Raw genomic sequence first — 576,716 nt, 5'->3', positions numbered from 1 at the left:
ATACAGCTTCAACACGATACCACATTCATCAAGAGCAGTGACTGGCGTATTGTGACGAGCCAGTTGCTCGGCCACCACTACCAGATGTTTTCAGTTGGTGAGAGATCTGGAGAATGTGCTGGCCAGGGCAGCAGTCGAATATTTCCTCTATCCAGAAAGGCCCGTACAGGACCTGCGACATGCGGTCGTGCATTATCCAGCTAAAATGTAGGGTTTCGCAGGGACGAATGAAGGGTAGAGCCACGGGTCGTAGCACATCTGAAATGTAACGTCCACTGTTCAGAGTGCCGTCAATGCGAAGAAGAGGTGACCGAGACGTGTAACCAATGGCACCCCATACCATCACGCCGGGTGATACGCCAGTATGGCGAAGACGCATACACGCTTCCAATGTGCGTTCACCGCGATGTCACCCAACACGGATGCGACCATCATGATGCTGTAAACAGAACCTGGATTCATTCGAAAAACTGACGTTTTGCCATTCGTCCACCCAGGTTCGTCGTTGAGTACACCATCGCAGGCGCTGCTGTCTGTGATGCAGCGTCAAGGGTAATCGCAGCGATGGTCTCGGAGCTGATGGTCCATGCTGCTGCAAACGTCGTCGAACTATTCGTGCACATTGTTGTTGTCTTGCAAACGTCCCCAACTGTTGACTCAGGGATCGAGACGTGGCTGCACGACCCGTTACAGCCATGCGGCTAAGATGCCTGTCATCTCGACTGCTAGTAATACGAGGCCGTTGGAATCCAGCATGGTGTTCCGTATTACCATCCTCAACCCACCGATTCCATATTCTGCTAACAGTCATTGGATCGCGACCAACGCGAGCAACAATGTCGCGATACGATAAACCGCAATCGTGGTAGGCTACAATCCGACCTTTATTAAAGTCGGAAGCGTGATGGTACGCATTTCTCCTCCTTACACGAGGCATCACAACAACGTTTCACGAGGCAACGCCGGTCAACTGCTGTTTGTGTATGGGAAATCGGTTGGAAACTTTCCTCATGTCAACACGTTGTAGGTGTCGCCACCGGTGCCAACCTTGTTCAACGCTCTGAAAAGCTAACCATTTGCATATCACAGCATCTTATTCCTGTCGGTTAAATTTCCCGTCTGTAGTACATCACCTTCGTGGTGTAGCAGTTTTAATGGCGAGTAGTGTAGTTTCCCCAATAACGGCTTCTTCCAGTCTCTCCACGTTTGCAAATTATTCAGGGCAACGGTGGAAAACATATGTGACTGTGTCTACTGGATACGAATTCCTTGCGTCGAATCCTTACCCCACATCACTTCACCACAAGTTCTGGTAGTGCCAAGCATTGTGTTACCCGCTCTTTGAATGCGATGAAAGCAATCACTGTTGTCCTGCCACAACTGGGCACAGCAGAGTAACTCCAGCTCGTTGACTGCTGAGATGCCGCTGCCTGGGCTGTCCTCCCCCAATCGCGGCTAGTGGTCCCAGTAGCGCGGCGCGGTCATCTGCTGCGGCCGGCCGCCCTTGAATACTTGAAACCGCCGCGCCGTCCTTCCATTTCCAGTAAACGCACCGCGGAAATAATTCAGCTTCTCTACTGCAGTGTGGGGTTCTGGCGACGTCGCGAGAGCGCCTAGCACTGCGATGTAATGGCAACAGCTGCAACAGGACCACACCTTACTTAAAATCGTCTCCCACCCTTCTTTTCGTCAAGACTTAAAATAACGTCCATTTGTCGAAGTCATGTAGTATTCTGTACGGTCTTCCTGACATGGCAACGTGTAGCAGTGGTAGAGCTGGAAATACCATCTTATCAACGCCTCAGAAAGACACGTACTGAGCCGTAATACAAATCTGTTCTTTCAGGCCCAAATTCTCAACTTATCCACACACAACTAACGTAGTGCCCCTTGCTCATTATTCTCGTCACTCGCGACATTTCGCCGATTCCCATAAGAGTTCGAGCCTGGTTTGTATCTGCACTGAAATGATCGGGTATGTGCATATGCCGATGACATATCAATAGTAGAAAGAAATGCCAATCCCAAAGAAAGCAAGTGTTGACAGATGTGAAAATTACCCAACTATCAGTTTAATAAGTCACGGCTGCAAAATACTAACGCGAGTTCTTTGCAGACGAAGGGAAAAACTGGCAGAAGCCGACCTCGGGGAAGATCAGTTTGGATTCCGTAGAAATATTGGAAGACGTGAGGCAATACTGACTCTACGTCTAATCTTAGAAAATAGATTAAGGAAAGGTAAACCTACGTTTCTAGCATTTGTAGATTTAGAGAAAGCTTTTGACAATGTTGACTGGAATACTCTCTTTCAAATTCTGAAGGTGGCAGGGGTCAAATACACGGAGCGAAAGGCTATTTACAATTTGTATAGAAACCAGATGGCTGTTATAAGAGTCGAGGGACATGAAAGAGAAGCAGTGGTTGGGAAGGGAGTGAGACAGGTGTGTAGCCTATCCCCGATGTTATTCAATCTGTATACTGAGCAAGCAGTAAAGGTAAAAAAAGAAAAATTCGGACTAGGTATTAAAATCCATGGAGAAGAAATAAAAATTTTGAGGTTCGCCGATGACATTGTAATTCTGTCAGAGACAGCAAAGGATTTGGAAGAGCAGTTGAACGGAATGGACAGTGTCTTGAGAGGAGGATATAGAGTAATATCATTAAAAGCAAAACGAGGATAATGGAATGTAGTCGAATTAAGTCGGATGATGCTGAGGGAATTAGATTAGGAAATGAGACACATAAAGTAGTAAAGGAGTTTTGCTATTTGGGGAGCAAAATAACTGATGATGGTTGAAGTAGAGAGGATATAAAATGTAGACTGGCAATGACAACAAAGAAAGCGTTTCTGAAGAAGAGAAATTTGTTAACATCGAGTATAGATTTAAGTGTCAGGAAGTTGTTTCTGAAAGGGAGGACTTATTTGACTCCCCATACACCTGCATTCGCACATCTTAGTGAAAAAAAATCGGCATAGCGTATTTCGTGAGCCTATGCAAGAGCTTCCGTGATCCGGGCTTCCAGCAAAGACCAAGTTAATACACCTAAAAAAATTGCTCGTTGAATGCTATTGTTTTTTATCGAGATTTGTCTAACTTGTCACAGTGTAAGCTCCTAGTTCATTGTCAATAAAACATCGCGCACTAGAACTGAAAACATACACTTACGTTATTGCCACTGTAAGCACTGACACCGAAATAAGTTATGTGAAAACATACCTCGAATCAGTCCAAGTTGGTTTGTTATTTACTATTGGTGACTGGTTTCAGTTGAACCACATGCAGACAAAAATATTCATGGTGACGTCCAAAGATAGACACCAAGAGTGAATATAAAACGACTTTGACTGTTTCATGATCAGATATTCATGAAGACACATTGTAGTTCCACAGACGCTTTGACTAAAATCATTGGATTAACCCAAAGTTTATTACAGATGAGGGTTTGAAAACAAGAAAAACGCAGAGAGAGAAGGAAAGTGAGAAATATTTGCACAAGTGAATGGTCTCTGATAATAATTTAAACGTTTAGTGGGTGTGAACACTGTCATTGTACAGGCTGCAATCACCACACATTCTGTGCCTTGCTGACAGTTCCAAGAGGACTGGTGGCAGTGAAGATACATCTAAAGGGTGATTCAGTTGCCCCTGACTATGGATTTTATGAAAGTTGCAACGCCTTCAAACACCAGGAGCAAATTTTCGTGTCCTCTCACTTGCTACGCTCAAACTAATAGTCCTACTGAAAATAATGAATAGGGCCTTTTTGTAAAAAATTTATTGTAGCTAAATTTTATACTAGCATACGTTTTCGTCGCTAGATGTCAAAGTTTTAGAATTGTTTAGGAAAAAGGTACAAAAGCCTTGGCGATGGTTTGAAGAGGACTGCAGAAGGTTGGAAGGGGGGGAGGGGGGGAATATAGAAAGGGTGATCCAACTCTCCCTGCCTATATAGGTTTCATGTAACCCACAACGGCTTCTAGTGCTCCACAAAAACTTCCGTATTCTCTCACTTCCTACATGCAAACTACTGGTCCTATAGAAAAAATGGACAGGATCTTTTGTACGAAATTTAATGTAGTTACATTTTGTACTGGGATACGTTTGGGCAAGAAATCGCAGTTTTCGAATTGCTTAAGAAAAAGCCACAAAAGTGAATAACTAGCAAACCGTGGCCTCCAACAAAACGTGTTTCAGTACGTTAATTTCCTACAAAAATTTGCTGTTCTTTCTTTCTGTGGGACTAAACGTTTTCAAGCGCTGAGTGAGAGAATATGAAAATCTCTTATGTGGTTTTTCAAGACTTTGCAGGTTGCGTAAAACCATTAGGCAGCAGCAGCTGAATTACCTTATATAATCTTTTTCTTGCAGAGAAACATTATTTTTTTAAACATAGGAAAGTAATGGTTCAACTCACTTTTCATTCAATTGTGTAACATTCAGATTAGTTCCTGGATGGAAATACATCTGCGTATAATGAAGAATGACGAATGTTCGCCCCCACATAAGTTCCGTACCACACAGCTGTTGAAAGGTGGCCCTTGTCGGCATGTGTGGCATGTCGTTACGAAGCTACTCCGATAATGACGCGAGTGCGGCTAGTGAGTTATGAAACAGATAAAATGGTGACACTAGGGCGTGTCCGTACGTGTCCAAGGACCGTGGGATGGCAGCACCATCGTTAAGGGGAGGAAGCGCTCCTCCTGGAAAAAAAAACCCTCACCAAACAACAGAGAAATGTTAAGAATCATGAATCAATTAATCATTGCATTCTCTGCAATGGATGCCTCCCATCGCAGACGCTTCGTATTCCTTCATAAAACAGATTAAACGCGTTAGGACAGTAGACACTTGAGGCTAGTGTACCGACCCACTTGTTTCAGTCCAAAGACAGTGGAAAATATCAGAGAGATGGTACTTAACACGTGAAATTGACGTGTCACGTGTCCCACAAGTTACTTTATACGTTCGTAAATTCACATAGAAGTGGAACAAATATAAGACTACTTGAAAAGTATATCCCAAAAACCTGCTATGTGGCATTTAAAAATAAAATAGTTTTAGAAGTCATCCGTGTAATATTGCAAATGCACTAGTCATGACTAGGTGTCACAGTGGCTAGTTTAGTTCATACATTCATCACAGGATGGAAGCTTTGCTATGTTGCTCACCTGTTTATCCAGGAGTCTTGTAATTACCAACAGCTGATTTGAATAAAAAAAGGATGACGATCTTCTTTTTATTCACCTTGTGTCGCTTGGAGTCTATGACATCAATGTATAAAGCTCTTAGTATCTGGCCATAGATATCTGCCTTGAGATAGGGACTTCAGGAAGCGAAAACGGCTGTACAAGGCATTTTCATCTAAAGATCTGCGTGATACTGTAAGACCTGCTGCATATGCTAACGAATTCGAAGTCGTCGACTTAGCTGAAAAAAAATCGATATTCAGTTTGCTGCCGATTCCTGAGTAACAACAAAAAAATTGCGGATTTCAAAGGCAACCATGTTAGGCTTCACAGCAAGGAATTTGGGAGTCATAGATGTGAAATGTGCCTTCAGCGAATTGGAAACTTGGAAAAATGTTATTATTCTAAAAAAGGGAGTGGAGGTTTCTGAGATCTGAAATGCAATATTCAACGGAACTGGAAGCAAAAAGAACTTAGGAAAGAAAAAAAGAAGACTTTCTATCACTGATACCATATTTGGATGAAATATACAAACAATTTTATGAGAATCTGTGTGATGCTAATGTGAACTGATTTGTACTTTGGGTTTCTGTCAGACAGTGTACTGGTACTTAGACTGAAACTACCTTTGGCACTTAGCTGATTTTTATAGTAAAAGGATATAGACACTTAGCTCTGTTTAGAATTGCTGACTTTAACAATTCATTCTACTTATGTGACAGGCATTATCCTTAATGAAATATAAGTTTGCGTACAATTATCCTTCTGTTTAGTACACACTATATATTATATTAAAATTAAAAATTAAGTCTTGTGGTACATGTCTGAAGTAGCTTCTAAACAACATTTTGGCACTTAACAGGCTTTTGGGTTACACTCTTCATTTCTGCAAAGAGTATTAGGCGAACCAGAAGATCAGTAGGATTGTTTCGGACGTTTATTTCCAGTCTGCGGATTGCTCCTTACAAAAGCAGCGTATGGATTTGTATCGTTGCAAGGGTAGTTGAAAAATTGTTCTGTTGTGAAGGAAGCCTTTACGGAGGACAAATTCGTTTGGTAGGGCGGAAGCCGCCGTGCAGGCTCACTTTATGTAGCTTTCTTCTATGGATTCTCAGTACCTGTATACTCAATATTTTCTCAGCGTAAAGTAAAATTGCGGCAATTAAACAACTTCCCTCGCCGTCATTTCAGCCCCATCTGACGGTTGTCGTAATTTCTGAGAACTTGTTTTGTCCATTGTGTCTCCATAAAATCAGGTTTCAATTTTTTTTAAAGATATCTTTCCGTCGTGAGAGCATTCTGTTGCAAACTTCTCATTTGAATTTTTACAGCTTAACAATGGTCTTTAAGAACAAAGTTTCCTACGGATCAGCGATTTCTTATTGAGTCCCTCCAATTTCTTCGCTCTGCCTTGAAATTAAGATCAGTGCTTTTCCCAGCTTGGTAAAATGTTTCCTTGGCACCCCGCTTAATCTGATTGGTTCCTTTTGACGTAGCCCTCGAATTACCGCTGCCTTATTCATTGGACCGTAAATTTTGGTTTCCAAATGTATAGAAATAGCGTTAAGGAGATTAAGTAGCTGCTATAAAATCACTTTCGGGGTGAAAGGCATAATATCGACTGGCCGACTGGAAGTATTCTTTCAGTTCTATAATTTTGTGCTTTTCACTCTGTAGTAAATATGTAGAGGTAAGGGGAATTTGACGTCGATGGCTTCTACGCGTCTGTTGTCACGATCGTGTATCCAACACGTGTATTACTTATTGTTAACAGTTCTCACGTTTTACATTACAACAGTGCTCCTCATTAGCAGAGTGGTCAGCGCGGCAGACTGCCATGCGAGGGCCAGGCTTCGATTTTCTTACGGGTCGGAGGTTTTCTCTGGTCGGGGACTGGGTGTTGTGTCGTCTTCATCATCTTCTCATCCTCATCGACAGCAAGTGGACGAAGTGGCATAAAATAAAAAGACTTGCACCAGACGACCGCTCCCCGGCTACTCAATATACAGATACTCAATCTGCATATTGAGCAAGCAGTGAAGGAAACAAAAGAAAAATTCGGAGTAGGTATTAAAATCCATGGAGAAGAAATAAAAACTTTGAGGTTCGCCGATGACATTGTAATCCTGTCAGAGACAGCAAAGGACTTGGAAGTTGAACGAAATGGCAGTGTCTTGAAAGGAGGATATAAAATGAACATCAACAAAAGCAAAACGACGATAATGGAATGTAGTCGAATTAAGTCGAGTGATGCTGAGGGAATTAGAATATGAAATGAGACACTTAAAGTAGTAAAGGAGTTTTGCTATTTGGGGAGCAAAATAACTGATGATGGTCGAAGTAGAGAGGATATAAAATGTAGACTGGCAATGACAACAAGGAAAGCGTTTCTGAAGAAGAGAAATTTGTTAACATCGAGTATAGATTTAAGTGTCAGGAAGTTGTTTCTGAAAGTATTTGTATGGAGTGTAGCCAAGTATGGAAGTGAAACATGGACGATAAATGGTTTGGAAAAGAATAGAATAGAAACTTTCGAAATGTGGTGCTACAGAAGAATTCTGAAGATTAGATGGGTAGATCACATAACTAATGAGGAGGTATTGAATAGGACTGGGGAGAAGGGAAGTTTGTAGCACAACTTGACTAGAAGAAGGGATCGGTTGGTAGGACATGTTCTGAGGCATCAAGGGATCACCAATTTAGCATTAGGGGGCAGCGTGGAGGGTGAAAATCGTAAAGGGAGACCAAGAGATGAATACACTAAGCAGATTGAGAAGGATGTAGGTTGCAGTAGGTACTGGGAGATGAAGAAGCTTGCACATGGAGAGCTGCATCAAACCAGTCTCAGGACTAGGGACCACAACAACAACATTGCTACTGTTAAACAGTAAGACACTAGATTGGTATTCGATAGGTTCGAACCTCCGTCCAATCATTCAGAGTTAGTTCTTCCGTGCATTACGTAAAACAATTAAAGCGGAATGTTTCACACGGCCTGCCGAAACCCAGTCTGTAATGACTTTGTTGTTAATCAGGCGCTAAATCCTAAACTTAATTTTTGTAAGTGATCAATCTTGTTATGAACAGAGACCACTTTTTGGTGTATTACAAAGATTATAACTACCTTTTTCTTCTATTTAACCGAACGACAACTGCAGGTTTCATTCATACAATCATCAGTTTCAACTGTAACTTGTAGCGTCCTCAGATCCAGTGTTACAGAATATGAAGAGTTTATTGACCATTCACCTCTTTATTACGAGGGTTCTTGCGCTGCAACGCTCATTCTGAAAGTTCCAGTTTAATTCGTGTTTTTTTGCCGCCAAAACCTACGATTTTATCCTCGTTAAATGGAAAATGACAAATTGGTTATTTCATAAATAGCCTCCCCATGTGAGATTGTTAGATCCTCCATCGGGCGCCCTCCTCATGTGTCGGATAGGGGAAAGCCTCCCACATATGGGTAGTGCCAAGGAAATCAAATACTCTGGCGGACCAGATACTAACGTGAACCCAAGAAATCCAGATACGTATATGTAAAAATCACCGGTACTCTGGTCAGAGTCTGTTAGCTCAGTGAGCTCGGCTGAAAACAATATCTTTCAAAGGCCTCTGCAACCTCTGGTCCTAGCCGGTCCTGGAACGAACACGGCCAAACCACTGAAATATAAGTGAAATGAACTGTGGACGCAATCACAACTTTACCCCAGATGGGACACAACCCAACCATCAGGATATGTCCACTGGACTTTCGGATTCTAGGGAGTCCAGGCAAGCACAGCAGAGAATGTCGGAGATCTCTGGTAAACTTCCCTACAGACAGAAAACATTCATTCAAACACTGAACGTCAACACACTCATCAAAACAGGAAAACCACACAACCTCACTTAAGAAATCGACAAAAACGAATCCACATCCTTGCTCTTCAAGAAACACAACTGACCGTCGACGAAACCATGGACTATGGAAATTACCACATCTTGAAGAGCAAAACACAACAGAAAGTCGTGAAAGGTGCACCAATCTTCGGCATGGCTTTTCTTGTGCATAGATCAGCTCTGTCAAGGAAATCTCACCCGTTAACAATCGACTTATGACAATACACATCCAGAGCCCCAACAAAAAGTATACCCTCATGAATGCACCAACATCGACAGTAAGAAGAACCCCGAAACCGTCGAAAAATTCCGGAACCAACTCAAAAAGATCATGAGCAAAATTCATTAATATGGCTTGAAAATTCTAATGAGGAAACTTCAATGTTCAACTTGGCAGGGAAAATATATATTGAAAAATCGTTGGCACGAATTCTACACACCAAACCACTAACAAGAATGGCACGAGGCTGGTTGATATCTGCCAACAATTTGACCTCAAGACTATGTCTCTCCGCTTCAGAAAAACTGCACATAAACAGGAAACGTGGCAATCATCAATCCAACAACTAGGTGACTTCCAGATCGATCACGTAGCCATCTCCTGCATCCATGATATCCAAGTCCGACGGGGTGCAAACATCGATTCGGACCACTGCCTTACACGAATCAAAGTAAAGTTTTCCCGAAGAGAGTTCAGCAAAAAACAAGCCCACATCCAGAAGTATGATGTTTCGAAAATTCAGGAAACAAAAATCGCAGAATAATGGGAGAAAGAACTGGCGAATAATTGGACTGACCTCCGAAACGAGATAATTAGGAAAGCTAAAAAAGCTGATCCCACTAAAAAAGAAGGTAAAAAAACCCTGCTGGAATTCTGACTGTGAAAAAGCCATCATTAACGGCCGACTCGCCTTCCAAAAATGCTCCAGCCACAAATCACCAGAAACCCAACAGCACTTCCTCAACATCGCAAATAGACAAACAGAACCATCAGGTAAACTAAACGCTACTACATCACTGAACAACTCAAATCAATAAAAGATAAATTCAGGAACTTCAACAGCAGAAATTTGTACATGAGTTTCGGGAGCAAAATTAAAGGTTACTCACCGCAAAATCAGACTTTCAGGAAACGAGACGGAAAACTTGGACTCATCAAGCAATAAAACTGCGAAGAACTGGCACGGTAGTTTGCCGACCTCCTAAACTACCCCAAATCACCCGAACGTTTCCAATACCTAGTCCCGGAGCACACAAAAATCGATGCAGAACCACCAACACAAGAAGAATTCCATCACCACATCATGAAACTCAAGAACGGAAAGGCATCAGGAGAAGAAGGGATCGTCACAGGATTACTGAAAAATCTGGGACCACGGTCTCTTCAGGAAATCACACAGTTCATCCAAGAAATCAGCAAACTGAAAAACTCTCAGACGACTGGGAATGTGCACTCATCCACCAACTCCACAAGAAAGAAAACAAATTCGATGAAAATAACTACAGAGGAACCTCCCTCCACCCCGTCCCTTACAAATATTCTCCGCCTACCTCCTACAACGCGCACGAGAACAGCTCGAACCCCTAATTGGTGAATACCAGACAGATCATGCGCTGAACAAATTTTCAGCCTGAAATCCACATTAAAACTTCGAGCCACATGAAATCTCCAATCGATCGACAATCCCTCTGTAATACACTCGAAGAAAGCAATGTTATTCCTTCAACACGACGATTCATCCAACAAGCCCTAACCGACACAACTTACAAAGTAAAGTTCGGCGAAGAATTCTCCCAAACTTTCCTCATCAAAACCGGCGTCCGACAGGGTGACGGACACTCCCCACTAGTCTTCAACATCGTTCTTGATGGGGTCATCAAAGCATGGGATAGGAACTAAAAAAAAACAGCTGAAGACCAATCACGGTAGGAAAAAAACGGGATAACGTCAATGTCACATGACGATCTCGCGATTCTCTCGGAGGATGAACAAAAAGCAATTCCTCAGGTCTAAGTATTCAAACAATATGCCGAAAAAGTCGGTCTCCAAAGCTCTTTCATAAAAATTGAAGTTATGGCCACAAAACACGTCAAAACAGAAAATTTGATCACAGTATTGGGACCATAAACAATCACTTTAAATGCTTAGGTGAAATCATCGAACCCACAGGAACAGAAAAATATTTGCCAAAGAAAGCACGTGAAGCCAAAATGCGAAAAGCATACGGGAACGTTGCGAACATCTGCAACAAAAGGTACACGAATATCGAAAGAAAAATCTGACACTATGCGACTGTATTCAAATCTGAAACACTTTATGCAAGCGAGACACTAAACCTCAGTTACAAAGGAGATCTCGACAACATCAAAAAAGTTGAAAGGAAAAACATTCGCAAAATCCTGGGTCCAAACGTCACAGACGAAGGATATCTGCTACACTCAAACACAACAGAAAAAAACTCCAAAATTGAAACCGATTTCCGCAAACGACGACTGAAGTTCTATGGACACATCATGAGACTGGATGACAACAGATCACAAAGAAAATTATAATGTACTCACAGAAACTAAAAACGATAACAGTCTGGATAAAACAAGTTCAGACTGATCTCAAAAATGTCAACGTCACATCCACAGACATCGCAGATCGAAAATCTTCAGACAGAAGATCCACTGTTGGGAAGTTGCACCAGAAAGAAAACCCAAAATATGTACAGGAAAATGGAAAGAAGAACGTCAAGCCAAACATAGCGAGAGGATGAAACAATTCTGGAACGACAGGAAAAAAAGCAAACACAGATCGCAGTTCGCTTTGTGTGATCCTTTACGGGTCTAAACAATTTAAATAAATAAATAAATAGCGGCATTCTTCAGGAGGGCCATTATGTCATATTTCATAAATTTACTGTTGCCTTTCCGTAAGATTCTATACAGTGCACCCCAAACAAAAATGACAAAGTTGTACAAACGATACAGATCTAATATAGGACGGATTCACACTGTTCGGGAAAAAAATTGCAGCACCTTCAGCAACAGCGTCATTTTAGTGACAAGTGATGTGAGCATTGCAGAAGTATACGAGAGCAAATACAGTCCAAATGAAGCACTCACGTCACTGTTAACAGTGCCAAACGGTCGCATTAATTCACATAGTACTCCTCTGTAAAGACAATCAATTATTGTACACAAGAGATTGGTAACATACGTTGTCATTCTGAAAACGCACATCACGCTGAATAGCTTGGGTCAATACGCGACGTTATTCTGAAACCGCACATCGCGTTGAGGAACTATAGTACTCCTCTGCAAAGACAATAAATTATTGCACACAAGAGATTGTTAACATTCGTTGTCATTCTGAAAACGAACATCGCCCTGAATAGCTTGGGTAAACACGCGATGTTATTTTGAAACCGCACATCGCGTCGAGGAACTACGATTCAAAAAATGGCTCTGAGCACTATGGGACTTAACATCTAAGGTCATCAGTCCCCTAGAACTTAGAACTACTTAAACCTAACTAACCTAAGGACAGCACACAACACCCAGCCATCACGAGGCAGAGAAAATCCCTGACCCCGCCGGGAATCGAACCCGGGAACCCGGGCGTGGGAAGCGAGAACGCTACCGCACGACCACGAGATGCGGGCGAACTACGATTATCACCCGTGCAATGCAGCGGGCAGTGGTTGCTTTACACTGCAGAATCGTTAAATGTGACTGCGACTTGTAACTAACAGCCCCCCCCCCCCCCACACACACACACCCTGAAGCTTCGGATGGGACCTGTGTGTCGTGGGCGAATACACTCTGGAATGGGGCCCTCACCAGGTCTACAGACACAACCTTCTCTCATCGCTGAAAACAATAGGGTGCCGTTCCATTCACTAGTCGATCTTTGACAACACTACAGTAGTCATGCTTGGCGGTGTGGTGGTGTCAGTGGTAGCCTGGCCAGAGGCACGTGTCATGTTAGTCCTGTTGCAAGCAGACAGTTCCCAGTGGTCCTTGGTGAAACATTAGTTACAACATCTACCCAGATTTCTTCCCTGAATGATATTCAGTTGGCTACTGCGGTTCTCACAGTGCGTCGATCTTAATGTGTCTCTGTACTACGCGGACGTCCAGAATCTGGTCCACGGGAGTGGGAATGTTACACAGACAACTGTTGGAAGCAGCTATTCACACCCGATACGTTGTGCCCAACATGTGCAGGAACACGTCGATACATCCATCCAGCTTCCCGCAGGCCCACAATGCTACCCCGTTAAAATGGCCGAACGAGAGTACGCACTTGTCGGTGGGGTACGCTTGTACCGTAGTACGAATGTTTCAAACACTTTTACCTCTTACATTCGCACATTTACTGCCTGCAGAGTGGAACCAAATGTCGCACAGGCGCATTCTGAGCGCCATGTGATCGACGATGACCGTGGCGTATGAATCACTAACACTACAACCCCTAAGTATGTACATAACATACCCTAATATCAATAAACACAGTCCTTGTTGCATTTTTTTCAGGCTGAAATAAATACAACATTCTATGTTAGAAGAGTATCGTCTATATAATACGAAGGTGGTGAGAATAGAGTGTGGTTTAGCTACAGAAACATAAATTTGACAGCACTTGACTGTGTGACCATTGCAGACCAGCTCGTAATTATTTTTTTCTAATTCGCTTGACATTGCTGCAGAACGATTCAGTGAACTGAAGTCACAGTTAGGTATGGTACGACCGCAGATCTCTTTCGAGAAAACAGAATTTATTACAAACTTCATGTCACCAACCAAAGGACTAGAAGTGGAGGAGGAGGAAAATCAACTGGACGGAGAAGCATAAGAACTAGGAGAGTGGATAAAATAAAACTCTTCTGAGAAAAAAGCCTTTGCACACAGACCAGTAAAATGGAAACAGCTTATTAACTAACCAAAAGCGTGTACAAGAAAAAAATCAATCTCACTTAATGCCAACAAACGACCTCACTCCACAGTAATACGAGAGGAGGGCCTGTATACTGCCTAATGCCTTGGTGTTAGCAGGAATGTATTGATAGAGAAACTAGAAACAAGAGAAAGACAGGTCTAGAGGAAAACCTCACGCCCAGTCAGAGAAAGTGGTGAATTCTGGACACGATGCAACCATGAACTCTATGCAAATGTAGAAAAGATTGTTGACACCATATTTTAGGACTGTTCCTCCCGTTTCAGAAATATAGTGTCAGTAAAATGGTTAAGTCAAAATGTGTAACTAAAGCTACAACTCCTTTTATAATCTGGAATTTGGGTAAATTCTGAAGCTATCAACAAATTAAGAAAAGTCTACGATCGGCTCTCTACAACTTGCTGAGGAACCAGACAGTAGTTATCAGAGCCGAAAAGAGTCTCGCCGTGTTGCAGCCTATCCCCCGCGTTGTACATCGAGCAACAAGTAAGAGAAACCAAGGAAAAACGTCTGAAGAGAATTAGAGTTCAGGGAGAAGGACTACGAACTTCAAATATATCGACGACTTTATAATTTTGCCAGAGACCGCAAAGGAGTCCTCGCGAGATTTATTAATGTTAGTGGATAGTATCTTGAAAAGAGGTTGTGAGATAAACATCGGCAAAAGTAAAACATGGGTAAGGGATTGTATTCGAATTAAATCAGGCGATGTTTTGGAAGTTAGGAAACGAAACACTAAAAACTGTAGATGATTTTTGCTGTTAGGCAACATATTAACACGACTGCAGATGTAAAGAGGATACGAAATGCACATTGGCAATTGCAGGAAACCCGTTTCTGAAAAGAATAATTTATTAACACCCGACATAAATGTATGTATTAATAATCCATTTCTGAAGGTATTTATTTGGAGTGTAGTCTATACGGAACTGAAACGTCGAGAATAATTCTTCTTCCTGAAGCGTTTTGGCTTTTGCAGGTCGTTCACAGAGCCTCTTCCAAACTTGTCTTTTCTCCCACAGTCTATCATCACCAGCTCCTCCCACTGCAGTCCTCTACGGTTCGTAAGTCCTTCACCTGGTCTCTCCATCTTGGTCATGGCCTTCCAATTGGTCTTTGTCCAGGAACTGGCCATTCTAGGGCTCTTCTTGGAAGTCTTTCTCGTCCCATTTTGTTAATGGGGCCTGTTGCTTCTCGTCTTACCCAGGATCCCTCGAAGAAAGTACATCTCTGATGCTTGTATTCTGCTCAGATCTTTCATCGCTCAAGTCCGGTATTCCGATACATAGGTCAAACTTGGCAGATAATGTGACATGCGCATCATGATATTTGCTTCGGCACGTATTTTCTAATTATCAGATACACAATAATAAAATTTAGAACAACTTTCTGTTCTCTACGAAACTTCATCCTTGACTTTTCCTCTTTTGGTTAATTTAGTTGTACTTCCTAGATACTTGAAAGCATATACTTCTCTAATAATTTTTGCACTGCAAGTTGCATCCTCCAATTTTTTTTCGTTTTCCCCCGTTGATATTCATTGCTTCACTTTTTGTTAAGCTTTGTTTCATGCCTGCTTCTTCAATTACTCTCTGCCTGGTACTTAGCTGTTCTTCCAATTTTCTTCGAAATAATCACATCATCTGCATATGCTATGATCTTCATATCATCTGCTGTTGACCCACGGCGAACTTTCCTTATGACGTTGTCCATGACTATGTTAAAAATACCCTTGTGAGGGCACACTAACTTGCTGAAGCCCTGTGTCCATTAAAAACCATTCTGTTTTTTGCCGTCTATTATAACGCAACTCAAGCATTTTTGTATATGTTTCTGATTCACAATTCGATTAGTTTTGACAATTTCAGTCTATCCAGCCCTTGCCATATCTCTTCCATTCTAACAGTGCCATCAGAGTGTAACAACCCCAGACAAGTCGTAAATAAAAGCTTTTCATATGTCTTCTTACACAGTAGAAGAACGCTGAAATTTCGGTGGATCGAAAGAGTAACCAAGGAGGTGATACTGCATCAAAATCGTGAGAAATTAAGCCTGTTGCACAACACAACTGAAACAAGGGACAGCTGAATAGGACACATATTAACGCATCAAGAATTAGTTAATAATGGAGGCGTGTATGTGGAGGGGGGAGGGAGAGTCAGGGGAGCCAGAGAGCGGGAATTGTGGAGAGAGACCAAGGCGTTGGGATATTGTTTAACAAACGATACAAAGCAATAGAAGAAACATAGTGTTGGAATATCCAGTGCAGCGTAAAAGAAGATTTACTGCAGTTGACAACTGCTAGATGATATACAGGCAGTTGCAGCAACTGTAGACCTATGTTATGGTATGAATTACTTTTATTGCAGAGAGACACATTTTTCTGCAGCCGTCTGTAGCACCGGATAAGTCTTTTCTATCCGCGGAGTTGGCACTACCTCGTTATAAGTTTACGACGTGCTGTCAGGACGGGGATGATTGGGGTCAGCAGACGAGGAGACACTGTGACACGATTTCGCAGTATATCTGGCGGACAGAGAAGGAAAATTGAATTATGTGGCACCTCATCCAGCCACTACCTTTTTCCAACCACATGTTCGCATGTCGCAGCTGCATGTTCGCACATCGCTAGAACTTAGAGAATGCAGTGTGGCCCCTCTTTGATAAAACCGCCTCCATATCGCTTCTCTCTCAATGGATCCACTGTGTTGTCGTGAGACCAAAAATGGATCTTGAAAAATGGAGTGGAAGAAGTATTTTTACATTAATATTTTACTCGGTTTACAAAGTCAGGAAAAGAGATGTCTAGAAATACAAAGTGAATGAACAGAGCAATTACAAGAGAATCACACAATAACGTTATGTTTCTAGTTGGGAGAGCCAGAATTATTTTATTTAATTGTTTTATTCATTACACAGTTACGCACATCCTAACCAATGGCAAAATATAAAGACTACGAGTCTTATACAACTCCAGGCCAGCATCTCACAACTTACAAGGTCACTGATGGTAGATTCTTCAAAGTTTTGCATTACAAATAAGGCTTTTCACACTCAACATTTCATGAAATAGGCTGAGATCACATCATGGAAAAGGAAAGTTAAAAATCCTGAAATCCCACATCTCGAAATTAGTTGTGTTCCTTGTGAGACCACAATAATTGCGGTATTATTGTTAAGAGACTTTGAGTAACTTAGTATTTTTTCTGGACATGAGGGAGACTCCTTCAGATATCATCATTTTTTTTTTTGAATGTGCTAGAAACGAGCTTACCACTACATTCGGTCGACACTTGCAAACTGTGAATCACTGGCCAGTTCCAACACTCCAGAAATACTGACACAAAAACTGGGCCGGCTGGTGTGGCCGAGCGGTTCTAGGCGCTTCAGTCTGAAACCGCGCGACTGCTACGGCCGCAGGTTCGAATCCTGCCTCGGGCATGGATGTGTGTGATGTCCTTAGGTTACTTAGGTTTAAGTAGTTCTAAGTTCTAGGGGACTGATGACCTCAGATGTTAAGTCCCATAGTGCTCAGAGCCATTTGAACCATTTTGAACAGAAACTTGGTCCCGGCGGAGGTTCGAGTCCTCCCTCGGGCATGGGTGTGTGTGTTTGTCCTTAGGACAATTTAGGTTAAGTAGTGTGTAAGCTTAGGGACTGATGACCTTAGCAGTTAAGTCCCATAAGATTTCACACACATTTGAACTTTTTTTTTTTTTTTTTTGAACAGAAACTGGTGGTAAATAATACTCGGGAAGAAGAAATTTGATAACAGTGCAAACGCTAGAAACAACAAGACTAAACATAATGCGGTGAAAAGCGAAAAACGATGCTGAAACAGTGAAGTCAGTCATGTCGGCGCTAAATCTTATAACAGTCATGATAGCCGAACATCATACGAAGAGAAGATGAACTATGGAAGAAGGAAATTAGAATTATATTAATACCTTCAGCTGCTGACAGGCGTTGATATATATCAACGGGGACAGGCGATAATGTGTGCCCCGACCGGGACTCGAACCCGGGATCTCCTGCTTTCATGGCAGATGCTCTGTCCATCCTTTTCTTCATTTTGTTCGGTATTGTTCGTTGCGTTTGGTCTGGGCGGACGTCACAAGACATCCGTTCAAGTTGATGGTTGATTCCTTTACTCAGTTTTTTATTACAGAGGGCTGATCTACGGTGCCGGCTATCCGTCTGAGCCACCGAGGGCTCAGTGGATAGTGCGACTGCAGGGACTATCTCGCGCACGCCTCCCGCGAGACCCACATTCTCACTTTGTATGTACATACACTACATTCTTAGTGTCCCATCCCAGCGCACTCATTACTCGTGGAAGACATTCTTACCAAGTCCCGTAAGAGTTCGGGGAATATGTGTGCATCCGCAGAGAAGAAGAAGGTCATGGCCGGTATTGCCAGAACTACACTCCTGGAAATGGAAAAAAGAACACATTGACACCGGTGTGTCAGACCCACCATACTTGCTCCGGACACTGCGAGAGGGCTGTACAAGCAATGATCACACGCACGGCACAGCGGACACACCAGGAACCGCGGTGTTGGCCGTCGAATGGCGCTAGCTGCGCAGCATTTGTGCACCGCCGCCGTCAGTGTCAGCCAGTTTGCCGTGGCATACGGAGCACCATCGCAGTCTTTAACACTGGTAGCATGCCGCGACAGCGTGGACGTGAACCGTATGTGCAGTTGACGGACTTTGAGCGAGGGCGTATAGTGGGCATGCGGGAGGCCGGGTGGACGTACCGCCGAATTGCTCAACACGTGGGGCGTGAGGTCTCCACAGTACATCGATGTTGTCGCCAGTGGTCGGCGGAAGGTGCACGTGCCCGTCGACCTGGGACCGGACCGCAGCGACGCACGGATGCACGCCAAGACCGTAGGATCCTACGCAGTGCCGTAGGGGACCGCACCGCCACTTCCCAGCAAATTAGGGACACTTTTGCTCCTGGGATATCGGCGAGGACCATTCGCAACCGTCTCCATGAAGCTGGGCTACGGTCCCGCACACCGTTAGGCCGTCTTCCGCTCACGCCCCAACATTGTGCAGCCCGCCTCCAGTGGTGTCGCGACAGGCGTGAATGAAGGGACGAATGGAGACGTGTCGTCTTCAGCGATGAGAGTCGCTTCTGCCTTGGTGCCAATGATGGTCGTATGCGTGTTTGGCGCCGTGCAGGTGAGCGCCACAATCAGGACTGCATACGACCGAGGCACACAGGGCCAACACCCGGCATCATGGTGGGGGAGCGATCTCCTACACTGGCCGTACACCACTGGTGATCGTCGAGGGGACACTGAATAGTGCACGGTATATCCAAACCGTCATCGAACCCATCGTTCTATCATTCCTAGACCGGCAAGGGAACTTGCTGTTCCAACAGGACAATGCACGTCCGCATGTATCCCGTGCCACCTAACGTGCTCTAGAAGGTGTAAGTCAACTACCCTGGCCAGCAAGATCTCCGGATCTGTCCCCCATTGAGCATGTTTGGGACTGGATGAAGCGTCGTCTCACGCGGTCTGCACGTCCAGCACGAACGCTGGTCCAACTGAGGTGCCAGGTGGAAATGGCATGGCAAGCCGTTCCTCAGGACTACATCCAGCATCTCTACGATCGTCTCCATGGGAGAGCAGCAGCCTGCATTGTTGCGAAAGGTGGATATACACTGTACTAGTGCCGACATTGTGCACGCTCTGTTGCCTGTGTCTATGTGCCTGTGGTTCTGTCAGTGTGATCATGTGATGTATCTGACCCCAGGAATGTGTCAATAAAGTTTCCCCTTCCTGGGACAATGAATTCACGGTGTTCTTATTTCAATTTCCAGGAGTGTATATACTTATATGGATATGGTGTCTGTTCTTTCGGATATGTCCGAAAGAACAGAGATCATATCCATATACCTATGGAAGAAGGGTAGACGTGGACCATCACGTGTCCGTGTTTCTATCCATCGATTGGCAACAATGGAGCTTGGTGACGAGAAAGTGACCTATATATAACAAAACTGATGTAAGTATTCCAAAGATGGCGTGTAGACGGTACTAGAAAGTGCGTGAGGATATCGTGGTCAGAGTCTCGTTGTGGCCAACCACTTTTCAGTATTTTAGCTAAATCATTTCAGACAAACACAGTCATGTTTACTTCCAGGAATCAAAACATTTCCCGATCCCGACCTACATTAAATATGGGCATATGCTTCGCCTGTGTTCATAGCGCAGACGATTAATAGTCAAAGTTAACTAGCGATAAAAGGTCAACTTGCGGACTAGAATTGTGTGATTTCAGCTTGTAGAACCTTTTTTTGTATCTTCCTGTAAGGTTTGAGCTGTTTATGTCAATAAAGATAGAGAAACAGATTCTCTCTCGGGGTTGTTTTCCAGCAGCGATTTACAGCAGTATGGACTGGTTTATTGATGAAGCGTTGGACGATATGCAGTCACTTTATTGGTTCATTGAACGCAGTGGAATATCGGTACAACGACGCAGTACTGTGTAGCGACGACTACAAAACCGGAGCATGTTCGCATCTGAACCCTTTCATCGCTGAACCTATCCCTACTACTATGTATCACTGTTAATGTGCAACCAACCAATGCTGCCAGACAAACAAACCACAGACAGGCAGAGCGATACTCAATGCAAGTTTGAGGCCGAAGGATAAAACGGGAATTATTGTTGTCAACAACAAATACCGTGAGTGAATTGAAACACTACGCAAAACAATTAAAGGGTGATGTTTTCGAAACCCCGTGACTCCCAGCGTCGAAATCACGCGTTTTTCTTATGGGTGGCGCACTACCGTTCAGAATCAACACGAAAACGCCTCATAGGGCAGCATAAAGAGCGTCAATGAAACCACCGCTACCCTTCGGGCATTGATTCGAGGTGCTGGAAACCCACTGAATGTGATCGCAAGCCTTCGGAGTTTAGTGCGATTTGCTCTGGTGTACCGGGGTACTGCCTTTATCAGCTATGTTCCTTACTGAAAGATATCTGTTAGAGTAAGTTTAAGTAAATATTCCATATTTTTGTTTTTACATCACTATTATCAGGCATTACAGTACAACTTTTCACTCATTTCCCCATCCTTGTGCATTTTTGCGTGAACTCACTTTTTTTTCATTTTATGCGTCTGATCATTTCTTCCATTCGATCTTCTTCGCATAACTCGGTATACCATTCCTCTGTTTCACGAATGAATTCCTGTGGCGGCTTCCCCACAGGGCTCCAAAACACTTGCATTCCACAGGTGGAGCTGTACTTTAGATTTCTTCTTCTTTTCGTCAGTTAGCTTTTCTTTGCTTGGGCTGTTAATCACTACACAGGCTCATTCGCTAGACACTGAAGATTTGCTTGTAGCTTGCAACATTTCCTTCATATTCGGCGCTATTTCTTCTATGGATACTTTCAGCCCACCTTTTGGAGTTCCATGGCTTTTTCTGTATTGAATTACGGGGCAATCCAACTCGTTCTGCGCTATGGGAGGTTTCTTACGTCCGATATGCTTAAACTGAACATCATCTCTTCAAATTAAAGAATATGCTCTTCCAGTTCTTTTCCAACTGTGTTGGAAAACATACTACCGCTGCTAAAAATCGCCAATTTAATGTTTGTTTAATATTTAGCATGCCTCTTAATTGTTAGCTTAATCACTTTTCTGCTATGTGCAGTTTCATTTAATCCACGATCACCATTTTTACAGGGTGCTTCAGTTGCCCTTCTGATAGGTTTTATCCAACGCCCTCAATTTTGTACTGGGATACATTTTCGCTGCAGGCCACTGTTTTTGAGTTATTCAAGAAAAACGAGTTTGATGGTCGTTTCTGTGCGTTTTTCATGAATAACTCGAAAACTACAGCTTCTACTGAAGACATATCGTATTACAAAATTTACCGAAATTAAATTTAGGCCTCTTCATTTTTTCGGTAGAAGCCATAGTTTGTGCGTAGTTAGTGAAGGAAAATGAAAATTTTGCGAGTGGTACTTGAAGGCATTGTGGGTTGCATAAAACCCAGCAGTAGGGGCAGCTGAATCACCCTGTTTCAGCTAAATGAAATTCTTACATGCTCTTCCTTCCATAACGCCTTTATGTTAGCATATTAAAATACAAAATGATTATTTAGTGAATAAATTAGGATAATGATCGCATTTGAAAACTCACGACATCATTTCCAAACATTTTTTTGTGTTAATAATAGTAAACGTATGTTTGAAAGGTCATTATGCGGGCAAATTTCTGGAACTGAGCCGGTACAATATCGGAAATTTATAGCGGTACTTTGTACGCAACGTCGCCATTTTCGCTTCGTCAAGTGTATACAGATGAATCGCAATGAATACAGATTAATGGCTCCCTGAGCCCTAATGTTATATAATTTATATTCACCAGTGTATATTCACCCATAAATGAAAGATTACGTTGCCACTTACCTCTCCACCATGTACGCAAAAAGTTGCATGAAAACTATAACAAAGTCAGTGCTGTCTTCAGTCGATCAGTTTCTCAATGCATACACGTTATATAATTGACAGTATGGCTCCAAGAAGCACGTATTTCACGCTGATCACTAAGTGTAGGGAAATTCAAGAGTTACAAATTTCATAGCAGAGGAAAAATTTGAATCCGGTACAATATGGGGAACTCTCTCCTATGTGATGCGATCGCTGCTGTCGTCCGCTTTCAACGAACAGCCTCCCTCTGGCCTTGTAGTAAACACTGCGAGCCGTGCAGACCGTTGGAGGTGCAAGGGAATGTGCTCCCACCGCGCCGCTCTATTGGAGAATCGTCGCTAACACGGCCGCAATATTAGCCTGTCGCTGGCGCACAGTGGAACAGTTAGCCGTGCCGCGCCCTGTTGTGCTTACAACCACGCCGCCGGCTGAGGCGCACCTCAGAGGTGGGCTGGCTCCCGCCTACAACTTGGCGCGGATTCCACAGCAGGCGAGACGCTGCGGTCGCTTCCCTCTCCTGTGCCAGGCGTCGCCGGTGTAGCACTTGCTGGCACGCCCGCCGTGCTGTCGGAATGCAGTTAGCAAGCCGCAGCAGCACTCGTGACATCGCATTAATTAATACCAGCAGCGCGTCACATCAGATGCCGCGCGCCGGTCCGGTACAGTCGCCTCCCGTGTTCTCCCCCAGCCCTGACCTGCAACTGCCCGCCGCAAATTCACTGGTGTGCAGAACCTGTGGACTAAAACAACTTTCGCATGACGTTTCACGCGGAAGTCACGTAGCTCGATGAAATTTGGACCACACACGGCATACGTATACAAAGTAACTGAAAGGAATACCGAATGATATGAACAGAAATGACACTTTTATTCGAAGACAATAATTACACTCAAGCAACCACCATCGATGATGGCCCCCTGGACATTATAAACGTCAGGACATCGTTCTTAATAGGGTGTGTGATCTCCACGGACGGCAATACATGCTCTGCAACGTCCTCTCATGCTGGCCACAAGGTTTTTGTGCTAGGACGATACATTCCTTGGTCTGCTGGATGGTCGTTGGTGCATGCAGACGAGGTGTAATACGAGCCCCCAGTGCATCCGACATGTGCGCGATGGGATTTGCGTTTGAGTGACTGCCAGACTAGTCCAGTCGCTGAATATCCTCCCGATCCAATATTTCCTCCACCTGCGCTGTTCCACGTGATAGCTCACTGTCTTCCATAAAATTGAAGTCAGGGTGGAATGCACCCCTTATGAGACACACATGGGGAACAATACAGTGTCACAGTTGGCCAGTGAGTGTACCGTGTTTAGAGACTTGGTCAGTGCACCATTGCAACATTATGTCTACTCACACCATAACATCTAGAGCATCAAAACGATAATATTCGGAAATTTTCCTGGGTGCATTACTTGTTCTCACCTTCCGGCATGGGAAGACGTATGGAACCACGTCCGCCAAACACCTGCTTTAACTGACGAATATTGTTATCTGCTGCGGAGCTCTCTCTCAACTGTACCACCGACCATTTCTGAGAAAGAAGGAAACAACAGAGTTCAACTGTTTATTACAGACAAATTATAAGAGATAGAAAAATATTGTGCTTGTCGCTGGATAGAGGAATGTTCTAAGTTTTGACACAGCTACGTTGTCGTTTGTTTGTAGCAAAATCGCGACTACACTACGAGGGAAATCATTTTGTTTGTTGAAATTTGCGTCAAGTCAATCCATTGTTCAAGAGCAACATGCATTCTGCAGTCGATTCAGAAAGAAGCCGTCTCTGCAAAAGCAGATTTACGAATGGTGAACAAAATTCATGGAAGATGGTTGCATATGTAGAAGGAAGAGCACTGGTGGGCCACGCACGTCTGATGAAAATGTCGAGCGTATCCGAGATGCGTTCACACGGAGCCCTCGGAAGTTCACCAGACGGGCAGGCCAGGAATTTAACTTTCTCAAACAACGGTGTGGCGTGTTCAAAAACGACGTGCGCGTATGAAGCTTTCTAAGTTACAGTTACTGCACTAATTGTGTCAAATGGTTCAAATGGCTCTGAGCACTATGGGACTTAACTTCTGAGGTCATCAGTCCCCTAGAACTTAGAACTAGTTAAACCTAACTAACTTAAGGTCATCACACACATATCCATGCCCGAGGCAGGATTCGAACCTGCGACCGTAGCGGTCGCGCGGTTCCAGACTATAGCGCCTAGAACCGCTCGGCCACTCCGTCCGGCTCCAATTGTGTCCCTGAGATCATCGCACAAGGTACAAATTACGCATCAGTTGTTGTAAATGTGTCATTTATATACTACAACTTGTTCGGGAATACATAATCATTAATTATTTCAACAGAGCAGCACGAAAAACAAAGGGATGGTTGATGAAGAATTTTTATCAAAACAAATAAATTAGAGCAAAACTTAATCTCCTTCAGTGGACACAAAGAAGTAGACCCAATGGCCACATAAGCAAACAAATTTAAAACTTCAATTTCTAAGCAGAAAGAACAGGCACTGTTATATGAAGCAGTCTGAATTCAATGATCAGGAGCAGGTGCCACTTTAGTGAAAAAATTTTGAAGACTGAACATCTAAGACGACCAATAGGCACTGAAACACGAGGCAGTTTGAATTCAATGATTAGACCCAGCGGCCACTTTACCAAAAAAGACTTTAAAAAAAAGGTTCAGTTTTAATTTATACAATTAAAAACAAGGATGTGACCTTCCTCAAGGTTCCTCCTGGGTTGCTGACAGTTGCCTGACAAGCCTTGTTGACGTGCCACCCATTAGGATATTGCCACATCCGGTAAGACTACCAGGTACGAGCAGAGGTGTAGCCGTTGCTCTCTGCCAGCAGCGATCACGGCGGGACGCCTTTTGGTGTTCACAACTTCAACTCGAAGCCAAAAAACCTCCTGTCTCCGGATGCCTCCTCGTTGCTCCACAATGGGCGGTCGTCGCACGTTCCTCTCGCACCGAGGTGGCGCTCGGCGCCACCGCCGCAAGATTCAAAGTTGCGCAACTGGCAGCCGCGAAACTCTACCGGTCCATAGCGGCGCAATTAGATTGGTACATAAAGTAGTCCCGAAACATGTTGTGTGAAATAAATCGCAAATTTTCTATAACAGGTGCGTAATGATCTCAGTACTGACGGAGATTAGTCGGAATTGTGTCTATGGAAAGCAAACTTCCCTCGGTGTCTTCACAGCTGTCGAGTTTGGGTGAGCTGGGGGACATCCAAAGAACCGCTCTACCCACGGGGTTTCCTAAATCCATTCTAACACAATTGGGAAGCGGTGAAGTGGTACATTGTGTAGGCGAACAATTGGATGCATATAATCACATTGTAGCTTCCTGTAACATTCGCCGCTAAGAGATGGTGTTAGACATCTCATACTTTACGCGGATCAAGTTTTCTATACAGGAGAACGCTTCTGACAGTATGTAATGCCACATCCTCGAGGAGTAGATATATCCAAGTTGTATTACGTAATCACGTAGAGTTACGTAAAAGACGACCAGGAGAAAAAATGTAATGGTGTTTCGCAGTTAAATGAGTATATTAAGCCGATTTTTGCAATTAGATACTCAGTCGCATTGATATGCCACAAAGTACCTGAAAACTAGCGGTAATGATGTTCCACAGTTTTGCAAGTCAATACATTTTTGTTCGTCGAGTTACAAATTATAGCGAACATCCATGATTTTCGTCAACACCAAGTCTTTGTGTATATGATGTATCGGCTCTTTCGGACATATCCGATCGAAAGAACAGACCACATATACATAATTAGGGCTAAGACGGCCAATGATCTCTTCAGTGCAGACGCACAAAAATGGCTCTTGAGCACTATGGGACTTAACTTCTGATGTCATCAGTCCCCTAGAACATAGAACTACTTAAACCTAACTAACCTAAGGACATCACACACATCCATGCCCGAGGCAGGATTCGAACCTGCGACCGTAGCGGTCGCGCGGTTCGAGACTGTAGCGCCTGGAACTACTCTGCCACACCGGCCGGCGCAGACGCACACCAAGTGCGAAATCTTACGGGAATCGGCGAGATGCCATAAGTAATGAGGATAATTAGCAGGGCCACTACATCAGTAGTGTGTGGTACAAGTTGGGTCAACTGGGAGGCGTGCTAGGTAGTTAGTGCATTTGTGATAACCACCGTGACCGGATGGCTTAGTGGTTCAAATGGCTCTGAGCACTATGGGACTCAACTGCTGAGGTCATTAGTTCCCTAGAACTTAGAACTAGTTAAACCTAACTAACCTAAGGACATCACAAACATCCATGCCCGAGGCAGGATTCGAACCTGCGACCGTAGCGGTCTTGCGGTTCCAGACTGCAGCGCCTTTAACCGCGATGGCTTAGTGGTCTGGACATCTGCCTAGTAATCAGGAGACCCGGTTTTGAATGCTGGTCCGGCACAAATTTTCAACGTGCCCCATTGTTACAAATAAATGCCCACTGGCAGCTAATGTCTTTCATTCCCTTGTGTCACGTCTCAAATCTTTGTGCGCACAAAACTACAGGCCTATATGTCTGACGTCAGTCTGCCGTAGAATTTTACAAAATGTTTTATGCTCGCATATTACGATATTCCTTGAGACTGAACATGTAATTTGTATGTATCAACATGGGTGGTTCCCAAAGCAACGATTGTGTGAAATGCAGCTCGCTCTCAACGGATAGCAGTAGGTACAGGCGCCCAGGTAGATTCAATGGAATGCTTGTGGATAATCGGCAGCTGTCAGAGAATGAGAGTAGTTGAATCGCATATAAACAAAGACAGCGTAAACACTATTGTTAATGGACATTCGTAGTCGTTGGGAGTCTACAAGAAGTGTTTGCTATGACAGAAGTGTGTTGTAGGTAATGATGATTACTATGTAGGCCAGTAAAAGTATTTTGTTAGTAACTCTTGTTTCTAATGTAATTCTTCAGGCTTTCCCGGCAAGGCGTTGTCATGCTGAATAATCGAGTTTCTGCTGGCAAAAACCCGGTTATTTAACACAGCTCTTGCTTCCTTTATTTTCTGAGACCGTTCACCGAAATTTTCAGACGCACCTTGCAATATAGCTGACAGGATGAGTCAGGCTTGCGTGTTGTGTGCGTACTTCAGTTTCATCTATCCAGAGGCATTCAATTTTCCCTGCTAAAGAGCGTCTTTGTCTGTTACGCTTCCAACTGTGTTTGTGACAAAGGTGGATTTGAAGGTAGAAAGTCGCCAGGACCTGGACACCTAACTTCCGCGAGTGGCCCTTTTATCACTTACTGCAAAGACCTAGTTAGGTTAGTCATAATTAGCAGCTTCAGTCTAGTCCATTTATGATAGCGGTAAACTAAGACATGAACAGTAAGTTGGACTGCAGAATATATGAGATGATTTCAAAAAGTATTATTATGGCTGGCTAGTAACTTTTGTTGACAGCAGCACTATACTTCAAAGTAATACAGATGTATGACACTATTTCTCAACATAGTCACGAAGTATCTGTAAACAGCGGTCGGAACGGTGTATCAATCTTTCAGTTCCTCAACGACAGAAATCCGCTCCTTGATCACAGAGACATTATGGAACCCTTGAGTGAAAATCCTCATCGTCGGAGATCCTCCCCCACCCCCTTCCAGATATTCTTCCACTCCCTCCCTCTAGACATTCTTCGCCGATAACGAAGTAATTGGCCTTCCTCCCCGATTAGCACCACCGACGCCACTGCTGTCTTGGTCAGACTGTTGGCACCATTTCGATACGGCTGGATGCGAACTTGGATTTGGTACGTACACCGCCAAAATTTCTCTGATTTTCTTGCAGTTCAGGTGTTTTGCCCACAAGAAGCGTACTGGGCCGCATACTTCGACTTTGGAATACGTTTCCATCGCCTCGCCAGTTCACTCCCACGCCGTGGTGCACCTTTTGTCGGTATGCAGCAGAACTTTGTTGCTGGAAGCCATGAAACATTTACTCTCTTCTGAAGTGAACCATTATTGTTGCGCAGGGGTCTTAGCGTTGGACGACATTCATAAATCTCTTCCCTAAACCCTATGTATCTGTTTCTGGGCTTGTAATTGTATAATCACTTTGCCTTCATGCAGCGTCTTTCAAATGTATTCGGGAGTGATAGTTAACTCCCATAGACAATAGTATTGTCGCCGTATCAACTAGAATTTGTGAAACAACATCCTTCACAGTATGATCTTAGTAGTTTATATCACTGCTGCCAAAGTGGTATTCCTTCCACAATGTTTTGTCGTGTACTCAAACGCATTTAGCTCGTCCAACCATAATACTTTAGCATCACCTTCTCACCGCCGTAATCGTATTGTATTGTGTATTAAACCGGGGACCTAGAATCGACGGAGAGGTTTCTTCACGCCATAGCCCTCAACAGGCCACGCCAGTCCACAGTCCACCCACTCCACCGCTGCCTCACACCCCGAACCTGTGCGCTTCCCCCCCCCCCCCCCCCCCGCGGGAACGTTACATACCAGACAAGTGAACCCCTAATGTTTGCTTGTTTGCTTGGTAGAGTAATTACGGTGTACGCGTACGTGGAGAAAGTGTTGGCGCACCAATCGCGGACATAGTGTAACTGAAGCGTAATAAGGGGAACCAACCGTCATTCACCGAGGCAAATGTAAAACCGAGTTAAAAATCATCCATAGGTTAGCCGGCACATCGGACGTCGGAACTAACCCGCCGTGCGGCTTCGTGCCGGGGACCGGTACGCCTTGTCGCTCGGTAAGCGTTAGACCGCGTTGCTAGCGGGGCGGGCTCCGTAATCGTACATTATCATCAGACTAGATTTCAGTAACCCCATTGTGTCCGTTCTGATCACCAATCATAGTATGTACCGCTCTTTTACAAATTCCACCCGCCCTACGCCTATACACACTCTATATCCAGTACGAATGTAACTTGAATCGAGTCCGTCTCCCAGGCAATGAAAACCGCCCCTTATATATCCGTCCTTACTATAATAATTCCCCTCGTCTCTCACACTCCACATCATGGCTCCCATTCGATTTCCCCTACCCACACACCAAACTCTTCATCAACATCTATATCCCCTCTATCTTTATCTCCATAGTTCTTCGCTGCACAGGATTAGCCGAGCGGTCTTAGGCGCTGCAGTCATGGACTCTGCGGCTGGTCCTGGCGGAGGTTCGAGTCCTCCCTCGGGCATGGGTGTGTGTGTGTTTGTCCTTAGGATAATTTAAGTTAAGTTGTGTGTAAGCTTAGGGAGTGATGACCTTAGCAGCTAGGTCCCACAAGATTTGACACACATTTGAACACTTTCCATAGTTCCTACCGAATTAACCCATGCATTTTCTTCCCATAATCCTTTACGCTACACGACACGTTTTACCCTGCCAAATGCTTTTCTCCCCATTGTACGTCCTTCAGCTTTTAAGCGAAAGTTCAGTTTTGTTTTTTAGAAGAAGGTCGCCGTTTGTGCAATGTATTTTTAACTACGTATATTTCTGCTTTTCATCTTCTAGTTCTTGGATTTTTAATTTAAAAACAAAAACTTGATCGTCTTAACATTTTTTAATGCAAATGCCAGGGAATTCGTCCTTTTTTGTATAATTATTAGCACCATCTACTATCTTTTCAATTTTGATTTGCCTCTGTTTGTATGTTTAAAAAAGCTTTTGGCTGTAGACCGGAATATTTTTTCAGTGACTGCGCTCCCGTCCCCCACTGCCCCATGTGGGGTGAAGGGTGAAATAACAATAAAGAAAAAAATAGTGAGTCTCTCAGGCTCGTCCCGGAGGGGGATGAACGTTTTATCGCTACATTCTTAGCTTATATCAATTATCTAATTTGAGAGTCATATTATGTCAGTTGATACAATATAGTCTAATAATTTTTTGTCTGTCACCTGCCCAGAGCCAAGTGTTCCGTCAAAGTTGAAAATTGATGATAAAGTAGATACATTTTACGTGACATGGATGTACAGTTTTATACGTATCGATAACTTAATGTTCTTTATGTCACCTTCCAACCCACCTCCCCCCTAATGCATGTGATTCTCTAAGGCGTGCGTGAACATTTGCGCAAAAGCACACACACAAGTACGCACGCGCGTGCTCAGTACCAGTGAAATCGTGCCACCATGCCCAAAATTTCAACGTACGGAATTTAATATCGTGGGCTATGTGACAGTGGTAGTTATCACGCAACTGCCCGTTTGCTATCCTATGTTTATCTGATGTATGGTGATAAATGGAGTTTCTCCTGCTTGCACACGGTCGGACCGCCTTCGTGTTTTGGTGACTATCGCGGACACACGGAAGCTCGATAGCGGCTATTCCTGGCGCCGCGACGTTCATTTAATTACACGGGCGGGCGGCGTCAGCGTGGCTGAGCGTGTCGCGATATCAGACACACGCGCCACGTGTCCGCGCCGCGACATGCCGGGCCACGCCTATCAGCGGCTCTAGGCGGACGTACAGGCTACACAGGTTGGAAGAAAATACACACTACTGGCCATTAAAATTGCTACACCACGAAGATGACGTGCTACAGACGCGAAATTTAACCAACAGGAAGAAGATGCTGTGATATGCAAATGATTAGCTTTTCAGAGCATTCACACAAGGTGGGCGCTGGTGGTGACACCTACGGCGTGCTGACATGAGGAATGTTTCCAACCGATTTCTCATACACAAACAGCAGTTGACCGGCGTTGCCTGGTGAAACGTTGTTGTGATGCCTCGTGTAAGGAGGAGAAATGCGTACCATCACGTTTCCGACTTTGATAGAGGTCAGATTGCAGCCCATCGCGCTTGCGGTTTATCGTATCGCGACATTGCTGCTAGCGTTGGTCGAGATCCAATGACTGTTAGCAGAATATAGAATCGGTGGGTTCAGGAGGGTAATACGGAACGCCGTGCTGGATCCCAACGGCCTCGTATCAGTAGAAGTTTAGATGACAGGCATCTTATCCGCATGGCTGTAACGGATCGTGCAGCCACGTCTCGATACCTGAGCCAACAGATTGGGACGTTTGCAAGACAACAACCATCTGCACCAATAGTTCAACGACGTTTGCAGCAGTATGGACTGTCAGCTCGGAGACCATGGCTGCGGTTACCCTTGAGTCTGCATCACAGACAGGAGCGCCTGCGATGGTGTACTCAACGACGAACCTGGGTGCACGAATGGCAAAACGTCATTTTTTCGGATGAATCCAGGTTCTGTTTACATCATGATTGTCGCATCCGTATTTGGCGACATCGCGGTGAACGCATATTAGAAGCGTGTATTCGTCATCGCCATACTGGTGTATCACCTGGCGTGATGGTATGGGGTGCCATTGGTTACACGTCTCGGTCACCTCTTGTTCACCTTGACTGCACTTTGAACAGTTCACGCAACATTTCAGATGTGTTACGACCCGTGGCTCTACCCTTCATTCGATGCCTGCGAAACCCTACATTTCAGCAGGATAATGCACGACCGCCTATTGTAGGTCCTGTACGGGCATTTCTGGATACAGAAAATGTTCGACTGCTGCCCTGGCCAGCACGTTCTCCAGATCTCTCACCAACTGAAAGCGTCTGGTCAATGGTGGCCGAGCAACTGGCTCGTCACAATACGCCAATCACTACTCTTGAGAACTGTGGTATCGTGTTGAAGCTGGATGGGCAGGTGTACCTGTACACGCTATCCAAGCTGTGTTTGACTCAGTACCCAGGCGTATGAAGGCCGTTATTACGGCCAGAGGTGGTTCTGGGTACTGATTTCTCAGGATCTATGCACCAAAACTGCGTGAAAATGTAATCACACGTCAGTTCTAGTATAATATATTTGTGTAATGAATACCCGTTTATCATCTGCATTACTTCTTGGTGTAGCAATTTTAATTGCCAGTGGTGTAACTATCACAGGTCTATTAAAACGCAAAATGAGCACAAGCTCCATTGTAGTAAAAATTATACATGACTGTGCTTAAACTGACACACAATATTTTTTTGCGCAACGCAATCTGACTTTCAAAAATCCCTACAAAAGAATGGCCCTGACTAACATTAACCTATACCTTTCACAAATCACTTACCTCACAAAAATCTTCGTTACTCGAACTACTGCAACACAGCGAGCGCCACTACTACCAGCTAAATAAAAGATTCAAACTACTGGAGGCACTAACTACTGTTAGGCATAGTTAGCAAATGAAAGACTTTGATAGAGAGCAAACAATGTATTTACCTTAATAGTGTTCAAAAGTCATAATATATGTAGCAATTCATGACATCCATTCCTACAAATGTACTGTTTCTGACGGACACACGTCCAGATCATCCGCTCTCAAAAATCCACCATCTCACTTCCCCACATCCACCACTGCTGGCGGCTCACCTCCAACTGTGCAACGCTACGCGCTGTTAACATCCAGCTGCCCAATAGTACAATGGCAGACAACAATGCAAACGAGCCACAGACTGCACACAGCACAGCCAGTGATTTTCATACAGAGCACTACGTGGCGTTACCAATAAGAAAACCTAAACAGCCTTCTTACATAGCCCCCATGCTCCCCACAAAAAATTTTACAAATTGTTGTGGGCACTTTCCAATACATATTTGTAAAAATTTTTTCAAAATTACGATAACGAAGAAATCAAATGTACTCACTTATTGATACAATGTTGATCAAAAGCTAAAATTTTCTCACAGTCCATAAAGACAGTCCTGATCGTTCATTACAGTAAAATAGCAGTGTTTTTCTCAAAGTCTGAGCAGTAAAAGAAAATGCACACGGAAGTAGTGGATTTCCATGCAGTCTTGAAGAAGTAGTGTTGTCCTTCCAACGGAAAGACAGTGCTGACTCTCGACATGCAGACAGGTAATGGGCCACAACAGAGGAAACCCACCACAGAGTCAGTCGAAGTTTTGAAGAATATTTGTAGGTAGGTCATCACAGAGTAGACCCACTGTAGTCCTGGTAGAGATTACGGTATTGGAGGGCCACCAGAGGTGCAGACCCAGTGCAGTCCTTGTAGAAATATTGGTATTGGTGGGCCATCAAAGATGCAGACCCACTGGTGTCCTTGTAGAGATAATGGTATTGGTGGGCCATCAAAGGTGCAGACCCGCTGCAGTCCTTGTAGAGACAGCCAGCAGCCATCTGTTGCGACTGTGCAGGTGCACAATCACCATCGAAGAGTCTTGCGGATAATATAGCAAGTCCATAAACCACCACTTGTGCACTCGCAAAGTTTTTGGAATTGTCCTTAGAACCAGCAATGCTGTTATCCAGTCCCTTGCTGAATTATTGACACGCGTGCAAACACTAACAGTCCCAACTTCTCACATATTGTGCATTACTATGACCAACAGAAACATGTGCACTGAAATGAACGCTTACAAGTTACTTAATTTGCTGAACTGGTGTCCATTACAATTTTATAACATGAGAATACAATTACAAAGATACAGAAAACATCATTAAAACATAATAATACAGCTAACATTTGTAGTAATACAGGCTTTACAAAAGAATAGAACTAAACATATACATCAGTGTTACAGGAATTATGACATAAGTATATATATAATGAGAATAGTTTTCGAAACATTAATTTCACATATGAGCATTGAAACAGAACAGAATAAATAATGTCTAAACATCTCTACAAAGTAAATAACATATTATTTAAAAAATTCTACAACATAACTCTTATTAGCTAAACACATAAAGACAGGAAAAACACAAATTCACATAGCATAATAACACAGAAGTACAGGACAGGGTTGGTTTTCAGTGTGACATTTGGTACTGCAGTCCAACCCAAAACTTCATTCCGTAGATCTTTCCTCTTATTTCAACATTTGTTTCCGCCAAAAAAATCGTATCCAAGCATGCTTTATGTATTCTGTTCACATCCTCTTTGAAAAATAGTTTTTCTCCACTGTACACTACTTTTTTTGGCCAAACCATTTTCTTATAGCTTCTCAATGCATTTCTCCCAATTCATCGCAACTCGTTCTCTTATATAGCCTACCGCATCTTAAGCTAACTTAAATCTACTGAGCTCAGATGCTGAACTGAGGTACAACGCAATGCAGCAGCACAAAACAATTAACACAAACAGCAATGACAAAAAAATGGAAATTGGCAAAGCAAGCAGCAGTATATATAAATTAGCAAAGCAATTGCAATATTACAACTAATATAAGGCAATGTGCAGCAACAAGAAAAATAAATCAGTAGTAAAACTGGTTTAACAGAGTAATACGAAGTGAAATTCATAGCACTATGCCTGGCAAACAGCAGCAGTAAATGCTATAACTTGTACCTAAACATGACAAAGCTCAAGCAGAAAAAATATTACACTAAAGACAACAATGCAGATAAGGGAAATGTATATTCACATCTTAATGTCTATGTAATTTAAGTGCTGCACCACAACTTATTCTACAAAAGAAATTACCAAGTACTTGAAAAGAAAATTCTGTATGCAATTCCTGTGAAGGGAAATGTCTTTTTGTGCTCCTTCATTTTCTTAAGTACATCATAAAGTTATTATTTACTGGATCTGTAGGCATAAATTATTTATATTAGTACATCTATTAAATTTTATTTTAACCAATGCTGCAGTGCAGCTAGAAACTAGATATTAAACAAAATAGGTAAAGCAAGGCGTGAAACATCATTCACAAGCCATATGGCATTTCATAATGCAGTAAACAATCTTTCAACTAGCAAGACAGTAGACGTGAAATGTTTCTCATCATTTCATTTCAGTAAATATCATAAATTAAGAATTCTACAGTGTAATCATGTTTTCAAGTTTGAGCGTGTCTTATTTGCGATGCTTTCTACAAAGAACTGTCAATATCGAAGTTAATGGCCTCTTTTTTCTCCACCTAATGGCTTTTTCTCCAGGCGATGCACAGCTGGGCGTCAGCGACGCATTACGTCGTGGTCACTTAGCTTTCTTACCGAAATTTACAACAGAAGTTTCTGCTACAGTGACAGTTTGATACAAATAAAATTTCACAAGTCGAGAAATTACAGTAGAAATGTGTAGAAACAAAATCCTATAAATATAACAGTGTCCAAAAAATTTTCGCCGGCGTTGTGATACATTCACGCATTTACACACATTTCATAACTCAAAGTACGATTCTTGGTTTCCAACATTCTTTTTCTCAAATCAGAGTCCCTAACCACTACTCACTATTCCTTACCTTATTACCTATATACATATTCTTCGACACTTCAATATTTTATCATAATAAATACATAGCATAATCAAATTCCTCATATAGCATCAGCTTATTGATCATAAACATACCTCAATAGCATAATACACATTGTCATCATAATAATAACACCATAAAACCTCAGCCAAATCTCAAAAACGTCGTAGCTTTCTGCATTAATTTCAAACCCTAAAAAGAAATTCGCTGCTCATTTCAACAGTGCCATCTACCTCAAACGTACTTTAAAATCATGATCCCATACCAAACACATCATTCAAAGCTCTCATAGTATCACAATGGTTCCGAAAAAATATGAACAGTTCACAAAGCACAGACAAATTACAATTTCATAAGTGTGAAGTTATCCAACTGTGTAATTGTGTAAACATGTGTCACTGATGTAGTAAAAATATGTTTGTTTCTCTGTCAAATAATCAGATAGCTGTGTAATCTATGTGTTAGAGAAATATGGTACCGATTTGTAAAGTTGTATAAACAAATACCATATTAGCTAGGGCTCCTTGTGTTTGCCAGACACATAGTACACAATGTAGGCGTTTACCCCCTGAGGATTAATGTAATTATACCCTCAGGTGTTACAGATTACAGCAATGGAATGAAATGTATCACGGAAAACTTTCTTTGTAATTCAGAAATCTTTAAAAATAAATGTTTTAAGTACAAAATTAATCACTCAAATACGTGTACTGTAGCGCTAAACTGTGTGTCTTGTTGTAAGATAATCTCTGTCATTACTTAAGGGTAAAAAATGTGCCAAGTGTCGTAATTATCGTCGTCCGTAAGCAAAGTTCTGTAGAAGTCAATGTACTTACCTCTTAATAAACAAAAGAGATATGCTGTGCGTATAGATATCGTAGTTATTACGTACTTTACCGTGATCAAGAAAGTACTATACTGTAACATATTGTTGTGCTACGAAAAAGGCTGTCTCATTGTAGCTATACCACAAAAGTTATTACTAAATCATGTTTTACGTTCCAGAAGAATTCAGAAAAGCTGTGCAGATATAAAACAGATACACCGCAAAAGCAACAATGTAAATTGTGTCACACATTAGTAGCGTCGTGATATAATCGTGTAGCTATCAAAGAAACCAAATGCTAAGTCGTCTTTAATCTCACCGAATGTACTTCGAATAAAAAGTATCTTTTAAAGTAAACAAAGATGTTGCATTAAAATCTCATTAGCAGTATATGTTCTAAGTATGTAAGCCTGATATTCGTTACGTAATCGTGCAACTAACAAGCAAGAATGTACAAATAACAATACCGTGTTGTCTGTTCACTATAACAATGCATTCGTAATTTCTGTTTAAATAAGTTCTCTTGGTTCTTGACTGGATATTTAACTTCAAACATTGTTGCATGGTAACAGTTTTTAAGTCTGACAAAGCATACTAGAAATGTGAAGTGAAAAATTTTATGGCAGATACAAAGTTTAAAAGCAGATTATCTTTCAATAAACGGTTTTACGTGTGAAATGTGGTGTAATCCTATACTCTTCCTAGTACGCAGAGTTTCAACTTCAACGCAATTATCATGTGGTATACGTCGGATTCTGTAAGGTCCATTGTAAACTAGAATGAATTTGTGACTTAAGTGTATCTTGTTATGTGACAATGAATGAGCTTTAATGAGAACTTTCTGACCAATATATAATTTCTTTGCATTTGCTTTACCATGTAGTTTTCTCCTTTTGTCTGCTGCAGATTTTATATTTTTAATAGCCAAATCAATTATGCCTTTGTGTCGAAGTTTACGTGTATTCGGGAAAGGTACAAGCTCTCTGATTCTGTTCGGTGGTTCTTCATTCTTCAGTACAAGAGTATGTAGTAAAGCAGTGGAGTCATGAGGCATTTCATTCAGCACATTTTGAAATAAGTGTAAATATCTGTCCCAATGCTTATGCTTTCTGTGACAACAAAGTCTGCAAAGCTTATTGATTTCTTTCATAATCCGTTCAGACGGGTTACAATGTGGTGAGTACAATGAAATAAAAATAGGTTTGATTTTATGGTTCCGAAGCATTCGTGACCAAACAGCAGATCTGAATTGCGGTCCGTTACATGAAATGATTTTACTAACGTGTCCAGCTTCACGTAAGAAATTTTTAACAAAAGCGTTGGATACAGACTGTCCAGTGGCTTTACGTAACGGAGTGAAAGAAACAAATTTTGAAGTACGTTCAACAGCTACTAGAACGTACGAAAATCCATTAGATGTTCTGACAAGGGGTCCCAAGAGATCAACAGCAGCAAATTCTTTTAATTTAGAAGGAATGATAGGAAACAACGGAGCACGATGTGAGATAGTAGATGGTTTCGCCTTTTGACAAAGTTTACAAATAGACAAGACTCTTCGAATTCTCTTTTCCATATTGTTAAAATAACAAGTCGTTCGAAGAATATGATAACATTTTCGTGGACCAAAATGTGCGTAGCTGAAATGAATGTACCAAATGAGCTTATTAACAAAATCATCTGGAATGCAAAGTACCCATAGCTTGTCATCAACAGTGCAGCGTTTGAAGAGTATGTTGTTTCTAACCAGATAATAATGCCGAATATGAGTGTGCGGCTTTTCATGCCATTTACTTTTGATGTCTTTCCAAATCGGAATTTTATCTTGTTCATGAGCAATGTCGTTTAAAGATGTGGTGATGAAGCTTTCAAAGGCGACTTTCTGAATGTAAAGAATATTGAAATTTTTCTCGAGGTTGCCTTTTGTGTTACTTTTCTCAAGCCCAGCCGGTGCGCGTGACAGTGCGTCCGCAACAATGTTCTCCTTGCCGGGAATGTAGACTATTGTGAAGTGGAATTCTTGCAGAAACAATGCCCAACGTTTTAACCTGTCATGATTTAATTTTGAAGACATAAGAAATTGTAATGCACGATGATCACTGTATACTTTTACGTGCTTACCAGAAAGAAAGAAACGGAAATTGTTAAATGCCCAAATGATAGCTAAAGCTTCTAATTCAGTAACGGAATAATTTTTTTCAGATTTTGTTAGCACTCGGCCTCCAAAAGCAATGGTTTTCTGAACAGTAGTGTCATTTTCTGTGGCTTCTTGAAATAAATGGGAACCAAGGCGGACTTTAGAAGAATCCGTGCTAAGGCAGAAATCTTGTGACAGATATGGACGAGCTAGTATTGGCGCGTTAAGTAGCGATTCTTTCAAAGAATTGAATTCCAACTGTGCTTGTTCGTCCCAGTTCCAAATAGTATTTTTTCCAGCGAGAGAACAAAGTTTTGGTGTAACTAGAATTTGCATATTCAGAAAACGACGGTAAAAATTTACGACACCTAGAAAACTGCGGACTTGTTTTTTGTGGATGGAACTGGATTGGCTCTGATTGTTTCTAACTTTTCAGGATCCGGCTGAATGCCTTCAGAAGAAATAATATGTCCCAATTACTTCACCTTTGTCATACCGAATTCAGACTTTTCCAAGTTAACTGTAATTCCAGATTTTGCAAGAATATGTAACACGCTGCTGAGGATGCGATTGTGTTGTTCCCATGAGGCTTCTGCTATCAGAATATCGTCCACATATAAGGTGATGTGAAGTTTTAAGAACTCAGGTAATATGGAATTTAGCCCGCGAATGAATGCTGCCGAAGAAATGTTCAAACCAAAAGGAAGGTTCCGAAACTGATAACAAACGCCGAAACAAAGGACAGCTGTGTATTTTCTACATTCTAGATGAAGTTCGATCTGATAAAAGCTGGAACTGAGATCAACAGAAGACAACACTTTTACTCCATTAAAATTTTGAAGAAGTTCTTGCAACGTTTGCGGCCTGTCTGTTTCAGGAATGATGATAGTATTGATTTGTCTCGAATCTAAGACAAGCTTGTTCGATCCATTTTTCTTCTCAACAACATGTAATGGATTGTTGTATGAGCTTACTGCAGGCTCAATAATACCCTCGTCAAGCATAGATTGTATATCTGTTCTAACACGGTTCCTATAATGTGCTGGAGTTACGTATGGTCTAACACAAAATTTAGTATGCTCACGAACACGAAATTGGTATTGAAATCCCTTGATTGTTCCTGTTTTGTGAGTAAAAACTATGGAATGTGCTTGTAAAATCTCAAAAAGGTCTTGCCTATCAGTGTCATTACAATTCTCAATTGTTTGAATTTTATTCTGAATTAACTCATTAGTATCAAATGCGCTGTCGATATCATCCCTGTCAGTACTTGCAGAGTGATTGTTAGTGTCAAGTTCCGTCGAAAATTCCGAACTGTTGTCTAACAGGAGGTAAAGCCGATTAATTTCCTCGTCATGGTTTGAGAGCCAATCTTCAAATTTCAAAGCTATTGACTTACCTTCTTTCTCTAAACTTATTTCAGCATTGTGAAATTTTAAGATTGCTTTGTATTCATTCAAAAAGTCTGCTCCCAATATAATTTCCGCCGACAATAATGGAACAATAAGAAAGTTTATAGAGAAGCTGTGGTTTTGACAAAAGAATACTAAGTTGGTTTGTTGGCGTACATCTACACTTTTTCCAAAGATTGCACCTTGTAATTTATTCTTACGTAACGGAAGTGTGGGGCAATCGTTCGATTTGTTGCATTTGCTAATGGCTGTTTCACTAATTACTGTAATGGGACTGCCAGAGTGAAGTACTGCCGTAAATTTTACGTCATTTATTGCAATGTGAATCACAGGATATGCAATGTTGTTATGTTTTACATCGTGTTCCTGGAGTAAGATGTCCCTAATGTCTTTCATTTCTACGTAATTACTAGCTACGGCAGATGCGTCTTCAGTTTCAGAAGTACGTTTTGTGGCTGCCAGCGGTATGAGTCATTGCCTATTGTGCCTTTGTTGACGTGCGTCGTTATTGGGATTTGGACACCTAACTTCTACAAATTCACCTTGTCGAGAGGGCCCTGCCCTGTTTGAATCCCGCCAGTTCTGACGCAATTCAGGTCTGTCGTTACGATCATATCGTCTGTCGTCATGTCGGTTGATTCCATAGTTTCTTTCTTGTCGGTCACGTGGTGGAGAATTTCTCCCTGAATCGTAACTGCACACTGGACCGTTGCGTCTAAAGTTATTCTGTCTCCCTCGATAATAATTATTTTGGTTCCCATATTGTCTGTTTCTCTGATTGTCTCTGTGATAGTCACTACCGCAGAGAGGTGATCTTTCCCTGTAATTATTACTACTCTGCCAACGGTTGTCATATGGGTGATGTCTGTTTTGGTCACGATTTGTGTTGTGAGAATAGCCTTGTCGTGTCCAGTTATTATTTCTTTCATCGCGGAATTGCGATGGATGTGACCTGTAATTGTTGTGTTCCTGTTTTCGCGTTCCGCGATTGTCAGTGTCAATTTCTAATTCTTGTAAGAGTCCCTGAAAAGCTTCAATGTTGTCTTTGCAACGTCCTGCCAAAATAATATGCCGTAAATGTTCAGGTAATTTGATTAAGCAAATGCGGATGAGTTCTGAGGGGCTGTATGGGTTTGACAGGTACTGATTCTTGTGCTACATGTCTTCAAAATATTTCACAAGACTGGAGAAATCAGATTGTTCGAAATGTTTCATCATTATGATGCTATGTTTTACTCGGTCTTGTGTAGCTTGAGACCAATATGCTGAGAGGAAGGCATGATGGAATTCTCCTTCACCGTGGCAATCGTGAATGACCGATCGCATTCTTACAGCTGGTTCATTCTCTAAATAGCCACACATAAATTCTAATCTGTGCTGTAATGACCAGTTGGGAGGAAAACTATGAGCGAATTGATGAAGCCACGCTTGTGGATGAATGTCGTTGCCAGAATTCTTAAATGTTTTGAATTTATGTGTAGTAATGAACAGCTTATAGTCAAAATCATCATGTCGGCGAGTTGCATATCGGTCATTGTTACGTCGTTTCGGCGGTTCCATTTCAAAATTCGGTGTACCTTGCCAATTTCTTTCATAATTTCCGAAGTGCCCTGAGTTATTATTTTGTGGCTGTTCTGTATTTCTATGTCCCTCTTCCCGTATTGGAGCGCGAGTGGCCTCTGAAATACATAATTCTTGTATTATCTGTATCAGCTGATCTTGTACTTCCCAGATTTTTCTATGGTGTTGCGTATTAATTTGATTTTGATTTTGTTTGAATTTCCTAATTTGTTCGCACACTTCGGTGTCACTGAAGACTACCGCTTTGTGTCATTCAGATTATCATCTACCTTCATAGATAAATTATTTAGCTGATCCGAAAGATCAACTACTTTCTCTGATAATGAACTAATTTCCTCCATGTGTCTTTCTCAACCAATTTTCAGAGTATCTACTGTATCCTTTAAGTTTTCCTGAGTTTTTGCAAGTTGCGTAACTGAATCGGTGGATGCAACTGAGTCAATTTTAGTTTCCAAGGTCTCACGATTTTCATGAACAATCGTTTTAGTTCTTTTATGGCTGCTATGTGATTCTGTAATGCATTTTCATGCCGCGAAAAAATAGGTTGAAAATGCTCACAAATTTGTGTTTTTACGTCATTACAGACTTTTTGACATTTCGATTCAATGTTATGTAACTCAGTAGTTAAATCTTCACGTGTTTGTTCAAGCGTGGTGTCTAACTTCCGAAGATTTTGTTCCATTGTGTGTAACTTTTGAAGCTTTTGCTGTGTTTGTCTCTGATTTTGTTCCATTTTTTGCATTAATTGCAATAATAATGTACTCGTATTAGTGTCTGAAATCTGTTTCTCTATGCTTCTTGGCAGTGCATTTTCACCGGAAACATTCACATTTTGACAAGCAGAAAGTGTGTCTTGACTCATTTGAGAAAACGGTGAAGACCCAAAACCTGAGTCAACAGTATTTGCAATATGGTGTTCTGTCATTTCGGATTCCTGAGATGAGATGTTGCCGACCGATCGATCGATAATGCTTCCCTGTTCACTACTTGTTTCATTGTCTACGCCATTATTTGCCACCCACTGCATTTCCCTATGCACAGTTACCAAATTACTACTTCGAATGTCTGTTAATTCATTACACAGTGGTGCTGATAAGCTACGCTCGTCGTCGCTATTATTTCTTAGTTTACTTTGGAGCCTAGTGTTACGTTTTTCACACGCCGTTATTGTCACAATATTTCACACGATAACACAGAAAAGCACAATTTGAAGAGCGAAAATAAGAGAACACATTAACATAGCACTGAAAATAATATCTAGTTAATTGCAACAGCAGCTGCGAAATACTTGGTGCAAATGTACATGCATGCAACAACTGTTTTACTGTACAACAATGAAAGACTGCAACTACAAAGGAGATTCTCTCTACAATTACGCGCTAGCAATAAACAAAAGCTACACTAATTACACAAACTACAAGAAAAAATCAGAAGATTCCAGTGAGGTATCCTCGGCTAAGGGTCGACATATGAAACGTCCCCTTAGAAAAATTATACATGACTGTGCTTAAACTGACACACAATATTTTTTGCGCAACGCAATCTGACTTTCAAAAATCCCTAAAAAAGAATGGCCCTGACTAACATTAACCTATACCTTTCACAAATCACTTACCTCACAAAAATCTTCGTTACTCGAACTACTGCAATACAGCGAGCGCCACTACTGCCAGCTAAATAAAAGATTCAAACTACTGAAGCCACTAACTACTGATAAGCATAGTTAGCAACTGAAAGATTTGGATTGAGAACAAACAATGTATTTACCTTAATAATGTTCAAAAGTCATAATATAGATAGCAGTCCATGACATCCATTCTTACAAATGTACTGTTTCTGATGGACACACGTCCAGGTCATCTGCTCTCAAAATCCCACCATCTCACTTCCCCACATCCACAACTGCTGGCGGCTCACCTCCAACTGCGCAACGCTACGCGCTGTTAACATCCAGCTGCCCAACACTACAATGGCAGACAGCAATGCAAACTAGCCACAGACTGCACACAGTACAGCCAGTGATTTTCATACAGAGCACTACGTGGCGTTACCAATAAGAAAACCTAAACAGCCTAGTTACATAATTAATGTGTTTGTGGTATTTTACAGAATTTCAAATTATTAAAAAAGTTGATTATACAATTCTAAAGAACGTTAATTAAATTTGAACTTTTATATGTGACTCTTTGCATGTGTATATGTATTCAATGGTATTCCTTTTAAGTCTAACATGATAAATTAACTTTTGGAGTTTGTTACACCATTAAGGGTGAAATTAGGCAAAAAATTGAAAAATATGTATTGCTTTATTTTAACCCCACTTGTATCGTTAAACATATGTAGGCGAGCTAATCGGCTGTGTGGAATTGGTACTAGGGGAGCTGAATTTCCTTGCTGGCCCTTGGTGTAATCGGTGGGCAAGGAGATCACACAGTCGCCCTACGCGAACCAGGGGCAAGTACGTTAGCAAAGTACCAGATGTGGGTAAAATCCCACTATGGGGAATTCAGACGACACGTCGATCGCTTAAGAGGGCCGGCTATGCTCTTAGAAGTGGAGGGCCGAAAGAAAAGTGAAAGATGGTTTCCCACAGCTCTTTGATAGCCTATAATAATAGACAGTAAAGTATTAAAGAAAATCAGAATACATTGGAGATGCCAGAAAAATGAGGCACATCCAATGACACAACAATATTTCAATACCTTTAGGACTACAGAAGTTCATATTGCACAGTGAGTAGACATTTTCACAGTCAACCTCTGAATTAAGAACTTTTAACAACTTAACACAATTCTAACATACAATATCTCAGATGATAGCATTGTACTGTAGCAATCATCCCTGAAATCTATGCAGCTGTATCTATTATATTTCTTGATTTATTATATCTTTTATATTTTTTTTTAGTACGCAAATATTCGTTAGAACATCGTTCTTCTTGAAAATGCAAATGCAAATGAACACAGCACCAGCATCTTATATTTTGTCATACTTGCGTTTTTATTTACTGAAAAGTTTGCTGTTTTGCTAGTAACATTATTCTAATGTTGATTGTAATTTAAGAGTGGTCAGTTGAAGTGTTGGCAGAACCCACAATTGAGAAGAGAATCAAAAGACACTTGTGACAAGCACGCATAAATAACTCTTTAAACCATATTTAACAACAATCTGTGGTCATTTAGCGTGAGTGCATTTGTGCAAGAATACTGACTTACTTATTTACGGACAAAGCTTTATTTATATTTATTGGGAATGTTCTGAGTGTGACTGAATATTTATTACACATCTTTATTTAACTATTTTTGTAATATATTAGTTTAGTATGGAAAAGTGGTCATGTTAAGTGGGACCATGTCGTTAGAGCTTACTAAAAATGTATTTTTGGTGGAGACGGCTGTCAGCCCTTGGAGAAGCAGACAGTAGTGGCACAATATGATAGTCAAGTTGTGACTCGAAGTTTTCGAGTGAAGAGCCCAGGGGAGCGATTGAGGACACTTTATGTCGAGTTTTGAAAGAAATCAGACGTACCTAAGCAAAGTGGGTGATTGGATCGCGGAAGTGTTTGATTCTGAGCGCTGAATGGCTGCTAACATACTTTAATTTCTCAAGGGAATTTATATTTCGGGGGTTCTGAATGTGCTTCAGAGCAGGACTCTAACGTTTGCCGCTTAATTTACGGAACTGAGAATAGACAGATTATTCTTCGTATCATGTCTGTTAATTTGTGAAACCTTATGCTGAATTCTGAACTATTTTGAGCTAGTGAATATTTCGAATACTGTCATTACGAAAGGAGCTTAGTTGTCGTGTTTCTTTTACGTCTGTTTAGTTTGGGGATTTTGCTATCAGTCTCATAACGCTCTCAACGTAGCTTTACTGCACTTGATAAGAATATTATCTGTCTGCATTTAAAGTTAATGCCCTAGGACCACTTCCCATTTATTCGAGATGTCCTTTGTTGAGTAAACATTATTCAACATAATTCTATGTCGTCTACATCAATTACAGATGTCAGACTAGAACCATTTTTATTAAATTATTCGCTTGACTTTTATTTTATCTTACTGTGTATTTTATTAACTCTTAATTTTAAGCAGTGTACAGATTATTTGATTGCAGGATCACAGCTATTGGTTGTTATTTGCAGCGAATTAGCTGCTGGACTATTCTTTTTTAAACAGAGCTGTGCGTGGCCAAGTATGTGAAGTATGAGTGACTACAGGTAAAGACGCAACTGGTTTGTTCGTATGGGATACTGTTTGGAAAAGCAACTACACAAGCAGTAACCTTTAAGTGCCATCGCAGTCTACATACTCACCAAGTTTCATCAAGATCGATTGCTCTCACCTTGGAATGTTCCCTTGTGAGTGAACAATTTGCATCAGAAGATGTTCACTTCCAAAGTTACTTGAGTCCATGCCGTCTATACATAGAATGAAGTATTTATCTGAATCAATGATACTGGGCAACCAGGTTTTTCTGTGCGTCATGTGTTCTGTATACAAACAAGGCAGGCTCCTTCACACAGTAGACAGGTGGTCAAAAAGTTATTCATAATTAGTGCACATTCCCCACGTTTAGATAGTGCTGTTGACGTAACTAAAAAAGAAAATTTCATTGTAAGAGATGATCTCATTCATATATTTCAGATGTGGGGTAAATAATGAGGATCCTAGATGAATGGGAAGGTTAATCAGTGGCTAATTGTAGTTGTTCAACTGAAATTTGTCTTCACAGGTACCATGTCGTTTACAATACTGCGACATTATTGGTATGGTACCTAGACATGAATATGGTAGGAACTGCTTCGTGGTTCAGGCTGTAATCTCCCCTCTCCTTCCTAATTCCAGTTATTGTCCACATTAAGCAAACTCTTTTATGAAAAATTTGAGAGCAGCGAATATTACAGTAAACTTTCTAGTTTACCTAGCTTTTCGTGTAGAGTTGGCTTCAGTTCTTCTTGTCTAGGGGTCTGATTCTTGAAGCTGAAATTCTCACATTTTAGGTCCTGATGCGTGAGTTGATCTAAATAAATTTCACGATTCTTGTTGCAGAATTTTTGTTCTAACGTCAATATATTTTGTCACATTTTAGTATATCATAGAGTCTTTTGAATTTTCAGATTAATAAAGCCGAAATTACATTATCGCAAAAAACACAAAAACACGTCTGATCACATCAGAGGTACGCGTACTAATACTTCACTCTGCGGTAATAACCGTATTCCAAAGGGTTACAATTTTTCTTAAAAAATGGAATTTATATTAATTTTGATTATTATTTCATAAATTTATCCAGAAATGAACATAGTAAGCAGTACTAGATGCGTAATTTGTAGTAGAAATCTTAAGTGTGCCAAATAACTCGTGAACTCAAATGTGTCTATAACCATTTTTAATGCAATGCAGGGACACGCTGTACCAACAACCACTCCTTGAAATCCGTACTAATACTGTAAATGCGAAAGTAACTGTCTGTTACTCTTCCAGGACTGAACCTTTTTTTTTCTTTTTTTTTGTGAAATTTGGTATGGAAATAGCTCGGACGCTGAGGAAAAGCGTAGACTACTTTAGATAGTGTGAAGTGGAAGTTATTTATTGATTTGAAGAGCATACACTATGTGATCAAAAGTATCCGGACACCCCCAAAACATATGTTTTCAAATAGGTAAGTTGTACTGCCACCTACTGCCAGGTACTCCATATCAGCGACCTAAGTAGTCATCTCGAGAGAGCAGAGTGGGGCTCTCCGCGGAACTCACGGACTTCGAACGTGGTCAAGTGATTGGGTGTCACTTGTGTCATACGTCTGTATGTTAGATTTCCACACTCCTAAACATTCCTAGGCCCACTGTTTCCGATGTGATAGTGAAGAGAAAACGTGAAGGGACACGTACAATACAAAAGCGTACAGGCAGACCTCCACTCCCAGAGACCGCCGACTACTGAAAAGGGTCGAAATGTGTAATACGTAGACATCTATCCAGACCATCACATAGGAATTACAAACTGCATCAGGATGCACCGCAAGTACTATGACGGTTAGGCGGGAGGTGAGAAAACTTGGATATCATGGTCGAGCGGCTGCTCTTAAGCCACACATCACGTCGGTAAATGCCAAACGATGCCTCGCTTGATGTAAGGGGCGTAAACATTGGACGATTGAACAGTAGAAAAACGTTGTGTGAAGTGACGAATCACGGTACACAGTGTGGCGATCCGTTGGCAGAGTGTGGGTATGGCGAACGACGTTGAACGTCATCTGCCAGCGTGTCTAGTGCCTCGGAGGCAGTGGTCGTGTTTTTCATGGAGGAGGCTTGTATCCCTTGTTCGGGGATAACGATTGAATCTTTCAACACGATCGAGCACCTGTTCATAATGCACGGCCTGTGGCGGAGTGGTTACAAGACAATAACATCCCTGTAATGGACTGGCCTGCACAGAGTTCTGACCTGAATCCTGTAGAACACCTTTGGGATGTTTTGGAACGCCGATTTCGTGCCATGCCTCACCGACCGACATCGATACCTCTCCTCAGTGCAGCACTCCGTGAAGACTGGGCTGCCATTCCCCTAGAAACCTTCTAGAACCTGTTTGAACTTATGCCTGTGAGAGTAGAAGCTGTCGTCAAGGCTAAGGGTGGGCCAACACCATATTGATTTCCAGCATTACCAATGGAAGTCACCACGAACTTGTAAGTCATTTTCAGTCACGTGTCCGGATTCTTTTGATCACATAGTGTAACACAAAACATGGAGACATAATTGCTCTTTGAAAAGGCTGTTTATTCTTCGAGTTTTGTACTTTATCGTATTTGTGAAAATGTTGTACATAATATGGTTTCAATGTAATTAACTGAATGTTAACATAAACCTCAAGGTGTTTCGTCGACACTACCTTACTAATATACAATAAGTCACAAACTTGTCGCATTTTAGCCGTTGAGGGTGCGAGTGTCTTATAGCTTCTGAGACGCTTGGAGACTCACAACGATAGCGTCATTTAAATGCCGTGCGATGAACAAAGAAACGTCTTGTTTTTAAATGTAGGGAGGCTTTTAATGAGAATGCACTTGATTGCGATATTCGATCGCAGCAACGGGTACCAGGCAGACATGTGAGGGCAGCTATCGTTATTGCACATACAAATTTTACGAAATTTGCGCTGCACCGAATTACAAATTATTTATTTCCATTCTTCGTCGCCGGCAGCTGTGGCCGAGCGATTCTAGACACTTCAGTCCGGAACCGCGCTGCTGCTACGGTCGCAGGTTCAAATCCTACCTCGGGCATGGATGTGTGTGATGTCCTTAGGTTAGTTAGGTTTAAGTAGTTCTAAGTCTAGGGGACTGATGACCTCAGATGTTAAGTCCCAAAGTGCTTGAAGCCATTTTAACCATTTGAACTTTCTTCGTAAGTTTAATATTACTTAATTATTTTAGAAACTCCACATTTTTTTAGTGCTGTCACCATCACTCACCATAACAGTACAGTTATGCGTCAACAGCTCGTGGTCTTGTGACCCAGTCGACTGTCACTGCCAGTATTCATGCCTGACACAGAATCTTCACCAAGTTTATGTGTAGTCATATTTCATTATAGCACGTTACATCGAGGAAGACTCCCTCCGCTACTCCTCACATTTTTTTATATACCGATAAGTATTTTAGCAGCCACCAGTACCCAACTTTACAGGAGTTACCCATCGACAGACTGGAACAGAGTTTGTCGAAATGTTCATCAAAAATTGCTTCTGTCAGTTGTCAGATCCACTTAGATTTAATCTTTGTCAAGATTCCAACTAGAGTGAACTTTCCCAACTCAATCCAACAATCCAACATCAAATCCTCTCTGCAGAAAGAGACAGTTATAGGCTACCATCGCACGTAGATACGTTTGTTCAGATCAAAATGCCATTTGATCGTGGACAAGGAAGCAATTGGCTTTAATTACCAGAAAGAGCCCTAACATTGTCGACTTGAACGCCATTTTTCAACCGGACTGGTGCATGTTCCCTGGAACAAAACATTAATTGTATGCTTGGGACGTGACTCATTTCACTCACTACGGTATTACCACGTCTACCGCAGACATATTAAACTACCAGTCTTAGCTGCAACAGCAGCATTGGATCATAAGATAAGATAGAAAATATGTTGAACAGTTCCGAAAGTTTCTAATCATCTCTCTTGGTTTGCATTGACGAAGTATTAAGTAAGAATTCAGTGAAACTGACGATGCTCTTGGGCGCTAGTGGTCTGTACTGGAGCATAATGAATATCAGATCTCAAAGAAGGGACTTTTTTCTTTTCGTTTTTCCATTTTCATCATGAAGATATTTAATTTCTAGAATTGAGACCAAATAATGAAAAAATGAGAGGTGAAAACAGGAAAAAAGTACGTTGAGGGTGAGATTAAAGAAAGGTTGTTAGCATTGATGACTCCCAATCACAGGATCTCGAGTTCCATTCAGGGCCGGGTCGAATTTTCTCCGCTCAAGACTGGGTATGTACATTCCCCACATCATCATTTCATCATTGTCGACGCCCAAGTCTCTGAAGCGGCGTCAAATATAAAGATCTGCATCAAGCTGCCGAACGTCCCGAACGGGGTCTTCCGGCTAATAATGCATTATGCACATTTCATTACATTTTACTGATAGTCGAGCGCACCCGCGGGTAAAAGACTACAATGTTTATACAATCCTCAAAGTGTTTAATCCATACTTCCATACTAAAATGATTAAACTAGCTGAGAAGTCGGCATTGCCCAGGTACGTATTTAATCCAGTCTTCTGTATTCATTCCCCTGCTTCCCCCTCTATCTGTCCGCCTTCTCCTTCAGACCATCTCTGTACATCTTCTAAGCCCCTCTCTCTGTCCACCTCCTCCACGCTCCATCTCGTTCTGCCCTCTCTCTGTCCATCTATTCTTTCTCCTTCTCTCTGTCCGTGTCTTCCTCAGCTCTCAGTTCATCTCCTCCTTCCCGCTCTGTCTATATCCTTCTCTCCCTGTTTCTGATCATCCGCTCCCCCATCTGTCTGTCCATTTCGTATTTCCCCTCTTTCAGCGTGGCTCCTGCTCCCTCTCTCCCTGTGCATCACCTTCTCTTTAATTTCTCTATCCATCTCCTCATCTACCCTCTCTCGATCCATGTCCTTCTCTTTCCTTTCTTTGTCCATTTGCTCCTCCTCTTCACTCTGGTCATCTCCTCCTCCCCCTCTCTCTACCTATCACTTCCTCCCCTCTCTGTCCATCTCTTCCTCTTTCCTTTCTCAGTCTATCTCCTCCTGTCCCCTGTCTGTGTCCATTTTCCCCTCCCCTCTCTCTGTCCATCGCCACCTCCTGCTTCCCTCTCTGTCTGTCCACTCCTCGTCCCTCATTACCTCTCCACGTTATCACATTCACCCGAATACAAAGCTGATGGTTCTCAACCACATAAGTATTGTTCTACAGGTCGTAACTAAAAGTGCATCAAATTTGGTTTAAATCGTTCCAGGGGACTAGGATTAGCTTTATACCCACAGCTTTACGAGCATACGCACATGTCAGACATATTTAACATATTTCATATGTGTTTGGACACACGTTTCACTCGTATCTCTAGCGATTTTAGATCTGCAGTTTCACTTTCATGCTTCACAATGTTTGTGACGTCATACCTTCTGAACTATGTGCCGTGCAATTATAAATTTTTGCAAGTATATCCAGTAGTACAATTGGACGCCGTCTGCGTAATGTTTCGAGAATACAGTAGGTAGTAAAGCAGTAAAGAAGTAATAAATTAAAACGTCATGCATGATGCTACAGTTTTCTTATGACGTCATAGCTCCTCAATTATGTGTCATAAAATGATACAGTTTTTCTGATACATTCAATGGTGTATTCAGTGGTGGTATACCATACGCAGAAAACATGCCTCGAATACAGTGAGTAGTAAAGAATTAATAAATTAAAACGACATGCATCATGCGGCAGCTTTATTGCGTTAACAGCGAAAATGTAGCAAGTGATAAACTTTTTTTCTCTCATCAATTTGTCGTGGTAGTCTGAGAGAAAAAGTTATGTAAAGCTTTGTTATTATGTGTAAAGTTGTTGCAAATTACTAAGTAATTTCATTCTCAAACACTGGGTGACTAAAGTATGGGCAGTCACGCGTCGTGAGCTACACCGCTTTTTCAGCCCCACTCCAACCCCTTTAATAGGCAAGTGCTTCTGCACAGCGTTTCTTTCAAGACAGTGTTTGGTTGAAATCAATCCAGTGGCTCAGTAGGAGATGTGAGGTATGTACATCCAGTTTTGCGGATGCGAAACACAGGCTACCGTAAAAAATTAAAATAAAATAAAAGTGGCCACTAAGAGGTTTCGGTAAGGAAAGCAACATCCTTTTTATCATCAGTGAACCCAAGCCATTTTGAAATATTAATAAATCTGTAGCGTTGTATAATGTGTTTATGCCCACGTCTCTTTGTATGCACCGTTTGCCTGTGCTGTGCTTATCCGAATAGAGAGACACTTGAGAGCAGCTGACATCACTGGACGTACAATAGCGTAGTCACTCACCGTCACTCATTATGACAAAATATCTGATATGCGAGCTCAGCCGCCGGCAACAGCTAGTAGGCCTATAAACAATAATTTGGCTGTCACGGTGTTGTGACAGAGAAACACAGCTCCGGATGAAGAGATAACGTTACCTAACAGTCCCGGTTCACATGCAATCACATATCAAGTATCCTCCACAAGACAAGAAAATAAACCACACATCTGCACAAAACACATTTCGCATGGAGGTAGATGAATGAATGGAACAGAGATAAAGCACGGCACTCACTGTAATTATGACGCTGTATTATTAACGTCGGAAACGTCCACAACGCTGAAAAATCTCGAAATGGAAAGCTGATGAACTAAACTTAACACACTAGCACAGTAATCATGCAGTTGGGCACTCTTCTATGATGAAGAGTTTAATAATGCCCTAACTATCGCAGTCCAATACATTTGTTTTTATTCAAAAAACGCATTAAACAGCACAATCTGCAAAGTGCAATGCAACATAAAATATTTTAAAAGTAATCATCTTTTAATAATTCAGGGCGTGCTAGTACATTTTTACAGCGCAGTAAATTACACTTGAAAAGGAAGGAAGATGAGGATTCGAAGTCGATTGGCTTCGAGATCATAAGGTATTGGAGGATAAACACTGAGAGAGGCAAATGAGAATAGAAATCCTCCTAGCCCTCCTCAAAGAAACCACCGCAGTATTTACTTTAAACGAATTAGGGAAACCGCGGAAATCTTAATCTGTATGGCCCAACAGATATTTGAACCACTGTCCTCCAGACCTCCACTCCAGCGTCTCACCAGTGCAGCACCTGCGTCGGCGTAAAGAATCATTACGTGTTGTGATTATTGCTAAAGTACTCAGCACAGAAAAATACAAATATTGACAGAGGTAGCAAACGAAGCACGCAACTAAAGGAATTCACAATGTTTAATACATATATTCGGTGTTAAACTCTGCTATCCCTTTGAGTGGTTCAGCGTCATAGTTTCACTGTGGCTCATACTGATGGTGCACATGACTTTGTAGTTTTATCAGGGCAGAAGAGATGGTGTAGCTGTTGTCGAAGACTGTAGACCAGGTGTTACAAATACCTTACTGTACGTATTGAGGCAACCACCCTTTTATTTAGACACCAAAATAAAGATAACTGATGTTCAGTTGAGCACAGTACCACACACAAATACCTATAACCGACATTATTTGCGTCGTCAACCTCACTACCAAAGGTTCAGATGGTGAAACAAGAGCGAGTTTCTAAACACGAATCATTAGACCCGTCTAACCCTCTCGAAGACCCACCATTCAATCATAGGATTGACAAACTGCAGGGATATCAGTACCGGAAGAGTAAAAACAGTAAATAAAATTAGATGATCACCTTTCAAGTCTGTAAATACGAAGATCACGTCGGTCATTGTAAATACAGCGACAACACAAAAATCTGTAAAAATTTAAAGAAGAAAAGACTAGCTACGAAAAAGACGCACCAATATAAATTACAAGTGAAGATTCTCTTTTTATCGACTATCATTACCGTCTGCATACTCTCACACACACTGAAACGCAAGACTTAGCTTAACGTCGCTGATACCCTTAGAAACTCCGAGTACCCTTTGGAAGGTAGTTACCGTATCGGAAAACTACGTGTCCTTCTGTCTCCTCCCGAGCAGAATTCCTTCCTCTCACGCGTAAGTAAACTGCAGTGAGTTGTCTTTGGCATTTCTATTTCGCTATGATCACTCTGACTCTCCTCTCCCTGCTGCTTCCACGTTCTACCGCCTCTCACCACTGTCCACAATCGCCATCCACGTCTGTGACTTCCCACGCTGGACTAAAACCTACTGACCACGTTACTGCCATGATCCTGTATCCCGACATACGTTGCAACTACTTTTGCTTTTGATTCGTTGTCTCGCCAGAATCCATAAAACCAAACTCCCACTGGACAGTCACCTTCCGTGTCGCCTCCCTCCGCCATGCTAGGTCTTCGGAGATGAATTTCCGAAATACCGGCCGTTCGAAATCACAGATATCATTTTAAAAATTAGAAAGCTACACTTTGCTGCTAAAAACCAGCATCTGTGGATGTGGGTTGTAGTAGATAAATAGAAGAGAGCTCCACAGAGCAGACCAACGTGGAGAGCTGCACCAAACGAGTCTTTTGACTAAAAATCACAATAACAATAGGAAATATCTATTGTACTGTAAGTTACAGAAAAGAAAATCGCATAAAGCTTTCGCTTTTGTGTGAGAAAATGTCGAAAGGACTCGTTTTATATTATATGAAAATGAATGTCGAGCAACCAGCCTCAACGGAGATAGTAAATGTGTTGCAGACCCTGCCCACCGAGCCTGATGTGCGTAAGACTCGGTATGCTTTCTTCCGTTACGGCGGTTTTATTTTCCCACCTCCCAGCTGCGCTTGCCATTGAATCGGCGACTGCAGCCTGAAAGTAAGACGGGCGGGTGTGCGTCCAAATCCCCGGCTGTGTGATCCTCCAGGCGCTCCGTCCCTCCCTCGCTGCAGCCCTCGGTAATCCTGAGGCGTGTCTCGGACCGGGCGCAGACAGCTTAAGGTCCCTGCCGGTCCTGCAACTTAGCCGGACATCTCTGTCAACATCGCCGGGCGCGTGTGTGCGTGGACGTATGCTTGTGTGTATTTGTCTGTGAGATGAAGGGGCTGGCGACGAGAGTGGGAAGGGGGCAGGCGGGGGTTGAAACGCCGTACCGTCCCCGTGGGGCTCAGAGGTGGTAGCAAGCGCGCCGGTCTCCTATATTTACATACTAGATGTGAATCCAAACAGCAGGTATCCATGCCGCCCTGACGGCGGCTACATCTGCATAAAACATTTCGGCGGGCGAGCGCCGGGTCAGCGCGCGGAAGGCATAAACTTGAGCCGGCCGTGTCTGCCCACTGCCACAGCCTCCTAAGCAGCCTAAGCACTTTCCTACCTCTCTCATATTTTTAGCGTCTCCATCTTCATCTTCTGCCACTGGAGTACGAATTTTCGCTGATTCTGTTCCTCCCGCTATAAATAGTACCGTCAATGTTCGTCACGACTGGCCGTCATAAACCATGCTCACCGAGCGAGTTGGCGCAGTGGTTAGACACTGGACTCGCATTCGGGAGGACGACGGTTCAATCCCGCGTCCGGCCATCCTGATTTAGGTTTTCCGTAATTTCCCTAAATCGCTCCAGGCAAATGCCGGGATGGTTCCTTTCAAAGGGCACGGCCGACTTCCTTCCCCGTCCTTACCCTAATCCGATGAGACCGATGACCTCGCTGTCTGGTCTCCTTCCCCAAAACAACCAACCAACCAAACCATGCTCCAGACTTTCGTATTCTTTCGCTCGCTACGCTTTTTACTAGACAGACGGAAAAAAATCGCAGTACCAAGAAGGAGTATTGCGACATAAACAAAAGTTAGTAGGGTTGCATGTTTCTATATCTGAGAGATGATGTCTGTAAATTTCACGTCAGTTACATAAGGCTGGCTCTAGTAGCGCCACTGTGAGGACGTGTCTCAGGTTTGCTTTAAGTACACTCTGTAACGGTCGTGAGCTTTAGTTACCTTTGAGATTGGACGTGATGGGCTGATGTTAGTCAAGATTTCCTGTAAACTGACAAAAACGCTGTTATCAGTACCTCATTGAATTTGAACGAAGTCACGTAATGAAGCTACGACGAAACACAGACACTGCATTGGGATTCAATACAACAGCTACTATGCCGAATTCTGTAGAGGTGTGCGTTTTGAACCTTTCCTCGGAGTCCACTAGTAGTTTCCAATACACCACTGCCGGTTTACTGTAACCCTTGGACCATTAAATTGACGATGAAACTCAGAAATTGCATCGGAACCCTTGGACCATTAAATTGACGATGAAACTCAGAAATTGCATCGGGATTGAATACAACAGGCACCATGCCGACTTCTGTCCAGGGAAGTAACGCTGCAAACGGTCTGTGCTTGGAGCCTTTCCTGGGAGTGCAGTAGTAGTTTCCGATGCACCACTGCAGCTTTACTGTAACCCTTGGACCTTCACATCGACGATGAAACTTAGAAATTGCATCGGGATTGAATACAACAGGCACCATACCGACGACTGTCCAGGCGAGTAACGCTTCAAACGGTCTGTGCTTGGAACCTTTCCTGGGAGTAAAGTAGTAGTTTCCGATGCACCACTGCTGATGTACTATAAACTTTAGACCATCACATTGACGATGAAATACAGAAATTGCATCGGGGTTGAATACAACAGGCATCATGCCGATTTCTGTCCAGAGGAGTGACGCTGCAGACAGACTTGGGAGAACTATAGCTGTTGTACATGGTTGCTGGCAGCGATAGTCACAAGGCTGTAGGGCCTCAAGAAGACCGGGCTCGAGAGGCCACGTGGCACTACCTAGAGGGAAAACCTTCGTTTTTGGATTTGGCGCATCGTGCTGCATCTGTAACAGCGATTTGAGCAGCAGTTGGTACCATAGCGACACAACGAAATGTTACAGATCGGTCGCCTCAAGGACAGCTGCGAACCAGGCGCCCTGTAGCGTGCATTCCACTGACCCCAAACCACCGCCATTTGCGACTTGAATGGTGTCAAGCGGAAGCTCATTGAAGGGCACGGTAGAGGGCTGTTGTGTTTTCTGAAGAAAGGTGGTTCTGCCTCGGTGCCAGTGATCATCGTGTATTGGTTAGAGGCCGGCCAGTTCAGGGCATGCAACCACTCTCTCTACGTGCTTAACACATTGGACCCACACTCGGAGATATAGCCTGGCATGCGATTTCGTATGACAGCAGGAGCGCTCTTGGAGTTATCCCACAAGCCCTGACTGCAAAGTGCTTCAATCTGGTGATTCGACCTGTTGTGCTCCCATTAATGAACAGGATTCAAAATGGTTCAAATGGCTCTGAGGACTATGGGACTTAACATCTGAGGTCATCAGTCCCCTAGAACTGAGAACTACTATAACCTAACTAACCTAAGAACATCACAAACATCCATGCCCGAGGCAGGATTCGAACCTGCGACCGTAGTGGTCGCGGTTCCAGGCTGAAGGGCCTAGAACCGCTCGGTCACAGCGGCCGGCTAACAGGATTCCAGGGGGTGTTTTGCAACATGTTAACCCTCGCCCACATACCGCTGTTGTAAGCCAACACTCTCAACAGACAGTCGACTTTGTCCTTGACCTTCACGATCACCAGATCTGCCTCCAGTCGAACACCTATGGGTCATCATTGGTCTATAACTCCAGCGTCAACCATAAACAGCGCTAATCATCCCCGACCGACCAAGTGTAACAGTGCGACGGTCGGCGGCCTCTGCTCGCTATCTCTTGTCGTCTAACTTGGCTATGATCTCCTACCCATTCTACCGCTAGACACCTGTTAATTTGCAGGAATAAAATACTCTCGATGGTGCTGACCGGCAGGTGTATATGTTAACCAGGGTATGCTCCGGGAGGCTGAAGTCAAATGAGGAATCGAAGGTGTGTGTGAATTTCCTTAAAATTCGCAACTAAATACAGTTCACTGGTGGTATCTTCCAAAACCTTACGTACCGTCTCAATTTTTGCTCGAGCCCCAATAGCGATAATGAACACGCTACAAATTTTAACTGAAGTTCTCGAATTCTGAGGAACATAGATTGATATTCAGCAAATCGATCAGTTAGCGAAAACACGGCCTAATCCCAACGATCTAAAGTTTACTCGACACTACCGTGAATTGCTAAGTGTCGGATGCCACAGAATGTTCAAAGTTTCGACCGGTTTAAACACAGTGAAAGTAAAGTGGCACTGTTTCAGAATCAATCACCTAAACGTGGTGAAAATAATTAGAGTCGAACTTGACCATATCAGAAACTAAGTCCTGTTGGGATCCCAAAACACAGTTCGGAATGCTCAAAGAAAGACACAGTCCCACAGTAGCACTTCAGCGGCTAAGTATGGCGACACTCGAATGGAAAGAGAGTCCCACAGCTACGATTTTGCAGCAAAGTCCCGTTTTCTTACGAAAACAATCGCCAAAAGACACAACGCGTGAAATAGCCAAGTCCCTACTGTATTCCACACCGAAAATAACATAAGTACGGATTCTTTGCGAAAAGTCATATCTTCCATTTGCATGCGCACCCGAAATTCGACTAAGTTAAACCCCCGGCAAAAACTATCACAAAATATCGCATTGAGCAGCACAGGTCCGGCGTCGGCAAATGAGCACATTACTCTGACCTGGAGCTTTGTGTCACCTCCACTTAAATACCCCCGATCCGAAATTCCCAAGGCTATGTCACGTAACTGCTTTCCATTGACCACCACTTCTTTGCATAACTTTTTACATAGAAGAGGTTGTATCATTATGTGCACGCTCAAATTCTCGTAAAAAACACACATGACACAAATTTGTAGCTGCAGTAGTTTGCCCAGAATTAATGTTTTTATATTTTGCAGTTATCTTTACAGAATGCGAAATTAGTTTTCCTCCATTTGTGAGACTAATTAACATTTCAGTTCTTTATAGGGCACCACTTCCCATATGGATTTGAAGCTCCCTTTCTAATGCGCTGATCTGAATTTATGTATACACAAAGGTTAACGATACAGGGTACTTTTCCGGCTAAATACTATGTAAGAATCAGTACCTATTTCTTTCAGGCACTGTTTATAATGTATGTATTTTACAGATTTTTTGTTGATATCAGGTAATGCGGTACACTCTCTTAACAAATTAGAAGTATTTTGACCTATTTGAACCTGCTTAAGGTTATTAAAAATTACAAAGAATCTGATGCAATTTTTTTCCCAGAATGCTTTCTCAAAATGAGGTACCACGTAATACAATGTTATACATTTGAAGGAGACCAGATTTTTACTAGATATGCATGACATGATGGCTGAGGTACTAGACCTATTTAATTCCACCTATTATATATATTACAAGGATAAAAAATATCATATATTAATTTTTGTAATATTTTTCCTAATATAAATGTTATCTTTTCTATAATTTAGTTGATTCTGCAATAAAGCTTAGGTCTACTAGACAAGTATGACCTATTGCAAGTTCCAGAAAAAATTAGAACATTGCTTTATGAACTTTAGGAAATATTTGTACCTGAATTCCGAAAAGTACAACTTGCAGGAAATTGTGAATGAAGATATGAGTCCCATTAAACTGTGCCTCAGAACATTCCTGAAGCATAGTCTTCATCCTGCAGCATTTCTTCATCTTCAAGCTTCCTCTTGGCATTCCTTTTAACACTTATTGCTTCTTTGGTGGCTTGAAGAACGAATCTTTCAGCTTCATGTACCTGTTGTCTGTCACACGCAAGCAGTTGATCTTCCATATTGGAGCCATATTTTATGCCTAAATTTTGCAGGACTTCCAACCTTCCTATCACTCCATCACTGTAACATACCAACTCTTAATGTATTTAGTCGTACAAAAACGTTCTTGGGTAATCTTTCCCATATGCAATGATTGAAACTTTCATTTGTATTCTGAGTGCCCCAATGAAGACATTTACTAACAAAAACAGGGTCACTCAGGTCTCTAAAAGTTGATTTTATTTCATTCATAACAGGCTCAGGAAGAGAATGCTTATGATGGTATATTTGACCAGTTACTTTTGCTTTTTGGTAACCACACCAACAATCTGCTCCCATAGGGCAAAGTCCGTGAACAAGGTGGTCATCTGTGGACAACCTATGAAAGTAGGTGGCCCATACAACTTTTCTCATTGCTGTAACATCATTCAGAGGGCAGTTCGTCTAATGGCCAGTCCATAATGACTCTGAAGAAGGTCTATTTCAGTTTCTGTCAATCTGCCTCGGTCAGACAGTGATTTTCCATCAGATAGCAACTTACCATTCATTTCTCTTCGTAGCTTCCTCATTCTAGCACCCATGTCCACATCACTCTAGTTTTGTTACCAAGGTACCATCATAAACATTGAACTCATTAATTTTATTGAAAGCTTTAGAGCCCCCCCCCCCCCTCGCCTAGGTACTTCGAATATCTAACGTTATAAATGGCACCGACCTCTGAAATATTTTAGAGCTCCATCATGCTCCATACCTTCACTGTAACCATCATAATTCTTAAAACACTGAAGTTCAATACGTCCTTCAGTGTTACCATGGCAGGTGTGGCAGTACTTAGATAAGCACTCAACATCAAAAACTTTTCCATTCTCCAGAAAAGTAGTACTTACAACACCATTCAAGGAACGATGTCCTCGACGTTGCCATGTCCCATCAAGTGCAACAGCAGTGTCCCTGGTTCCACTAATATTTACAGTTTCTTCTACTGCACGTTTCATAGTTGCTTTAGACACCTGAGAGTATTTTATGTACTTTCTGAACTTACTGGGAGGAGGAGGAAAGTTCATCAAACCACAAAACGATTGTGCAGCCTTTTTTCCTTTTCCTATTGCATGCATTGCATACACTAACTTCAAATTCACATCATATGATTTATGCACAATGTTTGAAGTCATTTTCGGGGTCGATTTTTGCAGGATCTACACAGAACAACTAATTTTGTCGCTAAACCCTTCCTGCTACTTTGTTGCACAGCTATTTCCAGACAGCGTACAGCATCACATTGTTTACATTTCACCACTCCCTTTATCAAAGGAGATAAAATACCAACATCAACAACAACAAATCCACTACAAACAGCATCATTGTTAACACAAAAATTTGAATCACCAGGAGGCGTGCCATGTAGGAGTTTCTTCCCTGAAGAACTGATACATAGGTTTCTTTCAACAGTGTGGCTTGCTTTGTTTGTGAACTGGTTACCACGGAATTTCCTTTTATTGAACTTATTGATGCTTGGCATAGTTCGTATTTATTGCACACTAAAGGATATGTACTTCCACAAATATATGTAGCACTTGGGCAACAAACATTCAGTAACACGTGAACAAACTGCTTCATTGTGACAAAATTAAATACTAGATAAGATAATCATTTACAGACACTAGAAACCTGCACTGTTACCAACATATACAATGTATCTTGTGTATAATCACTAGAAACAGAAAGTTCACAGTTCTGTTCGAAATAATACTGGTTTCTGTAACAAAAATAAAGGGGGTGTGGTGGCATACATGACGTGCAACATTAAAATTTGCTATATTTAGGTCGTTTTTCATTTGAAACCCTATAATGTATATATCAATGTAATAAGGAAAGACTATAGAATACAATAAAGTCATAAAAATTTCCATTTTTCCACCATTTATAAATACCCTGTATCCTTAAACAAATATGGGCAAACTATGCAAAAATTATTAAGAAAAAAAAACAACATATCAAAAGAATTAAAAATATCACAAACTAATCATTTTGAAATGTGTATAACGACACTCGCAATCAAACACCGCTTTGCGTTTTTTGTATTTGTCTTATATTACTTGTTTTAATTACTCATTAGTAACAAATTAATAAAATTGGAGTTTTACCAGTGAAACATTAATGCTACAAATTATACAAGTATATCTGTCGTTGCGTTTTCACGAGACGTTTCAAATGAGCAGTTCCTAATCTCTGAACCTGCATTGGTTCATAAGTTATGAATTATTCAGTAAATTGCACATATTGTAGATTTGTTAATTTAATATCATTTGATAGAAAATTCGTACAAATCGTATTAACATCTTGGCTGATTCGTCTCAAAAATGGTTCAAATAGCATCTGAGGTTATCCGTCCCCTAGTCTTAGAACAACTTGAACCTAACTAACCTAAGGACATAACACACATCCATGCCCGAGGCAGGATTCGAACCTGCGACCGTAGCGGTGGCGCGGTTCCAGACTGTAGCGCCTAGAACCGCTCGGCCACAGCGGCCGGGAATTCGGCTCAAACTCCTTTTCCGTTTGCTATATCGTACTTTGTGGTACTAATTTCCGTTTGCGTATATTCAACGCAAAATTGGATGAAGCATTGTCTTAAAGCCCCGTGCGCTGGAACGGGATAAACCCTCGTGACGCCACGTAACCGCCAGCCGTTTCAAACTGACATGTCCACGTGAAGCGATCTGCCGCTGACCAATCGCTCGCCGCCGTCTTCCTTCGCGCTCTAAACTGCTGCGTCGTTATGCCAGCCTCACCGCTCACCGTGCGCGCACCCTTTAATCGTGACCCGCGATCATACTTCTCTCTCCAGACGATAACAAATGACTGTCGTTGTACAACAGGCATCGAACTTTGATTCACAGCCCGATATCCGGCACGTGTACAACACAACTTAGGCATGTTTGCATGCTTGCATTCAACATTCGGGCGGTCAGGCCAGTTATTAACATACCAGCATTTTACGTTTGCAATGGCGTATCTCGTGCTAACGTTGTGTGTCACCTTGCAATGTTAATCACTTAAATATGTTACCTAAAAAAATTTATTCCTGAAATTTCATTACTCTGTATTGATTACTTTTGGGTGCTGCGTTTTTTTTTTTTTTTTTTTTTGTCAGCATATTAGACCCCCCCCCCCCCACACACACACACATAAAATGAAGAAAACCTTTTTTTGAAGACAAATGTTGATGGTGTTGAGACAGCAACCAGCCACAAATTTACTTTCAGTTCCTTTATTCAAAAGGAACTGAACATTTGTCTTCAAATAATAGTCTCGGTCTCCAACCATGTCATCATATGACAAAATTGCAGAAAACCTTTTTGTAGGAAATTTTATGTAGTTAAATTTTGTACTGAAATACATTTTCGGTGGAGGTCACAGTTATCTAGCTATTTAAGAAAAACGTGCAAAAGAGATCTTTAAACACACCTCCACCCCCACACTCATCCCTCATCAGCCAGCACTTCCAGTATGTTTTCAGTGGCACTGTCGTAGACGGGACGTTAAAACTCTTACCATCCATCATTTCCTCTTTAAGTCTGTGTTAAGAAAACGTATCATTAAATACTCTCATATAGATGACCTTAGCATCACAAGAAGTTTATCTTCGCGTGTCAGTCAGCTACTTCCAGCTCGTGGGACACATTTTAGGAGGGAACTGGAGAATATAGAAAAGACTATATTGAAAGCCAAAACTGAAGGCAAAAGACCACGAGGAAGAGCAACAGGCAGGTAGATGGATCAATATCATGTGAAGAGGTAGGCCGGTAATCTTCTCCAAATCGGCTACGGTTTCCAGCTACTTAAAATGTAAACTGAGTACAAATATTCGACTGATAAACCTCCCGCAGTTGTCAGAAGGTGTGCAACCGTCGCTAAGACCCGCACAAGTCATTTTAAATTGTGTTCGTTCTACGGATAGGATTTTTTCTTGCAACGAATGCTGGGTATCGTCTCGCAGGGTAGCATAACTGCGTAGGCGAATCCCGTACTGGCTGTTACGGGTACTGGTCCGATGCTGGTGGCGTGATTGGATCATGCACCTCTCGCCACATAAGACCTCAGTTCCGTCTGATGAGGTAATCTGGGGATAATTTCTTCATTTTTTTATTGTGTGGCTGTAGGTCACTTTCTTATGAGCTGGAGATTAGAAATTTGGAGCAGAAATTTTCTGATTTTGTGCAAGTTTATGGGCGATGGAATCGTTGCTTATGAAATCTCGCTGCAACAAACATAGACTGCAATTACCACATAATACTCCGGCTCGTTGTCCGCACAATGTGGCATCTAGCGTACCAGTTTCAACTGTGAACAAAGTAATCGAGTTTGTAGCCTGCTTGAAAAGAAGTCTCAGAAAATTAAAGAAGTCCCAGAAAATTGTTACGCCATTTGACCTGCTTTGTCAGTAACATCTGGTCACACTGATGGGCATTAACTCGGACTGAATCTTATAAAGCAACGGAAAGGCATCGAATAAGCAGCATTTGTTTTTATGGCTCATGGCTGCGTTTATCGGCGCACGTGGACTCTCAGAACAGGTGGTGCCCACGTAATACGAATTGTTGGACCTGTAGGGAAGCAGCCCACTCACGCCGTAATAAATTCACATCAGTCTTTCCATGGTGTGCCAGCCAGTCCGCTGTAACTAGCTCTGACGTCATAAATGTTGCACAATACTTTAAAAATCAAGTAAATAACCTAAAATGTTTCTAGCATGTCAGGAGTAATACTAAATTAATATGTGTTGAATATCAGTTCAATAACTTTAAACATTTTCGAAATTTTGATATTTTTCTGTAAAAATCATTGGCGCAACAGAAAAGAGCTAGAGACTTAAAAATTTATATTTAGATTCCTTTTTCATAATTATTTAATAGAAACAGTACTTTGGATCTCACAAATTAAATTTTTTGTTGAAATTCATGATTTTCTGGTTTTTGTCTTAAAAATTAAGGAAGCAAGATAGATTAAGTAGGCGAATAAATAAGGCTAGGATGTTTAAATTTAAGTAAAATGGAGATCCGCTATAATCATAAAGATGTGAGCAGTTTCATTTGAATAACTATAAAACTATAGCGATAGCATATTTCCAAAGGGCAGGTTCAGAGCTCGTCTACTGCGTGTAGTGTAATTAAATTAATTCTCTCGCCCAAAATAATTGACTTAGCCACGTCAAACTTTTATTATGATTACTTACCTGTGTGCTGAATGCACATTTAAATTGAGAGCTTCATCGGCCATCAGCAAAAGAAGCTATGATTTATTCAATATCTTAATGTGGTGCATTACTAGCCCAGCGGCTAGTCGGGAGAGCCGATTTGATCAGGCGTTCCCTTAGCTGTCCGCACCGCGGCTTTATATATAAGAACGCTGCGCGAGGAAGCAAGGCCCCAGTTCTCTCCAGACGCTGAATAGGACACCATCTGTGTCGGGAGTCGCGTCGCGTCGGTATCATTGCTATAAACAGCCTCGGATGCCGTATTAAGTTACTCGAGATATCCGTAACCATGAAATCATTTTCGAGTGAAGTGTTAATTCTGGGATTACTTTAATTATCGATCTTCAGTTTGCGTATGTCGTATTTTCACGTGCCGCCGCGGGACAAACATTCTACCATTATTTAGCGTGGCGTTTGATGAACCTAATCATCAAATTATGGCGAGCATTCATTTAAATATTTAATTTGGACAGTTATAGTTGCATCAGCGCATTAGACTCTGAACTGCTCTGTTAGTCAGATTGTGTGGATTCTTTTCTTTTTTTTTTTTTTTTTCTTCATCTGTGACTTTCAGAATATACTCAACTATTTTAGAAAATCGTTTTTGATTATGAATCCCAGACAATCTCCTAATTCCTCAGAGCTATAAGCTGCAGCTATAAGTGTGTTTCTCAGATGAAGTGGGCACTAGGAATTCTGACTACAGGCTTCACGTTTTGCTAATCACTTTCTGGTTGCCAATATTGTAGTTAGAGAGCCAGTGTTGAGAATGGCAAAACAACAGCATAAATAATAGGAACACTTATATAACAATTAATTCCACCCGCCGTCCCACATATGGTTAATCGGCCGTGAAGTGTTTCAACATTCAAACATTTATACAACAGTAAATTTTCTAACCGCCGCCCCACAGACCGATCATTTTCCACCAAAGTATGGGTTCTGATAGGTATTTGAACAATACGAGGGGAGTTCAATAAGTAATACAACACATTTTTATTTCGGTCAGTTTCGGTTGAAAATATTCGGAAATTGTGGCATATCGTGCTATATTCCTAGTCAGGTAGCGGCAGTATAGGTAACTTTCAAAATGGCTTCTGTAACGGAGGTGCTTTCTTAACAGAGAGCTGTTATTGAGTTTCTTCTCGCAGAAACCCAGAGCATCGCAGATATTCATAGGCGCTTCAGAATATCTACGAAGACCTGACAATGGACAAAAAAATCACGATGAGTCGTTAAACGAGGCGTCTGTCATCATCGCAATAACGTCGCACAAACCTGCCCGATTTCCGTGTGCCGGCAGGATGCACACATTTTCTAAATGACTGAAATCTTTTTCGAATTGATCTAAATGACAAACTCATTTTTTTTTTTGAGGGAGTGAAGAAGCGGTATAACACAGGAATTAAAACAAAATGTCCATTTATTCTGTTGTTGACTGCTGAGAACAGCCAAAATGTAGAGGTACAGGAATAGTTTTCAAGAGATCACTCGAAAAGAAATTTTTTTACAGTTTTTCAAAGTCATAAAACATCAGTATGCATGTCGCTGAGTGCACTGTGATGTAAGTCTGTATCTTAAATACGTTATTGGGCACATAGAACGCTTTTATAAAGTTCCTTGTTTTCTTCTATCTAAAATTCAAGCGGAGCACGGATGTCCTCTTTCTTTATTTCAATCAAGGGTACTACAAAAGGAAACGACAAAATTCTCTGTACCTCACGTGATAAACAGTGATTCGTCGTTTCAGAATGAATTGCTTCTACCCCGAAAGGAGGTCAGTATCGCTGTTCCTGAATAAACGTTTTTATATCTTGTTTTTAATCCACAACCACAAAGCACAGGTGTCGACAAAGTTTCCTCGGTCCCAAAAAGTTGCGGAACCTGTTCTGCCATGTCTAAAACGCTGCAGTGACAAGATTATGCAGCTACAATAAAGATTTTTTTTTTTTTACTGGAATGTTGTCAAACGCGGTAATACAAACAGACGCTAACCTCTGATTTTAGTTGTGTGGGACTTCTTTCGAGTGTGTTAACTCGAGTCCCCACTTCATGTTTTATTTCTCCTTCCCATTTTGTGACGCACTGAAATAGTAGACTTCAGTTTCACAAAATACACAAATCTGAGCGAAACAGTAATATGAAGCAGCAGCAACCAGCCATAGGGCCAGACACAATTGACAAAATCGCTGCAGTGTATATATATATATATATATATATATATATATATACACACAAAGGCTTGGGGAGCAGTGTGCTGACCACATGCCCATCCGTAGCCGCATCCGGTGACGGCTAAGGGGTGAGAATGACACGGCGGCCGGTCGGTCTCGTTGGACCTTCCTATTCGGACAGTGTTTGTTTTTTAATAGGGTTCTGACGTTGGATAAGGGTACTGAACAATAACTCAAAATTCTGTTACAACTAAATCGATATTTGCAACATAGCGATTACTTACATGTTACAAATACAAAGAATTTGTAGCTTTTTAAAAATTTGAGTAACTGCACATCGTTGAGGAAAATACACGTCTGTCGGACATATTGCTGCGGCATTGTGGGTGAAACTTCGAGATTATTGTGTTTGTTTTAAATATTTGTTGTTTTACTATCTACAAGTGTAGTTGGAGGACACCATCTGTTGGCACTACAAAAAATTAGAAGAGATACGAGTTTTCATTCGAACTGTATAGCTCTGCATGTGCGACAGCTAGAAGACTATTACGAAAGAAAAAGGCTCTTTTTGCCAATGTAAGGGTTTAAATCAGTTAGCTTTTCCACTTTACATTTGATTTCGTTTAATTGTACACGGCCAACTGCACGGTAGCAGACATTCTGCCTTGGTTGCGTTCAAAGCAGGCGGTGTACTTGAGTACATAAAAATGTGCTACTCTCCCAGGTATAGCGTAGCGTCTTAGTGACTTGGTGCGACGACATCGGCATGCGGCATGTACTTTCTTCTGGAGCGCCTGATGAGGGGACGTTATGCAACCCATCACACCAAAGATCCTCCTGCACGTTATGACGCCTGCGGATGGTTTCCTTGGCACGATATCAATGAGGCCACTCGAACTCGCCTCGCCGACTTCCGAGTGATTTTCGTCTCCAGCCGCTGGATACACGCACACAGACATATCTACGCAGGCAGCTCATGGGCGCTGAACTCGTATCCGTCTTTTTTTGTGAGCAATCGTTTATCGATCACATGCTACGAAGAAGACGATTTCAGTCTTGCCAACAGAAACAAGCAAACAGGATGTGACACGTGCTCTGTCTGTGTGTATCTTTCTTATTTTTAGTTTCTCTTGCTAGTACAACGATAGTCTAAAATCAGTGACTGAGTTAAAAGAGTGTTGTGTCGTGTAGATTAAGGGTACACTTTTCTCTGTCTGCCTGTAAAATATGTGATTTTTACAATTTTTTTTATTTGTGACATGAATCTTTCATACACAATTTATTCATTCTTGGCGAAAAGTTTCTGATTTTTGGAAGAAATTCATTAATCATCCGAGGAGTTAAAGTTCCATTGTCCAAAATTATGTGTGTCCATGAATGAAGTCCTCCAAACTGCAAATTTTATCGGAAATTTTTAAAAAATATTTACTGTATAGTACATTGCACACGGATTGCACAGTTTTTTGAAATTTCAAAAAACGGTAATATGAACGGCATTAAAAATAAAATATAGTTTTCTCGTGTGGTTTTGGTCACTTCTTTTGCAATAACTAATAAATAAATAAAAATAAAAATTTTACGGTTACTCCTTTCGGAAATACCTGAGGAGTAATTCAGCCCAGTTCCATAAAAATATCTTAATTAGTGTGCCAGTAGTCCGTTCCGTCAGCTTGAAACTCACTGCACCTTTTAAATTCTAGTGATTCCATTTTATTTCTGTTTTTCACACTTAAATTCTTGTCATTTCTCAAGAAGAAATAGATATGTACGCCGAAAATCCTAGTCCGATTTAAGAGAGGCCTGAGAGCCCTAATATACTCGGGTCACTAACATCAAACAGCTTCACCTAATATGAAATGTATACATATTCACTACCTTTCACAAAGATATTATAAAGAGCAAGGCACTAGGAAGCAGTGATCAATATCTTGAACTGCTATTCCTGGCGTATACTTTACGGCCGACAGAAATGAAGCTACAGTACTCGCATCCGTTATTTTAAACACGAGAGCTTACGGCCTTGGAATAAAGAAGGCCCGGAGAAGAGCTCTGTATGAACTGCAACTGTTGTCAGACCCTCGGCTTGTACTACGATATCTATTCATCAACAAAAGCGGCACTGTAGCTACGCCTTTGTGAGTTGAAGCGAAAGGGCAACATTCCGTGTTTTACCTAGTATGAAACCGCTATATCTCTTAACTAAGTCGTTTGCGAAATGAATTTCCACTGCTTCCTTCACCAACATGTCCCGGAATTATGAAACAGACACTAGAATTTAGACGTTGTCAAAGAGCATAGAGTGTCCAGTGTCACTTTGAGTGCTTCTCCACAGTCAAGCTATTGCGTTGTAAGAGCTGGGTGTACCTCCGATGTGTCACGCATGAACATCCACGACTAGACTGAAACTGCGGTCAGGGGCTCTTTGAGGGAATTCTACGTGCAGTAGGTCTCTCAGCGCTATTCCACCGCTATACAGATTCTCGTTTATTACTGTCAGATGTAGTTTAGTACTGATTTAATGAGTAAATATATCATACAAGAACTCTTACCTGTATCGAAATGTGGAGAGGCGGACTGTAGTTTTCCCGCCGTATTTATGCTACATCTTCTTAGTAACACGGCTGATGCACGACACTTGTCGCGCAGCCGCCGGCACCTGTTGCGAACCCCCGACCTCTGAAAGTCAGATAAGCCTGCGCAGCGTCTTCAGAGCGGCCACCTGTGTCTAGAAGCTTCCACCAGACGGTCGTCCATTTGGCTTTCAAATGCGAGGAACTGCCGCCTGCGGCAGTCTGCAGGGAGAGCCTCTGTTTTGTTTCTAAACAAGCCGAGCGTGTCTCAGTTAAATCGGCATTCCGATAAGTGCCATGGAGCAGTCGTACTGGTTAATCAACTATGTCTCCCTTTCCTCAGAAACCGCGAAATGTCGAGAGAAGAAGGAGATTATTTTGACTACTCGTAAAATGCTTCTCATATACATCGTGTCTCTCCTAAAGGTAGTCAGGCGCATTTTCTGTGGTGTTTCAAGAGCTATTTGAGATTTCTTTTTTGTAACGTGTAGCGGAGTCAGTCCAAACGAATACTGTACTACCTGGCAGATTAAAACTGCGTACCGGACCGAGACTCGAACTCGGGACTTTTGCCTTTCGAGGGCAAGTGCTCTACCATCTGAGCTACCCAAGCACGACACACGCCCCATCCTCACAGCTTTACTTCTGCCAGTACCTCGTCTCCTACCTTTCAAAGCTGTGAGGATGGGGCGTGAGTAGTGCTTAGGTAGCGCAGATGGTAGAGAACTTGCCCGCGAAAGGCAAAGGTCCCGAGTTCGAGTCTCGGTCCGGCACACAGTTTTAATCTGCCAGGAAGTTTCATATAAGCGCACACTCCGCTGCAGAGTGAAAATCTCGTTCTGAAATACTATACTACTTATCAGGCCTTTCATGTGACTCCCAGCATTGATTGAAAGCTTCGGTTTATTGCCAATTACCAACAAAATGATTTTACAACGGAATTTCACGTATCCATTCTATACAGCGGACTCAAATTATTCTAGTGCAATATTCCTTTTGTCTATTTGTATTAACGGGGACAGTAAAACACGAAGCAGCCACTCCAGCAGCCACAACACCGCCCTGGCCTGCACTGACAGCTGCAGCCATGCAAAATTCGCAACCACCTATACATAGCTTTGTACATGGTAGTGGCCTAACGTCTGAAATCTAGTTAGTTAAACACATAATATCGCAGAATATTTGACAAGTGTCGTGTGCTTTTCACAAGGTATGAAACATTCTGCAACGATCCAGTGGAAAAGTCAGTAAACGCGAAAATTTTTCAGCCATTACAAGGTCTATTGCGTTGTAAGAATACTAATGAAACTCAACTACACTGCCAGAAAAAAAACTTAAAACAGCGTTTTAGAGGTTACGATTTGTTGTTGCAACAGTGTACACGGAGTACATGAAATGATTACATTTGTAGATCAAGAGTACAAGCGGTTCTGAGGTACCAGGTGTCGACCCACGTTGTTGCGCCATGGACGGCAATGCAGGCACTGACTCTGGCATCCATTCGATCGTATAGATGGCGAGTACTATCCTATGGTAACGTTGTGCCACGCCTGCTGGACCTGTTGACGTCCGGCCGGGGTGGCCGAGCGGTTCTAGTCGCTACAGTCTGGAACCGTGCGACCGCTACGGTGGCAGGTTCGAATCCTGCCTCGGGCATGAATGTGTGTGATGTCCTTAGTTAGGTTTAAGTAGTTCTAAGTTCTAGGGGACTGATGACCTTAGAAGTTAAGTCCCATAGTGCTCAGAGGCATTTTAACCATTTTGAACCTGTTCACGTATTTCGGTAAGATTTTTTGGTCGACGAGCAGCAAGAGTCACTTCTCGGTACGTCATACCCGACACATGCTCGATTGGAGACAAGTCTGCAGATCTTACTGGTCAGGAAAGTTGCTGTACGTCTTGCAGAGCAAGTCGAGTTTCACGGGCAGTGTGTGCGCGATCATTATCCTGTTGGAACAACACATAACCTGCCTATTGTAAGAACGGTAACAGAAGTGGTCTAACAGCATTCTGCACATACGGAGAGGTGCTTAGCGTCCCCTCCAGAGATACCAAACGTGAATAAGAGTTGCACCCCGGACCATAAGGCTTGAGGTGAGGCCGATGTGTCTTGGACGAATGAGCTGAGCGAGACAGCACACACAATATCTATGTCGTACGTACAAACAAGCATCACTGACGTGCAGGCAGAATGTGCTTTCAACGCTGAAGACCATGGTGCAACACTCCATCTTGCAAGTGATCCTCTGAGGGCACCAGTCGAGCCGTGCACGTTTATGCTGTAGTGCGAGGGGAAGACTGGTCAGAGACGTACGTGTCCGTAGTCTCTCTGCTAATAACCTGTTCTCAACTGTTCGCGTCTCCGTAGCATGGTTGACTACTTGCCTCACACGTTTAACCACAATGAGCTTCCGGCTGTCAGCAATCCATATTAAAGCGTAGACACAGATGGCGGTCTCACAGCTAAGCCGTTACGCTATCTGTTGGCGGAAGACGTAGAAACCATAATCAGCATATTGTAAGTAAGCTGTTTAGGTTTTTATATTGGTAACGCCACGTAGCGTTCTGTATGAAAATCACTGGCTGTGCTGTGTGCAATCTGTGGCTGGTTTGCATTGCTGGAATCTGCTATTGTAGTGTTGGGCAGTTGGCTGTTGACAGCGCATAGCGTTTCACAGTTGGAGGTGAGCTGCCAGCAGTGGTGGATGTGGGGAGAGAGATGGCGGAGTTTTGAGAGCGGATGATCTGGACGTGTGTCCATCAGAGACAGTAAATTTGTACGACTGGATGTCATGAACTGATATGTATAATATGACTATTGAACACTATTAAGGTAAATACATTGTTTGTTCTCTATCCAAAAAAATGGCTCGTAGCGGTCGCGCGGTTCCAGACTGTAGCGCCTAGAACCGCTCGGCCACCCCGGGCAGCTGTCTATCAAAATCTTTCATGCAACATATGAAACGTCCCCTTAAAAAATTATAAATGTCTGTGTTTAAACTGACACACAATATTTTTTAGCGCAACGCAATCTGACTTCCAAAAATCCCTACAAAAGAATGGCCCTGACTAACAATAACCTATACCTTTCATGAATCACTCATGAATCACTTACCTCACAAAAATCCTCGTTACTCAAACTACTGCAATACAGCATGCGCCAATACTGCCAGCTAAATAAAAGATTCTAAATACTGAAGGCACTAACTACTGATAGGCATTGTTAGCAAATGAACGATTTTGATAGAGAACAAACAACGTATTTACCTTAATAGTGTTCAAAAGTCATAATATATATATATTAATATATATATATATATATATATATATATATATATCCGTTCATGACATCCAGTCGTACAAATTAACTGTGTCTGATGGACACACGTCCAGATCATCCGCTCTCAAAACTCCGCCATCTCTCTCCCCACATCCACCACTGCTGGCGGCTCACCTCCAACTGCGCAACGCTATGCGCTGTTAACAGCCAACTGCCCAACACTACAATAGCAAATTCCAACAATGCAAACCAGCCACACACTGCACACAGCACAGCCAGTGATTTTCATACAGAGCGCTACGTGGCGTTACCAATACAAAAACCTAAGCAGCCTACTTACAATATCTACTATTACGCAGGTGGCATATGCCGTCATCGGATCAAGATCGACGTCGTCTTTATAGGTATACTAACATTTTTTTCCGTCAGTGCGTTTATTTTCTGAGACGACACTATTTGTAAGTAGGATGCTTATCGCTGGACGTGAGCAGTAGGCCAAAATATTTTCATCGAATAAGAACAGTAAGAAGTCGTGAAATTATGCACGGTAGGTGTGGTATGTGATGGCTTATCCAGACGTCGCTGTAGGGCAGAGGCTGGTGTCGACACGTGCCAGCCTTGCTGCTACTGTGCGGAGGTGCCGAAAGTTGTTGTGGCAGCGCCTCCTGTTTTCTTTGCTTCCATCCCACCTGCGTGGCGCGGAATCGATAATTACATTTCCTCGATATCTCCCAACTTGAGAAACTAATTACCGGGCGGGTGAAAAAGATGTCCGTGTCAACAAAACTGGCGAGCGAGATTCTGGCGCACCGCCGAACGTATTAATTAAGACGCCTTCATTACAGGCGATAGCATCTCTGCGGCGACTTCCTCCGTCGCATCTTTGTCAACGCGCTGTGGGCGGGCTCTCCTGGCTGATTCGCCCCCGCCTCGAGCGGCTACACTATCAGAAGTTGACTCGGAAAAAGGACGCCCAACTCGTTAATCAGTAACAATAGGCAAAGTCATTCGTGGTGATTACTTTCGGAAACCGATTTCATCTCTCGTCTTCTTACTTTTGCTAGGATTTATCGCGACAGGCAGTCGATGTTATTAGAGGCAGGAAAGATTAGAGAGGGGACCGAGAGAGAACATTCGCTTGACCTGTTATTCGTCACAGGAAACTCGAATCAATATTGCTGAAGCAGGAGTCAGACAGCAATCACCTCTTCCGCCTCCATCTACCTTTGAGTTGCCGAGTTTAGACTGCCACAAAGTGTTCCGGTTTCATTAACACATTTTTGCTAACATCTGCCATGCAGAGACGGAGCAGCAGCAGGTAATCAGATTCTAGTAATGTAGAGGGCCGCCATTAGTCTATGACGAAGTGGTAGCATGAAACTAAATGCTTTAAATTCGGAACCAGATATTAAATTAAATTAAATCACTGTGCAACTGAGACTTTATAATGCTTTACTGAGTCACCTATGGCATTCCCTCAGACATACCGGCTGGGGAACTGTAATCGTGGACTCGCCGAATATCAGCAAAATGTCAGCGTCCTCGTTACGTGTGTATGCCCTGTTTTGTTCCATGTCATTATCTGTGAGAGAACGAACCTTATTTTCGCTCTTTGACACCAGCAACATCCTATCTTGTCCGCAGGTCGTTCCGATGCGTGCCGAATTGTGCAAAAATGAATATGGACCCTCGTTGGAAAGTGTCACTTAAATGATCATGCTGCCATTAGAACATCTATCTGGACAACAAGTGTGTACGAGATGTTGCATCCATCTCCAAAATAATCAATATTTCTAGCTGCCTGACTGAAATTAATGGAAATTCTTTTGTGCACAATAGTTTTAAATACGAGTACTATTTTTTTTCAGGCTTCGACTGCTCGTAGGATTAAAACCGCAATGAAAATCTGATGAAACTTCGCGAAAATGTGTTTGTGCAGTATCTCTAGTATCCTCATCGATCGCGTCACGTCGCACTTGTTCGTTCTGAGCGCATAATGAGTACGTAAAGATGCCTGCTAAGTGTGAAGGGCCTGTTGAGGGGTTTCGTCTGATACCAGGCAGCTCACATAACTGTGGTGTACGTACTGTAAGACCTTCAGTACACATACCATCAGATTATTTGACATGTCGCTCTAACGAAGTAGGCGAGTGTCAACAATGTGTCTCGTGGTCTTATCGTGGCGTGTTTATCTTCCGCCGTTAGGTCAGACGATAGAAATGCCACTTGCACGCTTAGAGTAGCAGATTGACGTTGACCAACTTTAAACAGAACTTGATTAATTTTCACACACAGTTATTAAAATAATAACAAGCATAAAAATTACTTAACTTGGTTCTTGATGCTATTTACAATTGACAATCTGAAGTTCCTTTGGTATTGGTACGTTAATCTTATTCTCACATATATCTCTGATACTTGACAAAAGTGTCTATACATTTATCTTCATCGCTATGTGCATGAATATGATAATCTTATTAGACATAGACTGAAACTTGACTATAGACTGGTACAGACAAATGTAGAACTCGAACAGACTGGTACAGGCTAATGCAGACTGACTAATCAGAGGTCTGTACACTCATTATAATACCTCGCGCGTTCATGTATCACTGCGTGAGTGTGATCCGCGAGGAGAAAAAGTTCTACGTTAGCAGCAATCTCATTGGCTGCGTTACATATTAATACGCGGATCGGCGGAAGCAGGATTTGGTCCGTCTCTATGGCAGCGCCATCTCATAGTGCGGAGATGGACGAGCGCTGCGCCTGCGCTGTTGTGCTTAGCGGGGAGCGCTCTAGTGGGAAAGTTGTGTACGTGCTGCCTACGCTTTATACAACCCAGACTTGTCCCCCTCTGATTTTCATCTCTCTGCTCACGCGAACTGCTGGCTATGAGGACAGTACTTTGACACATACAACTAGCTGCAGACAGATGCGGGAAATTAGCGGAAAGCCCAGGCGATTGCCTTCTATGATGACGATATCTGAAAGTTGGTACCACGCTACGACAAACTGCAAAGTTGGAGTGGCAACACTGTAGAGAAGCCTATAGAACCTTGACTAACCAGCTAAACTGCCCGACCTTAATACCATAGGAAACATATTTGACTATGTGAAATAGCAGGTGAAATGTGGCAGTTAGAGCCCTCCCACCCCTTCCCACCCCCCAGTGAAGTTGCTCTACAGGATCTAATCATCAGTGAGCCGCTTCATCTGAATGTGACATGGCGTATCAAACTTGCTGATTCTCTTCCTCGTCGAATCGAGGCCATTACCAAGTCTAGCGGCGATGTTATACTGTGTTAGTGTAATGTCTCCTGTAGGTAATTAGTTTTTTGCCTGCTGTACTTACTCATTATTTGAGTTCAGTATTTTCCCCTCATATTTCACTGATACCAATTCGTGTGACTCGCCGTGCTTTTGTTCACGGCCAGGTCTCCATAGACATTGTGCGAGAGCCCATGAATAATGCGTTGTTCTGGTTTTCCGCCAAAAGAAATTCAGTGATACCTTTCTCCTTGAAACTCCTCAGCGTTACAGACGCCATTTTGAAGAGCTCGCATAGTGTCGTGACGTATTGTACATTATGAAACTATAGGGACTGAAGCAAGAATATTGCACCATGTCCCATGACAAATTCTGCTTTTTTTCATCCGAAAATGGCTGCGAAAAAGAAGTCTTGCATTACGTATTAAACGCGCTTCGTACATAATACGTCAAATGAAATAGCAACTCAGACAGTTTTATTTTAGTACCTGTTTCAAGTTCGAAAGTTCATAGATTATGGTTTACGAACCAAAGAAATGTTGCTCCATGATTATGAAGATTTTATGGACCATGTCGTCCTCAATGACGAATCGACGCTTTACCTAAGTAAAAATATGAGCACTCGTAATGTGCTCATCTGGGGGTTAACAAATGCCCACGAGATGGCAGTGTTGCAACAAGACTTTCCGTAACTGAATGTTTTCTGTGCCATATCCCGGCGGAAAATTTATGGATTTTCTTTTTGCTGAATTATCTGTAACTGGTGTTCCTTATTTTGGTACAAAGGAAATGCGGCTCTTTCCTCAAATGGAAGAAGCTGAACCACAGAACATCATTTGGCAGCAAGATGGTGTACCGTCTGACTCGAATAACTCAGTATGCTACTAGTACAGCGACGCTGTACCTGACCGCTGGATTGACCGCAAGGGGCTGAATGGCATACAGGGTGATTCAAAAAGAATACCACAACTTTAAAAATGTGTATTTAATGAAAGAAACATAATATAACCTTCTGTTATACATCATTACAAAGAGTATTTACAAAGGTTTTTTTTCACTCAAAAACAAGTTCAGAGATGTTCAATATGGCCCCCTCCAGACACACGAGCAATATCAACCCGATACTCCAACTCGTTCCACACTCTCTGTAGCAATCAGGGGTAACAGTTTGGATAGCTGCTGTTATTTCTCGTTTCAAATCATCAATGGTGGCTGGGAGAGGTGGCCGAAACACCATATCCTTAACATACCCACATAAGAAAAAATCGCAGGGGGTAAGATCAGGGCTTCTTGGAGGCCATTGATGTCACGGGCTGCCTGGCGGCCGATCCATCGCCTTGGGTAGTTGACGTTCAGGTAGTTACGGACAGATAAGTGCCAATGTGGTGGCGCTCCATCCTTTTTCGTAGGACTCTCCATACAGTTGATTGTGGAATTTGCAGCTCTCTGCTAGCTCTGCGAGTCGATTTTCCTGGGCTGCGAACAAATGCTTGCTGGATGCGTGCTACATTTTCATCACTCGTTCTCAGCCGTCCAGAACTTTTCCCTTTGCACAAACACTCATTCTCTGTAAACTGTTTATACCAACGTTTAATACACCACCTATCAGGAGGTTTAACACCATACTTCGTTCGAAATGCACGCTGAACAACTGTCGTCGATTCACTTCTGCCGTACTCAATAACACAAAAAGCTTTCTGTTGAGCGGTCGCCATCTTAGCATCAACTGACGCTGACGCCTAGTCAATAGCGCCTCAAGCGAACAAATGTACAACTAAATGAAACTTTATAGCTCTCTTAATTCGCTGACAGATAGTGCTTAGCTCTGCCTTTTGTCGTTGCAGAGTTTTAAATTCCTAAAGTTGTGGTATTCTTTTTGAATCACCCTGTAATTTGTTGCTCATGGCCTCCAAGTTCACCGCATTTGGCGCCAAGCAGTTTTTACGTTTCGGGGTTCATACGGGATATGTACACAGGGTGGTCCATTGATCGTGAGCGGGCCAAATATATCACGAAATAAGCATCAAACGAAAAAACTACAAAGAACGAAACTCGTCTAGCTTGAAGGGGGAAACCAGATGGCGCTATGGTTGTCCCGCTAGATGGCGCTGCCATAGACCAAACGGATAACAACTGCTTTTTTTGAATAGGAACCCCCATTTTTTATTACACATTTATGTAGTACGTAAGGAAATATGAATATTTTAGTTGTACCACTTTTTTCTCTTTGTGATATATGGCGTTGTAATAGTCACAAACATATGGCTCACACTTTTAGATAAACAGTTAGTAACTGGTAGGATTTTTAAATTAAAATACAGAACGTAGGTACGTTTGAAAATTTTATTTCGGTTATTCCAATGTGATACATGTACCTTTGTGAACTTATCATTTCTGAGAACGCATGCTGTTACAGCGTGATTACCTGTAAATACCGCATTAATGCAATAAATGCTCAAAATGATGTCCGTAAACCTCAATGCATTTGGCAATACGTGTAACGACATTTCTCTCAACAGCAAGTAGTTCGCCTTCCGTATGTTCGCACATGCATTGACAATGCGCTGACGCATGTTGTCAGGCGTTGTCGGTGGATCACGATAGCAAATTTCCTTTAAATTTCCCAACAGAAAGAAATCCGGGGACGTCAGATCCGGTGAACGTGCGGGCCGTGGTATGGTGCTTCGACGACCAATCCACCTGTCATGAAATATGCTATTCAATACCGCTTCAACTGCTCGCGAGCTATGTGCCGGACATCCATCATGCTGGAAGTGCATCGCCATTCTGTCCTGCAGTGAGACATCTTGTATTAACATCGGTAGAACGTTACGTTGGAAACCAGCATACATTGCACCATTTAGATTGCCATCAATAAAATGGGGACCAATTATCCTTGCTCCCATAATGCCGCACCATACATTAATCCGCCAAGGTCGCTGATGTTCCACTTGTCGCAGCCATCGTGGATTTTCCGTTGCCCAATAGTGCATATTATGCCGGTTTACGTCACCGCTGTTGGTCAATGACGCTTCGTCGCTAAATAGAACGCGTGCAAAAAATCTATCATCGTCCCGTATTTTCTCTTGTGCCCGAAGCAGAACTAAACACGACGTTCAGAGTCATCGCCATGCAATTCCTGGTGCATGGGAATATGGTACGGGTGCAATTTATTTTGATGTAGCATTCTCAACACCGACGTTTTTGAGATTCCCGATTCTCGCGCAATTTCTCTGCTACTGATGTGCGGATTAGCCGCGACAGCAGCTAAAACACCTATTTGGGCATCATCTTTTGTTGCAGGTCGTGGTTGACGTTTCACATGTGGCTGAACATTTCCTGTTTCCTTAAATAACGTAACTATCCGGCGAACGGTCCGGACACTTGGATGATGTCGTCCAGGATACCGAGCAGCTTACATAGCACACGCCCGTTGGCGTATTATTTATAATGATAACTTGAATGTAGTCAGTGGTACAAAGTCTTCAATCCGCGGCACATTTACCGGCGCTGTTATAGTCCGAGATCGGGTTACCTAGCCAAGCCATTGCAATTATTGAAAATGGCAGGTATACCGCTATCGATCGATATCCCCTCCACATCAGTATCCCCGTCGCAGCTCACACAGTGGCCTCTCCAAATACAGGAGATCTTTTGCTGGAACATGCATTTTAAATGTCTCATTTCCTAATCTAACTCCCTCAGCATTTCCTGATTCCTGATTTAATTCGACTACACTCCACTATCCTTGTTTTTTCTTTGTTGATATTCATCTTATATCTTCCTTTCAAGACGTTGTGCATTCGTTCAGCAACTCCTCCAAGTCTTTCGCTGTCCCTGACAGAATTACAATGCCATCTAAGTCTTAAAACATCGATATTCATTTTGAAACATCGGGTATTTCATCTCCATCAGTTCATTCATTTCTCATCAGTAGATTTAGTCCAGATTTTCTCATAAGAGTAGTGTTTTAGGTATGCCCTGCAGTTAGCTCTCTAGTAAACGTCGATGCTCCTGAAAAGCCTCGTTGTCGCTGCGCAGTGCTCCTGTGACAGGTGTGTACAGCTCGGTCGCAGCGTCAGAGCGGGAAGATGCTCAGAAGAACTCGGGACGGGATGCACATAAATTCCGGCCGGAGAACCCGCAGGGGGCGGCGCTAGGTTACGAGTGGGGCCCCGGGGCTCGATCGCACGTCCCCGGGATTTACTTCCGGCGCGCCACGACAAGTGTCTCCACTCCCAGCGACGTCCCAGAGGGTTGCGGCCACGGATTCCTGCTCACCTGCAACCTCCATCCACTAGCACGACCACCGCGGAGGGAAAGCCATCTCCTCCGGCCCACAATCAAAGGGGGGCAAAGCTCGGGGATTAAGTGTTTGCCATTCCAGAAACCGCCGCCGCTCTCTCCCTGCTATTCCTGGCTGCCTCCCTAGAATTACAGGCTGAAGCCTCGGGATGGCTCCCGGCGGAGATAGCGAAGGTCTAAAGGCGATCACCGTAAACCCCGGCCGCCGGGACTACGCAGCATGCAGAATGTGCCACAAAGGGTGAAATGTTTTATATTCCTCGGCTTCGACCGTCAGCTCTCCTGTGGCTTTTAGCGAAGAGGACTCAGAGGCAGAATACTGCGAAGAGGCAATGACGCAAGTAAAGCACTATCTCGATCTGCGAGTTGTTCTGTCACGGTCCGGAAAACTGTGTGAAACGGGTCGCTGATGATACACCAGGGATCACAGAAAAATTAACAGAAACTGTAATCGAATGCCTAATGAGACAGATTCCAATAATATGCACATAAAGAAAAACATAACTAATATAATTGTGGGCTGAGGAGGTGGAGATAGGAACTGGCTAAATTTTGAATTTAAAGGAGACACTTTGAAACAGATGGATGAATTTTGATATTTGGGATGGATAATATATACCGAAGAAAGATGCAAGAAATACATATATTAAGCACTGTATAAGATAAAGGGCTCCCTATGAAAGAAATGCGACGGGTAGTCATAAAGATTTGATGATCACTGCGAGTATATAAAGATTCATAATTTATAAAGATTCGCAATTTATCTATTCTTGTCATTGGTACATATACAGGGTGAATATTATTTAAGCCGACAAACTCTGGGAGGTTGTAGGGGACATCAAAACAAATGTTTTTCCCCCATGTCATTTTTTCCTATAAGGTGTATTTAAACCGGTAGAAGAAGATTTCTCTGGCGACAAATTAATTAAACCAACAAACACTTTTCAATTTTTTTATGACCAAGAGACAACACATTAACACAACCCATTTTCAATTACAGTTGTTGTTGTTGTTGTTGTTGTGATCTTCAGTCCTGGGACTGGTTTGATGCAGCTCTCCATGCTACTCTATCCTGTGCAAGCTTCTTCATCTCCCAGTACCTACTGCAACCTACATCCTTCTGAATCTGCTTAGTGTATTCATCTCTTGGTCTCCCTCTACGATTTTTACCCTCCACGCTGCCCTCCAATACTAAATTGGTGATCCCTTGATGCCTCAGAACATGTCCTGCCAACCGATCCCTTCTTCTGGTCAAGTTGTGCCACAAACTTCTCTCCTCCCCAATCCTATTCAATACCTCCTCATTAGTTATGTGATCTACCCATCTAATCTTCAGCATTCTTCTGTAGCACCACATTTCGAAAGCTTCTATTCTCTTCTTGTCCAAACTATTTATCGTCCATGTTTCACTTCCATACATGGTTACACTCCATACGAATACTTTCAGAAATGACTTCCTGACACTTAAATCAATACTGGATGTTAACAAATTTCTCTTCTTCAGAAACGCTTTCCTTGCCACTGCCAGCCTACATTTTATATCCTCTCTACTTCGACCATCATCAGTTATTTTGCTCCCCAAATAGCAAAACTCCTTTACTACTTTAAGTGCCTCATTTCCTAATCTAATTCCCTCAGCATCACCCGACTTAATTAGACTACATTCCATTATCCTCGTTTTGCTTTTGTTGATGTTCATCTTATATCCTCCTTTCAAGACACTGTCCATTCCATTCAACTGCTCTTCCAAGTCCTTTGCTGTCTCTGACAGAATTACAATGTCATCGGCGAACCTCAAAGTTTTTATTTCTTCCCCATGAATTTTAATGCCTACCCCGAATTTTTCTTTTGTTTCCTTTACTGCTTGCTCAATATACAGATTGAACAATTACAGTAGAGTTTCAAAAATGCCTCCATTGACCCTTCAACAACGGTTACACCGTCGGATCATGTTCTGTTTGACATGGGCAAAAACCCCAGGAGTATCCTGAATTGATCATGCTGCTGCTACTATCCGTGCAACCAGATCCTCTTCTGATGCAACAGGAGTTGCGTGAACAAGGTTGCGCTTCTCTCTCCACACAAAAAAGTCCAGAGGGTACATATCTGGGAATCGAGCAGGCCATGGTACAGTACCACTTCTGCCAATCCACGTTTCTGGGAACCGTCGTTCCAAGAATCGACGTACACGACGACTGAAATGTGCCGGCGCCCCGTCATGTTGGAACCACATGAGTTGTCTTGTAGGAAGCGGGACGTCTTCCAGCTATTCTGACAGTGCTTTGGCAAGAAAATTGTAATAGCGCCTGTCATTTAATGGCCTAGGTAGCAGATACGGCCCAATTAAACAGTCCCCAACAACACCGACCCACACGTTAACGAAGAACCACACTTGATGAGCGCTAGTAACTGTGGCATGTGGGTTATCCTCACTCCAAACATGCGAATTGTGCATGTTGAAGACTCCATCACGCCAGAACATTGCTTCATCGGTAAACAACACAGAGGATGGAAATGTAGGATGCATTTCACACTGCTCCAGGTATCACTGCCAAAACTGTGCTCTGGGTGGATAATCAACTGGTTCCAGGTTGTGGACACGCTGGAAGTGAAATGGAAGTGGAAATTGCTATCGAAGGACTGTTCTTACATTCGTCTGATTCGTTCCATTGTTACGTGCAATTGCACGAGTGCTGATTGAAGGATCCCGCTCCACATGCTACAAGACAGCTTCCTCAAATTGCAGCGTTCTTATTGTGCGAAGGCGTCCCTGTCCAGGTAATCTGCTAAATGACCCGGTCTCACGCAGACGTTGGTACACATCAGCAAAGGTCGTATGATGCGGGATACGGCGATTAGGATATTGTTGTTGACAAACCCGCTGTGCAGGTCGTCCGTCGTGGTGCGCTACGTAGTACGCACCAATCATATCAGTGTACTCACTCCAGGTGTATTGCTCCATTAGTAAACAGAGGCAATGCACTACTACACTGGTGGACAGCAGTAGCTACAACTGAAGAGCGTAATATGCCCTCTAACAACTGAAGATCTTAATATGGCCTCTAACAACTGAAGAGTGTAATACAGCCTCCACCGGTTTAAATAATTCTCATCGGAAAAAATGACATTAGGGAAAAATATTTGTTTTGATGTCCCCTACAACCTCCCAGAGTTTGTCGGTTTAAATACTTTTCACCCTGTACATATACTGCGGTGACAGAAGTCATGGGGTACCTCGTAACATAGTGTCGGTCCTCCTTTTGTCCGGCATAGTGCAGCAATTCGACGTAGCGTTGACTCAACAAGTCGTTGGAAACCCCTGCAGAAATATTGAGCCCTGCTACCTCTATAGCCGAACATAATTGCGAGAGTACTGCCGGTGCAGTATGTTGTGCACGAATTGACCTCTCGATTACGTCCCATAAATATTCGATGGGATTCGTGTAGGCAATCTGAGTGACTACATTATTCGCTCGAACTGTCCAGAATGCACTTCAAACCAATCGTGAACAATTGTGACCCTGTGACATTAAGTCCATGATTGCCTGCAAATGGTCTCTTAGTAGGCGAACATAACCATTTTCAGTCAATGGTCGGTTCATTTGGACCAGAGGACCCAGTAAATTACATGTAAACAGATACCACACGATTATGGGGTCACCACCGGCTTGCACAGTGCCTTGGGTCCACAGGTTCGAGGGGCCTGCGTCACACTGGAACGCTACCATTAGCTCTTACCAACTGAAATCGGGGCTCATCTGACCAGGCCTCGGATTTTCCAATCGTCTAGAGTCCAACCGATATGGTAACAATCCGAGGAGAGGCGCTGCAGACGATGTAATGCTGTTAGCAAAGGCACCCGCATTGGTCATCTGCTGCCACAGCCCATTCTCGCCAAATTTTGCAGCACTGTCGTAACGGATACGTTTGTCGTACGTCCCGCACCGTTTTCTGAGGTTGTTTCATGCAGTGTTGCTTGTGTGTTATCATTGACAACTCTACGCTAACACCGCCTCTGTCGGTCGTTAGCTGAAGTCGGTCAGCCACTGTGTTGTCCGTGGTGAGAGGCAATACCTGAAATTTGGTATTCTCGAAACATTCCGGGATATTGAACTCCCTAGCTATATCCGAAATGGAATGTCCAACTACCTTTCCTCGTTCAGAGCCTGTTAATTTCCGTGGTGCCGCCATAATTATGCTGGATACTTGTTCACATGAAACATCTGAGTACAAAAGACAGCTCAACGAATGCGCTGCCGTTTTACACCTTGTGTACGCGACAGTACCACCATTTCTATATGAGCGTACCGCTACTCCATGACTTTTTGTCACCTTAGTGTATACTTAGTACTGATAAATATTAACATCTCCGCACTACAGTACTGAAGCACACCTCTAGAAACAGGAAAACAAAATGTTGATAAAAACAAATCAATATGTTGTTGAAGTAGAGGTGGACTCCTCCATTTTGTATTGGCTCCTCTAACAACGTGCTACGGAACTGTGACTGTGAGATTTCAGTGTGTATCGCGATTGCATGCCTGCAGGTACCTGCAAAAAAGGAATAAAAAATTACGTAACGTTTCCTTGGTCATAATTAAAATTTTATGACCACCCAACATATCTGCTAACATCCAAAAATATAATCCGGAAGGCCAGAGAAGGATTCGTGAAACCTCTGTTTGCAGCAGAGTCTTGCATAAATACGAAACAAGCACTTTGAGAAAGAAAGGAAACGATAATACGCATTGGAAATGGCACGAGCGAAATGGTGTACCATACAACACCTGCCCCCCCCCCCCTCCCACACAAAAAACGTCTTTAATTACGTATTACATCAGTGACCTAACACCAGTTTTTCTGTCGATATTGCGTTAAAATTAAAATTCAGTACATACAGATAAAGATTAAACAATAAGTTATTGCTACTACAAAAAAGTAAGAATTGTGTTGTACTGTATGCGAGCACAACAGATTTTTTAATAATAGCATTTAACAAAATTTTAACACTAATGTGTCGAGATTTGTGCCACCGTTGTTTGATCGGCTGAAGACACGATAACATATTTTGTACGGTTCTTAATTGTTCACTTTTATAGATATACTAAGGAGGTTACGGAACTTTATCGAATGATACGGCTGTATCGCTCGATGCAGAAACTTAAGAACAAGAACAAAAATAATAACAACAGTGTAAAGAAGAAAATTGCTTCAGTTCAACTGACATGGGTGCGGTAGAAGATCTGTGATGCCTATCGTGTGGTATGTGGCCGGCTTTTATCAAAGCAGCAATAGATACTTCAAAAACCAGAAATCAAATCGTTGTACAGTAATATCTGTTCTGCCATCTTATCAACTAGCACGCTTTTCTGGGCTCAAAACCAGTCGGAAACGTGTTCTGCATTCCCCATTACAACAGCTTTTACTGTGAACAGTTATCAGGAAAAACCGATGCTACTGGGCGCATTTAAAACCCATCACACCAAGAGAAAGTAATTCGTGCTTTTCACAGTGGGTGCCATGCCATAAGCTGATTGATGAAAATTTGTAAAGTAAATATGCGGCCACTTTCAGGACTGATACGGAATTTAATCATCATCATCATCATTTAAGACTGACTATGCCTTTCAGCGTTCAGTCTGGAGCATAGCCCCCTTATAAAAATCCTCCATGATCCCCTATTCAGTGCTAACATTGGTGCCTCTTCTGATGTTAATCGTATTACTTCAAAATCATTCTTAACCGAATCCAGGTACCTTCTCCTTGGTTTGCCCCGACTCCTCCTACCCTCTACTGCTGAACCCATGAGTCTCATGGGTAACCTTGCTTCTCCCATGCGTGTAACATGACCCCACCATCTAAGCCTGTTCGTCCTGACTGCTACATCTATAGCCAGCCCCATCTTACTTGCAGTCTCTGCCAGCTCTACCTTCTTCCCAGAGTAGCCCCCATTGATATTAATAGCTCCCCATCTCATTACCATTTGTTTGCCAAGTCGTATCTTAGGAGTCCCTGGTTTGTCGGTTAGAGGTGGGACTCCGTCACCTCCAAAGGTCCGAGGCATTTTGCTCTGATTGTTGCCAGCATCATATTTAAGGTACCGGGGAAACAGGTTGCTAGCCCTACTTGCCCCGAGTCCCATTGAGTTTTACCCCTAACGGTTGAGGGCTAACCGGTGGATTTGGTAGTCTTTGCCGTATGAGCACAAAGGTGACCACGACTCCGAATATGTCCGAGATGCCCAGGCTTATTCCAAAGTAACTGGTATCCCGACTGTCGGGACCACTTACTTGGCCACTCATACGTTGCCCGTGGTTCATGAACTAGGACATGACTACAGGAAACCCTTCCACAAAGATGAAAAAGACAAGGAATTAAGTAGCTTATTTCAAATAAATTCCAAATTAATATAGCATTTCTTTGTAATATATGAGGTTTTTTTTATTAAAAGCTTTTCGTTCCGAGTAATTTATCCTGGCTAAAATAGATGGTCATTGTTGCGTTACTTATGGCAATCTTTCACCCACAAATCATTAAAAAATCGCTTTTAGGACAAGATAGTTATTACATAGGGCGTTCAAAAAGATACCGACGGTCGACGAGGTGCTGCAGCGGTTGCTTCGCGGAACAATTTTAGGACTGAATTCATTGTCTAGAAGTGGCATCCAACGTTGGTGGGGAGCTTCCACGCAACATGCATGGATTCAGACGTGCAGAAAGACCATGCCTTCGGCAGTAGACGCAAGTTTGTGTGCTCTACATTGTTGCTTTGACTCCACTTACGGTTACGATAGGTCGGCTTATAAATTGGCGATAGCTGCCGAATGGGTGGCCTACCTGCAGGCGTTACTATTGCAGCATGGAAATTATTCGGTGTCGTTTGGATGAAGTTCCTGGACTTGGCTTCCCACGCTCAGTTTGTGTCAGAAGACAGCCTCTACAAACCCTCGAAGTTCGTCGGGATCGTTTCGCTGCACTCAGTATAAATGCGGCCGAGCCTGGGGCCAACAAAACAGAGTGCAACAGAATAGTACGGGAGAGTGTGAAGAAGCGAAATGTTAATAATACCAGGTCAACGATTTCTAAGAACTTTATAGCAATACAGTCCTCCCGTGCGACTGTTAACAATAAATTAACAATCCTAGGCATTTAGATTTTGTGCGTTGGGAATACGTACGCTAGGAAGGGCGACTGCAGCGAGAGACTGGTGTTACCTATAGATGAAAGACATAGAAGATTCTCGTTATCGACCATGCAGAAAGGCAAAACACGGTCGCTAGTGGTCTTCTGCGAGCAACAAGGGTACCTACACTTCACCAGCAAAGACTGCGCTCAAACTATTCTCTTGGCAAATCAGAAAACACTGATAATTAGAATAACACACCAGAAATTACAGTAGAATTTTATAAGAGAGGAACATTAGCTTAAGATGGACACAACACTGATTGACGTAAGAAAGCGGGAATTATATAAACAGATACTGAAAATTAATATTAAAAGTAGGCAGCATGGGAGAGATGACGCCCTGTGGTTGACTGACTCGTCGTATGAAGTATCAGTCTAGCAGAAGGTGCCAAATGACTACGATTGTCATTCACTTCCCACACAGAAGGGCTAAGCTCACTTACGTCGAAGAGTTTAGAGACTGCGCAGAAGATGAATAGGAGCAGTGGTACGTCGCCTCGGTAACTGGTAGCGGCGTGGGAACATTACTGCTATAATTGTGAGATGTTTATACATGGACTTACTGTGAGATGTGACTTGTTACCAGTTACGTAATAGAGGTGCTGACGTTTGCAATTCTGTGCTGAAGTTCTGCTAAAAAAAACTTAGCGAGTTTCTTTAACTACCTTAAAATGTATTTACTTTCATTTTTATTGGAGTTGTCACACTCATAGCGAAACAGTCAAAATATACGAATATTAATGTAATCGTCATATTTTCAGCCAACTTCATCTCGTTGCGTGCCGGCCACTACGTAGGACGGCAACTCAGTTATATGTTTATCTACTGCTGCATCAGACTTTTTTAGTTTTTGGCGGCGACTTTGTTGAATAAATGTTTCTCGGATATCCTGTCACGTAAAAGTTTGTTTGCAAAGCTTGGAACGAGTTCCTCTGTTCTGTCGCCATCCACCTGAGTTACATATTTTGCTGATAGGCCACCTAGTACCTCCGTCTACAGGTGGTTGAATTTTGTCATCAAGACATCAAGAAGTCACGGAAATTCCATATTGTACCGGAGATAATGTCCGTGTCTGTGATGGAGTAGTATTAGTCGCGATGCTGATACCGTTAGATGGTGTGTGTAATATCTCACATCTCAACCGGCTGCTGCTTAAAACGGTCTTCTTACTTTCGTGGCCGTGATGTAGCGATTCGTTCATTATTGTTTTTGGTTAATACTTACTTTGATATCGACTAGGTGCTCAAGTTTCGTGGCCTGATTTAGCGTTTGCTATACATTGTTCTACGTTAATACTTCTTTTGATGTCGACTAGGTGCAAAAGTGGACAAATACAGAGGGGTTTGCCAAAAATTTTGAAACACCATGAATAAGACACATTTATTTATAATAAGGCGTAGAAAATCCATTGGAATTCGTAATAGGTTCTAGTCATCTAGGAATGGATAATTACAGGTCCTTGAACGCGGAATGGCACTTGGAGCTAGACGCGTGGACATTCCATTTCGAAAACCTTTAGGAAGTTCAATATTCCGAGATCCACAGCAACAAGAGTGTGTCGAGAATACCGGATTTCAGGCGTTAACTCTCACGACGGACAACGGAGTGGTCGACCGTCTTTACATAATGACCGAGAGCAGCAGCGTTTGTGTAGATTTGTCAGTGCTAACAGACAAGCAACACGTCGTGAATTAACTGCAGAATTCAATATTGGACGTGTAACGACCGTACCCGTTAGGACAGTGCGGCGAATACCCGTTAAGACAGTGCAACGAAATTTGGCATTAGTGGACTATGGCAGCAGACGAGCAATGGGAGTGCATTTTCTAAGAAAACATCGCCTGCAGCGCTTATCCTAGGCTCGTGACCATATCGGTTGGACCCTAGACAACTGAACAACCGTGGCGTGGTCAGAAGAGTTCCGATTTAAATTGATAAGAACCGATGGTAGGGTTAGAGTGTAGCACAGATCCCACGAAGCCATGGACCCAAGTTGTGAACGAGGTACTGTGCTAGATGGTGGTGGCTCCACAATGGTGTGGCCTATATTTACATGGACTGTACTGGGTCCTCTGGCCTGTCGGCTACTGGGAAATCATTTGCAGTTGTCCATGGACTTCACGTTTTCAAACAACGATGGAATTTTTATTTATAACAATGTGCCATGTCATCGGGCCATAATTGTTCGCGATTGGTTTGAAGAACATTCAGGACGATTCAAGCGAATGGTTTGGACACTCAGATCCCCCGACACGAATCCCATTGAGCATTTATGGGACATAATCGACAGAGCTGTTCGTGCACAAACGCCTGCACTGGCAACAATTGCAGCGGGCTTCCAACTCTTTGTTGAACCCATGACACGTCGAGTTGCTGCACTACTCCGGGCAGAAGGAGGTCCGACACGATGTTAGAAGGTATTCCATGACCTTTGTCACCTCAGTGTATAGTTAGCCACGTGTACACTCTCAACATTGGTTCGTAGCTGGGTTCATCCACATCGGCATCTATACTCAGCAATCCAAATTGCAGTGTGTGGTAGAGGGTACTTTGTTTACGAGTGTCACATTGCCCTTTTCCTGTTACAGTGGCGTATGGTTCACGGGAGGAACGATAGCTGGTAAGCCTACGTGTGGGCCCGAATTTTCCTGATTTTATCTTCACGCTATTCTCGCGAGATTTACTTAGGACGAACCACTACACTGGTTGACTTTCCTAGGAACGTACGCTCTCGGAACTTCAATAGCAGGCTACACAGTGCTGCAGAACGCCTCTCCTAAAACGCCTGCCACTAGAGTTGACTGAGTATCTCCGTGACGCTGCCGTGCTTCCTAAATAAACAACAACAAAACGCGGTACTCTGCTTCGGATCCTCTCTATTTCCTGGATCAATCTCATCTGGTACGGATCCCAGACTGACGAGCAGTATTTAAGTATCGGTCCAACGATTGTTTAGTAAGCTCTTTCCTTTGGTGATGGACTGTATTTTCTGAGGCTAGTTCCAAAGAATATCAGTACGGCATAGAGGCTTTTTGTCTGATGTTCTCAGGATGGGCTGAAACCCAAAACGTGTCATACATAAAATATTTGTAGCAACAAGGTGTCAGCAGTGTTTAAGAAGTGGTCACAATTCGACCAACTAAATACGAATGTATCACCCGGCGAATCAGTTGTCCAGGCAACACCTCAAGATGGCGACAGGAGGAGTCGTTGAAATGTTGACTTTATAAACAAGTCTGACGCGGCATGGCTTCAGAGAAATAATGATACATGCTTACGGCGTATTACACCACTGGCCATTAAAATTGCTACACCACGAAGATGACGTGCTACAGACGCGAAATTTAACCGACCAGAAGAATATGCTGTGATATGCAAATGATTAGCTTTTCAGAGCATTCACACAAGGTTGGCGCCGGTGGCGACACCTACAACGTGCTGACATGAGGAAAGTTTCCAACCGATTTCTCATACACAAACAGTAGTTGACCGGCGTTGCCTGGTGAAACGTTGTTGTGATGCGTCGTGTAAGGAGGAGAAATGCGTACCATCACGTTTCCGACTTTGATAACGGTCAGATTGTAGCCTATCGCGATTGCGATTTATCGTACCGCGACATTGCTGCTCGCGTGGGTCGAGATCCAATGACTGTTAGCAGAATATATAATTGGTGGGTTCAGGAGGGTAATACAGCGCGCCGTGCTGGATCCCAACGGCCTCGTATCACTAGCAGTCGAGATGACAGACATCTTATCCGCATGGCTGTAACGGATCGTGCAGCCACGTCTCGATCCCTTAGTCAACAGATGGGAACGTTTGCAAGACAACAACCATCTGCACCAACAGTTCAACGACGTTTGCAGCAGTATGGACTGTCAGCTCGGAGACCATGGTTGCAGTTACCCTTGACGCTGCATCACAGACAGGAGCGCCTGCGATAGTGTGCTCAACGGCGAGTCTGGGTTCACCAACGGCAAAACGTCAATTTCTCGGAGAATCCAGGTTCTGTTTACAGCATCACGTTGGTCGCATCCGTGTTTGGCGACATCGCGGTGAACGCACATTGGAAGCGTGTATTCGTCATCGCCATACTGGCGTATCACCCGGCGTCATGGTATGGGGTGCCATTGGTTACACGTCTCGGTCACCTCTTCTTCGCATTGACGGCACTCTGAACAGTGGACGTTACATTTCAGATGCGCTACGACCCGTGGCTCTACCCTTCATTCGTCCCTGCGAAACCCTACATCACCTCTTGTTCGCATTGACGTCACATGGAACAGTGGACGTTACATTTCAGATGTTTTACGACCCGTGGCTCTACCTTTCATTCGATCCCTGCGAAACCCTACATTTCAGCAGGATAATGCACAACCGCATCTTGCAGGTGCTGTATGGGCCTTTCCGGATACAGAAAATGTTCGACTGCTGCCCTGGCCAGCACATTCTCTAGATCTCTTACCAACTGAAAACGTCTGGTCAATGGTGGCCGAGCAAGTGGCTCGTCACAATAAGCCAGTCACTACTCTTGATGAACTGTGGTATCGTGTTGAAGCTTCATGGGCAGCTGTATCTGTACACGCCATCCAAGCTCTGTTTGACTCAGTGCCCAGGCGTATCAATGCCGTTGTTCTGGGTACTGATTTCTCAGGATCTATGCACCGAAATTGCGTGAAAATGTAATCACATGTCAGCTCTAGTATAATACACTGCTGGCCACCGTAAAAGCAACACCAAGAAAGACAAGAGGTAGCACAACAAAATTTATTTTGTAGATAACATGTTGACCAAGTATCAAATGAGTACGTTTACAGACGTCTGTGACATGTGGTTCCTGCCAGAATCAGTAGCCAGAATAGCCGCCGTTGTTGGAGATCACCGCTGCCACACGTCTCGGCATTGAGTCAAAGAGACGTTGGATGTGTTCCTGGGGTACAGCAGCCCAAGCAGCTTCCACACGTTGCCAAAGATCATCTGGTGTGGCAGCTGGGGATGTAATCTGGGTCACTCGTTGAGCAACCATGGACCACATGTTTTCTATCGGCGAAAGATCCGGAGAGCGAGCCGGCCAGGGAAGCACTTCAATCTGGTTATTGACGAAGAACCTTTGGACAATGCGTGCCACGTGTGGTCGCGCATTATCCTGTTGAAATATGGCTGTGGCCGAGCCCTGAAGGTAAGGAAGGACAACTGGCTCCAGCACCTCGGATATGTAGCGCCGGCTATTTAAAGTACCGGCATTGCGTACTAGAGGCGTGCGAGAGTAATATCCAATTCCGCCCCATACCATAATACCCAGTGCAAGACCAGTGTGGCGGTGCATAATGCAGCTGTCCAGCATCCTGTCTCCACGGTGTCTCCACACTCGAATCCGACAATCGTGGTACTGCAGACAGAAGCGTGCCTCGTCAGTAAAGACAACGTCATTCCAGTCTGCCGTCCACATCCGTCTGTCATCACACCATTGGCGACGGAGACGTCTGTGGTTCTGCGTCAATGGTATACGAAGCAATGGACGTCTTGTGGACAGACCACTCTGCTGTAAACGGTGTCGAATGGTACGCGCAGACACTGGATAATGCGTTACAGACGCAATGTGCTGTGCTATGGTTCGGGATGTCACTGAGCGATCCGTCATTGCCATGCACACAATTTGCCTATCAGCACGTGCAGTGGTGCACCGAGGTGAATGCGATCGACCACGTTGGTTCGTCGTACCCTCCTGCATCCAACGGTCACATATCCGCATTACAGTTGTTTGGTTTCGTCCAACACGACTAGCGATTTCTCTGTATGATAATTCACAATCTCGGTAAGCCACTATCCTTCCTCTGTCGAATTCGGATACTTGATCAAACGATGTTCGCTGTTGTCTACGAGGCATAACTGATCGTCTTGTGAAACAACCACAAGGTAAACACACGTGCCGAACGTACACTCGTCGAAATCGCCAAGCCTTAAATGGCGCTATGAGGTGGCGCCACAGGCGTGCGTGATGTGCGTCTGCGCTGAAACTCTAATCAGATGCATATCTCATCGCTGCAAACCCATGGTGTAAATTTCACTTAATTCGGATGCTTCCTTCGGGGTGTTGCATTTACGGTGGCCAGCAGTGTATATTTGTCCAGTGAATACCCGTTTATCATCTGCATTTCTTGTTGGTGTAGCAATTTTAATGGCCAATAGTGTATGAAGGGCAGTGGCTCGGCAGGCTGCCACGGCTACACGTGTCACGAGCGTCCCCGAAGCGAGTCGGGGTGACGGCGAGTCCGGGAGTTGTTTACATCTGGGTGTGGGAGCCGTGCGCTATCGGGAGAAGCCATCGCTTGTCGCCGAGTCGGTTCACCTGTCGTGGCGGGCCGTCGCGGCGCGGGCGAGACGGCGGCAGCAGCGCCAGCACTTTGTAATTCAGATGAGCCGCCGCCGCCACACCGCCGAGGTGGCTGGCCTATTGAAATCAGAGCTGCTAATGCTCCGTCGGGACGGGTCGATACTTTCCAAGTCTGATGGCGGGAAGCGCGGGACCTCGGCTACCTGCTACCTGCTGCTTATGGAACACCAACTCGTCTCCTCTTAAACGGCTGTCTGTGGACCGCCCTCGGAGAAAACTTGTCAGATAGCTGTAAATCTGGAACAATGGCTGCATTCATTACTTAATCAGTGTCCCAGAATATACGTTAGATGCTTTCTAATTATGTATTTAGCGCGTTGCCAAATGCCAGGATCAAAGGTTTTATGTTTTTCTATACTGTTGAGGATCAAAACCGGAGGATCACTGAGTGTGCATCGGAGAAAAAGGAAAAGCTGTTGTGAGAGGAAGTGGGAGTAGCGGTGGACTTGCAACCTTCAATTTGTTGCTAATACATGGGCGATGTTCTTGAGGACAATATTATGGAAATGGGAGATGATGTAGATGAAGATGAAATGGGAGATATGATACTGCGTGAAGAGTTTGACAGAGCACTGAAAGACCTAAGTCGAAACAAGGCCCCGGGAGTAGACAACATTCCATTAGAACTACTGATAGCCTTGGGAGAGCCCGCCCTGACAAAACTCTGCCATCTAGTGAACAAGATGTATGAGACAGACGAAATGCCCTCAGACTTCAAAAAGAATATAATAATTCCAATCCCAAAGAAAGCAGGGGTTGACATATGTGAAAATTACCGAACTATCAGTTTAATAAGACACGACTGCAAAATACGAACACGAATTCCTTACAGACGAATGGAAAAACTGGTAGAAGCCGACCTCGGGGAAAATCAGTTTGAATTCCGCAGACATATTGGAACACGTGAGGCAATACTGACCATACGACTTATCTCAGAAAATAGATTAAGGAAAGGCAAACCTACGTTTGTAGCATTTGTAGACTTAGAGAAAGCCTTTGACAATGTTGACTGTAATACTCTCTTTCAAATTCTGAAGGTGGCAGGGGTAAAATACAGGGAGCGAAAGGCTATTTACAATTTGTAAAGAAACCAGATGGTAGTTATAAGAATCAAGGGGCATGAAAGGGAAGCAGTGGTTGGGAAGGGAGTGAGACAGGGTTGTAGCCTATCGCCGATGTTATTCGATCAGTATATTGAGCAAGCAGTAAAGGAAGCAAAAGAAAAATTTGGAGTAGGAATTAAAATCCATGGAGAAGAAATTAAAACTTTGAGGTTCGCCGATGACAGTAATTCTGTCAGAGACAGCAAAGGACCTGGAAGAGCAGCTGAACGGAATGGGCAGTGTCTTGAAAGGAAGATATAAGATGAACATCAACAAAAGCAAAACGAGGAGAATGGAATGTAGTCGAATTAAGTCGTGTGATGCTCAGGTATTTAGATTAGGAAATGAGACACTTAAATTAGTAAAGGAGTTTTGCTATTTAGGGAGCAAAATAACAGATGATGGTCGAAGTAGAAAAGATATAAAATGTAGACTGGCAATGGCAAGGAAAGCCTTTCTGAAGAAGTGAAATTTGTTAACAACGAGTATAGATTTAAGTGTCAGGAAGTCGTTTCTGAAAGTATTTGTATGGAGTGTAGCCATGTATGGAAGTGAAACGTGGACGATAAATAGTTTGGACAAGAAGAGAATAGAAGCTTTCGAAATGTGGTGCTACAGAAGAATGCTGAAGATTAGGTGGGTAGATCACGTAACTAATGAGGAGGTATTGAATAGAATTGGGGAGGAGTTTGTGGCACAACTTGACAATAAGAAGGGATCGGTTGGTAGGACATGTTTTGAGGCATCGAGGGATCACCAATTTTGTACTGGAGGGCAGCGTGGAGGGTAAAAATCGTAGAGGGAGAAGAAGTGATGAATGCACTAAACAGATTCAGAAGGATGTAAGTTGCAGTAGGTACTGGGAGATGAAGAAGCTTGCACATGATATAGTAGAATGAAGAGATGCATCAAACCAGTCTCTGGACTGAAGACCACAACAACAACAACAACAATTTGTTGCTGAGATATTGATCGATAGCGGGGAGAAGTTGCAAGGTACATGTGATTGTAGGAGAACTTGATGCTGGGGTACTGGTCTACTGCAGAAGGGAAGTTAATATTTAGGGTGAAGGTGCACTGATAAACTTAATTTGATGGTAGGGTATTGGTCTACAGAGGAAATTCGTTGAAAAGGGGGAGGTTGAAGCGGGAATGACAAACTTTTTTACTGAAATACCGGTTTTTAGCAGAAATAAGTAGTGAGAGAAATGCACGTGGAATAGAGATGGCAAGTCTATTTTTATTGTGTTACACTGACAATTCCTATATCTTTGTGAGATGATCCTCGGCTGAATAAAGATAAATAAATACGATTAGGCTAATGACAGCATCCAGTCTTCCATCCATGATGATTCGCGAGTGAAACAGAAAGAAACTTAATCTCTTTATATTAAAGGCAATGTCCAGACTGACTGTCTCATGCACTGAATCACCATCGCCCAGCACAAACCACTAAGCACAGAAACTTTAAATTTGCAGAGGTTGTTGACCTTAACCTGTAGGCATTGTTTAAGAAGGAATTTTTCTAAATTCCACCCCTGTGGGGACGAAATAGAGGATGAAATATTTTCTGAAATACGTCGCTATTCACGCGATGTTGAAGCTAGAACTACAAAAAATCTTATTTGGTTATTCGTCCTGAAAAAAGAAATGTTTCAGCATTTTTGGAAATTGAACTAATAGTTGGGTGAAGTAGTGGGTGAAAGTTCTCTTTTAAATAAATCAATATTAAAGAAATATGACCGCATTTTAAAGCTACAGCTATGGAAATTGGCATTGGACGTCTCAGTTACAAATTTTTAAAAAATCGTATTTCAGTGTGTTTGGAACTTCAGCCGCTAAGGGGGTGAAAAGACGGGATGAAATCGTTTATGAAACTGTTTCACTGTGAAAGCATTTTTAAAGCTAAAGCTACGAATGTTTGAACTCGGCTTCGCAGTTGGAAATAACGAATTAGGTTTTGGTATTTGAGTTCTCGGTTGGAAATAAAAGAAATACTTAAATCAGCATTTTTGGAAATTGTGAGGTGGTGAAATAATACATGACTGATTCACTGATTCATCATCGCCGAGCACAAACAGCTAAGGACAGAAACTTCAAATTAGGAGAGGCTGTTGATCTTATACAGTAGGCATCGATGAAAAAGGGATTTTTAGGAATTCCACCCATAAGGGGTTAAAATAGCGATGGAAGGGTTTTTGAAAATATCTCGCTATTAGCAGTTTTAAAGCTAGAACTACGAAAATTAGAATTTGGTTTGTTGATCAGAAATACAAAAAAAATGGGTTTCGGCATTCTTGGAAATCCAACCTTAAATGAGATAAAATAGTCCGTGAAATTTTATTTTGAAAATAAATCATTTTTAAATGATTCCGAAAACATTTTTAAATCTACATCTACAAATATTGGTATTTAACTTCTCGGTTGGACATAAAAGAAAGTAAATGTTCCAGTGATTTTGGAAACTCATCTGCTAAGTGGGTTAAATAGGGAACGAGAATTCTTATAAAAATATTTCATTATTAAAGTATTTTTAATACTAAATCTAAGAAAATTTGTATTTGCTGTCTAGGTAAGAAATAAAAAATTGCGTGAGCCCTTGTTTTTAGAAATTCAACCCTTAAGGAGGTAAAATAAGGGATGAAACTTTTTATGGAAATATTTAAGTACAACAGCATTTTTGAAACTAAATCCTTGAAAATGCGTATGTATTTGGCTTCTCGGCTAGAAATTAAAAATACATGTTTTATTTCTCTTTTTAATTCAGCCCCTACGGTGATGAAATAGGGTATGAAAATTTTTATGAAAATATTTTGTTATACATAAACCTATTTATATTTGACTATTTATATTTGACTTCTAAAGAAATGTGTGTTCGGAGATGTAAGGTTTAATGGAAATATCACCACAAGAACTCAACGGGCAGGATTAACGAAGATCTCCGATTCTAGCTGCCGGAATAGCTTTTTGGTCAGAAGTACATTCGGAATAACCATGTTTCTATGGCCTTAATTAGGGTGAAAAGTATAGGAGATGCTGCAGTTTGTGAACAACACAAAAATTCGAATAAAGAAAAACAAAAATAATGTGAGCAGAACTAATATATTGTGCAAAGGAAAGCTACAATTTCCGCGAATTTTATGGTAACTGCTAAATATTCTTGTCTGCATTCTACTGAAACCACATGCGTCTCTTGACAAATGTTGAGTAGCATATCTCACAAGAAAATCAGCAATCCTTCTTATATATATATATGGCAGTTACCCTGAGCTGCTAGGCGGGCAGGAAGGATGTACACTACAATCAAACCTCCATCAATAATACCATCACGAGATGTCAGGTGATAATGTCGTGAAAGAACTCAACACAGGTTTTCTACCATGCAGGAAAACTATGCAAGGAACTCCAATAATAACACGACAGTTGATAACGAGAATCAATTTTATTTTCTTTGCAACCAAGAACCGGACCGTTTCCGGACTTACGTTCTTACTGAAGAAATCTTCTTTGGTTATTAGACGAGCGACAGCGACGTTATGACGCTAGGTTTCATCGAGTTTCCTGCATGTCATTTTCCCCACAAAATGTCAAGTAAATCGTATTCGTTATTTTCGTGTGATGATGTCGGATAGAGTGACACTTTACATTAAATTAAATTGCAGTAGGAGGGGAGAGAAAGAAAAGTAAAGGAAAGAGACTATTGATATCAGCTGCATCATGATTTTGTGCGGTATCATCGACGACGAACAATATCGTATACTTTGCCTTAAGACGACACCGACATTTCCGCAAGAATCCGGACAGATTTCACTAGCGGACTTAATGAGTCTCAGATTAGATTTGTAAAAACCTTGAAAGAGTGTACAAAATTAGGTAAAAAACATGAAGGCATTAGAAAAGAGTTAAGCGATATAATAGATGAATGTAGTGGTAAGTCAAAGGACCATATAGAAGATATGTCAGAATGAGGATTACGACTACGTGCCATGAAATACATACAACATGCAAAAAGAGATCTTGTTAACATGCAGGAGGAGTTAGCATGAATAAGGCTGACTCGAGAAGATGGAAGAGGTGTCTGGTCTGATCTCTGAAAGTGAAGATAATGATGATCGTGACCATGCGAGAATGTCTGGTTTCGCGTATGTTCCGAAATGAAACTTTATTTCCCAAGTGTCGTCTACACTCTCTGGACGTGCGTCAAAGCAAGCGTGGAACTCGTCAGTGATGATACATCGGTTACTACTAAAACAGTAACATTTAGATAACTGGCTGTACAATGGAGAGAGATATCTGTGAATTAGCAAATTCTGCAGAAATTTCAAGCTTGCAGAATCGGAATACTTCAATGTCTCGACTAAGGTGATGTTTATAGGAAAACAAAAGGTGCTTCTTTTCCGATCTCAGTCAGTTTTCGCGTTAGTATGGTCTCCTCCGCCTTGCAAAAGGCCTTCACAAACACGAGACGACGAAGTTTTACTTATTTTCACTCCAGCTAGCATCAGCAGGCTTAATTTGATCGCTCGTCGTTGGGAAACGTGCTTTTTAAAATCACATCTTTTGCTATTTTGTGTTTCTCTCGAGTCTGCAGAAAATACATTTCAAAATTTCATTTTAGTATTAAACTTCCCAGTGCAAGCTTAGCTGCATCTCGTTGTGCAGAGGAAAGGGGGGAGCTGTAAAGGCGAAATCTTGTTAAACAATAACTCTGTTTCACGCAGGGTGCGTTGGTAATTGCGTACTACACGGAATGTGCGGAACAGAAAAGGGAGCGGGGTAAATTGAATGTGGTTTAACCTAAATGAATAATTAAGAGATCCACTTAATAATTCCCGAACAAAAGCCCCTCATAGTTATAAAAATAATTAAAGAGCTAGAGACGGGGAGGGACGCAGAAGAGACGCGGGAATGCATTTAGTTGAAGGCTCCCGGAGAGGGAGTCGTGGAAACAGAAACAAAAGCAGTATATCTATGCGTGTCCCCTGCTGCCATTAAATTAGTTGCCGCAATAATTAATTTTTGTCACCACCGCCAGAAAGCAAAATCGACTGGGCTCCTCAGACGGCGGGAACCAGGACTTAAAAGTTATAATTGAAATGTAAATGGCGGTACAGGCGTCGAAAGTGTTCTGCATGTCGCTAGTGGTACAAATGCTGTTGTGAGTTGGGATGAACAGGAAATTGTGATACTAGTAGTCGACTTTTAACAGAGACATAGAGAACGTGAACGCATTTTAATGCAGTAGGAGGATCTCAAACAGGCAACGTTAAAGTAGGAAGATTTCGATTGACGCAGTCAAACGAAACAGACGATAATGTGGTAGATTTCTGCAATCAAAATTATATTGTTGTTAAAAACACATCATTTGAAGTTCCCCCTTAGGAGAAGCTGCACATGGGACGTGCAGACAAAAGAGGATTTGTTAGGTTATTTGTTAATGAAAGCAAAGGTACAGGGATCGGATAAAATTGCGCCTCAGTTATCCAGATCGCGACATAAAGGTGACAATAGATTAGTGCTAGCAGTATGCATATTAGATCTGAAAGAACCAAGAGATATTTCAAACAGAACTGGAGAGTAGAAGGATTGAAATAAGAAGCAATAAAGATGGCTTTTGAAGGAAGAACCAACAAAATAGTAATGAAAGTGATGAGCCAAAGCAGTGGAATAACATCAAGATGTGGATAAATAAAGCAACAAATGAGCTTTTAGGAAAAAGGAAACTGGAGCGAAGAAAACCTTGAGTGACATAAGAAATGTTAAACCTAATTCAGGAATTAAATAAGCTCAGGGAGGAAAATAATGTAGGTAACTACAAAAGAATTAAAAATCGCATCACAACCAAATGCAGAGAAGGAAAAGAGAAATAGACCAAAAGCGTTGCCGAAACGAGCGAAGAAGATAAGAAAAAGGAAAAACAAGAAAACGTTGTTATGAAAATCAGAGCCGCTCTGTACCAACCCAGAACAAAATATGTGGTAGTTAAAAATAAAGGGGACTATTACTGATAAATGGGATATGTACCAGCTGGAAAGAAAACATGGAAGAACCGTACTTTGATAAGGGCTCCAAGAATGGAAGTAATCTATTTGCATCCATCATTGAGTTTCAAAGTGAAACGGAAGGTTCTCCAGTCATGAGACATGAATTTGAACATGCCCTTCAGAGTCTCCGGGAATGAAAAGCTATCGATGTTGATTACATCCCCGCAGAATTGCTTAAAAATTTAGGCAACAACGTATAAGGCTAATTATTCAGATTAATAAATGAGTGCTACGAAAGGGGAATCATGCTAGAAGATTTCACACAATACAGAAGCGTGATCACACCGAAAATAAAAAAAGGCAGTTGACTTCACCACTAATGGAACAGTATCCGTGTCAGCACATGTTTCCAAAATACTCATTAATATAGTTAAGAGCAGAATGAAAGAAAAAGTACATAAGTATACTGGAGAAGACTAATTTGGATTTAGAGAACGCAGAAGAAAAAGAGAACCAATTTCGTCCTTTCACATGCTGTTAGAGAGAAGATTGGATATGAGCAGAACAACATACCTTACCTTCATTGGCTTAGGAAAGCTTTTGACAGTGTGAACTGAGAGACAGTCTTTAGAACCATGAAAAAAGGGCATGACTGGAAGTATAGAAGAGTGATTAATCAACTATATGAGAATCGAAGCACACAAATAAATATCCATAAGGTGGAGGAGGAGGCCAGGATGAGAAAAGGAGTTAGACAAGGATGTCTCATATCCGTGTATTTATTTAACATGTTGACTGAGGAAGCTGTTCAGATTATGAAAGAGAATACAAAGGGAACGATGGCATTGTGATAGTTACAGACTCCGGAAAAAATGGATAGAACGCTGCAAATCCTATCAGAACCTCTTAAACTGTGGAAATTAAAACTGATTTAACGGAAGACAAAAGTATTGGTACTACGGAAAAAGACGGGAAGAATTAAGATCAATACAATAACTAATGACATCAGAATTGTTCAGTGCGAACAATGTTGTTGTTTCGAATTCTTAATGGAAGTGAGGAGGGGGACTGCAATGGTAAAACCGGACTTTACAACTACGAAAAACATTTTAACCAGTCAATTTATGGATATAAATGTCAGAAGATCCTTAGCAAAATCGTATGGTGATTACACTGTTCTGTATGTAAGTGAAAGCTGAACTCTGAGTAAATTGGAAACGAAGCAACTTGAAGCTACTGAAATGTGGATACTGCGGAAAATGATAAGAGCGAGCTGGACAGACAGAAAATACTACCTGGAAGTCTCAAAGGAAGTAAATGAAGTAAGGAGATTATTTAGAAAATGAAACATGGGAAAAATAATATTTATTGGTCATGTCGTCAGGCACAACATCTCCATCATTGTTATTCTTGAAAGGACAGTGCTGGAGTAAAAAGGAAGAAGACTGCTTAGGCTGAAGAATTTGGAAGAAATCGAGAACAGACTAGACACTGACAACTACATGGAACTGAAACGAACTGCCAGTGAGAGGATAGAGTGGTTCCATTGACGCTGCCTTGACCTTCACAACATGTATGTGTGGACGAAGGCTGTTCGTATATTAAGGTCCGATCGGTGGCGAAATGGAAACTACAGTGGAAATCCGATGAAAGTCTGCACGTATGTCTTGAGCAATGTCTCTGTATGACTATCGATCGCGCCACATCACACTTTTCAGTTTTAATAGCGCAGTCAGCACGTGAAGATGCCTAAAAAATAGTGTCTCGTGCCTGATTTCATGCAGCCGACATGAAGTAACTGTCATGCATTTTCTTCTTATGACTATTCTCGGCCGCACACTGCAGGGGCAATGAATACGTTCACCCAACGTTTTCGATCAGAGGTGTTTGATCAGCCACCGTTCAGTCCAGAATTGGCCCCCTCTGATTTTCATCTCTGCTCACATGAACCGCTATCGATGAGGACAAGATTTCGGCACAGACGAGCTGCAGGCTAGCGTAGAGGATTGATGGAAAGCACAGATGGCTGTCTTATGCGACAAGGGTATTGAAAAGTTGGTACAACGCTACGACAAATATCTAAGTCCGAGCGGCGACTATCTAGAGAAGCAGCTGGAAGCTATAGCTAACTTTTTAAAAGAGTAAACCTCCGTGGACTATGTATTATTATAATCTTTCGTACTATCTAGATTTCGGCCTTTGTCCCATTATCAAGTACAGTGCTAAAAGTTGTTAGACCATTATTAAGTCATGTAAGTAGAGGCAGTCCAGAGGAGTTACATCTTAAAGACATGTGTTAGCCTTGTTTGCCTGCTTTCGCTGCCTTGACATACATGGCTTCGTAATGGTGCGACAACTTTTACCAATGTACTTGATAATGGCATAAAAGCCAAAATCCGGATAGTAAAAAAGATAAATGGAAAAATCCACAGTCAAATGGTGGTTTACTCTTTTAAAAAGTATGGCATAACTGTGGCTCGATGCCATCGAGAACTTTTTGTAGCTGACTATTGCAGATAATTTGTTTTTGACTTTCACTGTGGATGCCATTTCGCGACCGATCAGACCTTAATAAACGAATAGCTGTCGTATATATGTAGTTGACTTTCGACGATGTGTACAACCGTGGGGACTGTTACGTCATGTCAATGGAAGATAAACAACAAAGACAGCTTTGATTACCAGAATTAACTACATTTGGAGAAAAATAGTCTGAATTACAACTTTTATGTTCAATCACTTTCGAATAAAAGAAACCTTTATTGCATAGAAACTGGATCGAGTACCGTAAAAATAGATCCACTGCCATGGTGGGGACCACGCCACAAAGTACGAATTAAAAAAGTATTTATCGTAAGTAAATCGAAGCTAGTATCCGAAAATAGATTTAAGCGTTTAGCCCAAGTGAAGATAGGATACACAGTTTCGAATATGTGCTCTTATCAGTACGAATCGCAGTTGTCGTCACAAGAAAAACTTCAAGGGTTTATCACAAAAACAAAGAGAAAACTTTAATGGAGCGTCGTAAAACAAGTTCTGCAACTTTAGTGCATACGTCTATACACAGTACGAACCAAAACCAAAACATGCATCGTAAATAAATCGAATCTACCATCGGATAATGCCGCAATACACGGTTACGAATTAACAAGTATGTATCAATTATAAATCGAAACGGTTATCACACAAGAACTATTTATCGCAAACTCGAATCGAAAACAGGGAAAGAAAGCTCTACAGCTGCACTGAGAACAGCGATAAACACAACGAATTTAAAAATAAAATATTTATTGTAAAGGGATAAAAATTTATTAAAATTCTTGACCAAGGTTTCGGTACATATAAATATACCTTCATCAGAGTAAAAAATCTAAAATTACATCATGCAATGGAGATTAATAAAACAATTGTGCCAAAGGCGTTTTATTGTTTTATTAATCTCCATTGCATGATGTAATTTTAGATTTTTTACTTCTGATGAAGGTATATTTATATGTACCGAAACCTTGGTCAAGAATTTTAATAAATTTTTATCCTGCAACTGTTTTTGGCTGTCATCCTTTATCGTGAAGAATTTCAACAGTTGCTGTTGCAGCCATGTTTAAAATCTTGATATTGTAAAGGGAAAACTGACTGATAAATTCCCCCAGAACAGAAGATACGGTATTTCGTTTCTCATATACAGCAAAGATTAAAAATATAATTTCTCTCGAAACCAACGAAAATATGACAGCGAAGAGGTACAATTCGAAATGCACATCAAGAAATAATGTCACATGGGCCATAACCATTACGTTACTGGTCGAAGCCGGTGGTTAGAGTCGCAAATTTCTGTTGACACGTGAGTTGTTCCCGCCACAATCACAGACCTGTGCAGGACTTAAATAGGAAGGTTTCAGTTTAATCTCTCATCAACATCTGGGTGGCGAAAGACAGCTCGAGCTGGAAAAATTGGAAATTTGTGGTAAGGTCTAATGGGACCAACCTACTTAGGTCATCGGTCCCTAAGCCTGCACGCTACTTAATCGAAATTAAGCTAACTTACACTATGGACAGCACACACACTCATGGCCGAGGGAGGACTAGAACCTCCGACGGGGAGAGCCGCACTGAGCGTGATAAGGCGCCCTAGACAGCGCGACTATACCGCGCGGCCAGCCCGAGCTCTGACTTGGCAAGCGTAGGGAAAGTTTTATGGAAAATTCCATCTGTACTTGAACATATTAAAAACTGAAACACACTGTAGTCCACACTTTGATACTGTGTGTTTCAGTTTTTAATAGGGAAAGACATCGGACCGGAGTTGTTTTAAGTAAGATCCACAGTGCTCTCCTTGCACACTTTCGTGGGAACATCAACTACCTTCATCAGAAACAACTGATGGCGTGATTGCCGTCGCGGGGGCTTCGACCAACAAATAAATACTCGGTCTGTGATTGAACTAAGAACTTCATCGTAATTTTGTCCTTCTAGCCGTCGTGTCGAAGTGTGCGATTCTTAATGGCGCTAATGCTGGAATGTGCTTCGTCTGTAACTTATTCCTCGCGACCCTGCAGCGACCACTCTTGGTTGTTTCCGGGCTCGGATACAACAAAAAAATTAAATTCAGGAAAATAATTAAATCGATTATTGAATTAAATTATGTCAGTGAAATCCGTTTCGATATGAATTTTCAGTGTAATAAATAGGTCTTGACAAATGAAACTTTTGCCACACCGTGTTCGAACCTCGCAGTCGACACTTACAACTAGTCTATCTGAGCGTGCATTGAAGACAGATATTAAATTAGAACTGTTTTAATTCATTAGATTTCAGAATCAGTATTACTGTATGGCATTGCACTTACACCAGTTCATGTTACTGCATTAAGACAGAAGCTCTTTCACATGCATTCCTCTGGTAAAGCTAACCCTTTACACTGTTGAGTCACGTTATCGTAACCACCTATCAGAAGCCTGAATAACCGACTTTTATAGCGCAGACGGTTGCGAGACGTGCTGGAAGACTGTCAGCGAGGTTCTGGAAGGTACCGACAGGTACGTGGAACCATAGGCCAACGTACTCCAGCACTGAGACCAGCTACACTAGGTTTCTCGGCTGAGGTGGTCACACAGATTCCCTAGTGGGCTTAAATTCGGTGAATGTTGTCGCCAGAATCCTGGTGTATGTATACTGCGAGCTGTGTGACACATTACATTGCCCTGCTGGTAGATACCACCGTGCCGAGGAAAAACAAACTCCATGTAGGGATGGACATTGTCCTCAAGGATAGATGCATATTTGTGTTGATTCCTTGTGTGTTCCAGAATGTGGAGAACAGCTAGGGAATGCGACGAAATATTTTCCAGACCATAACACTCCTTCCTGATTACAGGATATTTACTTACAAGAGTTTCACGTCGTAAACGCCAACGGCCATCTGTTCGATGGAACATGATACGTCATTGATCTAAAAAGAGCACCTGTCGTCACTCGTTGGAGGTTCAGTTGCGGTTCTGTCGTAAAAATTCAAGCCTTCGTCGCCGATGAATAGCTGGCAGTATAAGCGCTTGAACCAGGCGCCTCTTGCGGAGGCCAATATGCAGCAACGTTCGCTGAACTGTCGTTGAGGAGACACTGGTTCATCCAAGACACGTTTTATACACACTCTTCTGCTAGTGCTGCCATCTGACGTCTGTAAGTGGTTATTGCGCATCGACGTCGAATATAAGCGGTGGTCACAGTAATATTACTGGACCGTGTAAGTGGCTATGAATGATTGGGTCAGTTCTGCAGGCGCGCTTGTCGATTCTAATTATTGGTTACGTCTCGCGATAAACTGGAGATCGAGGGTTGAGTCTCAACGTGGCAGCTGTAATTGCACGGCTTTACGTAAGTATTGAATTTCAAATTTTTCGTTCGTGTGGTAACAAAAGAGGTCATGTCTGTGCTAACTACGCGGCCCATCCCGCCGGAGGTCGGAGTCCTCCCTCGGGAATGGGCGTCTGTGTTGTTCTTAGCATAGGTTAGTTCAAGTTAGTTTAAGAACTGTGTAAGACTAGGGACCGATGACCTCAGCAGTTTGGTCCCATAGGAATTCACACACATTTGAACATTTGTGCTAACTACAGTCACACAGGGAATCTTTTATCTGAAGAGAGACGTGCGAAGATGTCGATTTAACAATCTCGTTATTATTGTGAATCTATGTTATTTTGTATTACGGCCGGACTATCGTGCAACAAAGTGTGCAAAGAGATTCTTTCATTATTTTACTCTCTTCAGTAACCTCCTAAATAGCTGTTAAAATTACTAATACCTAAATAACTTCCCTGATATACGTTACATTTACGGGTCGATTTTAGGGCGGAAGACACAGACAAATTGTGTTTAAACATGCCGTCATTACTTGTAAACCACTAATCAGACAAAGATAAACAAAAAATGCAGTATTAAATAGAGAACATTGAGTCATAGTTTTCAAAAATTAATAATTTTTTCAAATAACTTCCGGGAATACAGCCAGGTAACACTTTCAGCGACCGCCGATATTTCGGCGGAAGAACACCCAGCTATTTTGTACTTGTACTTACAGGCCAATAGTTGTCACCATCCGGCTCAGAGTGAAGGGGTACTTCGTACCTTGGCACACAGGGCACATGTCGTTTTTGACGCTGAGACTAGGCCAGCTGAGCTGTCCCATCTTGAAGTTACATTTCGTCAAAATGGTTATAGTGATAGACAGATTGAACGTGTGTTGCGCTATCGACCAACTGTACATCGGGTGATTGATGATAATTCTGAGTCAACACCTAAGTCTACTGCCTTTTTGCCTTACGTAGGAAACACGTCCAACAAGATCGGTCTTATTTTACGGAAGTACGATGTGAAATGTGTTTTCCGACCTCCATGTAAAATTAGAGCACTTTTGAGTTCCGTTAAGGATGATCTTGGACTGCGTAAGGCTGGTGTATATCGTATTCCTTGTAGCTGCAGCATGGCATATATTGGTCAAACTATCAGGACCGTGGAGGACCGATGTACTGAGAATAAACGGCACACACGATTTCAGCAGCCAAGTAGATCTGCTATTGCCGAACATTGCTTGGATACTGGTCACCCCACGTTATACAGGGTGTTACAAAAAGGTACGGGCAAACTTTCAGGAAACATTCCTCACACACAAATAAAGAAAAGATGTTATGTGGACATGTGTCCGGAAACGCTTAATTTCCATGTTAGAGCTCATTTTAGTTTCGTCCACCTACGCTCAATGGAGCACGTTATCATGATTTCATACGAGATACTCTACCTGTGCTGCTAGAACATGTGCCTTTACAAGTACGACACAACATGTGGTTTATGCGCGATGGAGCTCCTGCACATTTCAGTCGAAGTGTTCGTACGCTTCTCAACAACAGATTCGGTGACCGATGGATTGGTAGAGGCAGACCAATTCCATGGCCTCCACGCTCTCCTGACCTCAACGCAACCACGGTACCAAATGTAGAGACTCTTCGTGCTCGTATTGTGGACGGCTGTGATACAATACGCCATTCTCCAGGGCTGCATCAGCGCATCAGCGATTCCATGCGACGGAGGGTGGATGCATGTATCCTCGCTAACGGAGGAGACTTTGAACATTTCCTGTAACAAAGTGTTTGAAGTCACGCTGGTACGTTCTGTTGCTATGTGTTTCCATTCCATGATTAATGTGATTTGAAGAGAAGTAATAAAATGAGCTCTAACATGGAAAGTAAGCGTTTCCGGACACATGTCCCAATAACATATTTTCTGTTTTTGTGTGTGAGGAATGTTTCTTGAAAGTTTAGCCGTACCTTTTTGTAACATCCTGTATAACAACACCGAGATATTGGCATGCACGTCCAGCTATTGGGACAGTGTTATTAAGGAAGCAGTTGAGATTAAATCAGCGAGCAACCTCGTTAACAGGGATGGAGGTCTCTGCTTAAATTCTATTTGGAATCCGGCTCTCTCCCTTGTCAAGAAACAGAGGGACAGATTCAATGCTACCTCACCTGCGAATTCATAGTCTCACTATCGATAGCTCTGACTATTTGCATTTACGCCGCCTGTCCTTTGCAGTTTGCCTTGAAAATGGCGGGGTGTTCTTCCGCCGAAATATCGGCGGCCGCTGAAAGTGTTACCTGGCTGAATTCCCGGAAGTTATTTGAAATTTGTATGCGCCAGGAGAAACTCAGGTCTCACACTAATAATTGTAACTGTTGAATAAACAGTAATCACAATAATGAGGCTGATCCTTTCAGAAAGCATTAACTTATTGTCGGCAGAAAATACGAACAGGTCTTGAACGGCGGGTAAGATATAGCTCATCATAAATTATTTTCAACTGAGTTATTATTAGCCACATGAATGAAAATTCAGACCGCAGTTACGATATTATGTCGACAGTCGTCGAAGACGCATCCGGATGCATTTCCTTAGGCGACACATGATTCTGTCGGTTGTACCGTTGGCGTCTCGGCTTGGAGTGCGATAGATGTTAACCTTTGTGAGGGACCAGAGGGAGCGGTTGGCTGGCGAGTGGCTGTGTGCGTCTGCGTCTGCGCTCGCGTTCCCCTGGAGCGGCGCAAAGGGAGCGCCGCCGCCATTAGGGCGAGCTGTGTGCTGCCGCAGCCGGTAATCCCACAGGCCGGCGTCCTGGCCCACGAACGGGGCGCGCGTTTCGAACCGCGAGCCACCGGCGCGGCGCGTCCATTAGCGGCGCGGCCAACAGCTCGTCCATTAGCTGCAGAGGCCGTACCGCATCGATACGCCGCGCAGGTGAGGAGGGAGGCCCGCCGATTCAGACTCTTCTGTATTGTTAAGGCCCACTCCAGCACAATGTACAGCAGGTGGACGAGGATAACCTCGACCGCCACTACCTGCTGCTTTCCAGTGGCACACCACAGATCAGTAACTACATTCAGCGCAGACAAGTACTCATTTCTGTGGGAGAGGGGTCACATTTCATTATTGTCTGTGTAACCCCAGTCCGCAAAAATACTGAGTGGCAAAGGTCATATAATACATCCCAATATTGTGTTAGACCTCATTTTGCCGGACATATTGCAGCAAATCGACGTGGCAAGGACTCAACAAGTCGCTGAAAGTCCCTTGTAGAAATAGTGAGTCATGTTGCCCCTATAACCGTCCATAATTGTGGAAGAGTTCCGAAGCAGGATTTTGTGCACGAACTGACCTTTCCATTATGTCCAATAACTATTCGATAGGATTCAAGTCGGGCACTCTGGGAGACCAAATGATTCGCTCGAGTTGTCCAGAATGTTCTTCATATCAGTCGCGAATAACTGAAGCCGCGCGGGACTGGCCGAGCGGTCTCAGGCGCTGCAGTCATGGTCTGTGCGGCTGGTCCTGGCGGAGATTCGAGTCCTCCCTCGGGCATGGGTGTGTATGTTTGTCCTTAGGATAATTTAGGTTAAGTAGTGTGTAAGCTTAGGGACTGATGACCTTAGCAGTTAAGTCCCATAAGATTTCACACACATTCCCTTCGCGAATAACTGAGTCTCGATGATAATTCCTTCGTTGTTTGGGAACAATAAGTGCATGAATGGCTGCAAATGGTCTGCAAGAAGCTGAACATTGACATTTTCAGTCAATGGCAGATTCAGTTGGATCAGACGACACCGTCCATTCCATGTAAACACAATTATGGAGGCACCACCAGTTTACACAGTTTCTTGTTGACAACTTGGGTCCATGGATTCGTGGGGTCTGCTCCACACTCGAACTCTGGCATCAGCTCTTACCAACTGAAATCGGGACTCATCTGATCAGGCCACGGTTTTCCAGTCGTCTGAGGTTCAACCGATATGGTCACGAGCCCAGGAGAGGCGCAGCAAGGAACGTCCTGCTGTTAGCAAAGGCATTTGCATCGTTCGTGTGCTGCCATAGCCCATTGAGGCCAAATTTCGCCGCACTGTCCTAACGAATACGTTCCTCTTACGTCCCACATTGATTTCTCCAGTTATTTCACGCAGTGTTCCTTGTCCGTTATCACTGACAACTGTACGCAAACGATGCTGCCCTCGGTCGTTAAGTGAAGGCCATGGGCCTCTGCGTTGGCCGGGCGTGAGTTAATTCATGAAATCTGATATTCTCGGCACACTTTTGACACTGTGAATCACGGAATATTGAATTCCCTAACATTCCATTTCCGGGATGGAATATCCACACATCTAACTCCAACTAACATTCCGCGTTCTAAGTCTGTTAATTCCCTTCGTGCGCCCATAATCACGTCAAAAACCTTTTCACATGAACTACCTGAATAGAAATGACAGCTCCGCCAATGCGCTGTCCCTTTATACCTTGTGTACGCAAACTACCATCACCTGTATAGTTGCATATCGCTATCCCACGACTTTTGTTACCCCAGGACTTATACAGACATACCCTTATCAGCACGTGCAGAAAACAATGGGAATGATTTGTAACAACACGGACAGAGTAAAATACATGGAGAGAACCATACAAGATACTGACAGAGAAATCTGTGCACGCCAAGACAGGATGACGGCAAGATAACGAAGGATGGAGGAATACAGATGAGTTTCTGCTGTATAAACTGCTCCCTGACGACGTCGTCGACACAGGCACACAATGACATACAACACTAAGAGAAAAGCTACACATACCGTACAACATTGTAACTGCCACTTGTCGTTTTGAGCAATAGAGATTGCGCAAGGAATCTCAGAGCTCAAAAAGAAGAAAGCACCTGGACCAGGTGATGTCCAGTCGGAAACAATAAAAAACTAGCACCGCAGTTCACCCCGCTCCTAACAACGTTACTGAAAAATTCCTTACGGGTAAGCAGGGTAGTTACAGCGCTGAAAACATCCTGAACAGTCATTATTAAGAAAACAGCAGGCAAGAATCCTTCAGATCCTAAGACTTACTGACCAATATGCCTAATAAACATCCTAGCAAAGATTCACGAGAAATTACTGTGCAAGTGCTTGCAAACACACAGAGCTCTCTAGTAGCTTGCAATGTTTAAAGGTTAAGACATCTGTACATACTGCAATCACTGTACATCAGTTTCATAGACTACCGTAAATACGGAGTAATCGAATGGCAGATGGAGATGCCGAAACTAATTAAAATAAATACCAAAGGCTGTCCTCAAGGATCTAACTGCGGCACCATCATCTGGGACATGACGATCGATTCCCTCCTGCAACTTCTAGATAAGGATGGTAGGTCAGACGGAATTGTCACCTACTCAGATGACCTATCAGTTGTAGTCACTGCAAATAACAGAGCACAGCCAGAAGTGAAAGCCTGTGGAATACTACGAACAATTACACAATGGTGTCACAATAACAAACTCAGGATAGTCGAAAACTAAACAACATACACATTACTCTAAAGGCATCCTGGGAATTGGCGACACAAACATCAAAAGAGCACATGTTACGAGCTGTCTTGGGGTACACATAGGTGAGAAACTGAATTTCCCTGAAGACATATAAGGCTAACAATGGACAAAGCAGAAAAAATACTACATAAACTGGTGAGACAAAATTCAAAATAGTACAGACTACCTCTACCAGTCATACAGACACACCACTTGTGCGCTCTTCGAATCAGTTCACAGTTTCGTAGGTAGCTCGTGGACGCACAGGCTGAACCTGGTCACCAACAAAACATCATTCAGACGAGGGCAGGGAAGTGTCTCACTTAGGCTATCTGGAGCCCCAATACCACCTCAGTGAATGCGTGTGCGTAAGCCTTGAAACATGCCCTATAGATATCGCGATCAAATACAGAGCCGCAAGGTACTCATTAAAGATGAGGAGACCAGATAAGGTACACACAATAACTGGTGCACCCATGCGGACAACACATCACTTTATAGGTTGGCATTTGGATACATGGCAACGTGAGTGGCATATGAGTGATAAGGAAAGTAGAATGCACGACTTCCTCTCTGACATAACGGAGCTGTTGAGAATGAAAAATATCGAATCCAGACGCGGAATGATACATTTCTTAGCCTGACGAGGACCTTATCCTACGCGTTTAAAAAGTTTGAGTGTGAGACAGGCATCTACATGCACATGTATGTTCATGCACCTGTTCCTCAGAACATACTGTGTTTTCTGCAGACAGTACATCAACAATACACGTACACTACACTTAGACCACACAACAATAGACATAGATATATACACAGGAATAAGAGACGAAGAACAATGGGCCCACCTAAACGACTGATAAACAGTATTTCAAAAACAACACGTGAAGAGTATCTGTGGACACAACATAACAGACATGCCCATATGGAACGTAACAAGCAATCACGAGAGGGTGGACAGTGACACTTACACTGACAGCGAAAACTGTGGCACTGAAGAGGAACAGGAGGAGGAAGACAAGATGTAACAGTAAACAAGCATAAGGTGCTGGCGAACTAGCCAAGGCAGTACCAAACGCAGTACACGGATGAGCACCTAAAGCTACTACATAGAATTAGCAATACTATTTCTCTTCTACTAAATAAACTCTCTTGTTGTGATGGCGGTCAACAGCTCCAAGAAACCATTCCGAGGTATTCACCGGCAGTCACAATCAATAATGGCATTAACAAATCTTTCTTCTATTCTTTCATATTTTATGTTCTTCTTGGAAAACAACGAAATTTTATTTGTATTTCTAACTTAAATTATTGCTATTTTAAAGAGAGTTATTCTTTGTAAAATATTGCAGATAAGAACAGAAAAAGAAAACTATAAAAAAGATGAAAAACGAAAACTAAGATGTACGACGTATTTTAAAACATCAGGAAACAGGTCTATAATTTGCCAATAAATAAATAAATGCCTCAGTGTATTACTTGCCTCACAGCCACATTTAGCGTGCCACAGATATATACAAATTTAATAATAGCAATGACAAAAAATTTAATCTAATAACAATAAATTTTTAACTACCATAAAATACACAGTCCGGTTACATTAATGTGACCACCACCTACCTTAGACGTCAACCAGCAAGCAGTGCAGTCCTCTGGCGTCCCAGAGCGCATCAACAATGGCTCTCATGCCAAGGCTGGAAGCATTTTCGAAGCTGCTAAGTCTGTAAACTGTTCACGTGCGGGAGTGGTTAAGGTATTTCGTGCATGGAAAAATGGCTCTATCCAAAACTGCCGCTGCTGCATCTGTGGTGCTCCAAGGGTCATAGATGACGAAGGTGAACAAGTGCTGCGGAGATGTGTACGAGTGAATAGACTTGTAACTATTGAGCAGCTGACCGCCCAAATCAACCAATAGGCTAAGAATAGTGTCTCCTCAATGAACGTTCAGCGAAAGTTGCACACTTGGTGAGCGGTCTTCATCGGCGAATAAAATTGGAATTTGTACTGCAGTACCGCCACTGGATGTCCACAGGTTGACGACAGCTGCCTTCACAGATGAATCACGTTTTGTGCTCCACGGGGCAGATGGCCATTGGTGTGACAAGCGTGAAATGTCCGAAAGCAAACACTCTGAAAATTTGTCGGAGAAGGGAGCTTTAGGGTCTGAGAAATGTACCCGTGGCACTATCAGGATTACCTCGTCATTCTCGAAGGCATAGGGATCAATACAAGTGTGAGAACGACCGGGAAGTATGGTGCGGGTGAGAGGAGTGAGTCACGCTGATGCGCGGAGAGAAACACCGGCACGTTTGTCATTAACTTTATTGCGTTGAGGAATACAGCCGGCCTTTCGCTGACGCTGGAATCTGCTGCGTCGGCGTCCGGTCGACCAGCCTTGCATAGTGCTCCTAATCACGCCACGTCTAAATGGCCGCCGCCTATGTTGACTGCAACAGTAGCCCAGGACATCGTGAAGAACGCCGAAGGGAAACAGCGGACCGCCGTCATTGTAGTGAGCCTTAGTAACTCCAGCGTCCGCTCAGGGCAGATCGGTCAGCAACGGCAAATAGCTCTGTACCCAGAAGGCCATAAGTCCGCGCCCCGGCCCCGCCACTGCTGACGGCAGCTTGCAGTCCGCCAGATGACGTCACACAGAGAGCAGAGGCCAGTAGCCCTCTCGCTCCCTGTACTGGTGCAGCACCAAGGTGCGGTCCGGCCGAGGTTGGTGGTAGTTTCAGCGGACTGGCTGGCGCTGATATCCATCACCAGATATCGTCGTGGTTGGCCTGTAATTTAAACAATCATTGTCTCCGGTTCGAGACGTGGACAGGAAGGTGACACGACTGCCTGGTTTGAGCCACCGCTCTCGCTTATTTATACGTCTTTCCCCTGCGCCTCTGGAGCAGTTTCTCTGGAGGGGACAATGAAGTGCTCTTTAATAATTACAACGTCAGCTTTCCCTAGCGCGCTTCTGTCCCTACACATAGGTCACTATGCGCTGTTGTAGCTGCAACATGGGGGTTCTTCACAGCATGTCAGTGCTCTGTGCTGCCCTGATTACTTCGCACTTGTGTACAGTGCCTGCCAGGCCGTGCGTTCTCGCCTCCCTGCAGTGTCGTAACCCTGCCTCCCGGATTTTTTTGCTAAATGTCAAAGTTGCCCGCACTTGCCATCCGATGTGGCGATCAGTCCCTTAACCACTACCTTCCAGCCGTAGCTGCGCGCAGTTTACAAGAATTCGCCAAATCAATGCCTGTATTTATTCGTGGAACAGCGTACCTCCTCCCTTCCGAGAAGATTCATCCCGAAACTTCAACATCGTGCTCCCACTCAACTACTTTAACTTCCATAATTTACATATTGAGGACAATCGCCTGGGATTTCCATTCACACTTTGCTACTACCATGTATCCCTTATCACACCCTTATATTCGCGCGGCACCCTCCCGCCGGAGGTTCGAGTCCTCCCTAGGGCATGGGTGTGAATGTTGTCCTTAGCGTTAAGTTAGTTTAAGTAGTCTAGGACCAATGACCTCAGAAGTTTGGTCCCTTAGGAAATTACATGCATTTCAACATTTTTTATCACAATTTTCTATTCTCTTGCAGATCCCCACCTTTTTAGAAAGCGTTCGTTTCGTTGCTTCTCGCAGTGCGGCTTATCAACTTGCCGAGTTTGGTCTGCTTGAGCTTTGGAAACTCCAGCGTTTTGCTGTAACATAGAACTCATAAAGATTTTAACCGCCGAAATGTGCAATATGTGACCACCAAATATAACAAATATTACCAGCGACAGATGTTTTCATAAATTTTTGTGCCGTTGCCTTGAAACTGGTAAGTTATGATACTGAAACTACCGACTACGAAAATGAATATGGCGTTTCCCAAGCACGCTAATGAGAGTAGATAGCAGTTCCTACGGTCTTCGATACGGCGCGTGACGTCAAAATGACGGCACTTGCGTAAGAAGTCTTGCGAAATTTCTGTTTCTGAGTTGGGGGCTGTAAAGGGAATCATACCACCATTCCACTGAAATTGTTCAGGTGAACCACTGGAAACCAAAACAGCTATATCTGGATTAGAGTTTGAACATAATTTCTTCTGAATACGACTCCAGTGTCATAACCATCACGCCATTTCATTCGACGTGAAGAATTTAAGCAGTAGTATCTAAGATAATCTGACGAGAAAAATTTAAACTGTACTAACTGAAATCGAGACAGTTTTACAGGCAATGACGAAACATGGATAGTATTATATGTTCAAGTAGCTTCAGAAAAACTTAGAGAATTACGTTCTAGCCAAGAGAAATGTAATGTGAGAACAATCAGTTTGGGTGACACGTCTTGCGTGACCAACCATTGCTGGAAATGCGACGCTGTCTTTCGTGAACCGTGCGTTGACAGTCGCGCTATCCGAGTAATCGTCAAGGACTGACTCGTGGCTTCAGAGTTCTTAGGCTTTTCCCCAAGTTGTAACTAGTGCACCGCTCACGGAAGTCGGCCGTGTGGGTGCCAGTTCGATATATAGTTTTAACCTGTCACGTATATTGGACGCCGCGTATGTTCTTTACAGAGTGTCTTCGTCTACATGACTACTCTGATATTCACAATATGTTGCCTGGCAGAGAGTTCAATGAACCATTTTCAAGCTGTTTCTCTACCGTTCCACTATCGAACGGCGCGCGGGAAAAACGAGCACTTAATTGTTGCTGTGCGAGCCCTGATTTCTCTAATTTTATCGTGATGTTCATTTCTCCCTATGCAGGTGGGTGCTAACAGAATGTTTTCACAATCGGAAGAGAAAGCTAGTGATTGAAATTTCATGAGAAGATCCCGTCGCAACAAAAAACGCCTTGTTGTGATGATTGCCACTCCAATTCGCGTATCATGTCTGTGGCACTATCTCCCGTATTTCGCGATAGTACTAAACGAGCGGCCCTTCTTTGAACTTTTTCGATGTCATCCGTCAGTCCCACCTGATACGGATCCCACACCGCACAGCAATACTCCAAAAAAGGTCGGACAAGCGTATTTTAAGCAGTCTGTTTAGTAGACGTGTTGCACCTTGTAAGTGTTCTGCCAATGAATCACAGTCTTTGGTTTGCTGTACCCACAACATTATCTGTGTCATCGTTCCAATTTAGGTTATTTGTAATTGTAATCCCTAATTATTTAGCTTCTAAACAGCCCTCAGATTTATGTAACATATCAGGTAATTGAAATTTAGCGAATTTCTTTTAGTGTGAGAACCAGTCTCAGTTCTCAGTTTGGGTTATTAATGTTGTGTCGCTCTTTTCGAGGTTAAACATCTCACCTTCAGGTACATTTCGCCTAGAGTATTTAAAAAGAGCACTTTCCAAACTGGCCTTCTTCATTTTCATCCAGTCTTACAGGATATAAAGGTCATTGCACACAAATAAATTTCCTAGATCAGTACGACGCAATTCTCAAAGAAACTGGAAATTAGCGCCTTCCAATATTTGAAGATTTTGGAGCTCTGTGAAGTTGTGAAGCAAAAAACCTTTCTGATATTTACACCTAGCCGCGCTATGATCTCAGTTTTTGGGGACGGGGGAGCGGGAGGTATTTACTGTGTGTTCCACTGTCACTTGCCGTTTTCCTGTTCCAGTCCCAAATGATCGCTGGTAATCATCCTTGTGACCTCGAATCTCTCTAATTGCACCTTCATACTCTTTTCGGAAGATATACGTAGAAGGATGAAATGTGCTGATTTACTGGTCTAGGAACTTATGCCCTTGAAACTTTGACAGTAAAGAACACACTGATGCAGAATGCTTCTCTTTCAGGATCCTGACTGAGTACATCAGTGACACTTTCGCGACCACCAAATGAACCAGTTACGAAACCTGCTGCTCTTCTTTGGCTCTTCTCTGTTTCCTCTATCAGTCGTATCTGGCAAGAATCCCAGACTGACGAGCAACATCGATGTATTGTAACAGAGACGCCGGTAGCAGAGTCCACAGCACATTAGTCACTAAATCATAAAGTGGCTGGTTCTATTCCTGCTGTAGCAACATTTTTTCCTCTGGTTGAATTCAATATTCATTTTCAAATTTAAATTTTAGTTAATAAATATTAAAGCATATTTTAATAAAAATAATATCTCTTTCTTTTTAATTATTAATAGCATTAAAATAAATTAAAATTTGATACAGAGATGCCAGATGCTTTACTGTTAAATACTATTCAGTATCTATAACCAGAAAAGTATTTTATTTTCTGTTTGATGTTTCGCACTTTTGTACCAAATTTTAATTTGTTTTGAACACTGGCATATTTATGCGATTCGTAGTTAAAACGAAAAATATTATATTAAAAAACGAGTTTGAATATTTGTTAATTAATATTTATATCTGATAAAAAATATAAAAATCAAATACCAATAAAAAAACTGGCTCGTATTGAGAATCAAATCAGCGACCTCACGATTTTCTTTCAGAACATACTGAATTTATTCAGCAGCAGGTATTACAAATCTTTCGCAGCGACTTCTTTTTCAATTTACTGGCTTTTAGAGCATGTTCGTTCAGACATCCCAGTAGTAACTTCTATTACGACGAAACGAAAGTAAAGACAACATAGCAGCCAGTCCTTGAAGGGAGAAAATCTCCGACCCAGCTGGGAATCGAACCCAGGCCCCTTCGTTTAGCAGTACTTCGTGCTGATCCAGCAGCTGCCGAGCCTCACATACAGTGATTTTAAATGTTGTTGTTGTGGTCTTCCGTCCAGATATTGGTTTGACGCAGCTCTCCATGCTACTCTATCCTGTGCAAGCTTCTTCATCTCCCAGTACGTACTGCAACCTACATCCTTCTGATTCTGTTTAGTGTATTCATCTCTTGGTCTCCCTCTACGATTTTTACCCTCCACGCTGTCCTCCAATACTAAATTGGTGATCCCTTGATGCCTCAGAATATGTCCTACCAACCGATACCTTCTTCTAGTCAAGTTGTGCCACAAATTTCTCTTCTCCTGAATTCTGTTCAATACCTCCTCATTAGTTATGTGATCTACCCATCTAATATTCAGCATTCTTCTGTAGCACGACATTTCGAAAGCTTCTGTTCTCTTCTTGTCTAAACTATTTATCGTCCACGTTTCACTTCCATACATGGCTACACTCCATACAAATACTTTCAGAAACGACTTCCATGCTCGATGTTAACAAATTTCTCTTCTTCAGAAACGCTTTCCTTGCGATTGCCAGTCTACATTTTATATCCTCTCTATTTCGGCCATCGTGAGTTATTTTGCTCCCCAAAAGCAAAACTCATTTACTACTTTAAGCGTCTCATTTCCTAATCTAATTCCCGCAGCATCACCCGATTTTGAATACATTTAAATAAGACGTATATATTGTAAAAACTTCTACGTTTTGTATTTCTTGTTGATGATTTCTTATTCTCCGTTCACTATGTGTTTCAGGTCATTTAAAGACATTTCTCCCTCGTTGAAGACTTAGTTTACAAAACAATATATGAATCATGCAAGCGTTCTTGTCTTGGATGCCGGAAACGCTTTGACCTTTATATCCATTATTTCCTTGCTGTTTATTTCCTTGTCAGTTGTTGATAGCAAATGCGCTAATTTAAACTTTATCCATTTCCACAAACCTGTAATTTTAGCGCAACCTACTGATCGGTGTATGGCAGCATCAACCATTGCACAGTAGTAGCAGTACGGGTGACCTTTCATTTTTACTCCATGACGTCGCGCAACTGTCGGGATTAAATCATTTATAAACACGTAGGCTGTTGAAAGCAGTCGTCGTTGAGAACCTCTGTAGGCCTTACCTCGGAGTGCCTACTTTAGCGGAAGGAGGCTACTACGGAGAAGACGACGTAAACAGTGAAGCGAGTAGGAAGCAGGCGCGCGGCCTGGGCGGCTCGTGCCCTCCCTTCCCGTCCCCCACCCCCTCACGGTAAGAGTGCGGCTTGTGGCAGCCAGGTGTGGCCGTGGTGCGCCTCTCGCTCCATTGATCTCCGGCGCTGCTGACGTCATCCACCTGGCTGGAGCGCGCCCGGACCCGGAGCGACCGCGCCAGCAGCCTGCCGCGCGCCCGGGTCACTCGGCACTCGCTCTTGGGCACCGGCCACCGCCCCGCCGTCAACACGTCGCGTGCGCACTCGCGCGGCCTCTGCCGCCGTCACAGCTACGCCCCAACCAGTTTCACCGACGAGATATAACGTCAGCGGTTGTGGAGCCATTAACTTTGGAGCCTACTGCCAGAAGAGAGTTTCTGTCTTTCGACTAAAGGCTGCACCTGAACGCCTTGTGTTGACAGGAAGTACAGGGTGGTTATAATTAAACTTCCGGTACTCGAGACGGACCCCGTGAAAAACGAGTGTCCTTAGAACAATTAAACTTTCCGGTGACCTCGGTAAGGATGCGGCGTGCCGGGGCTAGCAGTGTATATGGCACTAAATTCTTCTCGAATCTTCATATGGAAATGATGCTCTAAGCCCCCCCTTTTCTAACTCCGACTTTTGCTGTTGCACATGGGTTAAGAAGAAACGCGAACTGACTGTAACCGACCCTGCAAGTGGAGTAGAAAGTATTTGGGACCTGAAATAATTTAATTGGATAGAAATTAATTAGATAAAGGAAAGTTTCATTAACGTAGTGAGAAATGAAATGGTTGCTCTACCGATTAACAGAACGAAAGTTCTGTCCATAATTACAATTTGATTTATTATGACTAAACTTAAAATAATAAACAAAACACATGAAACGTTTACAATACATCAAATTGCATACTCAGATAAATGCTGTGAAGGTGAAGTTGTCCATAAACTAGATTGTGACATTTATGACCAATTGGTATGTGGAGCCAATTCCTTGCAACTCAAATTTTAAGAGACACACCCAGCCAACCCAACATTAATTGCTGCTACAGTAGTGATAACTCAGACAATGAACACCCAAGACAGAACAAAGTTGGAAAAGACGAACAGGCGAGTTCTGGTGAGCTCTGATTATCACCTAGCACAATTCCCTGATTTGCTGGTGCTGGGGATGTACATTACCAAGCTGTCTTCTTAACTGCAAGGACACGATCTGGTATACCGGAGGCGATGGCTGGTTGCTTCGACGTCCCGTCGTGGTGATGATAATGTCGTGAGTATAGCCCAAAACAAATTCTCCTGGTCTGGTTGTTCCGGACTAAAGACTTCCTAGCAATACAAATACGCCTCTGAGGGAGACGAAGAAGGCTCGCTACACAATCACTGACGGTACAGTGTGTGATTTTAACAAGAGAAGTCGCACAGTAACTCCGGTACAGTCAGCTTTAGCCAAAACGCTCAAGACGGACAACACAGGCCGCTTGTACGCAGAACGCTCAATTGCCAACTGTACTCGGAAAGTTAAGTTGAAGTCGAAACTTCAGCAACTTCGTCAAACAGTTACAACTAAATGAAAGTATATTAGACAGCGAACGGAAGGCAGGCTGTCCAGAGCAGCGAGAGCTCAGTCTTGTAACCTACCCCAACCAAAAGCCGAGAGCCGACTCTCTCAAGAGTACCCATACAAGCCGAACACAGAACATTCCCGCCCCCACGACAGTGGCCGTGGTTAAACATTCCAATCAGCAACTCGAAAATTGGCGGAGAATTCCCCTCTATTGCCGACGCAGTACTATTCCACCAATGGAGATACTTGGCGCCAATTTCTGCACCAATTTCTGCACCAATTTCTGCGCCAATTTTGCTACGTCACGGAGCTGTTCCCTGAGTAAGCCAATCACAGTTACGATTTTGCAGAAAACGCGGGAATTTGCTCACCAAAACTGCCTGGGAACACAAGTCATTCCCACGCCTCGCTGGTAGCCCGCCAGAAAGTGTTTTCACTAAATTTCTGCGAAGTAACAGAATCTCTAGCCCAGCCGCTCCGTCAGACCCCTGTGGGCGTCTCGCCGCCGCTCTTATGACAATGTCGGCGTCTGGAAAGCATCCACTCGACTCCCTCACACCTGTCGGCTTAACCCTTTCAAGATCAGCGGAACCCACCTGTCACCAGACCACCCGAGTGACGAGAGACGCTGCGTAGGAAGTCCGTGTACGAAGGAGTAGCGACTTTTCACTGCATGCAATTAGAGAGGAAAATCGAATTACTCAGAGTAAGATAGAAATATGAGAGGGGGCTCATGTCATCTCTCAAGGACATGCGGAAGAGGGCTAACTAATAAACTATTGAAAGAAATACATTTTAATTTCCACATGAAAGAGCATTTCTTAACTGTGTATCATATTTACGTTCCATGCTACACCCGTTGCTCACTTTGACGAGCGCCTGCATCCACAGCAGACTGGTACAGCACTAGAGATATCATTCTAAAATTGTTGGCAACACTTTTCGAACTGTGGACCATAGAATGTTAGGCTGTTGTGACAAAGCTCTTGCACTGCCTGAAAATCACATAGTGCGTCCAGCATTCTCAGCCAACAATTTATGGCCTCTCCCAGGATGAATTCTCAAATTGCCTGTTAATTCGAACTTCTGGATCTGTTATTCAGTCCTGGTGCGCAGAGAGGGCCTCTCCGCATTCTTTGAACGTTCGACACTAGCGAATAGTAGCAGCACAATTGCTATTGTTTTGATAAAACAGCGTCACGAGTAAACCCGTGCTCCTGGCGCAGGTTCGAGTCCTTCCTCGGGCATGGGTGTGTTTGTCCTTAGGATAATTTGGGTTGAGTAGTGTGTAAGCTTAGGGACTGATGAGCTTAGCAGTTAAGTCCCATAAGATTTCACACACATTTGAACAAACCCCTGCTCGCCTTGTGCAGACCCATGTTTAATGTCTGTTTAATGTCTGCAATTGTAATGCATACTGATGCCTGTATTTCAACCCTGCGTTCCCGTACGAGTACTGATGCCTAACGTTAAGTCATGACATTAATACTAATTAATTATATCATCGTATGGCATTCATGACTGGGAGTCCCCACCTGGGGAATGTCGGCCGCAATGTTGCAAGTCTTCTCAGTTACGTCACATTATGAAATGATAATGAGGACAACAAAGTACGGAGAAAATCTCCGACGAGGCATTCATATCACTGATTTGCCTCGGTGGTCAAGGAAACCGGGCGCGCTGCATGGCATTCAAATGGTTCTGAGCACTATGGGACTTAACTTCTGAGGTCATCAGTCCCCTAGAACTTAGAACTACTTAAACCTAACTAACCTACGGACATCACACACATCCATGCCCGAGGCAGGATTCGAACCTGCGACCGTAGTGGTCGCGCGGATCCAGACTGTAGCGCCTAGAACCGCTCGGCCACTCCGGTAGGCCATGGCAGCCCGGTGCGGTGACCACGGAGCTGATGAGGTGGACAGTAACACTACCAGCAATGCAAATTACACAGCGCACAGTCTGAACATCATTCCCGCAATGTTGGTTATCCATAGTAAATAGTTTTCCGTCAACACTGGCGGGATGATGGTGGACCATGAAGGATTCGGTCTCCGAACCCTACAGGTGTTTGAGCTCCCATTCTAAGTACCTCAACAATTGGTGAATGGCGCTTTACAACCATATGGCAATGTCTGGGTTACAACGCAGAGAAGTGGCAAATATTTATGACCTACCTCTTGTTAAATGGCGTCCGACAGAGCGAAATGGAACTGGCGAAACACGTTCCATAGCACCTGATGATTGTCAGTGTGTAAACCGTCGTCGTGTATGATGACCAGCCACGAACGTGCGCAGAATGTGCCCAGGAAGGACATGTCCAGTCCGAATGTTTATGCAGACGTTTGATACAGACTACTGGGTGACGTGACCACAGCATTGACCTTCACGTCCCTACCCGTCAACTGTACGATGGTAGCATCATCCACGACGAAGAGCCTTTGAAGTTGAGCAGTTCATATGAGAGGATCTCCGTTTGAACCCCTTGGACGCGATCGGAATACATTTTTGCATCACAGGAAGTGTTGTGTACATCAATACATTAACGGATGCGCTATACCCTTAGGTTGTCCACGTCACACCACGATATTCCTGAAGCTGCGTCAACGTCACCCACAGCAGCACACTGCGCTGATGAGACCAGCATGGCGTCATCTGCAGTGCTCGCACCAGAAATACCAATCTCAGCACCAGCATGATCTGTTCGAACCATGGGCGTCGAACTCGAGTTTGTGCTAACTTCTGCCTTTCCCCAGATGGGTACGGCATTGGACCATGGACTCCCACATTCTGATTCAGAACAACATATCAGGAAACAGCGGTCGCCCCGCAAGCACAAGAAACGCCAAGAAAACACACTCCGACAACACCCTCCTTCAGGTGGCCTCACTAGATGACGACCAGACGTCTGACGGTGGTCTTCCATATTGCGTACCATCATATTGTGCGACGCCTGGCGCTCCTCGTGTGACAGATCCTTTCTCAATCCAGAACATGTACTCAATTCTTCCATTACATGAGGACAACGGATCCCCCACAGATTTTGTTGCAGCACTTGCTTCACCCACTCTGAGAATACTTGACCGTCGCATGCCTTTGATATCAGCATTCTGGGCCGATGATGTTGGAGAGGGAGTGGATCAGACCGCCAGCATGTCCAAATGGGTGCACCCATAGAGGCGCCGGAACTGGCGCCCTGCCAGTAATCATGACAAACGTGGCACATCCAACAGGTCTACACCTGCCAGTTGCTTCCAATACTCATTCTGCATCAGCTGCAAGGGACTGGACACAGCAATATCGTGTCCCCATAATGAATCTTGCCACAATTCGAGCCTCTCACGAACTGGCCGTGTTACTAGACACCATCTACTCTGCAGCTGTTGATGCTGCACTCCCACAGGAGATGTTCGTCACTGAATTCCAAGTGCCCCCTGGGCACACGGCCCATGTTTCTCATGCCTCCGACATTGGTCGTATACCTCCGCACCACACAGGGTATCATTAATATCCATGCACAGTATGGCTCTAGCCGCCGTGATCACCGACATACATTTTTCACTGAGGAGATAACACCGCTCCTCACAGGTCCACAAGACGATTGATGCTTGATGGGGACTTCAGTTCGACACAAGGTCCAGCCGACCGATTACCGCGGCTTTCACCTTGTGTGGTACTCTCAATGTTTACCAATCACCTGCATCTCGTTGACGCCTGGACTAAGCTCCACGAGACTCACCCAGGTTACACATTTTACACCGCTCACTTATCAAGCCGCATAGACTGCATCTATCTGATCCACCCTCATGCTGATGGCACTCGCCATGCGGAAGTCTGGCCCATGGCCTCTTCAGACCATCAAGCATACATCTGTGACGCACTCTCGCCCGACGGCATGTGTGGCATAGTGGCATTCAATATCGCCCACTGACCTCGCCAGACGGTTGCCGTATGGTCGAGGATGCGTGTGCACAATGCTGGCGTTGTGATGCCTATGACTGCACCTTATCTTGATCGCTCTCTTGTCAAAGCCAGCCCTCTGTATAACATTTATTAGTTATGGGAAGGAAGTTAGGGCACGGTGAAGAAATCCCTTACACTTTTACTACTCCATTCTTCGTGACTGTGCGGCGGTGCCTATTTTCGCGAGTCCGCAGCTCGTGGTCGTGCGGTAGCGTTCTCGCTTCCCACGCCCGGGTTCCCAGGTTCGATTCCCGGAGGTGTCAGGGATTTTCTCTGCCTCGTGATGACTGGGTGTTGTGTGATGTCCTTAGGTTAGTTAGGTTTAAGTAGTTCTAAGTTCTAGGGGACTGATGACCATAGATGTGAAGTCCCATAGTGCTCAGAGCCATTTGAACCATTTGAACCTTTTTCGCGAGCCTGGCAAACAGTGGTACACCGAACGAAGCGGCAGATGTTCTTGACCATGCGCCATCACTTGGAAGGAACTGTAGTCCAGTCTTGGACCTCTACTCATCTAACTCAAGAATATCCATCGACCACCTCTTTCAGGAAAGACAATGGCGACGCAGGGCTCTGATACACGTCCTGACTGACACCGAAGACCCCCGTTATGAGACCCAACAAACGATTGGTCGTGCTCTCCGCAAGCATTTCGTCGGATTGTATGCCACTGTACTACATTCCGCGAAACTGATCACACAGGTCGCACAACTTACTACGAGCGCTCTGCAGGTGGAGGTAGCACATGGAGTCCAGGAAGACGTCACCACAGATGAAGTACTCGATGTTATCAAGATGGTATCTGATAACAAATCCCCTGAACCCGATGGTATGCCCATCGAATTTTACAGAAGTTTTAACTTTTTGTTGGCTTCCACATAGACGACCATCACGCAAGAGCTGATGTCCCTGATGATAGTGATCCCTAACACCTTCCTCGATGGCATAATAATCCCCATGCTGGCCATCAACGGTTCATGATTATCGACCAATCACGTTGCTCAACAGTGATATAAAAATATTTGCATGGCTGCTGGAATCGCGACTCTCCTCCTGCGACCAAACGTCCCTAGGAGGCGACAACAATATCCGTACAGCCCTTTGCCATTATCTAGACATGATAGCATTTTCTCGTCACCAACGTCTTCCCAATGCCTTGGCATCGCTAGACTTAGCCAGGCCTTCGACTGTGTTGACCACTCCTATTTGTGGACACTTCTTCAACATATGGGTTTCTCTGGAAGTACTGTCATGACAGTTTTGCGCCCTTCGAGCGGCGCGTCCTCCAAAATCATGTACAACGGTCGCCTTACGCCGCGCCTGATCATAGCACGGTCTCTCCAGCAAGGCTGCCCCCTTTCAACGAGTTTATATGCTTTTGCTTTGTAACTCCAGGGGTTGCGCCACCATTTGGAAGATGTGACGTTGCACAGCACCGTTTCTGTGGCATGGCCTATGTATATGACGTAGTCCTTTATCTGCGCAGTGAGGATGAAGTTCAAGCAGCTCTGACATGGGCGGTGACTTATTGCAACGCTTTGGGCGGCTCACCCAACGTGTCCAAATCCAAGATCTTGCTCATTGGTGAGGGCCTAATGAAGAGGAGCGTCGCCTCCCTTAGCGTCGCCGTCATAGTTCGATGTCTTGGCATTGACTTCAAAGCCGATCTCTGTCACTCAGGGGCTATAACGGTTGGCGTTTGATGCAGACCATCAAAGCAAACCTTGCAGATCACCAGCTATGAGCCCTCGACATTATCCAACACGGGCAGTATGTAAACATCTATCATGCCTCATATATACCACATGTTGCTCAGGGGTCCCAACTCTCCTGACTCGACTTCTGTTGATGGCACTGGGCTCTTTCGTCAGCGCAGGGATGTTATTCAAAGAGCAATACGACTTCCGTGCACTCCTATCAGACTGTGATAGGGTGGGATTAATACACTCGCTGACCAGAATCGTGGCACTGTACGTCAGCTCACAACTCAAACTCTGGCATCTTTGCCCGCAGAGCCTCACTGGATTCCCATTCCAAAACTTTCCGTAGATCTCTTTGTCTGCCCCAGTTTTGGTATCGCCCATTTCACCCCCTTTTATCATATCCGACCATTTTTCTTGGACTTATGTCTACAGGTCTTTACCATTTACACGTTTGTATCACACGAAAACAGTTTAAAAAGTGTCACAAAAATGTCACCCGCCCAACTCTATCGAACTTAAGTATCCCCAGTATGAGTGGCGGCACATGTGGAAAGCGGTCCACGCCTGCTTTCTCGAATCCGACGTCCAGTCACCTGGTATATCACAGTGAATGGCAAACAAGTAACCGACATCGGCTGCATCGCATCCATCTAGCAGACTCCCCCTCTGCTCCCACTGTGAAGTGGACGACACAGACGACCACCTGTTCCACTGTGGCCCAGCGTCCGATATTTAGACTCTTTCGCGGCGTACTTTGGCATGTCTTATTTGCCAAACACTCTTTCAGATCGACATCCACACACTTTCATTCCCGGAGGAGACTTTTTACCCCACCACCAAAACTAACTCTGTGAAAAGTGTCTGTGGCCACACGATTTCGTATCTTTTTAACAGCAGCGCTTAGATATTGGAATTATCTCAACGATAGACACTGCATCCTAACACGCCGGAATACTTCTCCAATTTCTTAGGGAGCACCTTTAACGTTCCGCTTCGCAGCTGGAACGTCCAAGCCATGAGAGGCTGAACATAACCAAAGTGAAAACAGGATCCACGCCCACTCAACGAGAAGGCACGATTGAACGTGTTGGCCGACGCAGGCTCCGCTATTTAAGCCGCTCATAAAAACTTATTATGTTCAATTTTCACGGCTTCACTGCGGTTTTCTTCCCTCTGTCCTTTCTCGCGCCCTCGCAGCTCTAGGTTAGTCGTACTGGGAGTAGGATTAGAGAGATTCCAACACCTGAAGTTTGATTTTTTTTTTTTTTGCTACTTACGGCAAAAGTGGAGGTGGCAATAGTCCTTCCTTTTTTTAAGCTCCTTTTCTACTCCCCGCGGGAAGATAAAAAAAGTAGTTGAACTTGAAATCCAATGAGGTTCGAATCCTGTCCGCAGCGAGTATTTTAAATGATTTACTTGGACACCACAGCTCGTTCCGTTGAGCGCATCAACGTATCTGCCACTGAATACAGATTCTACACAGTGTAACGATACAGGAAACTGTTGCTGTAAATGTCGGCAGTTGAAGGTATACTCCCAAAATCTGCTATTATAATCGCACTCGTAAGTAGTGAGACCTATTTACACAATTTATATTTTGCTTTCACTGATAATGTGGTTTTATTTCAAAGCAACATCTTTCGGGCACCAGCAATGAAAGGAAAATTGGTCTGCTTAGTTAATTTTCAAATAGGAAATTACTTGAGTTTATTCAGCAAACAGTGATAAAAATGAAATGGAAAAGAAAACTAGCTTGAAGAAGGCAGTGTAGATGAGTGCAAGAAACAAAAAAAGTAATCAGGATATCCCAGATTCGAATCCCTTCCTGGCACACATTTTCACTCGTCGCCGCTAATTCCGCACAAATTCCCGATACAGTTAATATCATTAGTTCTTTACCTTTCTTTTCGCGTCCCTCCGCCTCCAGTTATATAATATGTACCACAGCGGTAGATTTCGTGTGCTGTCTGTTCTTTGGGGGCGTACGCTGTGAGACTTCCGTCACACAGTAAAATTCGACGACAGTCAGGTGACCACTGTTAAGAAAAGCTACCACTTCCATTTACACAGACATCACAAACGTGACAGTGGTTTCAATAAGGAAAAGGCACACCAAAAACAACACAGAAAAAGCTAAAAAATTTGGCAGGAAGCGAGCAGGAAATCAAACTAGCAACGACCAAGAAAAAGACTGGAGCAATTGGTTCTGTCATCATAACCTCTTGAGCAGCTGAAGTGCAAAAATAAATGGTTCAAATGGCTATGAGCACTATGGGACTTAACATCTAAGGTCATCAATCCCCTAGAACTTAGAACTACTTAAACCTAACTAACCTAAGGACATCACACACGTCCATGCCCGAGGCAGAATTCGAACCTGCGACCGTAGCGGGTTCGCTGTTCCAGACTGAAGCGCCTAGAACCGCTCGGCCACACCGGTCGGCAGCTGAAGTGCAGACTGCTGCTGTGTATGTGAGAGACAGGAATATATTTAGGCTATACAGGCCCATAGGCTGAACTTGTGGCACGTGCCTCACCCGAGGAAATTTGGCGGTAACTAATCTTTAGACAATGTATTTTAGATCAATTTTAGAATTAAAGGCATAAAACGAAAAAATTTAAGTTTGTTATTTAATTTTAAAAAACGGTACTACAAAATTTATGAATTAATAATTTGATGACATTAAAAAACAAAAGAACTGGAATAATTAAGGATAACTATACTAATTTAAGGAAAGAAAAAAAAACGATTAAATTGATGTCCAAGCAAAAATCAATGTTTCAGATTTGAAAACAGCATACTGCACTTATAATCAAAAATGTTTTCATAGAAACACAAAATAAAAAACAAATGTACGGAAAAATAAATTTTTAATTTATGATATTCAGATACAGCACTTTCCAGCAACATCTCTTAAACGAATAAAGTTAGCTGAAAGTGTTTTTCCCCATCTTCAAGAGCTTAGGAATATACGTCTGGTGACACGAAACAAATATTTCATGAGTTGTGGTTTAAATGAAATAAAACGCGTAAGGAAACCACTCCTCTTGAAATCGAACTGACTTCACACTGTCAGAATATCGTTAGCTATTTTTTTTAAAGTTTTAGTGATTTTGCGAATTAAGTACCACATCTTTGATCGGGCACCATGGGGAACGTGAGGCGAGGGAGCGTCTAAGTCAACGTCTTTTACGATTATTAGAGGGTCACGACCACGGTATTAAAACAAAGACGACATTTATTTTAAATTTTTGTGGTGCGGGCCCCTTTGTGGTGCCGTAGTCTACTCAGTAGCCTACAATGATGAGCTGAAACGTTATAGCTACCTGTTTAATAGCACCCTGCCCCACCTGTGGAACACGATACAGTATCAGTTCTGCGTGAAATGAATTCGACAAGTCCTCCATAGGTTTCCGGAAGTATCTGTAATCGAATATCTACGCACAGATCACTCGATTTCCGTTAATTACCCGCCTATGGCTTGTGAGCACGCAGCTGACATCCAATAGCGTCCCAACTGTATTCCATCGGGTTCAGATCAGCCCTTGTTCGTGGTCAAGGCAACAACATAATTTCACTGTCAAACTCCTCAAACCACTGTACCACGATTCTGGCCTTGTGACTCTGACAGCATTCCTGCTGGAAGGTGTCATCACCGTCGGGGAAGACATAAGGCATGATGGAATGAATATGGTCCCCCGTAATGTTCACGTAGTTCATCGCTGTCATGGTATCTTCGACTTCTACCACAGGCCGCATGGGAACCCGGAGGAATATGTCCTGCAGCATAATACTGTCTCCGTTTGCCTGTGCCCGTGACACGGTCCTTGTTTCGTGCAGCCGTTTGACTTGATAGCGATGTATTTGGACACAGCCATCGACCTGGTTGAAATGTGAGTCATACCACCAGGTGACATATTTTCACTGATTCACAGTTCAAATTTGATGACCCTTTCTCCATTCCAATCGTAAATGACGATGATGCTAGGTCAATATGGGAAAACATAAGGGTCATCTGCTGTGGAGCATCATTTTGACAATGTATGCTGTGCGGTGTGTTCTGAAACTTCAGCATTGTACTTTGTCGTTAAAACTGCCACAGATCTCAGCCTACACTACATTACAGAGCGGACAAGTCTCGAAACTCCACCTCGTCTGCTGAGGGGTGGACGTCTAATACCCTGTCGCCAACTCGTTGTTTCACCATTCTTCAACAGCTTTCTTCGTCTACTGAAGACAGTATCAGGTGAACAGTTTGCGAGTTGCTTGTTCCAACAGCCGGGGCGTAACAACGTGCCCTTTGTCAAAGTAACTTGTGCCAGTGGATTTCTCCCTTTGAGGCTCTCGGAGCCGCTGGAATGATTACTGATTCGTCCCTGCTGTGCTGTGTGCTTTCTTCACTGCGTCACGTTCGGCAACGCCAACGTTCGGCGTTTAATCTCACCGTGAGCAGTGTTCATAATGTTGTGGCCCGTTAGTGTAGATCAGCGGTTCCCAGCGTTTCTGAGACAATTACCCCTGTGTGCAATTAGACGTTAGCTAGTATCCCCGCCTTTCTCCTCCCTCCTAGCCATCTGTTGCCCCCTGTCGCACATTATCACTAGCTATAGCACCGAACTAAACTGTAGAATGGAAGACTTTTTACAGAGCATACCTCCCGTGCATAACTTCTCTCCGCTGCGGCACTTGTTGGACCTGCTCACTGCAACACCATTTAATATCAACAAGTTAAAATTTGTGCGCTATACTTACTTTTCGTAAATCACTTGACTGCTGCAATCGTTACTTCTGAACGAGTAAAAATTGGAAGAATTCATATTGTCAAGAGTAATAATAATAATAATAATAATAATAATAATAATAATAATAATACACCCCGTGGAGGCCCGGGAAAAGAATCGGTCTCCGGTATGTTCTGCCAGTCGTAAAAGGCGACGAAAAGAACAAACCACTAATAGGGCAAACCCCCCTTTTAGTGTGATTAGTTGGTTCAGGACAGAACTAAAGAAGCCTCGGACAAGCGCCGTCATGGTCGGGGGCGACGCTTGAACCCTATGCCCGCCCACAATGGTAACGACACTGCTAGCCAACTGGAAAATGATTTAAATCCAAATAGAGGTGTTTTGCAGGATATGCTTCCTGCAACCACCCTAGAAGGAAAACAAAGACAGAGGATGAGATGGTCAGATGAAGTTAATCGACACCTCATGTTCTGTTATTACCAAGCAACGAACCTAGGAACCAACACAACTGGATACAGATCACAAGTATACACAACATTTAATACCAGATACCCAGAATTAAAATTTTTAACAGAACAACGATTAGCTGATCAGATCCGTGTAATAATAAAAAATAACAGTCAGAATTAGAAAACATCAAACAACAAGTACAACAAATACTGGAACAAAATAATGTGCAATCAGAAGAAGAAGAAAATACAGTAATGGACTCAAACATCCCAGAGCAAACAAACAAAGAACAACATGCACCAATTAAACAATCAGAGGAAAACGAAATCTTAAGACAGCCACCAGAACAAGCACAAATAGAACACGAAGTGACACAGATGTTAGATATAGAAGAAAAATTTCAGCTAACATATATAGAATACAAAGACACAAATACAGACATTAGACCATTCTTGCGTAGACCACCAAATAACCCACAAGTCGAAACAACAATAAAAACTATCAACACAATCATACACAACAAAATAAATGAAAACACAACTATGGAAGAGTTACAACTACTGGTTTATATAGGAGCACTCACTACACTAAATATACACACTAGGCAGAGATCAGAACCAACCAACACACAGAAGAAACCCACAAAACCAGCATGGCAACACAGGCTACAGATCAGAATAGAAAAACTGAGAAAAGACATCGGACAGCTAACACAATTTATAAGAAATGAAATCTCGGAAAAAAAACGAAAAAAGTTAGGTAAAATCTCACAACAAGAAGCGACAGAGCAATTAGACGAAAAGAAGCAGAAATTGCAAGCATTAGCCAAACGACTCAGAAGATACAAAAAAAGTGAAAATAGAAGGAAACAAAACCAAACATTCAACACAAACCAAAAGAAATTTTACCAGACAATAGATAACACACACATTAAAATAAACAATCCACCAAACATAACAGACATGGAACACTTCTGGAGCAACATATGGTCAAACCCGGTACAACATAACAGGCATGCACGGTGGATACAAGCAGAAACAGACACATACAAGATGATACTACAAATGCCTGAAGTGATAATTTTGCAACATGAAGTCACCCAAGCAATTAATTCTACTCACAATTGGAAAGCCCCTGGAAATGATAAAATAGCAAATTTCTGGTTAAAGAAGTTCACCTCAACACATTCACATCTAACTAAATTATTTAACAGTTACATTGCAGACCCATACACATTCCCTGATACACTTACACACGGAATAACATATCTGAAACCTAAAGATCAAGTAGACACAGCGAACCCAGCTAAATATCGCCCCATAACATGCCTACCAACAATATACAAAATATTAACTTCAGTCATTAAACAGAAATTAATGACACATACAACACAGAACAAAATTATAAATGAAGAACAAAAAGGCTGTTGCAAAGGAGCACGAGGATGTAAAGAGCAACTGATAATAGATGCAGAGGTGACATATCAAGCTAAAACTAAACAAAGCTCGCTACACTACGCATACATTGATTACCAAAAAGCTTTTGATAGTGTACCCCACTCATGGTTACTACAAATATTGGAAATATACAAAGTAGATCCTAAATTGATACAGTTCCTAAACATAGTAATGAAAAATTGGAAAACCACACTTAATATCCAAACAAATTCAAATAATATCACATCACAGCCAATACAGATTAAGCGTGGAATATACCAAGGAGACTCATTAAGTCCTTTCTGGTTCTGCCTTGCTCTGAACCCACTATCCAACATGCTAAATAATACAAATTATGGATACAATATTACTGGAACATACCCACACAAAATCACACATTTGCTATACATGGATGATCTAAAACTACTGGCAGCAACAAATCAACAACTCAACCAATTACTAAAGATAACAGAAGGATTCAGCAATGATATAAGTATGGCTTTTGGAACAGACAAATGTAAGAAAAATAGCATAGTCAAGGGAAAACATACTAAACAAGAAGATTACATATTGGATAACCACAGCGACTGCATAGAAGCGATGGAAAAAACGGATGCCTATAAATATCTAGGATACAGGCAAAAAATAGGAATAGATAATACAAATATCAAAGAAGAACTAAAAGAAAAATATAGACAAAGACTAACAAAAATACTGAAAACAGAATTGACAGCAAGAAACAAGACAAAAGCTATAAATACCTATGCCATACCAATATTGACCTACTCATTTGGAGTAGTGAATGGAGTAACACAGACCTAGAAGCACTCAATACACTTACACGATCACAATGCCACAAATATAGAATACATCACATACATTCAGCAACAGAAAGGTTCACATTAAGCAGAAAGGAAGGAGGAAGGGGATTTATCGACATAAAAAACCTACATTATGGACAGGTAGACAATTTAAGAAAATTCTTTCTAGAACGAGCAGAAACTAGCAAAATACACAAGGCAATCACTCATATAAATACATCGGCTACACCACTGCAATTTCATAACCACTTCTACAACCCTTTAGATCACATAACATCAACAGACATGAAGAAAGTAAATTGGAAAAAGAAAACACTACATGGCTAGCACCCGTATCATCTAACACAGCCACACATCGATCAAGACGCATCCAACACATGGCTAAGAAAAGGCAATATATACAGTGAGACAGAAGGATTCATGATTGCAATACAGGATCAAACAATAAACACCAGGTATTACAGCAAGAATATTATTAAAGATCCCAATACCACAACGGATAAATGCAGACTTTGTAAACAACAAATAGAAACAGTAGATCACATCACAAGCGGATGTACAATACTAGCAAATACAGAATACCCCAGAAGACATGACAATGTCGCAAAAATAATACATCAACAGCTTGCCTTACAACATAAACTTTTAAAACAACACGTTCCTACATACAAGTATACACCACAAAATGTACTCGAGAATGATGAATACAAATTATACTGGAACAGAACCATTATAACAGATAAAACAACGCCACATAACAAACCTGACATCATACTCACCAATAAAAAAGAAGAAATTAACACAACTAATCGAAATATCTATACCCAATACAACAAATATACAAAAGAAAACAGGAGAAAAAATTGAAAAATACATCCAACTGGCTGAGGAAGTCAAAGACATGTGGCATCAGGATAAAGTTGACATCATACCAATTATACTATCAACTACAGGAGTCATACCACACAATATCCACCAGTACATCAATGCAATACAGCTACATCCAAACATATATATACAGCTACAGAAATCCGTAATTATTGATACATGTTCAATTACCCGAAAGTTCCTAAATGCAATATAACACATACCGTACAGTTAAAAGGAAGTGACACTTGATCAAGATCCGTGTCACTCCATTTTTAACCGGACTTAACGTCTGAGAAAGTGAAGGAAGTAATAATACTGTGTACAGCGCTGTAGTAGCCCTTATGTAGTTACTGCTGTGTCTTGCTGTCAATTGCTTCATTCATCTGTTTCGAAGCGAAAAATGAAGCAATTTCTGGACTACTGCCAGTACTATCTACAACTTGGAAGAGAGATTTTCTTGAGATATTTAGCATTCGTTACGCATATGTCTCACTTTTATCATCGGCGATGCACAGGACAAAGCTCAACATATGTCTGTAGTGGTTGAACTATGTGAGGAACCTGTAACCTCCACCACATTAATGCTAGTAATTGAGGAAAATTAATGATTGATAATGTATATAATTATTATTAGAAAACTTACAAAACTGTGATGATAATAAAAATGATCTTTTGAAAATAATTTAGTTCCATGACTGAAACAGAATCGAATCGTTTAGTTTTTACCTCTCAGGGAATTTCTTTTTACCCCTCAGTGGGTAATCACCCCCAGGTTTTAAACCACTGGTGTGGATAGACTGCACGTAAATGTGGCCCTGATGTGAGACCACTCCTGTCCTCACAGCTAAGAGCATAGCTCATAGTCCATGCGGCTGACATCTCGTCAGACCTTATACTGGCCATTGCAGGGGCGGACGGGTGCAGGACGAGAAAAACGGAGAAAATCAAGGCATCTGATCGAGACACATCGTCTACGTCCACCACATCAATCACTCAATCTCTAAAGTCCTGCACTCACTGTGCATGTCTGTAGCCAGAGTAGCCGTTGATACGGGTAAAATCGCCACCGCCAGAGTCAACTACCATGCACAACAGCTTGTTGATGACAGCAGTCATCCACGACTATTGCTGGATGTAGAAATGGATTGCCGAGCGCAGTACTGAAACTCACTAGTCAATTCTCTGCTGGCCAAAACAGCCGTTGAGCAGCTGTATTATTCAGCGGCACTTCGTCGCTATGGGGATCAGAAGCCACCTCGTCGCATGTCTTCTTTTTTCCTGTTACACAAAGAACAGTTCGTGTTATTACAGTTGTCGATACCATCCTTCGAAGCCGAAGTTGTTAACGCACGCTTGACTAGGAAGTAGCCGTTTCGAAACCTGGCACTGGAAGAAAGACTCACCACTAGTATGTCGCAGTGCCTCGTGAAGTGTGGGCACGTGCCACTGTTGATGGTGATCTGTCCATAGGATATGTCCGTTAAGCCTGGTGGTGCCCTTGGTGCCGTTCAAGTGCAGTAGGCTGTGTGGTGGTCCGGTGTTTCACTCTGTCCCTTCTCTGGTCATCATACAACACAAACGTTACATACGCAGTAGCACACTCATAACAGTCAGCTACACTCAAGCGATACACTTAGTAACTCCCATACAAAGCCTGTAAACCCATTAAAAGCCATTTTCAACGACGAATTACGAGGGTCGTTCAATAGACAATGCCCCACATTTTTTTAATCCCCGGATTAAAACCCAGCCGAGAATCTGTGGACCCACCTCGTCTGAACTGTTCTCGCAAAAGATCCTGAACCTAGTGCAGCTGACCACGGCACTGGGACCTCATTGGCTCTCTTCCCGCTGGTCCGCGTTGCAGAAGGTGGTTAATCAGGTTTTTGACAGGTGGTCGCATTTAACATGACTGGACTGTATATTTTGTGAGAAGTAGTGGCCCTATGGCCCTCCTTTGAGCTAAGCCCGGAGTTAACCTTTACGTCTGAAGATTTCATAGCGTTTAGAATGACGTACTTTGTTCTGTTTACTCATCAGTCCAACCACGCGGCTGGTGTGCTGTTCAATACGCTCGCGTATTGTTCATTAAGTAGTAGTGCAGAAATGTATCGAACGCCTGATGAAAATCAAGTAACACGGCACGTATCTGGGCGCCGGTATCTACTGCTTTCCCACTGTCGTAAATGTATAGAGCAAGCTGAGTTTCGCACGATCGTTGCTTTTGAACCCTGTGTTGATTTTTGCAGAGGAGACTTGCGCACTTCAGAGATGTCATAAATCGCCAGCATAAAACATGTGCCAACAGACCGATATCGGACTTACAGGCCTCTAGTTTTGTACGTCTCCTAGACGACCCTTCTTGGAAACGGGATGACCTGTGCTTTTTTTTTCATTCATCGAGAATACTTCGCTCCTCCAAAGACCTACGATGCTCTCCTGCTAGGAGAGCTGTCCCTGGGGAACTCACAAAGAAATTTCACTTGTGAGAGCAGGCATCGTCCAAACCACGAGATTTGTGTATTGACATCCAGTAATGGCGCTGATGACCAAGCTGTTGAGCACCGTAAACCTATCAGCATTATCGTCATTACCGATGACAACAACAGCATCATCAGTTTCCTCGCAACGACGTACAAACCCAAAAGGGCCATGTAGACTACCACATCCAAAAACGTGTCGACAGTAAAAGAAGGGGAAAGATTTCTTATAACAGCGCAGAACTGATTCATTGCTTACCAGGGAGCAGTCAACGAGTTTGGATGTTGCAGCTCTGTGCTGAAAAGCAGCAACAGTCCCTGAGGGGAAGACTTGATACGATACGACCTGCCTAGAACCACCCGCACGCAGCCAGTGTTTCCGCCCGAGCATCAGCAGCAGTAGCACGGTGCTTCGTTTAATATATTTGTCGGCGCTTGACCCATGACCGGCCTCATTTAGCGCCCCAGGAGACTTAAAGCAGCGCGCCCGGTCAGCACAACATCAGCTACGCCGCTGCGAACGGCTCGTCTCTTCAGCCGCCGTGTATACCAAAACACCTTCGTGCATGGCCCCCAATTTTTTCCGCTCCTCTCTCTTTCGCTCTTCCCTCCCCTCAACGCCTCGTCAGGAGATTTACGCGGCCGATATCTCCTACTGCATCACCCGTGTGGTCCTAGAGAGACCAATACGCGTAAATATTTAAATTCCAAACAACTCCTCGGCGCTTTAGCTCTGCCCGAGGCGCATTAGCTTGTCCATCTTTCCCCGCCCCTGGCGCTCCGAACGCATTTTTCACCGGCGCCCCGCAACCGTGTTGTGACGTCCGAGGAATTCGCAGCGGCTGATGCGCGGCGTACGTGGCCTGTCTGTTGTCTGGAGGCGGGGTGAGGCGCGCCGCTCCTGCGGCGTGGCCCATTTGTAAACAGTGCGGTCGACTCCGGCAACAAAAGGACCGGAGGGCGGTGGGAAAGAGTATGCGTGAGAGTAAATAACCGGCCGTTTGCTGTCTTTTTACGTAAATTCTATGTGGAACTAGCTGTGTACGAGAGTGTGTGATAGTTTGAAATGGTCATTCTTGGGCGACGATCAGTTTGACTTCAGATTAAACACTGCCGGAAAAAATGCAGAACTCTCAAAGCCTGTTTTCAGCCGGCCGCCGTGGCCGAGCGGTTCTAGGCGCTTCAGTCCGCTAAGGTCGCAGGTTCAAATCCTGCCTCGAGCTTCCCGCGCCCGGGTTCCCGGGTTCGATTCCCGGCGGGGTCAGGGATTTTCTCTGCCTCGTGCTGACTGGGTGTTGTGTGCTGTCCTTAGGTTGGTTGGGTTTAAGTAGTTCTAAGTTCTAGGGGACTGATGACCATAGATGTTAAGTCCCACAGTGCTCAGAGCCATTTGAACCAAGCCAACCTGCCTCGAGCATGGATGTGTGCGATGTCCTTAGGTTAGTTACGTTTAAGTAGATCTAAGTCTAGGGGACTGATGACCTCAGATGTTAAGTGCCACAGTGCTTAGGCCATTTTTAGACTGTTTTCATAGCACCAGGGTAAAATATGCGTATACTGAGGGGTTGCAGTGTTAGAGACTCATTTGTTAGGGTCATCGGCGATCAGGTGGCATTCAAGAGACCGGTCTGTAGACTCTCTGTTTTTAATCCGGAAGCCGGCCGGTGTGGCCGAGCGGTTCTAGGCGCTCCAGTCTGGAGCCGCGCGAACACTATGGTTCAAAAAATGGCTCTGAGCACTATGGGACTTAACATCTGTGGTCATCATTCCCCTAGAACTTTGAAATACTTAAACCTAACTAACCTAAGGACATCTCACACATCCATGCCCGAGGCAGGATTCGAACCTGCGACCGTAGCGGTCACGCTGTTCCAGACTGAAGTGCCTAGAACCACACGTCCACACCGGCCGGAGCGACCGCTATGGTCGCAGGTTTGAATCCTGCCTTGGGCATGGATGTGTCTGATGTCCTTAGGTTAGTTAGGTTTAAGTAGTTGTAAGTTCTAGGGGACTGATGACCTCAGATGTTAAGTCCCATAGTGCTCAGAGCCATTTGAACAATTTTTTTAATCCGGAGGCAGTAAGTGTGCTGAGTTTAGAGGTGAACAGTGAGAGAAACACTCATTCTAGGGCACAACCATGCGACAGTCACCAGTACGTATTCCTGTTGTACAACTTCTATCACTTGAACGTGGTCGCAAAGTGGGCCTACAGGAAGGTGGATGAATATCGATGGATTGCTGCACTTGTTGGGCACAGTGTATCGGTGTTGTGTCGCTGCTTTCAACGGTGGCCTGTTGAACAATCCCACACCCGTAGACCGGGTTCTGGGCGTCCGCGTAGTACAAAAGCTCGTCAAGACCGACGCATTGCCCGAGCAGCAGTGGCCGACCGAACATCATCCACGAACGAAATCTGGGCCCACATTGCACCTGCTGTTTTACCAACGACCATTGCGAACTACCTGCTTGCAGCAGGATGAAGATGGCGAGTGCCTCTGGTCAAGCTACCACCGTCGCCATAATACGACCAGCAAGGCTACTTTGGTGTTGTGAAACAGTTGACTGCTGAGTGTAATGTCGCCCTGTTATCCTCATTGATGAGACTAGGTACTGTAAGAATGCGAGTGATGGACGTGCAGGTGTATGGTGTACATCTGGTGAGCTTCCTGTTCCAGAGTGCATTCGTCCACGACACACAGATCTCATTCCAGACTTTATGGTGTTGGGGCCATCGGTTAGAACTCCCAGTCACATTTGGTGTTTCTCAAGAGTAATGTAACAGGTTCCCGCTACATTAACCAGGCTGTTATCCCCGTAGTACTGCTATTTTTTGACTGGAATGTGGTGTGTTTTTTTAGCAGGATAATCCACGTCCATATATGGCTGCTGCGACGGGAAGTGCTCTTCCCGGTGAACAACCAGTGCCCTGTGCAGCAAGATCATCAGATGTCTCGTCAGCCGAACACATGTGGGACATCGTCAAGTAGGAACGGACACATTCTCTGGGGCCTAAAAGTACCGTTACTGAATTGCAACAAAAAAACAGAAGATACAAGTTCTATCGCAGGGTGACATTCGGCGCGTTTATGATCGCTTGCATGCCAGAATATCCGCCTGCGTTATCGGCAGAGGTGGGAACACGATCTATTGATGTGACTGTTCTGACACCCTGTGCTGTGACGTGTGTTTCACTTGGTCTGAATCAGTCATCACATATATTCCTACAATGATGAACTACGGGTCACCTTATTTGTCAGTATAATGAACTTGTTGAAACTGTTGCATTTTTTCTGGCGGTGTTTAACGGAGATAGCAATTATGTAGTCAAGCCCTAGTTTGTGCACCATTTGTACAAGGTGTTTCTGGAGCAATAGTAAGTAATTTATGATGTGCTAGTACAGAGTAATTTGAATAAATTCCTTTTAAATGTGTAAAGCTTTTATTGACTACAGAAATACAGCTGTCATAAAGTAGATCTAACAAATATTCACTGAACGTATTAAACTAAAGGCAGATGTTTAAGTTAAATGTCGATTTTGATGCATTCTGATTTCAACCTGAGTGCCCTTTCGAATTTTCTTGATAACAGAGATAAGTTCGCATTTCACATCTCATTCTCGAAGTTATGGGTTTGTTTATCGACTGTCATTTTTTGTTTTCAAGTTCAAGTTGTGAAGATGTGCTTGAGTCTGTATAACTGAATTTTTCAGCTATGATTGTGAATGTGATTTGTTGGTCAATTCTCACGAATCGTTTAAGCATACCGCACGTATTTAAACGTGCTGAGTGTGCTGATATGGTATACAGTGTATAGATTTTATGCTGGAAACGCTGGTGCTTGTAGAGAATACGGTAGGTGGCTTCAGAACTCCAGAGTACCACACTGAACAGTGTTTACTTGTGTTCTCGTTAATCTGCACGAGGCTGGTGCTGTCCAGCAGACGTATTTCATCTGAACGAGCAAATGGACAGAGTGTGGATGAAATAGGAGACATTGTTCAGTTGGTAGAACGTAGGCCTCCAACAAGCGCACACACAAAATCTAGACGCACGGGTGATTCACATGCAAGAATATGTAGCACAGCACGTATACATTGCTCCGATTTTTCTAATTTACATCAGGTAGAACACCTTCGAGAAGGAGGTGGAAGTTGACGATTCGAATTTTGTCACTGGGTGATCTCAAATTGCCGAGTAATGCAGTTAAGTCTATTTACTAGTGATGCGAGTTTCACTCGTGATGGCACTTGTAAATAACACTCGTAACAACACATCGGTGATCCGACAAAAACTCTCACGCATTTCTGAAGACATATTTTGAAGAACTCTTCTATGTGAACGTGCAGACACTGCAAGAGAGGCGTTCTGCATCACGGTGTGGTTTATTGTTAAAGCTGCGAGAACGTACATCCCCAGAAGAGTGAACAAACGTATTGCTTCCTCCTACGTATATCCTACGAAAAGACCATAAAGATAAAATTGGAGAGATTTGAGCCACAGAGAGGCTTAGCTGCGATCGTTTTTCCTGCGAACTACTCGCGACTGGAACAGGAAAGGGGGAAAACGACGGTAGTTCACAAAGTAGTCTCAGCCGCACACCAAAAGACGGCTTGCCGAGTACAGATGTAGACGTATGATACTCAAATGAGTGAACCTATTGTGTTAATTATAACGACATATTAGTATTTTTCTTGTTTTCCTGTGTTAGTCAGCACGGGAAATACTGGAACTCATCTTCCACAGAGCCCCGTGTATAACAATGTGCCCTGAACAGGGTTCTCCGAAACACTTGTGCCTGCACCAGCTCTGTAGTCTGTCGCCAGATCTGGAACGGGTCGTCGCCTACCCTTTCTTACAGCACGGGCGAACCTCCGACTTCCATTTTCTGCACTTAGAGTGGACGTTCACCAGTCTGTCAGCTAATCGCGGTTTCTCTCTCCCTCATCCGGTTCCCATCAATGCTCAGGTTAATAGTACGCTAACAGCCGACCAGCTACGCCGTTTCCGCGCTGCGAACTCTCCGGCGCCTGTCAGTGGATTTCCCCATTTTCGGCCCACAGCGTCGCTATTTACTTCCCTTAGCGTGCCATGTGTCTACGAAGCCACCAGGCGGCATTCGGTGTCACGGTGTGCAGTGGTCATAATGTTTCGGTTTATAACTGGATTTTTAAGCCTTGGTACAGTGATTTTTCATCAACATTACGTTTAACCGTCAATACTAGGTGCAAAAGGTTTACATTCCAGAATGAATGAGGCGCTGGCGGAAATAAAGCTGTGAAGACGCTTTGTAAGTCGGGCTTGGATAGCTCAGTCGGTAAAGCACTTGCCCGGGCGAAGATCCGAGTTCAAAAGTTTTAACCTCCCAGGAAGTTTAAAGGTCAGCATTGTTTGACTATGAAATTTGCCGTAGGTCATTAGAGGGTATGACGACGGTACTCTCGACTCCAGAGAGTACAGCACCACAATCGATAACCAGAGCTCGAAACACTCGCAGCGCAGCCGCTGTATGTGTTGACATTACGAACTACACAGAGGTCCGCCAGAGGCTGCATCTACCAACCGATCGTCAGCACGTGTGTGGAGAGCGATTGGTCAATGCCTAGTTAAATAACGGAGCACTGACAGCTCTCTCCAGTCCACCGAGTCATGTACAGTCTGTAGTGACTGTAGAGTCCACAAGCTGCAGAGTCTGTCCGTCATCTCCGATACTTAGGTTCTATAAGCGTCGTAGGCCAGCTCTGGACTCTACGTACGCATTACTCAGAGGCACGGTGACAGGATTTTAATATTTTAGAGTACTTGTAAAAACTTCAAAGGTCTTAAGTTTAGTATTTTTTCATATTTAATAATATCATTTTATTACTAATTGTTGGGAATCTATCTGATTGAAGATAACCTGTGTCGTCAGACTGTATTCCCAACGCAGAGGACCAGGAATGTGAAATATTCGTACTGGCTTAGACTATATCATCCAAAATACCTCTTCTTGTGAGTAAATCACGTGAGAGAATAAAAACAGTTGAAAAATTACTTAACATAATTTGATTAATGACACCTGACGTCGAAAATCACGACTGGCTACTGTTTCAAGAATATGTGAAACCCTAATGTGCAGGTACGCTTCCAAACTATACACAGTGAGGTAAGTAATACTTGGAAACATCAACTGAAGTAGGTTGTAGTCACTAATTTTTTACAGGAGTCTGTGCATACAGTTTAGTACATATCATAGAAATGCAAAAGCTATAAAAAATGTACATTCAGGCAATGAAACGCAAGAGGTAGATTGTTTTAAGTTTTTGGGATTACACAGAGATTGGGATTACACACAAATCAAATGAATAAATTAGTTTATTTTTAATACTTCTGATCATTAATGAATACAGAAATAATCATCACGATATCCAATGTCATGTATGTAAAATAATGACGTTTAGTACTGAAATCCTTAGATACAATAACTTCACACAAACTCATTAAGATAAGATTACGATAAAATATATTACTTATAATAAAATTAGATTATGACTAATATTAGCGCAGTAATAATACTATCGTTTATAAAATCTAGTCGATTTATTGTAGTACACATCCCTCAGTTCTTTCCATCTCCCAAGGACCTCTCTCCAGGGTCCAAGGAATAACATTAATGTACTGAAACTGAAAAGATTTGTCTTAAAGTAACTACCGCACATCATTTAAAGAATAAAAGTAATAAAAATTTAAGGTAAATGAAGGAATAAAAATCCTCAAGCAATAGTTCCACAGGAATGGGGTTTGGTGTCCTTTATTCGGGTTACGAACTGTTGATTACAATAAAAACATAGTATAGGGTTTTAACGTTACGTCAGTGGCGACGTGACTAAAGGCGCACACTGACCATAGATTGTGGGTGGATAGGGAAGAAAACCAACTCTGTCTTTTTTAAAGCAAGCTTCCCAACTTCTGGTTAGCGTATTTTGAGAGTCACCTAAATCTGGATAGCTGGAGATTTGAACCCAAATATTTGCCAATTCTAACACAGTGTTTAAACCACTGTAGAATTCTCAGTTGCTGTGGAAGCCTTTTTTACTGCATTGTACCTTTTCCTTACGTATATAATTTTTCCCCTTCTTAATTTCAAGTGCAACATTATTTCTGTGTGTTCCAGGTGAGTGCCACTTACTGCCGTCCCTGTCATAAGAGTGAGTAAACCGTCATAAGAGTGAGTAAATATCTCTGTGTTTATTACTTTGGACATAATAACAAAGTATCAACTTTGTATTATACTGTCAAACTTAGTGATCATTCTTTCTGTTCTTCTGAAAACATCCCCCCTTAGAATTCGTGAAGTGTTACTAAGAACACAGCTAAGGGCCATTATGGTACAGACAGGGACAAAATCTGAGAGTGACTAATGCTCTTTACGCCTAGGAATCAGTTACGAGAAGAAGAAAAGGAATGAAGCGGCCCTCACACTTCCAAAATTCTCCTGGATGTGTAGAATGTGGTGACTGACAACGATGTTACCTCTCCCGGGTAGATGACTGCTTGATCCCAGCTCAGCGCCAGCCCCTAACTTGCAGAGATAGACACGGTTGAATGCAAGTGGGTTGCACCTTTCACCATTGCAGCCAGCCGTAATGTGCTCTTCCCTATATACTCGTAACTTAGTTTCTCTACACTGGCAGGAGACCAGTAGCAGGAAACAGACTTCCTAAATGTTGAAACTGCTGGTAATTGCCAGTTAGACCTTTCGCTTGGTTGCAGGCATAGAGCTTTTGTTTCATAACTGACCATGGCTGGAAGAAATGTGCAGCACAAGAGAAGGGAACACAGGGATGAAGGATTCTGTAAATTAGCATAACAAGTAGCCAGACGTACGGAGATAACACGACTATACCCCTCAATGAACAATGGGATTAAAACAGAATGGGGAACAATGAAAAAGCATTTAACAAAAGAATAATCACAAATTTAAAGTAGGATCTTAGTCTACAGTAAGCAAATTAGTTGGACCAACTGTCAATGCTTCTAAGTATAACCTACCTCTGGCATGAAGAACTTTTGAACACATTTAAACTGCGAACTCACAAAATCCAAAGTATTTATAAGTGTTTAGCAAAAATCAAGGATATGCCTAGTGAGGATGAGAATTTTTATGGAGACTTAACTCCCGTCAGCAGTCCATAGCCTAGCTTGGTCACAAGGACTGGAGTGTAGATAGCAGCGCGACAGCATCTCGCATTGCGTAGCTTCGGCGGCGGTGAACGATTAATGAAATTGCAGCGCGATTGACAAAACGAATATTCTAATGGTCATGGCTTAGTCCACAGGAAACCATGACCTCATCTGTCAGCCAACACCTATTATTCATGTGCATCTCTCTGTACAAACAACCAGATTGAGACGAATGCCGTAGGCTATCTACTTCTGTACCTACGGTCTACCTTCTTTGTCCTAGTCAGGACAACTGGTCTCCACCAAGCTGTAACTCAGACGAAATGCAGGTACAGAGTGAGGTCGAGGCTCAGTGCATTCGAAGTTCTGTTAGCCCCGTTTCCAAAAACAGGAAACTGACCAAGTCTGTGGGCTGTCCACCCAATTAGCGCCATTGTCTCCACTTACACACAAGACCAGGATAGACCGCAGTTACACTATAGGGTTGGCACCCACCGTAAATTGGGAGGGAAGAGTCAACTAACAAGGGAACCTCCCCATCGCATTCCCCTCAGATTTAGTTATAAGTTGGCACAGTGGACAGGCCTTGGAAAACTGAACACAGATCAATCGAGAAAACAGGAAGAAGTTGTGTGGAACTATGAAAAAAATTAGTAAAATATACAAACTGAGTAGTCCATTCGAAGATAGGCAACATCAAGGACAATGGGAGTCAAGGATCGCCGTGGCCCCGTGGTTAGCGAGAGCAGCTACGGAACGAGAGGTCCTAGGTTCAAGTCTTCCCTCGAGTGAAAAGTTGAATTTTTTATTTTCAGTTTATGTGACAAACTTTTATGTTTTCATCACTTTTTTGGGAGTGATTATCACATCCAAAAGAAAACCTAAATCGGGCAAGGTAGAAGAATCTTTTTACCCATTCGCTAAGTGTACAAGTTAGGTGGGCCGACAACATATTCCTGTCTTGTGACGCACATGCCGTCACCAGTGTCGTATAGAATATATCAGACGTGTTTTCCCGTGGAGGAATCGGTTGACCTATGACCTTGCGATCAAATGTTTTCGGTTCCCATTGGAGAGGCACGTCCTTTCGTCTACTAATCGCACGGTTTTGCGGTGCGGTCGCAAAACACAGACACTAAACTTATTACAGTGAACAGAGACCTCAATGAACGGACGGACGGATCATAACTTTGCGAAAATAAAGAAAGTAACATTTTCAATCGAGGGAGGACTTGAACCAAGGACCTCTCGTTCCGCAGCTACTCACGGTAACCACGGGACCACGACGCTCCTGAGCGCACGTTCTCCTATGTTGCCTATGTATAAATGAACTACTCAGTTTGTGTATTTTATTGATTTTTTTTCATAGTTACACACAACTTCTTCCTGTTTTCTCGATTGATCTGTGTTCAGTTTTTCAAGGTCTATCCACTGTGCCAACTTATAACTAAATCTGAGGGGGGGTGCGATGGGGAGATTCCCTTGTAAGTAGCCACGTTGAAACGAGCAATGGTTGCTCATCATTAGCTGTCATTTTGTCGATTTAATTGATAAATTAACGATTGTGCCATCGTATTGTATTTTTGGGTACCGCGGTTCTTGTTCCTAGGAGTGTTAATGAGTAGTTATCATGCCCAGTCCAACAAGATTGAACATTAAAATTCGTCCATAATGTGTCACTGAATTTAAGCTAATTAAAACATCAAAATTTACATTCGATGATTACATTCCTTTCAGTAGTCTTAATCAAATGATAATATTGTCGGAAGAGTTATTTATAATATTTTTAAAAAGAAAGCTCTGGCTATCTGACGTGCTACAGGCATTTCCTTATGTGTCGTTTACATGCTCAGATCCTTCACCCCTCTAAAAGAAATATATGTTCAGCAATTACGTTATCAAACAGTCCTTTGCCACACAAACAGAAATTTGCCATGGACTCGAATAATGTCTGAAGTACTGCTAGAGGGCACTGACACCATGAATCCTGCAGGGCTGTCCATAAATCCGTAAGAGCGCGAGGGGTGGAGATCGCTTCTGAACAGCATGTTGCAAGGCATCCCATATATTCTCAATAATGCTCGTGTCTGGAGAGTTTGGTGACCACTCTGTTGCAATTCTGGACGTGTGAGGTGTCGCATTGTCCTGCTGGAATTGATCAAGTCCGTCTGAATGCACAATGGACATGAACAGATGCAGGTGATCAGAAAGCTACCGTACGTGTCACCTGCCAGAGTCGCGTCTAGATGTATCAGGCATACCATATCACTCCAACTGCACACGCTCCACACCATTACAGAGCCTCCACCATCTTGGACAGACCCCTGCTGACATTCAGGGTCCGTGGATTCATGAGGTTGTCTCCATACCCTTGCACGTTCATCCTCTCGATACAATCTGAAACGAGTCTCGTCCTACAAAGCCACATGTTTCCAGTCATCAACTGTCCATTGTCGGTTTTGAAGGGCCCAGGCGAGGCGTAAAGGTTTGTGTCGTGATGTGATAAAGGGTACACAAGTGTGCCTTCGGCTCCGAAAGCCCATATCGAGGATGTTTCGTTAAATCGTTTCCACGCAGACACTTGCTAATTCCCCAGCATTGAAATCTGCAGCAATTTGTGTAAGGGTTGCACATCTGTCAAATGGCTTGGTTCAAATGGCTCTGAGCACTATGGGACTTAACAGCTATGGTCATCAGTCCCCTAGAACTTAGAACTACTTAAATCTAACTAACCTAAGGACAGCACACAACACCCAGTCATCACGACATCTGTCACGTTGAACGGTTCTCTTCAGTCGTCGTTGGTCCCATTCCTGCAGTATCTTTTCCCGGCCGCAGCGATGTCGGAGATCTGAAGTTTTCCAGATTCCTAATATTCATGGTACACTCGTGAAATAGTCGTATGCGAAAATAGCCACTTCATCGCTACCTTGGGCTGTGTCCCATCGCTCGTGCACCGACAATAGCACAACTTTCAAACTCATCCAAATCTTGTAACCTGCCGTTGTAGAAGGAGTAATCGATCTACACTTGTTGTCTTCTATAGGCGTTGATGACCACAGCGCCGTAGTTTGCCCGTTTACACACCTCTTTATTAGGATACGCTTGCCTACAACTGTTTCTTTGGCGCTTGAGTGTACATCTCTTTGTGCTCAGGCCTATCATCCCACGTACTGCAAAATAAAAACACCATACCTTCTCCACCAGCTATTAAACAAGCAGCGGGGATCTGATGTGTGACTGAAACTGGCACATGATTGAAGAATTAACTCACTATTCCCATTTCTGTGTTATCTCTATGCGTACGTGAGTAGCAGGGAGTGTAGGGGGCGTAGTTGTATCTTGCCACGTCAGAACAAGACAATAAAGTTCTGTCCCAGGACGGAAGTGGCACCTATGTCTTGATTCCGTTGCTTTTTATGGGAGGCTTTTATGGAATTACACTGAAGAGGGCTGAGAATTTTATCTCATCTAAAATAATGTAGTCCATAGTTCATGGGGTTTCCAGCTGAATGGTATAATAAACATAATCCCTGATACAAAATAGCAAACTGTTCCACATTTTTGCGTATTCATCTGTCTGCCTCTTCTAATGTATCAGTTTAAAAAAGAATGGTTCACATGAAATACTTTTACTGGTTCAAACTGTTCCACATTTTTGCGTATTCATCTGTATGCCTCTTCTAATGTATCAGTTTAAAAAAGAATGGTTCACATGAAATACTTTTACTGGTTCTTCCGAAAGCTAACTTTTCGGAAGTGAGATACATTGCAGTGACTACAGCAGTACAATAAAAGAATATGGTCATCAGACTACGAAGGACCATTAATTTTTAAACATCCTACTGAGTCAAAATGGATCTGTTACGTACTGGTATAATTTTTTCCTTTGTAGCTAGGTGCATACTGGTCAATGGGGAGCATAAAAGATCGGTGTTGCGGACCGTAATAATATGATGCATAATGCAACAGAGCAATGTGCCTTACAGAAAGAGAAACAGTAATTGGACTGCTTGACAATAAATTTAGATTGCGTGGCTAGATTTAAGAAAAATGCAAATGTGCTTGCACTGTCGCGCAATCGACATGTCATCAAACCAATCGCTTCCCAAAGTTAATAAGAACTGAAACACAGAAAGAGGCTTTACGTATAATTCGTAAAGAAAAGTAGTGCCTTTTCTGGTAAATAAAAGCGTAGTTCTATTTAATAATTTCTTCGTTTAATAGTAAAAGCAGGGAAATTGTGGCACTTTTATAGTTTTAAATAATGTCAGTATTTCGAATAAGTATAATGGTTGGGATAAGGATTGTTGCTGGAATGAAGAGAAATAATTTTTAAAAATGGACGAAATAATAATCGTCAATCTATGATACATTCTTGTATATACGTTTCCATGCGTCCAAAACCGTGTTTTGCATTCGGAATGTTTGTCCCGCCTTGAACTACGCGAAGTGATCATGGACTGTCAGTAGGAACACGCAACCTATAACCTTAACTCGACCAACATTTTCAATTACACTAAGCAAGTTAGACAGTAGGAGCAACAGGTAAATCACAATTCAAGCCGACAATGATAAATATGTTTACCTTTTCGGAAACTATATTCAATTAGGAAAGTCAACGTGTACGAGGGTCTCAGATAACGGAGTACCACAATGATTATGATTATTATCTATGACAATGGTGCATACAAATTATCCACTCAATGAAGTACTTTCAGATACATGAAATAATATTTGTAAAAATATAATATGAAAGACGACTCTCTTATTAGCAATTAACAAGTTACCTTCGTAAAATGTAGGTAAGAAGTTGGATATCCATGACTCCTTTTTGCCTACGATAGTTAAAAGTCTGTTTCATGTTAAACTTTTCACAATTAGTAAGTTTTAGCACAAATACGGTATCCAATTTAGAAGCCTGTTAAAAAACATTTCTAACGATATCTCATTCATATCTGTAAGATTAGCATGTCCTGAAAAAAGGGATGTAAACTTGAAAAATAATAAAATTATGCACCATGTGACCAAAAGTATCCGGACACCTGGCTGCAAATGACTTACAAGTTCGTGGCGCCCTCCATCGGTAACACTGGAATTAATATGGTGTTGGCCCACCCTTAGCCTTGATGACAGCTTCCACTCTCGCAGGCATACGTTCAATCAGGTGCTGGAAGGTTTCTTGGGGAATGGCAGCCCATTCTTCATAGTGTGCTGCACTGAGGAGAGGTATCAATGTCGGTCGGTGATGCCTGGCACGAAGTCGGTTTTCCAAAACATCCCAAAGGTGTTCTATAGGATTCAGGTCAGGACTCTGTGCAGATCAGTCCATCACAGGGATGTTATTGTCGTGTGCAAACTCCGCCACAGGCCGTGCATTATGAACAGGTGCTCGATCGTGTTGAAAGATGCAATCGATATCCCCGAATTGCTCTTCAACAGAAGGAAGTAAGAAGGTTTGTAAAACATCGGTGTAGGCCTGTGCTGTGATAGTGCCTCGCAAAACAAGGGATGCTAGCCCCCTCCATGAAAAGCACAGCCACACCATAACACCACAGCCTCCGAATTGTACTACTGGCACTAGACTTGCTGGTAGATGATGTTCACTGGCATTTGCCCTACCTACACCCTGCCATCGGATCGACACGTTGTGTACCGTGATTCGTTGCTCCACACAACGTTTTTCCACTGATCAATCGTCCAATGTTTATGCTCGTTACACCTTTCAAGGCGTTGTTTGGCATTTACCGGCGTGATGTGTTCCTTATGAGCAGCCGCTCGACCATGAAATCCAAGTTTTTTTACCTCCCGCCTAACTGTCATAGTACTAGCAGTGGATCCTGATGCAGTTTGGAATTCCGGTGTGATGGTCTGGTCTGGATACATGTCCGCCTATTACCAATTACGACCCTCTTCAACTGTAGGCGGTCTCTGTCAGCCAAGAGACGATGTCGGCCTATACTCTTTTGTGCTGTACGTATCCCTTCACGTTTCCACTTCACTATCACATAGGAGACAGTGCATCTAGGGATGTTTAGGAGTGTGACAATCTCGCGTACAGACGTACGACACAAGTTACATCCAATCACCTGACCAAATTTGAAGTCCTTGAGTTCCGCGGAGCGCCCCATTCTGCACTCTCACAATGCCTATTGACTACTGAGGTCGTTGATATGGAGTACCTGACAGCAGGTGGCAGCACAGTGCACCTAATATGAAAAACGTATGTTTTTGAAGGTGTCCCGATACTTTTGATCACATACTGTATGGTAACAGAGAACAAGAAAATAGTATGCTTACATTCTGCAAGACGTGAGACAATAAAGTGACAAGGAGGATTCTATACTCCTTACCTCGTTTTAAAACAGCTGATAAACTAATTTCAAACTCTGATACATTTAGTACAACAATATGACTCAGGCAGAGTCTTAAAATGACCAGATCGCTGACCTTACTATATACATGAATTTGTCACACTGTCAAGTTCACACGATAAATCACTATCATTCTCATTAGCCAAAAGTCAGCCTTTCATCACATGTTTTGAAATATCACAGGATAAATTAAACACTTCTAAACTCAATATATAATCTGTTTTGCTCATATACAGGGTGAGTCACCTAACGTTACCGCTGGATATATTTCGTAAACCACATCAAATACTGACGAATCGATTCCACAGACCGAACGTGAGGAGAGGGGCTAGTGTAATTGGTTAATACAAACCATAAAAAAATGCACGGATGTATGTTTTTTAACACAAACCTTCGTTTTTTTAAATGGAACCCTGTTAGTTTTGTTAGCACATCTGAACACATAAACAAATACGTAATCAGTGCCGTTTGTTGCATTGTAAAATGTTAATTACATCCGGAGATATTGTAACCTAAAGTTGACGCTTGAGTACCACTCCTCCACTGTTCGATCGTGTGTATCGGAGAGCACCGAATTACATAGGGATCCAAAGGGAACGGTGATGGACCGTAGGTACAGAAGAGACTGGAACAGCACATTACGTCCACATGCTAACACCTTTTTATTGGTCTTTTTCATTGACGCACATGTACATTACCATGAGGGGTGAGGTACACGTACACACGTGGTTTCCGTTTTCAATTACGGAGTGGAATAGAGTGTGTCCCGACATGTCAGGCCAATAGATGTTCAATGTGGTGGCCATCATTTGCTGCACACAATTGCAATCTCTGGCGTAATGAATGTCGTACACGCCGCAGTACATCTGGTGTAATGTCGCCGCAGGCTGCCACAATACGTTATTTCATATCCTCCGGGGTTATAGGCACATCACGGTACACATTCTCATTTAACGTACCCCACAGAAAGAAGTCCAGAGGTGTAAGATCAGGAGAACGCGCTGGCCAATTTATGCGTCCTCCACGTCCTATGAAACGCCCGTCGAACGTGTACCTCACCCCTCATGGTAATGTACATGTGCGTCAGTGAAAAAGACCAATAAAAAGGTGTTAGCATGTGGACGTAATGTGCTGTTACAGTCTCTTCTGTACCTAAGGTCAATCACCGTTCCCTTTGGATCCCTACGTAATTCGGTGCTCTCCGATACACACGATCGAACAGCGGAGGAGTGGTACTCAAGCGTCAACTTTAGGTTACAATATCTCCGGATGTAATTATCATGTTACAATGCAACAAACGGCACTGATTAGGTATTTGTTTATATGTACAGATGTGCTAGCAAAACTAACGGGGTTCCATTTGAAAAAACCTAGGTTTGTGTTAAAAAACATACTTTTCCGTGCATTTTTTATGGTTTGTATTAACCAATTACATTAGCCCCTCTCCCCACGTTCGGTCTGTAGAATCGATTCGTCAGTATTTGATGTGGTTTACGAAATATATCCAGCGGTAATGTTAGGTGACTCACCCTGTATAACCATGTTTAACGGAACAGACTAAATACTGACGACTTGGTGCAAACTACTTTGCTGCATTCGTTACAGTGCCGATCAAGTGTTCGTCTGAAATTAACTGTAAAATGATGTTATAATTAAGTCATCGTAGTACACAGTACCAAGAGTGTATCCCCTGTTATTTAATTAACTCAGTCATTATTAATCAATGAAAATAAGCGGGTTGTCGGGCAGATTAGCGGATCGTCCTGTCAACCTTTCATTACGGTAGCCAATTAAGAATGCCAGTGGTTTCTATAAGTGCAGTTTCCCACTAGCTCTACATCAAGGTAGCAGCAACTGTCCCGCCTTGTGGGCCATACCGCTTCTATTACAGCGTCGCTCAACTCGGGTTTAATCATTAGAAATAAAGTAATGTCTCCATGAGCCACAAATGCTACAGGGGGCTAACGTCAAGCGAAGTATTCTGTCCATTTTCCTTCCGGCCGTCGTACTGGATCAAACAATCTGTCAAACTGTACTATCTATACCAAACATCCGACCCCGTACGTTGCTGTTTGACATGTATGTCAAGCATAGCTTATATTTGACGTGTTTACGAAAAAATTTAATCGACAGAAAGTTTGACAAGATGACGGACGTTGTTTGTGTCGATGATTCGCCGCTTATGTTTAGTGAAAAATTGTTTTATCGCATTTTATCTCACTGTATCGTGAGTTTCTACTACCATGGAAACTACGATCAACGGAAAAAACAAAACAGCACTTACAATTACCAGAACGGTAATTACGCAAGAAGTTGCTATTAACAAAATCGATATTTTGCGCATAACGTACAAGCGGAAGTGCAATGAAATAAAAGAAACCGAAGTTCTCTAGTTCTCCCATGGACGATGTGAGCTATATGTTCCTACGCTGTTGTATTTTAATGAAGTGTCACTAGAGGAACAAACAGAAGAGAATAAATTTTCGCATATTTAAATCTTCCTTTTCAACGTTAGGGCGAAGTAACTCTGTACGAGTTATTATACACTTCAATGTCCAGATGCAGAAATGTGATCTAATCAACAGGTTCTGAGTGTAACATTTCCGTTGACAGGATTTCGTGTAAATACCGGGTGATCAAAAAGTCAGTATAAATTTTAAAACTGAATAAATCAAGGAATAATGTAGATAGTGAGGCACAAGTTGACACACATGCTTGGAATGACATGGGGTTTTATTAGAACCAAAAAAATACAAACGTTCAAAAAATGTCCTACAGATGGCGCTTCATCTGATCAGAATAGCAATAATTAGCATAACAAAGTAAGACAAAGCAAAGATGATGTTCTTTACAGGAAATGCTCAATATGTCCACCATCATTCCTCAGCAATAGCTGTAGTCGAGGAATAATATTGTGAACAGCACTGTGAAGCAAGTCCGGAGTTATGGTGAGGCATTGGCGTGGGATGTTGCCTTTCAGCATTCCTAGAGAAAATGGCTCTGAGTACTATGCGACTTAACTTCTGAGGTCATCAGTCGCCTAGAACTTAGAACTAATTAAACCTAACTAACCTAAGGACATCACACACATCAATGCCCGAGGCAAGATTCGAACCTGCGACCGTAGCGGTCGCTCGGTTCCAGACTGTAGCGCCTAGAACCGCACGGCCACTCTGACCGGCCATCCCTAGAGATGCCGGTCGATCACGATAGACTTGCGACTTCAGGTAACCCCAAAGCCAATAATCGCACGGACTGAGATCTGGGGACCTGGGAGGCCAAGCATGACGAAAGTGGCGGCTGAGCACTCGATCATCACCAAACGACGCGCGCAAGAGATCTTTCACGCGTCTAGCAATAATTTCTTGTTTGTTTTTTTTTTGTTCTAATAAAACCCCATGTCATTTCAAGCATGTGTGTCAATTTTTACCTCTCTATCTACATTATTCCGTGGTTTATTAAGTTTTCAAATTTATACTGACGTTTTGAACATCCGGTATTTCTCACTCATTTTAAACCATTCCCTGCAACAGTGTCTTGCTTGCATCTTCTTCTTTAAACACAGTGCCAGAGTCAGTGTTAGAAAAACTGTATCTGCATTTGTAGGCATTCCCAATGGTGCTAAAATACAGCGTCTGTTTGAAAAGTAAAGTTAAAGTGACAGTCTTTCCTGGTACGTGTGTGGGCTTGTTTGCTTTTTTGACAGATCTGCAGCTAGACAAGGGCCCATTTCACAAACTACTTTGCTTAAAAATCGCATTTCGGACACAAGTTGCTGCTGACGCTACCCTACAGAGAGACGCGCAGTGGCGGAGTCCCCAGAGAGCGCTGCGCCCTTCGAGAGCCCAGCGGTGCTTCCTGCAGACGGCACGGCGCGCTAACGCGGCGTGTGACGGACGCCGCGGCGGTGCCGCATCGCTCACGGCGCGCCGTTTGGCGCCGCTGTATATTTCATGGCGGCAGTAGCCGTACAGCCGAGTGCGTCGCTTTTTCCGCATCCATTCTGATGCATAATTCACGCGCGCCAGGCAAGGCGTGAGCCGATGGAACGCGCCTGTTCGCCGCCGTTGTCAGAGGGCTCCCGCCACGCGTCTTCACTCCTCACTATTACCGCCGCGTTACACTTGGCGTCACGTTCTCCCACTGCCGTAGTCCGGGGTTTCATCGTGACAGTTACTTGTCACCTCTCGTCTTGTTCCATCCCAGCGCCACCAATCGGCACAGCACGACACGGAACGGTCCATGAGACGGCGCGTATTCGTCACGTTACGTTAAATCGTATGGCATCTTTTCCCTATCCGGAAGACATGTACATCTATTAGTGACAAAACGAGTTGCAGACCGGAACTAACTCGTTCATGTGACTGACTTCGAGGAACTGGCATAAAGGTGTAGAAAAACGCTAAGAAATGAAAAAAAAGAAAAAAAAGATAGAAATAAAAAGAAATTCGACGTCCCACGTAGGAATTATCCAAATTGGACGGAAATTGGTAGATGTGAAGTATATACATAGACTAATAAATGATTATAATTTTAAAAAAATTGTATTCAAGAGTAAGAGCTTCGCAAAACTGAGCAAGTCAGTAACACGTTGGCCTACCTTTGGCTCTCATGCAAGTAGCTATTCCGCTTGCACTGAATGATAGGGTTGTTGGATGTTCGCCGGCCTTTGTGGCCGAGCGGTTCTAGGCGCTTCAGTCTGTAACCGCGTGACCGCTACGGTCTCAGGTTCGAATCCTGCCTCGGGCATGGATATGTTGAAACACGTATGTAACATAGCAGCGATGGCGAGGCATTGTAGCATCTGTGACCAGAGAGTTTGCGCTTGACCGCGAGAGTGTTGCGAGCGGTTCTCAGTACTCTGTCAGCAGTCGTTGCGAGTCTGTAGCTCTGTGTAGTCGTGCAGTGCAGTACGCTAGTAGTCGTCATGCAGAGCGGTCGGTCAGTAGTAGCAGCCCAGTGCGGTTGTGTGATGTAGGCGGTCGGCAACACTGGTCAAGATGCTGAATGAGGTACACTGTTAATTAATATAATCATTAGACAATGTAAAACTTATTTATTGTAATCAATCTCTAACAAGTCCCCCAATAATAATTTTGATTTCAAAAGCATTTTTCAAAAATTTAATTTTTATTGAACTAAAGATTTCGTTGCACTTCCCATTTCATTCCACTTCCTTTGAAGAAAAATTTCAGTAAATTCACAGAAAAAAGGAATATTATTATTTGCAATGCAGTTCCTCCAAGCCGTGCGCAGAAATAAGAGCAGAAATTTGACATCCAGTTATTCTGAGGTAAGACTTTAATTCTGATTGTTTTACACAGGGCCAAAGACCGATGTTTCGGTTTAATTGAATTTTCTTATCACTGAATGGACTTTAATTTTTCGTGAGGAATTTATATTTGAGTCAGATTGCGAATTTCACATTTTTGTTGCCATTGTCAGTACATTTCATTGTGGGCAGGTTACGCATAGAGCAATGACCATTAGTATTCTTAAATAATATTGTCATTCATGTAAATTTTTGTGGGGAGGTTACACTTGGCGACACCCAGTCCAGGATCGTATTTCGTTGAGAGTCTTTTGAGCGACAGTCAGATATCTGCTCTTATTTGCTTAGATATAATTAGGATTTGGCGCAACGCTTTTACTAATCTTGTGACTTTCCTTCTACAGGTCAACGGCAATTTGTTGCTTTGTTGTATTTGTGTGTTGCTTTTGCATTGTGTTTATTTGTTTTGTGAAAAATTTTGACTATTGTAAAAATGCCGCGAAAGACTGTGAATAGTGTATCGCGAGGTATTACGAACGAAATTACCGGCTCAAATGACTTTACCGATAGTAATTGTGATACGCAGCGTAATGATGACAATCCTGCGTTCACTAACAATCAGTGCATTCCAACCACTAATGATGACTTTTACCCTCATAATGAACAAACGAACTCAATTGTCTCGTCTGTTAATTTAACGACAATTGATGGCGCGGAGCGGTCTATAGTAATGAGCGCTGCCGAGCCTAACACACCCGATTTAGAAAATCCAAGTAATGTACAGACAAATTTGTCTAATGAAAATGAACAGGATACACAAAGTACGACGGATTTATTTAATTCCGAAATAGTGAGTGACAGTGTAGGTCCGACTGATAATCCTTTTTGTAAGTTACGGAATGACCAAATGGTCACACAGAACGTGACAATTGCATGTACTCCATCACAGAGCACTGAGAATGCAACTGCTACTTTTGATGTGAATCAATTTATGGCAATAATGCTACAGTTTAAGAACGACCTTACTGCAAATTCCAAACAACAGAGTGAAGATTTCAAACAACAATTTAGTGAACAGAAAGAAAATTTCAAACAACTTAATGAACAAGTCAAACAACAGAGTGTAGATAACAAACAATTTAAAGAGAATTTCAAACAACTTAGTGAACAGCTCAGACAACAAAATGAAAAATTAGACGACAATTCCAGACAGCTTAGTGAACAAATTAGAGACGTTGCCGCGCAGTGCCATGACACTAAGGAACAGTTGCGCGTGGAAATTGAGGCTTGTTCTCAAAAAAATAGCGAAGAAATTAAGTCTGTTGCGCAAGAATTAAGGGAAATGCAAACAGCCGCAACAGAAACACTCAGAGACGAAATTAGCGGAGTCGCTAAACAATGCTCTGAAAAAGCTACACAATTACGGGACGAGTTTAAAGCAATGACGGTAGAACTTTCGCGCTCAGTGGACGCAAAGATGGACGCGAAATTCGAACAGCAGAACACTCAGATAAACGAGCGCTTTAATCAGCACATACAAAACAGTGATACGCGTTTCCGTAGATTTATTCAGGATCAAAACAAAGTAAAACGACAAGTCATGGAAACAATCACTGCACAAAGACAAGAGGACAAACGTAAAATATTCGCGAAAGCGAAGACGTATGTAGACAATAATATTACTACAGTGTCCGACAAAATTAATACCATAGAACAATTGAACGCGGAATTACGAGATGAAATTTCTGATCTTAAATCAAAAACAGATACACACACAGTAAATATTCAAACAGTGACAGACAGATTCGAACAATTAGATCTAACACAGGATTGCGATGTCATCAAAGCTGATGTTAAAAAACTGAGCGAAACTACGCGTAAGTTGCAAAAACAGATTAATGCGTCCGATTCTAAAACCGATGATCAGGCAAAAATACTGACAGAAAAATATGATGAATTGGCCAGTCGTATTGATGCTATCGAAAGTGCTAATGACAATAAATCAGACGATACTGCACCGGTTTCATTTAACCAAACACCTGAATTTCAAAATTTACAGCAGACAATTAATGAGATCGATTCATCTAACAATACGTTACGTAGGAAGTTGTCAAATTTACAACAAGAAGTAACAGAGATCAAAAACATTTCAGTTAATAACATACCGCAACAGACGCCACTTTATGAACATGTGTCAGACTCACGCAGCGCGTATAATTTGGGTAATCTGCAGAGAGTACGGGACTTAGATTCCGAACAACCACAGTTCAATAGATACTCTTACGATCCTGAACCTGTTGCATCACACAGAGATGATAATTTCGATTACAAACATTTTCTGTCAGTGAGAAAGTTTAAAGTTTTTAAAAACGATAGAACGCAGATTCACCCACTGGATTGGATTCAACAGTTTAGCTTTGCTCTTCCACCGACTTGGCCTGTAACACATAAACTTGAATTTATTTGCAGTTTTTTGGAAGGCGAACCGGCAACTCGTATGAGACCGATTGCGAGGCAATGCTATTCAGTAGAAGAGTTTCAGAATGCTTTTCTATCTGCGTATTGGTCGAAGACGACACAGCGCGGAATTAAAGACCAACTAATTAGTTTGCCGAATTACAAGAACTCAAATTTTCCCAGTGTGACGCAATTTTTTGAGCACATGGTACAACAAAACCAGTACCTAAGCGAACCGTACAGTGAATTCGCACTTATACAATTATGCATTTCCAAATTACCACGGTCATTACGAGTGTCACTTCTAACGGGTGAGCAAAAAGAAAACATTTCAGCATTCAGAGATCTTTTACAGCTCTTGGAAGTACAGCAATCTGATTATTCTTTTGTAAACAAAAACTTTTTGAGTAACAACCAAGGTCAACAACCGTACTGCAATTATGATCAGGGACGTAATTCCAATCGGAAAGATAACAGACGTTTTAGGAACGACAACTACCAAAACTTTAATAACAGACAGAATTCAGATTATCAATATCGTCAAAATTTTCAGCAACAGGAAACACATTTTGGTAACAATAGACGTTTTCCACCACAACAGTATGAAAGTCAGCCGGTTGGAATACATAACCAACAATGTAATGCACAAGGTCAACTAGGCTTTAATGTTTCGCCGCGTGCACGTGTAGTACCAGATCCAACAAATAGTAACGCGCGGCAACAAGGAAACAATTACGTACAGAGAAGACAGTATTTCAATGCCTATCGTAATGCACCGTATAGGAATGACTATCACGACAGACGTAAAAACGATGAGCAGAATTATGAGCGTACATATAATAACAGTCGGTCTCACCAGCAACAAAATAATCAACAAGGACCTATTCTCATGAATGAACCCGACAGTAGGTACCATCCAGAACGTAATACGTCTGGAAGAAGTAATAGGACAGTTCAAATAGTCGAAATGCCACAACATCCTCCTAATAATAATAACGCGTCAGATAGAATCTGACTAGATACTGCACAGATCGCATCTTCCAATAATACAAGCACTACTTTAGACACGCAAAATGTTGTTCACGAAAATGTAATTACTTTTGACGACATCAGAGACACTCTTTTACAGGAAAGACCAGTTATTCAGAAAACCATTTCACATCCTGTTATCGAAATTAAAATTGGTTCATCGAAATTCTCAGCAGTAATTGATTCCGGCTCACCTATATCAGTAATAAATGAGGAGACTTTTAATGAGTGCAACAAAGAGAAGACTTATCCGACGTTACCTTTAGGCAAAACAAAAGTGAAAGGAGCAGTATCGAGTAAAGGTGTAGACGTTAAATTACAGACGCATTTATCATTTTTTATTGGAGGTCATACTTTCCACTCTAATTTTTGGATTGTTCCTTTATTGACAACAGACGTTATTTTAGGCACGAATTTTCTGGTACAACACGACGCAGTTATCGATTTTCAGAATTCTTATTTAATGTTAAAGGATGAAAATGTACAACTTGCTTTAGAATTTCAGCACTCATTATCTGCGGAAGAACAAACAATCAACCGCACAGAGGTCATTTCCGCAACACGTGACATAGACTGTAATCCCACATTGTTAACGGATACGTACGTACACAACTATAATACTCCAGACGAAATGGACTACGAAGTAATACAAATGATTTCCGATAAAGTTAGACAAAGCAGTGCAACTACAGACGACGAACGAACGCAATTACACAAAATTCTTTTACAGCAAGCTCCAGTTTTTGACAACATTCCTGGTACTATGTCCGGCTTTATGTATGAATTTCAAGTCAAACCGCACGACACATTTAAAGCAAAGCATTATCCTATTCCATACATTCACAGAGAACAGGTTAAAAAAGAATTGCAGGATATGCTTGATCAAGGAATTATTGAACCAGCAGTTAGTCCGTACATAAACCCGCTACATATTGTTAAGAAAAAAGATGGCTCACTTCGCCTTGTACTTGATTCACGTCACATCAGTGACATTATTATTAACGAAACAGATCGACCATAGACACTAGAGGAACTTTTACAGAAATTTCACGGTACAGCTATTTATTCTACACTAGATTTGAAATCGGGATTTTGGCAAATTCAACTTCATCCGAACTGCAGAAAATATACAGCTTTTCTCTGTTTCGGCGACTGTTATCAATTTTGCAAACTACCGTTCGGCTTAACTATTTCTTCTGCAGCTTTTATTCGCGGTTTGAACACTATACTTCCGACAGAACTTAAAGACAGAATTACGACGTATGTAGACGACATTCTTATCGCGGAAGCTAACTGGTCCGAACACAATCTGATTCTTGAACAACTGTTACAAACTTTTCATGCACAAGGACTTACAGTTAATCTTAGTAAATCGCACTTTGGCAAAACTTCCATAAAATTTCTTGGACACGTAATTTCAGCAGAAGGTATTGCACCTGATCCGGAAAAACTTCAAGCTCTACGTGACATTACCGTTCCTACGACGAAGAAGCAATTACGCAGTTTTTTGGGCTTAATTAACTTTTTTCGTAAATTTATTCACCATTCTGCTTTAGACACGCCTAGACTATGCCAATTAACAGGTAAAAACAGTATTTGGTCTTGGGATAAGCAAGCACACTCTGAATTCATGAACCTGAAACATGCTTTGTTGAATGCACCACTATTATCGCACCCAGATCTTACTAGAAATTTTTCCATTGCCACCGACAGTTCTAACACCGCTTTAGGCGTACATATTTTCCAGGAAATTGAAGAAGATGGTTCAACAGTTATTAAAAACATCGCATTTGCAAGCCGCATTCTGTCACCTGCTGAACGAAATTATTCCGTTACAGAACTTGAAACATTATGTGTTGTATGGGCTTTTACGAGATTTAGGCACTTTCTTTATGGCAGACATACCACCGTTTACACAGACCACAGAGCGATACAATTTTTACTTTCGGCTAAACTCACTCACGACAGGTTAAGCAGATGGAAACTATATTTACAAGAATTTAATTTTACGATTGTCCACATTCCCGGCACACAAAATGTTATAGCAGACGCACTATCGCGTTCTCTCGGCAACAATCAGCAAGACGTAGCAACCAACTTCTGCAAAACAAATTTCAGTGTCATGTACATTCAGCAAGTTGCATTTGAAAACTTTATTTCATCGTCATTACAGGACATAGCACAAGAACAAAATAAAGACAATGTGTGGAAAGAAATTAAACACCTTTGGCAAGATAAGAAAAATGTTACGATTAGAAACCATTACACTGTACGCAATGACGTTCTGTTTCGCCGCTCTCATCCTGACAGCAACAATTGGTTATTATGCATTCCTGACGAACTGATTAACAAATTAATTTGGTACACTCATTTAAGTTACGCACATTACGGAGCACGAAAATGTTTTCTTATACTGAGACAGAACTGTTATTTTACTAACATGGAAAAACGTATACGACGAGTTTTACCGTCTTGTAAAATTTGCCAGAAAGCTAAATCAGACACCACTTCACATATTCCTCCTTTATATCCCATTATACCTGTTAAATTAAGACATATGGCCGCAGTAGATATTTTTGGTCCGATTCCGAGAACTAACAGAGGTTTTTGCTACATCTTTGTCGCTGTTGAGCTCACTTCAAAATTTGTTACTTTCACTCCATTACGCAAAGCTACTGCTAAAACTGTTTCAAATGCATTTGTAAAACATTTTCTATCTCATGTAGGGCATGTAATGAAAGTAATTTCTGACAATGGATCTCAATTTCGTAGTAGCGTATGGACACGCATGTTACGAGCCAGAAACATTTCTCCGATCTATATATCCAAGTACCACGCTTCTTCGAACCCTTGTGAAAGATTAATGAAAGAAATTGGTAAACTGTGCCGAATATACTGCCACAAAAGACATATTGATTGGGACACACACATATTCTCATTCCAAGATGTAATTAATTCCATTCCAAATGAATCCACTATGCTATCTCCGTCTGTTATACTGAAAAATGCTGAACCACCTAACAAAATTAAAGAATTAATAACATTTCCTACATCTCGTCGATTACGACACCACGAAATAATTGACATTGCGCTGAACAACATCAAACGTGCCGCAGAGCGCAGGAGAAGACAGCAAAAACAGGTTTGTACACGCCGCGACTTTCACGTTGGACAGAAGATATTGATACGTACACACTATTTATCCAGTAAATTAAAAGGTAAGTGCAGTAAATTTGAACTTCTATACGCAGGTCCATATCGGATTCGCAGCATCCCTCACCCCAATGTTGTACACGTCGAAACTTTGAGAACCAAAAAATCGAAAGGCAATCACCATATCTCAAACATTAAACCGTTTATTGAGTGAAACCACTGTATGATTCAACACACTATGATGCCATTTACTAATGCAATTATTTCACGTGACTAATTACTGATGATTATCGTATTTTTTCTTGGCAAGTGCCCGGCAAGGTAAGGTTAGCAGGTCGCTTTTCTTGTCGTTACACATCAGACCGTGCACATTTTCCACTTTTTTGTGTATATGATTGTACTCCAGTTTTGTTTGTATGCACTGTGAAATAATTAAAATATAACACACACCAGTCGACTTTGACATTTTTTTTTGCCCTATGACATCTCAACATCGTGACTGTTTTACATTTTTTTTTGCTACTACATTGTATTATTCTGTGTACATTTTTGCATCTGAACACTGTCAATGTCTTTGACACGTTACGTTTTCTGTCATGTTATGCTGTATGCTTAATTGTGTCACCATAAACCAGTCATTATTTAGTGGGTATATGATTTAAATGCAAGACATTAATCTCTGTTCATCAATTTCAGAAAGAAATGATGTATGTAAGAAATAAATCCAACAGAAATGGGAATTTCACCTACGGAATAAACGAAAGAAGATGCAATAACTTTATGAGGAAGAGTAAATGGATCAGGATTAACAAACATTAACAAGAATATACTATACTCATCACAGAATAGCAGTCTTAACTAATTTTTTCTTTCAGAATACAAGGTGATTGATGCAGGCTGTCAGAGAGAACTACACATCTTAGTTTTAGTGATGAAATATGCTAGAGATAAGGAATAGTTATGTAATGAGTAATGAAGTGATTTTTTGCAGATGATAATGAATACTGATGAATAATGATGAAGGAAATGATGTTATGAATAATGAAGTTTTTCTTTACAGATGATGATAATAGTGAAGTTATGATGATATGGATAATGAAGTTTTCTTTACAGATGAGGATAATGTTGAAGTTTTATATTTATGCTATGTAGTTATTTAAGTATTTGTTGCAGTTTGCTTTGACAGCAGGTGTTATATTGCATAGTAGGATGACGGAAAGTTTTGGAAAGGACAGCTATGGAACACATTTTTATACACATTTCACTACCTGTTAATTCGAAGTTCACTACTTTTCAGCATAGTGTGCGTTTCTTCTTTCAGGTCAATAATCCATTTTGTAATTTTTCCAGGAGAAGTTTTTCATGATACTTACTAAACCTGTTGCTTATTATACCTGTTCTAGTACTTGCATTTTTTTTGTATTTTTACCCATTTGTGTTTATCATTTATAAATGTGATCACATATACTGCCTTGTTACATAACCTTGCTACAGCTGACTCATGACGAATGACGTTACCTATCCTCGTTTGCAGCAATAGGTCAAAAGCAAATAGTGTTATGTCTCAGCAATTAATTATCGATCCCAACGCAATGCATTGCTAACAAAAAAAAAAAAGGTATTACGAGTCCCAAATAGTGACACCAGTTTGAGACAATTCTGAATAATACTGATTAGCTCTGAATAGTACGTCACTTGAGTAACGACTTCTTAATGAGACAAAAAATATATATATATATATATATAAAATAATACTTTGTCACTAGCTAATAACTGCCACTGTTTATTGTAATGAGACTACCTATAATGCCCATGATTATTAATGCTTTGATTGTAACTAGCTGATTTTTAATAATGACTTTGTAATGATCGGAATATTACTGAATGAGGAACACTGTTTATTGTAATGAGACTACTTATAATGCCTGTGATTATTAATGCTACGACTGTAATTAACTGATTTTTAATAATGACTTCGCAATAATCTGAATAATACTAAATGATGATTCTATTCAATACTTGCTGGCCACTGAGTGCCAATAATTAATGTCAGTCCACGAATTGTTATTAATTATGCCATTGATTAGCTCTTGTTTCCAATGTTGATACTTTGTAACCAGAAAGGAATGTGACTGTTTAATAATGCTTTGTAATTAGGAGAAGGTTAATGATTCTTAATTATACTCTGTAATTGAAAAGAATGCGATTATTTCATAATACTTTGTAACCAGGAAAAGAAGGCTACTGATTCTATGTAAAACAATTAATGAACATTTTTCTGTAATACTGCATACTTGGTACAGAAATGTTCAATAACTGGGCTATGAATGCCGCAAACTACTAATGAAGACTGTAATTGTCAATGGTATGTGACATAATGTCCTTCACCTCATGAGCTAACTACCCTGAATTACTGCAATGTCCATTTGTCCTGTTTATCCCACTGATCATGGAGCACTATATTTGGTTTTGCACTAATTCTACGTTGGTGTGCCTTGTAAGAGCGTGGTGTTGACACGACATGCTGTCCACCACCGTGAGCGATTAAGACATTATTATGGTCCCACTGTTTGGTGTACGTAATGTACTGCCAAAATGAAAACATGGAACATTACTACGACAGTTCAGTGTCTTGGCTACACTGATAAATTCTGATGGGAAAAGAACTTCAAGTTGTGTCACTTGGTGTTGTACTTCTGTGGAAAGATATGGACTTTCAGAACAGCTGTGTGCAATCTAAAGTGCTACAACCATGATGCAATCCTTCCCTTTCCTATCCTGATTCTTGTCACATAAAGAAAAAATTTTTTTGCTAACATCATTTATGTTCATAGGTTATACATTTTTCGATTCGCTGAACTCCAATGCGAGTATACTTATGTCACTTGTCATCATGATATTTTTTCTTACCAGTCTGTTTATTTGTTCTGAATATGCTAAAGAATTTTTTCAGTGCCTGTGCACTTTGTTATCTGTCAAATAATTTGTATATGCATTTTTTCTGATTTGCTACTATGTTTTGTACTCACATTTTGTCTTTGTCTGATATATCTTGTACTTAGTGCATGTGTACAACATTTACTTTATGTACTACATCTAATTATTCTGTAAATTGTAGAAGTTTATTAGTTAATTAAAAATTTTGCCGCGATTGGCAAGTCCAAATGACTCACCATCGCTGCCAAATTTTTGCCCCCCCAGTGGAGGGTTATGAAACACGTATGTAACATAGCAGCGATGGCGAGGCATTGTAGCATCTGTGACCAGAGAGTTTGCGCTTGACCGCGCGAGTGTTGCGAGCGGTTCTCAGTACTCTGTCAGCAGTCGTTGCGAGTCTGTAGCTCTGTGTAGTCGTGCAGTGCAGTACGCTAGTAGTCGTCATGCAGAGCGGTCGGTCAGTAGTAGCAGCCCAGTGCGGTTGTGTGATGTAGGCGGTCGGCAACACTGGTCAAGATGCTGAATGAGGTACACTGTTAATTAATATAATCATTAGACAACGTAAAACTTATTTATTGTAATCAATCTCTAACAAGTCCCCCAATAATAATTTTGATTTCAAAAGCATTTTTCAAAAATTTAATTTTTATTGAACTAAAGATTTCGTTGCACTTCCCATTTCATTCCACTTCCTTTGAAGAAAAATTTCAGTAAATTCACAGAAAAAAGGAATATTATTATTTGCAATGCAGTTCCTCCAAGCCGTGCGCAGAAATAAGAGCAGAAATTTGACATCCAGTTATTCTGAGGTAAGACTTTAATTCTGATTGTTTTACACAGGGCCAAAGACCGATGTTTCGGTTTAATTGAATTTTCTTATCACTGAATGGACTTTAATTTTTCGTGAGGAATTTATATTTGAGTCAGATTGCGAATTTCACATTTTTGTTGCCATTGTCAGTACATTTCATTGTGGGCAGGTTACGCATAGAGCAATGACCATTAGTATTCTTAAATAATATTGTCATTCATGTAAATTTTTGTGGGGAGGTTACAATGTGTGATGTCCTTAGGTTAGTTAGATTTAAGTAGTTCTAAGTTCTAGGGGACTGATGACCTCAGAAGTTACATCCCATAGTGCTCAGAGCCATTTGAACCATTTGTTGGATGTCCTCCTGTGTGGTATCGTGCCAAATTTTGTCCAATTGGCACGTTAGATCATCAAAATCCGGAACAGGTTGGGGGGCCCCGCCCATACTGCTCCATCCGGCGGCGTTGCTGGTCAAGGTAAGCTTTGGCAAGCGCAAAGACAAGTATTAGAAACTCTCGCCGTGTGTGGGCGGGCATTGTTGAAATGTAAGCCCAGGATGACTTGCTATGAATGCCAACAAAACAGGGCGTAGAATGTCGTCGACGTGCCACTGTGCTGTAAGGGTGCCGCGAATGATGACCAAAGGCGTCTTGCTATGAAAAGGAATGGTACCCCAGACGTCGGACCGTTTGGCTGGCGACAGTCGGGTTGGTATCTCAACGCTCTCCGGGACGTCTCCACAGACAACATTGCTGGTCGTCGGAGCTCGCTTCTAAGCGGCACTCATCACTGAAGTCAATTCTACTCCAGTCATTGAAGACAATTCTACGCCGGCCGCTGTGGCCGAGCGGTTCTAGACCCTTCAGTCTGGAACCGTGCGGCTGCTACGGCCGCAGGTTCGAATACTGCCTCTGGCATGGATGTGTGTGATGTCCTTAGGTTAGTTAGGTTTACGTAGTTCTAAGTCTAGGCGACTGATGACCTGAGATGTTAAGTCCCATAGTGCTTAGAGCCATTTCTTATACAATTCTTCTCCAGCCAGTGTGATTGCAGGAGAGGCCTCGGACTATGCCGTGAAGTACCAATGTTGGAAAATTTTACAGTTTTTGTCTTACAGACTGAACTTCAATCTTAGTAAGGAAAATGCTGAAAAAAAACCATTGAAGGAAAAAGAGAGAGACGGCCAGATGCTTTGTGAATGATTTTTCTAAGAGTAAGAAATAAAATAGACCGGAGCAACATTTTATGTGCCTTTGAATGGTTCTCGGAGTTATATATAGCAGATGATGTTCCTATTGAGAATTTAAAGTTCAATGTTTAACTTAGAACCTTAGAATTTTAAAGAGTGTTAGAGGATATTCAGAGACGTATCAAATGTTCCTCTAATCTATTTTATTTCTTACTTTTAGACAAATCATTTCACAAAACCCTTGACAATTTCTTTTTCAATAGCTTTTAACTTTTAAGTTTTGTTCACAAAGCATGGAATACAATATATCTAAATATGGATCGTTATTCTAGTGTTTTGATAATTACTCTGCTTTCAAGCAGTTAAATACTTTTTTCTTGCAAAACTAAACCCCTCACTGATCAGTTAGATATAGATACTTTTTTCTTGCAAAATTAGACCTCTCACTAGTCAGTTATATATTGCATTTGTTCATTTTCCATTCTTCGTACGTGGTCACTAATCAAGTCCTTCTTAATTGTCATTGTCACTTTGAATCTGTATTAATTCAAACAAAATCGATCGTGTAATTTTTGGGGTGCCTTGTTTTCGCTCCACTGAAACATTTCACCAACAAATGTTATTTCTATAGGATGTGGTTTTAAAAGATGCCTGAAAAAATGAGTTATCACACGAAAACGAAAGCACATAGTATCAAATGGCATACTACTTTGGAGTTTTACGGAAAAGAAAAAATAAGCTTCAGTATTAAAGAGCCCCGTTTTTTATTCAGACGAAACGTGAATTCACACATATTACACTGGGAATAAACGTTATTACAGTCATACTGTGCGGCAATTATTGCCACACAAAAGTGCCAATCAGTTATCTGTTATGCAATGTTAGACATCAGTATATAGACGTGTAGCGACTGACAGCTTTCTACTTGTGAGAATACTGTAGTGTATGCCGTGAGTATCTCACCTCCCTGTTTCTTGCAAGTAAACACGACAGTGCTGCCACACTAACCAGGTCTTTAATTCGCTTTGTCAGGTGGTATATCTGCACTGCGCAAGCCACCGTACGGTGTCCCCCCCTTTTTTTCCCCCTGCCCCCCCCCCCCACACCCATCCCTATTTGCAGGTCGATCGCGAAGAATATCCTTCATAAGTTGTGCATCTCTGCTTTGAAGTTTTCCTCTCCTTTAAGTTAATGCAGCTTGGTCAGCGTACAACCCCACAGCATTCACCAATTGGTCGAATGATGGTACTGAAAGCAACCTCTTTCGTTCGTGCATTACACTTTGTTAGGACTCTTCCCCCAAATTTGAGTCCTGTATCTACCTGGGTTTAGTTTGGTGCACTTAGAATCACTTAAGACAGATAAACAAATTCTTGTCTCTCTCTCTCTCTCTCTCTCCTCTCTCTCTGTTCCTGTGTATGTGTGTGTGTGTGTGTGTGTGTGTGTGTGTGTGTGTGTGTGTGTGTGTTCTTGTAGTCAAGTACTGTCACAGTCCGTGCTTCTGGGAATATGTAGAGAATGTTTGTAGAAATGTAACGTAACGTAACATTTCCTGATGCTGGTGGCGGAAGTTTTATGTGCTGATTTTCTAGGATCTGGGCTGTTGTTTACGGCTAAAAATTAAGTGTAATCTGTGTCGTGAATAACATGAAAAACAAATGGTTCCCACATTCCTGCATACTTCAGTTACCAGAAACACTACTGTGTGCTGCATAGTAGTTTGTTGTTGCGTATGCAGTGGGTGACGAGTTGCCCAGTTACACAAAGAGACCACAGTGAAACGCAACACGTGTCATGAGTGTGAAGATTCGCCGGCTGTTGGCGGACTATTTCAAGGAGACTCCACCGTAAACTTCCGCCTCCTTGCCTCTAGACTATATTTATCTCTCGCTAGTACGTGCCGATCTGCACTTTTACAACGACATCGAAGAATGAGATAATGCGACGTCCTCTCGTAGATAATCAAATGAGCTGAAATAAATGCTAATGGTAAGTAGTGTAGTTCAAAGTGTGTTAGAACACTGCGTAAATGCGGGAGACAAATATTTTCGATATGCAAGTAGTGCGTCTCTCTCTCTGCTCTCCCTAGCTTGCCGGCGTGGTGGTCAAGTACGAAGGGCGGCAAACACTGTTACAGGTCTTTGTTATTAAGTTCCCTCTGGTGTAAAAACGTACACGGTCGACCGCCAAATAACGGAATGTCGCACATCAGGACACTTGATGTACACGAATTAACATTCAGCAGTGGTTCATAATCATAGCGACGGTGTAAGATACTTGTGCATATATTTAAAGAATTTTTTTTGGGATTGAAGCCCCGTTACTACGCATATGTCTTGGTTGGACCCTTGATGAATACATTCCACAAAGTAAAAATACTAAAACTTCTTTTTCATCAATCTGCCTCACTTTATATTGTGATAGATTAAATTACTCTCGGTCTACTATATAAATGAATAATTAAGCCCTGAAAATGTACAACTTACAAATGAAAATTTTAAAGTGGATAACTCGATTCTTCCTCGTAGGAGTCATCCGTGCACATGTGCGTGCGATCTGTATAAAGTGAAAAACCTATGTGAATATGTTGAAAAGCAAACAAAACACGATGTGCCACTGACTGCAAGATTCAAGCATACTGATTCAGCATTTTATGAGAGGTGACTTGATTTTGATTCAAAGAAATGTACTGCTCGTTGAGTTACCTTGGGAGGCTGAAAATTACAAATGATCGAGCAATTAGTATGCAACTACCAGCGCCAGATATTTGGAGAGGGAAGTATAGCTAAATGGGGTCACTTGGATACTACGCGTGTTGCTGGTTTCCGAGGGCCTGGGATAAGTGACCTGGTAGGAAGGCGACAATAAATCTCAGAGAAAATCATTCACGCCGGGACGAGATCTGTTTTAACTTCCCTCTTTTAGTCGGAAACGTTTTACAACAATACTGACATGGAAAGTGAACTCGCTAAGTAACAGTACAATTAATCCACAAAGTGACTGCTAAAGTCTACTATGAATCGAGACAGTAAGAGGTAACAGCGTATGTAATTGAAGAAATGTCAGTGCAAGGGGCAGTGTTTGGCTGCGCACCCACTTACGTTGCCACCATCACAACCACGGAGTTCACATTTGGCGTCACTGACCGGACGTCGAATCGAGAGTGCCTGCTTCGCTTGCTGCCAGAACCATCAAAGGATGGGTGTGGACGGCTACACGTCAGCAGCATGGCCCACCAACCTCTGCATCGCTCGCGCTCCGTGAAAGTTCACTTTGCCGACTGGGACTGTTCCAGTGTTTCTTTATGATGAACTCGCTTGTTACAGGACTATAGCCTCGGACTGGTTTCCCACTGTTTCTGTCTACGCTAATGCCTAGACTCTAGTTTTCTCTGCCTACAATTATGTTTACTATCTACTGGGTTATTTGTAATAAATCGCCGCGTGGGGTAGCCGCGTGGTTTGAGGCGTCTTGTCACGGTCTTCGAGGCTCCCCCCGTCGTAAGTTCGAGTCCTCCCTCGGGCATGGGCGTGTGTGTCGTCCTTAGCGTAAGTTAGTTTAAGTTAGATTAAGTAGTGTGTAAGCTTAGGGACTGATGACCTCAGCAGTTTGGTCCCGTAAGACCCTACCACAAATTTCCAAAATTTCTAATAAAACTCTAGATGATACACAAGCACGTGGGCTATTCGGAAAGTAAGGAATGATAGATCGCGAATTGGAAACCACAGTGAAAATCAAAATTGTTTTATTTGCAACAGTTAGCTATAACTTCCAGCTACTAATCTCTATAGCCGCCGATCCGACTTAGACGTTTGTCATAGCGTTGTACCAACTTTTCAATACCCTCGTTATAGAAGGCAGCCGCCAGTGCTTTCCACCAATTCTGTACGCTGGCCTACAGCTGGATGTCTGTGCCAAAATGTAGTCTTCATAGCCAGCAGTTCATATGAGCAGAAATGAAACTCAGAGGGATACGATTACGGGCTGTATTGTGGGTAATCAAATATTTCCAATTGAAAAAGATGCAGGAGCATCTTCATTGCCCCTGCAGAATGCGGCTGAGAATTGTCTTGAAGAAGAAAACGCACGACAGTTATGTAATGTTGGCTGCATAGCTTCAGGCGAAATTTCTCACCAGGCCCTCATACTTGGCGGGAGACACCACTTTTCTAGGTATCTTTATGTGCTCCCTGTGTGCTCAGAACTAAAAAGAACGACGTAACGCGATCGACAGGCATACTAGTGACACTGCCCAACACACCTGTGCAAAACTTCATCGGATTTCCATCGTGGTTTCCATTTCGCAACCGATCGTTCCTTACTTTCCGAATAACACTCGTAAATAATGGTAACCATTATTCATACCTTTGGGCTTCAGTTCCACAAAGGAAGACACAGTCCAGTAACATTCCTCGTAATACTCGAGGACAACGCTCGGCAGATACGTATCCGGGAGAACAATGAACTGGCGTACTTGCAGATTGGAGCAGCTAAGTAAGCATGGTACAAGAACGACTGACGGAAGAACAACTGGTTATCCTCGCCCACAGAGTGTACTAAACGCAAATCTATTCGCAAAACAACGAGTTACAGTTCACGCGAACGGTCAATAGAACATTCAGTTTATCTTGCGTAAAAGAAGTACCGGAAGGAAATAGCTTACTGTAATTTCATACAGACCTTTGTGCTATCTTACCAATTAAAACAGTATGCGGCTGCATCTAGAGCTCCGTCCGAACAATTCAGTAATGTCACCACGAATCCCTAAACCAAAAATCGACCTTTTCAGACTTTCGCTGGCTCTTAAGAACTCTACGAGACATTATTTTCATCATTCTGTGAGTCAGCCCAGAGATACTTGCACAAACTTTACCATCGATTGACCTCTGCACACATCTTTGGAAATTTTGTCACTTGTAATACCTTGCGTTAAGTAATGAAGCGAGCGGAACAGCAGCCAAGTTTTGATGTAAATAGCAGACTTCTAAATCTTCATAGGCTGATGTGCAAAACTTGAGGATAAAGTAACTTTCACACGATGTCTCAGTGCCAAGTAAGACAGCTAGGTGAAACTTGGACAATACACAGAAAGAACTGCTACAGTACAGTACAGAAGGCAAGTTCAGGAAATACGCAATGATACGAACAGAAACGACACTTTTATTCAAAGGAAATAATTACATTCAAGTCGCTGCGATTTATGATCATCCCTTGGACATCAAAAAAGGTGGGACATGGTCCTTGGTGAAATGTATCATCACCAAGGACGGCAGAGCATGCTCTGCAACGCACTCCCATGCTGGCCACAAGGTTGATAAAGAGTTCTTGTGGTAGGGCGGTGCGCTTTCCCACCAGCGTGGCTGACAAGTCTCGGATGGTCGTTGGTGCATGTGGACGTGCCGCAATACGTAGATTAAATTAGATTAGATTAATACTTGTTCTATCGATCATGAATACGACACTTCGTGATGATGTGGAACGTGTCAGGTTAATAAAAGATGTCTGTACAAGATATTACATTACACAAAATATTGCATGACACTAATGTTTAAGTTAGTTTTTTTTCCCTCCATTAATTTATATCTAAAAATTCAGCCAATGAGTAGGAGTTGTCATCTAGAAATTCTTTTCATTTATTTTTAAATGTTGGTTGACTATCTGTCAGGCTTTTGATGCTGTTTGGTAGGTGACCAAAGACTTTTGTGGCAGCATAATTTACCCCTTTCTGTGCCAAAGTCAGATTTAACCCTGCATAGTGAAGGTCATCCTTTCTCCTGGTGTTATAGCTATGCGCACTGCTATTACTTTTGATCTGGGTGCGACGGAATGTCATACCAACCGGCCCGAGTTCGATTCCCGGCTGGGTCGGAGATTTTCTCCGCTCAGGGACTGGGTGTTGTGTTGTCCTTTTATAAGTGAATATATATATATATATATATATATATATATATATATATATATACTGTGAGGTTACTGTGAGGATCCCTAGATCCTTAAATAGATGTCTGCAGGATGACCGGTGCTTCCCACTCGTGCTCCATAGGGTTTAAGTTGGTGGAGCGGGCGGGGCAATCCATTCGCCGAATATCCTGTCGCTCCGAGAGGTCCTCCGACTGTGCAGCTCGATGCGGTCGCTCATTGCTAACCATAAAAACAAAGTCAGGATGAAATGCACCCCTCTTAAGACATAAATTGGGAAGGAGTGCATTGCCACAATAACGACGACCGGTGAGAATACCGTGTTCAAAAATTTTGAGGTCAGCATACCCGTGTTCGCCCCTGGTAGCTGAGTGGTCAGTGCAACGGAATGTCATACCTACCGGCCCGAGTTCGATTCCCCGCTGGGTCGGAGATTTTCTCCGCTCAGGGACAGGGTGTTGTGTTGTCCTTATCATCATCATTTCATCCCCATCGACACGCAAGTCGCCAAAGTGGCGTCAACTCGAAGCCACAAGACAGCATACCCGTGCTACATAATGCCTCACCATACCATAACATCTGGGCCACCCAAACTATCATGTGCGACAGTTCAGAACGTACTCTCATATGGCGAGAGGCGGAAACACATAGTGCACTCAGGAACACTGTCCAACATCATCGTTTTGATGGGCCAGGTCTTTCGGTCTGGGGAGACTTGATACTGCTTGGGAGTACTGACCTCCAAATTTTTGAACACTGTATACTCAACGCTATTATGACACTGTACTCGTTCCTCAAGTACATCTTTTCAAGGGTGGATTCGGAGCTGACATCATTTTTATGGACGGTGATGCAAGACGTTATCCAAATGCACAGATAGAGGAGCTCTTGGAGCGAGAACAGTTTCAACGGATGGACTGACCTGCCTTCCCCCCCTCTTTTAAATGGCATCGAGCATGTGTGGTATGCGTTTTGGAGACATATTTTAGCACGTGCATGTTCATTAACAACTTCCTGGATTTGTTTACCTCGCTGGTGGAGGAATGGAGCGCGCTGCCACAAGAATTCTTAACCGACCTTGCGGCCAGCATGGCAGCACATTGCTGAGCGTGCATCGCCATCTGTGCTGACCACACACCTCACCAAGAATCATGGCCGGCCGGAGTGGCCGAGTGGTTCTAGGCGCTTCAGTCTGGAACTGCGCGACCGCTACGATCGCAGGTTCGAATCCTGCCTCGAGCATGGATGTATGTGACGTCCTTAGGTTAGTTAGGTTTAAGTAGTTCTAAGTTCTAGGGGACTGATGACCTCAGATGTTGAGTCCCATAGTGCTCATAGCCATTTGAACCATATGAAGATCTTGGATTTACTGACAGAGGGATGCTTTTAACAGGAACGTAAGACGTGCTCGAATAGCGCAGATGTTATGATCATTTGCCTGCAAAGGCATAGTTCCATGTTCTATTCCGGTCTGGAACATAAATTTAATTCATCAAGTGAGGCACGGCCAAATGTTCAAGGTACATTCCACGCGCGTAGAAGTAGAAAATTTGTTATATGGACAGGGGTCCGCAACTTTTCATGTTGGTACTTTTGTTGTACAGCTCTTCATAGCACTTTAATCTTCAGAAAATCTAGGGAATTTAATGAACCGGTATACTACTCGAAAGTAACTCCTACATGAAATGTTCGTACTGATCCTCATAATTAGTGATAAATACATCAGACCATTGTTGCGTCTCATCCCAGAGGCGATGATGTATTCTTTGGGTACAGACTGTGGTTTCTTAGTTTTTGAAAATTCCGCCGGAAAGGCTCTCTGCGTCTTGTACCCGGGTTCGACTTTCAAGAGCTTTAAAATGGTCCCCCACAAATGAAAGTCCTGTTTGTCTAGTTTCAGAAAACGTAGGTCAAGAAAATGGCCATTCAGATAACGTGGGTCAGGGATGTGGTGAGTCTCTTTCTATCCTTCTGTTACGGAAACTTTCTTTTCAATCGATACGCTTAACTAGACATAATCAAGAAGTTATTGGAGCCATGTGATGTAGTGGTGCGTTCTACTCAGCCATGAATAGTGTACTATGAAGTACTTTACAAAACGAGTTCTAGCATGAGAATAAAGCGTTTCCAGACCTATGTACACATAACAAATTTCTCCACCTGTATATTAGGATGCATTTTAATCGCTCAGCAACTCTGAAAAGTTTGTATTTGTCACAAAATTAATCCGTTCGCCAACGTAAGTGCAAAGGAGTGAGAACGAATAATCGTACATTCGCTAGTTGAGAGCACTTCAGTGTAACCGGTATCTTTAAGCTGCTTTTATTTCCATAAATATTTAACGATCTTTAAAGTGTATTTAATAGACAAGAAACCGAGGTGGCCGGCCGATGTGTCCGAGCGGTTCTAGGCACTTCAGTCTGGAAGTGCGATAGTTACGGTCGCCGGTTCGAATCCTGCCTCGGGCATGGATGTGTGTTATGTCTTTAGGTTAGTTACGTTTGAGCAGTTCTAAGTTGTAGGGGACTGATGACCTCAGATGTTATGTCCCATAGTGCTCCGAGTCATTTGAACCATTTTTTTGAAACCGCAGGTAGTCTACATTTTGGATAAATGAGTGCAAAGAATTCGTTCTTGAACTTATTGAAACAGACTTTTCCGTATTTCATGGTGTGATGGTAAGGAATTGGGGAAAATCGAAACTCAATTAAAAATATTTGGAACGTGATATCACTACGTTTCCTTCCACATACGTTACATGGGTTTCACTACTGCATCACTTTTCGAAGTTCAAGAATGCGTTCACGTTGTCAAAAAGAACTATACGTCAGTGAAATGTCATAATTTTGTTTTATATTATACAGTCACTCACTCTTTTCTATTAAACTCAGTCAATTTTTACACGGCAAAGTGGTAACTTCAAAACTGCCCAGGTCTTCTTGGCTAACACACATTATCCTATTAAAGTCTTTATGACTGGCGAATTTACTTCAATCTAAGCTCTAAAAAATCTCCTAATCAAAACCTAAGGACATCGAGAAGTTAGCCTGAACAAATGAGACACATTTAATGGTCGTCCATTTCCTCGAGCTCCGTCGAACACGTTCTGTGCATTATAGAAGAGATTATTTAATAGAGAAGACAGCAGACTACCTCTCAAGAACCTCGGCAAAGTCGAGGTAAACTTTTTAATGAACTCGGTGCAGTAAAAATGTTAAACTCTAGAACTAACAGACCGTTAGTTCCGGTATTTCGTGCCAGCGTCGGATGTAGTTGAAAACATTTCGGATATGCGTATGAAATTCAGTGATTATACTCTACACATCTGTCACATAAAACGGTCTTCATTTCCACTTTCGTCCCTTCATTTATTATGGATTTTGGATTATTAAATGCTTTAAGAAAAAGCTATCAAAACATGCAACGTATGTCCAATTACGTATTGCGTTCTCAAGGAAACATAAATGAGAGCTACAGTGTAATACGTGAATTGGACCCAGATACTGTCACACCACACTTACATGGTTAGAAAAATGGCATGATGATAATTCTTGTTATTTCTGTTTCTTCGATGAAGTCCTCTCATTTATTATGAAGAACGTAAAGCTGTTGTAAATAGGCGTTTCCATTTCCGTTAACCCAGCTTCTTGATCGCACTGTCGTCTAGCATTAATAAATATCCAAGAATACTGCAGGGGCTCAAATTAATTTTCGATCACTCTGTCAAACAAAGTTTTGCTTGGAATGCTTAAAAATCACTAATGTCATTTTAAGGAATTGTGCAACAAAATAATATAAGAGGAGTATTTTGTGGTTGAGAAATTTCTGGCTGTGACATGAAAACAGTTGCTTTATGAACAGATATTTCGCCACTGCAGGTAAGAAGTGACTGTCAATACTAGAAAAAAATCAGTTATCAAAGACTGCTTCCAGATTTGGCACAGGCAAGGAAATGATTAGTAGCTGTACGAATTGTCTCCACCACGCACCGTACGGTGTTTTGCGTGTTATGTATGTAGATGCAGCTATACAGAAACTCGTCAACTGCTTTTGCGGCCCCCTCGGTCATTTATAAAATTAGTTTTTTGATGTTATAAGTGATATTCCGATTTACTTTTAAAAAAACTCTATGAATATCCTTTATTCATTATCTGCTGTAGAGGCAAACAGTATAGTGTAATGTCGTGAGCAAGATTAATGTTGTTCAGGTATTTCACATTCCTCCTTCCTTTTCCCATACAGAGATGTGAAGACTTCCTCCAGGTCCGCCGCGAATAGTTTCAGCAATCTTCTTGCTTGAACATCTTCAAATTATACGTAATCCTCAATTCTGTGAAGGTTAGTGAAAGTTGGTAATACAAGTCGTTGTAAATCAAATTCAGGCTTCTCGTATACTCGAAATCCGATGATGAATTACATTTAAAAAATAGGAAATTTATTTCGTTTATTAGATGCCAACTTTCTTTACTCCCGGAAGGCAATTCGGTACAATTCCGCGCTGCCACGTAATGAGCAAAACACGAGCGTACTGAATATCAGGCCAGATGTGTGACTGGGCTGAAGAGTTTCTAGCAAACGGAACACAGCGTGACAATATGACCGGAGAGAAGTCTTTAATCGTAATGGTAACTTCGGCCTGCTCCAGGGGTATATACTGGACCATTAGTTTTCACAATATGTATGAATGACATAGTAAATAATCCGGTAGTTCCATGAGGCTTTTCACATGTATACAGAGAAGTAGCTAGCTACAAAATTGTAGAGAAATGCAAGATGACCTACAGAGAATCGACACTTGGTGCAGGGAGAGACAATTGACGCTCAACATAAATAATAAATAAATTAATGTAACGTATTGCGAATAGATAGACAGAAGGACCCTTTACTGGATGATTACACGATTTAAGAACAATCAGTGGAAGCAGTTACTTCCATAAAATATCTGCGAGTGGAACGATCACATAAAATTAATCACGAGTAAGGCAGATGCCAGACTTAGAATCACTGGAAGAATAGTCAGGAAATGTAGACCATCAAGAAAGGAAGTAGCTCATAAAACACTCATTCGACCAGTACTTGAATACTGGTCGTCAGTATACGATCCATACCAGATAGTACTGATTAGGAAATAGAGAATATCCTAAGAAGAGCAGCACATTTCGTTACAGGGTCGTTTAGTAAGCGCGAAAGAATTACGGAGATGCTCAGCCAAGACGCTGGAAGAGAGGAGTTCTGCTTCACAACCTGGTCTACTGTTAAAGTTCCGAGAGCGTAAGTTCCTAGAACAGTCAAGCAGTATGTTGCTCTCTCCTGTGTATAGCTCGCCAAGGGACCATGAAGATAAAATTAGAGAGATTCGAACCTATATGGAGGTTTACCAGCTATCATTCTTCCCACGAACCATAAGGAACGGGAACAAGAAAAGTGGGAAGGGTTGCTGGTACACAAAGTACACTCCGCCATACACCGTAAGATGGCTTGCGGAATATAGATGTACATGTAGATATTGAATCAAAACAATAGTCACGCAACGGTTGTATTGCGACGATTCTTGCCTTCGGCTTAAATAATAATACCTGAAAATTTTACAAGAATAACTATGCGACAGAGTGAACAGATCCCCTTTAAATATGTATCAGGAGAATGAAACCATTCACAATCGCCAATGACTCTTCCACCAAGGCAATATGGCTTTAAAAACGTCAGCAGGAATGAACTATTCAGAAGACTGAGACGAAGACGAAATTCTCTTCAAGTAAAATTGACGTGGAGCCTCCGACAGGAATTACAATGACAGTGAACACTTGATAAAGACAAACGGAAACATGTAGAACTCAGATAGAGAAGCAAATAATGTATAACCGTATAGTGATAAAAGTGTGGGATTCAGTTAATTTTGTTTTGTAAATAAGGGGCTGAATGCTAAAATGACAACCATTTGTAATTGATTTTCTGCATTTTGTTTACAAACGCGTGTAGTTTGCGATGTTACTATTGGATAAAATACTTGTAAGCTACTACGAACTATCGTTTATTTATTTTTTTAATTGCTTTTCTTCAGCCCTTTATACGAAGGGAAATAGCGAAAAATATGAATTATATTGGAGGTTCGATGTTAAATTAGGTTCGTGCGTATTTACTTCGGGGTTTGTGCCAGACTATAGTCTTTTACTCGCCTTTCTCAGCTAGAATAAGGCCAAGTACTTGGAATCGTGAGGAAAGAAAACGGTCCTTCACAACGAGCCCTACAGCGTCGTCCTTATGCATACATTTAAGACACGTGTCGACGAGCCTTCCGTAACACAACACGCTAATGGCCCTATCGCGCCACGCATCGCGTCGAATTACACTTTTCGCCGCGTCGCGTCAGGTGTAACGAGGAGCGTAATTTTGTTTACTTGCACATCGCACGGGCGATTCGTCACCCCGCCTTGGGCGAAAACAGTAGGTCGACCGTGAGTCACTAGCTGACGCGATAATACTGCGAAACCACCTCCACGTTTTATTACATTTCCCTGATATTCCTTATCCACATTCGCAGACCTAAAACCTGTTAGGCGGTAAGCATCGTCTGAATTCCGAATTTTGTTTTCTTTTTGCATCGGTAACCCGACGTCGCGAATTTCTTTTCAGACTTTTTATCCACAACAGAGGACGCCAATGTGGGTGGGGATCACGACGTCCCTCCCCCACCAACATTTTACTAAAATCGTTTAGATTTTTACGCTACTTATTTTAATTTCCAAATTTTTCAGCTAACTTTCGGAGACGACAGAAGCATGAAGACTAAGAGGCTCGAAAACGGCGGAAAATGCTTAAAAATTATAAGCTGTGTTTAACACAGGTTGCCTTCCAGTTGCTAGCCCACGTGGACTGCTTTGCGGCCTGCAGAAAACATTCCACCCCTTTCACAGAGTGATCGTAGCTACTGCCAACGAGTACAAACACGTGGACCCGACAATCCGCAGAGAGTAAGGCAAGACAGATAGGAAAACGCGCTACGGGAAAAATAGGATAAACTCCGATTTTTTACAAAGAAGAGGGTAAAACTAACCCCAATAACTATAGAAAATAGCCCTCTTTTCAGCGACTTACAATCTTCTTTCAAAAGCATTATAAAACTGGCTGTAAAGCGAACTGCATCAGCCATTAGGAGAATACCAAGGAGGTTTTAGCAAAGGATGGCCCTCTGCGGAATAAATTTTTAAACTGAAATGTATAATCAAGCAGAGAATAATGTGATCATATATATAAAATTTGTAGACTTAAAAAAGCATATTAATCGATTGACGGGGGACAGTTAATCAACACCTTAAAAGGTTTTCTTGCTGACGACTGATGCCGTGACAACCATAAAATGCACAGTGACAAATACAAATAGCAAAATTTTTAAATGAAACATCCAATGCCTTTGGGTTCAAAACTGGTGTAATTGCTGCTCAATTGTGCAGTAGAAAAAGTAATCAAAGAACGGAGGAAAAAACAAAAGAGCGAGTTTCATAAATTCATAATTGGGAGAAAAGGGGATAATCTGAGAATTTATTGTTTGGCTTTTACAGACAATCTTTCCTTCTTAGCTAAATCCGTAGAAGATGCAACAATGCAGGTAAATCTCCTACAAGAGACAGCTTCAACAGCTGGGCTATCTACTTGCATACCCTTTGCAAAAATAAAATGTATGACGAGTACAAAGGAAACTGATTATATACGAATAAAAAGGTTACAAAATTTAAATATCTATGTGAAATAATCAACGAATTGCTTTGGACAGAGAATCTAAGTTATCAAGGGCAACGAAAATGGAACTGGCTTCTCATCTGACAAAAAACGTGTATAACAAGGAACCTTTATCCATAAATGCAAAACTCCATTACAACAACACTGTCATTAAGCCATATCGCTTTTATGTTTCACAGTGTTTCTCGTTAAATACACCAGATAATGAATGAAATAGCAAATAAGGAAAGAAAAAATCAAGGAAATCATGGGACCACCTTATGGCAATGGAATATGAAAAAAATAATGATGAAGTTCCTGAAAGAATAGAACGAATATTAGATACAATGACGAAGATAAGAGTTGTGTTCTATGGCCCCTTCAAAAGCCTTGATGACAGAAGAATAGCAAAACGAATTTTTGACTCTTTAGACAAAAAACGACAAAACAAAGAAAAAGAAGGCATAATTTTGACAGGAGAAAAGAAGAGAACAACACAGGGAACAAATAAAAAACTACCGCAAAAAAGAAAGGAGGAAATGAAGAAGTCATAAGCCATTTTGTGTTTCCCACAGTATACCAACCAATAATTGTAATAATAATAAAAACATTGATTTTCTCGAACATACGCGGAAACGGCTGAAAGATAAAGAATTTTACCAGTTTCCATGTTCCGTTTGCCACAGTTTGCAGATCTGTGTTTGAGTGCTCATTTCGATTCATAAGGTATACATAATATATAGTAATTATTATTGTTGTTGTTATTACTTCTTATTCGTTTCACTCGACTATGGAGTACATTAGATCAGTTACTTTCTTATAATCTGTGCCATTCTTTTAGCATAGTATTGCTTCATTCTTTCTGTTCTTTACGTTCCGGAGCCGCGCGACCGCTACGGTCGCAGGTTCGAATCCTGCCTCGGGCATGGATGTGTGTGATGTCCTTAGGTTAGTTAGGTTTAGGTAGTTCTAAGTTCTAGGGGACCGATGACCTCAGATGTTAAATCCCACAGTGCTCAGAGCCATTTGAACCATTTTTTTGTTCTTGCTTTCCTTTCTTCTTCGAATAAGTGGATCGATCCGTTGGTTTGATTTTCAGCTTTAACCTATCTTTCTTGTCATTACTTATTTTATTTGCAGTTTTATCTGTGCGCATACTTCCTATGATTTGGAGTTCTTATAAGTCATTCGTCGGTTCCTTAAAACAATTTGGTTATGGCTGCAGTAGTAGCCAAAACATTTTTTGATTAGTCTGTTTGGGTTCATAAAAATCAGTTCTTCTTTTCGTCATTGTGTCTGAGAGATTTTCAGTGCCTATCTTCCTTTGATCTCCAGCCTTTTACGTGGACCTTGGTTTAGTGACGGGCAGTGTTACGGCTGCGTTCAAGGCTTCCGGTTTGATAACTGTGTTGTTCTTTATCCGAATTCCGTGAAGGTGTCTTTTTGTTAGATACGTTTTTGGTCACTTGGAAGGACATTGTAAGCCTATTTCTTCTAGATTATAATTACGGCGTATTAAAATACTTTATTTGTTTTATTGTTGTTATTACTAAAACTTAGCCGTCTATGGCTCTTTAAAGGTTGTGTTCACGGCTAGTTATATTTAGGGACATGGGTGACGGTAACAAACTGTGACGCTCTTCCTCCCCCTCCGCCCTTTTCAGACAACCGACGCCTAGTTCCTGCCGTCATTATATTGTATGCTAACAATAAACGCTGTAATCATTCACTGGTAATCATGTGCCAGTGGGTTTCAATGGCAGAAGGTTATTCACTGCAGCTCCAAATCATACGGTGGATGTTATATGAATTTATCTCCCTGAAAAATGCATTTTCTCTCATCTGTCATTTATTTTTTCGAAAGAACAATTCTTCGACAACTGTAAATGTTATTCGTATTTGGTTCAAATGGCTCTGAGCACTATGGGACTCAACTGCTGAGGTCATTAGTCCCCTAGAACTTAGAACTAGTTAAACCTAACTAACCTAAGGACATCACAAACATCCATGCCCGAGGCAGGATTCGAACCTGCGACCGTAGCGGCCTTGCGTATTCGTATTTGGTATGACCAGTTTCATTTCTTGTACCATTGTCAATTAACGTATGGTGATAAACAGCTAATATTATTAAAAAAGGAACGGCTCCAACTATACATTGAGGCACTGAAACTTTTTGTCATGTGTCCATTACTACCGTCTTGCCGTCCTGCGACCGACACACGCCATAAAAATACAGATGTGCAAATAAAAGTGTCGAGTGCTTTGAGAGGTGGTAGTACTATCGAAATAAGAAAAATAAGTCCAATAAACATGGGTCCAGAAATGCATACTTTCTGAGATAAGTCCAATAAACAAGGGTCTGGAAATGCATACTTTCTATGATTAACACAAGTGTTCAACGTGGCGTCCATTCATGACACTGTACCCCTCTGCCATCGGGCGTAAGGAACGATGCAGCCTTTGAAGTATACTCTGTTGTTATTGAACCTGCTGGCACACATTAAAGACGCGATCCTGTTGAGTCCACATATCGTTGAATGGTGTGGCGTAGACCAATTCCTTCCAGTGTCTCCATAACCTAAAGTTTAGGGGATTGAAGTCTGGGAAAAGAGCCAAAGTATGGGACCCCCGACCAAACCAACGGTCCTGAAATGTCTGCGACAGATGTTCGCGCACATTTTGGCGAAAGTATGCAGGTGCGTCGTCATGCATGAACCACATTTGTAGTCGCTGCAATGTCACAGCCTCCAGTAAGGTATGCAGTACGGTAATGAGAAAGTCCAGACAATTCGCCCCAGTTAATCTTTGTGATAGCACGTGTGGACCTATTAATCTCTTCCCAAGTACGCCTGCCCACACGTTGATTGAGAATCGGTGTTGCTGTCCCCTTTCCTGAATTGCTTCGGGATTTACATATACCCATACATGCTGGTTAGCGAAATCCCTAACACCATCTCTAGTGAACTCTGCCGGTCTTTGATGTGAACAGTGGATCTTCGACACACTTCTGCCACAGCCATAAACAGATCCGCCGTCTGCCATGATGATCGTGTGGCCCTAGGGCCCAAACGCGCTGTAGATGTTATGGGTATGTTCATGAACAACCCCCAGGTAAGAGAATTAGATGTGCCTTCTGCTGCTGTTAATCGTCGCACACTCCCCCAGCGATATCTTTCCACTGGAGGGAGCACACACTCCTCCATCTCCATGTCAGGCGTGCGGATTGTGTGGGGCCTTCCGCTGTCAGTCTTCCTGAGAGCAAGGCTACCTGTGTCCATCAAACGCTGGAAGAGTTTGCCGAACAGCTTACCGGAGGGCACTCTGCGCTGTGGATATTTTTCAGCGTAGAGGCGCGGTCTTGCAGGCTACGTCCATTTGCTAAACCGTAGCGGAATATCATATTCGCCATTTTACTTCCTAACACGTGATGGAAGAGAGAATATGTTAATTTACTACGCCATTTTTACGTACAAACAGCGCAATAACAGCACATAAGTGACTCTCCGTTTGCAAGAAGGTAAAACACCATGCAATGTACCCAACATTGACAGTAGTGTGGAACAACGCACACAAACGCGACGAAAACTAACGCAGTCTACAACACGTCCCGAACAACACAACTAACTGCAGACCACTTAACGGTAGGTAGAGCAGTGTAAGACATCGTAATACACTGCCGACATATTTGATGGAGCGCCAATGCAACGACTGTGCTAATATCCGCAACCAAGCGTCGCGCAGCCCTGCCTATAAGCACGTGTTTATCTCTGGAAGTATGCGTTTCCGGACCCAAGTTTTTGGAATTATTACTCTAACTACCTCTCAAACTATAAGACACTGTTTCTGAACGTCTTGTGTAAATAGAAAGACCAGCAGTTCCGAATACAACCTGTATAAATGCACTCTTAAATCATAAACATTAACGCGAACACCACTCGGTGTCAGTAGGTCTTCCTTAAAATAACATCTAACAAATCGGCAGTCATACGACAAACAATATAGTGTCACTGAGAGTAACAGGTGTCTGACTCCCCAGATGATCGGTCAGCTTGTCTATCTGCTATGCGGGTACCCCCGTTTCGATTCCTGTTACTGCCACAGAGGAGTGGAACAGGGTGAATTCAGCCTAATGATACCAACAGCAGAACTGCTCGAGCGAAAAGTAGCGCCTCAAAAGCCTGTACAGCGGCGTGCTGATCCTATGCCCCTCCACAAAGCATCCGAATGACGCCATCGGCAAAGGATGACACGCGGGTTGGCGGTGCTGAATAAATACAGTAGACGGAGCTTTAACTTTAGTACACACAAAACGCCTTCTAGGTTGAGACAACATAGACCGTGCTTACAAGAGTGGAAGCTTAAAGATCATAGTGAATGACATTGCTGTCGTGCGGAACAAAGATGTTACCAATAACGTGCGGCGAAAACTTGCAAAACTGGCAATGTATACGAAAAGATGTTCCATATTTGTCCACAGTATAGGTGTGCAGCCTGTTGAATCACTACCATAAAACGGGTTTAACGATACTTGTAAGTAGGCTGTTCAGGTTTTCATGTTGGTAACGTCACGTAGCGCTCTGTATGAAAATCACTGGCTGTATCGTGTGCAGTCTGTGGCTGGTTGGCATTGTTGGAACATTCGCTATTGTAGTGTTGGGCAGTTGGATGTGAACAGCGCGTAGCGTTGCGCAGTTGGTGGTGAGCCGCCAGCAGTGGTGGATGTGGGAAGAGAGATGGCAGAATTTTCAGAGCGGACGATCTGGACGTGTGTCCATCAGAAAGAGTAAATTTGTAATACTGGATATCATGAACTGATATATATATTATGACTTTTGAACATTATTAGGGTAAATACATTATTTGTTCTCTATCAAAATCTTTCATTTGCTAACTATGCCTATCAGTAGTTAGAGCCTTCAGTAGTTAGAATCTTTTATTTAGCTGGCAGTATTGGCGCTCGCTGTATTGCAGTAGTTCGAGTAACGAAGATTTTTGTGAGGTAAGTAATTCATGAAAGGCATAGGTTATCGTTAGTCAGGGCCATTCTTTTGTAGGGATTATTGAAAGTCAGATTGCGTTGCGCTAAAAATATTGTGTGTCAGGTAGTAAAGAGAGAAATGTCTGAGCATGTTCAGTTTTGCTCAGCTGTTTGAAAATCAAATAACGCAAGGGGTTTACCAGCACAGTAATTCATAATTTTTTCTAAGGGGAGGTATCACACTGTCCACACGTACTGAAAAGAGGTCAGAGACGAACCATCTCAAATATGTGTACTGAGGTGTGCATTTATACACCTTTATAACATTTGCCTGGCTTTCCTTTGCTATGGCGAGTACGAAATACAAAACCTGCTATTATGGGAGTTGATGTGTTTATTTAATGAATCGTTTGGTCATTTTTGTCGTTTCTTGAATTGATCATTTTGTGACTGGATCTTACCTACTTCCTGATACGCTGAGCAGAGTACTGTGCAAAATGTTTCTTCACTGTGTCCTCCCGCAGACCGTCGACGATGTGCCGCTGAGAATTAGTCTGCGTATGTCGTTACAGCGTTATGGGACGCCGAAACACTGTCTGCACTCGATGGTAGGTACCACATTGAGGTACAGTTCGGACGACAATGGATTGGTCGCGGTGGTGTTGTCCCATGTCCAGCTCGGTCAGCAGACATGACGAAAATGAGCGTTTGGCGTCATTGGCCGGGAGCCTCCTTAGGGGCAGGTCCGGCCGCCTCGGTGCAGGTCTTATTACATTCGACGCCACATTGGGCGACCTGCGCGCCGGATGGGAATGAAATGATGATGAAGAGAACACAACACGCACTTCCTGAGCGGAGAAAATCCCCGACCCAGCCGGAAATCGAACCCGGGCCCCTTAGGACATCAGTCGGGGCGGACAGCAGACATCATATCAATGGACTACTTCTTCTGGGGGCATGAGCAGAGCCTAGTTGTAGAGACTCCGGTCGCTGCTTGCACCGTCCTCGTTGGAATTACCGCAGCCGCGGAAGGTACACTAAACTCTAGAATTTTTGAGCGTGTAATATAGTCGATGATAATGTCGCTGTACACACAGCCGTGATCGAAGTGGCCGAAATTTTAAACAGTACTTGTAAGGGAACAGTTCCGCGTTCATTACGTGCTGTACTGTACACTGACAGAACAGACTGTACACTGTGATATAAGTGTACGTGTACCGTCTGAGGGTTGTTGCATTGATCTTTGTGCTGTTAAGCCATTTTCACAGAAACGTGGATAATTTCAGAAACAAACCGAATAAATCAAAATTACATTGTTGCTCTGTAACGGACCGTCGGAGACAGTGCGTTCCTCACAACAAAATACCCAGAAGGTATCCCTGAACAGTCTCTGAAAGTTTATCGGTGGAATTCTGGTTTACCCTGTATAAGTTAGTTCGTGCCGTAGTCAGAAGGCTCCGACAAGCTATGCGAGTTCCCACAGGCTATTACACAGACAAGGAAACGTCTGAGCAGCTCGAGGCACTTCAGAGCCCTTCTCCTTTTTCGACCTTAAAAACAAGTCGTAGAGCATACGAAGAGAGCGTCAACATAACACTAACGTGATTATAACAGTATGCCATTGATCGAAGTGCTGAATTCTGATGCCTGATGCTGGAGCAAAGGTATTCGTATCCCAGTGCCGCCATCAGTCTAAAAGTTTGAATGTGGTGCCGTGGAAGAATGTTGAAAATTACGTGGACTGATAAGGTAAGAAATGAGAAGGCTCTCCACAGTGTCGGCGAAGACAGGAACATTTAGGAAATTCTGATGAGAGGAAAGGACGGGATGACAGGACATGTGTTAACACATAAAGGATTAACGTCAATTATACTAGAGGGAGTTGTAGAGGGTAAAGGCTGTAGGGGAAGACAGAGACTGGAATACACTCTGAAACAAATAATTGAGGATGTAGGGAGCAATTTCTTCTACATCAATTAGGGCGTGTGTCGCGCTTTTTTATTTTTAATTTTTTTTTTTGAATTATAGAATTAGTTTCTGTCTCCACGTTGTGCCCCCCCCCCCCACTTCTTCTCCCACTCAAATAATTCCACCTTTTTTTCTTTTTTAGTTTTGTGTTATCAGTTTCCTGACTGGTCTGATGCGGCCCGCCACGAATTCCTCTCCTGCTATACCTTCTTCATCTTAGAGTAGCGCCGAGACTGAGCGCGTACTGGGATACTAATTTAAAAAGACCAGCCGTTTTCTGCATATGTCGATCGTGGACAGAATGCTCCGATGTCAGCGCCACTGTGACCACAGACTGTAAACGGGTTTCCACATGCAACTAAAGTGACGCCACAGCCATTCGTATGACGACTGATATGGCAGCGGCACCTACCGCTAGTGTTTACAGACGCCGCTAGTGCGCCGTTTTTAATATGGCGTCAACTGATACTATTCGAACAGACACTGCTGTTGCAATTCATATTACGGCATTAGAATTGAATCAAGCACAGACTACGAAGAAAAAAAAAGCACAGCTGTTAGATCTGGAAGTGGTTTTTGCATATACATAACGCAGGTGCATCAGAAACAATCATAAACCAAGTACCACTCGTAAACTAAATTCCTTTCTTGAATCACTTTCAGATAATACACGTAAATATAGAGTACTTGTTGAGCATCGTATGGAGCTCTATGAAAAATCCGTTATCATATTCACATTACACATGCAGTACTTACTCTAGTGAAACTAGAAATGACATTTCAATTCTTCACATCTGGCAATTACACGTGATCGCTCGAATATTTGGAGCACATCCACGAATGGGCCGGCCACGGTGCCAAGTGGTTCTAGGCGCTTCAGTCCGGAACCGCGCTACTGCTACGGTCGCAGGTTCGAATCCTGCCTCGGGAATGGATGTGTGTGATGTCCTTAGGTTAGTTAGGTTTAACTAGTTCTAAGTTCTAGGGGACTGATGACCACAGATGTTAAGTCCCATAGTGCTCAGAGCCATTTGAATCATTTTGAACATCCACGAAAATACAGTATGAGTGTTTTTGTGTGATGTGTTGGATTCTGTTTACGTTGTCCTGAACGTATCTGAAAATTAATATTTTCACTCTTACACACCACATCAGTTACATGCGATAAAATATAAAAGTTATCCCATTCTAAATTTTGGTGCTACTCTTCGTGCAAGTGCACAAAAAGACACTGTAATACAATAGATTTCCCTTTATAAAATGAACACTCAATCTGAAATTATACTGCCAGAAGAAACATTCTTACTTCCTTTCTCCCATCCACTGAGCAAGTGTATAAGAGTATCGAAGTTGCCAGTACAGGAAACTGAACATACTACCAGTGTTTCAATAATTTTTACCACTTGTAGAATTAAGTGAGTTGCTGTGAAACTAGGAATAAACTTTCACTAATTACTGAAAACAAGTTATTTACTCAAACACAAATGTTATCCTCGTATCATATGAGAGAAAATTCATATCCTTTCACTACGTAAATTAACAGTAATGTGCTCATAAACTTTTTTATGCTGAAAGTGTCACTGGCTGCCACTGTAGCACAACAAGCCGTAATAAAAACGACGCATTAGGAATCTCCAATAGAGTGTATCACTGTAGCTGCACACAATGAAGGAAAAAAATCCCAACACCAAAAAATAATTAATACAGAGTAATGATATTTTGGGAATAAATTTGTCTAGGTAACATATGTAAGCGATTAACATTATAAGATCACAGGTTAATAGAAGCAATAAGCCACGTCAAATATGAAATGGTGGTACATTAATAACTGGCTTAACCGCCATAATGTTGAATGGAAGCATGAAAACGTGCAGGCATTGTGTTGTACGGGAGCCAGATGTCAGTTGTGTGATGGAGTTCCGTGCCTTATACCCTTTGTCGGTCAATACGGGGACGGTTAATAGTGTTTATGGTTGACGCTGGAGCTGTCCGATGATGTCCCAGATGTGGTCGACTGGACACATATCTGGTAATCTGGCAGTACAATGCTACATGTCGACACTCTTTAGAGAATATTGGGTTACAGCAGTGATATGTGGGATAGCGTTATCCGGTTGGAAAAGACGCCCTGGAATACTGTTCATGAATGGCAGCAAGACACCTCGAAAAACCAGTCTGACGCACAAATTTGCAGTCAGGGTGCGTGGGATAACCACGAGAGTGCTCTTGCCGTCATACGAAATCACACCCCAGACCATAACTTCAGGTGTGGGTTCAGTGTGTCTAGCATACAGACAGGTTGGTTGTAGGCACTCAGCTGGCCTCCTCCTAACCAACACACGGTTATCACTGGCACCGAAGCAGAACATAAACACAGCAGACCTCCATTCTGCCCTCCAACGAGCTGTCGCTTGACACCATTGAAGTCGCAAATGAACATTGTTTAGGGTCAGTGGAATGAACGCTTCACAGCATCTGGCTCGGAGTTGTCCATGAAGTAATCTATCGTTGTGTCACTGTGGTGCAAACTGCTGCTGCAGTTGCAGAACGATGTGGCCGAGTCATACACTAAGCACGGTGGCCTTTCCTCTCGGTAGTGCCATGTGGCCGTCCAGAGTCCAGTCTTCTCGCGACCGTACCTTCTCGTGACCACCGATGCCAGCAGTCATGAACAATGGCTATATTGCTTAGCGCCAAGCCTTTCTGCAGTACCGCAGAAAGAACATTCAGCTTCTCGTAGCTCTATTACACGACCTCGTTAAAACTCAGTGAGGTGTTAATAAAGGCGTCTTTGTCGCCTTGAAGGCATTCTTCACTTACAACTCGCCACGCCCCGTATCAAAAGTAAATAACCCTCACGACCGTTACAGCGTGTATTTAAAGCAAACCTGATTTGCATCCTCACGGTGGCTCTACTAGAGCAGCTTTTATGCGACTGGTGCGAAATTGGAACAGATGTCATGTTTCAGATTTAGAAACATGGCTACCAACTTTCGTTTGTCGTACAACTCGTTCTTGGTGTTCTGACTTTTTTCTGTCGGTGTATTTCTGCTCCGCGCGTTGTGAGCTGAGTCAAACCCAGAGCCTACACAACTGACTGTGATCTTAGCATGTTAAATATCAAATAACATCCCTCTTAGGCCTATTGTGCTGCCGCTGGAACACAGCAAGGTGATTCAGTGATCATAGCAAACGAGTCGCTTGTTGGATTATTTCCGAACGAAGATAAAATAACTTCAATGATTTCAAAAAGCTTTGCTGCGGTCGAGGGAGTAAATTTTCTGGTATGGGGTTCAAAGACGCGGCTAGCGGGCAGCCCGTCGCTGCCGTGCTTCCTGGTGCTCGGGTGTCCGTGGCACGGCCGGCCGGGCGGAGGGCGAGGTGCAGGCCGTGGGTCGCGGGTCGCGGCGGTACACACGCGGGTAATTAGGTGGCTGTTTATCCGCCACACCTTGCGCTGCCGGCCGCGCGCCGCCCTTTGATTGGCGCCTCGCAGGTCAAACACTGCCGCCGGCGCCGCGGGCGCAGCCACCCGTCGTGGGCACGGCGTCTGCGTGGTTTGCCCGGCGCCACTGTGTGCGCGCGTCCGCCGGTCCACCGTCTGGGCTATTAGTGCCGGCGTACAGAATTCATAGCCGCGCCATTGTACCCGCATTTACTTGTCAACAACGGTCACTCTGCTTTTCAGTAGGTTCTCACCAGGGAGTCACCAGTCCGTAGACAATAAATCTACTTTCACACGACTGGAATTTCTTCACCAGGTACAATGTGCTCTTATTACTGCCTCATTCTCAAGTAATAACAGAAAATTTCGTTTATTCGAGACACAGAGGAATTAAAGACGTTAGCGGCCAGTAGGTATTGTTCGAAATCAGTGGGGAAAGTTGAAAATTTTTTGCTTTATCAGGATTCGAACCCAGGTGAGGCAGATACGCTGACCACTACGCCATCCGGACACAGCGGTGACCATAGTCGCACTGACTGACTCAGCACGCCTTCTGTCAGACCCAAATTCTCAACTTCCGGAACCTGTACAGGAAATTGGAATAGAGGCCAACATAAACATCATTTCCGCCCTTTTTGTTGCTCATGAAAACCGCACATTGCATGTTGTTCTACCATACATCGAGACCTTCAGAGATGGTGGTTCAGATACCACGTACTCTTGCATTGATGCATGCATGGCATACTATCCACACGTTCATCGAGGCACTGTTGATCCAGATTGTTCCACTCCTCAACGAGGATTCAGCGTAGATCCCTCAGATTGGTTGGTGGGTCACGTCGTCCATAATCAGCCCTTTCCTATGTATTCCAGGCATGATCGATAGGTTTCATGTCTGGAGAACATGCTGGTCACTCTGGACGAGCGCTGTCGTTATCCCGAAGGAAGTCATTCACAAGATGTGCAGGGTGGGGGCGCGAATTGTCGTTCATGAAGACGAATGCTTCGCCAATATGCTGCCAATATGGTTGCACTATCGGTCGAAGGATGGCATTCACGTACCGTACAGCCGTTACGGCGCCTTCCATGACCACCAGCGGCGTATATCGGCGCCACGTAATGCCACCCCAAAACAGCAGGGAACTTCCACCTTTCTGCACTCGCTGGACAGTGTGTGTAAGGCGTTCTTGTGACACAACTTTACAAGCAGAGCGCGATCCTGCTTTGAGACAGACATGGCGAATGTCGCAGATGCGTAAGGAGGAAAAGCCGTGTACCCGCCGTGTTTATACCAATTTCAACGGCTAGTGCGCATGGCAAGTGTTTTCATTTACGTATTCTGATACATACAGCGCAATCTATTGATCAATTTTCACACTTTTTTTTCTTCTGGCATACGTTTTCCTCCTTCTCCGATAAAATTCCGTTGCAATTTTACAACATTCTGACCAGTGGTGTTATTTCCACAGCGTTTCGAAGAGGTTATTATAATTTAAGTTAAACTTTCAAAACGCTATGGAAATAATACTACTGGTGAGAATGACGTGAAATTGCAACGGAATATTGTCGGAGAAGGGGGAAAACGTATGCCAGAAGAAAAAAAAAATCGTGTGAAAATTGATAAATAAATGGCACTGTATGTGTCAGATAAAAACACACACACACACACACACATATCTATATATATATATATATATATATATATATATATATATATATATATATATACCCATTCGTAGCCAGTGTGTGTAATTACTTTTTTATCTTAATTCATTCTGGCTGCAGCATCAGAATGATATCTGTTCTTTCGTACATGTCCGAAAGAACACCCACCACACAGACTGACAAACAGACACACACACACACACACACACACACACACACACACACACACACACACACACTTATCCATTTGACTGTAATTATGTTTATTGTATGTATTATAGCACTTTCGGTTTTGAAGCCATTTTCAAGTGAACCTCATCCATCAGCACTTGTGAAACATGTCACGCAGAAATTTGCATATACATGTCATCGTCAAACATACTCAGCTTCATGTGTGACATCATGAGTATCCGGGCGCTACTGTGTAGTGAGCAACTGATCACTAGATAACATAGGAAGCGGACGTGGCCGTTTAAAAGGAGGCGGGGAGTGTCGTGTTGCCAGCACAGAAGTATTAACAGCAGAATGGGTCGGTCAGGAGACTTCAGTTACTTCAAACGTGGAGTATTTTGGGAGACGTCCTCCGAGTAGATTTTGTTAACTTGTAATTCTAGAAAGAATGCCCCTGACATGACTCCTATACGCAATCTGACTTTTAATACCTTTCCTCTGTTGAAAAAACGTGCCAGATGAGGACGCACACCGCATTTATATTAAGAATCAATTCAATAAAAACACAAAAACAGTCTCGCAAAAGAATGACCGGGTTGAGGGGACTGGCGGGTAATTTTTAACTGGAAGCCAGAAATACTCTGCAGAATGAAACAATTTTTTATTACTACTAGGTTTTTACATTAAAATATCGATATGCATGATGAGGTAATGACTTCTGATTAATTATGGCACAGTGTGCGTAGGTAAAAATGACAACTAACACCAAAGTACTATTTTTTTCAGTTTTCAGTATTAATTGGCACTCCTCCCATCACTGGCAGAGGACGCGAGATGTTAGTTGATTTATCTACCAGCACGAAGTTTACTGACATTGAAACGAAAACTAAACTTTGAGCGCGCACTGCACTTGCACACATGGCCCACAACTAGCCATTCTGTACCTATCTTGGCAAGATCGATTTGAATACTGCCAGAGCTGCGGATATTTACTCTATGATGTTCTCTGCAACATCGAAACCACAGCAGTTGTTGAGTTGCGGAGCAGCGTCTTGTTACAGCTGTGACTGACCCAAGCGATCGAGTATGTACAAAGCTAATGTCCGGGCTGCCGGACGAAATACGGAATTTCGCTATCACTCCAACGCATGGGCCGGAGCAAAAGCGACTGCTTCCCTTCGAAGCCAAAACGCAAGTCATTAATTTCTGTAGCTATCAAGCCCTGTCAAAAAGTAACAGTTTTCTTATAAATTACCCACCCAATCACCGTCACTCCCGCTCCCTGTCTAGACGCCCTCCGGCAGTCCAGCCAGCTTTGCTTTTGGGAGGCGCCCGTTGTCTGAGGTCACTGCCCCGAGCGCCACACCGGCGCCATTTTCAAGATTGGCGCAAGTTCACTCTGCTGCCTGGCGACGGCGCCGCCATTGTCTGTTTTGGACGTCCGGTCCAGGGTAAGACCGATCAAAGGGACGCCTCTGCACAGCCTGACGACTTGGTCGGCCCTCTCTGTTGGTGCTCTAAAATGTCCGCCCGGTTGTTCAGCACCGAATCCACTTACTGTGGTTTCCGGCAGAGAACTCTTTTTCATAACACTTGATTTTTACTACATTGGAGCTTGTGCTCATTTTGCGTTTTAATAGATCTGTGATAGTTACACTACTGTCCATTAAAATTGCTACACCAAGAAGTAATGCAGATGATAAACGGGTATTCATTGCACAAATATATTATACTAGAACTGACGTGTGACTACATTTTCACGCAATTTGGATGCATAGATCCTGAGAAATCCGTACCCAGAACAACCACCTCTGGCCGTAATAACGGACTTGATACGCCTGGGCATTGAGTCAAACAGAGCTTTGATGGTGTGTACAGGTACAGCTGCCCATGCAGCTTCAACATGATACCACAGTTTATCAAGAGTAGTGACTGGCGTATCGTGACGAGCCAGTTGCTTGCCCACCATTGACCAGACGTTTTCAATTGGTGAGAGATCTGGAGAATGTGCTGGCCAGGGCAGCAGTCGAACATTTTCTGTATCCAGAAAGGCCCGTACGGGACCTGCAACATGCGGTGGTGCATTATCCTGCTGAAATGTAGGGTTTCACAGGGATCGAATGAAGGGTAGGTCCACGGGTCGTAACACATCTGAAATGTAACGTCCAGTGTTCAAAGTGCCGTCAATGTGAACAAAAGGTGATCGAGACATGTAACCAATGTCACCCCATACCATCACGCCGGGTGATACGCCAGTATGGCGATGACGAATACACGCTTCCAGTGTGCGTTCACCGCGATGTCGCCAAACACGGATGCGACCATCATGATGCTGTAAACAGAACCTGGATTCATCCGAAAAAATGACGTTTAGCCATTCGTGCACCCAGGTTCGTCGTTGAGCACACCATCGCAGGCGCTCCTGTCTGTCATGCAGCGTCAAGGGTAACCGCAGCCACGGTCTCCGAGCTGATAGTCCACGCTGCTGCAAACGTCGTCGAACTGTTCGTGCATATGGTTGTTGTCTTGCAAACGTCCCCATCTGTTGACTCAGGGATCGACATGTGGCTGCACGATCCGTTACAGCCATGCGGATAAGATGCCTGTCATCTCAACTGCTAGTGATACGAGGCCGTTTGGATCCAGCACGGTGTTCCGTATTACCCTCCTGAACCCACCGATTCCATATTCTGCTAACAGTCATTGGATCTCGACCAACGCCAGCATCAACGTCGCGATATGATAAACCGCAATCGCGATAGGCCACAATCCGATCTTTATCAAAGTCGGAAACGTGATGGTACGCATTTCTCCTCCTTACACGAGGCATCACAACAACGTTTCACCAGGTAACGCCGGTCAACTGCTGTTTGTGTATGAGAAATCGGTTGGAAACGTTCCTTATGTCAGCACGTTGTAGGTGTCGCCACCGGCGCCAACCTTGTGTGAATGCTCTGAAAAGCTAATCATTTGCATATCACAGTATCTTCTTCCTGTCGGTTAAATTTCGCGTCTGTAGCACGTCATCGTCGTGGTGTAGCAATTGTAATGGCCAGTAGTGTATAATTATGCGGGCGGAACCCTTAATTTGACCTCCGGAAGTTGCTGGTTGCCATGGTAACACTCAGTTCAATGATAAAAATGAAAATTGTCAGATAATGTGGGCCTTGCACTCGTAGTGCTTGACCCACATAGGACGCCCCTTACAAATTTAGTCATTGGATATCATCTGAGCAAGAAATCCTTCAGTAACATTTCAACTTTTTTAAAGCTGCACAAGTTGACTGCTGTATTGTGGGATGGAAACACGAAGGAACAGCCACAACTAAACCAGGACGAAGCAGACTTGTACTGACGGACAGGGGCCGCCGAACATTGCGGGGAGTAGTTATAAAAATTGCATGGAATCAGCGGAAGGGATCACTCCTGAATTCCAATGTGCTACAAGTAGTCCAGGTAGGACAATGACTGTGTGTAGGGAGTTAAAAAGAATGGGGTACAATGGTCGATTCACTCCGTGTCTGTAGTCAATACTAAGCGACGCTTGAGGTGATGTAAAGGGTGACGCTACTGGATAGTGGATGACTGGCAATGAGTGCTTTGGACTATCCACATGATAAACCAGTCAGTGAAATGTTCTTTGGAGGGAAGGGGCGATTGGTCATGACATCTGTGTAACCCCTCTTATATCCACAGCTGTTTTTTGTCTCCCTGGTCGGTAGATGTAGCGTTCTTCCAGAAAATGCCAATTCCCTCGCCACAAGCGCTGCTCACTGTTCAGTGTGTCTCGCCTGTCACAAGAGGTCGTTTCCGTTCATATATAGTAAGTTAGCGACAAAATTGAGTGTCATATGATATCTGTCTGCCGTGTAGCTTGGTATCTGAAATGTGTAAATGACGTTATGGGGGGGGGGGTGGCATCCTTTTTACGAAAAAAATATAAATATAGTAACAGAATGTAGGAAAAAGCTGTGCAACTATAGCAAAATTTATAGCTGATGTTTTTGACAAAGATGGTATAATAAAATCTCTATGCTCCTGAGAACAGAAGGAGCAGGAGAAGTGTCTTCAAACACGTTAAAACGTCTATATTTATCTGCTCGAGAAAGCAGATGTCCACACTTTCAAACATGTTCAACAATGTTCAAATGATGAATATTGTTGAACATGTTTGTAAGTGTGGACATTTACTTTCTCGGGCAGATACATGTAGACGTTTTAACAGAAAAAAGTACATAGCGTCTTTTTACGTTGTCCTGTGTATCTTGTATTCTTTCTGATAAAGAGAAGGCCTCACAAATGGGCAACCGATGTGTGTGGGTCATATTTGGCAGTTGACGTGTGTACAAACTAAAATGAAATACTCTAAGATATTTTGGCTTGACATTCCCTCCCCCTATTGTTGAGAAATCCATCCCTAAAGTTCATGACGCGTCATCGATTCAAAATAGATGGGATCGCCTCTTATGTACCTATAAGTTGAATGCTGTTCAGCGAAAGGGTCGTCCAATTAAAACACTGCAGCACGCTTCCACTAGAAACAAGCGTCATGTAGACGCCTTCCTGTAGTCCGTCGTGTCGAATTCGCAGTAGTATTACTCGGAACGTTTGTCACAAAACGATGCTTAAAATTTTAATTCTGTAGTAATTCAAGCCTTTTTGAGGAGTTTATTTGCCTACTTCTTATCGTTCCTTAATGATTGCTTTACTAACCGTTCCATTCCAACCAATTTCGGTACGGAGAAATGTACAAATTAAAAAATCTGCTGAATGCACTTCAGAACGAACATAAGTTCTCTACTATCCAGTCATATGTCTTGGTCGCTATGCTAGCGGTAGTTTTGTTGAACAGCCTTTGTCTTATGGGTACATAAGAGGCAGTCGCAACAATTTCTTCCCTCGATTTCTAAGAAAATCCCACGTGTGATGATGAAAAATACTCAGTTTTCAATTATCTGTAGATCCTGTATGTTTTGAATTGATTGTTCATCATGAAGTTCAGGGATGGTTCTCTCAAATTCGCAAGATGTTGTAAAAAACACTGACAGTCTTTTATTTTACCTAGTACGCATGCAGCTTGACAAATTTGAGCCAAATTGGTTGGCTGTGGCTGAGACTTTCCCCTTGTGAATGCCAAACAACATCGTAAATTACGTTTCTCTGTAAATAGATCACTTTTGTAACAATTTTCATTAAAAAAAGTTATATGTTTATGAACTATTTACATATAGTGTGGGATTCGTGTTTGTCCTGATCCTACAAAACATAAATGCCTTCTTCCTACTTGCCAACTGTTTCTTCTGCAGAAAAAATGATCAGGACCTTTATGTAGAAAATTTAATATAATTTAATTTTGTACTGCAATACATTTTTGGCTAGGTGCTGTAGTTTTCTATTTGTTCAAGAAAAGCGGTTTCTCTACAATAACTCGAAAACCACGGCACTAGTGGAACAAAGTTCATTTTGGGGCATTTTGTTAGCACGGGTTGCTGACATCAGTGGCAGGTATGCCCTCAGGGCCAAAACTATTGTTCCCCTTTGATTGACAGGTCATTAACTCATTGTTCTTCTTTGATTGACAGGTCATTAACCAATTGTTCTGCTAAAAGGATGCATATCTGCCCCCAACATAGGCAACCTGCACTAACAAAATGCACCAAAACGAACTTTGTTCCACTTCTCATGGCCTCCAGTGAAAACATATCCCAGAACACAATTTAACTACATTAGATTTCCTATGACAACGTCATAATCATTGTTTTCTGTAGTTTGAGCATACTGAGCAAAAGAAGACATCAAAACAATGAGTAGACAGAAAATTCGATTCTATAATAGGGGCAAGTTCGGCAAGCGTAGGTTATGTTGTTATGTTAGCATATGGCTCCCGAATGCCTGTTATTGCCCATGCACAGTCTACAGCATACACAAGCTTTCAGTGCTCTATTCCCAGCATAGTCAATTGATCATTGACGCCATGATTGGCGACTGATTTACTCACTAACACGTGATGCACTACTACAGCGAATAGTCTTTTTTGACCAAAAAGTCACTCGCATAAAACGAGAAAGGCCGATTACAACGTCCGAGTGGCTACGAAACAGTCAGTCCTGGGTTCGAATTGATGTGGAGGGGGAGGAGGGGGCACTAATTTAAATGGTGACTGGTTGACAGAGACAAACCACTTTCATTAGTAGGTTGCCGTGAATGGAATACTGGGAGTCCCTCTCTGAGCAATAGCAAAGGTTACTGTCGTACTGCTGCAGGTGTAGGTAACTGTGAAATAAGAGTGGTGTCTGCATGCGCTAGTATCGAGCTGACAACCGCTTTTGGTATTCTGTTGCAGTCCTCGGTGGTCCTGTCCGAATACGTTAAAGGCAATGAGGAAAGAGATAGCTGCTCTTCTGGTGGTGGGGTGGCGGAATGAATGAAGATAAATGAGAGGACGTTGGGGCGGCGGAGGGGGAGGGCAGCAGGGATGGGGGCGGGGTGCTGCCTGTTGCCGAGTAAAACGTCGGAGGACAGGAGGCGTACAAAAGCGGCGGTATTGGGCTCTCGCTTTTGTCGCGGCGGCGCCGGCTCTAAAGGGATGCGCGCAGCGGGAAGCCTTTCAAAACAGACGCGCGAGGCGTGCCCGCGCACAAACTCGCCCGCATTTCTCAATTATACGGGCCGCGCGGGCACGCCGAGCGCCGTGTCCGGGTTGATCGACCCGCGCGCGCTCCATTATCGCCATCAATCACTCCGCGCCTGATACGCTCTCCTGCAATCTAGCGCCGCATTGTGGGCCGCGCCCGCCGCGGAGAGCGCCAAAACAGCCGGCAGGTCCACGGGGCTCGCCGCGCCGCGCCGCGCCGCGCCGCCAGCGCTTGCGGCTAGCTAGTCCGCGGAAGGACGACCCTCTGCCACTGGCGGAACAAACGGACATTGTGTTTCAAGCACGCCAGCGATACTGTTACAATCAGAAAAACCCTTTGAAAGGACCGTGGTCACTGTACCTAACCACATATTTTTCTCAGTTTACCGCTCGGGGGCGATAATTCTCTCAACTAACCAACTAATTGTTGGCTAAAGATTTGCTAGGTGGCACGAGAATCACAGTATGGTACTTCCCCGAGCATTTACGACACGAGCTGATATTTCATGCATTATTCGTGCTGTCAGTGGAATCGGCGTGCGTTTCGCTCTGTAGCTCTTCTTTCTACGACTATTTGTGGTAGTAAATGTGTATATTTAAGTGCTGACCTTCCAAATCCTTACATGTAATATTACTTTTTATCCGAATAAAATTTTCTGTACTTCAAAGATGTATTTCTGTGTGGTTAGTGGCGTTAACCACCGCCTTTCTTCTCCATCTAGTACGACTCGATAGAAAAGATTGACAGAGATAGAATGCTACCGAGTATCATTTGATGAAGCCCGCCCGGTTGGCCGTGCTGTCTAACGCACGGCTTTCCGGGCGGGAAGGGGCGACTGGTCCCTGGCACGAATACGCCCGACGGATTTGTGTCGAGGTCCGGTGAACCGGCCAGTCTGTGGATGGTTTTTAGGCGGTTTTCCATCTGCCTCGGCGAATGCGGGCTGGTTCCCCATATTCCGCCTCAGTTACACTATGTCGGCGATTGCTGAGCGTACAAATTCTCCACGTACGCGTACACAACATTGCTCTACCACGCAAACATAGGGGTTACACTCGTCTGGAGTGAGACGTTGCCTGTGGGGCGGGTCCACCTGGGGCCGAACCGCACAATAACCCGTAGTCGTCGTGGGGTTGTGGACCACTGCGACTGCGGCGGGAACGGAGCCTCTCCGTCGTTTCTAGGTCCCCGGTTAACACACAATACAATACAATTATTTGATGAAATTTCTGCTAGTGACAACATTACTGACAGTGATGAAAGTGATGACAGTGACTCGACATTCACTCTCGTCGAGAGGTGTAGAAAAGTTTGTTGGCACCAAAAATAATTTCAGTGACTGCTGCTTCATCACTGTATAAAAAAATAGTTTATCATCTCAGTTTAAGGACACAAGCTATATGTAAACGAAAGTATTCGCGACGAAAGCAGTTAACATCAGCCTATTCAGTTATCATGTAGAGGAGATGGAGTTTACAGTTCAGGAAAAACCTAGCTCCTAACTGTATGGGTCTATTCAGTGTGCAAAGTAACTTACTGCCTGAGAGGAGGCAAGAGATACCACGAAAATTAAGAAGCTATACGCAAAGTTACAAAGTTACACCGTCAACTATCGAACTTGTATACTGTAAAGGTGTTTTTTGAGGTCCTATGGGACCAAGCTGCTGAGGTCATTGGTCCCTAAGCTTGCACACTACTTACTCTAACTTAAACTAAATTACGCGAAGAAAAATTAACAAACCCATGCCCGAGAGAGGACTGGAACCTCCGACGGGCGGAGCCGCACGAACCGTGGCAAGGCGCCCCAGACCGAGTGGCTACCCCTTGCGGCTCCTGTAAAGGTCAGCTGCGGTGATCACATTTAATGCTAATATTTTGTTGTTGTTAAGTTTAATTTTTACAAACCTACTGTAGAAAACATATCACAACAATGAAACTATAAAGTGCTACAAGTGCATCAAATCTAATGGTTGTGTCATTGTTCCTGTCCCTTTACGGTCAATTTTTGCGGAGTTTACCGTCCCCGCAAAGAATTAACAGGTACTAGATCAAATCTGATGTATGTGTCATTGTTCCTGTCCCTTTAGGGTCAATTTTTGTGGCGTTTACCTGCCCCTCAAAGAATTAACAGGTACTACACTGCACAAAAAGTTCCGAGACTGATTTTATTGCTTGGCATGTGAGTGAAACGGCGGACAAACTATGGTGTACCGAGAACGGTGTCGCAGTGGTTAGCACAACGGATTCGCACGGCGGAGGACGACCGTTCAAATCTACGTCCGATCATGCAGATTTCGTTTTTTCGGGAGTACCCTAAGTCACTCCAGCCAGATACTGGAATGGTTCCCTTGAAAAGGAAACAGCAGATTTCTTTTCCTATCCCTTACTAATCTCAGCTCTGTCACTAAAGACCTTGGAGTCGACGGGATGTTAAACTCTGATCTTCCTTCCTTTCCTTTTTCTACTACGTAACATGTTGAAAGAACAGCTGTAAACAAAAGGCGTGCTTTCGACTTGTCAGTTGTGAGCAGGCAGTGTTAAGTTGCTGACGTGTGACTTTCGTGTCTCAACATCGTTGTGTCACAAATTTCAGTGGAGCAACGAGCTGGAAATCTCTTAAGTCAAGTGTTCCAGAAGTTCTCAGGAATGAGTTTGAATAATAACTGCTTGTCTGCTCTTGTAAATTATTTATTTAACGACCGGTTTCGTAGCTTACAAGCAACATCATGAAGTTATATCCGCTAAATTGTCTATTATAGTTACAATCAACAGTGAGGAACAGAGAAAATTACTTACATGTTAAATCAAGACATAAACTTACGAAATGGACGGGATCGAACATTCATAGCCTATAAATAAATAAATCAATCAAGCAGACAGCGATTCGTGAGATAAGCAGAAAGCATCGGTCCACGATTCCTCAAGCGTGCCAAAGAATTTTTTTTAACAAAATAGTAAGCATAGATAAGAAAATCCGCCCAGCCTTATTTGACATAAGCCAGTAAAGGGCTGACACATCCAGTCATGGACCGATGATTTCTGTTTACCTCACGAATCGTTAACTGCGTCGTTTATTCATAGATAAGGAATGTTCAGTCCCCTCCATGTACCATTTTTCATGATATAACATGCGAATAATTTTCTCTGTTTCTCACGGTTGACTGCAAAAATAACAGACCTCAGTAGTACCGAACGCTTTTCTAATGTCACAGATCCAACATGATGATGTGGCTTCTAAACAACGAAACCAGTCGTTAAATAAATTATTTAGGAGAGCAGCCAAACGGTTATTATTCAAGACGTCTGTTTACGGCTGCGGTTGTTCCTCATATAAATTAGTGAAGAAGGCAAAAGTGTGCATGAAGTTTGTCCCTCACGCGTTGACTCTCGAACAAAGAACAACGATTTTTGGACGCTTCCCGCGATTTAACCGTAAAACAACGAATGTCGACATTTCTTTTTTGAAGAAATCGTTTCGGGTGACGGCACTTGTTATCAATACTAACTTTCCTCAAAACGACGAAGTACAGAAATTCACATTAAGGGTCAACGCTTTGACGACATAACCGGCTTTCAAGACAGTGAGACACACGAGTTGACCAACATCCCAAAGAAAAACTTTTATTAGATTTTCATACGGTTACAAGAGCGTTCTGTGCGTTGTACTCAAGTAGGAAGACACTATTAGAACACTTGGAGCATTAAAACCACCACCTTAACTTTCTCTGTTTTATTAATCCAGAGTAGAAATTCTTTGCTTCACTTAACTGCACCAGCAGGATAACTTCCAGCACCGTGCGTATTTCACAAGGAGCACATGACACTAATGCCACTTGTTGTATACAGCTACGAGGGATAGTCATTAAATTTTGATTACTCGTACTACCTCGGGAAAAAAATCCTTCGTTCGCAGTTACGCTGAAACATCCCCTTCGTACGTGCCTTTCCGTAGCGGGAAATAGCGGTCGCGTTGTCACACAATCTAAGTAATATGCGTCGCGGAAGACAAACTACGTTACCCACTGGTCCGCAGGTGTAGCCGGAAACGTTTATCGATTGATCCGCGTCAATTTTTTTTAGAATGGTGGGGATAAGAATGCTAACACTTTGTAGTACGTACAGTTTATTGTCAAATCATAGTTCTGTTTGGTCGAAGGAAGAAAGGTGGATTAAGTTCTTAGGTACCGTGGACGACCACGTTATTACAGACGGAGCATAAACTCGGATCTGGGAAGGACGTGAAGAGAAATCAGATTTTACTTTCTGAAAGGAGCATTCACGACATTTGAGTTAAGCGTCATATTAAGGAGTATGGTGGAGAGTGCGCTACGTATTATTTCCCCTCGCTCGACTTGGATGTAGCCAATTCGCAGCTTCCCATGGTAAGAAATTTTCACCGCCAATTTGTTGCCTGGCAAGGAGAATTTGTTCTAAATGGAGCAGTGCCATCAACCCCTCGCCGTCTTCCCCATGGCGCACTGCGTGTGTGCTTCAATGTCGGCTCTGCTGCGCACACCTGCATGGAGTTGGTGCATCAGCCACGGTGGATAGCCTTTGACGTTTATGGACAACTATAATTTAGATCGAACCACTATCTCTACCATTTGTCATTTATTAAAATTATTTAGTGTATTCCGAAACTATTTTTCCAGACTATTTCAGGAGGTAGACTACATTAATATATATATATACGCTGAGGTGACAAAAGTCATAAGATAGCGATATGCACATATCCAGAGGGCTGTAGTATCACTTACACAAGGCATAAAAGGACAGTTCTTTCGCGGAGCTGTCATTTGTACTAAGATTATTCATGTGAAAAGGTTTCAGACGTGATCGTGGCCGAACGACGAGAATTAACAGACTTTGAATGCGGAGTGGTATCTGGAGCTACACGCATGAGACATTCCACTTCGGAAATCGTTAGGGAATTCAGTAGTCTGAGATCCACAGTGTCAAGTGTGTGTCGAGACTAGCATTCTGGCATTACCTCTCACAGTGGACGGCCTTCATTTAAAGACGGCCTTCACTTAAAGCGAAGAGCAGCGCCGTTTACGTAGACTTGCCAGTGGTAAGAGACAAGCAGTATTACGTGAAATAACCACAGAAATCAATGACGCAAGTTCCTTTGCTAACAGGTCATCACCTGCGGCGCCTCTCGTGGGCTCGTTGCACCATACACGAATGGAAAACCCTGGCCTGTTCAGATGAGTCGTGACTGCACTTCGTAAGAGCTGGTGGTAGGATTCGAGTATGGCACACACACCACGAAACGATGGATTCATGTTGTCAAAAAGGTACAGTGCAAGTTGGTGGTGACTCCGTAAAAATATGGCTGTGTTTACATGGAATGGACTGGGTCCTCTGGTACAAGTGACCTGATAATTGACTGGAAATTATTATGATCCGCCACTTGGAGACCAGTTGCAGGCGTTTATGGATTTCATGCTCACAAACATGTCACTGGGATGTTTGAAGAACATTCTGGACAATCCGAGTGAATAATGTTGACACCCATATGAATCCCACCGAACATTTGTGAGACATGATCGAGAGGTCAGTTCATGCTCAAAATCCTGCACCTGCCACACCTCTGCAGTTACGGAGGACTGTGAAGCAGCATGTCCCAATATTTATGCAGGGGACTTTCAGCGATTTGTTGAGTCCACGCCACGACGAGATGCTGCACTACGTTGGGTAAAAATAGGTCCTCCACGATATTAGGAGTATCCCATGACTTTTGCCACTTGTCTTTCTACAAAGAACGTATGGTATTTGAAGTCAACTTGTAATACACTATGTGATCAAAAGTATCCGAACGCCTGGCTGAAAATCACTTACAAGTTCGTGGCGCTCTCTAACGGTAATGCTGCAATTCAATGTGGTATTGGCCCACCCTTAGCCATGATGACAGCTTCCACTCTCCCAAGCACACGTTCAATCAGGTGCTGGTAGGTTTCTTGGGGAATGGCAGCCCATTCTTCACGGAGTGCTGCACTGAGGAGAGGTATCGATGTCGGTCGGTGAGGCCTGGCACGAAGTCGGCGTTCCAAAACATCCCAGAGGTGTTCTGTAGCATTCAGGTCAGGACTCTGTGTAGGCCAGTCCATTACAGGGATGTTAAAGTCGTGTAATCACCACGCCATAGGCCGTGCGTTATGAACCGATGCTAGATCGTGCCGGAAGATGCAATCGCCATCCCCGAATTGCTCTTAAACAGTGGGAACCAAGAAGTTGCTTAAAACATCAATGTAGGCCTGTACTGTGATAGTGCCACGAAAAACAACATGGGGTACAAACCTCCTTCATGAAAAACACGACCACACCATACCACCACCGCCTCCGAATTTTACTGTTGGCATTACGCACGCTGGCAGATGACGTTCACCGGGCATTCGCCATACCCACAGACAGCCATCGGATGGCCACATTGTGTACCGTGATTCGTCACTCCACGCGTCGTTTTTCCATTGTTCAGTCGTCCAATGCTTGCAGTCCTTACACCAAGACAGTCGTCGTTTGGCATTTACCGGCGTGATATGTGGCTTATGAGCAGCCTCTCGGCCATGAAATCCAAGTTTTCTCACTTCCCGCCTAACTTTCATAGCACTTGCAGTGGATCCTGATGCAGTCTGAAATTCGTGTGTGGTGGTCTGGATGGATGTCTGCCTGTTACACGTCTTCAACTGTCGGCGGTCCCTGTCAGTCAACAGACGAGGTCGGCCTGTACGCACTTCACTATCACATCGAAAACAGTGAACCTAAGGATGTTTAGGAGAGTGAAAATCTCGCATACAGACGTATGACACACGTGACATCCAATCGCCTGACCACGTTCGAAGTCCGTGAGACCCGCGGAGCTCCCCATTTTGCTCTCTCACGATGTCTAATGACTTCTGAGATCGCTCATGTGGAGTACCTGCCAGTAGATGGCAGCACAATGTACCTAATGTGAAAAACGTATCTGGGGGTGTCCGGGTACTTTTGATCACGTATTGTATATGGGAATATTTTGTTGGTGCTGCTGACGTCAGCTGTTGTGTCTGTATCAGTGACTGGGACTATGTGCTGACATTTAAAGCTGCTGTGTGCACGAATGGTTGGCTCTGAACTCTGTTTACAAACACACTGATTCATTTGCAAGCATCTCAACCTTGTTATAACAACGGTGTAAATCACCTGAGAGCTACTTTCGGGAATCGATGGATCAGGGGAGGTGGTCCTGGCCACCCAGGTCACCTGACCTGTGTCTCGATTAATTCCTCTGGCGGAGCATGAAACAGCTGGTGTATTAAAAGGTTCTGGAAGTAGAAGAAGATCTCTGCTAGAACTTCCGTCGCTGCTGGTACCATTGCCGTCAGGGCCTTTATGTACAGTAACTAAATACATATTTGTTTTGATGTTCTCTACCTCCTGATTAATTTGAACCAATACTTTCGGAACACCCAGTAGAAATGGCATATATTCGTTTACCTTTCATTTTAACCCATTCACTACTATTTATTTCGAAGTGTAGGGTGTTAATATGTGGTTATTTTAATTAATGTCTTAATGAGAAATAAAAATAGGAAAATAATATTTTTCGTCGTTTTGCTTTCCTGTGTGGGAAGGGGATGGGCTTAAAGCGTCATTGATAAGTACCTTTGGGGTTTCAAAAGACGACTGCGCAGAAACTAAAAGACGTGCATAAAACAGACAGACATTAGTGGTTAGAACATCTCTCCAAGTTTTTAATTCAGAGAACAGATGCTCAGTATGGCCACCGTTTGTGACGCGAGAAGCGTCATTACGTGCGTCAAAATCATTGACGCGAATTTTCCATGAAATCTCGACAGCAACCCGCGTCGCAGAGAAGTACAATGGGTTGCCTACCAGCAGGCGCAAACTAATTCGATGCGACAATACCGAGCGTGGCGGATCAGATGGATAACAATGTAACTTGAAGACAGCAAGAGTGCAGATGGAAGCTGTAATTATAAAAATTCTGCGAACCATTAACAAGTTTTCTCGTTGCGTGTGGGACATTTATCTGTAGCAGTAACGAGCAGCAAATTCTCACTGTTTCTCTGATAATGGGACACATACCTTCCAGTGGCAGTGAAAGGGTTAAACAGCTACCGTCTTTTAATTAGTTCTGTTCTTAACTAATAATGACACAGTTATTGCACAGTTATTGCGAATTTTACGTTCATATTGTGATTATAAATTTGATGTGTGTGTTTTTTGTACTTGTCTCCGTAACTTTATGCCTGTCGTCATAACGTTAGTTTTTCATTTTGCATTCCCCTAAATTGTAGCTATGTCTCCTTTTCCGCCACCTGTAAGTCGTAACTGCCAAGCTACTGTGGTTGCGGGCAGACAAACGAAGCGATTTGTCTCCTATTGGGTTTATGCGCTAACAGTCATGCTCTGATCCAGTCTACGCTTAGTAATGAATTTGGTAGGTAACACAGTATATAGGAAACAGTTATGTATGGTGTAACAAAGGCAGATTTATGCTGTTTTGAGTGTTCCGGTACTTTTATAGATGGTTCAGATGGCTCTGAATACTATGGGGCTTAACATATGAGGTCATCAGTCCCCCAGAATTTAGAACTACTTAAAGCTAAGTACATCAGACACATCCCTGCCCGAGGCTGGATTCGAACCTGCGACAGCAGCGGTTCCAGACTGAAGCGCCAATAACCAATCGGCCATTGTGGCCAGTGGTACTTTTATATGAAATTATGTTTCTTATACTTCGTTAGGAGATTTTTCTCATTAAATGACAGGCGTTTTTTCTGTTTTTACGTATATCTGAGGATATTCGTTAGTTAACAGAATATGGTTACATTCTAGCTGTCATTACATAATAGTGCGGTCAAGTATTAAAAACTGTCATAGAGGAGGACAGGTGTTGTCGTAAAGTTCATGATTAACATACTTCCCGCCAGTGTTTTGGATCAAATTACAAGTCTCTCAGCTCGGCTGCACCCTTGTTGTTAAACGAGACGAGTGTGCCACGTGCCAGGAAAGATTCCATTGTACTCGGAGGAAGAAACGTATCCCTCGGAGTCTTACGGCCAAGAAGGTCATGCGTTTATGAATCAATGGCGTACTTGTGTAGGTATCGAACTTACGAAGAGTCGACGTACTCTCTTCCGTTTGATTCCTTCGCGATTCTGTATTTTCTTTATACGCAGATTAAACAACCACGAATTCTACAACTTCTTGTTCTGCAAATCGGAAAGATATTGTCACATCTTGCAACACGAAGTTTGTTCCAGCCATTCCACAGCGAGGAAGAGAAAGCAGATGTGAACGATGTGCGTAATTATAAGTTGTCCTCAAAGCAAGGGCTCCGCCTTGTCGGCGCGTGACCACAAAAGCTGCTCCCAGGCCGCCGGCGGGGTAATGAGCGACCAGACCTTTGACCCTGACTGTCCTCGCGTTTTAATATCACTCCACCCCTCTCCTCCTATCTCCCCCGCACACAGTCCTGTTTCCACCGCCACGCGACGCGTCTTGTCTGAAAAGACTTCACTGTTCTCCTAGAAAGAACTGGCGTATTCTTGTGTCCGTTCACGTTTCGCATAGGAAACTCTTCATCAGTCACTTCTCCTGCTACTGTTGTCTACCTTTCGTTTGTCAGCAACTGGGAAGCGTAAACTAACGATGCTGCAGATTTAATATGTATAATGTCTGTGAGGTTGTACAGGATGTCCATAAAGTTTCGCTGCCATTTCGATAAATCATAGCTTCGAAACTACTGTCAGCTTTCTGTGTAATTATTTATTTATATATGAAACATTTAACATTCTTTCTCAAAAAAGTTTACCTCTTGCAACGTGTCTATGAGATGTATTCAACTACTAAGCATTACTGACTCTTGGTTGGCCCTGTATTGCGCTTATGAACAGTGTCGCGAACCAAAACTTTAATCTCAGTGAAATTCTTAATGCCAAAATCAATCTAATTAAATCCCAAAAAACTGATTGTGTAGTCAGTGAAAACAATTTAATCAAAAATCAATACCGAATCACGTTATGAAAGTTACGTACACGAAGTGCAATGTCTGTCTTCAAATTTCCACAAAATAAAATATCGCTCAAGTTGGAAGAAAATAACAGTCTGAGGCTACCTACATTGTTCATTATAAATTAATCTGCTTCCTTGGCAATGTATCTGAAAGTTTTGACTACGTACTACTTCCTCACAAGAATGAAAAGTGAGATTTGCCCAGAAAGAAAAGTAATTTAACTCATGCTCAGCATGCTGCTTTGTATCTGGTTCACCGGCGCTCTTGAGAACAAACTGAAATTTCCAAATGCAGCAGCTAAAGGAAAATGATCTACTCACAACCAAATTTTTCTTTGCTTGTCAGAAACAGTCTGTAGGAGCGTGTGGTGCAAAGTGAAATGCACACAGGACAAAATATTTAAGACTTTACTAACAGCGAACGGAGGAGGGTTTTACTTAAAGAAAAGTGTTCTTGAAAAATTAAATTCTCTTCACTGTCAAAAAAAGACTGTACAGCAAAAAATTCACTCATTACAAAAATTACAGAATTTAAACTCATTGTGCTATTTGTGACATAATAAAAACAAGGAGATCAAATTAACACTAACCATGAATATTATTAGTTATCTAAGGTACAAAGGTTTCCTTCAATTAACAGTTCTGACAAAAAAAAACATGTCATACTTGCCCGTGTATTCGTTATCTTGAAATATTCCTCCAAAAACCCTCTCCATCATCCATCATATAGTCAAGAAAATATCTCTACAAACAAGTTTTCATCTCCATAACAAAGTATTCCAGATAATATGTTGCAGATTGACAAATATCAGATGTCCTTCTCTGAAACTCAACTGCTCGCTACAATGCTTCTAATAAGAGCGCCATAGCGCTGCACAACTGACTAGTGACCAAACTCACCACAGACAACATTAAACACAGAGTCAAGGATTTATCCATATCTCGTGCAGCACTCTCATGCATCTTCAACCCAGTTCAGTAAACGTGATATATCTGCAATGGCAGAAAACATTTGAAAAACACTACACTATTAGAAGTGGAGCATCGTTGTTTGTTGTAAAATGCATAAAAACTGTTGCGCCATTATTTCAACATGTTCCTTTCTCGTCGCTCGTGTAACATCGAAGCAGTATTCCAATTGTGCCTATATGAGGGTCAACATTGTAGCATCCCTAGTTCTGATCCCTTTATTGATTCATGCATGAAAGGCAATAAGCTGGTGCAGCACTATTCTGCAAGATAATGAACGGCTGCAGGTCTTCGATTTGCAGCAGCAGGAACTATTCGAGCATGTCCAGGTAAACTTTTGTCGTTAGGGTTTTATCTGCAAATATAAATGGTCCTATCATCCTATCGTGCATTAGGCCACATCAGACATCAAGCTCCGGGCTACCGCGGATATGTTCACATCCGTTGTGTGTGCTTTAGAATCCACAAATTCTAATGTTGCGGCGATTATCATTTCCCAGAAATGTGGAACGTTGCTTTATCTAAAAACACGCATATTTTGGGGTAGTCCTTTTCGACATCTGTGAAGCCTAGCATGGAACAAGCGAATGTTAACCGTAGAAGACGATCGTTTGGCTGCAGTGCTTAGGCCATTTGCATTTTGTACGTAAAAAAGCGTAATCTCTGACGTAACACTTCATGGACAATTGAAAGTGTTTCTTGCAACTCGCGTAACACATAACGAACTGGCTTCTTGGGGCTGCGTTGGAAAGGAGCTCGCACAATGTTAGCACCCGCTTGAGACACAGAGGGACGTTCACTTTGAGGGATATCTTTGTCACTGCCCGTCCCTTTAAAGGTTTTGAACCACCACATTATACTTGTTTTTGCAGTTGGTGTCCTCTCAGTACTATCATATCGCTTGATTTTTATGTTTCATTTGTAACACCAAAACATCCCATTTTATTAACAGCTGTAGTCCAATATAAAGGAGTAGAAAGCTGTCCGCTAGCGTCCTGGAGTTCAGCACATAAATGAGAGTCTGACGTTGCCGGCTCCTAGAGTGTAGCCAATTCCACGCCACAAAACACTGTACCTGCTAGTTCACAAGTAGTAAATTTCTCCGTACACCAAACCACACGTATTTCGAGAAAAAACTCCATCCCAACTACTATTACGAACGCATAGAGATCTATATCGTATTTGAAATTCAAAATATTACGACGTAATTAGTGACACACTTGCGAGAAATAGGAATTTTCGTTGCTTACACAATGTAAATCCAGTGCAATGCGTAATTCTATTAAAATTCGTTGCTCAGCGTGATATTTTACTAATAAATAGAAATAAATATTTCAGTAAGTCCAATAGCGATAAAGATATGGCGTGGTAAGTTCTAAGCGGTTTTCCTGATGAAATAATGTTACCTATGCCAATAAAATGAACGTAAGCCTTAATTAATATGAAGAACAGCTTTTTGACGCGCTTAGGGGTACTATGTAGATCTATAACAAATGCGAATCTACTTAAATTTATCCATGTTGTATGGAACTGTTTTGGGTGTACGGCTGTATTCTAAATTCATGAAAAATTTTTCATTACTAGAGTCACTTTTTACTGATATTTATTGGCACGACAAAATTGAGTAGCACGCTGCTATCTTCAGCTGCTTTACAGTTACATGTACATCGCATTTATCTGAATTACGATGAGGATATTTGGTATTTTCTGGGAGTGCTGATGAGGTTAGGCACCAAAATTTAACCCTGCACAGAAACATACATTTATTTTAGTGTTGACCTTGAGTTATTTTTCTGTTTAAATAATTTCATTGGTGTGTTTACTTCCAATTCTGTGGGAAATTTGTTTCGCACATAGAGCACACTAATAAACACATCATGATAACTTCACACTTTCTAATATAGTAAAAACAATGAAAATACTATCTTACTATCTTATCAAAAGAAATAAGTTTATCTTAGCATTTAAGAATCTCTGGAATGATGTAAACTTATGAATGTGAAGGTTTCAAATGATTATGACGTTCTTATTACCGCTCTCTGAGTGCCACACAAATAAATTTCCATCAAAAATGAAAGTAAATATACAAAATGAAATAGTTGAAGCATACTACTCTTAGGGGAAATCCATTCCTATTTATAAGTTTTATGTACCACTGATATGCAGATTCGCAGTAGGCACATTTGGCGAAAACAGTGTCTGGACATTCGGCAGAATCACATTCTTGAGCTGTAAAATCACATTTTTTAATTCAGCAACATATGTGGGAGTACAGGATCCATCAGCTTGCCAGGGGTATTGAATTGTAAGCTGAGACACTGGAGCAAATAGCTGGTTATGAATAACAGAATGCATTATCATTATGAAAATTCTATTTCACAATCTAGTGTCGGAGTTGCTGCACAGAGTGCTTATAGAGTCTGTTATCTTTCTCGCACATATTTTATACTGCCGGAGTAAAGGTACTTCCAAAGTCTGTAACTATTCTTCTTTTATTTTGGCCGAATGACATGGTTTTCAACGTCTTTATTCGCAAAGGAATCATTGATTAGTGTTGTGTCCTTCTGAGCACTTCAAGAAGCGGAAAGTAGTGTACACTTCTGGCTATTTGCGACATTATCATTAACACCATTCACATAATAGGATTTTAAGTGGTCTTTTGACATTTTCCTACTTGTGCTTGCCTCCAAATATATGTTTAGTGGAAGTCTGTCTTCAATTGCCTTTTTAACGTTCAGGCCGAAAGATTTTTCGTCAAGACAAATATACAGTTTTTCATTTGGTGCCCACTCATTGAAAGTCCAACGTCTATTGCATAACTTTGAGTTGTATCGTGTGGAGGCTGGACCAAGGAAAATATTGATTTTCCCCTTCTTTGATATTTTAGCACCGGTAGTTAGTTCATAATTAAATCGACTCTGATCGGTGTTCTAAATGCAGTGTGGTTCTATCGGGAAACTTGCCGTTTTCTGGCTTACTTCTTCGACAAAACGGGCTCCAGAATGGAGATTATCTTGGTCTTCCTGTACGTCTCTGGCAGTCGTGAAATCAGTGATGTATCTGTAGCACAGTTACTATTCTTTCTTGAGACGTTCTGTGAAAGCTGCAGATTATTTACAATTTGTGTGCCCGATTTATCTTGCTTTTGCATTGTCCAAAATTTTAGGTACCATTAATGACCACATTTTCCTTCACTTCTTGGTATGTCACATTGGGATAGAAAGTGATGTTTTATCTCCAGTTCTCTGATTGCCTCGTTTTCTCGAAATCGGTTTTCATTACGTCTTTTTTCGCTGACAGTCAAATATTAATTTCATGTTCGATATTTTTTTTTTTAGGTGACGTCTTTTCAGTAACGAGCTGTAGGTAGCAACTTGACATGGAAGTGTGTGATACCATAAATGTGTTGAAGACGTTCTTCCGAAAATTTTCTTAAGTACCAACAGTACTGGGTTCTTTTCTGGTGAAGGTTCTTAGTCACCAGAACTGCTAGCTGCTGCGAGGAGTACTGTTCCACCACTGCCATTAACATTCAATCTTGAACACAATTAATCATCTATTGAGTCATTTTCTTCATACACTGACTTGTCCAGTTTGAGCAGTCAAATATATATTCATGTTTCTGAAGAATCAGATCCAACGAAAACGTTGTGAGTTTGTCATTGTCCCGTCGTACAATGTCTTCATTTGGTTAACACCTTCTTAACTTGGTTGCCACCATATTTAAACAGTTCCAAGCGTTTATTATTTTCGTTTACTTTTGCTGTATTGTATGTGACAATACTGACACGCGTATACTCGACGTCTAATTTAATCTACAGCAACACCCTACCGAAAAGTGTCGTCACCGAATTTTTTATCGATGCGAGAACAGGAGCACTGTGGTAGACTCTCCACAGGCAGTATTTGTCACGACAACGTATTAAGTTTGGACTTTATATGTCAGATGCCAACATCATACGGAATACTCATTTGCTCACTTCCATACTTTCAACGAAGAGCACGATATTTTGATATTCTAGCGTTGCTCCGAATTAAACGAAACCATTCGAAAACGAAGTGCGGAATCCAAGACCACTGTTTCTTCAGTGTTTTCATAAGCGATTAAACTCTAAATTTGCTTCGTTATTATTCAAAACAAACCGCGCCTTAATAATATTTATTATATAAGTGCCATCAGCAGCCTGTACAGACGACGGAATGTCGCCAAAGAATTCTGTACGCCTTGCGAGTGCAATATCTTCCAGAAGCAGATAGTAGAGAGTGTGGGGTTGGGGGGGGGGGGGTGAGGAGGGGGTGGATGGAGAGAAAAAAGAGGGACCTGCCCTGCAAAACCCGGCCCAGCTCGCGACAGAGAGTAACATTTGCAGGGCGCCCGCTTTATGGCCGTGTAAGGCGCTTTGAACTTGCTGCGAGCATCAAAAGCCTCGAATAAAATTTAATTTCTGGACTGTGCGGCGTAAACTTTAACTAGCCTTTTGAGACGTGTGCTTGAATCATCTGTTTGAAGATCTGTCCCCTCCCCCCCCCCCTTTTTTTCGCCGCTATTCAGACTGCTAAACCGCGGTACGTTTTTTGTCTCTCCGGATGCAGCGTTATGGCTCGAGCTTTCCCGTAAAAGGGAACTTCCGCCACCGCCGCTGCCACGGCGCCACAGCCGGTCGTGGCCCCGACTCCAGCGAGGTGTGCGCGAGCAATCGCTCGCTCGTCCACCTGCGCAGGTCTCGAGCACCTCGTAATTTTGTCAGTTATTGCGCGCAACCTCTTACGGAATGTTTTATACATTTTACAACGTGCCATAGTCTCTCAGAAAGTTTCACTGCAGCGCACACCACGCAGCACAGGGAAAGACCTTTTCTGGGCATTCACTAATTTCAGTAATTTCCTTGACGTACACTCGTACTGAGGACTGATCGAAGACATTTTGAAAGGATAACTGAATTAACAAAACTAAACTCATTTATGTTGTCCTTGGATGAATGTCCACAAAAGTAGAGGAATATCAGATAAGCTGACATTAATTTATATTGTGATTTTTCTGGCCGTTACTGTGAAATCAGGTAGTTTATTTTTGGTAAAATTATTACTTTGTGTATCTCCTTTAGATTCAAGGTCTTAAACATTTCCTAAAATCAAAGAATTTTTAAATAGACCTATTTTTGTTAATGATAGTACCATTTGTCAGTAACCTTAGAGGGACGGTGAGTCCCAGGTCTGGGTAAGATAAGTAAATGAACATTTTATTTAGGAAACAAATACTTTTTGTTTATGGTTATCTGTTCATCACGAAAGTCAGAAATATACCATTTCTTCTTTGCTCCCTTGGAATTTGAGCCCTCACTCAGAGCACGAGATGATTCTTGGCATTGAGAGAATTGATACCGCTTTACTGTCTTTCCAACCCCACCACAAAGGAGGCAGTCTCTTTCATCGGCATAATCGGAATCACTGCCGGCATACTCAGTTTCGATGGATGAGTGTGAACATCAGTCGCAGAAGTCTATTCTAGGAGCATTTCTCTGTTTCATTCCAAAACCTTCGCCGAACGAAAGTTTACGTTTAGGACCTATGTTCATTTTTTTTACCTTTGTATTCAAATTCTCTTTAAAGTTTTTATCTCTCTCCATTTTTCTGCCGTGATTAGTATTCCCGTGGCCCTATTTTCTTTATGTCTTTTCTTACAGAGCTATTTTCATAGGTGTATTAGTGACGTGTAGAGACTGAAACGTAATTCTTCACCGCGCGGGATTAGCCGAGCGGTCTGAGGCGCTGCAGTCATGGATTGTGCGGCTGATCCCGGCGGAGGTTCGAGCATGGATGTGTGTGTTTGTCCTTAGGATAATTTAGGTTAAGTAGTGTGTAAGCTTAGGGCCTGATGACCTTAGCAGTTAAGTCTCATAAGATTTCACACACATTTGAACAACATAATTCTTCGTTTTCTTGGACTCCTTTACGTTCAGGTTGAGGTAACGGAGGTAAAGCAGCGGTAGATATGGAGTTAAAGGTAGGTCTGGTCACTGATACTGCAGCAAGTTTTGCATAATTCCCCACCTTAGCTGCAGTTGACATTTTGGATACAGACTTAAACATTCATAAAGCCGTACAGAACAATTTCCTTAAGCCGGTATTAAAGCATCAGTAAATCTATAAGGCTTATGAGGAATCAACTAATATTTACTACATAAAGTGTTGCTTACATGAAAACGTGAAACTTATTTAAACCGTAGGAAGAAAAATACTGCAAAAACAGCGGTCACTTCCGAGCCTCTGTTCTCAACAAAGCTAAATGACTAAGCGAATCAACATACATGCCTCCAGTGTGCACTAGGGAAGCAATATCATTGTGCACGAAGCAGCTTCTGTTGAGTTACCGGAGAAATCCAAAATTCGTCATCTTAGACTTCTTGTCAACTTGTTCCACCTTCCCCTCACAGAAATGTCCCTCTTGTGACATTGTCCGTGAATTGCTTACACGACGAACACTAGGGTCGTCGTAGAAGGCGCCAAGAAGACTTTGGACTTTACTGGTCCGGTGTCAGGCGTGTCATCTGACGTGCTGCTGGTGCAGACCAGTATGAACTGGGCCGGATATGCCAGCGTGAAGAGCTGGGACGAAGCTGTTGGTACTGCCAATCAATGAGCTGCTGATGCAGCCGGACCGAAGTGTGGTACTGGTGACTCGATAAGTAGGACGTAACTATCTTATAACGATCCTACAGTTGCCTACATTGTCGGGCGCGTATGGATACCCCGCTGCGAGGGTACGTGGCCTGGCGTAGCAAAATAGTACCCTGCCGACAGCACCCTCTGTTGCGATAAGCACACTGCCCGTCGGCGTCGTTATCACCGCCAAACGCTGTGTAACTCAGTGGTAAACAGCCCAGGCCATACAAGGAAAATATCTCGGTTTTGATGACAGCCGTTTATGCACGTCCTCCTAGCGGGACGGCTGCCCGCACGGCCTGCTTGATGTGTGGAGGAAACAACTATCAGGCGGGTACATCACGTCTAGACAGGAATTTTAAACCCTTAGCTCCACGAATGCATTACTTAATGTGAATGTATCTTCTCGCGCGTGGAGATAGATATGTTGATGTTTTCAGTCGTTTTTTAACGCATGTACAAGCTACACAACATGTGCTTTTTCAGGCTGTCAAATACACTGCAGTGGGAGGCGATGATTACATGCGTGAGTCATGAAGAAAAGTTGACGGAAAAACACAAAACGTTACGAGCTGTGAATTTACCTTTCCACGCCAATTTCTGATAATTTCAGACAGTTTTTGCTTCGAAACAATTGATTAATGCATGTATTTACACGTTGTTTTCTTTTCAGAATAGGAAATTATGGGTTTTTAAACCATTATGGTGGTGAGGGTGTAAGTAATTTTAATAATTTTTAGCAGTAACCGCCCTAAAAATGGATACTTTCATATCTGCATAAAGTTGCGAGGTTTTCATATTCATCTTAAGGCCACCTTGTATATTTTTAACGAAAGAGGTGGCACAATGCTAGACACACTGGAATCGCTTTGGGTAAGGACTTGGAACCAAATAGCCTTCAAATTGTTCAGGTTTAGATTTTCCGTAGTCTCCATTAAGCGTTTAGTGAAAAAAGGGGTGATGGTGATTGTTCCTCCGAGGAAAGCGCTGCCGATTTCATTCTCCGTCTTTGTACACTTCGACACTGAGCTGCTGCTCTCATAAGCTCGTCTTCGACTTAACGCTAAGCCCTCATTTGTTTTTCCTTTTACTTCGTAGTGGGAACAGGACTTAGAGGTTCTGCCTGACCTTCCACAATCAGTCAGTAATAGGATAACATAAATTATCAGAATTTTCAGCAATGGGAACAGTCGTATAGCATTGTCTGCTGGAAGACCCTACAGGGTAGGTTCAGCCGCCTAATAGCAAAAAGATTTTCATCCCTCGTACAACTCTATTTTAAATATGTATCTACATCTACATCCATGCACGTACTCGAATAAATCACTCAGGGCATGGCGGAGAGTACCTTGTACCACTGCTAGACATTCCCTTCCCAGTTCACGTGCAAATGGAGCGAGGGAAAAACTGTCTGTATACTTCCGTGCCATGTTTTCCCTTCACTTCGTGACCCTTACGCGGTACGTACGACGGTGGCAATGGAATCGTTCTGCGGTCTGTCGTAAATGGTGGTTCTCTAAACTGTCTCAATACTGCTTCGCTAAAAGAACGTCATCTCCCGTCGAGGGATTCCAATTTAAGCTCACGGGGAATCTCCGTGGTACTCGCGTGTTGATCGAACCTACTGCTAACAAACATAGCAGCACGCGAGCAGGAATAAGTCGCACTACCGATCTCCTTAATAGATGAATCACACTTTCCTAGAGTTCTCCCAATAAATCCAAGTCGACAATTCTCCCTCGCTAATACCGCCATAGGTGCTCGGTCCATTCATATCGATTTGCAGAATTACGCCTAGATATCTAATCGACATGACTGTGTCGAGCAGCGCACCACTATCACCTTATTCAATCATTACAGGATTGTTTCTCCTAGTCATTTGTATTAAATTACATTTCCACACATTTAGAGCAACCTGTCACTCATCACACCGTACAGAAAGTCTTTCCACGTCATCCGATTTTCTCTTACCATCATTCAACGAGAACACAATCGCCTCCGTTGCAGCGACATCAATAAACAGTCACAGATAGCTGCTGACCCTGTCGTCAGTGTATATAGAATACAAGAAAAGTCCTGTCACACTTCCCTGGGGCACTCCTGACGATATCTTTTCCTCTGATGAACATTCGCCGTCCACGTCAAAGTACTGGTTTCTATTTTAAGAAGTCTTCGAGCCACTCGTGTATCTGGGAACCTATTTCGTATACTCTTAAGAGTACGGAATACGCTTGTTGCGCCGCCAGGTGTGGCCGAGCAGTTCTAGGCGCTTTAGTCTGAAACCGCGCGACAGCTACGGTCGCAGCTTCGAATCCTGCCTCGGGCATGGATGTGTGTGATGTCCTTAGGTCAGATAGGTTTAAGTAGTTCTAAGTTCTAGGGGACTGATGACCTCAGATATTAAGTCCCATAGTGCTAAGAGCCATTTTTTATGCTTGTTGCCAGTCATCGGTAGTTTTAAGTATATTATGTGAGAAAATAGCAATCTGGGTTTTACACGAGCGCTAATTTCAAAATCTGTATGGTTAACAAAGGGCATCTTTCCTCGCAATGTGTGAGTATTATGTCTTAAGTTGAGAGAAGGTGCCTGTGATGAATGTGTGTGTGTAGTTTGGTGTTACGTATGTCTTTCCGTTCACAATTAATAAATATTTTTGAATGAAACTTCATCAGATGTTGCCCTGTTCTTTTACTTTTAAAAACCACAACCGGTTTCGTTTCCAAAGGCCATTTTCCAGAGGAATCTACAAAGTATCGAGCAACAATGAACAACAGATTCTGTCAAAGAGAGCAAATTGTAGCAGTGGCCATCATCAGCCACAAGCGTAAAACATAAATGTTCCAAAACAGCTCCTCAACTCACCGCATAAATACAAGAAAATAAAAAAGTAATGTTCAGTGAACTCGTCTGGTATTGAAGAAGAGATATATGTGACACGAACTAAATAATGTTGAAAAACAACATGTCAACACACATCAAAAAAATATGATAATGGCATAAATATTGTATTAACTCGTTTAAAATTTAAGAATATATCACTCTGAGGGTAAGAACAATCTACCTGTCAAATTGGTGGGGGTGAAAAAGATGCGTAGCTCGGGGCGCGTGAATCCCCAGAGTGTTTTAATCCCGAATTTGACAATGATAGTACTTAGCGACTTACAACAAGCTTCACACGTAATTTCAAGTCTTTACGGAATTTTTTTCTCGCTAACTACTTCTGTAAAACGGTGAAAGGAAAAATCGTTATCGCTTACCGCTTTTCCGCTGTTCATGCAGTAAAACTTCTGCACGAGGCATGACGTAACAATTTATTACTTCCTTACTGTATTCGCTACAGATTTTACACACAATATTCAGGTAACCAATCGAAAGTAAACGAAAAATTACATGATTCTACTACACAGAGTTCAGGAGAATGACGTAATAAACAGTGAGATGTGTGAAAAACTGCCACATCGTGCATGACGTTTAAATTTACTATTTAGTTGCTCCTAACGCCCATTCGTAACACGTATGCAGCTGAATGTACACACAAAATTCTATCATTTTACGACACATAGTTCAGGAGATATGACGTCATGAACATTAAGCAAAAGGCCAGACTGTGCCTGGTGTGGGTGTGAAAGCACTGCTCTAAATAAATACCCGGGCAATGCTGAGTTACTCTTCTAGTGGGGCGTTGCTGCACTGGTAACACTGGTTTCCGTCAGATCACTTAAGTTCAGTGCTGTCGGGCTTGGCTAACAAAAAAAATGTTCAAATTTGTGTGAAATCTTATGGGTCTTAACTGCTAAGGTCATCAGTCCCTAGCCGGCCGCGGTGGTCGTGCGGTTCTAGGCGCTCCATTCCGGAGCCGCGCTGCTGCTACGGTCGCAGTTTCGAATCCTGCCTCGGGCATGGATGTGTGTGATGTCCTTAGGTTAGTTAGGTTTCATTAGTTCTAAGTTCTAGGGGACTGATGACCACAGCAGTTGAGTCCCATAGTGCTCAGAGCCATTTGAACCATCATCAGTCCCTAAGCTTACACACTACTTAACGTAAATCATCCTAAGGACAAACACACACACCCATGCCCGAGGGAGGACTCGAACCTCCGCCGGGACCAGCAGCACAGTCCATGACTGCAGCGCCCGAGACTGCTCGGCTAATCCATGACTGCAGCGCCCGAGACCGCTCGGCTAATCCCGCGCGGCTTTGGCTAGCACTTGGCTGGGTCACCGTCTGTGTCTGCCGAGGTCTGTTGGCAAGTGGGGTGCACTCAGCTCTTGTGAGGCCTATTGAGGAGCTACTTGACTGAAAAGTAGCGGCACCGGTCACGAAAACTGACAATGGCAGGGAGAGCCGTGTGCTCACCACAAGCCCCTCTGTATTCGCATCTGGTGACGCCTAAGGGCTGAGGACGACAAAGCGGTCGGTCGGTACCGTTGGAACTTTAAGGTCTCAAGGTCTTTTTTTTCTTTTTTTCTTTTTTTGTGGCATACTGTGTCCAAAGAGAGATTTTTTCTTCTGGAGTGGCAAGGTGTGAGGAATAGTTTCAATTTATTGTATATTCAATTGCAAAGGGACTTGAGCTTTCTGTACGTCCTTGAGGGCTTTGAGGGTGTTCGGTATGTAGTTGTACGAGTGATTGACAGTAACTATTTACATGTAAAATACCGAATAACTGAAGATTACTTCATCTTTGATGGTCCTGTGGGTGTGCAGTAATGGCTCGAGGCGCCTTGTATTTGTGCCACGTCGTGGTAGGACCTGGCCTACATTCTCAAGTTGGAGGACATTTCCCGATACTCGTCTAATTTGTGAAAAATACTAGTTGCCTGGTCTTTTATCTTCTCAGCGACGTATTTTTCTCCAGTCAGCTAGTGTATTTCTCTCGCACTGTCCCACCTTGGGGCGCCTAGGCTCCACTTCAAACACCTGTTTTGTAATGATTGCAAACTGCGTAAGAGTCACATGTTGTTCCCCAAGACGTCGAGCTGTACAGCAAGGAGGTTTGTACCGTTGCTCTATGAAGTTTTTATTTCGTTGACAGGTTTAGATTCCTGCTCCTGAAAAACCGCGTGAGTGTCCAGATCATCTGCATAGTATTCCATTTTTCATATCTTACGTCTGGGATAAAGGTCATCACTTTATCCAGCATCACTCCCAGGTATTTCGTCGTCGTAGTCCAGGGTATTGGCTGTCCATTGAAGACAAGTCGCGTCCTCATTTCCGGTCGTTTCTTCGTTAACAGTACTGTTGCAGTCGGCCTCAAGGCCTGTTCGGACGGTGTATATATATATGTGTATATATATATATATATATATATATATATATATATAAACAAACTTACATCTCTTGAGAAGTGGTAGCGCCTAAATAGGGGGGAGGCACGTTACAAGAAGAGCCTATATAGCGCAGGGAGGTAAGCAAGGAAAGGAAAATGATGAGACAAAACTTGATAAAATGCTTCAGAAGTAAAATAAAATGTGTAACAATATGATGTTTAAAGGACAGACAAATATCTATTAGAAAATAATATGTAAAATCATTATTACGGAATGAGAAAGGGCAATAGACAACGGTGGAATATCCCGCGATTAACGAAAATTCGATGTAGGAAACCAACCTTGGCAAACAGGTAGAAGCAACAAAGGGTATCTCTGCATACAAACACGATGTTTATACGAAATACAGTCATCAGAAACTGAGCATGGTCTGTTGTATACAATAAAAGGCCTATCGTAATTTGTAACGAGACATGACGGCGCTGAAATTAATTGCACAATAATAAACTCATTTTGAAAAACGTCCAGGAAAACCGTTTTGTAGGCTTAGGTTCTTAGGCTGAGGGAATTATCGACGCCGGCCGGTGTGGCCGAGCGGTTCTAGGCGCTACAGTCTGGAGCCGAGCGACCGCTACGGTCGCAGGTTCGAATCCTGCCTCGGGCATGGCTGTGTGTGACATCCTTAGGTTAGTTAGGTTTAAGTAGTTCTAAGTTCTAGGCGACTGATGACCTCAGAAGTTAAGTCGCATAGTGCTCAGAGCCATTTGAACCATTTTTGAATTATCGACTTCTGCCCCTTCCTGCTCTCTTGGGCAAATGCTGGCGGTGATAGTTTCTTCCACTACCAGGTTTCGAACCGTCTACCTCCGACTTCAGTGCACTGTACAAGCGTATAGCCTCGGCAATGGAGGCTGGTGGAATTTCCAAAATTTCAGTTATTCTAAAATACGAATTCGTTGAGGCTTCAGACAATATATTGCAATCCACCGTGGAACTATTCACGGGAAACGCCGTGTTTTCGAGGTCGCGCTTCTAGGCAGACGAGTACTCGGTGCTGGCTGTGTCGCGACTTGTTCGTCGCCCTGTGCTGGCCTCCTCCGGTGTCCCTGGGGACGCGCCATGGAAATTACTTTCTCGCAGCAACCTTTTCCCTCCTGGAGGACTTATTTTCTTTTCCTTCCGCGTCCGATTCCTCTTCCTACTTATAACTGTAATTTTAAAATCTTAATTGCGCCGTTTGTCCGGGAAGGCCCTGATTTCCGGCGTTTGTGCTAGTCGTTTTAGTGTAATGGGGAAGACGCCTTAGCGTTATTATTCTGGGGCGCTGCCCTCCTCCCACGTATTATTTCTGCACTCTGGGCCCGAGGTGGAAATATGCTGTACACACGGCTCGTGGAGAGGTGAACCCGAACGAAGCAAGCCGCGCAAGACGGATGTTACCGGCGTAAAAGAGCACCTCCAGTGTCACACGAAAATTCATAGGAAAGAGTATTAACTCGGGCCTCCAATAGGAACTATTGGGTCAAGGAATTGCTAAATACAATTCTCTGAAAGTAGTGCTGTAAAGGTGTAGGTAACTTTCCATGTTATAAGAGGTAATGTGTGAAACATACTACGTCCGTATGAGTGACACAATTTAAAAAAAGAAGTAAGCGAGGAACTGTAGGAACTAATTAGTTTCACCTTCCTGGTTTATTCAGTTTTCTTATTGAAAGTGTTACTATTACTGATGTGGCACGTAATACTGTTAATCTATGCACAGTCCAGGCTTAACTGAGGGCCGTTTCAGTGCTCTTAAACTGCTCCCAGCTATGGAGACGATACATTGTTTCCAGTATGCTATGTGGTGACATTTATTTTCCCATGATTGGTACGTTATTATCTTTATCTATTTCCTCACTTTCATACTTTTATTACCGAGCGAGGTGGCGCAGTGGTTAGCACACTGGACTCGCATTCGGGAGGACGACAGTTCAATCCCGTCTCCGGCCATCCTGATTTAGGTTTTCCGTGATTTCCCTAAAATCGCTTCAGGCAAATGCCGGTATGGTTCCTTTGACATGGTACGGCCGATTTCCTTCCCCATCCTTCCCTCACCCGAGCTTGCGCTCTGTCTCTAATAACCTCGTTATTGACGGGACGTTAACCACTAATATCCTCCTCCATACTTTTATTAGTTCGAGGTTCAGATCGTAAACTCTAACTTAAGGCATTTTTCTGCTCTTTGCGTGTTCTCAGATCAGAAGATGACTGCTTTGTCAACTGAAACTAATCATCACAGTTTAATGTTTTATAATCTACGCGATCTAGGTAATCACAAAAAATTACAGACAAAATTAATTTTAAGAAATCTGTATTTGGTCGCTTTCTCCTTTTCTGACAATGTCAGATATAACTAATAGGGAGGGTGTTTTCTAACAATAACCACTAGAGGAAAGAAGTGTTAAGTTAGCGCGTGTTGTATATTGGTACTACAGTGATTCTCTCCTGTTAGGTCTGACCGTTTCCAACCATCTGATGCAATGCATAATGTGATAGTAATATCGACTGGGTATGTGCAAGGAGTGCTTCCACTGATGGGAAACCGAACGGCCCAGACAGTCTTAGCAGCACGCTTCTGTGCCCTCATCTGACAACTATTCTGTTCGTGGCGAGTTTTACAGTACGTCCGTATGCACTTGAAGGAAACTTCAGTACTGTAAGGGACAGTCAAATGAAAACCGAACACTTACACAACGACACCATGGAACGGTTTCCATTCAAAAGTGATGACTACAAGCATTAGAACATTTATCTCACTAGGAGACAAGACGATTAGTTACCGCTTCGTATAACACGGTCGGTCGCTGCTGCAGCCACTCTTGCACTTCCTCGTTTGACTGAAACAGAGCCGGCCGTTTTCTCCGAACGATCCTAGGCGCTTCAGTCTGGAACTGCACGACCGCTAGGGTCGCAGGTTCGAATCCTGCCTCGGGCATGGATGTGTGTGATGTCTTTAGGTTAGTTAGGTTTAAGTAGTGCTAAGTGTAGGGGACTGATGACCTCAGATGTTAAGTCCCATAGTGCTCAGAGCCATTTGAACCATTTGAACTGAAACAGACGTCAACTGATGTCGTTCTGCAGGTCGCAAAGATGTTAGAATTACGCGGTGAAAGATACGAGCTGCACGGAGGATGTTGCAGTGTTTCCCATACAAACCGCTGTGATGCGTAGCGAGGATGGGCGCTATCGTGCAACAGTATGATTCCGTCAGTTTTGACTTTGTGGCGCGTTGCACTTTCTGTGAAGTCTCGTGATAGCGCTGCGCATTGATAGTGGTTTCACGCTCGAAAAACTAGACGAGCAGAGAGCAGTTGCAGTGAGAGAACTGCTTGTATGATCAGTTTTGGAGATTTTTGTCGGGGAAAATGTGAAAAGTGTTCACTGTTGGCTTTGCCGTTTGTCCTCGGGCTGTTGGAGGGAATCCTCCTATTGCACTCCCGCTCACACACTGCCAGTCGGACTAAGGCTTCCCCATCAGCGATTTGGTTGGTAAACACTGCAACATCCTTCGTACAGCCCGGATATTTTACCATGTGATGTTCACATCATTGGCGACGTGAAGAAAGACATACATGGACGTCAGTTTTAGTCGGACGAGGAAGAGACGGAGCGGTTGTGGATCTGTCAACGGCCGACCGCGTTCTACGAAATAGGAATCGATTGTCTCGTCTCCTAATGGGATACCCGTGCTAATGCAATCGGTGATTACGAGGGGCGTTCAACAACTAATGGAACACTTTTTCTGGAAGTGGGTTGGTTTATTCAGGATTCCAATATACCGTTTTATTCCCCACTCATTCGGCTACAAAACTCTATTTTTCAATATAACCTCCGTTCAATTCAACAGCCTTACGCCACCTTACTGGGAGGACCAGTATGCCCGCATGATAACACTCTACTGATAGACGTCGGAGTGACGTCTTTGTGCGTCAATAACCTCCGCTTCCCGCGGAGTGCATACTTTATTGGGCTAAACAGAAGGCAGTCGGAAGGTGCGAGATCTGGGCTGTGGGGTGGATGAGGGAGAGCAGTACAATGAAGTTATGTGAGATCGTCACGGGAGCGCAGATTTGTGTGAACTTTCGTTTATCATGAGAAAGAGAAGTTAGTTTGTATTTTTGTGGCGACGAACAGAGCCAAAGTCGTTTCTTCAGTTTCCTGATGGTAGCTGAAGACACTTCAGAGTTCATCGTTGCAACATGGGGGAGGACATCAAACAGAACTTTTTGTTCGGAAGAGAGATGGTGCGGCGCCACTCCATGAACTGCCGTTTTGCTTCCGATTCGACATGATGAACCCAAATTTCATCGCCTGTGACGATGTTCCACAAAAAGAAGGGGGAGGGGGTTACGATCAGCCTCGCAACGCGCAAGCAAAATGGCTCTGAGCACTATGCGACTTAACTTCTGAGGTCATCAGTCGCCTAGAACTTAGAACTAACTAAACCTAACTAACCTAAGGACTTCACACACATCCATGCCCGAGGCAGGATTCGAACCTGCGACCTTAGCGGTCGCCCGGTTCCAGACTGTAGCGCCTAGAACCGCTCGGCCACTCAGGCCGGTGCGCAAGCAATTCTGCTCATCGTTGCTCCTTATTTTCTTCTGTTAGGCAGGGAGGAATCCAGCGGGCACACACCTTGAAGTCCCCCGGCTGGTGGATAGGTGTGTTGAAACATCCCCTTTGGAAAATTATGAATTACTGTGCTGGTAATCTTCTACGTTATTTCATACAGAGACAGCTGACTAAAACTGAACGTACTCGCACAGTTTTCTCTTTACTTATTCTGATCATCACTAAACTGACACCCCATATTTTTCTTTTTTTAGTGCAACGCAATCTGACTTTCAATAATCCGTACAAACGAATGGCCCTGACTAACAATAACCTATCCCTTTCGTGAATCACTTACCCCATAAAAATCTTCGTTACTCGAACTACTGCAATACAGCGAGCGCCAATACAGCCAGCTAAATAAAAGATTCTAACTACTGAATGCACTAACTACTGATAGGCATAGTTAGCAAATGAAAGATTTTGATAGAGAGCAAACAATGTATTTACCTTAATAATGTTCAAAAGTCATCACTTACGACATCCATCTTCACGAATTTCCTTTTTCTGGCGGACGCAAGCCCAGATCGTCCACTTATAGTAACCTCTCAAAACCCTGGCATCTCTCTCTCCACATCCACCACTGCTGGCGGCTCACCTCCAACTGTCCAACGCTACGCGCTGTTTACATCCTACTGCCCAACAAGCGAATATTCCAACAATGAGTCCAACCAGCCACAGACTGCACACAGCACAGTCAGTGATTTTCATACAGAGCGCTACGTGGCGTTACCAACATAAAAACCTAAACAGCCTACTTACAGTATCTCGACTACCAACAAAGACCTCCAGTTGTGCAATGAAGGTTTTGACTGTGATCCGTAGATCACTTCGAATGAAAATATCCACACGTTCCAACATTGCAGAAGGATGTGTATAGCACCGTCATCTTCAAAAGTACATACGAGTACAGGGGCCGAAGCAGGAATATTTCACGATGGCCCACAACAAATTCCGCACTTTTCAACCCAATCTGACCGACAAAAACCTTGTATTGCTTTACTTATCGAACGGCCCTACAGTGCGCGTCATTTACGACGGCGGCTGAGTTTAGATTCGTTCTGCGCATCTGACGTCACAAAACACAGTCAGCCCATGAACAGAGAACGGCGTTGCCAGAGTTCGACTGCAGTGCAGAACACAGACGAGTGTCTTTAGTTTTAGAAATTTCAGTCATAAATAAAGTAATTGAACAAAAGCAATGTCTTGATAGCAGATTTTCTATAAAAGAATGTTTGAAAAAAGCATTCTTCATACCAATTGCTTCATATTCTATTAATTAATGAAACCAAACAAGCAATAAGCCTCCTAATTCAGGCGATAGCAAGGAAATTCATTCTCACTAACCGCTTTTTCGCAATAAAGAACAGCGGTAACTGTTTATTTCCTGATGTACTTCGACGAAACATGAGTAATTCATAGTCATTCCAACAGTGTTTGTTGGTATTTTGCGTACATCTTTGAAGTCCTCAAGGAAGTGTTTTGAACGACGAGCTGCGTTAGCGTAATGGTGAAGGTGTTTGGCTGGTAACCAGAAGGTTTTGAGTTGCCGGCACGGTAACTCAGTGCGTTCGGTCGGAGGGTTAGCTGCCCTCTGTAATAAAAAAACTGAATTGATGGAACAACGACGAACTGAAATGGGTGTCTTGCGACGTCCGCTCCGAGCAGATACAACGAACGAAAACGAACAAAATGAGATATTTTGAAGTCGGCACGGTAACTCAGCGTGTTCGGTCAGAGGGTTAGCTGCCCTCTATAATAAAAAAACTGAGTTAATAGATCAACGACGAACTGAAACGGGTGTCTGGCGACGTCCGCCCCGAGCAGATACAACGAACAAAATGAGATCAATTATTAAAAAAAAGAAGAAGTTCAAACCTTGTTCGGTGCTTAATATTTTCTTTATTTAAAAACAATATCGAAGTGTCTTACTTCATGAATTTTATTCGTTTAAATGTAATATTTTGAAATTTCTAGTGGCAACTAAAATCGACCATATGGAAAGTATACGCTGTGGACTTTTACCTCCATAATCTCTTCAAAATTTCGTGCAGTGGTTTACTACATTTAATACTGCACAATAACTGCGTTGAACATCGAAACAAAATTAGTCATTTATGGGGGGGGGGGGGGGGGGGGGGGGAAGGTATCAGTCAAGAAGATGTGTAAAAATCAAATTTTTGGGCCAAATAGTTTTTGTGAACTCGAATGATAAGTGTGTCAAAGCAGTCGGAACACCATGTGTCTGCACAGACGAACAGTGCAGTGATGACAAAATCGCGCACAGCGCGGAATGCGGGGAGCACGTCTCTGTAGCAGCGAAAGGGTTAATGCGGCCGTGGTGGCTTTACTTCATAAACTGCGCGCTCCCCCCTAAACGTAAGTGTGCGAACTATACTATACTATGGCGCTGCTTCTCCTGGCGCGTTCAACTGGCAACGCGGCAATCTCCCACGTCTGAGCGGGCATGCGCGAGCCGCCACGATAAAAGAATTGAACTATAGTTACTTTTGAACGGAATCATTCCATGTTCCCGTTGTGGCGGGTGTTCGATTTTCATTTGACTGCATACGCAATGGTGTGTTGGTATCAGTATTACAAGCCTGCCGCCGACATTTCATTAGACCAGTCGTGGCGTGGCTGTTGTACAGCAGAGGTCTGACACGACGTTATCCAGAGACCGTAACTCTGTTGCGCGCCTCATAGTCAGCAGCCGTGAAGGATTACCGTGGTTGCAAGTTCGGCTGGCACGCAGCACGCCGGCCTCGCTGCGTGCGGCAGCGGCCGCAGTAGTGCACGTGGGCCGGAGTGGGGCCAGAGCCGGCGTCCCGCGTGGGCCTCACCTGTCCGCCGCGGCGCGTATAATTTATGGATGGCTCCTGGAGGAGCAGATAATAGCCAGCCAGCCTCACCACTCCGCGCTCCACGCCACAATCGATACCGGCGTACATCACGGCGGGACCGTGGACCGCACCGCGCGCCGCCGTGCCTGCCGCTACCCGCACTACACCATCGTCTACGCTTACACTGGTACCACTTTCATAGAGAACCGCACGTCTCTAATACAGTGTGGCGCACGAGAAACCGGACCGCCAAGCATTTACGCCCAAACTGCTGCCCCCCAGGAGCAGGTATAACACCGAATACAGGAACATGAAATATCTACATTTACATGGCTACACTTCAAATCAGACTTAAATGGCTGACAGAGGGTTCATCGAACCACCTACACACTAATTCTCTATTATTCCATTCTCCAACACCTCGCAAAAAAAAACATCTATATCTTTCGTGCGAGCTCTGGTTTTCCTTATTTTATTATGGTGATCGTTTCTCCCTATGTAGGTGGCGTCAACAAAATAATATCGCATTACGAAAAGAAAGCTCGCTATTGAAACTTCCCGAGAAGATCCCGGCGAAACTACAAAAGCCATTGTTTTAATGATTTCCACCCCAGATCCTGTATCATGTCCGTGACACTCTCTCCCATATTTCTTGATAATTCAAAACGTGCCGCCCTTATTTGAGCTTTCTCGATGTACACCGTTAATCCTATGTGGTAAGGATCCTACACCGTGCAGCAGTACTCAAAAGGAGACGTACAAGCGTAGTGTAGGCAGTCTCTTTAGAAAATCTGTTGCGATTTCCAAGTTTTCTGCCAATAAAACGCACCTTCTCCACAACATTTTCTATGTGTTCTCTCCAATTTAATTTGTTCTCCTAGGCATTTAGTTGACTTTACAGCCTTCAGATTTGAGTGATTTATCGTGTAACCGAAGTTTAACGGGTTCCTTTCAGCACCTCAGACTTTTCATTATTTACGGTCAATTGCCAATTTCCTCACGTACAGATACCTTTCTAAATCGTTTTGTAGTTTGTGTTGATCTTCTGATGACATAACTGCACGATAAACGACAGCACCATTCAGGCTATTCGGAAAGAAGTTCCTGTCGGTCGCGAAATGGAAACCACTGTGAAAATGCGTAAAGTGTTACACAAATGTGTGGAGTAATGTGTGTAGTACGCCCGTCGATCGTGACAGGTCGCTCTTTTCAATTCCGAGCGCACGTTGAGCACGTTACTTATAGAAAATGGTGCCTCACTCTATGTAAGATGGCCTGGCGAGACATATCGCCTGATGTCGTGCAGCCAATATCACATAACTGCCATGCGTTTAGTTCTTCATGACAGTTCTAGGGCGCTCTCTGCAGGGGCAATGAAAATGCTCCTCCGGTGTTTTCGATGTGAAGTGTTTTTTCACCCACAACACAGTCCGTAATTGGTTAGTCCTGAGTTTTATCTTTTTTCACATGAACCGCTGGCTCTGAAGACAACGTTTTGGCACAAACAATGAGCTGTTAACGAGCGTAGGGAATTGGCTCAAAGTACAGGCAGCTGCCTTCTAAGACGAGTGTATTGGGATGTTGGTACAATGCTATGACAAATGTCTAAGTCGGAGAGACGACCATGTAGACAAGTAGCTGTAAGGCGTAGGTAACTACTACAAATAAACATTTTTGATTTTACAGCGGCTTCCATTTCGCGACCGCCTGGGATATAGTTTCCGAATAGCCCTCGTAGATAAGTAACAGCAGAGGGAGTATAAAATTAACTTTGGGAATGCTAGAAATCACTTCTGTTTTACTCGATGACTTTCCGTCAGTCACTATGAACTGTGACCTCTCTGACAGGAAATTACGAGTCCAGTCGCGTAACTGAGACGGTATTTTATAAGCACGCAATTTGATTACAAGCCGCTTGTGGGGTACGATGTCAAAAGCCTTCTGGAAATCTAGAAATACGGAGTCAGTTCAAGATCCATTGTGATAGCACTCAACACTTTGAATGACAGTTGCACACCGAAGAAATAACAAATAATATAATGCAAAGGTCTGTATGTACTGAATTTGTATCGTTTTGTACATTACGTTACATCAGGCGCTGGAAATGACCTCCTACCTCAGTGCACTTTCATTTGCGCGCGCAGTAGCACGCTGATATACACTTTACACAGCTCTGTCACGTCAGTTCTCAGAATTTCATTCTGAATATGGTCCTTCAAGTCTCCTAACATTGTTAGGTTATTTGCGTACAGTTTTCCCTTTAGACTGTCCACAGATAAAAGTCACAAATGTTTAGGTCCATCGAAAGCGGCGGCCACAGTCCTTTGCTGACAGTCGTTTTTTTCTGTGAATCTTTCATGAATTCGCGATACGGCCTCGCGTGAAGCGTGACAGATCGACCCATCCTGCTGAAAGACAGCATACGTAAATACATGGGGGGGGGGGGGGACAGCTGTTCCTCAAAGATTAGCATAAACATACCAGTGTTTACTGTTGTTTCAAAACACATGTGACCCAAAATACGACTTGCTGACACGACGCACCACACTCCGATTTTTTCACCGTGAAGAGGTTCCTTACTAATAGTAGAGGAATCGTTCGCTGACCGGTATCTGATGTTCTGGGAGTTCACATGTCCTGTCACATGGAAACAGGCTTCATTACTCTTGAAATACAGCAGCGGATCCAACATTCCACTCTCAGTTGTTTGACGTAGCCACATAAAGTAATTCACACGTCTTGCCTCATTTTCTTCTGTCAGTTCTTGGACACATGGCATTTTGTAAGGCTTCGTCAGATGGTTCAAATGGCTCCAAGCACTACGGGACTTAACATCTGAGGTCATCAATCCCCTAGACTTAGAACTACTTAAACCTAACTAACCTAAGGACATCGCACACATCCATGCCCGAAGCAGGATTCGAACCAGGGACTGTAGCAGCAACGCGATTCCGGACCGAAGCGCCTAGAACAACTCCGCCACAGCGGCCGGCAAGGCTTCACCCCTATATGGTGTAAAACACGTTGACATGACCTACGCGACACGTTCGCTTGTTGCGACAATTTATGTGTCGACTTTTTTGTACTCTGGATCATTCGGGCTCGAATATCCGCGATCACAGGTGTCGATTCTTTTTTTGCGTTTTTAACCAGTTCTGTAGTACACCATTTTGTCACTAAATCCTGTATACCGCTCTTCACAAAAATGTCCCGTGATTCCTAAAATGAAACGGTAGACACGTACGCCTCCACTATTGCTCTTCTTTCTTGAAGAAGTTACATTTCACTGAGATATTTACTTCAGATGTCTTAGTCAAGTCGGAATGGCCTTCGTATTGACAGTAGAAAACGTAGACGCAACAGCTTCGAAACAATAGGTGACAGTCGGCGGGCTACAATGAGCAGTCTGGTACTCTGGACCAGTTTCTCATGCGCCGCCTTGTATTACCAAACCACAAACACGCCGACAAAAAATTAGTCACACTCAGAAAGCACCACGCTAAAGCAGCGTTATTACATCTACATCTGCGTGATTACCCTGCTATTCACAATAAAGTGCCTGGCAGAGGGTTCAATAACACGGTTTTCCAAAAATCCTTCACTAAAGAAGAAGCAATAAATACTCCACAATCCAGATCAAGAACAGCTGCCAACGTTAGTAACTTATAAATCTACACCCTCGATCTAGGGAAGTAACATAAATCGCTTAGTTAGGGCAAGTCTTGCGCTCCAAAACGTATACCAACATACAAGCGCTCCCTCGACCAAAGAATCGTAGCTGAAGACTGGAAAATTGCGCAAGCCGCACCAGTACACAAGAAAAGAAATAGAAGTAACCTGCTCAGTTACGGACCCACATCACTGATGTCGATCTGCAGTAAGATTTTGGTACATATACTATGTTTGAGCACTGTCAGTTACCTCGAAGAGAATTATCTTTTGATACACAAGCAGTACGGATTCAGAAAGCATCATTCTTGAAAAACGCAGCTGGTTCTTTGTTCATATGAAGTAATGAGTACTGTCGACAGAAACTGATTCCAGATTTTTAGATGGCTTTCTGCACCGTTCGTCATAAGCGGCTTCTAATCAAACTGCGTGCCTGTGGAGTATCGTCTCATCTGTAAGACTGGTTCATGACTTCTTGTCAGAAAGATCACAGTTGACAGTAATTGAAGGAAAGCCATCGAATAAAATAGAAGCAATATCTCGCGTTCCCTAAGGGAGCGTTACAGGTACGGTCCTCTGGTGTTCCAGATCTACATAAACGACATAGGAGACAATCTGAACACTCCTCTTAGTTTGCAGTTGACGCTGTCCTTTATCGTCTAGTTAAGTCATCAGAAGACCGAAACGAATTGCAAAATGATTTAAATAGTATATCTGTGTGATGCGAGAAGTGGAATCTGACACTAAACAATACGGATGCGAGTGTGGAAGGGGTCGATGAACCCTCTGCCAAAAAAAGTATGTTACATTTCGATTACACGATACACCTCACACGAATTTAAATGTTTTAGGTTCAAGTAAACACCAGAGATTGCAATTACGAACAACTTAAATCGGAACCATCACGTAATAAATGATGAGGGAGAGACCACCCAAAGATTATATTGGCAGAACACTTGAGACGCAACAGACCTACTAAAAAGACTACCTATACCACGCTTGTTGGTCATATCTTGGAATACTGCTGCGCAGTACGGGATCCTTACAAAATAAGATTGATAGAGGTCATCGATAAAGTTCACGGAACTGCAAAATGGGTTATATTATTGCGAAATAGGAGGGAGAATGTCACGGATAAGTAAATGAAATGGGGTGGCATTCATTAAAACGTAGTCATAAAATTTCAATGATCAGTTTTCTCCTCAGAATGTGAAAATATCTCATACACTCGCACCTATACAAAGAGAAATGACATTTGCTGTAAAATAAGAGAAATCAGAGTTTTCACTAAAATATGTAGGTGTTCATTTTCCCACATGCTATTCAAGAGTGGTGCGTTAGAGCAATAGTGTGGAAGGGGTCGATGAACCCTCTGCCAAGCGCTCAAATGTGAACTGCGGAATTGTCAGGTAATAAGGTAAACGTACACGTAAAAATCCGTGTGACAGCGCCTATAAGTGCCTCAGTACCGCACGGAAAAAAGTTCACATGTTGCTGCGGGCATGACACATACAGCTGAAGCCACTGACTGAAAATTTGATCCCGTATAGCTACCAGATTACAGAGATGTTGATCGCTACGTTTCACCCGCTGTTCCAAATAGTTTTCAGACTTATTCTATGGGATCAAGGTCGAGTGATTTACCTGGACTGTCGAGATGTGACAGGGCGCCTGAGCGTTCATCAGACAAGGCAGGTACGCGTGCAAATCTGTGAACGTGGCTGTCGTCGTCTTAGAAGACCGGCATGTCCACAGCGCACTCATCATGAAGATGTAGGAAAAAAGGCAACATTTGATTCACTAGAATATTAAAATTAGCCACGTAATTTACGTTCACGCAAATCTGTGTGTCCGCTTACAAGTCGCGGTACTGAAACACCCCAAAATCATCATATAACCACTTCCAACTTGAATTAAAATCTCCGTATACTGCAGGTTGAATGCCTCATTCGGCTGCCAATGCAATTGACGCTCTGCGACATTTGAAAAAAGGTGAATTTGCTACTCGTCGGAGGGCACTGCTCGCCTCCAGTCATTGCCGTGCGCTTTTTTCTGTTTTTTTTTTTTTTTTTTTTTTTTTTTTTTTTTTTTTTTTTTGAACACGTGCACCTTTATGTTCCTCTGTGAGCATTAGCCTTATCGTGATTTATCCCGCTCCTAATGCCCAATGCATAGTATTCCTGTTGAATGTTATTGCTGTTGAATGTTCGCTCATAAACTGATTGAAATGGCAGTGCATTCACTGACAGCAGCAGTCCCTGTCTTGTTTGAAATCAACTGTTATGCAGGAGGCTTGACACTCGTCTCCATTTCCAGTCGTTCGGGGTCTCTTTACGAACACTCTCCTTACGCCGGGTTACTTGGCTGTGAATGTAAGACAAGTTTTACAATTCAGATTGATGCATCAGCAAATCGGGCAACTTCATTCACGATATGGTCGTGTACATGTTCAAACAAAATAGTTCCTTTCCACCATTTCCTTTCGTCACCACGTCGCCCCACAACATTTCGGTGATTCTATAAATCCGCCTGGCACTTCAGTGTCATAACTCACGTCATCTGTAGATGATCGCAGGGCCCTCTGGTACCATTTAGACGTCATCTGCAGGTCTCCAGAGCGATCAGCAATTACTTTAAGAAGAGGGCTAATATCTTGTCCTGTGAAATTATGCTCCAGCTGGAGAGAATCACCCACCAGAAAAAATTGAGAATTTAGTGCAAGAAATACGAACGACGTACACTTGCAGTAGGTCAGAAGGCATGTCCAATGGTCTAGAATGGAAATGAAGATCGAACACAACAAGCAAGAAAACAGGTAGTGTTTGCGTGCTAGGGAGGAGACGTTGAGGTGGGAAGCTAATGGTAAAATGAGGTAGTTAGTAGAAGGAAACGCGTGTTTTTCATTGACCTACTAGTCTCATGACCACCTCGAGATGTTTGAGAAGACTATGTAACATAAGTTTTCAGGACAAAATACTTGTTACCAACTAAAAAGTACGTACTTATTACTGTGGAGAGCTGTGAGATGAAACACTCGCTCCATCCTTGAACATCAAGCAGTGATTCTCACCTTCATAAATTTTCTTCAACACGTTTCCTGTACCATTTAAAAGGCCTAATTGATATAATACCTAGTATACTGTATTCATGTCCGGGCGTAGTGGATTCCAAATTCCTAGCCATTCTGATTTGATCTCCTTGACGTGTCCTCAACTCTTGCCTCCTTCCCGTTTTTCTGGTACCAGCTCATAAGGTTCTACCGGCTGTACTTCGGTTACACATTCGTCATTCACTGTGTCAAACGAATCGCTCCATCTTCAAAAACTTCCTTCAAGAGGAAAGCCGTCCGTATTATTCATGTTTCAGGACAACCATGTATTTTTTTATTTCTCATGTTTCAGCACAATAATGTATTTTTTCTATTATACGTATACCACATTTTTATAACACTAGGTTATACATTCACAAATATTTTAATCCTTAAATGGAAATTATTCTGTGTACACCTAACTATACCGGAACTTATGAAGTGCAACTTAGTATTTGTTACTCGCATTAAAAGATGAATGTCAGTAAGCTAAACCTTTTAACAGTTAATGATTTTAGCTTCTTAACTGTAATTTTTAAATCTTGATAAGCAAATAACAACGTTTCAGCATTTAGTGACTCCACCTTTTAACTTATTAACAAGTGCAGACGTATTCTGTTATCTTAAAAAAACACACAAAGTAACTGATCCTCAAGTCCATGAAATGAAACGTTACCTGTGCAACGGAGGACCTATTCTGCTCTGTTACGGAACCTCAAATATAATTGTCTGTATCCGCACTTGAAATAAAACACGCAGCTAAGCAATTGCAATTATTTGTGATCGGTAGTTTCTCGATAGTAAAAGGGAAGTGTAGAGCCGTAGTATACATCATTTAATAACAAATGTATCTGCAACTTTTATATATAACTAAGAAATCAGGTGGATAGTTAAAGAAAAAAAATTGCCCATTAGGAACACATGGGAGGAGGCATGGAATACGGAAACCCTTGTAATACATCACATATTTTTCCGAAGATTTTTACATGAAACGTGTTTAAATTCTCAGAACAAGAGGATGACACAGTGACTTACCGAACCCATGCGCAGCGAGAAATTACATGTCATTCGTTAACTCATATTATGCAAGTCCATAATACGTAGCTATTATTTGAATACACCAAATCATATCAGTGGATGCTTAGAATCAAAGTGTGAAGTCGAGCTGTAGACCGAAAAGAACTTACCAAACTTAATACAGGGGTGTACGAGCCTACTGTCAAGATGTTACCAATCACGAATCTGATACTTAGAGAATAGCTACTACTTCCAGCACAGGCGACAGGCAGGATAGGGGCAGTTAGTGTAGTCGAAGTGCAATCCAGGAAGCGAGTCTCCCATCGTGCTGCCCTCCAAAGGTTCTGCTTCCCTGTTAACTCGATAACTACCAACCTAAACGAGATGGCCATGGATTTCTACTACAATAGAGTGTTCATCTACAAGACTCTTCGGTTGAGATAACAGACTACAACAAATGCCGTAGGGGTGAAAGATATAAGCGTGCATAAATTACAGACAACTTACACTATTACTACGTTTATTAACACTGCTTCTACCCATTTCTCTACTTACATATCCTCACATACACTATTTTAATCAGCTTTATGTTTGTGTATGATGATAATTCCTCTACTGCTGCGTATTAGTACTTACAGTATTACCACACCGTCCAGTCGCATTTATGTGATCAGCTGTCAAAAGCCTAAATAACAACATTTTGCAGCGCGAACGAGCAGGAATAGAGTCCGTGAGGTTCTGAAAGGCACCAATAGCGATGTGGAGCCATGCCGACTCCAATGCCGCGGCCAGCTGCGCTCGGTTTCTTTGTTGGGAATCCATGGCGCTAACAGTCCGATCGCGGTGGTCCTGCAGATTCTCCATTGGATTTAAATACGGGGAGTTTGGTGGCCTGGGGAGCAGGCTCAACTCCTCCTGACGCTCTTCGAACCACACATGTACACTACGACCTGTGTGACACGTTGCATTGTCCTGCTGCCTGATGCCATCGTGCCGAGGGAAAAACAAACGCTTGTAGGAATGGACATGGTGCGGCAACGATAGATACTTGTATTGATTCATTCTGCGACGAGATCACACGGAAACATTCCCCAGACGATAACGATCCCTCCTGGATGCAGAGTGTTTAATTTCAGACGTTTCATGCCGTACACCCCAACTGCCATGTGTCCGATGGACAATAAAACGTGATTCATCTGAAAAGGCCACTTGTCGCCACTCAGTGGACGTCCAGTTGCAGGATTGGCGTGCAAATTTCGGCCTTAGTCGCAGATGAACAGCAGTCAGCATGGGTGCATGAACCAGGCGCCTGCTGTGAGGTCCAAACACAGCAACATTCGCTAAACGGTCGTTGAGGAGTCACTATTCATAGCCTCTTGGTTCATCTGGACGGTCAGTTGCTCAACAGTTATCGTCTATTCGCCCGTACACATCTCTGCAGCCGTCCTTCACCCTGTCATCTATGGCGCGTGGTACACCAGAATTGCCTCGACGCCAGTTTTGGATAGCGCCATTTTTCCATGCACGGTATACTTTAACCGTGATGCCACGCGAACTTGGCCGTTTTGGAAATGCTTCCACCCTGGGCCGAAAGCCAAAGATTGGACGTCAGATAAATCACTCTGTTTCCAGTTTACAACGAATACGCTGTTTTCTACGTCTCTCCGAGGAGCTAGAGCTGCCACCTACCGTTTGTGACTGGTTATTGCAAGTTGACGTCGAACATATGCGGTGCTCATATTTGTATGAATGGATCGTGTATAAACCTACTATTACTACTACTGCTACCACCACCAACACCACCACCACCACTACCATGACCACCACCATCACTGCTGCCACTGCTACCCCATACCTGAAGTTTTTCCTACAATAGTAGTAGCCACCATTGAAGACGTTTAGGAACTACCAAATTTCGAGTGGTCCTCGAGGTTTGCTTTTATTGTCTAGTAAGCGCTTCATATCTGCACCGTATTTTTGTACTCAAAAGTAGACTCTCTTTTTGGTTTAACTTCTTTTTTGTCTGTATCTGCCTTAAGTCTTTCGTCTTTAGCGTCTATTACCAGTTACTTAATTAGTTATGCAGCTACATCTTCGTCTACATAAAGCGGACCACTTTACTGTATGTGGTAGAGATTACTTCATGTAATAGTATCACTTCTCCCTTTCCGACACCAGTCACGAATGGTGCCTGTGACGAATGGCTGTTAGTAAGCCTGCGAATAAACTCGAATGCCTCTAAGGGACGGTCTGAGAGCTATATGTAGGACGAAGAGATAAATTACTTCATTTCTTGAAAAGTACGCTCTCGACGTCATAAAGTGAACCAGATCTTGCTGCATTTGCCTGTTGGAGTGTGTGCAACAGGAGTTGTAATTTCACTTCAGTGACGCTTTCGCCGAGCCAGTGATGAATCGCGCTGGTCTACTTTGGACCTTCTCTAGCTCTAGCTTTAGATGTAGGAGCATCCGTCGAACGATGGCTTTGTAAGCCACCTCCTTCGTAGACGCACTACAGTTTCAGCAACTTGAGCCACAGAATCTCATTCACAGTCTGGGGCTGGCGTTTCTTACAATTAGTTTTATATCGTCGTTCCACTTTAAATAGCTCATGTTATGACCTCCTCTACGGCAACTGAATAGCATTTCTTCGTGTACCAGGATATAAATCTTTAGTTATTGTATCTTTTGTCTTTCAGCACGATTTACAACGGAAGTCCTTTTGAGGCTTCTACTTCTACCAGTATCATTTTTCTCATTTTTTCATGGACGTTCCTCTCATGGAAACATACATAATTTTGGGAAAACGAATATGATCCATTTTAAGTAATTGATATAAAACATCACTTGCTCCTTTGTAAGAGTATCTCTGTTCATATTTCTAAACAATGCCTAATCATTCTAATATCTGCCGCAAAGCTCGTACTTTGCTTACACGTTTATATTCAATTTTTCTACATGTTATTTCATTCTATGGTGTCCAGAATATTCTGTATTTCAAAGTCAAATTACTTACAACTTACAATTACTTACATCAATGCTGAATCTGAGTGTTACGAATTTGCTATTTTACATGAGTACCCCGTGATATGTTCAGTTGTGTATTCCAAGAAAGCGCCGAGCAAGATATAACAATAAGTGATGACAGTAAATGAAAATATAATATTTGCAACGCGCGTGACACAGATGGCAGTATTTTTCACGGTCTTTAAATACATTTAGAATAATAGAATGAGAGCTTCTACAGATGACACCATAACAGCGGAAAATGATGACTCTAAAACTACCAAAGAAAAGTTTTCTCAGGGATCGCAAACGTTATACATGAAAATGGAAGAATATTCGTTGACTGTAAAGTGTGTACGTTTACTGGACGCAAAGCTAACATGAACTAAGAAGAATACCTGTTATATAAGTACAACACAGGTCTTTACGGCATATGTCTAATTTTGTAATAAGCTCCGAATTTGCGAATTTCACCGTGATCTGAGACAAATACGAGATGCGTTAATACAGTAATCCAACAAATTTTTTTCTCGGCTAGTTTCGGTTGAAAAATGCTGAATTTGTTTTGGAACATTGTGAAGTATTCCCGTTTCAGCCCCCATAGTTTCGTGAATTTCAGATCGGTCTATATACAGCCTTGAACATGGCATCTGTAACGGAAGTGCGTTACAAGCAGAGAACTGTAGTTTTTGGCGGAATACCAGAGCATCGCAGGTATACATAGGCGCTTGCCGAATGTTTACGGAGACCTGGAAGTGAACAAAAGCACGGTGAGTCGTTGGACGAGACGTCTGTCATCATCGCAACAAGTCCGCGCAAACCTGCCCAATGTCCCGCGTGCCGGCCAGCAACAACACAGTTGTGACTTTTTGAACGTATGGACATTCTCATTCCAGGTGATGGATTGATCACGATCAAACACCTTGCTGCTAAATTGGCACCTCTGTTGGTAGATCTCGCAAAACTTCATTGGACTGTTCTTCCTCATCCATCCTACAGCCTGAATCTCGCATCTTCCCACTTCCGGCTTTTTGGCTCAGTGAAAGAAACACTCTGCGGAAAGCACTATATGGATGATACGGAAGCAGCAAGACGTTGGCTCCAACGTCCACTAATAAAATGGTACCATCGGGCATACAGCCTCTCTCAATAAGGGGGCTTAAAGCCGTCGCACTGAACAGAGGTTATGTAGAAAAATACGATTTTGTAAACAAAAGAATGTGGAATAATATGGTGTATTGGGATCCTGAATAAAGCCAACCTGTATTAAAGAAAAAAAAAGAAGTTGCATTACTTACTGAACGCCTGAAGTTATGTCTATTGCGACAAGAGACATTAATAGAGGCACAAAAGTAAGTATTACAATTCTTCGACGTTTATTGTTTGGATAAGCGCGTATTTCGAAGATATTACGGACAAACATCGAGACGAAAGCTAAATTGTTATTTTACACTGCCAGATAATCAGAAGGAAATCATTTTTCTCGTATTTTGGACTGAGAATTTATATTCTGTAGTACTTCACTTCTGTTTAAATCCATGGAGTACCTACAGGTTCTGAAATCGTATATTGAAAGCCTAGAGGGCAGACTGGCTGGTGGTAACAGCTGCAGCACCTGAAAAAGAAAAGATTTCAAGTAAGACACTACAAGCAAGACAGTGAGAGGCAGAGGAGACAATCGATGTAGTTTTAAAAGGAAATTAATTAAGAGAAACAATGGTCAGTTAGAGAAACGGAAGGAAAGAAAAAGAACAAGAAAAGAACTGATGTAGGAAATAACAGACAGCGTTGCAAGCAACAGGCGGTCGGAGAAAAACTGCGAGCTAATGTCTTCCGGCCGGTACCCGTTTATTTTTCCTTCTGCGCTGTCGGGGACTTAACGATATTGTCTGATAACTGTTTCCGCGCTGCTGGTCCGAAGACCGTCTACTTTAATGTGGCCAATAAATGAAAGAGGAGCGCGGGGCGGCGGTGGCCGGACCACAGTTTGTTTCTTTGCGATTCGGCTTACGTCAATATTTTACGAGCCCAGCCCAGCGCATCCCAGCCCCTTCCCACGCTGCGAGGAGGGGAGTCCCGGCAGCACGGATGTCCTAGGCCAAGGCCTTCCCCGGGGAATCCCCTGCTCCTGATCTCCGCCTCCCGGTCTAACACCGAGCGCCACAGCCTTTTTTTTCACTGCCCGGTTAACGAGTCGAGCACCATCGATCGTCACTCCAAAAATTCTTCCAGGTCACAAGAACAGAGCATACGAGGAGCAGCCATCAAGCTGAAAGTCGAGAAAATTAATACACGCGTTTAATCCTGTTGTTTGTAGATACTTTCGTGGCCAGTTGATGGTGTACTGCCTCTTGGCTTACGTCTGGGCTTCTTCGGCAGCACTTTTCCAAATGATGTGACGACGACGTTATCGATACGACCTCGGAAAACGCCTGGAAATCATCATCTAGATCGTGGGGAAAACTCTGTTGTCAACAGAAGGCGTATGGTCTACGTAAAAGGCAACAATCGTTTTGTCTGTTCCATTGGTGACCTCAGATGACGTCACAAATACAGTGTGGTCAGAAAATGTCTGAAACGCTTGTAGAGATGTTGCAGGGCGGGTTGTACTGAGATATGAATGTTCCGAAAAAAATTCGATACGTTGCGCCGTTTCCGAGTTATTTAGCATTCAAGTTAGCCAATCAGATCGTCGCGCGCTTAAATTAAAGTTTCAGCTAACGAGACAAAGCACTCGTTGGGCAACACCGCCCCTAGCAGGCCGCTTGAGTGTGAGCGCGCGACGCCCCGATTGGCTAAATTCTACGCTAAATAACTCGGAAACGGAGCAACGTATCGAATTTTTTTCTTAACATTTATGTCTCAGTACAACCTGCGCTGTAACGTCCCTACAAGCATTTCACACATTTTCTGACCACCCTGTATATATAATTTTTTTATGCTTCAAGTGTTACAAGTTCCGACCGTTCGAGGTATCAATACGTGGCGTAAGCACTATACTGGAACTAGAAACCAGCGCTCGTGTGAAACTCAATATGCATGTTTCTCGCGTGATATCCTGCGAATCATAGATGAAGTTTAGGCAGATTTCACATTCCTAAATTTTACGAAAGAGTGTGATACAGTGTCAAACTTCTCCTTCTTGTTTTTCTCTTCCATTTACCCTGTGCGTATACATGGTCGGCATGGTTATTATCTTATTTTGCGTTGTTAATGATAGAGGGTTGCCGGATGCCCTTCCTGTTGCTATCCCTTTATCCCCCACCCCTCCACCAGGACGGGATTTGTGTGCCCAAATAGTCTGCATCTAGCGTTATCCATGCGAAAGTGTGCGAACATTTTCTAAATGTTTGCGAATCGTGTAACTGAGGCGGGATGTGGGTACCAACTCATTACTCACCTAGGCGGATGTGAGAAACTGTCTGAAAACCACATCCAGGCTGGCCGGCACACCGGACCTCGTCGTTAGTCCACCGAGTGGATTCTCTCCGCTGCCGGCGTACCTGACCGAATCGCGGGAGCGGCGTGCTAACAAATGTGATTGTCCGTCTGGGCGCGTAAAGCAGCGTTATATTTCTGACTGTTAATTAAGGTCCGAGCATACGGAACAGGTTCTCAGCTATGTAAGTGGCTAGAAGACTTTTTAAGTAACAGAACCCACTACGTTGTCCAGGACGGCGAGTGTTCAAAAATGGCTCTGAGCACTATGGAACTTAACATCTGAGGTCATCAGTCGCCTAGAACTTAGAACTAATTAAACCTAACTAACCTAAGGACATCACACACATCCATGCCCGAGGCAGGATTCGAACCTGCGACCGTAGCGGTCGCTCGGCTCCAGACTGTAGCGCCTAGAACCGCACGGCCACTCCGACCGGCGGCGAGTGTTCATTACAAACTAGAGTGAAGTCAAGAGCGCCCCACTGAAGTGCGATAGGACCGACCTTGTTCCCCACATACATAAACTATCTGACAAACTGGGTGAGCAGTAACCTGCGACTTTGTTGATGACGCTGTAATGTACCGGAAAGTGTCTTCGTAGAACGACTTTAGGAAGATATAGGATAACTTACATAGAACTTATATTCGCTGTGATGAGTGGCAGATTTCTGTTAAAGTTGAAATATGTAAGCTAATACAGGGAAGACAGGCCTGCAGTGTTCGAATACACCATAGTGTGCTGCTTGACACGGTCACGTCGACTAAATATTTGACGTAACGTTGCCAAGTGGCATGAACTGGAACGCTGCAATACCCCTCCTAGATATAAGGATACGTATCGCCGCTCACGGCGATCGTACTCGTAAATTTTCGTGGGCCGACACTCGCGTGTAGTAAGTAATTAGCATTCACTTTACTGATATCTCTCTGGAATGCAGAGCTTGTGTCTTACCACACAGTCAGAGTTTTGGTTAAAGGAACCGACAAACTAACGCTAATAATAAAAAAAAGCACTGAAGAGGACAGCGCAAATATTAACGGGCAACACTTTGAGATGATGACGTTGCGCTGTAAATGATTGATAAGACACCATACATGTACTGAGTTAATTAGCGTATAAAGGAATACTTTCACCTGCACAAAGTACTTCTACTGTAAACTTGATACACTTATAAATAAATATACTGTGAAATAATCATTGGAGATGCTCAGCTACTGTGGTGGTGCTTTTATTGGTAGTGTACCTAGTAGTCATTACTTTCGTATTACTTGCAAGATCTGATCACTCTGTTGAGAAATGTGCCTTGTAATTATTATTAAAACTTCACTCCTTATGTTCAAACAAGCTGGTAATGATGTGACTACACTTTGGTGAAACAAAAAATAATGTATCCTACACTTTATCAAATTGGAAGTTACTTTCGTCAAACGCAAATAAATTTATAAAATCGTGTAGATTTAAATGCCACTACAGCAACGTTCTGTTGTAAGTAAGCAAAATTTCAGAGTACCTTTTGGTATCTTCTTCTGCAACACTGCTTACAATTTGTAGTAACATTTATAGCAAAATAGCTGATAGAGATTTTTTGGGTGACACTTTGATAGTTTGCTCATGACGTCAGTAGTGGAAATTTAGAACACGTTATATATTTTACCAGCTCACATATCTCTACAAAAAGAGAAAGAAGGTCATGACTTTTACAATCTGTTGAAGCACTACCAAAACTATACTGATACACTGACCTGAACTAGTAAAATACATACGTTAGTCTTTTCGCAGGTGGTGAGCACTCCTTTTAACCTCTAACGAGAATTGCTACAGTATGATTAAGTTGCATCTTTCAACTCTGGCTTAGACGTTGTAGTACTTTCATTTATCATACTTGGCCACCACAGTAGATCTTGCTGCAAGGTAATGCATGTCGTACGTCAGCCTACAACAATTCCAAACCGGTCAAAAAAAATATGTAGCCACCTCGTCTTTCTTGGATAAGAGTGCTTAAAACACTGCAGAATTAATAGTAACCACTTTGTCTCGTCCATTCGAGGCTTAAATAACAATTATGCTCAATTTTGTCCTCCACAACGTAATATTCGTGTTCACCGTTTCACACTCGAGACTGTCTCTCAATACCACTTAGAAAATGTTCTAGTGAATAAAAAGGTGGCAATTCTGCCGCCAAAACCCTTCCTCGGGTAAGTCGCTACTAATTATGTCTTAAAACTAAAGTCATGAAAATGTACATTAATATTTACGTAAGTCCATGACATTTACAATGATGAATTCAGTTTTACAAAATACATATAACAACACACAAGTCAGTGTTTAAACAGTAAAGTTCAGAAATATTTCTACGATTTAAGTTTCCCATTTATCTATCTGGTGGCAGCTACGTTCAGTGATAGGTGAGCTCATTTTATCACTGTTACCGCTAGATGGCAGAAGCGTACCGTGCTTCCTCTAACACCTCATTACCTTCTATATATTGATACCCATCTATCCAAGGCTAATTTTCGTAATAACAAATTACAAGAAAAATTTTATACAATTAAATTTAAACTGTTTATACCAAAGGGTAATGATACTTTTATCGTTACAACGCTCACGTAAGGTCGGCTGCAGTTGTCGCCTGTTGAGTATGGCTGATCCATGAAGAAGACCGCGTAAAAATCACTTGTTTGGCCCATTATTGACTTCTGTTTGAATGCTTGGGATCCCTACTAGGTCGGATTAAAGGAAGCCATCGAAGTTGTTCAGAGGCGGAAAGAATCTCATCGCGGTACAGTTTTTACGTCACAGTTAGTTGCAGTCCAGAGCTTAAGTAACGAAACACAGCCTTAGCACTTGCCGGCAACGCCTTGTAAGATATGCACGGTACTGTGGTGACTTCGTGATGACCTGCTAACTGCCGGTTAGTGTCTAGTGTTCCGCTCCTGTTGTCCCACATTAGGTCAATGATTTAGGTAGTGTAGGTTGAAATACCGTAATAGTAGTATTTAGGATCGCGAACTTCAGTTTATTAGTTCACTTACAGTCCATTGCCTCATAAAGAATCATAATAAAGCCCGATATCTTCTACGCCACATTGCACCATCAAGACTTTTCGCACTTTAACTCTAGATCGCATGTCTGTCCCGATCGGATGAGCGACTTAATTTTTCAATCCGCATCTCTCCTGCTCTATTCAGATACTGATCTCGTCATCATACCTGTAAGCTAGTACATTTTTCAACCACTACGTAATCACCGACTGTCACACAGAAGTGCAACAGAAGCGGACAGCGGACAGTTCTTGCATCACTGCCCTATCGTCCAGTCCTCGCTGACAGCGATAAAGTTTTCTCATTCCTTCTGCAGCTAGATATTTTTTGACGTACTATCATGTACCTGCCATATATAATCAGCAAGACTCCATGTGAAAGGATAAGGAATACTAAAGCCTAATAATGTCACATGGAAATATTACGTGTAAGTGTGCACGACGCTTACAGGCCAAAAGTAGTCAGGTGCGAAGTATAAAAAAAATGCAAATATTTGAGCCTTACACTGAACTTACCATTTAAAATAATCGATATGATCGAGCTTGATAATCCTGCACTTCTATGAGTTAAAATTTTTAAGTATCTGGAATCAATAATATCAGAGTAAAGATCAGTTGACGTCTGATAGGAGAAGTGCCATATGTTTTCATGGGATTCTCTGTGATGTGAAAATGGGCATAAAAACCAAGTATGACGTTATAAAACGGTTATAAGACCATCGTTACTGCGTTACGGTGAAGTCTATGCATCAAAAGAGACTCATGAACAGGAGCTCCAAACAATAGAAGTGGTTATTGGTGATGGTCGAGAGGAGTAACATTGAAAAACAAAGTGCGCAATGAATTAGTAAGATGTAGTTTTAAATTTGCCTCCATAACTGTATGACCTGATGACCATGTGGAAAAGTGCCTTTCCATGTCTAGAAAGAGGACAGAGAGGGAAAGGCATCGAATCAAGTGGCTGTCGGACATCGGAATAGATATGAAGAAGCTAAGGCTTAGTGAAGATGACACCTACAGCAGGACAAATTGCACCGCCGCATAATTCAGGAACCCGACCCCTAGTAACAGGAATAAGGGGGACAAAGACGCAATGTTTCACGGACTGGACCAGCTTTCTGACCAAACCAAGGCCCTCTAGCGCTGTCAGGACGTTTAACAGAAAAATTCTATTAGTTTCTGCGTATCACACATAGAGCGCGGTTGAGTACAGTGTCGCTTGCTCAGCGTACTGTGACAGTCCATCGGGAACTGATGCGTAGCTAGTGTAGTCGCTCAACCGAACGCTTTTTTCCCAATCAGTAACACATTTCACAGCAAGAAAGAGAGTCCTGAAATACCCGACAATGAATTGTATTTTTAATTCTAGCGCAATCTGTTTTTATGGTACTATCACAACAAGTCTGCCCCTCAGAGGCCATCTTCAGACGCTGCAATAGCGAACAGAAAAGCTTACATTAAGGACTGGAACAAGCGCAATTATTTTCCCTACGTCTGCTTATGAGTTTAGTACAGCGCCATTAACATGCATATTGTTCATACCTAAGGGCAGCATTCAATGTACGAGTAGCCATGTGTTGTCAACTAAACATAAAATCAGAGATCAGGGAATTATATATACAGGGTGTTGATTTCAACTGAAGATATTGAAATATCGAAAACTATGCATCGGATCAAGGAATGTTATAGTTCCAATTTTTTTGTCTCGGAGGGTGACATCCAACGATACCACACTCGACCTGCCAACGCATCCCATACATGGGTGGTGGGGGCGCAACTTTGAAATCGTCAATGGGAACACACGTTTTTTATTGCAGATTACGGTTCTACGGCAAAATCTACATACATTTTGTCTCGAGTATTGTCTTAATTTCGCCACAGATAGCGCTGTAATGTAAGGAATAGAAATTGCTGCACAGTCTGAACTGCATACTACTCAACGGCCGTTGAATATCCAGTGGCACCTGGGACCCTACCTGCATGCTGCGAGGGTAGGACAGGCCAGTATCTCATAACTTGTAGTTGAGTAGTCCAGACACAAAAGTCGCTTAATGCATTTTTTGTTGATTTTGAGATAGGCATACTGCAACATAGATTTTTTCAGCACCTACACGGTGTAATAGGTCGCAAGGTGCAAAACCCACTGTAAACCGTTGGATTGTAGAAAATCGTGTTCGGTTGCAAACACCACTAATTGCACGTTGTCTTCGGGTGCAAGGCCAGCTAAATGTCCAGCCTAGACATTCAAAGCGACCTTTCAGTTCGTTATGATTAGAAGGGATATTTTCCTTATTCAGAGTTACGTCGGCAGCGCCGTAGCATTGTCGAAATGTACGCCGGTAAGCACAGTTCAGCTGATCAGCAGAATGTTTGTTGACGTATTTGCTTGTGTGTTTTGAACAAAATAACTCATTTTGTGGACAGTTTAAATGCGGAAAATGGTACAAACGAAGTGGGAGTATTGACATGGTAGGAATTCTGTATGAAGTCGAATCTGTCGCAGTAGTTGCAAATAATCAGAACAAGACCGAGGGCGATGGTCCCTCTCAGAAAAGGAAGAGGCGCCCTGATCAGTGGAAAAGAAATGTTTCCAAAACAAAAAGGTAAGAACATGCAAAGTATTGTTAAAACAGTGTTATACAATGAAAACTGTGTTGAGACTAATTCTTATGACACACGCAGGCATTTCCAGATTCAAAAGTCAAAAAAATTTCGTCCAGGGAAAGCAAAAACAAGGTTTGTCTTGTTCGTGGAGAACCCTTAGGCAATTTTCAGTCTGGAGAGAGTGAAGAGGGGAAAAAATTTCAGCAAAGGAAGCGGCCCAACACCAATCACAGCAGGTGTAGAACTTTCAGAAGCCAAACACAGAGGCGCACAAAGCTTTTGGAGTTCCACCACTTTGGTGAAGACTGGGCGACCAACAAGAAACTCAAATTCTGCACCGAAGTGTTAGACGAACAGGAATACACTCCAATACTTGCTTCTCCCGTTTTCAACTCTCAGAACGAAAAACGAGGAAGAAGCCAGAAGCTATTTTGAATTGACGGACAGTCTTGAAATCAATGTTACTTAATACCAATTTTCAGCCAATTTCGTTTTCAAGAATTTTTTGTCCCTGTTTTAACTAAGATGCAACTTTCCACCAATTTTATCACATTATAAAATGTTAGTACTGTTTTACTAAGATGCCATTTTGAGCTTATTTTATTTTCTACAATATCTTGTTATGTCGAAAGCACAATGGTGTATTTTTTTTAAAAAAATCCCTAATGTCGAAGATTTATTTTTGTTCTCCTTTTGACGCTAAATAATTCAGTTTTTCTCTGATAAAATAAAGTCATCTTCGTATTTTTATACGCCAATCTTGTAGAAATTACAGACTTCTCTCTGTAATAAAATATGTTCTGTTTATATTCGCAATAATTAATTCCATCCTTCTGTGATTCCTACCATGACACGGAATAGAGGGTTTTGCAACTGACTGTTTGTTTTGTAATTGGATCGACACGTTTGCAAAACCTGCTAACATCATAAATTCGGTGCAAGAACCACTATGTCAATATTTCACTTGAGATTTTAACGTATTAAGCATAATCGCAGATTTCAGCCATTAATACCCAGTAATTAATTGTAATTTACTTAATTTTTAAAAAATAAACAAGCTCTTCAAATCTTGTGATTTTTATTGGACGAGTTTTTCGCGATTATCCCCATTTTGCTCATCATACAGTTAGCGGCTTTTGCATCTAGCCTACTCAATTGGAAACCCTATTCGCAACGTTGTATTCCTCCGAAATATCAAACAGTGGACTGCTCGTCGCACCACCGTGGCCGTGTAGCGAACTACGACGTATCATAAGAAGCAGTACACTGAGACTGGATCTCATGTATCGTGCTAGCGTAGAACAGATAGCGGCTCCGAACATTACGGTACCTGCCCAGTGTTTGTTGCCTGCACACCAGCTTATCATTTCCAGAAAAGACGAGCAGATGCATGGTGAATGTTGCAACCAAGGAGGAAACAACTGAAATTATCCTGGCTTTATATTATAGGAGAAATTTTGAGGTTGCTGTGCCTTGTATGCCAAAAGTTTTCCAGAGAAAGATGGCTCTCGTTCGTTCTTCTACAAGGTTGTGAACCCCTTTATGTCTGATGGCAGCCTATAGACCTGCAAAACGAAACGAAGCAGATGTTTTACAGGAGAAACTAACGAAGTAGCTGTACCAGCAGCAAAACACCACAACCCACAGATAAGTGCCCGGCAATTACACCGCGATTCCGGTATGTCCGTAGTTAGTACCGTCGGGATACTACATCGTCAAAACTATCATTCATACCACATGTCATTCATGGCGCCGATTTCCATAACCGGGTAGTGTTTTGTGAAAGAGCATACGACCTCTACGTTCTTTGCCGAGGTACTGTTTTCCGATGAATCTACGTTCACAAACCATGGTAGCGTTAACTGACGTCACATGCATTACTGAAACGTAGACAATCCGACCATCAACATCTTTGGTCGGTTAACGTATGGTGTAACATCTTGGAGAACAAACTGACTTGTCTGTGTTATATCGATGGCACGTCGATTGGACGCAAATATTGAGCTTTTTGGAACAGAAACTTCCGGTACTATGGCAGGATATTGCCCTGGATATTCGACAACGTAAGTGGTTTCAGCATGAATGTTGCCCAGCGCATTACGAAATTGAAGCACATGAGGTATTAGACCGTGTTTACACTGATCGGTGTATCGGCAAAGGTGGCCTTATTAACTGGTTCGCTAGGGAACCGGATTTAACTGACGTTGCAGGATTTCTTTCTTTGGGGATATTTAAATTATAACGTATACCAGAAAATGCCAACATGCCGTGAAAGCCGGCCGAAGTGGCCCTGCGGTTCTGGCGCTGCAGTCTGGAACCGCGAGACCGCTACGGTCGCAGGTTCGAATCCTGCCTCGGGCATGGATGTGTGTGATGTCCTTAGGTTAGTTAGGTTTAACTGGTTCTAAGTTCTAGGGGACTAATGACCTCAGCAGTTGAGTCCCATAGTGCTCAGAGCCATTTGAACCATGCCGTGAAGACATGGTCGATCGCATCAGAAATGTCTGTGCTGAGGTTCCCGCAAATACGCTTCTGTACTGTGTACGGTAATTCGAAAAACTCATCACAAAGTGTACTAAAGATGGCAGTACTACGCCTACTGTAATTGAAAAAGTAGAGCAACAGTCGACTCGAGCCATGGCCACAGTGGCGCGTCATGTAGCGCCCTATTCGATATGACAGATGATTATAACGTTGCGAATGGTGTTTCCAATTAGAAAATATGAAATACTGGCTAGTCCACCCTCGCAGCACGTGGGGCTCCACGTGCCATTGGATATTCATGGAACATGGAGAAATATGTCGTAAATTACGATTGTGCACCCGCTTCTCTTCCTCGGATTACAGAGCCATCTGTGGCCAAACGAAGAAAATGCTTCAGACAAAACAGATGTAGCTTTTGTCGTAGAATCGTAATCTGAAATAAAAAGCGGGGTTCCCATTGAAGATTTCAGCGTTGCACCCCGCCATCTACGCACGGGATGGGGTGGAGGATCGAGTGTGGTATCATTAGATGTCCCACTCTGAGACAAACAAATTGGAGCTATAACTATTTTTGATCCGATATGTATGATACATTTCAATGTCTTCAATTAAAATGAATACGCTGCGTACAACCAAGTGTACTTTCATTCCCTACTCTTTGCGCCATATGCGGGCTTCTTCTATGAGACAAACTTCAGTCGTGAAAAAGCATACAATATGACAATTATTACAATAACATTTCAATCACTTATTCGTTAAATACAAAAGTAAATATGGATTATTAAAACAGTGAAACCCATTTAAAACTGAAAGAGTTAGAGTAGCAATCCTTTTGGTATATTGTTTGGTGCCCGGTGACGCTGTACTTCAGGCTGCTGGATGTTAACGCCAGTGCACATAAGCTTAGGAGAGACGGCACGGAATGGACGACCAGAGCAGTTCCTTGTTGCAGCTCGCTGGCACTCTTGTTCCGGCTGCGAGCTGTTTGTGTTAGCTGGGTAGAAGCTACGAGGCGCAGACGCAGCCCGCACAGCACATTGCAGCACTCATTCTCAAGGCAGCCCATGGCGCATGTATGCGGGAAGCAGCGACTAACTTAGATGAGTAAATAGCCGTAAATACTAAAATGTGCATTAGTCGCATACTCATTTTGTTCTTTGAGAAGTTTATCCGGTTCTTTGCGTTTCGTGACGTAAATATTCATTTTTTTCTAAAATGTCTAATTGTCTATTTTTTCAATATGATTCAAAACTATTGGTTGTTGGTAAGTGCTGCTAATATCATATCCCTCCTTTTGCATATGTGAACCATTGCTGCCGTAGATGTGTTCTTTGAGTTTCAAGTCAAAGCAGCTGCCCGCCTGGCCAGTACAGATTTTATCACAATCACGACATGATATTTTGTACACCCCAGATTTCCTATATTTATTACTCTTATGTGGCAAGTTATGACGCGCCAATATTTTTTATGTTATCTGCTGTCGTGAACGCAATTTAAACTCCCTTTCCCCAGAATATGTGCTCAATTCTATCTGTTTTCCTGTGTACACACAATAAAAAAAGTTTTGCATCACCACAGTTCACAGACACAGTGCCTTTGACTGTTCCGAGATGTCACTAAACCCGCTCATAGGTGTAAACAATCCTGCATAAGCGGCGCCTCACCAGGAAGGAGGTACACGGCTCGTGTTACCTGTAGTTCAATCATGCCTAGACGGTCAACACCGCAGATCGATCGTGTCCGCATTTTTACTTTGTGGCAGGTAGGGGTTTCAACAAGGAAAGAGTCCAGGCGTCTCGGAGTGAACCAAAGCGATGTTGCTCGGATATGGATACAGAGAGACAGGAACTGTCGATGAAGTGCCTCGCTTAGGCCATCTAAGGGCTACCAATGTAGTGTATGACTGCTACCTACGGTTTATGGCTCGGAGGAACACTGACGGCAACGCCACCATGTTGAATAATGCTTTTGGTGCACCCACAGACGTCGTGTTACGACTCAAACTGTGCGTAATGGGCTGCATGATGTGCAACTTCACTCCCGTCGTCCATGGCGAGGTCCATCTTTGCAACCACGACATCATGCAGCGCGGTACAGATGGGCCCAACAACATGCCGAATGGATGCCTCAGGATTGACATCACGTTCTCTTCACCAATGAGTGTCGCATATGCCTTCAACCAGACAATCGTCGGAGACGTGTTTGAAGGCAACCCGGTCAGGTTGAACGCCTTAGACACACTGTCCAGCGAGTGCAGTAAGGTGGAGGTTCCCCGCTCTTTTGGGGTGGCATTATGTGGGGCCGACGTACGCCGTTGGTGGTCATGGAAGACGCCGTAACGGCTGTACGATACGTAAATACGGTCCTCCGACCGATAGTGCAACCATATCGGCAGCATACTGACGAGGCAATCGTCTTCATGGACGACAATTCGCGCCCCCAGCGAGCACATCATGTTCTCCAGACGTGAACCTTATCGAACATGCCTGGGATAGATTGAAAAGGGCTGTTTATGGACGACGTGACCCACCAACAACTCTGAAGGATCTATGCTGAATCGCCGTTGAGGAGTGGGACAATTTGGACCAACAGTGCCTTGATGAACTTGTGGAAAGTATGGCACGACGGATACAGGCATGCATCAATGCAAGTGGGCGTGCTACCGGGTATTAGAGGTACCAGTGTACAGCAATCTGGGCCCCCATCTCTGAAGGTCTCGCTGTATGGTGGCACAACATGCGATGTGTGGTTTTCATGAGCAATATAAAGGGCGGAAATGATGTCTATGTTGACCTCTATTCCAGGTTTTTGTACATGTTCCGGAACTCTCGGAAACTGGTGATACAAAACTTTTTTGATGTGTTTATTTCATGGTGGGATACTAGCCCTTATCGAATGCAATCGGTACATGCCATTTGTTTCTCTTCTTTACATTCTTCTTAATTTTGTTGTATATAGTGTTCACTATGTCCGGGTCATATTCGTTTGCAAGGGTGACATGTCTTAAAATGTCTTATTTTTTCTTCACTTGCGCTTGTCAAACGATTTTTTCTGCATCTGCGCTAGTTATTTGATACAAGATAGTTTTCTTCGAGGTATTTCATAATGCTGGGACATAGCATATGTTTCAGATCTCTGATGAAAATCGTTGTCAGTGATATGGCTCCATTTTTCAGCGGAGTGCCTTTATTGCATTTCGTGTCCTTTGATATGACCTCTGCCAGCTATCCAGTTGTTAGGCATGGATCTACCGTCGATTGAGAGGTTGTATATTATGGCTAAAACTGAAGGTGTCTCACCAGCTTACTGCGGTAGAAAACTAATTGGTATACAATCTGGACGAGAAGTCTTGTTTTCAAAAATGGCTCTGAGCACTATGGGACTTAATTTCTGAGGTCATCTGTCCCCTAGAACGTAGAACTACTTAATCCTAACAAACCTAAGGACATCACACACATCCATGCCCGGGGCAGGATTCGAACCTGCGACCGTAGCGGTCGCGCGGTTCCAGACTGTAGCACCTAGAACCACACGGCCTCTACGGCCGGCAGAAGCCCTGTTTTAATAAGCGTCTTAAGCTGTTTACCTGTACCAGTGGTATCACTTACTTTTTGTGTTCCACATAACACACTCTCATCGAAGTTGGTCAAACTTGTCTTTTATCAATGTCGAGGCAAAGCACCTTCATAATCTGTAAGGGCAAACTTTTGTTAGTACTTCAAAAATATTTTACAAAGTAATCTATTTATATTTTAAAAGGGGCAGTTGTTCGCAGATGCACCGACTCCATATTCGATCATGTATTACGCCTCACAAAAAGGCTTGCTAACAGGAAACGAAAAAAAGCTCGTGTGTTTTGTCATTCTGTCAACAAGTATACAGAGCAGAGGCATGGCTGTGGCAAGATTGAGCCGGTGGCTGTCATTTCTGCCGCGTGGGACTGAATCGCTTAACCGGAGAAAGTAAACACCGGTGCGTCCTGTGATTACGGCGATTTTTGCCTATAATTAATCAAACAGTGTTATCTTGGCCTCGCAGTGTTTGTTGTACACTAGCCGCAGGCTACTGATTGATTCGCGCCGCTACGTCATTGTCAGAGGGGGGGGGGGGGGGGGGGGGGCGTGCCGGAGGCGGAATCCTGTTGGCGTGGGTAAAGAGAGCCACCCCTGACCGTGTGCACCCCTTGCTCTTCCCCACCCCTCATCACCGTCCGCTTTACACGTGGCATTAATTCAGGCTTACTGCTCTAACATTCCAGCAAATGCTACAACAGAGAGAGCGCGATTCGCAAACGTCCATCAGAAACGCTGTGGTCACATAGTTTCTGTTATTGCAGAGGGGTTGTGCAGCAAGAACCCTAGACAAATATTGTTTTCAATTTCAAAACGCTCAGTGTGCAGGACGCAGTAAAATAATTTTTTCAGCGCTGGATGATGAAAGATATGGAATTTAACATGAGTAAGAAAGTAGGAGTTGAATATCGCTAATTTCTCTTTCTTTTTATTTATGGGAACCTAAATTTCGTAGTGTTAGAGTAATGAGAAATAATGAGGCTAGTTTTTATATCATGAGTAGTTAATTGGTGACACTCTGTTACTTCAGTAACGGGACAGTTTAAAGAAAGTCTTATTTATGGATTATAAAACATAAAATTGTTTTTACAGGTTTTATGACATAGCTCTTATAATGCCGTCATGAAACATATAATTGTGCAAAGTCATCCCGTACCAGTAATATTACGCAAATACGATTTTACTTGAATATTTACGAGATGTGGGGCACCAACTGCACCAAATATAATGACCGAATATATGTATATTAGGAGCTGTAGAACTCAAGAAAGAAGCCGCGCGGGATTAGCCGAGCGGTCTATGGCGCTGCAGTCATGGACCATGAACTGTACGGCTGGTCCCGGCGGAGGTTCGAGTCCTCCCTCTGCATGGGTGTGTGTGTTTGTCCTTAGGATAATTTAGGTTAAGTAGTGTGTAAGCTTAGGGACTGATGACCTTAGCGGTTAAGTCCCATAAGATTTCACACACATTTCACATACAAGAAAGAAGTCTAACATTTGATGGGTAATTAAGTAGGTACTGACAGGAACGTGAGCCATCATATCTTCCTGTGTCTACACAGGTTTTAAATTTATCATCATCTCCATACACAGATTATGCGTTGCCCCTTTGACTTACTTGAATAATGTAATGTATAATTCTTCATCACGTTCATTGCACATGAACTAAACCAGATATGAGTTGAATGACATTTCCCATAACGATGTACCACATAAATAAGTTTAGCATAGTCAAATATTTTTAGAGGTTGCAAAAGCGCCCCGTTTGTTCTTATCTACAAAGAAATACATTATGTTTGCTGTATAGGAAATAAATTCTCGCGTACTGAACCAGATATCCGTATCAACTTTAAATCTAGTTAGTTTGTTAGTTTCATGTTCCATGGATTATTTTGTACGATAAATCGTACTGATATGGTACGTGTCATTATACATTCATATGCAAATTACTTTGTAAACATCGCTACCTGCTGACATTTATAAGTATTTTTTCAAACATACATATGTGAATTAGTAATTCTTACCCAACACCTTTTGCACATTATAACAGTGGTTCTTCTACGGAATAGAAGCAATTTTCACCGAGAAAAATTTTTAGTTTGTTTTCAAATTTTACTTTGATGTTTGTCAGATCAAAAATATTTGTTGGAGCACTGAGCACGCGTTTTTGTGCCAAAGATAACCTTAACGTGGAGCAATGAAAGTCACTTTTCCTTCATTCGTTTTGTACTATAGTGTATTATTCACAACAAATTTAACGAGGGAATAAATATATTGTGATGCAGGTGCCAGAATGACAGGTGTCTACAAGATGATAGTGCGTGAACAGCACATATTATTCTTACAACTTGTTTTTGAACAATGAAGACTTTCTTTCTGAAAGATGATTTTCCTCGGAACATTATTCCGTATGACATTACTGAATAAAAATATGCAATATACATCAACTCACTGATTTGTTTCTCCCTATGATTACGATAATTCTAAGTGCAAATGTGGTTGAACTAAATGTGCTTCTTCCAGTTTAAAATCTCATCGATATGGATGCCTAAGAATTTTGAACTCTAACGGAATATTAATACACATTGACATGTTAGGAAGTCTATTCTGAGGTTATCTGTAAGGAGTATAGTCTTCTACGAAACCGAGCGAGGTGGTGCAGTGGTCAGCACACTGGACTCGTATTCGGGCGGACGACGGTTCAAACCCGCGTCCGGCCATCCAGATTTAGGTTTTCCGCGATTTCCCTAAATCTCTTCAGGCAAATTCCAGGATGGTTCCTTGGAAGGGGCACGGCTGACTTCTTTCCCCATTCCTCCCCAGTCAGATGGGACCGATGACCTCACTGTTTGATCCCCTCCCAAGAATTAACCAACTATCAAGTGAAAACTAGACGATAAGAAGTATAGACAAGAAGATTATAAAGCTTTTGGAATCTGATGCTAGAGAAAAGCACTGAAAGTTAGTTGGGTACATCAAATAATTAATGAAGAGGTTTTGAATCTAAATGGGGGAAGGAGCACTGATTCACAGCCTGACTGAAAGAAAGGATCGGTTGATAGCATACATCATCAGGCATCAAGAAACCATTTATTTGGTAACGTAGGGAACTATGGTAAGGTGGGGTGGGCGGGGAGGGGGGGGGGGGGGTGGGACTATAGGGAGAGTCAAATAGTTGACTAGTCAGCAGGTTTGAATCAAGTAGATTACAATAGGAATGCAGAGATGAAGGCATTGTAGACAACAGACTAGTATTTAAAATTGAATGAAACCGGTCTTCGGACAGAAGACAACAAAAATAATAGGATTTTATAATTAACACAGTTGGACGCTTTCCAGATGCCATCGTCATACTGAACCGGTGATGTATTATCTTATAAAGATAGATTGTTTTTTGCACCTGCGCTAAACAAGTAAGGTTCTCAACCAGATACTCCATTAAAAGTAACTGCTCTAATAGAATATTACGATTAATAAAGTCAAATGCTTTCGAGAAGTGACAAGATAACGCAAGTGGTGAAGCCTTACAGCTTGTAAATATATTATGATTACAGTGAATGCATAATAACTGGGGAAGTAAAATTGTCATTCTGAACCCATACAGTTGGTGACTTGACTAAGTATCTAAGTATTGAACAGGTGGATGGGCTTCCTTGAGTACGTGATCTTCTGAGATATTTTGGAAAATCACGAGAACAGAGAAACGTAATAGCTGCAGATGCCCCCCTCACAGCAAAATCGTTCACATTGCTCACTCCGAACTTTGACTCACGGTGGCTGCAAGATATATAGCTGTAGTGTAAATGTTTAAAATGGGAGTGCTCTATTCCGGAGAGGGCAATTGATACCTGCTTTTGTCGCGCGGGATTAGCCGACCGGTCTGAGGCCCTGTAGTCGTGGACTGTGCGGCTGGTCCCGGCGGAGGTTCGCGTCCCCCCTCGGGCATGGGTGTGTGTGTTTGTCCTAAGGATAATTTAGGTTAATTAGTGTGTAAGCGTAGGGACTGATGACTATAGCAGTCAAGTTCCATAAGATTTTCACATATCTGAACATTTTTTTGATACCTGCTTGAATAAATGAATAGGATAGTGATACACAAGCCCATGGAAATCCGCCACGTTATTATCCAGTAACATTACCGGATAACGAATCAGTTATCTGTAGGGCAGTCGGACTCTTCAACAGTCTTGTATTAGTTTCTGGAGGAATAAAGCAAATAAACTATTTGGATTTGTTAAAAATATACATGCAGCTAAACAGTTTGGCAGCGGAATAGGACCAAATAATTGAACTAACGGGTATCTAATTATTTCTATGAACTTCGAGAAATGCATACCGCAATAAAGAGAGACACTGTGTACAGTATGACGACGGCAAAAAATCGAATTCCATGTAAAATCAAACACTCACATGTGAAATTATTTGTACAAGGGGCGTTCAATAAGTGATGCAACACATTTTTGCCTGAAAACAGGTTGGCTTTATTCTGGATTCCAATGCCATTGTAGTGGAAGGACCTGTACGCTCGCATGGTTCCACACTAATTTTTCCAGTGTCCTGGTGCATCATTACCCCCTCCCCCCCCCCCCAATCATCCACGTACTGCTTCGCGCGCAGTGCATTCGTCATAGGGGCCGGCCGGGATGGCCGAGCGGTTCTAGGCGCTACAGTCTGGAACCGCGCAACCGCTTCGATCGCAGGTTCGAATCCTGCCTCGGGCATGGGCGTGTGTGATGTCCTTAGGTTGGTTAGGTTTATAAGTTCTAGGGGACTGATGACCTCAGAAGATAAGTCCCATAGTGCTCAGAGCCATTTGAACGATTCGTCATAGGGCCCAACAGATGGAAGTCGGAAAGTGCGAGATCCGGGTGGACGAGGAAGAACAGCCCGGCGAAGTTTTGCGAGCTCCACCCGTCTACGCTGGCTTGTGTGAAGCCTTGTGTTGTCGTGGAAAAGGAGAAGTTCGTTTTCAAAGAAAATGGCTCTGGGCACTATGGGACTTAACATCTATGGTCATCAGTCCCCTAGAACTTAGAACTACTTAAACCTAACTAACCTAAGGACGTCACACAACACCCCGTCATCACGAGGCAGAGAAAATCCCTGACCCCGCCGGGAATCGAACCCGTGAACCCGGGCCTGAGAAACGAGAACGCTACCGCACGACCACGAGCTGCGGGCAGTTCTTTTTCATTTTTGTGGCGACGAACACGCTGAAGTCGTTTCTTCAATTTCCCGAGAACAGCATGATCCACCTCCAAGTTGATCGTTGTACCATGCGGCAGAAAATCGTACAAAATAACCTCTTCAGAGTCCCAGAAGACCGTCCCCATGTCTTTACCACAGCTAAGTCTGCGGCTTTGAACTTCGTTTTCAGAAAAGAAGTGATGTGGCGCCACTACGTGGGTGACCTTTAGTTTCCGGTTCGGAGTAAAAATGGGTTTTTCATCGCATGTGACGATTTATGACAAAAAATTGTCACGATCAGTCTCGTAAAGCCGAAAAAATTACGCACAGTTGGTCATTCGTATCCCATTATGGTCTTTTGATAAGTGGCGAGGAACGAAACGGGCAGGTCCAGTTGAGCAGAGAGGTGTTTTATTGTGATTCGTCGATCACCTCGAGTGAGAGTATCTGCACATTCCAACATTGCAGGAGTCACAGCTGTATGCGGCCGGCCTGCACGCGGGAAATCGGAAAGGTTAGCGCGACCTTATTGCGATGATGGCAGACGCTTCCTCCAACGACTCTCCATGCTTTTGTTCACTCCAGGTCTCCGTAGATATTCTATAAACACCTGTGAATATCTGACATGCTTTGGTTTCCTGCCGAAAGAAAGTCAGTGCCAGGTCTCTGCTTGGAACGCACCCCTGTTGTGGACACCATTTTGAAGGTTACGTGTAGCACAGCCACCGATCGGAAAATCGTGAAACTTACGGGCTTAAGCGGAATTATTCCACGATGCTGCACAACAAATTCGACGTTTTTTCCAACCGAAAGTAGCCGAGAAATAAATGTATTCGATTAGTTATTGAACGTCTCTCGTACCTCCAGGGTTTCAGAAAACGCCTGCACGAAAACTATGAGACATGCAGGGAATAATCACGTATCGCTGGATAGAGCATCTGTTCATGTTACTAACTCACATTACAGAAACTCAGTGTGGACCCCTGTTTGTGACACAGCAAACGTCAACTGAATAAATTACGGAATAATGTAGATAGAGAGGTACAAATTGACACACATGCTTGGAATGACATGGGGTTTTATTAGAACCAAAAAAATACAAAAGTTCAAAAAATGTCCGACAGATGGTGCTTCATCTGATCAGAATACCAATAATTAGCATAACAAAGTAAGAAAAGCAAAGATGATGTTCTTTACGGGAAATGCTCAATATGTCCACCATCATTCGTCAACAATAGCTGTAATCGAGGAATAATGTTGGAAACAGCACTGTAAAGCATGTCCAGAGTTATGGTGAAGCATTGGCGTCGGATGTTGTGTTTCAGCATCCCTAGAGATGTCGGTCGATCACGATACACTTGCGACCCCAATGGCAATAATCGCACTGACTGAGGTCTGGGGACGTGGGATGTCAAGCATGACGAAAGTGGCGGCTGGGCACACGATCATCACCAAACGACGCGCGCAAGAGACCTTTCACGCGTCTAGCAATACCTTTTTTTCTTTTTGTTCTAATAAAACCCCATGTCATTCCAAGCATGTGTGTCAATTTTTACCTCTCTATCTACATTATTCCGTGGTTTATTAAGCTTTCAAATTTATACTGACTTTTTGATCACCCTGTAAATAAACAGGAACATATTCGCATTTTTTGTGCTCCAATGGAAGCGTTTTTCCCTGGTTCCCTTACTTCCCCTGTTGCAGCAGGCATATAACTGACAGGAAAAGAACTGTATTTGTCAATAAAATTTAGGTATTTTATTTATGTAAAACTGAAATAGCACAAAATTAGTTATACGCCTCAGCCCGGACTGTAGGTCCAAAACAACTTTGCATGTGCTTCAGTAACACAGCATGGAGTTGACACTTTACAGCATATTTTTCCGTTCTACGTCACTTCATAAACTACGTTTCCGCCACACGCCCATTTTTAAGTGCACATTATGCATGTATCTCGGAAGCAGATAAAGACACGAAGAAAATTTTCAACTTTGATAGGGATCGTAGGAACACATCGCGAAAATTTCAGCCATATTCTATGCGTAGTCTTGGAAACCTCGGCTGGGTTTTCGTCCGCTGGCGACGGCGAAAATATTGTAAGGAATCCTTTTATGGAGGTTTTCCGAGGAACCGCCCATGAACTAACGATGCCTTCGTAAGTTCCATCACACCCACCGTAGATCACATCAAATGCAAAGAGAAAAAAAAGGGACAGACAGAGAGATAGAGACCAACCTATTTGCTTCGTTTGACTAAGCAGGAGAAAGTTGGCAGTAGTCATACTTTAACTCGTGTATTGCAGGATAGTGACACTAAGAGAACCCTTCTGTTGAATATGCGAATGGTCCCTAGTCCAAGGGCTACCCAAAAGACGTGACCCTATCTTTCTGTCACCAACAGTACATGAGGTATGAGCACCGGAAAATCCCATTTTTATGCTCGGCGTTTTGGAACATATTAGGTATGAACGACGTCAAAAAAATGGTTCAAATGGCTCTGAGCACTATGGGACTCAACTGCTGAGATCATTAGTCCCCTAGAACTTAGAACTAGTTAAACCTAACTAACTTAAGGACATCACAAACATCCATGCCCGAGGCAGGATTCGAACCTGCGACCGTAGCGGTCTTGCGGTTCCAGACTGCAGTATGAACGACGTCGCATGGACACTGGTTTCCATAGAGAAACCCTCCGGGATAATGGATAGCACTAACGTGCCCGTTCCTGGGACATGGGGAAGTGAGCCAGCCGCGGTTCGAAGCCGCATCGCGGATTAACGACGAGGGCTGGTGAGGCGACCAGCTTGGATGTGGTTTTCAGTTGGTTTACCATGTCCAGTTAGGTAAATGCTGGGCTGCTACCCATTTCCTGTCTCAAATACACACTAGCCAAACACTTAGAAGACAATATCGGACTTGCCATGACATCTACACCAGACGCAGACTGATGCGGTACACGGGTTCGTTCCCTAGGGGAATGGTAGCGTCAGGAAGAGCATTCGACTACCTGATGGCACTGACACAGCCAAAGCCGACGTATAACAATGCTGGCTCCATAGAGAAATGAGATAAGGCAAGAAGGAAAGGAAGAAATATCAGGTTACACACAAAACAACATAAGAAAAGCGCTGCAATTTGTAATAACACTGTTTAAGCGCTCAGTATGGTTGCGGTAAGATCTGTAGCTGAGTACTAGCCTGAATTTCCAGTATTGCACAGCAAAATAGTCTTCCACTAAAGTTTAAACAAGCCAGTTAACTATATGAATGTTTAGTGGTTGAAACAGTTACTCTTCAGCAACTTACGTTTAACACGTTTCTTGTAGCGGCCAGATTCGCAGCAGCTGTATATAAATTGCAGTTGTTTCAAAGAAAATGCCTTTTGCATGCTGCACATCGAAATTTTTATTTTTATTTATGCATCCAGACTCGTGCATCCTATGTGTAAAAAGGACAAATCATGTAATTTTTCAGGACACCCACTGAAGATGCCTTGTAAAAAAGGTGGAACGGGTCTGGGTGCACAAAAAAAATACAAATTTCGATGTGCAGCATGCAAAAGGCATTTTCTTTGAAACAACTACAACTTACATTAACCCTTAACTACACTCGCTATTTAGACTGACAGTGGAGTAGTTTTCAATTCCAAAACAAAAACCATCTCAAACACATCTACTTCTCTGTTTCTCTCAACTGATGTTAAAGAATCATTAGAAGCAAGGCTTTTATTTTTGAAATATCAATATTTATAAAAAAGAAAACATGTTCTTACCAACAATTAGTACTCTTACATTAACATTGCCCTCTTAAACAGAAGGTTTGGAATTAACTTAAAAACAAAGAAGATCCACTTCAACAACGTTCAGAAAGAATTTTTGAGACCAGATAATGACCAAATATGTAAACTAAAAATTAAAAAATAGACTATTACTACCAAAACGAAAATGACAGTAGATAAATTAACGAATCTACGTAGCACTTACATCCGTTCGTCGCAGTCAAGACATATCTTTTTGTCAATGGAATGCATTTGTACATTTAGAACATCTTTTTATAGATGTTGAAGTCGTGGACATATGTGGCATCGTGACACATTTGACTTTATTAGCTGACTCGGTCTCACTTGGACTTACACTGCGGGTTCGTCGGTCCTGCTATCATTTTCAGAATTTTTGCGAAGAATTTTCTCCTTGTCATCTGCAAGCACCAAAAAAAATTCTGGCATTCATACTCCTCTTTTTGATAATTGCTTTGATCAGTGGCATGCCGAGCTGTTTTGTAAGATACCGATGCACCATTTTGCTACTCGTATCTTATTTATAAACGTTTTCTCCATAAAAATAGCCAGATTGTCTTGCTATTTCTTGGTTTTCTTCTAGAAACTTCTCTTATTCTGCCTCTTCACTGTCATCTATTTCACTGTCAGTTTCATTATCAGATATTTCTATTTTATTGTCACTAAATTCATCCGCATGATGAAAAGAATTTGAAGTATCCAGTGACTCAGCAGTCGTCACAAGGTAACAACACCTCGAAAATTTGATCATCGTTCATACGTCGCGTCATTATGACTAACAGCAATTAGAAACAATCTGTCCTCACAAATAATAAAAGTAACTTTTATAATTTCATGGGGCGGGTTTGACCTCGTATGGTATATACTTACAGAAGTAATGGTCACTGGTTAGCCCGCTCCTACAAAGCAGAAGTTCAGGCACTACTAAGTTTACATAGGAGAGGAGTGCTAACGTTGCAACACGAGCGGACTTGTAAAAAAAAGAGTGACGCATGGGGTAATGAATTAAACTACAAAATGTAGATGAGGGTTAAATGATCGCAAACCAAACACTTTCAGAATTTCATTTCCAAATTTAACAGCTAATTGTTTGAAATTGCTTTCGTATAGTGCATGAGAAAGGCACCATTGTGTGCAAAGGAAGAAAACCCTTTCTGATCAGGCAGCTGAACGACCCTTCGGGCCAGACAAGAATGTCATAGGACTCTTTGCTCTTAAAATGACTGTGGTTCGGAGTCCTTTTTAAGCTGTAGGTGGCTAGATCAGTTCCAAGGTGAAAAAAAAGCAAGGACATACACGTTCAATTGGACATTGCGCTGTGGTGTTCAAACCAAGCTTAAGGTGATAGCAATTTTAGACCAATCTTAAAATGATGCCCTTTCGTAAACTGCTACGATCTATAGTAGTAGCGTCTGTAGACTCAAAGAAATTAATGTCATGAGCTACCAGTGGACATTGATTTAAATCAATGTGGAAAGTTGAAAATTTATGTTGGACCAGGTTTCTAACTCGGGTCTCCTGCTTACTAGTCAGACGCGCTGATCATTGCGCCGTCCGAACACAGTGGCCAGACCAGTCGCACTGATTACCTTAGCCGTACACGTCCGGAAGAACAGATACCGCACATGTTAAGACTGTCTTTGGAATTAGGTTGCAGACAGAGAAAAAACTAGGTGAGTACTCGGAATAGAACATTGCTTCAGGCAGCTGGAAGTGAGACGACCAGCCGAGGTATACCACGCCCAGGTTTCCTGGAGAGACTGCCAGACTCCTTTCAGCAGCCTTCTTGGACAGTGGTAGAGTAAGCAGCAGAAGTCTTGGGCAGCGTGTCCACTCCAGCAAAACACGGTGATGTAGCGCTTTGATCTGTCATGTGTTCGTTTCCTTGCAATCACAAAATATTTTTCTATGGCGAGAAGGTCTCGACAGATGCAATCAAAATCTTGATGCCAACTCATGGGCTGGTGGGATAAATAACCTGCAACACTGAGACACACACCACCAAAGCGGCAAGAGATGTGAGGGCTGGTAGACAGACGACATTTATTTAGTCTCACGTCACCTTGTTCGCGGCTTAGAATCTATATTTGAGCCATACGTCTTCTGATTGGTTTGATGTAGCCCGCCACTAATTCATCTCCTGTGTCAGCCTTTTTATCTCAGAGTAGCAACTGCAATCTACGTTCTCAATTATTTGTTGATACAATCCAATTTTTGTCTTCCTTGGCAGTTTTTACCCTCTACAGCTGTCTGTAGTACCAGCACATTGTGTACCATCCTGTTCCCTTTGCTTGTCAGTGTTTTCCCTTTCCTCCTTTCTTCGCTGATTCTGAATACAAGATCCTCATTCCTTACCTCATCAGTCTACCCTCTTTTCCACAGACTTCTGTAGCATCACATTTCAAACGCTTAGATTCTCTTCTATTTCGGTTTTCCCACAATCCATTATTCACCACCATACATTGCTGTATGTGCTCACAAATTTCTTCTTCCAATTATGGCTGTGTGTGATAGTAATAGACTTCTTTTGGCCATGAAGGCATTCTTTGCCTGTATTACTCTGCTTTTTATGTCCTTGTCGCTTCGACTGCGCCGCGTGGAGTGGCCGCACGTTTTAAGGCGCCATGTCACGGATTGCACGGCGCCTCCCGAGGGAGTTTCCCGAGTCCTCCCTCGGGCATTGGTGTGTGTGTTGCTCTTAGCATAAGTTAGTTTAAGTAGTGTCTAAGTCTAGGGACCGATGACCTCAGCAGTTTGGTCCCTTTAGGAATTCACACACATTTGAACATTTTTGCTTCGACTGATACGCGTTATTTTGCTTCCAAGGTAACTTCCTTAACTTTGTTTCCTTTGTGATCACCTATTTTGATGTTAAGTTTCTCACTATTCTCATATATCTTCGTTGAAGAGGGGAGGGGAGAGGGGGCGTATAAGAAAATACTCAAAAACATATAAGCTAATGCAGCTTCTGTTGGGTGGGGGATACTTGCACTAAATTTTTGCACATGTCGTCACGAATTTATTGGCTAGAATCAGGAATTTTTTTAAATTTTTTGTGCCTCGTAATTGATGAAGATGTTTCCAGACGCTTCTAGAACACATCGTATGACATGAGGAACATTATCTCAAAGTTTACTTTCATTATCAATTTTAGAAAGTGGTAGATTTTTGTTAATAACTGGTTCATAATGACTCTGAGCACTATGGGACTTAAGTGCTGAGTCCTCTAGAAATTAGAACTGCTTAAACCTAACTAACCTAAGGACATCACACACATCCATGCCCGAGGCAGGATTCGAACCTGCGACCGTGGCGATCGCGCGGTTCCAGACTGTAGCGCCTAGAGCCGCTCGGGCACTCCGGCCGGCTTAATAACTGTATAAACAAATTTATGTATCAATGTTTTTAATGTTAATTTTAACACTCTCGCAACGATTTTTTAAAAATTTCTGTGTGTGATAAATAGCAAAAATTACTTCACAAAAATTTAAATAAATTCCGCAAGAATTTGAGTTTTACTGTGTACAATTTTTATCTGTAGTGGTCCATCGGAAATTGGTCCTCATACACTGAAAAATAAAAGATGCGGGAAATGCAAAAAGAAGCTTTTAATGACGTTTATGCCATAAACAAGTACCTTAACGTTGGCTATAACCACACACTTCATCGTCTTTGTCTACATGTAAGTCTTTTCTTCTGGCCTGTTCCTTGTGGCGTGCCGTTTTGTCAACAGCTTTGACTGATATTTCAGAAATGGCAGTAAGCGCGTCACCAGTCCTTCAGTACGTTTTCAGTGAACCAACCTGCATCAAATCCTTCTCTCATAAGGGTCCTGAATCTTCCAGTTGTACCGTTACTGAATACCAGACATGCATTTAATAAGCGGAACTTTACCTTTGGGAATCTCTTCCAAATGAGGTTGTTGTATTTTTCTTGTAGATTTTGTGTTCCAGCATTTGTGTATTTCTTTGTAAACACATCATACACATGCTGGCTTCTATACTCTGCTGATACTTCCCTGACGGCAGGAAATAGTGAAACGTCGTAAACACGGACAGAGTCGTGTAGAGGAGGGGGCGTGGCGCTGCACATTGGTTGAAACAAATGACTTTTACATCATTTGTTGCACGAATTAAACTCAGAAAACTGGAGACAGTATTTCTAACAGGCTACAGAAATATGTTGTTGTTGTAGTGGTCTTCAGTCCTGAGACTGGTTTGATGCACCTCTCCATGCTACTCTATCCTGTGCAAGCTTCTTCATCTCCCAGTACCTACTGCAGCCTACATCCTTCTGAATCTGCTTAGTGTATTCATCTCTTGGTCTCCCTCTACGATTTTTACCCTCCACGCTGCCCTCCAATGCTAAATTTGTGATCCCCTGATGCCTCAGAACATGTCCTACCTCTGATCCCTTCTTCTAGTCTAGTTGTGCCACAAACTCCTCCCCAATTCTATTCAATACCTCCTCATTAGTTACGTGATCTACCCATCCAATGTTCAGCATTCTTCTGTAGCACCACATTTCAAAATCTTCTATTCTCTTGTGGTCCAAACTATTTATCGTCCATGTTTCACTTCCATAAATGGCTACACTCCATACAAAAATACTTTCAGAAACGACTTCCTGACACTTAAATCAATACTCGACGTTAACAAATTTCTCTTCTTCAGAAACGCTTTCCTTGCCATTGCCAGTCTACATTTTATATCCTCTCTACTTCGACCATCGTCAGTTATTTTGCTCCCCAAATAGCAAAACTCCTTTACTACTTTAAGTGTCTCATTTCCTAATCTAATTCCCTCAGCATCACCCGACGTAAATCGACTACATTCCATTCTCCTCGTTTTGCTCTTGTTGATGTTCATCTTATATCCTCCTTTCAAGACACTATCCATTCCATTCAGCTGCTCTTCCAAGTCCTTTGCTGTCTCTGACAGAATTACAATGTCATCGGCGAACCTCAAACGTTTTATTTCTTCTCCATGGATTTTAATACGTACTCCGCATTTTTCTATTGTTTCCTTCACTGCTTGCTCAATATACAAATTGAATAACAGTGGGGAGAGGCTACAACCCTGTCTCACTTCCTTCCCAACAATTTGCTTCCATTTCATGCCCGTAGACTCCTATAACTGCCATCTGGTTTCTGTACAAATTGTTAATAGCCTTTCGCTTCCTGTATTTTACCCCTGCCACCCTCACAATTTGAAAGAGAATATTTCAGTCAACATTGTCAATAGCTTTCTCTAAATCTACAAATGCTAGAAACGTAGGTTTGTCTTTCCTTAATCTTTCTTCTAAGATAAGTCGTAAGGTCAGTATTGTCTCACGTGTTCCAACATTTCTACGGAATCCAAACTGATCTTCCCCGAGGTCGGCTTCTACCACTTTTTCCATTCGTCTGTAAAGAATTCGCCTTAGTATTTTGCAGCTGTGACTTATTAAACTGATAGTTCGGTAATTTCCACATTTGTCAACACCTTCTTTTGTGGGATTGCAATTATTATATTCTTCTTGAAGTCTGAGGGAATTTCGCTTGTCTCATACATCTTCCTTACCAGATGGTAGAGTTTTGTCAGGACTGGCTCTTCCAAGGCTGTCAGTAGTTCTAATGGAATGCTGTCTACTCCCGGGGCCTTGTTTAGGTCTTTCAGTGTTCTGTCAAACTCTTCACGCAGTATCATCTCTCCCATTTCATCTTCATCTACATCCTCTTCCATTTCCATAATATTGTCCTCAAGAACATCGCCCCTGTATAGACCCTCTATATACTCCTTCCACCTTTCTGCTTTCCCTTCTTTGCTTAGAACTGGGTTTCCATCTGAGCTCTTGATATTCATACAAGTGGTTCTCTTTTCTCCAAAGGTTTCTTTAATTCTCCTGTAGGCAGTATCTATCTTACCCCTCATGAGATAAGCCTCTAAATATTTGCATTTGTCCTCTAGCCATTCCTGCTTAGCCATTTTGCACCTCCTGTCGATCTCATTTTTGAGACGTTTGTATTCCTATTTGCCTGCTTCACTTACTGCATTTTTGTATTTTCTCCTTTCATCAATTAAATTCAGTATCTCTTCTGTTACCCAAGGATTTCTACTAGCCCTCGTCTTTTTACCTACCTGATCCTCTGCTGCCTTCACTATTTCATTCCTCAAAGCTACCCATTCTTCTTCTACTGTATTTCTTTCCCCCATTCCTGTCAATTGTTCCCTTATGCTCTCCCTGAAACTCTGTACAACCTCTGGTTCTTTCATTTTGTCCAGGTCCCATCTCCTTAAATTCCCACCTTTTTGCAGTTTCTTCAGTTTTAATCTACAGTTCATAACCAGTAGATTGTGGTCACAGTCCACATCTGCCCCTGGAAATGTCTTACAATTTAGAACCTGGCTCCTAAATCTCTGTCTTACCATTATATAATCTATCTGAAACCTTCTAGTATCTCCAGGGTTCTTCCATATATACAAACTTCTTTCATGATCCTTGAACCAAGTGTTAGCTATGATTAAGTTATGCTCTGTGCAAAATTCTACCAGGTGGCTTCCTCTATCTTTTCTTAGCCCCATTCCATATTCACCTACTACGTGAAATATCTGGTGGAAAAAAAGATTTCAACGTTTTTGACGAAATTTTTATGCCCCCCCCCCTCCCTCCACCACTTAAATGGATGGGTACGTTCGTCTCAAGTTTGGAGGAAGGCAAGGGCGTATTACCTAATACAGCACTATCCACTGCACAGTCCACATTGACCTCCAAGTAGTTGACAGCTATACACTAACCTGAAAAATATGCTCCTGAGCCAACAGCTACGGACTTCCTCTGGCATTAGGCTGAGAGCGGTGAGACTTGCCAGCGAGTCTTGAGAGGACCGGCCGGAATGGGACACTGCTTTAGGCAGCTGGAAGTGAGTAGACCGAACCAGATACGGCACGACCGGCCTGTTTGTCCCCGAGTGATTACCGGACTCCATTCGGCTGCTGCGGCTCTGCACAGCGGCCGTCTTGGGCGAGCAGCGGCAGAGTAATTAGTAGAAGTCCTGTGCAGAGTGTCCACGCCCGCGAAACATTGTAGGGCGGCGCTTTGATCTGGGCAAGGCGGCGAGGCGGCGGCCGGCGACCGCTCTCACTCGGCATGATTAACAGTTGCTCTTACCTGTGGTGCGGCCGGGGCTCTCGGAGCTGCTGCGACGCCAGCTAATCACTGCCGGTCCTGGTAGAGTGCCGACCCCGGGCAGACGCCTTTCGAGCGCTCCAACAGCTCCAACACGAGTGCCCTTAATAACGCTAATTTCATTCTCTGTGCACAGCTCTCCAGCGACAGACGTTGTGTGTGCCTGTGTGTGTGCGCGTGCGCAAGCGTGCACAAGAGGAGAGCTCCTGGAAACCTGTTGCGGAGCTGACAATCGTGCATGCAGTGCTTGGGGCGTCGTGGGCGTTCCGACAGTGGGCTTGGCGACCCATGACGTCAACATGGTGTTCCCGACTAGAAATATTTTAACGCTGGGTTTTTCCTGGCTCAAATGGCTCTGCGCACTATGCGACTTAACTTCTGAGGTCATCAGTCGCCTAGAATTTAGAACTAATTAAACCTAACTAACCTAAGGACATCACACACATCCATACCTGAGGCAGGATTCGAACCTGCGACCGTAGCGGTCGCTCCGCTCGAGACTGTAGCGCCTAGAACCGCACGGCCACTCCGGCCGGCCTGGGTTTTTCCTATCTTCAAAGAAAGCCTCAACCTTTGGGAGGGGGGAGGGGGGGGAGGGTTCTACAAACCGCTTCGTAATAGGAACATCCCTTCACATTTTATCCAGGCTTAGGAGGACTGCATATGCACATAGTACACAGGCACATTTTTTTTACAAGGTGTACAGGTTACTTACCGTATTTTTCAATTGTAATCAAAACCAGTCTGATTAAAACCAAACGAGTGTCAGTTTCTCTTATAGAATGTTCAGTGGCCACTGTGACAATATGATTTTTTTTTTACGATTTTGTTTGCTTGGATCATGAACAGTTCGCGCGCTTTAGTTACAAACACAGCTAATTATTATCATTACTCACTGTTTTTGCTCTTTATTTCATCCTTCCAGTTATTGCAGGTGTATGTGTGGAATTTTAGCACACAGCTATTTCACTGCACTAAATATATTCACTTTTCTGTGTTGTGGAGATTCTCTGTCATTTCTTTATTTCGTGCGTTTTGTTTTGCTATTTGGGAGTACGTTTATCTTTCATTGTTTTAAGTTGACAAAGCAGAATAACTCGAAAAATAAGCTTCACGCGAAAAAATATGTAGGATCCAAGGTTGATTATTTTCGAGGGGAACATCTGCTGATGCTAAAATTAGATCGCCACCCCAGCCCCCTGGGGGTGGGGCAGGAGTCAACTTTAAAATTTCAAATGGGAACCCACATTTTTTAATTGCAGAATCAGATTCTACATAGAAAAAATACGTACATTTTGTCTTAAGCATTTGTTTTGATTCTTGGTAGTTGGTGCTGTAATTCAAGAAAATCCATGTTCCCATTTTTGCGTGGAAAATGGTACGGGTAAATAAAATAAATAATTAAATTAAAATAAAATAAAATTAAAAGAATTAAATTAAAATAAATAATTAAAAGTTGTGTGGCCTCATGCACACGAAACAAACCAAACTTATCCGAATCTGCGGGAAAAATTAATATTTATGTCAACATTTGTGAAACTCTAACTCCTCTCTCTCAAACCCTACTCCATGGGGAGAGAGGGAGAGTTTTAGTTTTAGCGAATCAAAATTTACGAAGTAAATAAGTATTTTTTATCTATCCATAACCATTTCCAGGCAAAAATGAGAATATTGACTTTTTGAATTACAGCGCCAAGTACCAAGAATCAAAACAAATGCTTAAGACAAAATGTACGTAGTTTTTCTATGTAGAATCTGATTCTGCAATAAAAAATGGAGGTTCCCATTTGAAATTTTAAAGTTGACTCCTGCCCCACCCCCAGGGGGCTGGGGTGGCAATCTAATTTTAGCACCAGCAGGTGTCCCCCTCGAAAATAATCAACCTTGGATCCTAACAACAGTGTTGGCTGATCTGCGGTTGGGATACTGCATAATCTGTGATACTATTTTGTGGTATCTGGTGGGGGGGGGGGGGGGAGATTGTTCTTTCTCTACATCATGTTTTATTAGCTTGAATACCACCTGGTTGCTGATGTTTGTCTGGTCATTTATTATGTGTTTCTTATCTATTACTGCTTTTTGAATTTGCAACTTCTCGTATAGCTTAAAGAGATTTTTTAGTTGCTGAATCTCGCTATTTTCATGTCCTTTCTATTGTAGAAGCTTGATGGTTTTATTGTCGGAGGTGTTCTGCAAATGTTGAATGCCCGGTGCAATATTTTCATCCTCTTTTGTGTTCCTTGTACTATATTTCCTTATGTTTTATTTGTAACTTTTTTCTACAACATTACAGCAGCAAATGATTTAACTTCTTACGTTATGAATTTTAATTTCACACTCAATTTTTTGTAAGAAAAACAGAGATTTTAAACATCTTAAATCTCCCAAGTTTTTATAATTATATTCTTTTATAATGTGTGTCGAGATCTACGTATCTTTTTCTCTTAAATTTGTGAACATCAAAATCTGCACGATAAAAATCGGACTGTGAATTCACTATTATCAGTATTTCACTTATCAATATTATTGTAAAAGCATATTTGCAGACTATGGTTATATGAGCATGTAAGTGAGGATGGTGCTGTTTCTTTCAGCTGTTTCTGCCTACGTTCCAGGTACGCAGTCTTTTTGCTATTTTTACATGGTATGTGTATATGGGGCGCGGTGAAGTGGGCGGGGGGGGGGGGGGGCACGGGTGCGGCTATGATTGTTTTCCGTCCTGTCTGACACAGAATATTCAGATTCCTGTGATTTACCGGTCATGGTTGTGGCCTCTCGAACCGTGCCGGATTTTTTTCGGCAGCAGGTACAGTCAGGTTGTGAATGTCCGCCTTAACCTGGCTGGAATGTTCTCTGCATGCGATCAGGACGCCAGGCCAGTCACGTGGAAAACTACCTGATAAGTAGCTTGTAATTTTTTATGTTTCTTTGCCACTTTCAAGACTCTTAGCTTTTACGCTGCTTAGTTCTCCGAAACTAGCTAAATAATTTGGTAATTTATATAGTGTATGTAAATATACTACCTATCAAAAAAATGTAAAGCACCTGGAAGACCTGATCGACTACAAACGTAACTCCATACACGTACACCCCAAAAGCGGGTATGTATATGACTAGAATTGAAATCCACCGTGACGGGCAGAGCGGCCACCGTAGTGAATTAGTGCTGTTCGCGTCTACTGCAGTTAAGAGCCCCAGTATGGTATATAATGGGCGTGAACAGCGTCAGATGTTAAGGGCCTGATTTTGAACTGCATAGGAACATGGGGACAGCCATACTCGTCGCTAAGGTTCCAGTCCATCACACCTGACTGCTACAAGGCAGTATTTCCTTATTGTGCACCAAGAACATGGTAAACCCTTCTCAAGTGATGGACTACCTGCACCACTCTGTGCTATCCAACAGCGTTAACTGGACGCAGACGCACTAGGCAATTACAGTGTCCAGTCACATAAATGCGACCACCTGTCAAAAGCCTGAATAACCACATGTTGTTGCTGGCCGCGGTGGTCTCGCGGTTCTAGGCGCTCAGTCCGGAATCGCGCGACTGCTACGGTCGCAGGTTCGAATCCTGCCTCGGGCATGGATGTGTGTGATGTCCTTAGGTTAGTTAGGCTTAAGTAGCTCTAAGTTCTAGGGGACTGATGACCACAGATGTTAAGTCCCATAGTGCTCAGAGCCATTTGAACCATTTTTTTAACCACATGTTGCAGCGTGGATCGCTGCGAAACATGCGGGAAGAAAGTCAGTGAGGTTCTGGAAGGCACCAACTAGGATGTGGACCCATGCTGACCCCTGTGATGCGGTCAGCTTCACTAGGTTTCTCAATTGACAAACCTTGGTGTGAACAGTCCGACAGAGGTGGTCCCACAATTTCATGATTGAGTTTAATTCCTACGAGTTTGGTGGCCAGAGGAATACAGTAAACTTATCTTGGTGCTCTGCAAATCACGCACTTACATTGCATTTTCGAGAGCTCCTGCAGTTCGTCGAAGTTTGTAACATCCATCTCATGAGTGAAACTGTTTCGTATATGGTGCTACAGTCTAAAAATATTACGGCAGAGATCTTTTATCTTTGTGTACTGTTGCTGAGGATTCTATCGCAGATAAATAATTGTGACAAGCAAGATTATGAAGATGACTGCTGCTAGCTACATTCCCAGAAAGTTTAGTTGTGCTCTTAGATTCCTGTCTATCCGCATCCTCGGAAATCGCTACATGTTCGGAAAAAATGGTGAATTATTTCTGATAAGAAAAAATATGAAGGTCACTGTCGGTTGTTTCACTCACAGCAATTTCGTATTTCGTTTTTTAAACACACAGAAATCACGAAATCCTTACTGAGGAAGTGCGCTCTTACATGTAAGTAATAACGAATACTGCAGAAAAATCTTAACTTACACGAATAACAATGTCTCAGAACGTGTTGCATATACGAAGAGGAAAAACAAATTTTTTTCACCCATCCTTGCGCGAACCCGTGTTCTTTTGTATGGCATTCCCGCACGCTAACCACTTGGCCACGCCAAATAACAAGAACATATCGCTCAATTCTTCTACTGTTGTGTAGAGCAACGTAGGCTGACTTCGTTGCCAAACGGTGAAACGTAAGTCATAAATGCGTGATAGTTTGCAAGGTTTCCAATGTCAGACTTCACATAATTGCTTTCCATTGTTACTTGAAAGTTGTAAACATGTTTCAATAATTACTAACTAAACCATTTGTGGGAAAAAGTACACAAAGTTACTATTAACGTCAGTTCACACTCATGAAATATACACAAGCAAAGCCGATGTCTTGATGTTTAATGATCTTTAAACTCTTATTTGCATAAAAATAACACGTATTTTGAGAGAATAACGACCTAAAACTTTTTTTTCTGTTATCATTTACAGTAACAGCCCAACCTAACCGTATTTCTTACAAAGGAAAATAGTCTATTATGAACTCACTTTCCAACCAGATGCGTCCTCTGGTGATTCTTTAGTAACACAGTGACTAAATCCAAAGCTAAAACCGCTAAATATGTTTAAAATAAATTATAGTTGTACATGAGCCACAGATCACCGATCGATAGGGCCATACCGAAATCTAAAACCTCTCGGTACAATTTTCGTAAAATCGGTGGGAGGACCGTTCGGTAACAGGTCTCACAAGCTTACTGAATAGGATATCTCGATAAAGAACCGAAAATGACGTCACTACCGAGACTAAGCTACTACACCGATCGGTATGAAAGATACAGAATAGGGCCCCAGAAGGGATGCAATGTTACAGTGGTAAGTGTGCTCGCACTGCCAAGTTTGTCGTAAATAAAATAACATTACAAACCATCTTAACCCGTGAAGTTTTATTTAGTTTCCTCGTCCCATTCTGGGTACTTCCCTTTATTCGTCAGGCAGCGTGTTTTAAACGATTTCAGTAAAATATTTTGTATCAGTGTGGGGGAGGGGTTTAGTATGATATGAACTGCTGCTTCTTCTCCCCACTGCACTCGTGTCTGCCCCTTGGAGCTCAGTACACGCTGTCGTTGTACTTTGCAGCCAGCACCCCACTGGCACCCAGTGTATTGCAGCGTCGGAAACGAGACTACTCGCGAGCGTCCTTACTCGATCCTGTCCGACCTCCTTGTTTGGCGTGCGCCTAATTGCTTGCCGCCACGAGTTATCTTCATTAGCGCCGCAATCGCTGTCTCCGTGTTATCCTGCCAATTAGCCAGCCCGTCCTGTCGTGTCAGAATAACACGGCGCACAGGCGGCCGTCTGGCGAAGGAACAGCGACTTAGCGTGTCACCTGTCCTGGGGTCCGTGCCGTCGCTGCCGCTACACACGCACGTCAACATGTTTACCACTCCGGCTTGGGAGTGTTTGCCTTATCCTCTGTCGTGAGCGATTAAGCTAGACGCGGAGTTAGAAAGCAAGAACCCGGGGTAATGAAGAATGAACAATATCACTGCAGACGTTCACTTGCGGAATATAGCGAGACCTAATTACTGTCGACCTGACTGCTGCTGTAGTCTGCGACGTTACCGCGACTGTAATTAGCGCTGAGGTCTGTTCGTGTCAGACTATTCTGAGAGAGGAAGCAAATAAAACGCGAAATAATAGCGCCCACCGCGCACCCATACAACTTCTACATCCACATCCACCGTACGGCCCGTGGCGAAGGGTACCCTGTACCACTAATAGTCACTTCTTTTCCTCTTCCACTGGCAAACAGAGCGAGGGAGGAACGATTGTCTATATGCCTCCGTACGAACCCTAATTTCACGTATCTTATCTTTCCAGTAATTGCTTACAAAATACTTTGGAGGCTGTAGAATTGTCCTGCAGTCAGCTTCAAATGCCGGTTCTATAAATTTTCTCAGCAGTGCTCCTCGAAAAGATCGTCGCTTTCCTTCCAGAGATTCACATTTGAGTTGCTGAAGCGTGTCCCTAACACTTCCATGTTGTTCTAATCTACCACTAACAAACGTAGCTGGCCGCCTCTCTTTGATGTCTTCCTTTAATCCGACCTGGTACCGATCCCAAAAACTTGAGTAGTACTCAAGAGTAGGTCGAACTAGCGTCCTATAGGCAGTCTCCTTTGCAGATTAACCACACTTCCCTACACGTTTCCCAATAAGCCGAAATCGATCACTCGCCTTCCCTACCACAATTCTCAAGTGCTCGTTCCATTTCACATAGCTCTGCAACTTCACGCCCAGATATTTAAACGACGTGACTGTGTCAAGCAGCATACTACTGATGCTGTAACAGAACATTACGTGTTTGTTTTTCCTACCTATTCGCATTAACTTACATCTAGAGCTAGCTGCCTTTCATCACACCAACTAGAAATTTGGTCTAAGCCATGTTGTATCCTCGTACAGTCACCCAGCGTCGACACCTTACCGTACACCACAGCATCATAAAAAAAACCGCAGGCTGCTGCCGACCCTGTCGACCAAACCATTTATGTTCACAGAGAATAATAGCGGTCCTACCACACGTCCTTGGGCAGTCATGAAAACACCCTTCTCTCTGATGAACACACCCGTCTTCTGTAACAGCCTACAATGGGGCACCGTGTCAAACACTTTGTGGAATATATCATGTAATAAAAGGACAAGCTGAGCTTCGCATGAGCGATACTTTCTAAAACCGTTATGATTCGTGCGCGCAAGATTCTCGGTCTCAAGAAAATTTATTATATTTGAACTGAGAATGTGTTCAAGGATTCTACAGCAAATCAATGTTAGGGATATTGGTTTGTAATTTTACACATATTTTCACATCTGCTTCTGGGTAATCACTCCGAAACTCAAAGTTGTGCGTTTGGCAGAGGCTTCATAGAACTACTTTCAAAGTATTTCTCTACCATTCTAGTCACGAAAAGCGCGCGGGAAATACGACACTCAATTCTTTGCATGAGATAATAGGATGCGGATAGCCGTAGCAAGCACGGACATAACAAGAACTGCAACACCACAAGATGGTTATTGTTCGTATGAGAGTTCTGATTCACCCAATTTTATTACGATGTTCATTTCTCCCATTTCAGGTGGAAGCCGACAAAAAAATGTCATTCGGGCAATAAAGTTAGTGACTGAACTTTCGTGAAAAGATCTTACAGCAACGAAAAACACTTTTGGCTAATGACTGCTACACCAACTCGCTTACCATTTCCGTGATACTCTCTCCCTTTCAGAATGAGAAACATCCCCAAGGCTGTGGCTAAGCCATGTGCCCGCAGTATACTTTCTTTCAGGAGTGCTAGTTCTGCAGGTTCGTAGGAGAGCTTCTGTAAAGTTTGGAAGGTAGGAGACGAGATACTGGCAGAAATAAAGCTGTGAGTACCGGGCGTGAGTCGTGCTTCGGTAGCTCAGATGGTAGAGCACTCGCCCGCGAAAGGCATAGGTCCCGAGTTCGAGTCTCGGTCGGGCACACAGTTTTAATCTGCCAGGAAGTTTCTCTCTCCCTTGTTTCCCTTAAATGCAAAACGAGCTGTCTTTCTTTGAATTTTTTCGAAGTCATCCCCCAAAACTACCTGGTAATAGTGAATTTGTTGCACCTACCAAGTGTTCTGCTGATAAACCGCAGTATTTGGTTTGCCTTCCGCACAACATTTTTTATGAAATGGTTCCAATTTATTTTGTTCGCAGTTGTAATCCCTAGGTCAACAAACATTACATTTGCCTGATTTATCGTGTAACCGGAATTTGACAGACGTTTTCAGTACTCACGCAAAGGACTTTACATTTTGTATTGCCACTTTTCGAGCTGTGCAGATATCTCGTCTGAATCATTTTGCAATTGGTTTTGTTCTTTTGATGACTTTATTAGACAATAAACCACGACAACGTACGCAAAGAATCTAAGAGGTCTGCTCAGATCGTTTCTTAAAGCGTTTATATTGATTACAAGCAGCAGGGAGCCCACAACACTTTCTTGAAGAACCCCAGATATTACTTTGGTTTGCTATATGACTACTGACCAGTTACTTTCTGCAGCTGAGATGGAATTCCGCAGCTACACAGTATTATACACATCAAAAAAGTTTTCCATCATCTTGGTTCCAACAGTTCCGGAACCTGTACAGAAAATTGGAATAGAGATCAACATAAACATCATTTTCACCCTTTTTATTGCTCATCAAAACCACACATTGCATGTTGTACCACCATACAGCGAGACCTTCAGAGGTGGTGGTCCAGATTTCTGTACACACCGGTACCTCTGATAACCAGTAACACGTCCTCCTGCATTGATGCATGCCGGTATTCGTCATGCCATACTATCCACAACTTCATGAAGATACTGCTGGTCCAGATTGTCCCACTCCTCAACGGCGATTCGACATGAATCCCTCAGAGTGGTTGGTGGGTCACGTCGTCCATAAACAGCCCTTTTCAATCTATCCCAGGCATGTTCGATAGGGTCCATGTCTGGAGAACATGCTGGTCACTCTCCTCGAGCGATGTCGTTATCCTAAAGTAAGTCATTCACAAAATGTGCACGATGGGGGCCCGATTTGCGTCCATGAAGACGAATGACGAATGCCTCGCCAATATGCTGCCGATATGGTTGCACTCTCGGTCGGAGAATGGCATTCACGTATCGTACAGTCGTTACGGCGCCTTCCATGACCACCAGTGGCCTAAGTCGGCCCCACATAATGCCACCTCAAAAAACAGCAGGGAACCTTGACCTTGCTGCTCTCGCTGGACAGTGTGTCTAGGGCATTCAGCCTGACCGGGTTGCCTCCAGACACGTCTGTCTGGTTGAAGGCATATGCGATACTCATTGGTGAAGAGAACGTGACGCTAATCCTGAGCGGTCCATTCGGCATGTTGTTGTGTCCATCTGTACCGCGCTGCGTGGTGTCGTGGTTGCAAAAATGGACCTCGCCATGGACGTCGGGAGTGAAGTTGCGCATTATGCAACCTATTGTGCACAGTTTGAGTCGTAACACGACGTCCTGTGGGTGCACGAAAAGCATTATTCAACATGGTGGCGTTGCTGTCAGGGTTCCTCCGAGCCATAATCCGTATGTAGCTGTCATCCACTGCAGTAGCAGCTCTTAGGCGGCCTGAGCGAGACATTTCATCTACAGTTCCTGTCTCTCTGTATCCTCTCCATGTCCGAACAACATCGCTTTGGTTCGTACACTGGATAATAAAAGCCGTGAGATACTTTCTACCATCACGTCGGCCCTCCTTTTCAAGAGCGTAGTGCCGGCCGGAGTGGCCGAGTGGTTCTAGGCGCTACAGTCTGGAACCACGCGACCGCTACGGTCACAGGTTCGAATCCTGCCTCAGGTATGGATGTGTGTGATGTCCTTAGGTTAGTTAGGTTTAAGTAGTTCTAAGTTCTAGGGGACTGATGACCTCAGAAGTTAAGTCCCATGGTGCTCAGAGCCATTTGAACCAACAGCGTAGTGCAGCAGTATGATGTGGCATGGACTCAACAAGTCGCTGGCAGTCCCCTGCAGAAATTGAGCGATGCTGCTGTCAGTAATGCGAAAGTGTTGCCAGCGCGTTATTTTGTGCTTGAAATAAACTCTCGATTATGTCCCACAAATGTTCGATAGGGTTCATGTCAGCCAGTCTGGGAACCCAAATGACACACGCGAATTATCCAGAATGTTCTTCATACCAATCGCGAACGCTTGTGGCCCGGTGATATGGGGCACTGTAAACCATAAAAACTCCATCGCTGTTCAAGCATGACGTCTGTGAATGTCTGAAAATGATCTCCAAGTAGCCGAAGATCCAAAGGACCCACTCCATTCGGTGTAAACACAACGCAGACCCCTACGGAACCAGCACCATCCTGCATAGTGCCGTGTTGACTATTTAGTCCCATGGCTTCGTGGGATCTGCACCACACTCGAACAATACCGTGAGTTCTTATCGACTGAAATCGGGACTCATCTGACAAGGCCACAATTTTCCAGTCGCCTACGCTCCAACCGATATGGTGATGAACCCAGAAGAGGCGCTGCAGGCGATGTTGTGCCGTTAGCAAATACATTCGCTTCGGTCGTTCGCTGACTACTGCTGTAGCCTATGTAACGCCACGTTTCGCTGGACTGTCCTAACTGGTTCATTCCACATTGATTTCTGCGGTTATGTCAAGCATTGTTGCTTGTCTGTCAGCACTGACAGCTCTACGCAAATTCCGATGCTCTCGGTTTTAAGTGAAGGCCTTCTGCCACTGCAATGTCCGTGGTGAGAGGTAACGCTTGGAATTAGGTATTCTCGGCACACTCTTGACGTCGTGGATCTCAGAATATTGAATTCTCTAGCGATTTCTTAAGTGGAACGTCCGATGCCCCTAGCTCAACTACCAATCCGCATTCAACTCCGCCAATGCACTGCCGTTTTATACCTTGTGTACGCGATACTAACGCCATCTGGATAGATGCATATCGCAGTCTAATAACTTTTGTCGCCTCAGTGCCCAATATAAGGAGACGCCATCGTTTATTGAATAGAAGAAAGAAAACACACACACACACACACACACACACACACACACACATACACATACAAAACGATCCGCACCGTCATTTAGTAAAAAGGTGCCGCTCCGAAGGCACTTTCTTAATGAGATTACCAGATCTAATAGAATATTAAGAAATCGAGAGGACAGAGCCTGGTACTTTCGAGAGTTGTGGAAAGTTTGGAGAGGAGGAGGGAATGTCGCGCGCCGTGTGTGAGCATTTCTTTTTTTTTTTTAATTTCAAGGCCTTTGCGACGCAACTCTTTGACGAGGCGCCCAAGTGCCGGGCCTTGGCCGACCGCAGAGCTGGGCCGAGCCCTGAGAAGGGACGGAGGGCGGAGGGCCAAGGGCGAAGAGCGGGCCTTCCGCACTTCCTCCTCCCCACAAAGCGGCCCGCATACTCTGCATTTTTCCCTTAGCGCCGTATTGATAAAACTTTTATTCTATAACGAACACATGAAAGAGCCGATGCAATTTCTCCGCGGCCAGCTCAGGGCCGGCGCCTTCCCACCCTACCACAACCCGCCAGCTCACACACACACACACACACACACACACACACACACACAACTGTTCGTAGCTCTTTTCAGTATGTGAAAACAACCAGAAAATCGGTATGTGAAGCCGGACGGCTTGAGGTTGCAACAGCAGCACGCCGGCGAGGGAAGGATGCTTCTGCGAGCTATAAAATTCGGTATAGCGTATATAAAACATAAGGGGCGCGCCACGGTCGATAATACTCGCAATAAATCGAGGCGGGTCGATAGCATTCCTGCTACGCCCGCTAGCGCCGGACGCCAGGAGTGGCCGATCCGAAGACAACATACCGGACCGGAGCCGTCGGACGAGGAAGTAATGTGGCACCTCTCTGAGGGTCCAGCCTGGAAGTCGGAACGACTGTAGACCGCCTACTTTAGGTACAGGGGTTGGAGAAAAACATGTAAGCACCGCGATAAATGCATGCTTGAACGTAAATGCAGGCAGCTAACCAAACCTGCTCATTGGCGCTGGTACAATGTTTGTTCCCCAATGGTGACGGTATGTTCTAAGACGACAGGTCCCTTGACTACGTATGTCGCATCGTCCACTACTGGTTCTGTGAGCACGAGGATGAATTGTCGCTTCACCAGACTTCAATATCACTCAAACTTTGAGACCTGCCTTGCAGAGAAGGGTGCCTGATGTCCATCCACTCCATTATCCTTACCTATACTTGCCACTATATTGCAGATTCGGTTGACAACCATATAGGAGCTGTATTCATTCATTCCGAGACGACTGGACGCTGTTTTGAACGCTACGAACACCGTGTTAGGCACGGTAATGTATTTTTTGGTGTGTCTATATTTTTCTCCATCTCCTGTACACTGGCACCTGTGCACTGTCCTCAGTACGCTGCAAGGGCCAGTCGTGATCAGAAAAGGGTATGTAGTTACAAGCGCATGTCGGAGGTAAGCGAATTAGAACGTGCGCAAAGCGCATGTCGGTGGTAAGTGAATTAGAACGTGCGCAAAGTTTTGGTGCTCCTGTGGTGGGTACTTCCGGAACCGAGGGAGCTACTGCCTTTGGTGTTTCAGGAGGCACCAATTCGAAGATTCATACCGTATACAGAGAAAGAGGAGAAACATCTTCCGGCAAAACACAACGCAGACAAAAGAAAGGTGGCTGACAGTAACGGGTGGTCAATGAAGTAGATTGTGACGAAAAATAATAGGACGATAACTGCTAAAGTCACTGCAAAACTGAACGCCACATTCGCAAACCCTGTCAGCAACAAAGCAACACGAAAATATTTTCATTAGCGGGTAACCGCAGAGCTAGCTGTACTTCCAAAATCATTTGTAAATGATGCAAATACCCATAACAGGAAAACGTGGTGCCGAAACCAAAATACCTGGACTATGTAACACAGGAAGAAAGTCGTTTGGTCGGATGAGTCTTGTATCACACTGTTTCCAACTTATGGCCGAGATTACGTCCAAAGAGTGAAAATTATGGGGGTTCGATGATCATTTCAGCAGCCTTATAGTGGTATTCCATGGGGGCTCTCGGTTACTCTGGGAGGTCGCATTACTAATAGGGATTAAGTGACCTATTTTGGCTGATCAGGTCCATCCCATGGTATAATGTTTTTTCATCAATAGCAATATTGTGTTCCAAGACGTTGGATTCCCTGTCCACGCATCTCGCATCGTCTAGTACTGGTTTTGTGAGCACGAGGATGAATTGTCGCATCTCCCGTGGCCAATAAGGACCACATCTCAGTATATGAATCTTTACGGTCTACTATGTAGTGAAGGGTGCGTGATGGCTATCCATCTCCACTGTCGTGACCTGAATTTGCCACTGTTTTGCAGAGTCCATCCATGTAGGACCTGTATTTATCCATTACGAGACGACTGGGAGCTCTTTTCAATCCCAACGGATTACTACACCGTATTAGGCGCGGAAATATGTTGTATTTTTGGTGTTTCCATATTTCTGTCCATCTTCTGCACACCGTGACTCAACATGAGTAGTGTAATTGGCAAAAGCGTGTGATACGTCCGCTTATATTCTCACCGGACAAAATATCGCTCAGCCTCATAAAAGGGCGCAGTAGAAAGTGTAAACTGATACCTGGAGGTCATGTTGCCTTCCATTGCTGATGTAAGCCATGAGAGTGAAGCGAAGCCAATGGATTGTATGAAATCAGCGTATCAAGGTGAGAGAGCTACGGGAATAGCTGAAACGAGCGACTCTATTTGGATATGCCTGTGACCACAATGGGATTAAGTTGCCCAATTTTTTGGAGTATAAGCGCGGACGGTCCTACACGGAATGGTGCACCTACTTCTTTCAGTGAATACAAGTCCAGCCTATGGACGTTTGGGTTCAGGTACCTCACGAAAGGCAATTGCTCACTTTTGTACATAATGTTGCATTTTAGTGGACCAATTACAACATAAGCTGTAGAGCAGCTGAGTGGAGGCGTCTATTGCGCTCCGAAGAATCACTATTTTGCCTCTTTTTTCCTACGATGCAAGGCGTCTAGTGCACCGTCGGCCCTACGAGACATTTATCCTGTTGTGTGTGGATAACGTAATGCAGCCCGGAGGTGGTTCCGCGATGTTATGAGACTGTTTTTCGTACCAGTTCTCGGAACCTTTCATTCAGGTTTCTCTGGACGTGAATAGAATGTTTACTATAACATTCTCGATGAGCAGTTGTTGCTCTGTCTTCTACATCTATAGGATAAGTATGCTGTACACGCTCCCATCTTCCAAGATGTTAACACTACTACTTGTTGAATTAGTTTCCGAGCTTACTCTCGTGTTAGCTCATCACTTGCAGTTATACTTTATTAAGTAAATGAAACTATATACTTCCAGAGGCCCTTTCAAGTTTCAAACATCTATGATGTATACAGGGTGTTACAAAAAGGTACAGCCAAACTTTCAGGAAACATTCCTCACACACAAAAAAAGAAAATATGTTATGTGGACATGTGTCCGCAAACGCTTACTTTCCATGTTAGAGCTCATTTTATTACTTCTCTTCAAATCACATTAATCATGGAATGGAAACACACAGCAACAGAACGTACCAGTGTGACTTCAAACACTTTGTTTCAGGAAATGTTCAAAATGTCCTCCGTTAGCGAGGATACATGCATCCACCCTCCGTCGCATGGAATCCCTGATGCGCTGATGCAGCCCTGGAGAATGGCGTATTGTATCACAGCCGTCCACAATACGAGCACGAAGAGTCTCTACATTTGGTACCGGGGTGCGTAGACAAGAGCTTTCGAATGCCCCCATAAACGAATGTCAAGAGGGTTGAGGTCAGGAGAGCGTGGAGGCCATGGAATTGGTCCGCCTCTACCAATCCATCGGTCACCGAATCTGTTGTTGAGAAGCGTACGAACACTTCGACTGAAATGTGCAGGAGCTCCATCGTGCATGAACCACATGTTGTGTCGTACTTGTAAAGGCACATATTCTAGCAGCACAGGTAGAGTATCCCGTATGAAATCATGATAACGTGCTCCATTGAGCGTAGGTGGACGAAACTAAAATGAGCTCTAACATGGAAATTAAGCGTTTCCGGACACATGCCCACATAACATCTTTTCTTTATATGTGTGTGAGGAATGTTTCCTGAAAGTTTGGCCGTACCTTTTTGTAACACCCTGTAGAGGCTGTGACAAAAAAGTACAAAAAAGTACGGCACGAACTGCAGGACACATTCCTCACATGCAGACGAAGAAATTATGTCTGGTAACGCTTTATTTCCATGTTACAATTCTTTTATCCAACTCATTAATAATAGGAAACACATACAAACAGAACGCACCAAAATACTCCACGCAACTCTTTCTCAATAGAGATGTTCAACAGGCTTTCCGTGGGCATTCATACATGCGTTGATACGGGTGTTCAAAAAGTCTCTCTGCAGTGCCGTATGACTGTTAGCCGTGGGTGCCGTATGACTGTTCGCCTACCTGGGTTTTTCAACGAAACAATAAAAGCACGAAGATACTGCAGTGATATTCTGTACTCATTCATAGGAGAACTTGTTTTAAGTGAAATACTGAACGGTTATTTTCAACAAGATGGTGCAACCTCGCATACAGCTCGCGTTTCAATGTCACTGCTTGCTGATGTTCTTGTTGATCGCGTAATTTCACACGGACTTTGGCCTCCACGATCGCCTGACCTAACACCACCTGACGTTTTCTTCTGGGGTGCAGCGAAAGCAACTGTCTATAAAAACCGTCCACAATCAATCGATGGATTGAAAACTGCAGTATCCACTTTCATTGCTTCTATTAAAGAAGAAATGTTACATCTTATGGTTTATAATTTATATAAAAAACAGCTACCAGCCACATGTATGGTTTAAAAATGTTTATTATCTTCAGACCATGACCGGTTTCGGATTTTTCTTTACAAATCCATCTTCAGATGGCAGATTACAAGCATTCTTAGTTGGACCTAGTTTTGTTTGTGTTATTCGTTTACTGCACTGGGAAAGGAAAGAAATATTTTGTTGTCATATCGGTAATGGTATTTTTACGAAAGATTTACTTCTTTTACAACATCCAATTGCTCATGAGATGGTTTTTATAAACATTAGTAAACTTGCAGGTTAGTGTACTTACGAGCTGTGTAGTTCTGCCTGACGAAATATTCGTGCGTTTATGTTTTCGAACGCAAGCTTAATACACTTTTCAATATGCACTATGTGAGTGCTATTCCAGTCAATGGACGTCCCTTTCAACCTCATCATCTTAATTACACACGCAGCACACACGAATGACGTTTACAAAACGTGGCCCAGCTTCACATTACAAACAAGAACAATATTTGCAAAGAGCTTACAGTCATAACGATGTTAACTTACAGATGCTGTATAGTCAATATGGGTATAGTAAATTATCTCTTTGCTATTGTATGAAATTAATCTAAAACGGAATAAATAAAATTACATACAAATAAGATTACAAACATTATATGTAGTACAGAATTACTGTGTGTTAGTAATTAGTTGTTACAATAGTAGGAGATAAATTCTAATATATGACATAATATGCAATGCACATGTTTTCATTATGCAATTTTTCAATGACATATAAGCAGTTTTTGGGGCCTGTATTCTGAATGTTTTTAATGGAATATTAGGCTTAAGTTATTTTTAAAAAGTGAAAGCTTCTTCAAAGTTATTTAGGAACGGGGTGTTAACTGACTCTGTCTGTTCATTCAAAATGAGATCAGGGAACCTGTTTTTATGTGTATGAATCTCATTCTCCTCTAGGAGATTCAATGTGAAACCTTTGTCTTATTTTGTCTTTTTTTATATAAATTATAAACCATAAGTACAACAGCCACTTTTCTCACCATGTCGACTTTCGACAAAATAGCGTTACATCTTATGTTTGGAAGCATGATTAGACGAACTGAATTGTGTATTCAACGGGTGGGAGGGGGGGGGGGGGGTACACTTTCAACATTTAATGTGAAAATTTGTAAGTAAAAATGAATATTCAAAACGGTACGCGCGGCTAACAATCATACGGCACTGCGGAGAGACTTTTTGAACACTCCGTATATCCCTGGAGTATTGCGTGTGGTTTCGCAGCCTTATATAATACGGGGACGGAGACTCTGAACACCTTGTTCTGGGGTTACACACACAATAGTTTCCAAATGTCCCGCAAATACAAGTTCAGTGGGTTTAGATTCAGAGAGCGTGGGGGCCAGGCAATTGGTCAATCTGCCTATCCATCCGTCACCGAATATGTTATTTGGAAGCCGAGGACATTAACACTAAAATGAGGAGGTTCTACATCGTGCATGAGCCTCATGTTTTGTCGCACAGATAAAGGGACGTCTGCTAGCACGATCAGGTAGAATGTTCTCTACGAAATTATAATAACTTTGTCCGTTGAGCCTGAGTGGGAAATAAGTGAGGCCCTACCAAACAATCATCAACAATTCCGGCTCACTGGCAGAAAATCTTTGTCGATGACGAGCTTCAATTTCGTAAGGAATGACATCTGCCCATACATGCCGATTGTGAAAATATATGCTCTGATCTCGTTGGAACGACGCCTCACATGTGAACAGCACCGTTGCACTAAAACTAGGATTGACACTTTGTTGAATAAACCAGTCGCAGAGGAGTACCCGTGCAGGAAAATCAACTGCTGATAGTGCCTGCACACGCTGTAAGTGGTAGGGATACAGCAGGTCCTCGAGTAACAGTCTCCAGACAGTCGTGTGGTCAACATTCAGTGTTGTAGCCACACTTCTTGTATTAACACTAGGGTCGTCATCAACTGCGTGAAGAATTGCCGCGTCCCGTTGCTGTGTCTTCGACCTTCTAGGCTTACATGCCCTGTGTTTGCTAAGACGACGATCAATGGCTTCATACGTTTTCCCGTCGGGGCACCTTCGTTCTGGAAATCTCTGCTGGTACAAACATAGAGTGCGAGCGCCGTAGTCGTCAGCTAAGCAGTACAGCAAACGTGCATCTGCCATCTCTGCATTTGTGTACACTGCCATTGCACGAGCCAAGTTTGTGACTAACTCTACGTAGTAACCCATGTGCTTGCAACGGTCTTACTGACTGCTCGAACAGTTGATGTTGCCAGTAAAGAAGCAATGACATACGTCGCGTGAGGACAGGGCCATGTAAAACAAAACACTGGCGGTGCACAGACGTCATCAAGATTGCAGGTTCCCCGTTAGTCTAAAAGTCTGTTCTTGTGTGTTTCTGTAATTAATCAGTTAGAAAAAATGAGTTATAACATAGAGACAAAGGCTTCCAGGCCCATGTTCATATAACATAATTTCTTCGTCTACGTTTGAGGAATTCGTCCTGCAATTTGTGCTATACATTTTTGTTACGCCCTGTATATGAGGAATGAAGTGGCGAATAAATATTTGTACCAAGGCTGGGATATTGTTTCATTAGACTAAAGCACCTGTACCTGGGTTTCAGGCAGGATCCTCCGTTTCTTTCGATGATGAGGTGCCATTCCAATACATTTCGAGAACCTCTGCAGTGTTGTTAGCGTTGAGGGGAATAACCAAGTGGCTGAAGCGTGGGTGGGAATTTCTATTGGGGAGGGAGACGTGCTAGGGTAGTCCGTGCAGTTGTGCGAAGCCACTGCGCCAGGGTGGTGTAATGTTAGCGCATCTGCCTCGTCAGCAAGAAGAGAGAAAAGAAAATTAAAAACTTGAGAACACAAGGTGTCTTACACATTACCTTATTCAGACTAAACGGGCCAAGTCGAACAGAGACATGATTCTATAATGGTTGACAAAATGTAACTAAATATAAATACCGTAAGACATGTAAGCAAATACAACAACTCAGTAAAAAACTGGCGGTGGTGATATGGACGTTCATGCTTTCCCGCTAATCAGTGTTACTGAATGTCCTTTTGGTGTCCACTATTCCAGGTGTGATTTTCATTTGTACAGCAAAATTGATGTGTAGCTTTGCTGTGTTGCTGACTTTATCAGAAGCAGTCTGGAAGCCAATAAACTCCTTTTACTCTATTGGAAGTGTGTTGAATGGAAAATGACTTCTTCTAAATCATCAGATACGTGGCAGTTAAATATCTTCTTGTGCTTTTCTATTAAGGCAAAACTTCTGTCGCAAGGTAGAAAAGTAAGGTCTGAAACCAGATTACATTATATGCAGTCAAATGGGCCACAAGGCACTACAGGGTGTCCAGAAAAGGACTCCCTGATTTCAAAATTAAATATCTCGAAAACAAAGATCGATAGCGGAATGCAGTAAACGGTATGTTTATTGTGAAAGCTGTAAGAAGTTTATACAGCAGTTTGAAATAATAGTTACAAAAGCTGCTGACAGATGGCGCTGTAATCGCCATACGTAATGCCTAGTATAAATAGTGATCCGAAGCCCAGAGCGATCAGTTCACTACTGAAACGTGAAAGGAGGTTAGCGTACCGAAGGAACAGATTAAAACCATGTACTCCATTGAACAACGCGTTTTTCTGGTGCTAGAGTACCACAGGTTAGAAGAGAGTCCTACGACAACAAGGCGAAGTTTTCAAGCACGATTTAATGTTCCAAAAGGACCCGATGCGAAAACCATCCATTCGTACGCTCTTCGCAAAATTTCAACGAACAGGCAGCGTAACTGATGACCTAGTGGGGCATGTTGGCCGCAAGCAAACCGTAGTTACGCTTGAAAATATCGCCACAGTTTCTGGAATTATTCGGCGAAATCCAATGTCATCCGTCCGTAGAATTGCATCTGAGACTGGTTTGAAGCGTTCCAGCACGCAGAAAATACTGAGAAAGAGCCTACACATGTTTCCATTCAAAATTCAAACGCACCAGGCCATACCCGTACGAGCTGTGCAACAAAGGGTTGCCTTTGCTAATCAGATGCTCACAATGATTGATAGTGAAGGATTTGATGTTGGCTGCATCTGGTTTACAGATGAAGCACACTTCCACCTGAATAGATACGTGAATAAGCAGAACTAGCGATTTTGGGGTTCCGAAAAGCCATATTGGTGTGAAGCGAAACCCCTGTACTCTCCTAAAGTTACTGTATGGGCTGCAGTATGCAGCAGAGGCATTATTGGCCCTTTTCTCATTCGAGAAACGGTCACTGGTGCACGTTACGTTGAAATTTTGGAACAATTTGTCGCCACACAGCAAGCGTTAGAGGATCGGCCAAGTACTGAATGGTTTGTGCAAGATGGAGCCCGACCACATCGGACCGAACTAGTGTTTCGCTTTCTTGAGGAATACTTCGGGAATCGAGTCATTGCTTTCGAATATCCCAAATTTACTGGTGCAGGCATGGATTGGCCTCCATATTTGCCGGATTTGACTCCCTGTGACTTTTTTTTTGTGGGGCACAGTGAAAGACATGGTCTACCCGAAGCATCCCGCCGCGCTGGACGAACTTCAATCAGCGATCTCTGTGGCATGTGAATCCATTTCGGTTGAGACACTACGAAATGTGATGGCGAACTTCATTCTTCGTTTGCGCCACCTCTGTAGTGCCAATGTTGAAGATTTTGAAAACGTTGTGATGTGATTGTTTGCAAAGATTGTTTTCATACGATTATTTCACTTATGTATGCTGATATGAGCTGTACAGCGTACAGCGCCATCTGTTAGCAGCTTTTGTAACTATTATTTCAAACTGCTGTATAAACTTCTTACAGCTTTCACGATAAACATACAGTTTACTTCATTCCTCTATCGATCTTTGTTTTCGAGATACTTAATTTTGAAATCCGGGAGCCCTTTTCTTGACACCCTGTATGAGCACATGGTTTCTGTTTTTTCCACAGCAGTTTCCTTTTGTTACTAGTTACACTGACGGTACTTTTAGTGTAATTCAGAACATGGAATAGACATGTTGCTAAGTTGTTTGTTGCTCGAGATCCTTCACCCTCATACCACAACTACAATATTGCCTCACTACCGTCATGAGCATGAACACAGAAGTTGTAATACGACATCTGGCGTAAGTAAGACATATCCAAGTGTGTGACAGTTGGAAGAAGCAGTATTTGTTGCAGATCGGTTGTTAAGGTACTAGCGTTACTTCCACAATACGAAAGACAATATGGCAGCTATCATATGTTCAAATGTGTTTGAATTCCTAAGGGACTAAACTGCTGAGGTCATCGGTCCCTAGACTTCCACATTACTTGAACTAACTTATTCTAAGGACAACACACACACCCATGCCCTAAGGAAGACTCGAACCTCCGACGGGAGGGGCCGCACAATTAGTGACATGGCGCCTCTAACCGCGCAGCCACTCCTCGCGGCGCGGCAGCTATCACGTTCGCGTTTTAAACTGATGTAATTCAGCGCTGACTGGCAAGCACAGTTAGAATGAAGAAGGCCGTGGAACTAGCACCAGCACCTTCTGTTCAGCACTGTTACGATTCGTTACTTTCGTCTTAGGATGAAGCGCGTTTAGTACAATATACCCGTACTCACACTGATGTAGTGCCTTTAGACCGGATAAAATTGGTAAACAGTAGCCTGGTTTTCTTGGCAAGATTGAAGGTCGATAATTCATCTTTAACATTGATGTTAAGGTGCTTCATAGACTTCAGAATCGATAGTGAAATATCGATGTTCAGATTCCCAACATCGACATTTTGTAGCTATCAATAATCACCGAACGTCCCTAACAACAACTATCCTGTACTCAAGACCTAGTGTACTTTTCCCTGCCATTCGTGCACCGTTGCCTCGTATTCAGTCACATTTAATACGGGCAGCCATCGAACTAATACTTTGCTGAGTGTGTTAGCGTGAACAGAGGGCGAGCGCAGCCGACGCAAGCAGCTGACAGGGCAGTAAATTGGCCGGCTCGCTTTGACGGGGCGGCCCGCCCACTGCGCTGCAGAAGCGTCTAGTTGGCGTGCCCGCGAGACGTGACAGCGAAAGCGGCCTTGTTACGTCGCGCTGCGCCCGCATGCCCAGGCCGCGTGTGTATGACCGCGGACGGGCGAGCGTATTAATTACCGAGGGCTTCATTTCGCAGCCAGTGGCCTAATGGTCGGCGCCGGCCGCCGATCCCAGAACGCCAAAATCAATCGCGCAGGTAAACCGAGCAGGCAGCTGTCAGCGCGTCCCGAGCGCACCGCGCCCATCCGCGGAGGCGATATCCCCCGTCGCGGTACAGTTATCCCGCATCTGGTAACCGTCACGAATATGTTGGAATTATGCTGCAAACGTGTTGACAGAGAGTAGGTTGTAGGTTCAGTTGGCCTGGCCTGCACCATGCTGGGAGCTCTTTAACAAGCGGCTTGATGGGGAGGTGAGACCAGGACACTATTGAATCTTCATTACACCTGCTAAAGTTTTCAGAAGTGATATGGAGGTAAGACTTGTATACGACTTTTGGCTTTCATGGCCGTTGTCACGGACGAGAAAAATCTTCTGAGTCGATAGGCCATGTCTCATTCCTCTTCAGTCTACTCGACGTTTCTATCCCTCAGCTGGGATCTTTTTTCAGGTTTCCACTGGTGTCCCCGGATGAGAGCCATACGCTGTTCAGCCATTCAGGGACAACAGTGAAATGCTGAAAAATATGCCATTCGAGTGATAGGAATGTCGAATACTGAAGTAGTTTGAAGGCGAACATGACGTGATATAATGATTCAGCAGATTTTATCATGGAGATAAAACTACTTCGTGTAGCTGTAGCGGGATAATCCGGTAAAGACGAAGATCAGAAACTGTGTGAAAAACTTATAAGGGTGCTGCAGGGTAGATTGTCCTGAGAAATAAAACTCTTAAGAAAAAATTCGCTACGTGCGCCGCTTCCGTCTTCATAGGTTTCGAGGTTAGCCAGTCAGACCGTTGCGCGAACAAATTCAAGCGGCGTGCTGGATGTTGTTTCAGTTGTTCTCATGTTCTCATGTTCTCATAAAGTGGACGATAGCACACGAGACTGCTCGGTGTCTCTGGTTCGATCCTTACTGTCGTCGCATGTCCTATTTCTGTATCTCTCTGCCGGCCAGTGTGGCCGAGCGGTTCTAGCCGCTTCAGTCCGGAACCGCGCGACCGCTACGGTCGCAGGTTCGAACCCTGCCTCGGGCATGGATGTGTGTGATGTCCTTAGGTTAGTTAGGTTTAAGTAGTTCTAAGTTCTAGGGGACTGATGACCTCAGAAGTTAAGTCCCATAGTACTCAGAGCCATTTGAACCATTTGTATCGCTCTCTCGTTCGGTTGTAGGAAACCAAACGAAGAACAAGTCTGGCGGGACCATCTCTTTCGGGCCGTTTGATTTTGCACGGGAAATATCCTGATCGGGTAATTTCGATGCTAATTAACTTGGAAATGGAGAAACGTATCGAATATTTTTCTTAACAACTATTTCTCAGCACAATCGACCCTGCAACAGCTTTACAAGCTTTGCAGACTGCTTTTACCATCCTGTATATAGAATGTGAACCAGAAAATCGAGAGCCTTTCAGAGGACCAAGACAAGGAAGGGATCTCTAGTAAAAGGGTAGCCTAAAATGCATGCTTTACACCTATGGGCACCTGTTCAGTAGGAGAGATGTCTTTCACAGTAGCGAAAATGAACAAGTGCTCGTTGCTCCTAAGACATACATTTTAGATCCCATGTTTACTAAATATTTTTCTCGTTTTGTTCCGCACTATTACCTCCGAAAGTTTATCGGCGGAAATATTTTTCTCTCTCTCTCTATGTCTGCCTGTGCCTGTGTGTGTGTTTGTTTGTGTGTGTGTCAGGGAGAGAGAGAGAGAGAGAGAGAGAGAGAGAGAGAGAGAGAAAGAGAGAGATCCTCAGCTGCCAACAAACACTGAAGGCAGCCATTACATTAAGAAATACAGCAACCAGCCACTTTTTATGGCTTCATTTTTCGCCAAGAGATGTTTCGGTCTTTCACCCATCTTCATTGGCGTGATTCATGTAAATAGTCGTCTGTTTGGCTATTTTATCGATTGAGATTTGAATATTATAGTTGGCTTTGCTTCTGTAGTGCCTATTTGTGGCTACTTTCAATGCCCTTACATGCATAGGACAAACACTGTAAGGTTTGCTGCACTGTTGCAGTGAACAAAGGACCATTGTGTTTCAGATTTACTCCCATCTGCTCTGACAAATATGCGTTAGTTAAGTATTAACGTAATACCACACAGTGTATAATGTGATGTACCAATGATAAGCCAAAGCATTATGCCTAGTGCCCACCGCGACAGTGAGTGCCGCCCGGCAGGCACGCGACGCCGTGACGATAGTATATGAGTGGAGCAAAGACGAATGGGACTCACCTTAGTTACGATGCAAGTCCCAGCTGATATAAGCGACTTTGAGAAAGGGTGGTCGTTAGGGCCCTACGCCTGCGAACGAGCATATCCGGAACGGCAAAGCTAGTCTTCTGTTCGCGTGATATTGTCGTCGGCATCTGAGAAAAGTGGTTGAAAGACGGTGAAAACGTGTTGGACGCCCACGCCTCGTTGTAGAACGTGGAGATCGGAGGCTTGCCCACTCTGTAAAGCAGAATAAAAGTCGATCCGTGCCAGAGCTTACGACAGGGTGCAGTTCCAGTGTAGGTACATATGCTACGGGGCACGCCTTTCAGCACACGTTGTTGAACAAAGGGCTCCGCATCAGATGACCCCCAACGTATTCCCCAAAGGCATCGTCGATTACTTCTGCAGAGAAACAGGATCTTCGAGACTGAACCGTTTAGTGGGAACTTGTAGCCTAGTCAGATGAATTACCTTTCTTTTTACAGCAGGTCGATGACAGTGTCCAGTTCCGCCGTCACTTTATGCAAATATAACAAAATAATGGCAATATTGTAAATAACTTTATGAAATGGACGTAGTAAGGTTCCCTGTTATCTATTCCACTCATGCCGAATGTAAGCAGCAATGCATAAAGTGTGACATGTACACATAAAGTGTGTCACATAAGGTTATTTTTACAAATGAAAGCTCCTTAAAGTGCATTAGGCTTGATTAAATCGCACTCTGTATCTACGTCGTATTAATTACATCCGAGATGAGATTCTTTTTACCTTACTGGTGAAGACCTGTCTTCTTTCTGGGTGTAACGACGGAGCCTCATATTGATTGCCGCACTTGGCTGTGTTTACACTACAACAGCTGCTGCTGGCCGCCTTGTGGCTCAGTTTTAGTATGTTTCTCAGATATTTTCTCGAAGCGCTTCAAACACCGACCGAAACCTGTAGTATGCCGCTGTACTTGGCTTTGCAGTAGCTTTCGAATGGCGATAAAAAGTTTTTAGGCTCCATGAAATAAGTCAGTTAAGATGATTCACTGTATCGATTGATGCAGATGCTGAAAGTATTAATGATGATCTGTATGCAGTATAATGCTACTAAAACATCGATTAGATATCTTGAACGGTCCACGAAATAAAACTGTTGTTATATCTTACACGACTATCTCTGTATACAACTTTTTCCATAATACTTCTTTTTCTAATTACAATGATTCTGTTGTTATTTTCGGTTAACACAATATTTCATTTTTTTGCAGGTGAGTGTCATTCACTGGCGTCCGCGTTATGAGAGTGAGTAAATACCTGTCTCATTTATTAACCATCTATTACAGAAATCTATTATGATTTTTGTAATAAATTGTGGAGTTGTAATGCTGATAGCTGATTTTTACGAAGTTATCAGACTGAGGTCGAAAATAAGTGTCTACATCACAAAACAAAGAACTGCGTTCCAATTGTTAGTATTCGCTGGTAAAACTGTTGTAACCGTTTAGTTTAGCATAAACCATCACTGATTATTTTTACTCCTCCTACTGCCACGCATTGGAACTGAGCATTTATCATCAGTACGCTTACATAAATTTCGGCTTAGGTTTTTCCCTTCATTTTATGGGAAGTCATGAGTATAGCAGGGAGGTTGGTACACAAACGAAAACCAAGAGTGCAAGTCCGCGGGTTTGCGCGGCCGGAGTGTTGGAAAACAACTGACTTTTCGACCATGGCTGCAGTGACGTTCGTCTGGGTCTGCTGTACTCTGTGACCCCCGAGCTGCATCGGTAAAACTTCGGGGAATGTTCAGGGATATTTTCCGTGTATTTTGGTATCAGGAACGCGTGCTCGCCTATGGCTCGCAACAGAGTGATAACGATTTAGTTGATTTATTACCCAAATCATCTTTCTTTTTGTGAAAGCGCTTTCACAACAGTGAAGCCGGCCGGAGTGGCCGAGCGCTTAAAGGCGCTACAGTCTGGAACCGCACGACCGCTGCGGTCGCAGGTTCGAATCCTGCCTCGGGCATGGATGTGTGTGATGTCCTTAGGTTAGTTAGGTTTAAGTAGTTCTAAGTTCTAGGGGACTTATGACCACAGCAGTTGAGTCCATAGTGCTCAGAGCCATTTGAACCATTTTTGAACAACAGTGAAAAAGTCTCTAATATGTAATGACGAAGACGTATGAGACTAACACAAAATAATTCAATAGCCCTAAAACGAAACACACATTTGAGCATAGCGCCGTTGTGACACTCTTCCATTGCATTCAGTGAACCCCTACACGGGGTGCGCATTGGTCAACTCATTATCACTAAATTTATCCATACTGCCGTGTATCACTGTTACAGTACAAGGAACACTGAATGAAAAACGAACCCGAGACTCAACCGAGCAGAACTTTTAGTGTTACGTCCTACTCCGATGTCAAACACGACCGCACTGCAGTAACAATAATTGGGTAAGGTTATGGGAGTGGTCGCAAACTCTCCTCGCTTGTTCACTATGTTGGGTCGTAATGGTCATTATTCAGAGGTATTTCCCCCGTGATTGTTTTTCGCAGCTATATTTGTGACATATTACCTTCACTCAATATCACAGTTTCTTCTTAAGCTGTCGAAGAATTAAGCTGATGGGAGAAGAAAACTTCTGCTCATCAAAAATTTTTTCCTCAGATTGACTCTTCTACAGCTACGGAACCGTGCAGAGATTCTCTGACTCGTTTGCTCCAACGACGTTCCTCAGTTCATATACTTCAGTGACACGTGTTATTGCTGTATCAAGGCTCAAACATTTTGATTACCGACTACATAATTTGTCTGTATCTTCGTAAAATCTAGTAGATAGGAATGTGTGATGTGCACTGTTCACTTCCCATCTTTCGTTAAAACTGTTTTAGTTGCTGCGCAATTATTTCACTTGTTATATCACTTTACGTGAGGTCAGTGATCCCTCAAAGATCTTCATTAATAGTCTCCGGACTTTAATAAATATTTAAATAACTTGAAATGGCTCTTTCATTCGTGGTGTACATCCGAAATCTTGTGAATCAACTTTATTGTAACTTTGATTAGTACCTCCATGTAAATGTGGCAAGAGCAACCCATTAACGTTCATTTACCACGAAGTAAGTTATCAGCTGTTGAAGTGTGGACGCGTGGATGCAAAAGGATTAGTCTAAACTGACAGGCGTGGTCCATTTAGCTGTGAAAGACTATAGTGCAGAAAACATCAGGTCTTAAAGTTTGTGACATGTCTGTCGAAATATTGTTCAACACAGACAAAGGACACCGAAGTCATTGATGTGTGTACGTATAAAAATATCTGCACTTATACTCGCTACATCCTGTAGAATAAAATTTTCTGCCATAATCAGGTGTTATATTTTCAATGCCGTTAATACAGGGTGTTTCAAAAATGACCGGTATATTTGAAACGGCAATAAAAACTAAACGAGCAGCGATAGAAATACACCGTTTGTTGCAATATGCTTGGGACAACAGTACATTTTCAGGCGGACAAACTTTCGAAATTACAGTAGTTACAATTTTCAACAACAGATGGCGCTGCAAGTGATGTGAAAGATATAGAAGACAACGCAGTCTGTGGGTGCGCCATTCTGTACGTCGTCTTTCTGCTGTAAGCGTGTGCTGTTGACAACGTGCAAGTGTGCTGTAGACAACATGGTTTATTCCTTAGAACAGAGGATTTTTCTGGTGTTGGAATTCCACCGCCTAGAACACAGTGTTGTTGCAACAAGACGAAGTTTTCAACGGAGGTTTAATGTAACCAAAGGACCGAAAAGCGATACAGTAAAGGATCTGTTTGAAAAATTTCAACGGACTGGGAACGTGACGGATGAACGTGCTGGAAAGGTAGGGCGACCGCATACGGCAACCACAGAGGGCAACGCGCAGCTAGTGCAGCAGGTGATTCAACAGCGGCCTCGGGTTTCCGTTCGCCGTGTTGCAGCTGCGGTCCAAATGACGCCAACGTCCACGTATCGTCTCATGCGCCAGAGTTTACACCTCTATCCATACAAAATTCAAACGCGGCAACCCCTCAGCACCGCTGCCATTGCTGCACGAGAGACATTCGCTAACGATATAGTGCATAGGATTGGCGACGGAGATATGCATGTGGGCAGCATTTGGTTTACTGACGAAGCTTATTTTTACCTGGACGGCTTCGTCAATAAACAGAACTGGCGCATATGGGGAACCGAAAAGCCCCATGTTGCAGTCCCATCGTCCCTGCATCCTCAAAAAGTACTGGTCTGGGCCGCCATTTCTTCCAAAGGAATCATTGGCCCATTTTTCAGATCCGAAACGATTACTGCATCACGCTATCTGGACATTCTTCGTGAATTTGTGGCGGTACAAACTGCCTTAGACGACACTGCGAACACCTCGTGGTTTATGCAAGATGGTGCCCGGCCACATCGCACGGCCGACGTCTTTAATTTCCTGAATGAATATTTCGATGATCGTGTGATTGCTTTGGGCTATCCGAAACATAGAGGAGGCGGGGTGGATTGGCCTCCCTATTCGCCAGACATGAACCCCTGTGACTTCTTTCTGTGGGGACACTTGAAAGACCAGGTGTACCGCTAGAATCCAGAAACAATTGAACAGCTGAAGCAGTACATCTCATCTGCATGTGAAGCCATTCCGCCAGACACGTTGTCAAAGGTTTCGGGTAATTTCATTCAGAGACTACGCCATATTATTGCTACGCATGGTGGATATGTGGAAAATATCGTACTATAGAGTTTCCCAGACCGCAGCGCCATCTGTTGTTGAAAATTGTAACTACTGTAATTTCGAAAGTTTGTCTGCCTGAAAATGTACTGTTGTCCCAAGCATATTGCAACAAACGGTGTATTTCTATCGCTGCTCGTTTAGTTTTTATTGCCGTTTCAAAGATACCGGTCATTTTTGAAACACCCTGTAGCTTGACAATGAAACAGGTTTTATATTTCGGCAGATGACTGTAGACTGACTGATTTACAATGTCAAAACATTGGATCCAATTAGAATAAAACAATTATTTATCCTTTACCAACGTACAGTACTTACGTATCAGCACCATCTCCTTGATGATGATGATGTTTGGTTTGTGGGGCGCTCAACTGCGCGTTTATCATCGCCCGTGTAAATTCCCTACCTTTGCTCAGTCCAATCTCGCCACTTTCATGAATGAGGATGAAATGATGAGGACACCACAAACACCCTGTCATCTGGAGGCATCATCTTCCTGAGTGGACTGGCCGTCGGATGGTAGATTTACCGCTACCAGCGCTAATCAGGCACATTACAGAGGAAGTATACGGCGCTGGTCTCCTCTGCTCCCGCTCGGTGACATGCGAAAAGGAAAAACAAACATAATCATGTAGTTTCGTTTACTAGTTTCACCAGAATACATTAACGAAACTATTTAACAATAACACTGCTCTCTAGTCAACTAGTGCGCCAAGGAGTTTGGCACATTGTATACTGAATGCAACCTGGAGGGTGAGGAGTGGAGTTGGTATAGCTGTTGTCAGCAACAAGCACCGTAAGTGAATGGAAAAAGTTTATCTACTGACAGTACACAGACATTTGGCTGTTGTGCAGATATTTATAGTGCTCTACAGACACAAAGATAAACGGGAGTAAGAAGGGGAACAAATTTCAATTACACTGTAAAGAGGTACTAGAGCCCATGTTCCTCTTACCCGTATACCAAAATACTCGGAAAAGATTCCTGATCAACCTGTGAAATTTTCTCGGTGGATTCGCTTCTCCCTTCTATATCAGAGGCTCCAACTTCCCTGTGAGTGTTGTAACTACGTCACGAAATAACTCCTTTCAACTAGTCCATTGTGGTGGAGACCGCCTGCCGGAAGTTACCTGCTATTTGGTTCAGTACGGTGTCGAAACGAATCGGCCCCAGCAAGAAAATGCCGTACTGTTGGGGACAGCGTTATTTGCTATTGTCAATCTATATGGGTGCCACTACAAAAAATGAGGTCACCTTTGCGATCGAATTATGACGGAATTCTTAGTTTTCCATTGTGTGGCCGGTCATAACCGGCAATAATCTTCCGGCATAGATATTCTTGCGCTCACGATGTCCTTTACATACAAAGGAATCTATCTAGCGGCCGCTATCATTTTGTTGAAAGTTAGTACAAAAACTGAGAGGAGTTTATTCAAAATTAAAACCGTCCAACACACTTCCACATCACATTATTAGCATGATGTATTTTTCGACTGTCGCTTGACTCAGGATATATAAAAATCGTTCTGCAAATTTTTGAACACATTAATAAATAATTTTTGTGTGTAACAAAATGTCTCACTTCAAACAAGAGGTGCCTTTGAATTTTAACCATACCTTATAAGTAAAAGTACAAAATTGTTGATGTTCTACAGTATTAATTTATTTCGTTAAACGCTTTTCGGTTACAATTGAGAAAACTATTATTAAGCTGGAATATTGTACCAGTCCAAGTGCCAGCTTCCTCACACCAGGTGTTTTTCGACGCGCGTTGAAGGACAACGTTCAGAAGTCAAAAACACAAATGCTGGCCTATCCCAGGAATCAGTGTTGTCCCATGTTTTATTAAAAAACGGTATCAACAACATTTCCAGCGCTCCACATGTGCAAATCACCCCACTCGCGGATGATACTGCGTTCTTCACGACGCATGGAGACACGAGATGAAAACTCGTCGTCTCCAATGCCGATTAGATCTTACTACCAAATTATTCCGTACGAACAAAGTCAAACTGAAACCAAAGAAAACAACTGTGGTGTACTTGAGCAAGAACAAATCTTCATAGCGTGATACTTACGACTGTAAATCAGAATCATTTCTTGGAGCGCTGCTCTCTGGTACCTGAGGTGAAACTGAACCGTCAGCCGGTGTGGCCGAGCGGTTCTAGGCACTGCAGTCTGGAGCCGCGCGACCGCTACGGTCGCAGGTTCGAATCCTACCTCGGGCATTTATGTGTGTGATGCCCTTAGGTTAATTAGGATTAAGTAGATCTAAGTTCTAGGGGACTGATGACCTCCGATGTTACGTCCCATAGTGCTCGCAGCCATTTTGAAACTGAACCAACATATTTTTTCCCACAAACACAGCTACGAACATAGACCCTAGCGACATCAAGGAACGCCATCCCTTTGTTATTGACTAGTGAGCTAACAATCTCTACTAAACTTAGTCTACCCAATAACACGGTCCAATGAGTCTAGTCTAGGGCAGTACCGTTTGGAGTTTAACGAGTAAAACCCGTGCTAACGAAGTTAAATAGTCCAAAATAAATGTGTTATGTGCGTTGTGAGAGGGAACAGATGCTCGAGAATCACAGACCTGCATCTCGCCTCCCACGTGGATATTGTGAAACCTCACTTCATCTGTTTAGTGTACTCCTAAGATGCTATAGGTCCGATATCGGATGACCTCCATGGAAGGAAGCTTCCTATACGATCACGAAAATTTAAGAGAAATAATGACGCGCAAAGGATGAAGTCTTATTGAAGAAACTAATAGTTGTGGCCCAATTAAGCATGAAAGTACGGGCACCACACCTCACAAAGATATATTAATGAAGAGGCTCGCCTAACTACAAAAGGAAAATACAGATCACTATAACAATTTGAGTTATTCGCATCAAATAACAAAAGTATAACTGACTCACTGCATTAAGCTTGTTAACATTTAATTAGTGGACAAGAGATTTTAATTCTGAAATATAGCCTTTGTACAGATGGGTGGATGGATACATGAAACTATGATACGAGACTGTTTCGTGGATACAACTAACGACTGTCAATTAGTGGTTTATAGAAAGAAACCAGAAAGCAAGTAAAGACACTAATAGAATCGCTAAAGTGCTTGACGGTAGCAACTAGCTGGCTGTGAACGCGTTAAAACTGCGCAATTAAATCCAGATGTAAATTGACTGGCCTCGTGTCCCCATGAGCTTGGTGATTGCATCAGGTACCCACGCTTACCACTATTAAGCTTTGTGAGTGTGGAAGACAGAGGTATTAACTGCTGGAAATTCTGAGTTCAGCTCAACCTCTGTATTCTGCTTTAAAGAGGAGACACCATTCTCTGTATTTCTGTGCAGCTGCTCATCGAGCTTGCTAGCAAGTGTGTATTCTTTTGGTCACCCGGCCGGAGGTGTTCTCTGACATTAGTCTCCGAACTTTAAATGGATTGCCCGTGTAGGAATCTTTCTTGCGAATATCAGCAGACATTGTCAGATCCAATAAATAATAAATTTACAAACAAGTTTAACAAACGCCTGGTCTTGTGGATTTGCCATATTAACCAATATTATTGTGGCACAGGGAGAAAGGTAGATAATCTCTCGCACTAGATAACAGCTTTCTAACGTCCGTCAACCAAGAGGCTTGCAATAGACACACGTGGGAAAGTGCACAATCCACTGAAACAATACTTCTGAGTCAGTCAATGACCCGGTTACTTGGATTTAAGCAAACATTCCTTCATGGCATGACTATGGACAATGGCCGCTCCCACTGTTTCCAGTTCTGAGTGCTACAGCTGGCCCTCAGATTTTTATCTTTTCAAAAAGGAGACCTCCCATCACCTCAGACAATGCAGATTTTATGGCACTCAGTTACTGTATGGAGAAAGTATACGACGAATTCCCTGTCCTGTACCTGCTCAGGCTGCTTTCTGCACTGAACAGGTTTAAGACTCCCTGGAAAATGAGAGTTCCCGTCAACGTAATGAAATGAAAGCAGAAGAAGAAGTAATTAGCTGTGCTACCACTGGCAGTAGTGAACAATGTCTGGAGCTACCATGCAGCGTTAAGGAATCGACTCTACTGACTGTTGGGATGTGCATATTACATTGTAAAATAAGTTGCAGTACATTTTGGGCATAAACTGCCACGTAACAATATGTTAGAGGTAGCATTTCAAAAGCACTCCGTCTTCAGGCCACGAGTGGCCTACCGGGGCCATCCGACCGCCGTGTCATCCTCAGAGGAGGATGCGGATAGGAGGGGCGTGGGGTCAGCACACCGCTCTCCCGGTCGTTATGATGGTATTCTTGAGCGAAGCCGCTACTATTCGGTCGAGTAGCTCCTCAACTGGCATCACGAGGCTGAGTGCACCCCGAAAAATGGCAACAGCGCATGGCGGCTGGATGGTCACCCATCCAAGTGCCGGCTACGCCCAACAGCGCTTAACGCCGGTGATCTCACGGGAACCGGTTTATCCACTGCGGCAAAGCATTTCAAAAGCAATTAATAAATATAAATAGGAAGATCGAGCAGATTGATTGGAGTGTCACACATCTGGAACATTCAGGTACAATGAACTCATATCTCTGGCACCAATTTAAAGTTCGTAAGTTGTTAGTCCAGATAGCATAAAATAATTTTAGAACAAAACTTTTGGAGGTGTGCTTATGGACCCATGTGGCTCTTAAAAAACTTCTCCTAGTTGAAATACTGCGAACATCACATTCACCCTGTAGACGTAATGATTAAATAAAGGATATCCTGGAGACTATAGGACTTCAGACATACTTGGAAAAGGAAAAAAGGCATAAAAGTGTGCTGATTCTGCTACTAAACCTACACTGATGGGGAAAAAATCGCAACACCAAGAAGGAGTTCTACGTCTGAAAGATGACATGTACTAAGATTTCGCGTGAATAGCATAAGAGTGGCGCTAGTAGTGCCACTATGATTATGCATATCAGGTTTGCTTTAAATACACGCTGTAACGGTTGCGAGCGTTAGTTACCTCTGAGACTGGGCGTGGTGAGTTGATGTTATATTTTAGCAAGACTACCTCTAAGGCGAGAAAGATGTCATTATCAAAACCCAACTGAGATTGAACGAGGCCGTGTAATAGAACTACTAGAAGCTGGATGTTCCCTTTGTGATAATGCAGCAAGATTTGACAGAAATGTAGCCACTGTACGTGACTGCTGGCTGCGGTGGTCACGAGAATGTACAGTCACAAGAACCGGACTGTGGACGGCCACGTGGTACTACCGATAGGGGAGGCCATCGTGTTTGGCGTACGGCTCTGGCGCATCGTATTGCATCTCTACATCTGCACCAGCAATGTGAGCAACAGTTGGCACCACAGTGATACAACGAACCGTTACCAATCGGTCCCTTCATGGACAGCTCCGAGCCAGACAACCTGTAGCGTGCCTTCCGCTGACCTCCGGCACCGCCGTTTGCGACTTCGGTGTGGTTACCCCACACACTCTGACTGCAACTTTGTACGTCAATCTTTGCCAACAGGATTACTCTCGCCTACATACCGCTGTAGTAATCCAACATCGACATCCAACATCGACACGTTACCTCAGCCTGCTCAGTCACCAGATATGTCTCCAATAGAGGACATGTGGGACATCATTGGATGACAACTCGAGTGCCCCTACCGACTGACATCCGACACCTGTACAACACAATGCATGACGCTTTGCATGCTTACATACATCGGTTATTAATGTACCAGCATTTCAATGGATTACATTAACCTGTGATCTTTCGATGTTAATTACGTTACCTAGACAAACGTATTCCCAAAATTTCATTACTCTACATTAATCATTCTTTGGTGTTGCGAATTTTTATTTCCTTCAGTGTATATGTGAGATGAACTGTTTCGTTCTAGATATAGAAGTGGTTCCATATCTTATTCCATTAGCTTATTGCGCGGGGGAAGAATGGCTTCTGTATACTGTGTACATGACCTAATGGCTCTTATCTTATTTTCAACCATATTTCAAAATGCCTAACTTGGAGCATGGTACGCAATTTCACTTGCAGGTTGCCTATCTAACGACTTCCAGGGGCAACAAAAATTTCATTTTCAATAATCCATGTAATTACTGACGGTATTAAAAAGTTAAAACGATTTCATAATCTACTGAGTAACAGTATTTCGGTTGTTCCAACGTGATACATGTACCTTTGTGAACTTATCACTTCTGAGAACGCATGCTGTTACAGCGTGATTACCTGTAAATGCCACATTAATGTAATAAATACTCAAAGGGATGTCCGTCAACCTCAATGCATTTGGCAATACCTGTAACGACATTCCTCTCAACAGCGAGTAGTTCACCTTCCGTAATGTTCGCACATGCATTGGCAATGCGCTGATGCATGTTGTCAGGCGTTATACCTGGATCACGATAGCAAATATCCTTCAACTTTCCCCACAGAAGGAAATCCGAGAACGTCAGATCCGGTGAACGTGCGGGCCATGGTATTGTGCTTCGACGACCAGTCCACCTGTCATGAAATATGCTATTCAATACCGCTTCAACCGCACGCGAGCTATGTACCGAACATCCATCATGTTGGAAGTACATCGCCATTCTGTCATGCAGTGAAACATCTTGTAGTAATATCGGTAGAACATTACGTAGGAAATCAGCATACATTGCTCTATTTAGAGTGCCATCGATAAAATGGGGGGGGGGGGGCGGGGGTGCAATTTTCCTTCCTCCCATAATGCCGCACCATACATTAACCCGCCAAGTTCGCTGATGTTCCACTTGTCGCAGCCATCGTGGATTTTTCGTTGCCCAATAGTGCATATTATGCCGGTTTACGTTACCGCTGTTGGTGAATGACGCTTCGTCCCTAAATAGAACGCGTGAAAAAAGTCTATCATCGTCCAGAGAGAGAGAGAGAGAGAGAGAGAAGTAGCCTGTTTCGAAGTGCACAAATTGCTCACACTATATTTATCAGTTATTTGAGGAAGAGCGTACTTATCTATTTCCAACAAACTTTACACAGAAATTCAAACCTTTTCTAATGTGTTCTTTGCTTAAAATCTTAACGTCAAATATTAAACAGATATAACTGTTTGTGAAGTAATCAAAGATTTGAAGCTGCTTTACACATTCTTGATGGGGGTTTGCTGGTTACGCCTAATTGGGATACACAATGATGTCAGCAGAACGCTCGCCTAGTCTTCGTCGAACACTAGTTCTCTAAATTTTCCTAACTGGGTTCCACGGGAACCAAGTCGTCAATCTTTCAGTGATTGCTGTTTAACTTCGAAGTATACTTGTGACTGTAAGACTTCGCGCTTTACGACGGGCATATGGGACGGCGTCTATTCTCATCCGTACGCACTGTCGTGTGTGAAACACAACATGCTGATAACTGAAAGCATATAATGTATCTTATGTGTCATGTTGCTTGATAATTCCCAAGGAGGCGTAACCACCTACTCGATGACGAAAGAATATGTTCTTTGAAATTAAAATAAAAGAATAATGCAGGAAAATGACGTCTTTCAAGGAATTAAATTTGAAAAACGCCTCTGTAGTACATTTAGCATATTCTCGGAAGTGCCAACGGAACAACGAAGCAGTTAACGTAAAATATCACCATGAGTATTACAGATGTGGAGACAAGCTATTCGAAGAGTGATATTACACACAATGTCTAGTGTTTTTCTGCACAGTGAGTGCTTCTTTCTTTGGACTAAGTACGTCGTTTTTCTGTGTAGCATTGGTGAAATGCCGACCACGGTGGCCGAGCTGTTCTAGGCGCTTCAGTCTGGAACCGTGCGACTGCTACTATCACAGGTTCGAATCCTGCCTCGGGCATGGATGTGTGTGATGTCCTTAGGTTAGTTGGGTTTACGTACTTCTAAGTTTTAGGGGACTGATGACATCAGATGTTAAGTCCTATAGTCCTCAGAACCATTTGAACCTTTTTTTTTTAATTGGTGAAATATATCGTCTAAAGCGATGACATTGCGCAACTAATGCTGTCCTGCTGAGTAGTGAGAGGACTTCACACTGTGTACTTATGTACGTTAATAGTCGATACTCAAACTGCACTTCCAGCTCAAAGTTTCTTTTCATAAATCCTTGAAGAAAACTGAAATCACAACTTTTGATTTCCGAAAATTTTGTTGTCAGATATTAATATTTTCTTTCTCTTCTATACCCAAATATGTTTGTTTCGAGAGTATCTTTATTAAGCTGTTTCAAGTAGTATACTACTCTCGCGAAGCTAATTTAATTACTGATTCTCTTCGCGATAGTAATAATGTTATTTGCAAGCCCACGGATTTCAGAACTGACTGTATCATTAATACCATTGTGTAGATTGGCTGTTGATCTCCGAATGAAAGGCTAGGCCGGCCGGAGTGGCCGTGCGGTTCTAGGCGCCACAGTCTAGAACCGAGCGACCGCTACGGTCGCAGTTTCGTATCCTGCCTCGGGCATGGATGTGTGTGATGTCCTTTGGTTAGTTAGGTGTAATTAGTTCTAAGTTCTAGGCGACTGATGACCTCAGAAGTTAAGTCGCATAGTGCACAGAGCCATTTGAAAGGCTAGGCTGGAAGTTTCAAGTATCTGTACAGCAATATTTCAACAAAGTTTACTAATCTTCATCCCACGAGGAATGTAATAGATGTGCACTGTCACTATGCAAGGAGCTTCTGGTTACTTTACGTTCGTTAGGATGCTGTCGCCATGACTGTTATAAGCTCATTAACGTTCACAACACGAGCGACGTGGCTGGAAGAATTAATACTGGAATCCCCTGCCACACGTCGGTATGTTACCCGCCTAACCGCGTTACTGTGCGGTTTGCATGTCATCAGGCGCGACCGCATTCCGGCCTATGAAGGCTGGAGGTTGTGAAAAGCGCTTGACGTGATGTGGTGGAGAATTATTTTTATTTGTGTGTGTGTGTTTTATTCACAGTGTAGTGATAGTGACATAAAAATATAATTAGAAAGACAGCTTTTCAATCGGTTAGCAATGCAATCGCAGAGCATACATTTAAAAAATTTTCAAAGTGACATGTTTTGAGCGTGAGTAATGGAATATAGAAATAAGTTACTCACTACCGTGTCCGAGTAGTGTGAATTTGACTCTTTGCAGTTACGGGATGCATACAGGTCATTCCTAGGCCTTCTCAAGCAACCCAAACATTTCCGAAAACGTCATTAAAGTTGAACTTGCACAAATTTAAGTGCACAGGTTTTCTTAGTATCTTCTAATTGTTGTAGTGAATTGATATATGTACTCTGCACCAATTCATGCAATTGCAGTCGAGACATTCATATATGTTTTTGTGTAAATGAAAAAATAGTGTCATTTCCCAACAATAACATATGTTTTTGGGTGGGGTCCACCTTTAGCAAAACACAATTTTGTTTATGGTCCCAGACATGTTTCACTGCAGTTGCAGCATCACCAGTGTTTTTTTTTTAATTGTTATGGCAATTAAACATAAGGAATGTTCTTTACTTTTTAAATACATATAAATATTAGTTTCCAAATCGTAATTACAGATTTTTGAACAGCACATGAAATTGTGTATTCATACCTTCTTACCACATGGTGTGGTTTTCCTGCTGTTTCACGTTTTTACAATGTCTGTTTTTCTTTACAGTTTGTCACCTGCAACTATACACAACTTAATGTAGTCAAGTTGTATATAGTTGCAGGTGACAAATTGTAAAGAGTATTTTGATACGTCACCTATAATTCATTTTCTGAGTCTTAACTTGTATGAGATGAACGCACTGTTGTCTTTAGCCATAGCAAAGAACTTGCCGCTGATGTAGCGGAAACTTCAACTACAGACCCTTTCAAAATATTTTTGACGCTGTGTGAAATATCAGCTTACATACTGTATGATTGTAAGTTGCTAACGTTAAAGTGTTAATTACAAATCATTCTAAACGAGTATTATACATAATATAAATTACAGCTTTCACATCACAGAATTGTACTTCGCTAAAACCAATGTATTACGTGCAATTGCTTCTAACTCAATATTATTCTTAGACTCATATTCCGCAGCAAATTCTGACTGGCTTTGAGTTAATAATTGTCACTGTCCTATTGCTCCTCCATTAGTAGGTTACGTGGCGGGAGTGCAATTCCGTCAAAAAAGTCACATTTAAGTACATTTGAGGAAAACGTTTCACAGTGTTGACGGGAACAAATATTTTCATATTTTGAAGGTAGCAAGGATGGAATGCAGGGAGCGAAGGTCTACCTACAACTTCTAGATTAACAAGACTGCAAATCAGGGGCAAAGCAGTACCTGAATAGGGAATGAAACCGTGTTGTGCCCTGTATCTCATGAAATTCAGTCTGTTTGGTGACCAAGAAGAGCAGGAAACTTTGGATAAATAAGAGAATTGAATTAAATTTCGTGGAGGAAAAAAACTCTCAGGTTTGGCAATGAGATTGTGCCAGAGACGGCAAAGCGCTTGGAGTAGCAGCTGAGCGAAGGGGACAGTGTCTTGAAAAGGTTATAAGATGTACATCATCTTATTTAAAGAGGAATGGAATGTAGTCGAATTAATGTTGAGGGAATCAAAGTCCGCCAGTTTCTTCGGGTATGTCACATCCAGTTAGAGCTATTGAATGACAATTGTATCCGATATAGCAACAAATTCTTGTGGCGTCGATTGGCACATCTCACTAGCTCTTCCAAACTCTCCCTAACATTTTTAATGGTATTAATGTTGGGTAATCTGTTGCACCAGTCGCGGTAAAATAAGGTACGTGAGTGCTCTTTTAAGTAGTAACCCAGCTTATGTCATCTTGTGACAAGCGAACTTCCACTTAGATCATAAACGGTGCGACACAACTGTAGAATTGAGGGTACATCGGAAATCGAGGCAGCGCTCTAGGTCAGTGCTGTACTGGGTTCTATCGTAGCCGCTACAGTTTCGCGAGCATGTCGAGTCTGAGAACGGTCGTGCTCCGGCCGCTTCCTACTCGTCGACGCGTCATCTCTTAGTGAAACTCGCAGGCCTGTAACGCTGGTCGTGACTTAGTTCGGAAATGGCGGACACGATTTTGCACTTGCAGAGTACCACTGACAGGACGAGAAAGACCGGTTGTTGGGATCAGATGGCCTCTAACATAGCTATTTTGTAAAACTGTGGAGAATGCACTGTACACTGTTGGAAATGTGCTTCATAGAAAGAACAGTGATGTGTGAAAAACGTTCGATGCAACAGTCCTCGCTTCAGGTGAAAAATGTATGAAGTTCGTCCAATGCAAACAAAATAGTTGTATTCTTGTTTGTTCCACCTCCACGATGAGAACACATACGTGCTCCGTCAAACGAAAAAAGAACACAGAGCAACGTCATTGTTATGTCGGTGCATCCATACAGCACGCTATTTGAAGATTTATTTGGTCGTGGTAACTTGCATTTATGGGCAAATAGCGAGTTGGGTAGCTTGGCATTCATTTCTGTAATTTTTTTCTAAGACTGCTGTATATTTGTTTTAATAATTAGTGACCATTTAGAGAATACACTTCATCCTCCTATCGTCTTTTATTGTACTGTCCTCACAGACTCTGTACCGTGTCGAAAGCATTTGTATGTCAACGTAATTCTCAGACGCTCTCTGAATAGAGATTAAATGTTAAAATAAATTTATAGCAACCTTCGGAAAAGTTTTATACATTTACATTCACACGTACATACATACATACAACATAAGTGTAGCTTAAACACACACACAAGTCAACTACACCTGCGTTGAGTGGAGAGCGAGAACATGAACTCACTATCATAACTGGGGATTCGTGCCATCGCCGCTACATACCCAACCGCGTGCGTGACGATTTTATGTACCATTAAAATAACTGACCGGTTAGGTAACAGAAATACATTCACTGCTACCTAGCGAATGTTTTTCTGTTATATATAACAGAAAATAATTGTCACTCTATATATATAAAGGTGACAATTATTGAACTATATGAAAAAACTAAGGCGTGCACTACAGATATTCTGATTTAGGATACGACACGTTCGATATGCCTGCCATCATTGGCGATGATGTGGCGCAGACGAACAACAAAATGCTGCATGATCCGCTGAAGTGTCGGAACATCGACGCTGTCGACGACCTCCTGAACGGCTGTTTTCAGCTCAGCAGTGGTTTTGAGGTTATTGCTGTACACCTTATCTTTTAAACAGCCCCACAAAAAGGAGTCTTATATGAAACTGCCTAGCAGATTAATACTGTGTGCCGGACCGAGACTCGAACTCGGGACCTTTGTGTTTCGCGGGCAAGTGCTCAACCAACTGAGCTACCCAAGCACGATTCACGCCCCGTCCCCACAACCTCAATTCCACCAGTACCTCGTCTCCTACCTTCCAGATTTCACAGAAGCTCTTCTATGAGCCTTATGGAGGCCAATCGAGACCCATGTCACTGGCCACAGGTGCCCCAGAGCCAGAGCCTTCAGGACATGAAACATTCTCCTGCTTCGATGCGGTCGAGCTCCGTCTTGCATGAACCACATCTTGTCTAAATCAAGGTCACTTTGGATAATGGGGATGAAATTATCTTCCAAAACCTTAACGTGCCGTTCGGTAGTCTCCGTGCCATCAAGGAATATCGCACCGACTATTCCGTGGCTGGACACTGCACACTACACAGTCACCGGTTGAAAGTGAAGAGATTTCTCGATCGCGAAATGCGGATTCTCAGTCGGCCACATGCGCCAATCTTGTTTACTGACAAACGCATCCAAATGAAAGTGGGCTATAGTAAACCATCAAAGTCCTGTTCGTCAGTTCTATGGACAGTGGTGTAGCCAAAACAAAACCGCTGTTCCATGGCTCTGTGGCTTAATGGCAGACGGCTTTGAATTTTGTATGAGAAGAGATGCAGATCTTCAACAGCAATTTGTCGCAATGTCTTCCCGTTGATTCCCACCTGTTGTGCAGCTCGGCTGATCGATTTCCTGGGGCTGCTTTGAAACACATCCCCTGTCTTCTCGAAGTTTTCAGGAGTTTTCGCCCTTTTTTGACTGACATTGTTAACACTGTCATCACGAAGCCTACCCGTTCTTGCGAACCAAATTCTTGATTGTTAGCACACATTGAAACGTAGTAGGCCATCACAACCGCTTTACGATCAGGCACGCTGTACCACGACATTTCACGTGCAAATGGGCGATAACAACAGGGCGATAGCGCATGCGCATACTAATTCCCAATATGCCCCGCGGCCAATATGAGGTTTGAACGTCCTAACGCAAACCGTTGAGAAGATGTGATGACTTTATGTCATACAATTCAATTATTGTCCCCATATATCAGGTGTTATATAGGATTCAGGTCAGAACTCTGTGCAGGCCAGTCCATTATAGGGATGTTATTGTCGTGTAACCACTCCGCCACAGGCCGTGCATTATGAACAGCTACTCGATAGTGTTGAAAGAAGCAGTCACCATCCCCGAATTGCTCTACAACAGTGGGAAGCAAGAAGGTGCTTAAAACGTCAATGTAAGCCTGTGCCGTGAGAGTGTCACGCAAAACAACAAGAGGTGCAAGCCCCCTCCATGAAAAACACGATCATACCATAACACCACCGTCTCCGAATTTTACTGTTGGCGTAACACACGCTGATAGATGACGTTCACCGGGTATTCGCCATACCCACTCCCTGCCATCGGATCGCCACATTGTGTACTGTGATTTGTTACTCCCCACAAAGTTTATCCACTGTTCAATCTTCCAATGTTCACGCTCCTTACACCAAGCAAGGCATCATTTGGCATTTACCGGAGTGATGTGTGGTTTATGAGCAGCCGCTCGACCATGAAATCCAAGTTTTTTCGCCTCCAACCTAACTTTCACAGTAATTACAGTGGCTTCTGATGCAGTGATGGTCTGGATAGATGTCTGCCTATTACACATAATGACCCTCTTCAACTGTCGGCGGTCTCTGTCAGTCAACAGACGAGATCGGCCTAACCGCTTTTTTGCTGTACGTGTCCCTTCACGTTTCCACTTCACTATCACATCGGAAACAGTGGACCTAGGGATGTTTAGGAGTATGGAAATCTTGCGTACAGACGTATGACACAAGGGACACCCAATCACCTGACCACGTTCGAAGTCCGTGAGTTCCGCAGAGCGCCCCACTCTGTTCTCCCACGATGTCTGACGACTGCTGAGGTCTCTGATATGGAGTACCTAGCAGTAGGTGGCAGCACAATGAACCTAATATGAAAAACGTGTCCTGATGCTTTTGATCACATGGTGTACATATAGCGGCTATATAATTTTTTCGCCACTAACTGACCGATCAGTCATTTTAATGGTATATCATAATCTTCACGCACGACGGTTGCATATGTAGTGGCAACGCCGTGAGTCCTCCGTTATGACTACGAACTCGTGTACTCTCTCTACATTCTGCGCCGGTGGAGTTCACTTGCTCCCGATAACAGGCTCAGGTGACGAGTTTACAATTAAATGGGCACGGGTGGAAATGGCGAAACGAGTCTGCGAGCGTACGGAGACGACCAGATCGGAGATGACATGAGGACATTATAGAACCCGCTGCCAAGTTAAAAACATTCATTTCCTATATTTAGTTTCCAAAGGAGGATATAAGATGAACATCAACAAAAGCAAAACGAGGATAATGGAATGTAGTCGAATTAAGTCGGGTGATGCTATGGGAATTAGATTAGGAAATGAGACACTTAAAGTAGTAAAGGAGTTTTGCTATTTGGGAAGCAAAATAACTGATGATGGTCGAAGTAGAGAGAATATAAAATGTAGACTGGCAATGGCAAGGAAAGCGTTTCTGAAGAAGAGAAATTTGTTAACATCAAATATAGATTTAAGCGTCAGGAAGTCGTTTCTGAAAGTATTTGTATGGAGTGTAGCCATCCATGTATGTAAGTGAAACATGGACGATAAATAGTTTGGACAAGAAGAGAATAGAAGCTTTCGAAATGTGGTTATACAGAAGAATGCTGAAGATTAGATGGGTAAATCACATAACTAATGAGGAGGTATTGAATAGGATTGGGGAGAAGAGAAGTTTGTGGCACAACTTGACTAGAAGAAGGGATCGGTTGGTGGGACATATTCTGAGGCATCAAGGGATCACCAATTTAGTATTGGAGGGCAGCGTGGAGGGTAAAAATCGTAGAGGGAAACCAAGAGATGAATACACTAAGCAGATTCAAAAGGATGTAGGTTAGAGTAGGTACTGGGAGACGAAGAAGCTTGCGCAGGATAGAGTAGCTTGGAGCTCTGCATCAGACCGGTCTCAGGACTGAAGACCACAGCACCAAAGCACAAAAAATGGTTCAAATGGCTCTGAGCACTATGGGACTAAACTTCTGAGGTCATCAGTCCCATAGAACTTAGAACTAATTAAACCTAACTAACCTAAGGACATCACACACATCCAAGCCCGAGACAGGATTCGAACCTGCGACCGTAGCGGTCGCGCGGTTCCAGACTGTAGCGCCTAGAACCGCTCGGCCACTCCGGCCGGCTCCAAAGCACACTGGAACCGCGCGTCCGCTACGGTCGCAGTTTCGAATCCTGCCTCGGGCATGGATGTGTGTGGTGTTCTTAGGTTGGTTAGGTTTAAGTAGTTTTAAGTTCTAGGGGACTGATGACCTCAGATGTTAAGTCCCATAGTGCTCAGAGCCATTTGAACCATTTACAAAGCACACTCGTCATCAGTAAATAGTAGAAATGGCAACACCTGGTGACCGAGAATGGTGAAATAAGCACCCAGCTACGTGTCAACTATGACCTGGAGGAATAGGCCTATTAATGGTGTAAATGTTTACCCCCAAACATCACATTACAACCTCCAGCATGAATTACACTGTCCACAGACTGCAGGTTAAACGGTTCATAAGAGTGGCAGTCCACTCGACGCCTTGCATCGTTTAAAAAGACGTATAATGGCGGCTGCCGGACCACACTACACCCCTCCAGTTAGCTTTTGTACAGTTTCTGTGTAATATGGCCCACTGATTTCTTGCAACTCTGTATGCCGATGTGAGCAGTGGCTTTCACAATGTTCGTTTGGATACTACTTATACTTTAGGAGAAGCTGCATTCACTGGTAGCAGCATTTCCTATGAGGTTTGAAACCGATTGTCATTGGGAAGGCGTGATACTCGTCTGCGTCTCCATTGCTAGCATATTTGTACGACCACTGTTGTGGCTTTTGGGAGGAACCAGATCTCCATTGCGAGCAGTTTCCTTTATAGTGGATTATGGTTTAGCAGGACCTGCATTCACTAGTAGCAGCAATTCTTGTGAGGTTTGAAACCGATTGTCATTGACCAGGCGTGATACTCGTCTGCGTCGCTGCTGCTTAGCACATTTTTACGACAAATGCTGTTACACCATGCTACGTGGCTACGACTGGTGCACTATTTCTTGTAGACACGTTGGACAGTTCAAGCTGATACACCAACAAATCGGGCAACTCCACTCAGTGTGCGGTCGGGGCCACGCCCAAAGACGATGATGGCTCCTGTAATTTTTCATCTCGATATAGAGTATCAACTCAGCAAAACTTAGGATTCGGCACTGGAGTTGCTAAAAACGCAACAGTTGCAGCAGGATATCTCAACAGAAACAAGAACTAAGACTGTGGATATGGGGAAGGAATCCCAGAGCACCAGGTGCACCGTACTATGAACAGGCCGCCAGATCGCTGTGAAGCTGACCGTGCCGAAAACGGAACGCAAACTCGCGGTTAGGCGCACTGGAACGTCTCAGAACGCTTCTAATGGAAACGGACCGCAGGCGGAGCTCCTAGCACCGATCATGGAGGTGCAGTGGACCGAAAAAGGGATCTGTAGCTCGCAGCAAGTCCCACAGGACATAAGACGTAACGTCTCACTACATTTGCAGTGGGAACAGGCTGCACAAGAACCGACCATGGAAGCACCGTAGACCGAAAATGGGTACCGAAGACGTAACGTCCCAGACGTTTATAATGAGAGCAGAGTGCAAACGAAGCAACTAGAACTGATCATGAAGGCGCACCAAGCCGAAAACGGAACGCCAGCTCCTGTCGATGCCCCCCGGACCAAAGAAGGAACGTCTCAGGACGTATATAGTGGGAATGGACCTCAGACGGATGGCCTAGAACCGATCATGGAGCAGGAAGACAGTGGGTATAAATATTGGACCCGTACTTGTCGACGAGCAGATGTAGGTTACAACTGAGGAAGACAACATTGTCCTAATATTGTGCGTGGACGAGCGACTGCTATAGTCGCAGGTTCGAATCCTGCCTCGGGCATGGATGTGTGTGATGTCCTTAGGTTAGTTAGGTTTAAGTAGTTCTAAGTTCTAGGTGACTGATGACCTCAGCAGTTAAGTCCCATAGTGCTCAGAGCCATTTGAACCATTGTGCGTGGACGCCGCTGATATCCGATATAATTCCTGACACATCAAGATGCCATAATAAGTCGTTTCTGCCATCGCGACAGGTCTCCAGATCGACCCAGTTCCCTACGTTTTTGTTTTGTTTTGTTTCGATACAACCGACTAAGCACTACCATGCTCAGCAGTGGGAGGTCGCATGACCATCGGTACCAGGTCTACACTGTCCACAGCGCTTCGAAACGCCCAGTTTTGTCCGGCGGCTAACGGGAATACTACACTTGTTAATAAGGTGGCCATCCTGGTATACAAACACCGAAAACGGCAGTCGAACGCATTGATCGCGCTAACGTGCGGAGGGTTCGGTACTGCGGTCCGGGCGGCGTGGACGCAGCGCTTTGCGATAGGCAGGCAGGCAGGCAGGCAGCATTGGGCACGCTTGACGAGGCGCATTGTGGCCGAACCGGCGCGCTGTTTGACAAACTATAGCAGCATTAGCGCACAATGCGCGCCGGCGAAGCGCCCCGGGCTGTTTACGTTGCCAGCGCGGGCCGCTTAACCGCTCCCTCCCTCCCTAAAGTGCCGCTACCGCCGGCGCAACGCGTCGCATCGAATGCTACATGTCATGCTCGATGCATACTGGCGTATTTATTTAATTGTACTAATACTGGCTGTATGTAGCTTTCAGAAATAATATATTTTGTCCTGACACGTATACAGAATTGACGTTAGTTCATACACTCGTTTTTGTTTTGTTATGGTCATCAAACTAATGACTGGTTTGATGCAGCTGTCCTTGTTACTATATCCTGTGCAAGTCTATCTCTGCATTACTACAACAACCTACTGAGTGTAATGCATAAGTGCATTCCCTTCACGTGTTTAGGTCAAGTATTACGCACATTTATGCCATCGGGAATGCTCAGTAGCAGCCAGGCTACATGTACATCTGACAATTATGCGTCAACTAGGACCATTAATGATAATATCATAGGAGGCAATGATGTGCAACCTTAGTAGGGATAAGATCCGACTATTCGAGAGCAGGGTCTTACAATCTGAGACAGTGTTCCGAGACTAACATCCGTCACAATGTCCGCAAACATGACGTCAGAACCGCCTGACACAGCGATCGAAACACCCATTGGCAGAAATAGTTAACGTGCGAAGTGTCATTATTGGCTGAGGGAGAAAGGTGGGGTCTCTCTTGTCCCTCGGGAAGACAGGTCGAGTTAGTAGCGAGGCGCCACTAAAAACGCACGGTCGAGTAACCGGGGGCGGCTCCAAAAGAACGGTCGCGAGTAAATATTCCAGCTGTTAAACATGATATAAAGTGAAGGTTAGTTATCAGTGAACGCCACGTGTCGTGGGCAGTGTGTATCACGATTATGGGAAGTCAGAAATGTGTTAATGTGTTGTAAAGCGTTGAAGATAGCGGCGTAGCAAAGAGCCACCATTCTGGAAATTCTATGACGTGTGCTTCAAACTGTTCTTTATTAAAACGAGTGTAGTACAAAGCGTTCTTGACATTTAGCAACTGGCATCCTGAAAACCCCACTTCAGCAGGATCACAAACCTATATGGAACCTGGTGCCTCAGCGCTACTACTGTGCGACGAAGGACTACCGAAGCAGCAAGACACCACGTTAGCGATACAGAAACCAGAGAAGTAAGGCAGAGTCGCTTCCTTCTCGCTGCAGTGCCACAGAGGGCATTGTAAGAGGTGCGTTTAAAATACGGAAAAACCACAAACACAACACGTTACCTTGCCTAATACAGTGTAGGAAAACCGTTGGTGTTCAAAACAACTTCCATTCGTCTCGGAATGCATAAATTCAGGTCCTAGGTGGTTTTAAAGGGAATCTTAAACCATTACCCCCTTCAAAATAGTGGCAAGTTCAGGTAGTGGATGATGTGGGGTGATAGCAAACACGCGCCCTTCTCTCCAAACTCAACCACAATGGCTCATTAATACTGATGCTGATGTTGACATATGGTCACTGTAGTGGCCAGGGGAGATGCGAAAGTTCATCTTCGCAACGCCAGACCTGGAAGATGCGAGCTGTGTTAACAGTGACCCTGTCGCCTTGGAACACAGCATCATCATTGCAGAACTAACATTGTACCATGGGATGGGTCTGGTCAGCCAAAATGGTCGCATGATCTTTGGTAGTGACGTGATCTTCCAGAGTAATTACGAGGCCAATGAAATACCGCGATATGAGCACCCAAACCATCACCCCGGTATGTTTCATTCTTGGGACATAAAATTGTACCATTACATTTCAGTAACGAACATACAGACACTCTTGTTTAAATTTCCATGTCGTAACCACACGGAAATCCAAATACGAAAGAACGGTCGTCAGTAAAGTACATCACGTAGCGCTGAAACACGTTCCTTACGAACACCTACGTACAGTTAGATCAGAACTGCCCTCCTGGACGTACACTACCTATATTTATAGAAACATAGTAATTCCACGATGTACAAATATCACGAACCTGAGAAATTTCGAGATCCTTTCAGAAATGGTAAATACCAAGTCACAAATAATTGGTGGCGGTCGAGTTTGAACCGGCGACTCGAAATACGCTAGTCAGCGGCGCTAACCACCACACCACAATGCCTGCTCAAGAGTTCGAGGCAATATACTGGGTGGTGGTACAGTCTCTATCCGTTTCTAAAAAATAATGAATGCGTTCACATAATACATAACTGTAATCCATTTCTGTGATAACTGGACTCTATTGTTTTTTCCTAGAATAATGGAGAAGGATGATGGCCATAGCACAACACGTAGTTGTTGTTAGTGAGTAATCGCATCGTTTGTCTTATCTGGAGTTTGCAACAGGGTTCACTCAGAAATTTCACAAGCCATTGCCAACAAGAGTAAACACCCGGTTTCCTGTCAATAACTTCCAAAGAGCAGGAAACTTTACCGATGACTTACGCCCCTGGAGACCTCAGGTAACAAGAGAGACTGTTTAGTGAATCAAAGAACCAGACGAAAGACGTCAGATTGCATCAACTCGTCGGGTAAGCAACGAAACAGACGTGTCAGAACCAACGACTATGAAAAATTCAATCTCTGCGATAAAGGAAAAAGGCTTACCACATTTAGACGCTTCACACGTTAGACCACGAAAATAACACAGTTTTCCAATTTAAGTATTAAGGTTTGATAGAAGCTGTATACAACGAACACCTCAAGCTTCATATTTTTGTTACTGATGAGGCAACATTCCCCATCTTCGGAAGAGGTGACAATCATAACTGCTGTATATGGGGTAACGAACCATCTCACGCTACCACTGAATGGCAAAGAGATACAGCAAAAGTGAATCTGTTCTGAATTCACAAAAACTACAGTTTATGGACCCTTCATTTTGGCAGAAGAGAAAATTTCAAGAAACGTTTATCTTGATATGCTGGAGTCATTCCTGGAAGCAACAGGAAGGCGTTTCTGACATTCGTGCACTTGCGTTTGGAGAGGATGGAGCACACCCTCTCTTTGCTGTTAGGGAGTACCTAATCCAAATATTCGTCAATAGATGGATAGACAGAGGTACAGCAAGACTATGGTCCTTTCGTTTAACTGATTTGATATGGTTGGATATCTTCGCTTGGCGATACATGAAAGCAAGAGTGTACAAAACAAAGGTAAAGATTTTCCAGAGTCCAACACTTCAAATCCGGTGTACAGCGTTGAATGTTTAATAAGATGTTCTTCAGAATATATTCATTTCCGCCCTTCGACGATGGAAGCAATCCTTTGAAATTGACTTAGGACATCTTTAAATGCGATGAAAATGTACACATAAGTTGCCAAAATACATGTGTATTATGTAAATGTGTCAATTATTTCGTAGAAATGGATCGAGACTTACGATCATTCGGTGCATGTAAAAATGAGCCGCTTTTCGCTTTGTATCCTACAAATATTTACAGGGTGTCTCAGGAATGAAACTTCCTGGCAGATTAAAACTGTGTGCCGGACCGAGACTCGGGACCTTTGCCTTTCGCGGGCAAGTGCTCTGCCAACTGAGCTACTCAAGCACGACTCACGCCCCGTCCTCACAGCTTTACTTCTGCCTGTACCTCGTCTCATACTTTCCAAACTTTACAGAAGCTCTCCTGCGAACCTTGAAGACCTAATACTCTTGAAAGAAAGGATATTGCGGAGACATGGCTTAGCCACAGTCTGGGGGATGTTTCCAGAATGAGATTATCACTCTGCAGCGGAGTGTGCGCTGATATGAACTTTCCTGTCAGATTAAAACAGTGTGCCGGACCGAGACTCGAACTCGGGACCTTTGACTTTCGCGGAGTTAAAATCTCATTCTGTCTCAGGAATGTTGCATCAAACTTCAAGTGGCTGTAAAGGGTGTCTTGAGAAACAAATCACGGATAGAAACCGTGTCTGGAAATATCACGCAACGACACTACAGGGAGCCGCGTGGGATTAGCCGAGCGGTCTAGGGCGCTGCGGTCATGGACTGTGCGGCTGGTCCCGGTGGAAGCTCGAGTTCTCCCTCGGGCATGGGTGTGTGTGTTTGTACTTAGGATACTTTAGGTTAAATAGTGTGTAAGCTTAGGGACTGATGACCTGAGCAGTTAAGTCCCATAAAATTTCACACACATTTGAACACACTACAGGGCATGGAAGTTACAGACGCCGGCGCCTGGCAATAGGCCACCCCTCAGGTAGGAAACGGTACTGATGAACTGTAGGCGGAACGTCTCGCAATGTTTTTTGTTGTTAAGTGATTGTGATCGACTGCCACGATCGCCAGTGGAAAAGTTGGAACTAGCTGCTGCATAGCAAAACCTTGTCTCCTATGAATGGGATTCTCCATTGCATTGGTGGATGACGGTTTCGGAAATGGCTTTCTATCCGCAGTTTATTTTTCTCCTGTGTACCGAAAAACACTGGATATTTTGAACGGTTCTAGGAGAAAAATAAACTGCGATGGAAACCTATTCCCGAAAGAGACATCCGCCAAGGCAACAGAGAGCATCGCATTCATAGGAAACAAGACCTTCTAGGCAGCAGCTAGCTCTATCTAATCCATTGGGGATCGTGACAATCAGCAACGATCGCTGAATAAGAAACAGGATTGCGAGACGTTCCGCCTATAGTCCGTCAATGTAAAAACTAAAGCTCGCTTCCGAAGAGGTTGCGTAGTGGCAGGCACTGGCGTCTTATAACTGCGACACATTGTAGCGCCGTTGCATGACGTTTCTGGACACGGGTTCCTATCCTCAGTTTGTTCCTCTACAACACCTCAAAGTCTGTCGACCCATTTCTGGAATACTTTCTATCCCACATACGTATGAACAAAAAGGGCAGAAGGCATAACGTGGCCCCTCACCTTTCTGATGTAGGATGCAGAAGCACTGCGATACAGGGGACGATGAAGAACGGCCTGTTACAGTCACGCCTTGTACAGTAGTTCCCTCGTCACTTGTTCTCTGATTATACAAATTTATTCGCTGTCGGATTCGCACTGGTACCGGCTATCCACATTAGTGAGTGCAGGCGAGTGTTAGCTGGTATTCTTTTAATTTCGTATGTTCTTGTTGTTGTGGTCTTCAGTCCAGAGACTGGTTTGATGCAGCTCTCCATGCTACTCTATCCTGTGCAAGGTTCTTCATCTCCCAGTGCGTACGGCAACCTACATCCTTCTGAATCTGTTTAGTGTACTCATCTCTTGGTCTCCCTCTGCGATTTTTACCCTCCACGCTGCCCTCCAATACTAAACTGGTGATCCCTTGATGCCTCATAATATGCCCTACCAACCGATCCATTCTTCTAGTCAGGTTGTGCCAGAAATTTCCCTTCTCTCCAATTCTATTCAATACCTCCTCATTAGTTATGTGATCTACCCATCTAATCTTCAGTATTCTTCTGTAGCACCACATTTCGAAAGCTTCTATTCTCTTCTTGTCTAAACTATTTATCATCCACGTTTCACTTCCATACATGGCTGCACTCCATACAAATACTTTCAGAAATGACCTCCTGACACTTAAATCTATACTCGATGTTAACAAATTTCTTTTCTTCAGAAACGCTTTCCTTGCCATTGTCATTCTACATTTTATATCCTCTCTACTTCGACCATCATCAGTTATTTTGCTCCCCAAATAGCAAAACTCCTTTACTACTTTAAGTGTCTCATTTCCTAATCTAATTCCCTCAGCATCACCTGACTTCATTCGACTATATTCCATTATCCTCGTTTGCTTTTACTGATGTTCATCTTATATCGTCCTTTTAAGACACTATCCATTCCGTTCAATTTCGTATAATCGTTAATTTTTGTTATTTTTAAGTTTTTTTTCGATTTTCTGAGAAAAGGCACGTAACGTGTCCGCGGAGCACAGCTCGGGCAGCGCTCTGCGTGCTGGACTGCGGCACAGCGCGCAGCCGCTGCCGGTAACTCCCCGGTGCGGCGTGTCCTTGCTCGGCTCGGCTGTCCTTGGCGGTGGCGGGGCCCGGTGTCGGCGGCCGCCGCTACAACATCCGTTTCCGTCCGCTCCGCCGGCACAGGCTCCCAGGCAGGAACGGCGCGGCGCGGCACAGCCACCGTAATTGGATCATTAAGCTGCGGCCGCGCCTGCCTCCGGGCGCGCGGCGGTCGTCTTGCAGCGAATTGCAAGCACAGTATTGAAAACTGCCACCTCCAAAGAAGCTGGAAAACGCTGACGAGCAGTGAACTGGGACTCTCGCGGCTTCCGATAGCGGCGAAGTAATCACGTAATACATCATATACTGTCTACACGAGAATACCCTGCCACCAGTGGCTCTGAATCCTGAATGTATTCGTACACGCTATGCCATGCACAATTATTTCTGTTTACATTAATTTTCCGCTAAATTCAGTACATCCGTAGGCACCAAATTTTTTTACTTGATATACAACGCTTCATTTCAAAGTAGACAATTTGTAGTTAGACCTCCAGACCATTGTAAATGCGTAATTGTGACGTGAAGGTATGGTGTTCCTGTTGGTTACCACAAACATGGCGTCTTGTAGTAACATCACTCCAAGATGGACACCAATGGAGACGTTGTAGACCAAACTCACATGAAATTTGAGATCAGACTCTTAAACATGTCATAGTATGTTAATAAGTAATATGAGTCCGGTTAGCGACATAGGTTTTGTTTTCGTTTATCGAAAAATTATTTGAATAAACAGACGAGAGAGAGAGAGAGAGAGAGAAGAAGAGGAGGCAGAGATAGAGATAGAGAGAGACAGAGAAAGAGAGAGAGAGAGAAGGAGGGAGTGAAGAGAGATGGAAGGGAACAAAAAGGAGAAGCAGACGGAGATGGAGAAGCAGTAGGAAGGAGAAAGATCAGTTGGGGGAGGGGGCGGGGGACGGGACAAGGGTATAAGGAATATGTATGGAGGCAGAGATGGGAAAATCGAGAGAGGAGGCACAAGTGAATAGGAGAGATTGGATTTGGGAAGGGGAGAGTGTCAGAAAAATTTATTTACTAATAATTATTAAAATAAAATGTTCTCGATTTCTAGAGAGAGAGAAGGGCAGTGGCAGGCACGTGTGTGTGTGTGTGTGTGTGTGTGTGTGAGAGAGAGAGAGAGAGAGAGAGAGAGAGAGAGAGAGAGAGAGAGAGAGAGAGAGAGAGAGAGAGATGATAGAGGAAGAGGAAGAGGAAGAAAGACACCAGGTAGGAGTGGGGAGAGATGGGAATAGCAGAGATTGAAATGGACGAGAGTGGGGAGTGAGGAAATAGGAGGAAGGAGATTGAAGTATTCAAGCTGGGGAAGGAGAGGGTATGCGTAGGAATGGGCAGGGAAAGAGATAAAGGTCGAGCGAGAGAGAAGGTATAGGAGGATAGAAGAAAGAAAGAGAAAGTGGATGCAAGAGAGAATAGTACTGGGAAGGAGGAGATGGTGTTGATAGATGAACCGGGGGGGGGGGGGGGGGAGCGGTGAAGAGATGAAACGAAGGGTGGGTGGACAGAATTGGTTGGTGGGAGGAGGGAAGGATACAAAGGGAGGGATAGAGCGGTTGACAACAGTTGAACACAGGACGAGAGAGGAGGCCAAGTGGGGAGGATAAAGAGTGGGGTGGCAGACACAGAGACTGAATGTAAGAAAGAAGAGCGGCAGGGGGAGAGGCGTATACCTACAAATCCTGTATTTACGCATTCACGTCTAAGGCATCATATTTTCACAATGAACACTTTGTTACTCTTCTTCTTCTTCTTCTTCTTTTCCTTCTTCTTCCTCTTCCTTGCCTGTTCCCATTCGCTACGGGTCTGCGTTGTTATATGGGTTGAAGCAGCGTTATTGACAGATGGTGACTGGCTGCCTTCATACCGCCACCATTCCCCGAGGGGCAGCATCCATGTACTCCAGCTGTCTACGTCTACAGTTAATCTCATGTTCAAGAGCGAGAACATTTCCAAATGTTTGCGTAGAGCGTATCTGAGGCCAGGAGTGGGAACCAGCCTGGTATTTACATCATTTGATGTCGGAAAACGCCTAAAAATCACACTCAAGCTGGCCGGAACCGGGTCTCGCCGTTAATCTACCGTGTGGGTTCGATCTGGGCCTCCCTGTCTCCCGGTAGCGAGCGCTTTAACGCGCCCGGCCATCTAGGCGGGCAAAAGCAAAACACTCTCAAAAGCAGAACAGCATCTACTTGAGAGAGGCCCCAAATAAAATTTGAAGAACCACATAACACTTAATACCATAGAAAATCTTATTACTGAAACTGCATACATCATAGGACAACATGAAAAAACTAACACACCAGACTCAACCCAGTGACAGAGGAAATGAAACAAATCGTCAGGAAGTACAAACCATCCATAAACACAAGTAAAAAAACATCACATGAGAAAACCATAAACAGTATACACAGAAAACTAAAACAACACAATGCTCTCATCAGCAAGGAGGACAAAGGGAATGGTCTAGTCTTAATAACAGAGGCAGAATACAATGAGAAAACAGAAAAATTTCTGGCAGAGAATGAAATAAGCAAGCTAACCAGACACAAAGATACCAAAGAAACGTAAAGATTCTCTTAAAAAACATCACACACACCTTGACACAGAACCAGACAAAAAGAATGACACAAAAGAACCCTAAAGCTCCACTCTTAACAAGCCTGCCAAAGGTGCACAAACCTCTCATCCAACTCAGACCAGTGGTGGACTTCAGAAAAGCCCCATCTTGCTTACTAGGGAGACACAGGCACACATTCCTACAGAAAACAAATAACAGAAGCCTCAAAAACACAGGAGACACAATAGAGAAAATTAAGAATGTCAACATCCCCCCAACTACAAAACTGGTACGTTTTGACATTTCATCCATCTACACAAACATGCACACAGAATAAACTATAAACGTTATAGAACAACAGCTAAAATGCAAGAAATTCCCAGATATACAAATAAATGAAGTCTCAACCATTCTTAGGCTAATCACAGAACAGAAGTACTTCACTTTCAACAACAACTTCTATTTGCAACAAGAGGGCTACCCATAGTGTCCCCCGTCAGTGGAACCTTAGCCAACATTTTCCTGGTCCATATAGAGAACACAATATTCAATAACATTGTAAAACAAGGAGGGTCCAAAATAATCAACTGGTACCGATGTGTGGATGACATAATCTGCCTTGTAGATGAAACACATAATAGGCTAGAAGAGCTACACAGTAACGTCAACACAGTACACCCACAAATCCACTTCGCAATGGAAACAGAAAAAAGAAACAACAAGAAACTAAAATTTTTGGATCTTACAATCACGAGAAACAACCACCAACATGAATTCTCCATCTACAGAAAACCCACATCCACAAGCACTGTTATCCATAGCTCATCCAACCACCCAACAGTGCATTTATATTCCACCTTCACACACGTGCTCCATAGGATAAGCAGAACACCTCTTAATCAAACAACTTGCTGTTGAAAACGATTACAAAACAGACATAGTAAACAAACCCAAAAACAATGTAAAAATGAAACATAAAAACAGCGGCTAGCCGCTCAAGAGCACAAATCCAGAGGCAGTACACACAGTCAGTATAGAAGACCACACCACATCAGGAAAACGAGACAGATGGTACACACTAACATTCAATAACAAAATATCACATAGAATTGGAAACATCTTGAAAAAGCAAGGGATCCCAATAACATTCAGAACAAACAGAGTTCAGAAAAGGCTACTACGACCAGTCAGAAAAACCCCAGACAAATTCAGCAACGCTGGAATATATCAACTCACATGCAACTCGTATCAGGCCCAATACATAGGACAAACAAGCAGACACTTCCGAACGGTGTACACAGAGCACATGAGAGCACTAAAGAGTGACTGCACACATTCAACTTTCGCAGAACGCCCTATGACCAAAAACCGTAACCCCCCTAATATCGAAGACGATCTACACAATCTGAAACACAGCAACAGTCTATACTAACAACTAACACTAGAAGAAAATTACTAGATATAAAAGACTATAGTGGAAGGGAAAAATGTAATAAACGAAAGCACAACACTTTGCAACAACACGCTCTTTACCGCTCTGAGAGAACTGACTAAGGATGCAGAACAGAAAGCACACACACGCGAAAGAACCACTTCCCCATCACACACAGAGACATAAATAAGGAACAGAAGTTTTCGTAAATCCCGCTACAGATTTCTTAGCCTTCTCGCAACATTCGGTACACATCTCGCGACAGTGATTTTTAAAAACATGCCATAACATACAGCAAATAAGGTAGTATGAAAGTATCCATAGAAAACGAACAGTAAAAAAAACTTGTAATAATGTGTTACTGTGTTTGTGTAACTATGTTATTTTCTGCATGTTTTACATTTTAAAAAACCACTGATGATGGTGATATTTGTCGCCAAAACTAGTTTAGGAAATAAATAAGAAAACAAATAACAAGGTGAAACTTCCTGGCAGATTAAAACTGTGTGCTGGACCGAGACTCGAAATCGTTACCTTTGCCTTTCGCGGGCAAGAGCTCTACCAACTGAGCTACCCAATCACGACTCACGCCCCGTCCTCACAGTTTTTACTTCCGCCAGTACCTCGTCTCCTACTTTCCAAACTTTACAGAAGCTCTCCTGCGGCAGAGGCAAAGGTCCCGAGTTCGAGTCTTGATCCACCACACAGTTTTAATCTGCCAGAACGTTTCATATCAGCGCACACTTCGCTGCAGAGTGAAAATCTCATTCTAAATAACAAGTTGTTTTGTATCAAGGCGGACTCAATTATGACATTGTTGTTTTTAAATGAGCACCCTTTGCTACGTGACATAATTTTCAGGTTGCACATTCAGCGTCAACTTTGAGACAGCTTTCGACATTGTGATCTGATATAGGACGTTCGACATTCATGGAAGAATCAAATACATAGACTACTAATAACATTTACACAAAACCAAGTGGGAATGGTGCAAGTGAAAAACCAAGAAGTACAGGACGGTGTTGAAATGTGGTGTTCCATTGAGTGTAACGTATTGTTAAGGACCGTTGTAACCACGTGTAGAGAGAAACTCAGCTTCCCAATTGAAATGTTATAACAAGAGGTATAAAATAATTGGATATCACCTATGATTCCCAACATTTTATTAAATTTTTTAAAAAAAGTGATATTAATACAGTACGACTGTCATTATAAACGGTTTAATGTAAAAATAATATGACACATTTGCGATTACTCGGCGTTAAAAGAACAGAAACGCCACGGACACAGTGTTATGGTGAAACATGTAGCTTAAGTTATTACATTAACTATCTTGTCAATGTGATCTACCTGCAAATAAAAACACTGGTCTCTACGAACTTTTAAATTTAAACGAGCTTTGTAAACTAATCACTGATGGGAATCCGCTACAGTTTCACACGCAGGCTTTGATGATAATTCCCTAAATACGTTTTATTTTTTCATGTTTGACATACGAATATCGAGATCCCAATTCGAGAGTCCCCATGTCAACCAGTGCCCCACAATTAATGACGTCGAAGGGACTTCTGTGAGCCACATTGCTCGGAAGCGCGTAGACGCTGATGAATACGCAACTGTACCGTCACCACTACGCGCCGGAAAAATCGACGGCACGTGTATCGTGCCGAGCTGTTCACTGGGCGCACACACTTGCCAACAACCTTCTCGTGAGGTTCTCATGATCCGCTCAGCTCGTAAGTGCATACGCACCTTAAGGCTCACGTGTCTCGTTCCTACATCTACATCTACATCTACATTTATACCCCGCCAGCCACCCATCGGTGTCCGCAGCTCGTGGTCGTGCGGTAGCGTTCTCGCTTCCCAGGCCCGAGTTCCCGGGTTCGATTCCCGGCGGGGTCAGGGATTTTCTCTGCCTCTTGATGACTGGGTGATGTGTGATGTCCTTAGGTTAGTTAGGTTTAAGTAGTTCTAAGTTCTAGGGGACTGATGACCATAGCTGTTAAGTCCCATAGTGCTCAGAGCCATTTGAGCCCAACGGTGTGTGGCGGAGTGCACTTTACGTGCCACTGTCATTACCTCCCTTTCCTGTTCCAGTCGCGTATTGTTCGCGGGAAGAACGACTGCTGGAAAGCCTCCGTGCGCGCTCGAATCTCTATAATTTTCCATTCGTGATCTCCATGGGAGGTATAAGTAGGGGTAAGCAATATATTCGATACCTCATCCAGAAGCGCACCCTCTCGAAACCTGGACAGCAAGCTACACCGCGATGCAGAGCGCCTCTCTTGCAGAGTCTGGCACTTGAGTTTGCTAAACATCTCGGTAACGCTATCACGCTTGCCACATAACCCTGTGACGAAACGGGCCGCTCTTCTTTGGATCTTCTCTATCTCCTCTGTCAACCCGACCTGGTACGGATACCACACTGATGAGTAATACTCAAGTATAAGTCGAACGAGTGTTTTGTAAGCCACCTCCTTTGTTGATGGACTACATTTTCTAAAGACTCTCCCAATGAATCTCAACCTGGCACCCGCCTTACCAACAATTAATTTTATATGATCATTCCACTTCAAATCGTTCCGCTCCCAGATATTTTACAGAAGTAGCTGCTACCAGTGTTTGATCCGCTATCATATAATCATTCAATAAAGGATCCTTCTTTCTATGTATGCACAATACATTACATTTGTCTATCTTAAGGGTCAGTTGCTACTCCCTGATTTTCACGTAATATTCGCCATCAAGGTTAACTTATGTTCTCGCAGTAGATATGTTGCGAAACTTTTTCATGTATCACCTTCTCATATGAGTCCGTAGCTATCTACAGTTGACGACATGTGATTTTTCAAAGCATTACATTGTACTTTTCATAAAGTGATCTCTGTTTGAAAAGCGTCGACACTTCACGGCAAGGCTCGAAATTTTAAATCTATATAGGAAAGTCATTTTTTTATTTAAATCTCTTCTAAGCCTTTTCCTCCTGCGATTTCTTTCCCCGAAAGAACAAAATCAACGGTGGAAAGCGGTATAAAGGGGAGACGTAGGACAAAAGGCTTTTTATTGTGCTGCAAAGCCACTGCAAACCAGTGGACGTGTGGACAAATTTTCCGACAGTTCCCAACGGCCCACAGGTCCTTACTTGGCACGTCGTGCTCGCTCGCAAAAGCCTCGGCGAACCAGCGTAGCAATCCGTAATGGCCATTCACATGGCGAAACGAATTTCCGTAAAAAATAACATTTCGAGGTCGACTATGACAATCGACTGTGTTCTGCTGTCCTGCGCTGTTATTTCGTTCTTAGATTTTGCTCAGAAGTCTTCCGCTGTGCGTTTCCTTTCCTCTCTTTGTGAGTGTTAACTCCGTAGAAGTGCTAACATCGTCACACGATTCTGGACCACTAATAAAATAATATTTAAATACACTGGAATAATAATAATAATAATAATAATAATGTGAATACGTAAGACTTACCACAGTTTGCTATAAAAAAAGGCAGGATATGGGAAAGGTGATGGCTCTTTTTACACTCAGTCCTGACATACGCTTGGAACAGATTAGAAAAATCCATGGAAAACACAACTCAGGTAATAGTTCGAAGCATTTATTAACAAATCAATTTAATGGTGACACCTGCTGATCACCAGACCCTCCCAAGTTCCTTAGTCATCCCAGTCTTATGCTAGGTAGTGTAGGCGATGCTGATGATAACAAGACGATAAATGAAATGGATGTGAGATTAAATGAATTACATGCCTCTGATTTTCTTTTAATTGCAATAATTGATTTCACTTGCTAATTTTCCTTTATCTCGACCGTTGTGGCACACTATCTTGTCTCGTCTAGCAGGGATTTCTTGTACTAAATGAAACATTTTAATATAAGGCCATAGGAGAATTCTGAAGACCAGAAGAAAGAGAGATATGGAAGAAAATCGGATATATTGCTCACAAATCCATGAAATGCGGGATAGCCTGTTTACGTTCTATTTGTGGTGAATCCACACTTAACTCAAGTAACGAAGTGGCACAGAAATGTCTTGCGCAGATCAAGACGAAATAACAGAAATAGCTCAGTGTATGGAATCACGTATGAATAACTCGACCACAGCCTTTTAGACAGAGAGTGCAAATAGATAATTTCGTTGGAAACGGATAATAGCCAAGAAATTTGCTGTGGTCGAAGCCCAGGCAGGGGCAGCACAAAGTATTTATCTCGGAAGTATACTACATCTAACCAAAATATTTAAACAATACCTATACAACTGAATGCGTTTTGAGAAGTTAAAAAATTAAATGAATATCTATTAAGGTTGCTGGTATAGTAGACATTTATGTTATAGTCTATCAGGTGCGTAGCAGACGAATTAATAATGTTTGTTAATTGTGACAAGATTTCTCTTTTTGTAAGAAGGAATTCAATGCCTTCGTCACCGACTTTGTGTGAATCTGTGTGTTAAGAATCAGACAAAGGTGGATGTTGTTAGATCTTGTTAGGCAGCAAACTCTAACTACACTGCATAATATGTCTGCCAAAGAAAAGTGAAAAACTTTGCTGAAATCATTTATCGGGGAATGACTCTCTCTGCCGTGAAATGCTGCGTCTGATTTGAGAATCATGGAGTTCGTCTAATGAGGTATGTTCAAGCTCAGCGTGTAGCGTGATCGGGTATTCCAGCTATGTTGTACGTTAACATGCAATTCAGTTCTTTAAAAGTTTACGTGAATCGCAATGACCACGTTGCAGGATTTAGAGCAGCCCTTCGGCCTTCTCACTTCCCTGCATTTCAGGTCGAGAAAGTTCCTGGTACATGAAACAGGACTCGATAATTATCAAGAAATTCACTGAACGTACTTTAATTAATGTAGATAATGATATATTTTCAGAATTTCCACAGTTCACTCCTTTAGAATCCTTTAATACAAAGAGTAGATTCTCGCCCCACATCGGATGTAATTTGATAAATTACAGTTTTTCCTTTAACTGGAAGTAATCCGAAGAAAATCTCATAAGTTCATAGTGCTGTCCCATGGAGTAAACCTCAAAATGGTTAAAATGGCTCTGAGCAATATGGGACTTCTGAGGTCATCAGTCCGCTAGAACTTAGAACTACTTAAACCTAACTAACCTAAGGACATCACACACATCCATGCCCGAGGCAGGATTCGAACCTGCGACCGTAGCGGTCGCACGGTTTCAGACTGTAGCGCCCAGAACCGCTCGGCCACCCTGGCCGGCAGTAAACCTCACTCGTTCCACAGAGTACATAGCTAACTCGCAACGGTCACTTCTACATTACCTTTGACCGCGCTCGGCCGCATAGAAAAACTTCACATGTATACACTTCACACACGTATCGAGAATTTCGTAGAGGGATGCGGAGAGCATAGAGGCATGGATAGCGTCTTCATGCCTATCAATAGAGATGATAGCAGGAGCAACACTAATAAATCACGACTGAAATATTCGCGAAAGTATTATTGAGCACTGGTAGTACTAACACGAGCTTTTCGGTCCTCGGCTGCTACCAAATACAGGAAACATGCTCACAGAGAAGAAAATGCTATCACGGAGTCGCTCCGACCGAGAACCGCGACTGATTGGGGTGACGAGAGCGTCTCTCGTCAGTTTCGTCAGTGTGCACCGCCGTAGCCGTCCGCCGGCAGAGTGTGGAACCTGTTGCCAGCCTAACCAGGACGGCTGTTACAGTTTATTCCGGCCAGCGATAGCCTGCCTTCCCAGCACATAAGTTGGAGGGGACTGAAGAGGCGCCAATTTCGCGAAGGCGGGTAGATCTGGTACACTTCCATCTCGAAGTGGTCGTGGACTGAAATTTAGAGTAAGCCTCTGCAGAATTTCGCCATCACGAAAATGATTGGGAGTGCTCTGTCCCCAGGAGACGATTGTTCTCTGCTTATGCAAGCCCACAGTGGTTTTTGATTGCCGGCGTAAATTGGTGTAACATCATTTATTCGTCAGTTAATTTCATCGACTTTCAATTAATAATCTGAGCAAGCCATGGCCTAAATAATTAGAGTCATAATTGTACGAACAATCTGAAACTGCGATCGTGAATGTAAATTAAATTTTACTTAACTACTCTCTCCTCGTAAGGAGGCTGCGTTGGGCTACAGTCGTTGCTGTGAGTTTGAGTATTTTCGATTATTTGCACATCACACTTCCTCTCCGAATTTACGCATACTCAGGAGAGTGAAATGTAATGGGAAATGTCACCAGTCAACCTAGAAACACTAAAAACTATAGTTTCGACATAGATTTCAGTAGTTTTAGTTTATTTTTATATACAGCCATCTTTCTTCACCAAGCCTCAATTCAAATGGAGCCATGTACGTCTTTTTTTGCCTTAAATGGTAACGGTGACAGAAGACGCAAGTATAAGGTGTCACTTTTGTTCTGGAAGTGGTCTTGTCAAAGAGGGCGTTTCAGCGGACAGAGTTTCTGAGCAGCCTCTTTTCTCTTGAGGTGGAAAGACGCGAAAATCAACAGCGATCAACGACATGAGTATACGGGAAGCGATGGAAATCACTGCGTCAAAGGCACTCAGTGTGAATTCACAGGACATGTGGTCTGTAATAGGAAAAGTGTCATGATGATCTCATCATTGGCAAAATATTCCAGATTAGTTCTCTATTTTGATCACTAGCAGAGGACTGCCAAGAGGCGCGTAAGCACGAAAAAGGGAGTAAATGATCAACGAAAAGGTAACAAACTAGAAGTCGATGTGTGCAATGTCAGGAGTTTTGACGTGGTATGGACACTATAAAATCTGAAAAGGGTAACTCAAACGCTCAGTCTAGATATCGTGGAGGTCACTGTAGTGAAATGAAACAGTAGAATCAACAGCAGAATGAAGTGGTGTAATGGAAGTAGGATTCGTTATGCATAGGAAGGTAGGGTAGAGGACGAGTTACTATGAACAAAGAAATGATAGGGTGTTTGTCATCAGAACAGACACCAAACCAACACAAATAAGAGAAGTTCAGGTATATATGCTGACATCACAAGCAGAAGACAGGCGAAATACGAGAACCATTCCGGAAGTAAGGTCCGATTGGTCGCGAAATGGAAACCACTGTGAGGATCAAAATGATTTATTTGCTACAGTTACCTTCCAGCTACTTCTCTGCATACTCATCGCTCCGACTTACAAATTTGTCCCAGCGGTGTACCACCTTTCCAGTACCCTCGTCATAAAAGCCAGCCACCTGTGCTTCAAAGCCAGCGGTTCATGTGAGCAGAGATGGAACTTAGGGGCATTCAGTTATGGGTTGTTACCATCGAAAACGCATCTTCATTGCCGCTGCAGAGTGCGGCAGAGAATTTTCATGAATACGGAGCCGCATGACAGTTGTGTCATGTGGGCTGCATGAAATCAGGCGAGATCTCTCAGCGGTCACTCACACTTAGCAGGAGACACTACCTTCTGGACATCTTTATGGCCTCATTGTGCAGGCAGAACTGAAAAGAGCGACGTGACGCGATCGACGGGCATACTAGAGACACTGTCCACCACATCTGTGCAAAGCTTTATCGGATTTTCACTGTGGTTTGCATTTCGCGCCCGATCGGTTCTTACTTTTCGAGCAGCTCTCGTATATAAAGATACTGAATGGATAATTCAGAATTTGGTAGTAGGTAAAGAATAGAAGATAGAGCTGAAACACGAGAGGCAATTTTGCATAGCTTTTTCAATTCGTTTGAGATTGTTTGAGTAATTAGAGCGAGATAACGCTGGGGGCTGCACTGAGAACGTTTGTATTGAAGGTCTTGAACCGCAGTGGCAGGTGATATGGTACTCTGTGTAGCTTCATTTCCCTTCTCACACGTGTTGATAGCCTCACTGGTTTGCAAATGCTTTTTCACGTTTGTGAGGAAAGAGTGCGTAGAGTTGAGACAGGACAAACGAACATTGCTGCAGAAAATGGCACTTTGCAGAGGGCAGAGACCGGAGGCTCATATGGACTTGATGGAACCAGGGCTTCCGAGGCGATCCAGAGAGTTAGCAGATCATTGTCCATCTTTACAACCTCTCCCAACCTAGTGCCTGCCGGGCGGACGATGAGGCGCCACTGACAGTAGGCGCGGGCTGCTTCCTAAGGTTTTGTGCAGCGCATTTGTACGTAGCTATCGGCAGCTTTAGGAAACAAGGCTGCAGAAAATAGTGTACTAGCCATCATCAGCTACGGTTCCTAATTTGGAGGCACTCTGATTCGAAGCTAGTGCCATAGGCGCGAAAACAAGTGATTGATACATTAGAGTTTGGCGTAATACCACAGAGATGGAGCGGAGGTCGTTTAGTAGCAGGGGGGAGAGTCTTGGTATATGATTGGCATCTGATCGCAATGTACCGTTTTGGTGAGGTTCTCTGTGCTGGAGAGCAGCGTTGCTATTGGACTGCAGTGTCTTATATTTTCACTATGGCGACGGAACTGTTTGGCGGAAAAAGGAGGTCCAAAAGATAGAGAACACAGGGTCGAGATGCATGGGAGGCAGCATCTACTTTGGCTGAGACGTAGTGCTGAACACAGCGACTTCCGACTTTAGGAGACGTCCAGGTAAAGGTGTTGCAGATGAAGCTATGCTCGTTTTCTCGAGAGAGCCTGCACGACAGTGGTAATTAAATTACCGTGAGCATTCGTAACTGCATTGGCGAGCTAGGTCATTCTTATTCCACATTGGTGGAATTCCATACGATCGTCTGTCTCGGCTTCAACGTACATGTGTTGAAAGTATAAACCTTTGAATCATTCACCAAGCTTTCAGTCACTGTTTTCCTTCAGGAAAAGGCGAGTTTTGATCTTGAGTTTCAGACTATCATTTTTGAGTTAGCGGGATGTAATTTCTCATGCAGTACACTGCTATCCATGTAATCACTAATTGGAATTTACATACATATAGGCCGGCCAAAGTGGCCGTGCGGTTAAAGGCGCTGCAGTCTGGAACCGCAAGACCGCTACGGTCGCAGGTTCGTATCCTGCCTCGGGCATGGATGTTTGTGATGTCCTTAGGTTAGTTAGGTTTAACTAGTTCTAAGTTCTAGGGGAGTAATGACCTGAACAGTTGAGTCCCATAGTGCTCAGAGCCATTTTAACCATTTTGAACATACACATAGCAGGAGTCACTGTTTGATTGTCTCCTTTTTATGAGTTGTGATCATCTTTGAATGAATAAATTAGAGTGTTTACACGAAAGACTCCTTTCACCGGTACTTTTCTGTGACGTTAAATTATTGGGTAAATTCCCCACTTTAGAATCTATGTTGGCCTAAAAGTCGGTTCCTCCAGTAGAAATTGTTCACTCTCAATACATAGGATAAGTCTTCACAGAGTGGCCTGCCCCAATTTCTTTTCTGGGTTAGGGAAATTTTCCACGAAGAGAGGATTTTGCAGAGTAATGGGAGAACTTGGGCTTGGCAGTAGGGTTTAGAGAGGAGAATGGCTAACTGATTAATTTCAGCTAGTAAAGGTGAGTGTACTGTTCAAAAATCACAAGAAAAGGAGAGGTGTAAATAGAAAAGTCCTGGAGATGCAAGAAGATTCCCTGATCAGATATTGTGAAATGATATAATGGATTGCAAGCCATAATCAGGAGCAGAGAGAGTCGGATACTAATTTAGTAATGACGAAAAGTAGGCTGAATTTCAAAAACACTGTTCGGAAAAATCAGTGTACAAGAATTGTGATACTGAGGTAGTGAGGAATTATGAGAGGAGAGTGGCGTCCTCTCTGACAATATAGTAACAGTATAGTATAGCTAAGTTGGGGTGCTCACACCGCTGACCAGAAGCGATGCTCTCGCCAGCTCGTGCCACTGCAGGCGCAGTCGCGACGGAGACGGACGGATATGTCAAGGCTGGCGGCGCGCCTCGGTGCGGCCGCCGGGCTGGCAACGGCGCGCATTCCAGCAGCGGCGGCTACGGCCCGCGTACAGAGGCCGGCCGCGCCGCGCCGCGCCGCGCTGCACAGCAGGTGGCTGGCCGCGAGCCGAGGGTCGAGGCCGGACTTCCAGCCGGTAGCCGCTACAAAACGTCGCGCCTGACGATGAGCGGGACGGGTCCGAAACGCTCCCCTCAAGGCTCCGTTTGCGAACCCATTTTTTGATACAAAGTAATTGGTTCTTTTCACGCGGGGCAGACTTATGCAGGAATCCATTTCTCGGAAACACTGCTGTCAGCCAGGGACTGGGTGGTCGAGAAGGCTGTGGCAGTTTTAAGAGGTCACGTCGTAGGTGCTCTGGTCAGCGCTGTTTCCCGTGCGCGAAAATAACAGTGTGTTGATTGGACCGCAGTCCATGACGTAAGAAGTAGTTAGAGTAGACGCTTGTCGATGCGCTAGAATTGAAGAAGCAATGTTTTCCGTCTTATGGAGGGATGCTGTGGTATACGCGGAGTGATGATGTCCGCAGCTAGTGATCTAGTGACTTGCATTGCTGCCTCTTGATCACGGGGTCCCAGTTCGATTCCCGACTGGGTTGGGGATTTCCTCTGCCCAGAGATTGAGTATTTGTGTTGTCCTCATCATCATCATCATCATCATCATCATCATCATTCGTGACAGTGGCTAGACTGGACTGCGTAAAAAACTGGACAGTGTACAAATTGGGACCTTGTACGGGCGCTGATGACTGCACAGTTCAGCGCCCCACAAACCAAACATCATCGTCATCAGTACGCGGAGTGATGCACAATTGGTGCACAAATGTTTCTGAGCTTTCGATTGTCGTCTTTAGTTTGTTGGCCAAAATTCCACGCGGAGCTCTCTGCGGCCTGGGAGATATTTAGCGGAAGAAGGATATTCGTTTGGGATCCGTGGAAGACTGTGTACGACATTCGGTAGTTGTCTGCGGCAGAGTTGGGACGATATAATACTTGTTTGCGACCCGCGGAAGAGCGCGGACAAGGTTCACTCTTGCTCCAGACAAGAGTGCAGACGAAACGTCCACCGCCCGACACAGTGCTGAGGTACACTACGCATCGGATCTTGAATTTTCCACGTATGTGGTGAGCATTGCGCAGCATTGGCAGTAGTAATATTAAGAGCAGATACTCTTATGTTGCAGCTCGCCCACAGAAGAGGCAGTTGTCCGATCCAAGCGCATTATAGTTCGTCGTTTCCGAGTTCAGTTCACAGTCGTTGTCAGTGTTATTGATGATAGTCAGGTAGCGAAAGTCGCAATTAAAGTCGGGTCATCAGCCTTGGTTCAACTTTGCCAACCACCAGTCAGATGATTCTACTTTAAGAATGCTACACTGAAGCGCCAAAGAAACTGGTATAGGCGTGCGTATTCAAATATACAGATATGTAAACGGGCAGAATACGGCATTGAGGTCGTTAACGCCTATATAAAACAACAAGTGTCTGGCGCAGTTGTTGGCTCGGTTACTGCCACTAAAATAGCAGGTTATCAAGATTTTGAGTTTGGACGTGGTGTTACAGTCGTCGCACGAGCAATGGGACACAGCATCGCCGAGGTAGCGATTAAATGTGGATTTTTACGTACCACCATTTCACGAGAGTACCGTGAATATCAAAAATCTGGTGAAACATCAAATCTCCGACATCGCTGCGGCCGGTAAAAGATCCTGCAAGAATGGGACCAACGACGACTCAAGAGAATCTTTCAACGTAACAGAAGTGCAACCCTTCCGCAGATTTCTGCAGATTTCAATGCTGGGCCATCAACAAATTCAAATGGCTCTGAGCTCTATGGGACTTAACATCTGAGGTCATCAGTCCCCTAGAACTTAGAACTACTTAAACCTAACTAACCTAAGAACATCACACACATCCATGCCCGAGGCAAGATTCGAACCTGCGACCGTAGCGGTCACGCGGTTCCAGACTGAAGCGCCTAGAACCACTGGGCCACACCAGCCGGCCCATCAAAAAGTGCCGTGCGAACCATTCAATGAAATATCATCGATATGGGCTTTCGGAGCCGAAGGCCCACTCGTTTACTCTTGATGACTGCACGACACAAAGCTTTGTGCCTCGCCTGTGCCAGTCAACACCGATATTGGACTGTTGATGACTGGAAATATGTTGCTTGGTCGGGCGAGTCTAGTTTCTAATTGCATCGAGTGGATGGAGACAACCCCATGAATCCATGGACCCTGCATGTCAGCAGGGGACTGTTCACGCCGGTGGAAGCTCTGTAATGTTGTGAATCGTATGCAGTTGGAGTGATACGGGACCACTGATACGTCTAGATTTGACTCTCACAGGTGACATGTACGTAAGCATCCTGTCTGATCAACTGCATCCTTTCATTCCGACGGACTTGAGCAATTCCAGCACGACAATGGGACACCTCACACTTTCAAAATTTCTACACAGTGGCTCTTCTGAGTCTAAACACTTGTGCTGACCACCAAACTCCCCAGACGTGAACATTATTGAGCAACGTGCTGTTCGGAAGAGATCTCCACCCCCTCGTACTCTTACCCTGCAGGATTCAGGGTGTCAGTTCCCTCCAGCACTACGTCAGGCATTATTCGAGTCCATGCCACGTCGTGTTGCGGCAATTGTGCGTGCTCGCGGGGGCCCTACACGATATTATGCAGGTGTAGATAGCGCATAATCAAGATCAAGTTGCTATGTTGATCCATATTCTACATGTGTTATATGAATAAATCTGTCGCGATATTTAATTCTCTCTTTCCTTAAGTTCTGTAAACCCCTTGGTTATATTTAATAATTTCATTTACTTCTGAGGGAGCAAATAGGGGTAGCTCTATAGTGGTAAATGCAGTGTGTCGTCTTCAGCAACACACAGGACCAACTTTTATAGTCATCTACGTTGATGTCCTTTGTGTAATTTCCATACTAGTCTCGTTGAAGTGGTGGTTCTGTGTCTTAGAATTACTGAGAGGCAGAGGTTGATTAGAGGCATCCACATGCCTGTCTACCAGAGAGACATCTAGCAAAGCTACATTGTCTAATGATACCGAATACATACTTTTACTGATTAAGTTTGGCTATAAATAAATATCAGTATAGAACGTAGCGACGAGTGCGGAAGAAACGCTTATTGGAAGCGGCTTACAACATATCCTGAAGTGTGAATCTATCAACAAATTTTGAAACTTTACTGTCTGTGCTTGAGCGTTTTCTCTTAAAACATATGTCTAACAGTGTCAAACCAACGTCTTTGCTACGTGGATGAGTCATATAATCTGATCAAAACAAAATTCGCTTTGTTTGTTGTTCCGAATCCAGACTAAATCGCAACAAAATGAGCAGTTCACGATTTCTAAGAACAGACATTTTGTGTTAAGAAAACCGCAAAAGAAACCTCTTAAAAATTTTAACAAATATCTGATCCTTTACAGTTCAAAACATTTGAAAAACGGTGTTATTATTTTAGTAGAATATTTAAGGTACAATGCTGAGATAAAATTTTATAGTGCTTTAGCATGCTAAAGACAACGCTTCTGAAACAAATGTTCTTTCCACCTTGTGGCTTAGCACTTGGACAAGTGGAATGGAGTTTGCGTTAACTAGACAACGAGACGTCGTTCGAGAGTAGTGAGTGTGTGCGGAACATGAAGAAGTGGCGGGGAAAACATTTCTAAAAAATGGAAATGTTCGAACATCGAATATAAATACATGTGTTAAGAATTTAGGCTTGTACGGTAGTGAAACTTCTTAGATTGTACTGCTCTTGGATAGATCGGATAACTAATGAAGAGGTACTGAATCGAGTTGAGAAGAAAATATCTTTATGGCCCTAGTTGACTAAAGAAAGTGGCAGACTGATAGGGCACACCCAGTGGCACGAAGGCGAAGCTAATTTGCAGTGGAGAGAACTGTGAGAAAAGATGGGTAAAAATTGTAGAGGAAGAAAAAGGCTTGAGTATACAAGCAATTTCAAAAGTATAGATGAAAGGACTTCCACAGAACACACTAACACGGAGAGCCGCACCGGTGCATTCTTCAGACGGATGACAACGACTATAGCGACAACTGAAGAGAGAATTGGCTGTAAGGTGTTGCCCCAGAGGTTTGCTGAGGAGCGGGTTGCCTGCCTGGCACTGGCAGGGGCTATTTCGTAACGGCTGCTACGGTCAGGGGCACGTCGAGCCTGGAGGTAGTCGACTAGCAGCCACGTTCGTGGTCGATTCCTTACAACACGTTATGGCTTCATTTGTTGTCGCAGTACTTCCGCACTAGATAAAATTTTATAGTGCTTTTAGTGGCCTTTTCCACAGGAGAAACACAAACTGTATGTTCATCTTTAGGTCTCACACACATACTCTCATACAGGGTGAACATTAATAAAGCCGACAAACTGCAGGTACGGATTACTGACTCGAAACGGAGAAAGAAATGTTCTATGAACATGTGTCCTGAAATGCATCGTTGCCACGATAGATGGCGCTGACGAATAGAAGTTCCTGTGACCATTTGCCGTGTGTTCCTCGTGTGTTGCAGGCTGTGTGATTCACGCAGCGTACTGTAAGCAGTAGGAAGTCCGGTACTCATGTCGGAAACAATTCGAGATGGTGTTTGTGTACGGCCAAGCAGATGCAGCACGGCTGTAGCAAAACAAATACTGTCACAGACACCATCATACGAGATTTGAAGTGTTTTTTGTGCGGTTGTGCGATCATGGGTCCTTTCAGACAGAGGAAAGTGTAGGGAGCCGGTGGACTATGCGTACATCAGATTTGGAGAACCGGGTTCTACAGGATATTGAGACGAACCCTAGTAGAAGCTCCAGACAAGTGGCCCGCCAACATAGTGAAAGCCGAAGTTCGATTATACCGGGTGATAAAAAAGTCAGTATAAATTTGAAAACTGAATAAATCACGGAATATTGTAGATAGTGAGGTACAAATTGACACACATGCTTGGAATGACATGGGGTTTTATTAGAACCGAAAAAATACAAAAGTTCAAAAATACCCGACAGATGGCGCTTCATCTGATCAGAATAGTAATAATTAGCATAACAAAGTAAGACAAAGCGAAGATGATGTTCTTTACAGGAAATGCTCAATATGTCCTCCATCATTCCTCAACAATAGCTGTAGTCGAGGAATAATGTTGTTCAAATGGTTCAAATGGCTCTGAGCAGTATGTGACTTAACTTCTGAGGTCATCAGTCGCCTAGAACTTAGAACTAATTAAACCTAACTAACCTAAGGACATCACACACATCCATGCCCGAGGCAGGATTCGAACCTGCGACCGTAGCGGTCATTCGGTTCCAGACTGTAGCGCCTAGAACCGCACGGCCACTCCGGCCGGAAATAATGTTGTGAACAGCATTGTAAAGCGTGTCCGGAGTTGTGGTGAGGCATTGGCGTCGGATGTTGTCTTTCAGCATCCCTAGAGATGTCGGTCGATTACGATACACTTGCGACTTCAGGTAACCCCAAAGCCAATATTTGCACAGACTGAGATCTGGGGACCTGGGAGGCCAAGCATGACGAAAGTGGCGGTTGAGCACACGATCATCACCAAAAGACGCGCGCAAGAGATCTTTCACGCGTCTGATAATACAGCTTCACTAAAATCGCCTTTTCAGGTAACGTCAACATGCTGCGACTGCTGGCGCATCTCATTCTCTCTCTCATTACAGCTCCTTTTATACACGATTGCCATGCGCTGTCACTGACATTTTGCTGTCCAGCGCCATCTATCGGACATTTTGCGAACTTTTTTTTTTTGTTCTAATAAAACCCCATGTCATTCCAAGCATGTGTGTCAATTTTTACCTCTCTATCTACATTATTCCGTGGTTTACTAAGTTTTCGAATTTATACTGACTTTTTGATCACCCGATATATGTATACTGCTTGACAACCGCCACCGTAACTATCCCATGGAGGCCACTTTGAACGTATGTTGTGACATGGATGTTGTGCAGCTCTGTACTGTGTCCCGGGACGGCATGTTGTTGTTGAACGGACACCGTCTGTTCTACATCTACATCTACATCCGTACTCCGCAAGCCACCTGACGGTGTGTGGCGGAGGGTACCCTGAGTACCTCTATCAGTTCTCCCTTCTATTCCAGTCTCGTATTGTTCGTGGGAAGAAGGATTGTCGGTATGCTTCTGTGTGGGCTCTAATCTCTCTGATTTTATCCTCATGGTCTCTTCGTGAGATATACGTAGGAGGGAGCAATATACTGCTATACTCTTCGTTGAAGGTATGTTCTGGAAACTTTAACAAAAGCCCGTACCGAGCTACTGAGCGTCTCTCCTGCAGAGTCTTCCACTGGAGTTTATCTATCATCTCCGTAACGCTTTCGCGATTATTAAATGATCCTGTAACGAAGCTCGCTGCTCTCTGTTGGATCTTCTCTATCTCTTCTATCAACTCTATCTGGTACGGATCCCACACTGTTGAGCAATATTCAAGCAATGGGCGAATAAGCGTACTGTAACCTACTTCCTTTGTTTTCGGATAGCATTTCCTTAGGATTCTTCCAATGAATCTCAGTCTGGCATCTGCTTTACCAACGATCAGCTGTATATGATCATTCCATTTTAAATCACTCCTAATGCGTACTCCCAGATAATTTATGGAATTAACTGCTTCCAGTTGCTGACCTGCTATATTGTAGCTAAATGATAAGGGAACTATCTTTCTATGTATTCGCAGCACATTACACTTGTCTACATTGAGATTCAATTGCCATTCCCTGCACCATGCGTCAATTCGCTGCTGATCCTCCTGCATTTCAGTACAATTTTCCATTGTTACAACCTCTCGATACACCACAGCATCATCTGCAAAAAGCCTCAGTGAACTTCCGATGTCATCCACAAGGTCATTTATGTATATTGTGAATAGCAACGGTCCTATGACACACCCCTGCGGCACACCTGAAATCACTCTTACTTCGGAAGACTTCTCTCCTTTGAGAATGACATGCTGCGTTCTGTTATCTAGGAACTCTTCAATCCAATCACACAATTGGTCTCATAGTCCGTATGCTCTTACTTTGTTCATTAAACGACTGTGGAGAACTGTATCGAACGCCTTGCGGAAGTCAAGAATCACGGCATCTACCTGTGAACCCGTGTCTATGGCTCTCTGAGTCTCGTGGACGAATAGCGCGAGCTGGGTTTCACAAGACCGTCTTTTTCGAAACCCATGCTGATTGCTACAGAGTAGATTTCTAGTCTCCAGAAAAGTCATTATACTCGAACGTAATACGTGTTCCAAAATACTACAACTGATCGACGTTAGAGATATAGGTCTATAGTTCTGCACATCTGTTCGACGTTCCTTCTTGAAAACTGGGATGACCTGTGCCCTTTTCCAATCCTTTGGTACGCTACGCTCTTCTAGAGACCTACGGTACACCGCTGCAAGAAGGGGGGCAAGTTCCTTCGTGTACTCTGTGTAAAATCGAACTGGTATCCCATCAGGTCCAGCGGCCTTTCCTCTTTTGAGCGATTTTAATTGTTTCTCTATCCCTCTGTCGTCTATTTCGATATCTACCATTTTGTCATCTGTGCGACAATCTAGAGAAGGAAGTATAGTGCAGTCTTCCTCTGTGAAACAGCTTTGGAAAAAGACATTTAGTATTTCGGCCTTTAGTCTGTCATCCTCTGTTTCAGTACCATTTTGGTCACAGAGTGTCTGGACATTTTGTTTTGATCCACCTACCGCTTTGACATAAGACCAAAATTTCTTAGGATTTTCTGCCAAGTCAGTACACAGAACTTTACTTTCGAATTCACTGAACGCCTCTCGCATAGCCCTCCTCACACTACATTTCGCTTGGAGTAATTTTTGTTTGTCTGCAAGGCTTTGGCTATGTTTATGTTTGCTGTGAAGTTCCCTTTGCTTCCACAGCAGTTTCCTAACTCGGTTGTTGTACCACGGTGGCTCTTTTCCATCTCTTACGATCTTGCTTGGCACATACTCATCTAACGCATATTGTACGATGGTTTTGAACTTTGTCCACTGATCCTCAACACTATCTGTACTTCAGACAAAACTTTTGTGTTGAGCCGTCAGGTACTCTGTAATCTGCTTTTTGTCACTTTTGCAAAACACTAAAATCTTCCTACCTTTTTTAATATATCTATTTACGGCTGAAATCATCGATGCCGTAACCGCTTTATGATCGCTGATTCCCTTTCTGCGTTAACTGTTTCAAATAGTTCGGGTCTGTTTGTCACCAGAAGGTCTAATATGTTATCGCCACGAGTCGGTTCTCTGTTTAACTGCTCAAGGTAGTTTTCAGATGAAGCACTTAAAAAAATTTCACTGGATTCTTTGTCCCTGCCGCCCGTTATGAACGTTTGAGTCTCCCAGTCTATATCCGGCAAATTAAAATCTCCACCCAGATCTATAACATGGTGGGGAAATCTACTCGAAATATTATCCAAATTATCCTTCAGGTGCTCCGCCACAATAGCTGCTGAGCCAGGGGGCCTATAGAGACATCCAATTACCATGTCTGAGCCTGCTTTAACCGTGACTTTCACCCAAATTATTTCACATTTCGGATGTCCATCAATTTCCTTCGATACTATTGCACTTCTTATCGCTATAAACACGCCTCTCCCTTCACTGTCCAGCCTGTCTCTGCGGTATACATTCCAATCTGAGTTTAGGATATCATTACTGTTTACGTCTGGTTTCAGCCAACTTTCTGTCCCTAGTACTATATGGGCGTTGTGACCGTTTATTAATGAGAGCAGTTCTGGGACCTTTCTATAGACGCTCCTGCAGTTTACTATTAGCACATTAATATTGTTATTCCCTGTTGCATTTTGCCTACTCCTACCTTGCCGCGTCTCAGGAGGCGTCTTTCGGGCCTAGGGAGGGAATTCTCTAACCTAAAAAACTCACATGTGCACTCCACACGTACTCCGCTACCCTTACAGCCGCTTCCGGCGTGTAGTGCACGCCTGACATATTCAGGAGGCCATACATTTCTCCACCCGATAGCGGAGGTCGAGAAATTTGCACCCGAGATCTCCGCAGAATCGTCTGAGCCTCTGGTTTAAGCCTTCCACTCGGCTCCAAACCAGAGGACCGCGATCGGTTCTGGGAACGATGCTACAAATAGTTAACTCTGATTCCACCCCGCGAGCGAGGCTTTCCGCCTTCACCAATTCCGCCAACCGCTTGTACGAACTGAGGATGACCTCTGAACCCAGACGGCAGGAGTCATTGGTGCCAACATGAGCAACAATTTGCAGTCGGTTGCACCCAGTGCTCTCTATCGCCGCTGGCAGGGCCTCCTCCACATCTCGGATGAGACCCCCCGGCAAGCAGACAGAGTGAACACTGGCCTTCTTCCCCGACCTTTCCGCTATTTCCCTAAGGGGCTCCATCACCCGCCTAACGTTGGAGCTCCCAATAACTAATAAACCCCTCCCTCCGTATGCCTGCTCGGACCTTGCTGAAGGAGCGGCCACATCTCCACTCACAGGCAGAGCGGGCGATGCCACACGGCCAGCCTCCACATTGACCCTCCGCCTCGTGCGCCGTGAACGCCGCTGAACCCGCCACTCCCCTTGCGGAGAGGGTGGCCCAACCGCGCCCGGTACCCGCGAAGATCTCTCGACAGCAGGGACAGTGGGTTAAGCATGTAACACCTGGGGTGTACCATGCGACGCACCAGACTCCCCACTGCCGCTACACTCCGAGGCAGCAGCCTGAAGATGGCTGACCGCGGCCATCAACACGTTCAGCTGTTCGCGAACAGTGGTCAGCTCCTCCTGCGTCCGTACACAGCAGTCACACATCCTATCCACCCTAAGAAATCAATCTACTGTAGAGAGTTAATTAACTTTTAACTAGACTGCTAATTCACTAAAGGCGGCTGATTGTTGACTAAACTGTGGTTGCTAGCCACTTCTTGTAGAAAACAATGAAAATAGCACTACCCGTCTCTGGACTGTATTGAAAACAAACACTAGCACTACTGGCACTAAAGGGACTCTCTCTGACTGTATTCAAAACAAACACGAAATCTATGGAACACTATTCCTAGCACTCGACAATTAAAGCTTCCTAAAAGCAAAAACACACGGAAGAAGAAGTGACAAGTAAGAAAAATACAGTTAATACTTAAATTAACGTAGCTCGCTGCACAGCAGACGTGAAGCAGACGGCAGTTACGACATATGTTCATATGACGTTTTTTTCCACCATTTTCAGTCAGGAATCCGTTCCTGCACTTTGTCCGTTTTATTAATGTTGACCCTGTATGTATAAGCCTTTAATGTGACGCCCATTGACACCAGAAAGCGTTGGTTTGTTCCCCATTTAACACAAAATTATTTTTAAAGTGTAATTTTACGTGCCCATTCGATACAGCGCTCCCAGATTAAGTCAGTACGATATTCGCTCTATCGGTATGCATTAACAGAGACAGTAAAGCTCGAAGAATAAAAGGCAATCCAGCAGCGATTCAGTAGCGCTGGATGCTTCGGTGTAGCGTATTTTACTGTCCCTGTTAATACATACCGATAAAATAAATTTTGGACTAGACTATGCCGGGACCACTCTACAGAATAGTCACGTAAAACACTGCTTCAAAAAATATTTTGTTTGTAACGTGAAAGAAACCGACGCTTTCCCTCGACACTGAGAGTCGCATGAAAGACGTGACGACCATTATTTGTTTGGGCTGACTCCAGATACATAATCCAAAAACTAAACTGCAAATATCTGCCGAAACACTATAGAAAATGCATATGACAATTCTTTGGACGAATACCCTATATATAACGCAGTATCACTGACTGGAAAAAGAGAGAGAGAATTGTGAAATAAGTGATTGACTGCAATGAATACTTTACTTACTACCCATTCGTATACAACCTTGTACATGTGCTTACGGTAGCAGTAACACACAGCAGTCATCCCAGTATTAATAGAGAGGTATTTGTTCACGTATAATCTATTAATAGCTATAAGTTTAATTTTTTCCTGCATGAGAAGCTGAATTTCTTTACATTCACTAACACATTTCTTCGCTGCTGTTTTGCGTGTTCACTGTTCACCACAAATTTTAACTGTCAGAAACGAAATTGAACTGAAAACTGATATAAATTATGTATATTCCAGAAAGTATATGTAATGTATATTAGCTGGAAGTAGATCAGTTTAAAAGTGTAACTACAAATAAAGTATTTTTAATCCATTTTAAGTCACCTGTTTGGCCTTTTAACAGAGCACGGGTGGCGTACTTGCGTGCTGCGTCGGATGTGATGGAGGTGTCGAGCAAGAACGAAGCCGCTTTCAAACAACTGCGCTATCTCGTTCGCATATTCAAGAGCGGTCATCCTAAGTAGAGTACGAAAGTGTAATACCAAGACACGATCCTACTGCTTGTCGAACACAGCAAGATAAATCAATCAGTGCTTTATGACGTCTAAGACTGTGAAAGTAACGACTGAATTGTGTACTCAGCAAACTGAACTGTGTTGGAAAACTGTGATGCTTGCTACAGTGGACACCTGTGTTCCACTTGTATGTCAATGATAAGCTGGATAATATTTGTTGAGCTGATGATTGTTTAAGATCGAAAGTAGCCCAAAACAATAAAAATTATAACAGGTTCTAGAGGTTTTAAGAAGTCTTCGTTGAATTATGAAGAATATTGAGACCTGAAAGTCCGTCGTTTCACGCAAGATTTCGTTCTCTCACTTACAGTCGTGTATGCAGTGAACTTTTCCTATGTCGCATGTCCTTTACATCCACCAAGAATATTTGCTTTTCAGTTAGCTGGCAAGACACGAAGTAATAACTTATCTCTTCTGTTTCCCCTCGTTATTTTCGTGTTTCTGGGTGTTTAAACGAGTTGCGAAGAAGAGACCGCCTTCGGGCCTTCCTCCTAGTTACTTTGTGTGCGTCTTTTACCTCTCCTTGAAATTACTTTCCTCAACTCTTACAGCTGTTGTTTTGCTTCCCATGTAACTGGAATGAACTGAAACAAGCGAGGGCACACCGTTACTCTGAAGCGTGGTGGTCCTGGGGCCGCATATTAAACTTAAATCCTAATATGTTCCGTAATTGCTTCTTTAAGTGTAGTAATGAGACGTCGTCGTTGTTCCTGCGCCCCTCTCCCTCCAGTTTAACAATTTCTCAAGTTCCAGAACGCATGCGGTTAACCCACCTCCCCCCCCCCCCCACCCACCCACTCCCTCACCCCCAACTCGAGCACTCTGGGTAGCGAAACTGTTATGCTTTCTGGGACCTCGCTACCCCTGTTTCTTAGTAACGAATCGTTTACAAAAGGTTGTTAATCAAGACTGTATAATTTAAAAACGGACAAGTTAAATTTTCTATTTATTTTTTTTTTACACTTCACGTAAATGCTCATGGAACATATGCCTTCGTTAAATTAGATTCCAATAGGATTCGAACCCACGCCCATGACGTGTCAGGCAAGCACTTTACTACTTAGGGATATTCCCCGTCTAAATAACACTACCGCAGTTTAGCATATCAGAAGTGATAGGAAAATTTCAAAGTCGATTTTCTCGAGTATTTTTTGGAGTGGAATCGAACTGCTTTGGGCAAAAATCCGATTTCCGGGTGGTCTGCTTATTAGATCTGTATACAACCAAGTGAATTATTCAAGCTCAGTTATACACTAGGAACTCGCAACGGTTTAGTGACAGGCTACTGTGAAACGAGAAAACTGCATTTGTCAGCAAAGTGCGGAGGAGAGGCTTACCGCTACCGACTTCCGCAAACTGCAGTCACATGGGAACCAACGTCCCTTCTCAAGATCTTCTGTAATCGACCTTCTGTGGTTAAGCCAGACCCCAGTTTCTAACAAGAAAATGTGAACCCTTCTTCCTGAATTAGCAAGCATGTTCTCTTCTCAGAAACACCAAAGAAACAAGCAGAAAAATAATGAGACATCGCACAGCAATATGTGACTGCCATGTCAAACTTATTTCATCGACGAACAGAAATTTCTTCAGATTTCTCCGACGAATCTCAGCCTGGAATGTGCTTTTCCTACAAATACTTCTGTGTGGTCACTCGCTTTATGTCAAGCTGGACCTATACTCCTATATTTTGAAGTTGTTACAGATCCATCTCCAATAACGTAAACGAACAGAAATGGCTCTCTATACCTTCTTATGCCTTCCTTCTATGCCATTTGTGTTTTATCATGTGGTTGTATCAGTCGTGTGCTTGACAGAAGCAGCTGAACAGTGGGAATCATGTGAGAAAAAGAAAGGAAAGCAACAAAAATGGTTCAAATGGCTCTGAGCACTATGGGACTTAACTTCGGAGGTCATCAGTCCCCTAGAACTTAGAACTAATTAAACCTAAGTAACCGAAGGAAATCACATACATCCATGCCCGAGGCAGGATTCGAACCAGCGACCGTAGCGGTCGCGCGGTTTCAGACTGTAGCGCCTAGATCCGCTCGGCCACTCCGGCCGGCCGGAAAGCAACAGTTATATTTCTAGCCTGGCTACGAAGTCTTTCGCGACGTATTTCCTGAGTAAAAATTTCTCGGTGTACATGCCGCGTCAAATCAGGATAAATCTCCAAGCTTTCGACCACTACCTCCATGGTCGTCGTCAGGGCTAAAACTGACTGTCGTGAACTAGCGAGGTTCCTACTTTTATATGCAAAGGACGGCTTCTTATTGGCTGGAATACGTCAGCGATATGGCGCGTAGCGAAGTGGTGCCCTCTACTTCCATAGATGTAGTTGCTATCCCGCGTTGCTTGCAGCGCCATCCCTTAAATCAGGAGGTAAAGTGCGAGAAGTTTTTCTCTGCGATTTTTCTTTATCCAGTGCACTCTTCCAAGTGTTGCTAAGTGCATAGCCGTTGTCTCTATTAAAGTTACTATCGCTAAGTCTAATATCGACTGCTTCCCGGATCACATAGTCCCAGTAATTCGATGTGTGGGCTATTACTCTGGTTTCTTCAAATAAAATCTTATGCTCTTATGGTCGAAAGCTTGGAGATTTATCCTGATTTGACGCGGCATGTACACCGAGAAATTTTTACTCATATTTCTAGCCTGTTTAGAGAGATTAATCGAGACAAATCAGTCTCTGTATTTATACATATGTTGGCTTGATGAAGGCTCGCCGATGATAAGCCCTTTTGTTGAAATTGATGTTGTATCGAAGTGCACGAAAATAGACAGATGATGACAGGTTTGCGTATTGGCAGTTTATCCTGCCGAAAGCACCGTTACAGGAGCAAAAGCCATTGGACGTGATTGGTTTCAACATCGGCCAGGATCATCATAAAGGGTCAGTTGTTTGGGTTCAAAAATGGTTCAAATGGTTCTGCGCACTATAGGACTCAACTGCTGTGGTCATAAGTCCCCCAGAACGTAGAACTACTTAAACCTAACTAACCTAAGGACATCACACACATCCATGCCCGAGGCAGGATTCGAGCCTGCGACCGTAGCGGTCGTGCGGTTCCAGACTGTAGCGCCTTTAACCGCTCGGCCACTCCGGCCGGCAGTTGTTTGGGTGTTCCCACATATGAGAACAGATAATTTGCTCAGTCTCATGGGATTTTTCTGACTTTACTGTATGGAAAAATAAAGTACGTTTGGCTCTGCATGATCATGACTGTCCGATTATAGGACGCCACTTTTTACACTGGCCTTTGCTGTCCGTAGAAGGCAGACTGCACCACGTTGTTTAAGTGGTACATATGGTGGTTGGAAAAAGCCTAGAAGAACATACAGAGCGAAAAGTAGCCGACAGCAGATCACAATAATGCATCGCGATACTGGCTGCAAGTATAGTTCAGTTCCTTCGCCTTCATTAGTCATCGGCACTCCGTTCGAAGCGGTACTCATCACTGAAGACAGTTCTACTCCTGTCATTGAGATTCCGGGCCCAAGAGTTATCTGGAGACGCACTGTATAACGATGGGGTACCAAACTGACTGTCGACCGCTGCACGGCTCGAGTGCCAGGAGCGATGAAGTGGGATATCATTTCATTTGATAGTAGGACCATTTGGTTGTGATCCGCGGCACCTTCACAGTGCTGCTGTACGTCAACGATATTTAGCGCCGCCTTCTGTTGCTGTTCGTGGCAAGCCATCCTGGACTAACATTTCAGCTAGATAATGCCCGCCCACACGCGCTGACAGTTCCTACTACTGCTCTTCGTGCTTGCCAAATCCTATCTCGACCAGCAATGTCGCCGGATCTCACCCCAACTAAGAACGTTTGCAGCGTTATGGATTGCACAAAATGTGGCACGATATCCCTTAGGAGGACATCTAACAACTCCATCAATCAACGCGAAATCGAATAACTGCTTGCCTAAGGGCCAGAGGTCTACCAACGCGTTACTAATTGCTCACCTTGTGAAGCTATTTTTCTTGAATAAATCATCCAATTTTCCTGAAATTTTAATAATTTATTTGTCTGTAAATGTACATTATATTACCGATTTCCATTTTCGTCCCATTCGGATAATTCCTTCGTGGTGCGTCGTGTCTTTTTTCTACATCTACATCGCTACTCTGTAAATCACGTTTAATAGCCTAGCAGGGGGTTCATCGAACCATCTTCACAATTCTCTGTTATTCCAAACTCGTATAGCGCTCGGAAAGAACGAACACCTATAGCTTTCGGTACGAGCTCTGATTTCCCTTATTTTATCGTGTTGATCGTTTCTCCCTATTTAGGTCGGTGTCAAAAAAATATTTTCGCATTCGGAGGAGAAAGTTGGTGACTGGAATTTCGAGAGAAGATTCCGTCGCAACGAAAAAAGCCTTTTTTTTAATGATGTCCAGCCCAAATCCTGTATCATTTCAGTGACACTTTCTCCCATATTTCGCGATAATACAAAACATGGTGCCCTTCTTTGAACTATTTCGATGTAATCCGTCAATCCTATCTGGTAAGGATCCCACAGCGCGCAGCGGTATTCTAAAAGAGGACAGACAAGAGTAGTGTAGGCAGTCTCATTATTAGATCTGTTACATTTGCTAAGTGTCCAGCCAATAAAACGTAGTCTTTAGTTAGCCTTCCCCACAACATTTTCTATGTGTTCCTTCCAATTTAACTTGTTCGTAATTGTAGTTCCTAGGTGGAAATGAAGTTCCATGCTTCTTGACAGGATGTAGTGGAACGATGCGGGAGACCCCGCACCGTCGTACTAGACAGGGTCCTAATAGAGGTGGTTTGCCGTAGCCTTCCTCCGACCGTAATGGGGATGAATGATGATGATGAAGACGACACAACATCACCCAGACATCTCGGGGGCAGGTGAAAATCCCTGACCCCGCCGGGAATGGAGCCCGGGACCCTGTTCTCGTGAAGCGAGAACGCTACCGCGAGACCACGAGCGGCGAACAATTCCTAGGTATTTAGTTGAATTTACGGCCTTTAGATTTGACTGATTTATCGTGTAACCGAAGTTTAACGAATTCCTTTTAGCACCCATGTGGATGACCTCTCATTTTTCGTTATTTAGGGTCAACTGCCAACTTTCGCACCATAAGCCGCTGTACATTGCGTGGCAGAGGAAAGTCTACCAAAAGTTAGTAACTTTCGGTCATATTCTGTTCGCGTGTCGCGAAATGGCAACATGAGTGTACATATGTCTCGTTAGGTTCCGCAATACATATTGTCTCACTCTCCTGACCCTTATGTGCGAGGCATACGATGGGGTCAACCGAATTTTTCCTCTCATTTTAGTTCTCTAAATTTACCTAACAGTACAATGTCGATTTTCATCTAAAGATTTCTATTTAAGTTCCCTAAGAACCCCTTTAAACTTTGGTACTTTTAGGTCTACATGGTATGGACTCCAGATACTGGAGAAGTGCTCTAAATCTAGTCGCAGTAGCTTACTGTGACATTATTGGGTTCTTTCCTTCTCTTGCGGACATTACCTTGTTTATCCGAATATGACGGTAGATGCTGATCAGTAGACCGTGTGGAAATACTTGCCCTGTCTAGCTCGCTGTATTGCCACATAAATAAACAATGACGGCACTTTCTTCTTGAGAACACCATTATCAGCGAGATTCTGAGAGCGATACGGATCTCGTCTGACAAATCGTTGATGTATATTCAGAATATCAGAAGTCGAATTACGTTATACTGAGCCACATCCTGTGTTACTTTAGCTTTCGTTGACCATTCACAATTTTGGATAACCAGGTGGATGCCAACTGTCAACCTATCTTGTACAGATACTCGGTACTGATTTGTGAAAGTGTGACGTACTATTGACTGATTCTTTGAAATCTAGCAAGACAGAGTTAACCTCGACACTTGTTGGTGAATTATTCCGTATGATTTGCATACTGGTGTTCCAGTTGCTAAGGGTTTATTTATCTGTTTTCGTATTTTAATTGTAGTTTATTGTTGCTGTGTGAGTTTATATATTGGCATTTTGTCATTTGGAGATAGCGAGTGGAGCTAATAACGCTAGAAAATGGACAGACAAGTGGAGAAATCGGAACATTTGTGACATATTCTTCTGTTTTAGTTAAGTACAGGGGTGACAGCAGCGGAGACAGCCAGAAATATTTGCGCCATGTATAGGGATAAAGCCATTGGACAGAGCACGGCAAGAGAATTGTTTTCTCGTTCTAGGGAGGATCGTTTTGGCATTAGTGACTCTCCACGCTCAGAAAGACCTTCGGGAATTGATGAAGATCGTCTAAACATGTTAATCCACAATGAACCCTGTCATTGTACTCGAGAGCTGGCGAATGTGATGAATTGTGGTCATTCCACCATCGTGCTACATTTGAATGCAATGAGGAAGGCTCAAAAATCGGTGCAATGAGGAAGGCTCAAAAATCGGTGTATGAGTACCGCAGACTCAAAATCGCAAAGGCCAGCAGGCGGCCGTATCTGCATCGGTGCTTCCTCGTCGTCCTTTGGCTCGTGCTCAACACCGACTTTTCCCATCCTGTATCATTACTGGTGAAGAAAAACGGTGTCTTAACGCTAACATAAGGAAAAGAAATGAATGGTTGAGCCCAAACAAAGCAGCAGCTCCCTGGACAAAGACCAGCGCGCATTCACAAAAAATAAATAAATAAATAGGAAAATAATCTAATGCCTCTGGTGGAACAGCGACTGTCTGGTGTAGTATGGACTGCTACTTCCAGGTGTAACCATAACTGCTGACATTTAATGTGAACGGCCGAGACATCTTGCTGAAGCAGTAAGGACCAGAAAGACCACGTGAAGTGATGCTACTCCACGATAACGACCAACCGCATTCTGAGAACAGTTGTCGATAACTGGCCATGAAAGCCTTACCACTTTTCAACCCCCTTTCTGTTACACTAACAGAAAAACACTCTACAGGAGTTAGGTTGGGAAGTCAGTCCGCACCCACCGTATTCACCTGATTTTGTGCCCTCAAATTTTCATTTTTTCCACTCTCTATCGAACAATGGCTCAATGAATTCGTTGCCCTAAAACTATGTGATTTTTTACAGTCGCGGATTCGAAAGTTATCCCACCGTTGGTAGACTGTAGTAAATCCCCAGGGGAGAATATACAATTAACGACTAAAGTCTCTGTTACATGTATGTGTTGTGTTTACTAAACTTATAGAAAAACCGTATGAACTTCTACACCAATAGCCGGCCAGAGTGGCCGAACGGTTCTAGGCGCTACAGTCTGGAACCGCGTGACCGCTACGGTCGCAGATTCAAATCCTGCCTCGGGCATGGATGTGTGTGATGTCCTTAGGTTAATTAGGTTTAAGTAGTTCTAAGTTCGAGGGGACTGATGACCTCAGAAGTTAAGTCCCATAGTGCTCAAAGGCATTTGAACCATTTCTACATCAATATCTGCTGCTAACAACATACGGTGCCTCAAAAACGAACTGCATTTCACATTAATAATTATGCCTAAACTTACGCTGATTTTTGAGAGACGTTTCTTTTCCTCTGGGAATGTTGTAACGGTTGGATTTAGAATACCTTCTAACATTTTGCAGCAAACCAACGTCCGGTCCACTAGTCTCAAAATTCGTACACTGGATCTGGTGGTGACATTTTGTTTGAACAGGCATTTAAAAGCGGGCATAATACAATGAGTTAGTGACAGCATTCGGGATCAAATTTTTGTGTTAAAATACAGCAGATAACAGCTTCCACTGCTCAAAATTTTGTTAATCTGTGAAGATCATAGCTCAGAAACCACTGTTACTTGAGCATTTATTTGTATGATATTATCTCTCAGAATGACCTATACTATTAGATCTTAACTTGTGCCTCTTTCCTTGTGAAAAGCCATTTGTATTTATCGTTCAGTAGAGTTTTTTTTATGTAGAGACACAATGTAAGTGTTTTTTTTAACGAAACAATCAACAGCCTTCATTGTTATGAATATTTACAAATTGCAGGCGTGACCATATTTAGCTTGTATTGTTACATACAATGGTTAGCACCCACACATGTTTGTTCTTTTTTAGTCTTTCCAACTGCTGTAACCTTTTGTGTGCCATCTGTGGTCAGTGCTTTCATGTGTGATGCCAAAATGCGATCTGTTTTAATACTGATGAGCATCAAACAAACCTGCTAGTTACTGTTTTGCACGAGATCTCTGATGTCTATTTGATCTGTGTATAATGTGCTTAAAGCCTTCCCTTTTGGTGTGGCTTATAGGATTTCATGATAGCGTGTGTGAAATTACTTCTGTTTAGAGCATACATAGTGAAATTTTGGCTATACGTTCTTCGTGGCACTGTTTCCTGATGTGATAGCTTATTTATATACTACTGTAAGATTTATGAATACGTATTATCCCGTGTTTAACTGTGTATGTCAATCCCAATATTACACATTAAATCGATTTTTTTCCACACTACAAATACTGTCTGCACTGTTCAATTAGGCATTACGTTTGTTCATCCCTGTGAAATGATATTTACTGTGAAACGTACGAAATTATTTTGACAATTATATGTGAATTAAGAACGCTTGGATTTTAACCATTATTGCAAAAGTAACTTAATTTTTTTCACCATCATTGAAATTTTTGAAGATGCTTTTACAACAGAGCGAGTTTCTGTAAGGGCTAAAATACTAGAGCAAAAATTAAATGATGTTGTTGAGCCCGAGTCAGTGGTGCTGTGTACTTACTGCTGTACATGTTTTACTATTTTCAGTGTTTTCTGCTTTGCCTGAGCCGATGTTATGGCGTTAAGTATCGTTTTAACGTTTTAAAGTCGGCAGTGGTGTATACATTTCCGGTTAAATAGCTATTCTGTGTCATATGAAGATAACACAATACACATTCTTTCATTGTGAAGATGGTCCATGATCTAAACCCGTGGAGAGTAAGTATATTGTAAGACAGCGGAGTGTATATCATGCGTTTCTCCAAATGTAAAACTGACGTTTGTCTAAATTTTACCTAACATTTTATGAATTTTAACAACATAAAATGAACAATTTCGTCGTTGTATTCGTCAGGCCTCCTGATTATGATACCACTGTGCTTGTTGGGGTTAAGTTTGGATAGATTTGTCAACGTAATTAGTATCAGCGTAGCGTTTACAGAAGTCGTTTTCCTTTATCTACCCTTACGGGCTCTAAACTAACAGTGTTAACGAAATAGCCGACTATGCTAGTGGTGTAACCGTCCAATCAATAGAGAGCAAAAAACGTGGAATATTGGGAAAAGTTCGTGTAATAGGCAATTTTTTTTTTACATTGGTAGGAGGGAGTGCGACGAATAACATACTAGAAATCCTGACTGATGAGGGAAGAGTTTTGGGCGGAGGTGCATTTAAAGGTTACTTTTGTACGTTTTCTTGAATAATTCGAAAACTATGGCGTCCAACAAAACCGTATCCTAATACAAAATTTAACCGCATTAAAATTTCAACAAAAAAGTTCTGTTGGTTTTTTTTTCTGTAGGGCTAATAATTTGCGCGTAGCGAGAGAGATAATGTGAAAATCTCGCATTTGGTTTGTGAAGGCCAGATATAACACCGAGGGTTACGTAAAAAGACATTGGTAGGAGCAGCTGAATCACCCTTTTACAAAGACAGAATGTCCCAGAAAGAATGGTCAGTATTCAGGGATGCCAGAGAAAAGCTCATTTGAAGCAAAAAACTTTATGTGAACATATACCCTATTCGGAATGGTTTCCGAGATAGAAAACATTTAACGTAAATTACAAGAGAGTGATGACGGGGCTGGATTACTTGCATCTTTGGGGACATTAGTTTGTTGAACACCTTGAAGACGTTTCTTTAACCGTGTTGGAGTGCAATGTTCTTCATGCATGACAGAGCCCCTCCATACTTTATTATATGTGTGAGGGAACATCTGATCCTAACCACTGTCTTGGTCGTGGTAGTGCATTTAACTGACCTGCAAGATCGTCACACCTTAGGCTGTTAGACTTACATTTATAGCCTGAATGAGATATGAAGCGTACAAACTAAAGGTGAATACACGAAATAAACTGCTTGGTCGCAACACGGTGATTACTATCCTCGTTAAGGAACATGCGGAGGCACTCAGACAAGCAACACGACATGCGTTCCCAAGAGTGTACAAATGCATTGAAGTTGGCGGTGGGATTTTCGAACATTTTTCGTAATGTGTACAACAGCTGTAATGTGACGTTTGGCTTTACGCCCAGAAAATCTGTTTCGGAAAAAGGTGGTAATCGGTTGGGGCTAAGTTCGGGCTGTAAGGTGGATGTTCTGAAAGTTCCTGCTTAAAATTCCGAAGCAGATCCTTCGATGACGCTGCAGAACGTAGACGAGCGTCATCGCGAAGAAGCAGAATGTCGTTGGAGGACAATCCACGCCGTTTGTTTCGAACGGCGCGTTGCAGCCTGTGAAGGGTCTGACCATATGCCCATACATGTATGAGCTCTCCTCTAGGCACGAGTAGGACGCCCTTTCGATCCCAGAACTATGTGGCCATAACCCATTTGTGATCACAACTTTTTTTGGGTGGAGAGGGCATTGTTAATTACGTTATTTCATTGTCTACCGCTTTGTTCCTGTACTTTTGCCAAAATCCAGGCCTCATCGCGCCTGTAACAGTGTGGTTCGAACCACCTAACCGTCCTAGTTAAACTTTTTTTATTTCAGTTCATCAATCACAAGTGTAACGACAAGGCAAAGCCAGAACTAATTCACAGACAAAGGCGTCGTTTTTGAAAACTTCCGTAGTTAACGCGTTCATTCAGTAACCCTCAGAAAATGCAATACTTGCGTTAAAAATTATCTGCTGCCAAAAATGGTTCAAATGGCTCTGAGCACTATGGGACTTAACATCCGAGGTCATCAGTCCCCTAGAACTTAGAACTGCTTAAACCTAACTAACCTCAGGATATCACACACATCCATGCCCGAGGCAGGATTGAACCTGCGATCGTAGCGGTAGCGCAATTCCAAACTGAAGCGCCTAGAACCGCTCGGCCACTCCGGCCGACTGTCTGCTGCCAAACTTTACTACTCAGTGTAAATCACTTCCTCAGATTTCTTGCGGCATTCTTAGTGTATAATGTATCTTCATCAAACAGGATAACGTAACAAAGCATTTTGTACGAACTCTCCCGAAAGAATGATTGTAAAATAAAGTTGACAAACAATTAAGAGTTTAATAACATCATGAAAAGGATATTTTTAGATAGTGAACGTGAGGCACACCTGTTATCCTATGTGGAAGGTTGATGGTTTCTCATAGAGACAATTGAATTACAAATATATTAAAAAGTCTCCTTATTAACCACAGTTTATTCGCCAGAAGTGTCATTACAAAAAGTTGTATCTTAGAAGGAATCGTATGGATAGTTAGGAAACGACAATTGCAGCTCCGTCAGTATATTTTGTTAGTATGATACCTTCCAAACTCTTCTTTCACCTTCAGGACCAATTGAGTGTCAAGTGTGAGGAAGTATCGTAAGAAATTATGAAATAAAACTGCTACGACCTAAAACATAAACTACTAAGGGGCTCTGAGGCTTTAATGACTTGCACCAGGATGATTAGTAGCTTCTAGCAAGGTGAAGCATGCTTTGAAGTAGTGCAACAAATCTCCTCTGTAGAATGAACTCTTTTGTCGAGTTTTAGCTTTCTCAGTTCTGCTAAGGAAGCTTTCATTTCTATGGGTAAAGTAAACCACACCTGTCATTTTTCCCGCTTATTTACGTGATAAATAACACTGGACATACTGATAACAGATTTTGCTTCTTTACAACAGCGGCACATACACTGAATGCTGAAAGACGTAATTGTGAATCCAGTTGTCGAAGTCATATGCATCGAAGAACAGGGCTGGACTTAATCTGGTTATCTAGCAAAACAAAGTACGTTGTAGCTGCAAAGGAGCAGTGATGGTGGCTCAAAAATGGCTCTGAGCACTATGGGACTTAACATCTGTGGTCATCAGTCCCCTAGAACTTAGAACTACTTAAACCTAACGACATCACACACATCCATACCCGAGGCAGGATTCGAACCTGCGACCGTAGCAGTCGCGCGGTTCCGGACTGAGCGCCTAGAACCGCTAGACCACCGCGGCCGAAAAAAGCAGGTACTGATTCAAATGGCTCTGAGCACTATGGGACTTAACATCTATGGTCATCAGTCCCCTAGAACTCAGAACTACTTAAACCTAACTAACCTAAGGACATCACACAACACCCAGTGATGATCTTGTGACTTATTTGTAAATGACAGTTAGTGGTTATTTGTAAATGACAGTTTAGTGGCCTGACTTGTGCAAGCATACTGAAAGAACCTTTACTGGTAAGCTACACGTAGTATTAGCATCATCGTCGTAGCCGCTTTTCGTTTAGGAGATCATTTCCCACGAATTACTTTGTTAAAAATCACTACAATTTTCTAGTCAGCTTTAACCATCCCTATCCCCTAACTCGAAATTATTTCACACCTACACATCACAATGAGGAATGACGCTATTGACAAGGAAGGTTCATGTGCTAAACAGCACTGGAATATAACCACCTGGAAACGGTAATGGTTTGAATAAAGAGTGTTCTAAACAGCTTGTCACGATTCGAGTTTTATTTCATCATCGTACACCAACATTCCGAATCTCCTTCAACAAAGAAGACGAAGTAAATATTCTAGAATTCGAATCTAGAACAACTGCCAACTTGAGTAACTTAGAAGTAGATATCCTCGGTGTAGCGATGGACTTTAAAACACTTACTAAAGGCAAAACCTCCCGTCCAGATTGTATTCGAGTCAGGTTCGTTTCAGAATATGCTGATGCAATAGCTCCATACTTAGCAATCACTTACTATCATTCGCTCGTCGAAAGATCAATACCTACCAACTGGAAAGTTACACAAGTCACGCCAATACACAAGAAAGGAAATAGGAGTGATCCACTAAATGACAGACCAATATCACTAACGTCAATTTGCTGTAGGATTTTGGAACATGTACTGTGTTCTAACATTATAGACTACTTCGAAGCAAACGATTTATTGACAAATAGTCATCACGGGTCAAGAAAATATCATTCCTGTGAAACACAACTAGCTCTTTATTCACACGAAGTAAAGGGTGCTATCGACAAGGGATTTCAAATTGACACCGATCCTGACAAGCGACTTTTTATCAAATTGCTTGAGTATGGAGTATCGTCTCAGTTGTGCGACTGAATTAACGATTTCCTCTCATGAAGCTCACATTACGTAATAACTGATGGAAAGTCATCGAGTAATACCTGGCGTCCCGCAAGGAGATATTGTAGTCCCTCCGCTGTTCCTAAACAACATAAACAATTTAGGAGACAATTTGAGGAGCCCACTCATATTGTTTGATATGATGCTGTCGTTCATCGTCGTGTAAAGCAATCAGGTGATCAAAACAAATTGCAAAATGATTTGGACAAGGTACGCGTGTGCTGCGAAAAGTGGCAGTTGACTCTAAATAAAGAAAAGTGTGAAGTCATCCACGTGAGTACTAAAAGAAATCCGCTAAATTTCGGTTAAACGACAAATCACACAAATCAAAAGGCTCTAAATTCAACTAAATACCTAGGGACTACAATTACGAATAACTTAAATTGGAATGATCATACAGAACATTATTGTGGGGAAAGAAACTGAAATACAGCATTGGCAGAACACTCAGAAAATTCAACAGGTCTACTAAAGAGATTGCCTACTAGATGCTAGTCGGCCTTATTGTGGAGTACTGCTGTGCTATATGGCGGAGGACGTCGAAAAAATTCAAAGAAAGGCAGCTTGTTTTGTATTATCGCGAAACAGGGGAGAGAGTGCCATAGGTATGACAACCGAATTGGGGTGGCAGTCATTAAAACAATCGTGCTTTTCGTTGTGGCAGGATCTTCTCGCGAAATTTTAATCACAAACTTCGTCCTCCGATTGCGTGAGTATGTTGTTGACATCCATCTACATAGCGAGAAAATATGATCATAATAAAATAACTCGTATGGAAAGATTTAAGTATTGGTTTTCTCCGCCTGCTGTTCGAGAGTAGAAGGGTAGAGGAATAGCTTGAGAGTGGTTTGATGAATCGTCTGCCAGGCACTTACTTGTGAGTGGTAGGCTAATCATGTAAATGTAGATGTAGGATTTCACTTTCGATGTCGTCCTGAATGAAGTTTTACTTAGTTTCAGTTCTATTGTTGAGATATTCATTTCATTTTATTTCAAAGAAGAGCAGAGATTACATTTTTGTTTTGGCTTTAGTGTTACGAATTCTTACTTCGAAAATAATCAAATCAAATTTAGATACGAACTTGTGTCCCATGACCGCAGCACACACATATAAAAATCATATGTTAGAGGAGAAACGAAAATATTGTGAATGTTATACAGACGTCTTTCAACAGCGCCACCAGGTATTCGTTGTGAAGCCAATGCGGAGATGACTAAATAGGCGTTCCGGAAAACCATCCAGTAGTGGACACATTCCAGCAGCGCCAAGGTTGAGATTCAGAAGAAGTTTTATCATGACCGCTTCAGTGCTGCAAACAGCAGCAGCTAAGGGATTTCTCGTCTTGAGAGGAATTCAGCATGGCCATCCCCTTCAGAAACACTCCCACCTGGGCATGACTAGAATTGAATACTGTGGAGGTCACTCAACCGCCTCAGAACTGGAAGATCCAGTAGTAACCTCCAAAAATGGCGCTTCCATGGGGTGCCACTAACTGTGACTGCGGATAAGAACACATAGAGGAACACCTATTGGTCTGTTAGTCGCGCCCTCCATCTTGCACAGAAGATCAGGTTGCAAATCCGAGTGCAGTTGATGTTGCGGAGTGGTCGAGCGGTTCTAGGCGCTACAGTCGCAGGTTCGAATCCTGCCTCGGGCGTGGATGTGTGTGATGTCCTTAGGTTAGTTAGGTTTAAGTAGTTCTAAGTTCTAGGGGACTTATGACCTCAGCAGTTGAGTCCCATAGAGCTCAGAGCCATTTGAAACATTTTTTTTTTTTATGTTGCAAGACTTTGGGCAACAGTATGCGCTCGCGAGCTTTTGTGTGTGTGTGTATGTGTGTGTGTGTGTGTGTCTTGTGCTGTGTTTTCTCAGCTGAAGGTCCATGATTTTCTGAGAAATATTTCACGCGATGTCATCTTTCTTTAAGAGAATTCTAGGCTGATATTTATACTACCACTCTTTTTCATCACAGATAATTACATTGGGTTCAAAAGTCTAACACTGTAGTTACTACCATCCGCCAATTCATTAATTTATAACACGAATGGTAACAGTAATATGCCACTTCACCGAGGCGCACAAAATGCTACCTTTGATGTCCTGCTGAAAGGACTTACGAGGGGTAGCCATAACGTTATCTCGAAAAGGCGCTACGATGATGGTTGTAATACTTTTTATGAGAAGCTGTTTGTTTGTTTCGCAGCTACGCGTCCGCTGAAATCACCGCGCTGTAATACCGTAGTGCGACACTAGAGGAGACATTGATGAAGTGGAGATAGGCTTCCCTAGCGCCGTTTTACGATACCGCGAAATGGGGTATTCATTCTGTACCAACACCGCACACATGTACCTCCAAAACAAACAACAAATCAATTACTTAACTCTATTCTTTCAAGATGGTAATTAAAATTATGTTTCAGAGCAATTAAGCATTCATTTAATTTTATTTGGAGGCTATGTAAAATATTTTGCTGAGTAATTATTACAATATAATAAAAAAGGCACCCAGACGTTGTTATTAACCCTATTTATTAAGAACGAATTGCGCTATTACCTGTTTCAAACCGGTAGTTTCACCTTCAGAGGACTTTGCACGTTTAAAGTTACGTATAGCATTTGCAGTGCATGTGGTATTGACGCCTTTCCGTTGTGATGAAAACCAACATTATGTAACAAGATGGACTACTTTATTATAACTGGATCTAGCAATGAATTAAAACATTGTTAACTTCTAATATAACAGCTGGGTTAGTACTGTATTATTTACATGGCAAAGACAGCGTCTTTTGTAGCACTATTCACCGTTTTCGAAGAAGTGCATATTTTGCCAAAGCCTAGACAAGGTTTCACGCAGATGATGTACAGAAAAAAACAATAAATATATATGTCATAGAAGCTACAGTACGTACATACATGTTAGAATAGAAAATGTGCAGGGCATAAAAGGTTTCAGTACATGCAATATACATTGAAGGAACATTAATTATAACTAAAATAAAAGAGATAAAGTACGTGATATAATGTTACAGAAATAGACACTCTATTAAATTTTCCTGAAAATTCATAAAAGTGTTAGTTAAATCTCGCTTACACTTCGTACTGTAGGCTGCGCTTCTTTTTACATTTAATACAAAACTTACTCATCTCTAAAGTAGTTGTTTTAATTCATTGTTAGGTCTAGCTGCATGTACAGCTATATTGAACTTCGAATGTGAATAGTTGTCTGATGAATAACATGCCGGTTCGAAGCCGGTAATGGCGTTATATTTTCTCAATAAATTATGTTATTAACAGTGTCAGTAGGCTATTTTTATTCTAATGTGTTTTCAAGCTGTCACGTTCTCGTAACGCCAGTTTCCGGCGAAATAGCTCGCAATATTTTAGTATCTTTTAGTTACAGGATTATGATTTCGCATTTTGTAAATAGTACTCTACTCGCAAAGAGCAATTACATTTTGTTCCACACTGTGCCGCCGCGCCCACAGAGCAATCGTATGAAGCGCGGAGAGAGAGGCTGAGTGAGAGGAAAAGTGAGTAGCAAGTAAAGATTAGAGAGGTGAGAGGAGTGGTGGATACTCGCCCGCTGCGAGGTGAGGTCGGGCCCGCGGTGCGGCGCGGCGGCAGCAGGTGTGTCCTGGCGTACCTCCCCTCGCACAGTGCAGCGCGACGCCCTGATGCGGCGTCGTGCGGCGGCGGGGGGCGGGGGTGGGGGCGGCTTCGCGCATGCGCGGTTGGCGCGCCCCGCCCACCGCCCTGCTGGGGGCGGCCACCACCCACCACCACCCACCCTGGCGCACACCTGGACACCACCCACCGGCGGCGCCCCCGGACAGCCATGCCCCGTTCAGTTTCTACCTGCTTTCTCGTTTGTCGTTTTCCGAACGCCCTTGTTGTTTCCACAGCGCAAGTCTCACTCCCCGCACTTCGGAAAGCTAGTGCCTTGTTAGTCCGAGTTCTGATATAAATCAAAGCTCAACCAGGAAGCAGTCACTAAGTTTTAAGTTACTCATTTTCGACGCGTTTCAGAGGTTTGGCTCCATCATCAGATGGTTGATCACGTATTTAGTTCGGCTGCATTACTCCTAGAAACCTATGATGCTGAAATATCTGCATTCTTGTGCATTTTCGTTGTGCACTTTCAGCCTGAGCACCTCATTTGAGCTAAACATATTCACTATTTACAAACATTACCGAAGATGTTATAACCATCTTGTTACTCATCGCATCCCTGGTAAAGTTCATAAACAGTTGCTTGTAGTATCTCCGGTAAATTTTGTAAACAGTTATTTGTAACATTCCTGGGAAATTTTGTAAACCGTTTTTGTATTAAGGCTCAAATATCCAACTCTCGGGTATAGTACAGAACGAAAATGTCCAGGAATGTATATATTTGTAAATGGATGGTTTTTCTGGTGCATCGCATCGGAACTAAACACTTAAACTGCATCTTTGTCATGGAGCTTAGCCTAGGAAACGAGTCAGAAAGAAAAAAAAATAAAGCTAGTTACTGTTTACGTTGTAATTGCATTTATATTTTAAGCAGTTAGTCATTTAAACAGCTTACCAGACAGGTTGTGTGTCGTTTGCGAAGTCTTTCTCAGACACGGAAAAACAAGGTTGTGAGCGAGGTAGAGGGAAAAAATGGACTTTTATGAATACAGCGCAACTTTTAACAGTCAAAGTACCCGAGATAAAACTATTTTTACATTTTTCGCGGACGATGAAGGCTTGTGTCAAGCTAAATTAAATGTATGTGACATATACTAGAGTTCGAACCCGGGTGCTTACCCTCCGTGTGCTACGCGCAATCCATTTTACATACGAGCCTCTGGGTCTGCCACGCTTGTCTCCTGTTCTTCTAATCACTTCTAAAAAAAAAAAAAAAAAAAAAAAAAAAAAAAAAAAAAAAAAAAAAAAAAAAAAAAAAAAAAAAGGTTCAAATTGCTCTGAGCACTATTGGACTTAACTGCTGAGGTCATCAGTCCCCTAGAACTTAGAACTACTTAAACCTAACTAACCTAAGGACATCACACACAGCCATGCCCGAGGCAGGATTCGAACCTGCGACCGTAGCGGTCGCGCGGTTCCAGACTGTTGCGCCTAGAACCGCTCGGCCACCTCGGCCGGCATCACTTCTCAAATGCCATATAATGTCTCTGGTGATGCAGTGGATGTACCACACACGATAAACGACAATCGTGGGAAACTTGTCTTAAGCTTGAATTCAGTATGTTACAGATATATAGTGTGTTTATCTATTCGCGGAACAGAGTTTTTAAGTTATGGAAAGGAAACAGACAGAAAATTTTAACTTTCGCAAGTAATACTATCTTCACATCGTAATTGTTTTATTTTTTGTTTGTTCGCCACTCCACGGCGTGTTTCGGTGACTTCAATCATTGGAATAAAACGCCGTAGCTAGATGCATTATATTGCTCAAAAGTTTCAGAAATAGCTCTCCTGAGTTCTTTGGGTCTGTACATTGTAGAATTCCGCTATGTTAAATTTACTACGTAACACGCATGGAGGTGACCAAAGTAGATGAGGTGTTTTGGCCCTGATACAGTAATATAGAAACACTGGGTTTTGTTAAGTTGTATTACTCTATACATTTCAGCTCTTTTTTTCCATGATTCAGCGTATTTTGATTACTAAATGAATTTGTATCCACAAAAGATGACAAACAGATAGTGAAATATGTCTTGGGAAAGAACAAAGTAGAAAAACATATTATGTTTTTTAGAAGGCGAAGATATAAAAACCATTTCGGTATCACTGATGTAGAAAGTAAGTTGAATATTCCATATCCGTTTAAGGCCTGTCGATAAAGAGTTTTAGACAAGTGATGATACATAAAACACAAAATATCTTGCTACGTCTTCTATTTCCATATTTTTGGAGCCCCGGTAAAAGACATTGCTGGCTGTCGATTTGCTTCGGACGAAGCGGTGCACACCTAGGTACAATAATCATCGTTCCATAGGCAACAGCAAACATTTCTTCATGAAAGAATTGACCGCCTTGTCTGACAGAGAGTTAAGTGTGTTAACAGTTACGGCGATTAATTTTGAAATAATAAACAGCTGACATACTTTTTTCCATTTGTTTCGTTTTCATTTAATTGCCCCTTACAAATAACTGAGTTAGAAATGTTCACTGCGCAGCAGAACACTCAGTTCTTATTTGATATTGCGCATTGATCGATATCTTGAATTGTTCGTGAAATACTGATGTACCTACGGGAAGCGTTTAAATTAATAGTCACGCCTTTTGGCCAGTTTATCGCGTCGTCCACAGCTTGCTATTTTGTGCCAGTGTCTTCTTCCTAATGCAACTTTTACTGTAACGTTCTTGATAAATTGCGAAACAATCACTCCTGTCCATTGCTCTCTCTAGTACCAAATTAACTGCAGATGAATATCACATGACACGACCACCAGCATACCCCTTCTCGCTGCGAGAATTTTCTACACTTCTTACATCATCTTTCTGACCTCACAGCGATCAGTAACAGTGCCTTCCTATACCACACAAAATTTATAATTCTATTCTAGTACCAGAAAACAAACTCATTAATAGCTTTTCTTTTTTTTAACAAATAGGACATGTGTAACGACAGAACCCCGGCAGTATGCTCGATAATCTACCTTGTGTGGTAAGATAACGAGGAATTTGTGTATGACGCCGGGATGTTTGGAAATACCATGGAACAGCGACTTCAATTTGGGCATACGTCGCATCAAAACTCAAATAATATTAAACGTTTTGCACACAACGTAATCTAGCATTTACAACAATTTGTTCTAGGAAGTCAGGCGTAACAACCATCAAATCCATAGCCCAGAACAAATCTCTAGCTAATATGCTATCTGTCAGATTCCACAATAAATGATCATTTATTTCGACGACTCCGCATATGTATTATATATTTTGATTCTTTTGGACAAAAATCAAGCTTAAACTGAGAATTGTGGAAATAATAATTCATATAGAAGCTAGATACAAAAGTTAATAAGTGCAAATGATTCTGGACAGAGTGTTCTGTGGGTTTCAAGACAGTTTAAGGTGTGGTCAAATAACTGTTTAGCCCAGGAAAACTAATTCTATATTAACTCTCTGTAAATCACGCAAGGACGTGCATAACGACAGCTCGAAAATTTCGTCCATGAATGTCGAAAAAATATAGAAAAGTCATTTGAATAAATCGTCCATCATCAGGTATTTATGTTGGTGTCCTCATTTCTTATTCATATTGCTCGCAAATCTGTACAAAAATCAATAAAAGTTGCGAACAGGGCATAATAAGTGTAAGTTCCTTCTGCCATTAATTGTCACTCTTCATCTAGTTCCAACTTCCACAAACTTGCAGACCTTCATATTTAATACATGCACCAGTTTAACCAACAAAAGCTACGTCTACATTAATACATATGGTAATATATTTTCTACGAACAAGCCGCATTTGGTGAATAATTTAACGTGGATCCGACAGCCGAATTCATACGGAGAGATTCGTCTGCTTTAAAACACGTAATTCGACCGCAGAAAGCGTGTATACAGAAAGACAGCACATCATTCCATATGGCGACGACGATTCCCTCAAAAGAAGTGTGGGTTGCTCTTTATTTCACCTTCCGTTTTTGACAGTCGCATGCAGTTATTCAGTGAAATACAGACCTGAAGCCGCAACATATCGACGAAGTTCTTGCCGATAGAGCTTCCTTTGAAAGTCAGTTACCAGATTTTATCCTAAGATAAAGCATAAGTTTTTATAAAGTGTGTGTTGTAAAAAAAAGAGAGGTTTTAGTCGAATTATACTTCAGCTTATTAAAAGAAATCCAATCTTCAGTTTATAGTTAACGCCTACCTGGGTAGTAGATCAGTGTATCGCCATTACCACTGACTTCACCTTTCTTTTTTTTTCATGAAATTCTTTATTCGACAACGTATTGATCCCTGAACTGGCACTATACAGCAAGTGAAAATTGCGATTCTGAGTGAGCGCTGAACGCAGATAACCGTCTACGAAAGGAAGAAACCTGGAGTTTTATTATGACGTCGTGATCATTTTACGACGCGCTAGCTCAACTGCACGAGTGTGGAGCAGGGAACTGACCGACGCCAAATCGAATGCCTCACAATATTGTCCTGATAGTGAACATGAAAATAACGGAAATCCTAAATTAATCTTGTGGGATAGGATTTCTAATATCACTTCTCGCTAATATGATCTGCTTGAGTTATCTGAGCGAATTTAATGAACCCAATGGAAATACTATCTTTTGCGTCCACAACCACAGTCGGATTTTTGAAACGGGCCAGATTTCGTGCATACTATTTAGCACCTTCTCTTTCAATGCGGAACCTTCAGGAAGTTATCGCCCAGTATCCTAAACGGCCCTTGACAAATATTCAGGGCTTGAGGTATCAAACGAGTCACAGACACTTGTTGAGGTCTCACTCCAGATCGCATCTTAAGTCTGTTATGTGAACTTAACTTTTAGCTACCGCATGCCGGGTGACTTTTCAACACGTGCAGAATTGTCACCAACAGAGAGGACAGACAATATGCAGTCTAAACTACCGGTTCCATTTGTTGTTTCTTTGGCCATTGTCTTAGCAACTTCAAATTTTGCTCATAGGAGAAGTCTTTCGGAAACCGCCTGTGACCCAGAAAGCGAGCCACGTGCAACTGTCTGAAGAGTCATGCTCAGAGCACACGTGCAGAGGAAAGTATAGCTCCATTCGCACGACGTCATTTGCCAATCGTTGCTGCCAGGTTACAGAGTAGCCTGGAGCAAGTTCAGTGTCTCCAGAGTTGCTGCCCTCTTTCGTTTGATTCACGCTGAAACTGAAGCTTTTCACGTAATTACGATCTTATCTTCACGATGAGATTATTGTATGTACAAAAGTTAGTTTTTGTTATTCCCACTACAGAAAAGCAGTGACAGCTTGTAATGGAACCGGACAGTAGCTCATGTTTAGCAAACGTATAGTACTTATCGATTAAAAGGAATGGATCGTTCGACACACTCAATAAATTTACTGTGTGATACAGACAAGTTTGAAGTATTTCTCATTTTGTATATAGGCCTACAGAATATGTGTTCAAAAAAAAGTTCAAATGTCTGTGAAATCTTATGGGACTTAACTGCTAAGGTCATCAGTCCCTAAGCTTACACACTACTTAACCTAAATTATCCTAAGGACAAACACACACACCCATGCCCGAGGGAGGACTCGAACCTCCGCCGGGACCAGCCGCACAGTTCATGACTGCAGCGCCTAAGACCGCTCGGCTAATCCCGCGCGGCAATATAATAATTATTAATTCATGAAGAATTCAACCTCTGCTCGTATTTGTTCTCGGTAGCAGAAAATACCATGCAAACAGATACGAAGAAATAATTTTCCAGGCTTGTTGTAAATTAAGTCTTGCATACGAAGCGGTTTGAAGCTCCATAAACATTAGTTTACGTAGAGAATGATATATAACTTTTCATTTCTTTCAGCGCCGTGTGTGTGTCATGTGATATTCAGTTCACATTGAAAAGTCATCTTGTACGTTACGAAGTCTTTTTTGAAATGATTTGTCAGTAATGTTGCCTCATATTGAAGTGAAACGTGGACAATAGATAGTTCAGACAAGAAGACAATTGGTGCTACATACGGAATTTTCACGATTAAACATGTAGATAAGATAACTAACATATACATACATACTCCGCAAGCAGCAGTATGGTGCATGACAGAGGGTACACTGTACCACTACTAGTAATTTCCTTTCCTGTTCCACTCGCAAATGGAGCGAGAGAAAAACGACTGTATATATGCCTCCATGCGAGCCCTCAATGTACCGAAGAATTCTGAACAGGGAGAAAAGAGATTTGTGGCACTTTTGTCTTAAAAGAATGTGTGGATCGATTAGAAGTATTCTGAGACATTAAGGAATGCGTGCTATGTGATACAGACAAGTTTGAAACTTCATTTCCCATGTAGTATATGAGAATATGTGTTTTAAATATGGCTCTAACATTAGTAATAATACAATGTAAGCTTTCACGGCCGGTATTGTCTTCACTTAAAACTTCCGGGCTGATAGGCCGTGGTCGAAGTATAAAACACTCTCCTGACGTTTCGTCTCCGTATGCGGGAGACATCCTCGGATGTAAAGCGGCGCCGCTTTACCTCCGAGGATGTCTCCCGCAGTCGGAGACGAAAATCAGGAGAGTGTTTTATACTTCGACCACGGCCTATCAGCCCGGAAGTTTTAAGTGAAGATTAGTAATAATAATTTTGTTAACTTGGTAACGGTAATGGGAAGGGTGGAACGTAAGAACTGTTGTGGTATACCAAAGCTTGAATAAAGTACGCGGGTTCAAATGGACGTTGCCTGCGGTAGTTATGCAGAGATAAAGAAACTTACACAAAATAGACGAAGCGAGCGGTAACCTTCAAAAAATAATTTGCTACTTGTATTACAGCGTTCTTCAGTTCTAAATTAGCGTGACGTTTTATACTATCTGTCAGATTTTCCTTACCTGCTCTTACTGATGTATTTCAATCTCTCTCTCTCTCTCTCTCTCTCTCTCTCTCTCTCTCTCTCTGTGTGTGTGTGTGTGTGTGTGTGTGTGTGCATGTGTGTGTGTGTGTGTGTGTGTGTGTGTGTGTGTGTGTTTCTGTGTTCAGTTGCGGTTTTCGCTGCGATAGCCTTTGTTGCCAAATAATATCAACGAAATATGTTTGCCACAGACAACAAGTCTGCATTATTCATCTATCGCGTGATGTTAAATTCACGACCAGAATAATTGAGTCCCAATTTTTGCTAGCCCGACTGCTGCGGAAGCACTTTATTTATTCAAGTAACCAGCACTGTGTTTCGGAAATAAATTATGAAGGCGCTTGCTGTAGTTCAAATATTACATCTCTGGATAGAATATCGGAGCTACTGGCATCAGAATTTTGACGTACAGCAGTAGAGCTCCGGGTGGTATTGATGTAGTTCGCATGCTAGCTTATTCATTACTCCTGGGAACATTTGGTCAGAAAATTAAAAACAAAGCGCTTCGACTACGTTCGTTTAGGTGGGTGTAAAAAGTCTACATCTTCTCATAGTCCGTGCAAAAATTCCTGAGGTCAGGCACCAATATATTGACCAGTCCCTTCAATGAGACTCTTCAATGAAATTTGAAACTTTATGTAACACGTTAGCATTCATTTTCGCATGTGCCGTGTGTTTCCATAAGAGTAACTTCCGCGATATGCATGCCAGGATATGTTTTCCTGTGAAAAATGACATCGTATGCTTTCTTGGTACCTAGTCAGCAGATACGTTATACTCACTCAGAATGTCTGATAAAAGGAGTCTAGTATTGCTTGATGCTCCCTCTAACAATTAGGCCAATTAAATTTCGTATCTGCAACTGACTGATTCATTATGATTTTTATGATTCCAGTTACCAAGTGTACCATTCCGCAGCACAGCAAAGCTTAGGCAATAATGGACGCATCAGTAACTATATATAAAGTGTAATGGACCCTTCTGAAATCATGAAGATTCTGGAGAACATGCCAACACGCGTGTTGAGGGAGCTCGACGAATCAACAAGGCTGCACCATCTGACGCCGTACTGGTAAAATTAGATGTCTGTTTTGTGCACAAGTGTGGAAATAAATACTGGATGTAGGAAAGTAAGCTCAATAAAATGGAAGGAATCGTTTGACTGCTTGTAGCTTCGGAATCAGAAATGGAGAAACATCTCGCCGCATAATAGTGAATGATACGGAACAGTGCAAATAATGGGAGTAATTTGCTCCATTTCTTGCCAAATGATAAGAAGAGACTCAGTAACATTGAAACATAGAAACGTGTTGCATAGAAAATGAAAGAAGAGGAGGAAGAAGAAGAAAAAGAAGAAGAAGAAAGAGTTGTTTAGCAAGGAATGTACTACATAGTGAATGGAACGACTACACTTATAAAAATTTGAAAAAAAATTGATTGTTTCCGTTGCATATAACTTTGCCTAAGTTTTTTAAATTCTAATAATAGTAGTAGTTTTCTGTCTTTGCTTTATAAATATTATGCTGTTTTATTCTATTGTACTCGGGCGCTATGCATGCCACTGTTGGACACCCAAAAGAGACTTATCGGTATTATGATTATCACTGTCTGTCTAAGACAATTAATTCTCGTACTGTAAAATAAGCCAAGGTAAGATAGACCTAAAAATGTGGACTGATGGTTATCATGTAGCAGACCTGTTCGGAAAGTTCGGGTTTCAACTCCAAGTCCGTCCATCTAGCATAGCGGTTGCCGTGGTTTCCGAAACTCACTTCCTTTCAATGTGACGAGAGATCTTTCCCCGTTTTGTCCATCTGAGGTAGAACTCCGTCTCTAATGAATTCGATTCCGACGCGAAGCTAAATTCTTAAGTTTCCTATGCCGGCAATGCAAACTGCGTTACATTAGGAGGCAGGCTACTGTAAAAAGAAGCAGTTCAGTCCGCCGAGAAACTAAATGAAGTAGTAGAAAAATTAAACTTCCACATCACGTGAAGGCAAGGACCAAATCAGATGCAAATTCGGGAATATATTTCAAGTGGACAGATTCAAGTATATCGGCGAGGTGATGAGCTAACAGAGGTAACTCATCGAACTAACAGTCATCGAATCGACAAGCTGCAAAGGACGTAGACATTGCTCTCGAGTACACAAAACCAACAAGAACTCTATATCATTAAAAGCAGAATTCCTCTGCAAGACGTTCACTGTAGCAGAAAATGTGTAGTTTTCTGAATTTCTGGAGATGTTTGCAGATCATAACCAGTTTCAATGTAATGTGGCTGAATTCAAACATAAAGTATGAGCAACTTACGCGTTTTTTACTGTAGTTATTGGTAACAGATCTCAGATTAAAATCATCAGAAAACTTTAGGAGAAGATTATCATCAAAATTTGAGCAATAGATAACTGAAGCGTAACTGCAACGATCTGCATACAATTCCTTTACTGCTCTGCGCAAGTCAGCCTTAGACGCACGCAGGTGAACATTTCTCAAATATGTTGCCATGTTTTTCACTGACTCGACAGATCCGTTAAAAGTATGTTGAGTAATGCAAATGTTTCACGGAGATTCAGTACTTTTACGGCGTCTTGACGATCCCTGCATTGTCATTTCCATATCATTATAGGCGTCACTAAGTCACTGACACATCATCAGGTCTCCAGGTTATTTTATAAGCTCACCATGCCGCAGTCTCCAAAATGCATCACGGGGACCGAACAGACAGAATAAATATTGACTTAAATCGACATAATACCCACAGAAAAACTCAAAGTAGCATCCTTTCAACGTTCTATTAACGGTGTCGGCAGCTGTATGAACATACAAATTCGGAGTCACTCTGGGGCCTTACTTCTTCCACTTTGCCAATATGCAAGCAACTTTCCAGTAAAACATCCATCAGTTTGTGACATGTAAAGAAACCTACGAAATTCACGCAGTCTTTGCAATTGCTGTCAATGAAGAACCATTTCATATGAGTGTTGCAGGTATCACATAGTTCCCACACTTTGGCGTTTCTCTTCAGTTATGTTCTATTTTTGCAGCTTCCATCGCAGCCATAACACACTTTTACAGAATAACAATAACTACTTATCTATTTTCAGAGACAGAAACTTAATTGCAATTTAGTTATTCAGCTTTAGGAATGCGATCTCTTTAGCAGTTTGTGACCAAGGTACGGCGCTGTAATGTTACCCGCAAACAGAAGGCCAGGCAGGACGCTATGCTGGCTCATGAGAGAATAAAGCGCTGATATTCGCTTCAAAATACAAGATGAACTGTTTTATTGCGTCAATTAGACCAATTTACAGAAACTTCGAATTAATTCAGATACCGTTGCAGTAAATATGACGAAGATTTTGTTTACATACGTGGAGAAAATCTTTCCGCTACAGACCAGTATGGACAAGAAACATACGAAGCAAAGGGACACCGATGGATGAGCTCCAGAGAAACGTTTCACTCACAGCTACGAGAAGCAGGTTTCTGACGTTTCCCCAAATATTCATTCCAGCCCCTGAGTTCAATAACGGGTGATATAACGGCGGTCCCCGACTCGAAGGTATCCGTTTCTCACCAAATTTTTTGAAAAGAGTCGCCACTGATACTTAACGAAAAAGTTCAGTGATCATCAGACAGTGTGCTAATCTATAGTTTTAAATCTTTCAGCAGTTTCTCAAGAATTTATCGTGAGGAAGAAGAAGTATTTCTCATAATTTATCACAGTCTGCCACACGACGCAGGTGTACAATTGGTACTCTGCACTTAAGTGAAAAACTTTATTCTTCGTCAGTATTTCTTATTTTAAATATTGATTTATTATGGATGGCCACCACAGCATCTATACATTCAGAGAATAGCATCATTTCCACCAGGCTGTTTGATTACAATTTAGCACTACTGGTTCAGTTTCCAGCCTTAGCTAATTTTCAAGTGCACGAATAGATGTGGAAACAACTTCCTATTAAGTTCATATCTAATGTCGCATGCACGCCCTTGCACATTTACATATGCTATGGTCTTCAGCAGACACAACTTCGGAATGCGCAGCGATAAGCCACGTACACACAATCGTACAGTACAATCACAAGTTTCATTGTTTTCTAAGATTCAGAATTATCGTTTCTTTTGTCCCCAAGTTGCCTAAAACAATCATTTTCTGCCTGCAATAACAATATATCCTAAATCTCTATAAATTCATTTCTGTTATCACCACCCCATGGACTGTCCACCAGATATGTACAGTATCATCTTACTGACAACATGCCGTATCTCCATTGCTTACGTTATACAAAAATTTGCCCCTTTTCCCCTTATGTACTTGTTTTGTACTATCGCGAAATAGGGGAGAGACTGTCACGTATATGATACACCAGGAAGGGTGGCAATCACAAAAAAATGGCTCTGAGCACTATGGGACATCTGAGGTCATCAGTCCCCTAGAACTTAGAACTACTTAAACCTAACTAACCTAAGGACATCACACACATGCATGCCCGAGGCGGGATTAGAACCTGCGACCGTAGCGGTCGCGCGGTTCTAGACTGAAGCGCCTAGAACCGCTCGGCCACACCGGCCGGCTGGCAATCACAGAACCGAAAGATTTTTTTTTTTTTTTTTCTTTGCGAAGAAATGTTCCGTCATTACCTTTCTCCTCCTAATGCGAAAATATTTTCTTGACTCCCATCTACATATGGAGAAATGATCGTCGTAATGAAATAGGAGGAATAAGAACTGGCACGGAAAGAGTTAGGCGTTCGCTTTTCCTAAGCGCTGTGCCAGAGGGGAACGGTCGAGAAACATCCTGAATTCGGTTCCCTGAACTCTCTGCAAAACTTGGTAGAGAACATAGAGCAGTGATGTAGGTGTAGCTGTAGATTTCGGTCTAGGAGATCGTCAAAACAAATCCGAACCGTTATGTATCCAAAACGATAACGAAGACCTTAAGACGCTGGCAAAAGTACCTCACGTAAAGCCATCAAACCTATGTTCGTTGTGTAGCTCATCAGCTACGCACACCAATCCCATTGGCTGCTTCTGAAAAGTATAATTCACTCCTACATCGTTTTCGATTATTGTTAGGGCCTATATGTGAATAATGTGACGTTGCGCTGTGGCTCGGAGTTCATCAAAACTGTAGCAGACTGTGTAAGTCAGTTCCTAGGTTAAAGGAAGTGGAGAGCGTACTGTCTCCAGTGGGATCACGCCTAGAAACAGCACTGTGGTGTCCATACCAACTTTTGGATTGAGGCCACTTTTAGTTGTAGCTACTGCATCTCCATTTGGAATGATACACTGAAGAAGGCAAGAGCAAGCTGCTTCAGTATCTCACGCATTAGGATGTCCAGCCAGCCTTTGATATACGAAAACCAGGATCATCGTCATCACTTGATGACTGAAGCCCACGACCTCGCGACAAGAACACTTTCGAGGAAACCCCATCAATCTGACCAAGAGGGTGACACGCCAGGAAAGTTAGGGGAAAGGAATTTAGAAGTCTCGTCCCTAGAGGGCTTTACCACGTATACAGGTCTGTGGCGCCTGGTGCTACAGTACGATCCGATAGTATGGAGAAACCCTACCCAAACATAGTTATTACTGCTCCTAACGCTGCAGACCTCTGTCTCTAGTGTGTTATTCCCTTAATTTCTTTTCAAGGAAGATCAACTGCAGGGACAGTTTTGGCAGAATGCACGATCTTTCTTCAATAAATCGCGTGCATCCAGGAACAGGAAGCGTGAGGCGAGGTCAGAAGATACGGCGCAGGGCCGATACAAGATAACTTCATCTGCTGAGTTCAAAATGGTTCAAATGGCTCTGAGCACTATGGGACTCAACTGCTGTGGTCATCAGTCCCCTAGAACTTAGAACTAATTAAACCTAACTAACCTAAGGACATCACACATATCCATGCCCGAGGCAGGATTAGAACCTGCGACCGTAGCAGCAGCTCGGCTCCGGACTGGAGCGCCTAGAACCGCACGACCACCGCAACCGGCATCTGCTGAGTGGCTGTGCAGTTAAACCAGCTACGAGAAAATGAAGAAATAGCAAGCAAAAGCTAGAAGCACGCCGAAAAAGCATCTGCCAACTACACATACCTGAAAAGGGTGACTAGAGCGAAAATCGGGAGATGATGAACACCAACACACAACAGAAACTATGGTAATCTTGTTAAGACTCCGGCTCCATCCATGAAATGTAGGTCACAATATCTCAGTAAAAAACTCCGGATAAAAAACCAAGCCAATTTTTTACAGCGTTCTTATTGAAATATTGTGAGTGGTCCCTCCAACGACAGGGTTGTCGTTAGTTCGATAGTACTTCACGAAAGGCGACGACGTCGACGCGAAACTCTTTCGGTAGGGGTCTTTTGACAGCGAAAAAAGGAAGTAATAATAAAAAAAGCGTCGGAGCAGCTTCGTGTAGTTCGAGGTGTTCGACAGATTCGTCGGTCTTTGAGAGAGTGGTTCCCCGGGGCCGACTGGACGGTGGGAAGGCAAGATTTTAAAGTGATGAACGCTCTCGGGCGGAAGGAAGCGGCCTCCGGAGCCGACGCCGCCGCAGGCACCGCCCCCACCCCTTGCCAGGCGACGCACAGGTGTCCCGGGCCTGCGCGTGGCCACTCGGGTGCGCTCGGCTCTGCTCGGGCGCCTCCGCGGCAGGTGCGGCAGCGGGTGGGGGGAGGCGCCCGTCCCGGCCCGGCGCTGGGCCGGCGTGGTCGCTCAGTCGAGTGCTCGCGTCCGACGACGAAGGTCGCCTGCCTGCCTTGCTCTGCCTGTCTGCTGCCTGCCAGCTGCCTGCAGCCAGCTGTTTCTCCACTCCACTTCTCTTTTTCTCTCTCTCTCTCTCTTTCTCTCTCTTCTGCCTGTCCCTCCTCTCCCTTTTTTCTGACTATCTCTCTCTTTTTTGTGTTTCCCTGTCGCCGATCCTGTTTTCTCTCCCCTTTTTTGCTGCTGGTGCCGCTCTGCGACCCAGCGAATTTATCACACGATTTCCAAGTCCAAGGAGGGGCAGCACACGACGTGTTTTTTAAACTTCATCTCAACCACTCGTACCTGTCAACACTTATTACGACTGGTAACCACCGGCATTCCATCATCCGGCTTACAAACAACTCCGTGTGTTTCAAGCGCCATCACCACCGCCGATTCTGATCTCTGAAGAATCGCCGGTTCATCTCATCCCACATAATTTGCATCTCCAAATTGAGGCGTACCTGTTTTTACTGCTCATACGTCACCTCGCTGTCGAAAAAAGTTTCAGTTTACTGACAGCGAGTAGCATTCCTGAAGGTACAAAAGAGAGAGAGAAAAGATTTTTCCGCTGTAAGAGCACTCGAGACAGTCGCGTCCTGCCGGGTTAAGGAATTGTTTTTGTATAGCGCACAAGAGTGTGTTAAAGCTAGTTGACGTTATTGTATTAAATATATATATTATAAATATAAATATATTGTATGTATACATATCAAACCGTTGTTCAAATAAGCAGTATTTAATCGGTCCGTTCAATATTAAGATTTTATCGTCGTTGTTGGAGTAGTTAGAGTGGCCAGTGGGTCGCAGTAGTAGGAAGTCGTTAGCGTAGCGTCCCGTCCCGCGGGAGGCCGATCTCTCTGCGCCGCGCCGCCACGTCGCCACGCTGTATTTTCACTCCTACGCGTGGCTTCCTCCTCCCGGCCCCTCTTCCCTGGTGCCCGCTGCCGCCTCCGCCGCCTCCGGCCACGGGTGCTGCCCGCAGTGCTGCAGCTGCCCCTGCCCTTGCCCCGTGCTGGTCCCCGCCGCCGCCGCCGCCCGCCCCCAGCCCGTGCTGCCGCCCCTAGCGCTGCCCCCCAGCGCCGCCGCCGCCGCCGCCGTCCTGCTGCCCCAGCACCTCGCAGCCACCACGGCCGCCCCCAAGCGTCTGCAGGACGCTACAGGCCTCGTCGCCGCTTCTCTCGCCCCCAACGCCACCGCTGCCGCCGCTCCGGCGACCCCAGCTCCAGCCACGGCCGCCGACGTCCAAATGGTGAGTAAAGAACCACTTGTTGACGCGCCAGCCGCTGCCGCCTCCGCCAACGCCGCCCCCTTCGCACCGACTGGTCCCGAGCCGGATGGGCGCCGTAGATCTTGCCGCTGAAGCGTATTGCGCTGTCAGGAATCACTTACGATACCTTCGAGGCCCTCTGTTTCATTATCCATCTCGGAGAACGGGTTGTTGCATTCTAAATAATGCAATCGCGTCAGAGAAAGGGGAACGAACAATATAATAACTGTCGTGTGCCTAGTGCTCGCAGGGAGACGTCAAACCTACCAGTTACATTCTTCCTCTCAGAATAGCGCAAGGCATTTATAGAATCTATTTGTTTGCTGATATTTTCTGGATACTACTGTCGCCTATAAATTTATCTTGTAGAGATGGTCTTGCCATTCAGTCTCAGCTAATAATCTTCTTCACTTGCTCCAAATGGCTCTGAGCACTGTAGGACTTAACATCTGAGGTCATCAGTCCCCTAGAACTTAGAACTACTTAAACCTAACTAACCTAAGGACATCACACACATCCATGCCCGAGGAAGGATTCGAACCTGCGACCGTAGCAGTCGCGCGGTTCCGGACTACAGCGTCTAGAACTGCATGGCTACCGCGGCCGGCCACGTGCTCCAATCTCCTTCCTTGAAGATACCGTAAATTAGCTGGAAAACGAGCACATTTCTCTCCTCAAACAACGTGAAGCATTCATAACCATAGTTCCTTCATTTAAACCATATAGTGTCAAATTAACCACTAATATAGCATACTTTACAGTGAGCACTAGGCCCCTCCTTCTCAAAAAAATGGTTCAAATGGCTGTGAGCACTACGGGACTTAACATCTGAAGTCATCAGTCCCCTAGAACTTAAACTACTTAAACCAAACTAACCTGAGGACATCACAAACATCCATCCCAGAGGCATGATTCGATCCTCCGACCGTAGCGGTCACGCGGTTCCAGACTGAAGCCCTCCTTCTCCATCGTCCGTATACAGTAGAGTAAGTCAAATACATTACATTTTACATAACGTTCATTCTTAATACAGGCTATTTGGTTATTCCTTGACGGACCATCATAACACCTTCCATCACCGACTGCACGGAATAACACGTCCATCTCAGCAAGTGACGACGTCAATTCAACACTCATGCCCACGGGAGGTGCAGTTCCTGCATACATTCTTGACTCTGCACAAACAGGTGCCTAGCGACAGTTTTTTAATCCACTCTAGCTCAATTAACTTAAGATAATAGTTTTCTCTTTATATTCACGTGAATATATTCCACTTCTCGAAGCGCTTAAGAGTGTACCATGGCGTTTCCTAACGAAACGTCACGTTACACTAGTAAGTCCCACTTCAGTCTTCCGAAGAGTCTTTAAACCTCATTACATTTGATACAGATTTTCAGACATTCTCGTTTAGTAGTCACACATGTTTAGTTATTCGTCATTGGTTTGTCTTACGGAATAGATGCAATTCTTTTTTCCTAGCTGAAGTCCTTTATTGCACTTCTTCTATTTAGATCTAACATTCGTCTCTGAATTTTCATTGCAATGTTTCACTCCCACACAATACAGCTGGAACAACTGTTGTTTCCTAGAGCCAAAGTTATATTCCTTTTCTGCGGTGTATTCTTGGCGTCTAGCGTATTGTGCCGCAGAATCTATAAAAAATCCGCTACCTATTTTCAGTATGCTAAATTATATTTGTAGCTGATTTCATACCTAAACATTTACAATGTGTAAAAGCGTGTAAGCTGTGATTTTACCTTTCCCTTAGAATGCAGGCAACTTACGTTTTTCAGTTGAATTTCTACAGTAATATCGCTAAACATTTCATGGAATAGATGAATGGATGTCTATTCATATCCCTGTATGTCCCACGCTGATCTTCCTGAGCATGTGCAACAGATAATTTTCGTATACAAATTTCATCAAATCTCGTTGCATATTCAATCCATTTGCTTTAGTATTCATCGATTCTTTTATCTTACCGAAAAGATGTAATTCATTTCTTATGCCATCACTTCTAAGACCAGTTTTTAGAGCAGGTGTGTACGAGATTTCTTTCAACTATGTGCGACACTAATCTTCCTGACGGTGCACAACATTTAATTAATTTTAGTGTACGAGCTTCATCCATTCTCGTTGAATGATTAGTCCATTTGTTTTGGTATTCATCAGCTTTTTTGTCTTACCGAATAGATGTAATTCTTTCTGATCCCGCACAATTCTAGGTTAATTCCTTTACTGCATATAGATGTCTCATTGTTGCTATTTTTATCTAACTTTCGTCTATGCGTTTTACGTCGCACGTTTCTCTCTCAGAGAAAAAATGCTTGATAATCATTGTTTTGTAACACAAAAGTTACATTTCTTTTCTGCAGTGTATTCTAAGTTTCACGAATATTATGCCAAACAACGTACAAATAAATTGGTTCGCGGTCATATTTATAGTTGGCCTTGCAACTTTTTAAAAAGTTAAAACTGTTTAACGCATGCTAATATCTTTCTGGCTGTTGAAGTATAATTTTCATGGAATCGGAGCTTTCCCTTGGAATGCCGAGAAAATAGGTTATCTCCAGATCATCCTCCTTACGAAGAATGATATCTAATATGAAACATGTAATTATTCATTAAAGTGTAAGGCACTTGCAGAGCCAAGTATGTTGAAGATGTAACAAAACTATTTGATATATGGACCTTGTTATACTTTTGGACGATTCTGGTCTCGGGGAAAATATCATCAACGATTTATTTCGTATCTAGTAAATAAGAAGAGACAATTTTTCGTCCACTGTCAGCAAAAAGGAAAACATTTTGATTCAAGATTTTTCTGTTTGCGAATGATACAAGTTTCACTTTGAAAGACGCGGATTGCAATGTAAATGATTTGGCAAACAGTAGAGTACGTAACATTATCATGAGGGCTGGCTACGACAAAAAATAGGACTTAATGTTTTTTTATTCAGAACGCACGTATAAATAAAGACCAGTGTTAATAAAATAATTAGTGAATTCGCACATTTTATGTTCTGAAGACTGAAAATTGGTCCGAAGTTTTAATGAAAGTATCATATTCAGTATCTTGTGCAGAGAGTAAGTGCTGCTGTCTCCACTACAAGAGTAATCTCCACTGTCACTGCCACTTAAACGTGGAAGTTTGATTCCTTTATTTACTTTAGCTTCATTACGTTCCTAGCTCTGGGACAACTGTATGTATCACAAAGACCAGAAGATGGCAATCATAACGATGATACTAAGTTAGTTCGCAAACTTTGTGCAGGTCGTTGTTCGAGTGCTTCTACATTGTAACTCTGATTCCTCTCAACAAATATCTACAGTTCCGATCTGTGCTTAATAATCTGGTCTCATTCTAAAGGAATTGCAGCAATCACTCATTCTGCACTAGACAGAAAAAAAATTTCGATTGAACAACATTTTCATCGCCATTGCATAGAAAGTGGGTGTTACTCCACAGTTCCTATCTTCACTGTACATTCCGTAGTACTGGAAAAGACTAGTGCTAAATCTCAAATTCCATACCGAGATTGTAAAATTTCCACGAAACCGACTCTTCCTCTTCTACGCGTATTTTCCTCCTAGCAATTTATAACCTCTCGCTGTGTTGTCTTACTTATTTCTATACACAGAGTTTCACAATTCATGTTACACACTCTTACAGGTTGTAGAGGGGAGTTAATAGATGTTTTACACAGGAACCCGTGTCCGGAAACATCATACAACGACGTTAGGGAGCGTCAAAGTTCTAGGCGCCGACGCCTGTTAATGTATGTATACAGAGTGTGATTCCTTGACGATGTTAAAAAATTTCAAGGACGATAGAGACGGATAAATTTTTCAATTTGAGATGAGGGTCACTGGCTCGGAAACGAAATAGTTTCAAATTACATGCTAAAATCATTCTGATAGATCTGTGGCATTGGAATATATATACCAGTACTGTTGTTGCTAAGATGTATGGTCTGCAATTTTCACATGTGGTAATATTGACCAAAACAAGAAAAAATGTCCAGCAAACATGGGCTCTGAAACGCATACCGTAAAAGCTATGAGCTCTAGTTCAGTACAGGAGACGTATTTCACACTAGCGAAGACGAAAAAGCGTTCATAGTCGTCTGTTATGCATCACAGAGCCCATGTTTACTGTGCACTTTTTCCTTTCGTGGTCCATACTACCCACATCTTTAAGTTGCATACCCTACAATCTAAGCAACAACAGTACCGGTACATGTATTCGACTGTCAGAGATATCAGAACGGTTTTCACGTATAACTTCGACTCGTTCGCTTCCGGTACGGGGACCTTTACCTCAGATCGATACATTTATCCTTCCCCATCATCCCGGAAAGTGTGTAACATCATCACGGATTCACCTCGTATGTATAAACATTTACAAGCGCCGGCGCGTGTAACTTTTACGTTACATACCGTTGTTGGGTGACGTTTTCGGAAATGTGTTCCTGTGTAAATCTTGATCTACAAAGTCCCCTCCACAACCTCTAAAAGTGTGCAACACGAATAGTGAAACACCCTGTATACCGTCACAGATCTTTTGTTTTTAGTACATTTTTTTTCATCAGAATTGTCAGTGTTATGATTTTCTCCATACATGAAGAACCCAGTCAGTACGGGAGAGGAAGATATAAATAAATAGAACAACACTATCACAAATGTGGATACAGAACCGACAGTATTTGTCGAATTGCCTTGCGGTGTTTTCAGAGAAAATTCTAGGCGAAACAACAGCTGCTTAAGTCTGATAGATGTGTAGTACCTTTAATAACAGAAGAGAGTACTGTGCTTTCACTTATGAGCAGAAACGACGTGCAACAGGGAGCTGTAATTTATACAGAGTGAAGAACAAAGGACACAAGCTAGAAAACAGTATGAGTCTTTTTAAGTGCATAATATGAAAAAAATGTAGCATTCTCTGGATGAAAACTTCGCACTCACGGTAAATCGTCAGTATAAAAATTACCGTTTAGGCTTTGGGGTACAATATTTCCTTGTTCTGAATTTTAAAAGCAGTAGTTTTACGGGAGTCGGTAGTGTTTGTTTTCCATTTGGCTCTTAATATAAAACACAGGCAAAGGAAACGTTGAGCGTGGGGAAGCTGTCTGCGAAAGATTACATCACCGTTCTAGTGACAGGAATTGTTGTAAGACTGAATTGTATGACTTTTATATTTCTGTTTTTTGTTAAACAGTATGAAGGATGGCGCAAAATGCCTCACTGTAACGTGAACTGTAAATTACTTAAGATGTTAATAAATGTGAGTATGCGTGGTCTAGATGGCAAGTAGACGACCCTGCGTTCCGCAGATGGTCTCACAATTAAGATTTATTTGTGAAGGATATACGAGTAGAGTTAATTTCAAATACTAATTCTCGCATGCTTCAAGGACGCTGTGGCCACACAAATTTTGTTGTTAACTTTCTTACCACGCAGTAGTTGAAGATTATTTTCGCTTCTTGTTCACTTCGGGCACCACCTCCCTAAGAATAGATTAATTCTACCGAAAATTATCCAAGTATATTCGTGACGCTAATCATCTGTCAAGTACATTATCAACGGACAAACAAAACTACAAAACAGAAGGAATCCCAACAATTTTAGTGGTATTATGCTTACAGCTAATCAAAACTGAAGTAGCTGTTCCATTTTCAGTTTCCGCACTGACAAGTAATTGTATCGTCAATACATTCTTCTTTTCTTTTGCTTTTACGCTATACCTGCTCAGGGTCGGCATGGCTGTTATCGGGTTCTCGGATTTGGAATTGTTAATGTTAGAGCGTAACAGTATGCCTTGTCTGTCTCCACTTCCCTACGTCCCGCCCCTCTGGAGACAATTTAAGTACCCCAGCTGTCTGTGTACTATTATCCATGTGAAAGTGTGCGAACGTGTCCTAAATGTCTGCGAATCGCATAACCAAGACGATACGAGGGCACCAATCCAGTATTCATATAGTCGGATGTGGGAAACCACGAAAAATCACATCTAGGCTGGCCGGCACACCAGGTCTCGCCCTTACCGTGCGGGGCGGATTCGATCTGAGGCGGGAGCGCGGAATCCCGGAAGTGGCGGGGTAATACGAGCAGCTGTCGGTGCGGTTATTTATATTGTCTATGTAGGCTACTAAGTGAAATTCTCAATTTTCAAATTTCCCATTTTGGTACCCCATATTTTTAAAAATTCCATTTTAATTTATTTTTATTAGCAACCTCCGAATCAAAGTGTTGCATCAAACATCTAGGGCAGATAGATCACGTCATGTGGAACAAGTGTTATTATAGACAATATATTCGCTCACACTTCCCAACGACACTAGGCGTGCATTTGAATTGGTTACGCCTCTGAGAGCGGCAGGGCGCAGGCATTCTACGACACGTGTATGCGTTGTTTCCTGGTTGAGTTATAAAGTACCTTTCTGATGCTCAAAGTTCTCTTGCTGAAAATCACTCCGTCATTTTACTGAGATAGGTAGTATGCAGCACACCTGGCTATTAGACCCCGCTATTTTGGTGAAATCTCGTCGTCCTAGGGCCCGCCGAATGCTGAAAGCCGCTCATAGTCGCCGAGAAGCGTCAGCGAATATTTTGTTTCTAACGAAGGTTGTTCCCCATTACGTGATCAATCATCTCGCGACGTTTGATGCAAAGACTCAAACACCTTGTGTATTTATCTCGGAAATTCTTAGAGCACCTTCGATCAACATTATATTTTTCCATATTTCCCGCCTTATGTGCACGAACTGAATGTCGAATGACCAAGCACAGTTAAATGTGTAAACCAAAATGAGAGGAAACGTAGAATGTGGATACGATGTCTCTTTATACGTATGGCACCCGTTTCTGGATAACTATATTTCCGTCAGTTTACATTCACTCTACTGTATTCTCGTTTTGTAGCGGTAGTGCAGTCGTTTTTTATGCAGCTAAACGCTGGTGGACAATTCCTTAAAATTCGGAAATAGTTTTGAAACAAAGAAAAAGTTTAAATGAACCACAGCCTAAGCGGAAGAATCTCGCATTCATTTGGTTATTTTGCAGTCTCGTAGAACTGCTTTTTAACACCCCCACGGAAGAACGACTTTTTTCAGGAGCAGCAATCTGAAGTAAGTTCATGTAGCAGTGGAAGCGCTATATATGTCACACAGGGTATTACCAAATGTAATGCACAGTTGCACACCGCAGTAACATGGCCCATAATGTATTTACTACAATGACCTGACCTTGATCCGCTGCGCCACTATAAACCCAGTTTCCTTGTTCACTCCACACCAGTACGTGCATCTCTTGTTGTTACTGCTAAACTTCTCCTGCATTTGACCTTCGTCGAATCTCGGGATGAACGTAACTTTTTCAAGGCTTGTAACCGTATTGTTAATTCGCTCCTGCCAGCCTCAGACGTAGACGTTAAGTACGTTGGCAGTTTCACAGACATGAAAATATCCATCCATCGGGTAATGCTTCCTTCTTAAGGAGACGTTATGTCTCCTTCAAAGGTGGAAAAATCTCCTTAGCTTCTTCTGTGTTTCTCGATAAAGCACCAGCAGTAATCGCAGGTTTTCAGTTCCTGTGAGTCACTTCGCACAAATTCCTACAGTGTGCGTTCGATGTTTGCCACAATTCTTCCAGAATCATTCATAATATGTTCCATATTCATGTTACGTGCCTCTGTGAACTATGCACATCGACCAACTGGGAGACGGTTCTGGTCATCCTACGTTCTAAAGTTTCGTTTACCTTCTGCGTTTTCTCTGTTACTATTTCTTATGTTGGCGCTCTTATATTCAGCTCCATCTACCAGTACCGTACTCATACCTCCCCTAAAACTCTCCTAAATAGCCGTTGTTCATTCTACATTTTTTGGAAGTTGTGATATTGCGCTGCGAAGCTGATAAGTATCTGTATAGTTCGAGACACGAAGAAATCCACAAGAATTTTATCTAAGCTGGTGCAAAAGCCTATGATCCTGCCGATGGCTAGCGTTAGACAGAACACCCTTTTTATTCTTTGAACAGGTCAAGATACGTGAAAGACGTATTGGGAAAATGACACTACATAAGGGACAGCGTAATTTTGTTCTGTGGTTCATCCTCTTAATCTTGTATCGACCGAGATAATGAAGCAAGTTTTCCTAATTCAACGACATACTTCTAACGTCGTTTGAAAGTTATTAAAAAGATGTGTACACTGATATGAAACTTGTTTGTGTGAGTGTCGAAACCTTTTTACAAAAACGGAGTTGAAAGTTGTTCTCAAGTTGCAAGTAAAGGCGGCTGGAATTATGTGTATACACCGTCTGTTTTGCTCCTTCGATGTATTAAGCCTTTCGACCTTTACTTGTTTCCGTAAAAGTTCTTCACTTAACATCATTAGATATGACGTTTGAAAGATTTATCTTAATGCTGTTCTGGTACGCCAGAAGTTCAGTTTACAGCAGTCGTAGCTGTTCCTGTATCTATGTCGTACAAAAAAAGTCCAAGTGGAAATACTTTTTATCTTAGTATCGTAGGCCCATCTTCCTGCTGCGTATAACGACACTGTCTGCTATGAGAGCCTCACGCGGCAGTGTTTACTACACTGTAGTCGATTCCTGAGTGTTTCCCTTATATTTTAACACATTTCTAAGATGTTTGTGTGAAAAGTTTCGACTCCAGCATTAACAAGCATTATATTACTACACTTTCGGATGCCGTTGTCAAAAGTGTATCGTTTCTTTTAAAAAATGTAAGAGGTAAGAGGATTAGCATACAACAAAATTATGTATTGTCTGCTGTTCTCATTTTCCGAAAAACACGTTTTGAAGTCTTGAACGGTTCACAAAATAAAAGCGGTATTACGTCTTTCGAGACGTATTTCTTCTTCTCTGCCTTTCCCCGTTACTCTAGGAGTCAGAGTTAGAACATGGGTTGAAGCCCATGCCCTTCTTGACACCACAACTATCCTCCCCCCACCCCCACTCACCGCGGGACGGAATCTGTGGTGTGTACTCCACCTATGTGCGTCTAGAGTAAATCCCATGTCAATGTGTCTGAACGTTTTCGAAATGTTTGCGTTCCTTATATCTGAAGCGATATGCGGGTACCACCTCGGTATTTGCCTAACGGATGTGGAAAACCGCCTAAAAACCACGTCCAGGCTGGACGGCTCACCAGCCTTCGTCTTAATCCCGGGCGGACTCGATCCGTCGCAGGTTCGCCTCCAGAATCACAGAAATGACATGTTAATACGCTTGGCTATCCATGTGAGTATCCTGCATGCACGGGTGAAACACACAGAAGAAAACACGCCTTTTAAGTCGTTATCGTGAAAGATGAGACCTGTCCATACCAAGTAACAGGTCGAGGCTACGATGGTGCATCGTTTTTTCTTCTTCGCTCCATTTCTAAGTACTAAGAGAAATATCGATTTTTTGTGTGTGTGAACTTTATGCTGATTTATGGTTCTCAGAACGTCGTTAATAAGAAATTCCGAAATAAAATGCTATATTAACCAAAAAAAGAACACAGCTATTTGTACCAAATTCTGTTCAGTCAGGTATGAACATTTACAGCTTTTAATCATTTTCGTAAGTTCGTGTTGGTACCCAAAAATTACCGTACGATTCTAATGAAAACTGTAGAAAAGACAGTAGTGCAAAGTAGAAAAGAGACAAAATACTTTCTACATTCGTAGCTCTGTTGAATTTGTAGTGTATTCGTTCCGTTCACGGCTGTAAGGATGAAAGATTGTTCCTGTTGGGTTAACTCTGAGTAAAAGTTGAGTTGTAGGCTCTTACGAATAGTGTCAAGTTAATAACTGTCCTTCTGGATTATTTTACTACGTTACTTTATAGAATGTATAAAATGTGTCCATCGTCCCAAAGTCCAGCTTCAGGTTGATATGCCGTAATAAAGCCATTGCATCAAATGCTACTTGGTTGACTTAGTTGTCGCGTGAAGTCAAACGAACTTTTATGGATTTTCACGTTTAAAGTAAATGTCCGCATTTTATATCTTACGTAGTTATTGATCCGTTGTATTAATTAATTCACAGTGAAAAGCATATGCTATTTTTCACAAGATCATGCAGTACATTAGCCATACTTCTTATACAATAAGGACACAACAAAACCTGCTGGACATTGCACACTGCTGAAAGAAACAGACAATGCATTACACTGAGAATATCTAAAAGACGCCTTTTATCTGCCTCTGATGATAAGATGTAACCACCAAAATGAGTATTAGATGAAGTATGGAAGAATTCTGCTGACAAACATATTTTAATAACGTAATTCGAGGTTTTCATACTTATAATGGAGGACGCAAGGCCTGTTCCGAACGTAAAGCACGCCACGTTTGTTGTTAAATTATGTCTTAACTTTTCACAGTATGGTTGACAATATAGCTCTATACTCTCAGCAATGTTAATGATTCTATTTCCACTACAGTATTTCGACGACTGCCTTGTCATTTCCACAGTTGGTGGGACCTATAATCTTCTAAATTCTCTCCGTTCGAACTATGTACCATAAACCATCTTTTTAAGAGATCCTGGCTATTCATGCTACCGAGATACCTTTATGACATGACGTAAACTGAAATTTCGTATTAAAATCCTCCTGGGTGTACTACCGCGTCATTTTGTAAAATACTTAAAATACGAATATATCCGATGTTTCGTCCGTGCTGCAGTGGCCTTCTTCACACATTGAGTACGTACCCTGAAGAAGGTCGCTGCAACACTACCGAAACTTCGGTTATTTTCGTATTTTCACTATTTTAAGTATTTCATGAAATATCGCGGCAGTATACTCAGAAGGATTTTAATAGGAAACTGACATTCGTCGCGGAATCCTACGTCTTCATATCCAAATTTCGTAACTTTTACGTAACCTAAAACATAACAGTTTTCGTATAAATCTCCATTTCCCCATTTACCGCTTCCGAACTAAAGATACAGCATGCACACTTATCTTCACTACTAAGTGTTATACTTAGGCGCTAGCGACATGAAACGTTGTCTTCACGCCGATATTTATTTTTTTTTTTTATTACCGCTACTATATCTGCTGACCATAACCACTTTTGTAAGCTGCTCATTTTGGTCTCCACCAATGTCTTCATATCTAATACAGTAGATTGTATTATAGGCTCTCAGTTCTTTGTTATCTGAAGAGCGTTTCTCACTGAACCTCATACTACATACATGCGTTCACTTCGACCAGATCGAGTGGATCATTGATCCCAAACCGCGAAAATTAATTCCTTTACTGCTAAATGTTGATTTAAGCATGCGTTGCAAGGGAAAAAATAATTCATTAGTCCTAGGAGTGTAAGTCTTCGAACAAGAAGTATTCTCGCATTTTTCGTATCAAAGGCTAGCTCTGAGTGTGGGACCATTGCGTAGCATATCCTTTGCTGAGCACCACTCATTGGCATGGGAGACCAATGTCTATAACAGTGAAACGTGTTATATACCATTCGACACTCGAGTTACAGGTGCGGTATATGGTGCCAGAAATAGTCTTTCGACACTGAAATAATTTGTGTGAAACACAGTGATGGTTGTAAAAGATAATGGCACGTTTATAGTTACGAAATGTTTATATCTGAGGACATAAACATCATTGATTGTGTAACATTAGTTAAAGCCTCACGTACTACAATATTCTGCTGCTTTATTTTTATAAAAAGGTGGAGACATAATTTTAAAATTGTCTTCTGTGATGTAAAACTTCCTTCTTTGGCTCACTACAGCAAGACCGAGCCAAGTAGTGCAGTGGTTATTTGAAAGGAGAGAAGTTGAAATACCTTGTCCATCCATTCTGATTTAGGTTTTCCGCAGATTCCCCAAGTCACTTCAGGTGAATGCCGCTACGGTTCTTTGAGCAAAGAAAAGACACTTCTGTGTCTCTTTTCTGATCGAATCCAGCTTTGCTCTCAGTCTCTAAGGACCACGTCGTCGATGGGTCCGTACGTTATAACAATCCTTTCCCTTTTTATGACGGGACGTGAGTCTGCTGTCTTCCTGCTTGCAGCAGCAGTCCTGAGTTCGTGAACATCGTCTTTTGTTGGCTCGTAGTACCCCATCAACCTGGCACTCGCTACCGAGTTGGGTCGGTGAATGGGCAGCAGTTGAGTGCACTATCCTGTCACCTACCCTGAACAGTAGCGCACTTCGCTGTATTGCGGGCTTGCATACTCTCACCGCCCACACCGCTGACAACAGGCAGGAAAATTTCGACATCTTCCTTCTTCCATGTTCATTCCGCGATACATATTCCGCAGTAATGTTCACGCTACTTGTTTTTGCGTACTGATGTCTCGCCTTGCGTCACCCGAATTTTGTTACATTCAGCATTCGCCTATTGGCCTACAGAAATGCTTTCTTTCTCTCTCTTTTCCAAATGTTTGGGTAGAGCGAAAACTAGACTCCCTAGCAATTAGACAACAGATTTTTTGTGCGAATTTTCATAGTGGACAAACAGAGTCTCAGTCACCACTGTAAGGTCCGGTATCGCAAAAAATGATTTAATTCCTGGAAGTTAATCAGGGTAATTAAGATAAACGTAATTAGTAATCTGTGAGACAATCACAAAATGGATCTTTGTCTGCATTTTCGCAGGCAAATAAAAAGAGGTAAATGTACAAATGAAGCATCAAATTGACCAGTGTGAGATCTAATTTTATAAAAAAATTTAATTGTTTAAAAGTAATTGTTTAGTGATTTGAGGGAAAATTAGAGAATGATTTTGTTCGAATTTTCATAGACAAACGAAGAGTGGGAAATGGATAAAGGAGGTACAAAAAGGACCGGGGTGAGGTGTAGTTTTGCAAAGTAAAAAGTTAGCTGCTTGAAAGTAATAAAACTTGAAATTAAAAATTAAAAAAATGGTCAAATGATTTGCTAAATGATTCATCTAAATGTAAGAAATAAAATGGGTTAAAGATAAATCTGACTCACCTTTAATGAGGCTTGAAATGACGTACAGCAGTAGCTTCCCAACAGACAAACATACCGTAGTACTCTTCCAAATTCTATGTTGAATATTGAACGTTAAATTCTCAGTCGGTGCCTCATTTTCTGTACGTGATTTCGATTACCATTCAAAGTCGCGCTAATTTATTTTACCTCTTACTTTTAGACAAATAATTTCACAAAACATTCTACTTTTTTTAAATTTTTTCTATACTTTTTTCTTTTGATATGCTTGGACTATCGCCAAACTACAAAGAGATGATGGAAGTCATCGTCAAAGTCGCTGCAATGTTAACATTCAGCATTAATTCGGTCCTCATCAGGCAGTTATTGCGAGAAAATTTTTGAAAACATATTGGTCACACGCGTATTTTCGTACTTCGTAAGTAGTGCACTGAGTAGCAATAGTGTAAAAATGTAGCTGCTGCAGTATGATTCTTTGCTGCTAATTGATGTGTGCTTGCACTTTTCATTGGCAACTATGAATACCAGTTGCCCAACGTATAGCTTCTTGCTCATAATATGAAATAATCTACATTTGTACACTAAAAAAAACGAAAAAGAAAGTAGCAGCTTATGATTTCACGTAACAGCAGTCTCTCTCTCTCTCTCTCTCTCCCTCTCTATTCGTTTAGTCGGTTCCGACTCTTCGTGACCCCATGTACCAAATCACCCACTTTTTCCTGTCTTGCACTTTCTCCTGTAGACCTTCCAGGTTGGAACACGTTGCTTCTGTGATGCCATCGATCCATCTCATCCTCTGACGTCCTCTTCTTCTAGTTCCTTCAATCTTCCCCAGCATTAATGTTTTTTCCAGCGAGGCATGCCTTCGCATTGTGTGTCCAAAGTAGGTCAGCTTTTGTTTTAACATTAGACCTTCCAGGGAGAAATCTGGTTTAATTTGCTCCAATATTGATCTGTTGGTTCTCTTTGCAGTCCATGGAACTCTAAGAAGTTTCCTCCAACACCACAATTCGAAGGAGTCAATTCTTCGCCGTTCGGCCTTTCTAATGGTCCAGGTCTCACATCCATACATCACAACTGGAAAGACCATAGCCCTCACAATACGAATCTTTGTTGCTAGCGTTATATCTCTGGACCTTATAACCTTGTCAAGGTTTGACATCGCCTGTCTACCGAGCAACAGGCGTCTCCGGATTTCATGGCTGCAGTCGCCGTCAGCAGAGATCTGAGAACCGAGACAACATGGTTTCTCCTGCTATATCCCACGAATTGGTAGGTGTAGTTGCCTTTTCACTTTCGTCTTTCACCTTCAGTAAGAGAGTTCTCAATTCTTCTTCACTTTCTGCCAACAGGATCGTATCATCTGCGTACCTGAGGTTGTTTACATTTATTCCAGCTATTTTAATTCCTGTTTCTCCTTCATCTAGCCTCGCATTCCTCATGACATGTTCTGCATACAGATTGAATAAGTACGGTGACAGTATGCAGCCTTGCCGGACCCCTTTCTGAATCTTTATCCATTTCGTTGTTCCGTAAGAGCAGTCAGTGACAGCAAAACGCTCGAAAACTTGCGTTGCGGAAACCTAAAATATACTGCAGCGTGTATGTCGATCGTGCAGTGACAGTCATGGTAATGACGGTGGTACTCTGCTCAAAAACTACGACAAATCCCCAAAGAAATTTTAGTGAAGTACGTGACTGCTCAGTTGGCTGTGTGTGAGATTGTGACTGTGGTCGTCGACCTGCTGAAGCTAATAGTCGCGTGTTTGCTTACGCGTGGCTGCGATGCTGAGGAGGCGTCAACCTGACTACAATGTACAAGGAATGTCTTCGCAGTTGTTAATATGGACAACCATCGCCTGTTTATTGGAATTGGAATGAAAAATTCGTGCCGGACCGGGACTCGAACCAGGAATTCCCGATTCACGCGAGCGCTCGACTTAACGGCTTGGGCTATCCGCGCACTATTCACGCCCAGACCCAAACTTCCCTATGTCATCGTCCATGTGCCACAACCTGCACTTATTCGTTGCGTATATTCCCCTTCAGGAAGGGCACATTTATGCAGAGTCGACATTCTGGTATTGGCGAATAAATTCGGAATATCAGTGCCCGTGTTATTAAGAAATATGATGCAATGTACCTTCCGACATGCATACATGCACTGACTATGAAGGTTTCTGGTTCCGCCGTACGGTAATCTTGGTGCTCGTTCATGTCGCCGTATTCCTCGGCGGTGCGTCAACCCGGTGGACGCCACTCCGGCAGCGTCGCCACTGCTGGGCGCACACCTGCGTCACCTCCGCGTCATCAGTGGCCTCAGAGACAGACAAGCATTGCAAGCTCACTGGCACGGAATACCTACGATCAAACAAGTGCAGCACTCCCGTAAGGAAATGAATCGCTACCATTAGAAGTCCCGGCACTCCCTAAATGAGAAACACAATTCAGGACTTCATACAGCATTTTTCAAAGGCACAAATAAAAAAATACCGAAAGAAATAGATTAAAGGCAAACCAAACGTATGAAAGCGCCAACAGGACTAGTGGAAGGACAAATTTGTTAGATTATCCGCGAAATGCGGAAAATACGCCCACAAAAAAAATGGTTCAAATGGCTCTAAGCACTGTGGGACTTAACATCGGAGGTCGTCAGTTCCCTAGACTTAGAACTACTTGAACCTAATTAACCTAAGGACATCACATACATCCATGCCCGAGGCAGGATTCCATCCTGCGACCGTAGCAGCAGCACGGTTCCGGATTGCTTGAAAAGGAAAATGATAGGCTGAAGCAAGAAAATGAAAAACTTAAAGTGCAAGTGGCAAGACTAGATGTCACATATGCAGAAATGGCTGCCTCAGCTGCAAATAATATTACAAACGCAGTACAACATGCAAAAAGTACGAACAATATCTTCACCGCGGTAACAACCAATGTGTATGCCACGGTTGAGAGAGACAATTAGCAGATCAGTGGACCTTGTAATGGATGATAAAATAGAAGCCATAAGCTCGACATAAAAATAGTAATTTTAGAAGCCGAATACAAAACAGAAAGTGCAAAAATTTTTGACAAAGCTAAAACCATCGCATATACAAAATGTGCACTACCGAAACAGAAAAGGCAGCTGCTGGCATTATATGATTTATCAAAAGAAACAACAGATGAACACGTCTAGAAAACCTTTGTGAACTGAATGCAAAAGACAATATAAAGAAATCTAAATTATTGGAGGACATGATACTATAATTCAAAGTAGTGTACCAGCTGAGAAACAGATTTCATCAAGCTATTGCAGTAACTCCATGAATTAGGGGCGTACTAATGTGAAAAGGAAGGGTATAAACAGGATCTCAGGCATTTAATGTTAAAGACTATACTTCAGTTCCGATGTGTTCGAAGTGCCATGACCTTAAACACGCAATCAAATATTTAACGTATAACACCAGATCTTTGGCAGCTGTGTTCATCCTGGTCACCAAAAGAATGAATGCCACAACGAGTTAGATGAATGTATACTGTGTCATTATCTTAGGAGGAAGTGTAATATTGACAGCAAAGGATTTGTCGCATACTTAACGCAATTGCAACGGCAGTTTGCTAGGATAAACTATGGAGAATAAATACAATTACACGAGGGTTGGAACTTTAATAGTGGCAACTATTTATATACAGCTTGTAAGAAATAGATACGTGTTTCAAAGTTTTACTGACTTTCAAAGTAGTCACCAGCATTGTGCATAACCCGTTGCCAGCGATGTGGAAGTCGTAGGATACTCTTAGCAGTGCCAGTTGTGTTGGCAGTTCGAGCGACGCGGTCTTTTGCTCGACGAATTTGTAGCAGTTCTGAAGCCAATGCCGTGAAATGTTTCCTTCAGTTTATAAATCGAGCTGAAGTCACGAGGGCTTAAGTCAGGGGAGTGCAGTAAGTGGAATAGCACTCAGTAGCTCCATCAGTCAAACAAATCAGTAACAGCTTGCACTGTACGTGCTAGAGCATTGTCCTGCAAAATGATGGTCAGGTCCTGCAGAAAGTGTCATCACTTCTGTCTCTAAGCTGGTCGTAGGTTGTGTTCCAAAAATGAACAGTATACAGACAGAGGTGATGACACTTTCTGCGGGACCTGACCATCACTTTGCAGGACAATGCTCTAACACGTACAATGCAAGCTGCTACTGATTTGTTTGATTGATGGGGCTGCTAAGTGCTATACCACCTACTGCACTCCCCTGACTTAAGTCCTTGTGACTTCAACTCGATTTCTAAACTCAAAGAACACTTCACGGCATTCGCTTCAGAATTGCTACAAATTCGTCGGGCAATAAACCGCGCCGCTCGAACTGCCAACACAACTGGAACTGCTACGAGTATCCTACGACTTCCACATCGCTGGCGGCGGGTTATACACAATGCTGATGACTACTCTGAATGTCAGTAAAACTTTGAAACACGTATCTATCTTGTACGAGCTGTAAATAAATAGTTGATACTACTAAAGTTCCAACCCTTGTATGAACATGGTACACAGTGCAATCTCTTCAACTGAAACCGGATGAGACTTTACATCACTCACTACTAGAGGGAAGAGAAAACCTTCGTCTACCGTACTTAGGAACTGGCGACAAGTAATAACATTGTGACATTTCATAGAAAACCTATCAACAAATGAAGTGGATACTGCAAAATATCCTTCCTCTCAGAAAAATCTTATAACTAAAATCAATGACCGTTTCTTATGTCTGTTAGAATGTTCGTTGAGGTATGTTCCGTTTATGTAACTAAATGAAAGGCTGTTTGTTTTTTGCCGTACGCATTTCACTCCTTATTTATGTAGCATCCTCAGCGCCCCGTAGTACATGTTTCTTTTTATACATGTAACACTTGTAATATGTTGTAGCTACAATATGTTACTATGTTACAATTCGTCAAGCTTTTCCGTTGTTTTGTAGCATAGTAACGTTGTGTAAGTATTAAATAATACATTTATTATGTGTACAAAAAGAAACTTGTACTACAAGTCACTGAAGATGCGTCTTAAATTTAAAAAAAGCTAAACGCGTATGGCAAAAGACGAACTGCCTTTCCATTAGTTGCATGGACGGAACGTATTCCATGAATTTTGAAGCAACTAAGGCACGACGGAAGACGGAAAAATGGCTATTAGAATGTATCGGCATGTATGCCTATGGAACTAACCATAGCAGTCATGACTGAGGTGTTTCAAACTGCGATGTTGGCAACCCAATTGCCCGCTAGGACTGAAGAACTGAAATGTGAAATATTGAATAGTAATCACCAAACAGTCTCCAGGCCATACCAAATAACATAGATTAGGGTGATATGTACACTGATATGAAAGCATGGCTTGCACTATCCCTAAAATACCAACAATAAATATCGCATTAGGGAGGACGACGGTTCAATCCCACGTCCGGCCATCCTGGTTTAGGTTTTCCGTGATTTCCATAAATCTCTCCAGGCAAATGCCGGGATGGTTCCTCTGAAAGGGCACTGCCGACTTCCTTCCCCATCCTTCCGTAATCCGATGAGACCGATGACCTCGCTGTCTGGTCTCCTTCCCCAAACAACCCAACCCAACCCAACAATAAATAACATAGAAAACAAAGATAACGCGACCTTTGCAATAACAATTTACGGCACTGGAAAGAGTGACAAAGATATTATACCAGCGAAGTTCGAATCAGGAGGAATAACTTATACTGACAGCGGACAGGCGAAAGGCGCTATAATTTTGGAGCAGATGTACATTATAACGAAATGAACAAGGATGAAGGCAACTCGCCAAATATACGAAACAGCGTTACAACACTAACAAATACAGACAGTAAACGAAATTTAGAAACTGTAGATCCGACTCCGATTTGAAGACATATACACTTAAACGTGAAACTCAACAAACTAGAGGAAGAAAAAATTACACACTTCGCCCTTCACTATGTAACAAGAAGACGGAATGAAAAGATTTGATCAGTCTCTCTCTCCACAACCAAGACAGCAGAAACACTATTAATGTAAGCAAATAATCTGCATGCAGATATTAAAGAATTATCTAACCAACTACGTCAAGTCAACAGAAAAATATTCTAGTCAGTAGACACTACTAGAAGATGTCGTGCAGGCTCCTAACGGTTACCTATCAAGGATTCGACGGAAGTCCAACATATCGTAGACAGAAGGATAACAACTAAGGCTCAACATCTAAACTGAAAAGTGATTACACGAAGAGGACTTAGACAATAATGAAGCGGACCGAAGAGTCCGCCATCTTATCCCGTCCATTCGCGAATGCTTTGGCCTTGGCTATATAAAGCTCAATCAGGGCTTGATACATTTCGTAACGGGACACACCCCATATCAAGTTTACATACACAGATTTAACGGGAGAGACAATGACAGACATCTGCTACTATGGAACGGGAATACCTGACCATATTATTCTTAAATGTGACACCTCTAATGGAAGTAGAGAACCAATAGAGACTAACCAACCACTATACGAACTTTGAAGAAATTACGAATGGTGGTCAGTAACAGAAAATATCATTAACACCATCTGCCAGCAAGACAAATACGCCAGGTGACGGCAGTTACAGAAACAGCATAGAAACGTGAATGTGAATAAGGAAGTGCTAGCGAGGGCACGCAGCTTTGTGGAAGATGTGAGTGTTGCGTTACAAAAATTTGGAGATTTTTGCTAAGTTCCTATGGGATCAAACTGCAGAGGTAATCGGTCCCTAAACTTACACACTACTTAATCTGACTTACACTAATTTACACCAAGGACAGTACACACACCCATGCCCAAGGGAGGACTCGAACCTCCAACGGGGGGAGCAGCGCGGACTGTGGCAAGGCGCCTCAGACCGCGCGGCTGCCCCTCGCTGCTTTGCGTTACAGAAAGTGCGTGTGCGACCAAGATGACAGCACTGTACAAGGCAGAAGCTGCAGTACCACAAGCCCGCGCAGTATCCAGTTTTACCTCGGCGACGGCGGCTAGGAGCTGTGCGTCGGACTCAGTACGTAACACATGAAGTGTAAAACAGAGCCGCAAACAGTTCAATGCTTTTTGGAGTCTGTTTTTAAACATGCAAGAAAACTGATTGTTTCGGCAGTGATAAAACGGTAACGTGCTTCGACGGAACTCCAAAACATATAAACATTTTTATATAAATGCTCTCATATTTTTCTAAGGTGATATTATTCACTCTAACGTCTTCTCTCTGCTCGTGTTATTCTTATTTAGAGCCTAACGTAAAGTAGTTGTTACAGTTAAATATTGTCTAATACAAGTATCTTCTCAACAAATGTTATTACTGATCATATTCAGCTATTGTCGTGATTATTATTATTTATATTTGCAGACTGGCGTGACGAATGAAAATTTGTACCAAGGCAGGGATTCGATATCGGATCTCCTGCTCATTGGGCAGATACATTAACCACTACGTCACCCTGGCACAGTAGCTTTGCACAACTGCGTGTACTACCCTAGAACACCTTTCTCCTCAACCCAAATTCCCTTTCACGCCTCAGTCCAATCGGTATACTCCCTAAAACCATTTCAGAGGCCCTCCAACTGTATTGGAATAGCACCTCTGCATCGAACAAAAGAAGGATCCTATCTGAAACCCAGGCATAGGTGCTTTGATCAAATGAAACTACAAGTTTCCACAGACCTTTTCAAGTCTCAGACATTCATGATGTATATATGCAGATTGAAACGACGAATTAAAATTTGTATCCGATTGGTATATATAGTTTCGTTATTATTATTATTATTATTATTACTATGCGGAGACAGTTTTGTAATCAGTTGACGCATGAAACAAATTAGAAAAATGTTGGAAACACTATCTAGTATATAAATAGAGAGATCAGGTCTAAAGGAAGCTTTAAAATACCTTAAACAAATAAATAAATGAAACAATGATGTCATAAAAACACCGGACAGTGCGCGATGCGTGTTCCGTGTGGATGTGAAACACAGTGATCGTATTTCCCTGGTTTTAAGTAAAAGAAATGACACGATACTCGGATATTTCCATTTGTTAACTAAAGGTTTCTGTCATACTGAACTTGCTGGACCTTTATTGGAATAAAACTCAGAAGGCTTGAATACATATCAGACTGAACTAACGTGGTACTTACACAAACAACTTATGTAAGAATTGTTAGCATGAAATTTGTATCCGATTGGTATATATAGTTTCGTTATTATTATTATTATTATTATTATTATTATTATTACTATGCGGAGACAGTTTTGTAATCAGTTGACGCATGAAACAAATTAGAAAAATGTTGGAAACACTATCTAGTATATAAACAGAGAGATCAGGTCTAAAGGAAGCTTTAAAATACCTTAAACAAATAAATAAATGAAACAATGATGTCATAAAAACACCGGACAGTGCGCGATGCGTGTTCCGTGTGGATGTGAAACACAGTGATCGTATTTCCCTGGTTTTAAGTAAAAGAAATGACACGATACTCGGATATTGCCATTTGTTAACTAAAGGTTTCTGTCATACTGAACTTGCTGGACCTTTATTGGAATAAAACTCAGAAGGCTTGAATACATATCAGACTGAACTAACGTGGTACTTACACAAGCAACTTATGTAAGAATTGTTAGCATGAAATTTTGGGTTTTTTTTTTTTACCTCGTAAAGGTGAACGACGAAAATGACATACGATTTCAGCTGGTAGGCTCCCCAATATGACCAATGGCATCTAATGAAAACACACTCTAAAAAAATTCCGCGACGTGGATTTTACACGGCGTAGTCCATTGGTGTTATTAAATTCCATACTTGTTGTTATCAGAGGGGCCGTGTGTACAAAATGAAGTTAAGGGTATCTCGCACTGAGGCATGCAGGACATACTATCATGTAAAAAGCCGTATTCCCACGGCCCGTCATTATATGGAACCGGAGTAAACCTTGGCTTATGATATGGTAAAACGCACACTTTGACTTCTACCTTATAGTAATTTGCAGGGTATAGATGTAGGCCTTCTTGTAACAGGCAAATGAAGTGTTTAGATATCGCATGACGAAAAGAGTGTTTAGCGCACTGGACCTGAGTTCAGAAGGAACTTAGTTCAAACTTACTTCGCGGCAGCCTGATTCAGATTTTCCATGAACTCGTAAATTTCTTAATCTCTGTTTATCTCTTATGTAACGAAATGATAAACCCTATGCTTCCTTCCTTTCTTCCACTTCTCATCCAATAAGACCATACATAACAAAACACTGCTGTTCAAACCGAAACGACGGTGTGCAGTGCGTCTGTCGTTCAGAAATACGATGCATGCATGTCCGAAAGAACTTTGCACCGTGTTTCTGATCAATACAGGCACTGTAATATCGTATTTATGCGCCGAAACGGGACAATAGACTTTCAACTAAAAGAACCTCCCTGTACGGGAATATACGTAACGGACGTACCAGTGCAGGGTGTAGAAGCGTAGTTAAGGATATATGAACGTTTGGTTCTGGCCGTAACTCGTGCTTGAACAGCCTAATAGTACGGCTGCGATAAGCAGGAAATCCGTATTTCTCCTCCACAAATTTTCATTGTCGTCATTCCATTATACAGCTGATAGTTGTCCATATTCGCAACTGCGAATACATTGCAATGAAAATAACGGTGGATGACTGCATTCTGAAAAATAATCAGATGAATAGAATTCAAAATAACGCCGTGCTTTCATTGCAAGAATGAAGACAGATATGTGTTTGACACACATAGAGATTTTTGTATCATACTACAATTAATAATAATTTTTCTGTTACGTTCTGCGTGTTCTGATGGCTGTGAGAATATAATTGGTACTTCATCAATCGTTTCGGTTGCAGACACAGTAGTTTTATTTGGCTCTAACGCTAGACGTGTACCAACATCATCAAAAAACTAATCAGAATTTTCATAATAGACTGATCGCTTGAAACGCGTTTCTGTCGTAATATTCCATATGTGTGCACCAGATAAGTGATTAAATTTTTTAAAAAAAGTTTACATAGATGATTTTGTGGAAGCGATACTATTACAGGCTGATTTAGACAATAAAGGTTTGCAGTCAACAAGTTACGCCAATCTGAGAATACACTAAATCTAAATTGATAAATTTTGGTCAGTAAATAATTCTTTCAGTCCCGCAGATCTGAAGCTATTAGGCTTGACCGTCAGTCGCACCTTGAAAACTCAGTCAGTACGTAAAGCGCTCGTGAAGTTTTCTGTTAAAGTTCCGGTCCAAAACTCAGCTGTAATCTGCCATAGAGTTCCACTAATTCTTCATTTTTTCTTGGAGTATATCATCAGCAAAAAGTTCTCGGACAAGTAGCTAGGTCCTTGTGCATCCAAGCAAAATGTGTCGACAGTCGGCCGAGTTATCATCTGCAGGAAGAGGCTGGAGTACTTTCCCTTTGCACCTGCCTTTCATGGGTTAGGTGATGAACACTCCGCCGCAGGAACGCACTCCCGCGGACTTTCGGTTCGTATTCTGATCAACGATTTCATTATATTTTCAATCAGATCGAAGGCAGTATCATAATCCTTTTTCTGACTCACACCCCGCGAACCTCATGCTGTTACACCGAGAAATCAAGAACCGTTATTTTTCTTCTTCGACCTGCTGCTTACCTAGGAAAGGTAAAGTGTTAATTAACTATTTAACTAGACACTGAAGACCTTCAAAATACACACCCACATATAAAGGGTATCTGTCACAAGAGTCATCAGGTACATTTTCTCTCGTGTTTCACCAGATATTTGCAATTTCATTTTTGCATTGTGTAGCTGGTGTCAGCACAAACAAATAGTGCTTATCACGTCTTTCACGCGACGCCTAGTCTAGTCTGGAAGTGTCGACTTGATTCCCATTACAAACAAAATGGCATTCAAAGCGGAATTTTAGTGACCATTCAATAGAGCGGTCCCATATTAGAGGGATATTTGTTTTATCGATATGTATTAACAAGGACAGTAAAATTCGTAGACTAACCTTCGTCCGCGCTGACTGCTGTCGCCAAACGCGCAGTTCTACTTAGTTGCTGCTGGACTGCTGTTTATGCTCCGTGTTTTACGGTCCCTGTTAACAAATATCAATAAAGCGAATATCAAAATAGACTAATGCCGAAGCTCTCTATGGAACGGGCACGTAAAAATCAAATTTAAAAATAACTTTGTTTGTGATGGGAAACAAACCGACACTTTCTGTTGATACTGGGCTTCGCATGAAAAGTGTGACAAGCAGTAATTGCTTGGAAAGACTCCAGCTACAGGTCGCAAAAACGAAACTGCAACTATCTGACGAAACATCAGACAGAATCCGCTTGATGGCACTTATGAGAGACGCCCGGTATACTCCTGAAGAAACAGCTTTGTGCTCTGTGGTGGGTACGTAGTGCCATTATTATCGATTTTGTGTCCTATTCCACTTGAATACTTATTCTCTTCATTTCTGCAAGAGATATATGCTGGTGATAGCATAATAGTCGCACTGTCTTCTATGAATATACCCAACAGGGCTCCGCAAGAACTATCTCGTCTTCTTTCTAAGGATTCTCATTTAAGTTCCCTGAGACAATCTGTTAAATTCTCGTGTGTACAGTACCGATCTGCTACGATCCTAGCAGCACGGCTCTAAATTCGTTCGATATCTGCTTGATAATAGCTCCAAACACTGGAGCAATAGACCACAATCTGTCGCTTGGTACCTTGTTTGCGATTTGCTTTACACATGGGCCGCATTTTCACGAAATCTTTCCAGCAAAACCAAGTCTTCCATTCGCCTACCATAAAAATGATTTTATGTAATCGTCGTATTTCATGTCGTTTCTTACTGTGAGCGCTAGGTACGATTAGTCGCGAAATTAAAGCAACAGTGAAAATCTGGTGAAGCTTTGGACAGATGTGTTGCGCAGCATTTCTAGTACGCCCGTCTGTTGCATCACGCCGCACTTTTCAGTTCTGAGGGCACAGTGACCACGTAAGGATGCCTAGAAAATAGTGTCTCCCGCCAAATGTGGAGTCCTGCTGAGGAGTTTCGCCTGATTATATGCAGCCTGGGATCAAGTAGGTAAAAAGACGAGGGCTAATAGAAATCCTTGGGTAACAGAAGAAATATTGAATTTAATTGATGAAAGGAGAAAATACAAAAATGCAGTAAATGAAGCAGGCAAAAAGGAATACAAACGTCTCAAAAATGAGATCGACAGGAAGTGCAAAATGGCTAAGCAGGGATGGCTAGAGGTCAAATGTAAGGATGTAGAGGCTTGTCTCACTAGGGGTAAGATAGATACTGCCTACAGGAAAATTAAGGAGACCTTTGGAGAGAAGAGAACCACTTGTATGAATATCAAGAGCTCAGATGGCAACCCAGTTCTAAGCAAAGAAGGGAAGGCAGAAAGGTGGAAGGAGTATATAGAGGGATTATACAAGGGTGATGTACTTGAGGACAATATTATGGAAATGGAAGAGGATGTAGATGAAGATGAAATGGGAGATAAGATACTGCGTGAAGAGTTTGACAGAGCACTGAAAGACCTGAGTCGAAACAAGGCCCAGGGAGTAGATAACATTCCATTAGAACTACTGATGGCCTTGGGAGAGCCAGTCATGACAAAGCTCTACCATCTGGTGAGCAAGATGTATGAGACAGGCGAAATACCCACAGACTTCAAGAAGAATATAATAATTCCAATCCCAAAGAAAGCAGGTGTTGACAGATGTGAAAATTACCGAACTATCAGTTTATTAAGTCACAGCTGCAAAATACTAACGCGAATTCTTTACAGACGAATGGAAAAACTGGTAGAAGCGGACCTCGGGGAAGATCAGTTTGGATTCCGTAGAAATGTTGGAACACGTGCGGCAATACTAACCTTACGACTTATCTTAGAAGAAAGATTAAGAAAAGGCAAACCTACGTTTCTAGCATTTGTAGACTTAGAGAAAGCTTTTGACAACGTTAACTGGAATACTCTCTTTCAAATTCTGAAGGTGGCAGGGGTAAAATACAGGGAGCAAAAGGCTATTTACAATTTGTACAGAAACCAGATGGCAGTTATAAGAGTCGAGGGGCATGAAAGGGAAGCAGTGGTTGGGAAAGGAGTGAGACAGGGTTGTAGCCTCTCCCCGATGTTATTCAATCTGTATATTGAGCAAGCAGTAAAGGAAACAAAAGAAAACTTCGGAGTAGGTATTAAAATTCATGGAGAAGAAGTAAAAACTTTGAGGTTCGCCGATGACATTGTAATTCTGTCAGAGACAGCAAAGGACTTGGAAGAGCAGTTGAACGGAATGGACAGTGTCTTGAAAGGAGGATATAAGATGAACATCAACAAAAGCAAAACAAGGATAATGGAATGTAGTCAAATTAAATCGGGTGATGCTGAGGGGATTAGATTAGGAAATGAGACACTTAAAGTTGTAAAGGAGTTTTGCTATTTAGGGAGTAAAATAACTGATGATGGTCGAAGTAGAGAGGATATAAAATGTAGATTGGCAATGGCAAGGAAATCGTTTCTGAAGAAAAGAAATTTGTTAGCATCGAGTATAGATTTAATTGTCAGGAAGTCGTTTCTGAAAGTATTTGTATGGAGTGTAGCCATGTATGGAAGTGAAACATGGACGATAACCAGTTCGGACAAGAAGAGAATAGAAGCTTTCGAAATGTGGTGCTACAGAAGAATGCTGAAGATAAGGTGGGTAGATCACGTAACTGATGAGGAGGTATTGAATAGGATTGGGGAGAAGAGAAGTTTGTGGCACAACTTGACTAGAAGAAGGGATCGGTTGGTAGGACATGTTTTGAGGCATCAAGGGATCACGAATTTAGCATTGGAGGGCAGCGTGGAGGGTAAAAATCGTAGAGGGAGACCAAGAGATCAATACACTAAGCAGATTCAGAAGGATGTAGGTTGCAATAGGTACTGGGAGATGAAGAAGCTTGCACAGGATAGAGTAGCATGGAGAGCTGCATCAAACCAGTCTCAGGACTGAAGACCACAACAACAACAAAACATATGCAGCCTGCATAGCGCAAGTGTTATGCGTCTCTTTCTTCATAATGAGATTGTTTCTCTTTGTTGTAGGCATTACCTTACATTTACTCACACTGAAGGAAATTAAAAATTTTGTACTGGAGTTTCTACCATAATTTTCTGTACACAAAAATCTTAATCTTATACTACTGTTGATGGTGTCTGATAAACCTTGTTTGTATATTGAAAAGATTAAACATCCTGTTACACTTTTCTTGGGGTGCTCTCGAGGTTACTATGGTTTCTGTGGAACATTCATCTTCAAGTATAACGTCTTGAACCCAGTTAGTCAAAAGGGACATAGAGTTTAATGTCCCGTCGACATCAAGGTCATCAGAGATGGAGCGGAAGCTCGGATGGATTCAAGGATGGGGAAGGAAATCGTTCGTGCTATTTCAAGGAACCATCACGGCATTTTTCTTGGGCGATTTAATGAAATCGTGAAAAACCTAAATCTGTATGATCGGACACGTGTCTACGTGCTCCAGAATGAGAGTTCATTGTCATAAGCACTGCACCACCTCGCTCGGTCCCCGTTTGTCAAATATTCCTTGATCCAATTACTTATTTTCGACGACGCCCCATATGATCGTTTTTTGGTCAGTAGTCGGCGATGTGGTACAGTGTGGAAAGCTTTCGAAAATCTCAGGAAACGGAATCTATCTGTGCTCCTGCTTACATTGTTTGCAAGACGTCTATATAGTGGAGCAAACCGTTTTCTTTCTGCATCTGTCTTGACTCGTATTTTCCTTCAGAAACATAATAACTTTTTAAACTTGGAATATGTTAGTCTGTAATATTCTGCGCAATGTATGTGGACATGCTATTCCCCTAAACATGTCTTACGGGGTGTAGTGCGTACTGTTTTGGAAGAGAGCGCCACCAACGTCGAAGTGGCAAACAGTTGTTTATTGTGAAACATATACGTGTACAATTCACAGACATGTAGTTCTCGCATCTTGTTCGTTCGAGATGGAGTCCCCCCTGAAATGTTCACTCACTGGGTACTTGACTCGAAACACATAGTTTAGAATCCTCTACTAACTGTACAGTTTTGACACTAACAATTTCGGCTGCACTATATAGTTTCGAAAATAATACAGAATTTGTAGGATATTTTCTGGATCTTGTAAAAATAAAATCCGTTTTGGCAGACCTCTTCATTTCAAAAGGAGAACACCCTAAATATTAGCGCTATACAGGCTTCGTTATGGAAAGTATGTCGTACGAGTAGTGTTCGCCGAGTTATTCTTGTTATTACTTGCAGATATCTTAGCATACGTTTCTACTTCTCGCGGTCTCGGGGAAGATTCCCATCGAGAAACACAGGTCGTGGATTAGAGGCCCACTCTGGATTTGTTTTACGCGTTCCGTTTCGGTGAACGTTATCTATATTTGCAAGATGTTGGTATATATGGGCAAACTCGAAATGATGAAAAAAATACATTGATACAGCGGACAAGTAATGTTCCTTTGTACTTATAAAATATGGCTGAAGCTTTCAGAAAACTATCCAGCTACTTCTATGGCCGAGTGATCTCTTTCCTCATCGCACCGGTCGGCTTTCCCAACCTTGATGCACCATTTGCTTCGCTGGAATGCATCTTTTTCGGCAAGAATCATCTTAGCCATGTTCGTGCACCATTTGTTCCTAAATGTGATTATCCAAGTAAACATCTACATTCACATTTGCGTCACATGATATTGCTGATCGTATCCATGGGAACCTGCTACTGCTTTTAGTTTCGCTTAGTAGACCATCGTTATCGGCTAAGGGGAGTCGGAGTTTCGGACATGACACCACTGTGTAATTCCCCTTGCCACTGATTCGAGGTCTCTTGAATTTCTTGTTACTCTTCTGACACCAACATCCTCAGCACACCACAGACTCCGTGGGGCGTTCTTCTGTATTGAGGCACTCAGATAGTTCATAATATTTTCAGACAGGAGAGATCGGAGTGAGCTGTCTTGTATGCCAAGATTTACGTCAAAACTTTGGCATTGTCCAGTTAACTTCATGACACTCATCTGGCATAGTTATTGGATTTCAATAACCACGCGCGGGATTGCCATATTCTCTCGCTTCATATACGCAAACTATTAGCCATACAGAAAAAATGAACAGTTTCTATTTATAGTACACTCAGTATAGTTAAAACTATGCACCGAGATACGTTTTAGCTGGAGGCCACAGTTTTTGAGTTATTTCACGTATTTCAAACGTACCTCCACGCCCACAGCATCCTGTACTGGTCAGGGTTTCTAGTACGTTGTTTGTGGCATTCCCCCCTACCACTGTAAAAACATTTCCGACTTCATGAACGATTCCCGATTTATTTCTTTTGATTGGGCTATTACTCCACCAGCGTAGTCGTGTGCTTTGTTGCGATTATTAATTTAAACGTGGCCTTGAGGGCAATGAGAGAAAAACGACTTTTGTAAACGTTATGCTAAGACTAATTACGTTGACAGTTCGATCCAAACTTAAAGCTTATTAGCACAGCAGATGAGTTGTCAGTAGGCCTGACGAATACAACAAGGCAATTGTTAATTTTTTGCTGTTATAATTCACAAAGCTGTTAGGTAAAATTAATACTGACGTCAATTTTGCAATTTGTAAACGCTCGACTAAGCTAGTGGTGTAGTAAGACCAGTGGGAAACAATTCGTCCAATTACAAATTTCTTACACTGGTAGAAGGAAGTGCCGTGAATAACATACTAGAAATTCGGATCTGTTCGGACATTTTGGGAGTGGGGATGCATTTGCAGGTGACTTTTGTACGTTTTTCTTGAATAACTGGAAACCAACACCCTGTAACGAAGTTGTATCCCGTACAAAATTCAACTACATTAAATCTCCTGCAGAAAGATTCTGTTCATTTTTTCTGTAGGACTAATACTATACGCGTAGCGTCCGTGAAAATATGAAAACCTCGCGCGTGGTTTCTGAAAATGAGATGTAACATTGCGGGTTGCGTAAAACGACAACGACAGGGCCAGCTGAATCACCCTATATACAACTGCAAACATTTCTGCATAATATGTAAGGCAGTCTTAAAGTTTCAAATATAAACTCCAGAATTTCCAGGCAGAGCTACGTAATTATCTTTTTGTTTGTTTGCATGTACTCGTACATGTTTCTAGTCCTGGCATACATTGAAATCCTCGCATCACTGTACCGTAGCACGAAACTGCACGATCCCAAAGAAAGTGGCGCAACCCACTGATATAAAGGAGTGTAGGGTGATAGTTCCTTTCCTGCGTTTAGAGGAGAACATTGTTGCAACAACCCAATCTGTGAAGAGCCGAAAATCTCAAGAGAAATGGAGGCCCCTGTTCTTGAATATTGGCGTAGTACGATCCATAAGCTGGTGGAAAAAGTGAAAATCAGTCATGTATCACTTCTAACTTCTGGCACAAAATTTTGAACATGAGAAAATTCGCCGCCTCCTAGATTCTACAACTGTTCACATCTATTTTAGAAACCCGGCGAGCCAGCTCATAGCGGAATTATTGCAACCGTGTAAGGCAAATAGAGATAACTTCCTTAACCACCTAATCAAGATGGAAGAGTACTTGGTATATCACTGTTACTATGAGCCGTAGGAACAATGCAAGCAGTGAAAAACTACTTCCGAAAAAGGTGGCGACATAAACATAGTCAGACAAGGGGATGCTAAGTGTGCTTTTTTTTTTTCGGGGTGTGATTGTGTGGCACTAGCGGGTTATGCTTACAAGTGTCAAACCGTCGCACGAGTATACTGTGAAAATTCATGATGTTAAGAAGAATTCCGCTGAAAGCTGGTAAATTTGTTGTTTTTCTCATACACAACCGACCAAAATCCGCTTCACCAAGTGATACTTACGTAGTAAAGAGTAATATACAATGTCTCAGCTTTGTGGATTATTAAAATTAATAAAGATAATATCTAAAATAATAGCCGGCCGTAGTGGCCGTGCGGTTGTAGGCGCTACAGTCTGGGCATGGATGCGTGTGATGTCCTTAGGTTAGTTAGGTTTAATTAGTTCTAAGCTCTAGGTGACTGATGACCTCAGAAGTTAAGTCGCATAGCGCTTAGAGCCAACCATCTAAAATAATATTAAAAGATTCTTTGTGCACCCATCGCTGCTAGTCAAGATACATTATTCAGTGATTATTGTCTACATTACTTTGAGGAACGAAGTGTGACAAAAGCCGCAATCCATTAACTTTGCTAACACTGATGGCGGGTGCATCATATAGTTATAGACCCTTGTCTTAAGATTTGCCTGCATCTAAGGCAAGAACAAATGTTTTATATTGAGACGACGCCCAAAAATTCTTTTTCAAAACGTGAGATTGGCTATCAAATAGTCACTACTAACGTGATTAGTCGGAGCACAATGCATATTTCCTTGCGGAATGGTATAAGGTGGCACTCTGTTATCGGTGTGACGGCAGAGAAACACGGTGTAGGGAAGAGTAAAAGCGGCCCGCAGAAGTAGCGGACTAACAGGTTGGCGGAAAGAAAACAATCTTGCAGACGGTGTGACGTGATGCATTCGTGACTAGGAATGCTGATTCGATCCACTTACAAGCCAGTTTAATAATTAATTTTATTGTGTACTAACATTTACCTGTATAAACAATCAATACTATGTTGGTTTAATTCTAGTTGAGTTTTCAAAGTTAACTGTGTATTTTCTTTTTCATGTATAAAAAATTCTACTTCCGCTAATATATTCAAAGAACGGACTTCTTTCTTCGTCATTATAATTTTGTTTGATTGTGTTCCTCAAGGGATGCAGACTGGGGATTATTTAAGTTAATGTGTTCTTGAAATCTTCTGCGAAATGGCCTACCCGTTTGCCCTACACATAGCTTAGAGGAATCACTGGATGTAACGCAATACAAAATTTTTTTTCTTCTCTTAAATGCAAGTAAATCTTAGAACAAGTGTCTATAATAACATTATTCACTTATCAGCAATATTAAAAAATTTAATGTATCACGTACTTGTCATCCTTCGATCGCCAATGTAATATAGACAATAAGCAATGTATATTATATCTTGATTACGAGTTTTTGGCACACTTAGGACTTTTTAGCACTATGAGTATATTTTAATTATTACCTTTATTAATTTTAATAATTCACGAAGTTGAGGCATTGTATATTAGGCTACTCTTCACCATGTAGGCTTCACCGGATGATGCGGCTTTAGGACGCGTAACCAGTTGAGTGCCAATAAAAAGAGAGATTTAACAGCTGTCAGCGGAATTCTTATTAACATCAAGCCCTTCAACGACTGCGAGTGCTCAGAACATGAAATACTTTGTGTCCATTAAAATCTCTTTCAAGGCAGCAGGAGGCCTACAAGACGATGCCCCCTCGTAATAGTCTGTTTGCACACTGCAGACCGAAAAGCGTTTGTGGTGAGGGAAGTGGCCGTTTACGGAAGAAAGCTACAGCTACTATAGAGTGATATTGAGAGCTATGAAGCGGTTTTCAGTGTAACGGAACAGTACAGCGTGCGATGATCCACACAGAATCTATTCGCGTGCTTTCTTGCGTTGGTTGTATTAGTTACAAATTTTTATACAGGGAATGTATTCGCAGTTGCGAATATGAACAACCTTCTACTGTATATTATTTTCTGTTTCGTATGGTGGTAACGCGTTTACTGAAAAGTGAACAGTACTCAGGTATGTTTGCGCGAAGTAACAGCAATGATACGTTTTCAATTTTTTTTTGACAAAAAAAGGGGGCACTGCGTAGGAGTTGGTACAGCCTTACAGAGTAATCTGGAAGTGTTCCTTGTGATGCAGGTGGCTAGAGAGAGCAGGTACTACCAGGCACACTCTACAGTTTGCAGGCGGGCTCGGATGAAGAAATCATTGTGTGGGAAGCATTGCCAGAATGACGACGACGTGTGGCCGCGCGGGGAAGCAGCATGGCCTCGGGCGCCGTGCCACGGTTCGCGCGGCTCCCCCGTCGGAGGTTCGAGTCCTCCCCCGGGCATGGGTGTGTGTGTTGTCCTTAACGTAAGTTAGTTTAAGTTAGCGACCGATGACCTAAGTAGTTTCGTCCTGTAGGAACTTAGCACAAACACCACCACCACAATGAGGTGTTTTTGGAGGTGGAACATTTCCTCAACAGCCAAAATGCAGACTTCTACGACCAAGATCCCCGGCATGTAATCCGTCGACGGGAAAAGTGTCTCATATTGAAGTGTGAATACGCATCTCGTATTCAGGTACATCCTGTGCTCTCAGAGCCTGCCATATTACTGATCGGGAAAGCCAGACTAACTGACAATAGTAAAAAAAATATGGCAGACTCAAGGAAAACCACTGACTGGCTCATTGTCCGCGCAGCTAGAATTTAGCAATACTTGGCGAACCGGCGTGGCTCAGTGCAGTGACTCGGCTTCCGGCGGTGCTGCGTGTTGGTGCCGGCACCGCTTCATACAAGAAACATTAGCCAGCGGCCCTCCCCGGCTCGTGTCAACGCTCCCTCCCCCCCCCCCCCCTCTCCCCCACCAAGGGGACGTAAGACGCCTCCTGCCGGTCAACCTTCTGCCTGCTTGCAGCCAGCTCCGCTTGACGGTGAACATCGACACCAAGCGCAAGTTGTAACGCAATCATTGTGAGATTATGTAAACTGGAGGTACTGGAGGCAGAAAGGAAAGGGAAGAACTTATGATATCATCTGCATCGGGACTTGATGCGGAATCAGCGGTGACGAGTGAAAATGTATGCCGGACTGGACCTCGAATCCGGGATCTCCTTACTAAGCTACTGAACAGTTGCGTTAACCACTGCACCATGCCGTACACAGTGTTACAAGCTAATGCCAGGGCTGTCTTGGCGCTCTCCTAGGGCGACCCACATTTCCACCTGGCGCCACCACTTATCCACAGTCCCTGTCCGTGTCCCCAGCACTCGCTAGTTGTAGATTCCCGCTAGATGTCGAACGTCAGCGTCCATCTGGGCTGATGAATGTGGACTCATAGGCCATTGAGGCGTATCGAATATATGAACGCTTAGTGTCTGTTCTTTTGCACATGTCGGAAGGAGCAGTTGCCCTTCCAGTATCAGAGCCGTCCGCTGTGGCCGAGCGGTTCTCCGCTTTGACCGAGCGGTTCTAGGTGTTTCACTCCACAACTATGCGGCTGCTACGGTCGCAGGTTCGAATCCTGCCTCGGGAATGGATGTGTGTCCTCAGGTTAGTAAGGTTTAAGTAGTTCTAAGTCTAGGGGCTGACGACCTCAGATATTAAGTCCCATAGTGCTTAGAGCCATTTGAATCATTTTTGAACCAGTATCAGATAATGCCAATAATGGTCCTTTACATAGCAATTAAAGAGGTAGTCATAATGTTTCAATTATCACCTCGCAAGAATCAAGCTGCGACTGCGAAACTCGGTGGTGTAGTGACAGTCTTTCTCTACATATTCAGCCTTCAATACGAAACACCTTTTCCCAACGATGCATGGCTTGACTATAACCTTACGAGTGCAATTTGTTACCACCAAAACCACGGCCGTCACTGAAACGCACAAAATTAGCTTGCCCGACGGAGGTTGTGTCGTCGCCTTTGTAGGCTATATGACATTGTATGCCTGATTTTTTCCGAATTACAATGTATGTCCAAAGGAATAGGCACTGCGGCGACTACAGCCGTTATGAAATACATGAAAAGTATTCGCAATTGCGAATATGGACAACCACCAGGTGTATAATGGAATGACGACAGTGAAAACTTACTAGGGAGCGGGACTCGAGAACACGGGTTTCCGTTTACCGCGAGCGGTCGCCTTACCATTTGGCTACCCGAGCACGATTCACTGCTAGACCCATATTTCCATATGTCCTCAACTATGTGCCTACAATATCGTATTTATCCGCCGACACCGGGCAAGCGACATTCAAGTAAAATGTCTCGCCTGTACGGGAATATACGTAATGGATGTACGAGTACAGGTTGTAGGCACACGGTTGACGACATATGGAAGTTTGGGTGTGGCCGTGTGTCGTGCTCGGATAGCCAAATGGTAAGGCGACCACTCGTGATAATCGGGAAATCCGTGTTCTCGAGTGCCGGTGCGACATAATTTTTCATTGTCGTCATACCATTATACTGCTGATGGTTGTCCATACTCGCGATTACGAATACAATAAATATATCTGTAGTCGTTGGTCCACATTGGTTTAACGAGCACTCGTTAATGGCGATTAGGCAGTTAAAGATGTTAGCTGGATTGGCCTCACGCAATTGGTACTTTTTCGCTGCTGCCTCGTTTCGGCAGCCCCTGTTGAACGGGTTTGGACATCAGCATAGCTGGCCAATATTGAACAGGTAATTAACTTCTCAATCCGTTACTGAAAAAGTTAACTTCGTTAATCGTTGAAGCGTTGTTTTACAGGTGATTTATCGGAAGTTAAAGTTAATCGTTTATCCACGATGAGATTTTCACTCTGCAGCGGAGAGTGTGCTGATAAGAAACTTCCTGGCAGATTAAAACTGTGTACCGTACCTGACTCGAACTCGGGACCTTTGCCATTCGCGGGCAAGTGCTCTATCATCTCAGCCACCCAAGCACGCTACACGCCCACTCCCCACAGCTCTGTTTCTGTCAGTACCTCGACTCCTAACTTCCAAACTTCACAGAAGCTCTCCTGGGAACCTAGAGCACTGCCCGCAAAAGGCAAAGGTCCCGAGTTCGAGTCTCAGTCCGCCACACAGTTTCAATCTGCCAAGAATGTTTAATCGCTAATTGTTAACTGATAGTAGTAAACTTTATTATGTGAGTGTAGTGAAATGAGCAAGTGAATCAAACGTATTACTGTTGCTTAAATAAAAATGTTTTGGTTAGGCAAGTTTAGGTAGGACATCGAAGATAAAACAGTTTAATCATTTGATTTTATAAATATTTATTTATCAGTTTTAAACCACGAGAGAATCAAAATACAGGAGATTCAAACAGTTCCTGACATAAGGTGAACTTTTCCCTTCATGAACATAAAAATGTTAACGTTTTCATCCGAGAATGATGCTTGTTTAGGAGGAAAAGCGTCTTTTCCCATAGAAAAAAGTCGTTCGATTACATCACTCGAAGATATGTGGATATTATATTTAATGAATAAATTTACTAAAACCTGTTCCCTAGGAAATACCGCATCATTGAAGGACTCTTTTGATTTCATGTCCAGAAGCCTTATGACTGGACTGTGGTCTTTCCTGTTTGAGGATGTGCTACGAACAGGCTTCTCTTTAGACTGAGTGACAGAAGTAAAAATGTCTTGCCCTTCGTCTTCGTTGTTGCCACTTCCGCCAACGCCGCTTAATGTATCTCTGAAATTTGGCCAGCTTTGTGCCACATAACCTCTTCTACAGCGTTTCCCATTCGTTTTCTTACTACTTCCATTCGACTGCTGTCACACATTTCCAGCCACATCAACACAACTTTGGATGCAATGCCGCAGCAAGGTGGCATCGTTCTTTGTCAAGTAGAGGTTCAAAACTTTCTTCTTTGCCACATAATAAGGCGTTGGCTAAAGCTGTGTAGTTCGCAAGATACCGTAGCGTTATCGTCAATACCTAATTAACGACTAACGAACTCAAAGAAAGTTAACGGAAGTTAAAGAGTCCGTCACGTTCTTTAAAATTAACTTAAAAGTTAATCCGTTACTCGAAAAATTAACTTCGTTTGTAAACGATTAACATATTAACGGTTTGTGTGCAGTAGTTGGCAAATGCCTTGCTGGAATATTCGAAAACAGTTCAACAAATCTACTGGATCACAGTGAAGTCTTCCTGTCTGCTCGGTATGGTAGACGCCATTGGCTGCCTGAAGCTGTTAAAACGCGCAAAGCCAACGCGCCCAGCCTCACCAAATAAAATATGTCTGATTCGATGCAAACTGTACCAGAAAGGTAAATAAATTATAATTGTATTTAAGAAAACAGGTTAAACAAAACAACTTACAGTATCGCATAACTGACTTGTTATGTAAACATATTTCCAACTCCGGAAATATTTCATAATGAAAATGCAAGCAATACAGGGCTATTACAAATGATTGAAGCGATTTCATAAATTCACTGTAACTCCATTCATTGACATATGGTCACGACACACTACAGATACGTAGAAAAACTCATAAAGTTTTGTTCGGCTGAAGCCGCACTTCAGGTTTCTGCCGCCAGAGCGCTCGAGAGCGCAGTGAGACAAAATGGCGACAGGAGCCGAGAAAGCGTATGTCGTGCTTGAAATACACTCACATCAGTCAGTCATAACAGTGCAACGACACTTCAGGACGAAGTTCAACAAAGATCCACCAACTGCTTACTCCATTCGGCGATGGTATGCGCAGTTTAAAGCTTCTGGATGCCTCTGTAAGGGGAAATCAACGGGTCGGTCGGCAGTGAGCGAAGAAACGGTTGAACGCGTGCGGGCAAGTTTCACGCGTAGCCCGCGGAAGTCGACGAATAAAGCAAGCAGGGAGCAAAACGTACCACAGCCGACGGTTTGGAAAATCTTACGGAAAAAGCTAAAGCAGAAGCCTTACCGTTTACAATTGCTACAAGCCCTGACACCCGATGACGAAGTCAAACGCTTTGAATTTTCGGCGCGGTTGCAACAGCTCATGGAAGAGGATGCGTTCAGTGCGAAACTTGTTTTCAGTGATGAAGCAACATTTTTTCTTAATGGTGAAGTGAACAGACACAATGTGCGAATCTGGGCGGTAGAGAATCCTCACGCATTCGTGCAGCAAATTCGCAATTCACTAAAAGTTGATGTGTTTTGTGCAATCTCACGGTTTAAAGTTTACGGCCCCTTTTTCTTCTGCGAAAAAAACGTTACAGGACACGTGTATCTGGACATGCTAGAAAATTGGCTCATGCCGCAACTGGAGACCGACAGCGCCGACTTCATCTTTCAACAGGATGGTGCTCCAACGCACTTCCATCATGATGTTCGGCATTTCTTAAACAGGAGATTGGAAAACCGATGGCTCGGTCGTGGTGGAGATCATGATCAGCAATTCATGTTATGGCCTCCACGCTCTCCCGACTTAACCCCATGCGATTTCTTTCTGTGGGGTTATGTGAAAGATTCAGTGTTTAAACCTCCTCTACCAAGAAACGTGCCAGAACTGCGAGCTCGCATCAACGATGCTTTCGAACTCATTGATGGGGACATGCTGCGCCGAGTGTGGGAGGAACTTGATTATCGGCTTGATGTCTGACGAATCATTAAAGGGGCACATATCGAACATTTGTGAATGCCTAAAAAAACTTTTTGAGTTATTGTATGTGTGTGCAAAGCATTGTGAAAATATCTCAAATAATAAAGTTATTGTAGAGCTGTGAAATCGCTTCAATCATTTGTAATAACCCTGTAGGTTGCTTTCTTGCGTTAAAAGCGCCGTAAACGTGCACACCGCAATATATGCTATAGATGTCGAGAAGGAAGCGCGCACGTTGTCTCTCTCTCTCTCTCTCTCTCTCTCTCTCTCTCTCTCACACACACACACACACACACACGCACACACACACACACACACACACTTTTAACTAAAAATAGTTTTCCTTTTCCACTGGAAACTCATTCACCGTATTTATGGCTTTTTGGTATTTGGCAGAAGGCAACCAAGTTCCGCAAAGACGCGTCGTATCATTGCAAGTGGCAAACAAAAGACGAAAGAATAGTCTCTGTGAGGGATCTCATTTCCAAACTCTATACATCCTTCTGCTTCATTCGCCCTCTCGAAGTGTCCGTCCCAAAGTGTGGTTTCGATTTCACTTGTGTCTACAGTTGTCTACTTTACTTTTGTACATTCCCTTACGGTAATACTTTGTGCATAATCCCTAGTATAGGCACCAACACTGCTCGCAGAAAGCAATTTCAAATACATGTAGGTTATGGGGCTACATCTCTTCAACAAAGTTCGAAATCTCTCAATGTATATTGTGTTTCTAAAAGTACCACCAATCTAACATTGCTTCATAGGGATATAAGTACGTGTGAAGCAAAATTTCAATCCAACTTCGTTCACGTATGAGACTTACTACCTGGCAAAAACATACACGGGCGTACAACGCTCTTAGAACGTTAGGAGGGTAATGGGGATGGGCAGGAGATGAGGTGTGGAAGAAAGCATATCGCTGGGATGCCTGGACTAGTTTCAGCCCAAACTGATGGAAATGCAACACTTGGGAGAGAAAAAAGCATTTTGGTGTGTGGTACTCATAGTACTGTATCCCTGTTGGTAGGGAAGTGAACTTTTGAGCTTCTGTAGAGATTTTATCCAACATGGTATATATAAGACACAATAATGTGAAGGTAAGATTCCTCTTACAGCCAGAAGCATTGGACCGGGTAACGTGTAACAATACTCGAAAAACTCAGTTATTAACGTCGAGTTCTTACGTTATTCTGTTGTTCAACAGGCTGATGACAGTTTCGGTATCGTTTAAACCAACAGAGTGAAAACAAATACGCGATGAAACATGGAAATTTTTAGAAACGGGTTGACTTTTGTAGAGCGTTTTACGATGAATGAAATTTCCAAGAAATCATATTCTCATTCATTTTTATTCTAAGGAATCATTCTTACTGTAGAGATACGCTGTAATTTATTTTTGGTCCCGGCGGAGGTTGGAGTCCGCCCTCGGGCATGGGTGTGTGTGTTTGTACTTAGGGTAATTTAGGTTATGTAGTGTGTAAGATTAGGGACTGATGACCTTAGCAGTTAAGTCCCATAAGATTTCACACACATTTGAACATCTTTTTTATTTTTGATGGTGGAAGTGATTGAGAGAAGGCGAGGGGAGGGTGATTGCTAGGGTGGGGGGAGAGGCGGACGGAAGCAAATTTTGTGTAAAATTAACGTTATTCCGAGTTTGTAAAACGTTTTACTTTTTGATAACTATATTACACTTCTGCGAAAAACTATTACTTTGTTGTTAAACTATGGCAATATTCAGTTGGTTTTCCGTCTTACTAAAAGATTGAAATAAATATTAATCGGACAACGCTGGGTAGCCAGATGAGAGATCATAATATTTAGTTAGAACCATGTATATCTCTGGAATGTCTATGACGAATTTAAGAAAATGTCGTGCAACGGTGCGATTTCCGTAGCGCGCGATTGAGCGACGAAGTATTCCTAAGTCCTGTGCCAACTTGTAGCGGTTGATAAAAGTGTTGATCTTGCAGTTTATGATTATTCACCCTCTCTGCTGCACTGGTAAAAATATGAACGCTATCAAGGTGTAAATAAGGTATAAATTAATATAAATATTGCTTCCTTTCACGTTTCTAGTTGCGTAATACCACCAATCTATTTGTTATGGTGAATAAAACCCTCAGTTTTCTCAGAAAAATAAGGACATGGTTAATCTATGACTTTACAAAGACCGTTTTAGGTGGCCTAACATTATCCAATGATGTGAAACAAACCGCAAGATACGTTTCTGAGTGGCCCCTTGTAAGAACAGTCACATAAACATATCGGTCCTCAAAAAGAATGTTATTTAACGTATGTCTTTAGTAGCAACAAGTATCTTTAATTCTGAAACGACCGGTGAGTGCGGCAAGAGTGTGTTCGTTGCTGGGCTCTCCGTGTTTCAATTTGTATCCGGAATAATTGAATACTGTGGGTAGCACTTTTTTTTTACATTTGCCGAAACGCAAGTTAAACGGACATTTTAAATTCGTTCGAACAATGTGGTTTACATTTAATTTCGTCGTAACTGGGCTGTTTTGCTGCATAAATTAATTACGTGTTTAGTAAATCCCTACAGGCACTCTTATTTGTTACATAAAAACATGTGTAAGTTGTGTTAGGTTTGTGGTTCGAGGTAAAAAGTTGAGCATATTTTTAGATACTCTTTGATCGTTCCGTTTCACATCTCTGCAAATTGATACACACGAGGTATTTTTATGAGTCGATCGATTCTAGTTAAAGACATTGCTTCAATAACTAAGTAAGACATATTTACACAATTTGAAGTAAAACACGAAAAAACGCCCACAAACTGAAAAAAAATCTATCTTGTCTTTTTCTAAAACTTCGCATAGGCCCCCAATACACCGTAATAGTTTATTACATAACCAAAGAAAGGTGTATTATGACATTTATTGAGTTTTAAAAAATTGTACTTGTCTGTCATTTGCACCATAGAACTTTGCTTTATGAATGTGAAATCAAATTAATAAACGAGTAATTAAAGAAATAATTAAATGCACTTTGCAGATAATTGGCAATTATGAGGAGTCTGAGGATTGCAAAAAATATTGTATCCGTAATAAAAGTCATAGCTGCGTGATTCATACGAAGTTAATTCTGCTTCTGCTTCTGATTTATAGGATTCAGCACCCGCCAGAGTTCTGTCACAGATCACCTTATTATAAAATTGTATGTGTGAGGCTGGCGTATACTTCTTCGTAAGCATCATGAAGTGTACAAAAAGATTTTCCTCAAGAAAAGTCAATGTACTTGCGGATTTCTGAATGACGAAGTAATGACAGGTTGTGATAATAATATACTACAGAGAAGACCCTGTATAAATGCCTGTAATATGTTCTTACTATCTTTGGTGCAATGCCAAGGCAAGCCATGAACCTATCTGGTTCTTGCACCAAACAGCCGACGACAAGGAGTCCGTTTCAGAAGTGATTCTGAATATCGTACCACAGGCACTGTCGTTCATGAACCACGTGATCGAGCAATTCTCAAACTACGCACTTGTAGTAAAAGTTCGTTGTCGGACAAAAGTGGTATATCTGTTGCTCTAAGGCTTTCAGTTGTGACTCATTGCTAATGTAGTCATAGAATATTTCGTATTTTCGTTTTGTGAAATGCTCAGTTTCTGAACGTTTAAAGCAAGTTGCCAGTCCTCGTTTGACTTTGAACTCGTATTAGGATCTGATTGAACGTTTGCACAGCTTCTTATTTCGACAGGTACATGTCAAGGATTTGCACATGTGAAAAATGACGAATTGTACGCTAGTTCGAAAGCCAAGTAAAACTCTAGTTTTGTCTCTATCATTAGCTGGATACATCGACTTAGATGTTGCAGGACAGCGCGGTCATACGACTCACAATAGGACCACATCTAGTGAAGGGCCCTGATGTTCCAAGCAGTCTTGGAACTAAGGACAGCACTAGTTTAGATATATCATTAAGGAGCACACATTTAGCTGATATTATTACGTCTCTCGGCTGGTCACGAAACGTCCACTCTGTAATACTTAAGAATATACCTTTTCACGTTGCGCTTCGATTCACTTCTAATGCCTTACAGTGGGATATCTTTTTAGCAACAAATCAATTAAAAAACGGGAAATAAAATGTTAACTATCCCTTCTATTAATCCTACTTGGTACTTTCTTCCAGATCACATCCAGTTCTCAAGAATCAGTTGTACGGGAGCTTTATTTAGGGACTTACTCTGTGAATGAATTATTCTTATAAATGTATCCGTGTATCACTTTCAACCCATGTATCACGTTTATGAGAAACAGCTATAAAAGCCAAAAGAAAGCAAGCTGAAAAAAATTATGATAGTAAAATAAGAGGTGGTTCCCCCAAATGGCGTACAACTGCAACGGCAGGAAATATAAATTAATGTCGTCATTCCATCCTAAGTAGCCCAAAACAACGTTAGCAGCAGACATTTGATGTCCACTGCTGAATGAAGGCCTCTTCTAGACTTCTTCCTTCATTACGATCTTCAGTTACCCGTATTTATATTGCTCCTGCATTTTTTCTAGTGCCATGAACCCACATTCCATTAGGTTATCATCTCGCTATTTTCTCATGTTTTGGAATCCAGCAAAGAACTTGACTGGTTTCTGTTATTCACAAACCTCATTACATCTCTTTTTCCAGAGCCATTTCATTCTTAACGTAGTTGTTATTAGGTCTATTTCAGCCTGTTCTGTGACCCATTTGGTAGTTTTTCTGTCTTTCCTAGTAATGCCAAACATGCGTCTCTCGATTACTCGGCGAGCAGCACTAAGTTTCTCTCTCTCTCTTTCGGTATTTATCCCTTGGTTCATGATCCACTTTTTTCATGATTTGGCTGATTTATTTTATTTTAACTTTGAGTCCGCACCTCCTTCCGAAATTGTGGTCATGTACGTTGTACAAATGATCAACATCATTAAAGCGCGGCATGAGGAAGGCTGTAACCTTTCAGATGATAAGCATCTGAAAATTATGGCGAAATGTATACTTTACCGGTTACCAAGTGCTTCGCCCAGTAACAGGAGCCAAGTTGCAACAGCAGCAATGAAACAACAGTATTGTGGTGTGTTGCCGCAAGGTGGTGCTGGCTCTGTTACCTGATTCTGCCCCCCGCCTCTGGCTGCTCAACAGGTACGCTGCCACCGCCTGAGGACAAGAGTAAGGCGCCGCCTCCCGCCTCCTGCCGCTCGCGTTTCAATCTCGACCCGCCACAGCCTGCCTGCTCTGCAAACAGCGCTTATGAGAACTTCAAAAACTCATCCAGCTCCAGCCCCGTCGCCGTCGCACTCCAGCACCGCTCCGCCTCCCGCCCCTTACCTCTCCCGCGCACGATCTCCCCGCCTCCAGGAACGTGGTCTTGATATTCTGACAGGCTCGGCTAAATATTAATCGAGATATGTAAACTACTTCCCTTCCACCCACAGCGGCACTCCGCCTCTTACCTGTCTTACCGGAATTTGCTCCTCTTCTCCATTTCTTTGTGCCTCCAGTAAAGCTATAGTTTTCAAAAACCAATATTCATCACGATTCTTTTTAATTTTGTCTGTTCATTTATTGAGAAACGCACTGACAGCGTCTAATAATTTCATTTGTAAAGACGTCTTGCGCGTCTCCTTAAGATTAGAATGGCACTCTTAAATTAAGTAGAACTGCAATCTGTAAACAAGAGTAACAGAATTCAATCAGTGATCCGATTATTTCTATTTTTGTCTTCTACTGCACCTCTAATAAGTCAAAGAAGATAACCATCTCTCATTTCATTAATCCTTTTTCATTATTCAGTGGACTTATTTGACGTCACAGCCTTTACTCATTGTTTGGGACATCTGATTTTCTCGTATCTCACAATGCAAAATGACGATGTTTTCTGTCCATAGGGTTGATACTCGTACATCACTGAAGGTTCAGCTTTCACCTGTTTTCCTGGCTTCCTATTATCCTTTTCCTAACTACGTACAATTCATTTATCTTGATATAGTCAATTACCTCCTGTCTTCTTATTATTATTGTCCCTTCCCGGTCCTCACTTCTTCTACTGCGTCCTTTGTTTTGTAGTCCCTTCTTAACTAGCGCACTAGGCTATTCCTTTTCCTCTACTGTTGTTTCCGGTATTCCTCTTTTCTCATTCATCCTGTGCCGAATAAAGTTATTTGAAAGTTTTATTTCCTGTCTAATGTTAATACATTATTTTGACGGCGGAAGATTGCTACATTAGGGGACAGAGGTAGATTAAACGAGGAATATTTCACAAATAATGCACACAAATGTTTTTTAATATCTTTTTACAGTCCTCCAATATAGTCTCCCTGATTTGCTCTGACTGAATCCCAAGCTCTATTATTCCATCCAGGACATCACTTCTGTTCATCTGTAGAAATAGCTCGGGTGACGACGATAGAAAGCTCTTCCAGAGAAAGATATCGACGTCCCCGCATGGGTTTTCTTAACTTCGGGAGCAAGTAAGTCTGGTGCAGTCATATCTGGGTTGTAGGGTGGATGCGGCAACACTTCCCATCCGTATTCGTACAGTTTCTCAGATACAACTTTGCCGATATGCGGGTGAGCATTGTTGTGGAGAACGGGTGGCCCAGACTCGAGCTCGGTTTTTGTGCATTTTTCCTGCGAAGGTTTTGCCTGATGTTATGATGATACACTGCTGTGACACGTGTTCCACATGGGACTCTACCTATCATGATTATGCCTTGGTAATCATAAGAAGAACCATCATTTGCCTCAACTTTGATTAAGTGCGTCGAAAATTTTTCGGCATGGAGAATCTGAAGCTTTCCATTCACTGGGCTGTGATTTAAACCCTGGTTCAAAGTCTCCAATCCACGTTTCATCAATAGCGACAATTCGACACAAGAATCCTTGATCTTCACGGTCGAAGCGTTGTTTGAGCAAGGCTGCAATGTCCAGACATTTCTGCTTCTGTTCGGCAGTCAAACAGTGTGGGGCCCTTCTCGCAGAATGTTTTCTTCTCTTCAAATAATTTTTCAGAATACGGAATACTGATGTTGAAGGAATTCCCGTGGCTTCGGAGAGTTTCTCATAATTCGCACTGCAGCCTTTTTCAGGAGCACCTGCCACAGGTTTCATCTGTAGATGCTTCTGACATTCCAGGTCTTGGATTACCGTCTATGCTCGTATGACCAACATAAAAACGATTGGCCAACGTGAAATTGTATTAAGTTACGCTGTAAATTCGCCACAAACAACACTGAACGCACTGTGGATTCTGTCGGGTTTCTACCGCGTACCAAGTTTCGATCTTGCTGTACGCCCTGTGGTCTTCAGCGGTCATAGTGCCCGAGACCCCTGCAGTGTCTGTTTCAACCTCTCATCAATTTTATATTAGAGCACACAGTAAAAAACAAAACCACGTGCTACTTCCTCAAGCTATCAACTACATCTGATGTAATTTTCATTGCTGTTGCATCAAAAAATCCACAGTAATACCAATTTGCTCATTGTTAAGGAAATTTCCCTCGTATCTGACAAACTGTTGTAAAACATCTGTTTGCAAGCTTCCGTTGAACCAAGATAATGCGATACATGTCTCCCCATTATTATGCCGTCATATTATTTCGTAATTTTTTTTTCTGGCAAGATGAGTGGGACAATATTCCATAAGCACACAACTTCACAACAAACCGCTTGTGTGGTACAGTGTCAAAAGCCTTCCGGAAATCCAGAAATACGGAATCAATCTGAAATCTCTTGTCAACAGCACTCAACACTTCATGGGAATAAAGAGCTAGTTGTGTTTTACTAGAACGACGTTTTATAAATCCATGTTGACTGTGTCTCAATAGACCGTTTTCAAATGGTTCAAATGGCTCTGAGCACTATGGGACTTAACATCTGTGGTCATCAGTCCTCTAGAACTTAGAACTAATTAAACCTAACTAACCTAAGGACATCACACACATCCATGCCCGAGGCAGGATTCGAACCTGCGACCGTAGCAGTCGCGCGGTTCCGGACTGAGCGCCTAGAACCGCGAGACCACCGCGGCCGCCATAGACCGTTTTCTTCGAGGTAATTTATAATATTCGAACACAATATATGTTCCAAAATCCTGCTGCATTTCGATGTTAATGATATAGGCCTGTAATTTAGTGGATTACTCCTACTACCTTTCTTGAATATTGGTGTGACCTGTGCAACTTTCCAGTCTTTGCGTACGAGTCCTCCGTCGAGCGAACGGTTGTATATGATTGTTATGTATGGAGCTAATGCATCAGCATACTCTGAAAGGAACCTAATTGGTATACAGTAAGACGACTTGCTTTTATTAAGTTATTTAAGTGTCTCCACTACTCCGAGGACATTTACTTCTGTCTTATTCATGTTGGCAGCTGTTATTAATTCGAATTCTCGAATATTTTCTTCGTCTTCTTTTGTAAAGGCATTTCGGAAAGCTGTGTTTAGTAACTCTGCTTTGGCAGCACTGTCTTCGACAGTATCTCCATTGCTATCGCGCAGAGAAGGCGCTGATTGTTTCTTGCTGCTAACATACTCCACATACGACCAGGATCTCTTTGGATTTTCTGTCAGATTTCGAGACAAAGTGACGTTGTGGAAACTATTATAAGCATCTCGCATTGAAGTCCGCACTAAATTTCGAGCTTCTCTAACAGATCGTCAGTCCTGGGGATTTTGCGTCTGTTTAAATTTGGCATGTTTGTATCGTTGTTTCTGAAACAGCGTTGTGATCCGTTTTGTGTACCGAGGAGAATCAGCTCCGTCGTTTGTTAATTTGTTTGGTCGTGTGACTAGGGCCTCCCGTCGGATAAACCGTTCGCCGGGTGCAAGCCTTTCGATTTGACGCAACTTCGGTGACATGCGCGTCGATGGGGATGAAAATGATGATGATTAGGACAATTCAACACCCAGACCCTGAGCGGATAAACTCTCCGACCCATCCGGGCGGGAATCGAACCCGGGCATTAGGATTGACATTCTATCGCGCTGACCGCTCAGCTAGGGGGGGGGGGGGGGGGACAGTTTATTTGGTATAAGTCTCTCAATTGCTGTCGTCGATACTATTTCTTTGAATTCAAACCACATCTAGTCTACATTTATATTAGTAATATGGAAGGAGTGGAGGTTGATTCTCAGGAAGGCGTTAAGTGAATTTTTATCTGTAATTTTTTGAATAGGTATATTTTTCGTTAATTTTTGAAGGATTTGGGGGTTATAATATTCAATCTCGCTACGACAACCCTGTATTCACTAATACGGAACAACGCATGGTGTAGTTGCAGCATTTGTTGCAGCAACAACACGTCTCCTTTTCAATGTTTTGTTACCGATGAACGCAAAATATAAGGAACGGAACATAGAAGCAAGATGACCTCTTTACACTTCCCTTGGACTGAGCCACTTGACACAACGTAAGTGGCTCCGTTGCAAGAAACAAGTGTCTCCCATGCGTTGGGAGACAACGACCTGGTTGCTAGTAGATATGCTAATACAGCAAGTCCTGTCCGTCTTTTCCTGGACTGTCTCGCTGACAGTAGGGGTAACGTAAGACTGCATTCCACCCATGTGACGCTGAATTACTTTCATCATCATGGTGACAAGGGTGCTCCCCTTCTAAGCACAGTAACTATTCCTTATTGAATTTCTTGTGAATGTATGCAGCCTGTTAAAGAAAAAATGTAGAATATTGTGATAGGTGTTAGTACTGACCAAGACAAGAAAAGCAAGTGTTGCAAACATGGATCTGGAAGCACATGCTTTGTATGATGTGAACATTTGCTCGTAGAGGGAACTTATATAAATTTGTTTGCATATATCTGCACAACTGTTCCTTTGGCCCTTAGTCAACAGATAAACAGAGGGCTTTTTTGTATTTCTGTGTCACGTTACTCTAGTCACATACTATTTTGAGCTTTAGGTAGCCTACAGTAAGTTATGTGGTTCTAGTTGTGTTATACGATGGATTTTCGTCAGCTAAACGTAGCAGATGCTCCTAAAGTCAGACGTGTAGTTCGAGCGAGGGCTTCGACTGTTTACTTTTTGGAGTGCAAAGCAACCTGTGTCTCTAAGGCCTTGGAAAAAATGCTCTAGTCTAAACAAATTCCATTGCTACCAAGTAGAAAAAAGAGAAAACAGAGTAAAGTGAACCATTCATACATACAACACATAAACAATAAACATAAAAAGCAAGTCGTTTGTTTAACTAGTAAGACATTATGATACAAAACCAGACTTACCAGTAGTTTCCCAAATCCTAAAATGAAAGAAACTACAGCGCAATAGGTATGGAATAACGCACCGGTCTGCAAAGCATTAAGATACAAAAAAGACATCAAAACACAGTTGATTGTGTTGAACGAGCGTCAATACAACGATTGTGCTCGTGTTTGTAGCCAAACGTCTTTCAGCCTGTCGTATGACTAAGTGGTTATATCTCAAAGTATGAGTTTCCAGACCAAAGTTTTTCTAATTTGGATCAGCACCGTCACCTCTCAAAATATTTTGCACTTTTTAATACCCTGTGTAGTTCGAACACAGTAACATTGTGGTTGACGCATGGCAGTTGCGGGACTCTGTGTTGCCGGGTTGCAGCCAGTTGAGGGGTAGACCAGGGTGACTCTCGAGTTTGGAGTCGATATTCATGACTTTTTTCAATAAAATGACAAACGAATTACAAAACTGATTTTATACCTTTATTGTATGCCCTTAACACTGTATTGTGTATTTACACCCAGAAGACACTACGCGATTCACAGAATATGAGGACGTTTGGTGGGAGCTCTGAACGCCACAATTTTCGGCCTGGAAACAATTACAACTGCTGCTTTGAAACTGGTAATATTGTCTAACATAGTACGTAGGGTCATTTAAAAAATTGTTTTCTGTAAAACGGTGGCGTTCTGAAAGAAGAGTCACTTTTTCGACAAAAAGTGATAATAAAAACGTTTACCAAAATTCGAAATGAGTATATATCGCAAAATCTTACGTACTACGTCTCGTAAGTTACATAAAGGTATAATGTAACTGCATGTATATTTCATGAGTTCTAGCTCCCACCAACTTGAAAAATGTTTTGAAAAAACATCCGTTTAAAGTTTTAACTTGTGTTTTTTTGATACTGAAACTGATCAAATCTCTAATCGGTAATACCACCTCCGTACAACTGGCCTTTCTTTTCCTGACGTCGAACGTAAACCGCTATCGTTTTGACGAAATTATGTCGATTAAAATTACAGAGGAATTCCGCGTTATGCAAGACGCCACTGTAGTTTTGTTTTCATCTAGACATGTTTCAGCACTTTTTGTGCTATCTTTAGTGGGTTTGTTTATTTTCCTTAAGCAAAATTGTTGTTACTTACTAACATTTAAAGGAACTTTTGCATACAAAATATTTACATTTGAAAAACGAACGATATTTTAAATTGGATTGCACACAGCGCAAAGTTGAGAGGTGTGTCACTGAGCTAAGGCAGTCTGTGCTGTTTGCCTACGATGTTCAGTTTTGTAGTACATTTGGAAATGAAGCGGATGTATGTATTTGTTTACATACCTGACAAGGAACTACTGGATGTTTATGCTAGAAGCATTACTTCTACTATGCAGCCTGCAACTTGTCATCTGCAAATAGCAAAACATTATTTTATTTTTCTGTATATTATGGATTTCCTACCGAGTATCAACTATGCATTGGGTAATTTATAGTTTTTGATTAAGTGGTGTTTTTACCCTGTTTGTATCTAGGTAACACGCGTATTTATTTGCTTTTGTCGTTGCACATCCAGTTTCTACTATTTCTTCACCAAGCAGAAAGTTTTCATCGCCATTACGTGTTTTAATGACTGCGAAGTGTTAATTTGTTCGTGACATGTTTTTTTTATGTGGCGCGCGGATTTTAAGTGTTGTTGACGTTTTTAGTGTTCAGTTCGTGTGTGCGTGTGTACATTCAGTATATACAGTTCCTAATACAGTTGACTCTTCCACTCATGTCGCTAGTCTTGAAGCTTCTATAGAACTGGACCGAGGCCAGTCGGGCTCGGCTCTTCGCATAGAGGCCGCTGCTGTCGCGTTGTTGTCCTGGGGAGGGGTCGGTCAGCGTGCAGACAGGTTACGTCTTCTTAACAGCCCTCTGTGCTCTCTCGTCACCGACTGGCGTGTCGGCTCTTGACTTTACGCCGTAACAAAAATCGTCATTCATCAGACCACGGTTCAGTCTCGTTGATCTCGTGCCCACTGCAACCGCTAATTGACGATGTAGTTGGAACAACATGGGGGACACATAGTGTCACCTGCTGCGGAACCCCATGTTCAACAATGTGGACTGGACTGCTGGAAAACATTTGTGCCTGCTACAACAATACACTCTGTGGTCGGATCTGCCACTGATCTCGTCTGCCATGATTGACAGAGCAGGTAAGTTCCCGATGGCCACGTTCTGTATGAGCCGTGGACGCCCTGTACCTTGATGCCTACCCGTGGTTTCACCGTCTTTCGACTTTTGGCATAGACACTGAGAACAGTAGAACGCGAATACCCAACCAGATCCGCCGTTTCTAACATGCCCATGTGTGTGTGTGTGTGTGTTTGTGTGTGTGTGTGTGTGTGTGTGTGTGTGTGTGTGTGTATGTAAACCGGCCGCTGTGGCCGAGCGGCTCTAGGCTCTTCAGTCTGGAACCGCGCGACCGCTACTGTCGCACGTTCGAATCCTGCCTCGGGCATGGATGTGTGTGATGTCTTTAGGTTAGTTAGGTTTAAGTAGTTCTAAGTTCTAGGGGACTGATGACCTCTGATGTTAAGTCCCATACTGCTCAGAGCCATTTTTTAACTCGAGAGAAGCACATACTTTCAGCCTGGTTTGCCATAAACGAAATATGCTACGAAGAGGGATCTTGCTGAGAATAGTCTTTTAGTTGATACTAATGCCCTCTATTATACTATCCGAAACTAACAGAATACCTATGCCGTCGGTAACTATCACAGTACTACAGCGGTTGCGTTCGAGCGCACGGATGCTCCAGACACCCATGCAGTAAATCTCGGTTTTAACATATTTCAACATTTATGGCACTATTTATTTGAATGAATCTGAAAAACAGAGTCGCTAAGGAACATTTTAAGCAAAAAGGGTCTGAAAAAATTCTACCCTGGTCCATCCCCTTAAGTCTATATGTTTTGCATGTAACTTACATAATGGGTAACACAGCAAGCTCAACAACGATTGGCTGACAGTCACAGAATTGGTTTAATCGAAGTGTAGTTGGGAGTGTTGTGGAGAGGGTGTATCCGCCGCAAGGTAGGACCCGGCTGGGCTCACCCCGGGCAAATGCTGCAACCCGCGTCTCTCGTCGATACGTCGGGTAGCGGCCGCGCAACAAATCCGCAGGGGTGGGAGTGGAGGATGGTGGAGGAGGGTAGGCTTTGCAGCGGTGCGATATCCAGAGGGAGCTCCGCGCCGCCAGCAATGAAATTATCCTCCGCCGTCGCCGCGGCTTGCCTGGGGGAGCCGACTACTACTCGTAGCGACTTCTAGCCAGGTGCGAACCCAGCTCGCACTAACTTTTGCATCTATACTACTACGCAAAGACACGTCGTTGTTTAACGTTTTTACCAAAAATCTCCAAAAATTCATTGAGCGATGGGTTACAAAATTTTACAAGATACGCTAATAAACGTTCGGAGGGACAAAAATTATATATATATATATATATATATATATATATATATATATATGTGTGTGTGTGTGTGTGTGTGTGTGTGATTTTTTTTTAATGTGTGTGGTATATAAATAGATATTTAAAATCTGTACTGCTATATAAAAACAAGTCGTTGTTCAAAGTAGTTAACAAAAATCTACAAAAGTTCTTGTCCAGTTTACTTCAAATTTTTACATTGTATTCTAATAAACTTTCAGTCGGATATAGGCTACAGCTTTTTTAATATCAGCTGTATATAATCGCTCATATAGTATACCAGGGGAAAGGCTATTATCAAAATTCTCGAAAAGTTCTTTTCCGTTTTAATTCGAATTTTTACGGGATACTCTTAATGAATGTTCGGAAAGACAGGCTACATATTTCCAGACATACATGTATAAGGAGAAAACATTATTACCATAAATCTCCAAAAGTTCTTCACCAGTTTACGTCAAATTTTTACATGATGCTCTAATAAACAATTGGACGGGCATGGGCATGTATTTTATAATATGTATGGCATACAAATGTATATACGTAATGTAAAGGGGAAATATTTTTGGAAAAAAATTGCGAAAAGTTCTATACCAATGCTTCCGTTTTCCTTCTCCTATTTAATTTTAACTACCGTAGAAGGGAATTTTGCATTAGACAAATTGCTTTTCCCATGTGTGCATTTTAACACTATACGTAATACTGAATAAAATGATTTACATAGGTAGTTTGCTGTTTTGTTTTCTTCCTTGCAGTCAGTTTTAAGAGAAACTGGGAAAGTTGTACTCATGGATTATTGCCTAATGAATACAACTACGGAATATGAATCGTCGGAAACTGTGTAATCCTACCTGTCTGCAGATTAAAACAATGCGAAATACTGTCACTGAAGCTACTACCGTCCCATATCCAGAAGCAGAAGAGGTCGCTTAAACCCAGTATCCAACCGATTTACCCATTCATTTTAAGTGAATTGAGTTCCCACTCGAGGAATCGTTGGCAATAATAACGAAAAAGGCTTAATGTGAGAGCTGTGGGGGAAGAGAAGATGGACAGAGAGAGAAGATGGACAGAGAGAGAAGATGGAGGGGGGGGGGGATGGGGAGGAAACTAACATAGAGACGAAGAAGGAGAAGATAGAGAGTGAGTGGGTAGAGAAACAGATAGACAGAGAGAGGGCAGAAGAGGTGAGGGACAGAGAGAAGGGAGAAGAGGTGATGTACAGAGAAGTGGAGGGAGAAGGAGGAGGACGTATATCCAATTTCCATACACATTTAGCAGTTGTGATGTATGTATAGAAACATGTGTCAAAGGCACTAGGAATTAATTCTTGCTATCAGAACATATCGACAAGTGCATATGAAGACGGATCCGAAAGTCTTTCGTTAGGGAGATATGAATGTTTTATTAGTCAAGGCACAAAAACGTTAAATTTAGCAAACGCATTTTTATTTGCAGAAGTTGTGCGAAGTGATCACCTTATGCTTCCAGGCATCCCCTGAGCCTGTGTTCCATAATTTACCGTACGTTTTGGAAAACTCAGAGAACATTCCATATTCGGTGGAATCCCATTTGTGTTCGCTCCCTCATAACATCGACATTTGGCATGGTATTTAACCCAAGGATTGTAAATGGCTGCAAAGGAAAAAGAAATCCTTTGGATCCACTCAGGTCACGCAACTCTTCGCTCTCGAGCAGTGCACCATTTCGGAAACTCTTTATCGAAATGCTGGTAAACTGTCAGTGTGAAGTAAGGTGGTGCACCATCCTGCATAAACCACATTGACTGAATAACGTCTAGAGGTACATCATTAAATAAATGATGCAACACATGTCTGAGAAAGCCGGCCGGTGTCAACTTTAGGTTACAATATCTCCGGATGTAATTAACATTTTACAATGCAACAAACGGCACTGATTACGTATTTGTTTATATGTTCAGATGCGCTAACAAAACTAACGTGGTTCCGTTTCAAAAAAACGTAGGTTTGTGTTAAAAAACATACTTCCGCGCATTTTTGTATGGTTTGTATTAAACAATTACACTAGCCCCTCTCCTCACGTTCGGTCTGTGGAATCAGTTCGTCAGTATTTGATGTGGTTTACGAAATATATCCAGCGGTAACGTTAGGTGACTCACCCTGTATATAAGCCGTAAGTCCAGAATTAGTATTCCAAACAGGCAAAATCGCCCTGAGCACTGAGGCAATTATCCCACCGATGCAGCAGGCTGAAACACTGTGTCCTACACAGTAAAGAACTCCGCAACTGCCTGCTGTACTTCCTCGTCCGACAGTATTCGTCGACACTTCAAAGCCTTTTTTAAGGGACCGATGGTGTGATAATCACCTGGGCAGAGATCAGGATTATAGGACGGGTGCTCGAGTGTCGCCCACTTGAGTTGGCATAACTTCTGCTTTGGGACATTTGCGATATGGAGTCGTGCGTTTTCATAAAGCAGGATCACCACTCGATGCACGATCCCACAACGGTCATTTTCCGCTGCAAGCAGCCCTTTACACTTTCTTCATTCTGCGATGAATGTCTACCAGTATTTGTCCTTCAGCATCCAAGAAAATAATAACAGCACGTTGGTCCTGTTTGGACGCATTTGTTAATAACGTCGCCGCAGTTCACTGTTTCGCATTTACTGCACACACGCCGGAAAGACACGAATGGTTCAAATGTTTCTGAGCACTATGGGACATAACACCTGAGGTCATTAGCCCCCTAGACTTAGAACTACTTGAACCTAACTAACCTAAGGACATCACATACATCCATCACCGAGGCAGGATTCGAAACTGCGACCGTAGCAGCAGCTCGGTTCCGGACTGAAGCGCCTAAACCGCTCGGCCACTCCGGCCGGCTAAAGACACGAATGACGCACTAATACCTTACTTATACACTCGCATCGGAGTCGCGCTACGTAGCGTGTACACTTCAGCAACGTCCTTATATGGAAACATTTTGATCGCTCCTTATAATAAAAATGTGAACTCCGTCCGCATGGAGGGGCGTACGTTCAGCACATCGCTCTGCCGGCCATAGACAGTTTTCGTGACCTAGAGCCGCAATTACTCGGTCCTTAATTGACGTCATAAGGCTGATAATTGCACGCCGTTCCAGTCCTCCCAGGGAGGAAAAGTCGCTGGCTGTGCTGGGATCCGAACCCAGGTGCTCCGCATGGCAGTCAGTCGCCCTGACCACTCGGCTACGGACCGGATCTAAAAACAATTCTACTTGGGTAGGAGCTGTCGGCCTTCAGCTGTATCTTTCGTCGTGTTTGCGTTTGATGGTTCAAATGGCTCTGAGCACTATGGGACTCAACTGCTGAGGTCATTAGTCCCCTAGAACTTAGAACTAGTTAAACCTAACTAACCTAAGGACATCACAAACATCCATGCCCGAGGCAGGATTCGAACCTGCGACCGTAGCGGTCTTGCGGTTCCAGACTGCAGCGCCTTTAACCGCACGGCCACTTCGGCCGGCTTGCGTTTGATGGTTCAAATTCAAATGGCTCTGAGCACTGTGGGACTTAACATCTGAGGTCATCAGCCCCCTAGAACTTAGAATTTCTTGAACCTAACCAGCCTAAGGACATGACACACATCCATGCCCGAGGCAGGATTCGAACCTGCGACCGTAGCAGTCGCGTGGTTCCGGATGGAAGAGCCTAGAATCGCTTAGCCACCGCGGCCGGCTGCGTTTGATGGTCTTGTTGGTTAGTGTTTAAGTGATTTGAGCACACATGGGAGTAAAAGTAAGAAAGACTGGCAGTTAACGCCCAATCATCGATGAGATCAGCAATGATGGAGCACAATCTTTGATTGGGAACCAAATGGACTGTGACTTTTTCAAATGAATTACCTGGACATTTACCTTAATCGATTTAAGAGGAGCACGAATGACAATTCGGGACGACCAGGCCTTGCTTTCGACAGCCATCATCCAGAATACGAATCCTGTGGCTTATCGCTCCACCTACACACTCTAAGGAAGGATGATCAGGATATCATCCCGTCGACATCGAGGTTATTGTAAACGGAGCACAAGCTCGGATTTTCTCATGGATGGGGAAGAAAATCGGCCGTGCCCTTTCAAAGGAACCATCCCGGCATTTGCTTGGAGCTATTTAGGGAAAGCTTAAATATGGATGGCCGGACGCGGGTTTGGACCATCGTTCTGCCCCGAATGCGACTCCAGTGTGCTAAACACTGCTTCTGTCCGCTTGTACACTCGATAACAGCGCACCCACTATGTAGTGTGGTATATTGGTCAACGGCTGCACACTCCAAACTATCACATCTTTTGTGTTTTTTCTCTACTTGTCCCGGACATACAAGGGGCGTTCAGTAAGTAATGCAACACTTTTTTTTTTCTCGGCCAATTTCGGTCGAAAAAATGCGGAACTGGTTGCGCGATATCGTGGAATACTCGCTCTCCAGTCAATTAAGTTTCATGACGTTCTGATAGGTAGTGGCGCTGTACGTAGCCTTCAAAATGACATCCGTAACTAAGGTACTGTTCCAAGCAGAGAGCTGTCATTGAGGTACTTTTGGCGCAAAATCAGAGCACCGCAGATATTAATAACCGCTCGCACAGTGTCACCACTGCGATAAGGCCATTGCCTTTCTTCATCAAACTGCCAGCAAAAAATTACCTCCTCTTCCAAAACGCAACAATCAGTATAAGAGAATTTTTGGCATCTCCTGACAGAGTATGCTACAACTTGGATACTCGATAGATGACTGGATACAAACATTACGAAATATGCATATTTATGTAATAACAAATTTCTCGTGTCTCAGGTTGCGTGACGGAGTTATTTTACGGACGGTATATGCAGCACTTTAGAATTCCATCGAAGGTATCCACCAACTCCGTCACACCGTATTTCAGTAAGCTCTTCCAAAACTGAAAGCCCCACGAATCAACACAAACTAACCTCCGAGAAAGAGCTAAATTTCGGATTTGCGTCTAAATTTGGCAATTAGTACCTAGTACTGAGGGTAATATTTTTCCTACTCTGCGTAGTACTGGCTGCATAGAAGGTTTTTTGACACAGGTATCCACTTTCTGTTCCGCTAACATGAAAATTGCAGAAGCCCTTCGTGAATAGCGCTTTGGTAACGATATCAGCTTTACATACAAGAGAAAATCTAAGTAACAGTTACGTTACTGTTATTTCCAAAACTCACCTCCGTGCTACCACATTAATCTGGGCTTCGCTCCTAACAGAGCGTACGACTAATTATGTCGGCCGATTACCGAAGAACGAAGCGAGATATCTACGTCAAGTTTTCGGAGCTTCGCAGTTCGAAAATGTGGCTAATTAACTGTGGAGTCGGCGTTCTTTATCTCGGCCCTCTTCTACGTCGCTAATGAATTGGCTGTCGCAATTCACTGAGATATAAAGAGTTGTGGAACTTTCTCAGAAAAAGTACACAATATTTCTCAGTGCCGAGGGACAGCGAGCGTTGAGTACAGTCGACTTGCAGAGGGAGGGAGGGAAGTAGGGTTTCCATTTGTCGCTCTCTCCTGTTCAGTGTAGCGCTTCATGGAAGTCCTATTCTTTCCTCTTGCTTTTTCTCTCCCTCCCTCCTCCCGCCCCACCCTTTTTTGCCATCGCCGTACTTAAGCAGAGATTCCCTCCCGCGTTCTCCATAAATACTAAACGTAAATCGCTGACATAAATTGCGCTTTTTTGTCACCTGTGCCAAAAAAAGCCATCTCGTTTTTGCACAACGACGGGGGAGGCTGCATTTGTTTTCAAAATAAACAGTCGACCCGCGAGCTATCAAACGGCGCTATTTACAGAAGGGCCCTGGTGTCCGTCGGCTTTAAACTGAAAGCAATTCGATGCAAATGTGCTCCGCGGTACGTTAAAAGAGCTGTTTTCAAACATTTCTGAGCAGATCTGCGGCAGTCCGCGCTATTACGTGCCTGCTACTTGCACAGTCTTTTCCGGAAGCCGTTTATGGAAGAGAAGTTATGCAACGTTAACGGCCTTTCGTGCATTCTTCTTTGTGTCATCCGTGTTCTCTTTGCCCTTTGCATAGGTTTCTGTTTATAATAAATAAATAAAAATTTTGCCACCAAAATGCAGTAGTAGGGAAAGTGTCATTTACCACTATGCTTATTTCATTGAATACGAATTTTATGGGACATTCTTTGCGGAGTGGAAACTGAACACTGGAAACAAATAAGGTATATTACTCGGGCGTTTCCCAGGCACATTAATACTGTGCGATAAGGAACATTTGCTGTGTAATTCTACGAGAAACAGTAAAAACTCGTGATTTATTCACTGGAAATATATAATTCTCCATAATGCAGCTTTAAACGATGCGTTGTCAACATGGTGACACTGTGTAACGAGGACTTATATCGGGCATGGGGCAACTGTTTTGATGGCGGGGGAAAATGCGATTTCTTATTCTAAAAACATACCACAGATGGTACTCCAAGAAGGGTGAAGGTTTTCTAGACCCATATTTGCTGGCGATGAAACATAGATACTGCATTGCATGCCGAAAGCCAAGCAGCAGAGCATGGTGTGGAAACATCCGGATTCACCTGTGACAAAAAAAGCTCCGAGAATTTCACTGGGAGATTCTGGACTACCCACTATGGCAGGACAGCGATTCACAAGGAACGATGAAGCCAAGGAAGCAGTCCGACAGTGGTTCAATAGTCAGCCGGACGAATTCTACCTCAAGGACATCTCAAATTTAGTGGTGCGAAGGGACAAATATGTGAACCGATGTGGGCAAGATGTGGAAAAATAGTGTAAGGTACGTAGAATAGGGTGTATATTCGCCATTACCCGTATGTACCTTACTGTGGCTAGTAAAAAAGACGGGCGAATAGTTTCTGATTTCCCCTCGTACTATTTTGCAGTTTCTGTATTTTATTGTACATGCACATCTGAAAGGGCACTGCATAATTCACCGTAAAATACAGGCACCGAAAAATAACAAGCCTAGAACTTTTTGGCATTATGTTTAATTTAATTTTAATTTAATACTTCTCCTAGCAAATGTGTAAAATGTCCAGATAGTTTATAAAATAGGGCATGGATACAGGCAAAATTTAAAATTACATTCAAATGACATGTTGGAACTACAAATGTATTTAACGGAAACTAAATTAAAACATGAAAATTATCACAATTGTATGTGTCCGAAAATTGGCCTATCCCGCAGTAGAAGTGTTCAATAATAAACAATTGAAAAACAGTTATTAACAATTATTATGAATGTATAATAAACAACTGAAACTAAACTTGCAGTTTTTATATACTTCGAAGCTGTTCTTCCTCGTTAACTGTAACTCTACATAAAATCTTTGTTTCAATGCATTTGAACGATCAACAGTCACAAAATTTTCACAATCATCACATGCAGGCTCCATTTTATCGAAAGTGACGCTGTGACGCAATTGAACTACAACGGTGCAGGACTGCAAGAGTACAACAACAATGAGGTTCGGGAAATTTGCAGCTATTAAGATATACAAATTATCTTTCATATAGTTTGCCGTAAATGTAATTGGAATTCTATTAAATACCTAGGGAAAGTATTAACTATTAAATATTAAATTAATTAATAATAAATTAAGTATTTCGTACCCTGACTAATGACTTTCGGTAATGTACATATTGCCTAGGCACTCAAAAAATTCCGCATTTCACAGTTTTCCAATAACAGGAAATCTACCTCAAACAGTAGTCTACAGGGAGCTGCAACAGCGACGTTAGACACTGAACAGAGGCACGCTGTGGAAGTGGAGCGTTGGTTTCGTTTCACGTTCATCTGGGAAGCGAGTCTTTGCCACATTATATCTGTCTCTCGCTGTTTACGTAGCTGCGCCCAGCGGGTTGCTGTAACCGAATTTAACGTTCAATGGAAGTACCAAAGAGGAACGCACGCTTAAACGTAAATGCAGATCTTATTCAGGCCTGCAGGTTGCGCTGTCCTATTTGACCTCGAACGGCTCCTAGCCACAAACCTTCATACGTTGCAAAAGTCAGTTGCGGTCAGAACATGTGCTGTGTACTTGTGTGTGCCGCGCGGGTTAGCCGCGCTGTCTAGGGCGCCTTGTCATTGTCCGTGCGGCTCCCCCCATCGGAGGTTCGAGTCCTCCCTCGGGTATGAGTGTGTGTATTGTCCATAGCGTGTTAGTTTAAATAAGATTAGGGACCGATGACCTCAGCAGTTTGGTCCCATAAGACTTTATCACAAACTTCCAAAAAAAATTGTGTGCTTGTGATTGTTTTATGTCGGAGATATGTGTATTCGAAAATGGGAACATTATTGGTGCTACTTGTGGGTGCTTCCGTAACTAAGGAAGCAGAAGTGTTTGATATACCGTATCGAAGATTTATATCGCATACAGGGGAAAGGAAAACCATCATCCGTTAAGACACAATTCGAACGAAAGTATGTGTGAATGATATTGACAAACGGTCGTTGGAGAGGATTGTGACGTAAAATTAGAGGAAGACAGCTGCAAAAACCACTGTCACACTCGCGTACCGTTGCAGCATCAAAGCAACACGAAGGCAACCTCATAAGCATGGGACTGCAGCGCGAACTGGAAGTCCAAAACCACTTTTCCGTGACGCAAATGTCCTTGACAGGAATACGTGATGCCGAAACCATAAAACCTGGACTATGGAGCAATGGAAGAAAGAAATTTGATCGTATAAGTCTTGTTTCACACTCTTTCCTAGTTTTGGCTGAGTTTACGTCCCAAGTGGGAGCTATGTAGTTGCATTCCATGGGACTCATGTTTACTCCGTAAGTTCGCGTTAGGGCAATCTTTGTGTGACCATTTTGCTTGGTCAGGTCTACCCCGCGGCACAATACTTGTCCCCTTCTGGTGATGCTGTGTTCCAACACGACAGCGCCCCTGTTCACTTAACTCGCACCGTCCGGGGTTGGCTTTGTCAGCACGAGGATGAAATGTCGGATATGGCCTGGCCACAACAGTTACTAGATTTCAGTACTATTTAGTCTTTGTGGTCTACTTTGGAGAGAACAGTGCGTTATCGCCATCCATCTCCATCATCGTTATTAACTTGCCACTGTTTTGCAGAAAGAGTGTTATAAGATTTCCTTGAAAACGCCAGAGGAACTGTATGTATCCAGGCCGTGATGATTGGAAACTCTTTTGAATGCTAACGGTTCTCCTACACCGTATTACGCATTTTGATGTGTTCTGTTTGTGGTTTCCATATTTTCGTACACACCGTGTGTACGCAATAAAAAATTTCGTTAACGTGGTAGGATCGAGCCCACCCGGTTTCCACAAATTACTATAATCGAGGCCGGCCGGTGTGGCCGTGCGATTCTAGGCGCTTCGGTCTGGAACCGCGCTGCTGCTACGGTCGCAGGTTCGAATCCTGCCTCGGGTATGGATGTGTGTGATGTCCTTAGGTTAGTTAGGTTTAAGTAGTTCTAAGTTCTAGGGGACTGATGACCACAGATGTTAAGTCCCATGGTGCTCGGAGCCATTTGAACCATTTTTTACTATAATCGAAACAGAGCGCAGACCATCACAGAAGTTATAACAAAGGTGAAATGTCTTCGTTTCAATGGAATCTGCTTCAGAGTAAGTGACCTTTTTTTAGTAGAATCATTAATGTTACCTACGCACTCGTTCGACCTATACTTGAGTACTGCTCATCAGTGTGGGATCCGTACCAGATCAGGTTGACGGAGAAGATAGAGAAGATCCAAAGAAGAGCGGCGCGTTTCGTCACAGGGTTATTTGGTAACAGTGAAAGCGTTACGGAGATGTTTAACGAACTCAAGTGGCAGACTCTGCAAGAGAGGCGCTCTGCATCGCGGTGTAGCTTGCTCGCCAGGTTTCGAGAGGGTGCGTTTCTGGATGAGGTATCGAATATATTGCTTCCCCCCTACTTATACCTCCCGAGGAGATCACGAATGTAAAATTAGAGAGATTAGAGCGCGCACTGAAACTTTCAGACAGTCGTTCTTCCCGCGAACCATACGCGACTGGAACACGAAAGGGAGGTAATAACAGTGGCACGTGAAGTGCCCTCCGCCACACACCGTTGGGTGGCTTGCGGAGTATAAATGTAGATGTAGATCATAAAAGTAAGAATAATGTGCGATTTTTGTATCTGAAGATATTAAAACTTTTGCGGAGAAGAAAAAGGACCTACGAAAAGATGTTTTATTCGCCGATGCATAGAAACCGCTTCCGAAAAGTAGGTGCTTCATTTACAGTACTAAGGCGTCGTAATACTTTAAATTTAGACTTGTAAAATTCAAAACTTCATCCACTCGCAATCTTCGACACGGCAGATTACTGAAATTACTGTACAATATGTCGACTCAAGCTGTCATGTACTATAATTAGGCATTTATTTGATCCTAAGGCCAATGCATATGTATGTATTGAATGCCCACAGAATTCCCGTTGCTGTTTCCTTTGTCTCTGCTTCAACTTGTTCACTTAAGTCGAAGAAAAGCATTTCCGATAATCCTACCGGCAATACGAAACGATAAATTTATAAAATATTTAAACTGTCATAAAAGTCATCGTGTCTGGTACTGTTTGCAAATGTGATTAGATAGAGATTGGGGAGTGATGTTTTGACTCTTACGGCTCACACGGATGGAATATCAGCATTTCCATTACCTGCTTATCGTGTTGCACTGCCTTCATTCGCTATGCCTTTGTGGTGCTGACCACGTGTACTCAGAGGCAATTCGTTGTCGTAGCGACCTATGTTGCTCCAACTGCGCCATCTCACTTGGGCTCTATGGCTTCGGCGGCTGTGTATTCTCGGCTAACAGCAGGACACGAGAAAGTGCGAAACGAAGACGTCAGGCTGTGTTCCAGCTGATAGTGGCACTTAAGCGCGTCGTAAGCGGCGAGATTTGTGCAAAGGCGGATTTCGCGATACGTCATCGCGCTTCGTGCTTGACAACTTGGAACAGGGGCCGTTTTGCGGCGTTGGAGTGAAATATGGCGCCTCGCTGAGGGATAGGACGAGCCACAAATCCGGCGGCCCTTATAGCCCAGGGCAGCTGGCCCGCGAGCAGAAACTCATTACGTGCTAGCTTGCCCTCCTGAGCCACACAGTCGTTGGCTTGTTGCTCTTGTTTCTCCATGAGCTCGGCACACGGCACACACACCTGGTATTCTATCACTTTTATTCAGTTTAATTTACCTGTCGATGGTTCAGACACACAAAATATTGTAAGACATTCATAACTACTACGTGGATTTTTATGACACGGCACATTACCTTCAGTGAGACTGACAAGTTCGTTAAATACATATAAACTCTTCTCATATAAAAAAAATAATTAAAAGAATTGTTGCAGTCTGTTAAATACATATAAACGCTTCTCATAAAAAAAAAAAAACAAAAATTACAATAATTGTTGTAGTCTATCAACTCATATTTATGCATATATCATCATTTCACACTGATAGAACGTATTTCAGTAAGTAAACGGTCATATTCGTCGCATTAATCTCTTTCGAGAAGTAATGAACTTTTCTCAGGCAATTTCTATCTTCCGTGTTACGTATCTCATAATTGCGCATCCCATTTTGTTTCCGAGAAAATGTTAAACATTTACATGCCTCCTGTATTTTGTTTTAAATCACGATCTGACTTCAACCTTACACAATAGTGAGTTTAATTAACCTATAGTTGCTCTACGAGCAGACAGTAACTTAAGCCATTCATGACCCTGAATTGCAGACGAGTAGCTCGTTGTGTTATTCAGTTCTATGGAAGTCGGAATTGTGTGCAGAATAGTTAACAAAAAATGCCTGAAGCTAAGCAAACTATTCTAGTAACAGTTCGTTTCCCATGAGAAATTATTTTCGCCTGAGGGTAAAATGCTGTATTGTAAACTCTGTTATGTAAGAGTGAAAAGTCGTTTTACATTCAGCAGCATGTGGCAAAAGAAAAGTAAAAACGTGGAGTACAACGGACTGAAAATGGGAAAACACTACAACAAGTGCTCCTAGGGGAAACTTTCCGATCTCATTCATCACTCTGTGAAGAACTTTGCACAGCTTCCCTTTGTGCTGACATTCCCCTAAATTAATTGAAACACGAAAAATTTCTTGAATTCTTAGAAACCTGCACAGGCAAGTCTCTTCATGATGCTTCCACTTTAAGAATGGATTATCTCAGCCGAAGCTAAGAAAACCGATGTAACAAATCAGATAGCGCATTGGAAATAAAAAATGTGGGTATCAACTGATGAAACCATAGGCTCTATGGGAAGATATAGCGCAAATGTCATTATGGGAACTTTGGAACAAGATCGTCCGGTTGAGCAGTTCTAGGCGCTTCAGTCCGGCACCACGAGGCTACGAAGGTCGCAGGTTCGAATCCTGCCTCTGGCATGGATGTGTGTGATGTCCTTAGGTTAGTTAGGTTAAAGTAGTTCTAAGTCTAGGGCACTGCTGACCTCAGATGTTAAGTCCCATAGTGCAGGCTACAACCCTGTCTCACTCCATTCTCAATCATTGCTTCCCTTTCATGCCCCTCGACTCTTATTACTGCCGTCTGGTTTCTGTACAAGTTGTAAATAGCCTTTCACTCTTTGTATTTTGCTGCTGCTAATTCATAATTTCAAACAGACTTTTCCAGTCAACATTTTCAAAAGTCTTACCTAGGTCCACAAACGCTATAAACGTAGGTTTGCCTTTCCTTTACTTATCTTCTGAGATAATTCGTAGGGTCAGTGTTACCTCGCATGTTTATAAATTTCTCCAGAATCCAAACTGATCTTCCCCGAGATTGGCTTCTACCAATTTTTCCATTCCTCTGTATACAATCCGTGTTAGTATTTTGCAACCATGACTTAAACCGGTAGCTCTATAATTGTCACACCGATCAGAATTTGCTTTCTGTGGGATTAGAATTGTTACATTCTTCTTAAAACCTGAGGGTATGCCCCCTGTCTCATACATCTTGCACACCAGATGGAAGAGCTTTGTCATGCCTGGTTCTTCCATGGCTATCAGTAGTCCTGATGGAAAATCGTCTACTCCCGGGGCCTTGTTTTGACATAGATCTTTCAGAGCTCTTTCAAATTTTTCTCGCAGTATCATATCTCCCATCTCTTCTTCATCTACGTCCACTTCCCTTTCTGCAATATTGCCTTCAAGGTCATCTACCTTGTATAGATCCTTTATATACTCCTTCAATCTTTCAGCTCTTTCTTCTTTGCTCAGGACTGGTTTCCAATATGAGCTCTTGATTTTCATACAGCTGCTTTTCTTTTCCCCAAAGGCCTCTTTAATTTGACTGTACGCTGTATCGAACTTTCTACTAGTGAATCATGCTTCTAAATCGTTACATTTGTCCTCCAGACAATCCTGATTAGCCATTTTGCATTTCCTGTCAGTCTGATTTTTTAAACGGTTGGATTCCATTTCGCCTGCTTCATTTCCTGCATATTTATATTTTCTCCTTCCTTCAGTTACATTTAGTATCTCTTGTGTTATCCAAGGATTTCTACTAGACCTTGTCTTTTTACCTATTTAATGCTCTGTTGCCTTCACTACTTCATCTCTCAAAGCTACCCATTCGTCTTCTACTGTACTCCTTTCCCCTGTTCTAGTCAGGCGTAGCCTAATACTCCCTCTGAAACTCTTAGCATCCTCTGGTTCTTTCGTCTTATCCAGCTCCCATCTCCTTAATTTAGTACTTTTTATTCCAATTTCCTCAGTTTTAATCTACTGTCATAAGCAATAAATTGTGGTCACTGTCCGTATCTGCCGATTTAAATGATTTACAATTTAAAACCTGGTTCCTAAATCTCTGTCTTACCATAATGTAATCAATCTGAAGCCTCCCTGTGTCTCTAGGTCTCTTCCACGTGTACAGCTTTCTCTCATGATTCTTAAAACAAATGTTATCGCTGATTAAATAACGCTATGTGCAAAATTTTACCAAACGGCTTCCTCTTTCATTCCTTTCTCTGAGTCCATTTTCATCTACAGTTTTCCCTTCTCTTCCGTTTCCTGCTATTGAATCCAGCGCCCCATCATTATGAAATTTTCGTCCCCCTTAACTATATGAATAAGTTATTTTATCTCGTCATACATTTCTTGAGGACGTAGGTTGCAAGTGCTTCTCCGAGATGAAGAAGTTGGCACAGGAGAGGAATTCGTGGTGGGCCACATCAAACCAGTCAGAAGACTGATTACTCAATAAAACATTTCTTCAGTCTCTTCATCATCTGCGGAGCTAGTTGGCATATGAACTTGTACTACTGTGGTGGGTGCGCGCTTCGTGTCTCACTTGGCTACATTAATGCGTTCACTATACTGTTCATTGTAGCTTACCTGCATTCCGTTTTCTTATTCATTAGTAAACCTTCTCCAGCGTTACCCCTTGTTTGATTTTGTATTTGTAACTTTGTATTTACCTTTTCATAAGTCCTGTTCCTCCTGTCTCTGATCTTCATTAATTCGTACTATATCTAACTTCAACCGATCCATTTCCATTTTTAAATTCTCGAACCTACTTGTCCGATTAAGGTATCCGATCCGATCCCTAGAACGCCAGTTTTGTTTTTATTGGCAACGATATCCTCCCGAATAGTACCCACCCGGAAATCCAATGGGAGCGGGATAAGTTGAAAGAACCAGAGGTTGCTGAGAGTTTCTGAGGGAGTATTAAGCTACGATTGACTAGAACAGGGGAAAGGAATACAGTAGAAGACAAATGGGTAGCTTTGAAAGACGCAATAGTGAAGTCAGCAGAGTATCAAACAGGTATAAAGACAAAGTCTGTTTTATCTCTGGAAAGGCCTATGTTTTGAAATATCGGACAACGTCCAGTGGCAAGCGACCATACGTCACCAAATCAGCCTATTCACCTCGCCAACAACGTATGAGAACGCACTACAACATCAAAGCCTTGAGAAGTTGTAGATTGTGTAGAAGAATAGCTAGCAACATAAATGTCCAACAGCATTATGTAAGTAATAAAATAAAAAATAGACCATAGAAGATAGCACAAAAAGTGCTGAAAAATGTCTGGGTGGAAAAAAACTAAAAAGATGTCTTGCATAAGGCGGAATTCCTCGTTAGATTTTTATAGCAAACATGGACATATGAAGAAGAACTGCAACACCACAAGATAATTATATTTTACCCAAGAGGACGCTATCATCATTTAACCTTACAGTAGAGCTGCAGGCGGGAAAAATTGCGGCTGTAGTTTCCATATGACTATGATGATTATTCATTGTAACAGAAAAATTAGCTTTTAATAACCCATTGACGACGAGGTTATTAGGGACAGAGGGCAAGCTCGGGTTGAGGAAAGTCACTGGCTATGATCTTGTCAAGAGAATCCTCATGGTATTTACCATAAGCGACTTACGGAAATAAAAAAAAAACAAAAAAAAACGTAAAGCTAAATTGCAGGTCAATTTCTTACCACTGAGCCACTTCGGTGCTAATTATCCCTTATGCGATTTACTGTTAATAAAGATTTTCTGGATACCAGAGGAAATTAAAATTTGAAAGTTAATACTGGCATACTGACTAATACTTAAGAACAGCAGATTGATAATCGTCTGTAGCGTTATGCGCGCTCTGTCCGTGAGATATGTGGAGAAGGATGTTGGCACACTCTGGAGATCAGAGAGTATCCCTAAAACTATTTTGTTCAGGACCATGTGTTGAGGCAAGTTTTGTAACAAATAATGAATAATGTGTAGCTTCATACAAAGTGGAAAGTAAACTTTTTTTTTCAAATCCCTGAGTACCGTCACAGTAATGTTTCTTTCGTCTGGAAAATTTGTGCAACATCTGTGAACAACTTTCTGCTCCGGGCTTTGTACCGTCAATTTAAAATTTCCAGCCTGTGTTTTCGAAGGGCTCTGAACTTTACTCAAAAGGCTACAAACCGATTGCGCTCAGAGACGGAAATTGCTGGAGGTAATTGTATTCCAACTACATATCGGATTTTGTGTTTGAAAGCGAACAAATCTCCCGTGTGTTCCTACTTCCTTTCGGCCTGACTGGGTAATTGACAACTTAATTGGTTTATTGATGCTGACGCAGCAAGGCCGAAAATTAGATTCGTATTGCTTTTCGGGGAAGCTACACATCTTTCCAGTCCTCGCTTCCATATAAGGGGCCCGGGCCGCCCAGTTTAATCTCTTTTTCGTTCCAGGTATCGTTCTCTGAATACATTCCCCTCTTTTGTTTCGTTGAGATACTTCGATGTAATGCGGTGGGGTTTTCGTATTCGACGAAAATGTTCTCAGATACCGCTGTCTTGGCGTAAGGGGTATGGCTGCATTTTCTTCAGTATGCATGTTTTTTAACAATCCATCAGACACGGAACTGTTGGTGAATAATGTTGCTGTTGTTGTTGTTGTTGTACTCTTCAGGCCGATGAGTGGTTTGATGCAGCTCCCCAAGCTTGTCTGTCTCGTGGAAGCATCTTCATTTCTACGTAACTGCTGCAACATGCATTCTTCGTCTCCTTGCACAGTTTTTACCCCCGTCACTTCCCTCTGTTACCAACATCACAATTCCCCTCTTTGCTTAATAATGGTTGCCCACTGGATAATACATAGACAGCAGGGAAAGTAAATTGGATTCTGCTGGATGCTGCCAGTGGTAAACGTTTTGAGAGGTTCCTCAAACCAATTTTCAAAGTTGTTGTGAGACATGTTCTTCAGGAGCGTGGAGGAAACAGAGGGGTGTGAAGTACTCTTCAAGAAATGCGTCAGCAACGAAGATACTTCAAAAGACGAAAGTAGCTAACAAAGGAGCCATGCTGTCTCCCTAACCGTCCATAACTGCGAAGGTCTTAACGGTGAAAGACGTTTTGCACAAACTGACCTCTTGATTATGTCCCATAGATGGCCAATAGAAGGTCAAATGATTGTCTCGAACTGTCCAGAATGGTCTTCAAGCCAGTCGCCAACAATTGTGACCCTGTGATATGGAGCATAAGGTTCCCAAGTAGCCGAACATAACCATTTCCAGTCAACGACTGGTTCAGTTGGACTAGTTGACTCAGTCCATTCCACGCAACCACAGCCCCCATCATTATAGAACTATCACCAGGTCCCACGGTGTCTTCTTGACAGTTCGAGTCCATAGTTACATGGAGTCTAAGGCACACTCGAACCTTACCATCAGCTCTCACCAGCTGAATCGTGACTCATCTGACCAAGCCACGATTTCCCAGTGTCTGGGGTCCAACCAATATGGTCACGAGCCCCAAGAGAGGAGCTGCAGGCGATGTCGTGTCGTTAGAAAAGCCACTCGCGTCGGTCGTCTGCTGCCACTGATCATTAACGCCACATTTCGTCGCACTATCCTAATGGATACGTGATTATTTCACGAAGTGTTTTTTGTCTGTTAGACTGGCACCTCTACGCAAGCGCCGACGCTCTCCGTCGTTAAGGCCGTCAGCCACTGCGTTGTCCGTGGTGAGAGACAATACCTGAAATCTTGTATTCTCGGCACACTCTTAACTCTTTGGGTATCGGAGTATTGAATTCCCCAATGATTTCCGAAATGGTATGTCACATTCAAAATCTGTTATTTACCGGTGTGCGGACATAATCACGTCGGAAATCTTTTCACATGAATCACTTGAGTACAAATGACAGATCCGCCAGCCAATACGCTGCCCTTTGATGCCTTGTGTACGCGATACTACCGGCATCTGTGTGTGTGCATATCGCCATCCCATAACTTTTCTCACCCCACTGTAATATCTGCTTCTACATCTGTGCTTTGTAAATCATTGTACGGCATTTAGCGCAGATTGCGTAGAAGGCTAGAGTCGTTTTCCCTCCTTATCCCTAAGATCTAGTGCGGAAGCAGAGTAATAACAGTTCAATCTTCTTACTATGCAACTGGTAAAAGGTGTTGGGAAGATGAACCTGGCCGCGTTTAGGAAGGAATTCGTGGCAGCTGGTATGGATTAGCCTTGGCAAACAGAAGCCATATCAAGAAAAATAGGAGGTTAAAATGAGGGTTGTGCTTAACGCTTCTGGACAAGGTAAAAGGGAGTCGTAAGAGCGAAGCAGAAAGTTGTAAATAACGTACCACAGCGGACCCACGGTGTACTGGCATTGCATTCATTTGTAACGACATAATTTCCAATGTTAAAAGATGACGTACTAATTTTTGAAACGAGATGTACAGTGTTGATGCATGTTTTCTAGTAACATCTGTCTTCCCTGGTCGTAGCTTTCTAAGAGGGAGCATGTTACTTTCCTTGTTCGATGTTTTCTCCTACAAATTGAAACGTACGATACTTTGTCAACGAGTATCATTTTTTCTGAAGTACGACACTAAAGGGTAAAAGGTCGGAGCTAGTGTTAAAGACACACACACACACACACACACACACACACACACACACACACACACACACACACACACACGCAGGTACACACGCACAGCAGCCTGCGCGTGTGCTCTTACTGTGATTTCGGAATTTCGTAAATACGATTACTTAATTCAAACAACAAAAACACCATTAAAAAAATAAGCTGCAAAACTTACGACCACCAAAAAATATTCTTTACATGAAAGATAAACTGGACCCAAGCATACTAAAATCGAAGTGCCCTTTAATTTCGCAAGTGAAAATTGAAAGATATTCTTGTCAGAACGTTATAAAAAAAACGAGCTAATTGCAACCTTAGTTTTTCATTTCTTTGCTCTGAGCACTATAGGACTTAACATCTATGGTCATCAGTCCCATAGAACTTAGAACTACTTAAACCTAACTAATCTAAGGACATCACACAACACCCAGTCATCACGAGGCAGAGAAAATCCCTGACCCCGCCGGGAATCGAACCCGGGAACCCGGGCGAGGGAAGCGAGAACGCTACCGCACGACCACGAGCTGCGGACTTTTCATTTCTTCAGTGTTTATTATTAATATTGGTGTTTTTGTGTAATTTCGATGTTTATACGCCGTATAGGATAACAAACACTAGTCCAATATACACTATGTGATCAAAAGTGTCCGGACACCTGACTGAAGTTCATGGCGCCGTCCATCGGTAATGCTGGAATTCAGTACGGTGTTGGCTCACATGACAGCTTCCACTCTTGCAGACATACGTTCAATCAGTGCTGGAAGGTTTCTTGGGGAATGGCATCCCATTCTTAACGTAGTGCTGCACTGAGGAGAGATATCGATGTCGGTCGGTGAGGCCTGGCACGAAATCGGCGTTCCAAAACAACCCAGTGGTGTTCTACAGGATTCAGGTCAGGACTCTGTGCAGGCTAGTCCAGTACAGGGATGTTATTATCGTGTGACTACACCACAGGTCGTGCATTATGAACAGGTACTCGATCGTGTTGAAAGATGCAATAGTCATCCCCGAATTGCTCTTCAACAGTGGGAAGCAAGAAGGTGCTTAAAACATTAATGTAGGCCTGTGCTGTGATAGTGCCACGCAAAACAATGGGTGCAAGCCCCCTCCATGAAAAACACAACACCATAACACCACCTTCAGCATTTTAATGTTGACACTACACACGCTGGCACATGACGTTCACCGGGCATTCGCCATACCCACACCCTGCCATCGGATAGCCACATTGTGTACCGTGATTCGTCACTCCACACAACGTTTTTCCACTGTTCAGTCGTCCAATGTTTACGCTCCTTAAACCAATCGAGGCGTCGTTTTGCATTTGCCAGTGTGATGTGTAACTTATGAACAGTCGCTCGACCATGAAATCCAAGTTTTCTCACTTCACGCCTAACTATCATAGTAGTTATAGTGGATCCTGATGCAGTTTGGTATTCCTGTGTGGTGGTGTGGATAGATGTCTGCCTATTACTCATTACGACCATCTTCACCTGTAGGCGGTCTCTGTCAGTCAGCAGACGAGATCGGTCTGTACGTTTTTGTGCTGTACGTGTCCCTTCACTTGCCCACTTGAATATCACATCGGAAACAGTGGACCTAAGGATGTTTAGGAGTGTGGAAGTCTCGCGTACAGATGTATGACACAAGTGACACCGAATCACCTGACCACGTTCGAAGTCCGTGAGCTCCGCGGAACTCCCCAATCTGATCTCTCTCGATGTCTAATGACTACTGAGGTGCTAATATGGAGTACCTGGCAGTAGGTGGCAGCACAATGTACCTAATATGAAGATCATGTGTTTTTGGGGGTGTCCGGATACTTTTGATCACATACTGTACGTATATCAAGTCATTTATCAACCGCAGCTCGAATATAGTCCTTATCTATACGCATTAACGATGCTCCTACGTCATCTGATATCTACCGGAATCCAGCAAATAGCTTCCTTGATACATCTGCCATCCGTTCGCTTAGCTGCATGCCCCGCCCAACTTCACTTTCGTTGCAGCCACAATTACGTCTTACACCCTAGTCCGTTTCCTAATCTATTTGTTTGATTTTCTACGTATTTCCAAGTAATTCCCAACGTTTATCTGCCCATTTGACGTGTAGCCTTCAGTCTTTTTAATGATTTTCACGTGTTTCATAGCCACAATCCTCAGTCCTTTTCAGACACAACGGAATCTTCGTTTTGAAAACTCTAAATATTTTTTACGATGCACAAGAGACCAACTTTGGCCTCCTGTTTATCTCTTTCAATGCCCATTCAGCATCCGCCGTTTACTGCTTGTATGACTTTATTTTTAATGTGTGTGATGTTATTTTTGAATTTCTGATTATTAATTTTTTCGTGAATCACGAGACTGACGTGCAAATTTGCATACACGGTCCGTGGGATAACCATGAGAGTGCTCCTGCTGTCATACGAAATATCTCCCTATATCATATATGTTGGGTCTTTGGAGTCAGTGGAATGAATGGTACAGGGCGTCTCACTTACAGCTGTCCTTAAGTAATCGATTTGTAGCAGTTCGGGCCGGCCGGTGTGGCCGTGCGGTTCTAGGCGCTTCAGTCTGGAACCGCGTGATCGCTACGGTCGCAGGTTCGAATCCTGCCTCGGGCGTGGACGTGTGTGATGTCCTTAGGTTAGTTAGGTTTAAGTAGTTCTAAGCTCTAGAGGACTGATGACCTCAGATGTTAAGTCCCATAGTGCTCAGAGCCATTTGAACCTTTTTTTTTTTTTTTTGTAGCAGTTCGTGGTGTCGCTGTGGTGCCGAATGCTGTTCGTGTTACTGGTGTAGATGCAGAACGATGCGCCAGAGCCATACGCCGAACGTAGGTGGTCTTCCCTCTCGGTAGTACTATATGGCCGTCCGGAGCACGGCCCTGTTGCGACGGTACATTCAGGTGACCACCACTGCGACCAGTCGTGTGCAGTGGCTAAGCTCCTGCCAAGTATTTCTGCAATACCGCAGAAGGAATATCCGCCTCCTCGTAGACGTATTACACAACTTAGTTCAAACTTAGTGAGGTGTTCATAATGGCGCTTTTGTCGCCTTAAAAGTATACTTGACTAACATCAATTCACCACGTACAATCTCAAAGGTAACTAACGCTCACGACTGTTACGGTGCGTATTTAAAGCAAACCTGATTCACATCATCACAGTGGCGCTACTAGCGCCATTTTTATGCGACTGGCGCGAAATCTGAACAGAGATCATCTTTCAGATGCAGAAATAAGCCTACCAACTGTTGTTTATCTTGCAAAACACCTTCTCGGTTTTGTGATTTTTTTCCGTCAGTGTATCTCATTTTTAAAAAAATGCCTGCATCTCGGTTACTCATGTGGTTGCGAAAACGCGCTTGGCTTTGTTTCATGGCTACTATCCGCCTGCGTGGCACGATCCACAGGTATCTGGTGTGAAAAAATTAGGCAGCAACCTCATACGTTCTTCAGTGCACTAACGTGGGCTGAGTCAGCGACTTGTATACACATTGTGTTTGCTGACGGAGGGAGAGGGAGCAACAGCTACGAAAGAAATGCGGCGCTAATTCCAGCGAATGTGCCCGGCCACACGCAGGGAGATGTGCGTGCGTAATGGACATAAGGAGATATTTGATCGTTACGCGCTACGGCCCTGGGCTGGAGGCGGGGAAGCGGTTGCGTGAGACGAGGTCACGGCCGCGCCGCACGGAAGCGCCGAGGAGCGGCCGGCACACGCCTTTGCACGGCGAAACAAAAGAGCGCCGCGCACAGTGGCGAGCGACAGCGGTACAGACACTCTTTTGTTTCTGCCGGCTGGCGAGGCCGGCGTCTGCGGTCGCCGTCCCGCTACACCGATCTCCACGGGACGGGCAGGCTTCAATCGAACGTGACGTCGCTTCCCCAGTCCGTGTTCCCTCCAATCGTACCGAGGAGCGTCATGTGCGTTTGTGCCGTAGCCTCTGTTATCTTGAAACACGACACTCGTTACACTGCACTTAGACATACCTATACACAATGTACACTATCTGATTATAAGAATTCAGATACTCCTACGTAATCCGAATTCACCACTAGATGTCAAGACAGTCCTGCCACTATAAGCGGAACGGGGAATATTGGGTAGTTAGTAGAAAAATCGGTTGGTTGGTTGATTTGGGGGAATGGACCAAGCAGCGATGTCATCGGTCCCATCGGATTAGGGAAGGATGGGGAAGGAAGTCGGCCGTGACCTTTCAAAGGGGCCATCCCAGCATTTGCCTGCGATTTGGGGAAACCACGGAAAACTTAAATCAGGATGACCGGACGCGGGTTTGACAAGTCGTCTCCCGTGACAATAGAATGGGTCGATCAGGAGAGATCAGTGACTTCGTACTTGCATTGTTCATTGTATGTCACCAGAGCAATAAATCATTTGAGGACATTGTAGCCCTTCTAAAAATGCCAAAATTGACTGTTTGTGATGTGAATGTGAATTCTAAATGCTGAGGTATGAGCACAGCTAAACCAAGATAAAGCAGACGTCGTGTACTAATGGACAGGAACCGTCGAGCATTGCGGAAGGTAGTGATAAAAATCTCATGAAAACAGCGGAAGAAATCAATCACTCGTGAGTAAAAAAAAAAAAAAAAAAAAATGGCTCTAATCACTATGGGAGTTAACATCTGAGGTCATCAGTCCCCTAGACTTAGAACTACTTAAACCCAACTAACCTAAGGACATTACACACTTCCATGCCCGAGGCAGGATTCGAACCTGCGACCGTAGCAGCCGCGTGGTTCCGGAATGAAGCGCCTAGAACCGCTCGCCCACAGCGGCCGGCCACTCGTTAGTTCCAAAGTGCTAACAGCAGTCCAGGCAGTACGGTGACTGTGCGTGTAGCGTTAAAAACAGTAGAGTACAACGGTCGAGCAGCTCCTCATTTCTGAAGTCAGTGCTGAGCGTCGCTTGAAGCGGTGCAAAAACCGACGCCACTGACAGTGAAAATTTGCGCAGTAAATGTCTTAAGTTTGTTGTGTGCTACCGAGAACTTGCTAGCATTTATACAGGCATTAAATGAAGCAACAAGTTTACTGTTTACTGTCTCAGTGGCCACAGGTTCCTTTCACTGTCGTAAAACAGCACATGTATACTGTCATATTTTGTAAACAAAATATGACACTGGAGACAGTGCCACAAATTCCTCCAAAAAATCGTAACACAACACACACACACACAAATGTCATATTAACAAATGTAAATCCACCTCATGATGGAGGTTTAAACTTTTGAAACGCGTCGTGGAGATAAATAAACAGTGACTGGTAACAGTAAACTTGTTGCTTCATTTAATGTCAATAACAGCCTCGGTAAAGCCTAACCTAAAATGTTCGCATTTAAAATTTATACACGCAGTCAAGAAATACTAAATTCGTCTGAATTGGTTACACGCTTCCCGCCAGAAACGGCAGACGGCACTCGTAAGACCTGTAGTGTCACGTGCTGTGACGTAGGCGCCATGGCCCGTCTTTCTCGTAGGCCTCCAGCCGATAGTACTGACTACTGCCGCTGGAGCGCACTGCGATAGCATGTACTACGCTGACCATGCCCACTGTCTGTACAAGCCTCATAGTTTATGAGCGTTCAACAGGACTTTGAACTCGGCACGCTCCAAGCTGAAACCCGAATGCACGGTTCGTGTGCCGACGGCTTCGGGGGTAATGGGATTTCAGATAGGTGTAACTAAGATGGGGTCAGGCAATGATTATCTGGAGGAAAGAGTAGGGGAGGGTGAGAGGGCAAGAATGAGTCGTGGTATGGAGGAGGATAAGGAATGGGTTAGATCTGATAGGACACGGGTTTCGTTGTATGTGAGAGGGAGTCTGTTAAAACTGAGTAGGGAGAGATATGGAGAGTGCGTAGGTAGGTGTATAGCCGTGGCAGCGTACCAGGATTGGAAATTATAGAGGAAACAATAGGATTGTTGGACTAAAATTTATGGGTTATTACACAGAAATGTTCAGTAAGGGTGAGAAGGGAGGTGAAAGTGATGAAAGGGTGAAGGATTCATGTAGGGGAGGTTGAACGGTCCAGGAAGAATCCATTTGGAGACAGAGAGAGTAATTTGATGAAGTGAATATCCACACTACACTGGCATAGCGAATGATAAGATAGATCCAGGCTTCGTACATGTGGCAGGTGGTTTAGGGATGACTCTCTTTGTTCGGCCGGTAAGTAGATTCAGTCCATTTTAGGCTTTCTGTATGATAGTTAGCAGGTGGCGTTTCCATTTTAGTTTACGTCTCAAGGTTAGTCTGACGTTGTTTTAGTGTGTTCGTGAATTGGATAGGACGACCGTAATTGTTTTAAAAAAAGTTATGGAAACAAAATCTGTTGCCTTAGCTTGGAGGACTTTATCTTGACATGTGACTGATTGCACCAGAAGGTCAACTAGCTGTGTCGGAGCGGAAGGGAAGGGACCATTTGTGATTCTCCTCGGGCATGGATGTGTGTGATGTCCTTAGGTTAGTTAGGTTCAAGTAGTTCTAAGTTCTAGGGGACTGATGACCACAGATGTTAAGTCCCATAGTGCTCAGAGCCATTTGAACCATTTGTGATTCTGAAGGTAAGGAATCCTAAATCTGAAGGAAAGGGCGACGATTTTTCACTTCGATTTCCTGCACTCCAATGACGTGCATTCAGAGCTATGTGAAGCAGTGCTCTCCTCAGACCAGATGCGAATCAAACATGGACGTGAAATGTGCCATGTTTTGCGACGCTGCAAAGGAGAATTTCACGTCGCGGTTCATTTCCAAGCGTGAGCAGCAGAATGAGACCGACGGATTTCCTCAGCGTGCTGTGAGCCGCGAAATAATGCGTTGCAGGATTTCTTTCTGTATTGCAGGCTGTGTGGAGTAGAATCTGTATCCAAATAAAGCCTTGTGAAACTTAAGTTCCAAGTTGTGGTTTTCTTATCGTAACTTCCCTCCTGTGAAAAAATGGTGCTTTATTTCTGGTACGATTTGCTGTAGCAAAACAACATAACATAGCACGTCATTGTTTGAAATGCCACCAAATGAAGTAATTACTGCAATTAATGACCACGCCCTCAACCTGTCGCAAATATTCCGATCATTTTTCTCTCCTTTTAACAGGTATACTAACGAGTTAAGTTAACTAATAAAATGTGTCGCAACGGCATTCGATAAAGCTAGTACGGGAGCTGTTCGAACGCCACTTTCGAATAGAAATGCCAGTCAGCAAATATACTCCCCTTTCCTATCCCGGTAAGCCATCCACTTAAAGTGAGCAAGCCACATTCCCACGAGTTATTAACTATTCAGTCAGAACAGACATACCTGTTCATTTAACTCTTTTATGCTCCCGGAAACAGTTTCAGCCCCACATTAACTCACCAGTATATACTGCAAAGGTAGAGTACAGTTATTGTGCCGGGTGAAAGCCATTTCATTCAATCTCGAGCTTGATAAATGGACCGCGTAGCGTCACAGAGTACTGCGAGCGAAACTAGGCAGAGAGCTTTTAGGCCTATCGACGTCAAAACTGATGATTCTGGAGGATGATTAATGAACTCCATAACTATATGCTAACAGGCTCGAAGGAAATTTACGAAGACGAGGGGCCGTGTATGCAATTACTGCAACAGACATCCTCATTGATCTAGGGTGCCTAATATTCATTGCAGAAAGTACATATGCGTCACCGAGCGATGTGGCGTAGTTGTTACGAGAATGGTCCGCATTTTGGAGGACGGCGGTTCATACCCCCGTCCGACCTTGCAGATTGAACTTTTACGTAGTTTTCCCTATTTTATTTCTAATTCCTTTGTAAAAGGATGAGATCAATTTTCTTACCTGTGCTTCACCAATCCCAGTGTATGATACATTGATCTTCCTCCCTTTCTTTTTTCATACGTGCCATTCGTTATACGAACTTTGTGTATGTGTGGATGATTACGCAGTCGAAACCATTCATACCATCGCTGCACTTGATATTTCGGCTTTCATAGCGAAACGTCTTGCAGATACAACTCAACACATCGTTCTGAACAGGACAAAGAATAAGTGTGATTTTACGAGTACCACGATGGAAAGTAATAGAATCATTGCTGTTTACACACTAAGGTGACAAAAGTCATGGGATAGCGAAACTCACATATACACATGGCGATAATATTGCGTACGTAAGGTATAAAAGGACAGTGCATTGACAGAACTGTGATTTGGGCTCAGGTGATTCATGTGAAAAGATGTCCGACGTGATTATGGCCGCATGATGGAAATTAACATACTTTGAATGTGGAATGGTAGCTGGAGCTAGGCGCATGGGACATTCCATAGGGAATTCACTATTCCGAGATTCAAAGTGCCAACAGCGCGCCGAGAGTTCCACATTTCAGGCATTACCTCTCACCACGGACAACGCGGTGATGGAGGGTTTCTTAACGACCAAGACCAGCAGCGTTTGCGTAGAGTTGTCGGTGGTTACAGACAAGTGACACTACGCGAAATAACGGCAGAAATCAGTGTGTAACGTACGACGAACGTAGTCGTTACGACAATGCGGCAGCGGACGACCGACGCGAGTGCCTTCCAAGACAGCACGACATCTCTTGCAGCACCTCTCCTGGGGTCGTTCCCGTATCTTTTGGACTCTAGACTACCGGAAAACCGTCGCCCGGGCGGAGAAGTCCCGATTTCAGTTGGTAAGAGCTGATGGTAGGATTCACATGGCACAAACCCCACTAAGTCATGGATCCAAGTTGTCAAGAAGGCACAGTACAAGCTGGGGGTGGCTCCGTATGATGTGGGCTGTCTTTACGTGTAATGGACTGGGTTGTTGACTGGAAATGGTTACGTTCGGCTCTTGCAGGCCATTTGCAGCCATTCGTGGACTTCATGTTCCCAAACCACGATGGAATTTTTATGGCTAACAATCCGCCTTGTCACCGGGCAAAAATTGTTCACTATTGATTCGAAGAAACTCTCAGGACATTTCGAGCGAATGATTTGGCCATTCGGATCGCCCGATATGAATGAACATTTATGGGACATAATAAAGAGGTCAATTTGTTTACAAAAATCTGCAGCTGCAACCCTTTCGCAATTAAGAACGGCTAAAGAGGCAGCATGACTCAGTATTCTTGCAGGGAACTTCCAGCGACTTGTTGAGTCCGTGCCACGTCCAGTTGTTGCACTACGCCGAGCAGAGGGAGGCCCAACCCAACATTAGGTGTTTTCTTACGGCTTTTGGCACCTCAGTGTAATATGTGCTAATTACCTTACGAATAACGTAGGCGGCAATGTGAGATTATTCGCTGACGATTCTACTGTCTGTAAGAAGGTTCACTGCAACGAAATGCGTGAAAACTGAAAACGATAGTCGAATGGCGTAAGAACTAGTAACTTAAACCTCAACGTAAACAAATGTAGCGAACTGTGCCGTAATAGGTGATGAGATCCATTATTGTTCTGTTGCAGTATTAGCGACAAATCACTGGAAACAATAACAAGCCTAATAATACCCAGGAATAACCATTCATGGCGATATAATGAAAAATGACGACTTAAATACCAGTAGAAAAACAAACATCAGGTTGGGATTCATTGGGAGAATGTTAGATAGATCTACGGAAGGAGCGGCTTTCAACACTTTTCTAACAGATTTTTAATTATTATTCATTAATCTGGGATTAATGCACAATCTGTTCAAAAATATCTAGACACCAGTACGTAATATGGAATAGACCACTATATTTCATCAGCGGCGGACTCACCGGTATAAAAGGAGGCAGGAAATATTGTGTTGTCACTAGAGAAGCAATGACACCAGAATGGGTCAGTCAGTGACTTCAAATGCGGACCAATCACTAGATGTCATCTGAGTAACAGATAAATCAGAGACATTTTAACCGTTCCAAGGCTACCCAAGTCGACTGTTGGCATTGTGACTGTCAAGTGGAAACAGGAAGGTACAACCGCAATCAAACCCTGAGCAGGCATGTCTCGTGTACTGACGGACGGGATGCGTCGAACACTGTGAACGGTGACTGTGAAAAACAGCATGAAATTAGTGGGAGGAATCACTCGTGACTTCCAAGGGGTTCCAGCAGTCGAACTAGCACACTGACTGTGCATAGTGAGTTAAAATAATGGGGTACCTTAGCCGCTCAGCTTCACATAAGCCACATATTTCTGTAGTCAATGACAAATAACGCTTGAGGTAGTGGAAAGAGTAACGACATCGACTTCACTCCAGACCCCAGCATCCAACATCACTACTATCTCTAAGTCTGGCTCTTCAGGAGGAATGAATTGCCATTCTTCCACCGACATTCAGACGCCTCATTGAAAGCCTGCGCTGCCGAGTTCAAACTACCGTAGAAGCAAGTGTGGACACACCCCATATTAATGTCCACTAACAGGTGTCCGGATACTTTTGAGCAGATAGTGTATAAGAGACATACAAACGAACCAACGAAGAGCGGCGCAGTTCGCCACCGGTAAGTTTAGTAAGCGAAGGCGCTGCGGAGGTATTCAACAAATTACAGTGGCAGACGCTACAAGAAAGGCGTTGTGCATCTCGAATAGGCTTACTGTTCAAATTCTGCGAGTATATATTCGACGAAATATTACTTCCGGCCACATTCAGCTCGCAAAATGACCGAGGTGTAAATCAAAGAAATTAGAGCCCGTACGGAGTTTTACCTACAGTTAATCTTCGCGATTCGGAAATGGACAGAGAAGGGAGGAAAAGATAGTGATGCCAGAAGTACTCTCCGCCACACACCGTGAAGTGGTTTGTGGAGTATAGAAGTAGATGCAGACAAGAGGAACTCTGTGGAAAGTACATCTTTCGATCAAAACTGGCGCCAGTAGGTGCAATACTTTTCTCCCCAGAGAGACATTATCCTGTCAGTGGCAACATTATAAAATTTTAGAGCGAAAATATCTCTCTATTATACGATTTTATGTGCACTGACAGCAATTCCGAACAATCACACAATGCAGTCTTTGGGTGTGGATGGTAACTTCCTCTATGATGCACAGTTCCTGGATATTTTAAGCGTGTTAGGCATGATTCTGTTTAACTTTTCAGCCATTGCTGAAAGAAATGTAACTACGTACAGTATTATCCGATCTTTACGGCTTCGATGAATCGTTGATCCAACATTTACTTCTGGTAACAAGAATAGCCGAACTCTTTATTCATTCCCGTCTAACAGCCGCTGTGTAGTGGATCGTCACAACGTTGTCGAAGATCACCATTGCGACAGATACGTTAGCGTTATTTATCGTCGGGTTACACAACTTCTCAAGTCTGAGTTCATCTTTTCTTCCTCCGTCCTTACCCCGCGCGAACAGTCTTCCGTCTCTTTTGTGCTACTCGCTAGGGGGTTGTTAAACTTCAATTTCTTAATTCCGCAGGTTGAAAAATTTCTGTTCTCTCTCAATATATTCTACCGTAATAAAGTTAAGAAGCCTTAAGTTTCGGGGAACTTTACATGGCGATTCCAGGCAGAGGCAACAAAAGAATCGTTGTCATCAAACCATCACGTTTTAATACACAATAGCTGACTATGTACTGGAGTCAGACCCAGATGACCACTAAATACAACCTGCCGGAAATACACAAATACACTTCCTTTTATGTTTAATTTTTATTACTATCTGATGCACAGAGAAGTCGTTGGAAAAACGTATAGAAAGAAGAGAAAGCAACAGAGGACAAAATGGACTCAGTTTTGAATGTTGTTGATCCTTGGCATTAAATAAAGCAAATATCCGAATACTATTTAGTTATACATTTTCCTCTAAGAGGTTTTTAGACTGTACTTACATATTAGTAAACGGTCCAGGACTGTACTTAGAAACATACCACCTGAATGCAGGATCTTGTGGAAAGGCTGCAACAAAGATGCAACAGCAACAAATAATGCGAGTACCGTACCAGCGTTTATATCTTTGCTGACTTCATATTGTAAACTGAAGCTAAAAGACGAGAAACTCCATTTATAAAGAAGAATAAAGTAAACTACGTAAATTAATTTAAATATCAGTTATTAGCTGATATAACTTTAAACATGCATTGCATTTATGAGGACAAGTATGTATGTTTCCTTCGTTTGCAGAAGTGTATGAAGTAATTTTAAAATGATGAAATTAAATCTGTCCAAAATTTCAACTGTAGCGTGTTTAAAAGAAGACCCAGTAAACCTTCTGGATACTAAACATATCTTCACTATAAAAGTTTTCTCTCATACCTCGCTATAGGTACTTCATAGTAATTAACACCCACAACGTTAGATATAAAAATAAACGAAGTATGAGGTATCCGACAGTGCTGATTTCGCAGAAAACACTCTGGTATCATAGCTTTGCCACGAAGTGCTCGAGGCAAACACCGCACTTTCCTGAAAGAATAGCCAACACAATTCGCTACAAGTTCCATTACTAATTGACATTTTTAAAACTATTTTTATGCCTGGCTCCACAACCGCTACAGTTTCTTGAAAGAAGTTGTCTTCCACTATGACGCTGTTTCTTATTTGTTTTGATTCTACCTATGAAACCAACTCTTTCTTTTGTTTCACTAGCGATTAGTTAATTTTGCCCTCCTTAATTTTATCAAGCAATATTACACAAAAAGTATATAACGCTGGCAGCAAGTCAGAGCCACACAACAATGTTGGAAGAACAACGTCTGTATTGCTGAACGACTGAAAAAAGTGGTTCAAATGGCTCTGAGGACTATGGGACTTAACATCTGAGGTCATCAGTCCCCTAGAACTTAGACCTACTTAAACCTGACCAACCTAAGGACAGCACACACATCCATGCCCGAGGCAGGATTCGAACCCGCGACCGTAGTGGTAGCGTGGTTCCAGACTGAAGCGCCTGGAACCGCTCGGCCACTCCGGCCGGCCTTGAACGACTGACCTGAGACATTCTTCCAGTCGCAGGTTGCCTGTCTAACGTGTTCCAGAGTGAAGAAGAGGGAATAAAAATATTTTCAGTATTTCGTACAGTTACTTCCCGAATTCGAAAATTTGAAGTTCTGTTGTAACCTGCTCCTTAAGAGGTATAATCTGACGTCAAAAGCTTAACACTGCAGCTCAACTATTACAATTAAAACTCTGCATATGTCTTTCAAAGAGTACAAATTTTCCACAATACATGGTGTTACAAAAAGGTACGGCCAAACTGTCAGGAACCATTCCTCACACACAAATAAAGAAAAGATGTTATGTGGACATGTGTCCGGAAACGCTTACTTTCCATATTAGAGCTCATTTTATTACTTCTCTTCCAATCACATTAATCATGGAATGGAAACACACAGCAACAGATCGTACCAGCGTGACTTCAAACACTTTGTTACAGGAAATGTTCAAAATGTCCTCCGTTAGCGAGGATACATGCATCCACCCTCCGTCGCATGGAATCCCTGATGCGCTGATGCAGCCCTGGAGAATGGCATATTGTATCACAGCCGTCCACAATACGAGCACGAAGAATCTGTACATTTGGTACCGGGGTTGCGTTGACAAGAGCTTTCAAATGCCCCCATAAATGAAAGTCAAGAGGGTTGAGGTCAGGAGAGCGTGGAGGCCATGGAATTGGTCTGCCTCTACCAATCCATCGGTCACCGAATCTGTTGTTGAGAAGCCTACGAACACTTTGACTGAAATGTGCAGGAGCTCCATCGTGCATGAACCACATGTTGTGTCGTACTTGTAAAGGTACATGTTCTAGCAGCACAGGTAGAGTATCCCGTATGAAATCATGATAACGTGCTCCATTGAGCGTAGGTGGAAGAACGAAACTAAAATGAGCTCTATCATGGAAATTAAGCGTTTCCGTACACATGTCCAGCCGGCCGAAGTGGCCGAGCGGTTCTAGGCGCTACAGCCTGGAACCGCGCGACCGCTAAGGTTGCAGGTTCGAATCCTGCCTCGGGCATGGATGTGTGTGATGTCCTTAGGTTAGTTAGGTTTAAGTAGTTCTAAGTTCTAGGGGACTGATGACCTCAGAAGTTAAGTCCCATAGTGCTCAGAGCCATTTGAACCATTTTGACACATGTCCACATAACATCTTTTCTTTATTTGTGTGTGAGGAATGTTTCCTGAAAGTTTGGCCGTACCTTTTTTTAACACCCTGTATATTCATCAAGTATTGGACAATGATGATGATGAGGTTCCATACTCCGAGGAGCGTAGGGGACGATGCGGGAGACCCCACCGCTGACTAGGCAAGGTCCCAGGGGAGGTGGTTTGTTATTGCCTTCCTCCGACTTTGACAATGAGACTACTCACTCTATTCGCAATACTTGTTGCAGTCAGCATCTACATAGACCAGCGAATGCACCTCCAGAATTATATCATTGTATGACATATAGTTCACGATATATGACGTCATAAACATTGAGATGCGTGAAATAGGTGACTTCCAACAAACTTGTCACGTAACTTCAAACATTTTTCGAAACTTTCCCTTGCCGACACCTCTCAAAAAAGTCAAAAGGAGAAAAAGTATATCTCTTATTATATTTTCGCTGGATCAGGCATGGCGTTTCAATTTATTATCTCTATACTACTCACTCTATTCGCTATACATGTTGCAGTCAGTACCTACATAGACCACTGAGTGCATCTCCAGAATTATATCATTGTATGACATATAGTTCACGATATACGACGCATAAATATTGAGATGTGTGAAATGGATGTCTAATACATGGATGTTCGATTCCTTAAAGAATCTTGGGGAAGAGGCTTAACTATGTAATGTATAATACATAGAGGCACAACTATCACAGAAATCAGTATCTATACTTTTTCTTACACATGTGTCTATAATAGAACAGTAGCAATCATTTAGCAAAAATGTATTTAGTACTGAGTATTTATAAGCGTCTCTTAGAGCAATCTATGAATTTGAATTGTTTTTTCTCTCCAAATCCGAATTCACGTTCTACTGAAACCTCAGAGTTTATACTTGCGATGACTCATGTCTCTCCTCTACCTGAAAGATGATTTTTAGTTCTGTAAAAATCCTCTATAGCATATAATTCAGCGGCATTATGAGTTTTTTTCTACAATATTTTTTTCGTTTTGTTTCAGGTGAGTTTTGTTCTCTGGCGTCCACATCACGAACGTGAGTAAAAATCATGTACTGAGTAAAAATAGTGTACTGTAAAGGTGAATACCTGTGTTCTATGTAGTCAATGTTGGAACAGTTTTCCTGCTACGTCCTGCTCGATCCATAGACAATAGAGTTTCGTGCTTGTATAACATTTTCCTCGAAAAAGTTCAGAAACTAGCGAAATATAAGCTTCCAAAGCTGTATTTTGTTCAATAGAGTTGAAACTTGTTTACGTTGTACGACATGGACGGAAAAAAGGTAATAGGAAATTAAAATAAACTTTCAGTCACTCACTGCATCGACAGAGATGTCAGAGAGTGGTTATTTTCTACAGAGAAGTCTTCTTTTTTTGCATTATTTTCAGCCTGTGGTATGCATGCAGCAATGCAGAAGCATTCATGTACCTCTGAATGATAGCATAAAAAGGAAATACGGTAAAATATGGAGATGAAAGTGGATAAAAAAGAGGGAGAGAGAGACAGCAGAGATACAAGGGCTAACTCGGCGCTCGGCGATGACAGACCCTAACGTAGCCCCTGTGTGTTTGTGTGTGTGTGTGTGTGTGTGTGTGTGTGTGTGTGTGGTGAAGAGTCGCCTGCGGCAGCCCACGTGGAACTAAAACACGGGAAAATAACAACATCTGGTGGGAGGGGGAGGGCTGAATTGCTTAGCGTCTGCAAGCGAGTACCTTTGTGCTAGAATGCCACGCCCCCACCGGGGGCAGGAAAGAGAATGGCTTATTGACAAATAACGTACCGCCACAGCGCGGTCGTGTATCTGAAACACGAAACCTCTCTCTCTTTCTCTCTCTCTCTCTCTCTCTTCTTGGCTTTCTCCCTTTTATTTAATGTTTAAAGGGAAAATATTTAGCCTGATGATTAAAATATGAACTTCTATCCCTCCTTTCAGAATCTACCAGCTCTTTGGCTGAACTTTGTCTACAAGTGTTTGTCGTTACAATCGTTCATCTTCTTTTTATGTCATCAGCTGTAATTCGACGGCGGAAGAATTAAACAGTCCTTCCTTATTTAGTCACTGTTAGCCGTCAGTCGTGGGAGCGGCCGTACCGTGACGCTGCCTCTAGCGTCAAAAGTGATTCCAGTTGTATGGGTTACTGTAAAGGAATGGAGAATAATTGTAGAACTTTTGATGTCGGGAACTAGAGTAACACAGACTTGTGAAAGTAAACGATAATAGATGCAAAAACTTTCCAGTCAGCTTGGGTACGCAAATGAGATACGCGGAGGTAATTGGGAGTATTTCTTACGAGGCACCACTGACTTCAGGATGAAATACAGTGCTAAATAGTACACATTTAGAGGCGTTGTATAAAAATATAAAAAACCGCGCGAGAAATGCTTCTCAGAACATAAAAGCAGGTGCTAGCCGAGCCTGTCGGTTCCACTGATGTATTTGATCACGAGCGGTACGTGTGCAAGGATTAGGCGTGGAGGGCATAGTCTTCCGTGTAGCTATGAGTGCATTATCTCAGAGCTAAGTGAATTCAAACGCGGACAAATTGTTGGAGCTCGCCGCGCGGGATTAGCCAAGCGGTCTTAGGCGCTGCAGTCATGGACTGTGCGGCTGGTCCCGGCGGAGGTTCGAGTCCTCCCTCGGGCATGGGTGTGTGTGTTTGTCCGTAGGATAATTTAGGTTAAGTAGTATGTAAGCTTAGGGACTGATGACCTTAGCAGTTAAGTCCCAAAGATTTCACACACATTTGATCTTTTTTTTTTGGTGGAGCTCGTATGGTGGCTGCTACCGCACCCAACAAAGCTAAAGCCTTTGGTGTTCCAGGAGGAGCCGTATCGAAGATTCATAGGATATACAGGAAAAATCGAAAAAAGACATTACTCGCTGAGACACAACACAGACGAAAGTCTGTGTTTACTGATCGTGAAGGATGGTCATTGAAATAATGGTGGTGAAAAATAACAAGACGACAGTTGCAAAAATCACTACCGAAAGGCATGTCGCACTCGCGAAACCTGTCAGCAGAAAAACAACACTAAGGGAACTCCATAAACAGGGAATTGCAGGCTGAGATAGAATTTCAAAACCGCTCGCCAGTGATGCAAATGGCCGTAACAGGAAAACGTGGTGCCGAAGCCATGAAACTTGGACTATCGAGCAATGGAACGAATCACATGAGTCTTGCTGCATACTGATTCCAAGTTTTGGCCAAGTTTACGTCCCAAGAGTGAAACAAGGTGGCGATTCGATGATGATTTGGGTAGCCATATCGTGGTATTGCGTGGGCCCCTTAGTTACTCTCAAAGGTCGCATTACCGCAAGGCTCATGCGACCATTTTGACTGAACTGGTCCACCCCATTGCACAATGTTCGTTCCCCAATGGTGATGCTGTGGTCCAAGACGACAGGGCCGCTGTCTGCACAGCTTGCATCATACAGGACTGGTTTTGTGAGCACGAAGATGAATGGTGTCATCTCCGCTGGCCACCGTAGTCATCAGATCTTCCTATTATTGAGGCTTTGTCGCTTACTTTGGAGATGATGGTGAGTGATCGTTATCCACGACTGTTGTACGAGGGGCGGCCAGTAAAGAATATAACATGTTTTTATCTGGAAGCAGGTTGGCTTTATTCAGGATTCCAATACCCCATAATATTCTCCACCCTTTTGGCCAAAACACTTTATTTTTCTCCGTTCAATACGACGGCTTTACACCACCGACCTGGGAGAGCCTGTATGCCCTCATGGTACCACTCTACTGGTCGACGTCGGGGCCAAAGTCTTGCTGCGTCAATAACCCTCCCCATCATCCACGTACTGCTTCCTGGGCCAAACAGATGGAAGTCGGAAGGTGCGAGATTCGGGCTGTAGGGTGGTTCAGGAAGAACGGTACAGTGAAGTTTTGTGGCCTCCTAATCAAGCGCGCAGACATGTATGACGCCCAGCGTTGTGGTGGAGGAGGAGAAGTTCGTTTGCAATTTTGCGGCGGCAGACGCGCTGAAGTCGTTTCTTTAATTTTCTGACGTTACCACAATACACTTTAAAGTTGTCGCTGCCCCGTGAGGGAGAACATCAAACAGAATACCCTCTTCAGAGTCTCAGAATGCCGTCGCCATGATATTACCGGCTGAGAGTGCGGATTTGAACTTAAACTCCCAAGCAGTTCCGTACACATGGTCATTCGTTGTTCTTTATGGTCTCCTGTTTGGCGACGAGGAACCCAATAGGCACACACCTTTGAGTACTCCAGTTAGTGGACGAGTGTGTCAGCACTAGTAACAGAGAAGTCCAGTCAGCCAAACATTTCACTCACGTTATGGCTTGTCAAATAGCAGGCTGGAACTAATACCGTCGTATAGGCAGTGTACAGCGCCAGATTTGCACCCCGTGGCCAGAATTGGAACTAACTTATTTTTCAGCATAAAGCGCTTCCGCATTAGCATAGCTGCGAGGGCTCTGAGCACTATGGGACTTAACATCTATGGTCATCAGTCCCCTAGAACTTAGAACTACTTAAACCTAACTAACCTAAGGACATCACACAACACCCAGCCATCACGAGGCAGAGAAAATCCCTGACCCCGCCGGGAATCATAGCTGCGAAGATTCGCTGCCATACGACAGTTACCTCCATGGGTAGCTCCACTTTAGTTATAAGCATCCGGTAGATCAAGAAAACACAACCATGCCATGTACGTTACACAGTTAGAATTTCTGCTTTACAAATGAACTGAATATGCCATTGCGCACCGTTTAGAGAGCAAGTGGGGGAAACTCATTTCCTACCCTTATTGCACTTTCTAGTAGGAAGGAAGGAATGTAAAACAGCGTTTAAAATATCACCAACGACAACGTCGTTAGAAAAGAAGCATAAGCTCGAAGAATTGGACAAGAACAGAATAGGCCATCGACTCTATCGAAGGGATCACCCTAACACTCACCTTACAACAGTTAATGTGACTAAGGGATACGTAAATGTGGACAGCCGGACGGAGGTTTGCAATTCACTCCGTATTAAATTAACTCTGCGTCTCCTCGCTCGGTTGTCGTATTACGGAGAGCTTTGGCGACACAAACCTAGTCAACTTTTCTTTAATGCCCTCTGTACATACACACCTTCCCTCTATATATGACTCTTAGCGATTCATGAAAGCAATGATACAACATACGTTTCAATGAATACAGAAATTATTTTCCGTTTTTAGATACCTTTTCTCGCAATCGTTTACGAAAAATACTACAATTATTCATGAAAAACACATCTCTATGCACATTATTTGAATTCGTCGCTGTGCATGTTACGATTGTTTTCAGTGGCGAACCCATTACCTTGTTTATATTTACAGGGTCGAAATATGCTAAATATTTACAAATAACGTAACCGATTAGGCCGTAGGAACTGCTGCATTTCGCGACAGCTGTTAATAGTCCTTTATGTTTTCTGTTATTTGTTTTTATTCGCTTTATCTCATTTCCTGCCGATTAATTTGTGAGTAACGTGTCTTGTCCATAACGAGTTCTTAAACTAAATGCTGAAACGCAAACTGTTTTGGCTCTTATAGACTGAACGTATTGTATACTACTGTATATCGTCGTAGACGCCTATGAAATTATCCTACCAATAACTCAAAAATACATAATGTCGAATATATAAGACTCAATACAAAAAAACTCATCCATCCGTCTACATGTTTGCAACTGAACTCGTGATCTGTACATAGTAATTTAATATTTAATAAACTTCCATAATCTAAAAAGAAATACGTGAGAGGCACTGTGTAGTTAGATATTAAAGGACTGCGTCTTGCAACCATTTTTAAATCTGACTAGGAGAAAATTACTCTTGCCTCTATCACTAGGCGCAGCGCGTAAACGTCCACTATACTGTTTATCGTAAGATCGTGCTCAGAAATTATTAAGAAAAATTCAACAAACATCACTTTACCCACAATCAAATCGTAGCGACAGGTAGTATGAACATGTAATACGCGTTACGTTATCACTGCGGTCCTGGTATAATGAAGGGGAAACTGGCTTAAAAAAAGCTTGTGGAAAACATACAGCTTATGTTACTTTCAAGTAAGCGTACGGGTCTTTGAAGTAAATATTGAGTTAGCGTGTTAAACATTTATGAAAGTATTCTGCTGTGGAAAGAACACTCTCTGCAAGAGTAGCTAATTCGTTTTTTATGAAACCTTAAAGCAGCGGTTCCGCTGACATGGAGATGCGTGGAACTGAAGTTTAAGGGTGATAAGAATGTGACCTAATTTTAGAAGCAGCACACGCAGTGTTGGAAAAAGATGAATGGGAGAACCAGCAGTGGCCTTATAAAAGGGAGATAACCAACATTCATTGGAAACGATTTCAGGGAAACTACAGAAACGTAACACTGGATGACGGGGCGTGGATTTATACGCATTTATACGCACACCCTTCCGAAATTGTGTCCAGCATCTTAACCCATTGCTGGACCACTGCTGCTTTCCTTCAAAGGCGTTCAACTTATGGGCGTATAAGAGGCAGTCGTAAAAGTTTGATTTCTCGATTTCTTGAAATATGCGGTTGTGGACTTTGTACGTGATGAGGGGCAATGCTCAATTTTCAATTATCTATAAATCCCGTAGATTCTGAGTCGATAGCGCGCCATGAAGTTTAGGGGTGTTTTTCTCCATAACGGGTAGGTGAAGCGAGCCGAAACATATGTGAGCCTTCATTTGATATGGTACACAAGCGACCTGTCAAACAGAGGCCAAATACGTTGGCCGAATCTTCCCCTTGCCACCATACACTATCAGATCAAAAGTATTCGAGCACCTATTACTGGACATTGATATGGAATGTGTCGACACTTCACCTTTATGCCACCTTGAAATCTATTGGGGACACATTCAGTGAGATGTCTGAATGTCTGTGGAGGACTGACATCCTGTTCTTCATTATTAGCCGAAACTAGAGAAGGTAGTGATATGGACGCTGTGGTCTGGAGCAAAGTCGACGTTCTAACTCATCCCAGAGGTGTTATACTGGGTTGAGATTGGGACTATTGGTAGCCCAATCCATTTTAGGAGTGTTATTGTCCAACAGAACTTTGCGTCACAGACGTACTTTATGACAGGGTGTATTGTCCTACTATGAACATCCACTGTCCAGTGGCGGCGATCTTTCCACCACCTCAAGCGGCGTTCTGCATTGTCTACAGAAATGCATGGTTTGTGAGGAGCTGCTCGGTCACAGTAGCTCATTCCTTTTAACTTCCTACGTAGCGTCTTTGTACTGTCTGCTGGTAGCGCCTGGAAACTCACGAGTGACACCTTCTGCTGACTTCATGCGATTTTTTGCAACCACCTACGGCAGTGCTCCATAGTACCTGTCCATCCTAACATGAGGTCAGACTGTTCTTAGTTTACCAATGGTTGTTCCTACGCGTTTGCATTTCACAGTCACAAACGTAGGCAAAGGTGCTTTAATCAGGCGTAACTATTTGCCCATGAAGTTTATTCTCAACTGGGACAATATACAGGTGTACAGTGTATTGGCGACAATGAAAGTTTCTGCCGGACCTGGACTCAAAGCCGAATTTCCCACTTTAAGAGAGCACTCGTCTTAACCGCTTTGGCTATCCGTGAACGACTCATGACCAGACCGAAACTTCCGTATGTCGTCGTCCATGCATCACAAACTGCTCTCGTACATGTTACGTAATTCTCGTACAGGGGAGGACATTTTAATTGAAAGTCTCTGCCTAGTATCGACGGATAAATACTACACTGTGTTGCCCATGCTGTTAAGAAGTGCGATGTAATGTTCCTTCGTACATGCAAGCATGTTCGAATCCCGATTTTGGTACAATTTTCATTCTTACCTGCAGTCTGCATATATAGACTGATCAGCCAGAACATTATGAGCACCGACCTACTATCGATATAAGTCAGTCCAGGCGACATCAGTGTCACCTGGCGAGGAACGACTGATAGCCATGCACGGTGCATGTAGCATCAGTGAACGTTCTGCTCGTGTGTAGAATGAGGAAGGCGCGCGACCTGTCAGAGTTTTAACAAGGGTAGACTGTGATGGTCCGGAGAATCGGTACGAGCATTTCGGAAACTGCACGATACGTCGGGTGTTCGAGGAGTGCTGTGGCGAGTGTCTTCAACACGTGGCGAAACCAAAGTAAAACTACGTCCAGACGTCGTGGTCAGACAGGGACTAACATCAGACTTTAATGCTGGGCAAAGTACAAGTGTGTCTGAACAAACAGTACACCGAACACTCCTAAGGATGGGCCTCAGCAGCCAACGACCCATGCATGTGCTAATGTTTACACCATGACATCGGCATCCATGACTGAAATGGGCACGTGACGATCGGCACTGAACGTACGCGCAGTGTCAGAGCGTTCCGGGGTGTGATGATTCCAGATACCTTCTTCATTATGCCGATGGGAGGGCGCGAATCCGTCATCTTCCAGGGGAACAGCTCCTTGACATCTGAACTGCGGGGTGGTGACAAGCTGGCGGTGGCTCCATTATGCTCTGGAAAATATTCACGTGCGCATGCATGGGTCCAGTGGAGCTCGTGCAAGACACCATGACGGTCAAGAAGTATCGTACATTGGTTGCAGTCCACGTCCACCCATTCGTGACGGCCGGCCGGAGTGGCCGTGCCTGTCGAGGCGCTACAGTCTGGAGCCGCGAGACCGCTACGGTCGCAGGTTCGAATCCTGCCTCGGGCATGGATATATGTGATGTCCTTAGATTGGTTAGGTTTAAGTAGTTCTAAGTTATAGGAGACTGATGACCTCAGAAGTTGAGTCCCATAGTGCTCAGAGCCATTTGAACCATTCGTGACGATTATATTTTCGGATGGCATTGGCATTTATCAGTAAGATAATGCGCCATGTAACAGGCCAGGAGGGTGCTGGAGTGGTTAGAGTAACACAACAGCGCATTCCAATTGATGTGCTGGCACCCCAACTCGCCAAATCTGAACTCAATCGAACACATCTGGGATATGATTGAATGTGACGTCAACGCTCGTGGCCTTCCTCCTCGGAATTGGCGGGGATTAAGTGACTTGTATATGTAGATGTGATGGACATACCGGCTTTTAGGTAGGTGGTCATACTGTTCTGGCTGGTCACTGTACACAATAGATGTTTCAGACTTCAGCAGATCCCTGTGACCAAATATTTTCACTTGATTAAAGCACCTGTGCCTGGGTTTCAGAAAGCATCTCTCGTTTCCTTGCTGAGGTGCTATTTCAGTACAGCTGGAGAGCCTCTGCAGTGCTGTTAGAGTTTATGGGGGATAATAAGAGGGTTGAGGTTTGCATGGACATTTGGACTGCTGAGGGAGACGTGCGAGGATAGTCCGTGCAGTTATGCAGAGCCACCGTGCCAAGGTGGTGTAGTGGTTGGCGCATCTGCTTATTCACCATGAGACCAACGTTCGAATCTTGCAGTGATTCAAATTTTCTCTCGTCGATTCCGTCCGCATATACACCACAACAGTTGCTGTGCCGGTGTGCCTGCTGCCTAGCAAGACAGTGCATCCACTAACTCGTACTTTATGTTGTCCTTAATGAGTCGCTCGGTTGCGTTGAGTGCGGCTTGACCCAAGTGCAGAGGCGTTTAAGAAAAGTGATCGGGTAAAAGAGCGTTGTTTATGATGGTAGCGTGACAAGCTCTCCTTAGGCAGTAGGAAGGCACAGCCGGTGACCTTGCCGCCACTTGCTGACCCCATCGCGGCGGCCCCTAGGAGGCCTCTGACGCCTGGTTCGTCCTCGTCCCACCGACGCGCCAATTGAATAAGTCGCGGGATCCGATTAGGCGGACCAGGGGCGACCCGGGCTGCGGGCCGCGTGTAATCTGATGCTGGTCCGCTCCCGCGCCGCCCGGCATCGCTTTTATTTAAGCCGTCATTTTTCAGATCGCCACTCTACTGCCATCCCGCCACCCCCGGGCACGCCCTCAAATCAACTCTCTAGCCCTTTATTCTCTCTCTCTCTCTCTCTCTCTCTCTCTCACTCACTCACTCATTCTCGATACCTGCGGTCGCTATCGTTGCTCCCGTTCAGCTTCGCCGCTAACCGCGCCACGCTTGAATCTCCCCCATCCTCCCCCTTTTTTACTATTCATTCCCTTGGCCGCTGGCCAAGAGCGGACACTGACTCTCCCCTTTTATTTTTCTCCGTCGACGTCGGCAATGTTAAAAATGGCAGTCCGCTTTACAGGTTTTTCAATAAACAGTATCGCTTGCACGCTTTTCGCGTCGTATCCCATCCGCACACACACATACACACACACAGACACACACTTCGGTCGGTGGAAAAAAGCCAGAAAGCCATTCGTTGTCCGTCGGCGAGGTACAAGATAAGGGCAGGCAGCCCCGTGGGGAAGCTGCGAGTATAAGGGTTGTATGTGTGTGTGTGTGTGTGTGTGTGTGTGTGTGTGTGTGTGTAGGTGGGTGGATGGGTGGGGGTGGGTGTGGGTGTGTATGAGTGTGCCTGGCTCTGCGTGAGACCATGTTTCTTTTTTCGGGTGCCTGAGAGAGGAGAGACCATAGTGACCATGAAAACAGCAGTGTTTCAATTACTCGTATTGTTCGAGGTTCTTATATCGCCTCTTTGTGGATATGGCTTTGTGTATTTCCACGAACTGTACCCGGCGCGCCGGTACTGTTTATAGGAGCAGTCTTTTCAGTTTTCTGTTAATGTTCTGATGGACTTCACATCGCAACGACAAAACTGTAGGCCCATCGCTGTTACCGTGAAAAGAGTACAGTCTCTCCACCAGCACCCTTCTCATCGTTAGTATTATTTCCATCATTTCTTAATAATTAACACACTTCGCAACCTATGTTTCATGGTCTTCAATCTTATCATCTTATCTTTCTTTCTTTCTTTCTCTTACCCTAAATTTATCCTTCAAATTCGTTTTGAAAAAACAATCAAAAATTTCTCTGTCACTATGCATGGCACATACGAGACTTCATTTATTATCTGATAATATTACTGTCGTAATACCGATCCTCCGTCAACATCTCTCTCTCTCTCTTTTTCCATTTGATTTTCGTCAGACACGAGAAGGAACGCAAACTCTTATCAGTGAATCAAAAGTTCACATTAACCAAGGACAAGTGTCCGTGGGTGAATCGTAGGGACAGAACGGAGGGCCTAGGCTTGTTAATAGGATTGTCAGTGCTCACACTTGAGGTATGTACATATGGCGAAGATTAGTAAAACCGATAAACTGTAGGGACGGATTTATGACTGTAAGTGAAGGGAAAAGGTCATATGACCATGTTTCGGAAAATTCATAGGTCCCATGGTAGATAGCGCTGACGAATGAAAGTTCCTCCGACCACGTGTCGTGTGCTCCTTGTGTATCGCAGGCTGTGTGATTGACGCAGCGTACTGTAAGCAGCACATTGGTCCGGTATTCATTCATGTCGGGAACAAGGTGAGGTGGTGTTTATGTCGGTCAAACAGATTGAAACGTTGGAGAGGCAGTAAGGCAATACTGAACCAAGTAGCCTCACAGACACCAACAAATCACACAACATTTCAACCGCTTTCTGGTCGTTTATGTAATCATGCCTCCTTTCAGACATATACACGTGTAGGGAGGTTGTGGGCTGTGCATACACAGGATTCGGAGGACCATGCTCTACGGTATATTGATGGGGCGCTCAACAGCGCCCGTACAAAGTTCCAACTTTTTCACACTCCAGTATTTTACGCAGTCCAATCTAGCTACTATCACGAATGATGTTGATAATGATGAAATGATGAGGTCAACACACTACCCAGCCCCGGGCAGAGAAAATCCCCAGCCCGGCCGGGAATCGAACCCGGGATCCCGGGATCCAGAGGCAGCATACAGTATATTGCGACGAACCCTGGTACAAGCTCCAAGCAAGTGTTCCACCAATATGTTGTAAGTCAGAGTACGATCATGTGTGTCCTGCATGAGAATCGCTACTATCCCAATCACCTGTAACACACAAGGAACACACAGCACGTGCTCAGAGGAACTGTCATTCGTCAGCGCCACCTACCATGGCAACGATCCACTTCCGAACAATGTTCGTACACCATTTTTTCCTTCATTTCCAGTCAGGAACCCGTCCCCTTAGAGTGTCAGTTTTACTAATGTTCACCCTGTCTGGACTCGAGGTGTGTTCAATTCCTGCTCCTGCTGCATACAACTACTGCGCCCTGAACGTTGCTTCGCGTTTATGCGCAGTATTCACAAAATTTTTATTATCACCTCAAAAACGTCATGCCGCGACCACGATACTTGCTATCGGGACTGTCTTTTTCTCTGTGTATTCATCCCTCCATTGAGCATGCTTTTCCCGACGATGGAAGAGTTAGAGGAGTCCAATTCCCGACCGGGTCGGGGGTTTTTTCTGCTCGGGACTAGGTGTACGTGTGTTGTCCTCGTCATTATTTTATGATCACGACGCGCAAGTCGCCGAAGTGACGTCAAATGAAAAGTCCTGCACCTGTTTATGTCTGCATTTTAGCTGTTATAGATACGTCCCATCGCTTCGAAAAACACCTTATCGTAATTTTGGAAGTGTCTGCCACGCAATGGTTCCTCCATCCCAGAAGAGAAACCGAGCGAGGTGGCGCAGTGGTTAGCACACTGGACTCGCATTCGGGAGGACGACGGTTCAATCCCGTCTCCAGCCATCTTGATTTAGGTTTTCCGTGACTTCCCTAAATCGTTTCAGGCAAATGCCAGGATGGCTCCTTTGAAAGGGCACGGCCGATTTCCTTCCCAATCCTTCCCTAACCCGAGCTTGCGCTCCGTCTCTAATGACCTCGTTGTCGACGGGACGTTAAACACTGACCACCACCACCACCAGAAGAGAAGAAGAAATCTCCGGATGCTGTGTCATGAGACTACAGGAGAGTGGGGGAGGGAGGGGGGGGTCATTGTGATACACACAGCACTCGTCCACGGGTATTACGCAGCAGAAGAAGCCAGCTGGATAGTCCTAACACTGCTGCAGCATTTCCGCTGGCGGCCTCGGTCTGGCGGGCTTTCTGAAACGGTGCGAGCACTCGCGAAACCGAGCAGGGGATGATCTTAGTTATGCGTTCAAAATGTCGTGAAAAATTTGATAACTGACTCATGGCCGATTTTAAGTTTCCTCACGATCTTCTCGATTGTGATAAGCTGGACACCAACAGAACTCCAATTCTCTTGCAATTCACTGTCTTTCATAGGGGGATGGTCTGAGACACCAGGAAGAAAACAGGCCCATTAGAAGATAATCGCTGATTTGCAGACGGTCGCCAATCTGTTACAAGACGGATAGTGCACCAATAGCTTCCATCCTATCCTGTCCCTTTCGTCATGACTAGCCCATTATATTCTAGAGACAACAAAGTTTCGCAGATATAACGCACTGACATCGACTGCCTGAAATAAATAGGTACACTTATCCTACTGTAACACCAGTCCTGCTCTGAGGAATACTGTTGTAATACGGTTGAAACTTTGGTTTTATTCCTGTGAAGTTTGGAAGATAGGGTACTGGTGGAAGAAAAGCTGCGAGGACAGGTTGTGAACTGCAGCTGCGTATCGCAGTCGGTAAAGCATTTGACCCTGAAAGGCAAGCGGACCGAGTTCGAGTCTCGGTCCGGCACATAGTTTTAATTTTCCAGGAAGTTATATATTTAAATCATTTTATACAATGACGCGGTGCAGCATCCAGAAGAATTTTAATCATTAACGCCGGAGCCTTCTGCGCCAACTACCGACGGTGTCATCTGATGGTGCGTTGTTGCCGAACACTTTCATAAATGTTGGCGTGGATTATTAAAGCGTAGTACCACTTCAAATGCATAGCACGATATTCCACCTCATCAGTGGATTGCGCCGTTTTGATTTGTCACCCCCTAGTAGCGTGGTACCATACCGTGGTGCAGGGATTTCAGTGTTCATCCCAACAGCAGACATTTACATGTGACAAACAAAAGTCACGTACGAGTAAGTTTACTTTTTCCCTGTGACAAATCAAGCTGTATGATTACTCCTCGAATGGCCAAGCAATTGTTTACATCCCATTGCGACACAGATTTCATATAGAAGTATGATGGGACAGTCGTGAAATAGAACGAAGAACTGAAGTTTAATCTTTAACGGACCATCGACAGCGGAGTCAATAGAGACGGAGCAAAAGCTCGGATTGGGAGATTATGGGGAAAGAATTCGGCCGTGGACCATTTCAAGGGAACCATCCCGGAATTTGCCTGGATCGATGTACGGAAATCACGGGAAACCTGAATCTGGACGGCCGACCAGGGATTTGAACCGTCATCCTCCCGAATATGAGTCCAGTGTGCTAATCAGTTCGGTCGATTGTGGTGCTGCACTGTTCACGAGGATATTTGTGGTGCTGTAATGTGACCGTAGATCCTGCACAGTGAAGTGAATAATACGACTCTCCTCTCGGGTGCTAGTTGCATGGGACCTTTGGGATCCTGCATGACGTAATTGGTGGTTCTCTCAAACCTTTCGGGTTCCGTATTCGCTAGTCCTGTGTCCAGTATTGTTAGACGCACCGCGCTGTCGGTGCATCTCTCCCTGCTGGCGCCTGAAGAAAAGCCGCAACAATGGTTGCTGCGTCGACAGCCATGGTGCTCGTAGTAAGGAAGGAAGGAGGATGAGAGTTTAAAGCCCAGTCGACATCGATGATATTAGGGACGGAGCACAAGCTCTAATTACGAAAAGCCGTGCAAGAAAACAGGCCGTGACTTTTCACAGAACCTCTCCCGGCACTTGTCTCGAACGATTTAGCGAAATCACCGAAAATCTAAATCTGGTCTGCCGGACTGGGATTTGAACTGTAGTCCTCGCGAATGCAAAATCCAGTGTGCTAACCACTGCTCCACCTCCCTCGGTCGTAAAAACAGGTAGTACTATCCCCAGCTCAGAGAGTGACTGATCTGAAGGAAGCACTCGGCCAAATCGCAACAATGAGTCTATGGTCGTTCTGTTCAGTGTAAGGCACAGACTTTAGGAACGAAAGCAAGTTCTGCCTGATCGATGTCTGGGAAAAGTAGTATACTGTGGACGGTACCCCAGCGACATGACCATAAAAATTAGGCGCTAAGAAAATCGTGATTAGAGGAGGGCCCTATGATGTGAATAATTTATAAAATTGGAGTCAAGGTTTCTTATTGTTTTTCATTTCCAATTGCCTTCAGTTATTCCTCACAAAGTTTGGAATATGTTAAGTTACATCTGTGTATCATTATTGTAGAAAATAACTAAATTCAGAAACTTGTGCGACTGTTCAATTCTTGTATTTCATCTGCATGCTTATTTTCCTATGAAAGCCCTTTCTATACTTTTTACGTCTGAAATCAGAAAACAGTAGTCTGAGCAGATCTGGTTCAGTCCACTTACAGTGAATTGCAGCCTTTCTTCTGCCTCCTCTACAACTGGATTCCCGAGACAAAATACTCATATTCCCCATACTCATTTTTCACTAGATTTGTTACGAGTGGATCCAGCAGTTACTCAATGTGTGACCACTTTTAGCGGTAAATACTCCCGTATCGGGACATAGGGAAAGTTGCTGCTATATTCTTCCAGTAAACACATGTCTTCAGCCCACCTCTTCGTGTTCTTTAACCACTACTCCTGGATCCACCATACATCTGAAAGCTTCTCCGTCCCCAAATAACCGCCGACCACCACCGGCATAGCGAAGATAAACAGTATTTCTAAAAGCAAGCCTGACAGCAAAACATATCTCCATACATTGTCCCTAACAAAGCGGCTTCAACAAAACGTTGTAAGACTAACACTTCTGGAAGTATCTGCGTTAACATCTATTTATTTATACGTTGCCTGTGGAGAACTCCCTTCTATGAACATTTCCATTGTTACTGGCTTCCTCTGAATTTGTTATAACAACCGCGCCAGCCACTACAGTCCTTTTAGTATTCTTCTCTAAATCAGAGACCTACCTCCATCTGCAATGAATGCTTGTTTCCCGTCGAAACTTACTCTCGCGACAGCGAAGCGGACCTCACTAGGAGAGCTCCAGTATAGTGGTCCGAAAATAAAACGCAGAATGGGAAAGCTGAAGCAACATCCGGCAGTCTGAGGTTCTGAACAGCACGTTCTAACTTCTGGGAATACTATGCGAGTCGCGTCCAAGCGTCGATCTTTCTGTACTTCGAACAGGATCGGCAGACTGTGGGTTACTTTCCGTACGCACCTGAAAGGAGAGGAAGTTCCTGTGCAGAACGCAATTGCTCTCTTTCAGAACAACTTCTGAACTTATATGGCAGCAGGTGTTGCTTGGAAGTTAGTTGTTCACCTCAGTTCTTCTGCTGATTGGATTTTTTCTGCAGAATGAATACTATGTATAGGAACTGTGAATTCACGTATCGGTTATAAGAAACAAAATGTCTTACATCACGGCAGACCTGCAAATTCCATGTTATTTTTATGTGAACATGAATCAAAGGACGTACGTTTCCAGCATTAGTAAGAATGAATTGCTCCAAACCACTTCCAAAGAGTTATTTGGTAAGAAGTAGATTTTTGTGGAGTTCCTAACAGTAATTCCCATCATGCTTCTCTCTTTCGCTCACCGATAAATGTTCAGTTTTAAATGTTTGTCATGCTAACATTCTATATCTCTCTGCCGTAAGTAAAATGTGCCACAGTGGCTCAGCAGTTTGCGTATCAGACTACGAAAGTCAAAATCACGTAATACACAATGATGTAAAACTTTCTTCTTCGCGTACCTTTTCGTGTATGTTAATTTCACTTACATCGAAAGTCACGGGAAGATGATAACGCAGTTCACTGCGGAGACATTGGGGATAATCAAAAGACATTGCCCAATTAGACACATGAGGTGAACATATTTTGCAGATTCGTCGGGAATACCTATATTCGCATTCCAGTTTCATATTAAGGACCATGCAGAATCCTATAAAAGTAAAAGAAGTGAGACATTAAAAACATTTTATTCGGTTGCTAACTCAAAATTTTCTGTGGCTTCGTGGCAACACGGGTAAGACCAGACTGCAAATCAGAAGATCAGGATTTGATTCCCTATTAATCTCGAGACTTTTTGCTACAGTTAAAATGATAATTGGCTCTCACAATTCTTTGTCCATATGAAGAATCAAGTTGTGCTTTGTTATGAACGATCGTTAAACAGCAGATCTCCTCGGAAATAGCTTGGTAAGGCAAGTCGTAAATCGTATGAATGCTTACCGTACCCTAGTGCGATTATGCCTCGTAAAGCATTGTGATGTTCAACATTCTTTAGGCTGATGACTGCTTTACTTGGATCTTGCGCTTAAACGAAATTACAGTTAGCTATATCTTTCATGCGGCTGTCGGACTGGTCTCTTAAAAATCAATTAGTATTAGAGCTTGAATAGTAGTGAACTGAAGATCGTTGCTCCCGTGCACCGACGATTGTAACTGGAAGTTTCGAGGTGAGGGATGTGAGGGCGGGGGAATCAAGGCTTGGCGAAGTGGGAGGGTGGAGAACACTAATATAATGCACGACCACTGCCATACGTCATATACCTTACGAAATGCAAAGATCTTATCCTTTATCCGGATTTCCTTTTACTACTTACTCAAGCTATGATACTGTAATTAATAATTTTTACACCCAGGGATGTTTCGCTTTGTCCTTCCAGGTATTTGCAGTGGTTTTCCTATTTGTTAATGACCCCCTTTTTTTGTTAATAGACTTTCATGTGGTAGAAGACACACCCCGTTCCGTTAGGTACTCCCCTTGAACGTTGACAGGCCGTCAATTCCGTTTTTGTTCCAAGGTTAGTGGTTACATTTTGCTCCCCTGTCAACCTCGTCATAGACGGAACGCAACACGCTAATCTGTCGTCGTTCATCCTCGGATGTGACGAGCGAAATCGGAATATTTAATCGCAGCCAAACGGCGTAAGCCCGAGGAAAAAGAGAATACATTTCCGAGACATGAAATTATTAGACTGTTTGACTTGCCACCGTGCGGGCGTGACGCTAAAGATTCGAAGAGCTCCATTGCAGCCAACTTCAACTGACGTGGCCAACAACGGGTTATTAATGACATACATCGCTGTCGCCAACCATAAAAGCCATTTAAGCGCCGGACAACAAAAACAGCTGAGAAGCCATATCCTCCTGAACGACGACCTCGCTGTGGGATACATAATCCACTGCCCTTACGCGCGCCTGCCGGTACACAGGCCAATATCCCTAACTTCGCTTTACTACAGAATCCTTAACATATTCTCAGTTTGAATATAATAAACTTCCTTGAGACTGGGCAGCTTATGTCCAAGAATCAGCATGGTTTTAGAAAGCATCGCACGTGCAAAACTCGACTTGCCCTTATCTCACATGATATACTGCGAACTATGGATGAAGGTCAACAGGCAGATTCGATATTTCTATATGTTTCCAGAAAATATTTAACACTGTGCCCCATTACAGGCTGTTAACGAAGTCACGAGCATATGGAATAAGTTCACGTGAGTGGCTATAAGACTTTTTAAGTTGTGGTATCCATTGTGTTGTCCTCGACAGTGAATGATCATCAGAGACAAGAGTATCGTCAGGAGTGCTACCGGCAAGTGTGATAAGACCACTGTTATTCTTTATATATAAAAATGATTTGGCGGACGGGGTGAGCAGCAATTTGCGGTTGTTTGCTGATGTGGCTAGGGTGTACGGTAAGGTGTCAAAGTTGAGTGACTGTAGGAAGATACAAGATGATTTAAACAAAATTTTTAATTGGTGTGACAAATGAAAGCCAACTCTAAATGTGCGAGAATGTAAGTTAATATGGATGACGAGGAAAAACAAACCTGTAATGTTCGGATACAGCATTAGCGGTGTCCTGTTTGACACATTCACATCGTATAAATGCGTGGGCGTAAGGCTGAAAAGCGATATGAAATAGAACGAGTATATGAGGACTGTGGTATGGAAGATTTAGTGGCATTTCTAGGGGCTTCAGCCCGGAACCGCGCGGCTGCTACGGTCGCAGATTCGAATCCTGCCTCGGGCATGGATGTGTGTGATGCCCTTAGGTTAGTTAGGTTTAAGTGGTTTTAAGTTCTAGGGGACTGATGACCTCTGATGTTAAGTCCCATAGTGCTCAGAGCCATTTGAACCATTTGAAGATTTAGTGGGAGAATTTTAGGAGAGTATGGTTCATCTGAAAAGGAGACCGCATATAGGACGCTGATGCGACCTATTCTTGAATACTGCTCAAGCGTTTGCGATCCGGACCAGGTCGGATTGAAGCAATTCGGAGGTGAACTGCTAAAGTTCGAACAACACGTAAGTGCTACAGAAATGCTTCGGGAAGTAAAATCAAAATACCTGGAGGGAAGGCGACGTTCTTTTCGAGGAACACTGACGAGAAAATTCTGAGTCGACTTTCAGCATTTGAAGCTGACTGCCGAGTGATTCTACTGACGGAAACAGATATTGCGCGTAAGGACCACGAAGATAATATGGACAAATTAGAACTCGTAAGGAGGCACAGAGATAGTCGCTTTTCACTCTGCAGCGGAGTGTGCGCTGATACGAAACTTACTGGCAGATTAAAACTGTGAGCCGGACCGAGACTCGAAATCGGGACCTTTGGCTTTTGCGGGCAAGTGCTCCACCAACTGAGCTACCCAAGCATGACCCATGCCCCACCCTCACAGCTTTACTTCTGCCCGTACCTCGTCTCCTACCTTCCAAACTTTACAGAAGCTCTCCTGCGAACCTTGCAGAACTAGCACTCCTGAAAGAAAGGATACTGCGGAGACATGGCTTAGCCGCAGCCTGGGGGATGTTTCCAGGATGAAATTTTCACTCTGCAGCGAAGTGTGAGCTGATATGAAACTTCCGGGCAGATTAAAATTGTGTGCCGGACCGTAACTCGAACTCGGGACCTTTGCCTTTCGCGGGCAAGTGCTCTACCGCAGGGGAGCTTCTGTGAAGTTTGGAAGGTAGGAGACGAGATACTGGCAGAAGTAAAGCTGTGAGGGCGGGGCGTGAGACGTGCTTGGGTAGGTCAGATGGTAGAGCACTTGTACGCGAAAGGCAATGGTCCCGAGTTCGAGTCTCGGTCCGGCACACAGTTTTAATCTGCCAGGAAATTTCAGGAAAGGAAATGCCTATTAATGGTACCGGGTACCGTCCGCCACGCGCCGTAGGGTCGCTTGCGGAGTATATATGTAGATGTTGATATGCCTGCCCTCGCGGCTCCTACCGAGAGAAGGAGACTGATACCCTCGTTGGCAGTAGAAACACGAAATAGTTCCCTTGTATTGGTGAGCTACAGTTGCTCGTTCCTATCCCCTTACACCCTGCCTTCCAACTACCACTACTACCACGTCGAAATTGAAAACGCTCGTGTACAGCACTCCCACACTTTCGCAAGACAATGCCCTACCCTATCGCACCCAGACCATGTCGAAATGTTGTGAGCAACAAAATCCACGGACATTGGGGTGTTTACGTGTTCCTGTACATCGCACCACTGACACCAATAGAACAATACATGCACGCGTTAGAAGCAGCTCCGAGTAACCTTTTGGGCTGCGACTGAACGGTTCTGGTTCTGGATGACTTAGCGAATGCTTTCGTTATGGAGTCCCTTTCACGGCGCCTCGACACAATCATACGACTAGACACAGACAGCTCTGGTTGCTTCGTCGAGATCAGGCTCAAAAATGGTTCAAATGGCTCTGAGCACTATGGGTCTTAACATCTGAGTACATCAGTCCCCTAGAACGTAGAACTACTTAAACCTAAGTAACCTAAGGACATCACACACATCCATGCCCGAGGCAGGATTCGAACCTGCGACCGTAGCGGTCACGCGGTTCCAGACTGAAGCGCCTAGAACCTCTCGCCCACTCCGGCCGGCCGAGATCAGGTGCTACATCTGAAACGACCCCGACTCAACACTGATCGAGTTGGTGCAGTAGTTGAAATGAAATGATTCTATGGCTTTGATCGCTGGGATTCCCCACCTGGGGATGTTCGGCCGCCGAGTTGCAAGTCTTCCCAGTTGACACCGCATTGGGCGGCTTGCATGACGATGATGATAAAATGGTGATGAGAACAACACAACGCCCAGCATCCGAGCGGAGAAAATCTCCGACCAGGCCGGGAATGAAACTCGAGCCCGTTGCATGGCAGTCAGACTTGTTGACTAGTCAGCTAAGGGGGCGGACAGTGCAGTAGTTAAAGAAACTGGACTGTAATGGGATCCAAGTTTCCGTTTACTCATCCAGATTTAGTTTGTTTGTGGTTCAGATGAAGCGAATGCTGGGATAGTTCCTTTGGAAAGGACACGACTGATTTACATCGTTGCCCTATCCAAATTCGTGCATCGACTGTTTGACACTGTCGTCGACGCGACGTTACACTTCACATTTGTTTCGTTCTGAGTAGACAAACTGTTGCACGCTGGCCTTCCTTCCAAAACAGTTAGACAACCAGCGTAGTGTGACGTGAGCCGGCTGCCGCTAGCGCTGCTCGGCATCTGGAGAGAAGACGGAACGGCCTTCGGCGAGCGCCTGGCGGGCCGCTGGTGCTGGCGTGCGGGCGAGTTGGCAGCGGTAGCCGGAGGTGGCGACTGGCGGGCGGCGCTCAGCTGGCAGAGGCTGCGACCGAGCCGCGCTGCGGCGTTGCCAGGCGGCCGACCGCCGCCCAGGCCACCAGGCGGCCACTGCGGGAGACTGCTCAAAAAGCGGGGGGAGGGGCGAGGGGAATGGAAACGTTATGTACACCACTGTGCGTGTGAAAACTGCAGCACACACAATACGTGGTCGGAATCACTCCAAACACGGAGGATGTCCAGAACAGTGGATCCATCACGACTGATTACCACTGTAGAGTAGTTGCCCCCTTTTGTGAGACCGGACACGTCAGTGTTACGCCACGCTCAGTCGATGCAGAGCCGTCATACGAAGTGGAAACGTGCAAGCCATCCCCGGTATGGAACTTCCTGGCAGATTAAAACTGTGTGCCGGATCGAGACTCGAACTCGGGACCTTTGCCTTTCCCGGGCAAGTGCTCTACCAACTGAGCTACCCAAGCACGACTCACGCCCCATCCTCACAGTTTTACTTCTGCCAGTAACTCGTGTCGTGAGGACGGGGCGTTAGTCATGCTTGGGTAGCTCAGTTGGTAGAGCACTTGCCCGCGAAAGGCAAAGGTCCCGAGTTCGAGTCTCGGCCCGGCACACAGTTTTAATCTGCCAGGAAGTTTCATATCAGCGCACACTCCGCTGCAGAGTGAAAATCTCATTGCCATCCCCGGTATGCTTGCTGGACGTGGTACGGCGCAATAATAGCATACGAGTGAGTTCGAACGAGGCAGAATAATAGGTGTCCGGGAAGAAGGTTTGTTGTAGCATGGCACTGCGGCTCATACAAGCACGCAGCTATGACAGGTATGCGTGTGTGGAACCACTGGATTAGAAGGGGCGTCATAGACAGCCACGATCGGGTACTGGGTTACACAATGTGGCCACACTTCGAGATGACCGCCTTCTTGTTCACACGGCCGTAACGAACACAACTACTTCGTCCACAGTCTTGGCTCTACAATGGAACATTGAAACAGTTGTGGACATGTTTCCGTTGATGGTTGAAGGTTCTAGGCGCTTCAGTCCGGAACCGCGTGACTGCCACGGTCGGAGGTTCGAATCCTGCCTCGGGCATGGATGTGTGTGATGTCCTTAGGTTAGTTAGGTTTAAGTAGTTCTAAGTTCTAGGTGACTGATGACCTCAGATGTTAAGTCGCATAGTGCTCAGAGTCATTTGAACCATTTTTGATGGTTGAAGGACACCATTTATTGATGGCTAGGCTGGTGGCAAAGATGCTTCCATTGAACAGAAACCAACAACCCACAGACTGACATGGGTACGTGAGCGACGTCACTGTCGTGCTGAGTGGCCAAACATAGTGTTCCCGGACGAATTCCGCTTCAACGTGGCCTACAGCAATGCTACGTGATGAACGGAATTGGCAAACCACGTTCCTGAGCGGCAGAGCTGACGAACGCTAAGTGTGATAGTTTGGGGCGCCACTGGCTATTACTCGCAATCTCACGTCATGCGTCGTACGTATGTATTGAAACCAGCATGAACAATCTAGGAATACGGTCTTGTCGGTATACACCCTATCTGATCAAAAGTTTCCAAATGGACATAAACACAGACTGATCCCTGCTATTTCGTTTGATTTTCTACAGCCTCTCTCCGCAACTCTCGACGGTTCCTGTCAATCAGAACACCAGGTCTGCCCAGTCCTGGTTGTGCTTAACACGTAGATGGCATCCAATGACAAGTCCACATTCGAAGTCACTGAGCTCGCCCGATAGCCCGATTCTACTGGTACTGCTTATCGACTGACAAAACAATATTCCCGTCTCCTTCTATGAAGGCGAGTACGCCTCTCATGATTTCTAGTGGTCAATTCCGCATTACAAAGGGGTGTCCTTATACTTTTAATAGGTTAGTGTATAGGAATGAATATATAAAATTCAAAAAATATCTATCTTATTAACATAAAGCAATTTCCTCATTACGTTCTTGGCGTATGTGAGTAGTGGCATCTAACAGAAACGCGTGGCAACAGTACAGAAGGAAACGATGTGGTGAAGAAGTCGATTGGTTAGAGGTAAACCGAGCGGTAACAGGGTAAGATTAGCAGATGAGAGGGAAGGAAGAAACCAGAAACACAAGGGATGAGAAAAACACAGGTAGTTACAGTGTGACAGAGCTACTGGTTCCCTGTTGCAGAGAAAGTAAATAAATGGTATCCTCCAAGAGGGAAGCTACGCTGGTAATACCAAATAAAGCTTTAATCTCCTCTTGAATGAAGAGTGATTTTCGATAAAATGATTACAGGGTGATATTTTTTTTCCACGGTGAAGTGAGAAGGAAGTGGAGAAAGCTTTAATAATGTTATACAAAAGTACAGTCAAGATTCTGGACGTATCCTATCTGATGGAGTTATTTCGACTCAGACAGCAGTCAACCGTGTTAACTCGAGTCCAAGTGCATGTATGCTCGCTGTACCTTTCACGAGACAGCCACTGGATGGCATGAAGCGAACGGGGCAGCTGCGATATGCATTTTGCGCAGAGAGGAATACACAATACTTCTCGGTATCATAATTTTGCTTTATGTCACTGTCTCACGCCTTGGGCTCCACTTTTTCCCTCTCCTGGAAACAGAGAATGCTAATACCACTTCTGTTTCATTATCTCCTGGAAGTGTATCGTCTGTTGTGTTTACTTTTTGTGATCTATAGCGAATCCTGCACTACCAAACTAGCCGTCCCATTACACAGACTCAAACTGAAATCATCGCTAAACGTTTTGAAACCTTTGCGACAGACAAAATCTGTACAACGACGCTGACCGGAGGTGCGTCTGCTGATAAATTTCTTGTAGCTACTTATCACATTCTCGCTATCCTACTCCTTGTACAGGGGAGGCGCCTGACTTTTTGACTCATTAAATGTATTTGTAATCTCCTTTCACCAATAAAATTAGTCACCAGGTATTTAGGAAACAAAGACCAACGTATTTTTGCAGCTTCGTCAATCACCAAGTACAGGAATTCCCTTTGTTTAATGGAGTGTGATATTTCTTGTGGCATTATAGCAGGTTAGTGATTTTGCAACTTCATTAATCACCGAAGTAGAGCATCAACTTTGTCTGTTAAACAGAACTATGCTGTTTTATACATTCACTGTTTACAACCATTGACATAAATGTAACAAGTATTTCGTGTGAGCCAGGAACCACCAAATACTTATAACGAATCGGGTTAAGTGTTTTGAATATTAAATGTGTTAACTTCAAATGCAGTTCTCTTGAGGAAAGCGCACGGCGCAGACGCATAGAACTCCAGATACGTCGGCAGCGTTGGTTTCCCAGAAACAATGGACACCGGAACTACCACCACACGATGGCGCAAAGTCTCCGAAACATTTCGTAAATAAAAAACTTAAAATTTAATGACTAGTTACGTAGTGTTTTGTGTAGATTTCAGAACATTTTTCTGTAAAATTAAACTTTTTTATGAGACAAATTCAGTGATATAATACTTTTGTACGTCTGAAAAGAAATAACAGAGTAAAATACATTTTTCGCTGTTGTTACGGGTTGCTGTGTGGTGAGCCTCTATTCTCTGCGGAACATACGAGTAGCAAACCGAGGGAAGCGATAGGCGATATTTACTCCTCTCTCAACTGAGACTGGAGAGAGGAGGAAACTTCTCTCTGAAAAGAGATTACAATTATTTGTAACTTTAATGAGTGAAAAGGTTCTATCACTAATCTGTTGACGTTTAGCTGTACAAGGTGGGAACTATAACTAGTTCGACTTGTTTTGTTGTGGTCGGAATGATCGGCAGTGACGGATTCTTCTGCTAGATGACCTTACTATACTGCTTTGAATCGGCTGACCATACATCATCATAAGTCGTGCAGCGTCAGTTGTTTCTCCTTTCGTATTTTCTCTGACCACTTTTTTATGTTTCTTTCAGATCTCCGAGAAAGGAAAAATTCCTGTGTGTGGGGTGGGCACGCGGTAACTGTCGTTTTATTTTTAACCAAACACTGTGTGACACTCAACACTGTGCGAGCAGGGTAGTTTTTACCGTGCAGAAGCCAATGCTTTAATTGCCACAGTGCAAGACCTTTCCTCCATACTGCCACACGCAGCCGTATTACTAGGTAAAGCCGGTTTTTCCTAGCAACATAAAATTCACACCGCGTGTTCAGTACAGGGCGTTTTGCGTCGGCAGGGACGCAAAACTTAAATATGTTGCGCATTTTTGTTTTCCCAGAAAATGAAATCTAAAGTGCATTAACTAACCAGTCCACACGTGCTGTCGGGGAAGAGTATTCAAACAAAATGTTACTTTAACAAAGTGCTAATATACTGTACAGTGCTGACGGATCGCGTGGGAGAAAAGAAAGGGAACTCTTGCGTTTACTGATGCGTTCTTATGCAATGAACGTTGAAGTAGAGGATTATTTGTTCTAGAATTGTGCTGTGCGCAGAAAAACAGTCAGCAATATGTTTTTACACTGCATCGATTAACAATTCATGTTCTTCGGCACTGAAATGCACTTGTAGTTTTTTAGCACACTTTGTAGCAGTTTGGCGCAATATCTTTCCCTGTCTTGCAGCAATTGCTTCACTACAACACAGCTCACAGCACGTCAGACTTGTCCAGAACCAGTTGGTCTATCGTGCCTGACATGAACTGTTGGCACACTACGCATTGCACACTGTCGGAAAACGCCAGTTTTGTCGCCGTCGAGGGGACGATGTACTACGCCAGGCGCATTACGCACTATGCGAAGCAAAATTCCTCCTCCTAGGAAAACCCATATTAAAGGCAGTGTTGCTGGTAGCCTGCTACGTCAGGGTCTATCTCATTTATATTTAAGAAACAAAACAATATTTTTTTCGTATGAACTGGTCCGTTCTGCCCTGGCCTGGTGCAACAACAGTGGTTCAGTGTTTCAAACAAAATACAGTCTCAGTTGCAATGTTTATTCCTTAATAACGCGTTCCGCGCACTTAGCACATTATCACATAAACTGTCAAACATGATAGAGTGACATGTTATAACTTATCACGTTTTGAGGGTAATCTGATGATGCACTAACAGAACTAAACGCGTTATTAATCAATAAACATTCCAACATTAGTTGGGACATTAATTTCACTTCGAAATACTCTACTGTCGATCACAGGCCGATTTTGTAAACTAGAGTCTTCAACCGAATATATTCGCTCTGAACAGATACCCTTGGATATTTGAGTGTTGTTACTTAACCGCTGATTGTGTTATGTAGAATGGTGGACCTCTTCATCTACTGACGAACGTTGCGTCGTTACATTTGCTTACATTGAAGGCGAGCGGCTGTTAATTGCACCAGGCACTAACATCTCCGGGTGATATTATATTTAGCAATCAGTTTACCGACGATACGACCTCTGATGACGCGGTGAGAAAGTAAAGTAATTATTGATCCTGCTTTCTTTAGTAAGCAAAGAATCGTCTGGGAATTTGTAAATTACATGTGGGGAATTAGAGTGGTAATGCTGTGTGACACATTTCAAGGTTTAATCATGTCTGCCAAGAAAATACAGGTAGTGTTGTTGTCAGACGTTTTTATAGGCTCTTGACGATCGCACAGACTTCGTGTATGATTTCTGCCACTGGCTACAATGGTGCTTGAAGGCGTTTAGAACATAAAACGGCCATTAAAGCTAGACCAGAATTTGTGCCGTGGCACGTACGACCTCGACCGATGTAAATCCAACTTGTGGAAGGTCATTGTTTCGCTAATCGCAGGCCAAGCACGTACAAGTTTAACATTTCTAGAAGACACTGCACAACGTGTCGTCAGAGGATTATGTAAGAAACCATCTCGGACGCTAGGTGCAGTAGCGAGACTATAAGCTGCTTAGTAAGTTCATCGCAGTAGCCACTTGCGCACACTCACGGAGAAGGCGAGGAATTTCACTGCATGCTACACAGTGTAAACACAGTCATAAACAAATTTCAAAAATACGTGAAAAAAATACGATGTGTTGGAATCAGGTACCTTCATTTTTCTTGGAAACGTGATTCACACAGCAACACTTACGAGGACTGTGTGCAGTAGCGTTAAAGAGAATACAGTCGCATTCCCCTCTGAGAGTTCAGCTTTAGGCTCCCTTTGTTTCCTAAACTGGTTAAGGTGAACTCCTGGATGGTTCCTCTCACGAAGACACAGCAGATTTCCTTCCCCAGTGTTCCCCAATCCAAACGTGTGCTCTGTCTCTAATGATCTCGACATCGAAGGAATGTCAAACTCTAATCTTATTTCCTTCCCCTTTCTGCGTTCGTGAGGTTTCTGTCAGGACAGAAAGATGACTATCATTTTTGCAGGAGCGACGCATTGCTGTTTTAAATACCCATCCACTTTGATTCTGACTTTGCCGATTTTCCGAGCTGTAGTGCTATAAAGTCCGCGTTGTTTCACTCGCCAATCTTGGATCCTTTTTTCTCTCTTTTCCACTTCTTATAACAATATAATCCCATCCTGTGCCTGTCCAGCTTATCTTATGACCTAAAAAGTTTTCTGTTGACAAAATATTATTCCCAAGAAGACACTGTAAATGGAAAAGAATTGCTGCTTTTTGCTTTCATCGTTAGATTTGTGCCATCAAAGAAATATCTACTAATAATAAAACTAAAAATGGTTGTCATAGTAGACTGACTTTATAACAGTACCTGTTAATATCTCTGGAGGATCCAGAGAGAAATTTCCAGTTGCGTCGTTTTAACTGAAGTTAACTGAGAATCAGTTGGCGTATACCATATGATTATGTTAGTCTGTTGGCTGCCTGTGCAAGGGACAAAAATTTCTCAACATATTAAATTCTTTAGCGGAGAAATGGAGGGGCAAAGCGTGTGGAATTCTTTGTGAAAATAACGTCACGTTATGAAAGCGAAATTGTTTCAGAACTTCCTCTCCTCCCCTCTTTTGTTGAACAGTCTTTCCGTGTCAACATGCACCAGTCCCTGTACGTTCTAGAAAAATGCACATATATTGTATGTTATCGTTTTTGTGAAATAACCGTAGCAATAATCACGTAAGATTCTTACCCGTTACGGTAACGATGGTACTTTCACGTAAGACATTTATTCCCAGGTCATCCCTTCTGGCTTACATGATGAAGTGTTTATGAGTAGTTCAGAGAACTGGCAAAGGGACATTGCTTGTACCGTTTCCTCGATAAGCTTTCCACTTTGTTACAAAGTGTGTATCTTCCACACTGCGTACACACTACTCTCCTTGTCCACAACAGTCATTGTTACCTAAGCCATTATGTATCTCTCTTAAAATTGTCCTTCCTTCCACTGATGGCACTCTTGGCATTTCTTTCCTGACTTCTTTTCTGGAACTCCTCTCCATTTGTACACATTTTCTTTACTTATATTATCAGTCCTTTTAAACTACATACCGTATGTGCCCAGTTTTCTCTTTCCACCCTTACTTAACTTTCACTCATTACTAAGTTCCAAACATTTACTTCCAGAAATGTGTACTAGTAAGTTTCTTTTAGTGTTTCGCTACTTCCAAGCAGAAAAATAGATCATCCTCGAACACTGACACAACTTTCCTTTCATTTTCTTCGGAGTGTCAGTTTCATGAACAAGTCTGTATAATTTGTGATTTCTAGCAAAGCAGTACAAGTTGATAAACGTTGACGGTCGTGCTAAGCTCAGATACGCGCGGCACGCGACTTCTTGACGAGACAAGAACGATGTATCTACATCTATTGCTGTAGCTACACTTGAGAATGGGCTGTGCCTAAAACCCCTCGTGCAGGATGAAGTAATTAGAATGTAGCCCTCTGGTTTAATGTTCTCCTTCTTGTTTACATTTTGTTTCTGTTTTGAAAGTAATCTCCCCGTCTCCAAGAACCAAGGTAAATGCGCGAGAGACCACTACGTTTCTGTCTTCCGCACCTCTTAATACATAATCGACATTCTAAGTTTTACATTTTGCACGATTTCTGCAATTAATGTCGATTACTCACCTCGTTCTATATTCCATCCCCATTTCCCTCAGAGTGGAAAACTTTTGGCAAGACCTTTCTCGTTGTTGGTAGTACTAATCTGCTAAAAAGTAATTTTTTCTCGTCGGAATTGCTGAGGTATTTTTCATTAAATGAAATGCGTAGACAGCGACGTACAGAACTGAAACATTTTTGTTAGGATGTCGTTGAGAATCTTATGACATTCTTTGTTTATCTTTCTTTTTTTTTGTATTTTAGTGCATTCACACACTGTGCGTCAGCGTCGTCAAGATTTTGTACATGCAGAAACCGTAGATTTTGGATTGCGTTAAGTTGCAACAATAACAGTCACCCACTGCTTTATCTTATTTTACAAACGGTGAGATGCCTTGCTCTTCTTCTAAACCACACTCATTAACATGAGGGGAGTTCAGTTTTCTCTGTAAGCAGGATGGTTTTATTTAGGATTCCAGTACACCATATTATTCCCTAGTCTTTTGGCTACGAAAATCAAGTTTTCAACATAATCTCCGTTCAGTGCGACGGCCTTACACCACCTTACTGTGAAGGCCTGTATGCCTGCATGGTGCCACTCTACTGTTCGACGTCGGAGCCAACGTCTCGCTGCATCAATAACCTCCCACTCACCCACGCACTGCTTCCCGCGGAGTGCATCCTTCATTGGACCAAACAAATGGCAGTCGCGAGGCGCCAGATATGCGCTGTAGGGTGGATAAGGAAGAACTGTCGAGTGAAGTTTTGTGATCTCCCCTGTGGTGTTGATATCTTGAGTTGTCATGGAGAAGGTGACATTCGTTTGCATTTTTGTTCCGACCAACACGCTGAAGTCGTTTCTTCAGTTGCGTGAGAATAACACAATACACTACAGAGCTGATCGTTGCTCTGTGAGGGGGATATCAAACAGAATAACCTCTTCATAGTACCAAAAGACCGTCGCCATACTTTACCGGTTGAGCGTGCGGCTTTGACCTTCTTCTTCAGAGCAGAGGTGGTGTGGCGCCACTCCATAGATTGCTGTTTTGTTTCCTGCTTGGCGTGATGAAACCATGGTTCGCTGCCTGTGACGATCTTTGACAAAAAATTGTCACGATCAGTCCCGTGAGGAGCAAGAAATTTCGCAAGGATGGTCCTTCGTTGCTCTTTACGATCTTCTGTTAGGTGACGAAAAACCTAGCGGGCACACATCTCTGAATACGCTAGTTGGTGAACGAGTGTGTCAGCACTGCCAAGAGAGACGTCCACTTACTATGCAGTGACGTGTTTGGTTGCAATCCGTCCATCACTTTGAATGAGAGTTTCCGCATGTACCAACAGTACAGCAGTCGTACGAGCTGAGTACGGCCAGCCGGGACGCGAGAGTTGGGACAGGTTTGCCCGGCCTTCTGCGTTGATGACAGACACCTAGCCCAAAAACTTACCGTGCTTTTGTTCACTGCGAGGTCTCCGTAGACATTATGTAAGCACCTGCGAATATTGCGAAGTTCCTATCTTCTGCCAAAAGAAACTCTAGGAAAGCTCGCACCGCCTTACAGCCGCCATTTTGATGGCTTCATATAGTGTCGCCACCTATCGGAGATTCACGAAACTACAGAGGCTGAAGCAAGAATATTCCACTATGTCCCACAACAAATTCCGCATTTTTTCAACCGAAATTTGCCGAGAAAAAAAATATGTTGTTTTACTTATTGAACGCCCCTCGCAAGTTATAAATTTTGGCATGAGAACCACGCAAGGGGGTGTTTACACCGCAACAGCCGTTTCCAGCCGCATTGCTTTTCAGTTTTAGCACATTTCTTGGATACTTTGCCGATAAGTTTCAACTTCGACATTAAGAAGCATTATTTCACGGTACTCATCTTTTCATGAGATAGACTATGTCATTACCAAATTAGTGGAGAGTTGCCTAAATTTTATCACTTCTGAGATATTATGTATCATAGCCTAAACAGTAAGTTGCAAAATCATTTAAACAATGCCATTTTCAACTACAGGATGTTATTCTTGGTATCTAATTTAAAGAATGAAAAATCTAAGAAAAATAAAAGCATTAAACTTAATTTTCTCAAAGTCTGAAAGTGGTACAGATTAGGAATCTGATTTCCTAATTTGTACCTTTGGGTACATGATTTGTACCACACTTATAAACATTGTCCCCGAGTTTGATAGCATACACTTCAAGAAAATATTGCATATTTTTGTTGTTTCATCCCTGTTTGCAGGAATTTCAGTATACCTTTTCACTCCTTTCCCCACACCTTGCTCATTTTGCATGATTTCACATTTTGAATTTCATGCAGATGATCATTTCTTTCATTCAATCTTCCTGACACTACTCGCTGTACTACTCTTCTGTTTTGAGAATGAGTTTCTGCTGTGGCTTCCCCAGAGAGTCTCCAAAACACATCCAATTCACAGGTGGGGATGTATTATAGGTTTCTTTTTCATGTGCTTCGGTTAACTTTCTTTCTTGATTGACCTGTTCGTCAGCTCACAGGCTCTTTGGCAAGGCCGTGAAGGTTTGGAGCTACCATCATTTCCCTCGGATTCGGCGTTATGGATACCTTCAGCCCGGTTTTTGTCGCCATGATTTCTTCTGCATTGAAACTGTGGGGATATCCGTGTCGTTCTGCAATAACGAAGTTTTCTTACATCCGATATGGTTAAACCGAACACCATCACTTTAAATGTAGGACTATGCTCCTCCAATTCGTTTTTAATTGCGTTAGAAAACATTTCACTGTGCCCAAAAATGTTTATATCCCCGTTTTTTCTTTTATCAGGCGTCTTAGTTGTTGGATTAGGCTCATTTTATATACGTGCACAGTCATGTAATCCGTGGTCTCCATTTAGAAAAAATGTTAGAACTAAATTAAGTTCAACTGCGCTCCCCTTTGCATAACGCCTTTCTGTTGCCATATTGAAATACAAGATAATTACTTGATCACTGACGATAAAGAAAGCATAGAAAATTCACCACATCAGTTCTAAACATTGTGACGCATTAATAATACTATGCTCTGCAGATGACGAAGAAATTGAAAGCTTGCACAGGATAGAGTAGCATGGAGAGCTGCATCAAACCAGTCTCAGGACTGAAGACCACAACAACAACAACAACAATAATACTATATACATATTTGTAAGTTCATTGCACGAGAGAGTTTCCTAAATTGTACCGGTAAATTACCGAAAACTTCTAGCGGTACATCAAAGGCAATGTCACCATTTTCTCTTTGTTAAGATCCTACAAACAAACCACAACGAATATGAATTCCTGACTGTCTGAAAACTAAGGTTACTTCATCTACATTGACCCATAAATAAAATATTACGTTGCCACTTAACAGTATCTTGTGTTCTCCGCCATGTACACAGAACGTTAGATGAAAATTACAGCAAAATCAACATAGTCTTCAGAACACATAGCTGACAAAATTATTGCAATTACCAGTTTTCTCCTCCGGTTGCGAAAACATTTTGTTGGGACCCACCTACACAGTGATAAATGATCATCACGATAAAATAAGAGAAATCAGGGCTCGCACAGAAAAATTTAAGAGCTCGTTTTTCCCACGCCCCGTTCGAGAGTGGAACGGATTATTCAACTATCCCTACCGATTCATTTTATGCAATCAGGAACTGTTTTCAGACAGGCGACGGCCATGTAATCGATATAAATTCCCTCTCAGAGCTTTGGCGACTGTTAGCAAAAGGAATCATACTGTGAAAAATCGAACTGAGGATTGGTTATGAGACACATGGTATTTTTGGATCAAGATATACTTTACTGCTTCCATACTTATCTAAGTATCTTCTGTCTTTGGATGTTTCTATAGGTTTACTCCGTTTATAGCACGCAATCTTTCGTAAACGGTTCTAAAACGTTGCCTTATAAAGTGTGTTCGACCATCAGAAAGAAAGGAATTAACGCAAGATATCAAAATGACTGGTGTGTAAATAACTATTTTACGGCATGTAACCTCTGACCCATTCACGAAATATTCTGCATCGCTAATTAGACAAAGAAATACTGTAGATACTTGGATAAGTATGGCAGAAAAAATGTGTATCTTGGTATAAAAATACGATATAACACACGGCCAGTCCTCACGTGTATTTCTTACAATATGATTCCGTTAGATAACAGTCGCGCGAAGCTCTGAGAAGGAACTCGTTTTGATTACCTAACTGTCGCTCGTCTGGATACCATTCCTTATACAAACATAGTGTGGTTTGCACGAAACGAATCGATTGTTGTTGTTGTGGTCTTCAGTCCTGAGACTGGTTTGATACAGCTCTCCATGCTATTCTATTCTGTGCAAGCTGCTTCATCTCCCAGTACTACTGCAGCCTGCATCCTTCTGAATCTGCTTAGTGTATTCATCTCTTGGTCTCCCTCTACGACTTTTACCCTCCACGCTGCCCTCCAATACTAAATTGGTGAACCCTTGATGCCTCAGAATATGTCCTACCAACCGATCCCTTCTTCTGGTCAAGTTGTGCCATAAACTCCTCTTCTCCCCAATTCTATTCAATGCCTCCTCATTAGTTATGTAATCTACCCATCTAATCTTCAGCACTCTTCTGTAGCACCACATTTCGAAAGCTTCTATTCCCTTCTTGTCCAAACTATTTATCGTCCACGTTTCACTTCCATACATGGCTACACTCCATACAATTACTTTCAGAAACGACTTCCTGACACTTAAATCTATACTCGATGTTAACAAATTTCTCTTCTCCAGAAACGCTTTCCTTGCCATTGCCAGTCTACATTTTATATCCTCTCTACTTCGACCATCGTCAGTTATTTTGCTCCCCAAATAGCTAAACTCCTTTACTATTTTAAGTGTCTCATTTCCTAATCTTATTCCCTCAGCATCACCCGACTTACTTCGACTACGTTCCATTATCCTTGTTTTGCTTTTGTTGATGTTCATCTTGTACCCTCCTTTCAAGAAACTGTCCATTCCGTTCAACTGCTCTTCCAAGTCCTTTGCTGTCTCTGACAGAATTACAATGTCATCGGCGAACCTCAAAGTTTTAATTTCTTCTCCATGGGTTTTAATTCCCACTCCGAATTTTTCTATTGTTTCCTTTACTTCTTGCTCAATATACAGATTGAATAACATCGGGGAGAGGCTACAACCCTGTCTCACTCCCTTCCACCACTGCTTCCCTTTCATGCCCCTCGACTCTTATAACTGCCATCTGGTTTCTGTACAAATTGTAAATAGCCTTTCGCTCCCTGTATTTTACACCTGCCACCATCATAATTTGAAAGATAGTATTCCAATCAACATTGTCTGAAGCTTTCTCTAAGTCTACAAATGCTAGAAACGTAGGTTTGCTTTTTCTTAAACTAGCTTCTAAGACAAGCCGTAGGGTCAGTACTGCCTCTCGTGTTCCAACATTTCTACGGAATCCAAACTGATCTTCCCCGAGATCGGCGTCTACCAGTTTTTCCTTTCATCTGTAAAGAATTCGCGTTGGTATTTTGTAGCCGTGACTTATTAAACTGATAGTTCGGTAATTTTCACATATGTCAATACCTGCTCTCTTTGGGATTGGAATTACTATATTCTTCTTGAAGTCTGAGGGTATTTCACCTGTCTCATACATTTTGCTCACCAGATGGTAGAGTTTCGTCAGGACTGGCTCTCCCAAGGCTGTCAGTAGTTCTAATGGAATGTAGTCTACTCCCGGGGCCTTGTTTCGACTCAGGTCTTTCAGTGCTCTGTCAAACTCTTCACGCGGTATCATATCCTCCATTTAATCTTCATCTACATCATCTTCCATTTCCATAATATTGCCCTCAAGTACATCGTCCTTGTATAGACCCTCTATATACTCCTTCCACCTTTCTGCTTTCCCTTCTTTGCTTAGAACTGGGTTTCCATCTGAGCTCTTGATATTCATACAAGTGGTTCTCTTTTCTCCAAAGGTCTCTTTAATTTTCCTGTAGGCAGCATCTATCTTACCCATAGGTAGGGGCAGCTAAATCACCCTGTATACTACCCTTAATTTACAAGTTGTATGTTGTGTAAAATGACAGACATTGATTTTCCACAATTAATTCTTTATTTTAAACTACTCAGTTTAGTGTATTTACTTTGGGTGTAATGTTGACCCTAAAAATTTGAAAACGTCGCGTTTTATAATTCGCACGAGCATTGCGTTCTGAAATGCTAGGTCAGAAGAGTCGCAGCTGGACCACCTAGAAGTGTGGTATGACGCCGGCAAGCAGAAGCGCTCAGAAGCGGTGAGCTCGTGCGGCTGGCAGACAGCCCGAACCGCGGCGTGACGAGTGGGAGACGGGTGCGGTGACAGCTGACACCGACCACCGGCGGCGTCCACATGTCTGTCATCTACGCCATCCGCTGCCAGCAGGCAGCCGCGTTTTTTCGTCTATCTCGAGGAGCCGCATAACAAACCGCTTACTGCGACCAGACAAGTGTTTCCCAGGCGGGGGTCGGAAGAGTGCCTCTTGACTTTGTTGTTGCAGCGCACATCTCTTTTGATAGCGAAGGAGGAGCAGCTGTTGCCACTACCTACAGAAGACGGCCGCATCTTACACAACCGTCAGCCTTTACGGAGACAAATTTCCGTCATGCAATCTGGGCTCGCAAAAAATACACAGCGAACAACCTACGCTGCTGGTCATTAATGCTGTAACCACGTAAAAGTAGTTTGCAACGAACGTGAGACTGGGACGAACCGTAGTACGAGTCTGAACATACAACTGATCAGCGCTTCATCGCAGTCACACCACGGAAGCAAGATTTACTCCGTCTACATTGTGTGTGTAAGGAAAGATTGCGCAGCGGGTTTGTCCTTGGGAAAACACGTTTGTGTGTTGGTTGTTTGAGAAGATTGTGTTATAGTATAGCGTACAAGGATGAGAAACGTCAAGTACACTACTGGCCATTAAAATTGCTACACCAAGAAGAAATGCAGATGATAAACGGGTATTCATTGGACAAATATATTATACTGGAACTGACATGTGATTACATTGTCACGCAATTTGGGTGCATAGATCCTGAGAAATCAGTACCCAGAACAACCACCTCTGTCCGTAATAACGACCTTGATACGCCTGGGCATTGAGTCAAACAGAGCTTGGATGGCGTGTACAGGTAGAGCTGCCCACGGAGCTTCAACACGATACCACAGTTCATCAAGAGTAGTGACTGGCGTATTGTAACGAGCCAGTTGCTCGGCCACCATTAACCAGACGTTTCCAATTGGTGAGAGATCTGGAGAATGTGCTGGCCATGGCAGCAGTCGAACATTTTCTGTATCCAGAAAGGCCCATAAAGGACCTGCAACTTGCGCTCGTGAATTATCCTGCTGAAATGTAGGGTTTCGCAGGGATCGAATGAAGGGTAGAGCCACGTGTCGTTACACATCTGTAATGTAACGTCCACTGTTCAAAGTGCCGTCAATGCGAATATGAGGTGACCGAGACGTGTAACCAATGGCACCTCATACCATGACGCCTGGTGATACGCCAGTATGGCGATGACGAATACACGCTTCCAATGTGCGTTCACCGCGATGTCGCCAAACACGGATGCGACCATCATGATATTGTAAACAGAATCTGGATTCATCCGAAAAAATGACGTTTAGCCATTCGTGCTCCCAGGTTCGTCGTTGGGTACACCATCGCAGGCGCTCCTGTCTGTGATGCAGCGCCAAGGGTAACCGCAGCCATGGTCTCCGAGCTGATAGTCCATGCTGCTGCAAACGTTGTCGAACTGATCGTGCACATGGTTGTTGTCTTGCAAACGTCCCCATCTGTTGACTCAGGGATCGAGACGTGGCTGCATGATCCGTTACAGCCATGCGGATAAGATGCCTGTCATCTCGACTGCTAGTGATACGAGGCCGTTGGGATCCAGCACGGCGTTCCGTATTACCCTCCTGAACCCACCGGTTCCATATTTTGCTAACAGTCATTGGATCTCGACCAACGCGAGCAGCAATGTCGTGATACGATAAACCGCAATCGCGATAGGCTACAATCCGACCTTTATCAACAAAGTCGGAAACGTGATGGTACGCATTTCTCCTCCTTACACGAGGCATCGCAACAACGTTTCACCAGGCAACGCCGGTAAACTGCTGTTTGTGTATGAGAAATCTGTTGGAAACTTTCCTCATGTCAACACGTTGTAGGTGCCGCCACCGGCGTAAACCTTGTGTGGATGCTCTGAAAAGCTAATCATTTGCATATCATAGTATCTTCTTCCTGTCTGTTAAATTTCGCGTCTGTAGCACGTCATCTTCGTGGTGTAGCAATTTTAATGGCCAGTAGTTTACATTGTGTGTATGAGGAAAGATAGCGCAGCGGGTTTGTCCCTGCGAAAACACGTTCGTATTTTGGTTGCTTAACAAGATTGCGTTATAGTGTAGCGTACAAGGAGGAGAAACGTCAAGTAGAACGTTATTGGAGTTTTAAAGCAGTATCATCCTGCCCTAGCGAGACCGCAGTTTATCGATCCGCGATATTCATGCTTGCGTTTGTTGTAAGTGACCTACGAACGTCATGCCAATCTGGAATCGATCGGTTTACGAGAACCACACTTACCAGGTAGTGCCACGGAGCGTTTCAAAGGTCCCACGCAGTTAGTGCTTGACAGGACAGACATCTACATCTGGTTAGCAGAAAACTTTCTGTAGCCAAGATCGCATAAATACTTCCCTATTTTCAGCAACCAGTTTCGACAGACTTTACTATCACCTTCAGATCTTCAAAAATTATTGTTCCCAAAACTTGTGACTTGGAACCACTCGCCAAGCTGTTATGATAGTGGATAAAATGTAGCACATTGTGTCATAAATGGAGCGTTTGAAATCGAAAAGTACATTGTGCACAGTTCCATTCCCGTATATGCAGCGTTCTCAGATGATTGTTGAGTCTTAACAATCACAATATACAGTAAAATGTACAAAAACACTTCTGTTTACGTTAACGTGACATGTTCAATTCACTGATGATCCACCTTCGATGTCGTATATGGTACAACAGCATGACGTAGAACATTCAGTTTCACAGAAGTTATTCAATAATTTTTTCTAGCCGTTATGTTTTTTTTTTCTTCAGACAGAACTTCTTTGTGGAAAACAGCATCGTTTAAACATTTCTATGGTTAGTGTTAATACTGGCCGGCAGTTCATTAATATATAACATGAACATCAAGGCTCCCGTTGGGAACGAGCGTAATGACTGTGGTGCTATACGCTTTAGGGATGGCAAACTATTACAGCCACAACATAATTAGGTTAACTAGACAATTAAAAACTTTTGAAGCTGTTAGTTACATTAATTAGTTTTGACTGCTATTTGGTTCGTGATTGCATGTGTGTTGCCATCCTGACGAAAAAAATGGTGCAAATGGCTCTGAGCACTATGGGACTTAACTTCTGAGGTCATCAGTCCCCTAGAACTTAGAACTACTTAAACCTAACCAACCAAAGGACATCACACACATCCATGCCCGAGGCAGGATTCGAACCTGCGACCGTAGCGGTCGCGCGGATCCCGACTGTAGCGCCTAGAACCGCTCGGCCCCTCCGGCCGACCATTCTCACGAAGAAATACGAAATTGACAGTAAATGATGCCCCAGTATAAACCTATTGCCCATAATTTTTGTTGGTGGGTGTAATTGCAACTAGTTCAGAAGTTAGTAATTTTCGTAAGGTGTCCTGTTCTTTTGTAAAGTACGCCTTTGTGTTAAGTTTGAATCGTCCTTCGCGTATGAATACACCAGAAAGATGCCAGAGAAGCAATTCTGGCCGTTAGGAAAATTCTGTGTTTGGCAATCTAACTCAACTAAGCCATCTGCCAGAAACTGTTCCTCTTCCATCAAGATGCGTCTCCACGGTTGATACGGTCAGTCTCCATACCACATGTCCAGCCATTTAGGCACCATGTTGAGATAATTTAACTGTGTGCGACAAGCACCAGGCTGGTGTATAACAGAGTGCCGGTTAGTTGGAGAATAAAGAATTAGTCGCGGTATAGTAAAGCAACTACAGACGCCTAGTAGTGGGAAGGCAGCAAGGCCAGATGAGATACCTACAAGATTCTACTAAGATTATGCAAAATAATTTGCTCCCATTTTAGCAGATGACAGGCGCTCATAATTATAGGCCTATATCGTTGACGTCAGTCTGTAGTATAATTATGAAACATGTTTTTTGCTCAGTAGTTATGACGTGTTTTGGAGAACCAATATCTCCACTTTAAGAATTCGCATAGGTTCCACAAACAGAGATCTTGCGAAACTCAGCTCGCTCTGTTGTTCCATAAGATTCATAGCACTGTAGACAATGGCGCTAAGGTTGATGCCTTTTCCCTTGACTTCAGAAAGGGATTTGATGCCGTTCCCCACTGCCATTTAGTGAAAAAACTACGAGTTTACCGAGTATCGGACCAGTTTTAGGACTCAATTCAAGACTTCCTTGCAGACAGAATTCAACACGTCGCTCTTAACGGGACAAAATCGATAGATGTAAAGGCAGTATCTCGAGTACCCCAAGGAAGTGCAATAGTACTGTTGCTGTTTGAACTGTATGTAAGTGATCTGTTAGAAAGCGTTGGAAACTCTTTAAGACAGTTCGCAGATTATGTGGTAGTCCGTAAGAAAGAAGCAACGCTAGAAGACAGTATCGTTTTGCAGAATGATCTGCATAAGATTGATGAATGTTGACCCTGAACTTGAATTAATGTGAAATATTGCGCAAACACAGGAAAATAAATCCACTACTGCACAACTACACTATTGATGACAAATTTCTGGAAACATTAACTACCGTAAAATGTCTAGAAGTAACTACATAGAGCGCCCTGGAGTGGAATGACCACATAAAGCAAATAGTAGGGAAATCTGGTGTCAGATTGAGATTCATAGGAAGAACCTTGAGGAAAGCTAACTCATCGGCGAAGGAAGTGGCGTACAAGACACTTGGTCGACCGATTCTTGAATACTGTTCGTCAGTCTGGGACTCTAATCAGGTAGGACTGATAGAAGAGACCAACGAAGACAGGCGCGTTTCGTCACGGGATCGTTTGGCAGATAGAATTGCAAAATTGCTCAACAAACTCCAATGGCAGATGTTACAAGAGAGGCGTTGTGCATCACGGATGGGTTTGTCATTGAAATTTTGAGAAAGCACTTTCCGGGAAAGGTCGGACAACATATTACTTCATTCCACACAGGCTTCAAAAATGGTACAAATGGCTCTATGGGACTTAACTTCTGAGGTCATCAGTCTCCTAGAACTACTTAAACCTAACTGTCGCACGATTCCAGAGTGAAGCGCCTAGAACCGCTCGGCCACAGCGGCCGGCTGGACCGCTACTGTTGCAACCGGTCCTTAATTTCCTTGATACTGTCGCTGGGACGGAGTTGACGTCCTATCTGGTCCCACACGTGTTCTATAGGGGACACTCAGAATCACGCAGGCAGTTCATAGACACACATATCTTGTCCGGACGTGCATTGCTGTGTTGAAAAATGGCACCACGACACTGTCGCATAGAGGTTAACCGCTGATGACGGAGGATGTAGGTGACATATCGTTGTTCCATCAGAGTTTCCTCAGTCACTTCCAGTCATGACTTGAAATCATAGACGATGGCTTACCTCACCGTGACGCTAAGAGTAACACCGCTACGCCTCTACAAAACATTGGAAAAATAGGAACTCTCTCCAGGTCACCGCTGTACTCGCCGACAATGGTCATTCAGGATAGTACCGAATCACGCTTCGTCACTGGGCTCAGTGCGACGCCATTTGTCAGCTGTCTATACTTCCCGGTCGCGGCACCAATCCAAAAACAGCTTTTAGTGTTGTGGTGTTAACGGTAGCCTAGGCGCGTGACGTTAATTCCCTTTAGTCTGGCTACTAAAATTCTCCCACCAATCGTGAGGGATGACACAGAGTTGTAGGTAGTCCATTACTTGTTGGTAGGTGCAGATGTGAAGAAGTTACAATGTGCTTCAACCGGAATGTTGAAGATGAGTATACTTGCCAACACGTACCACACTGTGCAACATCATGACACTGTCACATCCAGATGCCCCCACAGATCTAGATACAGCACGATTCCACCAGTCGGCCAAATCGAGACTTATAAAGAGGCCCCTTCCAAACTCGGTCAGGCACTGATAATGTTGTCTCACATGAGTACGCAACCGCACCGTCTAGGGCGCCTTGCCACGGTTCACGCAGCTCCCATCGTTGGAGGTTCGAGTCCTACCTCGGGCATGGGTGTGTGTCTTGTCTTTAGCGTACGTTACGGTAAGTTAGATTAACTAGTGTGTAAGCCTAGGGACCGATGACCTGAGCAGTTTGGTCCCATAAAAACTCACCACAAATTTCCAGTTTCCATGAGTACATAGAACCTCCGTGTCCTTCACGGTGATCACTCATCTGACGTTGTTCACGCCCCTCTTATAACTTACCACGTCTAGTTACAACACTAAACACGACAAACCGTTACATGCTCCGGTGGTTGTTCTACTGACACAGATAATTTGCAGCTCTAATATTTTACACAGCCCTTGATGGTGTGTACGATAGCGAAGCTACGTTCGCATCTGACCATGTCTTCTTTGAGCTTCACTGTTTCTATTGTCAGGCTGTGTATTTATGAGTCTATATCAAAATATACGCGCTCTATTGAGTCTATAGTGTGTAGCTCGAAAGTTTCTAATGAAAAATATATAATGATGGGAAACTGAAGAAGGTATGTAATAAAATGAAAATGATTTAATTTGGAAATTTCTAATGAAAGGAACTTTGAATATTGACAGTATTAAATGAAAGTAACCCTGTCGTGGAAATGCTCGCCCACAGTGGTTTTACATTACGTGTCGAGCATGTGTTTGTATCACAGCATGCAACAACCAAATCTTCTTCCAAGTGATTTCTGTAATTAGACACAGATACGCTCTTACCTGCTACGAACACGCTCGGTCCTGTTGTGTATCGGCGTAGCTACCAATAACAATGCTACTGCGATGTAAAAACCTGAAAGAGAAAAGCGCTGCGCTGTGTGCTATAATTTACCACTTGTCAAGAAAGGAAAGATCCTATCCACTCGTGATTCCCTTCATTTGCTAAAAATGATCTTAATACTCATCGTATTCAAACTGTCTTCTACGTACATTCTTTGTATATCATTTAAGAGAAGGGAGAGGATGATTGCAAATGAGAAATAAAATGAAATCAGAAATTATTCAATTTTATAAAAATTGCATACTACTTTTTATACTTTAATGTAAAATTAAATTTAACATACTTTTTATAAAATTACTAATTCCTTTTTTTTTAGTCCATCACAGACGTCAAGAATTATTTAAGTACAAAAGTAACTATTAATTTTAAATTATTAAATCAAATCCCCTTTTAAATAACACGTTTGGATAGAACTTGCTAACACCTTGGGCATATGACTGATAAATCGTCTCCTTTGCCTAACATTCGAAACCACTGAAAAATGAAAACTGACATACTGCAACAATCGCTAAACACAAAAATTGCGTTTTGGTTGCTGAGTTGTTTGTACATCAAAATGAGATTCCAAAAACCTTTTCTCCAATAATATTGAGTTCTTAGCTATTCTCATCTTCAAAAGTATACCACTTACTCTGATCCAGAACTCTTCAGCTAATCCAACTGATCACGCTCATATCCTGCCCAAAACTCCACTACGACTCGCTCTGCCCCCTACTGCCGTTCTGCCTACCACGCGCTGTTTTACTGGACAATGTTTTTCTTAATACTAAAAGAGAATGTATCCTTTCGTGAGTTAAGGTTTTAGAAATGAATTCATGGAAGTTAAAGTCTTTGTAATCGATCTGTTACACAAATCACTGATAAACTAGTGCTAACAAGAATATTTTTTCTTTCTTTTGAGTCACCAGTCTTATGACTGATTTGATGCGGAGCGCCACGAATTCCTCTCCTGTGCCAACCTCTTCATCTCAGAGTAACACTTGCAGTCTAAGTCCTCGACTATTTGCTGGCTGTATTCCTATCTCTGTCTTCCTCTACTGTGTTTGCCCTCTTCATCTCCTGCTGGTACCATGGAAACCATTCCCTGGTGTCGGTAACAGATGTCCTGTCATCCTGTCCCTTCTCCTTGTCAGTGTTTTCCACATGCTCCTTTCCTCTCCGATTCTGCGCAGAACCTCCTCACTCCTTACCTTACCAGTCCACCTAATTTTAACCATTCGTCTGTAGCACCACGTCTCAAATGCTTCGATCGTCTTCTGTCCCAATTTTCACACAGTCCATGGGGAATCATGTCTCAGTAAATTGATACGTTATAGTAAATCGATACATTTCAAGTAAAGCCGACAATTATTTTTTATGTATGAAATTTCTTTGTGATATAAGCGTTAGACAATGTGTTTCTTATAGATTCTTCTCTAATACACGTCAGATTGATCTATGAAGTGTTCCTGTATAATACAAAGTCGGTGGCTTTCTCCTAGCATGAACTTTTCAAGTTGTGCCACTCGCTTTCGTCATTAATCTAATCTGTCATCACGCCTGATACAGTGCACAGTTAATTAATTTAATGAGACCCACTTCAGATGTACTAATCTTTTATTCAAACCACGCCAAATTTCGGGAAGTTAAAATCCCATCTCCAGATGTACAGTAGTACAGTTGTATAAAATTTCTGTATTTGGTAACATATAACATGCGGCCGCACAGTGAGTGCAAGAGCTCTAGGAACTAGAACAAAGGAGAGAGGTTAGTGTCCACCATCGGGCAGCCGCAAGATATGAACGCCAACCACGTTTTAGTGGTGAGCCACGCCGATGTGGATGACATTCATACGGTGCGGCTGTCAGACAACGGACAGAACCCTTTTCCAGAATGGAGACATCCCCCAGGCTGTGGCTAAGCCATGTCTCCATATCCTTTCTTTCAGGAGTGCTAGTTCTGCAAGGTTCGCAGGAGAGCTTCTGTAAAGTTTGGAAGGTAGGAGACGAGGTACTGGCAGAAGTAAAGCTGCGAGGACGGGGCGTGAGTCGTGCTTGGGTAGCTCAGATGGTAGAGCACTTGCTCGCGAAAGGCAAAAGTCCCAAGTTCGAGTCTCGGTCCGGAACACTGTTTTAATTTGCGAGGAAGTTTCAGAACCATTTTCCTTTTTTCTAGTTCCGCGGAGATGCGGTGATTTGAAGCCCTTACAGTGACTAGCCCGACCGCATTTTATAAACCTGAAGATGAGATCGTGGATTCAGTAAATAATTTGTACAACTGAAATGGATCTCTTTAAATTAAATAATAATACTTCTCTGTTGCGGATGTCCTACTACCAAGTCTTATGGTACTCCAATGTGATTTTAAAAAAAGGACGAATCAGCTTTGCAGTGGGAGATGAATAATCCTCCGAGGCATGGAGGTAGGGTAGCGGGTGTTCGTTTCCAAACCTCATAGCTGGAAAACTTGCTTCATCCTTTCCCCCATTACATCAACATTTGTCGATGACTCTCGATTCGAGATATCGTGCCGCATCTCTGGCTGACCACTGTGCATTACCGTCGGAGTCACGTTCCCGCCACGGGCGGTATGGGAAAACTCTGGCCCCGGTATCAATTAGACGCGGCTCACCTGGGGCCCGGAAGTTGGCGCAAGACATTTGCGCGGCGCGTGGGAGGCGTGCCGGAGCGGCGGGCTCGGGCACAGCTGCCGCCCCCGCCCCCGCCGCCGAGCCACCTGTTGCCCCCGGCACCCGCTCCTAATGGCCTTAGCCTCCCCTGTTCTTGCGAGAAATCCAATCACTCGCTCAGAAATAAAAGGCGGCGCGCGACGGGCCTAAGCCCCGCGATTGCCCGCCGCACCGGCACGCCGCCAGAGCCCCGTTTGCTGCTCCTTACGTAATTCTTGGCCGGGCCTCGGCGGCGCCCCACACTCCGCTTCTTTATCTCTGCAGCAGCTGTCTCCCTTCCCGTCATCTCTCTCTTTCTCTAGATCTGCTGGCTCAGGTCCGTCAATTTTACGGAACGGAGAAAATGTGCAATTCGATAACGACCGCGTAGCTTCCCTCTCTGCCTTTCTGCACTCGAGCAGGTTTTCTCAAACTGGAAATAGTGAAACTGCCTGCTTTGATCCATGACTTCATCAGTGAGTTGGACATAAGCCACTCATCAAAATTCATATGCGCAGTAACAAAAATTAAAGTTTTTCTCAAGACAGGACAGAATATCTTTACGCTAAATTATTATGCCGTTTTTGGAAACCAGAAATTTTCTTTATAAAAATGTACATGGATTGTGCAATCAAATATTTTGCGAAACCCAACTCGTTCTTTTCGTCTGTGAAACGCGCCGAGTATACAGGGTGGTCCATTGATAGTGACCGGGCCAAATATCTCACGAAATAAGCATCAAACGAAAAAACTACTATGAACGAAACTCGTCAAGCTTGAAACCAGATGGCGCTGTGGTAGGCCCGCTAGATGGCGCTGCCATAGGTCAAACGGATATGAACTGCGTTTTTTTAAAATAGGAAACCCCATTTTTTATTACATATTCGTGTAGTACGTAAAGAAATATGAATGTTTTAGTTCAACCACTTTTTTCGCTTTGTGATAGATGGCGCTGTAATAGTCACAAACCTATAAGTACGTGGTACTACGTAACATTCCGCCAGTGCGGACGGTATTTGCTTCGTGATATATTACCCGTGTTAAAATGGACCGTATACCATTTGCGGAAAAGGTCAATATCATGTTGATCTATGGCTATTGTGATCAGAATGCCCAACCGGCGTGTGCTAGGTATGCTGCTCGGTATCCTGGACATCATCATGCAAGTGTCTGGACCGTTCGCCGGATAGTTACGTTATTTAAGCCTCTAACAGGAAGTGTTCAGCCACATGTGAAACTTCAACCACGACCTGCAACAAATGATGATGCCCAAGTAGGAGATTTAGCTGCTGTCGCGGCTAATTCGCACATCAGTAGTAGACAAATTGCGCGAGAATCGAAAATCTCAGAAACGTCGGTGTTGAGAATGCTACATCAACATCGATTGCACCTGTACCATATTTCTATGCATCAGGAATTGCATGGCGACGACTTTGAACGTCGTGTACAGTTCTGCCACTGGGCACAAGAGAAATTACGGGACGATGACAGATTTTTTGCACTCGTTCTATTTAGCGACGAAGCGTCATTCACCAACAGCGGTAACGCAAACTGGCATAAGATGCACTGTTGGGCAACGGAAAATCCACGATGGCTGCGACAAGTGGAACATCAGCGACTTTGGCGCGTTAATGTATGCTGCGGCATTATGGGAGGAAGGATAATTGGCCCCCATTTTATGGATGGCATTCTAAATGGTGCAATGTATGCTGATTTCCTACGTCATGTTCTACCGATGTTACTACAAGATGTTTCACTGCATGGCAGAATGGCGATGTACTTCCAACATGATGGATGTACGGCACATAGCTCGCGTGCGGTTGAAGCGGTATTGAATAGCATATTTCATGACAGGTGGGTTGGTCGTCGAGGCACCATAACATGGCCCGCACGTTCACCGCATCTGACGTCGCCGGATTTCTTTCTGTGGGGAAAGTTGAAGGATATTTTCTATCGTGATCCAAGCTTGACAACATGCATCAGCGCATCGTCAATGCATGTGCGAACATTACGGAAGGCGAACTACTCGCTGTTGAGAGGAATGTCGTTACACGTATTGCTAAATGCATTCAGGTTGACGGACATCATTTTGAGCATTTATTGCATTAATGTGGTATTTACAGGTAATCACACTGTAACAGCATGCGTTCTCAGAAACGATGAGTTCACAAAAGTACATGTATCACGTTGGAACAACCGAAATAAAATGTTCAAACGTACCTACGTTCTGTATTTTGATTTAAAAAAACCTATCTGTTACCAACTGTTCGTCTAAAATTGTCAGCCATATGTTTGTGACTATTACAGCACCATATATCACAAAGCGAAAAATGTGGTCCAACTAACACATTCATACTTCTTTACGTACTACACGAATATGTAATAAAAAGTGGGGGTTCCTATGTACAAAAAGACAGTTGATATCCGTTTGACCTAGGGCAGCGCCATCTAGCGGGCCAGCCATAGCGCCATCTGGTGTCCCACTTCAAGCTAGACAAGTTTCGCCCTTTGTAGTTTTTTCGTGAGATATTTCGTGAGATATTTGGACCGGTCACGATCAATGGACCATGCTGTATATACACATAGGATGAAGATTAATAGAACAGAAAAACTAGAGGGGATTCCTGAATGGAGGAAATGAAGGAAATAAAGGTCCTATGAACATGAGTCCGGAAAAGCATCGTTGCCACGGTAGATGGTGCTGACGAATGGCAGTTCCTCTGGCCGCGTGCCGTCTGTTTGTTGTGTGTTGCAGGCTGTGTGATTACTGCAGTGTGCCGTAAGCAGCAGAATGGTCCGATATTCATGTCTGGATCAAGCCGAGCTAGTATTTGTGTACGGCAAGCAGATGCAAACGTTCGAGAGGCAGCACTGTTATACTAAAGCAAGTACCCTCACAGACAGCAACTACACCACACGATATTTCAGGCCCTTTTTGAGTGTTTTTGTGAACACGGGTCCTTTCAGACAGACGAAAGAGCAGGGGAGCGGTGGGGGTTGTGCAGGCACCAGATTTAAAGGACCGGATTCCACAGGATATTGAGGCGAACCCTAGGACAACCTCGTGGCAAGCGGCCGCACACATGTTATAACCCGTGCAACATCACGACCGTTTCCATCTGCTTGGCCGCTTACAAACATCACCTCGGCTTGTTCTAGACATGAATACCGGACCATTCTGCTGCTTGCTGTATACTGCGTTAATCACAAAGTCTGCAACACGCAAGGAACGCGAACACACAGCACGTGGTCAAAGGAACTTTCATTCGTCAGCGCCGTCTACTGTACAACGATACATTTCCGGACACTTATTCATGGAACACTTTTTTCCTCCATCCCCATCGACGCGCAAGCCGCTGAAGTGGCGTCAAATCTAAAGACTTACACCCGGCGAACGGTCTACCCGACGGGAGGCCCTAGTCACACGACATTTATATTTTTTAGTCCGTTTTAAAAACCTGTTATATTACGAGGCCTGTTCAGAAAGTAAGCTCCGATTGATTGCCAAATTGAAACCACAGTGAACATCAGAAATGTTTTACTTGTAACAATTAGCTACACCTTTCAGCTACTTCTCTACGTAGTCGCCGTTCTGACTTAGACTTTTGTCATAGCGTTGTACCAACTTTTCAATAGCCTCATCATAGAAGGCAGCCGCCAGTGCTTTCCGCCAATTCTCCACGCTGGCCTACACCTCGTTGTTTGTGTCAAAATGTTGTCTTCAAAGACAGCGGTTCATGTGACCAGAGCTGAAACTCAGGGGGAGACAATTGCGGACTGTATTATGGGTAATCTAACATTTCCATCTGAAAACGATGCAGGAGCATCTTCATTGCCCCTGCAGAATGCGGCTGAGAATTGTCGTGAAGACGAAACAGCACGACAGTTATGTAATGTTAGCTGCATAGCTTCAGGCGAAATTTCTCACCAGGCCCTCGTACTTGGCGGCAGACACTATTTTCTAGACATGTTTACGCACTCACTGCGAGCTCAGAAATGAGAATAGCGACGTGATGCTAACTGGGGCTATACTAGAGACACTACCCAACACATCTGTGCAAAGCTTTATCGGATTTTCATAGTCGTTTCCATTTCGCGACCGATCGGAGCTTACTTTCTGAACGCCCCTCTTATAAAGCTCTTGTATTTTAATAATGATTCTCTGCTTTCTAGTGTTCTGCGTGTGAAACTTTTCAATTGATTACTAATATATTTATGAGGCTATAATAGAGGTATGAGGTATTTTCAGGTTTGTTTCAGTTTCTCTTCACCTGAATTAACCAGTGTATTGCTTCCTCTTAGGTGTATCTCGCGAAAAGACCGCGAAATGAAAATTGGAGAGAATCGAGCTCACAGGGAGACATACCAGCAATCAGTCTTACAGAGAAACATTTACGACTGGAACAGGAGAAGGGAGAACAGCAGTGGTGCACAAACTGCTCTCCGTCACACACCAGACCAGAAAGTGAATCTATATTGCATTGTCATCCAATTCTGAGCTGCTGAACAGTTCAGGTATGTAGCTCAGTGGGAAGCTAGTTTGTAAAACTTGTGCCGGACAGACGGACGGGCAAACAAAGTACTCTCCGCCATACACCAGACAAGTGGGTTAATACTGCATTGTCATCTACTTCTGAGCTAAGCTGAAAGTTTCAAGTCTCTGCCTCATCAGGAAGTTAGTTTAAAATGAACTGCAAAATTAGTATCGAACAGACAAACAAACAAGAAAGCCCCGTAATAAAAAGTTCAGTATTTAAAAAAAGGCACAATCTTGGAACAACACTACACGCTTCCGGTTAGCTACTGTCCAATTTCTGTATTGTTTTGTCAATTAGACACGTGGGGCTTTATGTGCCTCCCTGAAAAATAGCCTATTGTGAGCTATCTGATTCGGAACGACCATTGCACGAATTTTCCCCTTGAGGACGTCGAGCTTTATGTGCCTTTGTGAGACATAGCTTTCTGCGAGCTACCTGCCTCCAAACGACCACTGTACGAAGTTCCCTTCGCAGTGTTCGCTCGAAAACTGGTTGAAACGGACCTGCCTTCACAGGACAGGTGCAGTTCCCGCCAAGTTCGAAACTGCTGTCATTGACAAGGCGTGAAATTCGTCTCGTGTGCCCGTCGGTTACAATATTTATACGTCCACTGCTCTTAGGCCGCCTTAAATGGCTGCGAATGCAATACCATTCGCTGGACAGTTCGCGCTGATACACCAATAAATCGAGCAACTTCATTCACTGTGTGATCGTGGGCATGACCTAATACGATATCACGTTATTAGTGCGCTGATTGCATACAGTGCAGGGAACATTGGTGCATAGACACCAGTGCCAGTTAAATGGTCCTTACGGGCGGTTGTGAGTGTTAAATCTATCACAGAGGATGATAGGCAGCAGGAGTTTTAGAAACGTTTTCATTAGATTTTCAAAAGATTTTCACATAAAATATTTGGTAAATAATCATTATTAAGCGCTATATTCTTTAACTCGCTGAAATACTGCTTTATACGTTTTCTAAAATAAAGTCATTTCCCTATCTTATAAATCACAGTTAGTGTGGAACTGCTGGGCGGTCAGAAAATTTTGCAGCTAACAGAGATACAAAAGTGGGAGGTAGGTAAATAAGGTTGACTACCCTTCATGTATATACCAACTAACTATCATGTACCAGGCAGTCATCACAAAAGTGGGAGGTAGGTAAATAAGGTTGACTACCCTTCATGTATATACCAACTAACTATCATGTACCAGGCAGTCATCATCTACAGCACTGCACAGTGACCAGCGCACTGTATTAAGGGGAGTGGCTAGCATTTTCTTCAGTAGGTACTAACACGGACAGTGAAACCGCAGTCTACGGCAAGTTTTAGCGTCTCCTTATCATGATTATCCAGTTTGCTTCCCATTTATCAAAACGTATGAATGTCTTCAGCATTTTCCGTCCGTGCTATAACATTTAGTCCTTCACCATATCCACGTTTAGCGACTTTTTTTCGAATTTACGTGCTTGTCATACATTACAGCTAGCACAAGTTCCAGTACATTTGGCACAAAACTTGGTTCCTGTTCTCTTTCGGTTACCACTGCCATTTTTCTGTTCTCGGTGAACATAACAGTGCTTTACTTTCCTCATTTTCTTTTCGAAGTACAAAAAGCTTGTGATGACAGTGAACATCATTGCCTCACTTCTTTCCTAGTTTTGACATTTTATACAAATCTGTCAGTAGAGATTATACTAATTCGCTTTGAATAAAGAAATTACACTACTGGCCATTAAAATTGCTACACCAAGAAGAAATGCAGATGATAACGGGTATTCATTGGGCAAGTATATTATACTAGACCAGACATGTGATTACATTTTCAAGAAATATGGGTGCATAGATCCTGAGAAATCAGTACCCAGAACAACCACCTCTGGCCGTAATAACGGCCTTGATACGCCTGGGCATTGATTCAAACAGAGCTTGGATGGCGTGTACAGGTACAGGTGCCCATGCAGCTTCAACGCGATACCACAGTTCATCAAGAATAGTGACTGGCGTATTGTGACGAGCCAGTTGCTCGGCCACCATTGACCAGACGTTTTCTGTTGGTGAGAGATCTGGAGAATGTGCTGTCCAGGGCAGCAGTCGAACATTTTCTGTATCCAGAAAGGCCCGTACAGCCGGTCGGAGTGGCGGTGCGGTTCCAGGCGCTATAGTCTGGAACCGCGAGACCGCTACAGTCGCAGGTTCGAATCCTGCCTCGGGCATGGATGTGTGAGATGTCCTTAGGTTAGTTAGGTTTAAGTAGTTCTAAGTTCTAGGAGACTGATGACCTCAGAAGTTGAGTCCCATAGTGCTCAGAGCCATTTGAACCATTTGAACCAAAGGCTCGTACAGGACGTGCAACATGCGGTCGTGCATTAACCGGCTGAAATGTAGGGTTTCGAGGGATCGAATGAAGGGTAGAGCCACGGGTCGTAACACATCTGAAATGTAACATCCACTGTTCAAAGTGCCGTCAATGCGAACAAGAGGTGACCGAGACATGTAACCAATGGCACCCCATACCATCACGCCTGGTGATACGCCAGTATGGCGATGACGAATACACGCTTCCAATGTGCGTTCACAGCGATGTCGCCAAACACACATGCGACCATCATGATGCTGTAAACACAACCTGAATTCATCCGAAAAAATGACGTTTTGCCATTCGTGCACCCAGGTTCGTCGTTGAGTACACCATCTCAGGCGCTCCTGTTTGTGATGCAGCGTCAAGGGTAACTGCAGCCATGGTGTCAGAGCTGATAGTCCATGCTGCTGCAAACGTCGTCGAACTGTTCGTGCAGATGGTTGTTGTCTTGCAAACGTCCCCATCTGCTGACTCAAGGATCGAGACGTGGCTGCATGATCCGTTACCGCCATGCGGATATGATGCCTGTCATCTCGACTGCTAGCGATACGAGGCCGTTGGGATCCAGCACGGCGTTCCGTATTACCCTCCTGAACCCACCGATTCCATATTCTGCTAACAGTCATTGGATCTCGACCAACGCGAGCAGCAGTGTCGCGATACGATAAACCGCAATCGCGATAGTATGCAATACGACCTTTGTCAAAGTCGGAAACGTGATGGTACGCATTTCTCCTTCTTACAAGAGGCATCACAACAACGTTTCAACAGGCAATGCCGATCAGCTGCTGTTTGTATATGAGTTATCGGTTGGAAACTTTCTTCGTGTAAGCACGTTGTAGGTGTCGTTACCGGCGCCAACCTTGTGTGAATGCTCTGAAAAGCTAATAATTTTCATATCACAGCATCTTCTTCCTCTCGATAAAATTTCGCGTTTGTAGCACGTCATCTTCGTGGTGTAGCAATTTTAATGGCCAGTAGTGTATTTAGTAATTGAAGAAGTGGTATTTTCGGGTTACATATTTCATCACCGCTACAGTTCATAGCCTCACAGTAAATTCCGAATTACGACCTCATCTGTATTTGAATATGCTTCTCCCTCCATATATACGATACACAGTCGTTCTGCAGTGTGTTTATACACGCCAGCCGTTTGGCGGCGCTACAGTAGCGAAGTTATAAAACAACAGTGGGTGTTTCGTCACTCATTCTCTTAGACTCTGGTAAAATAGGGAGAATAACCAGTACTCCAGCAACGGCTGAGCAGCGCTGCTGCATCGCGGTATCAGTCAACGCGGACCAGGGCGGTGCTGTAGCTGCTGGACTATCGGTTATTCTTCGTGTTCTGCTCTCACTTTTATTAAATATTGATAAAACCAATATCTCATTAGACCAAATTTGGGACCGCTCTGACTACCGGGAATGTAAAATTGCGCTTTAAAAATCGTTTTGTTCGTAACGGGAAGCTAACCGACGGTTTCTGACGACACTGGCAGCCGCTGGAAAGATGTGGTAAGCCGTATCTGCCGAAACGTTACAGAAACTGCACCTGACGACTTTTAGGAGGGACATCCAGTATACAGCGTGGTCCACTGACGTGCCCGGGCCAAATAACTCACGAAATAAGCGTCAAACGAAAAAACTACAAAGAACGAAACTTGTGTAGCTTGAAGGGGAAAACCAGATGGCGCTATGGTTGGCCCCCCAGATGGCGCTGCCATAGGTCAAACAGATATCAACAGCGTTTTTTAAAAATAGGAACCCCCATTTTTATTACATATTGGTGCAGTACGTAAAGAAATATGAATGTTTTAGTTGGGCCACGTTTTTCGCTTTGTGATATATGGCGCTGTAATAGTCACAAACATATGACTCACAATTTTAAACGAACAGTTGCTAACAGGTAGGTTTTTTAAATTAAAATACAGAACGTAGGTACGTTTGAACATTTTATTTCGGTTGTTACAATGTGGTAAATGTACCTTTGTGAACTTATCATTTCTGAGAACGCATGCTGTTACAGCGTGATTACCTGGAAATAACACATCAATGCAATAAATGCTCAAAATGATGTCCGTCAACCTGAATGCATTTGGCAATACATGTAACGACATTCCTCTCAACAGCGAGTAGTTTGGTTTCTGTAATGTTCGCACATGCATTGGTAATTGCGCTGACGCATGTTGTCAGGCGTTGTCGTGGATCACGATAGCAAATATCCTTCAACTTTCCCCACAGAAAGAAATCCGGCGACGTCAGATGCGGTGAACGTGCGGGCCATGTTATGGTGCCTCGACGACCAACCCACCTGTCATGAAATATGCTATTCAATACCGCTTCAACCGCACGCGAGCTATGTGCCGGACATCCATCATGTTGGAAGTACATCGCCATTCTGCCATGCAGTGAAACATCTTGTAGTAACATCGGTAGAACATGACGTAGGAAATCAGCATACATTGCACCATTTAGAATGCCATCCATAAAATGGGGGCCAATTATCCTTCCTCCCATAATGCCGCAGCATACATTAACCCGCCAAGGTCGCTGATATTCCACGTGTTGCAGCCATCGTGGATTTTCCATTGCCCAATATTGCAGATTATGCCGGTTTACGTTACCTCTGTTGGTGAATGACGCTTCGTCGCTAAATAGAACGCGTGCAAAAAATCTGTCATCGTCTCGTAATTTCTCTTGTGCCCAGTGGTAGAACTGTACACGACCTTCAAAGTCGTCGCCATGCAATTTCTGGTGCATAGAAATATGGTACAGGTGCAGTCGATGTTGATGTAGCATTCTCAACACCGACGGTTTTGAGATTCCCGATTCTAGCGCATTTTGTCTGCCACTGATGTGCGGATTAGCCGCGACAGCAGCTAAAACACCTCCTTGGGCATCACCATTTGTTGCAGGTCGTGGTTGACGTTTCACATGTGGCTGAACACTTCCTGTATTCTTAAATAACGTAACTATCCGGCGATGGGTCCGGACACTTGGATGATGTCGTCCAGTATACCGAGCAGCATACACAGCACACGCCCGGTGGGCATTTTGATGACAATAGCCATACATGAACATGATATCGAACTTTTCCGCTATTGGTAAACAGTCCATTTTAACACGGGTAATGTATCACGAAGCAAATACCTTCCGCACTGGCGGAATGTTACGAGATCACTTACTTATACGTTTGTGACTATTACAGTGCCATCTGTCACAAAGGGAAAAAAGTGGTCGAACTAAAACATTCATATTTCTTTACGTACTACACGAATATGTAATAAAAATGGGGGTTCCTATTTTAAAAAACGCAGTTCATATCCGTTTGACCTATGGCAGCGCGCTCTCGCGGGCCAACCATAGCGCCATCTTGTTTCCCCCTTCAAGCTAGACGAGTTTCGTTCTTTGTAGTTTTTTCGTTTGATGCTTATTTCGTGAGATATTTGGCCCGGTCACTATCAATGGATCACCCTGTATAATGACGAACAGACAACAATATCCTTAAAATTTCTAAGTCGTATGTAAATATTGAACTCTTACTGTGTTACTCGTAAAAACCTGCGGGTCCCCCTGCTGCGTGTGGTACACCATTCTTTGAACAATCCGCGCTGATACACCGATAAACTGTGGAACTTCTTTGACGCTGTGGTTATGGACATCATCTAACGCAATACCTCCTTTCCGCCACACTCTTACGTTTCCACAGCGCCCCATATTACTGCGTTGATTTCAAACAATTTCGGGCGCACTGGAGCCTAACGCCCGTATACCAGCCGCGCATGTTCTACAACACTCCAAAATGACCAGTGTGCTCCTTTAAGCGGAGTTGTTAACAGTTTGTTCAGTGAGATTTCATTGCCTGGCCATGCCTATAAAGAGCCCTATAAGTACGATCAAAAACATATCCACAAAACTTCACGTGACCATTGCTTCAAAGGGTTCACCTTTTCTCGTTTCGCGCCACTCTATTGCAAACCGGCAAGAGACCTCTGTGGCGTGCTACAGTTTAGGTGAAAGCAGACATAGAAGGGCAATGGATTTTTCCCGACCGTTACGTTTCTGTTAGCCGCGCACATAAATACGTTAAGAGCGCCTTCCAGAGTGTGAAGGCGCCATTCTCGGCGGTTACGACCCCAGCGGAGTTTTGCGTGCGGCCCGCGGTCCGCGACTTGGCCACTCGTAGGCTCTACGGAGGGCGTGGTCGCCGCCGCACCCCGCCGGAAATGCTTTCCACGGTTACGACCGTCCCTTAAATACGAAGCGCGCCGGCGTCATTTCCGAAGAGTGTTATTTTTCTGCTTCTTAATGTCCCATTCCCGCTGCTAACGCATGCCTCTGTAATGAGAACCTGCCCGCCAGAACGTGGCGGAGCTAACGAGAATCTAGCCATGTCCGCTCGTAGCGGCTTCCGTCGCCAAGGAACAGAGACGCAGCGTCGTTACATCCTCAGCGTCCTGTTTGGCGGGGTCTGGAAATCTAGACCCTGGGAAGGCTTTCCAGGACTGCCCTTTCATAACCTGGCGAAGGTCTTGTGAGCATTCGCTCGTTCTTCAGGCCGTACTGAGGATTTCATATCATGCTGGACATAACATTCAATGCGGATGGATTTTTTCTTCCCCTGAGCTACTTGCCACCATCCTACAGGTTTTCCAAGAACTGTAAGGCCAACATCAAACAGACGTTAGAGAATCTAACAGTGAATACTAGTTGCCCCATATAGAAAGTTTCACTTGATAATAAAACCAAAATGACTACAGACATCGAAGAAATCGACAAATCTTAAACTCTTCACCAATTTGTAGGCACTTAATCATAGGTTCATCTACATCTACGTGATTACTGTGCTATTCACAATAAAGTGCCTGGTTGAGGATTCAGTGACCCACCTTCAAGCTGTCTCTCTACCGTTCCACTCTCGAACGGCGCGCTGGCAAAACGAGCACTTAAATTTTTATGTGCGAGCCCTGATTTCTCTTATTTTATCGTGATGATCATTTCTCCCTTTGTAGGTGGATGTCAACAGAATGTTTTCGCAAACGGAGGAGAAAACTGGTGATTGAAATTTCACGAGAAGATCCCGTCGCAACAAAGAAACGTCTTGGTTTTAATGATTGCCACTCCAGTTCACGTATCATGCCTGTGGCACTATGTTCCCTATTTCGCGATAGCCCCATCCCTCTTTTCCTATCTACACTGACGAAAAAGCGAAGCACCCATAAGACATGTTTGGATGTCAACGTAACTTCGTATACGTACAAACCACCGCCGGATATGTAAATGATCAGAGTCGTAATTCTCTGTGACAGGGTAGAACGTGTACCCAAGGCCGTTAGCGTTGTTCGTGTTTAGTGTTGTTGTTGATGATGATGTCTGATTTGAGGGGCGCTCAACTGCGCGGTCATCAGCGCCCCTACAAAGTCACAGTTATTACACAATCCAATTTTTTCACATTCCACTCTAGCCACTGCCTCAAATGATGATGATGATGATGATTATGATGAAATGGTGAGGACAACACAAACACCCAGTCCCCGGGCAGAGAAAATCCCCAACCCGACCGGGAATCGAACTCGGGATCCAGTGATCCACAGGCAGCAAAGCTTGCCACTAGACCAAGAGCTGTGGACATTTAGTGTTGTTACCAGGCTTGATAAGGTATGCAGGGTGTCCCAGTAGAAATCGTCAATATTTAGGAATATGATAGGAATGATCACTGGGATAAAGAAGTCTAGTAAACGGCGGCTCTAAAATGCACACTCCAGTGCTCACAGCTCTTAAGAAATCCATTTTAAAGCCCTTGTTTACTATAATTTTTTGCTTAAAATGATCGTTCCTCTCATATCCCCGAGTACTGGCCATTATTTCTGGGACACCCTGTGTAAAGACGGTGAACGTCGTCAGATATTGAGTGATCTTTGTGAAGGTCAAGAAAATGCCGTTTACTCGATTGACATAGCGTTATCGTCGTGCGACAGGGTTTGGAAGGGGCCTTATCGTAAGTCTCCATTTGGGCAGCTAATCGAATCGTGAGATATCCAGATAGTGAGACAGTCGGATGTGACACTGGCACAATGTTGGACTGGAAGGGAACGTTAGGGCAGGCGTGCTCGTCTTCAAAGTCCCGATCGACCACGTCTAGTTACCACACGAGGGGATCGCCTTATTGTGCACAAAGGACATCGTAACATCTTCACAGCTGAGCTTGCCACCCGAGAACAAGTACTGGATACGCTGTAACCTTCTGTGTAATATCGCACCATTGGTCAGAGACTAACAACAGACGGACAATGGAATCATTGCCTCATATGTAGGCTGCCGTTAATACCAAGTGGCTGCGTTTTCAGTGATTCTGCGAACGGGAATCATAGACTGCTGATGAATGAAGTCGCATTCATTTCAGCGATGAATCGCGGTTCTGCACTACTACGTGTGATCAACATCGGCGAATATGACGGCGACCGGGGAAAAAGTCTCCTAGCCGGCCGAAGTGGCCGTGCGGTTAAAGGCGCTGCAGTCTGGAACCGCAAGACCGCTACGGTCGCAGGTTCGAATCCTGCCTAGGGCATGGATGTTTGTGATGTCCTTAGGTTCGTTAGGTTTAACTAGTTCTAAGTTCTAGGGGACTAATGACCTCAGCAGTTGAGTCCCATAGTGCTCAGAGCCATTTGAACCATTTTTTTGAAAAAGTCTCCTCCTTCCAGTGTTTTGCTGTTACTCCATGCTTCATGATGTGGACAGCCATCGGGTGTCATTTCGGGTCACAGCTGACAGTGATCGTGAGAACTCTAACTACACAACAGAACGTCCCGCACAGTCCACGTCCTCATTTGTTACCTCTCATGTGACAGTGCCGTGGTGCCACTTTTTCAACAGAACAATGTTCGTCCTCACGTGACGCGTGTCTCTATGAACAGTCTGCGTCAAGTCTAGGTATCCTCGTGGCCAGAAGTCCCCAGGTCTGTCCCCGGTAAAATGTATGTGTTGGACCACCTCGGTCGTCAAATGCGCCACAGCGCCAGTATCGAGGATATCAAGGACCTAGCAACCAGTTATAAGCCAGCATGCCTCAGGAGAGCATACAACGGTTTTAATGCAGCCCTCTCAACGGAATCAGTGAATGCATCCAGGCAAGAGGAGGTGCAACGTTATAATGATAAGTGGGCTTATACCGTTAAGTTCTTTGTGAATTTGAGCTGATATTGTAATCGGTAAAATAACATCGCATACCTTGTCAACCCGTGAAGTTTCAATTCTTTTCTTCTTTCCCTTCTGGGTGCTTCACTTTTTCTGCCTGGAAGCGTATCACTCTTCTCTAACAAACTCCTAAGAACAGATACTAATACCTCTAAATCTGCACGATCCGGGGACATGACTTTCACAAACGGGAGAGAACATTTACCAGACGGTATGAGCATCTAGAAGGCCTTCGTGTTTTCCTATTCCCGAACGTAAAATCATCTGCCGCGCAAGCCGCTAGTAACTGTTACCTCTACAAGAGCTGATCAATTCAGTATTGATCTAGTACTGGATTTTTACTTTAAACGTTTCCTCAGGAGTTCCGTCAGACTAAGTAAGATTCCACTGGCCGTCAAGCCATCCCTCATTACAGCGTCCCTTTCCATCTCTTCGGGAACGTTGTCCACCCACGTGACGACACGGTCGCCTATTGGGCCACACATTAAAGCAAGGCGGCAAAACGGAAGACCTAAATTTTCGAACTACAGTGCTGATCATTTTAAAGTAAAGAAGATAAATGAAGGATACTGGCACGCCGCCCTTATAAACAGTAATAAAGCTTTGAGGCGCGCAGTTCAACAAACAGAGGAACAATAGGTCGCTTTCTTCTCCAGTAGTCGCCTGCCGTCTCTGTAAACTGGGATTCCCCCCCCCCCCTTTTTCTCCAACTGCCACAGATGTTTATAATAGGCAAGTTGTCTATAGGAAACGTCTGTAGTGAGATCAGAGAGAAACTCGAGCAACAAACGCTGCCTGAACATCATTCTATCATTTATGCGCTTTCATTACAAAGCGCCCAGTGAAAATGAATTTCTTCTGTTAATGTAACTCTTTTTCCAGGTAAACTACATAGTTTTATCTTTTGAGTGTTTTGCAATCAAATGTCTCCGCTAAACGGCTTTCATCCTGTTCTCATTATCGATTATTAATTTTTTGTTCGCTATAACGAATGGGTAACTGCAGCTCTAATTTAAATTCGTGATATATGTGCGTATAATATGCAACCAGTCGCTGTTTGTAGTTACGTTCAGTGTTTACTTACTGTGAATGAGAATGAAACCGTGTCCAACTAAAAAGTGTGTACGTCTATATAAGTTGCACAGTGTACGTCAACGAAGCAGAGCAACGTAAGCATTCTAAAACATGACTGTCTTTTGTTTCGTAATCTCTTCGTTACGCGTTACTAGCTTTCCGTTTTTTCCGCCAGCACTACTACCACATCGTGGAGCTGCTCATGGTCCAGCCAATGTTCTTGTAACACTACATTCGACTATAAGCCTGCAAAGGCGTTAAAACTAGTTAATGGTACGCGAAAAAAGTTGTATCGAAAATAGTAAAAAAGGATTGGTTGCATTTTATACCCACTTATATCGCCAGTTGTTATTTTATGTCTTCGTCTGATTTCGAATAATTCTCTCTGTCAGTTCTTAATAGACGCAAGGCAATTTCATCTGTTTTCTGTTGCCTTGCGTCCTTTTTCTTTAATTCTGTGATAAGGTGTGTGACATTATTAACTGGCTATCACAAACAGTTACCAGTAAAACTAGAGCGATAGATCAGAATAAAAAGAATACATCTAAACTCTCTAATTAAGGAACAAAGTAGCTGTTGGTAAATAATCTTGATACTGACGATGGATGCACACATTGAGTTCATAGTACATACAGGTTTTCACATTTTGTTACTGTCATAAACAGAGTACGAGTTCAGTTCTTGATTTTAATTACTTAAAAAATTATCTCATGTGGTATCTATATCACAGATTTCTCCAGTACACGCCTCACATTAAAAATGGAAGTAAGCTTAGCGTTTAAAGACTACGTTCTTTAATCTGTAGAAAGAGAAGACTCAGAATCTTGTCGGCAAGGAGATTAAAATCCCCGTTGGACACACTGGACTCGCATTCGGGAGGACGACGGTCCAATCCCGCGTCCGGCCATCCTGATTTAGGTTTTCCGTGATTTCCCTAAATCGCTCCAGGCTCCTTTGAAAGAGCACGGCCGGCTTCCTTCCCTGTCCTTCCCTAACCCGATGAGACCGATGACCTCGCAGGTTTGGTCTCCTCCCACAAACAACCCAACCCAACCCGTTGGACTTGGAAGCTTGAAGATATCGTCGTGATCTCGTGGAAGATCATTTTCCCTTATATCATTTTTGTATAATTTCCGCTTATATCTGGAAGTGTTGTCTGGGTGTACGTTTTTCAGGCATCCCTGCTTTTAGAATTGATGTTTCAACCAAATTTCACTTTTTTTTTTTTTTTTACATCAGTGACAGTGTATGGCTGCAGGCCAAATGGAAATTATGTCAAAAACTTCAGTGCCAAACGCAGGAATATCTGGATAATATTCACGCAGATGACATTTCGAGATATAAGCGGAAATCAGGCAAAAATGCATTAAGTAAAAGTCATCTTTTGATACGAACTGTTTTTAGATCTACAAACAAAACAAAATTGTAGCCACATATCATTACAGACAACTAACGATGTTTTAAATGAGTAAAACGAAATGCATATGGTAAAAGAAATATGCATCTTTTAGCTGTTGCAAAGGTGGATTTGAAGTGCATCAAATAATAGGTCTATTATTCCAACATACACAACGATTTTTTCTGAACCTCAGTAGCGAAGTAATTACATCTAAGTCAGCGCAATTTTTATTGAGATGTGAGATCATAGCAGACTATTATTTTTCTTCACATTATTGGAATTTAGTGCTTAATCTTCGGATTGATGTACAACTTATGATCGGTTCAGACCGGAAGTCAAAGGAACGGAAAGAAGTACAACGGAACGGAAGTCTACCGCACTGTCAGGTGGGGTGGTATGTTCACACTAAACGCAACGTTCACACAACGTCATTTCGATTAGACCAGTGCCGAACGATGAAAGTGATGTTATAACATCCACGATACAAAAGGTCGGAATGTAGCATCAGAGCTAAGATACTAGCAATGATAAATATTATTAACCGCCAAACAAAATTTAAAACGGGTGTTCTTGACAAAATTCTTTCTGAAACCCCTGAGAAATAAAATTCTAAGAAAACTGTCGTCGAAACGTCTAAAGATATTGCTGTTTATTAGCTAGAGAAAATATATACGTAGTAACCCATAAAACAGTATTTAGAAGGCAATACGTCAACGTGTTTATCTTATCCATTGCTTTGTACCTATATTTATGTATTTATCGTATGACAATATAAACTGATGTGCAACTAACATACGAGTACGCGAATTGTGCAACTTTACAAATCAAAACGAACTAAAAGAATAAATCTACAAATTAATATCGAAGTTTTTCATGCGTTCAGCGGCTGCCTTACTCATTTCAAAGAAGTATTCTCGATTTTCGGGAAAGCGAGTCTGCCACGGGTGGTTCCGAAATTTTAATTAATTTTTCATATTCCATGAACAGGAACATACTGTCTTCGAAGATCTTATGGCGCAGTGTAGATTAGAGGTAGTAACTATCGAAGGATATTAGATCTTACGCAACCTGGCACCGTCATTATTGCTACATTCAGCTGAACATTAATTTTCCCACACATGAAATATTAAGCCCCATTGTAGGACACCATTCGGCAGCAGAGTAGGAGAGTCCTATAAGTCAACATCGTGGTACGCCCCATGAGGTGCTACTCAGTTCAAGTATGATGTTATTGCTCGATCTTAGCTTTGCTGAGCTGTGTTCTGTGTGTATCTTGTAGGATAATATTGTATCCGCCGGCCGAAGTGGCCGTGCGGTTAAAGGCGCTGCAGTCTGGAACCGCAAGACCGCTACGGTCGCAGGTTCGAATCCTGCCTCGGGTATGGATGTTTGTGATGTCCTTAGGTTAGTTAGGTTTAACTAGTTCTACGTTCTAGGGGACTAATGACCTCAGCAGTTGAGTCCCATAGTGCTCAGAGCCATTTGAATATTGTATAAAGAATTACTACTAAATATTTCCGAAGTATGGGTGGCGGAGGACTTTGCCACTAAAGGAGATATTCGGCTTTGCATTGGCTGCCTTCGACTATTAAGGTGAACGCAGTTAGTTTCGGTGCTCGATGGATTTGACCGAGCGAGGTGGCGCAGTTGTTAGCACACTCGACTCGCATTCGGGAGGACGGCGATTCCAAATCCTCGTCCGGCCATTCAGATTTAGGTTATCCGTGATTTCCCTAAACTGCTCCAGGCAAATGCCGGCGTGGTTCCTTTGAAAATGAAACGGCCGATTTCCTTTCCCACTCTTCCGTACTCCGAACTTGTGGTCCATCTCCCATGACCTCGCTCTCAACAGGACGTTAATTGATCATCTTTTGATCATCTTCCTTGCCATCTTCCTTCATTACGTAATTGGGCTTTGTGTTAATCTCCGCTTTCAGAAGTATTCATGCATTGTACTTAGATCTGGAGAGGGTATCTGTTCATTTTCTTTATCAGCTGCAGATTTCTCTGTTGAGCACTCAAACCTAGATCGACAAAAAAAAAAAAGAAAACTATTTTTCTCCTTCTACAGAGCTGACGATATCGCAGGACTGTAAAACGTAAATCATTTTTCGGTTTCAGATATATAGCCTCTTTTTGTGGAAGTACACTTACGGAAAAAATATCAGCGTCGTCATGGTACATTTGCAATCCGTCACGAAAAAAAAAAACCAGTAAAACAAAGGAATTTAAAAGAAAAACACCTTTTATATGTTGCTCATTATTTTTCCCTGTTTATTTTACTTGTGGATCCACACGCGTTTCGTCTTGCTTATAAGGCCTCTTCAGAGTGTGCCCTAAAATGTTAGATGGTTTTTTCGTTTGATCATTTAGGTTATAATTTTAAAACAGTATCTGGAAGCTTTTTTAATAAATGGAAAGGTACTTACATATCAGCGTCAAATTCATTGTCTGTAAGCCGAACAACTTTCTCTCATGTGGAAAACGTATGGCCACCACGAAAAACCTGTAAATGAAGGAAAATTAAGGAGAAACAAAAGAACGAAACCCACTACTATAACTTGAGAGAGCGTCGCGAGAATGGGCCAACTTCCGCTATTAGTAGTCAACACCACCTCCCCCATCCCCATGCCCACCTCCACCACCGCCAACGTCTTCCCGAGAAACACTGACGTTCATGTCCTGCCCCGTTCCGCTCCATTGCTAGTAGTGTGAGTCGAACTTTATTTTAAGCTGCATAGTTTCAGAGATGCAGTAATTTTTCAAGTTTCTCATAGCTTCCGCTACTCTCGTTCAGGGCGAGTGACTTCTAGCACACCGAAGAGAGAAAAGGAAGTTCAAAGTCGGAAAAAACACTTCGCATTGTAAGAAACGCGCACCACGTGAACGTGACGGCAGAAATGTGGTTTTGATATTCTGACCAGTACGTGGTATGACATGTAGCGTTCTGTAGTAATATTCGCGGCAGATAGCTTGACCACACTGAGTCCAATGCTGCAACCGTCGCCAACCCAACCCGCAGGTCTCTCACTCAGCTTGTGCGGTGCGACGGTGGTAAGGCGGGGGGGGGGGGGGGGGGGGGGTGGAGGAAGGTTCGCCTCGGTTCGCCGGTGTGAGCGACGGCGAGTGGCGCGGGACTGCGGTCGACATAAAATTTGCATCACAATGGCCCTCCGAAAATAAGTTTGCCCCGAGTTTACAACGTTCTTGTCGGCGCTGCTTTTTCATATGGATACCGCTCGCACCTTCTCGCAGTACCAGTCCAAACTGAAACAAGAGGGCCGCTCTCCACAGATCCTCTGCAAGAATTATAGTGGCTTGTGGGATCGGTAACAGTACCAGTTTTCAGGACAATGGATTTTGTCAAACGGCAGCAACTGTTACAGCTGTTGGAGATAATATTCTCTTAAATAGTTAGAGCTGCGAAGAAGGCCGGAGGTCCTTGCCAACAATGCATGTCTTGTTCCTTATCTCTAAGACGTCCTGACCCACTATCCGACAAAGCAGTAGTGAACTGGTCAGATCTCTGCATCTTCCTTGGCTAAACGTTTCACTCGATTTACTTTCTTTTATTGTTACATCTACTACCTGTGCGGCTTGCCTTCCAACTCAACGCCTTATCGGCGGTTTGCTGTCATCCACGTCAAATATGCAGCAGTATAGTGCCAGGGGCGGTAGCGAATATAGGAGAAAGATGAATACGGTCTAACATCCCGCCGACGACATTGTTAGAGACGAAGTGCCGGCTCTGGTTAAGGATGAATGGGAAGGCATCCGGCCGTGCCCTTTCAAAGACACTATCCCGGAATTCGCCTTAAAAATTTAGGGAAACCACGAAAAACCTTAATCTGAATGGCTGTAATGGGATTGGTAACCCGGCGAATGCGAGTCCACGTTCTTACCACTGCACTACTGCACTGCTCGATGTAATGAGTGAAGTGATAAGTCAATGTTGTTGATGATGCTAAAGAAGTAAGACCCGGATCATTTGTGCGAGTCCAGTGCCTGCTTTAGAATAGCGCGCCAGATGGACCACCGAGCTTGATGTCCTCATCGGAGCGCCATTCGGTTCGTATTCAACAATCACGCACGTCTTCATTCCGTAAAATTCAGAGTGGTTTGGAACTTTACCCAGGATGCATGTGCAAAATGTAGCAACTTTATGCCAACAATTCCGCTTCCTAGGCGTCCAGATAATGGTGTGGAAAGTTTCTGACAGTACTAGGATGTGAGGTGGCTACGTCTCAGACGAGTGCCGACGCCCAAGTGTGCTTTAGCGACCTTGACTATAGTTTTACGCAGCAATGTTCACATTGTTTTTAGGTTTTTTTTTTACCTCCGATCGGTTGCGAAACGGAAAGTGTAATCAAACATATTTTATTTGCAATATTTATATACACCTTCCAGCTACTCCTCTACATAGACATTTGTCGTAGCTTGACACCAGCTTCCCAATACCCTTGTCATAAAAGGCAGCCACCTGTGTTTTCATCCAATTCCCTGCGCTGCAGCTCGTTGCCTGTGCCAAAATGCTGCATAGCCAGCATTTCAAGTGAACAAAGAGATGTATATTAGAAGGAGCCAATATCGAGCAGTATGGAGGATGGTTAGATACTTCTCACTGAAAATGCTGCAAGAGCATCTTCGTTGCACCTGCAGTGTGTAGCCGAGAACTCTCATGAGGAAGGAAACGCTTGGCAGTTACGCTATGTGGGCTGTCTGAAATCAGGCGAAACCGCTCAGTAGAACTTCACAGTTGGCGGAAATACTATTTTCTAGAACTGAAAAGTGCGTCGTTACGTCATAGCCAGGCACTGCACAGCACATATGCTCAAGCTCCACTGGTTTTTCACTGTGATTTTAATTTCGCGGCCGATCGGAGGTTGAGAAGCTGAAATTAGCCCTCGTACCTTCAAGTATTCTTTTGGTCCCTAGACATTTCCCAACACCAGGACAGGTTATGGTGAAGTATAATGAAAATAGATTTTGCTGTTAACGCTTGGTGTATAAACTTCGCGCTAACTGTAACGAGTTTTTTTCTTAAATCGAAATACTTCAATTCACTGACAAGTAAAACACTTATTTAGCCTACATCACTTCTTTTCTAAATTTGCCATACATGGATGTCTGCTTCCATCCTCAGTGTTCGCAGCACATCTGACTGCTATAGGAAGGACCTGCATTCGATTCATGGTACTACCGTGGATTTTTTCGTTTTTGATAGGACAGAAGCGGTGTGCATTCTGAGGAGCTGCTTGAGTGCAAAGTAGTGGCTCTGAGGTCTGGAAAACTAGCAAAGGCCGGAAGGGCAGTGTGCTTGTCCCACCGTATCCAAATGACTCCTCTGGAGAGGTTCGACGGAGTCAGATACAGAGATTTACCTGTAGACGTGATTATTAAATATTATTACCCTTATGGTTAAAAGCAGTGCTACTTGGACAATTTTCCAAACCTCGACACAAAACGATGTGAGACAACTTGTACCACGAAGGAACGCTTTTCCGTTTGTGGTGTTAAAGAACGTTGAAGAGTGTCCTTACGCTGTGGCAATTTCCTTCAAAGTAGGCCACGTCAGTAGCAGGGGGCGATCAGCTCACCACCGACTTGTATCACGGAAGGTAAAAACGACAGAGCACCGATTTCCTGAATCCGGTAAAAAACCTGGTACTCTCCCTCCATCAAAATTCAGAAGTTTGCCACGCTTTGTAAGACTCCTAGAAAATTCTAGGTGGCCACAGTGGCTGCAGTCTTAACACTGTGTAACACAATTCCAACTAACTGAGGCGATTTATAACGGATACTCACGTGTGTTCCGTAAGTTCACACATCCTAGCAGGTTGATCTAGATATCTGAATAAATGAAAAGAGGAGGAGCATTTCGTTCACTAAGCACATGCTGGTTTGAACATTCGAATATATATTCCTGAAATTTTCTGTAGGCTATCATTCATCTGAAACTTTAAGAATGAGACATGAAAGGGAAGCAGCGAGTGAGAAGGGAGTGAGACAAATCGCAGCCAGTCCCCAGAATACTCACCTGAATAATCATTGAACAAACGGTAAAGAAAATCAATAAGACATTTGCAAATGGAATTAAATTCGGCAAGAATAAATAAAAACTTTCGGTTTTATGATGGCGTTGTAATTCTTTCACGGAAACAAAGGACTTAGAGCGTCAGTCGAACTGAGTGGATGATGTTTTGAAAACTTGATATAAAATGTACCCCAATAAAAGTAAAACAGTGGCAATGGAATGGAATGCAGTCATACTAATTGGGACGATTCAGAAGAAATTAGAACAGGAAATGGGAAGTACTAGAGAAAATTTGCTATTTCGACAGCAAAATAGTTGACTACGGCTTAAGAGGATACAATATAAAATGGAGACCTTCGTTAACAAGAAAAACGCTTCTGAAAAAAGATAAATTTGTTAACATCGTATATAAATTTAAGTGTTTTCTCGAAATATCTCTGGAGATGTGACTTCCCGGCAGAATCCACACTTCCTACTTCGGTCTTTTTATTAAAGCTTTTTGATTTGGGATAAGTTGCTTTCAACGCAGCTATGTGTATAATTTAAAACTGACCTGGTGTCTTCTCATGTGTGCTTTCAATCACTGAAAACATACACTGTTAAAATCTTGTGTGTCCACATTGAAGTAGGTGTACCTCCCTTCGAAGCTGGAACGCATTTCCGGCCTTATGTTCATATGATCTTTTTTTTTTTGTTCCTTATCCTCTAAAAGAAAATTTCACGCAATTTCTTCCAATTTGGAAAAATCACCCTGTAGAATGTAGCCGTCGTCGGTGATTAAAAGTGGACGATAAAGAAGATAAACAGTCCAGATAAGAAAAGAATGGGAACGATTGGTATGTGATGCAACAGAAGGCTGGTGAAGATTAGATGGGTAGATCGTGCAACTAATGAAGAGGCATTATGTGTAATTGGGGATAAAATTAATTTACTGCACAACTTGACTAAACGAAGTGATCGGTTGACAGGACGCTTGCTGAGGCATCAAGGAATCGTTATTTTGAGAATAGCCGGCCGCTGTTGCCGAGAGGTTCAAGGCGCGTCAGTCCGGAACCCGCGCTGCTGCTACGGTCGCAGGTTCGAATCCTGCTTCGGGCATAGATGTGTGTGATGTCCTTAGGTTAGTTAGGTTTAAGTATGTTCTAAGTCTGGGGCACTGATGACCTCAGATGTTAAGTCCCATAGTGCTTAGAGCCATTTGAACCATTATTTTGATAATGGAGGGAAATGGGCAAGTGGAGGGGGAGTGATAGTTTGACTACAGTAAGCTGTTTGAAATGAAAAAGTTGCGGGAACTACGTAGAGCTGAAGAATTAGTGTCCGTATGGCATTTCGGGCACCTGGTGCAAGAGTTTTTATTTGACGCCACTTCGGTGACTTGTGCGTCGATGATGATGAAATGATGATGATGACAGGAAAACACGCAGTTTTCGAGCGGAGAAAATCTCCGGGCCCTCGCATGGCACTCAGCTACGGAACATGCAGAGGCTTCCACGGATAGAGTACAGTGCAGAACTGCACCAAAACAATTTTCGGACTAAAGACCAAAACAACAACAATGTATTTCACTTGAGCAGTGTCGAGTGTTATGAATCGTTTAGGATGGGTTTCTAATGGCCTCTTTGGTGTTTAGATTACTTTCCCACGAAATAGCGGAAACTGATTTGGGGCCCGTTTTGTACCTGGCGCCGTGAACTTGGCAGCGGCAGCGGTTTCCGCTCGCAGCCCTCGCCGCTGACGCATTCTCCAGGGTCGTGCGAGCCTGGCGGGAGGCCGCCTTACGAAACCACAGGCCTGTCTGACGGTCGTGTTTCCACGTAAGCGCAGGAGACACCCGAGCGCCGCTGCCCGCCACGCCCCGGGCTCATGCAACAGGCTCGCCGCGGTCCAAGGCCAAGTTCGCTGCCAAGGACACGCCGAGCGGCTCTGCACCGCGCCTTGCCTCACCCCTTCCCTTGCCCTGCGACACCTTCTCGTTTCGCTCCTCTCCCGGCAGAGCAACGCAGCAGTGAGGAGGGGATTCAGGTTAGGGATGGAAAAAAAGCAACTGGTTAAAACAGATACCGGTATTTTAGTTTTGAAAAACCGGTATTTTTCGGTACTTGTTTAGTTTAGTTTATAACAGCAGTTTTCTATTTTTTACTAATAACCGCGCAGAAAAACCGAAAATCAATTAAACACTGCAGCGTGCCAAAATGTTTCGTTTTTAAATAAACCTTTTTTAAACAAGGAATAATTTTATTAACAAAATTTGCATTGATATGAAATACTGCGTTGTTATACCGGGTGATCAAAATGTCAGTATAAATTTGAAAACTGAATAAATCACGGAATAATGTAGATAGAGAGGTACAAATTGACACATATGCGTGGAATGACATGGGTTTTATTAGAACAAAAAAAATATACAAAAGTTCAAAAAATGTCCGACAGATGGCGCTTCATCTGATCAGAATAGCAATAATTAGCATAACAAAGTAAGACAAAGCAAAGATGATGTTCTTTACAGGAAATGCTCAATATGTCCACCATCATTCCTCAACAATAGCTGTAGTCGGGGAATAATGTTGTGAACAGCACTGTAAAGCATGTCTCGAGTTATGGTGAGGCATTGGCGTCGGATGTTGTCTTTCAGCATCCCTAGAGATGTCGGTCGATCACGATACACTTGTGACTTCAGGTAACCCCAAAGCCAATAATCGCACGGACTGAGGTCTGGGGACCTGGGTGGCCAAGAATGACGAAAGTGGCGGCTGAGCGCACGATCATCACCAAAGGACGCGAGCAAGAGATATTTCACACGTCTAGCAGTATGGGGTGGTTCTAATAAAACCCCATGTCATTCCAAGAATATGTGTCAATTTTTACCTCTCTATCTACATTATTCCGTGGTTTATTAAGTTTTCAAATTTATACTGAGTTTTTGATCACCCGGTAGATCAACGCTATTTCAATAATAATGCCGACAGAAACGTGCAACAACCACATGGGATAAGAATTGGTACTGCACTGCCGACATAATAATGTCCCTGTTGTCTTGTGTCGTGTCTTAAGGTACACGTGTACGTGCAGTGTGAAAGACCTGCCCCAACACGGTCTATACGGTGAAACGCCCCCGGAAAACGTTTATGTATGAAATTTAGCCCAACTCCACCTCCCACGCTATAAGAAGTCTACGTATTACCAAAACTATGTCCCCACAAACTGTTATCCAACTTAAACTCTATGCTAATCTTTGACGAAATAGAACCAAATTTTAATTTAACTGGACGGAATAAGACTTGCCTTTACGTTGAATACGCAACTGAAGTTAAACAGCTGTGTGGCCATAACCAAAATTTTCACTTTACTTGCGTCTTGACAACGTTGTTGCAGATTTCTCGAAAGTACAACAGCAAACAGCAAGCAGGTAGCGGTTAAGTTAGATTTCTATCTTAAAATAAAATTTCCAAACAGTATTCCAACTGTTGCAAAGCACATGGTGCAATGTAGTAAAGCGTGATGAAAAACCTCCCTTAACTATGTGAGTAATTATCACTATATGGACGTTGAACACCATATATATGACATAGCACATTATTAATTATTCTCCACCTCACATACGCTGTCCGTGATTCTCAAACACAATTACCTCTTTCAGAGCATGTGTGGACCAAAGACGGCGCCAAAACACAGTTAACAGCTAAAAGCTGAACATTTTACCGGAATTTCTGAATGTTACAATTTTGTTATTGTGACTTATTCCTGAATTCATTCAGATTTGTATTATTTATAATCATAAAATTATGTTTTTACAACGCTTCTACTTCTTTCAGCTCAGTCTTTTAATCGTTCTTTACTACATCTACATCCATACTCCGCAAGCCACCTGACGGTGTGTGGCGGAGGGTACCTTGAGTACCTCTATCGGTTCTCCCATCTATTCCATTCTCGTCTTGTTCGTGGAAAGACGGATTGTCGGTATGCCTCTGTGTGGGCTCTAATCTCTCTCATTTTATCCTCATGGTCTCTTCGCGAGATATACGTAGGAGGGAGCAATATACTGCTTGACTCTTCGGTGAAGGTATGTTCTCGAAACTTTGACAAAAGCCCGTACCGAGCTACTGAGCGTCTCTCCTGCAGAGTCTTCCACTGGAGTTTATCTATCATCTCCGTAACGCTTTCGCGATTACTAAATGATCCTGTAACGAAGCGTGCTGCTCTCCGTTGGATCTTCTCTATATCTTCTATCAACCCTACCTGGTACGGATCCCACACTGCTGAGCAGTATTCAAGCAGTGGGCGAACAAGCGTACTGTAACCTACTTCCTTTGTTTTCGGATTGCATTTCCTTAGGATTCTTCCAATGAATCTCAGTCTGGCATCTGCTTTACCGACGATCAACATTGTATGATCATTCCATTTTAAATCACTCCTAATGCGTACTCCCAGATAATTTATGGTATTAACTGCTTCCAGTTGCTGACCTGCTATTTTGTAGCTAAATGATAAAGGATCTATCTTTCTGTGTATTCGCAGCACATTACACTTGTCTACATTGAGATTCAATTGCCATTCCCTGCACCATGCGTCAATTCGCTGCAGATCCTCCTGCATTTCAGTACAATTTTCCATTGTTACAACCTCTCGATACACCACAGCATCATCCGCGAAAAGCCTCAGTGAACTTCCGATGTCATCCACAAGGTCATTTATGTATATTGTGAATAGCAACGGTCCTATGACACTCCCCTGCGGCACACCTGAAGTCACTCTTACTTCGGAAGACTTCTCTCCATTGAGAATGACATGCTGCGTCCTGTTATCTAGGAACTCCTCAATCCAATCACACAATTGGTCTGATAGTCCATATGCTCTTACTTTGTTCATTAAACGACTGTGGGGAACTGTATCGAACGCCTTGCGGAAGTCAAGAAACACGGCATCTACCTGTGAACCCGTATCTATGGCGCTCTGAGTCTCGTGGACGAATAGCGCTAGCTGGGTTTCACATGACCGTCTTTTTCGAAACTCAAGGTACCCTCCGCCACACACCGTCAGGTGGCTTGCGGAGTATGGATGTAGATGTAGATGTAGTAAAGGACGATTAAAAGACTGAGCTGAAAGAAGTAGAAGCGTTGTAAAAACATAATTTTATGATTATAAACGCATGGTCGTACGCATTCATGTTTCTTCCGTGTTTTAAATCAAGGTATGAAACAAGTACAATTGGAGTAACATCTAAATGGTTACAAAAATGCTTCGACTGATATAACCACACTCATACGGGTACCATGCGAAACATTGATTCTCGAAAAGTGCTACTGGGGTAACCAGTAATCCGTCTCTCGAAAACAAAAATTTAAAAAAAAAACTATCCGATATCCCGAGTTTCAGAAACTCTGACGCAATTCTCTGACATCCCAGATAACATTACAATCTCCAGCCACTTTCCTACAACCATCAACATTGACATCAAACAGCAATTATTCCAGTTTATGGTGCTCAGTTTTCGGTCTCTCACACTGTACGATTGATTACGGAGAACATTTCGATTGTTTGTAGTCGCGCCCTCTCCTCTCTCTCAAATATAAATCAGATTTTTTAGTCAGGCAGTGCGTACTGGGAATAATTCAGGGCCGGCCGAAGTGGCCGTGCGGTTAAAGGCGCTGCAGTCTGGAACCGCAAGACCGCTACGGTCGCAGGTTCGAATCCTGCCTCGGGCGTGGATGTTTGTGATGTCCTTAGGTTAGGTTTAACTAGTTCTAAGTTCTAGGGGACTAATGACCTCAGCAGTTGAGTCCCATAGTGCTCAGAGCCATTTGAACCATTTTTTGAATAATTCAGGAATAAATGTTATGGATCAGGTCCTAGAGCGTGTCACAGCGTTCCAGCGACCTGTTATGAAGAGTTTGATGTGTATCTGTATTGTATATGACTATGTTAAGCTAAGTTATTATGGATGACAGGAAAGGAGAGAATAAACTCGATACCGTCACATAGCATAGCATAGCATAGCTTAACGCCCCATATGACAAATAGATCAACCTCGTTAGTGTCGTACGTCTTCGGTTCATGAGGCGCTAAGACGAGTCAATGCAGGGTATTCGTGCCATGCTCTATAACCATAAGCTTACTTATTTCAGCTCTCTTCCTTTTGTTGGGCAAATACTGATGACGAATCCAAAATTTGTACCTCCGGTTCAAAAGACACTGCACTAGCGCGATTATGCAGCCACCTAATTTATAATGTAATGTTGTTACGTACCAAGTGTCATGTTAATTGTACTGTCGAGGAAAAAAACCTCTCTTTCGACGTTTCCATGTATGTTTCTTCAATATATTTCTGTAGCACTTTTGTACTGAGTTACCCGGTCGGATACTGTCGCAGCAGCATTCCTCTAAATTCTTGTGGAAGTTAAGCAGTTTCTATATGACTGCAGCCACACAGGGGGAAACACAGTCTAGGTTGCATAATTGCTGTATATTCACATGAGCTTCACAACTGTAAATACTGGTGTTACTGTCTCCTGATAACATTATAGATGCAATTTCCACTTCTTACTGTTATGAGCACGTAATTGTCGAAAGCAGGAAGACTAGAGTTTAACGTCCTGTCGGCGACAACTCCAACAGAGAAGGAGCACAGACTTTGGTTGAATAAGTAATGAAAAAAAAAACCTGGCCGTGTCATTTTCAAAAGAATCAACCTGTCATTTACGTTAATCGATCAAGTGAAACCACGGAAAACTCGGTTACAACGTTCCTAACAGGTATACGCTAATATCGGTGGAAACATCAATAATCGAACAGAGAGTTTCAAGATTAGGAGAGGTAACGCAAGAGACGTTGCACAAACAGCAGCTCGTCGCCCTATTATCCGAAGTGCAGTTCAGGCAGCTGCTGCCAGCTTTCCGCGAGGAATTTCGCAGGAATTGTGTGCGCAGTGAATCGCCTTGACAAATGGAGACAAGACAGACAAATCCCTGACATCACGCGGAGACGTGAATAAAGCATTTGCTTACACTCAGTTGACGTGTTACAGATCTTGGCCCATGGCGCTACTTGTTTTTGTTCTGTGTGTTTATGTGATGCTTTTGTCGGAAAGGATAACACTGATAAATCTTCTTCGCTTGAGAGGGAAAGAAGAAGAGGCATACGTGCTCAGAGGATGGCAGAAGTCATTGCCTTATGACATGTATCTATTTGGAGGGTGAACGCACCTCCTTTTTTATGTATAGGTTGTCCCAAAAAGACACTTCACAATTTGCACGTAGCGAAGTTTGCAGTACTCCCTTTCTGCTTCGACAAGCGACATCACCGTTAATACTTAGAGGGGCAGTCCAATGAAAATGAGACAGAGTACCGGGTGATTGTAACTAAAATTTCCCTATTTAACGCTTTATAACACGGAAACTAATTACCGAACGAGTACCCGACTTGGTAGCATTAATGTCCAGAGTATGGGGTGCATGATTTTCATGCGCCACAGCGCCACCGTTCAGTTCCAGCTATGGCCACCAAGTGCCGTGATAAATCATCGTGACTGATAATCTCACATACCTAACCAGTCGCACTGCGCTTGTTGATGTGTCTAAACGAGCTTGGACAAAAGGAGAGGGGCATTATTGGTGAAGCACTGTAATCAAAACAACAGTAATGCTGCAGCTGCACTTCGAAAATATCTCCCGCTGAGAGGATTACGAAAGGGTCCTCTTTCTCCACCTGCTGTGTGGAGCATGATGAAGTAGTTCTAACAACTGGAGAGCTGAGCGTCGCTGCGGAAAGAGGCCGACGATCGGTTGCATCACAGGCTGTTGATGAAATCGCTGTTGCTATGACAGACAACGCTGCGCGCATTTTCTGATCGTCAGGCAATGCGCGTGCTGTGTCACGGCAGTTGAATATCTTGTGGTCCACTGTACTGAAGGGGCTTCGAACAATTCTCATATGGTATCTGTACAAGGTCCATATCATACAGCAGCTTGCACCACAGGACCCCCAACGACGTATCGACTTCTCTCTCCATTTTCTCGCAAGGATTGAAGTTGACAACTGGACCATCCTATCGACAGACGAATCTCATTTCTCTCTGACGGGTGAGATGAACACGCAGAATTGCCAAGTGTGGAGATCTTCACCTCCAGTCACTGTGTATGAAGTTCCTCTGTATGGTGATTGCGTCACCGTATGGTGTGGCGTCATGGCTACGTTCATCATTGGCCCATTCTTTTTTGAACAGGTTGGCGCTCAAGCGCCAAAGACGTGCAGTGTGACCGCCCAGCGTTACTGCAAATGCTTCGTCAGCATGTCATATTCGTCCTACAGGAGAGAGACGCATTGAACTCAACAGTTTTCATGCAAGATGGGACCCCACCGCACATCGCTCGTGAAGTTCACTTGCTTCTTCGAAACAGATTTGGAAACGGTCGAATTATGAGCCGAACCTTTCCAAATGCATGGTTGGCACGATCACCTGATCTCACTCCTTGTGATTTGTGGTTGTGGGGCTACCTGAATGACAGGGTTTACCAGAGAAACATTCACACTTGTGCTGATCGGAAGCGCAGCGTATCAAGAGAGGTAGCCAGCATACCTACGGACATGCTTCGTTCTGCTGTGCAGAATGCAATCCTGAGCTTTCATACTCTTCTGGACACTGATGGTTGCCATATTGAGCCCCTTTTATAGCAGGAATGTTACCGGTAAGTAATGGTATAATGTACCGTAGCAGTACATTAAAAGTCTTTCAGCTGAAGTGATTCTACATTATTTCTCTTCCTCATATCTTTGACATAAATGCTACCAAGTTTGGTACTTGTACGGTTATTAGTTTCCGTGTTATAACGTTTTAAATAGGGAAAGTTTAATTATAACCACCCCGACGGGCATGGCATTGAGGTTGGTAACGCAGATAGGTGTGTGTACACCAGAGCCCCCTTCAGGAAAACAGGAAGGAACGGATCGAACGTTCACCGCAGCGCTCGATGTAAGGTCAACGAGTCGCGTGGGCGTCCGACTTCACTATGGAGGCCGGGAAAGAGGAACAGCGAGGTGTAGTGCGGGTTTTGACGGAATGTATGCTCTGCATGCCGAAGGTAGAATGTCGTGTTTGCGTGGAATGAACGATTTTGGGAAGCTCGGCTGTCATTGAAAGACACGAGTCAGCTAGCACAGGCTCATCGTACCATCACCTGTTCTGTCAATGTTGCGATGGATGCTGCCGTCAGAAATGACCGACGGCGGACGGTGTAAGACATTCAGCTCGTGTCGGGCATTCGTCACGGTACCGCTCACGCCATCATGACAGAGCACCAGAACTTCAGAAAATTTTGTGCGCAATGGGATCCCCACAGCCCGACGGAGGATCAGGAGATGAACATAATGTCGACGTCACTGCGGCACCTGCAATGGCATCACGATGAAGAACATCGTTTCCCGTCCCATATTGCCGCGGGAAATAAAACATGGTGACATCATTTTGAGCCTGCGGGCAAGCGTAAGAGTCAACGACGGAAGCACATGGTTTCACCACACCGAAAAAAATCCAAAGCCGTGCATGCCAGCTCCGAGGAAGACATGATGACCTTTTTCTTATACTACAAGGCCCCTCTGCTGACTGATTTTCCGGAACACGACAGGATGACAGCAATTAAACAGAGAACCGACTCGTGGAGATAACATCTTGGACCTACTGATAACAAACAGACCCGAACTTTTCGACTCTGTATGTACAGAACAGGGAATCAGTGATCATAAGGCCGTTGCAGCATCCCTGAATATGGAAGTTAATAGGAATATAAAAAAAGGGAGGAAGGTTTATCTGTTTAACAAGAGTAATAGAAGGCAGATTTCAGACTACGTTTTCACAATATATATAAATGACCTAGTAGATAGTGTCGGAAGTTCCATGCGGCTTTTCGCGGATGATGCTGTAGTATACAGAGAAGTTGCAGCATTAGAAAATTGTAGCGAAATGCAGGAAGATCTGCAGCGGATAGGCACTTGGTGCAGGGAGTGGCAACTGACCCTTAACATAGACAAATGTAATGTATTGCGAATACATAGAAAGAAGGATCCTTTATTGTATGATTATATGATAGCGGAACAAACACTGGTAGCAGTTATTTCTGCAAAATATCTGGGAGTATGCGTGCGGAACGATTTGAAGTGGAATGATCATATAAAATTAATTGTTGGTAAGGCGGGTACCAGGTTGAGATTCATTGGGAGAGTGCTTAGTAAATGTAGTCCATCAACAAAGGAGGTGGCTTACAAAACACTCGTTCGACCTATACTTGAGTATTGCTCATCAGTGTGGGATCCGTACCAGATCGGTTTGACGGAGGAGATAGAGAAGATCCAAAGAAGAGCGGCGCGTTTCGTCACAGGGTTATTTGGTAACCGTGATAGCGTTACGGAGATGTTTAATAAACTCAAGTGGCAGACTCTGCAAGAGAGGCGCTCTGCATCGCGGTGTAGCTTGCTCGCCAGGTTTCGAGAGGGTGCGTTTCTGGATGAGGTATCGAATATATTGCTTCCCCCTACTTATACCTCCCGAGGAGATCATGAATGTAAAATTAGAGAGATTAGAGCGCGCACGGAGGCTTTCAGACAGTCGTTCTTCCCGCGAACCATACGCGACTGGAACAGGAAAGGGAGGTAATGACAGTGGCACGTAAAGTGCCCTCCGCCATACACCGTTGGGTGGCTTGCGGAGTATAAATGTAGATGTAGATGTAGAACACGTGGTCACCTAGCAAAAAATGAAGCATGTCATCAAGTACAAGCGCACTGTTGTGCCGTCGGACGGCATCGTTCTGTTGCAAACTAATACCCGCCCACATATTGCCTAGGTTCTTTCAAGTAGGTACAGATGTTTCGCCGAAAAGCCCTTACACATCCTCCTTACAGTCTCGATCCTTCTCCATGAGACTTCCTTAAATTTGGAGCCCTGAAGATATTCGTGGCCGTCGATTTGCTTCGGACGAAGAGGTGCACACTTTTATACAAACGTGGTTCCGCAGACAACCGCAAGCATTTTTCCATGAAGACACTGACATTCTTGTCTCACTGATGGATTAATGTAGTAACAGTCATGGCGGTTACCTTTGAAATAATAAACTGTTCACTCAGTTTTTTCCATCTGTTTCGTTTTAATTTGACTTATATACTCTAAGACAAAAACGGCGCACCACGAAGGAATTATCGGAATGGGACGGAAATCGGTAGATTTGATGTATATGTCCAGGCAAACAAATTATTACAATTTTGGAAAAAATTTGTGATTTATTCAAGAGAAAGAGCTTCACAAAATTAGAAAGGCAGTAACCCGCTGGTCCACCTCCGCCCCTTATGCAAGCAGGTAACGGCTTGCCAGTGATTGATAAAACTGTTGGCTGTCCTCCTGAGGGGTATCGTGCCAAAGTCTGTCCAAATGGCGCGTTTGATCGTCAAAATCCCGAACTGGCTGGAGGTCCCTGCCCATGATGCTCCAAACGTAGTCAGCTGGGGAGAGATCCGCCGACCTTGTTGGCCAAGCTAGCGTTTGGCAAGCACTAAGACAAACAGTAGGAACACTCACCGTGTGCGAGCAGTCATTGTCTTGTTGAAATGTAAGCCCAAGACTGCCATGAAGGAGACGAGATAATAATAGAGCATACTCCTAAATATTTTCAAATGGAGCACTGTCACGTAATTCATGTCTGTCATCAGTATAATGCTTATCACAATAATTGTATTTTAACCGGCGCATGTTTCACAGTATTTCTTGCACACTATCACTTCGATGACGTTCGTTCTCTGTGCAACGTATATAAATCAGTTTTTCGTATGTATAAACAACTGCACGCTTTAAATTTGATGAATCAGTCTTCCGTTAAAATGTAATGTAGTATGCTTAAGTCGTCACTTTCGCAAATAATGACTAATTTTTTTTTGTGCATTTTAGATACGAAGTCCCATAGAAAGTTCAGTTTTCCTCAGTGTTACCTTACTAGCCTTCAAGACCACTGTTGAGCTGTAAACGCCTGGAGTTTGCACTAAGTTGATATTTCCTTGTAATATTCAAAACAGTGTCCAAGAACACATTTATCCGTATCGACAACGGAATATAGAGCGGATGGAGAAAAATATGAGTACACCGCAAGAATTGACTGCTTGGACATAAATGCAGATGTTAGCTAGGACTGTAGATTGCGCTGTGGTATTTGCCCACAAACGATACCTGTGCGATGTCCTCAATACGTCGCAATTGTCAGTGGTAGTCAGAATAGTGTTCTGTGTATTTGTAAATACATCATCTGCGAGCTAAGTCAATTCGAACAAACAACAGCAACAACAACAACAACACCGTTTGAACAAGCCTTCAAGGCCCAACGGTACCGACCGGCCGCCGTGTCATCCTCAACCCTTAGACGTCACCGGATGCAGATATTGAGGGCATGTGGTCAGCACACCGCCCTCCCGGCCGTTGCCAGTTTTCGTGACCGGTGCCGCTGTCTCTTCAATTGGCTTCACAAGGGCCGAGTACACCCCGCTTGCCAACAGCACTCGGCAGACCTGGACGGTAACCCTTCCAAGTGCTAGCTAAGTACGACAGCGCCTAACTTCGGTGATCTGACGGCACAGTGAGTTCGAATTCGGGCACATTGTTGGCGCTTATTGATGGGTGCTTCGCTAACAAAGGTAGCCGAAGCGTTTGATGTTTCAGATGGCACAGTATCAAATATTTATACCGCACACAGGAAAAAAGCGGAGAAACATCATCCGCTAAGTCACAACACTGTGTCGAGTTACCGTGAGAGACGGTCACTGAAGCGGACTGAGGCGAAAAATAAGAGGAAGACAACTGCAAAAATCACTCCAGAACTGAATGTCGCACTCACCAGTCCTGCCAACAGCAAAAGAACAGCACCACAAGCTGGGAATTGCAGTGCGAGGTGGAATTCCTAAATTACTCACCAGCGGTGCAAAAGCCCGTAACAGGAAAACGTGATGCCGAAACCATAAAAAAAAACTGGAAGTTGAAGCAATGGAAGAAAGTCATTTGGTAGCCCACCGAATACGTAATAATATAAACTACTTCTTATTTTCTTCGGCTTTTGTCTCGCAACGGCGAGGGACCGGCATGGTTATTGACGGATGTAGCGTGGTTAATTTTAAGGGTTGGTTGGATGGCCTTCCTTTCGCCACCCCGTAACCCCGCGGACGGAAATTTGTACCCGAAATGTCTGCGTGTAGTGTCATGCACGTGAAAGTGAGCAAAAGGTTTCTGAATATTTGAGAATCATGTAACTGAGGTTAGACTTGGGTGCCAGCCTGGTATTCACTTAGAGGGATATGAGAAACCGCCAGCCACACTAAAACACGCACAGCTATCCGTGCTGGTAGCGACCCGACTTTAGCATATACACTAAGTTGACAAACGTCATGGAATACCTCCTAATATTTCGTCATACGTCCTTTTACCCGGCTAGTGCAGCAACTCGACTCGACGTGGCATGGACTCAACAAAACGTTGGAAGTCCCCTGCAGAAATACTGAGCCTTTTGTGCTCGAACGGACCTCTCGATTATGTCCCATAAATTTCTATGGATGGCCAAATCATTCGCTCGAGTTGTCCGGAATATTCTTCAAACCAATCGCGAACAGCTGTGGCCCAGTGAAATGGCTCACTGTCATCTATAAATATTCCATGGTTGTTTGAGAATATAAAATTCATGAATGGCTGCATATGGTCTCCAAGTATCCGAACATAACCATTTCCAGTCAATGATCAGCTCAGTTTCACCTGGGGACTCAGTCCACTACATACGAACACCGGCTACACCATTATGGAGCCACGAGAGTCTTGCACAGAGCCTTGTTGACACATTGGGTCCATGGCCTCGTGGGATGCGCCACACATGAACCCTACCAACAGCTTTTACCAAGTGAAATCGAGACTCATCTGACCTGGCCACGGTTTTCCAGTCGTCCCAGGAAAGGCACTGCAAGGGATGTCGTGCTGTTAGCAAAGACACTCGCGTCGGTCGTCTGCTGCCATAACCCATTAACGCCAAATTTCGCAGTACTGTACTAATAGATACGTCTCACATTCATTTCTGCAGTTATCTGACGCATTGTTGCTTGTCTGTTAGCAAAACGCCGCTGTTCTCGGTCGTCAAGTGAAGGCCGTCGGGCACTGGGTTGTCCTTATTTAGAGGTAATGCCTGAAATTTGGTAATCTCGAAACGCTCTTGGCAATGTGGATCTCGGAATACTGAATTCGCGAACGATCTCTAAAACAAAATTTCCCATGTGTCTATCTCCAAGCACCACTCCATGTTCAGACTCTGTTAATTTCCGTCGTGCGACCATTATCATGACGGAACCCTTTGCACATGAATCACCTGCCTACAAACGATAGCTCCGCCAAAGTACTGCCCTTTTATATCTTTTGTGTGCGAAATTACTGCCATCTATACATGTACATTCGCTATGCGATGACAATGACTTTATCACCTCTATTTACAACCTCGTTTTTACACGTCTGCATTTTGAATGATCAACAAACGATACTGCCACGCAACAATTTCTTCATCCGAGGAGAAACGGAGAAGTCGCTGGGTACCCCGTTAGTAGGTTACGTGGATGGGGCATGGGGGGGGGGGGGGAGAGGCATAAAGAAGCACCATGTCTGACTGTGTTCTTTACACCACAATGAGCTTGGACGTTGTCTTGGAACAAAAAGACCAGCTTGAACAGCTTCTCGCGAACCTTTGTCTTGCAAGCCTGCTACAACCTCGTCAGGTGACGTCCGTTGTGTGCCCCTATGACGGTTTGCCCCCTACGAGAATAATTTGTTACCACTGGTCAATGGCAGTCCCTGAAACCGCACAGCAAACAGCATCATCTTTGCCGACGATGATTGGGTCTTTGTCTTTGTAGGCGGTGGGACACGGAGGTATGCCTAGCACTCGTTAACGACGATCTTATACCTTGTGTACGCGATACTGCCGCCATCTTTATATGTCATATTGCTTTCCCATGACTTTTGTCACCTTAGTGTACCTGATACCCCAGGAGGAATGGTCGATATTCAGGGACATGACAGTAACAATCATTCTAAGTAAAATAATGCAGTAAACATGGGCTCCAAAAAGCATGCCTACAATGAAACACATCTCTTCTATTGAATAAGCGCTCATCGCTCTTAAGTTTTGAAACTTAGAGCCCTAGTTTACTAGACTTTTCTGCTTCAAATAATCATTCCTGTCGTATCCTTGAATATTGACTATTCCTCCTGGGACACTCTATGTATTAATACAGTGGTCGAAATAAATGTTGCGCTTTCCTTTAGTGTCAGTGCTGGATATAATAGGAAACAAAATTAGTTTTTCTGTCAACGAAAATAAGCAAGATAAACACATTTCTATTTGATAAACACGAACAACAAACAAAAACAAAACCTAAAGAAAGATATTACAGTTTTTTGTCATTGTCATCATTCATAACACAATGTTTATGAACCAACTGGCGCTCCTCGTAACTGGAGATATTCTTGAATGATGTTAGGCATAATTCTTATCAAATTGTCCAGATAATCTTGTGGGATATTGCTCTATTCCTGCGCAACGGTCGCTATGTGGTCCCTGGTGGGACAGGACGATTGCTAATCTCTCGTTTTAACATAGCCCATGCATTTTCAATACATTTGAGATTTGGGGACTATGTGGGCCATTCCATCCGACTGCTTGTGCGCTCTGTAAGAAGGTGTTCACAGGATTGTAGCGTTAGGGGCGCCTATCGATGTGAATCCCGCTTCAGTGTGTTTATCAAGCGGAGCCACAGTGCGTACAAGGATGTCGTCCCGATACTTCACACCTTCACACCAGTCGACTTCGCACGTGTTGACACAAGAAGTGTCCTGCGGCCACACGTAATTCCATCCCAAAACATGGCTGAACCGCCTTGATAAGGGTGGCGGTCTAATATACAACTGGGGCGTAAACGTTGTCCTCGTCGTTTCCACACACAGATATCAGTATTGTCAGGGTGGAGACTGATCCGAGTCTCATCAGAAAAGATCGTCGTTCACACTGCCGCCTAGCCACAAAGAGTGGTTTCGTGACCATGCGACACGAGCTCCTCTACAAACCCGATTTAGGGGGTGGGGGGGGGGGGTGGGGGGAACCTTGAGGGCTCTTCTAGCATGTAAGCCCTGCTCGTGGAGCCTATTTCGCATCATTTGTGTTGACAGCTGAGCAGCTGTAGCTGTTTGGAACTACCGTCTTAGACGTGTCGTATTGTGCTGATTGTGTTTACTTGCTGTTACATGCAGCTCTCGGTCCTGGGTCCTGCGTATCTGCTGTGTTTCTTCCGCGGCCACTGCTGTGATGAAGGTCAACTGATCACGTCGCTGGAAACTTGTTCTAGATTCTACAGACATTACTTTGACTCACTGCGACATTCACTGCGATGTCCACCTGTCTCGTTTGAAGCCCCGTTGGAGTGACCATACCGGGCCCCTGATCGTACGTTATTGTTGACCAAACCATCCTGAGGCAAACACAGTTCTCTTGATGATTTTTTTCCCTATTGTTGCTGGTGCTGACACGAGACTGACTCTCTTCGAGATCTTTTCTTGTTAGGTGAAGGGTACGCATACAAAATATTCTCATTATTTATTCATTTCACTTTGAGAGGGAATTGGGGCACACAAAATGGTGTCCGTGGTACCCGTTGTGAAGGGGTAGGGGGGGAGGGTGGAGGGAAGGGAGGGGGGGAGTGGTATCATTACACCCATGAAGGTGTAGAACGTCAGACGGTACATCAGTGGGATGTTGATCGAAGAGCAGACCACATTCTCGGCGTCCTTCTTCCAGTGTGGGAGCAGAACCAAGGTGGGTGCCAGCGCTTCAAGGCCTGTGGCGCTCTACTCTTATGTCAGCGTTGTGGGTGTATAGTTCTGGCGAGGCGTAGTTGGCGTACTGGATCTCGCAACATATGTCCTGGTCCAATATGGCACCCCCAGCGTCCACTTCAGGCGCCGGTCTTCGATTGCCTGTATGGATTTATTGTTGGACACACAAGTGATGCCCCACGCTGCGCATCTGTACAGAAGCTTTGGCTGCACCGTGCTCTTGCAGAGTTGCAATTGCCTCTTGTCACTAAGGTCCTTACTGGCGAAAAAGAGGATTAAGGTATGAACTATTTTATTCGTGACTGGCTACCGCTCTCGTGTGCGAAGCCTAAACTTTAGTAACTTGTACAAGACAACTCCTAAGTATTTCGCAGATGGCGACTAGGTAATGGATTGTCCCATACCCACAGTCGGAAGGTCAGGAGTGATCGCCTCTTATGTGTGAAGAACACTGACACCGTCTTGGTGGGGTTGATGGTAATTTTATTGGCAAGTGCCCATGCCACCATGACATCAATTCTTCATTGGGCCCAGGTGAGCAGTTCATCAATTCTTCGGTCCGACGTAAAAAATGCAGTGTCATTTGCTTAAAGGCTGCAAACTGTATGATGATTCGCCGGAAGATCACTGATGTGTGGGATGAAGAGCAGGAACGAAATAACGGAACTCTGTGGAATGCCTTTAGCCGGAGTTTTCACTGCAGGTCTCTTACCATCAACAGTGACACAGAAAGTTCTTCCTTGTAGAAAGCTATCCATGAGCTTAATGTAGCAGTCTGAGTGAGGCGATTGGTAACAAAGTTTGGCGATCAAATTGCCCTGTTAGACGTTGTCATACCTCTTTCCGAGGTCAGAAAAGACGCTGTCAGTGGTCTCCCAAAGATTAGAGTGGCAGTGTACATGTCCCGTGAGACGAATGAGCTACAACTCTGCGGACATTTTCTGCTGAAATCCGAACTGTTCAAAAATCTTCAAATGTGTGTGAAATCGTATGGGACTTAACTGCTAAGCTCATCAGTCCCCAAGCTTACACACTACTTAACCTAAATTATCCTAAGGACAAACACACACACCCTTGCCCGAGGGAGGATTCGAACCTCCGCCGGGACCAGCCGCAAAGTCCATGACTGCAGCACCTAAGACCGCTCGGCTAATCCCGCGCGGCGAAATCCGAACTGTTCCGGCCCAATAATACCTCTCGTGACGATATACAGCACAAGTCCTGCAATATTTGTAGATGATACGCCTGCCATAGACAGCAGATACTGCCCGCTTACAGGAGAAATGTGGACTGTTTCCGCTATAATTACACTGCAAACAAAGCAATATATTGATACGGTAACGGGTTTCTTGATGGCTCCGATCAGTTTTAAAGGTTCGGTTGTTGTTGTTGTTGTGGTCTTCAGTCCTGAGACTGGTTTGATGCAGCTCTCCATGCTACTCTATCCTGTGCAAGCTTTTTCATCTCCCAGTACCTACTGCAACCTACATCCTTCTGAATCTGCTTAGTGTATTCATCTCTTGGTCTCCCTCTACGATTTTTACCCTCCACGCTGCCCTCCAATACTAAATTGGTGATCCCTTGATGCCTCAGAACATGTCCTACCAACCGATCCCTTCTTCTGGTCAAGTTGTGCCACAAACTTCTCTTCTCCCCAATCCTATTCAATACTTCCTCATTAGTTATGTGATCTACCCATCTAATCTTCAGCATTCTTCTGTAGCACCACATTTCGAAAGCTTCTACTCTCTTCTTGTCCAAACTATTTATCGTCCATGTTTCACTTCCATACATGGCTACACTCCATACGAATACTTTCAGAAATGACTTCCTGACGCTTAAATCAATACTGGATGTTAACCAATCTCTCTTCTTCAGAAACGCTTTCCTTGCCATTGCCAGCCTACATTTTATATCCTCTCTACTTCGACCATCATCAGTTATTTTGTTCCCTAAATAGCAAAACTCCTTTACTACTTTAAGTGCCTCATTTCCTAATCTAATTCCCTCAGCATCACCCGACTTAATTAGACTACATTCCATTATCCTCGTTTTGCTTTTGTTGATGTTCATCTTATATCCTCCTTTCAAGACACTATCCATTCCATTCAACTGCTCTTCCAAGTCCTTTGCTGTCTCTGACAGAATTACAATGTCATCAGCGAACCTCAAAGATTTTATTTCTTCTCCATGAATTTTAATACCTACTCCGAATTTTTCTTTTGTTTCCTTTACTGCTTGCTCAATATACAGATTGAACAACATCGGGGAGAGGCTACAACCCTGTCTTACTCCCTTCCCAACCACTGCTTCCCTTTCATGTCCCTCGACTCTTATAACTGCCATCTGGTTTCTGTACAAATTTTAAATAGCCTTTCGCTCCCTGTATTTTACCCCTGCCACCTTTAGAATTTGAAAGAGAGTATTCCAGTCAACATTGTCAAAAGCTTTCTCTAAGTCTACAAATGCTAGAAACGTAGGTTTGCCTTTCCTTAATCTTTCTTCTAAGATAAGTCGTAAGGTCAGTATTGCCTCACGTGTTCCAGTGTTTCTACGGAATCCAAACTGATCTTCCCCGAGGTTGGCTTCTACTAGTTTTTCCATTCGTCTGTAAAGAATTCGTGTTAGTATTTTGCAGCTGTGACTTATTAAGCTGATAGTTCGGTAATTTTCACATCTGTCAACACCTGCTTTCTTTGGGATTGGAATTATTATATTCTTCTTGAAGTCTGAGGGTATTTCGCCTGTTTCATACATCTTGCTCACCAGATGGTAGAGTTTTGTCAGGACTGGCTCTCCCACGGCCGTCAGTAGTTCCAATGGAATATTGTCTACTCCGGGGGCCTTGTTTCGACTCAGGTCTTTCAGTGCTCTGTCAAACTCTTCACGCAGTATCATGTCTCCCATTTCATCTTCATCTACATACAAAATTTATTTTGTACGTTATATCAACGTTATCAATAAAATGTTGTTGGAGTAGGGTGTGATGGCTCTCGTGGCTCTTTCCTGTCTCCCTCCGTTTGGATTCGCGCGTTACTGCAGTTTGACTTCCGCTCCTCAGACGCAAGCCTACCCGGCACTACGAGGTACACTGGCGCACCCATTTAGCGAACCCGACTGTACTGGCCGTGCGGTTCGAAAATGCGCCGCCGTCACGCCAGGCGCGCACACGTACACACACTGCAGTCGGAAGGGCAGTATGTCCGTGAATAGCACGCTCGGCACTAACGATTCCGCCTAGGCTGGTGCAGGTGGCGGCGTGGGCTCGCACTCGGTCGGCAGGTGTTGGGCGGCGACACGCCTGCCGTCCCCGGGGCCCGCCTCGCCGCACCGTAAAGGCGGCGCTGCCTGCTGTCGCCGGCGCCGTCCCGCGGCGTGCATTAATAACGCCGGCGACGTTTACTGCCCGCCGCGGCGCGTGTCAGCGGCCGGCGATAAGCGCCAGGTCCCACCTGCTGCCGGCGACAGCCTTTCCCTGTCACCATAAAGACATATTACGCGGCCAGGGGGGAGAGCCCGTTGCAGATCCAAGCAAGCGTGCGCTACCATTTCCATTTGTCAGCCGCAAATTGTCGTTCGCTTTCCCTTCTCCTCCTCTTCCTCGTACCCTTCCATGTATCACCGAGAGAGGTGGCGCACTGGCTCAGTCACTGCATTCGCTTAGGAAGGAGCAGAGTTCATACGCCGGTGTGTCCACTCGGATTTAGGCTTACGTCGGTTTCTCGGTATTAAGCGGGCAAAGGCGTGGCCAAAGCAGTGAACTGCTCAGGATGTCTGTGGAAGCCCTAGGCGTCGTGCACTGACGGAAAAAATTGCAATACCAAAAGATAATTAATGTACAGTAATGAAAACTTGGGAATTCATTTGCAGATGAATAGTTAAAAGAATCCTGTAATGTTTGAATACTCCATTAGTAGTGTAGCGCTTGACATAGTCACGTCGACTAAATATTTAGGCGTAACATTGCAGAGCGATATGAAGTGGGACAAGCATGTAATGGCAGTTGTGGGGAAGGCGGATAGTCGTCTTCGGTTCATTGGTAAAATTTTGGCAAGATGTGGTTCATCTATAAAACACTAATACGACCTATTCTTGAGTACTGCTCGAGCGTTTGGGATCCCTATCAGGACGGATTGAGGGACGACATAGAAGCACTTCAGAGGCGGGGTGCTAGATTTGTTACTGGTAGGTTTGATCATCAAGCGAGTGTTACGGAAATGATTCAGGAACTTGGGTGGGAGTCTCTAGAGGAAAGGAGGCGTTCTTTTCGTGAATCACTAGTGAGGAAATTTAGAGAACCAGCATTTGAGGCTGACTGCAGTACAATTTTACTGCCGCCAACTTACATTTCGCGGAAAGACCACAAAGATAAGATAAGAGAGATTAGGTCTCGTACAGAGGTATGTAGGCAGTCACTTTTCCCTCGTTCTGTTTGGGAGTGGAACAGGGAGAGAAGATGCTAGTTGTGGTAAAAGGTACCCTCCGCCACGCACCGTATGGTGGATTGCGGAGTATGTATGTAGATGTAGATGTGGATACGTAATTAACATTGTAAGATCGCAGGTTTATGTAAGCGCGAGATAAGTCTTTGGAATTTTGAAATGCTGCTACGTTAATGAGCGGTGTAACCACCAGAATGTTAAATTCAAGCATGTAAACGTGCATGCATTATGTTGTACAGGTGCCGGATGGAATTTCATACCTGTTGCACTTGATCGGTCAATACACGGACGGTTAATGCTGGTCTTGGCTGAGGCTGGAGTTGTCGTCCGATGATGTCTAATATGTGCTCCCCTGGTGACAGATCTGGTGATAGAGCAGGCAAAGGCAGCATGTTGCCACTGTGTAGGACATGCTGGGTAACAACAGCGGTACGTGGGCGAGCGTTATCCTGTTGGAAAACACTTTACAATACTGTTCATGAATGGCAGCACAATATGTCGAATCACCACACTTACGTACAAATTTGCAGTCAGGGTGCGTGGGATAACCACACGAGTGCTCCTGCTGTCATACGAAATCACACCTCAGAGCATAACTCCAGTTGTAGGTCTAGTGTGTCCAGTACCCATACAGTTTGGTTGCAGGCCTTAACTGACCTCTTTCTAACTAACACACGGCCATTACTGGCACCGAGGTAGAAACAGCTTTCACTAGAAAATTTAACAGACCTCCGCCCTGCCATCGAACCACTGAAGTCGCAGATGGCGGTGGTTTGGGGCCAGTGGAATGCACGCTGCAAGGCATGTGGCTTGGAGCTGTCATTAAAGTAAGAGTTCTTTGTGTCACTGTGGCGTCAACTGCTGCTCCAGTTGCTGATGCAGTACGATACGCCAAAGCCATTCACCGAACACGATAGTCTTCCTTCTCGGTTGTCCCACGTGGCTATCGGAGGCGCGGTCTTCTTGCGACCGTATATTCTCGTGAGAACTCCTGCCAGCAATCCTATACAATAGCTACATTCCTGTCAAGTCTTTCTGCAGTATCACGTAAGAAACATACAGCTTCTCGTAGCCCCATTACACGACCTCGTTCAAACTCACCGAGGTAGTGATAATAGCGTCTTTGTCGCCTGAAAGGCATTCTTGAGACTAACATCAAGTCACCACGTCCAGTCTCACATACAGCTTCTCGTAGCCCCATTACACGACCTCTTTCAAACTCACCGAGGTAGTAATAATAGCGTCTTTGTCGCCTGAAAGGCATTCTTGAGACTAACATCAAGTCACCACGTCCAGTCTCAATGGTAACTAACGCTCATGACTATTAGAACGTGTATTTAAAGCAAACATGATTTGCATCCTCGTAGTGACGCTACAAACTCCAGTTGTATCCGCTTAGCAAGAAATTTGAGTATACATCATTCTTCAGATATAGAAACACGCCTAAAAACTTTCGATTACTCGCACAACTCCTTCTTGGTGTTGAAACTTGTTTTCCGTCAGTGTACTTGCAACATACCCCACTGACATAATGAAATAACTGTTAGACACACGGCAGCGGAATAGTGGTTGCAAAGAGTAACACTTCACTAGACACATGAGGTAACAGGGGAGCATATAACAGAAAAGCGCCAATTAAATCTTTGGGTGGTTGAAGGTGACATCTGACACGGGCCATCAGGCTTTCTGTTTCTTCCCGAAAACAGTGGACGGTTGAGGAAATTTGTGGTAAGTTCTGTGGGACCAAACTGCTGAGGTCATCGGTCCCTAGGCCTACACACTACTTAATCTAACTTATACTAAGTCGCGGCTGGTCCCGGCGGAGGTTCGAGTCCTTCGGGCATGGGTGTGTGTGTTTCTCCTTGGGATAATTTAGGTTAAGTAGTGTGTAAGCTTAGGGACTGATGACCTTAGCAGTTAAGTCCCATAAGATTTCACAACAACAACAAAATGTTAAGTCGAGCAGTTCCTTCTTTATGCGAATTCTCGGCCGCACACTATAGGGGCAATGAAGACTCTAGTGCAACGTTTCCGATGAGAAGTGTTTGATCACCCACAATACAGTCCGTAATTGGCTCCTCCTGAGTCTCATTTCTGCTCACAAGAAACGCTGGCTATGAAGACAAAATTTTTCCACAGGCAACGATAACGTGCTGCAGATCACTGCAGATACCTGACTGAAAGCACAGGCGGCTGCTTTCTATGACGAAGATACTGGAAAGTTGATACAACACTACGACAAAACTCGAAGTGGAGCGGCGACTATGTAGAGAAGTAGGTGGAAGGTATACCTAACAGTTGCAAATAAAACGTTTCTGGTTTTCACTGTGGTTTCCATTTCGCGACCGATCGGAATTTACTTTCTGGACAACCCTCGTAATTTAAATCATAGACGCACCAAGCTTGTCCCCACTCTGCTGGAAATTTTGAAGTCGTTGGTTGTGTAGCTGCAAAGCGTTTCCAAAAGTTGTTCAAGTCTGTCATCCAAGACTGCTGTATTATCGCCAGCAGAGTGGCGGCGTGGTTTGAGGCGGCATGTCACGGATTGCGCGGCCCCTTCCGCCGGAGGTTCGAGTCCTCCCTCGGGCATGGGTGCGTGTGTTATTCGTAGTATAAGTCAGTTTAAGTGGTGTGTTAAGTCTAGGGACTAATGACCTCAGCAGTTTGGTCACTTAGTAATTCACACACATTTGAACATATGCTATATTATCCTGGTCACAAATAAAACTCTATTAAAGCGTTGCCTTCATCAAAATATCTCACTAGTCTCCGTCTGAACTTGTGCACCACCACATAATGTTGTTTCGTCACAAACTTTACAAGCGTGCACTGGTTAGAGAGGGTTGGTAATAGTTCTGTTGCGGCCCGCTGAATGAATTCTCCCGTCCTAGAACTGTCACGTATTTGGTGTTGTCTTCTGATAACGCTGCGACTGGTCTGAAGAGCGCCCACGGTGTAAGTGGAGGTACGGCTTGGAGCAGTGAAGACGGCGGACGCAGCTGGAACCGTGGTTAGCCAACCTGTTACAAGTGTGAGCCCCTGCGGACGTGCGCCGCGTGGGAAATGCCTTCCGCCGCCAAGGGGCGCAACACAGGGCGCTGCTCTGCCACGTTCTCCTGTTATGCCGTCCGCTGCCCATCGCTGCCTGAGCCTTGTTTGTGCGGAACGAACTCTCCAGGCATCGTTGGTACAGTTCTCGCAGCCACTGTGGAGACACTCACACATTCTATCTTTCTATGCACTACGTTCACAACCTGTGCTTGGCGAGATTTGACGTTGAGAACAACTGGCAGGGAAGTTCAGAGCTGTCTTATACTGCAAATCACGCTGCACTGAGCATATAGCATCGTGTTCATCCATTACTACATGTCTAAACTTCCATTAACATCTTTCTTCCCATAACGGTACTAAGAGTACAGTGTTACGAAAAAGTACTGCATGGTTGTTATGAAACTGTTTTCAGAGTGCTGCAGTGCGGGTTGTATACATTGCAGGTCATTGAAACGTCGTAGATACGTTCGTTAAACGATGAGCTCGCGGAGTACGTTGAAAAAAAATTGTTACATTTTCTGCAACAAAATGAAAGTATAGCGATCTAAGTAGTCAGAATGTGGTATGGGTGCAGGAACGGGGAAGGAACGACAGACAAATAATAACGTAGTTCTGGCAAGTTTATTAGGATATGGTCACAAGCTGCAACACGGATTCGGTATGGTCTCCTGATTCAGCAACTTGCTGCATCTGTAACACGGCATGGTCGACAGTTGCTCAAAGCATATGTCGTTGTATGCTAGCCACCCGCTCAGGAAGAGACCGGATACACCCCTGATAGCCACGACCTTTCATATATCCCCACAACCAGAAGGCAGATGGATTTAGATGGGGGGATCTGGAACGCCGTACATCTTGAAAAGGCCTAGAGATGAAGAGGTCGTTACCGAAGATTTCCCGAAGCAAATCTCTTTTTTATTTTCTTTTATTTTTTGAATCTTGTGGGACTTAACTGCTAAGGTCATCAGTCCCTAAGCTTACACACTACTTAACCTAAATTATCCTAAGGACAAACACACACACACCCATACCCGAGGGAAGACTCGACCAGCCGCACAGAAGCAAATCTTTCACCTTGCGTGCGACAAGCTGTGTCGCCCTCTCTCGCATGAAAATAGTGGTGTGGACACAGTTGCGTTCTTGCAAAGCTGAGATCACTTGTTGCACAAAGAGGTCCTCATAACGTGCAGACGTCACTGTACGGGTAACACGCCCGTGAGGTGTCATCCGCTAGAACAAAAACGGACTAAGAATGAGAGGCTGTTAAGCCACACCACACACTCACGTATACTGAGTGCAGTAGGTGTTCCTGCAAAACATGTGGCGGAGTGGAGCCCCATATGCGACAGTTCTGCGAGTTCATCGCACCGCGCAGACGAAAATATGCCTCGTCTGTGCAAAGAATATTTCCCAACCATATGTCATCCATTTTCAAACGTGCCAAAAGACGAAGTAGTCTATACAGCATTCGGAACAACTTCAGTTTAATTGCAATCACGCGATACCTTCGAGGTTTCAGGAGACCACTTCGTAAAACCTACAAGAAATATTTACGATACATATCAGCGAATAGAGAACCTCCCCAGTTTTCGATGCGAATGACGTGCCATGGTGTAGTTGCAGAGCGCTTCACTAGAAGGGAAGCACGTCAGAACATCTTGACAAATCACCTGTCCCATATTGTCGCACAGAATTAGTTCGCGCCTACAGATAGGCAACCATATTTTCAGATCAGGTTACTGTTATTGTGCCTACCCTGCCAGCATCATCAGCGATATCAGTGAATTGCACAAACATATTGACGTTTGGCTCATATTGAGCACCTGCAATGTGAATGAAAAATTTTAAGAGAAAAAAGGAAGGCGTTAAATTAGATAAAATTTGGATGTCAACATTGGAACGTAGAGAACACTACAGTCCATTACGTGACGTCGGCTATGAGATTATCTCTGCTAGTGCCAACATTTTCGGCTGTAAGTAATCGATAGTCATTCTTATGTTGGAATGTTGACATCCAAATTTTATCAAATTGAACACCTTCCTGTTTTCCCTTAAAATTATTAGGGTGTTTATAAATCTCAACAACCTCTCTTATACGCATGGGCATGATAATGCGATGTTTTCGTTATGATACTCGTGTCAGTGAATTATATTTCATGATCATCCTCTTGGTTAAGATGTTCCGCTACGACCGTTTATCTCTATGTATCTGGCGGCAATTCCTTTTCTGTTCAACCAGACGAGTGTTAACATTTATTTTTGTGGATTCTTTATAAACCAACCACAGCTACAAGGAACATTATATACACCCAGTATAGCCGAAGGATGCCATATATCTTTTGCCAATCTGAAATATTCTTTTATGTTTCTGGCGAGTTTGAAGGTTGTTTCCACACCATACTTGCTTAACACTTTTTCAGGGTGATCTCTAATCGTACCAATGGACGAAAGGAAAAATTTCCCTTCGGGCGGCCTTCGTTCCTCGCCGATCCTGATTCTCTCCCGAGGGCGAAGTGCTCGATGTATCTCCTTGTTGGAATAACCATTCTTCTTGAATATCGACCGTAGATGTTCAAGTCCGTCTTTAAAATAAGTCGGTTCACAAATTTTGTGCGTCCTGTCCTCCATGGTTTTAAACACACCAATATTTCTCTGAGGTAGTGGTTAGAATTTTTGTGCACATAACGGTCTGAAAGGGTGGCTTTTCTGTATTCCCTATGGCCCAAAGTCCCGTCCTCTTTCTTGAGAGTGATCGTGAAATGAAATCACTGAGACGAGCGTCATACCGAAAACATCTCGTTATCATGTCCTTATGTATAGAGAGGGCATTAAGATTTATAATCTCCGTAACAATTTTAAGAGAAAAAAGGAAGGTGTTAAATTAGATAACATTTGGATGTCAACATTGGAACGTAAGAATGACGATGTATCACCCTACCAAAGATAATCTCGTAGCTGACGTCACGAGATGGACTGTGGTGCCCTTTATATTGCCCATATATTCGGTCCTCCCTCGAATTCTCCTTGCAGTTTGCCACTCTGCCTCTGAAGACGTCTCATGCAGTGAGAGAGGAAACGTTAAGAGTAAGTTTTTATACATCGACCACGGTCAATTAGCCCGTAAGTTTTAACTAGTTGAAACCCTAGAAATTGACCATCGTGGTTTGTTTTAAAACGCGTAGCAGCTCTCGAAACACTTTTTTCCCCTGCCACGCCAGAATTTCATTGTGTACCACAGTAGTTGTTCGTAGGGCGTGAAGGTGATACTCGTAGTCTGCCCACTGACGGGTCAGCATTGCAGCATCAACAGTTCTTATAGCTTCATTGATTCAGTGACTGGTGCTGACTACACGTGATCCGTGATGTAAAGCTACAAAAAGTGGTCTAATGATTTGACATGGGGAGAGCGTGTTGGCCTTGTGAAGGGACCATAACGACCAATCCAGCTCTCAAGAAATGTGTCACTCAGCACATCCCGCACGTTCAAACTGCACTGTGGGGCTGCACGCTCAGCTGATTTTGAATCACCTATGCAATAGAGAGGAGTTCCCAGCGGGGAGCCGGCCGCTGTGACCGAGCGGTTCTAGGCGCTTCAGTCCGGAACCGCGCTGCTGCTACGGTCGCAGGTTCGAATCCTGTCTCGGGCATGGATGTGTGTGATGTCCTTAGGTTAGTTAGGTGTAAGTAGTTCTAAGTCTAAGGGACTGATGACCTCAGATGTTAAGTCCCATAGTGCTCAGACACATTTGAACCAGCGGGGAGTATCTTAATTCCCGATGGAAAAACGATGTGTCATGTGTGTTAAAACCTGACTTTCAGAACGGTATTTTGTAAAAAAATGATTGCTCATTGTAAATTTCATTAATAGTTTTCAAAAATCGAAACTTCCCATTTTTTGGCTGTGTGGGGGGTGGGGGGAGGGGGGGGGGGGAGGGGGATGGAGGTGGTTGTATGGTTCCGGCAGCCAAAATTTTAGAAATTAAGCACTGCCAGCTAGCATGCCTGCCGTCACGTTCCATGCAGTCCAATATCGGAGCCACTGTCACATCCGAACGACTTACAAATCAGTATATTGCACTGTTCGACCACTCATCCAAACGGAGACGCACAATGAGGTACTTCTTCTAATTGTGTCAAGTGCTGATAACGCTGTCTCACGCGAGTACGCGGCATCTCCGAGTCCTTCACAGAGATCATCTGACACTGTTCACGTGCCTTATATGCTCTAGAAGGTCTGATAACAACACTAAAAATGAACGGCAGTAATATAAACTGGTAGCCGTTTTACCTGCCTCAGAAGAATTTCAGCTCAAATCATTTAGACAGTCGCTGATGATGTGTACCCGTACTATGTTTCATTGACGTTGTATGCTTAACTTCATTTCCCAGGCGGTGTATTTACTATGTAAACAGTGACTGACGCTAATTTTCTGGTCGTTCTCCCAGTCTTGCTACCAATTTTTGCTACGCGTCGAGTACTCACTGAATGCCAGAGACGGCGGCCTCCGTGGCGTACGTACGAGACGTTGGCAGCGCTGAGCGCGCCCGCCGCGGCAGGTCCTGTCCTTGGCAGGAGTGGGTGGCGGGCGGGGGACGCCGTAAAAACGTGACCGCCGTTTTTATGGCTCCGCTTTCGGCGCGCCCGCTCCTTCGAAACAGCCTTCCGCCGCGCCCCGCTCTTCAGTTGCCGGCGACCAGCCGCACAACAGCGGGACCTCTGGAGGAGGACGACGCACGACACCGTCCTCAAGCACTCTGCACCTCCTCCAGGGACTGATCTGCCGGCCTCACTTCTCCGTGCCATCAAACTTACTTGCCTCTCTGCCTACTATGTCAGCACAAGCTTTATAGCAGTATGATCGCTCTAAATCCCCTTTTCTAGGAAAATCCCTCCGCTTCCCACCCGCCAACAGGAACATTGTTTTGTGCCTATTCACAGTGTTACTGATTCCGTATACTGAGCAAGCAGTAAAGGAAACCAAGGAAAACTTTGGACAACGAATTGAAGTCCATGGAGAAGAAATAATAACTGCGATGTTTGTCGATTACATTGTTATTCTCTTAGAGACAGCAGAGGACATAGAAGAGTCGTTTAGCGCAATGGACAGTTTGTTGAAAGGAGGATATCAGCTGAACACCAAGAAAAGCAAAACGAGAGTAATGTAATATAGTCGAATTAGATAAGGTGATGCTAAGGGAGTTGTATTAGGAAATGAGACACCTGAAGTAGTAGATGAATTTTGCGACTCGTATTTGGGCAGCAAAATGACAGACGACGACCATAGCAGAAAAGATATAAAAACGTAGACTAGCAGCGGCTAGAAAAGCATTCCTGAAGAAGAGAAAATTGTTAACATCGAAAGTAGATTAATATCTGAAAATATTTGTCTGGAGAGTAGCCTTCTACGGTAGTAAAATGTGTATGATAAGCAGCTCAGATTAGAATATAATTTTTTTTATTTAAATATGGTGATAGTGAAGACTAGACGAATAGTTCGCATAAATAATGATGAGTTACAGAACAGAACTTCAGAGAACAAAAATTTGTGGAACATCTCGACTAACAAAATGATAGGACGCATTCTGTGTCATCAAGGACTCACCAGTTTAGTATTCGAGGGAAGGATGGGGAGTAGAAATTGCAGAGGGAGGCCAAGAGGCGAATACAGTGAGCAGGTTTAAATGGATGTAGGCTGTAGCAGTTATTCAGATTGAAGAGGGCCGCGCAGAATAGAGAAGCATGGACAGCTGCAACAAACCAGTCTACGTTCAGCACAGCCTTTCAAGTGACGTGGTACACTGATGAAAACACTGCAGACATTTCCAGGAGGGCCAGTAAAACTAAAATGGGATGTAGCGTGTTGTAAGAGAGAGCAAATTAGATATACTGTCCCAGGGGCCGGTGAACTGTAGATAACAATAAGGGTTTAGTGGGGTAAAAAAGCTACGTAGTTGTAATCAAGTAAAAGGAGTGTATAAATACAAGAGCAGACGCTATTCTTGTTTTATGGACACAGCACTAACTTTAATGTACAGAATCAATAAAATATGTTACCAATTTCGTTCAAAAAAAAAATGGTTCAAATGGCTCTGAGCACTATGGGACTTAACATCTATGGTCATCAGTCCCCTAGAACTTAGAACTACTTAAACCTAACTAACCTAAGGACATCACACAACACCCAGCCATCACGAGGCAGAGAAAATCCCTGACCCCGCCGGGAATCGAACCCGGGAACCCGGGCGTGGGAAGCGAGAACGCTACCGCACGACCACGAGATGCGGGCACCAATTTCGTTTCCACATGCACTTACGTAATTAAGTTCATCCATTCAGCAGAACAGCACGACACAGGGAAAAAGTTCCAATAATTGTACTGAAAAGCAAATTATGCTACTGCATTCTAGGAACGCTGGTAAATGGTACGCAGCCTATCAGGTACTATACCAAATGTTTCATTTCGCAACACTAGTATCGAATTACACGAAGAATTCTAGAGAGGCATTTAAACGCTGATTAATTTTCAGGGAAGTATAAATATTATCATCACACACACATGCGCGCGCGCCCGCGCGTTTAGGCATTTACTCATACAAACATACAGAAATGACTCCATGTACATGACATAAATTCGTTGAGAGCGAACGATAACTTTCACATCCAGTGACCGAAAATAACCTGATTGAAAGTTATTTAGAATGATAATTTTATTTCACATCAGCGATGATGCTTTATGGAAGTGTAAAGTGAAATTAATCTGGCATAAGGGTACAACACTGATTTCACTTGCTCAGGAGGCGCCATAGCATAAATCAAGCAAATTACCAGAATAAACATTGAAAATGTTGGGGTAAAGATGCCTTAGGAGCTACAATCCCTATATTTCTTAGCATCTCACACCGGCTGTCAGACTTTTATTTAAAAGTGTGTATAACTTAAAATGCTGTAGGAAACAGTCAAATTAAATAAATAACGAAATAGGAGTCCTTAAATTCTACTCCTTGATCGGATAACCAATTTTGAGTAACTTCAGAGCGTCAGTAGAGATATTTAGAACGAATTTGCTGGGTAGATATTTATGTGTCAGACACTAGAGTCTTTCTTTTAAGAAGAAATGGAAATCAACATGCTCAAAAAAGACTGGAATATAATGCTGTGCTGAGTTTCACCATCTTACTCATTAATGATCAGACCACCAACATGTATGGCACGATCTGCTGCTTTAAAGAAAGGAGTATTAATGAACTTTTTAAGCCTTTGCTGCTATCAGTTGCAAGGTACAAAAAATACTTCAAAGTGACGATCCGACATTGGCTTCTTTTCAAAGGAGAACGTAATTTCTCATTAGTCACTATCAGTGAAGCACTTCGAATTGCATCTGACTTTGTCCAGTTAAATTTACTTAAGGTTAATGAAATGTAAAAGCTGCCTTGGCTTCTTAGAAATAGTAGACAACTTGTGGCTGGCTATATTCAAGAAGAGCCCAAATAAAACGAAGGAGCGGTTAGCTGACAATTGTTCCAGATCGATAACAGTTATTTTCTTCTTGACGTGACTTACTTTTGTGTAATGTTTACTATATTGTCTGTGAAAGTGGGGAAAATACAATATCTACTTGCTTTCCATAAAACGACATTGGTCTCTCATGTTTTTCTACAGTGTCAACTATTTTCTCGGAAATATGTGTTCACTAACTTTGCTCTTATTTCTAGACCGTATGCGCGTAAAAGTGGAATGTAGTTATCGCTCTTTTACGTTGTGAGTTTAAAAAAATTCTTTGTATATCTATTTACTTAACATGAAAAATAAAATAAAAGTTTTGATTCTTATGGTCCTTTTAGTCTATTTACCTGTTACGACAATCTTCCTGCCTAGGTACGAATGCGACATGCAAGAAGTTCGTAAAAGGACAAATGGTATCCCTTTTCCAAGCTAGGGATAACAATCTGTCTTGCGCATGTCCTGTAAAGACTAAAACATATCGAAAAACAGGTAACTCATATTCCTCGGTTATAACTGCGACGTACATCAGTAACATCGCGGGTTTCGTTTCTCACATGACTGTCATACACATATTCCCAAACTTACACTGTTTCCATTTCTAGACCGGAAACCTTTAGAATGTTTTCAAATGTTCTACTCTGGCAAGAGTGCTGAAGCATTTTACGGCAGGTAAAAATTATGCAGAATCGCATACAAAGAATCAGAGGTAAATGTAAATTATTCTGCTGTCGAGTAACATTTGGTACTTAATTTCTAGCTGATGATTAATTCTGCCTTCTAGGCTGAGAGAGATCTCTAACGGAAACAGAACTTAATGAAATCCTGTTTCTGAAATTAGACACAACCTCTTAGTAGATTGTTATGATAACTCCTTTCTACTAATCCCTTCATACTTTTTTTGGCCTAAGTTATTTATTATTACCGTAAAAGTTTCGACAGCCCTCAGGAAAGGTTTTGCAATCAAATTATTTTTTCATCGCTAAGAACTAGATTGTGTGAAGAACAATATACTACCATACAATGTTCTGTAGCCCGCCAATTACTAATTCAACGCAAGGGTGAGATACCAAATCTGGTCACAGTGATTGTTAATAACCAGCTAGCAGTTGAATTAATGATGCTGCCCAGTGGCGTCTAGCACCCATTCTATCACGCTGATGGTAGCGACGGGTCATGACACATGACATGAGACCCAGGAGATACCAAAAGCCATTATGAGACATGTGATCCGTAGCGGCACAATTTTCGCCCACAGCTCGCAGAGATGGTCCGAACTGGATCTCTCCAAATGTGCTCAACAGTATTATAAATGTCTCAGACGGCCACAAAAACACCCTCCTGTCAATGGAAAGTTTGTCATAGCACTATGGCACAATTCGTTAGCGATGGGCCTTTTTAAGTTGCTGCTCGTCCAGAGACGGACTTGATCGGACCATAGGTTTCTGTATGGTTCACTTTTGAGTAATTTTAGGGTCCTCACTTTATACCACAGAAATATCTCCAGCAGAACAAGGCTGCCACCAGCTGCCTCATGGTGCCCTGTTAGGAGTCTGGATGCGTGTTATTGTTAAAGAAATAAGACTCCCCTAAATGCCAGCATATTCTGCCCTGTCCGGGCAAACTGAGTACCTGGGTGATAGCTTTGCTGCCCTAACCGTGACCTAGGAACCAGCTTTCATTTCCTACCGACAAGTGATTAACCCCAGATTTTTGCTTAATCACAATGAATATGATTAAAACCACCGTTAGAAATAAATACCTGGTGGTTATAATTAAAGTGCTGCTACTCACGGAGGCGAGTGTGGGGCGTAATTATCGTATGCTAGCGAAACTTGGTAGATATGCTAATGCGTTAATGCGAAACCGAGTTACGCCGGAAAAAATTAGTTTCAGTTTTGGCCACCAGGTGCAAATCTGACGCTGTAAATGCAAGAAAAACGTATAGAAATGTATCCATATGCAATGGGTTAGGAACTGGAAGTGGGCAGGAAAGGTGAAACAAGTGAGAAAGGCATGATGCTGATTTTATTATTAATCTCCTCTTACACAGTTTGCTCAATATGAGGACCAGGGACGTTGACGGGTTGCTTCATAAAACGACGTCATCAACAGTTGCTCGCAGCATTTCTGGTTGAGTATGAGCAACGTGTTACTGTATACTGGCCTTCAAATCTGGCAGAGAACGGAAGTGTAGCTGGTAAAGGCGTTCTTTTAGATATCCCCAAAGCCAAAAACACACACCGGTTCAGATGAGGTGATGTTGTATGCTATGCGTCTGGAAAACCTGTGGAGATAACATGTTCTTGTAAGGTTGCATTGACCAGATCTTTCACTGGGCGATCGACATGAGTTGTTGCCCCATCTTGCATGAAAATAGTGTTTTACTCTAGGTCGCGCTCTTCGAAAACAGGAATCACATACTGTACAATGAGGTCTCGATAACGTGCAGACGTAACGGTACACCTGATAGGCCCTCTGGGTGTATCCTCTTCGAAGAAGAACGGACGTAGAATAAGGGTCCTCGTGAATCCACACCACACACAGTCACATACGACGAGTGCAGTGGCTCTTCGTTCACAACACGCTGTTTAACAGTACCCCAAATTCGACAGTTCTGTCAATTCACTGTACTTTTTAATGTGAAATGTGCCTCGGCGCACCGTAGAATATTGCTCAGCCACAGGTCATCAATCTCGATCCACGCCAGAAATCGAAGACGAACTACAGAACGTTGCTGCAGATCATGAGGTTTCAGTTGCTGCGTCATCTGGATCTTACACGGGTACCATTGAAAAACACTACCCAAAACTTTACATACTGTTAACCATGGGATGGAAAATTCTCGTGACACCGTACGAGCACCAGCACTACCTGGGTCACGTGCTGCATGGTCAGTTACAGCGACAGCGACCTCATCGATAACTTCCACCGGTATAGGACACCTTCGTCTTCCAGGTGCCACACCAAGCCCTCCTGTGTTTTCGAGTTTCATTATTATCCTCTTTAAACCATTTAATGAAATCGGGCCTCTCCTTTCAGTAGACCATCCTTTCTCAGTGCAGTGCCCCGGGTTCCCGGGTTCGATTCCCGGCGGGGTCAGGGATTTTCTCTGCCTCGTGATGGCTGGGTGTTGTGTGCTGTCCTTAGGTTAGTTAGGTTTAGGTAGTTCTAAGTTCTAGGGGACTGATGACCATAGATGTTAAGTCCCATAGTGCTCAGAGCCACTTGAACCACTTGAACTCAGTGCAGTGCTGTAATTGCTGTTGTTCACATAAACAGTTTCACTAACACGGCATTGTCTCTCTACCGGTTACTCACTTTATAGCTTGTCAGATGACTGCGTGGATGTCATAACGTCGTGCAAACAGTGTACAGAGCCCCAAAGAGCGTACTTCCCGTTTCTAATCCATTACATATGGCAACGTTTCTACGCATTTTTCTTGCATTCACAACGCCAGATTCGCACCTGGTGGCCAAAATTGGAACTAATTTTTTCCAGTGTAAATCGGTTCTGCAGTAACGCATTAGCGTATCTACCATGTTTCGCTGCCGTAGGATGACTGCAGCCCACACTAGACCTCGTGAGAAGCTGCGCTTTAATTACAACCACCCGTTACAAACGAGCTGCGAAGCACCAGTGCACAGGACTTTCGATAGTAACTTGTCCGTACCGCAGTCCGTGTCTTGGGAAACTCGCAAATCATTATTAGACTAAATTAACTGTTTATGTACATCTGCAAATTGTGGTTCGCCATTTGGAGAACCATAATCGACGACCAGAGACCTGAAACACACTCTCTGATCATTCCCGGTGCTCCACTTACACCTGAGGATTCATCTCCCTTAGGACAACACGATGTTATCTACTTGCTATGTACATATAAGCTCATCAGACAGATATTAGTCGCCCCGTAAAAGAGCATGTTGGTCGTTTTGAAGCGCTGCAGGTCGTGCAGAACTGGAACCAGGCATTCATCTGACCCTACACCGCTGATGAAGGTCATGGCGGTGAAGTGGTTTGTATATATGTGCCAGTCGATTGTATTTAATCAGCGCAGCCGACGTAGAGAGTGACAACAAGCAGGCAGAGAGGAGTTACTGTGTTTGGCGTACCCATGGTTACACCGTGAACGGGGCTGTAACAGGTTTGTTGGCATATCAGCGTGGACTGTCCACAATGCATATTGTATTACTCGGAGCCATGTGAGACGGAGTTAAGAATGGTGGTAGTAAAAAGATCCTAAGCGACAGGGAAATGAGATGAGTAACACGCCTCGTCAATGACAGTCGGTTTTCAGACCCTAAGGAATTACTGCTTTCGTTGTATGCGGTTTCGTTCAACCATTTTACCAGCGGACACTGTCAAGGGAACTACGTGCACTGGACATTTAATGTCGGGCACCTCGCGCAGGCATTTGCTTACGTCGACGCAAAAAGTTGTATTATGAGCCAAACGACACAGAAACATGGTTAGTATCCGACTGGAGCCGTGTGGTCCGAAGAACCACAAGTCCGCTTCTTTTCAAATGATGCTACAAGAATTGGACAAAAATATAAAAGTACCGCTAGAAGTACATGCTCGAACATAAATGCAGATGCTAGTCAAGCCTGCATGTTGCGCTGTTCTATCTGCCCACGAACGCACCTGTGCAAAGTTTTCAATACCTTTGTGTCAGTTGTTCTCTGAACAATGTTCTGAGAAGTTGTCAGTGCGTTACGTCGAGGCTAAGCGAATCTGAAAGTGGGCAAATTCTTGGAACTCGTATGGTCGGTGCTTCTGTCTGTAACGTAGCCGAAGTGTTTGGTGTTTCAGGAGGCATAATATCGAGGATTTATACCGCGTACGAGGAAATGGGAAAACACCATTCGCAAAGGCACAACGCGAACGAAAGTATGTGTTGAGTGATCTTGGCAGGCGCTCGTTGAAGAGGATTGTGACGAGAAATAAGGGGACGACAGCTGCAAAAGTCACTGCAGAACTGAATGTCGCACTCGCGAACCCTGTCAGCACCAAAACAACTTGTAGGCAGATTCAAAATCACTCATCAGCGATGCAAATGTCTGTAACAGGAAAGCGTAGTGACGAAGCCAGACAGCTTTCGCTATGGAGCGATGGGAAAAAGTCATTTTGTGGGATGAGTCTTGTTTCATACTGTTTTCAACTTCTGACCGACTGTAAGTCCTAAGTGGGAAACGTGGCGGAGGTTCAGTGATGGTTTTGGAGGCCGTATCGTGGTATTCCTCGGGTTCCATGGTCATTCTGAGAGACCTCAGTACTGGCAAGGATTATGTGATCATTTTAACTGATCCGGGCCATCTCATGGTACGATATTTGCTTCCCAACGATGATACTGTGTTCCTAGATGACGGGGCACAGCACACACAGCTCGCATCGTCCAAGACTGGTTTCTTGAGCACGAGGATGAATTTTCGCATCTCCTCTGGTCAGCAAAGTTACCAGATCTCAATACTGTTGAGCCTCAGTGGTGTCCTTTGGAGAGGAGAGTGTGTGATATCTACCCCCTCCATCATTGTTGCCTGAACTGCCACTGTTTTGCAGCTACCTTTTCCCATTCCGAGACGACTGGAAGGTGTTTGGGTTTCCTACACCGTATTAGGCAAAGTGAAGTGTTATGTTTTTCGTGTTTCCATGTTTTTGTCCAACCCATTTAGGTATTGACTGCACCAGCGGCACAATTAGACGTTTAGCGTTCAGTGTGTGGAGGAGGTAGTTCAAGGTGATTCTGTGATGTTTTGGGACCGTTTATCGCACTATGAATTGCGTCCAACTATTCAGGATATCGTAAAAATCTACCAAGATGGTTCAAATGGCTCTGAGCACTATGGGACTTAACTTCTAAGGTCATCAGTCTCCTAGAACTTAGAACTACCTAAACCTAACTAACCTAAGGACATCACACACATCCATGCCCGAGGCAGGATTCGAACCTGCGACCGTAGCGATCGCGCGGTTCCAGACTGTAGCGCCTAGAACCGCTCGGCCACTCCGGCCGGCCTCTACCAAGATGTTTACTTGCTAATTCTCGTTAGCCAGATGAGGCACTTCCTTCCACATCTTCACAATAACACTGCTGTGGACATTCCCGTCTTGCAGGGTGGTATCAACCGCGTTGACGAGGCTGCATGCTTATGTTTCTGGTCTGACGAGCACTCAGCACCCCAGTGCGCAAGTAGCACCCTGAATCTCCGTATCTTAATTTAAGAGAAAATGCTCGGAACTGACAGGAACAGCGGGTAAGAATTTCATAACTCTATGGGATATAATTGTCAATGAGTGGCTTCAGCTGGATATGGCATATCTGAAGAAACTTGTGGAAGAAGTTATATACAGTGTGATTTGTAGACAAAAATTACAAGGTTTGTTTGCCTGGTGATTCTGGCTATACGTGACTTCTTAATAATGCAGTAATGTTATTGTTCTTGAAAGCACTTATACCTTGCACCGTACGTTTTTGAACGTCAGTGTTGACAACCGTCCTGTGCACAAATATGCATGGCAATTGACTTTTTTTTACGAACTGACAACGTTATATCCACATATGTTACTATGGGTTACCACTATGTTTGTGTAACGCTACGCCCAATGTAGGCATACGACTTCCAAGTTTTTGCTCTTCTCTTGTATTCTAATGAGTTATATGTTTTTTAGACGCTCTTGAGAATGGACAGTTTCTGAAACTAGTAGCCTGGAGGAGTAATGTCATTATTTAATTCTTTCGTGCACACCCTGTATAATACGGAGCACTTAGACACGGCAATCTAGTGCTCTTCTGGACCGCATGCCGGTTGTCGTAGAAAAGTCCGCAGGTAAACCTGGAAGGTTTATTGCGGTCTCCTTGCGAAATGTGAGCGGTGGGCAGCCGTCGCTTGCTTATACGCGTCAGCGGCCGATCAGCTAACCGCGAAGCTTCCGGCGGACCGGAGCGGTCAGCGGCGGCGGCGGTCTGTGGTAATGGCGCGTCCATTAGCCGTGGCCCAGGGGTGGGAGGAAGCATCTCCCGGGTGCAACAGGTCCCGGGGGCAGGCCGCGCCGCCTCCTCGCCTCCCGAGGGGCTCCTCCAACTCTGACCTCACGGGTTGCATAATGGGCCCTCTTCAGGCTATCCGCCTCCCTGGTTTCCAGGTCTGGCTTCCGCTTATTACGGAGACGCTAGAGAAAATTGCAGCGTCCGAGAAGAGAGGGCAGTACGAAATCAAACTGAGAGGTAATGCAGAACATCGCACGACAATAGGCAATCAAGACTGCTGACAGATGCGCACAAGTGGGCGTAGATGTGCCTCTTTCAGAATGCATTACTCTTGATCCATAACACTTAGGACTTGGTGGTCTTATGGCAACGCTGATTGATATTGGATAAAGCAGTGTTACAAATTGTATTTATTGAGCACGAAATTTTAATTAGTACAGCAATTTGTCTATGAGATGAATTCTGAATAAACGTTTAGTTTTGGGAACATTAACTGTGGTATCACGCGTCTGATATTACTTAAACTTTGCCAGACTTCTCTCAACGCTCATAGGATTATTTTATGCCTCACACTTTATAGTTGGGAGTATATCAGAGCAAATAACAAAAAATTCCTACTCCAATTTTTTTTTG

At 43.1% G+C, this 576,716-nt stretch overlaps 1 non-coding gene across 1 annotated transcript; it reads left to right on the top strand.

Moving 5' to 3' along the window:
• Window positions 1-491,471: 491,471 nt before the first annotated feature.
• Window positions 491,472-491,546, top strand: Trnas-cga (transfer RNA serine (anticodon CGA)). Its single transcript has one exon. It is a non-coding gene; the product is annotated as a tRNA-Ser (tRNA).
• The last annotated feature ends 85,170 nt before the right edge of the window (window positions 491,547-576,716 follow it).

Source organism: Schistocerca serialis, chromosome 1 (assembly GCF_023864345.2).
Source record: "Schistocerca serialis cubense isolate TAMUIC-IGC-003099 chromosome 1, iqSchSeri2.2, whole genome shotgun sequence".
Classification (NCBI taxonomy): domain Eukaryota; kingdom Metazoa; phylum Arthropoda; class Insecta; order Orthoptera; family Acrididae; genus Schistocerca; species Schistocerca serialis.
The sequence above is the reverse complement of the archived record's forward strand: the minus strand, read 5'-3'. Positions and strand labels throughout refer to the sequence as shown.